Source organism: Syngnathus floridae, chromosome 8 (assembly GCF_059516105.1).
Source record: "Syngnathus floridae isolate MCC-2025c chromosome 8, RoL_Sflo_1.0, whole genome shotgun sequence".
Classification (NCBI taxonomy): domain Eukaryota; kingdom Metazoa; phylum Chordata; class Actinopteri; order Syngnathiformes; family Syngnathidae; genus Syngnathus; species Syngnathus floridae.
In genome coordinates, this window is record NC_142420.1 from 4,487,916 (window position 1) to 5,055,896 (window position 567,981).

General features: G+C 42.0%; 28 protein-coding genes, 10 long non-coding RNA genes and 1 pseudogene across 113 annotated transcripts in view; 21 read left to right on the forward strand and 18 right to left on the reverse strand.

The window, feature by feature from the left end:
• Positions 1 to 249: 249 nt before the first annotated feature.
• On the reverse strand, positions 250 to 8,774 carry shox (shox homeobox). 2 transcript variants are annotated; one of them, XM_088383675.1, is made up of 6 exons: positions 8,306 to 8,774; positions 7,085 to 7,296; positions 5,041 to 5,098; positions 4,812 to 4,921; positions 788 to 1,000; positions 250 to 416 (listed from the first exon to the last, which is right to left on the reverse strand). In XM_088383675.1, the coding sequence occupies exons 1-6, from the start codon at positions 8,547 to 8,549 to the stop codon at positions 327 to 329; spliced, it is 927 nt and encodes a 308-aa protein (XP_088239801.1). In that variant the 5' UTR covers positions 8,550 to 8,774; the 3' UTR covers positions 250 to 326. The 2 variants fall into 2 exon arrangements, with proteins under 2 accessions (XP_088239801.1, XP_088239802.1); XM_088383676.1 differs by having other exon boundaries at positions 275 to 1,000; positions 4,812 to 4,900; positions 8,306 to 8,773.
• A 9,894-nt stretch (positions 8,775 to 18,668) lies between these two features.
• On the reverse strand, positions 18,669 to 22,756 carry LOC148394063 (uncharacterized). Of its 3 annotated transcripts, none has more exons than XR_015860031.1 (3): positions 22,697 to 22,756; positions 18,969 to 22,437; positions 18,669 to 18,864 (listed from the first exon to the last, which is right to left on the reverse strand). It is a non-coding gene; the product is annotated as an uncharacterized LOC148394063 (long non-coding RNA). The 3 variants fall into 3 exon arrangements; XR_015860030.1 differs by lacking the exon at positions 18,669 to 18,864 and having other exon boundaries at positions 18,955 to 19,716; positions 19,781 to 22,437; XR_015860029.1 differs by lacking the exon at positions 18,669 to 18,864 and having other exon boundaries at positions 18,955 to 22,437.
• On the forward strand, positions 21,835 to 56,958 carry LOC148394064 (uncharacterized). Its single transcript, XM_088383677.1, has 5 exons — positions 21,835 to 22,092; positions 37,447 to 37,650; positions 41,867 to 41,932; positions 49,031 to 49,145; positions 56,552 to 56,958. Exons 2-5 carry the CDS (start codon positions 37,590 to 37,592, stop codon positions 56,730 to 56,732), a joined length of 423 nt encoding a protein of 140 aa, XP_088239803.1. The 5' UTR covers positions 21,835 to 22,092; positions 37,447 to 37,589; the 3' UTR covers positions 56,733 to 56,958.
• Positions 56,959 to 63,638: 6,680 nt separating this feature from the next.
• On the forward strand, positions 63,639 to 78,472 carry ppp2r3b (protein phosphatase 2, regulatory subunit B'', beta). Of its 2 annotated transcripts, XM_088383015.1 has the most exons (14): positions 63,639 to 63,846; positions 64,499 to 64,893; positions 72,148 to 72,333; positions 72,558 to 72,661; positions 73,528 to 73,630; positions 74,747 to 74,821; positions 74,890 to 74,976; positions 75,043 to 75,199; positions 75,265 to 75,313; positions 76,013 to 76,102; positions 76,179 to 76,354; positions 76,486 to 76,604; positions 76,667 to 76,773; positions 77,952 to 78,472. In XM_088383015.1, the coding sequence occupies exons 2-14, from the start codon at positions 64,534 to 64,536 to the stop codon at positions 78,088 to 78,090; spliced, it is 1,752 nt and encodes a 583-aa protein (XP_088239141.1). In that variant the 5' UTR covers positions 63,639 to 63,846; positions 64,499 to 64,533; the 3' UTR covers positions 78,091 to 78,472. The 2 variants fall into 2 exon arrangements, with proteins under 2 accessions (XP_088239141.1, XP_088239140.1); XM_088383014.1 differs by lacking the exons at positions 63,639 to 63,846; positions 64,499 to 64,893 and adding an exon at positions 69,420 to 69,837.
• Positions 78,473 to 78,476: 4 nt separating this feature from the next.
• On the reverse strand, positions 78,477 to 103,870 carry LOC148394066 (cohesin subunit SA-2). Of its 3 annotated transcripts, XR_015859849.1 has the most exons (33): positions 103,709 to 103,870; positions 102,818 to 102,919; positions 102,650 to 102,740; positions 102,237 to 102,401; positions 102,081 to 102,177; positions 101,913 to 102,001; positions 101,769 to 101,840; positions 101,266 to 101,470; positions 100,892 to 101,031; positions 100,747 to 100,820; positions 100,558 to 100,681; positions 100,372 to 100,470; positions 100,017 to 100,096; positions 99,824 to 99,931; positions 99,643 to 99,763; positions 99,448 to 99,571; positions 99,267 to 99,370; positions 98,915 to 99,007; positions 98,751 to 98,837; positions 98,073 to 98,273; positions 97,772 to 97,848; positions 97,621 to 97,708; positions 97,441 to 97,524; positions 97,121 to 97,213; positions 96,864 to 97,038; positions 82,479 to 82,615; positions 82,116 to 82,217; positions 81,884 to 82,041; positions 81,702 to 81,818; positions 81,225 to 81,385; positions 80,874 to 81,143; positions 80,367 to 80,436; positions 80,218 to 80,279 (listed from the first exon to the last, which is right to left on the reverse strand). XR_015859849.1 is itself a non-coding variant. In XM_088383012.1 (32 exons), exons 2-32 carry the CDS (start codon positions 102,865 to 102,867, stop codon positions 80,150 to 80,152), a joined length of 3,513 nt encoding a protein of 1,170 aa, XP_088239138.1. In that variant the 5' UTR covers positions 102,868 to 102,919; positions 103,709 to 103,870; the 3' UTR covers positions 78,477 to 80,149. The 3 variants fall into 3 exon arrangements, 2 of the variants coding, with proteins under 2 accessions (XP_088239138.1, XP_088239137.1); XM_088383012.1 differs by lacking the exon at positions 80,874 to 81,143 and having other exon boundaries at positions 78,477 to 80,279; positions 97,441 to 97,521; XM_088383011.1 differs by lacking the exon at positions 80,874 to 81,143 and having other exon boundaries at positions 78,477 to 80,279.
• On the forward strand, positions 80,912 to 83,238 carry LOC148394067 (uncharacterized). Of its 6 annotated transcripts, none has more exons than XR_015859853.1 (8): positions 80,912 to 80,992; positions 81,092 to 81,137; positions 81,234 to 81,361; positions 81,436 to 81,456; positions 81,671 to 81,766; positions 81,846 to 81,931; positions 82,030 to 82,300; positions 82,465 to 83,236. It is a non-coding gene; the product is annotated as an uncharacterized LOC148394067 (long non-coding RNA). The 6 variants fall into 6 exon arrangements; XR_015859851.1 differs by having other exon boundaries at positions 82,427 to 83,234; XR_015859854.1 differs by having other exon boundaries at positions 81,436 to 81,494; positions 82,030 to 83,238.
• Positions 103,871 to 104,362: 492 nt separating the features above from the next.
• Positions 104,363 to 106,889, reverse strand: LOC148394068 (uncharacterized). The gene is made up of 8 exons (XM_088383016.1): positions 106,525 to 106,889; positions 106,300 to 106,418; positions 105,898 to 105,958; positions 105,755 to 105,822; positions 105,566 to 105,668; positions 105,135 to 105,253; positions 104,919 to 105,067; positions 104,363 to 104,649 (listed from the first exon to the last, which is right to left on the reverse strand). The coding sequence occupies exons 1-8, from the start codon at positions 106,583 to 106,585 to the stop codon at positions 104,541 to 104,543; spliced, it is 789 nt and encodes a 262-aa protein (XP_088239142.1). The 5' UTR covers positions 106,586 to 106,889; the 3' UTR covers positions 104,363 to 104,540.
• Positions 106,890 to 107,150: 261 nt separating this feature from the next.
• On the reverse strand, positions 107,151 to 119,034 carry med14 (mediator complex subunit 14). 3 transcript variants are annotated; one of them, XM_088382199.1, is made up of 29 exons: positions 118,600 to 119,034; positions 117,855 to 117,881; positions 117,663 to 117,768; positions 117,408 to 117,581; positions 117,040 to 117,169; positions 116,840 to 116,968; positions 116,666 to 116,773; positions 116,077 to 116,209; positions 115,267 to 115,417; positions 115,078 to 115,189; positions 114,753 to 114,878; positions 114,604 to 114,682; positions 114,245 to 114,404; positions 113,957 to 114,151; positions 113,413 to 113,547; positions 113,226 to 113,302; positions 112,778 to 112,938; positions 112,546 to 112,692; positions 112,119 to 112,363; positions 111,580 to 111,849; positions 111,240 to 111,483; positions 110,778 to 110,900; positions 110,410 to 110,586; positions 109,707 to 109,945; positions 109,452 to 109,631; positions 109,165 to 109,272; positions 108,803 to 108,928; positions 108,538 to 108,727; positions 107,151 to 108,185 (listed from the first exon to the last, which is right to left on the reverse strand). In XM_088382199.1, the coding sequence occupies exons 1-29, from the start codon at positions 118,773 to 118,775 to the stop codon at positions 108,112 to 108,114; spliced, it is 4,302 nt and encodes a 1,433-aa protein (XP_088238325.1). In that variant the 5' UTR covers positions 118,776 to 119,034; the 3' UTR covers positions 107,151 to 108,111. The 3 variants fall into 3 exon arrangements, with proteins under 3 accessions (XP_088238325.1, XP_088238324.1, XP_088238326.1); XM_088382198.1 differs by having other exon boundaries at positions 110,383 to 110,586; XM_088382200.1 differs by lacking the exon at positions 110,778 to 110,900 and having other exon boundaries at positions 110,383 to 110,586; positions 118,600 to 119,033.
• Positions 118,186 to 119,474, forward strand: LOC148394070 (uncharacterized). The gene is made up of 2 exons (XR_015859717.1): positions 118,186 to 118,395; positions 118,540 to 119,474. It is a non-coding gene; the product is annotated as an uncharacterized LOC148394070 (long non-coding RNA).
• On the reverse strand, positions 119,243 to 121,771 carry LOC148394071 (uncharacterized). Its single transcript, XR_015859718.1, has 2 exons — positions 120,157 to 121,771; positions 119,243 to 119,545 (listed from the first exon to the last, which is right to left on the reverse strand). It is a non-coding gene; the product is annotated as an uncharacterized LOC148394071 (long non-coding RNA).
• Positions 120,514 to 147,850, forward strand: usp9 (ubiquitin specific peptidase 9). Of its 6 annotated transcripts, none has more exons than XM_088382193.1 (48): positions 120,514 to 120,746; positions 124,216 to 124,479; positions 125,900 to 126,045; positions 126,932 to 127,011; positions 127,749 to 127,861; positions 128,162 to 128,380; positions 128,488 to 128,603; positions 128,682 to 128,933; positions 129,013 to 129,148; positions 129,219 to 129,371; positions 129,909 to 130,013; positions 130,204 to 130,410; positions 130,605 to 130,741; positions 130,859 to 130,921; positions 133,032 to 133,165; positions 133,244 to 133,334; positions 133,430 to 133,543; positions 133,624 to 133,852; positions 134,067 to 134,162; positions 134,258 to 134,469; positions 134,541 to 134,781; positions 135,423 to 135,572; positions 135,676 to 135,796; positions 135,897 to 136,027; positions 136,284 to 136,562; positions 136,661 to 136,786; positions 137,554 to 137,691; positions 137,770 to 137,936; positions 138,051 to 138,159; positions 138,228 to 138,374; positions 138,475 to 138,621; positions 138,795 to 139,002; positions 139,161 to 139,381; positions 139,453 to 139,640; positions 139,711 to 139,884; positions 140,215 to 140,356; positions 140,483 to 141,239; positions 141,843 to 141,966; positions 142,035 to 142,260; positions 142,352 to 142,481; positions 142,606 to 142,791; positions 143,026 to 143,246; positions 143,331 to 143,419; positions 143,716 to 143,872; positions 143,953 to 144,165; positions 145,342 to 145,371; positions 145,653 to 145,751; positions 146,017 to 147,850. In XM_088382193.1, the coding sequence occupies exons 2-48, from the start codon at positions 124,384 to 124,386 to the stop codon at positions 146,266 to 146,268; spliced, it is 7,872 nt and encodes a 2,623-aa protein (XP_088238319.1). In that variant the 5' UTR covers positions 120,514 to 120,746; positions 124,216 to 124,383; the 3' UTR covers positions 146,269 to 147,850. The 6 variants fall into 6 exon arrangements, with proteins under 6 accessions (XP_088238319.1, XP_088238317.1, XP_088238320.1 ...); XM_088382191.1 differs by lacking the exon at positions 120,514 to 120,746 and adding an exon at positions 121,021 to 121,568; XM_088382194.1 differs by lacking the exon at positions 120,514 to 120,746 and adding an exon at positions 121,021 to 121,568 and having other exon boundaries at positions 130,883 to 130,921.
• Positions 147,851 to 148,159: 309 nt separating this feature from the next.
• Positions 148,160 to 149,906, reverse strand: rpl8 (ribosomal protein L8). The gene is made up of 6 exons (XM_088382201.1): positions 149,772 to 149,906; positions 149,189 to 149,332; positions 148,983 to 149,124; positions 148,624 to 148,842; positions 148,431 to 148,546; positions 148,160 to 148,355 (listed from the first exon to the last, which is right to left on the reverse strand). Exons 2-6 carry the CDS (start codon positions 149,324 to 149,326, stop codon positions 148,197 to 148,199), a joined length of 774 nt encoding a protein of 257 aa, XP_088238327.1. The 5' UTR covers positions 149,327 to 149,332; positions 149,772 to 149,906; the 3' UTR covers positions 148,160 to 148,196.
• Positions 149,907 to 151,393: 1,487 nt separating this feature from the next.
• ddx3xa (DEAD-box helicase 3 X-linked a) lies at positions 151,394 to 164,698 on the forward strand. 7 transcript variants are annotated; one of them, XM_088382375.1, is made up of 20 exons: positions 151,394 to 151,761; positions 152,453 to 152,504; positions 152,720 to 152,767; positions 153,173 to 153,232; positions 156,376 to 156,486; positions 156,691 to 156,826; positions 157,008 to 157,115; positions 157,201 to 157,300; positions 157,373 to 157,508; positions 157,595 to 157,692; positions 157,759 to 157,857; positions 157,967 to 158,127; positions 158,212 to 158,356; positions 158,701 to 158,845; positions 159,049 to 159,099; positions 159,853 to 160,034; positions 160,106 to 160,223; positions 160,511 to 160,667; positions 161,066 to 161,190; positions 161,780 to 164,698. In XM_088382375.1, exons 1-20 carry the CDS (start codon positions 151,717 to 151,719, stop codon positions 161,863 to 161,865), a joined length of 2,163 nt encoding a protein of 720 aa, XP_088238501.1. In that variant the 5' UTR covers positions 151,394 to 151,716; the 3' UTR covers positions 161,866 to 164,698. The 7 variants fall into 7 exon arrangements, with proteins under 7 accessions (XP_088238501.1, XP_088238502.1, XP_088238503.1 ...); XM_088382376.1 differs by having other exon boundaries at positions 161,069 to 161,190; XM_088382377.1 differs by lacking the exon at positions 159,049 to 159,099 and having other exon boundaries at positions 151,395 to 151,761.
• A 149-nt stretch (positions 164,699 to 164,847) lies between these two features.
• Positions 164,848 to 170,188, forward strand: nyx (nyctalopin). 2 transcript variants are annotated; one of them, XM_088382384.1, is made up of 7 exons: positions 164,848 to 165,172; positions 166,216 to 166,930; positions 167,032 to 167,096; positions 167,441 to 167,730; positions 167,874 to 167,963; positions 168,057 to 168,178; positions 168,706 to 170,188. In XM_088382384.1, the coding sequence occupies exons 3-7, from the start codon at positions 167,075 to 167,077 to the stop codon at positions 169,523 to 169,525; spliced, it is 1,344 nt and encodes a 447-aa protein (XP_088238510.1). In that variant the 5' UTR covers positions 164,848 to 165,172; positions 166,216 to 166,930; positions 167,032 to 167,074; the 3' UTR covers positions 169,526 to 170,188. The 2 variants fall into 2 exon arrangements, with proteins under 2 accessions (XP_088238510.1, XP_088238509.1); XM_088382383.1 differs by having other exon boundaries at positions 167,874 to 168,178.
• A 2,438-nt stretch (positions 170,189 to 172,626) lies between these two features.
• Positions 172,627 to 229,849, reverse strand: caska (calcium/calmodulin-dependent serine protein kinase a). Of its 20 annotated transcripts, none has more exons than XM_088382861.1 (30): positions 229,148 to 229,849; positions 200,758 to 200,870; positions 197,434 to 197,539; positions 195,582 to 195,659; positions 195,426 to 195,498; positions 188,137 to 188,239; positions 187,829 to 188,004; positions 187,353 to 187,496; positions 187,099 to 187,182; positions 186,288 to 186,387; positions 185,616 to 185,633; positions 185,396 to 185,517; positions 183,367 to 183,444; positions 181,235 to 181,285; positions 180,758 to 180,838; positions 179,552 to 179,740; positions 179,097 to 179,175; positions 178,904 to 178,989; positions 178,756 to 178,824; positions 178,049 to 178,117; positions 177,586 to 177,621; positions 176,445 to 176,486; positions 175,986 to 176,182; positions 175,529 to 175,644; positions 174,314 to 174,379; positions 174,164 to 174,244; positions 173,883 to 174,085; positions 173,734 to 173,817; positions 173,546 to 173,572; positions 172,627 to 173,256 (listed from the first exon to the last, which is right to left on the reverse strand). In XM_088382861.1, the coding sequence occupies exons 1-30, from the start codon at positions 229,204 to 229,206 to the stop codon at positions 173,080 to 173,082; spliced, it is 2,907 nt and encodes a 968-aa protein (XP_088238987.1). In that variant the 5' UTR covers positions 229,207 to 229,849; the 3' UTR covers positions 172,627 to 173,079. The 20 variants fall into 20 exon arrangements, with proteins under 20 accessions (XP_088238987.1, XP_088238986.1, XP_088238989.1 ...); XM_088382860.1 differs by having other exon boundaries at positions 174,314 to 174,394; positions 229,148 to 229,848; XM_088382863.1 differs by having other exon boundaries at positions 174,314 to 174,394; positions 187,353 to 187,475; positions 229,148 to 229,847.
• On the forward strand, positions 189,532 to 193,660 carry gpr34b (G protein-coupled receptor 34b). The gene is made up of 3 exons (XM_088382882.1): positions 189,532 to 189,873; positions 191,281 to 191,862; positions 192,228 to 193,660. Exons 1-3 carry the CDS (start codon positions 189,866 to 189,868, stop codon positions 192,787 to 192,789), a joined length of 1,152 nt encoding a protein of 383 aa, XP_088239008.1. The 5' UTR covers positions 189,532 to 189,865; the 3' UTR covers positions 192,790 to 193,660.
• Positions 193,994 to 199,332, forward strand: LOC148394078 (uncharacterized). Its single transcript, XR_015859818.1, has 3 exons — positions 193,994 to 194,062; positions 194,245 to 194,304; positions 199,258 to 199,332. It is a non-coding gene; the product is annotated as an uncharacterized LOC148394078 (long non-coding RNA).
• A 3,348-nt stretch (positions 229,850 to 233,197) lies between the features above and the next one.
• On the forward strand, positions 233,198 to 244,887 carry LOC148394079 (secretory phospholipase A2 receptor-like). Of its 3 annotated transcripts, none has more exons than XM_088383520.1 (38): positions 233,198 to 233,410; positions 233,704 to 233,906; positions 233,972 to 234,078; positions 234,232 to 234,461; positions 234,538 to 234,696; positions 234,799 to 234,887; positions 235,361 to 235,478; positions 235,552 to 235,596; positions 235,661 to 235,828; positions 236,927 to 237,046; positions 237,119 to 237,235; positions 237,302 to 237,331; positions 238,673 to 238,878; positions 238,944 to 239,047; positions 239,177 to 239,289; positions 239,354 to 239,416; positions 239,478 to 239,633; positions 239,715 to 239,794; positions 239,975 to 240,086; positions 240,167 to 240,214; positions 240,290 to 240,454; positions 240,805 to 240,930; positions 241,003 to 241,107; positions 241,174 to 241,212; positions 241,300 to 241,338; positions 241,621 to 241,832; positions 241,902 to 242,002; positions 242,156 to 242,268; positions 242,338 to 242,400; positions 242,468 to 242,623; positions 242,713 to 242,795; positions 243,038 to 243,161; positions 243,235 to 243,282; positions 243,351 to 243,518; positions 243,885 to 244,004; positions 244,070 to 244,177; positions 244,244 to 244,306; positions 244,581 to 244,887. In XM_088383520.1, the coding sequence occupies exons 1-37, from the start codon at positions 233,344 to 233,346 to the stop codon at positions 244,300 to 244,302; spliced, it is 4,164 nt and encodes a 1,387-aa protein (XP_088239646.1). In that variant the 5' UTR covers positions 233,198 to 233,343; the 3' UTR covers positions 244,303 to 244,306; positions 244,581 to 244,887. The 3 variants fall into 3 exon arrangements, with proteins under 3 accessions (XP_088239646.1, XP_088239647.1, XP_088239648.1); XM_088383521.1 differs by having other exon boundaries at positions 233,707 to 233,906; XM_088383522.1 differs by lacking the exon at positions 233,704 to 233,906 and having other exon boundaries at positions 233,199 to 233,410.
• Positions 244,888 to 245,887: 1,000 nt separating this feature from the next.
• Positions 245,888 to 258,360, forward strand: LOC148394080 (macrophage mannose receptor 1-like). Of its 3 annotated transcripts, XM_088382886.1 has the most exons (38): positions 245,888 to 246,062; positions 247,628 to 247,830; positions 247,898 to 248,007; positions 248,161 to 248,390; positions 248,469 to 248,627; positions 248,730 to 248,818; positions 249,292 to 249,409; positions 249,483 to 249,527; positions 249,592 to 249,759; positions 250,449 to 250,568; positions 250,641 to 250,757; positions 250,824 to 250,853; positions 252,213 to 252,418; positions 252,484 to 252,587; positions 252,708 to 252,820; positions 252,887 to 252,949; positions 253,010 to 253,165; positions 253,247 to 253,326; positions 253,507 to 253,618; positions 253,699 to 253,746; positions 253,822 to 253,986; positions 254,341 to 254,466; positions 254,539 to 254,643; positions 254,710 to 254,748; positions 254,836 to 254,874; positions 255,158 to 255,369; positions 255,436 to 255,536; positions 255,692 to 255,804; positions 255,874 to 255,936; positions 256,004 to 256,159; positions 256,249 to 256,331; positions 256,547 to 256,670; positions 256,744 to 256,791; positions 256,860 to 257,027; positions 257,394 to 257,513; positions 257,579 to 257,686; positions 257,753 to 257,810; positions 258,060 to 258,360. In XM_088382886.1, exons 1-37 carry the CDS (start codon positions 245,981 to 245,983, stop codon positions 257,785 to 257,787), a joined length of 4,158 nt encoding a protein of 1,385 aa, XP_088239012.1. In that variant the 5' UTR covers positions 245,888 to 245,980; the 3' UTR covers positions 257,788 to 257,810; positions 258,060 to 258,360. The 3 variants fall into 3 exon arrangements, with proteins under 3 accessions (XP_088239012.1, XP_088239009.1, XP_088239010.1); XM_088382883.1 differs by having other exon boundaries at positions 252,887 to 253,165; XM_088382884.1 differs by having other exon boundaries at positions 247,631 to 247,830; positions 252,887 to 253,165.
• On the reverse strand, positions 247,136 to 282,278 carry maoa (monoamine oxidase a). 10 transcript variants are annotated; one of them, XR_015859825.1, is made up of 21 exons: positions 282,169 to 282,278; positions 275,848 to 275,942; positions 275,441 to 275,578; positions 271,877 to 271,981; positions 271,708 to 271,799; positions 271,409 to 271,550; positions 271,178 to 271,327; positions 270,812 to 270,971; positions 270,630 to 270,726; positions 270,386 to 270,439; positions 270,263 to 270,320; positions 270,016 to 270,113; positions 269,832 to 269,943; positions 268,879 to 268,941; positions 268,026 to 268,801; positions 267,826 to 267,892; positions 257,498 to 257,660; positions 253,110 to 253,278; positions 250,550 to 250,731; positions 249,864 to 249,896; positions 247,136 to 249,083 (listed from the first exon to the last, which is right to left on the reverse strand). XR_015859825.1 is itself a non-coding variant. In XM_088382887.1 (15 exons), the coding sequence occupies exons 1-15, from the start codon at positions 282,275 to 282,277 to the stop codon at positions 268,646 to 268,648; spliced, it is 1,629 nt and encodes a 542-aa protein (XP_088239013.1). In that variant the 5' UTR covers position 282,278; the 3' UTR covers positions 266,075 to 268,645. The 10 variants fall into 10 exon arrangements, 1 of the variants encoding a protein (XP_088239013.1); XR_015859826.1 differs by lacking the exon at positions 257,498 to 257,660; XR_015859819.1 differs by having other exon boundaries at positions 267,826 to 268,801.
• Positions 282,279 to 283,843: 1,565 nt separating this feature from the next.
• LOC148394082 (uncharacterized) lies at positions 283,844 to 309,952 on the forward strand. Of its 3 annotated transcripts, XR_015859789.1 has the most exons (13): positions 283,844 to 283,952; positions 287,382 to 287,501; positions 292,461 to 292,569; positions 299,823 to 299,925; positions 300,009 to 300,082; positions 302,221 to 302,353; positions 302,760 to 302,870; positions 303,689 to 303,774; positions 303,864 to 303,991; positions 304,349 to 304,419; positions 309,270 to 309,366; positions 309,445 to 309,646; positions 309,768 to 309,952. It is a non-coding gene; the product is annotated as an uncharacterized LOC148394082 (long non-coding RNA). The 3 variants fall into 3 exon arrangements; XR_015859788.1 differs by lacking the exon at positions 299,823 to 299,925; XR_015859787.1 differs by lacking the exons at positions 299,823 to 299,925; positions 300,009 to 300,082; positions 302,221 to 302,353; ... (5 more) ...; positions 309,445 to 309,646; positions 309,768 to 309,952 and adding an exon at positions 297,951 to 299,055.
• On the reverse strand, positions 284,197 to 298,165 carry ndp (norrin cystine knot growth factor NDP). Its single transcript, XM_088382711.1, has 3 exons — positions 297,943 to 298,165; positions 287,935 to 288,376; positions 284,197 to 285,062 (listed from the first exon to the last, which is right to left on the reverse strand). Exons 2-3 carry the CDS (start codon positions 288,142 to 288,144, stop codon positions 284,838 to 284,840), a joined length of 435 nt encoding a protein of 144 aa, XP_088238837.1. The 5' UTR covers positions 288,145 to 288,376; positions 297,943 to 298,165; the 3' UTR covers positions 284,197 to 284,837.
• efhc2 (EF-hand domain (C-terminal) containing 2) lies at positions 301,315 to 310,687 on the reverse strand. Its single transcript, XM_088382709.1, has 14 exons — positions 310,592 to 310,687; positions 309,209 to 309,620; positions 308,788 to 309,011; positions 308,427 to 308,678; positions 307,600 to 307,716; positions 307,367 to 307,505; positions 306,228 to 306,393; positions 305,732 to 305,874; positions 305,450 to 305,646; positions 305,240 to 305,373; positions 304,528 to 304,722; positions 302,401 to 302,493; positions 302,215 to 302,314; positions 301,315 to 301,807 (listed from the first exon to the last, which is right to left on the reverse strand). Exons 1-14 carry the CDS (start codon positions 310,631 to 310,633, stop codon positions 301,685 to 301,687), a joined length of 2,337 nt encoding a protein of 778 aa, XP_088238835.1. The 5' UTR covers positions 310,634 to 310,687; the 3' UTR covers positions 301,315 to 301,684.
• Positions 310,688 to 310,907: 220 nt separating this feature from the next.
• On the reverse strand, positions 310,908 to 314,119 carry fundc1 (FUN14 domain containing 1). Its single transcript, XM_088382710.1, has 5 exons — positions 313,844 to 314,119; positions 313,261 to 313,414; positions 312,459 to 312,534; positions 312,179 to 312,307; positions 310,908 to 311,599 (listed from the first exon to the last, which is right to left on the reverse strand). Exons 1-5 carry the CDS (start codon positions 313,860 to 313,862, stop codon positions 311,522 to 311,524), a joined length of 456 nt encoding a protein of 151 aa, XP_088238836.1. The 5' UTR covers positions 313,863 to 314,119; the 3' UTR covers positions 310,908 to 311,521.
• Positions 314,120 to 314,617: 498 nt separating this feature from the next.
• On the forward strand, positions 314,618 to 336,016 carry kdm6a (lysine (K)-specific demethylase 6A). Of its 2 annotated transcripts, XM_088382705.1 has the most exons (30): positions 314,618 to 315,136; positions 315,293 to 315,356; positions 316,912 to 317,020; positions 317,126 to 317,175; positions 317,383 to 317,441; positions 319,793 to 319,913; positions 323,722 to 323,776; positions 324,149 to 324,183; positions 325,366 to 325,459; positions 326,860 to 326,986; positions 327,089 to 327,187; positions 327,354 to 327,573; positions 327,809 to 327,949; positions 328,611 to 328,703; positions 328,819 to 328,896; positions 329,254 to 329,361; positions 329,435 to 329,818; positions 330,076 to 330,914; positions 331,013 to 331,142; positions 331,253 to 331,358; positions 332,108 to 332,313; positions 332,436 to 332,488; positions 332,566 to 332,634; positions 332,825 to 332,973; positions 333,058 to 333,172; positions 333,258 to 333,445; positions 333,527 to 333,668; positions 334,313 to 334,439; positions 334,520 to 334,690; positions 335,190 to 336,016. In XM_088382705.1, the coding sequence occupies exons 1-30, from the start codon at positions 314,952 to 314,954 to the stop codon at positions 335,214 to 335,216; spliced, it is 4,344 nt and encodes a 1,447-aa protein (XP_088238831.1). In that variant the 5' UTR covers positions 314,618 to 314,951; the 3' UTR covers positions 335,217 to 336,016. The 2 variants fall into 2 exon arrangements, with proteins under 2 accessions (XP_088238831.1, XP_088238834.1); XM_088382708.1 differs by lacking the exons at positions 314,618 to 315,136; positions 315,293 to 315,356; positions 316,912 to 317,020; ... (1 more) ...; positions 317,383 to 317,441; positions 319,793 to 319,913 and adding an exon at positions 321,627 to 321,770.
• A 6,128-nt stretch (positions 336,017 to 342,144) lies between these two features.
• LOC148394087 (uncharacterized) lies at positions 342,145 to 345,447 on the reverse strand. Its single transcript, XR_015860040.1, has 3 exons — positions 345,113 to 345,447; positions 344,803 to 344,955; positions 342,145 to 343,207 (listed from the first exon to the last, which is right to left on the reverse strand). It is a non-coding gene; the product is annotated as an uncharacterized LOC148394087 (long non-coding RNA).
• A 5,434-nt stretch (positions 345,448 to 350,881) lies between these two features.
• LOC148394088 (uncharacterized) lies at positions 350,882 to 356,793 on the forward strand. 8 transcript variants are annotated; one of them, XR_015860036.1, is made up of 7 exons: positions 350,882 to 352,134; positions 352,235 to 353,376; positions 353,440 to 353,562; positions 354,412 to 354,726; positions 354,797 to 354,897; positions 355,606 to 355,675; positions 355,933 to 356,793. XR_015860036.1 is itself a non-coding variant. In XM_088383706.1 (7 exons), exons 4-7 carry the CDS (start codon positions 354,661 to 354,663, stop codon positions 356,077 to 356,079), a joined length of 384 nt encoding a protein of 127 aa, XP_088239832.1. In that variant the 5' UTR covers positions 351,014 to 352,134; positions 352,235 to 353,376; positions 353,440 to 354,569; positions 354,651 to 354,660; the 3' UTR covers positions 356,080 to 356,793. The 8 variants fall into 8 exon arrangements, 3 of the variants coding, with proteins under 3 accessions (XP_088239833.1, XP_088239832.1, XP_088239831.1); XR_015860035.1 differs by having other exon boundaries at positions 350,882 to 351,741; positions 352,025 to 352,134; positions 353,440 to 354,726; XM_088383706.1 differs by having other exon boundaries at positions 351,014 to 352,134; positions 353,440 to 354,569; positions 354,651 to 354,726.
• Positions 356,794 to 368,578: 11,785 nt separating this feature from the next.
• LOC148394089 (uncharacterized) lies at positions 368,579 to 392,466 on the reverse strand. Its single transcript, XR_015859890.1, has 6 exons — positions 392,387 to 392,466; positions 387,049 to 387,102; positions 386,564 to 386,699; positions 377,195 to 377,360; positions 369,906 to 369,975; positions 368,579 to 369,105 (listed from the first exon to the last, which is right to left on the reverse strand). It is a non-coding gene; the product is annotated as an uncharacterized LOC148394089 (long non-coding RNA).
• Positions 392,467 to 392,616: 150 nt separating this feature from the next.
• On the forward strand, positions 392,617 to 400,296 carry LOC148394090 (uncharacterized). 2 transcript variants are annotated; one of them, XR_015859891.1, is made up of 3 exons: positions 392,617 to 392,927; positions 394,360 to 394,519; positions 399,396 to 400,296. It is a non-coding gene; the product is annotated as an uncharacterized LOC148394090 (long non-coding RNA). The 2 variants fall into 2 exon arrangements; XR_015859892.1 differs by having other exon boundaries at positions 394,360 to 394,494.
• Positions 400,297 to 406,241: 5,945 nt separating this feature from the next.
• LOC148394091 (5S ribosomal RNA) lies at positions 406,242 to 406,360 on the reverse strand (annotated as a pseudogene).
• Positions 406,361 to 427,517: 21,157 nt separating this feature from the next.
• On the forward strand, positions 427,518 to 436,872 carry ccdc80 (coiled-coil domain containing 80). The gene is made up of 10 exons (XM_088383751.1): positions 427,518 to 428,819; positions 429,066 to 429,263; positions 429,338 to 429,753; positions 430,134 to 430,469; positions 430,939 to 431,095; positions 432,377 to 432,513; positions 434,199 to 434,350; positions 434,688 to 434,791; positions 435,926 to 436,009; positions 436,136 to 436,872. The coding sequence occupies exons 1-10, from the start codon at positions 428,159 to 428,161 to the stop codon at positions 436,444 to 436,446; spliced, it is 2,556 nt and encodes an 851-aa protein (XP_088239877.1). The 5' UTR covers positions 427,518 to 428,158; the 3' UTR covers positions 436,447 to 436,872.
• A 331-nt stretch (positions 436,873 to 437,203) lies between these two features.
• Positions 437,204 to 444,614, reverse strand: slc35a5 (solute carrier family 35 member A5). Of its 2 annotated transcripts, none has more exons than XM_088382749.1 (10): positions 444,441 to 444,614; positions 442,234 to 442,372; positions 442,058 to 442,156; positions 441,843 to 441,976; positions 441,637 to 441,704; positions 441,075 to 441,266; positions 440,745 to 440,945; positions 440,540 to 440,667; positions 438,788 to 439,056; positions 437,204 to 438,446 (listed from the first exon to the last, which is right to left on the reverse strand). In XM_088382749.1, exons 2-10 carry the CDS (start codon positions 442,358 to 442,360, stop codon positions 438,378 to 438,380), a joined length of 1,287 nt encoding a protein of 428 aa, XP_088238875.1. In that variant the 5' UTR covers positions 442,361 to 442,372; positions 444,441 to 444,614; the 3' UTR covers positions 437,204 to 438,377. The 2 variants fall into 2 exon arrangements, with proteins under 2 accessions (XP_088238875.1, XP_088238874.1); XM_088382748.1 differs by lacking the exon at positions 444,441 to 444,614 and adding an exon at positions 443,177 to 443,269.
• f5 (coagulation factor V) lies at positions 444,368 to 456,144 on the forward strand. Of its 2 annotated transcripts, none has more exons than XM_088382746.1 (25): positions 444,368 to 444,639; positions 445,616 to 445,698; positions 446,264 to 446,386; positions 447,118 to 447,330; positions 447,396 to 447,554; positions 448,192 to 448,413; positions 448,478 to 448,643; positions 448,907 to 449,084; positions 449,155 to 449,251; positions 449,335 to 449,540; positions 450,035 to 450,182; positions 450,246 to 450,458; positions 450,530 to 452,018; positions 452,084 to 452,252; positions 452,331 to 452,567; positions 452,745 to 452,958; positions 453,068 to 453,247; positions 453,316 to 453,432; positions 453,517 to 453,591; positions 453,669 to 453,754; positions 453,829 to 453,984; positions 454,091 to 454,235; positions 454,310 to 454,461; positions 454,536 to 454,718; positions 454,796 to 456,144. In XM_088382746.1, exons 1-25 carry the CDS (start codon positions 444,464 to 444,466, stop codon positions 454,940 to 454,942), a joined length of 5,334 nt encoding a protein of 1,777 aa, XP_088238872.1. In that variant the 5' UTR covers positions 444,368 to 444,463; the 3' UTR covers positions 454,943 to 456,144. The 2 variants fall into 2 exon arrangements, with proteins under 2 accessions (XP_088238872.1, XP_088238873.1); XM_088382747.1 differs by having other exon boundaries at positions 444,369 to 444,639; positions 453,517 to 453,588.
• A 432-nt stretch (positions 456,145 to 456,576) lies between these two features.
• Positions 456,577 to 459,945, forward strand: rgcc (regulator of cell cycle). Its single transcript, XM_088382750.1, has 5 exons — positions 456,577 to 456,733; positions 456,809 to 456,985; positions 458,188 to 458,304; positions 458,538 to 458,600; positions 459,331 to 459,945. Exons 1-5 carry the CDS (start codon positions 456,706 to 456,708, stop codon positions 459,336 to 459,338), a joined length of 393 nt encoding a protein of 130 aa, XP_088238876.1. The 5' UTR covers positions 456,577 to 456,705; the 3' UTR covers positions 459,339 to 459,945.
• An 8,540-nt stretch (positions 459,946 to 468,485) lies between these two features.
• vwa8 (von Willebrand factor A domain containing 8) lies at positions 468,486 to 500,131 on the reverse strand. 2 transcript variants are annotated; one of them, XM_088383557.1, is made up of 46 exons: positions 499,840 to 500,131; positions 499,495 to 499,572; positions 499,279 to 499,409; positions 498,311 to 498,421; positions 494,233 to 494,400; positions 493,949 to 494,113; positions 493,822 to 493,871; positions 493,517 to 493,625; positions 493,332 to 493,436; positions 493,098 to 493,226; positions 492,623 to 492,757; positions 492,467 to 492,544; positions 492,219 to 492,379; positions 492,033 to 492,146; positions 491,436 to 491,625; positions 491,213 to 491,290; positions 491,021 to 491,136; positions 490,838 to 490,935; positions 490,660 to 490,766; positions 490,167 to 490,238; positions 489,557 to 489,633; positions 488,122 to 488,197; positions 487,890 to 488,025; positions 487,674 to 487,793; positions 487,386 to 487,591; positions 486,347 to 486,498; positions 485,182 to 485,290; positions 484,956 to 485,094; positions 484,055 to 484,242; positions 482,521 to 482,640; positions 482,353 to 482,417; positions 482,132 to 482,257; positions 481,843 to 481,958; positions 481,216 to 481,367; positions 480,931 to 481,135; positions 480,766 to 480,847; positions 480,033 to 480,237; positions 476,812 to 476,920; positions 476,520 to 476,676; positions 473,670 to 473,778; positions 471,931 to 472,056; positions 471,461 to 471,619; positions 470,513 to 470,611; positions 470,177 to 470,415; positions 469,351 to 469,465; positions 468,486 to 469,280 (listed from the first exon to the last, which is right to left on the reverse strand). In XM_088383557.1, the coding sequence occupies exons 1-45, from the start codon at positions 499,976 to 499,978 to the stop codon at positions 469,357 to 469,359; spliced, it is 5,715 nt and encodes a 1,904-aa protein (XP_088239683.1). In that variant the 5' UTR covers positions 499,979 to 500,131; the 3' UTR covers positions 468,486 to 469,280; positions 469,351 to 469,356. The 2 variants fall into 2 exon arrangements, with proteins under 2 accessions (XP_088239683.1, XP_088239682.1); XM_088383556.1 differs by having other exon boundaries at positions 468,486 to 469,465.
• A 1,045-nt stretch (positions 500,132 to 501,176) lies between these two features.
• On the forward strand, positions 501,177 to 538,127 carry dgkh (diacylglycerol kinase, eta). 2 transcript variants are annotated; one of them, XM_088382284.1, is made up of 31 exons: positions 501,177 to 501,341; positions 501,790 to 501,954; positions 510,221 to 510,331; positions 511,167 to 511,325; positions 513,965 to 514,045; positions 519,302 to 519,406; positions 520,740 to 520,872; positions 522,735 to 522,841; positions 522,980 to 523,105; positions 523,372 to 523,474; positions 524,671 to 524,833; positions 525,017 to 525,125; positions 525,932 to 526,153; positions 526,233 to 526,324; positions 526,672 to 526,771; positions 526,853 to 527,189; positions 527,562 to 527,693; positions 528,776 to 528,910; positions 529,142 to 529,259; positions 529,329 to 529,439; positions 529,619 to 529,715; positions 529,796 to 529,903; positions 530,711 to 530,824; positions 530,980 to 531,114; positions 531,189 to 531,349; positions 531,440 to 531,545; positions 531,716 to 531,808; positions 531,959 to 532,078; positions 532,204 to 532,309; positions 533,469 to 533,599; positions 535,192 to 538,127. In XM_088382284.1, the coding sequence occupies exons 1-31, from the start codon at positions 501,294 to 501,296 to the stop codon at positions 535,276 to 535,278; spliced, it is 3,915 nt and encodes a 1,304-aa protein (XP_088238410.1). In that variant the 5' UTR covers positions 501,177 to 501,293; the 3' UTR covers positions 535,279 to 538,127. The 2 variants fall into 2 exon arrangements, with proteins under 2 accessions (XP_088238410.1, XP_088238409.1); XM_088382283.1 differs by lacking the exon at positions 511,167 to 511,325.
• On the reverse strand, positions 503,468 to 507,592 carry LOC148394098 (uncharacterized). Its single transcript, XR_015859739.1, has 3 exons — positions 505,904 to 507,592; positions 504,208 to 504,380; positions 503,468 to 504,017 (listed from the first exon to the last, which is right to left on the reverse strand). It is a non-coding gene; the product is annotated as an uncharacterized LOC148394098 (long non-coding RNA).
• An 889-nt stretch (positions 538,128 to 539,016) lies between the features above and the next one.
• On the forward strand, positions 539,017 to 554,160 carry akap11 (A-kinase anchoring protein 11). 4 transcript variants are annotated; one of them, XM_088382279.1, is made up of 13 exons: positions 539,017 to 539,220; positions 540,384 to 540,470; positions 540,813 to 540,923; positions 541,014 to 541,067; positions 541,456 to 541,587; positions 541,697 to 541,955; positions 542,121 to 546,231; positions 546,736 to 546,864; positions 547,347 to 547,457; positions 547,862 to 547,948; positions 549,941 to 549,987; positions 551,159 to 551,358; positions 551,613 to 554,160. In XM_088382279.1, exons 2-13 carry the CDS (start codon positions 540,408 to 540,410, stop codon positions 551,790 to 551,792), a joined length of 5,484 nt encoding a protein of 1,827 aa, XP_088238405.1. In that variant the 5' UTR covers positions 539,017 to 539,220; positions 540,384 to 540,407; the 3' UTR covers positions 551,793 to 554,160. The 4 variants fall into 4 exon arrangements, with proteins under 4 accessions (XP_088238405.1, XP_088238406.1, XP_088238407.1 ...); XM_088382280.1 differs by having other exon boundaries at positions 547,865 to 547,948; XM_088382281.1 differs by lacking the exon at positions 547,347 to 547,457 and having other exon boundaries at positions 539,018 to 539,220.
• A 9,824-nt stretch (positions 554,161 to 563,984) lies between these two features.
• tnfsf11 (TNF superfamily member 11) overlaps positions 563,985 to 567,981 on the forward strand; it is an 8,613-nt gene continuing 4,616 nt past the window's right edge. The window contains exons 1-2 of the mRNA XM_088382285.1: positions 563,985 to 564,389; positions 566,980 to 567,015. Coding sequence (XP_088238411.1) covers positions 564,177 to 564,389; positions 566,980 to 567,015 — 249 coding nt within the window. The 5' untranslated portion in view covers positions 563,985 to 564,176. The remainder of the gene's footprint in view (positions 564,390 to 566,979; positions 567,016 to 567,981) is intronic.

Genomic DNA, 567,981 nt, shown 5'->3' on the forward strand with positions numbered 1-567,981 from the left:
GTCAGAGAAGGGAGCTGGAGGAAGTCCAGAAAAAAAAAAAAAAAAGAACGTTGTTGCTTTTGTTATATCACAAGTCCGTAAGAGGAAGAGAAGCGAAGCTGGGGCCTTTGTGTGTGAAGGTAATGGCGAGCTTTGCAGGAAGGCCTCCATGCACAGACACAGTGGTTGCAAATAAATTTGTTAAAGCCGGAGAGGAGGTCAGGTCGAGTGGGGTGTCGAGGTGTGCCCCCAGTGCTCGCCGGTACCCCCCCTATGCCCCCCCAACCCACCCGTCCTTAACTCTGCCACTTTAATTGGCACTAAAGTCCTCAGTGTGTGCCGGGCCCTCAGACAGACATCCACATGTGTTTGTACGGTCCCTGGGATGTGATCTGTGCCTGGAGTGGACTGAGCCACTGGCCCCGCAGAAGTCCTGCCTGTTGGGCGAAAAGTAAAAGGTGACTTCATTGGTATTTCATTACCGCTTCGCTGGAAAAGTGGTTTGTTTTGGCAGCTGGTCTTTTGTGACAATTTTCTCGCTCCCCCTCCTCCCTTTTTGTTAAAAAAGTCTTCCTCCGACTGTTCCTCACCCCAAAAAAACATTCACACTCACCGACTCCCCCCTTTTCTCGCTCGGTGTTTGTGTTTAGTTTTAGCTGCGAGTGTCACGGCCCTTTCACAGGCTCAGTCTTGTGTGTGAGAGCCCATTACGGGCCATCAGGCCAGAGGTGCGGGAGGAGGGGGGTTAAAGGTGGGAAGGGGCGCCCCGCTGGGGTCAGAGTCCCAGAGCTTCGGCGTGTTTCCTTGCCTTGAGTCGAAGGTCGGCGATGCTGGAGTTCTTGCTGTTGCTTTTGGCGGCCGCTGCCACCGCCGCCGCCGCTGAGGCCGAGTCGGCCAGCGAGGCGATTGGTAGTCCGAAAGGAGGGGGCGGGAACATCAGGTAGGGCGCATGGGCGGCCAAGTGCGGGTGCAGGTGGGGGTGGGAGTGGGCGACGCCGTCCAGTTGGAGTTGCGCTTGAACCTGTGAGAGCAAAATCAAAAATATGTTGCAGGTCATCACCATAGCTTCTCGGTTGCAGGTGTCTATCTCAGGGCTGTCTAGACTTTTCCTCCACGGGCTGAATCGTTGCCATTTTGAATTCTTTTTATTGTTATTCATTAAATGAAAGGGATAAAGAAAATAGTTTAGCATTTTGGTGTGGCTGACGCAATTAAAATGTAATGTCAAATGTTATCCCCTCAAATATTTTCTTATTGCTTTTTTTTTTTTGTCAGTGATTCCCAAAATGACTCAATCAAACTTCTCTCGCTATCACAAATATACATCTGTGCACACACACATGTTCACACATGAAATTGCATCGTCCAGAATCAAAGTCTTTCTTGGCCCCAGAACACATTTGCTTAATTCAGTCCGCCGTTATACTCTTGGAAGTATGCTGTCTTGTTTTGCTGATTATGTATTCAATTGCATAAATAAACTATTTTTTTGCACTCACATATTTGGAGTTATAAATATTTATCCAGACATATTCCCGAGTCAAAAGCAGCGGAGGATTGGGGGGGGGGGAGGCCATAAGGAGTATAGCATATCCCTTTTCACATTCTGGGCAATTATTTCCTAAAAGAAGGAGGTGAAAATGAAGCATGTGCTGACTTCAGAAGAAGACGACGCTGCCATTTCTTATGCGTCTCAAACGGTATATGAACAAGTGGGAAACTATTTTGTGCATTGCTTTTCCAACCCAAATAAAAGCTTTAACTTGACCGCAAATACTGTCTTTTTTTTTTAAGATGATTATTTTCGCTTAAAATGCAGAAAATCAAAATGGAAGTTGCACCCTGTTACCAGTTAGAGTTGCTTAGCGCCTCAAGGGCAAACAAACATCGTGCCGATTGATTAAAAAGTACAATAAGTCACTTTGTTGGAGGGAGGCAGCACAACTTAAACAAAAAACAGGTGGGCCAACTGTCTGATAAAAAACGAAACACAAGAAACGTGTTTTTCTCGGGGTTTGGGTCAAAACAAAAATTTCATGCGCATTGATCTTGAGTCATTGTTTTATTAATCGAACGGTGGATGAATGGACGGCATCGCTTTTATTACAGCTATGATGCAGAGCGTAAAAGTGTGACGATAACCAGAGAGCTGCTTGTGACAATCCGTAATTGAAATGTTACATGTAGTGGATCCATAACATGACAACAACTAAGATAAACAACAATAACCACCAAAAGTTAAAACATATGTATGTAATTAGCTTTGACGTCAAGCAGTAACTCTACTAAATCAACAATAAGTTGGTAATAATCCTAAATAAACTGCCCGTTTTTCAGGCAACCAGAACAAATGGAAAAGTCGACCTTTGACACGGGACCCTCTTTTGCCTTGTGGTGCCAACCAAAATTAGAATTCCGACCATGCTTCAAATACGCTCAAGTGAAGTGAAAACAAAAGGAGAGCCTTATCCGCCAATACGCTTTCAGCAATGTATTGAATAAGACAGTCAACCACAGAATGCTGGGGGCGAGTGTATGTTTATGATGCCCCCCCCCCCCTTGAGCCAAAAGATTTCGAAACATACTGTCGATATATCTTTGCCATCTGTTAGGCTGGATGGATTTTTTTACCGACTAGGGGGATGTGGTGGGGGTGCGGATGAAAGATTTTTCTGGTAGACGTGTCTGATTTGTTACCCGGAAAAAGGCATTTGAATGCACATTGAAATTGTTTTGATTGAGGGGAGGGGCGAGGGTGCTGTGGCTGCTTCAGGTGGATGCCTAGGGCTATGGCTATCGCCCGTCACCCCCCCTGCCCTTCCCCTTTACACGCCACTCCAAGCACACAATGAAAACACTTGCAATGAGCATGGAGGAAAGCTCAACTAAATGTGTGGGAGATGGTCAACAGAACCGACTTACAAGGCCACGCCCCGTTAAAGGCTCATGTCAACATCAGTGTGTGTATGGGGGGGGAGAGAGAGACTTTCAGCCTGACTATGCTTTATAAAACCAGTTTGTTTTTTGACATTCTCTTTTATTATGTTTATATAGAATACTGTGTTTTTTCTTTACCATTTTTCTTGGCAACTGGGACGCATTAATGGTATTTCAATTCATTTCAATGGGGATGATTAGTTTGAATTATGAGCTTGGTCACGGAATTTAACAGTAAATCAACATCCAAAGTGAGCGACTACACTAATGCTCCTGTTCCACTGAGGGGCAAACATTTGCGATTGCTGGCGAAGGCAGCAAAATGCGTATTCACGTCATGGTTTGTTCAACGTTGCAAATGTTCGCCAACCGTTCACCAACAGTGTTTTTTCTGAAGAGAACAGGCCAACATTTGCGACATTAAACGAACTCTAAGTCTTGCAGGTTTAACCTTCACGACACATTGCCTGTGTGCTTTATGTGTTACGATTAGCCTGTAACCGATTAATTGGGATAAAATGTTGACATGGAGTTGATATCTTGTGGATTGTGTTAAACCTGCAAAGTGCAAACCCACTCCATGTGTTTTATATACTCCAGCTTAGTCTGTGTCTGGCGAGCATCTCTCAGCATGCAGGCCTCACACTCCTCCTGCCAGTTCAAGCTCGATAAGCGTCATTTCGCTTTTCACCCCCTCCCCTGCTTTCATCGTCTCTTTCATGTGCTCACGCCTGCCGCCCCATTGGCCTAATTAGACCGCCGCGTGTCACAACATAGCGGGCGAGAGGGCTGAGAGAAAGTGAAACAGAGGGAGAGCGGTAAATGGAGGAGGATGAAGTCCGCTGTCCATGAGGGTGTGAAATCGTTACACACAAAAGGGTTAAACTTTACTTCCTCCATTGCTTGACATACATCAATCTCTGCTTTTTTGTTTTATTGTTGATATTTTCTTATGGCCTAAAACGTTTTGAACCTGCACATACTGCCTTTGCAATAATATGTTCGTAATCCAGTTATTACATTTTTTCTTTTCGCCATCAGTGATATATCACCTTTGTGGCCACACTACAGTAAAATCGTCAAATGCATTTTCTGTTCTACGGTTATCATCACCATTTTCTCTTTGCCATCACTGGTTTTGTGCAAACTCCGTTTCATTAATAGTTTCATCTTGGCTTCATATGTTGAGTTGAGCTGCTGAGTTTAATTTGTTTGACCAAGGCATAATAGAGAATTTAAAAAAATAATTGGCTTTATAAAGTGTGATTACTATACATTGGAACAGTATTGGTGAGCTGTGCCTTGAAGTGACGTCAGGAACATAAACAATTAGTCTCTCAGCATGGAGACGTGAGTTGTGGCCTCGGTAGGTGCTTGCAAGTGTTCTCATTTTTCATTTGTGCTGTCAAACGTTTGTCCTGTGTTTTTATTTTTTCACGTTACTCAAGCGGCGCCATACCTAAACTACGATTTTGGCTGGAGAAAGTACATTTGATTCCCTATTTTATGGTCGCCATCAAACTTCTTCGCTTTTGTCTGTACGCTGATACGACCCCTGTGCACTGCGGGTTTCCTACCTCTGCTGTACGGAACTGTTTTGGAGGACAATGGTATGTTTGGACGGTGGGGACAATTACATTTAGTTCCAGGCTAAGTTAATTGAACTTGAGGGAGGTGTCTGTAGTGTTGATTTGATTGGATGACTACCCCCACATTTTATGTGCGCTCCACCTTAATTTAGTCAATTAATCTTAACCACTACAGAGGTTACGGGACTTGAACCTTTTAATTCCAAGACCTACACATGCCTAATTCTTGTATCTTTAGGTGGGAATTATACTATCATCCCCCTTGCACCCCAAAAAGACCCTTACTAGCGGGTTGTATGTGCCTACCTGTTGGAAGGGCATCCGAAGGGCCCCCATGTTGACGTAGGGCGCCACCCTGCAGGCGTCCAGGTGACTGCCGCTGCCCAAGATGACCCCTGGAGAGAAGGGAAAGATGTCTGTCAGACAGCCAGACAGTTGTTGTTATGTGAGATGGGAGGCACTTTTTTGGAATATTTTTGAATTGATCAAACAAAAAGCATCATTTAAAAAAGCATATTGAAAAAGCCACCTTTACCTTTGTGCATCTGGTTTTCTTGTTTTCGACATTTTGCTCTTCTGTTTTGGAACCAAACCTGCAATTGGTGAAAAGAAATCACCGTTAGATAGCAAAAATAAAATGACCCACATGATGTTGATTTTTTTTTTCTTGTCAGTGAAAGAAAAAAGCAGTCCACCGTACAATTATTAAAACCTCAGAAAGCCGCCAAAACATGCATGAAGCTTTCATCATTCCATTATATTTTTTATAAATTTAGTATATGCACTATGGTGGAAAAAAATATGAAAAAAATACTAGATGTAGAAAAATGAATATACCAAAATACTTTATTGAATGTAATCATTAAAAGTAATGTATTACATTATTAAAAGCCAGACACACTTTCTCACGCTAGGAAAAAAGTATCCATGCTTTTGCCTAATTTTGTGTACACATGAATATTTTCAATGAAAAGTATCAAGCCCTCGTTGCAAATTGTGTAAGGTTAACAAAATAAAACAGTTTCTATTCAAACATTTGTGCATCGTTTTTTAATATAGTAAAAATAATTCTTGGTAGAAATATCTTTCACTGTGCAGTTTTGACAATATTTTCAAATGAAAGGAAATGAAATTCAGAAGTGAAATAGCGTTTTTGCAGTATGCTGGTTGCTCTTATGTGTTACTGTAGGCGATATTTAATCCGCACCAACCTAATTTATCCTCATGAATAATCTTAACTAGCCCCGCCCCCTCGGACCTCCGCACTGACGATCATTACGCCGATGAGAAAATAACGATCGTCTCAAAAGATGATAATGACAGAATCGAAAAACGTTTCGGTCGATACGTTTTTGGAGAGGGAACAGTCGGAAGTGGAAAACGGTCAATTCAATTGAGATTATAATTGTTATGATGCATATGATCCTTGTCGAATAGGAGTTGCACGGTGTAGTGCGAGCTACAAGGTTGCAGACAGTTATTTCTTCATTAAGGACCACTCAATGATATGCCATAATCTCATTCCCGCTTTGATTTTTTCCCTTTCAGTGTGTATATTCCAGACAGTGAATAATGACATTTAATTTAGCACAGCCCAACATATTCGCGCTAAGTGCATTAGTGGCTGGCTTTCATAACTTTCAATTATATCCAATGACAGCTGCTGCTCTTACAGAAAAACAACAAAAAGTGCACCGAAGAACATGACAAGAATTGCATTTGTTTATTTTTGTCTGTTTTTTTTTTTAAAAAAAGACGAAAAGCCCCCCGCCCCTCAAAAAAACCTGCGCACTTAATCGTGCGTGTCTTTGGCAAGTTATTTTTACGCAGAATAATACTGTACAGTGGTGTGGCAGGTAGGACATGCGTGCTCACGCCCCATTCATGCAATTTTTTTTTTTTTTTACTCTTTGCGAAACTCGAAAAATATATTACAAGCAACACTGTTTTCATTTTGCCATCGGTCCATGCTTTGCCTGCATGTTTGTAAGTTTAGCGTGTGGTATGTAAAACGAAATATACACAATAGTGTACGCAGAGTCTGACCCAAGGGTTTTAATAAATATAATAAAGATAAGAATGCATTACACGTACCATCATTTATAGAAATACGTCATGCTCCATTTATGTGCGTACGTGCATCCAAAACAGCAATATTTTTAAGCTAAACGATGGATTTGCTTTGACGAATCACCGAAATCTGCATATGAAAATAGTTTATCAAATGACGTCACCTATTTTGTTCTCGTTTTCATTCCAAACATTGAAAATATTTTTTAAAAATGTTCTGTCTAGAGCCCTTTCGCGTTGTGCGCAATTTTTAAGACTAAAAAAAATCCCCCAACAATATTTAGCGGTCTTTTTTTTTTTTTTTTTTTAATAAATTTAGAAGCACTTTATAGTACTGACCGTTAATTGTATTGTGTGCAAGAATAATAACGAAAACCCGGGCATTGCTCAATAGGTTTGTCTTTCGGATATTGGCCCTGGTTGAAATTAATTTTCCTCTTCTTTTTGCTAGAAAGCGTGGGCCCTCCTGCAGTCCGCCCCCCACGTATGCTCCTCACCCATGCACGTACCTGCACGCGGGCCTCAGAGAGCCCGAGGCGCTGGCTGAGCTCCTCGCGCATGAAGGCGTCGGGGTAGTGCGTCTCGTCAAAGAGGCGCTCTAGCTCGTTGAGTTGCTCCAGCGTAAAGTTGGTGCGACTCCTGCGCTGCTTCAGTTTGCCCTGCGCGTCTTCGTCCTCCGACTTCACCTCCTCCTTCTTGTCCTTGCTGCACTCGTAGATGCCTGCATGGACGTCCCAAACGAGCGCAATCAACGCAAAGAAGGTGCTACACACTCTCCACACACACGCTTTGTTGCATGCCGATGAAAGGGTGAAACAAAATATGACAATGATATTGCCAAACACACTTTTCGCACTGTTCATCACAATTACAATTGCCATTTTCCCATTATATTTGTATTTAAATATTTGATTAATTGGGTTTTACTGCTATTTTGTGTATAATAACTTTTTGGGCATTCATCAATGGCATTCCAAAATTCTGAATAAGAAATGATTTATGGTGTTTTGGAACTGGCTTTTGAAATGACAATTTATCATGCTAATTTTCATCCTCGTAAACATTTGAGCTGCAGCAATTGGGCTACAGCGTGTATAAATATGTATCCGCTTGTGTATTTTGTAGTTTTATTGCAGCTTTGTACAACTCAAATAGGGACGAATTACTGTTTGTGCGTTTCGTTATGTTGCTCAAGTGTAGTCCTACATGTCAACTTTTAATTGAAACGAGGACCACTTAATACGTGCAAAAATTGACTAACAAACTGAAATAATCTCAAATAACATACAAATATCATTATTTATTAGTTATATATGCGTAATTTCAAAAACATAAATATACAACATGCAGTTGTAGTTGGACATAATATTATTTTACAATTTAAATGTTTAAAAAATACGGTAGAGATTAATGCAACTGGGTTGCAATGTTGAATTTAGTCTATTTTCTCTTTATTGCAATAACATGCAATGGGAATAACATTTGTCAGTTTCAGGAGATTTTCTCAACAAATTCGAGTAATAAAAAAACTTTTAACTCAATTATGACCGTTTCCAAATATGGAAATTATATTAATTCATATCGTAATTATTAATTGAGTTTAAAAAATATTACTCAGTGTAATTATCGCGTCTGCCATCACAAATTTAGCGATTCTTTTTTGCGAGGTTTGGTTGCGCCCTTTTGGGCATCCAATAATTTTCGGAGGGGTGCTCGAGCGAGACGGTTACCTTCGGCGGGTCGCGTGACGTGGAAGTCCTTGAGCTTGTCCTTGTCCAGCTCTACATGCTCCTTGTAGACGTGCAACGGGCAGTGTGCGCCCTCGCTAAAATCGTGCTCTGCGGGGCTGCCCAGCTCCCGCGGCCGGGCCAAGCCGGACGTCTCCAGAACCTCCCGGTATGTGATGGCCTCTTTGCTGCTCTCTTTGCTCTTCGCCTCGAACGACTTAGACACGAACGCTGTCAGCTCTTCCATGACTCTCCCTTCCTTTTTTTAAGCCCCCCTCTGACCCCGATCCCTCTGCTCCTCCCGGGGGTTTATAAAAATGCGAATAAAGTCGTAAAAATAATAAAAATAAAAATAAAAAAAATAAAAATCCACGCGGTGTGAGAGCTCCGTGCTGCCTCGCAGTCAAGTAGAATGAGAAAGTGGGAGTGGAAGGAGTGGAGGTGAGATCACTCCTGCTGTTGTGAGTGTGTTTTGGAGAGCCGACTATTTATACCACCTCAAGACCACCCCCCTCCTTCTTACACACACACACACACACACACACACACACACACACACACACACACACACACACACACACACACACACTTCTCTGCGTCTGGTGCAATTAAAGGCCTTAGCTCCACTCCACGCACAATTCAACTTTCAGCAAGCCACCCCTCCCCTCTCTCCCTCTCTTGCTTTTTATTTCTTTATTTCCTTTTTTAACTCCACTAATCAATGATGAACTGATGGAAGCGCTTAAATGGATTAAAGAAAAAGGGAGGGTGGGATTGTTAAATATGCCCACCGTGGCTCTAGTCATGCAACATAATTACACCTATATTCCCCCCCCCCAAAAAAATAAGCGAGGGATTACCCCTTTGTTTTATTTTTTTAGGACTATTAAACATCTCTTTATTTTTCAATTATTAGGCTACTGTACTACCGTTGTTACCTTATTTTTTATTGACGTTTTTGTTACTACTGTTTATATTCATATATATTCATTTTATTCATCTCACTGAACTAATTATGACCTAACCTTCTGTTTTACTTTTCTTTGTGTCTTTTTATCTTTTGCATAATTTGGAAAGTCATTTATTATTATTATTTTATCATTTTGAATGTCAGATTCCTACACTAAAATGGTTTTTTTAAGACGACCCAAAGTCAGATTGACCCAACTTGGGTGAATGTATACATCCTAAAAACTGCTGGGTTAAAAAGTAGACAGATTGGTTGTGTTTTTGCAAAAACAACCCAAAGTTGGGTCAAATTTACGCATTAACCTGGTTTGGTCCGACCGAGCAGTTTTACGGGTATATAATGTCGCCTGTATGCTATAATAATTTGCGGTTGCAACTGTGGGATAGAGATCAATATATATATCAGCGGTGTATTGAATATATATGGGTGCGGTGGATGGCGAGGGGGGTGGAGGGGGGGGGTATAATGTTGCGTCAACGTACCCTCATAACAAGTGAGCGCATCAAGGCTTTTTAACGGGGCTTCCATCAGAGGGTGGCCACGCGAGCACAAAAAAGGCCGGCTAAGGCGCGCGATCCCCCGGGAAAGGCGGCCCGCCAGCAGCGCGCAGGCTCCATCCACCGACTTCTCTCTCCTTTAACAGCGCCTCGCTGCTGTCTAATGACGCGCTTGGATGTCTCTCCATTTATCAGACAGTACACACGCGCGCGCGCACATGCACGACAACAGCGCTTTTTTTTTTGCTCCTGCTGTTTATAAACCCTCTCAAAGGCACGCCAGCTTGTCGCCGTCACGTCAGAAGCAAAGACCCAATAAAAAAGGCGTTTCCTAATCATTAAAATAAACGTTCACGGTGTTAAGTAAGATGAGTTTTAATTCATAATATAATGTATTTATATTTTTAGATTTCAAAACATGCATATAAATTCTAATGCCGTACTATTTAATTCAATCAACCAAGGCCTGCAGCCAGTGCACGTTTGACTGAACTGTTCTTACACCCTTTAAAAATGCTGGGTGACCGACCCAGGAAGTTGGGTCAATTTGGAAAAAAAAAAAATCGGGTTATTTTGTGAAATATATAGATTGTTTTGTGCAAAACAACTCAACTTTCTGGGTCCGTCCAATGTTTAACCCAAATAGGGTTGTTTTTAACCCAACATTTATGTTTTATATGTAAATATTCATTCACCCATTACAGGCTGCTTTGATGATGCACGCCCTATATAATATTATTATTATTATTACTATTATTATTATTATCAATATTATTATTATTATTATTATTTACTCCCTCTTAATGCACAATATGACGATATGGTATTTACATATAATTAAATATAAAATCATACTTTATTCATCACATAGCATTAATGTAACGGTCTGATTTTTTGTCTTCATATAATATCAATTTTACAAATTCATAGTGAATTACTATATCGAGAATTGGTTAGAATAATGGAGGCAGCCAATAACATAGACACCGCAAAACTCAATGTTACCATTTATTAACCTTCTTGTAGTGTAAAAGCACTCAGCAAAAAGATATATACGATAATTCTTTAGCCAGTTAGTCTCAGTGATGAGCTGACTAGTCTTGTCATCTCCTCCATTTACTCATCTGTAGAAGAGCTGAGGAATCCCTCGTTGCACCAGCATATGACGGCTTCTTAATGTTCTCCAAGCGTCACCACTCTTCAATGAGTGTGCTCAAGAGAAATAGAAAGACAGAGAGAGAGACTGGAACTCAGGGGTGGACACCCTATGGCACATGCGCATTTGTATCACCCATGAGAAGGTTTAAACCAACCTGTGGTTCAGTTGGAAAAACTACCTATGGATGAGCTCAAATAAATTTGCAATATTATGATAATTAGAAACATTCAGAAGTTGCATGAATTAGCAGCACATACAAACAGGGCATACAACCAATACTCATATATTCTCTTTGCTTTGCTGGAATAATGTCTTTTTCTAGAGTTTAGTTGACAATCTCTGCCTCTTCTTCTTCCTCATCCAAACTTCTCTGCATACTGTAAAAACTCATTTGAAAAAATGAAATGACCTCTTAAAAATTGGCAAGATACTGTATTTGGGCGGAAACGATGAACCGTGATATAGTGTGGATTAGTATTGCTACCGCTGACCTCATAGCATAGAGACGATTATTAGCATGTGTACAACATTAGCATTAATCTGTTGGAGGTACTTTAAAGCTGCAGCTGTAGTTGTTGATATATTTCATTTTTACACATTTGTGTCCAAATGCTCCTCATGTACACTTCACCTGTACAGTACTGTGAGCTATACCTTCAGCTGACAATATATTTCCATATTTATCGACGCATTTGAGCTTTCGCTGTCATTAACAACAGTTGCGAAACCTCAGGCTGGTCTGTCGGGATCTTGTGCAACATTTATACCTTTATTTTTGAAAGCATGGAAGGCTGTATGTGTGTTCAAAAGCTTCCTCCGTTGAAACAAAGCTTCCTTCACCAAGAACGACAAAAATGTAAGCAACTCGGATGTTTTAAGAACGAGCCCGTGTCGAATCGTTGTGTATACTTTGTAGCCACGGGGCACTGCGATGTCAGGGGGGAAAAAAGAAAGCATGAAATTGACATTGCCTTCTTAAATTGGGGCTGGATTTGCAAGGAAAACACAGTAATCCACATTGCATTCAAAATCAACCCCATTCTACTTGCATCTTGCTCTCTCCCCTAACAAGTTACATCCCCACATTAATTGGCCGTTATCTTTTAAATGATCTAAAGTAGGTGTGCAGAATCTGGCACGTGGGACATGCAGGGCACAAAAGAACATTTGATCCGGTCCAGCATGCATTTGTAAAACACAACCTCATAAAAAAACATTTGAATGACATAATGTTTGAAAAATAAATACATATTTTACTTTTTAAATGTTGCATGGATCTCAGAGAGAATAAATGCTTAAATGGCCTCTGATAGGGAAAAGGTCGACAGCGTTGTGGTGAAGGGTGAAAGGCTCCGCAGGGGGAAAAGCAACAATTGCTACAAATCAATAGTGTGAAAATAATTCATGGCTGATCACATGGTGTTTTAGCTCCTGATTTGCAGTAGAAATCCCTGTTTTGTTTGGCTCCCAGAGGGCAACATGAAAGAGAGTCGGGGTAGTGGGGCACACGGGGAGGGAGGGGGGGGGATAAATAATAATAGGAGGACATTGATCATTTTTGGGAGGGGTGTGTCGAGACAGCTGAACCAAGACACACACACACACGTGTGTGTATATATACATTATTTAGACTGGCTTGTGTGCATTTTCTTGCAGCAAGTTGGCGTCAGCACCCCCTCGGGAGTGGTGGCGATGACCCTGAATGTGGAACAAACCCTAGTTTGAACAGTCGGTCACAGCTTGTAATTAATTTGGCCAACACCAAGATGGATCGGGTTCCCTCCTGGCAGGGGGAGACAACCCGCAGACGTGTTAACAACGTCTTCAGAGAGCAATGAGACCCATTTGCAGTAAGTGTCTTGCTTTGTATGTCGGGCCATAAGGGGGGAGTCCCTCTGGTGTCGGCCAGCGGAGGCTTTTTAATGGAGTGATGCTACGCTGTCTCAATCGCACTATTACTAGCTTGTCCACTGAGAGAGTTCATAGAAGTGACTCTCCCGCATGTTGCATGCTTGAGACTATGTCATTTGAATGAACGGAATAACACAAAGACCAAGTGAGGGGTGTGAGGAATGCAAAAAGAAAAGCAAAGGACAGCGTGACGATAACAAAAGGCCTCCTGGAAGGCAGCACAGTGGGACGTGGGTTGCAGTCTTGCATCATAAAAAGATGATTCTGGAATCATATTTTGACTTTGGCCTTCCTCCAAATCTATGTAATGTAGTATCACCGTCTTTTTTTTTTTTTTTAATCTGTACATGAGCACTACTGAAGACTTTCTAGTGTATGTTAGGTCCATTGAACTAAAATAAATGTTCCTGACAACGGATGAACACAACCACCTTACCGAAGCCCAAATCTTTATAGACTTCTGTATCTTCTTCATCGATTACACTCTTACATGACTCAATATTCTTAGATTTAAAAAACAAGCAAACAAAAAACAAATGTGCATCATTCAAGACCAAATTATTACTCCCATCCATCTGTCTATTCATCCGTCCATCCAACATCTATCACTTAAGAAATATTTTTCATGTTTCTTTAGGTATTGTACAGCACCTTTAAAAACTTGAGAAATGGTGGGCATTGGTTTGTTGATTTTATACTGATCTAAATTGGTGGAGAATGAAGAGAGGTAGGAGAAGGGGTGGGGGGCATAGCGCCTATCAAGATGGTAGTGTCCTCAACGGCTGCAAGCTAAAATCTGATTCCCTGTCGAAGATGTAAAGAAGGTACCGTGCATACACGTGTACTACTGACACATGTCATATGAAATATAGCATGCTAGCACATTATCTGTGACATTTCTGATCTTTTGATTACATCTACCCTCTCATCCCCCACTCGCTCGGTCATGTGACGTGCATGTGTAATCAGCACGTATTAGTCGTCAATTTTTTTTTGAAGTGAAAGAGCCAACAGTAAAAAGCCTGCAGCCATTCTCCTTGCCTCCAAAGTTGTTTTTCCCGAGAAAATTAAACGATTGACTAATGGTATAAATGCCATTAATTAGCAGCAGCAGTTGGCCAAACAGTCGTCTCTGCCTGCCGCTAATAAGAAATCAATTAGCAAATGAATTGGTCATTAAGTGAAGAGCTCATCTTGGCCTGGGCTTTTTTTTTTTTTTAATGATTTTTTTTTCTTTCTAATGCCTGTGATGGCGGCTAATTGCGTGTGTCATATGGCGCTGGAAGCTTTCAGCATGCCTAATGAAGCGTCATTAGATCATCACTGGCACTCTTGGAAGATTCGCAAGGAAAAACCTGCTTGCCAATTATTTTTAATTGCCACACAGAGCACAAACAAGCGAGCACCCTCCGCACCTTGTCGGCCCAACATCGCGTCTTCTCCACGACTTCATTTGGTAGCGATTAGAGCGCCGCGGCCGGGCTGGGCTTGTTTTTAAAGAGCCCATCATCTCAAATGGCGAAGCTCGTTGTCACTGTATTTTTTTGTCTGGCTTTGATGCAGGCGGATAGAGAACACGGTCTTGTTTTGTCTTGTCCGTGCCATTTTTGTGCCATAGTAAACAAAGTAGACACTGCACGCAATATCACAAATGGCGTGTGACATTGTCGTATCCTGTTTAAACAATGTATGTTCAATTCATGTTTTTCCTGTTTCGTTATTTAGTCTTAAGATGCTAGAGAGTACGTGAATTGTTTAAACAGAAAAGCATTTTTTTCCAAGATAGTATCAACATACGAGTTTTTATCAACATCGAAGACAATTTGGTCTTGAATGGGGGTAAATACATTTAACGTCTGTGTTTTTGTGAAGATAACTTTTAATCTTTTCTGTTTACGCTTTGTAGACTCTTTTGTCAAAATGACAAAAATCATCCAAACCGTTTTTGGGGTAATTTTCCTCCTGTTAAAAGATAGCCACTAAGTAAAGAATTCTGTGTGGTTATGAATGTTTATATTAAGAGGAATTTTATTTTTTAGGAGGGAGAAACGATTGTATCCCTTCTGGGCATGAATATTAACAAAATGGACAAAAAGCTTGACATAAACGTCATTGTTGTCCTCTAATAAGATTGAGGCTCCTTCTCACACAACACGTGTTTCCAATCTGACCCAGGATAACTGTCATATGATGAAAAGAAAATTGCTTGGAACTGTCAATCCCGCTGATGGGTTCTGACATTTTCCGCCTACCCCCGTTCCAAACGTGGGGTCTTTTCCTCCTGATTGTGGTGCCGACATGGCAAATAAACACAATACGCTCGCCTCAGCCAAGGACCAAGTTTTACAAATAGAACAAAAGAACCAAATTCAATTGTTGCCAGAACAATCGCTTGGATAGCGCAAAGTGTTTGTCAAGACAGCTGCCATCCAATCGGATTTCTTCTTTTCGGCCGGAAAAATGCACACTTTGAGACAGTAGCCAAGCGAGCTGGCAAAGTTGCACAGGTGGTGCGGCCAAGGCTCCCGATGTGCAGGCCTGCCAAACTCTTCGTCCCAGGTGCAAAAAAAGAGGGCCGGGCCTTTTGAGTTTGACGGCGGCTGCAAACGGCGCTCCAGATGTCCATCAATATTTAGCAGTCAACAAAGCGCCGGGAGGGGCGGCGACGCAGCAGCTGACGACTGCTGAACTGGTGACTCTTACTTTAAGTGCCACAATAAAGTGGGCCACTGTGACACTTCGCTACTGACGGATAGTTATAGCTTTCGGTTTTAATTTAAACAGTCACTGTGTTGGGGTCAGCTGAAATATGTGTCGATATGGGCAAAAGTACTTCATAACAATCTTAGTACTTATTCTTGTGATGATTCTTGTCTTGTCTTGTCCTCACAGTGGTGACACAGTAGGACATTGGTTATCATGTCTGCCTGACAGTATAGAGGGTGCGGGTTCGATTCCACCCCCGGCCCTCCCTGTGTGGAGTTTGCATGTTCTCCCCGTGCCTCCGTGGGTTTCTCCAGGCACTCCGGTTTCCTCCTACTGCCCAAAAACATGCATGGTAGGCTGATTGAGCACTCCAAATTGCCCGTAGGTGTGAATGCGAGTGCGGATGGTTGTTCGTGTCTGTGTGCCCTGCGATTGGCTGGCAATTGGTTCAGAGTGTCCCCTACACCTGCCCGATCATTGCTGGGAACCTGATCAAATTTGCTACACTTGGTGAAAACACCCCCGGGAAGATGCTGAAAAAGTCAGTTAATTGTTCAAAAAACTAATTTTAAAATTAATCAAGTCTAAATAATTCAATATTCAATTTTATTTTTAAAAATAGTATTATTTTCCATTTTCAATTTCGCTGATTACCTGCAATACCGCCACGGAACACTAGAGAGCCGCGAACCACTGGTTGACAATCCCTGTTTTAGAGTATTCCAGACGTATGGAGGGATTTGAAACAGAGGTTTGTAAAATTGCTGGACTGGAGTGTGTGTCTGGTGGTCCTTTAAATTCTTCATTCTTGTTTAAAAGCAAGCTCCCTGACAATGATAGATGATCACATTATGACTGGTGGTCTAATTAATTTGTTTAGGACTATTCATACAGTACAAGGCATAGTAAAAAGATCTGTCAGCTAGTTAAACCTATGAAGATAATGCATTTGAATTTTATTTATTTTACCGTGCCCAAAAAAAATGGAAGAATTTAACTCAACTCTTCGACAGCTGATGGATTGAAGTCAAGAGAGCAGTGACTTCACTTGAGCATGTGCACACATGTGCTTGCAGCGCCCTCAAATCGCATTAGAAGAAGTCTAATTGAGGTTTATGATGCCGAGGAGAGCATATGCTCTCTGGGCCAATTGAATCATTACAAGAGCGCTCAGACAAGGGTGAAGAGCTGCCAGAACCGCTGCGCCATCCCTCCATTATTCACTCCGTTTGTGCAGCATGTCGGGCTCGGTTCTCAGACGCCGGACCCCGCGGTGAGACGCTCCTTGACCGCCCTTGATGCATAGAGACGGCAGGGGAAAGTGAAGAGGACAGGCGCAAAGACAGCCCCTCACACTTAAAAAGGCAAACAGACATTTTATTTTATAAGCTTTCCACCGCCACCGTCGCACTTGATGAAATTTGCATGACACGTCAAAAAGGCCGCAAGAGGCTCTTTGGTGCCTGAAAAATACATCAGTCGCCATCTTTTGTGAGATGGAATAAAAATATACTTTACACACACACACTCACTTGAGTGTGCAAACAAAAAGGCCGGAGTCGACATGGCGGCGGCGCAAAAAGCGGGTCGCGCGCCCCTCGGTGTCATGTCTCATCGCGATGATTTAAATGAATGAGAATGGATGGTGCCTTCTACCAAATGCTGTTAGGGGCCCACTTGCTTTATTTAATGAAGGCACTGTGGTGGCAGGCAGGTGTCGGTGGCAGATTTTCCCTCAAACGGGGTCACAGAATTCACAAATTAAGTTAAGATAACACTTGTCGGGGGGGGTCACTGGCACGAGTCCACTTGGGTTTCGCCTCCAGATGTCCTAGTTCTGGATGCTTTTCTAGGATGCTTGTCTTTTGTGGCTCAAGATTATGACAGCATCCCTCCGTTTTGCTCTATTAGACTCCATAGTCTCCACTTTGCTGCAGAGCTCCATTTTCTTCTAAAATATGTCTAATAGGCCGTCATTCTTCTTTATTGTTGTTTATCAGTGTTTCCAATCTATATAATATTTATTATTCCTAGTGTGAATGGCAACTGAAAGTGTGATGAATTAAAACGTGGCTTATTTTAATTGTTTTTAAATTTAACACAAAATAAGATTTAACTTATTTTCATTGGAAAAAAAATATTTTATGTGTTGAAATTTAAAATTCAAATTTTTAATGTGCTGCATTAACTATTTTTCACATTTGTGTTCAATTTAAAACCATAAAATATAGTTATAAGCAGTTTTTCCTTTACCGATTCAATCAAATCAAAAGAAGGAATGATGCACGATTGTTTCTCATTTCGGCTGACACGTTCAATGTGGTGCATTTTTTGCCGTTTCTCATGGAATTATTTTAAAATAGTAAACCTATCGTCCTAATGACCCTAATCCGCTTATATTGAAGAAAATGCCCTTTTTATCAACACGCAATTGAGTTGGAGTTACCATTCCGATTCCTTGTCCAGGTCCATTTTGTCTGTGTTCCTCACTATATACATTCTATCCTGGAAGCCAAAATAAATATTGCAAAAGACCAAAAGAAGGTGCAAAAGAGGTGCTGATTCTCAGAGGTACACAACCCAATGGCACAAAACATGCCTGCGGGTTCGGCTTCAGCCGCTAAAAGCATCCAAGCTTTATTTCCGAGCCTTAAATAAGTGATGCCTGAGTGTTGTAGCTGGCAAAGGCGTCAGCAGTAATCCCGACCATTTTCTTTTTTTTTTCTTTGCATTAACAATCCTAATTTATTTGACTGAAGCTGGGGCGGTGCACTTTAAGAAGAATGCAAGCGTTTTAAAATCGCCTAAACGGGTGTGCAAGCAGGCTGTCACGCTCATTTACGGCCTCCGCCATCCGCCGACCCACCGGCGGCGTAAACTGTTAGCAGCCGTTAGCAGCGCTAAAAGGGATTACTAATGGAAATTGAGAATGAACGGCATTAAAAAAAAGCTCAAAGCGGGTTTATATGCAGAAGTACGTGGTCCATTACCTTCGTTTACCTTGGCTTTTATTCAGCGGCTGACAGCAGTAAACAACTGTGAAAAGATCTTTACACATAGGTGAAAGTGATTGTGACGACTGCTATCAAAAAAAGCACACTTCCAGGGCGAAGGAACTATTTAAAGTGACGCTTTATGGGGTTTATTGCGGAAAATGACAGCAGTTCTGATGGAATTGAGGAGAGCGGCATTGCTTATTCATGGGGAGTTACTCTGATGGATATGTACAGTGAGTCAATCATAAACACCTCTCATCCGCTAATCAGGAGGCAGCGTTGGGCCGGGGATGCCTGCGAGCGGGACTGCGGGACTGACAAATCTAATGATCAACAAATAATGGAAGAAAAACAACAACGCAAGTCGAAATGAGACTTTCCAGACAAGTTGTGCTGAGTTTTTTTTTTGGGTGGGGGGGGGTTGCACCTTCCTCAGCTACGTCCATTTCCATAAACGCTGCCGGCTGTCTCACCTCCACCAGGAACGCCGCCCGGCTAAATGCCTCGGCTTCTCATTTGGCTCCCCTTTCTCTCTTTCGCTCCCAAATGTTCATTATCAGCATGGCGGCTCGCCCGGGAGAGGAAAAGAGTAGAGAGCTGAGATCATTGACAGCTTGATGTGATGGAAGTCAATTGAACTAACAGGTTTTTGTGTTTTTAGATTCTAAATGGGACACTTGTGTCGGCTGTTCTTGGCTCACTCACACACACATACACACTGTAGGCTGTAATGAGCAGGTTATGCAAAGGCACAGGCGGCTCAAATCTGTGATTATAATCAAAATCTCTCCACCTCGTTTCCGTGTGCAGGGAATCATTCCATAAAATACGACTTTATTGATTAACACCCGCCCTGGCTCAAATGATCTTGTTTTACATGATTAGCCGCTCAACAAGACGTTATTAGTTCAGTACCTCCCTCTCGGTCCCTAAACTCCAATCTTTTAGCAGTTTACAGCCTTCGGGGCTTGTTTGGACTTTTCCAGCGTCAAGCACTTCTGCAGGCAGGTAGGATGCGCCCGCCTGTCAAAAATGTCTGGCAGCGAGACATCTGGCGACCCATCTGGAAGTCAATTCACACGTCGAATACCACGCGACCTCGATCGTGTACTGTCGGCAGATGAGTGTCGGCAAAGCAAGCGATGCTCCACTTTACACAGAGGAAACTTCACAATCTATAAGAAATTGACTTTAGTTTTGTTTGTAAAGTTCTGACATTTTTCAGATATGTGAACTCACCACGTAGTTTTGTTTAGAAATTCGACCATCTGTAAGATTCTAAGAGGTGCTGCATAAGTAACAGTCGCCTCTCCACTACAAATAAAACATAGCAGACATCACACACTCATGTTAACCATACTCACTTTTCTGTAAAACGTTGCTGGTGTGCCACATGTCAGCGATGATATAAAGACACCATCCCCCAAAAAATGTCAGTGGGAAAAGAGGATGGTGTCCATCTCAGCCTCCACCACTTTCATCTGATGGCTGCTCTTTGCTGTGTGATGTCATGTGTTATGGAGGTGCCATCTGTCACATGACATGAACGATCTGACAGAGGCCATGATGGCGCTCAGGCTTAAAACAAAAGAGGACAAGCCCATCGTGCTTTTCCTATGTGTGGCCAAGTTCTTGTAAGTGTGGGAGGGCGCTTACTTCCTGTGTGTGTCAGGAATCGAAAAAGAAGTAGGAGCTGTGATCATTGCCTTCCGATGAATACCCAAAATCGTGTTTTTTGTGAGATCGTCTCACAGCTGAGTGGAGAGGGTGGGGCCAATGAGCAGATAAAATTTGTTAAGTTGTTGATGGGAGGTGGAGATTGGCTTTACGACTTGAGTGACTTCAGCCCATCAAGGCGATAAAAACATTTTTAAGAGCAAATTATGCTGTACGCAGTGTCGATGTGGCTCATGGGAGAATTCAGAGCAGCTTTGCTTACCTGTTGACATTGACATGACAGTTAGACTGTTGCACCAATGATCTTTTTTGTAAATTGTACTTCTGCATGGCTGTTGCTTGAAATTGGCTCAGGCTCTTTGCCCAGCATAGCTGGTCATACCATGGTCTGGGAAACTTGCTATATAGTCCCCGCTGTTCCAGTCCATCAAAAATAGGCAGCTCAAAGATTTACTTTATTTCATTTCACACTTAAGGCAGGTAGGCAAATGCTCCAAACATGCATGGTGTGACACGAGAAGAGCTTATTGATGGTAGAGCGGTAAGATAAAAATAGATGGGAGAAGGAGATAATGAGGTGTTTTGATGTGACGTACTAGATAGAGCGCGAAGTCACCCCGTGCAGTGAGATCAACACACATACACAAACGCACACTCTCGTGCACTTAATAGAGGGCTCTGGCCTTGTCAGTCACATCTTCCTCTCTATTTTCTAACTTGACCTGTTGAACTACTGAGAAGCTCATAGTTGTGGCTATTCCAGTATGAACTATGTTTAGCAGAAAAGCTAATAAGGGCATAAATCATCTTTTGTATGAATAATCTTAGTTTTATGACCTTGAATTTCAATTGGGGTTTAAAATTAAATTAAATCCCTGTCTCGCTCTCATATATATATATATTTACATTCTTTGCTATTAATATTTAATTTTATTTGTCTTTGTGAAGACACTATGTTAATGATTCCTCACAACACCAATCAACAATGACTTGAAAAGGTAGAAAACAGATAAATATCAATATGGATTCATGTAAATCCCCGCAAGTGTTAACATTTTCATATGCTCACTTCTGCAATGTTCCTAGGAAATCACAATGTCTTATCACTCGTGAGTTATACAGGCCCGCGGGATACTCATGGGGTCTTTGGGTGCTACCTGCTTCCCCCAGGCACCATGAGGGCGACTCCTGATGTAAAGAATATACAGTATATTATAATATTATGATTTTATTCTTAGCATTACATCTCCAAAAGTTCAGATTTTGTAATTACAGTAATTAACTTTAAAAACAATGAAAGCCTCTCTCCTTTTAATTTGATATCGAAACTTTAATGCTCATTGTGCTGAGCTGAGCCCTCGTTTTGAAGTTCTTGCATGAAAATTGCGGTCGGCTTTGAGTCGAACCATCTTTTATTTTAAAACGAAAGATAATGACCGAAGAGGATGCGGGATGGTAGAGCGGGCGATCTCAGAGGGAATGACGAGAGGCCGGCTCGGATGACTGCTGATGAGCCAATGCAAAACACATGATCACTGATACAACAGTCAGGTTGTTTCAAAGTAAAATGTAGAGATAAAGAGGCATAATCCTTGTCAGTCACATTACTGCTAATTCAAAGAAATAATAATCCTCTGTTTTGCCCTTAGAGAATGCATAAAATGAACAATTTGTTCATTATTGTGGTTGTAGTCAGTATAGGTGAAAGCTGTTTCTATTATTTTTGCAGGTAGAAAGCAGATGTAGAGAAAGGAAGGAAGGAAGTAGGGCAGTAGAATATGAAAGCTTAAGGCGGTCGAGGGTCTTGGCATGATAACAAAGGCACAACATATTGTCACCAAGGGGGAACACAGTTTGATGACATACAGTACTGGGTAAGCAGTCTATAAAAGGAAAAATGATATAAACGAAACAAGAAGTTTGAATGTCAGAAAATGGTCAATCGATGGAAAATGATGTTGGTTTATATGTGCATCCACCTGCTGAATGGCTTGTCGAGCCACACTCCTAATCGCTAATTTTGAGTGATGGCGGAACTGTGGTTGATGTGGAACAGGCCTCCTAGTTTTATTCACGACTCTCAAGAGATCAAGTACACGCTGTACAAAACTCGGTCAACATGTTTCAGATTTGTAGTTGACAAACTTACACACTTAGATCAGGGGGTCACCAACCTGGTGCAGATCCCAAGAACCACATGAGTATCACGTGGATCTGTTCTAAAAAAATAACATGCAAGTAATCATTTGAAAATGTAAACTCTGTCAAAGATTTATTTTAAAAAAAAATGCTATTTGATAATGATTTACATGAATGCTAAAGTCATGCAAGGCCATATTTGACAAGAAGCGCCCAGTTAACATTTGTCAATTGGAGTTAAATTTTAAGGCATATTGTTATGGTTACTAAATTTAAATTGTAACCGTGCTTATCTTATTTTTACACTTTTATGACAGTTTAAAGAAAAGGTTGACTTACCTCATACTGGGAAGTACCTCTGTTTTAATATAACTTTACATTGTATTCCTGTGATCATAATTATGATTGGCACGACAGAAATGGATACATAGCTTTATTAGAAGGGTTAATTTATTTTTATACTTCAAAGTGCTTTAAAGTTGAGTTGTATCATGGTGACAGGTGGACCATGGAACAAGGTAAAAATTAATTATATGTAGTGTGTGCATGCATGTGTGCTTACGTGCATGCATCTACGTAATAAAAAAAGAGGGAGGTAGCAGTGTGTTGGTGGAATAAATCAGACCCAGCTGATGTGTGTTTACCTTGCCAGGCCTCGGGGGACGGCGGGTAATTGAGCATGAGCAGATAAGCAGTAGAAAAGCCATTTACCGCACATACAAGGTGCTGGCCTTTGAGGTAACAAAGCGTGAAGACAGCGAACGTGTTGCGCACAGCAGCAAAAGACATTATGTCGTTTGAGTGACTCTATGTTGAGTGATGATACACGTGTGGCCTCATAAAACATTAATAAAAACATCCTCAATTGAGTAGTTGAGCCAGCTCTGCTGATGCATAAATCAAGCGCTTCTTCATTCCAGCTTGCAACCTGCAGCACATCAAAATGTTATTTAAGTCGGGCTAACTGACATTCAAAGGGGGGAAGGGCTGCACCATTTATCTCAACTAGTTCATTGATTTCATTCATATCTCCATTCACCGCAGCAGATGACTCGTGCATTAAAAGCCACAAGGGGAGCCTCAATCTATCCATCAATAGAAATCAGTAGGGTTACATTAGCAATCGTATGCAGCCAGATTTTTATTATAAACCCTCAATTAATCCAAGCAAATAAGATGATGGCCAACTCTACATCTATCATTGCTAAACAGATTCAACCTGTGTTCAGCAGATGTGTTCAACCTGTAATATTTATATTCTTATCTCAAGGTGTGGAGTTTACATGTTCTCCCCCTTTGTTTGCGTCTTCTCGAGCTACTGCGGCTTTCTCCCGCATTGTTCATGAGTGTAATTGTGAGTGTCCAGGGTGGACCCAGCCCCTCAACCACAATCAGTTAGTCATCATCTCTCAGTGCTCGACCCAACAAGCGTCTAAAAACAAGTATCCAAAAAGAACATGTTTCATAATTTTGTGAAATCTTCACATTCAATCTAATGTTGCTCCTTTTTTTTTTTTATCCATTTCAAGCATACATACCATACGGCTGTTATGGTTATTCAGTGTGGCCTGTACTCTGAATGGTCAAATTGCCCATTATAACAAGGCACGATGTCACCTCTGTACGGAATATTCATATGTTGTAAAAAGCTCAGAGCGTGGAAACAACTTGAAGATAAAGCAAAACGCATTTTAACTCTATTTACCGTATGTTGTAACAACACCATTAAAAAGATACATACTGTGCATATAACACACAGTGGGCAAACCATACCGTGTGTGTATGCATGCGTGTGTGTGCATTCCCGCTCTTGTAATGGCGTCATGAAAATTCATGATGAGAGCATGTTAAGTGCATTAGTCAGTCTCCTGAGTTCCAGCACATGAATAAAACCAACAAGGCGCGCAGGAAGGAGGAAAAAACATGGAAATTCATTTTGAAGCCTAATTATTTTTGGACTTGACAGCCTGGCCTGTGTGTGTGTGCGTGTTTGCGTGCGCGTGTGTGTCTGTGTGTGCGTGCATATGCTATGCGTGCAGGTCGTCAGTGGTGCTGAGTAGATGCACGGTGCAAAACGGGGGTCCCTTCATTATGGCCAATAATGAGTACATCCGCTTCCCCCACACACACACATGGGGTAGTGAACCTTTGTTGCAATGTTTTGTTCCGACACCTTGTGCGACAAATCAACACACCGTGCGATAAATCAACACTCGTTGTGCGACAAATCAATACAGTGCGTGGTTGGAGTAGCATGGTTGCGGCGATCATGCTTGCCTACTTCTTCCTCTCGTTATGTTTTGACATGTACCAATCATTACGGCAACCCTAACACCTCAGCGTGTGTATGCGTGAAACACACACACAGAACAGGGAAGCAAATTATCATATTGGTGTCGAACATATCTGTTATTTGCTGAGCTGGCTGGCTGCTGTTTAACGATGTCTTGCATTTGATTTAGACCATACACAGGATTTAAAATGGAGTCTCCACGCGGGAACGTGCATGTGTGTGTGCGCACGTGTTCATTTTCTGAAGCACTTGTCCTCATTAGGGTCGCAGCTGACTTTGGGAAAGAAGCTGGGTTGATCCAGAACTGGTCACCAGCCAACCACTGAGCACATTTAGGCGAAATAATCATTCCAACTCACATTTACAACTCAGGAATAACAACAGCTAATCTAACTAGTGTGCGTTTGCAATGTGGGAGGAGGCGAGAGTACCAGGAGAAAACCCGTGCAAGTAGAAAGACAAACTGACGTTACAAAAGAGAGAAGCCTAAATATCCAGAATGTTAGGCCGACCTGCTAAGCCCTTGGCCAATTTCTTTACTTCTCGAGTTAGCTTGCTTTGTAACAATTTGTGCAACTTTCCAACAGAATTGCAGAATATCCCATTTTCCACTTTTGTCTGTACGACATAATTGTTAACTGGTGCTTTTCTAACCTTTACGTAGTAATCTGCTCCATGTTGATATTTTTTAAGAATATCCGACCCAAGATGGCAGACTTTTGAAGAAGTTAGTGCCTAGTCAAACTGCAAAACGTTTTGTTTCTAATCGTTTTGTGCTATTCCCCTCTGCCAAGCAACTCCCATTGAACATTTTTGTAATTTTTAAATTATGTAGCTATTCATTGCATAGAAAAATCCAATTCAAACCAAGAATACGATTGTATAATTTTTGTGGCTTTGGTCTGCTTGTAAATCCCACATGTTATTGTCTTAGCGCACCTCTTGACTTGTTTTGCTCCAACAAAAACTAAAATTTTCCTGCAGAATGATTTCTTATGTCTGATTGCTCCAGTGTGACTTTTTACGGAACTTCCTCTTCTTACTTCTTGGAGAAAACCGACGATATGCTTCCTCTCGCTAATGTGCGTCTGACCAAAGATTTTCCTACCTTTGGATAATCACAAGCACCTGTGTGGGGTGCATGCAAACGTAATAATAGTAATCAACCCCATCAGTGGGGGAGGAGGGGGTGCGGCGGCCAGTCCTTCCTGGCGACGCGCTTCACTGCAACGGATGCGGCGGCGGCGGGGATGGGGCAAAGCTCCCAAGATTAGCCGTTAGCGGCGCATCCGGATGGAATTTATTGGTTTATGATTGGCCTTATCCCCACCACATTAGCCTCCTGATTGCTTGAGCAGACATTACTGGACGCTTCCATTGGAACAGGAACGGGAAAAGGGGGAGTGGGGGATAGAGACTTGCGGACAATCACGTCTGTGTCAGGAATCAAAGGCTGAATCACTCACAATTGTCCTGTCTGTTCAGTTTTTTTTAAATAGTCTCAGACATTATTTAAGTCAAAACAAGGATTCTATTGATAGTTTGTTCAGCCTGTCAGAGTTGGCCAGGGTTTGTTCAAATGTCCGTAAAACTTTTGCCAGCTCTGCAACAGTTTTATGCATTTTTCTTGTCACAAGGAAGTTTTCAACATGTTAAAAATTCCATTGCGATAAGAAAAGTACAGGAAGATGTTTGAACGAATCCTGACGACAACGCAATATTTGCTCGCAATTGTTTGCCGCTCAGTCTTTAGAATATTTTTTTGCGAAAATGGAAATTCTAATAATCACACTGCTTTGTGTCAAAACTGAGTCCTCCTTATATTTAAATTTCTCAAATGTCTATTTAGCTTAATGTCATCAATCTGTCATCAATCAATGATTTCTGTCAAATCATTGTCATCGGTTTAGCTTTTATTTCTCATATTTCCATGCATTTGTCAAATTATGAAAAAGTTCAACCATGATTGCTTGGAATCCTATTGATGGGATGAGAGAAAAGTGGTGCTCCCGAATGGAATGTATTGGTTTATCCCGACCACATTAACCTTGTGATTGCTTGAGAAGACATTATTGGATGCTTCCATTCGGGATAAAAATGGTGAAAATAGAGGCTGGCGGACAATCACGTTCGCTGGCCCGTGTAAGGCCGAGCGAGTAATAGGACTCAAATAGAGAGCGAGAGAGCGAGAGGAAGGAAGACGCAGAGGTTTGCTGCGCTTTGCTGAAGGGGTGGGAATATACCCGATCATCGATTAAAGTGCAATTGTGCAATTTCGTTCCTGTTCTTGCACAATGAGGAATGAGATTAAGCTCAATTTGGAGCCGTTCAAAAGAGCTCCTCACCTTTGTGTTCAAAAGTGTACACACACACATACACACACACCGTGTCAGTGCACCCCGAGGGAAATCAGGCGTCTGGAGACAGGTCAGCCCTGGCCCATGTATATATTCATGGGCTTAATCTGGCATCATTCCTCGCTGGTAGTAGGGAGAGCACAAATGTATTTCATTTACACAATCTCCATTTGGCCCGTGCTCACTCGGCATCAATACATGGGGAAAACTAGGCCCGGAATGTTCCCGTAAACACGTATGGTTGTGAGGTGTAAAAAAACAGAAGAAGCAATATTGCAGAATGGTGGCAGCTGTGCTCATCAGTCCGAGCTCCAGGATGAGTGTTGTAGCCAGCAGATGCTGCGTGTGTATTAAACAAATGAATTATTAAAAGATGCTTGACACATGAAAAGTGGCTCCTCGGGCTATGAAGGAAAATGTTTATTCTTCTGCCACAAGACTTCTCCGTTGAGCGCGGCCGACACTTTAGGTGCGTTCAAAGTGATCGTGCACCAATTTACCAATGCGTGCTTTTTTTTTACCGATAAGGGATTTGTTCCCTGCCTGTTTTTTTGGGGGGAAAATTTGACAACTTAAAGATGAGCACTCACTAAGATGTAGAACCTCTGTTTGTCGGTTTGTTCCAACACTTTAGTCTTACCCCTACCATGCATTTAAAACATTCCTTGGCACCTCTTCTCACTGTTTTGCTTGCATAGTTCTCCAAATAAGAGGCATAGAGTGCCCGCTTCAAGCTGTTTATTTGTCACTCTGAGGAGTATGCTGAAGAACTAACATTAAAAAAAAAAAAACAACATTGTACAGTATGTTTTAACTCTGAAATTGTCAAGCAACTAATTGTATTTTATCGAGCAAAAGTTAGCTAGCTTGATACCAAGACCAGGCCAATGGAACGTAGCATACATGTTAGATAATTAGAAGCCTTTAAACAACTCTAACACACTCAGAGCAACAACACTTAAAAATGGAACAATACTCCTACTATGAGTATTCATCTATTTCCATTCATACCACAGAATAAGTCTGGGGTTTTTTTTGAGTACATCAAGTTTGTGTTCAATTAAACAGGCCCAGATTCCACATAGAAAAGGCACGATAAGATAAAATACATCCAAAGCAGGGTGGGGTTGAGTGTGATCAGGTTCGGGGTCATCTCTGCAAAGTGCCGAGGGTCAGAGTGCAGCATAAGCAAAAGGGTGTAACATTTTCCACCTCATGGGTGGACCATGTTGTACAGCTCAACGTTTTGGCAAGCATTAGCAGAATTAACTCATTCACTGCCAACCCAGTTAATATCTTTGACGTCCATAACCATCAATGGCACTGAATGAGTTAATGATTCCAATCAGCACTTCAAATCATCATAAGATCAAAATAAGTAGTCAACCCTATAAGTCACCATTTCAGAAGTTTAGACAACAGTACGACAAGCTGAGAGAGCTTGTTAAGGCCACTAGTCATGTGTTTTTGAGGATAAAAAGGCTTTTACCATACATCATTAAAGTTTACATGGAGGAAGAGAAAATGTTTGTTGAGGTGGGGGTGTCACCATAACGATGAAAGCCTGTTTCCATGTTAACTTTAATGACTTATGCTGTCCTTACGAGGTGGTTTCAACACAGCATCTGTTTGTCTTTCTTTTTGAGCTACATCGGCTTCCTCCAATTAAGGAAATTCCTCGCGTAGTTTACAACCTTTGAATTTGTCCTCCCATCACGGCATCGCTTGTTCCCAGTGGCGGCGGCGACATCCGAGAGCAAGGTGCGCGAGTGATTAGGGGATTGTGTGGACACCACCCGCGTGCTCTTAAACGCACCACTGCTAGTTTAGCATCCATCTTTTCTTCGCTTTGGAGTGTGATCAAGGACTCCTCAGTGACCTTTAGGAAGCGGGCCTGTCGCTTCATGATTAGAGGGTCAGTGACTGAAATCGCTGCTCGACCCACGACTTGTCCCCGGTCGCTAACTTGATGACATCAGAGGCCGGAGGGGGGTCGCCGGGCCTTTTCCCGACCTCACCTTTCACGGCGCAGATAATGAGCCGTCATTCCCTCCTCCACTAACACCCTCCTGCTCAACTGCAACCGGATCCCCCCCCCACCCCCACCCCACCCCGATCGTTCTGCAGACCAGAGACACCCTACTGTTTCTGCTCCAGCAGCCCTCTAATGACTGGCACACAAGAAGAACATGGACACAACTCTGCCACCTGCGATTCGACTCGGCCTTTGAGCTCAGATGTTCTCCCGAGGAGGCCACCTCCACTGTCTGTGATGTGAACCACCGGCTCCCGTGCTGGCTCATTTGTCAGCCAAATCATTCCCACGGGAGTGCTTTGTGACAGCCTATTGTATCCTTGGATGATAGCCGCATGGGTCTACACATTGGAACACCAGCAAGCATTGGAGTGGAGTCATTTGTCAGCAGGCCATAGAAGGACGACGTCTTTCCCAACCATGACATATCATTCACTCCAGTTGATTTAGTGAGAATTCAAGATTCAAGAGTTTTTATTCCACACCACTTGAAATGTAAAATGCAGAACAGAGGTCCGACACAGTCCGGTGCAACTCCATTTAATTAATTTTTCACCATTTTTCCTTGGTGAAATGTCAAGGAAGCGGCGGTAAATAAACAAAATACGCCCTACTCTATATTTTCGTATAAAAATAGTCTCAAGTACTGCTCAGAAACATTCGAATGGTGTTGAAGCACATCCAGTAGTCTCTCTTATTCTTTTTATTAAGATCATGTGTGATCATGCAACATTTCTGACAACTTTGTTTAGAGATCGATGATGTTACAGAATCTTTCTGTGTGTGGAGATAATCATATAGTCTTATTTTTTGGAACATTGGGATATTGGTAGGCTGTTGAGCATGCAACCATTGCAATAAGTAGATGTTTAGTTGGCTCATCTGTCTTCAAATGAGCCTTTCAGGTTTGGAACTGTTGTTAAAATGTGACGTTATGAGTTCTGCCTGACTTTGAACCCTCGTTTTCCTGAGGTGGAGCGCCTTGACAAGACAACCGTTGCGTTTTGTCGTTGTTGTTGTTACCCAACTAAAATAATCAAAAGGTGTAACACCTTCTCGTTTGCCCCCAAATCAGCATGCAGCTGCTTTGGTGGGGGATTGGTGACGTGACGCCATGTTGTCACCTTGTAAAGACTTGCATGCTGGATGCGATTCAATAAGGAAAATAGACAAATAGGTTTTTAATGTTGAATTCAAATTGATGTGGGACTCTTTTTGTGCAGAGCAGAAGTCCATTTATTCCATGACCACGAACACACGACAAACATTTCCTTAGGGGGAAAAAAATTATGGAAACGTATTTGCAAACAAGTGGGCAACTATTATCACTCAGCTGTATTCACAACTTATTTATATAAAAGAAATATTTTTGCGCTGTAACCTAACATTGCAATCATGTTGTTCAGATCGGTCCCAATGCAAATGTGACCACCTTCCAATACTGAAGATCCTTGTCACGTGCAAATCTGTCATCTCTCAGTTTTCCCATCTTTCTGCCTAATTTGTCTAGGATGGATAGTTTGATGATTTATTGGCCGACTCGCCGCAAAACGGCCACATATACAATTACATGCGGCGTTCGTACCGTATATGAATGCCATTTCCCCACAGTCTCTTCTTATAAGAGACACCAGCCATTTGTCACCTCGGCCACGCCAATAACAAGCCATCTGCTGTGCGTGGACATGAAAGATTAAAATAATATACAGTATGAAAGCTCCCCATTCACTTGCTAATGTCCGACATTCGCTGACGCACAGGCCAAAGCTGTCATCTCTCCCAGGAAGAGGTCATTAGCGCTCTTCCTCTGTGCCGGCTGCCACCGGCCAAACCTCATTTAGCAGGGGGGGCCGCAACAATGGGCCGCCAAATGCCCGGCTAATCCTCGCCGTCCTTTGTATTCATTGAGGGCCGGGGGCCTCCTGAGGCGAGGGCCCCGCTGGTGGTGTATGTGTGCCTCGCAGGGCGGGGGTCAACTTCAAGTCCACGTCGGTGATTAGCAAAGTGAATGTGTGTGTGTGCGTGTGTGTTTGTATGCGCACGCAGGCACGCTTGGGTGAGCCTGAGTAAATAAATAGCAGATTAGAGGAGGTGCTGGGTGGGTTGGGGGGGGGCACAGTTATTGAGCCGAGCAAGTGCAATTGGCCACCGTGCAATGATAAATGTGACTTTAGTGCAACTGTTCGTATGATTTGATGCCACAATTTATTATATTTGATGTTACTAAACATAAATAATCCTGATTTGCAAATATAGATTTTTTTCAATTTCAATATAAAAGATTGAGCTGATTGAAGAAAAACAGCAATGGGAAGATAAAATCATAAAATCCTTGTTCTCATAATAACATAAGATAAAAGGGAGTTATTTTCCCAGAATCAAATCAGATGGAAATAAAATGGCTTAGTTGCAATATTGCATTAAATCATTTTTGTTTTATAAATCATAGTATTGTGAATGAAAAGATGTGATGAGAATAAAATCCTGATATAAAACAGTGATGTTTTACAAAAAGGATGTGAGTTTAGGAGAATAAAGTCGCAATATTACGAGAAGATGTGATTTTACAAGAATAAGATTGCAATATTAAAATAATCCAGTGATATATATAAACCTTACAGGGGAGAAAAAGGCTCAATTGTCCCATCTCTAGTTAGTTTTGTCAAATAAACACAAGCATAATCTCGTGTTTCTGTGTGGTCTAAATACTCCTCCCCCTCTTCCTCCATTCATCACCCACTCCTCTATCCTGATTTTACCTTCACACAAGCTTCTCTTTCTTACACGAGCGTCAATTATAAATAACCTTGTCAGTGTGGCCATTCAAAGAGAGAGACATGGAATCCAGTGGAGAGCGCTGTCTGAAGGCATAGATAAGCTAACTTGGAGTTTAATGTATGAAGGAGTGACATCCACTTCTGCCGGGAACACGCCTCGATATCATTAAAATATTTTGCTGCTCAAACCTGTCAAAGCAGTCAGAATATTACAGGAAAAGCAATGTGTTTGGAATTAAATTTTGATATGAGGCAAAAAAAAATCCAAGAATAAATAAAAATACATGTGCTTTATTACACGATATCACAACAACAACAAAAATCTGAATTTCTAATTTTTTCCTAATCTACGATTAGAAAACAATGTCATAATTTTGTCATATGTTGTTAAAAGAGCTGCGGGGGAATTTTGACAAATACCGGCTATTGCAAAATCTATTATCTTACAAAATTCATTTTATAATATGGAAAAACAATTTGGGGTGTAGTCTGCCTTTCGCCCGATGTCAACTGGGCTAGGTTTTTGCACCTCTCGCAACCCTGAACAGGATAAGCGATGTTTAAAAGGGATGGATGGATGGATGGATGGATGGATGGATGGATGGATGGATGGATGAATGGATGGATGGATGGATGAATGGATGGATGGATGGATGGATGGCCGGATGGATGGATGGATGGATGGATGGATGGATGGATGGATGGATGGATGGATGGATGGATTTTTAGAAAAAATCTAATATTAAAAAAAAGTCCATCAATTATGGTGGCGATTTGCTCCGAAAACCTTTAAAGTGGGGTCTTCTTGTTCTGCTTCAGTGTGACCACGAATGATTGTTTCTGTCAGTCGTTCTGATTGGATTAAAGTGTCCGTCAATTACCTTCATCGTTGACCTTCTCAAGCTGGTTAACTGCAAATTCCTTAACCTAGACATTAATTCCGTGCACACGCACAGCGCACACACAGAATGGTAGAGTTCATGGCAATATAAAGGAGCTGGGAAAAGTCTACCATGGAAAAAATAGGTTAGATCTAAAATAATCCATGTTGGAAGTTTCTCCCTATTTTTCCGATTTTGGTAGAGATCAAAGGCGGGTTTCAGGTCTAATTAAGTAAATGAATGCAGATCCCAGACCTTCTGGCTGCGGCTGAGGCCTTGGAGAGATCCAATGATGGAAATCCACCTCAGATTTAAATAATTAATATGACACCTTGAGCTCCACAGAGGACGGGGGGGGGTGGCAGGGGGTTGCTCTGTCTTGGAGTTTCGAACAATGTCACTGCCAAGTGTAATGCTGTTTGTCTCCATGAAAATTAGCTGCCACTCCATTGTGCCGCCTCCTCGGACCGCTCCCGCCTTTTGTCATGCTAACGGTGGGAGGCTCTGTTGAAGAAGGCCCGCGGCCTACGTCGCATATCCAGGCTGGAGCAAGCTGGCCCTGAGCTCTCGGGGACTCGGAGCCGAGGTCATTTTATGCTTTTTAATCCTCTTAATCCCCATTAGAAGGGGCTTGGTGGAGACAAATCTGCTCCCAGAGGTCCTTAGGATTCAAACGCCGTGCTTGAGCAACTGTATTATTTGATAACAACAATGGCGAAGGATGGCGAGGGAAACGTGGGGCGACAGACTGAACTAGTGAGAACAAGAACTGAAACAAGAAAGATAAGAATCTACAATACGATTGAGGGACGGAGATCGCTATCTTGGCTCTCGTGATGGTGATAAACTGCGTCACATGACACACATGAAAGTCTGACTCTCATGCTAATGACCCTTATGTTGGCCCCCGTGCCTCCAGAGTCCCCCGCCCCTCCAGTGTGGACGGCAGGCACAGTGGTCTGGAGGAGCCCGGCATAATCCAGAAGGGACCTATTCAAATTAATACACTCCTGTTAACCTCATCTCAGACAAGCTCTCTTCATTATCGCTCCATTAAAGCTGCATACATGAAGAGGGCTGGGCCTCTGGAGAAGTCTTCCTGTCTGAGTAGCGCGACCAAAGACTCCAAAAGTCGAGCTGGGATGTAAAAACAGACAGGTCAAGACAAACAAGGCCAAATGTAAATCTAGTGATTTGATTTTGTGTTCTTACTCACTGAGGTTGAAAAATATAATGGAGAATGATTTGATTTGGATTAAAAATGATGCATTAATGGTGCGCCTTATAGTCTGGTGCGCCTTATATAAGGACAAAGTTTTAAAATGGGCCATTCATTGAAGGTGCGCCTCATAGTCCGGTGCGCCTTATAGTCCGGAAAATACGGTATTTTGTTACATAAAAATACATACTTGGTATACTTGTCATTCTAATTATAGAGTTATCACTTGAATACCCGACAAAGGAACCCAAATGCAGCATTGGTTCATTTAGTGAAACCAGACATGACACTTTGGGTGTAAATGGTCAGCAAGTTGGGTGAAAGTTGCACAGGAAGTAGTAGCAACTTTGACAGCTCCTCAGATGACTAACTTTAACATTCTCTATATTTGAATCAACATTTTGTTTTTCCACAAGTGCTCCCATATGGAATCCGCTACTTCAGCACGCTTTCCGGAGTTGAGTTTAGGTGTTGAAGCAAACGTTGTGGGAAGCAGGCTAGCTGTCTGTGGCGTGCATACAGCCTGCAGCCAAAGACCGAGCAAAACAACAAACACAAGTCTGGCCTGTCTGCCGGATGCCAGGACCGCTTAACGCACCAGAGGTACATTGCTGTTATTTCACAAAGAAAGGCTTGAGAATGCCACGTATTGCATAGCTGCAATTACCAAGTCAAAGCTTCCTAAGTAATATTGTGCTTGGGATGACGGTAGCCCATAGCTACATGTTTAATGGCTGAAATCTCTCATTACGGTTCATAAATATCATCCCAGAGTTGTAAATTGTTCATAGATCTGCTCCTATATGCACCTTCCTAAGACCCGTGTCCCAGTCTGACTCTTGCTTTAGGCCAACATTTGACAGATAGCATCTTCTACATGCGTTTGGCATCCCATAATTACACTCCTGACAATCCTTAGCAACTTTCCATCATATCATTATAGCAGAAAAATAATCCCCACAGTCACGACTGACAATATCGCTCCAACTCACTCTGAAATTATCATGTGACACATGAATGCGAATATACGGGTGACTGCAGGGTTCATCCAAATTCTCATCCGGCCGGAATGTCCCAGTCAGGACCTTCCAGGATACACCATCATGGGATGCATGACTGGAAGTGTATAATAATAGAGGAGAGACTGCTGCTATTTTTGGTAGAATGCGAGCAAGGCCTAAATAGCATGAACAATAATCTTCACCCCTCGTGTTGTTTAATAAGCAAAGTATAATGAAACCTCAACATAATGTTACCTCCGATGAATATTTGATGTCATTTCTTTAATTCAGAATTTTCAGTCAGATGACAAAATCTCTCTAAATGTTCTGAACTCCTGTTTTATGCGCTCAAATTCATTTCAAACACTCAGTGCAGCTGGGAGCATGTGTGTTAATGCTTGTTTGCACGTGCGCTGACAGCCTTTGAGCCAGTTCCTCGCCTCCACTAAAAACGCTCAGGGCACAAAGCTAGAACCTACCCCCCAACACCCGCCCCACACTCCTGAACATGGCCCCTGCGCCTCTGACAGCCGCTGAAGGTAAGCGTCGAAGACATCCTGACACACGTGCGGAAAAAGCACTTTTGATGCGGGGAAAATGGACCGCTTTGCCGTGTACAAACAACAACAAAATGTCAACACCAGGCGGAGGGTCCGACGGGAGGCAACAACACACACACACACGAGCTAACATGATATTACTGCAAGCACCAAAGGCCCTTTTGCTTGTCTGCCTCCATCTTGACATTGTTTGTATCATGATGCCTGTCATGCAATCATTCAGTATATGACAAAGAAACACGAATATCAACGTGTTCTTTCACAGATGCCTTTTTCACTTCACACTAGGGGGCCATTTGTGGTATGCAGCGGCTTTTTGTCACTATTTCGTGGCATGGGGTAATATAACAATTAAAAAAAAGTACATCGAATATTATGGATTTACTTGTGGAAATACTTAAGTCGATATTCAAGGAGGGTCATATTATCTGTGGCCACACCAATGAGTTATTTTGCGGTCACACATGGATTGCTGTGTTCTTTTCCGCACATGTCTCCATTGGAGATTTAAAGAGGATGAGAGCAGCCTCTTTGACTGCCGGGACGTCGGCTGTGTTCACATGATTTTATTCCTTCCTTGCACTGTTTTGCAATTGTGCTAAATTAAAAATACACACAATGATGCAAACTTCCCTTTTTAAAATATGACAGCTTGCGCACATCTGAAAAATGATCAACACCCGATCTCACCACGCAGCTTTTGCCGCGCCAAGTTTCACGGGTCACAAAAACAGAATCCTCAGCCTGCGTAGTAGTTCACAGTTTCAACATTGTGTTGCTGCTGTGGCAACAAAGGAGCAATTGTTGAGTTGGCTTGAAATGTAACTCGCTGCACTGTGGGCAAATGGTCAAATTTGCTCCACTTTTTCAAACCTAATGTTAGCTGGCTCCCTCCTATCTTGAATCTGTCCTTTTACAAAGAGATAAGCAAAATAATAAATGTTACAGACAGGAATTGAACAAGTTAACAAGGCACACAATTTAAAATGTATGCTTGTCTTCCATCAAAGAAAAAAACATGCAACCAACTTTTTTTCTTGTTGGTTGCTCCATTTCTTTGTGTAATTGTAAATACTGCTCTAGTGACCAGCTAATCGTTTTTGTTGCTACTATTAATCGTGTTACGAAGTTATCAAACAAATTCTATAGAAATAGATCGATAAATATTCAGACCACATTGGTTTGATGTGGGATTAATATACAGAATGTGAAGAATATAAAAGTGATTTATATTTATATTCTTTGATTTTTCTGCATCTGGTGATACCAATGGATGCTCTATTGGTGATAAAGAAGACCTCTGGTTACAAAGTTAATCATCATATCACAGCTATGGCATACTCCACTAATTCCCAAATTTACAATGCACAACCTGATAAAAGCACTTCATGATTTTTTTTTTTGTTTACCTCAAATTGTTGCATTTTTTTAGAAAATGATCCACTTTGTTGTGCTTCCCCTTCCCAATCAATCTCCTCACATTCCCTGCAGCTCCTCACTCCCCCATCTGCCATGTTTCCCGTGGGTTCGGCCTTGGTGGAGGGATGGGGGTGGAGTTTGTTGGGGTCAGGACCCTGCGATGCTGTGGAACATAAGTGCGTGCTTTAACCCAGGGCTACACCTGTAGGCTGGTGCTCAGCGATGCTAATCCCTCAGGCGTCCGCTAATACTGATGATCCGCATCTGAGACCCTCTCCCATGGGAATGCAGCAGTGTTGCATTGTGGGGGCTGACAGATGAGGCTACAGGGGGCTAACCTGTATCTGCGCCTGCATAGGGGCAATGCTTTTTTTCCTCAGCGTCCACCTTTAGTCTCGTATCTTCATTTGCAGCCAACAATGAGAGGAATTGCATGAGCAGGTGGCATCGCTCTGCCTTGCCTGCTCGCATGCAACAAACAGATGTTTCTGTCTGCAAGTACCCTAACACCCCTCCTTCTTTTTCTTCTTGTCGTCTTCTCCCTTAGGCTCTCTCTTTCAGTGAATCACACTATTGCCTCACAAAGGAAAGTCACAACTGCTCATCCTTCTGTTTGGCTGCCGTACATCTCAATGGCTACGTTTGCATGGATGCATTTCTTTTGGATTAGAAGCCTGATGGGGAATAAAAATGCTTCATGTACACACCCCATTTGGAAAATTCGGACCTCATCAAGCCTCTTCCGCTCAAGGTATCATTGTATTTTTACTTCAGTTTATAAATAAAGAAAATAATTTGTTACCAACTGTAAAAACATCAAGAGTTGACTTCAACAGAAAAGTTGGTAAGAAGGAACTCGGTTCCTTTATCCATCCTGTGCGAGATCTTATTAAAATCAATAATTTTCTTTTAAGAGGACAGTCATAGCCAAGTGAGACATTTAATAAGGCCATGAACCTGCAAAGCAGAAAAGGCCAAGTAATTAAATAAGGGCCCTTACAGTGTAGCACTATAAAGGCACCTTGAAGAGTGGCGGTGGCTCTCCTCGGGGTCCTCGCTGCTATCTGATGTGTTAATAAAACAAAAAAAAAAATCATTAAGCTAAATTAAAACGCTGTTTGAGCGTAAGTGGATCCTTTAATGAGGTCAGAGGAGAGGAAGGCCATCGATTATCAATCATAGAGGTCATTAAGACACACACATACCCGCGCCCACACACAGACACACACACCGACACACACACTGGTCAACTGTCTCCACGGCGTGTTTCATGGCTCACTTACAGGTGTCGCTGACATCTCCCGTCTGCTTATTTGGCACCTTGGAGCACCTCCGTCTATTTAATTAGCGATACAGATATTCCTCCAGCAGCAGGCGTGCACATCTAAAAATACAAACAAAACCAAAAAAAAAAGAAGTGATGTTAGAGAGACAAGATGCTGTTAAAGCTGACAATTATGTTAATGTAGTTGACTTTGGGATGGCGGAATGTTTGTGTAAACAGGACAGGATTAGCATCTCGCAGCAAACAAACGTTAGGAATGTTAATTGGATCCCACTTTGAAGCGTTAGCCTCCATCAAAATGTGCTGTTGTCTGGTTTAAAGAAAAGCCATTAACATGATCAAGTCATAAGTGTAGCGGATATGTTACAACAAAGAAGTCTTTTTTTAAATTAGCGATCCCTTTTAAATATCAATGAATTGATACTCATATTTTACTGAGATTTTTTTTTTCCAATTTCGAGATCCTTTTTCTGTTTTCCACATGATTATTTGAACTGCTGCGGTCACCTGCTTTCTTGAAGACTTGTATTGTTATGGTTGCCTGCATGTCTCCGTAAGGACACATCCACTTCATGTGAAGCATCTGTAATCTGTTGTGCTTTAGTGGAGCAGAGACAGCGTTATAAACACGCAAAACATTCCCACCACTGACAACTCCGCCAAAGCCACATCCATACAAAAACACAGAGCGTCCCTGATCACAGCCACTCTCGGGCCTCTTCTGCTCGACACGATCGCTGCCTGTCATTAGTCAGCCAGACGCTAAATTATTCAAGCGTGCACATGTTTGGAAGCATCCAAACACAGTAGACACAATGCCGTGCAAAACGCTTTCATGCGCCGGGCGGGAAAAAAAAAAACCAAGAAAAAATCGGACCCTTGGAATGAATGAATGAATGAATAAATAAATAAGCGAAACAAACAAAAAACAAACAAGGGGTGGGGAGTATGGGAGGAATATGACGACGTAATTTAATGCTTCCACTTCAATGGCTGCCAAATTAAAAGGGAATCTTAATGCACGTGTCTCTCTCGGCATTGATGTGCGCTCTCCGCAATATGGCTGACAATCTATTCCCCCACTGGCGCCCGCTGCCACTCAAAGCAAGCAGAGCGGCGCTACTGTAGCGATTAGACAGCCTCTTTTGGGGGTGCAACTGATGCCTTTTTAGTGGAAATAAAACCATCAGCTCCGTTGCATGTGTGCGTGTTTGTGTGTGTGCTCCCATCCAATGTTAGCACTCCAAAGCTTCTCAAACAGTGTGATAAATAAATAAAAATAGCTGTAATTTACAATTTTAGAATATAAATAAATACATAATAGGAACAAAAATGAATGATTATTCAGAAAATAAAATATAATCTAAATGTCAATATTTATACCTACAAACAGAAATACATTTTGAAAGAAAATAGTGTTATTTTTAAGATACGTGCACCAAAACAACTGGAATTTCACATCCAACATTCAACTTGAATTCATTACACAGTGGAGCATTGCCTCACATGTCTTGATCACAGTTTGAAAATTCAGGATTCGAATCTTGGCACCTGTTCTCTTCATCCTGGTACTCCGGCTTCCTCCCACATTCCAAAAACATGCATGCTAGTTTCACTGAAGACATTATATTGTCCGTAAAATGAATGCTTGTTTATCTTATGTGCCCTGAGATTCACTGGCGACCAGTCCAGGGTATAGCGAGACTCTCTCCTGAAATGCGACATTACAATTAATAACCTTGATTCAAAAATGAGTCGAATTTAGTGATGGGTCAACAAGCTCGAAAAACATGTATTACTTTTTTCTTTGTTTTGATCAAATGTCACAAAATTGATGTGGTTTGTCTCATAAATCTTGCTAATGCCAAATGCTGATTTGGCATGTCTAATCAAATTTAGGTATAAAAACAAAACTATAAAAAGAAATTATTATTTCTAATAGTGTAAAGGGGACTTACATGACTCACAATCATCGGAAAACGTACCCTGTATTGAGTGCTTTCATGCAGATGCTTTCATTTTCAGTAAATTCTTGTTACATTACCATTTTGAGCAGGTGTGAGGAATTTCAAACTGGATTCATCTTTTTATTCAAAATCAAACTAGCAAAACACACTTATGGACATAATCCATTAGATGCACACTGAAGCCAGGTTTGCTGACATCTCACATGATTACTTTTGTAACGCGTTACTCCCACCGCTTGGTCGGAAGCAACGCGGGCGTGGTAAAGTGGGTAAACAGCATTTGACATGTTTTCAATGTGGTTACATTAGAACACGCTGCGCTGGTTTGAAAAGCTAATAATCCAGCCATGCAAATCATCAATCATGGGAAAAGGCCTATTAATTATTCAGTCAAAGCGTCTAATTCAAGAATCAATGTCGGGAAGCAGAGGGAGTGCTTGGGATGAAGGGGGGGGATAGGGAGGGGGGTAATATAAAGGAATAGGGAATTACCCCTCGCTCTGTGAGCTGTGGCCCGTCTCGTCGCGAGCTGTCAAAAACAACTCGTTTCATCTCTTCAAGTTTAAAGACGACTTTGGAAACATTTTCTCGCACAAAACTCGTTAGGTCTTTGTTCCTCATTAGTTCTCCCCTTTACGGCTCCGCTCCTCCGCCTCTTTTGTCCCCCGCCACAATCCGTCCATCCTTTCTTTTTTCTTCGAAGTTCTTCGACCGCCTGCCTGACTCGGGCGTTTTCTTGAAGTTCGCCATTGTGCCCTCTGATCTGCGGCAATTACAATCTCTTCCTTGGGAATTCATTATTTACGTTCCATTAAACAAATCCCGTCCTCTGCGTCTAAGTGGTCGGCGGTAACGATGTCGTGCTCAGTCAGCTCTAATACAAAGACTGGCCATGTTAACGCCAGCTCCTCAAAAGGTGTTTCCACAGGCTTCATTACTCGCCATAGACGCTCCAACCACTTCAAAGATCATTACCATCTATTATTAATGGATTAATATCCAATATCTGACTATCGTTAAAAAAAAAGTTGTGGAGTGAGAGTTAACTTCAGAACACTCTCATTTGTGCATGGGCTTCTTAACTTTTTGCACAAGAGTTTAGGCCTTGGAAGCTGTCTCCAGGCTTTTCTCATTTGGGTCATGGGAGTTCGTTCCATGCATTTAAAGTGGCACAGACAGCCTGAGACCACCTCATTCCGAAAGAGATGAGGGTTTAAATCTGGCCATTAACGAAATAAAACCCTAACTGAAATCATTTAAAATTGACTGGAAGGTGCAGACAAAGCTTTTTGCAAAATGTCGTGTGTACATGTGCGTGCAGAGCTTGCATTTGTACCTGCAAAAGACAGATATGTCCTGGCTTTGCTTTGTATATCTTCAATCTGTCCAATGAAATATCAAGATGATCAAATTGCATCAATGGTGGAGAGGCCCAATATGATATTTACCAAAACCAGACTCAGCTGCAGGTTATGGGTCCTCCAAAAGGGTAAAGATCCAAAACACACAGCTAATGCACTCAAGAATAAAGAGAAGGAACAGAGAACAGTATTGGTGCCAACCATTTTGCATGTTGTCTCCAGTGACTATATATAAAAAAAAGTTAAAATGCTTTTTTTTTTTTTAATCATCAAGCATTTTACACCTTCAATGTAACCTGTATTATATGCAATTTATCCATCCAGCCATTTTTAATAACTCTTTGTCCTCATTAGGTGAGCTGGAGCCGATCCCAGGTCAATTTTTTTGGACAAGAGGACACCACGGACAGCCGGTCAAAGGTAAGCAATTCAAGTTAAAGACAAGTTGAAATTTTGAATTAGGAGGGATAAAAAAAGAAAGAAAACATGGCTGTGTACAGAACTCACAAACACATTCTCATGTCAGAAGAGTGAGTACATGTCTGCCCTCATTTCCAGTGACTGTTCTAGTAGGATTCTCCCATGTTGCATCATAGAGCAAAAGCCGTGGTCCACAGAGAGCTACCCAAAGTATCGGAGCAATGTCATTTATTCAAAGGTATCTGCTAGGAGACGGGTGCAAAAAAAGTTCCAAGCCATTAACCATGGAGCACAGTGAAGACAGTTATTGTCAAGTGGACAAAATTCTGCATGACAAGTATTTGTTTTAACTAAAATCGAGAAGGAGAAGCGAGAAGGAAGGTGGGTTGGTGGCACCTCCTGGAATGCTCTGAAAATTAAGTCCCCATAGCCAGTTTTATTTTATAAAATACCATTTAGTAGCTGTGTGAGTAGTACCACCAAAAAAAAAATCAAGATTCAAAACACAGGAAGCCATTTTGGAGAAAACAAACTGTTTTTAGCCATTTACAGAAGTAAGTAAATGTTGCTTCAGTTTGTTTGTGTTTTCCAGCATTTATATGTTATTATTTTATCTCGGTCACATCATTCCCTAATTTTAGTTTGTTATTTTGTTCGTTTTTATCAACTATAATAAGCTTGAAAATGACTGAGAGTCTGCTCCGTGAATATGTAAATTTCTGGTACTTTTCTTATAAACTCATCTGTAAAGCATTTATTTTTGGGATGTTGTTGATGGATGAGTTTGGAATATGTCACTGTGATTTGAGTTTGTGATATAGTATTTTTGCTTCAAACGGTTAATCTAGACAAACTATCTTCAATTTTGCTATTCAGGTCAGGGCTTGGTTCATATCCCCTGAGTAATGGAGGTTTACTCTTCACGTTTTATACCCATTGTAAGTGGACCTGTGGATGCGAGGTAGTCAAGTGCACACAAGGATCAGGAAAGACAACAGAGGGCCTTCTCTTTACATGTTCAACAACACTGTGACTGTCAACAATCGGGCATAAATTATCAGCCTTGGCCCCTACTCTAGTTATTCTAGTAATTACCTCCCTCGAGGGCGTGTGCGCACACACACACTCATTTCGAGCGCCGCACGACACCTCATGGTGAAGGGAGGGGCTTGCACACATCAACACAAGATTCATCCGGCCCCTTTGATTGGCCGCGGAAATAAAAACAAAACAAAGTAAAACGCTTGAAACCTTGGGAATGATGGTGCTGATGAAAGCTCATCACCACTTCCCATTAGGGGACAGCCACCTCGCAGACAGACGCTGACTGATTGACGGACAGTTGTGAGAAGACAAAACATTGCCATATCAGAGTTCAGTGAAAGCGGGCGGCGAGACAGAAGGGAAGAGTGAGACAGGAAGGAGGTGGATTGCTGACAAGCTCATCTCCATTTTTGACAATGGGGGGAGCGTCTGAAGCGGCGAGAACAGAGGGAAGACTTTAGCGCCTTTCATCTTGTCATAATTATCTCCAAGAAGCCACATGAAACGCTAAATCTCTAATTTTTTTGGTTGTTTATAAATTAGAGAACAAGGACATTTTTTCTGTGACAACTTTGATGGCTTTTTTTTTTTTCCTCTCTTCCCTCTGTGAATGCTTTAGCAGTCCTGGGCTAATGATGGCATCTTTTCTTAAGGCCAACAGGGGCGTGAGGATGAAAATTGGAATAAAAAAACAACACTAAACACAATTTAGCAAATGAACAGCGAGCTGAAGTGTCAGGATCGTTATCCAAATTACTGCGAGTCAGTCCAGTGTTGTCGTCCACCACTATTAAAGGAGACATATTGTGCATATGCATTTTTTCCACAATTTAAAACGGTCTTAGTAAAACGTCTGTGATGTCGTTTGGTTGAAATATCTCAAGGGTGGAAAATGGTGTTGAAATGGTATGAACATTAATGGAGTAATGTTTTTTGGATGAGAGATGGGTCCACCGTGGAATGGTTGCCAATCAATTAATTATTGTCTATGAGAAAATCAACACTATAGAGAATTTTGTTGCTTCGGTTCTGTATATTTTTACATGTTTTAAAAGGGAGACAGACGCTGTCCACTTGTATGGACAAATTTGAGACGGCTGACCTGCGGTGACCTCGGCCAAAGGTTAAAGGTGATAAGAAGCACAGATGGCTGGTCAGCAGAGAGAGTGGACATTGAACAAAGTCATATGTAGGAGGAGATTTTTGTTCGACTCATATGTGAATACAAAAAAAATAGAAATAGGTACATTTACTGACAGCCCTACACTAAGCCTTTCATAATACTTCAATAACGTGCAAGTAACATACAGTTCTGTAAAACATACAGACTACAAGATCAAGTACATCAACACAGCAGGTATAAAAAAGTTACTTGAGAATTATTGAATACCATAAATAAAAGATGAAGCTTAAGGTTAAGGTCTTGGTTCACATTGAGATCCTTTTGGTTCAAAAAGACCTTTCATAACAATATATTTGTCTTAAAAAAAAAATTGTTTAATATTTTCTTTTTTTTTTACCCCAAAATAATAGATCGTATGAATAATCGTGATTTCAGTTATTACCAGAATAATTGTGATTATTCTTACTTTTATTCATAATCAAGCAGACCTATCTTGAGTTGTTGATGATGACTGCTTTACTCAACCTGGCTTATTTGCTTCATACAAAATGAACGTGATTATAAATGATTGACTGGTAGCCAGTCCTGGATTTAGTCCGCCTTTGGCCTTATGTATAGACTCCAGCTCCCCACAACCCAGTTACAGGATAAGCACTGCATATTTGGATAATTTTTTCTGTAAAGCACTTTGTTACTGCAACAGTGGTATTTAAACAAAGATGTAATGTATTGTATACTTGATTCATTGGTGGTGTCTGAGAGGTCAGTGCTCAAATTAGGGGATTAAAAAAGTGCTTTCCGTGACCTGAGTTATTAGGGTCCACTGCCACCTCTTGCCCAAAATCACTTGGATAGGCTCCAGCTCCCCAATGAGGACAAGCACAATAGAAAACAGTTAAATTCAGCTTGAAATTGCTGTTCAAAATCATAAAATGTCAACCGTGTACTGAAATCGAAAGAGTCTGCGTTGAAGCGTTTAAATGGTGCCGTATGCTATCTGAGACAAATAAGTGGTGGCCTATTAATGATTTTGTTAAGCACTGTATTTAAAACAAGAGTAGTCCAATTCTGTCTTCTTTGTCACCTTCCTTTATTTAGCCTTAATGGTAGTTTACAGCCACAAGGTAATCACTTGTTACTTTCTCGCCCTCGGTGTGAATCCCAAGCAGGTTGCGTCTGTGAATCCTAATGTCTGGATGGGGAGCGAGGCGGCAAGCCAGAGCGAGGCTGACAGCGGCGCTTGACACGGGCATTAAATCATGCCCCGAGGAGTCCTCCATCCACGCGCCCCCTGACAGCCACACTGTCATCATGGCTAGGCCACTTCCTATGTCTCTTGACATTGCCGATTCAGAATTAGTCACAGCATCAGATGTAAATTGGCGCTGTTCAAGGATGATAATGAGCGCCAAGATACATGTCGGTGTCAGTGACGCCACGCCGCTGTGATGGGCTGTCCTTAAAGCCGCCCTCCATTAGGCCTAATGGCGTTTTGGTGAGGGCGCAAAGGTGGAAGCAGGGCATGGACGAGGAGAAAGTTTTCTTGTTTGGGCGCCTGTTGCAGATGTTGACGTGAAACAAAGTCAATTCAACCATTCCAACTTTTCCAGTCTTCAAGTGGAATGACTCGGTAGAAAGCCAAATAATCCTGAACGCGTCTATTTTATTTGGGTGGTGCAGTTTCACTCCACTACTGCAGCCAACTTTTATTCACTGATGCGTTTTGCTGTATCTAGTTCACGTTATCACAAAGTATCAAAGTGTAATCCAGTCCAATTAAACTTTATTACAGTGATCTAAGAACAACACAGATGGTCAAAATGATTGTGTTTTGAGGGAGGATTTAAAATCAGGACGTTTTACTCTTTTCCCGGTGGTCAGTAGACGGTTGAAAATTGTGTCAGCAATTTTCTATATGCGAGGGCATACAGTATATTAAAATCCATTTAAAAAAAAAAGCATTACAAGTATGACATTGCAGAGGCCTGAATAATAGGGGAACACAATATTGAAAGAAAAAAAAAGATTTTTATGACTTCAGGAAAGTTTTGGGGGGCAGCAATAACATTGTTCAAAATACACAACACCAGTATTACAATATGATTGCTTGGACGTAGCTTGCATAAAATATTTCGGCAAATATGTTACCAGTTATTGCACCATAGAGTAGTTAGTGTGGAGGTTCACTTAGCTGACCTCGGTGCAGCCTGCATGAAATTCAATTCCACCCCCAAGCACCTGACAGGTGACCAATCTCGGGAAGTCCACCCATTTGTCAAACTTCCGTCTCACTATTTTCCAATTGACAGTGCCCGTGCATGCATGCGGTGTGTACACTTACGCTAACATAATGCAGTAATGGCTGCCAGCGTTGCCATTTTGCCTGCCCGTGAGCCAGCCAGCGCCTGGCCCAGATGCATACATTTGCCATAATGAGGCAGGTGGCCTCGACAGACGCTCATTCTGTCGCCACGGTGACACCGCGGAACACCGCCTTGCGCTCTGGGCATCTGACTGACAGTGCCAGTCCTAGTCCTGTCCTTACCCCACTCACTTTTCGAGTGTTTTTCTCTCCCTCCGCCTCTGCGAGTGAGTCTCCATTCCTCTGCTTCCAAGCGATTCCAAATGAAGATAGCTCAAGGTCATTAATTGCAGCGCCCGCACACTAACTGCGTTAAAATCTTGCCATAATTAAAATGTAATAAATAATAGATGATGTATATTTGCTATAATTGCCTTCTTGTTAGCCTCGTACTAATTTGTGCAGGGGAGCTAATTATCATTTCAGTATGAAGCTATCGCTGCAGCCAAAGAGAAGATGAAGCAGTGAGGTCCCGTTGAGGCTATTCCACAAGGTCAAGCCCCCGTTTCCCCTCAACCCCACCACCACTCACCCCCAGCGCCCTAAAAAAAGGAACGGTCTAAAATTCCAAATTCCCTAACAGCCATTTAATTATCAAAGTAGTATAGGAAGTGGGAAATGGCAAGGATAAAAGCAAGTCAAGGCATTAATGAGAATTCCCAGTGGCCTCAAAGTAAAGACGAAAGCTTAAGACGCAAAATGGGAAGTGCCAGAAGCTGCTAGCTGTATGAAAAACATAATGACAGTGATCATTCAAGAAATACTTTTATTCACGGCATTAGTTGCTATAACATGTCTTTTAGGTGAGTTAAAGGCACATGGTAGGGGGGGATACAATTTTATCTGTAGGCTGATGTTCTCTTTTTAAAGTGGAGGTACTAGGGAGGGAGTTGGACAGACAAATAGGCAAAAAAATTGTTTTTTCAATTTTGATATTTGTTTCCTTTCAATCGCCAGCTATGAATTTGGTGGAACGAATATACTTGCGCAATACTTACAGCCATGGCGGCCAATATGCTTTTCAGGTAAATGAGCAGAACAGTAGAACATAAACAATAGTTACTGACAGACACGACTCATTCCCAGACACACACAGAGAAATGTTATATTGCAATTAACCACTATTTTTGACATTTTTAAGGGGTATGCTAAAAGATTTTTCCCCAGATTGAAATATGTACTACCTTGGCTTCATAAAAGTTGGAAAACACACACACACATACACACACAAAAGACAACACCATGTAGCTGTGAAACAACACAGCCAAATCTCCAATGGGTGCCAATCAAAGGCTGCATTGTATTGCACTGTAGCCTGCAACATATTTTCTCCCTTGTTTTTCTATTTGGGATGCGTCGTTTTGCGGCTTTGAACGCTCCCCGCGTGGCATCCTCCCGCTGCTTTGTGCGCGTTTAATGTATCAGTCATTCAGGTGGGGAGTGACGGCGATGGCATTGTCTTTCAGAAGCGCCTCGCTCTCCCATTTTGCCGCCGCCGCTCTGGGTGAAAGTGAACGTGACACATCTTTGGATGCATGCAGGAGGCATGTTTATTGAGAGAGACGTGTCTTATTCTCCACACGTTTACATCACGCGGAGCTCGGCCAGGGCGCTCTTGATCCTAATCCCTCTGTGGATGCATAAGGAGGGGTGGGAGGGGGGCTATGCATGTGTATTTGTGTGAATGGAAAAACAATCATTTCAAATTGACACAAGAGTTAAGAACTTCACCAGGCTCTACCCCGACAATTCATAGTAGCATACCCCACAGTCTCCACTTGACTGCAGTGTTCCATTCTTTTGATGCCCTTAATCTCCTCTTGGAACAAATTTCTCGACTTACTGTGCCTGAGAAATAAATAGTGGATGTTTTTAATAATAGAGGTCGCTCGGGTGCTACCACAAGCCAGTCAGCTGAATCAGAAATATGACTTAACTTGAATGAGATAAAAATATTAAATATTAAAATGTCTCAAAATATCTGTGTAACTATTAAAAACTAACAAAACTAAAAAACTGAGTGGCTAAAATGGGTTAATGGCATTTCAAGTCATTTTAGTATATAAAATAAATTGTATGAGTAAAGAGTTTACCAGACAACTTTATCCAACAATATAAAGATTCCCCTTCTCTCCATCCATTTAGCGTGTGCTAAACAACAGATGGAGTAGAAAACTGGGCCGAGGTGCTGATGCAGTGGAAAATTGCTCTGTTCCTTTAAATTAATGAGCACCAGAACACTTCTGCAGTGCTTGGCTATTAGAAGAAGAAACTATTTGAAAGTGAATTTTAGATATCCGGTCGTGGTGCTTTTTTTTTTTTGCCTGGGAGTGGCAGGTGAGAGACGGGCACACACACACACACACATACACACACGGCATGGATGATCAAAAGGGGCCAACGGCTGCCGACCATTATGCCAATGACACTTTGAGTAAGAAGTCCAGAGAGCGCTGCGACATGACAGCCATTAGGGATCCAAAGTGGGACTTTAAAGGGCAGCTGAAGGATGACTGTCAGCGCCCAATCAAAGGTGCACAAAGTTAAATCTTCATAATGTGTCGCGCAGGAGAACTCCAACGCTCCCAAAGAAAAGAGGAAGAACAAGTGTCCCGTGTACAGCGGCGACGCCAAGCTCGGGCTAGAAAACATCAAGCAGACCCCTGGAACAAAGGCCTGATGAGGTGAGTTCAGAGAGAAACCAAAACCAATGGCAGTGAGCAGGCGCCATTGTGCCGATGGATCATTAAGTTTGAGCTAAACTCCAACACCTTTGTTTCATGTGAAAGACTCACTGAGTAAGTAATGCATCACGCTCGGGGACCTCTTTAAAACTTTTTCACATGGAGTATCACACGCTTCATGGCCACTCTACTACAGTTGTGGGCATAATGTGACTCTGGGCTTGCATACGGACACCCCCATTATTTGTTCTAACCCATTGTGCATTTACATACATATGCAAGTCGAATCATTATTGTTGTGATTTTTTTCCCCTAAAATTGGGCATTGAAACTGCATTGATTTTATGCTTTTTTTATATAACCCATCAAAGAAAAGCGAAATGCATTCTTAATTACCAAATAAAAAGTGAAATACAATATTTTATAATATCTATCTATCTATCTATCTATCTATCTATCTATCTATCTATCTATCTATCTATCTATCTATCTATCTATCTATCTATCTATCTATCTATACGTATATAATGTAACTGTAACATAGTTAACATTTTTTGTTTTATTAAGTAATCATATATAATAAAAAAAATGACTGACCTATATTTAAAAAGGATAATCTCACCTCTCTTTTAAAAATACTGTAGCCCTTGTGCATAACCCCCTGCTTTATTAGGTTCATGCTAATGAATTTTATACCACCAGTATGCTTCTTTTAAGATTTGATAAGACACAGCGTGCAGCATCAGGTGCGTTTATGCTACCACATTGGACTGGAGGTTTGGCATTGGCACGGGCCGAGCGTTCACCGCCGCGTCTCCCTTCTTGGCAGGAGAACAGCATCTAATGCATCTCTGTGTCGCATAATCAAGGATTTCACACTCTTTGAATCTTTGATGTGGGAGAAGCCCACCACCATCACTGTACACACACACACACATAAACACACACCTCTGATCTGCCTCCAATTAATGATGTCAAATGAGTGTGTTTACAGGCTCATTAGATTACCACTGCCGAAGTAGAGCACCGCCCTTCCACACAGACACACACATGCACATTCACATGCATACTCACACCCGGACCAAGGCTTCCTCTATATTGGCATGTCCTTGGAGGGAAGCCTCATGGTAAACCACCAAAGTACTTGCCAATGTAGTTCCTATCTGTGGCTCAGTATGGTAACTCATCCATGATGGCACACACACACAGACCAGTTTGGAGGCTTTTTTGTGCCGGTTTGGGCACAGTCAGCCAAACAATTCTTCCCTTGAGAACTCCAAGGGCATCCAGACTCAGAATGGCAGGTGTACTCTTTCGCACTGCCTGTAAAAGCTTTATTTCTTCATTTTGCTCAACTGACAACAGGTCCTGCATGAGCAAAACAAGCAACCTGAAAAATTTTCAATTCACAAATAAACATTTGAGGAAATACACCGCACTTGCATGTGCTTCCTAGGCTAAGAACCTTTGAACACCAGAAGCTGGTGGCTTTTAGGTTGGCACCAGACAATGTATTTACAATACAATTCAATACAGTTTTATATACAGAACTATATAGCACAGTTTACTCAGTGACCCCCAAAAATTGGCGCATCAAAATTGAAACAGAAGATCTCAAATCAATCCACTTTCACTTTTTACCCCAAATTGCCTGTGTGCAACATCTCGAGCCTCTGGTCTCATGTATAAAATAGCCGTCAGAAAGCACCAAAAGTTTTCATCCCGGTAGAACCTGAGAATTAGGCATCAGTTGTGCAATGTCATACGGATTCTGGCATTATGGCGTTCCCTGTAAATTGTCCCGCCTCTCTTACTACTGACAAAAAAGTTGTCGAGCCAACACCTTCTCACAGACAATGAAATAAAAGTCATCAAATGACCAACTCTTGTCAAAAATAACAAAAGATGAAGCGGCAGTCGAGCGCATTACTATGCGTCAGAGTTGTTCATGTTTCATTCATCAAGCAACTCACTCATCCTTTGGTCCATGCACCAGCTTGTTTGCATGCAAAGCAGATTTCACCTCCCTATCGCCTCCTGTTGAGTTGGAGGTCAGGCCCCCCCCCCATCTATGCGCACTCTCACCCTAACGCACGCCAAGGGGTCTCCACTTTCAATACAGTACACTAATGAGATGAGTGTGAATCACAGGCAGCTGTTGTCATTCATATTTCATAGCTACATATATGTTTCACCGTACATCTGTGATCGATGTATTTGCCTCTTTAATTGGCGAGTAAAGTGTGGTAAAGTGTGCAGCTGGGTTGCATGGATGTGGAAGGGAAGTCATTAAAGGTCATAAAATGTCTGCCGTAAGTGTGATGTAAATCGACCTGCTAAGGAAGTTAACATTTTGATGTTTCTTGCAAGACGCTGGTGAGTTGTAAGGTTACCCACTGTTGGTGAGCCGGGTCAAATAATTAATCTACAGCAAAAGAAAGTATATGTTGGAATGTAAATTCAGGGTTTATTTTTCAATTGGAGTTACGTTCGAAATTATTCATACCCCTGGGGTGCACACCTCTCTTGCTTAAAGTTAGTGAATGGCTCCAAATCGTGACTCTGGTGAGGAAATTGATGGAAGGTTAATTTAACATCCCTTTTTTGTCACTCCTAATTCAAATATGACTTATATTTTTATTTTTTCTGTGTGAGAGACCTCAACTGAACAGACATAACTTGCCTTACTCAGCACTGCCTTAACAAAATAAACAACACACACATCCTTGTGCACGTACACGTATTCACACTCACCAGAAATTGACGTGGTGAAAAGACTGCTTTCCTAAAAAAAATTTTGACTTTGTAAAATGTTTTAAAATGGAGCAATAGAATAAACTGCACTTGCTTACCATCTTTCCACACTCATTTTGAAACTACACACACACGTTAATCCTCTAACATTTATTGCCTCCCACTGGGAAGTCACTACATTAAGATCTTTCCCATCTTACATTCCCAAATGTTGGCTTAAACTGTTTAAAGACTTACTGGTGGCAACATTCCTATCAGGCTTGATCACATGAGCCATTCCGACTGAAGCTTTTTTTTATATATATATATATTTATAATGTAGCCCAGGCATTTCTTTTTCACCCCTATGGTTGTCTCTTATGTGGTTCCACACACTGGAGGCTTTGTGGTTAAATTATGTATTAAGGTCAATGTCAAAACAGGGAAGATGTGTAATCTGCAGGGAGTTTCCTTTTATTCATTATTACAGTGAAGGCTGAGCACAACTGTCAGCCGACCCTGCTTGTGCTTAGCATGGAGCCCCCCCCCCCCCCCAAACAGCATCACCATCATCATCTCCCCCTTGACTCCCCCCTCTCCTCTTCCTTCACCTCCACCACCACCCTCTTCATCATCATCCCCCTCCCTCCTCCCCCGGACAGGCTCCTGATAGATTTAGCCAGCTAACCCATCTCACTTTGGGATCTCCCTCTTCTTACAGCGCCAATCTGAGAGCTGTCAAGTGCTCCTACATGCCGTGTCATCAATCTGATAAAGAGGGAGAGGGAGTGGGAGGGGGATGCAAGAAGGGAGGTGTCATGCCATGCACTTGTATTTCGGGGTATTTGTCTAATGTGGAATCATGTCAGGATACAGCGAGGCGACACGCAAAAGGCCGCCCCGTGTGACTTCACACTTGTAGAGGAATGGGGGCCGGGGGGGGGCGTTTGGAATGGGAGGAGTAGAAGGAGAAGTGATGTATGGTTTTGGTCAGGGTGTAATAAAATATCTATATCCTAAAATTGCATTATCAACTTATCACATCAGATATTGATACCGACACCAAAAATATGGTGACTATAGTCACCTCTAAGTTATTATTATAATTATTATTATTATTTTAATGTTAAAAAAAAGAAAATAATCTATTATCGTGCAGTTCCTACCGGAATTCACATTACTGCAGAACTGTATTTTTTTTTTTACGTGCATCCTCTTCACAAACATTCTTGAAGAATTTAACTCATGATATTTTAAATAATAGGCCTTAGTTTTTCAACTCACTACATTTTGGTGAGAAAAATTCATTCTGAAATTAATTCTGAAAAAAATTAATCAAATTTAGAGCTGCTATTGAATATTTTTAGTGGCAATTGAGTATTCCATTGATTAATCCAATAATCATGAACAACAGGATGAACAAAGGTATCATCCAATATCTGAACATTTGTTTATTATTATGCATTGTGACAATTTTTGGGGTTAAATGTTTTGGGAGCTTGGTGGGCTTTTATTTGTTGAGTCATGCGTTCAATGTCCTGCCAGTAAACAAACACCAAACACGTCCCACCCCTCTCACGACCTTGCGCCTCCAGTGTCGACCGCTCCTCACGCACTCCACTAGTGGTGCTCGCCAAAATGACTCCTGACTGCTGGGCCTAATTAGCAGCTCCTCACTGACCCACGCCGGGGCGAAAGGCCTCGTCAGAACACTGATTCGACAAGAGCCCCGCGCCGGCCCAGCGCCTCACACTAATGAATACTAATGAACGATTAGCACTGCGGGGACATCGACAACATGTCAGCGCTGTCCAAGTGCCGAGGCGGAAAGATGACGCCGGGCGAATATGCAAACGTCTCAGCGGAGATGCCGGGAGGAGGCGGAGAAGGCGTGAAGGTTAAACAACAGAGTGTGACGCATTTGCTCAACAAGACAATATTTGTTTACATTGTCTTGACCTTCACTGCAGTTTGATGATGACTCCTACTTGAAACACATTTAGTACCTTAAGTGGATGTTCACTTGTTAGGCTTGGCCAAATTGAGAATATTCCAGACCTTTGCCTTCAAGAGGTTTCGAGACCTTTTTTGAATGGATGTTTTGCAGTCAATATCCAGTCTTTGCTTGTCTTCCATTGCAGAAAAGGATGTTGAAGATGATTGAAATTCTATGACCTCAAAAAGTCTTGAATTGCTTTCACAATTTAGGCTCATCATCCATCCATTGGTTTGAAAGCATTTGGCCGAATGTGATCTGAGAGTATCAGATATTCGTTGTCAGGCCATCACTTGCTGCTTGTTCTCGCTCTTGCTCCCTTTACTTTTGTCTTCAGTCGTGAAACGCAGACTTTGTCGGTTTTCAAAAAATTGCGCAATCCTTTGCCTTTACAAAGTCTTAACTTCCTCTCACAACATGTTTTTGAAGAATGTTGCATTTCTTTTCCTCCAAAAAAGTCTTGATTTGCTTTCAAAATATGTTTAAAGTCACAAACTTTGCCAAGCCTCCATTGCAAACCAATTTACTCGCTGCTTGTTTCTGGATTATCCTGCCACACCTTTGTCTTCAGTAAGTGAAGACAAATATCCTCAACTGCGTAGAAATGAGTCCACTGAGTCGGTCAATAAATAATATTCATTTGACCAAATGTGAGCAATTGCTTTGCAAGACCTTCACTAGCCGCTTGTTTGAAAGTCTTGCTGCCTACATGTTAGCGAAGTGTCGTGTTCCTTTCTTATTGTCATAGCAGCCAAGTGTGTTAATCTCGCGTGTCCACGTGCAAACTAAAGTGCGTGGGTATTTGTGTGTTGTCTGCCAATGACGAGATCTCCAACTTCTCGCCGTGTTTGATCTGCACGTACATAATCTCCCGCTCTTTGAATTTCATTTCCGCCGTCATGTAAACCCTTTTCATCCCAGCCGACTGTTGCTGCTCTAATAATAATATTAAGCTTTCAGGTCACCGCCAAATGCTAATTAGGTTGCTATTTTAATTAATATGTCCCTGCAGGTTTCCAAATCAAATCAGCTTTAACGCTGCAGCGTGCACAATAAATTATAGTCAAGCCCAAAATATAAGCAGTTCAATGGAAAAAAGGAGGATTTTACGGTGAAACAGGAGCAGCTCTCATTTGAACTGTGTTTACATAAATGGCTCATTGTTTAATAAATTTACCTTGCATACTGGGAAATGTTTGAAGGCACTGTTTATGTTTCACTTTATTTCTCATAGAGGCGCAGATGAACCTGATTGGAAGTTTAAAGAATCCGTTTAACCCTTCTTTAAAATGTGCCTGAGTAGAAAATTTGTGAATGTGATATTTGGTGCACAAAGTTTAATATGTATAAATAGAAATAAGAAATAGTGTTAAATATGCAAGGGTTACAGGAAGGTTTTTTTTCATAAAAACAGCTTAACTAAATTTTAAAATTATATATAAAACGCCACCGTGTGTGCTTATTGCTCTCATATTGACAACCATGTGTCAACAAATATAAATGAACAAAAATATCAGACAGACGATTTATTTCCCGCCGCCGCATAGTTTGTGTTACGTATATGATGTAACGTGAAAATACTACTTTTAACGGTTTCAACTGGTAAATGTGCCACAGTAGAACCTGCGTATTAATCCAAACACAAACTTAGTAATACCGCTGAATGCCCTGAAAAATTTCATCCAGCTTGCACTTGACAGTTCTGAGGGTGAGCGTTCGAACCCGGGTTACGGCATTCCTGGGTGGGAGTTTGCATATTCTACTTTTGCTTTTGTGTGTTGGGGGGGGGCACACGTGCATGCATACTGTATGTGTAGTATACTCCAAAATGAAAAGATGGGTTAGTTAGTTGTAGGGGGATTGTTGAATTAAAGATGTAAATCCTGACACTTTGGCATGAGGGACAGTGGTCTCCAAGGTCTGGATTATTCTTAGCATCTACCAATTAACACCATGTCTCTTCTTTTATGTTCACTTCAATTAGGAGCCTTTACCATTTTTAAATTCTTTTCTTCTCACTAGTTGGATAGTGTCAGTGAGACTGATCAAAGGCGGCCGCGCACCATAGGTAACGCTGCTTTGCATAAAGACATCTGCATATTTCCTTTTCGCATGAATTACACAGAGGAAGTGCGGGGGAAAGCAGCTGCACCAGGACACTCACGTCAAGAGGGAAACACTTAGAAGTGCACATGGAGTAGTGCCAGGATCCGGTTACAACCCAGTGCTGACCCTGTTCAAGTGTTCAAGAATACGTGGGATGCATTAAAGGGGAAGTCAAGTCAAAGATTGTCTTTAATTTGTTCTATGCGTCCCTACTCGTCGAAATACGGCATTCTGATTCAAATTGCATTTGTGGAAAATGAATTAAGCAGCAAAAGCCATCTGCTTTTATCCATCTCCAGCGGCTGCCATTTTACCACTTGCGACTGAAAACGACATCCCAGTGCTTATTTTACAGTTGCTCGATTATTTCGCTCCAAATATTCTAATGGATTTACAAATGAGGCTTGCTCCTCCGACGAACACACGACACAAGCTTTGTTTGTGCATCATCATTGCATTCCAATCTTTGGTCCTCCAATAAATCAATGGGTAAATGAAGTGAGTGGCGCTGAGCGTTAAGCAAGCGCTCTATTGATGTTCGCTCTTCCTGCACATATTGAACGCTCTTAAGGCCAAGTGCTGACATCGGAATAAAGAGGACGGCCGTGCGGTTCAGCAGCCTCGGGCAAAAGGGAGCCATGAAGAAGAAGAGGAAGAAAGCCCATCATTTGAGTCTGAAGTGCATCCAAAGTGCTCTTTGTGGTCACATTTACTGCTTAAAAAGACTCTTTAATGAGACATATGGCGGGTAATATAAGGAGGAACTCCACTCTAGTCATAATTACCACATAACTGTGATAAATGATGAATTATATGTAACTGTTGGCACTCGTACAGCAGCTCGGGCTTGTTTTGAAATGTGTCACTTTAACTGAAGACTCTAAACAAAGCCAGATGTTGTATATATATCACGTTTGACATTGCATAGATTTAGAAAGGAGTATTTTTAAATGTGCTGCACTTTCACCCCCAGTGACGAACTGACAGTATATTTGATCCATTGTTCTTGACTTTGTGATAATAATAATGATAATAATAAAATGGAATTAAAGGTTGCCACATTCAGACATCAAAACTTGACGTCTGTGTGTTTTCATAACCTGAGTGTCACAAGGCATTAGGAGGAAATGATGCTGGGAGAACACAGCACAGACTGCCATCTAGCGGTCAAACAGATCACTGCTTGGACCAGAAAATATGAGACATACTCAAATCCTATATGCACATATTTTTTTTTGGATCATGTTATAGGTTTAGAGACTAAAAATGTATGTTTTCAAGAAAACCTGCAATTTAAGTCATAATTGTATATGTTGTGTACTTTCAAGTCCTATCATAGTAATAATATGAGAACAAATTTGCACCTTTTTAAGTGTATTTATAGGTCAAAGTCACAATTTGATATTAATTTAGATACATCGGGGTTTGGAGTACAAAAGTCATGTTTTAGATCAAACTAGTAATATTACAAGAATAAAATCAATTAAAATTTTGAGATTAATTTTAGTATACATTCACTCTCACAATCTCACCTATGGACAGTTTGTAGTGGCGTTTGACATGTTTGATGGAAAATTTGTGATGGACAGGATAATCTATAGTTACTATAGCACATCTACCTTACAGTTCTGAGGATCGGAGTTTGAGTCTTGCTTCCGGCTTGTTCACATGTTCTGCCTCCCACATTCCAAAAAACATGCTTGTTAGGTTCATTGAAGACTCAAACTTGCTCATAGGTGTCATTATGAATATATTTCTCTGTGATTGACTGCTGGCCAGTTTAGGTTTCACCGAAAGTTGGCTGGGATAGGCTCCAGGTCACCCACCAACCGCATGGGGTCAAGTTATAGAAAATGGGACGATGGATCGGCAACCCGACATCTCCCTCGGCTGGACCTATTTTCCCATTGTCCCTGTTGGCCCTGATGCAAGTGAACTGTAATGTTAAAAAATTCATCTTGGATCAAATCCTCACCCAAATTTTTCCACAAGTTTTATGGTAGTTTTTTTTTTTTTTTTCGTGATCCTACTAACGAACAACACTGCTATGTATACATCAGGACGACAATCATCACACAATGATGCACAAAAGCGCAGTCTCACATTAGGTGCAAAATTATCCTGTCAGTCTCTGTGCATTAAAGCTCACGAGTGTGGTGATGTCCCGCCCACTTTGCCATCCTTCAATTGCTTTTTATTGATTCTGTCCTGTCAGGTAGTGGATGCTCATCCTTTTCTGCGACAGTACAGCAAACAACACATAAAATAGGTTATTCTGTTACTACTGCGCTTTTTCACATTTATTACCATTTATGTTTCAATACTAAATAACAGCCGAGCAGACCAAAAAATAGGTTACAGGTTTTATCACAAAGCTTAACAAATTATTTTAATTAGATAAAGTACAATAGATTACCAAATGACTTGTTTTGTCTTTTGTTTTCATGCTGATTTGTGCGTCGCTATTGAGAGATTTTCTGGGTTGTTTTCTTAGTGATTAAATACATTTAATTAATTTATTAAAACAAACACTTCATGCTTTCTGTTGAGAGCCAACATTTGAGTTACGAGCAAGGAATTAAAAAAACAAACAATTTAGGCAATATAATGCCCTGGCATTTCCTGTGTGGCTAATGTTGCTAAATATAACTGAAATCAAATTATTGATCTACTTTATTTTGGTGCATGTACATACAGTAACAATGGAAGATGGAAGATTTCATTGCAGTTATCTATGGCTTTAAATTTTGAATCACTATTTAGAAGTTTCTGCATCTATGTTGATGTTGCTCCTCTGCCCTCCTTTTTTAAAGAGAGGCGCTCGTCAGGGGAGGGATTGCAGCAGAGCTTTTTTGATATTGCAGTAAGGGGGCCGACATTAATGCTCATAATTCATAACACCAATCAAGCGGGCTATGACAGTAATTAGCTGCTGTTTATTGTTTGCTTATTGTTGTAGTCTCTTCCTATTTAGAGGTTGGCAAGCAGAGAGGCTCCTTTGAAGCATATTAGATGACGCTTTCAAGATGAAAAGGAGCATTGCAGGCGCTCATTGGTGAACTGTGCACAAATTGATCACCTTTGTGTGCAAAAATGTGTTTCAAACACTGAGATCAAGATAAAGATTGCTAACGGAATAGCATTAACATGCCAAGTGAGGCTTTGATTGTCAATCTAAGATAGGTGTTCACTTCTTTCTCCTTGCTGCAATACACAATCACAACATCGATGGCAGAGTTCAAATTTGTTATCACGGGGCCGACGTAGCAGCTCTTGATGTCAGTATTTTCAGATTCTCTGTTTGGTTGGTCAGACGGCATTATTTTAGTATATAATGTGTACGTAATGCGACGTGACTAAAATTTTCATCCAATAAAGGTAGGCAAAGGACGCCGAATGAATACATATAGAGGTCGTCGTATACGTCAAGGCGCTTGTAATTACATCCTTGATTCTACTAACAATAGAGTATAAAAAAATGTTGAATGAATCTTAACATCCTGGCCGAGATTCACTGTGGTTGTCTATGACGTCGTGTGGGCTAAACCTAATGGTCGTCCAGACCAACCTGCCTAGTTCTCCTTCTGCACAGCATGAAAGTAAGAAAAAGATGGAAATAAGCAAGGCCTTGGTGCTAGCAAGGTCATTAGTGCTTGCTTTTATCCTCCTCTGCACTTATTGAAGGTTAGGGAAGCCTTGTTCTCCATCACCCAAGGCCTCACCTTTGAACATACGTGCACCACACACACACACACACATACGCAGGTATCTCTTTCATTTGGCCTGCTTGAATTTCATCATTCGCTTTTACATCACATTAGCGGGATGGGGGCGTGTCGGCGCGTCATGGGGCCGCTGTTACTCCAGGAGAAGACGTGAATAATGTACGGGCCGAGACAGCGGCAACATGGCACACCGTAGAAACAGCAGAGGAGGGGGGGGGGAAAAAATTCAAGGACTTATCTGCATAAATGTGTCTAGATTTTATTTTATTACAACGTGGATTGGGTTCATGAAAGGGATGCGAGTCAGTCAGTGGATATCAAAGTATTACAACTAACTGCTTTAATGTGATTGACAAGCTAGCGTCTGGCTATTTTTTGACAACAGATGAGGACATATTTGAATTAGTAGAACATATTTTTTCCTTCAAATGACTTAAAGGCAATCAGTGCTTCCCTGTTATTATCACGTATAATTATTGCCACGTATAATTATTATCGGTGGTATGAGGTGTAAATTGACTGAAATGTAATATTGATATAACTGCAGTGCTCAGTGACCGAGACAGCATAAACATTTTGTTAAACCTCTGATGGGCATTAACGTCTTTGTAAAGGAACAGTTTTTGTATTGAATCTCTAATTTTGCAGCAATTGTGCTTAAATGTGGCTCTCTATTGGCATTTTCAACACTAGTCGTAGCCTTTCATGAATATGTGATTAGAGAAGGAAATCTCCAAAGGCCTCAATAGACAGAGGCAGTTTCTAGTCACGTCGAAATGAAAGGAGCGCCCTCCATTTTTTTTTTTCTCACATGAAATCTAAATGTTGACTCAAGACAGTTTGATTGTGCGTCATGTGATCCTCTCAAGGAGTGTTTTTTTTTTGTAAAAAAAGCAGTGTAAGCCATGAAAGAGTCTCTGACTATCCATCGCCAGTTTTCGAGGTTCATAACCACCGCGGTTCATTTGAACAGCTTATCAAACAGGGGAAATGTTTGGGATCAAAGTCATTCCCGGTCCAAAATATCGCAAGAGCGGCGGCGGCAGCGTTTTTGTTAAATACTCACAAGCGCTTATTTCAACAGTGTGTGGCTATTATTGGAAAGCAGATCCATCCACTAATCTATCACATTGACTTTGAAGTGGTGCACACTTGAAGGCATTTCAAGAGCACAGTGAAGGCTCACATTACTGAAGGAGTACATGTTCAAATCAGACTGCATACCACCTGGAAAATCTTACCATTTTATTCTACTACTGTTTTTTTAGGCAGTGAAGCGCAATATAAAAATGTTTACGTTTACGCTGTAACGCACCCACAAGAATTATAATTTTGAGTGTAGTGTTGAATACTAATCGATCAAGATTTTTTTAGCTTCCGATTCGATCCAATTTTTTTTAAGACGTGCTTTTTCTGTCACGGATCTGATACTGAAAATACGATGCTGGATGGATAGATATTAGATCACAGGTGTCAAACTCAAGGCCCGGCCAGATACGGCCCGCCACATCATTTTATGTGGCCCGCGAAGACAAATTGTGCATCAAATTCGTGTCATTACTAGAATTGCAAATTGTCTTCACTTTTAATATCTTTTTTTTTAATATTTGACCAGTTTTTACTCGTCTGATTTGAAAACGAGTAATTTGTCAGTTTGTTTTGTAGCTTTTACTGTATATAACATGAGTTGCTCATACATTTATTTGGGTTGACAGTCATAATGGCCCTCCGAAAGAAGCTATGACTACAATGTGGCCCGTGAAAAAAATGAGTTTGACACCCCTGTACTAGATGGATGGGTGGATGGGTAGATGATAGACAGATAAATAGATGTGATCACATGATCCGACACAATCAGATATCAAGCGTTGTGAGCCTAACTCGCACCAAATAAAACAAAGTTGTGGAAGAAAGTTAAATCCTAAGTGTTTAGATTTCTACTTTATGCTGTGGCAATAAACAACAGCAAACAGCACAAATCCCTGGCCACCACACAATACTTTCAAGTGTGTTTGCGGCGCTTATTAGAGCAGATTGCTGTTGGCCCACTTCACAGAGCAGCCCGTGCAGCATGGCTGACAGCAGCACTGCACACGTGAACTCCTCGCTTAGCACGGTGCTACACTAAGCAGCAGTACCCCTGTGGTTTCAGCCTCGGCCAAATACTTTGAAATGTCCTTCAAGGCATGAAGAAAATAACATGCGCTGCAGTGCTTTTGGCTAAAACATCTTATTTGTACGCTGTAATTGCACTTTGAAAACTTGCAAAGTTTCAACTTTAAAAGACTTTTCACTTTTCATCCCTCCATTGGTGATATTGATTAGATTCTCGCAAACACATAAAGACATGAAAAAAGCAGAATTTTGTGAAGGAGAACAAAGTGTTCTTTTGCGGCCCCCGTCAACTTTGAATGTTTCACTTGATTTAATGGTTTTATCAAGGGAAGCAAAAGAATACAAAAAAAAAGCCAATAATCTTCACTACTGTTTGTTTCTTGTAGAGGAAAAAATAGGCATTACAGGGACTGAGGCTAATAACAAGTTAGAATAAATTCAACATAATTGGCCTTAGCGTGTCATCACATGCAGACTAATTATTTTTTTCCGGACCATTTTTCCTGTTTTCTTTGAGATGACTTTTAAGCCACTATCTTTGGATCCTTTTACTGTTTTCATGCTGATAAAGCACGTGAGGAAACATACAGTATACAATACATTTCTATTTATGACATTTGAGCTAAAGGTACATTTTTTGTCAGTTCACTCACTTCTCACGACAGTTTGAAGAACAACTTATCTACTTCCGTTTACAGTACTGACCGACACTAACCAATATATGAGGTTGGTGATTTGTTGCAAATCAAACGATTAAAACAGTGATGGGAAAAAAAATACTACTTGGGTGGTATGACCCCAACTTCCAGTTTCAAGACGGTTGGCGTTTTCGGGGGAATTATAGTAAGTTAATTACACATTTAATGTTTGTGGCTGTTTAAACTGTTTGCGAATGTCAGCCTTTTGCAACCTTGAATGACCCCTGCCGAAAAAAAAAAAACTTCTGGGCTCTGCACAAACACTCATCAATTTTGCCGTTCTGTGAGATAAGGGGTTAAGGATTATGTATGAGGGCTCAGAATTTGGTGCTATGCACGTTGCCAACAAAAGCCTTTGTGTCATCGCTTAAACAAACAAGCTATTTGTTAATACTTGTAAATGTTATTTTGTATTGTTGGTTTTTCTGGGGTTAAGATTGAGGGAGCCATGATGTCTGCGGCCCTCTACAGTAATCATTTTAAGGATGTGCATCTTGACACACCCTTACAACACACACACACATTGCCTCTTGCTTCGGAAAGAGAAATCAGGGACAGATGGAGAATTGTCATTCATACAATTGGTCCAAAATAATTTCAATTCCTGGAAATGGCCTGCTGATATGTCAGATTTGATATTATTAAGTGTTTACAATGAGTCTCTTACAAATGTGACATCTACGTGTAACTGCATTTCCTTTGTTCCTTCTCATGACACATTACCAATATTTTTGTAATAGTTTCTTACTATATTTTAAATTTGTTGTAGAAGTATTTAAGTCTTTAGTTTGCGATTAGATTTTGTTGTTGTGTTTATATGAATGACAAAATACATGGATTTTTTTTATTCCCTCTCCTTTTCAGGCATAAATTGGAAACTAATAAATTATTGAACTTTTAAAATAATTGAAAAATCTGTAGGAATACAATCGTCCATCACTATTTTTTATTTTATTAGTTTATTTATTTCATATTGCATGAAGGTATATAAATGCAGAAGTGACAGGATGCAAAGAAAAATTAAGAATTAACAGAATTAAGAGCCATTTTATTTGAGGGTTTCTACTTGTGTAGACGAACTCCCCTTTAGACATTGAAGGCATCAGACCAGATCTCGCGATAATATCGCGTGGTTACCAGGGGAACGCGATTTTGAAAAAGTTGGAGCCGAGTGTCATGCAGTGTGCTTGTAGGAGGAAATTAACGCCGGTTGCAAGTCTATGTTCCCTTTTAAAATTTAATAAACGCTCAGCAACATTTCCAAATGAAGGGAATAAGGTAACGTGGTGGTGCCACCGTACTGGGACTTTACTTACTTCAAATACAAGGTTGGTCTTTTTTCTTAGCTTGCTAGAGCTAGCCGTAATGCTAACTCAGACTGAATTTTAAACTCTTTAGTTCCTTGTCTTTTATGTGTTATTGTTCTTGCATATTGTACTGCATTTTATTGTTTTGACATTTACCAGAGCCGTCCAGGGACTACAGATGAAAAATACCCTTTTGGCTAATTCTGGTGCATCTACAGAAATGTTCATTGATGTACACTGTCCCTGTCAAATAAACGAATATAAAAAAAAAATAACTCCGCTAATCCGATCTATTCTTTTATTAACGTCTTCATGCATTATCATCGGTGTGCAGATAGTTTGCGTTATTTCCCATTGCGGTGTTTAAAATGGGTAATATTTGTGGTGTGCGAGCCTGAGGGCTCAAAGCATCGACGTGCTAAAATTCAATAATGTTTGTGTATTTGTGTAACATTAGAAAACAAGGTCGACTGCTCGCCAACAAATGGTCCACATGCGCTGTAGAACTACGCTACACTGTCGTGGTAATGTTTGTCGTGTGTAACCACTACAATTAATAATTTAATTTGATAATAACTTAATAAGCAGTCAGGATATGATGTAGTAGAATGCAGTCCGGTTTTACAGCGTAATAGCGCTAACCACAATGAATATTGTTATTATTTCTATGCAGGTATTAGACCTGCGGAATCTTGGACTTCCTTCAAAATGCCATCCAGTCAGATTCTTCAGCCAGTCCTCAAGATGAAGGTGGATGAGCTCTTCCTCACTTGGTTGAGCGAGCCCAAGACCCAGGCGATGCTCAAGAACTACCTTGACCTCATGAAAAGCGGGCATCACGCTGATTTAAACAATATGGGCATCAAGGAGAAGTGCACTCTGACCTTTAAGCAAAACAACAATGTGTCATTCGAAAAGAACTTGACAGAGAAGAAACCAGCCACTTTAACTTTCAACCTGTCCTTGAGTCCACCTTGTGCCTCTCCCCTACCCTCAGGATGCAGCTCCAGCACCAGAGTGACGGGACCACACGGCAGGATCTTAAGGAGGTCCGTCAGCTCCAAAAAGGTTAGTAATCGAATACAGTGTAAACACGTATATTTAAATTAGACAAATTGGATGGCACACCGACCCTCAGCCTAGACAATTAAGTCTAATGTCAGCTAGCAAGTTAACCTGGAAGTAAAAACGATGGATCACCTCAAGTGCAAATAAGCAGGTACGCTAACATTAGCATAATGTACTTTATACCAAGCGAGTGTTTGTGAAAGTAATGCTATGTCCAGATTTGTTTGTGAATAGTAAAGCTATGTCCATATGTGGTTTCTCAAAGCAACACAGAAAAAGCTAGATTTGACGAGTAGTGTTCAAAGAGCTTGTGTAAATAAGAGGCTCATTTTTCGTCTGTGATCTTGGCAGTGTGGCCACAAGAGGAGGCTGAGTAGCGTCCGAATGGGTCTGTCCGTCCACGCTAGTATGTCCTAGACCAGCCTCCCCATAGTCATAATTATGCGGATGCTTTCCAAACGTTCCAGCCTCGCCCATGGCTTACTGTGTATGATAGTGGCAGTGATACTGACTTGGCGTGTTGAATTGTTCTCTTTTTCCTGGTTCAAGTTTACTTTCTGGAGGCATGCAACAATTTCTGTTTGTCTTCTGTCAAAGTTTGTTTGGCCTTGAAATGTTTGCTGTACTAACAAGATGAGGTGCAACTATGTCCAAGTGCTGGCTAGTGTTGCATACTGTGCATATGGTGCAGTGACAGTGAAGGAGGAAGACAGCTGGAGAAGGGCTGGGGGGTGCTCTCGCTCCTCCAGGCTTCACCTTCTGCATGTTGTTGGCACGCACAACACCTGAGAACATGTTTTTCCACATTAATGATCATATTACCGACATAACTAGTGTCCATGCTCTATTAGTTGCTGTTGTGCATAAATGCTTTACATACTAGACGTGTTGGGAATCTATTTGCTGCAACAATATGGCTCTTTTAAATCTTGATGTTGCAACACTAAAGCAAAAAACATGTGCTCCTGTTTCTGGTTGACTTCTTTTTATACCTATATGTAAACTTATTTTTAACTCATTTTGTTGTTAAAATGTTGTGTGCAGTTGAAGGATTCATGAAGGCGCTAGAACGTTTGTTTGTTTTTTCCCTATGGGAAACATCTTAGCTCTCCCAGTTGCCTTTGGAATTTTATGAATACGATCTAAAGCAACAGTTGGACAGTATGTAATGGGGCATTTCATGTGGCGGCCATGTGTCACTCAATATTAAAGGAGCTGTGTGGTTATGGGGGGCCGAGGGCTTCTATTTTAAGACAACAAAATGGATTCCTACGCACTGATGCATTCTTGGGCAGATTAGTGGAAAAAATTTGATTTATGCCCCTGTGATGCAGCCCGCAACAGCTGGTGTGACTTTGACACTGGACACCGCGTGGAGTCCCATGTCACCATTGAATACCTAGAATTCCCCTGCTGGGCAAAGGCGTGGCACTAGATCAGGTTCTCGTTGCCAAAGTTTTATTGACATTTTGGTCACATTGTAAAGGTCTTCGCTCATGTCTTCTTCAATCGCAGCTTATTTCTTCAAAATGTGCCTGGCCGGCTCAGTTATATCGCAGCTATTTTAAGCGGGGGGGTCGCTAATCTGTGCCCCGCAAGTGTCTTTATTTAAAGTGGCTTGTAAGTTAATGGAGGTTGGTATTTACATGATGTAGATGTAAGAAATACGAGCTTCGCTTGGAAGATGACTTTAAGGTGTCCAAGTTGTTCTTGGAAGGAATGATAGAACAATTAGAGCAAATGAAACATTAGCATGCATATCCGGCCAATTTGGCATGACTCTTGTGTGGAAAGTTTACTGCCAGTGTCATTGAAAACATTATTTTTGACTTTGGATGTTTCACCATCCAGTCATTGCAATCTTGACAATGAAAAGTTTCCGTAGCTGTTGTCTCTAAGGATTAAAGTGCGGCGTAACTACGCTGTGTATTGTTTGTGCCACTGAGCGCAGCTGACGTGACAGTTGCCGTAGGAACACCTATCCAAGGCAGCTGACAGCTCACATCATTTTCTCGCTGTTGGCCTTCCCTGAAAGCCTCATTCTGACCGTGTGTTCCACCTCATTTCGGCCCACTCACATGTCTGAGCCCCTCCGCTGTGTATACTTGTATTGACAGATTCTTCAGCCTCCTTTGGTAATGGTGCCTGCAAGTTTTGTCTTGCATGTATAAGGAAAACCTGCTTGCATCGAACCTTTCGTAACCTCTAATTCCAGACTTTCTGGCTTTCATACACTGTTATGCAATGTGCAGAGCATGACTGAAATCGGGTTTCTGTTCAAACTGCATTTAGCTGCGCGGTAACGGTCAGCTTGACTCGTGTGTCACAACAATTCTTTGGAGTATACGCATAACACTCCAGTGGACACAGTAGCAAGCCACTACCCATGTGTTTTACTGTTCTACTGTCGTTCACTAAACTGCTGAAATGAGCAACTCTAACTGTGGTTGACCTCAATATGTGTACCATGGAAACTCTGAAGTAGCACACTTTGGAAGCTTTTTGTTTAAAAAAAAAAAAGTGGTCCTAAAATGTCATGATTTGAATCACAGTTATCATTATGTTTGGTTTTCTGGATACATTTAAGCTATCATCAAAGTACTAAATCAGGCAGTAGATTTATTTTTATTGTTTTTAATTTTTTTTCTTTTAAATCCAGATGATTGTGGCAAAGGACCTTCATGCAAAATACAGTCAAGTGGAGTTTCAATTCCCTTTGAAACTTATAAACAGCTTTGAACTAGTATAGATATTGAATTTGATTTTTAATTTCCATTGCTTCCTATGTAAAAAATATTTTCAATATGGACAAATCAACATTTAAGAGTTCTATAATGCTTAACTGATCCCCGCTTCCATTGGAGTTCATTTTACGTACTGTGGATGTGTACATGATCAAGTATGTAGTGTTTATATTGCTTCCAAGCAGACCGAGCCAAACCACATGCGAGATGACAGTTCCATGTGATCTTCTGGTTGTTTTGTTTCCAACGTATGGCTTGAATTGATTAGCATTAAAAGAAGAAATAATAACAAGGCGCCTACGAGTGGAAAAAGCTATCATACAAACAGCTTATCAAGCTTGTGCAGTGTCCTGCGTGGGGGGAAAACAGTGGAAAAACTTTAGTCTTTGTCATCCTGTCATCTAAAAATAATGCGTGCGGGTGCAGGCGAGTTCATAACGTAACGTTAACAAATATTGGTTTGTTTACGTGGCTGTGTGTAGAAATCAAACAGGCTTTTTGGGGGACGTGTGGAAGGCGACACCGTTAGATCAGCAACTTTGTGAGGAATTGATGTAATTGCTGTCACTTTTGGGACATTAGCGGGCTGAAGTGGACCGCAGCGCCGTCGCAAACTGTGTTCGCCCGGTGCTTTTAATAGGCACAGACTACTTCGGACATCATTCTTTGAATTTGACGTGTCCCGTCCCTCCGCTATCCCCCTCTTTCCCCCACCGTCGCCCATCAACTATAATAAGATGTGGAATGGCTGGCAGCCCGAGCTCGCTGAGGGAAGGCAAAACAAAGAGCAGCATAATATACAGGAGAAGGCAGAGTAGTTAGATGTATGCCTGATGTGCGTCGAGGAAATGTGTCACACGCTAATTTGGACCATTCTCTTAGGAAACTAAGTTTTGATACCTTCGCTGTCATACCGAGTCCATATTCTGTCGTTCGTGCCATTTATTGTACTTACACAAAGCTGGTTAGAATAATAATCCTCCATAAAATTCAGTCACTGAAAGGATTTTTTTTTCCTAGTCACAGAAGATATATGAAGAGATTTGGTGTTAAGGATACTTGGAATTCATTAAAAGGCAACATATTTTTACAAGTCAAATAATTAGGATATTTTAGTCTCAAGAAACAGAAGTTGACCATTTTTTAAAAGTTGTAGTCTCATATGAAAATGAATAGTAAAAACGTTCTAAAAACTCACAGTCCTTCAAAACATGGTAATGATGTCACGGAATAAAGTCCTATTAAATTAAAAACAAAAATCATCATTCATTTTTGGTTTTTCAGTACAATATGCATATACATATTAAGATGCAGCTGGAGTGCTGATAAAACTTGAAATGGATTTAAATTTTTCTTGACATTGCTTGACATTGTAACTTTTTAAATGCATTTAATCACTCTAAAACTTAAATGCAGCTTCACAAAGTAGAAAACAGATTAATGCGATTAGGTTGCCTGAGCGGATCTTAACTGTGGATGCATTTGTGGAACTACTTAATTTACTTTTGCTGGACAAGCTCGTCATTGGAGAGATGTGATGTCCACTGGCTATTTCTATGATTGTTGTTGCTGGATAGGTCAACTCGTGAACCCTTGTCCTGTGTCACCATGCCGCTCAGGTGTGTCCCCCGATTTCCCGTAGTGGCCGAGCCGCAACAACAGGTCTTCATCTCTTTGCGTAACCTATCACGAGCGCACAGGAATGCAAACTGGAAAGGGCAGATCCAATGCGCAACACCCCTCCCATCCCCATCCGCAAAGAGAGCGAGTCCCACACACAGACGTCCTGTCACTCCTTATCTTCCCGGCAGTATTGAGGAGAGCGCTCCCTTTGCCCCCCGTGCACTGTACGTGTGTGTGTGTTGCGTCGCGGCAGGCAGAGTTGAGATTGTGCGACCCGATCTGGAATGGGAGAGGGAGTCGCAGTTGCAGCTGCTGCCTTGCATTAAGCTGCTCTCACTCTGACAGAGGACAAACGCAGGGATACGCACAACTTGTAGATAGACTTGTCCGGAGCCCCGCTGGATTTGTTTATGTGTTCCCCGCGGTGTGCGTCGCGAGGATGAGGATGAAGGAGCTGTCTCTGCGTCAGGACCCTGACCTGAGGAAGGAACTAGCCCTGTTGGCGCGAGGCTGTGACTTTGTCTTGCCCTCTCGCTTCAAGAAGAGGCTTAAAGCCTTCCAGCAAGGACAGGCCGAGGTTCGTATGGGTGTGCTGGACTCAGGACTTGAATTCTATCTTGTTATGCTACTCCAACCAGTCATCCACTGACAAATTAAAGTTCCTATAACCATGCCGTTCTTTGTTAACCCATGGGAAAAGTGTTCCTTTTGGTTCAGTGACATCAAGTGTGTGGCATTCGTTTGTCACCATGTCGATACGTGTTAGGCAATGCCACAGGTGTTGGCTTTGGCCCTGTTACATCGCCTGATGGCCACATCAGCTTACTCAGTGTACCACAACTTACCTGCGCCACCATCCAGAGCCAATTCCCGTCACCACTATCAGTCTTTTTTAGCCAGTGGCAAACCCTGTAAGAAGAAGTGTGTGCCACATTTAGTCGTGTGGGTACTAAAGTAGTCCTGATTTCCAGCAAGTCCCAGTGGTTCCTGGATACCCAGAAAATTGAAGTTCCTTCAGTTCCAAACATCTTGCTATTCATTGTTAGCCGATGCCACAGGTGTTCCGATGTAGGAGATCCGATGTACGCCACATCAACTCGCGTGTTCGTTTTCTTGCGCAGTGTGCCGCGTGTGGCCCCGCTCCTCTGCCCTTGCTTCAGGCCACATCAGTAGGAATGTGTAAAATGTCATGAGGCTTAGCGAGTCGAGCTTCAGGCACTCAGCTAGTGGTTTGCATGGAGGGGGGGGGGGGGGGTCCAAGTGTATCGCAGGGTGGCAGCAGAAGAAGTTTGAATGTCCTTTTATAGCCATGGCAGACACCGGCGTACGGTGAAGCGCCGCACGTTGCAGAGGATCAGGCGCATTTATCATCTACAGTGTCCATCAGTAGTTTTTGGAGTTTAGACCTCGTTGTTAGGTGTTACATGAGAGTACTATAGTCATGGTTTGTCGTCATATTGTAACAAAGTAATTTTTGTTATGTTGAAGTTGTTTAATAAACGTTAGCGTTTATTATCACTTCAGCAAAACTACATATTAGATTGAAGTTTTTATTTCCTAAAGGGAAACTAATGAGGGAGCGTTATCTACTGGTGCCACCTTGAAAAAAATTCGATGAGGCCCTAAGATTAATTTCAATGCCGAGTCAACAGTAGATTAAAGTTAACCGCGTTTTGAACACTATAACTATGGTGTTGAATTTAATGGTTGGTTAAAGCTACTTAATTATTTGGTTAAAAGGAACAATCCGGCGTCGGTGTGAATACTGTCCTCTGTGGTTACAAAAATTCCGATTCAGGAGGCCTTATGGAACGGAGCAGAGGGAAAATTGTACTCATGTAACTAAACAGACCAATCACGAGAGATGCTATGCGGGGCTTCTACGCACAGTAATAATTTCTGACGTGTGTTGCAGACCGGTCCCAGAGATGCTGCGCGTCCCAATGCGTCGGTCACGTGATGCGACGCGGCAGTTGTCGCCCGTACGAGTATAAATAGGCCTTTCGACGTATCAACATAACTCATCCATGTGTTTATTTCCATAACTGTACAAAAAATGTGCCCGTTCCATTTCAACTGTGACTTATTGTGGCTGTAGCTTCACAATTGTGTCGAGCTCCACTACATTATACTGAAGGAGGTTATCTTATTTAAATGATTAAACCTGAGATGGTACATGATATGAAACATTATTTCAGTCCCACAGATGATGTTAGTTTCCAAGTCGGGCCGATTGACTAATGTGGAGACATAGAGACATCAAAACAGAGAACCAGTTGGCTGTTTATTATCTCTAAATAGAGAACATTAAGTGTGAGCGGATGAAAGTTATTGCAGAGTCATCGAGCCAAATCAGCAGATGTTCTTCTTTGAATGTTTTTCAATCTTTCAGTCCATCACGCAGAATGGCACCGCATTTCCTCAAATAGTGGCCTACCTAGTGCTTCGATTAATTGCCAAATGCCCCGTCCACTTTAATAAACACTCCAGACCAAATAGACTTCTTTTTTTTCCCCCACATTTTCCCAGAATAAAAATAACAGGTGGTCATTTATGACTAATACCAAACAACGCCATCTTCACAGCAAATAAGACATGCTGATGTTCAAGGCGCGGTTTAATTTTATTAATATTATTCATGCAATATTATTCATGAAATACTTTTTCTTTTTTTTAAGTGTCTACTGAAGTACACTGTACGTTCTGCAGTAAATCAACACACCGGGGTACGCTAAAGAATGTTGCTTTTAATGATTTGATAATGTAATAGTAGCTTTTCTTGGTTACAATAAGCATTAAGAGGGATCTTAAGACCATGTGATAGATAGCATCAGGTGGTTAACAGTTCTTGTGTGTTATTTTATTTGTATTTATTTTTTTGCATCAGGCGCAGGTGAGGACAGAGGAGCCCGTCAGCCGTGCCCTGAGCGAAAGCATTCCAAAGTTTTACTTCCCGCAAGGTCGGCCCCAAGCCAACGTTAACATCGACAGCCTCATTTCCAAAATTGAGGCGACGTTCTGCCAATTCCCCAATGAAAGAGCTACCATTGAGGACATGGGGCAGGTTGCCAAGGTAAGAAAATGATTTGCAGCGTGCCACCCAGTCAAATGATTTACATGTTTGCTCTTTTCGCACCAAAAATACGAGCCCATCCTCCCTGTGGTTTGAGGGCAACCAAAGTGTTTCCTCTGGGAAATGATCAAATAATGCAACTCTGCTTTTCACCAGCACCTTTATGCTGCAGTTTAATTATGTAATTGCTCCTCAATCATAACAATCGTCAATATTTTGCTCAGGCCTGCGAGTGTCCCCTCTACTGGAAGGTCCCATTGTTCTGCGCGGCCGGGGGCGACAGGACGGGCTTCGTGTCCGTGCACAAGTTTGTGGCCATGTGGCGCAAGTAAGACAATGACCTCTTTTGTTGATGATTTCAGCTGGGCCACGCGCGCGTACAACGCCGTCTGTTTGAACTGTTATTTCCTTGGCATCGGTAAACACAAACGGTGGGTGGCAGCGGCCTTACAAACATTTGCACTGTGAACAAAAACAGGACAAGAAAAACAAGACTTTTACGAATGTATGTATGCACAGTTCTCCGGCACCATTAGGTTGTTGTTTTTTTGCAATTCTGCAACGGCTCTATATTTAGAATGACTCACAGCACAAAACACCCTGGAATTGCTGAACTGTTGGTTAAAGCTACAACATAATCACATGTTTGTTATTGTTCATTCAATCCAAAGATAATCAGTCCGCTTTCATGGAGAATAACTGTTGACAAGCTGAAATTCTGAGCAATTGGACAATTTTACATTTATGAAATTTTCAGAAATCATCATCGATTAGTTGTCGATTAATCGTACCCTTTATCCACATCCTTACCAGTGCATCCATGTATAAAATATAAATATGCAATACGCATTTGATGTAAACAATAAAACAGCAAAGGTCATATAAGACATTTGTACACTCTGAGCATACCCTTGTGTTAAGAATTTGGAAAGCTGGACAGGCCGACCTTTGACTTAAGCTCATAATCAAGCTGTTCTTAGATGAAAGGCCACAACAGATGCCCCCCCACACACACACACACAAACTACCACCGCTCTTAACAGTAATAATTACCCAGAAGCCATCCAGAATCCTAATTTCAGAATGTATTAGTGCTGTTATCCTTTCATAATAGGACACAACAAAAGAAGCAAAAAGTGGGAGTAACCTCACCACCATCTGTTCTCTCTTTCTCAACCCCCCCCAACCGTGTAGAACGCTGCAGACCTGTCACGATGAGGCCGCCAAATTTGTGCACCTCCTGGCCAAGCCTGGCTGCAATTACCTGGAACAAGACGACTTTATTCCCTTTCTGCAGGTACTGGCAAGGCCGCACGCACGCTCACCACTTTGGCTCGCCTTGTCGCTCCTGTTGGACTAATTCATATGCACTCGCCGGCCACTTCTTTAGGAACACCTGCACGGTCTTACATTTTGATTGACAGTGTCAGTGATCTTTCTTAAACCAGAAGTGAAAACAGAACTACAATTATCTACACAAGTAAATAATTAATGGTACACAGAGTATAGGTGGTCCTTGCATCAAAATCGAAGCTTGATTTATCTTTATCTGTGTATATGTATATATAATTCAAATTGTAAGGAGTGTCTAATTTTCATTGGCTATTTTTATGTACTTATTTATTTTTCGCAAAATGTGGAGGCCCCTATTTTTGAAGAATATTCCATCTGGGTGTGTGTGGAGGCGGTCTTCACACTTGCGATTGATTCCAGTGGCCCGCTCGCTTTAATTTGTGTGCTTGCACGAGGCGGGAATGCCTTTTGACTGTTGTGATGAATGAGAGGGCGATTGCAGCGGAGTAGATGCGACTGTCCCTGCCTGTTTCCCCCAGTTTGTGATTTATGTGTTTCGCTATGATTTAATTTCTCACAGTGGGAGTCAAAGAGGCAGAGAAATAAGGCCTTTTAATTCCTGCGCAGCTCGAACATTTATGTCAACACATGGGAGTGAGGGTATTGAAAAAAAATGCTTATGATGTATAAAAGAAAGCAGCACTTAGTGGTAGTATGTGGAAGAAGGAGTACCTGCATTTTTCCTTTTCCTTGTCACCACTGTCCAATTACAAGGTTCACTACAGTTAAAATAAATAAATTGAATTAAAATTTTCTGAGAGGTACAGGCTCAGGACATCACTACTTTCGCATGAAAGCGTACAAGCATAACATAATAAGTAAAAAACATCTAATGTAATGTGCATGGCAAAGAAACATACTGAACTTTAATGATAATGAAAAAAATGAAAAGGTTTTTGGTTCAGATATAAATGATGGAAATTATTATTTTTTGGAGTATTACAACTTTTGTCATATTTAGGCCGAATAATATAATATTAAAAAAAAATTTCAGACTTTCATTAAGCGACTACCTAACTTTCCTGAAAAGTCCAAAGTGAGCCGATTTGTCGTTTTTCAGGATGTGGTGAACTCTCACGCGGGCCTGGCTTTCCTGAAGGAGGCAGCGGACTTTCACTCCCGATACATCACCACGGTGCGGTGCCGATAAATATGACTTGCACGTTGCCTTCATGTCATAGTTGAGCGTTTCCATGCTTGCAGGTGATCCAAAGGATATTTTACACTGTCAACCGCTCATGGAATGGAAAAATAACACGCCATGAACTCCGGAAAAGTAACTTCCTTCAGGTAGGTCAACATGAGGCTGTACAAATGCGCCGATTAAAGACTAATTCCATTTTTTTTTCTTGACAGAACGTGGCGTTGCTGGAGCAAGAAGAAGACGTGAACCAGCTTACTGAGTTCTTCTCCTACGAGCACTTCTACGTCATCTACTGCAAGTTCTGGGAGCTGGACACTGACCACGACTTGTACATTGACCCCAAGGACCTAGCGCAGCACAACGACCAAGGTAATGATGCCGCATACAAGATGGAGTAGCAGGACTGACACCTGCTAATTGTTTTTTCCCCCCAGCCATCTCCCAAAAGATGATTGAGAGGATATTCTCAGGAACAGTCACAAGGTAAGGAAAGAAAAATACACATGGATTTCATTTTTGTCCTTTAGACAATTATTTTGTTTTTTTTTGGTGTAACAATAATGCCATGTTATTCTTGTAATGTTTGTACTTTATTCTCATAAAAGTAGGCATTCTTTTGCTTACAAAGAAATCCTGAAGTTTTTGTCAAATGACATTTTCCCCCTTGTAATATTGCAACTCAACAAGTCCTGCCTAAATATGAAATGAGAAGACCCCAATAGCATTTTGTTTTCAGAATTATGACAAGTTCATTCATGTCAAATGACTACATTTTCCTTTTATTATCATTTTCCTTTATTATTATCTTGATTTTTTTCCTCATGAAAATATTTATATTGCCTTTATCTTTATTCATACTTTTTATTGTAGTTTTGTGAAACAGTAACCCTATTTATATTTAATTGATGAATATTATGACTTTGTTGTCATATTACCACGAAAAGGATATATTGTATTATTACCTCTATATTCTTGCAAAATGACAAAATAAGGATTTTATTCTCATTCATGTAGTTTAAGGCCTTTATTTTTGCAGTAGACTTTTTTTCCCCAACAGTTACTGCGTTTTGTTTTTAGATTACCTTTATCTATAAGAGTCAGACTATTTCTTGCAAGAATATGGTTTTTATAAGAAAATAATTTTTTTTTTTACTTGAGTTCTCTTGCTCTTTTGGTTTTGAGGGACCGGCGTGTCTTCAAGGAAGGCCGCTTGAGTTACGCGGACTTCGTGTGGTTCCTCATCTCCGAAGAGGACAAGAAGACGGACACCAGGTATGCGCGTCCCACACATCCTTTGTTGGTCTTCCAAACAGGCGTGACTGCCTTACCCGCATGTGCTCGCTCCCAGTATAGAGTACTGGTTCCGTTGCATGGACCTGGATGGTGACGGTGTGCTGAGCATGCATGAGATGGAGTACTTCTACGAGGAGCAGTGTCAGAAGCTGGAGAGCATGGCCATCGAACCGCTGCCCTTTGAGGACTGCCTCTGCCAGATGCTCGACCTTGTCAAGCCTCGCCTCGAAGGTCAGTCATCCCTTACTCCACATTTTCACCAGGCTTGACTGATAAGTGGTCCACAGCTGCATGTTTTGAATTGAGTTTATTTGAACCCTGTTGCCCTCTGAATTTTACGCTGATGTGGATGATGACTGCAGGCAAGATAACGCTGAGGGACCTGAAGAGGTGCAAGATGTCACACATCTTCTTTGACACTTTCTTCAACATTGAGAAGTACCTGGACCACGAGCAGCGGGACCCCTTCTCCGTCATCAGGGTGAGTATGCAGCACGCTCGTCACGCCACTCCCGAGTTTTGTTAACTCGCCGTGTCTGACAGGAAGTGGAGCCAGAGGGACAGGAAGTCTCCGACTGGGAGCGATACGCCGCCGAGGAGTACGACATTCTGGTGGCTGAAGAGGCTGCCGGGAATAACTGCGACGACGTGTAAGATTACGTTTATGCTCGCAGGTCACAACATTTGGCACACTTGCACAAACACACAAGCTGGATCAAAAATAAGTTACACATGATTGAAATAGAATAGAATAAAAGTCACCTTATTATTACCACTAAATTGTTGCAAAATTGAAAAAAAAAAATGGTTTAACTTTTTTTTTTTTTTCAGTCATCGTATTTCACAGCACTGTAAAAATGGTATAATATACACTATAGAAAATTTTTGATGCAGTTCTTGCATTTGATCATATACATATTTATCATAAACTCAAAACATTGGAGTAGTCTTCAGTTTATTAAACGGAGCCTCGTCACACTCTGAGTCAGCTAATAGTTGATAAGTTTGTTGTGTGGAACTTTAGGACCACCACTAACCTCTGAAGGTGGACCACCTCCAGACAGGTAAGACCACCACGGTACCAGAAAAAAACAAATGTTCTTCTCCTTCCTTCTCTTGCTGGACCAGTCTGGTCCAAAAATTACCCTGACCTTGACCTGGATTTTATTTTGAATATTCTCCTGCACATCCACACCTCTGTGTTCTTCTCCTTTTGTCTTCTCCAGTCACACACTCGTCTTCTTTTTAAAAAAATAGTCAACATTCTGCATGGCACAAGTGTGCTTCCTGAAAGGATGATGCCAATTTCTACTTCATATCTTGACGGGAACAGTCAACAATTTTGTTGAGGGTGGTTGTAATTTTAGAAAAATGTTTTGAAATGGTATAGTTAAAAAGTCATGACAGTAATGTTGACATTTATGAATAATGTAAAAAGTAATATGTAATTTTACAAGATTAAATTCATAATAGAATAACATCATTTACCACCCAAAAACTAAAATAACTAAGGACTTTTTTTGGGGAGGGATATTAGAGTAAAATAAATCTGATTAATTTTATATATCTTTTAATGGTAAAATATATATATATATATATATATATATATATATATATATATCATGGCTATACTGTCACGTAAAACGTTATGGAAACATCTACTGGTGGTACTTGGGTGAAATAGCACCACCTGTTGCTTTGACGTGCATGTGACAGCCTGTTAAGACAGCTTTATTTACAAAAATCTCTGTGGACAAAGAGTTGACTCCTGTGGCAGCAGAAGCATGAAATGTTTCCCTTCGGACATTTGTGGTCATGATGTGTTCAGGTACGAAACCCCGCTGAGTCCCGTGGAAGCGCACATCTCGGCCGACCTGGGTCTGACGAAAAGACACTTCTTCCAGATACCTTCACCGCACTGCAACCTGGACCTGGATGACTACGAGTATGAGGATGACTTTGAATGAGCGAGTGCCGTACCCCCAATACCCGAGTCTTTATGTTCACACAAGCAAAATACTGACAGCCAACTGCAGCTTCTTCTTGGCACATTTGAATTTTTACACTTTAGACTCAAGGAACAAGTTGCAATGTCATCACAAACTCCACTTCTGTCCCGTCCATTGGTTCACTATACATTCCAGTGATCATGCCGGAAGCTTCTGTACAACAAAATGTCGAGTCATCATATTGGACACGTGTGTATTAAAGTGTGTGTGAGATGGGCCTTGTAATTTATTAGATGAATTTATAAATATATTCAGGTGTAAATATTGTTTGCTGTGATGTAAATGATTTGGGCAAGTTGAAAGACACTGTTTTCTATGTAATAAAGTTAATAAAGCCTCAGTCATAGACTACACATGCTTATTTATTAAGGAAATATGCTCAAAGGTCACTGGTGTCAAGCTCTAGTCCTTGGGGCCACGTTCCAATATGTTTTCCAAGTGACACTCGTTAAGCGCACCTGTGTGAAAAGTTTTAGCCACTTTCACGTTCAAAAGGAGCTAAAACTTTTCACACACCTGCACTTAACGAGGGAATAACTCGGACACTCCATTAGGTACACCGCCATTTTCAAGTGTAACTAATAACAGGCCACTTTATTAGGGAAATATGCTCAAAGGTCACTGGTGACAAGCTCTAGTCCTTAGGGCCACGTTCCAATATGTTTTCCAAGTGACCCTCGTTAAGCGCACCTGCGTGAAAAGTTTTAGCCACTTTCACGTTCAAAAGGAGCTAAAAGTTTTCACGCACCTGCACTTAACGAGGGAATCACTCGGACACTCCATTAGGTACACAGCCATTTTCAAGTGTAACTAATAACGCCACTTTATTAGGGATATATGCTCAAAGGTCACTGGTGTCAAGCTCTAGTCCTTGGGGCCACGTTCCAATATGTTTTCCAAGTGACCCTCGTTAAGCGCACCTGCGTGAAAAGTTTTAGCCACTTTCACGTTCAAAAGGAGCTAAAAGTTTTCACGCACCTGCACTTAACGAGGGAATCACTCGGACACTCCATTAGGTACACCGCCATTTTCAAGTGTAACTAATAACAGGCCACTTTATGAGGGAAATATGCTCAAAGGTCACTGGTGTCAAAGCTCTAGTCCTCGGGGCCACGTTCCAATATGTTTTCCAAGTGACCCTCGTTAAGCGCACCTGCGTGAAAAGTTTTAGCCACTTTCACGTTCAAAAGGAGCTAAAAGTTTTCACGCACCTGCACTTAACGAGGGAATCACTCGGACACTCCATTAGGTACACCGCCATTTACAGGTGTACCTACATCTCTTGGACACTAGATGGTGTCACACCCGCCCTCACCCCCACTTTCTGATTGGCTGTTTGATCTGTGACGTTTTTCTTCTTCGTTTTGTTTTACGGCGAGGTGGCATCAGCTTCAATGCGCATTACCGACACCTACTGGTTGAAGTCATATGAACTGAAAAAAGAACGAATCACTTTAGGAAGTGATTCGTTCACTCTCGTTCACTGAAAAGATTAGGTCTTTTGAACGAATCGTTTACTCACGAGTCAATACTAGCACACAGCACAGACAGAGCAGGCGATAAAAAGTGCAGTGGGACACCATGGAAAAATATTGAACAGATATTATAATAATATAATATTATAATATTGATAATATTGAACTTTTTTTTATTTGTTTTCTCTAATGTTAATAACATGGGAGGGGGGGGCGCAAAATGTTTTCTTCTCCCTAGGGGGTGCATCACAGAAAATAATTGAGAAGCACTGCATTAAATACATAAGCACAAGGAGAAATCATGTAAGGGAAGGGCAATACAGTGGATCCCTGCAAATAGTGAGTGAGACACTAATAGGGAAAATCTCCACATACGTGCATTCGTAACAGACACCAGAAATTATTGAATACGTGTGGATACATTGGCCATATCCTGGCAAGTTTGCAGCTATAAATAAATACGAGAGAGTATGTGTACATGTTAAAACACAATACACAGTACATTAGAGAAAGAGAAAAGGAGTGAGAGCACCAAAACCTTGTTAGAGTTCAACTTCGACACCATCTAAATCATCATCGTCGTCGTCGTCATCATCACATGCCTCAGCGTTGAGTGCTCTTTGAGGTGGGGGTCTTTTCACGAGAGGTTCCAAGCTACGTGTCATCTTGTTACTGAGTATCATACAAGATGACATATGAAGATTCAATTGGTGAACAGGTAAGGAAACAATAATCAACAGAAAAGTTTACGATCTGCACCTAGGACCCAATCTGTGAACTTTTCCAAAATGGGGCTCGGTGGGACTCTGTGGTCCTAAAGGCTTGGTACCTGGGGGGAAAACAAAAGAAACATGAACGTTGGCTCCAGAAAATAGGCTTTATGTTCTTTCTTTCACAGCTTGAGCTTTCATTTCAACTATCACAGTCCAAAAAATCTCTAGATGTGTCCATTTATGTATACACACCGTCTGGTTTGCACTTGGATGTGTTAGACAAAACAATTACCATGTAAAGGTTTTTATGCAGAAAAGATGGCCATTTTTTGTATAAATTTAGCATAATAAATTTTGTAAAAAAATTATCATTTTTAGTAAGGCTTTTTTTTTATATATAAAAGAAACCATGTAGGGAGAAAAAAAGTCCACGTATAGTATGTCAGGACTCGTCCCCGATCGTTTCATAGTTCTGCTCGTGTGTCTGTGTGCTCGCCCCTCCCCTCCTGTGTGCCCATGATCAGTGTGATTATTCCCACCTGCCTCTCGTTACCTGTTGTGTATATAAGTCCTGTCTGCCCCTCACTCCCTGTTGGATCGTCGATGTCGTCCCGTTTGCTGTCCTTGTGGTTCCTGTCTGTTTCGAGTCTGATTTGTTTGCCATCCCTGTCGGTCAGTATGTCATGTTATGTTATTAGTTTGCCAGTTCTCGTCTGTTTCCCTCGATGCCTCGTTCCACTTCCCTTTTCCCTCAATAAACCCTGGTCCAAGCTGCACTTGGTCGCCCTGCTCCATGTTCCATCCGATCCGTGACATAGTAAGGCTATAAGTATACAGTAAGGCTTTTATTGAGTAAAAAAATGACCATTTATCGTAATGATTATATTTATTAATGAAAACTGACCATGCACAGAACGGCCAAGCTGCTTCAAGTCCAAGCTACCGTGAGAGATGGCATCGTCTCCTTCTGCCAATAGTGAGCTCCGGTAGTAGAGGAGCGGCTGCCAGCACTCCTCCCTGAGGTCCGCCACGTGATCAGAGGTGTGCTTCTGCAAGTAGGCTAGCCTGCATTTGCGCACATATTTCAGCACTGACAACCACTTGTATCCTTACAGAAGAGTCAACCCACGTTATAGGTTAGCAACTCTGGCTATTCTTTCCCACATGCATCACAGTAAGGAATCACTGCTTCTTTTGTAAATGCAAACTCCTCAACCTACTTCAACATCCGTTCTTGGCATGAGATTGCGGCGAAGCACTACTTATATCTTAATGAAACTCTTCAATTCACTTCAAAATAGTATCTTGCTATATCGTGGTGGCAAAGCACTGCTTGTGTCTAACACCCAGATTTTTGAGGATATGGTGCGGGAACACTCACACTGTCCTCTTGTCGGGTTTGAGCAGCTTGCAAGAAAATTCGGCAAGGATGCTCAAGTAAGACAGGTAAGTCGGTGTGGAACTTTCAAAATCCCGGAAGACAAAGTCGATGCCGCTCCTGAAAAACATAACGTGGACACTTCAGGCACATAACAGAGCAGACATGCAAGTTCACCGGCTGACCTGTGGATGAGGACCAGGCATTCGCGAAACTTGACGAGGTCACCGAAGGTGAGGGCGAAGCGTCTGGCCAGCTCTTTGATGCTGCTGAAGGTCTGGACTCCCTGCTGGATGTGCAGCGACCCTCCAGCCTCCTGCTCTTGTTTCAGACGCACAAACAGCTAGCCGGGACACAACAGAAATCAAGAAATGCCTCTACAGTTATTCATAGAAGAGTTTATGAACATTCACTTACCTGCTGTAAGGAGAGCACCAACGTATGAGCGCTCTCGAGCTTATCAACGTGTCGACTCCTATGAATGGTCTCCTTGATGATGTCACCAAAGTTGCTCTGATACTGAAGGACAACAACAAAGTCGCAACACTCCAACATAAGAGGCAGAAATGAAGAAGAGTGAGAGCGAAAATGCTGTGACATGGGTGAGTGCTCAAGTGAGCAACATGCTTTAATTTGAGCTTTGACTTGAGCTACCTCAGCCGTGTGCATCAACATCAATACTTGCTCTTGATGTGTTCATCTATGTTCTTGCCACTTCCATGTCTAAGGTCAAAGGGCTACTATAACCTTTCCACATGCAATCTAGATTTACTGACATACCTTCACGTAGAAGGTAAAGATGTCAGCCGCCATTCTCATCTCCAGCACGCCATGTAAGATGAGCTTGCAGTAGGCGGCCAGCGTGCGTCTTTCTGTATGAAGCGCCTCCATCTTGTCCTCCTCGGAATGCCGGCAGGCTGAGTGGAAATACATAGAAGAGTTATTCAGTGGCCAGTGATGGCAAAACTTGACAGATATTTATGTAAAAAAAAAAAGACTGCTAAAAGTTGAAGTATTGATCCAAATACTGACTTTGTAAGTAAAAAAGAAAAATATATTCTAAAATCTTATGTTTGTTTCCATCTCACTGCGAGTGGTAGGCTGCAATAGCGGGCCTCAGTACAATGATTTTAGCAGGTGTAACGTTAAAGCTTACACGAGAAGGTCTTTGCGGTGACACCATGTGGCTTCAATTGGCGGTAAGGCCAATAAAATAAGCCAGAGTTGCATGAATTTTTCTCACGGAAAAAGAGATTGAAGCCAATTGATGCTTTCGCCTCACCATGATCTTTCACACAAGAACAAGTGTCCATAAAAGCCAAAGTGTTAGCAGGCTAATCCCATAAAACAGCAGCAATAATCCTCTAGTCTAGTGTGTTGCTTTGAACATTGAAAAGCTTTCCACCAGACCACTCGCTGCTCTCTTAACCATATTTGGATGGGATAGTCCATTCAGAGTAGTACAGTTATTAAAAACCGCTGAAGGAATTTATCACCTATTTTAATTTACAAAGATATTTTTGTCATCTTAAAATACACACCAAAACATAATGCATCCTTTAGGTCAGGGGTGTCCAAGTCCAGTCCTCGAGGGCCGCATTCCTCCATGTTTTCCAAGTTTCCCTCGTTAAACACACCTGATTCAATGATCAGGCTCCTGCAGAACGTGAGGATGAACTGATCATTTGAATGAGGTGTGTTTAACGAGGGGAACTTGGAAAAAATGTGGGAATGCGGCCCTCGAGGACTGGACTTGGACACCCCTGCTGAGTGCCAAAAGTTCCAATGATCGTGAGCAGCAGGGGGGGGCCCCATTTCAACCCCTTACACTGAGTGCCAAGCAGGGAAGAAATGGGTATCATTGTTATAGTCACTGGTATGACTCGGCAGGGGTTTGAACCCACCACCTCCCAAACTCAGGGCGGGCACTCTCCTCTCAGGCCACTGAGCTGGTAAATACTCGTATCGTAGTATAACACTTATAGTCGTTTTTAAATAATGTGTATACCTATATATGCCTAAATATTGTTATCCAATATATCTACTGCAATTTCACATTAGATTGCTGGTTTGAAATTTGCTTTTAATATTATTATTTTTAATAAACATTTATGTTAAAACTTGTCTGGCGTCTTATTCCTTGTTTTTATATTCGCCAATTAAAACATAAAAATCAGACATTTGGTTAACTGCTTTATATAACAATATGTGTAGATACACTACATGATATTAAAAAAAAGAGAGAATAAATAAATAAAGGGTTAATTGCACAGCAAAAGCGGGTTAGGGTTAGGGTTTGAGCAAGGGTTAGGGTTAGAGGTAGGGTTAGGCTTTGAGCTAGGGTTAGGTTTTGGGTTAGGGCTAGGGCTAGGGTTAGGGTTAGAGCTAGGAATGGGGTTAGGGTTAGAGCTAGGGTTAGGGTTAGGGTTTGGCCTGCTCTCGCTTTTGCTGTGCTTAGGGTTAGGCCTGCTCTTGCTGTGCTTAGGGTTAGAGTTAGGGTTAGGGTTTGGCTTAGGCTTGCTCTCGCTTTTGCTGTGCTTAGGGTTAAGCTTGCTCTTGCTGTGCTTAGGGTTAGGGTTTGGCTTAGGCTTGCTCTTGCTTCTGCTGTGCTTAGGGTTAAGCTTGCTCTTGCTGTGCTTAGGGTTAGGGTTAGGGTTTGGCTTGCTCTCGCTTTTGCTGTGCTTAGGGTTAGGCCTGCTCTTGCTGTGCTTAGGGTTAGGGTTAGGGTTTGGCTTAGGCTTGCGCTTGCTTTTGCTGTGCTTAGGGTTAGGCTTGCTCTTGCTGTGCTTAAGGTTAGGGTTTGGCTTAGGCTTGCTCTTGCTTCTGCTGTGCTTAGGGTTAGGCTTGCTCTTGCTGTGCTTAGGGTTAGGGTTAGGGTTTGGCTTGCTCTTGCTGTGCTAAGGGTTAGGGTTAGGGTTTGGCTTAGGCTTGCTCTTGCTTCTGCTGTGCTAGGGTTAGGCTTGCTCTGGCTGTACTTAGGGTTAGGGTTAGGGTTTGGCTTGCTCTTGCTGTGCTTAGGGTTAGGGTTTGGCTTAGGCTTGCTCTTGCTTCTGCTGTGCTAGGGTTAGGCTTGCTCTTGCTGTGCTTAGGGTTAGGGTTTGGCTTGCTCTTGCTGTGCTTAGGGTTAGGGTTAGGGTTTGGCTTAGGCTTGCTCTTGCTTCTGCTGTGCTAGGGTTAGGCTTGCTCTTGCTGTGCTTAGGGTTAGGGTTAGGGTTTGGCTTGCTCTTGCTGTGCTTAGGGTTAGGGTTAGGGTTTGGCTTAGGCTTGCTCTTGCTTCTGCTGTGCTAGGGTTAGGCTTGCTCTTGCTGTGCTTAGGGTTAGGGTTAGGGTTTGGCTTGCTCTTGCTGTGCTTAGGGTTAGGGTTAGGGTTTGGCTTAGGCTTGCTCTTGCTTCTGCTGTGCTAGGGTTAGGCTTGCTCTTGCTGTACTTAGGGTTAGGGTTAGGGTTTGGCTTGCTCTTGCTGTGCTTAGGGTTAGGGTTAGGGTTTGGCTTAGGCTTGCTCTTGCTTCTGCTGTGCTTAGGGTTAGGCTTGCTCTTGCTGTGCTTAGGGTTAGGGTTAGGGTTTGGCTTGCTCTAGCTTTTGCTGCGCTTAGGGTTAGGCCTGCTCTTGCTGTGCTTTAGGGTTAGGGTTAGGGTTTGGCTTGCTCTAGCTTTTGCTGTGCTTAGGGTTAGGCCTGGTCTTGCTGTGCTTAGGGTTAGGGTTAGGGTTTGGCTTGCTCTAGCTTTTGCTGTGCTTAGGGTTAGGCCTGCTCTTGCTGTGCTTAGGGTTAGGGTTTTTGGCTTGCTCTCGCTTTTGCTGTGCTTAGGGTTAGGCCTGCTCTTGCTGTGCTTAGGGTTAGGGTTAGGGTTTGGCTTGGGCTTGCGCTTGCTTCTGCTGTGCTAGGGTTAGGCTTGCTCTTGCTGTGCTTAGGGTTAGGGTTAGGGTTTGGCTTGCTCTTGCTGTGCTTAGGGTAAGGGTTAGGGTTTGGCTTAGGCTTGCTCTTGCTTCTGCTGTGCTGGGGTTAGGCTTGCTCTTGCTGTGCTTAGTGTTAGGGTTAGGGTTTGGCTTGCCCTCGGTGTGCTTAGGGTTAGGGTTTGGCTTAGGCTTGCTCTTGCTTCTTCTGTGCTAGGGTTAGGCTTGCTCTTGCTGTGCTTAGGGTTAGGGTTAGGGTTTGGCTTGCCCTTGGTGTGCTTAGGGTTAGGGTTAGGGTTTGGCTTAGGCTTGCTCTTGCTTCTGCTGTGCTAGGGTTAGGCTTGCTCTTGCTGTGCTTAGGGTTAGGGTTAGGGTTTGGCTTGCTCTAGCTTTTGCTGTGCTTAGGGTTAGGCCTGGTCTTGCTGTGCTTAGGGTTAGGGTTTGGCTTGCTCTAGCTTTTGCTGTGCTTAGGGTTAGGCCTGCTCTTGCTGTGCTTAGGGTTAGGGTTAGGGTTTTTGGCTTGCTCTCGCTTTTGCTGTGCTTAGGGTTAGGCCTGCTCTTGCTGTGCTTAGGGTTAGGGTTAGGGTTTGGCTTGGGCTTGCGCTTGCTTCTGCTGTGCTAGGGTTAGGCTTGCTCTTGCTGTGCTTAGGGTTAGGGTTAGGGTTTGGCTTGCTCTTGCTGTGCTTAGGGTTAGGGTTAGGGTTTGGCTTAGGCTTGCTCTTGCTTCTGCTGTGCTGGGGTTAGGCTTGCTCTTGCTGTGCTTAGGGTTAGGGTTAGGGTTTGGCTTGCCCTCGGTGTGCTTAGGGTTTGGCTTAGGCTTGCTCTTGCTTCTGCTGTGCTAGGGTTAGGCTTGCTCTTGCTGTGCTTAGGGTTAGGGTTAGGGTTTAGCTTGCCCTTGGTGTGCTTAGGGTTAGGGTTAGGGTTTGGCTTAGGCTTGCTCTTGCTTCTGCTGTGCTAGGGTTAGGCTTGCTCTTGCTGTGCTTAGGGTTAGGGTTAGGGTTTGGCTTGCTCTTGCTGTGCTTAGGGTTAGGGTTAGGGTTTGGCTTAGGGTTGCTCTTGCTTCTGCTGTGCTAGAGTTAGGCTTGCCCTTGGTGTGCTTAGGGTTAGGGTTAGGGTTTGGCTTAGGCTTGCTCTTGCTTCTGCTGTGCTAGGGTTAGGCTTGCTCTTGCTGTGCTTAGGGTTAGGGTTAGGGTTTGGCTTGCTCTTGCTGTGCTTAGGGTTAGGGTTAGGGTTTGGCTTAGGGTTGCTCTTGCTTCTGCTGTGCTAGGGTTAGGCTTGCTCTTGCTGTGCTTAGGGTTAGGGTTAGGGTTTGGCTTGCTCTTGCTGTAATTAGGGTTAGGGTTAGGGTTTGGCTTAGGCTTGCTCTTGCTTCTGCTGTGCTGGGGTTAGGCTTGCTCTTGCTGTGCTTAGGGTTAGGGTTAGGGTTTGGCTTGCCCTCGGTGTGCTTAGGGTTAGGGTTAGGGTTTGGCTTAGGCTTGCTCTTGCTTCTGCCGTGCTAGGGTTAGGCTTGCTCTTGCTGTGCTTAGGGTTAGGGTTAGGGTTTGGCTTGCCCTTGGTGTGCTTAGGGTTAGGGTTAGGGTTTGGCTTAGGCTTGCTCTTGCTTCTGCTGTGCTAGGGTTAGGGTTGCTCTTGCTGTGCTTAGGGTTAGGGTTAGGGTTTGGCTTGCTCTAGCTTTTGCTGTGCTTAGGGTTAGGCCTGGTCTTGCTGTGCTTAGGGTTAGGGTTAGGGTTTGGCTTGCTCTAGCTTTTGCTGTGCTTAGGGTTAGGCCTGCTCTTGCTGTGCTTAGGGTTAGGGTTAGGGTTTTTGGCTTGCTCTCGCTTTTGCTGTGCTTAGGGTTAGGCCTGCTCTTGCTGTGCTTAGGGTTAGGGTTAGGGTTTGGCTTGGGCTTGCGCTTGCTTCTGCTGTGCTAGGGTTAGGCTTGCTCTTGCTGTGCTTAGGGTTAGGGTTAGGGTTCTGCTTGCTCTTGCTGTGCTTAGGGTTAGGGTTAGGGTTTGGCTTAGGCTTGCTCTTGCTTCTGCTGTGCTAGGGTTAGGCTTGCTCTTGCTGTGCTTAGGGTTAGGGTTAGGGTTTGGCTTGCTCTTGCTGTGCTTAGGGTTAGGGTTTGGCTTAGGCTTGCTCTTGCTTCTGCTGTGTTAGGGTTAGGCTTGCTCTTGCTGTGCTTAGGGTTAGGGTTAGGGTTTGGCTTGCTCTTGCTGTGCTTAGGGTTAGGGTTAGGGTTTGGCTTGCTCTTGCTGTGCTTAGGGTTAGGGTTAGGGTTTGGCTTAGGCTTGCTCTTGCTTCTGCTGTGCTGGGGTTAGGCTTGCTCTTGCTGTGCTTAGGGTTAGGGTTAGGGTTTGGCTTGCCCTCGCTGTGCTTAGGGTTAGGGTTAGGGTTTGGCTTAGGCTTGCTCTTGCTTCTGCTGTGCTGGGGTTAGGCTTGCTCTTGCTGTGCTTAGGGTTAGGGTTAGGGTTTGGCTTGCCCTCGGTGTGCTTAGGGTTAGGGTTAGGGTTTGGCTTAGGCTTGCTCTTGCTTCTGCTGTGCTAGGGTTAGGCTTGCTCTTGCTGTGCTTAGGGTTAGGGTTAGGGTTTGGCTTGCCCTCGGTGTGCTTAGGGTTAGGGTTAGGGTTTGGCTTAGGCTTGCTCTTGCTTCTGCTGTGCTAGGGTTAGGCTTGCTCTTGCTGTGCTTAGGGTTAGGGTTTGGCTTGCCCTTGGTGTGCTTAGGGTTAGGGTTAGGGTTTGGCTTAGGCTTGCTCTTGCTTCTGCTGTGCTAGGGTTAGGCTTGCTCTTGCTGTGCTTAGGGTTAGGGTTTGGCTTGCTCTTGCTTTTGCTGTGCTTAGGGTTAGGCCTGGTCTTGCTGTGCTTAGGGTTAGGGTTAGGGTTTGGCTTGCTCTAGCTTTTGCTGTGCTTAGGGTTAGGCTTGCTCTTGCTGTGCTTAGGGTTAGGGTTAGGGTTTGGCTTGCCCTCGGTGTGCTTAGGGTTAGGGTTAGGGTTAGGGTTTGGCTTAGGCTTGCTCTTGCTTCTGCTGTGCTAGGGTTAGGCTTGCTCTTGCTGTGCTTAGGGTTAGGGTTAGGGTTTGGCTTGCCCTTGGTGTGCTTAGGGTTAGGGTTAGGGTTTGGCTTAGGCTTGCTCTTGCTTCTGCTGTGCTAGGGTTAGGCTTGCTCTTGCTGTGCTTAGGGTTAGGGTTAGGGTTTGGCTTGCTCTCGCTTTTGCTATGCTTAGGGTTAGGCCTGCTCTTGCTGTGCTTAGGGTTAGGGTTAGGGTTTGGCTTGCTCTAGCTTCTGCTGCGCTTAGGGTTAGGCCTGCTCTTGCTGTGCTTAGGGTTAGGGTTAGGGTTTGGCTTGCTCTAGCTTTTGCTGTGCTTAGGGTTAGGCTTGATCTTGCTGTGCTTAGGGTTAGGGTTAGGGTTTGGCTTGCTCTAGCTTTTGCTGTGCTTAGGGTTAGGCCTGCTCTTGCTGTGCTTAGGGTTAGGCCTGCTCTTGCTGTGCTTAGGGTTAGGGTTAGGGTTTGGCTTGCTCTTGCTGTGCTTAGGGTTAGGGTTAGGGTTTGGCTTGGGCTTGCTCTTGCTTCTGCTGTGCTAGGGTTAGGCTTGCTCTTGCTGTGCTTAGGGTTAGGGTTAGGGTTAGGCCTGCTCTTGCTGTGCTTAGGGTTAGGGTTAGGGTTTGGCTTGCTCTAGCTTTTGCTGTGCTTAGGGTTAGGCCTGATCTTGCTGTGCTTAGGGTTAGGGTTAGGGTTTGGCTTGCTCTAGCTTTTGCTGTGCTTAGGGTTAGGCCTGCTCTTGCTGTGCTTAGGGTTAGGGTTAGGGTTTTTGGCTTGCTCTCGCTTTTGCTGTGCTTAGGGTTAGGCCTGCTCTTGCTGTGCTTAGGGTTAGGGTTAGGGTTTGGCTTGGGCTTGCGCTTGCTTCTGCTGTGCTAGGGTTAGGCTTGCTCTTGCTGTGCTTAGGGTTAGGGTTAGGGTTTGGCTTGCTCTTGCTGTGCTTAGGGTTAGGGTTTGGCTTAGGCTTGCTCTTGCTTCTGCTGTGCTGGGGTTAGGCTTCCTCTTGCTGTGCTTAGGGTTAGGGTTAGGGTTTGGCTTGCCCTCGGTGTGCTTAGGGTTTGGCTTAGGCTTGCTCTTGCTTCTGCTGTGCTAGGGTTAGGCTTGCTCTTGCTGTGCTTAGGGTTAGGGTTAGGGTTTAGCTTGCCCTTGGTGTGCTTAGGGTTAGGGTTAGGGTTTGGCTTAGGCTTGCTCTTGCTTCTGCTGTGCTAGGGTTAGGCTTGCTCTTGCTGTGCTTAGGGTTAGGGTTAGGGTTTGGCTTGCTCTTGCTGTGCTTAGGGTTAGGGTTAGGGTTTGGCTTAGGGTTGCTCTTGCTTCTGCTGTGCTAGGGTTAGGCTTGCCCTTGGTGTGCTTAGGGTTAGGGTTAGGGTTTGGCTTAGGCTTGCTCTTGCTTCTGCTGTGCTAGGGTTAGGCTTGCTCTTGCTGTGCTTGGGGTTAGGGTTAGGGTTTGGCTTGCTCTTGCTGTGCTTAGGGTTAGGGTTAGGGTTTGGCTTAGGGTTGCTCTTGCTTCTGCTGTGCTAGGGTTAGGCTTGCTCTTGCTGTGCTTAGGGTTAGGGTTAGGGTTTGGCTTGCTCTTGCTGTAATTAGGGTTAGGGTTAGGGTTTGGCTTAGGCTTGCTCTTGCTTCTGCTGTGCTAGGGTTAGGCTTGCTCTTGCTGTGCTTAGGGTTAGGGTTAGGGTTTGGCTTGCTCTTGCTGTGCTTAGGGTTAGGGTTAGGGTTTGGCTTAGGCTTGCTCTTGCTTCTGCTGTGCTAGGGTTAGGCTTGCTCTTGCTGTGCTTAGGGTTAGGGTTAGGGTTTGGCTTGCTCTTGCTGTGCTTAGGGTTAGGGTTTGGCTTAGGCTTGCTCTTGCTTCTGCTGTGCTAGGGTTAGGCAGCAAAAGCGAGAGCAAGCCAAACCCTAACCCTAACCCTAACCACAGCAAGAGCAAGCCTAACCCTAGCACAGCAGAAGCAAGAGCAAGCCTAAGCCAAACCCTAACCCTAACCCTAAGCACAGCAAGAGCAAGCCAAACCCTAACCCTAACCCTAAGTATAGCAAGAGCAAGCCTAACCCTAACACAGCAGAAGCAAGAGCAAGCCTAAGCCAAACCCTAACCCTAACCCTAACCCTAAGCACAGCAACAGCAATCCAAACCCTAACCCTAACCCTAAGCACAGCAAGAGCAAGCCTAACCCTAGCACAGCAGAAGCAAGAGCAAGCCTAAGCCAAACCCTAACCCTAACCCTAAGCACAGCAAGAGCAAGCCAAACCCTAACCCTAACCCTAAGCACAGCAAGAGCAAGCCTAACCCTAGCACAGCAGAAGCAAGAGCAAGCCAAACCCTAACCCTAAGCACAGCAAGAGCAAGCCAAACCCTAACCCTAACCCTAAGCACAGCAAGAGCAAGCCTAACCCTAGCACAGCAGAAGCAAGAGCAACCCTAAGCCAAACCCTAACCCTAACCCTAAGCACAGCAAGAGCAAGCCAAACCCTAACCCTAACCCTAAGCACAGCAAGAGCAAGCCTAACCCTAGCACAGCAGAAGCAAGAGCAAGCCTAAGCCAAACCCTAACCCTAACCCTAAGCACACCAAGGGCAAGCCAAACCCTAACCCTAACCCTAAGCACAGCAAGAGCAAGCCTAACCCTAGCACAGCAGAAGCAAGAGCAAGCCTAAGCCAAACCCTAACCCTAACCCTAAGCACACCGAGGGCAAGCCAAACCCTAACCCTAACCCTAAGCACAGCAAGAGCAAGCCTAACCCTAGCACAGCAGAAGCAAGAGCAAGCCTAAGCCAAACCCTAACCCTAACCCTAAGCACACCGAGGGCAAGCCAAACCCTAACCCTAACCCTAAGCACAGCAAGAGCAAGCCTAACCCCAGCACAGCAGAAGCAAGAGCAAGCCTAAGCCAAACCCTAACCCTAACCCTAAGCACAGCGAGGGCAAGCCAAACCCTAACCCTAACCCTAAGCACAGCAAGAGCAAGCCTAACCCCAGCACAGCAGAAGCAAGAGCAAGCCTAAGCCAAACCCTAACCCTAACCCTAAGCACAGCAAGAGCAAGCCAAACCCTAACCCTAACCCTAAGCACAGCAAGAGCAAGCCAAACCCTAACCCTAACCCTAAGCACAGCAAGAGCAAGCCTAACCCTAACACAGCAGAAGCAAGAGCAAGCCTAAGCCAAACCCTAACCCTAAGCACAGCAAGAGCAAGCCAAACCCTAACCCTAACCCTAAGCACAGCAAGAGCAAGCCTAACCCTAGCACAGCAGAAGCAAGAGCAAGCCTAAGCCAAACCCTAACCCTAACCCTAAGCACAGCAAGAGCAAGCAGAACCCTAACCCTAACCCTAAGCACAGCAAGAGCAAGCCTAACCCTAGCACAGCAGAAGCAAGCGCAAGCCCAAGCCAAACCCTAACCCTAACCCTAAGCACAGCAAGAGCAGGCCTAACCCTAAGCACAGCAAAAGCGAGAGCAAGCCAAAAACCCTAACCCTAACCCTAAGCACAGCAAGAGCAGGCCTAACCCTAAGCACAGCAAAAGCTAGAGCAAGCCAAACCCTAACCCTAACCCTAAGCACAGCAAGACCAGGCCTAACCCTAAGCACAGCAAAAGCTAGAGCAAGCCAAACCCTAACCCTAACCCTAAGCACAGCAAGAGCAACCCTAACCCTAGCACAGCAGAAGCAAGAGCAAGCCTAAGCCAAACCCTAACCCTAACCCTAAGCACACCAAGGGCAAGCCAAACCCTAACCCTAACCCTAAGCACAGCAAGAGCAAGCCTAACCCTAGCACAGCAGAAGCAAGAGCAAGCCTAAGCCAAACCTTAACCCTAACCCTAAGCACACCGAGGGCAAGCCAAACCCTAACCCTAACCCTAAGCACAGCAAGAGCAAGCCTAACCCTAGCACAGCAGAAGCAAGAGCAAGCCTAAGCCAAACCCTAACCCTAACCCTAAGCACACCGAGGGCAAGCCAAACCCTAACCCTAACCCTAAGCACAGCAAGAGCAAGCCTAACCCCAGCACAGCAGAAGCAAGAGCAAGCCTAAGCCAAACCCTAACCCTAACCCTAAGCACAGCGAGGGCAAGCCAAACCCTAACCCTAACCCTAAGCACAGCAAGAGCAAGCCTAACCCCAGCACAGCAGAAGCAAGAGCAAGCCTAAGCCAAACCCTAACCCTAACCCTAAGCACAGCAAGAGCAAGCCAAACCCTAACCCTAACCCTAAGCACAGCAAGAGCAAGCCAAACCCTAACCCTAACCCTAAGCACAGCAAGAGCAAGCCTAACCCTAACACAGCAGAAGCAAGAGCAAGCCTAAGCCAAACCCTAACCCTAAGCACAGCAAGAGCAAGCCAAACCCTAACCCTAACCCTAAGCACAGCAAGAGCAAGCCTAACCCTAGCACAGCAGAAGCAAGAGCAAGCCTAAGCCAAACCCTAACCCTAACCCTAAGCACAGCAAGAGCAAGCCAAACCCTAACCCTAACCCTAAGCACAGCAAGAGCAAGCCTAACCCTAGCACAGCAGAAGCAAGCGCAAGCCCAAGCCAAACCCTAACCTTAAGCACAGCAAGAGCAGGCCTAACCCTAAGCACAGCAAAAGCGAGAGCAAGCCAAAAACCCTAACCCTAACCCTAAGCACAGCAAGAGCAGGCCTAACCCTAAGCACAGCAAAAGCTAGAGCAAGCCAAACCCTAACCCTAACCCTAAGCACAGCAAGACCAGGCCTAACCCTAAGCACAGCAAAAGCTAGAGCAAGCCAAACCCTAACCCTAACCCTAAGCACAGCAAGAGCAAGCCTAACCCTAGCACAGCAGAAGCAAGAGCAAGCCTAAGCCAAACCCTAACCCTAACCCTAACCCTAAGCACACCAAGGGCAAGCCAAACCCTAACCCTAACCCTAAGCACAGCAAGAGCAAGCCTAACCCTAGCACGGCAGAAGCAAGAGCAAGCCTAAGCCAAACCCTAACCCTAACCCTAAGCACACCGAGGGCAAGCCAAACCCTAACCCTAAGCACAGCAAGAGCAAGCCTAACCCCAGCACAGCAGAAGCAAGAGCAAGCCTAAGCCAAACCCTAACCCTAACCCTAAGCACAGCAAGAGCAAGCCAAACCCTAACCCTAACCCTAGCACAGCAAGAGCAAGCCTAACCCTAGCACAGCAGAAGCAAGCGCAAGCCCAAGCCAAACCCTAACCCTAACCCTAAGCACAGCAAGAGCAAGCCAAACCCTAACCCTAACCCTAAGCACAGCAAGAGCAAGCCTAACCCTAGCACAGCAGAAGCAAGAGCAAGCCTAAGCCAAACCCTAACCCTAACCCTAAGCACAGCAAGAGCAAGCCAAACCCTAACCCTAACCCTAGCACAGCAAGAGCAAGCCTAACCCTAGCACAGCAGAAGCAAGCGCAAGCCCAAGCCAAACCCTAACCCTAACCCTAAGCACAGCAAGAGCAGGCCTAACCCTAAGCACAGCAAAAGCGAGAGCAAGCCAAAAACCCTAACCCTAACCCTAAGCACAGCAAGAGCAGGCCTAACCCTAAGCACAGCAAGAGCAAGCCTAACCCTAGCACAGCAGAAGCAAGAGCAAGCCTAAGCCAAACCCTAACCCTAAGCACAGCAAGAGCAAGCCAAACCCTAACCCTAACCCTAAGCACAGCAAGAGCAAGCCTAACCCCAGCACAGCAGAAGCAAGAGCAAGCCAAACCCTAACCCTAACCCTAACCCTAAGCACAGCAAGGGCAGGCCTAACCCTAAGCACAGCAAAAGCGAGAGCAAGCCAAAAACCCTAACCCTAACCCTAAGCACAGCAAGAGCAGGCCTAACCCTAAGCACAGCAAAAGCGAGAGCAAGCCAAACCCTAACCCTAAGCACAGCAAGAGCAGGCCTAACCTTAAGCACAGCAAAAGCGAGAGCAAGCCAAACCCTAACCCTAACCCTAACCCTAAGCACAGCAAAAGCGAGAGCAAGCCAAACTCTAACCCTAACCCTAAGCACAGCAAGAGCACGCCTAACCCTAAGCACAGCAAAGGCGAGAGCAAGCCTAAGCCAAACCCTAACCCTAACCCTAAGCACAGTAAGAGCAGGCCTAACCCTAAGCACAGCAAAAGTGAGAGCAAGCCAAACCCTAACCCTAACCCTAAGCACAGCAAGAGCAGGCCTAACCCTAAGCACAGCAAAAGCGAGAGCAAGCCAAACCCTAACCCTAAGCACAGCAAGAGCAAGCCTAACCCTAAGCACAGCAAAAGCAAGAGCAAGCCTAAGCCTAAGCCAAACCCTAACCCTAACCCTAAGCACAGCCAGAGCAGGCCTAACCCTAAGCACAGCAAAAGTGAGAGCAAGCCAAACCCTAACCCTAAAAGCGAGAGCAAGCCAAAAACCCTAACCCTAAGCACAGCAAGAGCAAGCCTAACCCTAAGCACAGCAAAAGCAAGAGTAAGCCTAAGACAAACCCTAACCCTAACCCTAAGCACAGCAAGAGCAGGCCTAACCCTAAGCACAGCAAGAGCAGGCCTAACCCTAAGCACAGCAAAAGCGAGAGCAAGCCAAAAACCCTAACCCTAACCCTAAGCACAGCAAGAGCAAGCCTAACCCTAAGCACAGTAAAGGCGAGAGCAAGCCTAAGCCAAACCCTAACCCTAACCCTAAGCACAGTAAGAGCAGGCCTAACCCTAAGCACAGCAAAAGCGAGAGCAAGCCAAACCCTAACCCTATTCCTAAGCACAGCAAGAGCACGCCTAACCCTAAGCACAGCAAAGGCGAGAGCAAGCCTAAGCCAAACCCTAACCCTAACCCTAAGCACAGCAAGAGCAGGCCTAAGCCAAACCCTAACCCTAACCCTAAGCACAGCAAGAGCAAGCCTAACCCTAGCACAGCAGAAGCAAGAGCAAGCCTAAGCCAAACCCTAACCCTAACCCTAAGCACAGCGAGAGCAAGCCAAACCCTAACCCTAAGCACAGCAAGAGCAGGCCTAACCCTAAGCACAACAAAAGTGAGAGCAAGCCAAACCCTAACCCTAACCCTAAGCACAGCAAGAGCAGGCCTAACCCTAAGCACAGCAAAAGCGAGAGCAAGCCAAAAACCCTAACCCTAACCCTAAGCACAGCAAGAGCAAGCCTAAGCCAAACTCTAACCCTAACCCTAAGCACAGCAAGAGCAAGCCTAACCCTAAGCACAGCAAAAGCGAGAGCAAGCCCAAGCCAAACCCTAACCCTAACCCTAAGCACAGCAAGAGCAAGCCTAACCCTAAGCACAGCAAAAGCGAGAGCAAGCCTAAGCCAAACCCTAACCCTAAGCACAGCAAGAGCAAGCCTAACCCTAAGCACAGCAAAAGCGAGAGCAAGCCTAACCCTAACCCTAAGCACAGCAAAAGCAAGCCAAACCCTAAGCACAGCAAAAGCGAGAGCAAGCCCAAGCCGAAACCCTAACCCTAACCCTTATTTAAAAACGACTATAAGTGTTACACTACGAGTGTTTACCAGCTCAGTGGCCTGAGAGGAGAGTGCCCGCCCTGAGTTTGGGAGGTGGTGGGTTCAAACCCCTGCCGAGTCATACCAGTGACTATAACAATGGTACCCATTTCTTCCCTGCTTGGCACTCAGTGTAAGGGGTTGAAATGGGGTCCCCCCTGCTGCTCACGATCATTGGGACTTTTGGCACTCAGTGTAAGGCAGGGGTGTCCAAGTCCAGTCCTCGAGGGCCGCATTCCTACGTGTTTTCCAAGTTTCCCTCGTTAAACACACCTGATTCAAATGATCAGTTCATCCTCACGTTCTGCAGGAGCCTGATCATTGAATCAGGTGTGTTTAACGAGGGAAACTTGGAAAACATGGAGGAATGCGGCCCTCGAGGACTGGACTTGGACACCCCTGCTTTAGGTGCTTGGCCATATTGTTGTCACAAATGTAACATGAGACAAATTAATTTTTTTGCAATTGTAGGTGAAAATGCCATGACAACACAAACGCAGAGCGAGGGTGCCACCTGGTGTGCAAGTTGGGTTCTACAGCATTTAAAAGTAGATTGACTATTTTGCAGTTTGCAACAATTTTTATACTTGTTACACATGAGAATGTCTTTGTTTGGTCTCATTATACAGTGTATTATGAGCAAATAGAAGTTGCACAGATAAAACGTTTATACATACTGTACTATGTATTATTCTCTTGTAACAGTTCATGTTCATATCACTTTTATTGTTTTTTTTATATTATTGTTATTAAACAAAAAAATGTCATGGGATCTTTAAAAATTAACAAAAACAACACAAAAGTGTAGTTAGTACCCTCTCACCTTTGCGTTCGTGGTCACCGTCTGGCCCGACAAAGACGTTTTTACAGACAAAGTTCAACAGCGCCACCTGCAGTTTGGGTGTGGGAGTGTAGGGCAGGGGGCCCAAGGAGGTGGGCCGCCAAACTTGTTGCTGGTAGGAGTGAGCGCTCAAGACGTCACAAACACCCAGGAATGCCTGAAATAAAAAAAATAAAAATAAAAAAATAAATTGGGTGAGGGATTAGTGGATTATGCTAAATAACAATGACACTTTGTACCTGGTGCCTGACGCTGTGGTCGGGGTGGGAGAGACAACGATGGCTTGCCTCACTGAACAAACGTACCTGGAGTCTCTGGGACACAGCTTTGTCCTAGTAAAACACACAAATATAATGTATTATATCAACAATATTTAATGACAACACATACCACAAATTCTGTCTTTACTAAAACAACAAGGCTGTAATTTAACAGAATGTTCATTGTTGTGTATGCAATGGTGTAGGTTGGCATTGTGAGTCATTTTTGATAGCCAGATCACAATTGAGAATTATGACCTTAGTAATCATGTTGTGGGTGACATTTTGCAGTAACTCACCCTGGAGTTTAGAATTTCACTGCTTGTGCTCAGTGACCAGAAAACAGAGTAACACAAACATTGTAACACTTCCTTTAACACCTGCTGAAAAAAAAAGAAAACATAGTTCTTTTTTGCAAAGGCATAAAAAGTCACATTAAATATTTTAAATCTTAAAATGTCAAAGGTAGCTTTAATCACCAGAGGTGGCGCCCCCTCCTGGCTACCCTCTACCGGCAAGAGAGGCAAGAGCAGGTTGAAGAGATTCCAACTGGACAGATCGTGACAGCTGTCGGAACACATAAGCAATGTGAGCGGAAGATCTTGACAAAAATTCAATTTGTTCACTTACTTGTGAAAAGTGCTGAGTTTCTTCAGTGTGACTAAAAGGTCTCCGGTTTGCTTTTCACCAGCAGAGAAGATGCCTCCCTGAAGAAAAGAACTTTGCTGTTTGCATGGAAACTCTTCTTGTAGATCAAACATCTTGAATTGAATATCATAAATAAATCAATAGGGTTCCCTTTCAATGAGACAAGATGGAGATAACTGAAGTTTGAGTGCTGCAAGGATGTTGAATAAATTTTATTTCTTGATCTGGCATTCAAACGCAATGTTCTAATTCATGAGTTTACTAGTCCTGGTGGAAGGCTTACCATGAGAGAGTCGGTGAGCAGGTCTTTCAGGTGATCCACCCAGCCCTGGACTATGGAATCTCTGACAGGCAAGGCCATGGAGCCCCAGGTGGTCTCTTCTGCACACAGACTAAGGAACGTGCGGGACGCCACCTCCAGAACGGCTGCGTCTGAGTGGACCTCCAGAACAGCTCGAATTTCCTCTAACAGCCTGGACACCAACTGAGAAGAAGTTGGCATCCATAATTAATGAACAGTAGGGCTTTATGTTTTATTTTTGCACTATCCTCCACTCACATGCAATGACAAAAACTAACAGTCTTTCAAATTTGCTCTCATCCATCTGTCTGGTAACAATTTGACAACGTGTAAAGGACCCCCAGGAAGGGCCAACATGCTCCAACAACAACCACTTTAAATCAAAATGAGCATTTTGGGAATGGGAACTTGTTTGTGACTCTACTCATGATGGACACAGTTATCAAATTTCAAGTTGCTAAATCAAACCACCTTTCGGGGCTAAATTGACAAGAAAGCCTTGGCACTGCTTGAGTAAATATTAATTATATTAATTTAAATTTATTATTTAACCAATTTATTATTAATAAAAAAAAATTAATAATAGACATGATTTTCCTCAATTTTGTTGACTGGCAGACAAACTATGACTTGAAGTATAAAATTCGCTGGAATGCTGACCTGTGTGTTTTGGGCCTCGGGGCTATCTGGCAAAAAGTATTGAGGAATCCTCATCAAGGAGGCAACAATATCCCAGCGACCTGAAAACTGAAGGTAGCGATAGGTGTCATTCAAACATAATGATGTGGTAACTTGATGACTGGCAGGCAGGCAAGTAGGCATACCTTGGCAAGTAAGTGTGGAAGCACTGTGAGGAAATGCTGCGTGAGCTTTATGCAGTCATCAACCTGAACTTTCTTCTCTTTGGAACTCATCATCTAGTAGCAAAAACACACACAAATGAAGATCTACTCATCATGTTGAAAATGTTGTTGTACAGCACAATTAAATTTGTTGAATGTCCTGTGCTCTGATTTTAGAGCTTCTCATGGATTATTAATCCCCTGTGATATACATTGCATATTTTTCTCACTAGGCTAAATTTTTCTAACTTTTCCTCATCTTTAATACCTTCATCCCAACAAAAACAATATATATGAGTGTGCGTTACGGGTGTGACTATGCAAAATAAGCAACCTTCTTTGCACCATTCCTCCCAGGCAGCACTGGTCCTTCTGATGCTTGACGCACAGAGGCGAGCATGATCTCCACGAGCACAGCTTCTTCCTCCCCAGTGAAGCCTACAAATAAGCAACATTATTTATTTGAGGGAAAAAAAAAAAAAACGCAACATCAAGAACAAGCAAGATCTACCAACCTGTTCCCGGCAAAGGATCTTGAGGGTCTTGCAGCAGTAAAGACGTAATGGTGGGCCAGTCCTTAAGCAGGGCTCCACTGCAGTCCCACAGGCTGTCCACAAGGTAGACTACATGGTTGTGCAACTGTAAACATCCACTGACGTATTAGCAATGTCACATTAATTGCAAGCATTTGAATTAAATGAGCATTTCACCTTAGCATTCTGGTGGAATTCCAGCAGTGCCTTGAGTTGTGTAAACGTTTGTTGTTCATGATCCTCCTCTTGACTTATTTCATGCTGACTCTTAGCAGCAGGGTCATCAGTGCTGAGAATCCTGAAAAAAATATAATTATAATAAATTGAGAATAAACTAAATATAAATATATTTTTCTACCTGAAGAAGAGCAGCTCCCCAGCTGTGGCTGCAAGGGGGCGCTGTGAGGAATAAACACGCTCAAAGAGAGGCTTGTAGTCATCTGCGGTGAGAACATCATCATGTGTTCTGAAGGGTGAGTGACAGAGAGCGGTGACACAATCATTATTATGAAAGAAGAAATATCATTATTGACACAGGAGTGGTGGCTAACTTGGAAATGAGCAGCAGCAATTTCATTGTCTGCAAAGCCACCTCGTTGTCTTTGTCCAGCGTCATAGAGATCATACGGCTCTGGAACACAAGTGGTACTAATTGGTGAGGTCGTTCATTTTCTTACTGATATTTTGGGATTGTAAACAAAAACAAATAATAAATACAATGTATTAACTGAATAAATTCGCTCAATAAAATAAAAGGGTTCAAATCCAGGCTCCCGTAAAAAAAAATTCATGAACTGGTAAGCAAATTACACATAAGACGGACATTGAGTAAATAGAAATAAAAATCTGTTCTCTAAAAACATTTGTTTAAAAAAAATCTTTGAGGAGTTCATCTCATATGGTAACCTTGAAGCGGCTGGTGAAGAGGGTCAGTTGAGGCAGAACAACGGGATCGCCGTATAAATGCTGCAGGCCCAAGACACACTTGAGACGCACATCTGGAACCTACAACCCAAATCAATGCAAATGGAAAACAGGATTCTTTAGAAATAGACAATTACATTAGTCACGTGTGTTATATAACTTGTTCACCTTGTCATACGACATCCAGTCCATGTATTTGAGGTAAGTGTCATTGAGGAACACAGAGCCATAGAGCCTCATCCACAGGCCCAACTCCTCCACGCAGATGGAACGGATTTCTGGAAGTACGTCGCTGTACCACCCACACACAAATATGAGCTCTAAACAATGTGTTCCGAGCACCACGAAGTAGTTTACCGATATCTCTTGAGAAAAACGGTCTTGAAGAGGACGTCCATCATGCTTTCAATCTCAGCCCTCTTCTCCTGCAGCTTGAAGAGAAAAGACCAGATGTTTAGAATGTTATTTGTATGCTGACAAAGGGGAAAGCACGGTCTCTTACCTCCTTCAATTTCTGTTGCGCTTGCTCCACTTGTGCCTTCTGTCTGCTTGGCCTCTGCGCCTGCTGCAGCTTTTGACTCTTTTCAGCAGCTTTGCTCAGATTGACAGCTACATCAGTCAGAGAGCTAAGCAGTTTTATCGCTAAACAAAATGGAAAACATATCAAAGGATCAATTCATCTACTGAATAATATACATATATATATATATAGGGGATGATGTTATATTTCATCCAGCATAAAACTTACTTTAAAATTACCTTATTGGTACTTCACTAACCACTAGGTCTCATCATTTATATTTGGAGACAAGATTTTTAATTCAATAAAAAGAATTTTTTTAAATGAATTTGTGTGTGTGTGGCGGGGGTCTTTACCTGCTAGCGTGCAGGTGTGTCGGAATGCTCGTATGTGGGAGTCGGACAGCTCGGAGAGCAGTGAGATCAGTGTGTTTATCAAGTAGCTGTCGAAGAGGAGGCTGTGTTGACACTGGCACACGAAAACAGACACAAAATCGCACAGCTCCGAGTAGAACCAACGGCCGTACGGTGCAGGCTGGATTAGAGGGTACTCCATGCTGTCCTACAGAGGGCAAGAAAAGCATTAGACATGTTTAAACATTTTCACCATAAACAATTTGCACTACTTGTCATCAATTGTAGATTGATAATTGGAGGAAATATTTTCCAGCAGTGTCATTTCAAGTAAATTACAAATATATAGTTTTACACAGAGCAGTCTACCAAAATAGGGCCCAATATGCTCTTCCTCTGTCTTTTAAAAAAAAAAAAAGAAAGAATGGAATAGTTTTCTGATGGTGAAGTCATTGTTATTATTACTGACTGAGTGACTAACTGTGAGCTAAGGAGAAAACACTTACAGTATCTGTGGGCCAAGTGACGGTGAGAATCCATGGAAAAACCATAAACCTTTTGTACTGCAGACCGGCAACCTAAAACACAGGATTTTGCGTGATTTTAGCCCAAAGTTGCGTTACAGATACAACAAATTGACATCTTCCAACCTCATCCAAGTCCTCCACCAGCTCGTCCACCATCTTGTCCATGGCCTCACTGTCACTTTTGATGTGACACATTTCAGCTGTGACCACCCCTGCAAAACAAAACAAAAACACATTAGGTATTATGCATGCTTGCTGAGCTATTATCATTATTGTATGATGGTTGCTTGCCTTTGCAACCACAGCACTGGATGAAGAAGCTAATGAGGTCGAGGAGGGATGCATCCCTGTTGGCCGCGTAGGCCTCCGCCCAGCCGTCGATCACCACCTGCTCAGATGTCAGTCAGACTCACCAAAGCACCGAAGTGTTTAAACGGTGGATCTTACCCGTATGGCGTCCGGACCCATTGTGATGACGTCGAACAGAGTGACGGCCTCCGCGTGCGCAATTTTGCGATGGCAGACATTGTCCTTTCGAACGCTGCAACTGAGACTCTTGGTCTTTTTTCTTGTGACGTTCTCCGCTTCCTTGTGAGTTCTTTTCCTACGCTTCTGTGATTCATACAACCGACAAACACGGTTGGAAGATAAATGAATGAAGATCACTTACAAGTCTAATTCGTTTTGTGACCAAGCAAAATTCTATATAATCAATTAATTAAGATGAATCAAATGTTAATTAAATGTTACTACTTTAGTACTTTGTGAATCCGACTTTCAGTGCATTCTAAGGCACTTTTCCTCACTGGGGCACTGAAATCTCAGATTTTACAGTTTTCTACAATGCATGAATAACTTACCCCTTTCTTGTGTCTGTTTTCATTGCCGGACTCATCCTCGGAATTGTTGACAACTCCTGAGGAGTTTGCTTCGTCCTGACGTGAGCATTTACTAACAAAAACAATGAGACATTATTGTCCATTGATATAAAATAAACGAGATTTTTTATGTTAAAAAAAAAAAGATACCTCAGCTCAGAGGGTCTGGATGTGCCTGCAGACGCAGGGTCTGGTATCATCTTCTTCCCACAGCACTCACGTGACTTGCTTCACTGGGAATGTCTCTCTGATCTAAAAATCAGAAAAGGATCATCATTTAAGTACGCCTAAACTACTTCAAGACTACCATAATGCACTTTGCTCCATCTCCATGTGTTTACATTAACATTCAAACGTGCTACTAACTTGTCACAAGGTAATTCAAGTTCAAAATTCCCTTGCTACAATGGCCGGTGCGCTCACGCACGCCGCCCGGGTACCTCCGGGAGGCCGTGCGCGCGCGCCAAGTGGCCGAAAATAGCTCCAGCCCAGCGGATCTGCACTTTACAAGCTCCGCGGATGAGACTTCCAGCGGCCGGGTCATTTTTTGTGGATTTAAAAAGGCTTTACTATGTTTTCATGAATACAATTTACAATTAAGTCAGTGTGAACAGGGATTGTTCGGACCACAATTTGTAGATTAGTCACGTTCATGATTAAAATTGTTGACAGTTAATTTAATTTTTTTCAATTTAGCTCTACTTGATACTTGAAGAAGCTTGATAAGGATCCTCATCATTTGAATCTTGCGGAATATGTTCTAAAACTTCAATAAGATAACATTTTGTTGTTACTTGGCGTTCTGTACATTGTTTTGAATTAAACTACAGTAGGTTCCTCATGCGGAAAAGATTAAAAGCCCTATTAATCAGGAAAACTATAAAAAGCACATTTTGGTTCCACAAGGAAGGAGCATTTTGCCCGGGAACACAACCAAGAATCCACCCTTGTGTACTAGAGTATTAGAGTAGTCATAACATTCATAATCAAATAGTCAGACCTACCGAATAATATATTTTTTAAAATAACTTGTATTCTTACCTTCATTGTCGTAGGTAATCCTTTGGCGAACATTATTTTTATTATTTTAAAATGAGAACGTGTCAGAAACAAATTACTCATTGGATTATTGCATGTTTTCCCCCATATTTTTCAGTGCCTCTCACAGTCAAGTTTACAGGAAGCCAGAAGGTTCTTCATTGGCTGAAATGCTGAACCGGAATTATGTGATTGGCTTTTCCCCATACGTCAATCTATCTAGAGTTCCTCCCCCTTAACCGATTGGTCTATGCTGTGCTGCATTCAGGTACCGCTGGAAAGGGTGGTTTATCAGTTCTCCCTTTCTTTACTTGAAGTCCGTGGGGATCTCCGTTGGGAAAATTATTTTTTTTAGGTTTTAAAGAAAAAAAATACTTGCATTAATAGTATGGCAGATAGACGGGCGGACGGACGGACAAATAGATCAGACAGACAGAGAGAGAGAGAGAGAGAGAGGGAGAGAGAGCGAGAAAGAGCGAGAGAGAGATAGATAGATAGATAGATAGATAGATAGATAGATAGATAGATAGATAGATAGATAGATAGATAGATAGATAGATAGATAGATAGATAGATAGATAGATAGATAGATAGATAGATAGATAGATAGATAGATAGATAGATAGATAGAATTCAAACCCACGCATGACAAGCTAATAAATGCATTTAAATTTATTGTCACAGGTATAAAAGCATTCTTAACAAGGAGACAATTGGTGCAAGATTCAGACAAATTTTATAATGGATTTTACAAACCCACCATTGAGTCTAATGGCGTAGCACCGTGTGAGTCCTTAAAAAAACTAAGTCCACTGGTGGTAGTGGTCACACAACATCAAGACACAAACTGGGACATGAAGGTCATGGCCTGGTCAAGGTCATCAGTGAGCTCCTCCGATAGCGACAACACTGCTGATGTCAGTTTGTGAGTGATGTCTAATACCCTACACGGGGGGAAAGGTCAATTGTATAATATTATATTACAATATTGTATCATGTTATTTCATACAAATACTTTACCATAAGAAATATATAATAAAATATAATGAAAATAAAAGTACCCCAATCCAAATAAAACCCCACCACATTATCAATGAAACGAATTGGTGAAGTAAAAAAAATGTTGGATCCTATATTCTCATATACAGTATGACCATCATGGGACCTGTGTGACATTTTGCTCCTCTGTTTTACATGATACACTTGAACTCACCAGTGGATAAAATGAGCAGCCAGCTGAGGCTCCTGCCTGGAGCCTTCTTTATCCACCACCAGAGACGCTTTCATCTCCTTAAAATTGGCCTCAATGTTCTTCTTTGTCTCGGAGAAGATGTCGATGCCGTGGAAGGAACTGACTACTTGCTGCGGGAAAAAAGTCGCTTTTTTATAAGCAAGCCACTTAAAAATAAAAGAAAGCATGTGATCTTACGTATATAACAGAGAGCTGGTGGGCGATATATTTGTGACTTCCCAGGTGCCGGATGTCCTCCTCCAGCTGCTGACTCAGCACAAGCACCTGATTCAGTTTGGCAATGTGGGAGAAATAATCTGCAAAGGAAGAATCTTCTTGCAGTGACTTTGTCCATTTTGATGGTGCTTCGAAGCATGCATACACAATTTATGAAGAATATGACATAACAATTAAACAAATATATATGAGCATTTGTGTGATTTTTTTGTTTTGTTTTGCGTTGTTTAGCTGTGCTTAATATTGCCTGTATTGTTAATAAATAACAAAAGATTCATGATGACAATTTGGGATGAATAATTTCAAAATCTGGTGGTCAATTTTGCAACAGTACAATAATGGAACCCTTCATATATTTCACGCAATATGTATGTTAGAAACCAAATCCTTACCATCCATTGGTGGCCTCTCCAGCATGTCCACCGGGCTGCCTTGAATGAGGAACACCTCCACACGTGGAAACATTGCAGATAAACCCACCATGTCCAGGTAGTCCTATGAAGGGAATACATAGACTTTATCAAACACTTTTTTTTATGTTTGCCCACCCCTGTTCTGCAGCCATGCGCAAGACATGATACCTCCAGTTGTGGCATAGGCTTTGGTAGATGTTCAAGGCACTGCAGCATCTGGTCGAGAATCTCCGATCCTGGAGGTTGTCAGCAGAAATACATTGAAATACAACACAATATTCACATACTGCACAATAGGGTGGCACATTGACCTTGGGTTTGGAAGGTGTCTGACTCCTCTGGGCTACAGCCTTGTCTTAACTGCTCCTGAAACTGTCACGGGAATGGAAAAACAGCCTGTGTTCTTTAAACATGAATCCAACATGTGACTTGGACACTTAAGGTACACTTGGAGAAGAACATAAAAACTGTACTTTTTCATTGACATAGTCAGATTCGTTACAAAAACATTTACTGGTATGTTACATTAATAAAATCATTAATTCAGTGTGAATATGAATGGCTGCTCATATTTATGTTCGTCTGAGAAACAATTTCTACATTTATTTTAGAAGGGTGCCCATTGCCCCCCTGGACCTGGTGTAGCGCCGTCCCTGCCTCTACTAACTACTACCAACAATGATGCGTTCATGAAAGCTCGGGTGCGCCTCTACCTCTTGCATCTGCGCCCTGATGAGGAGGTCCAGCTGCCCGCAGAGACACAGCATCTCCACAGCCACCTGCTCTGGACTCAGGTGGAACGGCATCAGGGGTCTCTTTACCTGGAGCTCCACTAAGCGCGCACACACGAGCAACGCATAGTTAAAATACAACTCACACGGGACAACATGTTATAATAAAGTAAATGGAGGATTTTTTAAAAGCTAGCATTGACTCACCTTTAAACGTCTCATGGTAGACACTCGGTTGACAAAGAGGCTCAGATAAGCATCCTGCCATCTTCAAGATCACTTTGGTGACGGGAAATAAATACGCATAGAGTACAGGTGGAAGGAACTAAGAAGGAGCGACTAGTTTAAGCATGTTTGAAGCAGCGATCGCCCGTTCGTGTGGGCGTCGGTCAAAAGAGAGTCGCGATAACTATTTGGGCGAAATGTCTTATTTGTTGGGTTCACCGGTGATGTTTGGGGGTGCTATTTAAGCAGTTGGTCGGATGGATACATCGCAACGACCACCCCCCACAACACGCCCTGCATCCAGTGCCAGCCGTGCAGCCGCAGTCAGTGGGGGCCGTGAACGCCCCTCCTCGCTTACAATGACGTAATCTTTAGTGAAAAGGCGTTGATTTCTATTTTATTCTCAGTGTTTTATTAAGAACACTAAGGTGTACGGCATATGGATGTTTTTTTTTTCTATCATGGAGTGTCCTAAACAAATGAATTGCTAATTCAGAACCGTTGCAGTAAAGTGGAGAATGTGGAGCAGTACACTGTACATTTACTATATCCTCATAAGTTTGTCAGCGTTATTGTACATAAGAAAAGAATGCTAGTAAAATGGTCAATTTTATATATGTATAAAATTGCTTTATTTAAAATACTTAGCCTTCATAAAACATGAATTGTACAATTCAAAATGAAAAGTACTTAATGAAAATAAACCCACTGTTCCCACTCCTGTTGATTTATATACACTTGAGCTATAAATATATACATGTCTATATGTAGAAAAAAAAGGATGGCATCGTGTTGTTGTTCAACTCAGATTAATTGTTATTAAGGCTCTTCTATGGAAGGCCCGCCCCAGTTTGGTTTATTAAATAGCAGAACGTCCATGGAAGGGAAAAATCCTTCAATCATTAGAAACAGATTCAAAAAAAACAAAGCACGTTATTTAAGGACAGCTGCAGCAAAGTGGAAACCGAGGAGTCACAAGTTTCAATCCATACTTTGTACAATAGTACTAAAATAAATGTGTTATTTGGGCTCTAGCAGTGGAAGACCCTCCTTGATTTGCTTTATTAAATAGCAAAATTATACAGAATATATCAAATCCTTCCATCTTCATCAACTACAGCGGGCTTATAAAGCGTGTCACAATTGAAGGTGAAATGAAATACAGACAGCGCTTTAAACAAAAGAAAAAGAAGAAATCTCATGATACTACATCAGAATGAAATAATATAAAATAACAAATGAGACTCACTCAAATATACAGCAATATACATTTTTTTGTAAACAAACTTAGTTTCAATAGATAATACTCTGTTTACAAGTTCCCCCACGAAGGCAAAAATATTAGTGATATTAAAAATATACCTCATCTGGTCATTTAAACCAGTAACAACCACCAGCACTTTGTGGCTCACTGTGGTTTAAACTGGGCTCCATGACAGCAACTGGACATCATGTCAACACCCAATGAGACACCACAGCCGTTCAATGCGGGCATTGTCTTTGAAAGGGTAGCAATTAATTCACTCTCAGGGTATCAAAACTGATGTCCTATTGTCTTTTTGTGGTTTTTCACTGTCGCGTGCCGGGCGGCAAGGTGAGGTTGGCCATCAGCTCATGGACAGACGTAAATATGGTGCACTCCCCTGGACAGGAAAGAAACACATGCAAAAAAAAACATAAGAGTCTGATTTACCATGCAGGTCAAAATCAGGACCTACACTAGGTATTGTATTAAAAAAACAGTATGAATTATATTGATTTCAGTATAAAATATCAATGTATCATTTTGATCCTATTCAGAAAGACCGTTTTACCTTATTACGCACAGCTCAATAGTATCAGCTGTTCAAGACAGTTCTATTCAAAAGTGCACATATGACGACATCTTTTGTTTATTGTGGTTTTAAAAAATGCATAAAATTCATTGTTATGGTGGGTTTTATGAAATAATTTGCTGTAGAATGCTACAGTTTTAGGATTGAGAGGCAGTCTCACCCTGTCTGGCAGGGTGCATCTCATTGAACCGCTTCAGGATGTTTGAAACCATGAGAGCCGCCGCCCCGGACGAGCTGTGCTGCCTAGGGATGTCAGCCTGCTGGGTGAGCCCCGACGCCATGTCGTACACGATGGGGACAATGATGCTGACGGGCTCCTGCGGCACGGGCACACGCTGTGTCAGCTGCAACTGTGGAGGGTGCCAAAAAAACAGCGTCAGAGTTTGAATGATACATGCTGAACGCTTGCAATGACTTGCACTTACAAAAAACAGCATCTTGGACTTGAGGACCACGGCGATGGTTCCAGGTGGAGCAATGGGGGGAGCGCTGGGAGGTATGGTCAGGCAGAATTGGACGTTCCACTTCAGCTGGCCAGCTTGGTCTGGGAACTGCAAGAGAATGATCACACGTTTACAAAATGGTAGAGCACCGATTAATTGTCAAAAAGTAGTACATATACTAATATGGGTATACGGGCTTCCCTGGTCCATGGAAGAGTCACTAAATGAAATGTTCAAATGTTTTGTTGCTGTTTTACATCCATTTTCTGGGTTTGGTCATGTGATCTTCACAAGCTTTATACACTTTATGTTTACAATATCTTAAAATTGCAGGAACAACCAACCAGTTCGAGCTTCATGATGCGGACACAGTCCCTGAGGATGTGCGTGGGTGCCCCTAAAAGCTTCGTGAAGGCATTCAAAGTGTTGTACTTGAAAGGGGGGCCGGCAACCTTGAAAAGAGAACATGAAATGGGGCATCATTAGAACAGCCTTTGCAGCATGCACTTTGGCCAGACACACTGTAGTCAGGACCACACATCTCCTTTGTTTGTATGCAACTTCCTGACTGCGTTTTTTGCCTTTCTGCATTTGCAAGAACATCGATAGAAGAACCACGGACAGTGCGTACCCGTGTCTCAAAGAACTTCTCCAGCACTTGAAGTTCCTCCTGGGACCAGGGACCTGCATTCTCCGGAGTGACCTTGAGTTGCAAGGTCTGGTAGTTCTTTGGATTAAGAGCCACGCGACACTTGAGCACATCCGTTTTGAACATGATCACGCCAGGCTCGTTGGAGTTCACGATGGATAGCTGCATAGGGCGCAAACAGTAAGTGGAGGCACAGAAAAAATATACTCCCGATTTGCTGATGTGTCAGCGGCTCACATTGGCTTCCTGATGAATGATCCGCTGTAGGTGTCGTCTCATGATGACCGAACCTAGGAAGCGCTCTAGCGGTGAGCAGAGGTAGCTGCCCGCCAGGCCCGGCACTAGGCATGGGGTGGGCGAGGGGAGCAGAAGCACGTGCAGGGCATTGTGGGTGAGGATAGTTGGGATGGAGGCGGCCCAGGGACGCTGAGGTAGCTTGCGAGGTGGAGGCATACTGGTTGGCATGATTTGGGAACCTACATGAAAGAATCCAAAGATTTACACACAAGCTGGCAATATTGGCAACATTTTCACCTTTGAGATGATTTTCAGTGAAACTACAGTGAAACTCCAAAGTTGAACATAAATCATAACATTTTCACATGATTAATTATTATTATCATCATTATCAGACAGGTCACATTCTGTGGTGGCTTCACAAAAAATGCCCCAAAAAGCTTTTAGGAAATTAAAGGACAGGCTATCAAGACGTAAAGAGAGAACGAGAAATTGAGTTACTTCTAAATATTAAATATGAATGTTGATAAAACAATTGTCCAACATATGTTCCTCAGATAAAACCCCATAGCATGACACAAAAATATTTAAAGCCCCCGCCCCCTTCTGTTTTCTGACACGATTTGGAAAACAGTTTACTTTTAAAAAAGCACAGATATATAGCAAGTTCATGTACATGTGGTGATTGAAGAGAGGTATTTACTAGTTCCAGCACGCGGAGAGTGAGGGTCAGGAATTGGCGAGTGCAGTGACGGGTTCCCAGGGGACATGCCATGGATCCTCGCCCCAGGAGATGGACCTGAGACCTGGGGAGAGCCTGGCCACTGGCCCCTGTGGCTTGGAGACACCATGGCGTAGGGAGAGCTGGGGTCCAGAGCACCTGGTGTGAGGGAGAGTGACAATTTTGATACACACAAAAATAAACCAAGACAAAAGAGTAAATACACAACCCTGTGTGCCTGCTCTTTTGAAGTCATGTGTTATTGTCCCGCACGCAACCTAAACAACAGCTCGGCAAGGGAAGTTGGTGTTCAGGCAGCTTCGAGAACCCCAGAGCCGTGCCCGTCTTACCGTGCGGGCTGGCAAAGCTTGTCTGACCCATGGCTATGCCCAGAGAAGATGGAGACGGGGTGGGGCCGAAAGGAGAGGGGGCCCTCAACGCTCCACTAGGGGAGCCAGAGGCATGGATGTTCCCTGCACATACATACACCACATCTCGTCAAGACTGAGCAGCTCGGTCACTCACTCATTCACACACGCAGTCTCTTTCAACCTCAAGTGCACATGCTAAACCTGGGCAGCACGGTTGGCGGGCTGAGATGGCGCAACATGGAAGGGGCAGGACTTCAGGTGTGTGCGTATTTGAAAAATGTAGTTTGAAAAAAAGAGAGATGTAAATAAAACGACTGCTCCTTCTCCATGAAATGGACTTGCTCAAGGAGGTCAGCATGGCGAGGACACTACATGGCAGGCCGAAGAAGCTCGCATGAAGCAAACAATATCCACTAGCGTATTTGTTTTCCCATATATTACCTGGTGATTGCGTGGGCATCATGGATGGTGAAGGAGTGACGTTGGCGTGGTAGTTTGGTGGCGGTGACGTCAGCGGCGGGTATACGCTGCCGCCAGCGCCCCTCATAGTTTGCGGTTGAGTCTGCAGCTGGCTCACGAGCGTGTCCATCATGTCTACGCCCACTGGCGACGGCGGGTTGTCATCTTCATTAACCGAACGCCTGCGGGCGTCCTGGTTGCTGTCTACGAACATGCTCAAAAATGTCTGGAAAGAGAATATTTAGGAACACTGTGAGTTCTTAAAAGGGGTCAAAGTGGATAATACAATACAAATCAATCAGCGTAACTCCACGAGACTTACTTTGAGTCCAGGAGCCGGGGAAAAGCCCTCCACAATCTTGGTATTGTCAAAGAGACTGTATGCGCCATCCCTGATGGCCACCACACCGCGACTCCGGCAGTAGATGTCGATGCAGTAAATGTTGCGAAAGGCCAGGCGGATATGTGTAGGCGACTGGGGCAATATAGAAAAGCACTGGTAGGCAGTGTTGGTGCGCTGGGTCAGACCCAACATTGGCACGGTCGGTAGTTTGTTGATGGCATTCAGAGGGGCCTGCGTGTCGTAAAGCACCTGCAAGAAGAAAACGAGCACATCTACATTCTCTAAAGAAAATAAATTATCGGAATGGACCAATTTAATTTATTTATATAGGTATTTAAACCATTTTAACCAGAGTGTCTGGTATTTTCTTTGAATGGTGATGCCATGTCTTTGAGAATTTTGCTTGGCACGAGCCTTTGTCGTAAAAATCTGTCCCTCACCGATGTTTATACAGAACAAACACGGAAAAGAATGAAGAAATGTCAGCTGGAGACTGTACATGCTGCCTGCATGTTTACCTGCAACAGCTGAATGACATTGGGGTTCTTGTTGAACATCTCCTGCAGCTGGTGAAGGATGATGTTGTGGCAGTTTGAGCAGCCTGAGTTGGGCCCCACGGTGCCGAGGGCCAGGTGGAAGCGATGGCTGTTGGAATTCCACTGGATGGTGACGGAGCTCCCTTTGGTGGTTCCGTAACACAGCACCAGCTTGCGGAAGTTGTACAGACGCACTTCCGAAAACAGGCCGAGGTACGACGGCAACTCTGGAAAATCACAAGGACATATTTGTTCGACAGTAGTCTATTGAATTGCAGATGTGAACTAACACTTTATGAAACATACTGTACAATTCTCATACAGGATTTGTTACATTGTGTAGGCCCTTAGGGGTTCCACTGTATAATCCAATTCAAAATGGTGGTCTGATCATAAAAGCCATTGGTACCTGGCAGTGCCCGAGAGAAGTGAAGCACACACTGGTACAGCTGACTGATGGCGCTCCAGTCATTGAGAAACATTTCAACCACTTTGCGACCACCCACAGGCTCTGACAAGGGGTTCTCATAGGTGAGGTACACGTGCCGTGTGGAGGCTGCCAAAGACAAGATTTGAGGTCGGTGTAAAGTGTGCAAATAACACAGTGGAGGGGAAAAAAAAAAGCAGACTGTGCTGCGTACATTGCTCTTTGCTGTTAGTGCTGTTGAGAGGGCAGTTAGCCAGCACTAGCTCAGCCACCCATGTCCGGTTGTTCCTGCCTTGCAGACGGAAAGTGCAGTCCAGGAGGGAACGCTCCAAAGCTCTTCTGGTCTCCTCACCCACACCTTTGCAAGGAGGGATCCTACAAGAACATTGCATTTATGTTTGTGTGATAACTCAACTCTACAGTATCCTAGATGTAAGCTTAGACTCCATACAATACAATGCAACATAATTTATAGAGCCCATTTCAAAACAGCTACAGCTGTGACAAAGCACTTTACATATACTGTAACATAAAATATAGAATAATAATATAAGATACTCCTTTTACTTCATCTATGTGGAGTTTTTGGAATCAAATCTGTGAGTTTTCAAATATGCGTGGGATTATTAGATACACGTGTGCTTATAATGTGGTCGTATTACTTAAGTAGCCGGATGGCGTGACTGCTGCCGTCTCCTTCCACTTGCACACCCTGGTTGGGAATTTCCATGTTGGACAGCTACAACACAATGAACAAAATGGGCGGTGACAACAAAAGTGAGTTTAATTGAGCAAGGCGCATAAATTGAATGGAGGAATAATTTGAGCTGTCAAGTTACTGTGACTCACTTCCGTTCTCAGGCCAACAAAAGGCATGTTGGTGTCACACATGGCCACGAGGTGTGCCAACTCCTTGTTGAAGGCACTCATCTCTCCTGACCGCTTGGGCTTCTTTGGCTCTGTTTCTGCCTGCTCTCCAGTCATCTACAGACACATTGACAGGAAATCTAGAATTATGACTATAACAACGCAATACTATAACATAAAACATTTATTATGAAGCTTGTGTATTCCTACCAATGTTTTATTGTTTTATTATAGAAGACAGACTTCTGATCTCCTATAAACTAGGGTACACTTTTGTGCTTCTCAGTGGTTCTTCTTTTTTGCACTTGTGGCAGTTAATGTTTAAAACAACATATTCTGCCATTAGATGGTATAATTCATATAAAATGTCAGATAATGTTTTCTTTTCGACCAACTTTTCAATTATCTGGAAATTATTTTTCAATTTCCATAATTTACTAACAATGGAAAATAGAGTACGTATTGGGATACAGCAAAAACAAATAGGAAGTAGCTGAGCACTGTGGAACAAAATACCAATGCTGACCTTTCTCTTGGAGACAGCCCGGTGCGTTCGCGTCAATGTGGTGTCTTGGACGAGGTGCTCAAGGTTGGGCTTGAAATTCTGCAGGAGCTGTGCGCACATGGGCCCGTCGTCACCTTCCAACTGAGTCACGAACAGGAAGGAGTACTTGTACTGCAGCGCTGTCGGGTTGCTCGGTAAATCAACCATTTCCACCACCTAAGCACCAAGGCAGAAAGAATGAACCATGTAGAAAATGGGGTGAGATGTCTGACGCTTATTGCTACTGTGTGATGGAGGAGATTGACTAACAATGTAGTACTGCGGGAGACGTGTGAGCTTGATGAAGAGCTTGTTCTTGCTCAATTTTCCCACAGGGTGTGTAGCAGCGTTGGAAAGGTGAAGGACGTCAGTACACACGGTGGGAAGGTGCTTCACTGACTGCCTACAGCGTTGTTCACCCAGCCAGAATCTGTCCACAATGGCAGGAGGAAAAAAAAAAAAAAAGGCTTCATCACATCCCTAACACTTTCTTGCTCAGACTTCAAGTTGTCATGACAGCTATTCTGGCCATCTTGACAAGCCAGAATCATCTAAAAACATCAATGAAGTTTTGCTGTTCTCTTTCAGTTGTAGATATTCACTGCCTGCTCTTTGACAGGCAGACTTACCGGAGTTGTTGGAGCCACGAGAGAATGCGCTTTGTGTCGTCATTGATAGTCTTCTCAATGTCGTCCAGCATTGATTGATCTAAGGGAAGAAAGCAACGTCGTTTCAGAACCACAGATAAATGTGACAGCTCCCAACGGCTTCCACTTACCTAATCCATACAGCATGGGTTGCAACATGCCAGAATGTAAATCGACAAAGATATGGAGGCACTCTGAGCGACCGCACGGCTCCAGGATGGGAATGACCAGAGTTGGTAGAGCGGTTTCAATGAATGCTGAGGTTGAGAGACAAAAGCACACAGTCATTCTTTTCTGACAATAAAGGTATGAATTTAATAAAAAAAGAGCAATAGATGTGCAGCCATTTTGTTATATTTAATTTTAGGTGGCTGCACTGTTAGAGGACACGCTTTTCATGAGAGGATGAGAAGTTTGCATGGTTGTCTTTATGAGAAATGGGAGTTAAATACATACAGCTGTCACAAGGATTGTTGCCTTTCAGAATGGCCTTCAGCTCAAGCAACTTCTGGTGGGAGCGTGCGTGAACACTGTCGATCAAAAGCTTCTCCACGGACAAATGGTCAATCTATAAAGTTGGAGGAAGGCAAAAGTTATTCATTTCTGACACACACAAACTGTCAACTTTGAACGAGTGTAACTTACTTTCATTGCTCTCTCCATCAATTTGGAGTCACACGCAGGTAGAGGGGGCTCGTGGGAGATCTGCAGCGGCTTCGATCCATCTGATTCGTCAATCTTGATGGTGACTTTATGTACAGAGGCCGTACCCGTTTTCCTACCAAGCACCTGTTGGCTGCAGATAATCAAAGAACACATGGTTAAGTTTTGGTTTGAGACGCTTTGTTGGTGCGACGCATATACAAACAGCGAGAATTCAGGGTGTTGAAATCAAGGCTATGATAGATAACGAAAATTAACAAAATAACCAAACTAACCCTGAAGAAATGTTCAGCCACGAAACAAAATGACGGTTATAAAAAAGCCTAAACATTTTTTGTGGTGTGACTTTCGACTTAATCACACTTCCGGTTTCTTTTGATATATTCTCTATCATGACATATTTTGATTTATATTTGACATGACTTGTCATTTTTCCTTCACAAAAGAAAACAAGTAACAAAAAACTGGCAGGTTTTGGAGGGAGCTGGAAGGTATTAGTGGTATTTCTTCAAAGAGGAAAGTTTATTTGTATGATTAGAGTTACTAGCGTGGTCATATGACAAATACAACTTAGCCAACTCACCGCTGCATTGTTCAGCCACTTATTCGTTGTTTGCTATTTATTTATCTATTTGTTTGTTTGTTTATTTCCGCCTTTTTTTTTTTTTTGGCAGTGGCAAGGTCCCGAGTAAAATAAATGGAAAGCTGAGGTATTCAATCAAAGACTCTTTTAAGGTATTACGTAGTATGTGGTCACCCGAGTGTTCATGGCAAGGCTATTTAAAGGCTTACTTCCAGACAGAGAGGGTGAGGTATTTTGCTGGCATGTATCTCTCCTCCTGCACCAGGTCCCCCCAGCGCTCCCTGATTAGCATTAAGGTCTGCGAGTGGAGAACCTCCAGCTGCAGCGAAAGACAGAAGGAGTCTGGAGACAGAGCAGTTAAAGAAGACACGTGTGGGAAAGAACCAAGTAAGTATCACACTCATTCTCCCATCAGCATTCAACATTCGTTCGGGCACGTATCCTTCGTCACAGCACCAGTAAAAAGAGGCGTTTGTCCGCCACACAGGCTGCTCTTTGAAGTGGTGGGATGCACTGCTCGTTCTGGTGCAGGAAAGCCAGAGCGGAGATGCACTGATTAGCATTATTTAGCACAGGCATGCAGTACACTAAAAGCAAAATAAAGGACCTCTATTTCTTCTACCGCATTTCACCCTCTTAAAACATGTTTGGCTAATTAATGCTTGCTGAATGTGACCAACAAACAAGCTGGTTCTACTTTCCCTATCCTTGAGTAGAATTAGATGGAGACTGACGACTAACATTTCCGCTGTAAAGGTATCAAGTAGTGACACACAAACACAAACAACAAAAGGATACGCAAACAGTTGTACATGTCCTGTAGCGGTTTCTCATCTGCACACAGGCGTGCTTGCACCAGCTCGTGAATATAGTTCACCTGCAGGCTGTGCACCAAGGCTCGGCCATCTGTTTTAAGAAGATGAAAAAATATGAACTTGCAAATGACAACACCTTCCATCACTTCATCCTTACCCCCAGTTTCCTTGTCCTCCACCAGAATCTCCAACTTTAGCAGCCTCCAGGGAATGTCTGGGTCATCGCCCATCACTGTCAACGTGGCCTCAAATTCTCCCTCCACTCGAAACTTCACACGGCCATTAGCTGCATGTGCAAATGTGCGTGTAAAAGAATACTCAAAGGAGCTAAAGACAGACATGATTAAGGATGCTTACCAACTGTAAGGTTGGCTAACTGGGGGGGCAAGTCTGTGGTAACGAGGCGGTGTCGTAGGATCTGATTCAGCTGGTTCAGGGTGGTCACTTTCTCCACTTTAGTAATAGGGTCAGGCGGAATGATTTTATCCTATGCAAAAAAGACCAGAGTAGATGGTTAATGTCTTACCTTGTTGAAAGGTATACTATTGAATGCATGACTATAGCTGGACATAGTATTGCCCACTTAGTGCTAATTTTTGCTTGACATATTTTTCTAAAAAAAAGAAACTAGAAACAGATAATCTATGAAGTAGTCATTGATTAGCAAAACACTCAGAGAAAAAAACTTACTTTGAGCCATGCTGAAAGCAGAATTGCTGACTTACTCGTATGCAGGTGGGCAAGCGTGGGTAGGAGCCCGTTGTGAGGACGTCAATGGCGAAGGGGATGGCGAAGCTGGGCAGGCGTGCATGCACCAGGGCATCTCGGGCGAGTGATGCTAGCCGGTCCGCTGTGTCCACAAACAAGATGGTCTGCTGATCCAAGAAGCTGGAGATCATCTGTCACCATGGATATCCCAAGTTTTAAAGTGAAAATCGTGCAATATCATGAATAGATTTTTATTCTTTACGTAAACTTACAGCACATTTCTCCACCTTGCCCGCGTTGCTTGCCCACTTTACCAGGGCCAAGAGGCGCACAAATAGCTGCCGGGTACGACTGGCAAATTGGACAATCTCGATTTTCCTTGAATTAAAGTGTTCATTATAAGATTATGTTAACATAAACACATGTGACACACTGAGTAAGTGAAATAAAAACACTTAACATACCTCTCCATGTCTGTTTTCCTTGGAAGCCTAAAAAACATTAGAACTGTATTAGAGCCAACGTATATTGTTTTGATCCCTAGGGTTCGAACCCAGGTTATGAACCACTGATTTTGAGAAATGGCATAAGTCTTTTGCAGACATAACAGTCCCCACAGAGCCAGCGAGATGTCAGGCATTGTTTTGGTGGGGTTTATTTTAATTAATGTATATTATGTCATTTGTATGAATAAATGTTATGTATTTAGTTTTTTTTTTCAGGTTCTACTTCAATCATGTCACACCGTTCTTTGGCTCGTCAATGCAGCACACGCAGGAAGCCGCTTACCTGTTTTCCGGGTTCAGTCACGTGATCTTCCACATCACGAGCCAGTTTAGACCGAGCTGGCTTTAAGGGGACGAATTTGAAATCTGACTTGTTTAAGAAACAATCGCATTGCTAATGTAGTTTGGATTACTACTGATAATTAACACATGAATGCTTTTGAACATTATTCTTTCGAACCACATTAGATGTGAGAAGGTGTACCTAATGAAGTGATCGGTGAGTGTTCCCCTCTCGTGGTCAAGACAGATAATATTTGGAGGTTACCCCAGCCCCTTCCCTTATGAAGTTAATTATTTTTAATTTACGATGAACACTTTTTAAGATGAAATCAACTGTGTGTGTATATGTATGTGTGCACAGGGCAAACATCCCGGCTATCCTAGCCTAGCTTTTGAGGCCTCCATTGCTTCATCTACTTACAGCTCCGCCAGCAGGGTGATTTCATGGTAGGTTCTCTGCAGAAGGAAGTCAATGAGCAGACTCAGCCGTATCCCATGTGTAGCCATGGCTCCCGGTGCTGGTGGCTGGGGCCCCGAGACAACCGGGCCCCCAAGTGGCACCAGCTGCCCGTCTGCGCCGATCTGCACTGGAGCCATTTTACAATGACGATAGCGACGAGTTAGCTAGCGACGAGGTTCGACCGGCGCTAAAACGCAGTACTATCGGCTTGTGGTGGCCAATATCCAGAAGGAAAGTGTTAAGCCGCGGGCTAACTACATCTCTCTCGTTGGACGAGTTGAGTTATTTCAACGGAAGTGTCTCTAACAGGCACTTTAACCTGGGAACGCGGTTGGGGAATATATTCAACGCTGCTCGGCCGCCATCTTTGCTAAGGGAGCTCATTAGTAAGTAGGCTGGTGAAGGAGAAAACCCAAACAAGAGTCTCGGGGAGTAGGAGTTAGTGACAGTATATTCTATGCTAGTTTGCGACCAATTAGATATTGCCATGGTTGATTTTTATTTTGGGTGCAATAATTTTTTATAACTTGTTTTATTTTTATAAAATTCTGTAGCGTTTTGAATGAAAACAAAATGGTAAATTATTACACAATTGACACAGACAAAAAGGATCAACCGGAGTCAAATTTCTTGTTTGGCATCCACAAACAATAGAAATGTGTAATCACAACATATTGGTACAGTTTAAAAAGCAAACCGACAAAAAGTGTTCAGATATTTTTGTTGCATTTCAAAGGGTAACTGGTAACAAAACACATGCATTTCTCACTGTTATTAGAGGTGAAGACAAGTGGCAAATTTGGTATTTTAACAAAAAAAAAAACATGAAGCTGGAGCACATAATTTGTTTTCACAGGCCAAATGATGTAGTGGGCAGGATCTGGCCCCCAGTCCTTGAGTTTGACACCTGGGTTGTAAGTGAAAGAACACAAAGCAACTATGTTACGGAGCAGCTTTTGTTTTAAATAAGAGCCTTGAAAATTGAACAAGACCAAAGCCACATCGTGTATAGAATACCAACGATGTCACGCAGACAGAACATAGCACTTAAGCAAGAGGGGTCGGGACAAAATATTGGCTTTGCAATGTACTATATCATTGTTTCTTAAGACAGTACCAATCACTGCCATCGATTTAGCTTCTGTTTGGTGAAAACCCAATACGTACCATTGTGAAGCTCCATTTAGTCTCCATAGGCTACCCATTTCCCATGTGTTTACACGATTTTTCCATTCCTTCCATCACATATTGACGTATTGTTGTCTTCCAATGTTTCAATTACCACACAATGTTGTGATGTGACACAATAACATCACAATCCTACTGAAATTTCTCTGCTACTGCTCATATATGTACAATATCCATGGATTGTTTTTGATAAATTTGTATAAAGTTGGCTTCGAGTTAGTTGACAATATGTAAATTTTTAAAATACTAACCCTACCACCACATAAATTTATTTGACAGGAGGACATATTTATATAAAAGAGAAGGGACAATAAAATATTTGGATTTTACCCTAATATTTTGTCTGCCTTTAGTTTGATTGCCTTGCAATGTTTTGGTTTTCTTCACATTGCACGTGCGACGTTCCTCTACCCTCGGATGACGGAAAGCCAAAACGGCTGCCCCCGTTAAAATATTATTTAGATTTAATTAAAAGTTTCCGTCTGTATTCTTGACTCGTGCATGATGAAAACTCCACATTATCCATCTGCATATACAAATGGCCATTTATTATGAGTTTTAAAAAAAAACATACGGGGAAAGGCCACAACCACGTCCGTGTTCTCGCGCGAATGTATAAAGATGATACGCACATGAACATCACAGACTTGTAAGAATTCTGCAAGGCCCCTTTATAAATCGTTGTTGTATTAGTCTCTGAACCATACGTGAGTATGCGAACAAACGACATGTTCCTTAAGAGTTAACCGACATCAACACTAGTAGTTGGACAATAGTGCGATTACAGTAGTTTATTCGGGTTCAACACTTGAAGTTGAAGCATTAATAGCGCAATTACAGTAGTTTATTCGGGATCGGGAAGTTTGGCTTTATAGTATTTTTTCCCAACGAGTACAACGCTGGATAGCGGCGAGTAACGGGTAAGCAACCCCAATTATTAATTTCGCGTTGACAGTACTTTACACAGAGAAATATGGCATAGTTAATAAGCAAGACTTGATTTAATGTGACTTAAAGCAACAATGCCAACAACAATCTGGCTAGTTTCACTTGCTCTTGACAGGCTCCGCGGCCATTTTGAAAGTGGAGTTCAAGGTTCCACCATTTTTCGAGTGCCATAATGGGTGCACCTGTTAAAAACACAAAATTGTCGACTTTTCGTGTTTCACTGGAACGCAACATTGGTGGGCGGCGATGGTCTTTCGGGCTGAGCTCATCGTCCAGTTTTAGCCAAACCCCGGAGCTGGATTTTAACGGATCCGGACTCTCTCAGGCGATCAGACTGGACCAGTTAAATGCACTTTCCGTTCAGCTGATGTGTTGACTGGGCTGCTCCACGGCTGCAGCGCAATCTCTCCTTACAGACGAGGGCCGACGCTTTTGGAGTTGGACTCCGCTGCTCTGGCCTATTTTAAAACGGAGCGCCGCTCGCACCCGACTGCGCTTCCGCCATGTTGTACTGATTCAAGTTGTACGTGAGTGACTGCTGCTGGGACCGAAGTGACAAGCCCCAGAAATTGGTCGAGAGTCGGGGGGCTGTGACTGCGCCGGTGACGCAGGGAAAAACACCCAGAAGCAAGAGAGGGGAAACGTCGGAATTAGAGATCTTTCTAGCAGTGGGTCGGTGTCTCCTGCGAAAAGCCGTCACCAGTACCAGGCCACGCTTATATAATATACGACGACGCCGCCGCTCAAGGCTGGATGTAGCCGGTGAATAGAGGGGAAGTCATATCAAATTCCTGGTGAGTTGTTAGCTAACTAGCTCCGTAGGCTAACGCTTGAGGGGATTGTTAGCCGCACGGCTAGCAAGTTACTAGCGTCAGCTGCTGTGGTGCACGGCAGGTAACCAACTATTGCATTGGTGTCATTTGTGCTTCTCATGTGCTGAGATGCAGTCCATTCACGCCTATCGCTTTTTTATTGTGTAATCGTGTGACAAGGTGGTTAAACTGCGATTCATTGTCCTAACATCACGTACGTTCCCACGAACTCACCCGGTTTTACTGGCTACTGCTAGCTACCCGTCAATTGTCGACACTGTCTACTAACTGAACACTTTCGATACGTGTTTTGTCTAGCAGTGTTAAAATGTATGAGTTAGATAATAGGTATTCACAACCTTAATGAAGATCATATGTGGTAAATGCTCCATTGTATTGGATGGTTTTATTCCCATTTGGTATTACCGAAAGTGCATCGTTGTTATGAGTTAAAAACTTGGATGATAGAAGTCTAAACTCAGGAAATAGACGACCCCTGTGTTCAGTTATAGCTCTTGTTACTCATGAGCAGATCACCTTTTATCTTTTCACTAAACAATGGCCGTCTTCTTGCTCTCAAAAGTTGATTTACATACAAGTTGGACAAAATGCTTAAATGTTGAGTCATATGAGCTCGGCGCTTGTCAAAATAGAACGGGGTTAGCTAACTGCACTGACTTGGGACGTTAGCACCAATGGCTACCATCGTTAGCGCGTCCCAAGCTAACTGCAAATGGCGTTTCGGAAACACAACTTGGTCAACGGGGAACGCCTCACAAGCCCACCCAGACTTTGTTGCTGGTAGTGTGGGACGCAAACAGAATTCACCCTCTTGTCATTCGCTTATTAATGCGTTTTCTATGGGAGCGGTTAACGTAATGCCAGGCCGGGCCGAGTGATGATGAGGCCTGCACGATTCAACGCAATTCGCTTTTGACGACAAGGCCTCCACGGAGGCTCGACTGTTTGGGTGGATCGCCTTGCACGTTCGCTAAGCTCTACCTCGAAAAGCAGACGTCAAATAATGCCAGCCATTCATCGCGAATAATTAAAAGGGCTTGTTTTTCCCTCTCCACAATTGTCATCCACTACTTCTTTCTACCATGGACGTCACATTCATTCGTTATCGGTTCGTACTTGACGCTGTGTGAATGCTGCGCGAATGTTGTAAAGCCGGTTCTGTCCAAAAGGCCGGTCGACATGAAGTTTGTTCTAGAATGAGCTTTTAGTGTGTTAATTGTATTGTCAGGTGGGTTAGCAACACCGGTGGGATGGTTGGCTTGGGGGGGCTGGGGTTCAACCATCTTTTGGTTTCGGTTCTTAAATGGCATTTAGTATTTGCAGAGCTAGGATTAAAAACCTGGGTAAATAAATGATTGATAAAATCACTGTTAATTTCAAACGCCATCAAGTGGAAATCATCGGGACACAAACACTTTAATTGACTTTAATAAATGTAAATAAGGAGCCACCAACTATTGGTCAGAAGAGCAGAATTTTACTGGAAATGCATCTTGCTGGACGGACCCTCAAATAAAAAAAGATTTTGGCATAACATTGATAGTTGATGTTTATTGTTTGTGTATGGCATTCAATTTCATTACAAAACGTAATGCATTTTCGGCCTTTATAGTCTTAGTTTTTGCAGTTTGTTGCTTTATTGTGGGTCACATGATCTTTTATCTCTGATCCTCAAAATGATGGAATACAGTCGCGAGCCTGATTGGACGGTTCGGCTAGCCGCCAGTTGATGATCACTGATGTCATAGCAATCATGACTAAAGGTCTATGCTCATCTCGGTCAGTGTGCGTTTAAAATATACATGATCACTATTGCAACTGGTACTCTTAAGGCAGAAATGCGTTCAGTCAAGCCAGTTTTAAGGCTGACTGAATCAGGCTTAAAATTTGCTTCATTACACCAAGTATGCCTAAGAGTGTAATGGAAGTTTCCCCCTTGCAGGAAATTATGGTGGGTGCCAGAGGTTTGACACTGATTGGAAACCTCAGACAAATTTCTGACAAAAGATATTGACGACCCAATCATTAATGACGTGTTGTTCCTTGACGGCGATGTTTAAAGAATGCAAGTCTAAAAATCATCGATTGCCATTTTGTGAAGAGGTTGTTTCATTTTGCCCATGGACAGATTTGTATGCTTTGCCTTTTGTTTGCTCATTATAGACTGAAATGTTGATGCTTAAAGTAATTGTTAAGGGGAATGAGGCTATTTTAGAATGCATTGTTTGTCGACTTCAAAGTATGACAAATCCACAAACTATCCGCATAAGGGCCATAACTTATTTTGGGTTTTGCACAGAAGCTAGTAAAGGTAGAAAATCTGCTGGAAAACCTGTTTCTGGGATGGCTCTGAACTCCCTCCGAAGTAGGGATAGTAATATATATGAACACGTTTGTCTCAACTATGTTTATACATAGATTTTTCTGTGTTGGTCTACAATTAGATGTCATTGAAGTCATAATGTTTTTGTTTTATAAGATTGACGCAGTGAAAGTCCCTTTTGCATATTTATTGCAAGTCGCTTCCCTTGGCCTGCTGATTAATCCCAACCTTTAACCCTTTTCTCTTTCTGTCTCGCTCCCATCTCACTGTCCTTCATCACTCTAGGTTATGCAATGGTCTCAGCAGCTCATCCAGATCTCCAGGTGCTTGTGTCCCTCTCTCGCGTGTTCGGCCTCTCTTCCCTCTCCTCCACGGCTGAGGCGGCTCTGATTTCCCTCCTGGTCAGCGCTGCATAAAGAGGCCAAGATTGCCAAGATCTGCCCCGTGGCGAGCATGACGGCCACCACGCGTGGCTCTCCGGTGGGGGGCAATGACAGCCAGGGCCAGGCGCCTGATGCTCAGAGCCAACCTCCGTTGCCACAGAATCAGGTAAGCAACAGATGAAATATGTAATTGTATTAGCTCCAGGTTCCAACTTTGGTCATCATAAATACAGACCGCAATCAAAATGTTTTTATATCACTACACTGTGTCCGTGTCTGTTTTTATTCTATTGTTTGTTTTTTTTATTATTGTGCCGCGTGTCTGCTTGTGCGATGCGATTTTGTAGGTTCAACCATTGTTTTGTCTGCAAGGTCAAACGCTGTCTCTTAGACAACTTATTCAAATTGGACAATCTTGGGTTGCGTTTGTATTCTCTGACTCAAACGTCCTCTTTGAACATGATACATTTTCATCTCACTCCCAAAAGGTAATGTGCACTTTCAACTTGATGCCTGTCGTTCATGCACGCTGATTCGTTCAATGAGGATTTCATCACTTCCTCCTACTTTGCGGCTATCAATGGACTTATTCGCCTCTCCTTTTTGAGGCAGTATTAATACTCGATAATGTAAAAGCAATGTTGATAAATATCGCCCACCCCTAATGTCAATTAATGAAGACTAGGATATGATATTTAGTTGGATAGTTTATTGGTCCTTGTTGCCATTTTTCCCCATAATAATTCGGCTATGATACTATTGATAGTTTACGTTCTAAACGATTCAGGACAATTTCAAATGCCCTTCCACAATTCCAGACATTGCAGTGCAGGTTTGAACAAATACATCTTGCACCCTGCAACACACATGCACAGATGCCCAAGGGGATGAAAAGAGAGTGGTGCAGCGGGGAAGCGGAAAGAGGGGCAAAGTGAAGATGGGGCATCAATGAACAGAGCCTCCTGAGTGATGGATGTGAGGGTCTGTCTGTGTGTCTGTGTGTGTCTGTGTGCATGCGTGTGTGTCTGTCTGTGCACGCGTGTGTGTGCATGCGCACAGCAAGTGTGTGTTGATGAGCTGTGGTGATACGTGAGAGGCAAACTGTATATGTAGGTCAGCCAAGCAGGAGGAGCCTTTGCCGCACACATCGCATTTCACATTTCTCACTTTTGCATTTGTCCATGCGTCATGTTGACTCTCAATGGCGTGTTTGAGACCTGGTCTCACACCTGCCTACCGCAACATTGATCATATAAAATCATGGGGAATGCAGACTTCATATAGTCTACAGTACACAGCCAGGTATTCAAATAAGAGCCAGGTCTCATAAACTTAGTGACTAGAGATTAAAGCCAAGTATTTTTATTTTTCATTGTCAAGCTCAGACCCGCAGCCCAAATCAGCATTTGCCAAGCAGGTTTACATCAGCGAATGACATTTGCATCTTGCCTCCCCTCCAAAAAACGTGTTATAGTCAAACAGATGAAAAATCAATTTGATTAAGAAGGGTAAATGGCCTTCACTTTACAAAGCCTCAAATTCATGTATGACTGCATTTGTTTCAATGTATTTTGATTATATTTCAGACTTCATCTCCTAACTCATCTAATGAGAATTCTCCAGTGAGCCCACCCAGCGAGCATGGTCAAGGGGATGGACCTCCTCAGCTGGAGGAGGAGGAGCCCGCCTTCCCCCACACTGACCTAGCCAAGCTAGATGACATGATCAACAGGTACACAAGAAGCCTGCACTCTCTATCACGTCACACCTTCTATATGGTCCTAATATAGTCAATTTTGTGTAATGTCAACTGATAATGCACTCTAAGTATTAATATAAACCTTATAAACATACACATGTATACAAAGTGCATCTTAATGGCATGTGAGCGTATTGATGATAGAATACGAAACAGAAAAATACTCTGCCATACAGAAATTGAGTTGGTAAATAAATCTTGGTAGCACTAACTCTAATGATAATGCAACACTAATAATGCAGTATCCCTATTAATGTAGACCCTATAAACATACACCCCATTCCAAATCATGCAAGTTAATAGTCTATGCAAATGGAGTCTTTCAAGTACAATCATTTGTTTTTAATGTAGATTTTGTTTAAATGCAGTTTGAAATGATGTACATCTGGGTTATAAGGCATTTTATGGTTGTAAAGAACTGAATGGCTAGTTTCAAAACATTCAAATCATTGTCTAACAGCTGGTGACTTAAATCATACCGAGTGCCAGTTGTATAGACTATTTATAGAAATGAAAGAAACCCCCCCAATTACTTGCATAGTAATTCGGAATGCGGTGTAAAATTTAGATAAATCTCAGTGTGCAAATGAAAAAAGTAAAACATTCCATTAGCGCGATTTGGTTCTTGATAGTACAACGGCCACAAGAGGGCAACTTGGTACAGATGACTGGCATAGGCAGCCATCGCGGATACCGATACATTGGGCCGGATACTGATACTTCCCCATCTCAACTTCTCATGACTGTGAACTAGAATTGTATGACCTCACTCAACACAGGAATGGTTTGATCAATTATTGCACCGTTAAGTCAGCACTTGCTGGAATTTCTTGACAATTGTTGCTCTCCTCCTTCCCAGGCCTCGTTGGGTGGTTCCAGTTTTGCCAAAAGGAGAGTTAGAAGTCCTTTTGGAGGCTGCAATAGACCTCAGTAAAAAAGGTAGGCGGGTGCTGCACAATAATAGTTGTAAATGTGCTAATACAAATAGTACTTGTTTTTAATTGTATAAAATACAATTTTGTAGCCAGTTTGAAGTACAGTGTCATGATAAAGTTGTTGTTTTTTTTGCATAGTTTTCCAACTTTAACTTTTAAGCCCAACAAACAATTGTAAATATCAGACAATAATAGTAGTTTTTAATGGTTATTTATTAAGGGGAAACTGTTGAAAGCTTCCAGGCCCTGTGTAGGGAAAAAGTACTTGCCCTCAAAATTTATTAGCTGGTTAGGCCACCCTCGGCCGCAACAACTGAAATCAAGCATTTTGGTAACTGCAATGAGCTTTTCAAATCTTTGTGGGGATTTTTTTTCCTCCCTCACTCTTCCATTGACAATTGCATTACTTGAGCAGCATTCGAGGATTTTCAAGCGTGACATGTCTTTTAAAGAGCTTGTCTGCAATATATTTCAATCTGATTCTGGCCTTGTTCAGACTTTGACAGGGCCACCTCCAAAACCTTGATTTTTTTTTTTTAGTTTTTTTTTTTTTTTCTGTAATAAAGCTATTCAGTAGTCTCTGCTGTGCTTTTACATCATTGTCTTGCTGCAGAACAAAAGTGCACTTGAGCTTAAATTAACAAACTGCCGGCCAACATTCTCCCTCAGGATTTGAAAGAGCAGAATTCATGGTTAACATTTTATGTGTGATATTTCACAAATTGTGTTTTCTTTCTGCAGGACTGGATGTGAAGTGTGAGGCGTGTCAGAGGTTTTTCCGAGATGGTCTGACTATCTCGTTTACAAAGATTCTAACAGACGAGGCAGTCAGTGGCTGGAAGTTTGAGATTCATGTGAGTACTTTTGCAATGCTAAAGCCCGTATTTCACTGAGCCGCGAGTGTCTGCACACAAATAATGGTATTTCATTAGGGCTCCTAAAAGGTCGCTAAAAGTTGAAAATAGTTGATAACTATTAGAACTGTTGGCGAATGTCTGACAAACGTCTTTGCGACCGTTTGCTGATGACACGGTTGTAACTGCTCTACACTACCATGTGGAGGGCATTGAAAATTGACTAAATCAATCCAAAACCAATAATATTGTTAACGCATCAGGTTTGAAATTTTATGTTATCACAATCCATGTTTCCAGCGGTGTATCATCACTAACACACACCGCTTGGTGGAGCTGTGTGTGGCAAAGCTCTCTCAGGACTGGTTCCCACTACTAGAGCTTCTGGCTATGGCCACCAACCCTCATTGCAAATTCCACATCTATAATGGCACGCGGCCCTCTGAGACCGTCCCTGCCGTAGCGCAGTTGGCCGATGATGACCTTTTCGCCAGACCACCTGACCCACGTTCGCCTAAGGTATATCCACGCTAATCCTGAGTATCACCTTAGTTGTGGAATCAAAGTGTCTTATTTTGATTTCCGCAGCACATTGCACAGTCTTGACTCTCTTTTGTCAATTGCAGGGCTGGTTGGTGGACTTAATAAATAAATTTGGCACATTAAACGGGTTTCAAATGTTGCACGATCGCTTCATGAGCGGCGAAGCACTGAACGTCCAGATCATCGCTGCACTTATCAAGTAAACTTCTTGACGAGTCCGTGTTTCTCTCCATGTTCTGTCTTGACTATTCGTGTTTCTTCCTCGTTTTCATTGCAGGCCTTTTGGCCAGTGTTATGAGTTCCTCACCTTGCACACAGTGAAGAAATACTTCCTCCCTGTCATTGAAATGGTCCCCCAGTTCTTGGAGAACCTCACTGACGAGGAGCTTAAGAAAGAGGCCAAGAATGAAGCCAAAAACGACGCACTGTCCATGATAATCAAGTCTCTAAAGAGTCTTGCATCGCGCGTACCAGGGCAAGAGGAGACTGTGAAGAATTTAGAGATTTTTAGGTTAAAAATGATTCTTAGGTAAGGACAATGCATCAGAATGGAAAAGCAACACAATGTTGAAATGATCTGGTGTAAACATTTGATTTTCTTTCACCAGGTTATTGCAAATTTCTTCTTTTAATGGCAAAATGAATGCACTAAATGAAGTCAACAAAGTGATCTCCAGTGTGTCCTACTACACTCATCGGCACAACCCTGAGGAGGATGAATGGCTCACTGCAGAGCGCATGGCGGTGAGCCCACTCGCCCGATACGTACTCCATTTTGGTGTCTGTACTTAAGTTATTTATTGTGGTGCTTTAGGAGTGGATCCAGCAGAACCACATCCTTTCCATCGTCTTGAGGGACAGTTTGCACCAGCCTCAGTACGTCGAGAAACTGGAGAAGATCCTTCGCTTTGTTATCAAAGAGAAAGCTCTTACCATGCAGGATCTCGATAACATCTGGGCAGCACAGGTGGGCATCCCATTATTGTCCTGATGAGGTATTTTGTGGGAAAACTACTGCTTTAGTATACTGGAACCTCCAAGGTTCTGTTCTTCACAAAGTGGCTCCATCTTTGGTTGTAAACAAATGAGCCTTTTGGGAATATTCCATTTCATACCCAATCATGACACTCGCATTTTTCCAATTAATCTTGTTCACCTTTATGATATTCCAAACAGAAGTTTTTCTTTTCTTTTTTTTAAGGATTCATCAACTTTCCCTGTCTTTTGCGTTCAAGATTTTGTTGTTAGTTGTAGGTATCAAATTCCAAATGAGAGAATATTAAAAAAATCAATCAAATCAAGATTATAAAAATCAAGTCAAAAAATGCATCGTAAAGAAAAAAACAAGTCAGAAGTGTAACGAAAATTTGTTATAAAAACCTAGACAAAGAACAGCAGAGACTGACCCACAAAATCCCTGCTTTTTAATCAAAACTCACTATATCATTGATAAATCTTTGTATATTTAAGGGTAATTCTTCCCCCCCTCTTCTTCTGTGTGCAGGCAGGGAAACATGAGGCTATTGTGAAAAATGTCCATGACCTCCTGGCCAAGCTAGCATGGGATTTTTCCCCTGAGCAGCTTGATCATCTATTTGACTGTTTCAAGGTGAGTCAAAGTCTTCATTATTTGATGTGCAGAAGCCATTAGACTGATGTAATTATTTACCTTTTTTAAATGCGTGAGCGTATATAATTTCTTTTCATCCAAGAATGTTTGGGATTTTGTTTTGTAAATGTCCTGGTGGTAAAATTCACTGGATACCATCAACAGACATCACTAACCGTTTGATGTGCAGGCAAGCTGGACGAACGCCAGCAAGAAACAGCGTGAGAAACTGCTGGAGCTTATCCGCCGCCTGGCCGAGGATGACAAGGACGGCGTGATGGCCCACAAGGTCCTCAATCTGCTGTGGAACCTGGCCCACAGCGATGACGTGCCTGTAGATATAATGGACCAAGCTCTGAGCGCTCACATCAAAATATTAGATTACAGCTGCTCACAGGCAAGTTTTTACGTTCTTATCTCTATCGGTGTGAAATGTTGTATAAAGAGATACAATTTTACAGTAGTATTAGTATGCCATTTTTGCCGACTCAAATTTATGGTACGATACTATTAGAATGCATGGCGTCTCATGACATTTACAGTGATAAGATTTGGAGACATTCCCACTGACTGTGCTCTTTGTATTCATAGGACCGAGACACCCAGAAGATCCAGTGGATCGATCGCTTCATTGAGGAGTTGCGAACCAATGACAAATGGGTGATTCCCGCCTTGAAACAAATCAGAGAAATCTGTAGCCTTTTTGGAGAAGCTCCACAGAATTTAAGGTGAGCTCATGGTTGACATCCACTGCAGTTAACACACAACCACAAACTCCGCTTCCAATCGGTCAGACTTTGGAGCTGTAATGCTTGTGGTCTTTTTCCTTCTAAAAATATATGTAGTCTGCATGCCTGTTGTTTTTTCAGAAAGAAAATGCGAATTAACATGCAAATGAATTTAGTGGGGTAAGTTGAATTGCAGCACGAGGGTTCTACCTGCTTCTCCACTGGCCAATATTGCAGCTTTTCTCTTTGACATGTTAATGACATACATTTCTCTTGGGCTCCATCTCAAGTGATCATATTAACAATTCGATTTTTGAACCCCCAATTGCATCTTGAATGCTACAGGTACAGCGTAACCTCAAGTTACAGATGAGCCTTTTTATGAACTTTTCAACTTACGCACAAAACTTTTGCTGCGTACGTACGTTTTGTTATGCCAACTGTCTCAGCATAGATGAGCAGACGTTTATCATTATTCTTAATCAGACCTCAGGATGACTTAAGGGTTACTGTTGGCTGTAAATCCCCAAACATCACATAAAACTTGATGTCTCAGTCGAAGCAAATAGAAAGCCGTGTGTGTGAAGCCAGAATTTAAGATTGCACACACACGCGCTGCTTTCAATCAAGTTTAACAGCAACCGCCTAGATTTTGGATTAACATGGCAAAAAAGATTTGACAGTGCGTATGATATGTTGGCTAGAGTAATAGTTATTGTGTTGTATTCAAGCATCTCTGAAAATTTGGGAGGGGTGGGTGGGGTGATAGTTTTAACATGTAAAACTGTTTCTGTTCACTGTAGCAAGCTTGTATGCATAGCTGGACTGGAAGTTCTGCCTACGCACACACAATCACAATTCAAACCATCTAGATTTCTGATTCATGTGGCTAAGTAGACATACTTCCCTGGATCATTTACACAATGTAGACTAAAGGGATAAAAAGTCTAAATCTGAATAAGATGTTTTTATTTTCATTTTATGCAGGAACTGTTGTCCTTCTCCCCTCATCACGCAATAAGCATTTACACTTTACTGTGTCTTCATGAAGTATATTTTCATTTTTATATTGTACTTTATATTTCAACCACATACTGATTCAAATTACAAAATATATTTTTCAGAACATTAAGTATAACATATTTTGGGGATGGAACAGCTTTATTGCCTTTTCATTCATTTCAATGGGAAAAAAGTTACCACGATTTACGAGAGTTACCAATGATGTCACGGTACGAATTAAGGTCGTAGTAACTTGAGGCATCACTTTTCTTGTGCTCCAGTCGACAAAGGTTTGTCCCCCCCCAAAAAATTTAATAACATGAAAGGTGAACCTGTGAACCTGTAATGTAATTTGTGACCCACCTTTCCTGTTTGTACAGTATTGACCACATGCATCATACCAAACACCTAAAATCTAACAATCAGACAGAATGACGCAAGATGATTTGAGATGGAGCTCCACAATCCTTGCGGCCAGCATTCATTTCTTCTTGCCTTGCACCCATTTAATTTATTTGATGTCACGGACGTATAGAGATTACAGCAGAACACAGGTTGCAGTTTAATTTGAAAAATGTTGAAACACTGTTGTGACCTTGTCTAGGATCTCAACATGAGCTGTCTCTTTGAGATCATTGTGTAGACTGGCAGAACCCTAACCCAGAACACCAGAGTTCAGTTAATCTGAAGGAGAACACCTTTTTCTCCATAGATGCTGCTGTTTTAATTAGCAACAGAATTCAAGAAGGTTTAAGAAGTTTGCATCTGAAACGCAGCATTTATGAACAGAGATTGCACTTAGTCACCCTTTTTTCTAATGGGAAAATTGTCACTTTCAGGAGGTGTTTTTGTTTTAAGTGGTTGAAGCACACGGCGCCAAGTTGGACTGGAGTGTTTGTTGGGGGTTCACACTGGTATTTGGGGCAATTGAGTATTTCCTGAATTTCCTAGTTCAGCTTGAGCCTAGCCAGTTCCGGTTAAGCGCTAATGAGCTAATAATGATGACAGATTGCTGTATTGTTCTCACATGGTTCTTGTTATTTCAAGGTTGCAAGTCAGGAAATAAGTATTGTTGTGACCTTTGACAGATTTGCTTGTTACACAGATATTCCAAAATCTTCCTGTTTTGAACATCTTTTGCGCTGCAGATTAATACCAATACAAAATGAGCTGATTGCTGGCATTTTCCTTGCCCCTGTATTGCCAGTCCTTTTTGTTTCACTGCTCAATATTTTTGTCCTGGTTGTGCTCTTCTATATCTATTACTTTTCTTCTCTTGACATTGTAGTCAAACCCAGAGGAATCCACATGTGTTTTACCGGCATGACCTTATCAACCAGCTGCAAAACAACCACGCTCTAGTTACGCTGGTGGCTGAGAACCTGTCGGCCTACATGGAGACAATGCGACAATTCTCCAAAGGTAGACATTGGGAAGATAAGATCTAAAAGTTTAATAATCAGATGGACCCATCATTTGTATGTTTTTAAATGATTGCAGAAGAACAGGCAGAGTTTGACCCTCAGATAGTCCGACCAGGAAGCCGCTACAGCCATGTCCAGGAAGTGCAAGAACGACTTAACTTCCTGAGGTACTGAATGATACTGAAATACAAAGGTAGTCAAAGGATTGCAAAGTTTGATGTTACTTCCAATCGCCACTAACTATTTTTTTTTTTGGTGCCAGGTTCCTTCTTAAAGATGGCCAGCTGTGGCTCTGTGCCCCTCAGGCCAAGCAGATTTGGAAGTGTCTGGCTGAGACTGCAGTCTTCCTCTGTGACCGCGAGGCCTGCTTCAAATGGTACCGTTGACTTTGATCCTGCCTTTTTGTGTATTCCACACTGAAATGTTTTGAACACCATTCCAAATGCCACATTGCAGGTACTCCAAACTTATGGGCGATGAACCTGACCTGGACCCAGACATCAACAAGGACTTCTTTGAGAATAATGTCCTGCAACTTGACCCGTCCCTGTTGACGGAGAATGGCATGAAGTGCTTCGAGAGGTTCTTTAAGGCCGTCAACTGCAGGGAGGGCAAACTGGTTGCCAAACGTAGGGCCTACATGATGGACGACCTGGAACTCATTGGGCTAGACTACCTTTGGAGGGTGAGAAGTGCACATTGCATGCCTGTCCTTATTAGTCCACTACTACCTCATATCTCTGAATCAGCTTGGGCTAATTGCATTTGATTTTGCTATGGTGCACAGCGGCGCACGCGTTATTTACCCCACTTCTGCAATAATGCTTGCGGAATATACTGTTGTCATACCCTTCTTTGAAAAAATGCAATATATTTACTATTTTATTTTTTTGTTTTAGGTGGTAATTCAAGGAAGCGATGACATTGCGAGCAGAGCCATTGACTTGTTGAAGGAGATCTACACCAATCTTGGACCAAAATTACAAGTCAATCAGGTACACTATAGAACTCTGTCCAAACTTGTGATTTTCAGGTTACAGGTCATCTTCTCTTCTCTAATGACAAGGTACTTGACATGATGTAATCGCAGGTGGAAATTCATGAAGATTTTATCCAGTCATGTTTTGACCGTCTGAAGGCCTCCTACGACACCCTGTGTGTGTTGGATGGAGATAAAGATAGCATAAACTGTGCCCGCCAGGAGGCAATCCGCATGGTGCGTGTTCTTACTGTGCTCAAGGAGTACATCAATGAATGTGACAGTGATTACCATGAAGAGAGGACCATCCTGCCCATGTCCAGGTAGAATCACAAGCCTCAGCTCTTCAATAATTCGGAGAGTCCATTCTTAAATGTTTTCATTTCTCTTTCAGAGCGTTCCGGGGAAAACATATCACGTTGATCGTGCGCTTCCCTAACCAGGGGCGCCAAGTGGATGACCTGGATATCTGGTCACATACCAATGACACAATTGGCTCTGTGCGCCGCGGCATCTTAAATCGCATCAAAGCGAACGCCGCACATACCAAGATAGAGCTCTTCATTGGAGGGGAGGTGGTTGACCCTGCTGATGACAGGAAGCTTATTGGACAACTGAACTTGAAAGACAAAACGGTAACTTTCAACATTGTAATTTCGTTTTGTCTTGGGATGCCTTTCTTAGATGGACTGTGATGTAATCGACATTGCCTAGGACAGAGTTTCAAAGATTCAATTCACGGGAATTATTTCAATCCTGATAGTTATCTTGCAAAGAAAAGACTCGTGGCATACAGCAAGCTCGTTGGCCATTCTCCTATGGCACTCTGTTGCCAGCGAGCTGCGAGTGTGCGAAAGTCCCCCAACAGACTGGACTGGATTTTGCACGTACAAGGCATTCTGGCAAAAAAAATAAAATGTTTTTTCTGGCTTTAGTTATCTCCAAGAGAAATGGAGCAAAGTGGAAAAACTTGAGGCAGACAGTCAGGACCCACACATTTTAGTATGGTCGTGTTGGTCTACTACAACGCTATTTGTTAAATACGCTGTTATCACAAAGATCTTAAATGCAGAGCAATTTTACGTGCTTTAGTAGGTGCAACAGTCATCCAATGGATTCAACAGTTCACTTTTAACATCAGGAACTAAAGAAATCAGCGACTACCTGTTAATTGCTCTGAATGCGAAAAGGGAGTTGTCAGGGCAGCTGCAATATGAGGAGATTCAGTATTTTCTTATAAAACAGTGTTGTTAGTGATTTTGTCATCTTTCTTTAGCTGATCACAGCCAAGCTAACTCAGGTGAGCACCAACATGCCCTCCAGCCCGGAGAGCTCGTCCGACTCTTCCACCGGCTCACCAGGGAACCACGGCAACCACTATGGCGATGGGCCTAATCCTGAAGTGGAGAGCTGTCTTCCCGGCGTGGTGAGTTTCAACATGGTCATATTTTAGAGTTGCATCACAAATTGAAGTTTGAATGTCATTGTATTTTAAGAGCATCTCTCGAAGTGACTTTTCTGTTTTGCAGATCATGTCGCTGCACACGCGGTACATCTCCTTCCTGTGGCAGGTGGCTGACCTGGGCTGCCAACTCAACATGCCCCTACTTAGAGATGGAGCCAGAGTTCTCATGAAACTCATGCCTCCAGGTGCTTCTTCTACTGTGCTTTCATTGTGGGGCTGCCTTTTCAGTTGAGGGAAGCTTAACTGCTGCACTGCTTGTGTGTGTGTGTTTTTTTTTTACTACAGATAACAAAACTGTGGAGAACCTGCGTGCTGTGTGTTTAGACCATGCCAAGCTCGGAGAAAACAGCCTCAGCCCTTCACTGGACTCCCGTTTCTTTGGCCCCTCACCCTCACAAGTGCTCTACCTCATTGAGGTACAACCAGGGCTACTCATTGACCTCAGGGACAACTAGCAAATAACCATAACAGATGCTCAACTCATTTTTTGAGATTGACAAACAGATCAGGAAATATTGAAAAATGACTTATGCAATTATGTTGTGTGGTTGACAATATATTATAAGCGTTTGGGCTTTAAATGTTTTTATGGCTTTTTAAAATAATTTGCTATTTTTAGATTTGCACTACATAGCAGATCAACTTTTGTAATGATTTCTGCCTCTCTTCCAGGTCGTGTATGCTTTGCTGATGCCTGCCAGCGCCACTTTGGGCGAGGATGCTAGTGACTTTCAGTACAACTTCCTGAAGAGCGGTGGCTTGCCACTGGTGTTGAGCATGCTCACCCGGAATAATTTCCTGCCGTCAGCCGACATGGAGACACGGCGCGGGGCTTACCTCAATGCACTGAAAATCGCCAAGCTCCTCCTTACCGCTGTAGGATTTGGTCATGTGAAAGCTGTGGCAGAGGCTTGCCAGCCCACCGCTGAGGGAAATATCCCTGTTTCCCCGGTTAGCCTACAAATAGAACATTTTGAAAATGTTTCCCTAAATGTTCTGGTAGAAAGTTTACTGATGATAATCTTACTTCACTCTCCAATTCCCAACAGATTAATCAGGCTACTCACGATCAGGCTCTGGTGCTGCAGAGTGCCCTGCAAAACATTCCAAATCCTGCCTCAGAATGTATGCTGCGCAATGTAGCCATCCGCCTGGCACAGCAGATTTCTGATGAGGTAACTACAAATGTATTTTATCTCAGATTTGAAGATTATTTTCTCCAGATGCTATGTTTCAGCTCCTTCCACAGATGTTCAATACGATTTTAGATCAGGGCTCGCAGAAGGACACTTCAGACTGTCCAATTCTTTGCAATTCTTGGGTGTTTTAGATGTTATGGGTCATTATCCTGTTGCAAAACCCCATCCCCTGCGACTGAGCTCAAGCTGACACAGGGCAGCCATTTTCTCTCTAGCTGATTATCCGAGAAGCTTTGTGGGTTTTTATTCCGCTCCCTTAAATGTTGTGTTGCTTCCCATGAAGTCCACTTTGACTCAACTGGGACAATCTGATGTACCTTGACCTTGGAGATCACTTTTAATTTGTATGGAGGTTGTCCTGGGCTCTATTTTTACCATTTGTGTTATGAGCTTGTGATCAGTTTTCCCCTTGCGGCCCACATGAAGGTTGGCAATAGTCCCGTAGATGAGATTTCTGAACAGGAATATTTGAGATGGTCTTACAACCTTTAACTTCAGTGTGCGGTCTATATTTGTGTCTTACCTCCCGAGCCAACTCTTTCACAGTCTCTACTCCGTGAGTGTGGTACAAACCAACATTGTCACCAACATTGCCTCAAAGTGATAACTTCTCGTCCTTAAAAGGTTGACTGACTATCAAGACTAATGTGATGCTAATTAGATGATGCTACATTTGGATTTATTTCCACTGTTGTAAATTGTCTTACTGTGTATATTAATGGATTTTGTCATGGCACTTTCAGAATTTTTTTCAGACATCAAAGTCTATTCCAGACATCTGTGTCATCAGAGAGGTACAGAAAATAGTGTGGGCCTCAGGCTGTGGCACGGTGCAGCTTGTCTTTAGTTCTAATGAAGATATCAGCAAGATATACGAGAAGGTAAATATCTATGAATGGCTGAGAACTTTACGATGGCAGTTGTTGTTGGGTTTTTTTAATTTTGTTTTTCCTTATCAGACGAACGCAGCTAAGGAGCCAGACGAAGAAGACGAGCAGGTGTGTTGCGAGGCCTTGGAAGTGATGACATTATGTTTTGCCTTGATGCCCACAGCCCTTGACACCCTCAGTAAGGAGAGGGCATGGCAAACCTTCATTATTGACTTGCTGCTACACTGCCACAGCAAGTAAGTGCGCTGCGCCACTGTGTTGGATATGTTAAGCATAGATGACTAAGCAGCAGCAGCAGCAAAGGTTGACATTTGCAGTTTTTATAGCATGGTTTTCTGTACCTTTGACAGATCAGTGCGTCAGATGGCCCAGGAGCAGTTTTTCCTCATGGCAACCAGGTGTTGCATGGGCCACAGACCCCTCCTTTTCTTTATTACCCTCCTTTTCACTGTTCTGGGGGTGAGTAACACAAAACGACATGCTCTTTTCCCAGCTGATTACATCTAACTTTCCTCGCCTGCATACAGACCACCGCTAAGGAGCGAGCTAAACACGCCGGGGACTACTTCACTTTGCTCCGGCATCTCTTGAACTATGCCTACAACAGCAACATCAACCTGCCGAATGCCGAGGTGCTGCTCAACAATGAGATTGACTGGCTCAAAAGGATAAGGGTAGGCAATACTTTGTTTTTTGCGCTTAGCATGGGATTCATTTTTGTAGTGTGTCGCCATTGTCAATGTGAGGTGATGTTACTGGTCTTGCATCTTCTAGGATGAAGTCAAGAGGACAGGCGAGACCGGTGTGGAAGAGACCATCTTGGAAGGCCACATTGGTGTCACCAAGGAGCTTCTTGCCTTCCAGACTCCTGAGAAGAAGTATTACATTGGCTGTGAGAAAGGAGGTGCTAACCTCATCAAGGTACACTTGATGCACATCGTTCCATTTGCATTTTATGCCTGTGGGATTAAGGGAAGGATTTTTACATCTGTCGATGTAGAACGCCACTGTTCTTCCATCCTGATGTGATAAAACAACGATTGCTGTCCAACAATTATTACATCGTTGCTAAAATTCCTTTTGTTCATCATCAGGAGCTGATTGACGACTTCATCTTCCCGGCGTCAAACGTTTACCTGCAGTACATGAAGAGTGGCGAGTTCCCCACGGAGCAGGCCATTCCAGTGTGCAGCGCCCCAGCCTCCATCAACGCTGGCTTTGAGCTCCTGGTCGCGCTTGCTGTCGGCTGTTTCCGCAACCTCAAGCAGATCGTCGACACGCTCACGGACATGTACTATTTGGGTAGGTCATTGGTTTAAAAGAGGCTTTTCCCTGCTTCTTTCTCCCCAAGATCTAAACCCTAATTGCAGATATTGCAATATCTACAAACGAACGCAAAGAGAAGAAGCCACAAGTATGTGCCTGCTTTTGAAACGACAATCTTCCACATCTCTCTCCAGGCGGTGAAACGTTAACAGAGTGGGAATACCTGCCTCCTGTGGGCCCACGGCCAAATAAAGGCTTTGTGGGTCTGAAGAACGCTGGGGCCACATGTTACATGAACTCTGTAATTCAGCAGCTGTACATGATTCCTCCCATTCGCCACGGCATCCTGGCCATCGAGGGCACGGGAACCGATGTGGACGATGACATGTCAGGCGATGAGAAGCAGGAGAATGAGGTATTGACAGTACATTATAGTTGAATGGCCAAATATGGCGTTGTAGAATTGCTTAACTTTTGTTCCAACAGACGAACGTGGATCCTCGTGATGAAGTGTTCAGCTATCACCACCAGTTTGACGATAAGCCTGCCAGTAAAGCAGAAGACCGGAAGGAGTACAACATTGGAGTTTTGCGTCACCTGCAGGTCATTTTTGGCCACCTGGCTGCTTCCAGACTGCAGTACTACGTCCCAAGAGGCTTTTGGAAGCAATTCAGGTATGTCATTTGGTCATTTCCACTGGTTTGATTTGGAGAGGTGACGTACGTTCTATTTGTGGTCCTGCAGGTTATGGGGTGAACCTGTGAATCTAAGAGAACAGCATGACGCTTTAGAGTTTTTCAATTCTTTGGTGGATAGTTTGGATGAAGCACTGAAGGCCTTGGGTCATCCCGCTATGCTTAGCAAAGTGCTAGGAGGCTCTTTTGCCGATCAGAAGATCTGTCAGGGATGCCCTCACAGGTGAGTATTGTTTTTGCATCTCGAAGAATGTGACCATGCCTTCTACAATCATGCGACACTTTTTGAATAAACATCCAACGTCAGATAAGCGTCATTATTGGTACAATTAGTTTTTTTTCTTTCTTATAACTTGACCCACACAAAACATTTCCACTGCCCATCAGTTTAGAAGATTAACTTGTTGGCAAGGAATTAGGCAGAAACTGTTGCTCTCTTGTGTGGAACAACTCTTGTTACATGTTGAATCCTACACAATGTCAAATTCTATGGGATTGTGATGCAAACGCAAAAAAAACAAAACCAAAAGAAATCTATTTGCTCTGTTTTCAGATATGAGTGTGAGGAGTCATTCACAACACTTAATGTAGACATCAGAAATCACCAGAACCTTTTGGACTCAATGGAGCAGTACGTCAAAGGAGATCTCCTTGAGGGAGCCAACGCGTACCACTGTGAAAAGTGTAATAAGAAGGTAAGATAAGAATTAGAAGAAGGAGAGCACCGGTTTGTTTTTAATGTATAAAATGGTTGTGATGTAATGGGCAGATTTGTAATGCATCAATTTGTTTTTTATTTTGGTGGGGGTCTTCTTGTTAAGGTGGACACAGTCAAGCGACTTCTGATCAAGAAGCTGCCGCCGGTCCTTGCTATCCAACTGAAGCGCTTTGACTATGATTGGGAGCGGGAATGTGCCATCAAGTTCAATGACTACTTTGAGTTTCCGAGGGAGTTGGACATGGAGCCATACACAGTAGCGGGCGTGGCCAAGATTGAGGGCGATGATGTCAACCCGGAGAGCCAAGTGATCCAGCAGAATGAGCCCTCTGAACCCACTCCTGTGGGCAGCTCCAAGTACCGTTTGGTGGGGGTGCTGGTCCACTCGGGCCAGGCCAGCGGCGGACATTACTACTCATACATCATCCAAAGGAATGGAGGCGATGGTGAAAAGAACCGCTGGTACAAGTTCGATGACGGCGACGTGACGGAATGCAAGATGGATGACGAGGAGGAGATGAAGAACCAGTGCTTTGGCGGCGAATACATGGGCGAGGTGTTTGATCACATGATCAAAAGGATGTCATACCGAAGACAGAAACGATGGTGGAATGCCTACATCCTTTTCTATGAGCGCATGGACTCCCTAGACAAGGACAGTGAGCTTGTCAAGTACATCTCCGAGTTGACCATCTCCACTGCGAAGCCGCATCAGGTCAAGATGCCTGGTGTAATCGAGTGCAGCGTCCGCAAGCAGAACGTCCAATTTATGCACAACCGAATGCAATACAGCCTGGAATATTTCCAGTTCATTAAGAAACTTCTGACCTGTAACAGTGTCTATTTAAACCCTCCTCCAGGTATGTGTTTTGTCTGAGCACTGCTTAATCATCATCACAACACCAATAGGAACTTTACATTTACAATGTGGCTTCATAAGGTGTTCGCTCCATGTTAGCTCAAAAAGCGGCTGTCCCTTTAATGGACACCACCCCAGTCAGATAGATACCAACCTTTTCCCATCAGGAAAAAAAGTTCAATCTTAGTTCATAACACAATCACTGCACGATGTTGTTGATGATATTTAAATTGAACTACTGAACAAGATCTTACAGAAAGAATTGGTGGAGAGTAGCAGTAAGACCCTGTCTTTTGTTGTACAGATGATTTAAAGAAAAAGAAAATTCCTCAGATAGCCTCATCCAACCAGGCCTCATTTTTTTTATGGTGGCTGTAATTGCATCACACCATCATCATGTGTTGCAGTAAAAAAGTTTACTGCAGTACATGTGGCTGTCATCTGTAAAGCTGAAGTTTTGAGATAACACCGCATTGACTTTTTAGTCAAAACTTGAACAAACACAACAAATGTATTGTTTTATTTGGCTTTGTTAAACTGTTTTCCCAAATGCTTTAAATCAATAGAGACCTCTGTTCCAAGCCTTGGTCTTTCTTTCTGTCAGGGCAAGACCACCTTCTGCCAGAGGCTGAGGAGATTGCTATGATCAGTGCTCAGCTGGCTGCTCGGTTCCTCTTTAGCACAGGCTTCCACACCAAGAAAGTAGTCAGGGGTCCTGCCAGTGATTGGTAAGCAGCCTTTTTGTTTTTTCTCGCTCCATTTTATCCTCCTTTAAACGTGCCTTCTCCATTATAAGGTATGACGCCCTTTGCATCCTGCTGAGACATAGTAAGAATGTACGCTACTGGTTTGCACACAACGTCCTGTTTGCCTACCCCAACCGCTTCTCCGAATACCTCCTGGAGTGCCCGAGCGCTGAGGTGCGTGGCGCCTTCGCCAAGCTCATAGTTTTCATCGCTCACTTCTCGCTGCAAGACGGCCCCTGTCCCTCCCCCACTGCCTCGCCCGGAACATCTGCTCAGGTTTAGCTTTTTGTTCATGGCTTTTTAAGACGATTTGAGGTTTCCCCACTTGAGACGCTTGAAGTAATTTGTCGGATTTTATGTTGATCAGGGCTGTGATAACCTCAGTCTAAGTGACCACCTGTTAAGAGCTGTCCTCAACTTGCTCAGACGAGAGGTTTCCGAACACGGCCGTCACCTGCAACAGTACTTCAACCTCTTTGTCATGTATGCCAATCTTGGTAAGGAGTGTACAGCCCACCTGTCATGCACATCTGCAGGAATTTACTGTATTAATTCCTGTTAATACATTTCTTAAAATTTTCCCCCCCTCCCTCATCTGTTCTTTTCCTCCTCCGCACAAAGGCTTGGCAGAAAAGACCCAGCTGCTAAAGCTGAACGTGCCTGCCACGTTCATGCTCGTAGCGCTGGACGAAGGCCCCGGCCCCCCCATCAAGTACCAGTACGCTGAACTGGGCAAGCTCTACACGGTGGTCTCTCAACTGGTCCGCTGCTGTGACGTATCATTGCGCATGCAGTCGTCAATCAATGGTGCGTTGTCCTCCATTTTCAGCTGCCTGAATTCAGATACATATAAGTTGAACACTATGGTAGAGCTTCCCAATGAGGATCATCATCCTTGCTCAGGATATGGTGACTGACAAACCAGGCACTCTGAGCTTCTGTGCTGTGTTGCCAGAGCTTTGAGCTGAGGGGCTACTTCCACTCACACAAACACATAACATTCACAGACACATTCGAATAATTGCACCCCCTTCTATGCAGGTAACCCCCCTCTGCCTAACCCCTATGGGGACACCAACCTGACAGCCCCGGTAATGCTGGTGCAGCAGCTTGTGGCTGAGCTCTTGTTTGTGAGGACCAGCTATGTGAAGAAGATCATTGAGGACTGCAGCAACTCTGAGGAGACGGTGAAGCTTCTCCGCTTCAGCTGCTGGGAAAACCCCCAGTTTTCCTCCACTGTACTCAGTGAGCTACTGTGGCAGGTAAAACTTAACAATCATCACCACCACCAGAATTTCACGATTGGTTGCATGTGGGCTTAAATGAAGTGTTTGACTTGTGCACAGGTGGCATATTCCTATAACTATGAGTTGAGGCCTCACTTGGACTTGCTGCTACAAATCCTTCTCATTGAGGACTCCTGGCAGACTCACAGGTCAGACTTGATTGCTAAAATCGGAAATGGAAATTATTTTTCATGTACAATTTTTACCTTTGACCAATTTGACTACTTACTATGGACTGAAAATGACATCACGTGCTCAGCAAGTCAAATGCATTTTAAAGATATTTGTGCATAAAAAAGTCATCAAATTATAGATGTCACTTTTTATTGCTGATAATGGCTAAATTAAGTCAATTGTCCCATTGATTGGTAGAAGAATTGTTGGAGAAGCAACCAAAATAACAATGTTTGATAATAATGCTCTTCTCCGTGTTTTTGTGGTGTAGGATCCATAATGTTCTGAAGGGTATTCCCGATGACAGGGATGGTCTCTTTGACACCATCCAGCGTTCCAAAAACCACTATCAGAAACGGGCATACCAGTGCATCAAGTGTATGGTGGCCCTCTTCAGTAATTGCTCTGTGGCTTACCAGATCCTCCAGGTATACCTGATCCCATCATTCATAAATAATATTTTCTTCTTGCTTTGCATTGTTTATTCATGTCTGTCGTGTTCACGCAGAGTAACGGTGATCTAAAACGAAAGTGGACGTGGGCTGTAGAGTGGCTCGGCGACGAGCTAGAGAGGCGGCCATACTCCGGCAACCCGCAGTACACGTACAACAACTGGTCACCTCCGGTCCAGAGCAATGAAACGTCCAACGGTTACTTCCTGGAGCGCTCGCACAGCGCACGCATGACCCTTGCCAAGGCCTGCGAACTTTGTCCTGAGGAGGTAATGACTTGGCACACCAAACACATGTTCCAATACGCAGCGCATTCGTGCATGTATGTCACGCGCTTTTAGCATTTTGTAGGTTGGGTACTACCGAAGCAGCAGATGTAGTTAGAAGTTGTTCAAATTTCAGAAGAGAATTTTATCCGGTCAGAAATCAATTAAAACAGCTCACCCTTTGAAGTCTTTTGATCGAGGCTTCAGGAGGTCCATGATCGGAATTTTTGAGAAATCTATATTAAAATGTCAACACAAGCATGGACAATGTCAAACTAAAACGTGAAAAGCATTTTGTCAACAATTGCAATGAATATTTATGGTTTACATTTTTTTTTCAAAGGACTTTATTCCTCCAGCTTTTATTGGGACTAGTTCATATTTCACATTAGGGTATTTAAATGTCCCAAAGCTAAGGTAGGGACTAGAAATAAATTTAGTATGTGCATTTTTTGTGGATTTGTCTGCACTTTTGAAAATAAGACATAATACAACAACAAAAATCTTGTGTAGGAGATTTGAAGACCCACTGTAGTTGTTCACATTATACTCAGCAGCTATATGCTGTTTTCTAGTGGAAGTACGGTTACTGTCAAACTTTCTCTCTCAATCCTCTGTGGTGAAAATACACTTCTGGATTTACAGCCGCACCAGCTAAAATTAGAGGAAAATCACCACTCTTCTCCTCGGTGATCGTGTGTCTGGTCACATATCCCGCCGCCCAGCAAAGTGGGCCTGCACAACAGCGGTCCACAACCATTTTACTAACAAGTGTATAAGTCTATTAAACATCACAGAAATCACGAAAAATCCATAGATACACCGCACCGGACTACAAACCGTACACCGCACCGACTGCAAGCCGCAGGGTTCAAAGCTTGTGCTAAAAGTAGCGGCTTATAGTTCGGAAAATACGGTACAAGCCAGTTGTAGCCTCTGCTGTGAGGAATGATACATGAATTAAAGTGGTAGGCCTGGAGTGAAATGCATGTCGGAAAATGTCAGTCAGATGCTTTAAGTTGCTGAGTTTTGAGTAGCCATGCAAATGGGCCCCCCCCCCCCATCTCAAACCCCCAACCCCTCATTACACTGAGCGTTGTGTGTGTGATTAGTTGTATTTGTTAATGTTTAAAAGAGTTTCAGTGGAGTGACATGCTTCTTGTAATATTTCATACACAGCTCAAGTGTACTCAGGGAAGCCCAGGGAAGGTCAGTATTCCAGGCACCACGGGATATGGAAAAGGTCAAATTACTGGTGTTAAGGGTTACTGTGGTTATAAACTGACCTCCCACCCATCTTCTTTTCTTATAACTTGATTAGTCATCTGTGGCTTAAGGTACATAAAGAATGATGTGTATGAATGAAAGAGGTATTTGTGTATGTCAGTGTTGAAGTTGATTGACCAATCCCATAGTTTTAAATTAATCTCAAATATCATACGGGTGCATGCAGTCAATATATGCGTGTTGTTTTCCTGTCCTGTTTGCAGGAGCCAGATGAACAGGAAGCCCCTGACGATCAAGACTCTTCACCGCCTGAGGACACTTCTTTGTACCCACACTCTCCTGGAACTACACAGTTTCAGCAGGTAGTCACAACCAAACGGTACAGATGTACAATTTAGTTCATGATGATGGTAACAGTTTGAGGTCTAAAAATCCAATACACAAACATTTGTATGTATACAAAACTTACATTTGTATGTATACCAATTAGTGATGAATCACCTCAAAAAATCCCGAGTTCTTTTCATAACATGATTTTGTGGATGTGGTTTTAGGTTCAATCTGAATAGGTCATCAATCCTTGAACATCTTCCTCTATATTATATTTTTGTTTACTCTCTCCTCCAGAACAACCACCCACATGGGCAGCCGTACACTGGCCCCGCCGCGCAGCACATGAACAACCCTCAGCGCCCCGGCCCTGCCTCAGCTCCACCCCCGGGCCCCACGCAGGCTCCGACTCCAGTTCCAGCCCCAGGCCCCGGCGGCCCCAGCCCAGGCCCGAGAGCACAAGAGAATTCGGAGAGCACGGAAGAGATAGCCCCTGGCCCGACCCCAGCCCCCGCCTCCACCCCGGCTCCCGCCCTGCCTAAGGAATAACGCCACCTTTCCTCGAAGCCTCCTTTACCGCCTCATCCCTCCTCTGCTGTGCCTGGATCCTCTGTCGACCCGCTCTCCTTACTCCTCTGCTCTTCTTGGTTCTCAGAGCGTGGCCAGGGGGGGGGGCACAGGAGTGGAGAAAGTGAATTTGAAGAGTTCTAAATCAATAAATGAAAAAAAAAGAAAAAGAAAAAAACCAGAACTGGCGATGATGGAAGGTGTACATAATGTTAATGTTTGGTGACTGTTGGGATTGCCCAATAGCATCACTCGCTGTGCTTCGCTGTTGGGATAGAGGTTGCAGATCATACTGATGACAACAATGGATACTATACAGAAAAACATCCCTGCCCAAAAACGAAACACTTTGTTTTCGTCACCCATGTTCCGCGGTAAAAGTTTGCTCCAGCCATGGGGTGGTTTCACGGCCGTTCAACTGTAGAAGAAGATGCCGAAGAAGGACGCGTTTGTTATTCTCACCAGTATGTTGTTGTTGTTCATTAGCTCCCCCTGGCGTCAAGTTTGTTTGATGGCTGGGTGGGCTTTTACGCTGTTGGACGTGAAAAAGCAGTTAATGCAACATTTGGTCGACGAATCATTGCCTTTTTTTGGGGTTTTTGTTAATATTTTTTATGCTCAGTCAATATGCTGTAACATTTAGCATGGCTTCTCACCAGAATAGTGTAGCCCGAGCAAGGACGTTCATAACAACCTAAAAAGCTGTTCTTATTCCACATCTTCACAGGGGGTGCGTTACTCTGAGGATTTTTTGTTGTTGTTTTCTACTCATCTACAATGAGGGCAATATTTTTGAACCAATGTACGACTAAGTGGCTTTTCAATTGCACATTTAATCCTACACATTTGGCAGTGGAGTTTGGCCGGTGGGATAGACGGCTTAGGGAGGAAAAAAATCCCCCACGTCCCAACCCCAGAAAAAAAAAAATAATGCAACAGAATTGCAGCACCGGCGACCATCTTTGTGGTGTATCATAGACAGCGTGGTTTAGCTTCCGTCACCTCTGTGGAGCCGGCACCACCCATGCCATGTTGAGATGAGACCTGCTTGGGGTTCACCCACCAGTCACAACACAGGAGGTGGTGCTTAGGAATAGCAGCTGGTTAGTCACATTGCAACTAACTTGTGATTCTGTAGTAAAAAGGTAAACATAAGTAAATACTGTATTTAATTGGTAACTTGAATACGTGTTTTTTTTTCCTCTTTTTTTTTTGTCTAAAACATACCAAATACTCCTGCAAATGAAAATATTCTGCCCACCGTATTATATTTAAATATTTTGCTCTTATTTTATAGAATTTATTTTGTTGTATTTCACTAAAAAATAGAATTTGATTTAAAAGGAACATTTTTGTCCTTTTGTTATTTTTAAAGACAATATTGACTGTACAGAGTTCTAATCTGCGCCCTGTTTTTTGCCGACTTTTGTTTTGGCCATGGTGTGACATTGAATTCTGGAGCTACAGTCGCGATGTGGACTTTCACTTTGTGAGGTTTTTTTTGTGCACAGAAATATAACAAAAAAAGCATTGCGCCCTTAGCAAATAAAGAACATGGAATCTTTGTCTGTGTCATGATTATTTCTCTGCAAACCTAAAGTGGTGGAACATTTTAAGACAATAACATGGTCATTGTCAATTTATTCAGCAATTGTAGCAGTCATTGAACTTTTTGACATTTTATCCAAAAGCATTAGGCATTTTCTTCAAATGATCACAACTTTGAACATTTGGTTGTGTTTTGTAAACCATCATTTAATTTAATCATTCTTTCATTTGCCCCAAGCATTTTATAGGACTCTCTATTTGGCAACTACAACGTGTTTGAACACAAACTGGCAAATAAAAATTAAAAAAAATCATGAAACAATGATACTTTGGAACATTTTTTTGTTTTATTTAGAATAAACTCAGTTCTCCTTCTCCTGGACGGTCTTTGTTCCACGCAGCCTGCCAGTACGACGGGCAGCAATGAGACCGACCTTGCGACCGGCAGGGGCGTCTCTCCTGATGGTGGAGGGCTTGCCGATATGCTGATGGTTACCACCTCCGAAGGGATGCTCGACAGGCTGAGTGTAGAAGTGTAAAATGAGCGCATGTATGAAAGGAAGCATCACAGCAGGCGCCAGTGCGAGGACACTTACGTTCATGGCCACACCACGGACACGAGGCCAGCAATTCCTCTTGGCCTTGTACTTGTGGTAGGCGCGACCCGCCTTCAGGATGGGCTTGTCAATACGACCACCACCAGCAACCACACCTGGACAAATGAAAAATTAAATAATTATCTAACAACTACAAAGATGGTCACGACGAGCCACGTCAGCCAATACTCACCGACGACGGCTCTGTTAGCCGAGGAGATGACCTTCTTTGAACCAGATGGCAGTTTAACTCTGGATTTCTTGGTCTCCGGGTTGTGCGAGATGACGGTGGCGTAGTTTCCGGAAGCACGCGCCAGCTTGCCTCTGTCGCCGGGCTTCTCCTCCACGCAGCAGATGATGGTGCCTTCGGGCATGGTGCCCACAGGAAGGACGTTGCCAATGTTCAGCTGGGCTAAAAGGCGGAACACAAAATAGTTTCAATGTAGACACCAGATTGCATAACATAGCTTCAACTGTTGCTGTGTGGGTCACCTCAACAACTTCACACGCCATCTTTCTTTTTCAAATGTCAATGTGAAAAGTTCCTCTTACCCTTCTTCCCACAGTAGATGAACTGTCCGGTGTGAATGCCCTCAGCAGCGATGAAGAGCTCTGTCCTCTTCTTGAAGCGGTAAGGGTCACGGAATGCCACTTTGGCCAGGGGGGCACCACGGCCGGGATCGTGGATGATATCCTGGGAGGGACCGGCATCCTCACTTCAGAAATCGCCCACCCAAAAAAAGGATTGACGGACGTACCTTGACGATTCCCTTGATGTAGCCATGACGTTCAGCGAAATCAATGTGGCGGAGTTTAGCAGCGCCTTTCCTGTGCTTGACGTGGGCTTTAAATACGGAACCCGCTCCTTTTCTCTGTCCCCTGATCACACGTCCCATTGTGAACTGGAAAGCAAGTTAAGAAAAACATTAGAAATAGGATCGTATTGATTTACTGCTAACGCAAGTTAGCAAGCTAGCTGCCGGTCTTTTCGTATACACCATGCTTTCGACTTATTACACTACTGAAAATCAATAGCTGGACAATAAATCTGCGACTTTAGAAGAAATTTGACATTTTCTAAATTATTATTGGGTAAATGCATCTGTTGACGCGGTGTCAAGCAACTTAGCTTGCTCATACTAAAATTACGCCATTGCGCCGCTTGGCCACTCACATCTATTGAAAGTAACAATTTTCAGGGTTATATTTACAAAATAATCACTATATCCCGTACGCTAACGTGTTTGGCATCTTCCTAAATGTCCATTTATTATGGATGACTGAGTTAAATCATGATTTGCAGCAGATTCAAGGATCACAATGATGCAAAAGTTGTCCTACCTAAACTCCGTTGACGGAAAGAGGAAGCGGTAGGCACAAGTCAAGATTTTCTTCCGGAGAACTCGCCCATGAGGCTTGTGGGAAATGTAGTCATGTTGAGCAATTGCCACCAATAGTTATAGTGGGGCATTTTGGGGTCGTTTAGAAGCGAAATACTTTTCTATTAAAATCATTAATATGTTTAATAGGTGTGGAATAATTACGTGAATACCTGTGCTGTGCGAATTTTAAATGTATTATGGCACTACAGAAAGGCAAGGCAGCTTTATGGACGGATGGATGGATAACAAAAGTAACTTGCCAAAATTATTACAAGAATCTACATTGACAAGTTAACCAGAATTTATTCAAAGCCCCCTGGAAATGCGTGACTTTTTCCCTCATCAACCACCAGTTTTATTCTATTTGGGCTGTCCAGATGTTGAATGGCTAAAAAGGCCCGCACTCCTTCTTCAGCTTGATGGTAACTTCTCTAATGATCATTACTAACCCGTCAATATGGAAGCCCAATACCTCTATAATATCCTTGTGGTTTTATTTGTCTACAGAATTTAAATAATGGGCATTCTCTGTCTAGAATTGACCTTTGGCATAATAACCACTGCCTTATTGAATTAACTAATGGCCCTCCCCTGCCATTGACGTGGCTAAACAAAGACACTAGATGCAAAAAGACCAAGCTCCAGAGTAGAAAGACGAGGAGAAGAATGAGGTGTCGGCGGGGTTCTTTTGGTTGTGCTAATGCACCACTCTTGCCCGAACCTTATTCAAAGGACATTTAAAAGGAAATAAATAAGAGTCAGTCAGTCACAGATGCCACATGATCGCCCTCGGAACAGATTTGGTGGACAGCTAATATTTGACTAATTCTACTTCATTTAAAGGGACATCATATTATTAAGCAATTAGTGGGCTACATTGTGGTGGTCTGTGATCATTTATTTCTCTATATTAATAATTTCTCAAACTGTAATAAATAAAGCATCTAATAGACGATGTAAAATATGGTGGGTGATGCATTTGGTACCCAGGCCGTCAGTAGGGATTTACCTGACTTGATACAACCCCTGTCACTTCACAGATATAGAAACCATTAATATAAAAAAACAATAAAAGCATGAAGCTGTGCCATCGTTTAACATTAATATTAAAGTGAAGTAAAATACAATGTTTTGCAAATTATTTTCAGCCCATATCCAGTTGAATCCACTACAAATACCACATGTGTTTGTAAAGGTTATTTGTATTTATTAGTTATTCTAAAAATATGAGCAACTTAATTTAATGTATTATGTTGAATTGAAAACTGCTTACATATTTGTTGTTGATAACTACTACAGAAGAAATATTTTTTTCCTAACGTGATGAAAAGTGGTGACAAACAATTGTCTGTAAACTCATTTTAAAAATGTGATTGTCATTTTGGCTAAAACTATGCAGGCCTAGATTGTCATTAATAAAATAAGCGATCTGTTTTTAAAAAACATGATTAATATTTTGCACTACAATGTTTTTTTTTTTCCCCATGACACATAATGACACCGGAACGCCGATGATTCATTTTGATCCAATTACACAACCGTGCATTTCCACCCACGAGACGTCAAGAGAGTCTCACGATATTTCCGGTCCTCTCCAGGCAGTCAATAGTGGTGATATCTCGCGTTACCTGACCGACTAGCGTCTCATTCCACCACGGTCAATCCCGCCGGCAGCAGCAACAGCGACCGCTTATTTTCGAAACTTTAGAATAAACATAAGTGTCGGCGTTTTATTGATTTTTAAGTGAACGTCTTTTTTTTTTGTTTCGTCAGCCCTTTAAACTATCTCTGCTTTAACTTTGTCCAAACAGACGAGGAAACAAAGTTGCAGTGTAGCCCGGTCGCGCTAACAAAGAAAAAAAATCCTTTCTCCTCAGAAAATAATCCCCTACTACTCTCTAGTTATGAGTCATGTGGTCGTTGATAATCCACACGGTCTAGATCAGCAGGTAAGTCTTTTTTCTGATGCCTACTTCCGACCCTCTTGTTAAAATGTCGCGGTTTGCCGTTAAGCGCGTTTGATGTCGAGCCTCGTTGATAGCTAAAGCTAACATGGCGACTAGCAAAATGGAGGCGATGATTTCGCTTGTTAGGAAAGGTTGTGATGGCGGATGCCTCGTAACAACCCGCCGAGGCCATTATTTCCCGTGACCACTATTGTTTTTTAACCAACCACGTTGGCTTTTAAAACATGAACAGCATACGCTAACTGTCAAGCGTCTGCCTGCCGTTTCGGGTTATATAAAAACAATTTACCGGCCGGTACAGCAGGTTAGCTAACATTGGGCCTTCTCAACCTGAAACGTGGCGCAGAAGAAAAAAAAAATGAGAACCGTTCGCTACGGGTCTTCAAAGCACACACCGGCCAGACTTAAGACTAACATTCACGCATCCTGGGTTGAATGGTCGCGATACACTTTTTCGGACGAACGTAACGTTATTTTTAAAAGTTTATAGCGTTTCCTGATATCGATTGACGTCCCCAGACAACACCGGACGCACATGATATCGCAGCGTCTCAAGCTGAACGTAAAATTAAATCAATGCCAATTGTGTCTGCTATTCTATAAACAATTTAACGTTCAGTAGTGTTAACGTAAAGTATAATGTAATCTCATACTTCTGTTTTTTTTTTTGTAGCTTGCTGCCCTAGACTTGAACTCTGTTGAGGGACAAGGTGGAGGAACAGGCAGTAAGTATTTGATTAAATTGTGAGGTTTTAAGTGCAGCTAAAAGGGTGATTCACATTTGAAGGAAGTGAGCGGTGGGGTACACTGTGATCCCCTTTGTCTGAATTTGTACGCCTATCTACTCGATGCATCAGTCTCGTGGCATGGTGTCCTTTCTGTTAAATGCTAGTTACTTTTAAAATTCTGAAATAGGCTCTCGTACTCCTCTTTTTTTCAGGACGTTACATTCCACCTCACTTGAGGAACAAAGATGGTCCCAAAAATGGTGAGTTCTTTTTTTAATGTACCCTACAAACCCCATCACCACCCCATTTGGGTCCTTTTGTTTCAAGGTCTGAGATCATGATGGAGGGAGGCCAAATAACAGTAAAAACAATGAGGCTACATATTGCCCAGACAATCTGTTATTCTGCTACGGTAGTATATTTTGTTAACAAGTAACCACTCGATCATTTGATGTTGTTTATAGTTGGGCTAATGAGGCATCAAACTAATTGGCACCTAATTATTTTCGGGGCATAGATGCTCATTTGCACAAAAGTCCCCAGCTCCAATGATAGCTCTAATGACAGGTAGTGTGCCAGGCAGTTTACACTTTAATACATCTTTGAAATCGTTTGTAACACGCTTGATTTTTATCTATTTTTTTTACTGTGCTTTTATTCCACAGCAGGAAATGCGTATTCCGCTGCTAGACAGTGTGGTTATTCAGTGGCACCAGTAAATCTCTGTAAGTCCCTTCTGTCTGCTTTTGCTGAGGGCAAATTTGCATATCCACATGCATGAAGTAGCCGTAGCAAAGCCGGTTTGAAGAGGGGTGGGCCAAGGTTAGATTAAGATGGGTGCTCTTTACTTCATTATTTAACCATGGGTTCAAATGATGTGCTATGCTCCTGGCATGCTTGCAGTCAAATATGAAACACTTCAATCTTGACCAGGCAATCATGTAATCTGTGATGCTCAATTTTTTTTGTAAATTATTACTTATTACATTTCATGGTATTAAAGTAAAACCACTCCCCATTTTGTACACTACAATAGTCAACTAGTCTTTTTATACCACCCCTGATCATTTTCATGCTAGTCTCTAGCCATTATGCTTTCAGGAATATGCAATATGCATTGGCATCAACTTTGTAAAAGTGTGAATGCAATTGAATTGTAATACTTATGTCAATCAAGTTAAAAATATGGCCAAAGATAACTTCACCGTTTAAAGTTTGTTTAGAAATCAAAGATAACTTCTTCACCACTTAGTTTGTTTCGAAAATTGTTCTACCGTTAGATCATTGTTTAAATTTAAGGCTGCTTTTTGTATGAATTGATACTGAGCAGCTGGACATACTCATGAGTAACCATCACCTGTTCTATTGTCAACTAAAATTTCATGTTTCTCCATGGCCTTGAGAGTCACCACTTTTACTTTCACTGACCGGCTCACAATCCTGATCAGCTCAAACGTGTAGGTTGTCAAAATCTTCCCTCTTGAATTACAAAATGTTGCTCACCATTGTAGCAAATGTACATTGTAACCTCCGGTAAGCCAAAGTAACGACACCCACAACACTTCACTCTCTCTTGGTAGGTTCCAAAACAGTCAAATGCGTGTTTTAAAACCACATTTTTAATCGGACTGTGGTTGAAAATCTACACAAAGTGAATTGCGTGTATTACAAAACATTAATGAAAAAATGAATTGATGTCACATGCAATGTTTCTGAGTTCCCCCAACGCCACGGCAGGCAGAGAGTCAGGGGACCTAAAGAATTAACTCCTCAACATGAGAATGGAATGACCCCGAGATTGGTAACTATTAGTGCTGAGTCGTGTCCTCACACTCTCGTATCGCATGAGTCGGTTACTCCATGTGAGTCTTTTTATAGCCTGGTTCCCTACCTTTGCTCACGTTACCCAAGACTGGCCTCTCAAGGGGGTGCCCTTTACCATGCCTACAGCTGAGACTGGCGAAACGCTTGTGGTACACCCTGACATGCCTTACTGACTCGAGTTAGGGGTGTCTTAGCTTTTACAGCTAAAATCACAGAAATATGTTTGATGCTTTTTAATAAATAATTGCATTGCCACATCACTTGTGGCTATTTTTTCTTTTTTTAATTTACTTAACTAATACATCTAAAGCCTTATTTTTGTCCCTCCTTTGCCGCAATCAAGACTTTGCCATCAGTGGTATGCCCCTCCAAAAGAAAACCACGGAGCCAAAGAAATCATATTATGATAGTATATGTTATACTATGTATTAATATTACTGTTGAGGAGTTGCGTCTTTATATGGTGACTAAACCGACTTGTCAAGTGAGGTTCCACTGAATGCAATTTACTAGAGTACATAGGGCGTGGGGCGAAAGATGGTCTGGTTGGGAAAAAAATTGTAAAGCAAACACAGATGACGTGACATTGTTAGGAATGGGCTGATATTACATGCTCACCTTATGATAACTGAGCAAAATATCATGCCGTCACCTACTCAAGTACACTTTAAAAATATAGTGTACTGTAATATATTTTTTAAGGACAATGCTATCTCTATCACATCTGACAGATTCTAGTAGCAACAACGATGGGTGTCCAGCATGTGCAGTGTTCTGCGTTATATAATTGCGACAGCAGCAACACGAATTTTTTGCATCTGTCCAGGCTAAAGCTGCTGTTTTCTATTTTTCTCGGTGTGCTCCTTTTTTTTTTTTTACCGCTTCAGACTTCGATAGCGTGCTGCTTAGAAATCCTCTCCCAAAAAAAAAGAAAAGAACAGCCCATAACCCCTAACAAACTGTAATAGTGGTAATGAAACTTTTCAAAACTGCTGTAAATTGTCAAACTGGTTATCGTCCCGTGCCTAGGCATAGTATGACGAAATACTGTAATTACATGTTCTGCATTCATGAAAAGTAATTAGCGTAATTTGTTCTGTCTTGTGGAAATTTCCATGTTCTCAAGTTTGCTTTTTGAAAATTCAGACTTACCATACCTGTATAAAGTGTCATGATACAGGTACCGGAACGGTAAAAATCAAAAGAATTTCAATTTTTGCTTAGTCCTCCTTGACGTGTATATATATTAAGACGGTCCTTAATATGGCGGCGTGAAAACATCTTCTGGGTCGCCTTCAATTTTTGGAGGAGCAAAGATTGTTGCAATTAAGAGACATGACATGAACACTAGGGGTGGGATGATTAACGTAACTCATGTTAGGACAATATTTGGTCAATGTAAATACTGGAAAAATTGCTGATTTATAAAATATTTTGCATGGCTCTAAGCATCTGAAATGGTCATGCAAAAAAAAAAAAAAAATTCTCCATGTGGTACCAGACTAACAAAGATTTCACTTCTCATTATAGCGTTGGTATTGGTTGGATTATTTGTTGAGCAATTCAATACATTTACGGGCTTTGTCATTTAACCAGCACAACAGTGATTGGCAGATGTAAAACCTCCATCCTGGCTTTGCGGAAATACTGTGCAGAGTTGAAATATTCCGTCTCAGTTACTGCTCTGACAGTGCCTTTAAAGAGGGAACAATGCCAAGTTGACTGTCCCTTCACACCACATCTGTGTTCTGTATACAAAACCAAGAAAGGGAGGGGGGTCTTAGTGTTTTCAGCTGGAATCAAAGGGGTGTCTGAAACATACCATATTTTGTCAGGACCTCAAGACAATGCTTGGCTTTTTGCTCTGCTAAAATTTAACTTCTGTGAAATTCTGCCAGTATTTTGAGTACTTGCTGGTATCCTTCAGTCTTTGAATGTTAAACTTATAAATGGGCTGATTGTTCTTTGCAAACTAAAAGTAATATGCAACATTCTAGTAGGTTCTTAGCAAGACTAATCCTTTTGAAAATTTGTTCTACCCAAGATTCCTCTGGATGGGATGGTGGGCGCAGCAATGGATTTGTGAACGGATACCACGACAACCGCTCAAACGGTGGCGGATTTGGAGGGCGTGGACCCCCTCGCCATGATCGAGGTGAATGACACTTGGTTTAGCAAATGTCTCGCTGTCATGCTGCTTATCGACTTGCGCAAAATCAGGCCTACATTGACCCCCCCCCCACACACACACACACAAAAAAAACTATTAAGAGATACATGAATGAATGCCACCTACTGGCCTAAATCCAAATTTACAGGAAATGTTTTTGTTGATGGATTCTTTTCTGCTCCCTTCTAGGATTCGGTGGTTATGAGAACAAGGATGGCAACTGGAGTGGACAAGGCAGAGACAACGCCTTCAACAGCTTTGGGGGACGTAATGACAGGTCAAAGTCTGCCTTCTTTAATGACCGTGGAGCAGGCTCAAGGGGAAGGTGAGACTCTTACTTGCTTCTTACACTTACTGTCCGTTGGGTCTTTTTATAGGGTAATTTATTGTTGAAACTAATCTTGCCCACTGTGCAATTTGCTATATTTAAACAACCTTGCTTTATTTTCTTTGTATTTGATTGCAAAGTTGTTTGTGGCGTAGTATTTAAGTGTTTGTGTGTTAAGGTATGAACGTGGCGGCTTTTCTGGCGGAGGAAACAGCCGTTGGGCAGAGGAATCTGGCAGAGAGGAGGATTGGTCCAAGCCTACTGCTCCGAATGAGCGCCTAGAACTGTAAGCCACTCATATATTGAAATATCCAATGGCCTGCCGTCAGGTTTTTGTGCTCTTCTAAACACAACCTTCTGTCCTTTTCTAGTGAGCTCTTCTCTGGCAGCAACACGGGGATTAACTTTGAGAAGTATGATGATATTCCCGTGGAGGCCACTGGAAGCAACTGCCCACCTCACATTGAAAGCGTGAGTTTTTCGCCAGCAGTTGTGTGGCTCTGCTAATGTTTTTTCCTAACTGACTTGACTGAATTGTTGTAGTTCCATGATGTGGACATGGGGGAGATCATCATGGGCAACGTCGCCCTGACTCGCTACACACGTCCCACTCCAGTCCAGAAGCATGCCATTCCTATTATAAAGTCCAAGAGAGACCTCATGGCCTGTGCCCAGACTGGTAAGATTTGTTTAACAGATAGAGAAGACTGAATCATTCAATTGTTTTTGTTTTTAAAATATATTTTGCTTTATGGTTTATTTTAGGATCTGGAAAGACTGCTGCTTTCCTCCTGCCCGTGTTAAGTCAGATCTACACACTAGGACCAGGAGATGCCCTGCAGGCTGCCAAGAATAATGGACAGGTAACCTGTGTAGAAAATGCTTTAAACAATGCATTCAGTCTCATGACCTATGTATGACTCTAATAGGAAAATGGAAGATATGGGCGTCGTAAGCAGTACCCGATCTCCCTCGTCCTTGCTCCTACCAGAGAGCTGGCACTTCAAATCTATGATGAGGCCAGAAAGGTGAGCTTGTATGCACAGCCTTGCTGCCATCATCAGAAATATAATACATTGTGCACAGTGCAGCTTTAAATAGTATTAATAATAATAATGTGTTTGTGTCCCGCTCCAGTTTGCTTATCGCTCACGCGTGCGCCCATGTGTGGTATACGGCGGCGCCGACATTGGCCAGCAGATCAGGGAGTTGGAGAGAGGCTGCCACTTGTTGGTTGCCACACCAGGCCGCCTAGTGGACATGATGGAGAGGGGCAAGATCGGTCTTGACTACTGCAAGTCAGTATAACCCCATGGTGAACTTAAAGCTCCGAGAACTCCTGGGATAAGATTTGTTTAATGTTTATTTTTTTAAATGTATAGCTACTTGGTGCTGGATGAGGCTGACCGCATGTTGGACATGGGCTTTGAGCCACAGATAAGACGCATTGTGGAGCAAGACACCATGCCACCTAAAGGTGTCCGGCAGACCATGATGTTTAGCGCCACCTTCCCCAAGGAAATCCAGGTCTCTGTATAAAGATACTATCCCATTGTGCCAGATGATTATTGGGAAAATAAACGTTTACTTCCACATCATATTGAGCCATGTTAGCTCTCCAGCTAACAATCGGTGTTGCTGCAAAACAAAATACCGATGAGCTGTAACATTTCACAGCGCTATAAACTCATTTTAGTGTCAATAGACAAAGAACGCTCAAGGAAAGCAGAATATTTATCGTGTCATCTGTCTGCTGCGAACACGGGTGTATTCAGGGGTCTTTGACAAACAGAACTTGATTCACATTGCAGTGTTGTGCAAAAACTCATATGATTTCTAGTCTTACTAATTGGGGAGTATGTTTTGTGTAGATCCTGGCGCGTGATTTCCTTGAAGACTACATTTTCCTTGCGGTCGGCCGCGTCGGGTCCACTTCAGAAAACATCACCCAGAAGGTGGTCTGGGTGGAGGAGACCGACAAGAGGTCCTTCCTCTTGGACCTTCTCAATGCCACAGGTAATGACCCTTTTTTTTTTTTTTTTTTTTTTTATTATAAAAACAAAACCCCCTCTTCATGAAGCGTTTTCCTTGTGGTGCCCCCATGCCTAGCTAAAGAGCTTTAGTAGAATGCATTCTGTGTTTAGTAGGCAGTCTGCATAAAATGTGAATGCTATGTACCACACAGGCTTACACTCTGGCCTGGTTTATTTTTATCTTAGTTATTCCCAATGAGATTCAGGAAAATGGGACAGATGCCCCAGAAAAGCCAGGTGAGTGTGAATACAAAAAAGAAACATCACATCCCACAGTCACCCCCTTGCCCCTGCCCCCTTTCCCCCCTTTTTTAAATTTGATTTGCCCCTTCACTCCCTAGTCAACATGCCGCTCAGTTTTCATCTCCAAAGTGTGGATGTCAACCGTTTAAAATGGCTCGATGTTTCCTGCCATTCGTTGTGGCTGACATGGTCCTGTTAATTAAAATGTGCTCATGTTTGAGGAATGACAAGGTTGAGCTCAGGATTTTTGTCCTCCCTTCTGCAGCAGTTGGCTGTTAATGTGATGTGGAATGGCCTTTCCTATCCATTAAACACTCTACATTATAAGTGTATTTCAAGATTTTGCCCATCTTCAGTACCTTTTTTTTTTTAACTCAATTAAATGAAAATTAATGATAGTCCTGTGTGAAGCTACTTCAATCCCTTTTATAAATTTTAATTTATTTTGGTTACCTTTTGTCATGACCTAGAACAGTGGTGGGCAACACCAGTTCTCTGGCTGCATTTCTACATGTCTTTCCTGATACATCTGATTGAAATGATCAACTTTAGAAGCCTGATAATGATGCTGATGATTTGAATCTGGTGTGTTGAAGGACGCAGACATCTTAAACATGGTGGAAAGTGACTTTTGGACACCAGAGTTGCTCACCCCTGATCAAGAACTAGTTCTACTTATCGTCCATTCTAGGCAGAAATGCACCAATTATGAATGCCCTACATCATTTTCTTTTTCTGTTTTTACAGGCAAAGACTCACTGACTCTTGTGTTTGTGGAGACCAAGAAAGGTGCAGATGCTTTGGAGGACTTCCTGTATCGTGAAGGCTATGCCTGCACCAGCATCCACGGTGACCGGTCTCAGAGAGACCGTGAAGAAGCTCTTCACCAATTCCGCTCAGGGCGCTGCCCAATCTTGGTGGCAACGGCTGTGAGTAATAAAAAAAAAAGTTATGCTCAATGTGAAGTAGATGACATATAATGTTGGTTTTGGTTTGCTAGGTGGCTGCGAGAGGTCTGGACATCTCTAACGTGAAGCACGTCATTAACTTTGACCTGCCCAGTGACATTGAAGAATACGTTCACCGCATTGGCCGTACGGGACGTGTGGGCAACCTTGGTATGAATTTTTTCCAATGATGTTTTATTTAAAAAAATGTTTAACTCATTTCAACATCTCAGCATCTACCGCCCCCTTTTTGTAGTTTTTAAGGCAGAGTGCATCATGCGATACAGTGGTTGACTAACACAATAGCATGACGCAACAAATTGATAATGAAATTCCATGTAACCATTTTTAATGAATGCTTTTTAGTTCTAACCATAGTATCCACGCACATTTGTCTCTTTATTTGCTCACCAATGTTGCAAGTTCCTTAATATTTGTGTTGGCTTGTTCACGCACAGGTCTGGCCACGTCGTTCTTTAACGACAAAAACAGCAACATAACCAAAGACTTGCTGGACATTTTAGTGGAGGCCAAACAGGAGGTCCCCACCTGGCTTGAAAGCCTGGCCTATGAGCACCAGCACAAGAGCAGTAGTCGTGGTGGTCGCTCCAAGAGGTAACTTGCACAGATCTGACAGTAGCGCAATGGCAATCCCCACAAAGGCTATCACGTCATAAGCTGGAAATGATGTCCATTCGTGTATGTTAGGGCTGCTCAATAAAATGTGTCCAAGCTGCATATTTGGCCATGAAAATGGTCATCACCTGCTCAATACTGCATGACGGTAAACATCAGGCATATTTTTGGTCTTCAATAGTTGTTTGCTAATGTTATCAAGTGTAAGTTGTAAATGTTAATTTTCTGATGGAGCATATTTTTGTTCAGTTTTGTTTATGCAACTTTTACTGATTTATTAGATTATGTTGTTTGGGGTCCAATATCGATGTACTTAACAAATATCGTATATAATCAAAGTCAAAATGTTGGTGTCGTGACAACCTCCAATGTCTTAGCAGGTTTTCCGGTGGCTTTGGTGCCCGGGACTATCGACAGACACCAGGGGGATCTGGAGGCTTTGGTGGCAACCGCGCTGGCCGACCCTCTGGCGGACACGGAGGGAACCGTGGCTTCGGCGGAGGTTAGTCATGTGCCTGATCAGTACATTTTTGTTTAGAGTAGGCGTTTTTCTTATATTCACGCTATGCACAGCAGAAAACCATATTTTGTTGTCCGAAAACATTTCTCCAGTGAGGAAATCTCCAAATAACAATAATGAAACGAATGAAATATATTTTAGTTTAAACTTAGTATTAATTCAAAAACTTGAGACATTAATTTACAAAAAGCAATCAACAATTAATTCTACGGTAGTTTTACAGCTGTGCGTTTACAAATTTAGAACTTACTAGAAGTTGTGGAAGTGTTACAACAAAGAAATTGTGGAAAGCCTGCAATTGTAGGGTGTTTTTACAAAAGCAGAATAAGAATAGAACTTATGAATAATCCATTGCAGTTTGTGAAAAACATGCACTAAATTTGCTGACCCAGACAACATTGTTCGTGTTAAAGGTCTCAAACCCGCAAATTAGCATCCTAGTCTTACAACAGTTACTTACCATTTATACCAAATTGTGCTACTTTAAAAAAACAAAAAAAGAGGCTACCTGTTGGTCGCCACCTGTGCATTAGCAGCTGAAGCCGATCCAAATTTGGTGTTGCATCCTCAGGTGGCTTCGGAGGCAACTTCTACGGCAACGACGGCTACGGAGGAAACTACAGCCACTCAGGAAGTGTGGACTGGTGGGGCAACTAGTCGCCAGAGGAGTAGGTTGCCATGCCACCCTGATGGAAAACCACATGTTTAAAAAGAAAAAACGCCAGACCCTAACCACCCTCCCTGTGTAGCTTCACTGACACACAGTACATTAGCCAGCCTGGTTCTCGGCCAGGCGCTCTTCTCAAAACGATCGCACGAGCGCAGCGTGACGCTAAGGAAAGTCGGCAGCAGCACGTGTACGCGTGCATGTGTACTGCAGTGGCGAGCGCACCTCTGAGTGTGAGCATGGACTCTGACTTAATGCACAGTCACTATTTGAAGAAGCATTTTGGGGGACAAGAAATCCCTCAACCCCCAAAATTGCCAAACCAACAACCGGAGGATCACTTGTGTATTCATGTTCTCTGCCTTTTGGAATTGAAACAGGATAAATCTGTTCATATTTCACCAGATGGAAAAAATGGCCAAGAGCCCAAATTTTAGTTTTGACTGTTTAGTTTGATGTTACATAGAAAGGTTAGAAATAAGAGAAAATAAGCTCATACGAAATCAAACCTTGGCAAAACTAGGGTGTTGTGGCTCTTTGAGTCACGATTCCATTTGAACCTCAAATTTTCTACCAAACAGCTGACGGGCCCACTGTGCCGCTCTGAATTATCTGCGTTTTAATATCTTTTTTTGCTCACTCTATCCTGAACTGGCTCCTTTTGATGATAATGTCAAGGTGATGGTTGTTCTTGGAAAATAACCATGCCGCTGAAAATGCGCGTCATCCAGTTCAGTGCCAGCAATGGCTGATGTTTCAACAAACTTATTACTCCATTTTGTTTTCCTTCTTATTTCAATTGACTTGACAGTGTTACGGCAGCTACCATGTTACCGAGCGCTAGCTACACAAAGTGGGCGGTGTTTTTGTTGTTCACTTTTGGTTTTTTTTGATGTACAAAAATGTAGAGAAAAAAAATCGGACTTGGTTATTTTATTTGCTTGCATCGAAACAAAAAACGCCTGCATAAATGGTGAAAGTAGGCTGCATTAAAAGGACCACCGCATCGGGAGGGCATATATTGCAGCGTCGACCATCTCGCACTGCGACTGTCTGCATGTGCAAGTGTTATGTTTTTTGGTCAAGGTTAAAGGTCACATGAGTCGCAGGCTTAAAAATTTTCTCTTTTTCAAGCTGCGTTTTGCAAGGGGGGGTACCGCGTTAAAGCAGGGGTTGGCCATGCGATCAGGGCAACAGTGTAGAACTAGATTTTTCCTGCGTTCAGTGAGTACTCGATAGGAAAAAAGGTTCCCCACCCCTGTTATAAAAGATTATTTATCAATTCAACCAGGAAGTGAGGAGGTGAGGCTAAGAGTCAGAGGGTGCAGTTGTCATTGGTGTAACCACTGGATGAGGGAGGGTTTCATGTTCCTTTGGGGGGAGGGGGGGTCATTTAAAGTACTGTCTGCACGGTCACACATCAGCCAGTGTCCCGATGCTCGGATTCTCTCATCAGGTGTGTTGTGCCTTGAAAACGTTTTTTTTTTCTTTTGATAAAACTAATGCGAATTAAAGCAGATGACCTGATCGCGTTGAGAAGCCGACGTCGAATGGTGCTACTTGATTTCGCCACGTCGATAACCCTCGTGCACGCGTGCGTGCATGCTTGTGCCCATAGTTTTACTAACATTCTTTTATTGCACATCCAGAGTTTTATAAAAATGTCTGGCTTATGTGTCCTTAGGCTTCCAAATACAGTGTGTGTGAAGATTGGTAGTGTTTGGGGGAGTTTGAGAATTAAAAAAAAAAAAAAAACGCAGCTTGTTTACAAATGGGGCTGGGTTCAAAATGTTAAGAAACAGGATTTATTTGGGACCAGGGGGGATTAGCAGTTGGTGGGTTGGGAATTGAGCAATTTGCACAGATTTCTAGATTCTACTTTTGCTGCTAGTTTTTGTGTAATTTATTAAGCATTTTTGACAAATATTTATTTTTGTAAGCCTCAAAAGTGATTCTTTGAAAGTTTCAGAAAACTTGACCAAAAGACAGTACAAAAAAAAACAAACGAAAAAACACTGGCACTTGAATGTTGAATGTCACCTGTATGCGTGAAATTTCTATATTCCGGGTAGTGTGAGCTTTTTAATGTTCAAGATACATCGTACTCAATACCTACTTGATAATAAAATCCACATCTGTGTTCAGGGCCTCTGCGGGGCCAGTCATCTGATTTATTCAAATTCTCCCTATTGATCTGAGGTAAACAAAAATAATTGCAAATGGAATTGAAGAAAAAAAACATGCCAAGGTTTGGACTCAAGCTGTCAAAGAGCAAAATCTGTTTCCTAAGCGTAGCGTTGAAGTGTTCTGATTCTCCTACTGTGTGCGTAATAACTCTTGATTTGGTCCGACTTTTTCTCCAGTAAATGTCTGGCACATGGCAATCCTAAAAGAAACGAACATGTGGTTTATTGTCATTGTTGTATTTGCATATATATATTACTGCTCTCCAGTTCTTGTGGAGGTGGAACATGTCGAGCCCGGACGCTGCCGGTCCCGTTTCTGCCGTCAAATTTAGAACTCCAGAGCTGTTTAGATGTAGACTTTGCTTTCTGTAGTAGCTACCAGGCTAAAGTGCAGCTTGGGAAATAACTGCTGCACATTTGTATGATTTTAATCAGAATAAATATGTTTGAATGCAAAAGTTTCTGGAAAGCAAACTCCAGCATGTTTACTGTAGTAGTAAGAGGGTGGGAGAGTTGCCTGTAGCAATGCTGCCCTCCCTCCCTGCCTTTGGGAGTTGGGGCAGCAAACTTTCTAATTGGTATTGATTGGATGGGCTTTGTTTCTTTTGAGGAAATTCTATAAAGATCTCATTTGTAATTGCGTCTGTGTCTGTGGTCTTATTTCTGTAAAAGTTCATTTCACTTGGACCACTGATTTTTCAAATTTGTTTAAAATTCGAATCCCACAATTCATTTTAAGACTCATTCAATTGAAATTTTGTAATGATTCTAATTTTACCATCTTAAATGTAGTCGAAGAGAAACAATCAGTGAAACAAATGCAGCTGAGTTAAAGGGACACGAAAGGTCAATTTATCTGTTTGTCTATTTTTGATCAGGAAAATAAAGAATTTTTCTGTTCATTAAGAAAACCATTCACCTTTCCATGGCTGACTAGAAAAAAAAGCAAGAAATTAGCAGCCACCCTGTAGCCAAAGTGCATTTTCTGTCACATTTGTCTGTTTTCTTTTCACCAAGATACGGAAAGCTTCAGCAGGTCCGGAGAACAAGGTGCTGATGACCACCTCCCCGGCATCATGGAGGGAGCTCTTTGGCTACTAATTGACGGCTGGTGAGAAACTGAAATAGTCACGCTGATCTTGTCTTTAATAATTTCACAGGTTGATGCAAATAAGTGTAGGAATATGCATATGAATTTTGGTGGCAATCACAAATTTCAGACACAAGGTGACAACAGAATGTGACAAACCAAGCCAGGATTATCAGAAAAAAAGTCAACAAAATGGCATAAATACTGCTCTGCCCTTGTCCCATTTACTGTCTTGTTTATTCCTGTAGGAAAGCACTCGAGCAAAGTGGGGCGCAAAGCTCAACCCCACCCTCCTCTGATGACCTCCATTTGCCTTGGCAATGTTGGACCTGCTTGAGCTTTTTAGGCAGCAAAAGCATGCCACGTTAGACAGTACATCCACTTCTGTTACACCCTGCCTGCCCCAGTTTTGGCAGTTTTCATTGGTGTCACGGGGAGGGTGGAGTGGGAGGATAGAGGTCACATGGCATGTAATGCTCATCAGATATGCATTCATACCTGCATTGCCATTAACACCCATTTGAATTAGGTTGGATAATATTTGGTGTCGCCAGACAACAATAGGGTTAAAGCATAGGTCTCGAACTCAAGGGTTGGGGAGGGCTATTACGTAGCGCTTGAATGCACTGAAATCGCCATTCTTCACCTTTAACAGACATTACAAGCTTTTTTTTTTTTATTGATACAATTGGGTTACTGTGAGGACCAGCCGAAATGTCCGTTAAAGGAAAGTTGGCATAAATGCATAATAATAACAAAATTCAGTATGATATTTAAAACATAACCCTGATACAATTTGTTCTATTGTCCAGATAAGAAAAAGATAAAATGGCCCTTTAAATGTAATGGACAAATGCAAATTTTATTTCTAAAGTGTGGACAAGATACTTTTTTGTTGTATATTGATCCTGGTGCCAGGTCATTTGATTGTTTTGTGCCTTTTAAGCCCATGCTTAGTGTTATTGTATTGGATGCTATTGTATGCATGACAAATATAAAAATGTAATTCGTTCATTCATTCTTTAAAAAATAAAAAATAAAAATCTAAACCTTTTTGTCTACAGCTGTCAAAGGGAAACAATAACAGCAATGTGGCCTGCAAAAAATGGTTTCACACTTGGACCAGGATAACCGTCCTGCCAAGAGAAATGTCCAAGAAAATTTGGCACACAGATATCAAAAGACAAGTACACACACACACACACACAATCGTCATTTTGAACTATTGATTGTCATCAGATCTCATAACTGCTACGCTTGGCTCATCCTTTAATCCACTTTTAACAGCTGCACTTTTTAGCTCTTCAACTTCAAGGCCCTTGTCTGCATGCGTTGGTGTCTTTTTAGCTTTGTGGGCACCATCCTTTCCATCCCATAATACGTTTTGGGGATATTTAGTTTGCTTGGTGCGTGTGTGGGTGTGTGTTTGCGCGCATGGGTTCCCAAGTTAACGCTCTGCCTCGCTCGCTTTACTTCGTTAATCCTGCTGCCATCTCTATGGATCAGAACATCCACGGGGATTTGCCTGCCATTAAGCGATGGCTTTTTGCTCCATGTGTGTGTGTTTGTGTGTTTGTGTGTGCGCAGACACACATTCCAGGAGTAGGAGGCTCAAGTCTTTTACTGGAAAACTGACATTGAGGCTGCCAGCGGACCAGCAAGCTGAAGGCACACATGGGATGCACAGCACGGATGCAAGAACGAGTGCTTGGATGGCGACGTTTTATTATTTTTGTTATTATTCCGCACATGGATGCGACCATCACGAAAGATCTACAGGTAGCACTTCCTTTATGTCTTGATATCCCCCCTGATGTCAGACATTTTCTTGTTTTTTGCTGATCATTTCAGTTGTCTTATTTTCTTCCATGTCATTTCAGAGCTGCGTTAATCCCGGCATCTCCCAGATGACAGTCGACAGTAATGACGTTCATCGCTTTCACTGGTCAGTTCAAAGAAAATGATCACATAATCATTGGTGGGTTGGAGTTTTCATGCAAGTTGTAGATTTCCCGATTGTGTTGGAGAGTGAAGAGGACATTTAAGCTAAGAGGTGAAATTCCCGTAGTGACAGTAGCGATTATGGTGCGGCTAATTTCAGCTCAGATACTTCATAATATTAATCACCATCACGTCAACACCTTTTTGACAGCTGTCAGTCAAATGTGAGTCACATGATTGTCTTTTGTAATTTCCGTTTACTGGTGCTAATTGTGGTGACTACAGTGCTACCCTGTTGGGAATAGATTAATGCACTTATTAACATTTTGGATTTGGTATCACCCTCAGTCTCTGTGCTGTGCCTGCTGCTGCCGCCGCCGGCCCTGGCCCGCTGGGCATGTGCTCGAGCTTGTCCGCAGTCCTGTACCTGCACGCAAGAGAAGAGCTGCAGCGTGCTGTGTGACCGCTCCAGCCTGGCTGAGCTGCCCAGAGAGTTTCCCTGCGAAGCCTCGGCCATCAACCTGGACAAGAACAGACTCAAGTTCCTGTCAGAACGGGCCTTTGGTACCTTGCCATCGCTCAAGTCTCTCTCGCTGGACCATAACAACATCTCCTTCATCACACCTGGAGCCTTCAAGGTCAGAAGTACCACTATTACTACTCGCTCTCACAAATACATACTTCTCCAGAATCTTTTGACTGTTCATTGCTCTTTGGGTCCTCCCCCAATTAAATGTTGTCTTCGGCCTACTCTCAATCAGCACTGTTGTTTGTTGCTCAGGGCCTCTCCAACTTGGTGGAACTGAAAATGGCGCACAACGAGTACATCAGCTACCTTCACACCCGGACCTTCACAGGCCTCAAGAAGCTGGTGCGCCTCGACCTGTCCGACTGCAACCTTTTCAACATCCCGGACCGGATCTTCATCGAGCAGACGGCGCTCAAAGAGCTGCTCTGCTTCCAGAACAAATTCCGCAGGATCCCCGGCGCCATCCGAGGTATGGAAAACTTGACCCACATCTACCTGGAGAAGAGCAAGATTGAGGCGGTGGCTTACAACTCACTGCTGGGCCTTGGCAGCCTCAAGTAAGTTGCTGTTACTGTAACTGAGATTGGCTATAAGGTCAGTCATTTGCAGGGCACATATAGAATAGATGATTCAGACTCACATTTACAAGGATGTGGAGAGATTCCTGAAAGGAAAATTCTCCATATTTTTGCAGACAAAAGTAAATAAATGATTACTAAAAGAATAGACAGTGCAAGAACAAGATGTTGGAAAACCTGATTTTAAATGTTTTGAAAGACCTTTATCCGGATTTTAAAGCATTGACACTTGGGATTGAACAATTCTTTTCACACTTTATTCCATTTGTGTGCAATATTACAACTAAATGCTGCTTCACCATTTATTTAGATCTCAATATTGTTGCAAACTGGTTCTGGAAATCAATTTGATTTCTAAATATTTTTTAATTTTGTAGCTTTTATTTCTTGCAGCCAGTCTTGATTTTGTAACAATATTCCTCATATTTGTGTTGGTGGGGCTTGAATATTTTGGTACTTGAAGTCTTTGACTGACATTCCCTTCAATTGTTATCTTATCATTCCAGATACTTGAACCTCCAAGAGAACCGCATCAATGTCATCCACGACCAGGCCTTCCAAGACCTCGTGCGGCTGGAGAACTTCTACCTCAACGACAACCTGTTGTCTGACCTACCGCGACTTGCCTTTAAGGGCCTCAGTCGTCTCAAGATGCTCAACCTCGGTGGGAACCAGCTGACCAACGTCTCCAAGACATGGTTCAGTGACCTGGTGGAGCTGGAGATCTTGTACCTGGACAGAAACCAGCTGGTGTACATTGAGGAAGGAACCTTTGAGAACCTAACCAGCCTAATCACACTCCACCTGAACAGCAACAACCTCACCACTCTCCCCTTCCCGGTGTTCCAGCCGATCTTCTTCCTGGGTCGTCTCTACCTCTTTAAGAACCCCTGGGAGTGTGACTGCTCTTTGGAATGGCTGAAGGAGTGGATGGAGAACTATAATCTGGTGCGAGACATCCCGTGCTCGTCACCGACGTCGGTAGCAGGACTCGATCTGGGCGAGGTGGTCTTTGCCAAAGTGAACGGTACATGCATTGACCCCGCCGAACTGAACCTGACCACGGTGTCCTCAGAGTTGGCCTCCACTACAGAGAACCGCTTCAACAGCCTAATTTCCAGGCTGCTGCAGCAAGAACTCCGGGAAGAGGCGCTCAATGGAACAGACGGCGCTCGCAACGGCACGCTGCCGGAATCTGAAGACAGACTGCTCGCTGCAGGGGTCAGAGGGCAACATAGTCAAACGCAGTTGCTGGCTGGCTCTTTCCTTGTGGTTTGGCTCCTCTTTGCTTTCTCCTGGATAAACAGAGGATTTTCTTGCACATGAACGAATGGAATATTTTCTAACCGCTGATGCACTGATGTACATTGATTGATTGATTGATTGATTGATTGATTGATTGATTGATATCTTTACATGATGGACAATATTCAAGATGAACTCATAAGAGAAGTTATCTTAACGATATGAGGTGTTGATTTTATTAATAGGATTAGGGTTAGTTTTCTTGCACATGAGATTCACCAACATATGAAGGCTTTTCTAATGGCAGACATGCAGATTGAGACGATGACTTCATGTACCGCAACCGATATTGATAGATGAACTCATTACATACAAGAAGCAGGTGTTCCAGTCTAGTGTTGATCCAAATGTACACATTTAGTTGTACAAGTTGGTATTTTAATCATATTCATAGCACACGTGCTCCTTTTGTATGTTTCAAAGTTAAAGGTTGATGTCGTGAAACAGATGTCCTCTTCTAGCATTTTTTTTCTCGCTGCATAAAAGCATTAATCTTCTTATCGCTTGTGAGTTGTTGACGTGCCTGTGCCTCCTATGGAAGGACCCTCCCCCTTTTCCCCACGCATGGTTGGGATCCCTCAACACACAACCCAGCAGTGTCAGTGACATATGTGTATGAATGAGGATGTGAAAAGACTAATGAACATTCCTTTGATGCTCTATGAATAAACTTAAATATTATGACCATTGTGTGTGCTGCTTTTGTTTATGCTCACAGATATTCTTGTAAAAATTTCAATTCATATCACAAGTGGATATTTTAGAACAAACTATGAGTATGAATAATAACAGGGCTACTATTGTATACACGATGCGGTACTGTTGTGTTGTTTTTTTTTGAAGACTGTTATGCAAGTTGTTATAAAACACGCTTTTGATTTAATTTGAACTGAGCTTCCTCGGTTCTCCATTTCAATGAGCAGCTCTTCCGGTCACTACCATCTGTGTTTTGAGTGAGTTTTCAAAAGCTCTATTTGCTGTGTATATGTAAATTAATGTATGTATAAAATTCAGAAGCGTAATTAAAAAACATGCTCCTCAAGTTTTTATGTTGTTACATCACTGAAAGCTCGCTTATACATGCGTGCCATTAGAAGTAAGTGACTGCATACCAGAGCACTGGGGCAGCCGGGACACATGGAATACTTATATAAATTTCCAACAATGATGTAATCAAGGAAATAAACAAAGGACAAGAGCTTCACACCTGTGACCTTTGACCATGATATTTCCCTAATAAAGTGGCCTGTTATTAGGTACACCTGAAAATGGCGGTGTACCTAATGGAGTGTCCGAGTGATTCCCTCGTTAAGTGCAGGTGCGTGAAAACTTTTAGCTCCTTTTGAACGTGAAAGTGGCTAAAACTTTTCACGCAGGTGCGCTTAACGAGGGTAACTTGGAAAACATATTGGAACGCGGCCCTGAGGACTAGAGCTTGACACCTGTGACCTTTGACCATGATATTTCCCTAATAAAGTGGCCTGTTATTAGGTACACTTGAAAATGGCGGTGTACCTAATGGAGTGTCCGAGTGATTCCCTCGTTAAGTGCAGGTGCGTGAAAACTTTTAGCTCTTTTTGACCGTGAAAGAGGCTAAAAGTTTTCACGCACCTGCGCTTAACGAGGGTCACTTGGAAAACATATTGGAACGCGGCCCTGAGGACTAGAGCTTGACACCTGTGACCTTTGACCATGATATTTCCCTAATAAAGTGGCCTGTTATTAGGTACACTTGAAAATGGCGGTGTACCTAATGGAGTGTCCGAGTGATTCCCTCGTTAAGTGCAGGTGCGTGAAAACTTTTAGCTCCTTTTGACCGTGAAAGAGGCTAAAAGTTTTCACGCACCTGCGCTTAACGAGGGTCACTTGGAAAACATGTTGGAACGCGGCCCTTCGAGGACTGGAGGTCGACACCCCTGGTTTAAGTGAAAAGTGCCACACCCTCTCTCACCCCCACTTTCTGATTGGCTATTTGATCTGTGACATCACTTGGACACTAATTTAGGTACGCCACTTTTTTCATGTGTATCTAATAACAGGCCACTTCATTAGGGAAAAATCATGGCCAAAGCTGAACTGAAAGTGAAAAGTGCCACACCCGCCCTCACCCCCACCTCCTGATTGGCTGGTTGATCTGTGACGTCACACGGACACTCCATTAGGTACACCACCATTTTCAGGTGTACCTTTATGCATTTTTTGGACGTGTCAAGAATGTGTATTTGATTACTGGCTCTTTATTTTGGGGGTCACCAACACATATTACACAACGTAAAACACACATATTGTCATATAAAGCAGATGTCAGATTTTTGTTTTCATGCCCAAAAAAATAAAAACAAGGAATAAAACACCAGACAAGTTTTAATGTTTATTAAAAAAATAAATAATAATAAAAGTAAATTTCAAACCAGCAATCTGTGAAATTGCAGTAGATATATTGGATAACAATATTTAGGCGTATATATGCATACACGTTATTTTAAGTGTTGAAAAATAAAGATTACCCAAAGAGAAGCATAGTCTCCCCGTTGTTGCATAACGGCGCATCCCTTCACGCAATAAAGTTAGCCGTTAGCTTGGAGAAAACGCGCATAAAAGAAGTGGCGTTGCAGTGAGTGGTTCTTTCTTTCCTTGGCAAATCGTAAATCTACATTCTGGCTTACATAGTTGACGCCAGGAGGGAGACGCAACACGTTCACTGACTGATCCGCTGATGCACGGGAAGGAAGCCAGTTGACCCATTGACTCGTTCGCGAACGGGAAAGTCAGCATTCGTTCCCTCACTGATCCGTTTTCGCGATGACCTGGAAGATTGAAGAGTTTTTATTCAATGCAAATCAATCACTTAGTCACTCACTGACTCGTTTACTCACAGATCCATTCGGTTAGTAAACAGGAAATGCAATTCACAACTCGTTTGTGAAGGGGAAGTGACGTCATTTTCTTCTTCGTTTCGTTTTACGGCGAGGTGGCACCAGCTTCAATGCGCATTACCGACACCTACTGGTTGAAGTCATATGAACTGAAAAAAGAACGAATCACAATAGGAATCACAGAAAATAATTGAGAAGCACTGGCATAGGAGGTCATCAGGATCTCAAACAGCTGGAATGCTACTATCATCTTTGACATTTTCTTTATTTTTTTAATCTCTTTACAGAGGGACACAAGGAACACTGACCAAAATTGTCCACATGCATGATTCGTCTTTTCTTTTCCCTAATAATAACAACACATGTAGGGATTTATTTAGAAAGTTCAAGACAGCGTCAGTGGAGTGAGAAGATTTAAAAAAAAAAAAAAGAAAAAAAAAAAAGAAAGTAGGAAGAGGGATGAATAAATAACGAGGGCCGAAGCATGTTTGTGTGCTTTTTCTTTTTTCCAGTCAGATGGGTCCACCCACTTTGGCAATCAGGGGGGGTACTTGTCTCTTGAAAAGAAACACCTAGTAAAAAAGGTCCTAGCCGGCCAGTACAGACAGACAATATTCATTTTGTAGTACAACACCACGATGACGATGGTGAGGTGGTCTGGGGCGACGATGGTGATGGCGTTGGGTGGGCGACTTGGCTTTAGTAGACCCAGGAGACGGGCACCCACTGGCTGCTGTTGCACACCAGCTCCACGGCCTCCTCCAGGTGGCCGATGGTGTCGTCGATCTCGTTGTTGATGATGGTCTGGTCAAAATAGTGCATGTACGTCTTCTGCAGGATCTCAGACTCCTTCTGAAGACGCTGCAAAGACTCATCCTGAGAGGAGGGAGGATCCAAAGTAAATCAGATGACACCATGTTTGCTCAGGTTCTTAAGATATACTGGTTTATGTATTCCTCCAAAAACTATGAGATCATTCTTGTGAACATTATAAATTGATTCTTTCTTCAAAAACTACATTTTTGTTTGATTAATTTCAAGGTTTTGTGTTGTTTTCTAAGCCGCTTGGTCAGACTTAGTAGCAGGCAAGGGTAAAAACATGCATACGTGACTAGACAACACACGACAACAGTAATATAGCTAGCAGGTGTTAGACGGTACTTACTGGAAGCGTGCGACACCACCTGGGCGTCTGCAGGGGGCGCCATAGAAACATGCATGCATTGTTTGCAAAGATAAAGCAGCAGCAATCAGACACATGCAGACGCCAGCATGCATGCATGCAAATGGTAAGACATGCTCATACTTGCACATGCAAATTCAAATAAGCGTGTGAGCACGCGTGTGACTTACCTCGTCGATGCCCGGCGTTATGGTTGGTGCTGCGATGAAGACCACGTATGGGGCAAATTCGGCTGTGCGAAGCACTTTCAGTGCCTATCAGAAAGCACACACATTGTATAGTAGTTTTCTTGACATGCCCAGTGAATGCAGACACAGACCTGTGGCTCGACGTCCAGGATGGCGACCAGTCCCTGCTGGTGGATCTTGCGAATGGTCTCAAGGCGCGTGCCGTACATGGCGTCCTCGTGGCTGCCGTACTCCAAGTACTCGTTGTTGCTGATGTCCTGCATCATCTGGTCGTGCGACACAAAGTAGTAGTTCTTGCCGTTCTCCTCATCCTTCTTGGGAGGTCTTGTCGTGTCTGTGGGAAGCATAGAGGTAGAGTTTAACATACCTGTCACTTCCACCAAAGGATACAGTGTTTGTGTTTGTGTCTCACGTGGGATGGGATAAGCAAATCTGTCGGGGTGTTTGGTGATGAGTGTGTTCTTGATGTGTCTCCTGCCAACGCCGTGAGCACCTGGAAAACACGTCCGTTAACAATGGATAAAACGCACAAACACTTTCATCAGTCTTGAAAAGGTCTCACCTAACAAAACGAGCGTTTTCCTCTTGAAGGCGGGCAGTTTGACCACTTCCTCATAGGTGACCAGATCTAATTGGTCAAACACTGAAGGGGTGGGGCAAGAGAGAGCGACAGAAGAAGCGTTAGTGTGTGTAAGGGTTGAGAAAAAAAATTGTGGGACAGTTTTCCCAAAACAAATTGACTTACATCAAGGTCAAACAAACATCACATATTTATTTTATTTCAGTGGGCAATATTTCTAAATGCATTTGATGATGTCATGCAATGCTGCATTTTCCAAACCTGGAAAAGATCCTAATTGAAAAAAACTATCATTTCAAGCTCCAACTTTTACATGCAAAATATGAATATAATACATAGCAATTCAAAATAAACTTTACATAGTATTTTAGTTCCATTGCAATGGTTGGAAGTAAAGTTTATAACTCCCCAGATTACTGGAGAACATGTCTGCTGTTTTTAACATACTATGTGACACGAGCGCTCCTTTATGAAACAAAATACCCACAAGACTTGTTTCCATCAGTAAATACTTGGGGCACGCAAACACACACGTACAAAAGGCACACAAAGCGGCTTCAGTCTTCTGTTGTTTGGTCGAAAACAACAACGCAGAAGTGAAAGGCCGCCAGCGACAGACAGGAAGTAACCCGCAGGGGTGCTTTCAAAGTAAAAGCATAAAGGAGGAGGAGAGTGACGTCAGCGCGGTTACTTACATGCACAGAGGTCGTTCAGTAGGAGCAAGCAAGAGAGATGGACAGGAGGGTTACAAGAGTAGCTTAATACGCACACATACGCAAGCACGCACAATGTTGATATGAGTGTGAATCAGCTACTTGGCAAACTTTTGACTTATTTTTACTAACAGCCCAATTAAGAGTGTGCCTATTAAGAATGATTGTTGGATTTGTGAGAATCTACTGGTTCATTGTCTCTTTAAAAAATGTACTTAAAAACCTGGATTCATCTTTTTTGGTTACATAGCACTACTATTATTCTGTCCACCACTGTAACACATGCATATAAACATACTTCACACTTACTACTGTCGAAACACTTTCTGCATGTACTAAGACGTGCTTGAATATACTTTCCATGTACTATCCAATACCATGCACATGTACTCATGAAAATCATCAAAAAAACCGACTATGTGGCCAAGCAGTAGGCTACATGTAGGCTGCTTGTGTGTAGACACGAATGTGATTTTTTGCATACCTGCGTTGTGCTTGGCCAAATACTTGTCTTTGTACTGCTTCTTCTTCTTGCCAAACCAAGTGCAACTGGCCTGTTGCTCCTGCTTGGTCTTCTCCATGGCCATGCATGCCACACGCCTGCCGCACACACATGCAACAGGTTTGCCTTTCAAAGTGAAATGCTTCAAATCCTAAAATTACCTCTAAAATTATTGTGAAGGTTAAATATAAAGACTGTAAACGCCTAAAAAAATAATGAAAAAACCAAAGCAAAAAAAAAACCCCACTCCACCCACACACAAAAAAACTACAAGTTGAAATAAAATTACCACAACCTCCCAATCCCACAGGTAATAAATAATAATAATTAAAAATAAATAAATAAATAATAATAGTGTATATTAAAACTGCAGTAAATCCTTCAAAAAAACTAAAAATAAAGGACATCAGTTTGCATGACTTAGTGGCATGAGTCTCACCACTCCTGCAGCTCGGGCGATGGGATGAGGCCGGCCGTGCCGTTCTTGGTGTTCTCCAGCTTGCCTTGCCACCAATTGTGGTCATCTTTGGAGATGATCTGGATGATGTCGCCCACGCGGAAGCGAATGCCGGCCTCCTTGCAGGGGATCAGCTCGTCCTTGGAGGGGTCGTACTCGAACTGAGCCCGCACGTAGATCTGTGGGAAGGAGGGTTGAGGGGTGTTGAAGTGAACAGTGTGCCGGTCGGGTGAGCTAAAAGGACGGACAGGGTGGGAATTTGCTGTTTGCTGGAAATTGGCGGACACGGAGAGAGGAGCGGCTAGGCAAGGCTAGACTAGACTAGACTAGATATCTGTGGTAGTCACGGCACAGGGCTTGTTTGTTTGGTTTAAACCATTTGGTGCGGCGAGAGGGGCCTGGGTTGGGGTTCCGGAGGGGGAACGAAGGCCGATATCTTACCTTAACAGACATTTTGTCCTTGATTGGAGGTCTGGGTACAATCTATGGATTTGAAAGCATCACAAACATCATGCAAACACACCTTTGAACACAACACGTGTGTCTGTGTGTGTACCTTTGTTGGTGTTTCCTGAAGATTGATTTATTGAGCAATAATTGATTCAGTCGTTTTAAACCTAATTGTATTGTGTAATGATGATTACACATTAAAACAAGGTATACAATTCTACCGAAAGCTATGTAAAAGGTTAGTAGGGTGTTTTGTAAAATAAACAACTGTGACAGGGATGATGAGATGACGTTTAGTGAAGGTTGCTTTGCTGATTTTAGGGAAAGGTCAAATTTTGGGGTGGGTGCTGTTAACAACGCCTGTGCCATAAATACCACAGAGTTCAAGTTGATGTAGTTGTCAGTGAAAAATGTTATTTTAGAAGGCCAATGACTGGATGTCCGGAGTAGGGAAGAGGGGGCTGGTCTGGGTTGGGTTATGACCAATTAATCGTCACTTTTGTTATATTTTCAACATAAAAGCAGCAAGGACATCACACTGATGGCTGAAACTTGACTTTGGATTGTTGGATGAGCTTTGAAACACAACAGTCCCGGGGTGGGGGGGGGGGCACATATAGCTCTCGCTTATGACAGAGAAATTGTATGGGCACGTTTCCACCAAGCAATAAATTTCAGTTCAGTTCATCACGATGGCATTTGGAGTAGCAAATGTTCTTATGTCACATCCAGTCCATTTTCTTTTTCACGTGTTCTTAATAAGGTGTCGGGTGAGCTGAATCTTATCGCAGCTGACTTTTGGGGGGAGGAAGGGAAACACCCTGGACTGGTTGCCAGTCTCTGTCATAAAGGATCATATTTAAACCAGCCATTTTTTATTTTCCGGTAACAAGATGCACCAGGGGTTGCTGATTGGTCGTGCTGACATACTGCTTTTTTTTTTTTTTTTACTGCTCCATTTTGCCACAATCGCAAATGACATCATTCTGTCATTTGGATTTTTGCAATTTTCCCGCAGTCCTTTGCCCTAAAGCAATGAAAGCCGAGCTTCGCAAACGGAAACCGGTCCATACGGCTTGGTGGAAAGCGAGGCCCTCGAGAAGCAAGCGGGAGTCAGCGAGTTTATATTCACCTGTCGACCTTTGGGCTGGATGGTGGACGGCAGGTCCTGAGGAGAATGAAGAAGTATTGAGGAGCAGAGAGAACACATGGCAGGTCAGTGAGCTTGGATACAAACATTAGCAAGGCATCGTGGCAGCCTATTGAGTAACATTAGAACCGTCCTCCAGAAGAACCAAACACCTGTTGCAAGCGAAATGCGTGACCAAGCCGATGTGCGGTGTCAGCTAAGATGCACAGCACACAGCGGGCGGTTAAAGAGGCACACCAATTTGTGAACTGAGATATCGGACACAATGAAAGGGGGATCCATTGGAGAACAACACAGGATTGATGTGGAATATCTGCCTTGTGAAGGGTTTCTCCATACAATTAAAACAAACATACATCCTGGCGGAAGGTTGAAAAATTTGTAAATCAGTGGGAAGGGCTGTTTTTATCTTGTTGTTTTTTTTCTCAGGGTCGGGCATCCTTACCAAGATAGAACTGTTAATGCTGGAGTGGCCATTGGCAGGGGATTGCCTGGACGTGGTAGGGGACTCTTTCTGAAATAAGACACACATGTCAAGAGAGCACACACGCACACACACGCACGCAGACACACTGGGGCCGAGCTGCACCGCGGCATTGACGTGATTCACACCGTCATGCCAAGGGAGTGATCTTGTGCTTGTTACACCGTTCTATCACAGGGATGGTTGCAAAAATGTACTTGAGGCCCGAAAGAAATCACATGGAATGTCTTCCTTGCTATATTGTGGTTCATAGTTCAGGCCGCTAAAATATCAATGAATTCTAAAGCGATTTATTTATTTATTTTAAACAGTATGCAGGGAAATCCGAATTTTGCTTTGGGGGGTTGTAACAAAATTAAAAAAAAACGTTTGAAAGGAAAGATCATCTAAAAGGAAGGCGTGCATATGATGGGACGGGGACAGGTGTTTGTGATTCCTGGAGGATAACAAAGGAGGGTTATCGAACATGAAGTGGGGAAGTTCCGGTATCTTGGTTGTGAAATTGGTGTGCTGGATATCCAAGTCACCCAGTGGCAGCAGAACACACACAGAAACACACACAATCCACCTCACACAAACTTGGCATCCTCGCAAGCGGTTAGTGAGGAGATGAGTAAAGAAGAAGAAAAAGAATAGGGGAAGGAGGAGGAGGAAAAGGAAGACGTTACCTCACAGGAGGAGCCCTGTGTCCGGTAGCTTGGCACTATTTTAAATGTGATGCTGCCTCGCATCTCCTTCTGCAAACACACACGTGATGTTAAAACACAACAGGTGCTGACCGCTTAGCATTGTTAGCACCCACACACACACGCTCACCAGCATCTTCTGCAGCTGCTCGACTGTCTGGTTGGCCACGCTGATGCCATTGATCTCCCTGATCTCATCTCCAACGTGCAACGTGCCTGATAAGACAAAATGGTTTGGATTCTTTAGACGCCATCACATGACTCCCTATGTCCAACAATGGGTTGTTGCTCGGTTATTTCATCCACGTTTTGGGTTTGGCTACCTTGTCTGTGGATCATGCCTCCATGCATGATGCGAGCCACGATGCAGTTGTTGGAGTCGTTCATTTTCAGTGTGATGCCCTACAGCCAACAAGAAGATAGATGAGCTAAAGAAATTCAACCTGATGTGTATATGGCGCCCCGCTGCACATATTTTTAAGTGATTATTTATTTTTTATAATATACTGTACAGGTAAGTCTGAATTTAGCTGTGCACCTTCAGTATAGCAACATGTGCTGAAACACGTCGGTGAGCAATGGAGCATTATTAACAGCAAGAATAAGAGGAGAAACATTCAGTGTCGTACAGAATCTTATTTTGACGTTTCACACTTGGTAAATTGAAAGAAGATAATCATGATAAATATAAGTATATATCGGTGAGAGTTTGCGAATATAAAATATGTGCCTCGGTTCAATAAAGGTTATGAATCTCATCGGTCGAGTAGAGGCGCACCATGGGCTCGTCCGTGTTCTTCTGGAATTGCACCAGGCGCACCCTGGTGACGTTCTCCAAGTCCACGTCTCCGTTGGTGCTTTCGGGTGAGTCGCCATTCAGGTAAGGCGAGGTGGGGGGTGGCGTCACCCTCAGCGCCTCATCGCTGTAGACCTCATGCGCCACCACATCGTGGGCCTGCAGCAACGCCTTTGGTGAAAACAAAGCACAAATACAGCTTTGAGAAGTTTTCTGCAACATTTCCTTGTGGCAAAGTACAAAGTATGGCAATAACAGCAAAAGTACCAAATCTACAGCCAGATACGCATGTCAAACATGATGTTGAATACTTCAAACATTGAGTGTCATCTTGGTAAGGAGCGTTGCCTTGTGGCAGGGCATTAATCAGTGACATGAAGGTGATGGGATTAGCAGCGGGGACATTGATGACAGCCTGAGTGGCTTTTCCACTGAACAGATTAATTTAGGCTGCTCACATGCTTGAAACCTTGCTGAAAGTTAGGTCTCACTGAGGCCTTTGAAACTATAGCCAAACAAATATAGACAAATTGTTGCTTCCCTTCAAAAACTAAATCGCATCTACAAACCCTTGTTTATTTGTTTTCATAGAACAAGTGAAAAATGAAAATCTAAATGCTTGTATCCGAATAAGCTTTTAAAATGTTATTTTATGTGATTTTGTGTTCATTTTGGATTCACACAAAATATTTTTAATTCCAGTTTGGAAAAATGCGTTATTCAGTATTCATTTAATTATTTTTACATTTTAATTTAGGATTCATTATATATTTAAAATTTCTAGTGCACAGTTGTAATACTGAAATTCTTACTGTTTCTGTAAAATTCCTTCACTTCCCCAAAATATCACCAATGTATTGTATTGCTGTATTATTTGTGTTTATTTTGAGTTGAAATGATTTCATGATCTCATCTTCCTTTCTGTAGATAGAGTACAATTTTCTTCTAATATATCACGACGGCAATTGTCCAACTGTGGTATTATTGTCTCATACAAAAATCTCATGCTATCATATGGCAAGATTTTCACTGCTATTCGCCAAGCCCCTGGAGCAGATTGGATATAAATGTCTTAAGTCCACTGTCGTGTTCTTGTAATTGTCAAGGATCTTTTACCACAACAAACATAACACCACCTCGAGAGACTTTCTATTAAGGAGGTATCGGCGCATGCGCTCTTGAACTCACCATGAAATGCGGCTGCGTCAGTATCCGTCTGAGTTCTTTCACGTCGTGGTTCTCTGGGTAGCAGGCGATCTCTTCCAGCACCTGAGCAAGGCGAGGACAAGACCCTTTTCAATGGCCGTACTCTGTTTTAGGTACTATCCCGTTCACCTCGTTGACCCTCACAAAAATGCCCACCCCGCCCCCGGAATGGCCATTGCCAAGTTTGGACACCAAGTGGACAAAACTCCCCCTCCTCCTGCCTGCTTAGTTGGCAGCGCCTGGCTGGAAGTCAGCTCCAGTTATGTTGCGCCTGACTGGTGAATGTGGCGTTGCAGAGGTGCAGCGGGGGGGAGAGGAGGGGCGTTGCGGGGGCACTTTGAATACAAGCCATTGTGAAGCAATCATGTGCTCATGTAGCTTGTCAAACAACAACCCATCTCGGTTGTCCGCCTCCGACAGATCTAAACGCACCGGTAGCACGTGTGATGTAGCGCTTACATATTCCAGATGTTTCAAAGCTTCACCGTCTTCCTGGTGTGAGGAGGATGTCTTGAGTGGAGGAAGACACAGGGAGACCAGGTTACTCAGGCGGTACTCACAATGTTGAAAAAAGGTCGTCTCCCGCAAGGCATTGGATTAGTGTGGCGAGCAAAAGCAGCCAATTTGAGTCATTAGTTGGATAGCGACACCCATGTCCTTGGATTGGAATTAGTAGTGTTTGAAGCGCCTTATCGGTGAGAAATAAGAGCAAAGACGGAAAGTTGCAGAGCCTGGTTGGCTTGAAACATTTTGCCTCATTCAGAGTGAGCGGCAGGAAACGAAAGCTGAGTGGATTGGAGCTCTGTTAGGAAAGTATGACATCAGGTGGAACGGACATTTACCAGAGCAGGCTGTGACATAAGATTCCACAGTGGGCTTTATATTTTCTGCTTTTGTAACCATGACGGAAAAAGGCTCAAGTGTGACGATAACGACAAAAAACTTTTTCTAGCAATGTAGTAAGAAATGTTTCTCTGTCCAGGCTGCTCAGCACAATGCAAGGTGACTTATGTTTAGTCGTGCGAAAAATGTCAACCCCCCCCAAATCAAAAACGCTAAGTCTCTTACTTTCTTAGCAACCAAAACCGAACTTGACATCCTTTAGTGAGGCATACAATGTTACCAAGCCAGGTTTCCCTGGAATCCTTTTTCCTGTGTGTGGAATTCGGGATTGGACGCAAGTGACTCGCTCATGTCTCAAAACTTTAGACTTCCTCTTTCAATAAAGCACAAAATAAACATAATTACTGTTTGTGTGTCTGCTTGCACACAACACACAAAACCGACCCCTGCTCCTCACCCTGCAATGTAAACAAACGTCAATCAAATGAAATTTTACACAAGCAGGGTGCGACTGTGCCAAACATAATGCAACTCTGGGTAGGCGTGCTACAAGTGTGAGTCTCGGTGGTGTGTGTGTGTGTGTGTGTGTGTGCATCAAGCAGCTAATGAGGGAAGTCAAAAGAGCTTTATGAGAAGAAGGCAGTGCAAACAGGCCAAAGGGCTGTGGTGTGCAGCTGCTCAGACAATGAACGCGTCAGTGGCAGCGCACACAAAGAGCATTCGGGAGGTCATTTCAGTTCATCACAAGGCAAAAATAATTAATTAAATACCGTGTGTATTTGATTAAATGTATGAAAATGTATATACGAGCTGTGTTGGTGGCAAAGACCTCTTTGCAGCTGCAGTCAGAGGGACAACATCAAGAGCCTCTCACAATTTTTTTTTCTTCATAAAGTGGACAAACCCTGACAGTGTCACAACACGGGTGCTGAAGATTGAAGGTGTTAGTTAGTAAGGAAAAAGCCAGAAAGAGTAACAGAGCCTGGGCACTAGGAAGAAACACTTTAAGAACGATTTTCCACTGCACAGTGTCAGCTGGGCTGGTTGGTTTGCCACAACCTCGGGAAACGATGCACACCATGCCACATGAATAGTATGGCTCAAACTGTGAGCACACAACAACCACGGAGAAGAAGAATGAGGAGATTCTGGATGTTTGAAAAGTTTCCTCTAGGAGGAAACTGAGGGCAACAAAGAAAATGCACATTGCAGAAAAACGCACATGCTGCATGCTTAACAAAAAGATAAATTACAATTTTTTAGGACAAATTTGACCCGAAAGGAAACTAAGCATAGCAAGAAAATAGGACACTGCAGCAAAGTAAAGACTGTGAACTTCACACGTTATTCGGAAGAAGAAACCCAACAAAAGAAGAAAAGGGGAGTGCATAACTGCTTCTATAAGCACGAGGGGTTTGAGTTGCAGAGTAACTCCAACAATAAAAACTATTTCCCCATAAAGTGTTTTTTTTTTTCTTTCAAAAACGTCATGAGTTCATCATAACTTGTTGCATTCAGCAGATTAAACAAAAATTGTGAAATTTCCAGTGACAATTTTTTTTAAAATTCAGACACGTCCGTTATGAGGTAGAAAAAAAAGGATTTGCCAATAGGAAAGTTTGATATTAACAAGTAACGCCCAAGTAGGCACAGTGCAGTGGAAAAGGAGGATTGTCAGCAGGTTAGCCATTTCCATCACAAAAAAAAAAAAAGCAATGTTAACAAAAAACGATTGTATGTTGTCTTACCTCTTTGGCTCTCTGCACGCCGTCACTGGACGGGTTCCTGATCTGCGGGGACGACCTGGTGTTGATCTTATCGTAGAGCTGCAAAAGACAAAACACTCATCCATTAATCAGGTCATGGAACACAATACAATCACTACTTTTGTTTTGCCTCTTCATCAACACCTTCTGTGAAAAGCGCATGTGGGAATTTCCACTCGTGTGAAGAGCTCGCAATCAAACCGGCGACAGTTGCTTCATCAATCCAGCTCAAAAAAAAATTAAGAGTAATTTAAGCAAATTTCTTTCAGAAATGTATATCAAACAGGTAGCCTTGCTTTAATATTACACAACACCTATTAAGCAACAATATCCATAAAATGCCACCAGGTGACAGCATATCTCTGCAAAGACTGCTCCGTTCAGCTTTTTCGGGTCAATCTAGGTCAGCTGACAGAATTCACTCTGTCCAGCATGTCCTGGGTCTTCCCCAGCGATTCCTCCTACTCATATTCTTTTCATGGGATTTTTTTTTTTCCACATAGGATCAACACATAAGCCAGAACGGATGTGCTCAAATGTGCAAATCGGTACAATACTTCCTTGAAGGCACCATTTACCCTTCTCGAACTAACCACCCAGAAAGCTAAGAAGATTAAAAAAGCAACCTCAAGTCAGACATCAAAAGCACCAGAGACTAGGATTTTTTAATTTTTTTTTTTTTACTTTGACTCAATTACCTGGAGGCCAACACATGAAAGTCATCAAACACTCACCAGGTAGGTGCAGGAAAGCGGTTTCAACAAAGCTTTCTAAGGGCGGTAGACTCCATCTACGGCCGTCGTCTGTCTTCAGCGTGTTGCATTGCATGCTACATTCAGCTGTCCTTGCAACACAGCTGTGCTTCTTACACATGTTCTCATAATGGATGCCATTGTTCTGACTCGCTCTGCTCCGAGCACAAACCAAGTGGAGACGTGCAAGGCGTTCATATTGACACTACATGACAATCTACTTCAGCCTAGTAGATCAATAAATATGCCTGACTTTTGCTACTATACTAATGGATGTCCAAGTATCATCGTGAGTTTCTTTGAATTACACTTCCTACAGCAAGAGAGAAAGGCTTTATCAACAAATACCGTGACAGGAGCATAGACCATCATCAAGCCCGGGTCACTGCGATTGTTTATGTATCATAGACGTTGCTACGCAGGTAAATAGACTTGAACAATATTGTGAGTAAAATTAAAGGAGACTTATGGATCAGTGATTCTCAAAGTGTAGTATGAGTACCACTGTTGGTACTCTGTCTCCCTCTAGTGGTACTTAAAAGAACAACAATTGCACCAATTTTCCAATTTTTTTTATGAACCGGTTGAATGACAATGACTGTATTCACGATTTATTTATTTTTATTCATGTAACTCATTAAATTGGGTAACCAGTTTATCTGAATAAACCAGTACATTTAAATCAAATGAATATGGAGCGACGATAAGTCTCATAGGAGTTGTTTGTCGACTGTTCTTGCTGTTCCAATAATAAAATCATTTTAAATGAAAAGATTAAAGGCAGCAAACATGTGTGGATTATATGCCATCATCCACATAACATGAAAGAAGAAAGCATAAATTCAATTTAAGAAAGAGCGAAGAGCCTCAATCAAATTAAATTATAGGGAAAGCTGCAGTCAAAATGACCTCATACAAAATACTACCGGCGCAGTCTGGTTTTGTGACCCAATATGGTGCCAAAATGTTGATATGTGTCCAAATACGTTAACCTCCAGGTATCAGTGACACACAAAAACAATAAAAATCCTCAGTCTGAACTTCATTGCCAAAGGCGTAGCGAGGAGGTGGGCGATTTCCTTAATAGTGAAACAATCGTGCATGAGGCATATTTTACATAATTTGTTGGTGCGAAACTTCAAATTATACAACTTCAAGGACATATTTTGCTGTGGTCTGTTGCAACTTTTTATATTCATTTTGGTATATATTGCAGCAAGTTAGTCACGTACACTCGGAAAGGCAGGAGACTGACTTACGTCGAGCAGTGTGTGTAAATGTTGGTCCTGGAAAACACTGTGCAGGAAGTCGAGATCCTTCTCACTGCAGTCAGTCAAGGCGTGGATCTCCTCTAAACTATCCAACACCTGAGAAACAGCTCCTGCAAAGCATAACAACACATATTGAAAGAAATAGCAACATACTGCCAAGTAGCTGGAAGGAGTCACCCACACGGCATAAAAATATAAAGATACATACTTTCTGCTGCGAGCAGCCCTGCAGGCGGGAAGCATTAACGGAAGCAGAAAAACAAAGGATTGTAAAAACAAAGAAATAATGAAGAAACCAAAGAAAGGTTGTATGAGGTCCCTTCAAATCGAGGTGTTTCTGATTTTGCTGTGGCATTCATGTCTATTCTTCATGGTCTTGCATTGACAGATCTTCTCGGCCTCTGCTGTGGTTTAGGTTGAACCTTAGGTTTAGGTTTTTTGCCCTTTTTAAATTTACCATCATTGTTTGTGGTTATGCATGTTTCTTCGAGTTCATCACAGGATAGCGCACACTACTAGTGGAGTATATGTAGACCACATTAAACATACTTGGAGTACTGCAGTTTGGATTGGGAGTATTTATGTATGTAATGAGCGTGGGTGGGCTATTTAAGTGTGCATATGTCATCCATCTGTGTTCTGCATTGATTACGTCAGGGTCTTATTATTGACTATAAAGGTTTTTTTTTTTGGAGAGGTGGAGTGAGCCAACTCTGGCAGGGCGTTGCAGGGGATACAAGTGTGACATATACGTAGACCTGTCTCTGAACACTTCACGTACTATACTTATTTGTCTTGCTTCAGTTGTAGTTTTGCTTTGTCATGGGCGTTGTCTCTCAAATTCACTGCAAGTATGGTGCTAAAATCCCCAAAAATTCACCTGAGGAGGTGGGGTCGTCCGAGAAGTCGTGGAGTTCCTCAGGGGGGTCTCCATAGTAGGAATTAAACTTGTGACTGGACACTGCCGCTAGTACCGCCCCCTAAAACCACACCAGAGGGTGAACATCCTCCATGGTGATGATCACATCATCACACAAACACATACAGTTGAGGTCAACATCTTTAGCTTCCCTATAATAGGGTCCAGTGTTTACACTATTCATCATACCAAAAAGCAAAAAGGTCAGTCTGGACCTTAAGCAGAAGATAAACGAGAAGGATACACTGTACAGTGGTGTCTTGACATACAAGTGGGTAAATAAATTTGTTCTGTGATGAAAATCATAGCACAATTTACTGATACTGTATATCAAATGAATGGTAGTATTCTAGTTCATCTATTACTGGCAGACATAGAGAGCCTGAAAATATAACAAACTATTGACTAACTGTCAGACGATGAATCATTTTGGCCTTGCATTTTGTATGTGTGTTTTGTTTGTCTTGTCAAATCAGAAAATGCAAAACATGGTGACACGTTGACGTCATCTTTGTTCTCGTGAACGCAAACAAACTTATGATCGGCTCATGCGAGAGCTCTGCAGAATTCTGATAAGGACCCTGACCATTTGAATCAGGTATGTTGGGGGAGGCAAACATCCAAAACATGCAGGGTTGGGGTCCTCGAGGACATGACTTGGTGACCCTTGCTCTCGAGTGGCCCATGGATATGTCATTTGAGTAAATGGGCTTTATATGATTTGATGAAAGGGGCTCATTATCTTGATTGTAATTGTATCCATGCTGTATACCTTCAACTTTCTCCTGGCGTTGAACTTCCTCAGCTGCTCCACCGTCTCTGGCAGGTGGATCTTGTAGGCATAGCGGTCTCTCTCCTGCAAGACATCACCACACATTGCCCACTACTGCCTGCTGCATATAAGGCAAAAAAAATGTACCACACTTTCTTGAATGAGTCCATCTTGAAAATCTGTTTCAAGATGAAATGCAACAATGACGATCTCTGTTAAAAAGCCAAACATCCTCATGACAAGGGTCAGGCTACCTTGAGCCAAGGATGGTTAAGGGCCTCATAAACTGTGATCCTCTCGGCGGGGTCCAGCATCAGCATGCGCCTCACCAGATCTTTAGCGCTCTCCGAGATTTGACTCCACTGCCGCGGGTTCATCTGTGTTGAAATGTTGTAGGACTGCACAATTTAATGACCTTACATATATGAGTTACAGTAAACTCGTCAGTCATAGCGGGTATTGTTTCAGACCCATCCAAGATGTCTTAAGATGCAAGTATAATGAAGTTTAATTGCCCAAAATACATCGTTTTAACATTTGTCGGAATCCCAGCCTTCAGGAAACGGCTGGAAAGTACATAAGCAACTTTACAGTCACTACATCATAGAACCCCGTAAAAAAAACCAATTGTTCTAAAACTGTGATACGTTGTAGCAGTGGCGCGAACAATGAAAGGTAAAAGCATCCGACGATGTCTTTTGTAGCCTACAAGACCATGTAATGTCCTCACCTTGTATTTCCCTTTGCAGATTGCTTCAAAGAGACGCTCTTTGGTGCCGTAGAAAGGCAGACACCCTGACAGGAGGATGAAGAGAATGACACCGCAGCCCCACACATCCACAGGTTTTCCGTAAGGCTCCCTCTTCACCACCTCGGGTGCCATGAAGTGGGGTGTTCCTACCCGACCTGCACACACAACAATGTGGTCCTCTATACAGCTTGTGTATTGTTTTATTGAAACACTCTAGATGGGCTTATTTCCCATAATACCCCCCAGACGCTAGTGAAGTGTCTGAGACAGGCAGGATAAAAGTGTACCTCCGGCCACCAGCCCCGACTCTCCCAGCTGGATTGCCACTCCAAAGCCTCCTAACTTGACGGGAGCAGAATTCTCCTTAGATGCCAGCAGCACACAGTGAGGCTGGGTAAGAGGAGAGAGAGAGAGAGAGCATTTTGTGGTCAGTCTTCGCTAGCTACAAAGTGACACCCTCCTATGAATAACGTTAATGGCACGCCAGGAAATCTGCATCGGTGCACGCACAAAGTTGACGACGAAGGAAGTTTTTACTGCAAAGAGGAACAAACATTGAGCTTTTTTACTTCTACTTCAGAAATAAATAAATAAATACCATACGGTAGACTGGTAACTATGGTCAAGACTGAATTTACGTTGCGTGTGTACTGAAGTGATGCAATTCCTGTTTTTTTTGTTGTTGCCCGATATGTGAAACTCAAGGCAAATTTGATAAGCATCTAATATCCGCCAAAGTGAATCAAATACTTCAATATAAAAGTTGGATATAACCCATCAATACAATTGACTTAGTCAAAACAAAGCTCTGCCCAAACAACGCATACAAACAATATTAGAAAACACCCACTGGAAATCTAATTTACAGTGACAGCATAAATAGACATTTAAAGTGTTACATTTGAATTAAATGCGTAGATTTAACTCAAACTGGGATGAGTCATTCCATCTGCAATACAGTGTTTAATTTGTATCTTGTTTCTTTTTATGTGAACAGATGCTTATTTACATGCAATTTGTCATCTGTGCCTTGTCTTGTGTATTCTGTGATTGTAAATACAAATTGGACAAATACTAGAAACAGACAAACAAACAAAAACAATGAAAAAAAAACAAGGAAGGATCTGCCTCGTGAATCCAGTTCAAAAGGGAGTCACCAAACAATGATGAGATATTTTTAAAAGGTTAAACGTTTATGTGAATTGCACGTAGGCCATTGATATAAAATACATCACGTTGTCTATACAATTTTACTCATGTCTATTCAGAACAAACCAGCAGAGTGTCAAAGTTGTTTCACAGAAAACCCCAACATTCTCAAAAGGTGGCTTTTTTTTTCATTCAACAATGAAATTACATACCAGAAAATCTAAAAACATGTAAGGATGGATAAGATAAAAATAAGTAAAAAGAAAAAACAGAAAGCCTTGGCCAGTGGCTATTGTTGAGGTATTGTATTTTCGGAACCTTATTATCCTCTTCTCAGAATGTCTACACTCAGCGCACACTAGCGGTTTTATAATAAGATGCAGGAATGGAAAGTGTATTGTATTGTACAAGTTGTGCATGCTGCACGCTGACACCACTTGCACTCATGTGTGTAACCAGAACTTGTGAATCGAGTCCAGCCGTCCCCCTCCCTCTCCCTCCCTCTTTCGCTCTTGCTCTTGCATTGTGTATTGGGACTGCAAGAGGCAAGAAAAAAGTTAACCACAGCCCCACATTTTCTCTGTGCGACATCACCACATTTTACATGTCAGCAGTTCTCTGTTTACTTTCAACGACGCGTATGGGCAGGGTAACGTGGATATGAACGGCAGCCTTGGGAATGGACAAGGAGAGACAAAAGATTTTCCTTCACTTAATCGGAACTGCTATAGTCTGAAGCTGACGGACTGAGTACAGGAAGCCCCATGAGATGCTGAGAAACGCATTTTTCTAACCAGCTGGAGTTCTGACAGAGGAAGTATAGCGAGCACAAATGAGCGGCTGACAGACCTTTGTGCATGGACTTCAATGACTGGGTGAGTACATCCTATTTGAAGTATGGATCATGCTTTATTTAATTACTATATTAGAGGCTAAATGACGATTAAACATTGGGATTAGATGGCGACCAGTCCATGATGTACCCCCACCTCTTGCCGAAAGTCAGTTGGGATCGGCTTCAGCTACCTGTGACTTCAATGAGGACAATGGACAGATGATAAAATAGGAGTATTACCATAGCATTGAAAGCTATTACCCCACTCCACCCAAAAATGGTGCAACCTTCAAATGATAAAAAAAAAAAAAAAAAATTTAGTCCAACTCATAACAACTGACAAGTGGCCCATTTTGGGAACCCTTATTCAAATTCCTCAACTTATGAAGACATTTTGGACATTAATGTTATAACGCAGTGGGATGAGTATTGTGCAAGAAACCGAGAGCGCCGTCAAACAGCCTTTGGGATGAACTGCAAAATATATTAAAAAAAAGAAATCCCAAATTCACAACGCTTTCCTACATTTTCACTTTGTGTGCATGGAATGGCTCCAAATAGCTTCAATCATATAGTGCCAGGGGTCACCAACAAGCTATTCTTGGATACTCATAAATGCAAAGGACTACTGGTTTGATCGATGTAAACAACAAGCTTCACAAATCTTTGTGACGCTACTGATCATATTCATGATTTCTCACTATTATTAACAATGACACAACATGGAAACAGATAAATACCAATATTGGACATGTTGTAGACATCTCCGGAGACATTTTCAAATGGTTTCTTTTAACAACCTTCCTAGGAGTCCCAATGTCCCATCACTGGTCAAATATTTTTCGAAAAGGCCCGTGGGTGTAAATATCATTACCAAATTTGCACGAGTAAAAGTTAAAAAAAAAAAAAAAAAAAAAGCAACAAAGATTTTATTATACAGCTTACTGGTAAGTGAAGTGATTTTTATTTAGAACAATAAGAGAACTATTTTCAGAAGAGGCTCACAGGCTACTCAAGCGGCAATGCTTTGGTGACACTTGGTATACAGAAACAAACAGAATTTTGTAAACGTTTATATTTTTAGTAGTACCTTATAGTTCAATGTCATTTTGTACCATTCATGTTCATATGAAAACAGAACAACGCATGGCTTCTGCTTTACGAAACATCGCACAAGCACTGTACATGGGTGGTTCTCCAAAAGTATGGTCCAATAGCATAGCCACAAGCTGATTCAGGCATGACGTCCCATTTTGCGGGTCTCAGGTCATATTACTTGAGGAAAAGGGCTCACAGGGAATGCTGCCCACCTTCAACAAATTGGCAGCAAATGCCAAGCTCACGTTATCACTGTAAACAAGCTAACATTAGGTAGCCACGGCTGCCACATTGGTAGCATGACATATTCGTAAAGATGCTGAACTGTTTGTGTCGTTTTCTTGGACAGGCTGGAAGATCGTCACTATCCCTACATCATGTCATCTGACCTCCAGACATCCCCTTTTGCCAACGGGACGAACTCGACAATGGCGCCCGATTCTCAGCAGCCTTGTGTCGATTACAACGCGATGCACTGCCCGCTTGCGTTGCTTTACTCCATCATTTTTGTCCTGGGTCTGCTTGGGAATGTGATGGCTCTGTGGGCTTTGTTCCACGTGCGCTCCAAACGGAACTCGGTGCGAGTCTTCCTCATCAATGTGGCATTCGCCGACCTTCTCCTGGTGGTCTGTCTGCCATTCAGGATTCTCTACCATGGCCGGGGGAACGTCTGGACCTTAGGCCCCACGCTGTGCAACGTGGTGGGCAACTTGTTCTACATGAACATGTACATCAGCATTACGCTGCTGGGGCTGATCAGCGTGGATCGCTACTTGAAGATCCACAGAGGAACTAAGGCACAGAGCAGGTTGCAGTCCACAAAGTGGAGCACTGCCATCTGTGCGGCTATCTGGATCATGGCCTTTGGTTTGGCTTCAGCCTTCTTCATGCCAAAGACTTCATCGCCAAAGACTTCATCGCAGGTGAACAGGTTGGTGACATTTTTGGTGGTTAGTTGCTCGGCAGGTTTTAAGTTTTTAAGGGTTTTAGAAGAGCCATATTGTATTCAAGGTTTAGACCATAGGTAGCCAACTCCGGCCCTCGAGGGCCGGTGTCCTGCATGTTTCCTATGTTGCATCACACTTGATTCAGATGGTCAGACGATTAGCAAGGTCTACAGACGCTGGATAACAATCCTGACCATGTGTTGCAACAGGGAGACATCGAAAACATGCAGGACCTCAAGTGGCGGAGTAGCCTAACCATGGTTTAGACCGACACACACAAAAAACAACAAAAAACGTTCATCTTCTGCTGTGCGAGTGATACAAATTCTCCTTTTTTGGAAACGTCTAGGTGTTTCCACTACAAACAGCTCAAAGATGCAAAGTGGAAAGCATACATCAACATTTGCATGCTGGTAGTCTTCTGGCTGGTGTTCATCTCCCTGGTCGTGTCCTATATGAAGATTGCCCTCAAGCTTCTGAAGATATCACAGAATAAACCTAACCTGCCCAATGCTCACCACTATTCAAGAACCGCCAGGAAATCCTTCTTCATCCTCTTCCTCTTCACCATCTGTTTCGTCCCATATCATGTGATCAGGGTGTTCTACATCAAAACCCAAATTACAGACACTTCCTGCTTTTGGAGGGGTGTGGCCGACCAAGCCAATGAATTGGCACTGCTTTTTTCGGCTCTTAATACCTGCCTGGATCCTGTTCTTTTATTCCTCTTGTTGTCCTCTGTGAGGAAGGAGGTGCGGCGCTTGATGGGCAACGTGTTTCGTGTACGAGATACTTCGGTGGGAGTCAGCGGGAGCAGCTCCACGGTGGAAATGGAAGGGAGAAGTGGGAGGCCTGACAGAGGGCAAGCGAATGTCCCAGCTTCTTTGAAACAAAAGATTTGCTGCCGTTAATTGTGGCTTGTTGGGAGTTCAACTGTAGGGTCTCCCGAAAGGACTGCACAATAACATTTCAGGTGATACGCTAGATGAACCACTAAACTGCCACGGGCACCGTTGAACAACTTTCAGATTTAGTATAAATTAAAACAATATGCAAAAATCAGCAGTGCAATACTAATCCCTTAACTTTGCGAGGTCCTTTTTCGGTTATTTTGGTAATTACGCTGTCAAAGACATTATTTCACGCTTTGTGCGGCCGACTTGAATCACTTTATGTTCCGAGGGAGATATTTCCTTCTTCCCAGCAGTGATGCATGTAGCAGTAAAGTCAAGACAAAAATGGTGTTAACTCCCTGTGAGGTGGCCATGGAAAGAACAACAATGGCGATCCAAAAGCAGACAGTGTTCTTCCATTAGTCACTGCAATGCAATCACCGAGACGTTCAAACCAAAGTCAAGACGCAGACATCAAAGCCCACGTTTGATGATCATAAGCTCCAGAACAACTTTTATAGACATGAAAGCGTGAGGTTCAACTCTTAAAACATAATGTCCATGCATTTGTAGCTGTAAAGTACATGCTTTTTTTTCTCCCCTCTTGGCTTTACACAATCGTGTTAGTTTCTCAGTATAAATGTCATGTATTAGGTGGAGTGACGCAAAACACTAAGTTAGAACAACTCTGCCATCTAGAGGCTCATCAACCTGAAGCACTTACAACTAGAAGCTGAGCAGAAAGTGACTGCCTAACTTTTTTTTTTTGTAGGTTTTACTTGTGAGATGAAAGAAATAAAGATTTTTATACAGTGAACTCCTGCTATATGCCTGCTTAGCCTTCTCTGTCAAATTTTTTTAAGCAAATGTTTTTATAGGGCATTTAGAGTTGTGCATTTTTTTCTAACGTTGTGCCGCAACATGCAGGACAGCACTTTGGTCTACTGGAAGAGATTCAGGTGTTCAGCAATCCTTTAAAGTCCTGAGTGGGTAAAACTAAATGACAGATTCTCTTGTAAAACTAAATGACAGATTCTCTTGTCTTTTGTTCCTGTGCCTCACAAAAACAAAACAAAAAGCCAACAAACACTGCATTAATCGGTCACGGACCCAATCTGGAAAATTTTTTAATGCGCATCCAATGGTCTTTTATTTTGAAAATCCTACAAGTTTGAAAGGAAGCAGTAGACATGCACACTCAGTCTCTAAATGCTTGTGACCAGATCTGCAGGCTCACTGAGCTGAAATCTTGCAAGATTTGCTGAGAGCTCACGAGGTTTACTTAAGTCCGGTAAGATTCGACACGGTCTCGAGTGTTGTCTCCATAAAAACTCTGGTGTTTCATGCGACTTTCTAGATGTATTCTCCCTGACAAGTGTAGAGGTATTCCTAATCGTACAACCTCAGGGCGTTTAAATTTCATGTTACCTGGGGCTAAACTGAAGTCGCTTCTATTTTGTTTTGTGATGGCAGATAAAAGTCTCCATAGAGGGGGCATTAGTTCCGCCTGTTTTGCCCGGCTGTCAAAAGAAGGTGAGCGATTATTACTTTTCAATTTTTCTCACATTCTGGCAAAACTTGGCAGGTTGCTATTACGTTCAGGAAACAAGAGTTTCTTGTCTTTTGTCCGTGTTGTTTTTGTCGACACTAAATGCTGCTGGTTATTGCTCTATCCGGATAAATAAATGTGTGGTCAGGCATGTGATGTACAATCATTCGATTTTTGAAATGTTTTGAAGTCTTATTGCACAAATCCATGCTGCTGGGAGATGTTTCCATATGGTTGATGTAGGCCCAGGCTGTTGTCATGTTGTTCTTCCTAGAAGCGTACACTAATTGAGAGTGACTCAATAGTGCCTCTGATAGTTACAACCGGGTAGTGCACACTATGTTAGCTTCAATGACTTCGAGACGCGATTAATCAACCTTAATCGATGATAATGATCAAATAAACGAATGAATGAATAAATAAATACATGAATAAATAAATAAAGTTGTGCACGCGCGTACACACACACACAGACACACACACACACAGACACAAAAGAGGTGCTGGCAGCAATCACGAATGGAGGGAGATAAATACTGGGGCTTTAAATCAATTCAGTGACTTTCATGCATGGGAAGTTGCAACGCGCTTGAGCAGCTTTCTTGTAAATTTAAGTGTGCTTGCATGAATGAGAGAGCGAGAGAGAGAGAGAGAGAGAGAAAGAGAAAGAAAGAAAGACAGACAGACAGACAGACATAAATTGGGGGAAGCAAATCTGATAAAGACAAGGCAGCAGCTTCTGTTATAGGGTGATAGTAGGAGCCTGCTGTATTTATAACCTGATTAAACACCCTCTATCCACACAAAGTAGGTGGTGGTGAGTAGGGATGGTGGAGCACTGATACCAGGTATTGTTATCAGATACTGACTGGCCTTATTTCAATGTATTGTGTTCCCACAAGGGCGGCCGATACCAGTTACTGATACCACGGCGGACGATACAAGTCAAGTCATTGATATCAAGGCAGCAGTGCAATTTTATCACTCGAAGATTATAAAATGATAAAAGTATTTGTTTCATTTGCAGTCTGGCCCTTATTCTCTTTAGTAATCATTAGAGAGCTATAACACTCTTAAACGGCATATTTTGAAAAGGCAGAAATACCTTGACATCTCTGTGAATGACGTTGTTGTCATGGCAGTAACGTAGCGCCTCCAGGATCTGTCTCATGTAGTGACTAAGAAAAGCAACACAAGAGCGTGTCAAAATCCAGTTCAAACGGCGGTCCGAGCTGTGAAATAGAATTCGAATTGACCTCACCTGGCCACCGCTTCGCTGTAGACAAAGCCGGCGTCTGCCCTCTTGACGATCTCAAAGCACAGGTCTGCTCCATCCATGCTGTGATACACACAAACGCAGACACACATGCATGCAAAGCCAAGATCAGCGTGATCAAGAAATATACTCTCCAAAAATTGTGATAATGCGCTAGTTCGTCGAAAAAGACAAATGAATGTCTTCCATTTGTCATCACGAGAAAAAGTGTGAATTGTGAATAAGGTATTGTGATGAAATGTAAGTTAGGTTTTTTTTGGACATTTGCTTTCAGAATCACAATTCTGAAAATACGGTGCAGACAAATTATAGCGTAGCACTCGGAAATATTCCTTACAAAATAAAATTCATAAACACATTCTTACTGATGAAAATATGCACGTTTAGAGCTTCTATTGGTACAACTGTATGCCACACACCGCACTGCAGCATTATCAACACAGAGACTGAAAATAATATGAAAACGCCACAAAAAAATGAATTTATTCAAGTTATGTGCGCTTAATGAGGGGCAATGTAAGATATCCGTCGGTAGCTTCACTTGTCGCAGAGAGAGAAGTAACCGAGGAAAGCTGCATGTGACAAAACGGCACAATCACGAGAAAGAATGCATGATGAATTCTACACGCAGCAATCATTTCTGTTGCGCGCGTGGCATGTGTTGCCGACATGTCACACAGTACATGTCGATCAAGAACGCGGGAATATAAAAAGACCTCGTTGTTTTTTTTTTCCCTCTATGCAGTACGAAAATTCATGGTATGTTCAATGAGGATTTTAATTGTTCATAGATGTGAATGTAAACAGTCTGCCTTTCTCTCCAAAGTCAGTTGGAACAGGCTCGAGCTTATCAGCAAGCCTGGTGAGCATAACCAGTTTAGAAAATACAGGTCCAACTTGTGCTGTTATTATGAAAGCCACTAGAGGTCACCACTGGTAACGTAACTGCACATCAATAGGTAAAACTGGACTGCTTCTTTCAAATTGAAATTGCTGTTTCAATTTACATGTAAAATTGTGATCAGTCTACCAAAAAACACAATCAATGGACACAAATCTGAGTACACCTGAGATTCTCATCCAGTCACAACCAGTTTCCTGTTGGTCCATCAACCCAATGGGAACAGACTTGAATATGGGTTTCCTTTTTTTTTCAACTGGGTCTTTAGTCTTTACTTACACAAACAGACTCATACTGGCGTGTTAAATGACATTCATAGTTGACCTAGTCAAGTTACAACGAATGCCTTCCCTCCTAATTGCTTGGCTTTATTTCTTCCCCAATTATTAAAACCCAATCTTAGCGTCCTCTCCAATTAGGCCAGGCTGCAGTGAGGCTCTCGTTCTCAGCACATCCACATTAGACAGTATTACGCAGTTTTCATATTTGAGCCTGCTTCAGGGAAAGATATATTAAGACGTCTGCAGTTATCTGATATGCCTACTCTGTTATCTGCTCTCTGAGGGATGACGTGCTTAAATATCTCTTCCATCTACCTGTAGCCTCTTTTACACGGAAGTCCAACAAAGAATAGCTGCGTCCATCACAGCCATAATGGAATATCCAGAATGGATCTGTATGTACCCAGTGAGACATCATATTGGCACAATTGTCTGCATGCATAACTGACACAATTACGACATAATGTAACAAATTGAACAAGAGAGTCAAAAGGTACCACTACACTCATTTACTTACAGTCTGGTGTTTAAATTCACACCATTGTCCCAGCATTGTGAAATACCCTTTATCACCAGCGTCATCCCACACGCCTGCCAGAAAATTGCTGAGGTGATTCACAATTGCGCTTCTTCTGTAACCAGATGTGTGACTTACAATTCAAAGACCATGAAGAGCATCCCGTCTGAGCTGTAGGTCTCCAGCAGCTCCACGATGTGTGGGTGTTTGAGCATGTGGCAGATGCTGGCCTCCCTCTTCAAGTCTAAGAAAAATAAAGGCAATATATTATGAGCACAGTTTTCAGATATTTTCTATTGACAATCCCCGAATTAGTCAAAAAGCATTTAGAAATTAGCATTGCAAGCAAAGAAATTCAGCGCTAACACAGTCCTGCGGACGCCCAGGCTTGTACATCAAAATGACAAACCTCCAATAACACAGATGCTGTCCCCCGTAGGTGCAACGTATGTGCTTTATAATCATCGTGCCATCAAATTAGCAATAACGTTCTTTGACATGCTGAAAGACACTTCAGTGCTCTGAAGACTCCCCCTGGAAGTAAGCCTCTACTCTAATTAGCTCCTAATGATGAGGAAGGTTAATGCAGGAATGAAAAGAATATACAGACAACTTGGCCACATTAGCAAGAATCAAACGTTTAAAGTAAGTCTCATGCATGAAATGAATGAAGCCAACGACTTATGCCGTCCTCCCCGTTTGTCTTCATACACTAAAGCTGTGATGAAGACGGGGGTGGGAGTGTTGCACTCGGGGAGACAAATGCATGCGGACAACAGGAATTCGAGCTTCTGAAACAAATCAATATGCCAACAATGGGCGCAGTACAAATGGAAAGCTGTAAAAGGAGATGAATGGTCGAGGTTACGATGTACGGTGCAGTAAATGAAGCGAGAGGAAGGATTTCCATGTCTGATTGAAGATAAAATGCCACTGATTGATTAGATACTGTCGAATACATCACTGTGAAAAATATTTGACTATCACTTGAATTGTTAAAAAAAAAAAAATGTTTGGTTGCCAATTTTTATGAAGCATGACATAGGACAGAGCAAAGCTGTTGCCAAACTTTGTTGCAGGGTGTGAAATTTATTGTGAGACATTTGCACAATATTGGCAAAAAAAGAGTCAGGACAAACAATTAACAGGGTTAAACAAAAAAATCAATGCCAGAAAAAACATTTTTGTAAAGATCTAGGCAAAAGTGCAGGCATTTTATTTGCTTCAAGTAAGGACGTTTAATTAAATTTACAAATGAATCTGTCAATAAATGCCGCCACTATCCGTAGTTAAGCAAAAAAAAATGTTTGGTGGGGTAGGTTCAAACAGATGCAAGACAAAAGTTCCCAGCCTGGCAATCCGGTTGAGTAAATACAATATTTCCGCTCCCTTTTTTCTGCCTTTTGGAGCATCCCAACAAACTACGCAAGCATACGTATGATCGTGCATCTTCACAGACGGTGTTGACAAGATGTCACAATAAGAGCAGATACACTAACACACACAGTGTTGCATCTTCCGTGACTCTGGAGAATGAGGTGACAGGCGAGGGAGGTGAAGAGGACACAATGTGAGGGAAAATAAAAAAAAAAGGTAAAAGAAAGACCTGGGGGAAGGCGGGTGGGGGTGAGTAAAGGAGAGGAAGCAACACATGATAGATTTGGCTCATTCGCTGGCTAGCTTTGCGCTCTCATCCCCTTGGAGAGCTGACCTATTCGTCAGTCAGACCTCTGGACACACTTGAGAGACACTGACTGGTGTGTATGTGTGTGAGCGTGTGTGTCTGTGTTGTCAATCCATTGCCAAGGCACGAACTATTTGACCCACTTCCCTCACTCGAAGGTCTGAACAGAGAGTGTGCTTGCAATGCAAAAGAAGTATCCCACATCATCACGATATTTTGTCAGTGACAATGATGGTGTCATGATATACTTGTCTATTTGGTGCCGCTTTTCCCCAAAGGAAACGTCGTTGGTGATGACACCACTCCAGAATTCAGTGAGAGACCTTAGATTACCTCAAAAGAGCTTTGTACAGTGAGTATCAGAGGACTGAACTCGGCATATATTTCGCTTTTTTTACAGTATATTTTGCGCAACTCACAAGGATTAGAACCAATACATATTTATTAGATGACAATTTATAAAAACCTGTATTGTACGTGCATTAAATACATTAATGAGCACAAATGTCCAAAGATTTTGCTTGCTAATCAAACTTAACTGCACAATATTGGAAAAACATGCAACATGTGATATAGTTGTTGAATAATAATATTGATATTATTGCTTTTTTTAACAACACACTACATTTTTATTATTTAATGAAATAATTACTTTTTTTGCACGTGGCAAAATAAGCAAGGTCAATGTGTTCATGTATGTATAATTAATGTAGAATTTAATTGTAATTGTCCCAGATAATATTCAACTATTGGATGGTAGTGCACATTTAAGTTTGCATCTGACTGGTCGAATTCAGATGAACACAACGAATAAAGCAAATCCACAGTAGCGATGTGGTTTCTTTTGAAATCCCGAAGCAATTGTGTTTAACCTTAGAGGTTAGTATAACACTCGGACACATTTTAAATGTCCATAAAATATGCAGAGAATGTGTCAGCCCCTATTAGTGAATACCTTCCATCTTACGCATTGAACATTATCAACGCTACGGTTGCTAACATTTGTCATTGTAAATGGCAAAAAAAAAAACAGGCTTCATCTCCTTCATACTATTTATCTCTTTGCTAATGAGACTGGCTTTAAAGCAGCCTAATGCTAATACTGCAATTGCCCACAATCATACAGAATTACACCACCAATATATTCTCTGCACATTCTAATGACTTTCAATACAACCGCCGAAGCACATATTTTACCGAGGGAACTTGAAAGGCTTTTTCTATTCCACAACCTATGAAGAAAGATTTTTTTTTTTTTTTACAGAGCGATGGAAGTTGCATTCATTGATGTATTCCCAAGATTGCTGTGCAGCCTCCTCACTCAGTTTAGCTTATCAGGCTTCACCATACCTTTCAACTATCTTTAATGCCATCGCTCCTCCTCTAGAATCATCACAGACCTAATCAGAGTGCTGGCAGATTGCTACAGAAGATTAACAATAGCCTCCGACACAACACTAGAGAATATGTGGCTCCTTAAATCTTGTGAGACTTCAGCTCAGTGAGCATCTCAAGGGCTGACTCCACAAGTGTGTTTCTTTGTTTGCCGTTTTATGTTTTTGTACAGTTAAAGGTTTGGTGAGACTTTTTTGTTATGCGTTCAGAACGCATAATAAATAACGCATAAAACGCATAAATAATAATTTCTCTGTGAAGTGTAATTTAAATGGAAATGAATCTGCAGCTCAATGATCAAACAAACAAACAAACAAACAAACAAACAAACAAACAAACAAACAAACAAACAAACAAACAAACAAACAAACAAACAAACTTACCCTCTGTGCTGAGTCCAGGACTTGATGTGAACTGAGCAACATCCACAATTTTGACAGCAAACTGCTGCCCCGTCTCTCTGTTGATGCATCTTCTCACCACACTGAAGGGACCCCTGAAGAAGACATTGAGGAAACGCTTTACTACCACAGTGCTGATGATCCCCAATCTAAATTAAATGAATCATTTTAAAAGGGGGGTGAGCCTAGGGGACATCTGTACATGTCAAAAATCCGGCCAAATATCAGAATCCTGCTAATATGACAGACTTACTTTCATTTCTACTTTCCGTGTGAAAATAAAAGATGCAGAGATAATTATCTTCTATTAAGAGTATAATGTGGTTATTTTGCAGGATGTCTACTGACTACCACCGGGTTGTGAACGCCAACTTTACTCACTACACCAAGAGTCAGAGTTTTACAATGTCATTCATCTAAATGAGACCACGGTGTTTGTGCAGTGGAGCCGGCGTGAAGATATTTGTCCCGTTCGACAACGCCGTTGTTTCACGGCTCGTTAATGTGAGGTCACTGACATTTCAGAAAGCTGAATGTCCACTTTGCTTGTTTGTGGCACAGCGACATCGAGACGATGACTCGTCCTCACTGAGGCTGCAACAGTCGATAGCATTCAGTCGATGGGGATAAACACTCAAGGACTGAAGAAGGTCCAAGACAGTGGATCGGGGTTACGGAATGATGAAGTTAATAAAAAAATGCTCACAACACTGGGGAAAAACGGAGTCAAGTTCCTAAGTTTGTCTTCGTAAAACGTCCCATGTAAAGTATAAAACATCCTTAGAAACCGGTCAGACACAATTTTGAGTGGAGTTCTCCAGGGAAACATTTTAGGCCCACTCATTTTCCAAAATGATTCATCAATAATCCAATCAATAGTTTTGAGTTGAACTCTAACATTTGTGAGATTAAGTAGAAAAAAAAGCAGACTCAAAATGTCCTGTCAGTTCCAACGCCAGTGATTTCTCAACTCATATTTTGAGTGGAGTTCCCCAGGGAAATATTTTGGTCCATTAATTTTAAAAAAGAGGCTGAACCCCAAAGTCCAACAAACAATTCTGTGATGAAATATAAGGGAGCTCGCTGGGCCTCTTACAGGTCCAATATTGGTTGCACAGACATGATGCATAATCTTGTGAAAAGTCATGCCGGGACAAACCATCATAGCTGCAAAGGGTCAAGTACATCACATTTACCTTCATTTTTCTTTTCTTTTTTTGAGCTCAGGAATAATCATGTCCACATATTCACATTTCTGACTAAGCCAGTTTTTGTACAAGCAGCGCACCGGTGTTTGTGTGTGATTTCGTGGCTGAGGAAAACAGGGGTTGTCATACAAAAATACAGACTGGTGGAACAGATGGCAATCAAGCTAAAGCTGCTTAGCATCAGAAGGGTGAGGTGGGACGGCACGATGCCCAACCGAGACACATGCACACACACACAAACAGCAGACATACACTCACCGGCCAATAACTACGCCTGCACAAACAAATGGGATCCAATACAACAAGAATAATCAATGGGTAGATGGCATAGCCATTAATTGGTCAGCCAATCAGGTCATCAATCATTCAGCAACAAAAGCAAAGAACATGAATATTCATTCTTGTATTTATAACTTCAATATGGATAAATGCCATTTTAATCATTTCTATAGATAATTTGATTTGATACGAGTACAACTGAGTGAAGTTTACACTACATAGTACCACATTATGTGGTAAAGGTCAGACGATGGGTTTTATATTAAATAAAGGTTACGTCCAGATTCAGTTTTCATTTTGTCCCTATTTCTGTGCATCCCCTGGACATTTATGGATAAGAACCAGACAGTGCCACGGCAAACTTATGTACACATGCAGTGTGACATTGAGAGCGAGAATAATTTCTAGAAATTGTGGGTACCAATGATAAAAAAGAAAAGAAAAAAGTAGAGCTACGATGCATGATAATATACTAACCCACATTTATGCTGATGAGAGGTTTTCAAAAGGGGTATAAGCAGATGGTGTCCGTGTAGAGTGTGTCTTTATAAAGGCAAATTGTCCGCTAGTGGTCTGGCATGTGTATGACTTTACAACGCAAAGACATTTTAGGGTTTGTTTTTACTAGGTTGTTGCTATGTAAACCTTCCCTTAGACCTTATTTCTTCAGCTTAATAACAGGCTTCACAAGGCCAAGAGAGGCTGACTTCTCAATATCCCTTCCGCAGTATGGAATGAGGCAGCTGGAGAGTATGATGGGGCGGGGGCCTTGGGGGGGCAGTGTCAGTGAAACGCAGTCGACTCAAGAGGCGGAAATGGGATGTCTTGGAAAAAAAAAAAAGTGGTTATGCAGAGGAGCCTCTCTGGCTTTGACGAGGGCTCAGCTGCACACAGCATTAAGCCGTTTGAGCGCTGAATGGAAGTCAGCTGCACGGGGGCCCGTTCAGATGACGCTTGCATTTTAGTAGCTCCCCACACTAAAAGCGCAGGAAGTGAGCGTGAGAGCAAGAGGGAAAAGTAAGAGCAGAATGAAAGCAAGCAGAGGTGGTCTTCCAGTCTTATCCAACATTAATAGAAGCTTTATGGCAATATTAGTCAAGAGATGCAATATGTTTGCAGCTATTTCAAGGTTGATGGGTTAATAGCAAACCATAGAATGAAATACACAGCAATGTCAAAGATTTGTCAATAATAATCACAATAATAATAATAAATCCAACTGTTGCCTCAAGCAAGGTTGTTGTTTATTTGTTTGCTCTTCATGGGATTTAGGAAGATAAACATTCCATTTTTGTGCCAATTTATATTTTCCCCTCATTCGATTAAAAAAATGAATAATTTTCATGGAATTTTGATTAAATAATGCATGAATCTTAATGACAAAATGCCCTCAACTTAATTAATCAAAATTGTGGTGGGGGAATTGGAATGAAAAAAAGAGGCCATCATTCATATATTTAATTTACCATTTTTTAAGGCACACGTTCAACCCGTCCAAATAGAAATCAGTTCGGTAAAGTTTTCAGAATCTTGATATAATTACGGAATTCGTGATAATTAAAAACTTTTTGGAAAAATGTGGACGCAAGAATCTCAGACACGCAAACTGAATTTATTTCAAAAATATATTGAAAGTGTCTGGGAGATTTATTTAATTTGGTGTCTCTATATTGTGGGTGGGTTTGGAATTTATCCCATGCACTAAATGGGGTTTCACTGTACAGGCGAAAAAATTGGAGCCCACAGAGAGCGGACCACACCCGCAAGTGTGGGCTAGTGTAAATCAAAAGTGTGCAACGCATCACATTTAAGTTTTAAGTGAATGCATAGGCTAGCAGACTATAAAATATCCACGACCTTTACTTGCTCACTTCATGATCATAAGCGCTTGAGGACCACCACTACTCCATGAACTGCAGCTGACCTGACAAGCGGGAGGAGCCGCTGCGGCCTACGACCTAGCGCAGTCAATCATGTGACAAGAAAATGTGGCCCGACACTCACTAAAGATTGCTTGCATTCCGTGCACGGTGCAAGTGTAACGTCTGGGAATTTACTAGCGTATCAAAAAGACGTGGTGCCCGGTACTGCGTCGTCGTGTGTATTGGTGTAGTAAAAGGCGATTTGCAGCTAAGCGCCTGCATTCCCCTTTCGCGCCGCATCAATCACGCTGCATCTCATTCGGTAAATGTCAGCGGTGTTTACGACACAGACACACACACACACACACACATACATACATACAAGGGACAGCATGCCTCAGCACGCAAGGGACGAGGAAAAGAGGATGTTCCACCAAGCTGCTTCCTGTCAGCTTGTGTGCCCAATCAGCATAAACAACACAACTATTTAATACACGCATTGGCCACATCATTACATGCAGCAGATGTTTACTCAATTGTTTTTAATGGTCTTTTACCAAACACAGGAAAGTATGACCATAGAGAGTTACACACCGCCAGTGTAGTGCCACATTGTGTTGCGACACACCGGGAAGCGCAACTGGATGTCAAAGTGATGCAAGAAGAGTAAGAAGATGATGCAAAGAAGGTCTCTTACGAAGCTGTATTGATAGGTGTTCCCATAGCACACGGGGAATAGATGCCTGAACTTGCATGTGTTGCTGCTCTATATGTGTTAAATTAGCACGTTTTAAAGTTTATAATTGACACAACATCGATGCTAATTTTTATATGCCTCAGCACGCCCGTGGCCCACGTGAAGATAAGTGGTTTAAAAAAAAATGGATGGATGTCTATGGCGTTTGGCGTTAACATTAAGCCAGCAGACCCGTTAGATGGAACTGCATGGTTTGGTAGAACATTTTGAATAGTTTAAAAATACAATGATAAATTCAGTGTAAGTTAGAGTGACAATTTTTGGCCTGTTTTTCAAGAATCGTGCAACCTTGGTTGACTTTCAGTCGTCCAAATCTCCGACCATCCGATTGGTCGGTGGGGACAAAAAAAGAACGTCTGTTATCAGTAGATTAATTAAACCGGCTACAGTGCACTGTGTGCTCTCTACTCACACCATCCACAATGTTAACAGGCCTCTTGTCCTGTGCAATAAACTCGACAATTGCATTCGTAATGTCATGCTTCTGTTTTTTTGTATGATAAGCGAATAGCATGCTCTGAGTGGAACTGTCGCTGGATGATCCTGTAGTCAGTGGACCTAAAATTAAGCATGATAATATCGTCACTGGCATCACAGGAATGAAAATTTAATTCATAAAAAAAAAAGAAATTGAGCAGCAAGGGGAGAACATGGTAGCAAAAAACAGATGACTCCAGGTACAGACAACGAGGGAAAGACAGAGTCAGGGTGGTTGACGCTGAACAGTTGTGACAGCAAGTCCCACTGTGGTTTGTGAACACAGATTCATCCTTAACCTCATTTTCAACCTCCCTGTGCAACCTTTGCTCCACTAGCAAGTCTCAGACAATGCCTGAAGCATGGGGGACCACCTCCGGAGGAACTCCAACTTGCTTCATGTGCTCAGCACATACTGTCATGTGCGGTAGGGACAACAAACCATGATTTGCTCAAGTGCATTGAGCACCAAGGGTGTATGCTCTACTCGTAGGATTAATTGTAAAATCTGTAATAAAAATAATGTTTTTTCAGGTTCTTCTATTGTCAATGTAAATATTCGTAGGAATCAGGCAAAGGAACTACTACAGTGTAGTTAGTGATGGTGTAGTGACTACGCCATGAATGACTTCAAGGAAACCTAATGGCCTAAAAAGCTTGTTCTATTCTGGGTAAAGTGCTGCGGAGTGTGCATGCGTCCCATGCCAGGGACGTTTACTTGCTCGTCTGTTGACAGAGAGGGAGGGCATCAGGAGTGCATTTCCTGCCGCCGCCCACGGTGTGGTGCGGAGTGAGCGGCCAAGTCGCCCGGTGGCTGAGAGGATGGGACTTCATCTCCCATCTCTGCACTCATTTCCCTGACTATGATGCTCAGTGACACGTTTAAAAAGAAGCAATATTGTGAAGGATGCGTCAATTAACCCGGATTCAGTCAGTCTGAATCATCCGGGAGAAAGGATGTGCTCATTGATCGATGTGGGTCTGAGTTTGTGTACAAGTAAATGTGTAAAGTGCTTTACTCTGGATTTCTAATGTATTGTGTGTGTCCTAACAAATCAATGAAAACACCATGTTTTATAACATTAAGGTTTTAAAATGTGATCAAACCGTCCACCAGAAGTGTCCTTCAAATCAAACCTTTTCATGAGTGCAGACTACAAAAGTCTATCATCAATACCTTATTATTATAAACAAGCACAAAAATAACTTGCCATAAACTTTAGATATTAAATGGAATGTTTTCAGATGATTATTGACAATAGTCACTGGCTGATAACTATTTCATGTGTCAAATTAGATGCTGGTGCTGACGTCATTGAATCCAGTGATTTACACATAACACAAATAATAACCCTAACTCATTTAAGATACGAAATGATGGTTGTGTGCAGATGGATTGTCTGTGGTAAAGTGATAATTATTGTATGTGAGGTGTGTAAGCATTCGGGCTAATTTGTGGCACGTTGTGTAGATGCAGAGACCAGGTAGTGCTGGCAGCAAACACGGAAAGCAGCACCGACACCTCAAGAGTGTGCAAACAATGAGGTTAGAGTGGAAGCATTTTCTGTTTGAATGAGCACTAAAAGGTCTAAAAGAGGGAGTAAATATACATCAGGTGGAGCACCAATGGTGAAGTAAAAAGTGAGATGAAGATAAGGCAGAAAAGAGCAATCAGGCAATGGCTGCTGCCAAAGCGGGAGGAGCGGTAGGAAGCAAGGGGGAAAAAAAGACCAGAGGAAGAAAAGAAAATCCTCTCGTCCAATCCCCTGAGTGTTTTTGGGTTTCGAGCCAAGCATGAGATTTGCTGTCGGATGTTTTTTCAAGACAGTCTGCAGGCAGCAAGGAGGTCTACTCTGGATTAACTGGCTGATTTGTTGCCTTTAGACTAAGTACCCGATCAGGCTTCTACTTAAATGTACACAGACTAATTAAAGAAAGATTCCTTAAGTTAATACTTTTGCAATACATCTCACATACTTTATACATCATTTTGCACAACAACAATTCATCAGCTATCAGTCAAACAACAATTGGATGAGTGGAGTACCTCATGGAACTGTTTCAGGTCCATTCCATTTTAATAAAGTTTACATCGACGCCCCATTTTGGAATGTGCTTTGTGCCACCTTAATGTATACGATCAACAAACTAGAAGGGTTAGAAGGCAATGAGATAAGTTCCAGCTCACGACCCTAAAGAAGAAAAGTAGTTTAGAAGTATAGATATGAAGGTATGGATAAGTGTGTGTAGAATTTGAACCCTCGGGTTATTTTCTTGTTTAAATTCAAGAGTCCAGGTGCTAAATCCATCACAATAATAAACAAGTATATGTGGAGAGAAATGTTTAGGTTCCTTCCCTTTCTGGCCGTTGAACCTTCAAGAGGCAGCACACTGTATTATTTAATAGTGGTTACGACATCTGCCTCCCAGTCAGGAGGTCAGAGTTCAGAACAGCTTTCTGCTTTCAAGTTCATTCGTTCAATTGAAGGCTCTAAATTGCCAGTTAGTGTGAATTTGAGTGCGAAAGGTTATTTGTCTATTAGTCTGTATGCAGAGATATACTGGCGACTAGTCCAGGTGGTGCACTCTACCTCTCACCAGAAGTCAGCTGGGATATGCTCTAATTACCAATTGCCTTAATGAGGACTAGCGCTACAGAAAACGGATGGATGAACCATCCAGCCCATCAAACGTTTTATCCCATATTAATTGCCTGCAGGTGGATTGGCCTGGTGCCTTCATACGTTGGTTCATATAATACATGCAAATTTGAACTTGCTGTTGAAATTGCACTGCTACTCTCATATTAACAAAAATTTTGATGAAGGTCCCCAGAGACTCTGCATCTGCCTAATGTCAGCGTCTTCCATGATCCACTTCTAATGGCACGGCAGCCCCATTAGTGCCACGGCATCATCCCACTGCTAAATCATTCATGAACTGTGGGGCCATTGCTGGATCAAAGTTTGCCTATTAAGAAAGCATTGAAAGACAAGTGGAAACAACGCCTTTATGGGCGTACAGCCTGAAGCTCCACTGTGATCCGGCAATCAGAAGAGGCGCTGAGGGCCTGCCAGCAAGCGAGGAACCACGTACCGTATTCCACAGAGGGTGCTAAACAATTTGAGCTCTGTAATAATGTGATGAGATTACAAGTTGATAATTGTGGCGGATGGATTGTATATTAGCTGTGCAACGTTGAGTGAAGCTGGAGCCTGTCCAAAGCTTTATGGATAACCGATGGATAGAGCACGTGCTATATTTACGGATTTATTATTATTCAGCTGGCAGTAGCCAAGACTGGCTGTAGGAACAAAGATAGTGATGCGTCAGACTGCCGTAGCGGTTCATGGCGCAGCTTGATCAGCTATACATACATTAACGGCCAACTCAACTCAGCAGAGTTGGGCAGCGGGGAAATGAGGTCAAAATTTCCCGGACACGGCAGCCAGTGGCCCAGGGCGAGAAGCCTGACTTAGCCGCCAAGGAGTGGCTCTCCAGCGATTGCGAAAGCGCACGCATCCAGAACCAGAGAGCTGATGCTTAACAAAATGGCAAAGTGCAGAAGTTGATCCAGATGAGGGTTTCTTTTAAAGGTTTTGATGATAATGTTTATTTATTTTGATGTTTTTCGGGTTTTCTGCATTAGTTTCTTCATTTTTGGGTTTCATTAAGAAATTTCATCTGGGTGCATCCCTAATCCAGTTTAATAAACGTCACTTGAATGTTAAATTTTAGCAAAGTATACATTAGGTGTAAAATGATTGCTGCTTGAAGTGTCCATTCTGCAAACTAGCACAGGGTAGATTGCCCAGTTGTCTTTTTTCTTTCGCATGCACAATGTTGCATTTTGTTCAAGACGTCCGTCGTTGAGCAAGGAAAACAAAGATGTGGAGTAATAGTTGGTTCATTATTTGCAAGATCTTGGGTTGTTTTACGGCAGTCAGTACACAATGCACTTCAGCAGATGAAACAACAAGGTCAAACTCCAGATCATAAGGTCCGCAAGCAGGAATACGGAAGGGAAGAAAAGGGAGGGGATAAGAAGGAAAAACATATCCTCGTAAGGCCGACATTTGTTCTGTTATCACCTGAATGTCTTGTTATCTACGGGATGTTTTATATCTATGGGTCATGACGTTAGAGCTGTGCCTTATGCGTAATGGAAAAGTTACCAAGCTGTGTGTGCCGTGATGGAGCAACTATGTTTGCATAAAATAATAAGAGTATTTAGAATTTGCTGTTGCTCCCTCTTCAACAATTAGGATGCTGTGAAAATATTTAAGGTTTTATTTGCACAGTTGTTTATGTGGCTGTGGATCTTTTTTTTCTAATTGGTGAAGTGATGTAATATGGAAAAAAAAAACAGAGGGCTGATTATCAGCTCTGCATTCTTTACTGGCTCTAATTTGTTGGCTCTAGGCCTTTCTCATTTCCAGTCCAGCGATGCATCATGGCCCAAGAAGAGGGAAATCATTAAAAATGATGCCAGTAATAAAGAGCCTGAGAGGCCTACAATGCTGTCACTGTGGTTCAGATCAAAATGATTCAGAAGAAGGGGAAAAAAAACGAAAACTGGTCATCTTATTTGCTTTGTGCAGGGACGTCCTGCTCTAGTGGACAACGCACAAGTGCACGATGCATATGCACAGAGCCACAGATCACCCAGATGTACTGAGATGAACACACACCATCATGATGGAACTGAAACAAAGGCCATTCTGTGCTACTGGCGCTGCAGTGTATTTATTAAAGAGAAATCAATGACATACATACATTCAAAGTGTAATTATCACTACAGCTGGCAACATGATGAAAGAGTGAGTGTGGGAAGGGCTTTATGTGTGTGTGTGTTTGCATAATGTATGTGAGTGCGTGGTTGTGTGCGGAGTGAATGTGTGTAGTGGTGGTCAGCACATCATTTCGGTCATATCCTCCCGCTTCACACTGCAGTCTATAAAAGTTAATGATCACGCTGAGACGCACACTCGGGCTTCACCTTGCGCGCCTTATTGCAGATGTGTGCACGTCGTCTTCCTCTCACAATCGCACACTCGCTGGGAAGCGTTCAGGTTCACATGAGTCAGAGAGGAAATACAAGTTTTCCCGTTGTCTCCTCACATTTCACACAAACTTCAATGGTGAACCTTCTTATGTAACACTGCTCCCAAACTTCCACTGAAAGCGCCAGGGATGTGAGCGTGCGCGTGATTCATTGGGCCACGAGGATCATTTCACTCATCAGTAATCACTGGCCGAGGAGACGTCCCGCACTTTTAATTCTCAACACTGCCCATAAAACGAGGACAAGGGGACATAAAACGACGTAATGAGAACGAGTGGGAGTGGACGGTCAAACGCTTCAATACTGTGGACACACGGGCTGCTGGTTAAATACACCTTTATGCATAACTAATCTTTATTAGCAACCTACTTTATTGCAAGGGCTGCTGTTGATAACCAATATCATCCATAGAGAGATCATACGGAAACTATTTTTAGATTGACTTTACCCCACCACACCTTTGAAACAGATTTCAACTCATTAAAACAGAAAACTATTTAGAAACATCTTATGCCTTTCCGCCTGCTTATTTGGAGACTTCTCAAAATACTCACTCCTAGATAAAGCTTATTATAAAACTGACACATCCATCAAAACATTAAAAAAAACTGTATACATAATAGGCTTTATATGATTAGCATTTTGGGGACCTATCACTGAATTTAAAGAGTGACTCAAGCTCCTACCACAGGGGTCTTCAACTGGTTTTGTCCAAGGGACCACCATTACTCGGGGACCACTGCTTTGGCGGAATATTATTTTATTTTGCACCGAAGGAGGATAGACCTATCAAGGCTATTTATTTGCACCTGTATGTCTATTTTGGGAATCTCAGCTACATTTGACATCATTTGGATGAGTAAATGAGTCACAAAATTAGCTGGAAAATAAATCAAGTCTAAATAATAAATACATTTTATTTTTAAAAATGCCACAATTATTTTCCATTTCCTATTTCGTGGACCATCTGCAATACCGACAATCCCTATCCGACTCTTGTCTTATCTATACTATGACAAGCTTTGCTAAATAAACTAAACTGCTATGCTTATAAATCATTTATCTGAAAATCACTAAAGATGTTTGCAAATGTTTGCAACTCCAAAGGGCTCCGGCGGTGTGTACAAGACTGAGCCGCTTGCATACACCACCATACAGACTAGATGGCTAATGCGCGCTGTGAGCTAATATGAAGTGATGTCGTCACATGCTGGGCATCTTGAGACAGGGCTGCCAGATTACTCATAACATTACAGTCAACATGGAATTTGAAATAACACGCAACTTTGGCTCATGGTGGCCCGAAAGGTCAACCACCCTTAAAGGTTGCCAGGCCTTTCCTACCCAGCTAAAAACCAGACCAACTAAATTAATTTTTCTCGTTGTTCGAAAGTACTGATTGAGACCAAGGAACGGGAAGAGAATCTAAAGATTGATTTTGAACAACATCCTTGACGCTGAGGCAGACAGGCAGACACGTTTAATTGGAGAGAGTGGATCTAGTTATTCTAAGAAGTGCGTGGAGATGTTCCTCTGGAAATGCAGCAGCACTAACAGATGTCACATTACTGATGTGAAAAAGAGAAAAGAGAAAAGCAAAACACTTTTTCTTAGTGCTCTATGCATGAATAAAAACACATTAAAAGACTTTCTCTAACGTTTCCTAATTAGACGCCTACTGTGTTGTATTTCCCCTTTTACGTTCCCTTTCGATCTATAGTCAATCTTTGTTTTGCAGTTATTCTGTTTGAAGGCATCTGCAAATGTGAGATACCTTGAGAGGGTATAAAAATGCTACAACAAAGACAAGAAATTACATAAAAATGTGGGCCTGTGAGATTAGCCGTGAACATCTATGCACTTCCAAGGTAATCCTGGGTGAACCGCCCGGAAATGTTCACACAGCCAATGCACGCCATTGTCGCAAAATACAATTATAAGAATTTGTTACGATTGCTTGAGGCGAGTGTAGCTGAACATGAATAATAATATACCTTTTTTTTCCAGACTATAAATCACTTTTTTTTAATAGTTTGGCTTGTCCTGCTACTTATACTCTGATGTAAATTGGATACTGGCGGAAACACTCCCTGTCAAAATATGGTCAAATTCATATGGTCCATCACCACTGCTATTTTTACACAATTTTAACCTATTTAAAGTGAAAATCACTTGAAAAGAAATAAATTGGCGCTGCTGAGTGTAACTTGGTCTGATCAATCAATCAATCAATCAATCAATCTGAACGTGATCTTTATTATTATTATTATTACCATTAATATATTACTATTCGGCATCATCTAGAGAAGTCCTGGAGATTCCCACTATCATGCGTGTCTGACAGATTGGGCAAAATGTAACAGCACTTCAAGCACCCTCGCTGCCATTTGCTGCACATCAAGTACTTCAATGGCCTGCGGTCCAAACAGGGAAAGCACACCGTGGTACTCAGGAGGCAATGGATGGAAAAGAGCTGCTATATTTTGAGCATACGTGACATTGACATAAAAGGTAAATATCACTTGTATCTGCCTGCAGCAGTTCACAACACGGCAAAACTATTTCTTACATAATGATGATTGAGTTTGGTCGTGCAAACTTGGGTCAGAGAGCAAAGTGGGTATGCAATAATCAATTCATCAAGTTACTTTTTCTGGATTCTGTCGTTGGTGTGAAATTTATTGTTGTGGTATCTTGAAGCGACTGAGGCACAATGGACTGATTCAGTCTTAACTAGTTTGCTGTCAAAAGAAGGACACCATGCTCCTACGCTAGCTCGGAGAAGTCGAGCAACAGCAAAAAAGCCTTCCACTGCTGAGCAGCTCCTCAGGGCAGCATTGTCCTGCTCAATACGCAAAGCAATAAACAATTGATTCAGTGATTCATGATTTTCCCTCGAGTCAATCCACCTAGTTTAGTAGCTAATGTAATGAACGGAGCAGGAGAAGGTTGAAGATGGCCGAATCGTTTGTTATACTGTCGATAAGAAAGAACGAACAAAAATATAAGTTGTATTCAGTCGTGTCCTATTCCTTCAGGTGACGGTAATGGACGTGAGATGGCGATTAACAACTGGAGAATAACTATGAAGAAGAAAACAGTTTGCAGAGTGTGAGCAAAAGCCATCCAGCATGTTTATAAGGCCATGAAACCTTGCCTTCTGCTTGGCGCAGGTAATAAAATCTACTCGCAATACAGAATGAGCTCCTGATCTTTGCCCGACAAATACCACTGCACAAAATAACCTTACAAGAGCCTTACAGGAGGAGTCCATTTCTCCGCTTCCAGTCTTGTATATGGGATTTCCTGTGCAAGTTGGCATTGATCCACGTGTCACTGAAAATGTCTCGCCAGCCAATCAACTCAGCACATTGAATACACCAAATCTATGCCCCCCAGTCAACTGTCTGCCAGCGCTGCCTGACAATAACTCAATACTCAGCGGGTGACTCCGAGCGAAGCCCCCTCCCCTCCACTTCACGATAAGCTGCTGCACGATCCTAAAGTGTGATTGCAGAAGCCATATTACAGCCGTCATATGCATTGAAAAGTCAACTTGTGAGCCTTGGAGCCAAATGAGAGCGCTGACCTTTTTACCTGGCTATTATCCCGCTGTAGTCCATCTGAGAACCGCATGTCTGCCCGACAACCCAATCAGCCAGGGTGAGGTTCAAGTTCAAGGAGGTAATGATGAGATGACTCTCTTGACGCCGACACTCACCCAAGAGTGACTTTGAATGTAATCCACACCACGCTACAAAGTTGGAGAGGCCCACAGTTACGTCTGGTACTGTCATCTGCTAACCAGACAGCCCAATGGGGTTGTTTAGAGGAATGATTTGCTTTCCATTTGTCTGTTATGTCTAGCTTTGTCATGGTTACAAAGTCACATCACATGTGGTTGGCCAACATAAAAAGTGGAGATTTCAACATTTGACTATATTACGATTGCCCACATTGTCCTTTGTGTTGCGCAAATGTGGTGACTAAATGACAAATGGAAAGTGAAAAATTAAAATGAAAAAGTGCCAATGAAAGCGCTGCCAAATGATTGAAATTCGCTTTCAGAACAATTTGTCTGAATTTCTATATTTTTAAATATTGAATTTGGAGAAAACTGTTCAATTACACAACAATCATTATTCTATACTCACATTTTTTATTTTGATGAATTTATTGCATCAACCATTTAAAGATGAAAATGTAGTCATATACATTTTTTATTTTTACTTCACATGGAATTTATTGTGTTCCAACAGCAATACATCTTACTGGTTTTCTGAAACACTTCCTCCCTCTTTATTATATAGATTTTTTTTTTTGCATTCTTAACACTTCTTGTTTACCAGGGAAGGTGCAAAATATGGAAATGCATTCTATCGGTTATTAATTATTAGAAGCACATTAATAGCTATGTCTGTGGATCAGGCTCTCTAAACTCAAGGCATTGTATTGAACAAATTTATATGAATGCTTCCAAGAATAAATCAATGAAAAGTTATTAACATTAAAGTAAGCATTACGGCTACACAGAATGTATAATTGTGGTTTTCTTTTATCAAACCACAAAAATGAAACAAAAAAGGGTGTAATCATTGTTTTCTCACAATCTCTTTGTAGGAACGCCTTTAAAAAAAAAAAAAAAATGATTCGCTTTGTGAGAGAGAAGCCACCATCTGTCGTGTTTCTTTGCTTTGTCTCCTAAAACGTCGCTCACGTGGAACAAAAGATTAGCGGCTTTTTGTTTTCTGCATTGTCATTTGACGTTTGCACGTCAACTGTCGGATTCATATGCTTTTATCTGGTGTAGTGGAACAACAGTTGGCCTATGAGTATCCCAATTAGGGCTGGTCATGTGACTTTCTCACAACTTTTCTGTCTATCTCAGGTTGTCGTGTGTTGCGCCTCACGGTCAGAGTGCTTATGTATCTTAATCCTCATTGTTGGCTGGGGCCAGTGCAAAAGCTAAGATTAGCCCACATACACACACATGCACACACACACACGCCTGCTACAAACTCAGAGATCATGCACGCAGACACACACGGGCCTTGACAAATTGAAGTGACGCGGCGATTACACACAAACACGCTGTGTTGTCTTGAGTGCCATCGGTGCCGAGTGAAACTGAGTGGGAGACATCCCGTGGTGTTAAGTGGGGGGCGACTCGCAGCATCTTGGACACGCTGCGCTACACAAGCACGAGGAGAGCATTCATTCCATGTCCCGTAACAAGTGCTTATTACGTTTTAACTCCGCCAGGCCCGCTATTTCTCACCGTCACACTTGAGCTAAAAAAAGACTTAATCTTTTTTTCGCTTTTGGCCCTTTTTGTCACTCCTTTTAAAGCCAATAAATGGAGCCCCTTGCAAACTCGATGCAAAGTGTGAAAAAAATTGTGCTTCAGGGAGACAAATATGTAGGGCAGCATGGTATAACATGACATCCATTATAGAATACTAGAAATAAAAAATATTTACTCATACACGGGCCAGAGCAGTTTATTTTTACAAAATACGGTGGGTTGTGGGCTCAAGTAGGCCAAAGTCTATTAATTGCATGCATAATTAGAATAATACTAATAGTAATTTCCTCCATGACTTAGCTCTTAACTCAATTTACTTGCACAGTACGTATATCAAATCAATACTACCTTGTTTAAATGAATTGAAATGACATTACTCCAATCCAGCACACCCCCAAAATCTAGAATTATTTATGCAGACTTTATGAATAGATTGTTAAGTAATATAGTTTCATAATATAATTACTGTACCTTGAGACAAGTTGAAAGTCCCAACGTCAGTGTTTTACAGGTATTATGTGAGCGGCCTATTTGATGCTTGCTCATAATTTTTTTTTTTTCTAAATATATATATATATAAAAAAATGGCCTGCAAGCCAAATTATGTGGTACTTTAAATTGCCATTATTTTAAGGATTGTTTTGGGGCAAAAGTAGTGCACTCTGGACAAAATAAATAAGTAAATAATAAATGTATGAATAAATAAATAAATATACTCGGCTGACACAAAATTCATTGATTATCATAAAATGACTCAGAAAAAAAAAGTCTCTAAGGCCCACACATAAAATTGAACCAGGAGTCTGCCATTTTAGTTTTGATGCAGCCATTTAGGTGAATTACAGGGCTTGCACTTTGAAAGACTCAGACTGGAAAATTTGCTTAAATGAGTCCCACATGAAACTAGGTATACCATTCAAGTCCAATATTTATTTTTTGCGTGCACCATCTAATGTGAGTAGAATATCAGAATTTATGATCATTCTGGACATTCAAAATGGGTGCAAGGGCTGTTTGCTGCTACTTGGCATTTCTATTGACAGGAAAAGTATTTTTTTTTTTTTGCAACCCTTACTTACAGTAAATGCTTTAGCCATAATTGGTACACAGTCAGAGTCAGGAGGAACTGTTACTTATTTTGAATCAATATTTGTGTTCTCCCATAATCTTTATTAGTGGCTTCAAGCACCATCCGAGACCAAAAAGACAGCTTTGCATAAAAATTAATGTTGGATGGCATCATATTGCTCGGGGCGCTGAAACATTAACATCTCATCCAGGCGAAGCAACAGATCCTTTCATTTCAAGGCCTATCGCACACACGCGCAGATTTAGAAACTCTGGGAAAAAAAACGTTGTTAATTCTGTAATCATAAATATCTCATCCCAGGCTTGATTGCGTGCAAGTGACCACTGCAGTGCTGGGCCGATGATGTCATGCCGCAGTGCAAAAAGTTGAGCTTGGGCTTTCGCAACGGCACATCCGCTGCAAATTAATGAGGCTGCACTCGTGTAGCAAGGCTTCAATCAATTTGAACCCTGCCTGATATTGCCTGTAGGGATATGAATTATACATAGTGGTAGAAGGCGGGTAAGGAATCTCAGCCGAGCAACGGGCGATGGTGTGGCTTGGACATGTCCGATTTGACTAGCCTTTTACGTAGTAGCTTTGCTTATAATTCTGGCAATAGTTGGTTTCCAAAGTAAAAGCAAATGTTTTATTTTGCTTCAACACGAACATAATCAGTATTTCATGAAGGTTGACAGAGAATGAAGAATATTTCCTGATGGAAAGGATTTGGACAATTTTAAAATGAAAAAGGTATCCAAACAATCGATTCATTTAATAATTGATTAGTTGTCGATTGATCGTTGCACCTCTAGTTGCGACCCAAACAAACCCACGATTTCTTTATTCATTTAACACACACACACGCAGATGGCAGCGAGGTCAGCTTTTTGGGCGGCCATGTGTTGTGTGTGTATATTGTGCGTTAGTGTCGCAGTGAGTTTGTAGCGTGCCGTTTGTTGGCCAAGCATGTTTAAATAGATCGTGTTTCTTGAAATTCAAGAACCAAACAATAAAAGCAAGCCATGCTGGTTTAATGAGTCAGAGGAGTGTTACCGTGGTAATGTGCAAATAAGATTTGGAGAGTTTTATCATTGCTCTGATTCTCATCTTCAAAAGGAAAAAAAAAGGAGTTGACTTCATCCATCATTATAATCTTTCCAAATTGGTGTCATTTACACAGAACAGAGAAGTGGGAAAAAATACAAGCGGTTGTTAATTCTGAGCAGTCCTGATCAGCATCTTTCGAACAGATTCCAGAAAATGAGTCTAATCCAATAGTCACCCCTGCGTGGCTATATGAGAGAACCTGGCAAAATAGAATATAGCGTATCAGTGCCAGCATCAGGCATTACTAGTAATGCTGGATACTAGTACTAATATAAAATAGTATAAAATACTTTGATTTCAACACAACAGGTGGGAAGGAATGAATAGTGCTGCAACTGATGATTCCTTTAATAATGGAGTCATTTTTTGATTATTCAAGGAATGGGATTTCTAAAAAGTTTCCATTTCTTTCTCTTCTCAAAAACAGGACCTGATTTCAAACTGACAGTGCTGAAAAAGCACAAAGAAATGATTTAAAAAGTTACTCGTTAGATCCATAACATGTCAGGATGTTTTTATTTTCATTCAACACAAAGCTAATCTGTATTCATGAAGGAACACAGAAATCTGAGAATACTTTCCATTGAGTGCTTGAAATTCTCCTCATCGCCATCCTCCCGACGACACAGCCCACAGTGGAACCACAATTCAGAGCAGGCTTTACCTTTCTGAAATGGACCGTGGTGATCTGAACTAGTCACTTGCTGGAGATTACACATTTATGATTGCTGCCAATGAGTCAACAGCATTGACGACAACAAATGTATGTACTATCTGAGACAGTTCTGCATGAGGACTAACGCACACAGCAGACTCTCTGACTCTTTTGTGTCACTCCCACTCGTGTCCTTGTACAGCGTATCTGCTCATTTGTTCCTCTCGCTGAGATGTCAGCAGCGCGTGCAGCTGCTGATTCTCTGACGTTTGCTCTGACAAAAGGGGAAGGAAGGAAGGATGGAAGCTAGGAAAGAAAGAAGGAAGGAAGGAAAAAGATAGGAAGGAAGGTAGGAAGGAAGGAAGGAAGGAAGGAAGATAGGAAGGAAGGAAGGAAGGAAGGAAGGTAAAAAGGAAGGAAGGAAGGAAGGAAGAAAGGCAGGAAGGAAAGAAGGAAGGAAGGAAGGAAAGTGAGTGTTTGTGTGTGTGTCTGTGTGTGTCTGTGAGTGCGTGCATGTGTGTGAAGCATAAATTGTGAAGAAAAAAAAGCCACTTAAATGTCCTCTTAAATACAAATAAGCAAAAGTCATCGTGACACATTGTTGTTGATAAGAAGTCTACGTGTGTGCATGAGCGTCTGTGCAACTTGCCAATTGCATGTTTTTGTGTGACATTTGAGGATCTTGATTTAGGACGTTTTATTTTTTTTTTTTCCCCCCACACTGCTCACCTCCACAAGCCTTGTGGCCAGCCTTGTGCGCTTACCATGTGGCACATGTGTCAGCCATCTGTCTGACAGTATGTCAACACAGCCATGATGCTGCCATGCTAAATGTGGCTGTGGACCAAGCCCTCTCCCTCATACACGGCCATCGATGCCTTCTTATCTTTCACCTGCTTTGTATTCATTCACATCACACCCCTCTGCTGCTGCACATCACCAAACATCTTTTCGACAGACACGCACAACTTGCAACCCGAGAGGCACACACACGTACATATTGTTAAAATTAATGATTTACCGGCAATATTCTGTCGCTGTCCTTGTCACAAAGGTAACAACACACCCACACAAACGAGCTAGTTGTAGCCTACTATAGCGCTGTTCTTTCCCCTTTCTCCTATGGTAAAGTCAATAATATTGATTTTTTTTATTCCTCTTCTTCTAAGGGTAAAATTAGTTTTAATAGAATTTTCCTTTGTGGGTGTCAGCATTCAATTAAATGCAATTGTAATTTACAAATGTAAAAAAATAAATTAAATGTACCAAGATATTTCCATGCCTTGATTTACCACAGTTGACTCCTTTTCCTCCAATACTAACATATAATTTTGCCGCAGTGATATCAATCCATAACCCGGCATTCTTGTCAATACGACAAGAGAAGTGAGTCTCAAATAAAGTTATCCAACACACAAATCAATACATTTGTTTTGCCAGGCATCTGAAGATTATGTGATTAGTACTCATCATTGCGATGTGATCTGGTCCATTATCCCTTTCCAATTATAGCACTGTTACGCAGCAATGTTCTTTACAATATAACAATTGTGATTATCACGCACATGCTGCCGATACATTGCGAGCGTCGCCTCAAGATGACCAGGATTTAAATAGACGCCTCTTGCCATTCATGTCTAAATTGGTGTGAAAACCAGAAAAAGATCTTGAAGATTTCTGAAAATCAGATCGCTTCTGAGCTCGTTAGTATTCAAATAGCACAAGTCTTTGGGTTTTGATGTTGTCACAGGCATAAACAATACGACAAGTCATCTATCAATGTTTTAGGGTCTGGGGAGGGACAATAAAGCAATAATCTGCCCACATGATCACGTGGCGTGGAAAGGTTTACAAGCATAATCTCAAATCGGCCCAATTGGATTGGAGGCCTTTCGAACAATTCAATTGCAAGTGTTTTCCTCTCTCTTTACTCTGTCATGACACATATTTGAATTGTGCCACTTGAGAATTAAAAAAAAAAAAAAATGAATAGTGGCACTTGAACCATGCAGTGTTAATCCAGCATTAGATGGGTGTGTAAGCAACCGTGCAAAAATTCTGCCATTAACAAAGGGCGAGATGATGAATTAGAAAAAGAGTCGACGATGCGACATCTTAAATGGCTGCTGAGATCTCACGGCTAAATAAAAGTAGCTCTGGAGGAAGCGAGTTGAACAGAGCGAAAAAGTGTAATCTATTACAGCAATTTAGCAGCGGGCCTTCAAGCCAGCTGCCACTGGCGACTGTTGTGAAAATGCTTTCCACTCCCTTTAATCTCACACGAGGCTGCTTTTTATGCATTTGTGTGTGACTTACTTTACTTTTTACTTTAAGGCACCCTTTGCATGCATAGCACCAAATATTAAACAGTAGTAAATCTTAAGGGTAGCAACATAATAAGATGCCTCTTTTACAGGGGTAACCTGGAGAAAAAAAAAAGCATTATCAGCAATATAGCAGAGGACGTCGCATTTATCTGCCCTACCTTTTTAATAGCAAAATGAACAAAGAAGGATATCTCTGAAACTGTGCACACTTTCACACAGCATGCCTTGGTCGGACAAATGTAGATTGTGTGATAATTACTTTTAGCACAAGGTATGAGAAGAGACCCTGTTCCACAATTCAGGCAATTGCCATCTACACAGCTCTTGCAATCTCTGCAAAGGCGACTTGAACCCTCGAAGCCCTTACTTGATTAATAAAATACGAGATTAATTTGATTATCGGTTTGTTGTCGATTAATTGTGACACCTCTAGTCAAGGCAGAGCATGCACTGACCCAACAAACGTAGCGACTAATGATGTTTTCTATAGGCTGGTTTGGGGGGAAAAAACATTTAGCTGTGTTTTAGGTAAACTAAAGTGTTTAAAAATATGTACACGCCTGACTAATAAATGTAGTGGCCAATGTGTGCATTTTTCATCAGGTACGCTTTGTGGTCTAGAAATTGCAGATGATTCTACACAGAAAGTTGAGTGAACAGAATCACATTCAAAAACTCCTCGCTTATTATCAAAGATGGGTACAGTTATTTTCATATTTTATGAACCTTAAGAAATAATACACGATGGTTTATTTTTTTGCACAAAAATAACAGTTTGAAGATAAACAGCATCCTCAAATGGATTGTTTGATCACCGCGATTCCTTTGTATCCTACGCTCTTCGACTCTCTCTCTGTCTTGTGGTTTTCAAGCCACTGACCTCACAAAATGATTTTTATGTCAAACCATCAACAGGCCACTAGGCTGTCAGGCCAAAAAGAAAGAGTGCTGACTTGCCCACACAGTACAGCTCATTGTGTGTGTGGGCTATGACCCAATAAAGCCTTCAGTGCATTATGCCACAATCACCCGCACGCACTCCAGGATCTCATGCTGCTGGTTACATTCCCCAGAAAAATAACGTGCCCCATTCTTTTCTGACATTACAACTAGCGAGATAGACATCTTCTTAATCAACCAATCGATCGGGCCCTGAGGGCCTCTTTCGGGGTCCCTGAATTCCAAATGTTAATCTCTTGATATTTTGGACAGTTGTATGCTTCCAAATTTGTGGAAAAGATTTGGGGAAGACCTTTGTCTGATTTTCCATCATGACTGGGTCCCAGTAAGTAAGGTCTATAAAAGCCATCCATCCATCCATCCATCCATCCATCCATCCATCCATCCATCCATCCATCCATCCATCCATCCATCCATCCATCCATCCATCCATCCATCCATCCATCCATCCATCCATCCATCCATCCATCCATCCATCCATCCATCCATCCATCCATCCATCTTCGAAACCACTTGTCCCCACGGGGGGTCATCCCAGCAGTCATAGCAACTTTCTTTTAATCTTTTTTTTCCCAATATTTGTATTTATCTCCATTAGTGTATCACACTAAGAGGTCAAGGTGAGTATAGCAGGAAGAGCAGGTATTTAGATATTTGTATTTAGAAGACAAGTGTGTCAAGTAACGTTCAGAAATAGCCATAGCCTCCCCTTAAATATAAAAACAGTACTGTGGGTCTTCCAGAATGTGGAGCAGACACGAACGAGTAAGTCACTTCAGTCTCCCTGTGTGGCTTTCACTGTTTGCACACTGTTTCCAGAAGCCAGCTGGCATTTAAGAGTGCCACAAAGGAAATATCTTTTCCCTGTGTCCTACACTGGGTGTTCTTTTCCAGGCAGGGTGTGAGCCGTATCCCAGGTTATGGTGTGTGTTACCAGGCAGTTGGCAGGCAACTGCTTCGAACCCAAAAGGCCTCAATTGAATGATGGCAGCGGGAGGACAAATAAGGAGGAAAGCAATAGTAAGAGACAAAACGGAAAAACTCCAGAGGCTGAATTCTTTCCACTCCAAATGCACCGCCGACAAAAAACAAAATTTTACCACAAGGCTTGTCTGTGGCTGTGCATTTAAACAGGCAGATAAGAAACTGGAGGTAATTTACGACCAATACTTAAATGCAGGCAAATCCTTGGCAATTAACACAAAAGTTGCTGTCACACACTCCGATTTGCAACACTAAATAAGCATCTGTCAAAAAGCTGTGTGAGGATGTCTAGCTCTCAGGCACTTGGGGACAAAGATCTAGTGTCGAGATCGAAAGCATCCAGTTCTCATAAATTCTTATGCTTACAGTACATAACATAGTGACTGCAGACTCCTCACTACAAAGTCACTTGTCGCACCGCTGTGCTTCCGTCACTCTCTCCGCTTTTAGGCCGTTTATATCTGAAAGAATCTCAGACAACGTGGAAATCCTCAGTTATGCAAGAGGAGCGCACTTTTGAGCTCACAAGCGAAAAAGATTAAGCTTGCCAATCTAACAAGAAATGGTGGCACTACCGGTTTGACTTTGTAGCGGAGCTCTTTCGAAGAGTAATTTAAACAGTCAAATAAGACCACATAGCTGGAGTTGACTTTCCATCACACACGTATGACAGTTCAGCACCATTTGTGCAGCGCTTCAACCATGAATTTTCCTAAAAAAGAATAAATAAAAATGTTGGAACAAGTTCAGGAAGCAGATTGTGTCCAACTCTAGGGCTTTAACTGTAACATTGTGTGCCCGGACTGTGTATCTGTTTGTTTTACCGCTGAGAACAGCAAAGTTCTAGCAGGGGTTGTTTGTTCTGGCTTGATGGGAAAGCATAAATATTTTAAGGGGCTAAGTGTGAGATCTCGCTGCTATATCATCTATGTGTAATTGTGCGTGCCGGAAGCAGCCTTTCAGCACATTTTCTCCCACCCTCCAAACCCCAACAGAGTGGCTTAGATTCTATTACACAAGATGCGAGCGCATACACAGGTGCGCGCACATGCACACACAAAAGCCCCCCTGCAGGCAACAACACAACATACATGTCCCCCACAAGGCTCGGGACCCCATTCAGTCACAACGCACTAGCCCAATATGTTATTTTCTTTCCTTTTTTTTTTTTTTTGCATGCGTGTGTTTGTGTTTGGGGGGATTACAAAGTACTTCACTTTTCTAATCTATACATTTTAATAACTCACATCAGGGTTGTTCTCAAAATATATAAATAATGCTCATACCGCCTTTAGTCCTGGTGTCATCTGTATATTTTTTTATTGTTGTTTTTTTTATGGAGAGTGCACAAACAAAATCAGCTGACGAGACCAGACCGCCTCAGCACTCGTCGACAGTCATCATGCAAATTTTCAGTCAGGCGTAGTAGCATTCAAAGATGCACCAACATTTTGAGTGAATCATCCAAATTGCGCAAGCTTTGTTTACCTAATGGGGCCTAATGGGCCAAAAGCATTATAAAAAAACTCGAATTTTCACAATTATATTTCAGCTCATTTGTTATTCCCTCTTAATGTGGATTCATGATGACGAGGGCTTTACTCTGTCTTGCGATTTTATTTTAACGAATCTGCTCGTTTTATTTTGTCAGTCCTACACAAAATATTTGTGCAGCAACTAATGATTATTTCAATAATTAACCGATGACTCGAATAAGAACAACATTTTTAAATGTCCAACTCTTTTGTTAAAAATGGAATATTATCTCAAACTTTCAGCGCAGAAAAGTGCACAAATGGGATGCTGCTTGAACATCCCGGAGCTCTTACATAAATTATGAGATGTACAGTTTATACTGTATCGTTTTTTTACACTGAATGGTGGTACCAAAAACAGAAACGCACAACTCTGAAGAGCTTTGCATTAAAACATGCAACAACTTTTCATGCTTGGCGTATTTGACAAGTGTATTTACTTGATTACCGCTGTTGAACAACAAAGACAGCAATGACATTTAGCATGAGCCAAACATTTAGCACGGCCACAGTTCACTTGATTGACTAGATGATAGATGAGAAGGAGGAGCCGCTGTTGTGGCGCGGCGGAAATGAAGCAACAATGTTTGTCGTACCTCCGAACAAATTCATGTGAAAAACGTGAGGTGCAGTGTCTAAAAACACCTACGCTATAGAAAGTGGATGGATCGTGATATATTTACTACTCCTATGCCAGGAAGTATGCAAATGAAGGCAAATTCCTTGTCCTCTTACTGAAGTAAATCATTTCTGTAGTAGTACAGCGCATTAGAAGACAGCGTCTACTGCTAAATCTTCAGTGTGTCCATTGCGATGGCGTTCTTGGCTTCATTAGTAGCATGCAGGGACATTTGTCATCTTCATAATCATTTGATGGATTTCTGACGAGTGACGTCAACGTTATGGCAACTGCATGTTAATTGAACCTCGCTGGCTTGCGCGAGAATTAGTGTCGCAATTTATCAATGTAAAAATCCATAATTTGATTAGTGGAGATTTTAGAATCAAGGTGAAGCTTTGCCCCCTACACAATGCTTTTATTTGGAAGAATGAGCCAGGAGACAGCATGGCCCAAAGGTATGGCCCATTGCATCGTCCATAACGTCAATAAGGTGATATGTCAGAACTGTAGAAACGCAACAAACTTCAAAATCCATTTTTAAAGACAATCACCTCACCCAATTTCTTTAACTGGTAACAAGACACACTGTGGGACATGGAGTGTCATCCATTTCCCAACAGCTTCCAATTATAACGCCTCACAGATCGTGTTACTCTTGTTATAGTGAAAGAGATACAGCTAATCAACACTGTAGGGAAACCAGTGTTTAAAGAAATGTCACAGACTTTTGATCGGCGGTACGAATTGCCAAAATTCAAACATTAAAAAAAAAATCCCAAACAACCCTAACCCTAACCCTAATAATAGCACTATCCTCTATTAATAGTTGACCATGTGAAAATACAATTGTAAAAAATGTATCAGCATGACAGTGCCACTATCCAACAATTTTTCAAGGCTATAAATGACACACACTGAAATGATTTGTGTAACAACAAAATATGTCACATGAAATAAGAACTGCTCAGTTATCGGAACTGCTTCTCTTTGGACTGTTCATAGTACTAGTGTGTTCTTTCCACGTACAAATGTACTGCAATTATGCGTTCACTACTTTATTAGCGTACAGTAGTGATGTCCTATGGTGCTGATATACAAAGCCAGGTAACTTTGCTGAAGTAGGAATGGAACTTAATGGTAGCTAAGGCCCACACTAATGCAAACGTGTATCTGAACTGGTGCAGACCAAATACATTACCGATACATTTGAGCCTTGGTGGAGGTAAGTAAATGCGGGATTTCCTCACTGGCCCCTAATATAAATATATATATGGTTAAAAAGAAAAAAAACTGGTGTTCACATTGACTGTGAAGTCTCACTCTGCTTCTCAAGAATAAATACAAGGTGGGGGAGCTGTGGCAGTGGTTGACTTGTGTTGGAAGGGTACAGGCTATAATTCACTTAAATTAGCCAGAGAACTCTGACGTGTGTTTGTACAACTGGCTTGTATTTGAGTGTTTCTGCTGGCCCGTGTGCTCTGTGGCGGACACATCCAAAAGGCTCTACACAAATGGCGCTGCTAAGATCCCTTTGGTTCATCACAGGTGTGTGTTCAGGACATCATCTTCAGACTTGCCTAAACATGCAGCACGGGTCTCATCGGCCTGTCAAACATCTCCAGAAGACCCGCAAGTAGTCACCCGGGCGTTGACTGACTGACTGTCAGGTTTGTGCACCCGAAGCAGGGCATCGTTCACATGACGCTCGTTTATCCATGTGTCGCTCAAAGCAGGAGCAGACTCAATTCCTGCGCTCATTCAAGCGCCTCTGTTGTGTACAAAAACAAAGCAAGCGTCTCCCTCGACAGTCTTTCATTCCTCCGCTGGTTTGTAAAACGCTGTGATATCAGCTGCTACTTCCCCCGGTGTCGCGCAGGTACTGTCCTGAAGCTTATTTTGCAAAACACAAAGGGTGAGCTCAACGGCTGTGAAAGGGAATGAATGCCTGGAGACGATGGACCGTCAAAAAATAAACACAGCCGTTTATAACCAGTTTGGATTATTAGTCATCCCGGTGGCATCAGCACAGCAGCGAGGGAACGTTTCGAGTTAATTGCACACACAAGTCTAAAAACATGGCAGCGATGTAATTGGGAGCGATGGCTTAAGTATTAAAAGCAGGCCTGCTTTACTAACGCATGTACGATTTAAGAAGTGGTATTTTTACATTCTGACTGCAAAAGCTGCCAACAAAGTTACTTAACAGTAGGTGTCTACAACGTGGACAGTATACAATACACATAAACAACGGACAGTAGGGACATGGACATAGAAAATCTATGTAGAATTGACGTAAGGCTGCCTGCAACTAATGATAATTTTTGCTAATTGGTTTGTTGATATTTTGTCGATGAAAATCGAATTCAGAAGAAACATTTAATTTCCACGCTGTTATTGAAAAACATGTTTCAAATTGACATTCACTGGTATGGTCTGTGTTTTCCAAAGTAAAATGATTTTTTTACTTAACAGTATGTAACATCTTGTTTTATTATTTATTGATTATTGTTAACTTTGTCAGGGCTACTGACGGTGTAGTGGTATACAGTAATCCCTCATTTAACGCGGATAAAGGAGTTCCAAAATCCACCCGCGATAAGTGAAATCCGTGAAGTACGGTCACCAACAAGGCAGGCTAACGAGTTAGCGGAAAGATGCTTATTCGCGATCGTGCTAACACGCAAAAACGGACTCCGACAGAAATGTAAACATTTGGAGCAATACTACATTGTCCTAAAGATTAGACACGTTTCCTCAATTTAGAAGTTTTATTTTGACTTTTAAATGTTTTTTTAATTTGGAAAAAAAATCCGCGATGTAGTGAAGCCGCGATAAACGAAACGCGAAGTAGCGAGGGATCACTGTACTCGTCTGAATTGGTACAGGCAGCGTTGGTTCGGTTCCCACTCAGTTATAAGTGAGTGTAAATTAAGTGATAAGTGAGTGACGAGTGAAAATTGTGGTCTAGCTCTCTATGTGTGCCTTGCACTACACTCCTGATCACACTTTAGTGTAGTAAATCAGTTGGGATATGCTCCAGCTCATCATGACCCGGAACTTGAAAAATAAACCAGTACAGAAAACAGATGGATGTTTACCTGTTATCAAGGCTCCGTGTTGACACTTGTGTCATCTCGAATGTGAAACGTGGGTGTCTGCGCATGCGGGTTGTGTCATGTTTCATGAATGAAAACACAACCAGGTCTGATGTGTCACAGTATATGCACACAAAATTGGACACAATATACTACATACCAGTGATTCCTAACCAGTGTCATGCCACTCAAGTCCAAACTTATGGCAAATCATTTATATTTATTGATCTATGCCTGTGATATATAGTGATAGGCAGAACACCTTTTGGCTTAAATCACATTTCTTAACTGTTTTGTGGTTTGTCGTGGAATCTCTTCCGATTTTGCTCAATAATGATTGGATTGGGTAACACTGCTGCAGGCATTCAATTGGAATTTGACCCATAGAGCAAATCAAGTCTCCAGATAGCGAACTTTGCCTTCAACCCAACGGTGCGGCTGAAGTGAAACTTCATACTTGTGTCCCGCCTTTCCAGCATTCCCTTACATACATTCAGGCGCCATCCCGCCTCCGTACAGCTGTGACACCACCTCGGAAAGCTGAGAAAATGCCATTTCTCGACTGTCGCTTGCACCGATCTTGAGCACTTGAACGACTTGAGTCGGTTGCAGTGCTCGTGGAAAAGACGTGCATGAGAATGAGTGTTGGTTGAGAAGAACATGAAACGTCACCCCATAAGCATGACCAGATGTGTGCGGCGTGCATGACTCACGGTGGTGAGTGCAGAAAGTTACCAACTGCAATCACGTTGTGCACTGGTGCAAACGTAATGGATCCCTAACCAACGTTGGCAATAAAAGTGGGAATGCAACAACTGTTTCCCGTGAGATTTCTTATTGGCGTGTCTCACACATGTACTGCACTCTTACATCGGAGTTCAGGGGTCGACACGGGAGGGATTAAGGGATCAAACACACCAGCGAGGCTACTATTGATTCAACCACAATGACGCCATGCATGCACAATAATGTCGTGCATATTACAATATGAGCGTTGTATCGGCGCTCCCGCTAATCGGAAAGGCGAAATGCGGGAATATGAGCAGCAATGCAAGCACTTACTTCCCGATCACCTCGCAGAGCTCGTACACATCTTCGAAGAGAATGTCGTCGTCCGCCATAGTCCCAGTTCCACCGGGAAGGTGCAAATCCCAATGCTGGTTAAGACTCCAAACAGTCGGGGGAAAAGGGCCACGACCACCAGGTGACCGTTGACAGGAATGACTGACAAACGTCGCCCGCGCCCAGATGCGGTGGAGTTGTTGGATAATTCCCGGTTAACGTCCGTGGAAGCTCCCCCGACCACCCCCGGCTCCCCCTCTAGAATTCCGCTGCGTTGTTGGGTACGAAGCGGCGCAGGGGGAGCTCGGTAATCCCGGTGTGGGAGACCACTAGTCCGGCCCCGCCTTTCCCAGTTTTCCCGATATGCACACTCCGAAGTGAGAAAGCAAATGACTTGAGCCTCAGCCTTAGAATAAGTCCAGCCGGCAGTTCGCGTCCACTTTAATTTGTGTCCAGGTGGGTTTACGCTGATCTTCACATCCCGAGAAGCCGCCGATTGACAACCTTCGTAACCACCGGGATATGTCTGCACACCGCCGATCACCTCTCCTGCAAAGCCTAAATTGTCCGGGAACAATCTCAAAGCGTCTGGTTGTCTCACATCGCCCTTTCCCTCACTCCACTTCGCCGGGTTTGTGTTTTCTTCCCCACGTCAATGTCTTCCGTTCAGCTCTACGGAGCGTGAATCCAGAAAGCCAAGCCCCGCCCACCGCACAAATGCTTCTGAAACTACTCCCCGTCGTCTTCCATGTTGGCTCAAAAAGGATTCCCAGAGTTCCTTGAGGCCTCGTGAAACAGTTAGAAGCTGAGCCAACATGGCGACGCGACGAACCGGCGGAGGCTAACGATCTGCAGTTTCCTCACGACTTTTTCATTGGTTGGGAAGTCCTAGCGTCGTAGGCTTGCAAATAACCTCGCCATTCAAATAAATAATAAATCCTCGTTTTGAGTCTTAGCTATGACTTACTCTGAATGACAGTTTAATAGTTGCCTCTATATGTCACTGGCATATATAAATAAACAAAAACATATCATTTTAAATACATGCAATTTATAGATGAATTAAATGAAATTGGACAACTTCATGCAGCACCCTGATGATCTTTCATGGCACTCTATATGCCATGGCACCCTCAGTCGTTAAGGTGACAGTTGAGCAAGTGGTAAAACTGGTTTTCTGAATGAACCATTTATTTGGACCTTAACCAAGAAAGTTGCACAGCAACATTTAACTTCAAAGTCAGTCTACAGTCAGTCTGTCTAAGTATGTTTCAATGTGTTTGACTGAACCTAAACAAGTTAATTCCAGAGATAACAAGTTTATTCAAGAGATAAGATTTTTGTAACAAAAGCAAGCCAGTTTAATTGGCTGAGCTGCTAACAGGCATATTTTATATGTGGCAGTTTCATATTTTATGGTCTTCAGTGGGTTCAATACATTGCCAGATGATTGCCTAATTAATGTGGAGTGAATAATTGAACAGTTTGTAAACACAAGATGATGAATTTCTTATTTTATTCATGGAGTAAAACAGATGATTCTATATCATATATTTATTTATACAAGCCTCATAGGAGCTATGGTTGGTATTAATATATTGTAAAACACAACTGCCTGTATATTTTTGGGTGATGGATGTCAAACTGTTTATATCACCCTCAAAATAATTGTCTCTCTAAGTAGCACTACGATGAGCAACACTGAAGTACATATAGTAGGCCCACATGTTCATCAAAAACAAAGAAGTTGTATTTTAATTAAAAGGTACAATTAATATTTTTGTTAGCCACTGTAAACTGTGCACAATAACAATTTAATTAAAATGTGTTGCATGTAAAGTTACATAAAAAATTACATTAAAAAATGTCTAAATGACTCATTTCTAATTTTCTATTCCTAAACATTTAACTCAACTGAACTGTAACAGTACATCAAATTTACTAGAATGACTAAAGAGCAAGCCTCTATCCTATTTTGTGGAAGGCATTTTTTCCACAGGTATGTATAAAATATTAGTGTTGGGTTGTCTTTGAGTAATTGAGCAAAACATAATGGATAGTCTGCTGGTAAGACTACAGCCCACTATTTGATGATCAAATGAGCTCGTCTGCCCGCCATTAATCTCTGCAGCAGAAGAGTCAAACTGAAGCAATCATCATTGCCTTCTTAGTTAGATAGCAGGGAAATTTGCCATCTATCATAGCCTAACAGGTTGTAAGGCAAACAGCATCAGTCATCGGAATAACACCCATTGCTTGGCTGGGCTCATTTACAAATTATGCTAGTATGATAGCCTTTAGGCCTCCCATTTGTACCAAGACCAAAGCATTTCTTTTGCTATCTCCTCAATAAATTAGCCAAACCCTTAATGATTATTTTAGCTCTGTCTGAAATTCCACCACTTTATAAAATAAAATAAAAAAAACGTGTTGGAATTATGGTTGGCACTTCCTTTGAAATAATTCACCAATAGTGCCATTAGAGAAATGTCAGATTTTTTTCTCCTGGAAGCACAGTCATGGTGAAATGTCTTACACTGGAAGACTCCACTCGATAAAGTGTGTTTTTAGGATGCCAACCGCCTCTTGAGCTTTCCACAGAATCATACATGTCCAAACACCCCCTTTCAACGCACTCCCCGATAGAAGCCTATTTGGCTTAGGAATCACAACAATCAGGGCATCAGAGAAAATCTTATCTCTATCCGGCACACCATTTTCAACTCAGCCAGTGGGCCAATCTGCCCTGGGTGTGTGAGTGTGCGAGTGTGTGTGTGTCTCGCAGGAAGTAACATAACCAACCCAACTGACCAATGAAATCAAACAAACTGAGCCATATTGACTAACTAAAAAAAAAAAAAAAAACTCACCACCCAAGCAACTGACGAAAGAACTAAGTGACAGTGAGCGAAAAAAGTGAGACAATGCACAGAGTCAACCAACACAACAACCGAGCTGAACACGCAAGCAAGATGATTCAATGTGATTTTGTGTTGCACAGCTGTAATTTTGCAGCCTTTGAGGACGGTGTGAGTCAGTGGTGTCAACCTTCCACTAAGACCTATGAGACTCCTCGTGACGCCAAGCGCCATCCCGAGACGACTGGGGCTCTTTTCTCACTGGCAACGATTTGCCACTTTTACCGGTGTGGCCCACAGACCACTGTCACTGTGGCATGGGGGCAGGCCCTTGGGAGCACAATCCCAGCAAAATAAGGAAATTTTATTGGGCAAATGGGCAATAAATGTTGCTGCAAGGGTATCCTCATTACAAATGCTTCAAGTCTACCTCTGAAGGTTTCCCGTTGAGGTCTTGCTGGGGAAGGTAGTCATAATGTCGTATTTGGTCAATGTCTGGGGTCACCTTGTTTGGCATGCTCAAACTTGGACAATAGATAGATAGATAGATAGATAGATAGATAGATAGATAGATAGATAGATAGATAGATAGATAGATAGATAGATAGATAGATAGATAGATAGATAGATAGATAGATAGATAGATAGATAGATAGATAGATAGATAGATAGATAGATAGATAGATAGATAGATAGATAGATAGATCATTTTTCTGTCCAGTCTTGTATTATTAGGTATTATAAACTTTCTCCCTCTTGTTGCATTTTTTTTTTTTTTTTTTGAGCAGCCATACGTTGAAATTCATCTTATCGCAATTCGCTCTGCGGACTCAAATTTACTACGTATTAAGTTCCATGTGACTGAGAGAAGCTCCTTTTTATCATGACTTATACTCAAGCTGTTTTCAGATAACACATGAGATTTACATAGATTTAAAAGTTTCTACATTCTCATCTTTACTTGATCATAAATTGAATTACACCTCATTTAATTCCCACTTTCACACTCGGATTTACTTGTTTTTTTATTTACTGGAAAATTAGTTGTTTTTTGTTATTGAGTATACAAAATAAGAACATTTACAAAGAAACAAAGAATGCTTTGTGACAACCCCCTTGAATAAGAACATTTACGAAGAAACAAAGAACTCAACACCTGTATGCTTTATGATGACCCCCTTGTAGCGATTGTGACGTGTGTGATGCATGTAGCTGACGAGCGCAGCCTGCCTCGGGCTTGTCGCAGGCGTACTGACCGTCCTTCATCTTGTTTTCTCCAGTTGCGACTCTCAGTGAGGTGAAAAATTTTCCCCCCCGTTGCAATTGCTCCGATCCTCAATGAGCATGTGGATGGGACTCAATTGGTATCTGCTCATGATTGGGTTATATAGTACATGCGGTTCAGGTAAGCATGTCCTCAATGTTATCCATGACAAAAAATACATACACAGCTAAACACGTTTTTGTCATAAGTGGTCTAAATGTCATTAATGTATCATATTAATGTAAGAAATAATTTCAGAAATATTTATAATAATAATAATGAAGGGGCCAAAGGGACCAAAGGGACAATGGTCGTCGTCTCCCTTGACAGAATTGTGCAGTTGGTTGCAATGCCCCCAATGAAGAGCATAAAGAGCAAAAACATGCATCAGTGTGCTCTGAGCTGTTCTTCTGATCCCCAAATTGTGCCGTCAGCAGACAAGTGTGGTCCAGGCTGGCTCGAGTATAACTCCAGCTGCTACAAAAAAGGGGACGGCCCCAACGGTTGGCTGGGGGCCCGGCACCACTGCACTTGGGAGGGCGGTGACCTGGTCTCCATCAACTCCTCACACGAGGAGCAATTTGTGAAGCGCACCATGGGCAACAATACCCCGTTCTGGCTGGGACAAACCAACTACGTGAGACACAAGCGCAAACAGCCGTGGACTCTGTTGCGACAACTAGCATTGTTTTTTTCCCCCAGTACTGCAAAGACATCTCGTGTTACTACCAAGGCGGATACCAGTCGATGATATGGTCCGATGGCCAGGACGATACATACGGGAACTGGGATATAAATTCACTCAGAGGGTAAGAAGTCCCAACTTTGCATGCTTTAATTTTCTGGTGGGCACATGTCCATTTTGAAGACAGCCATTCCAGGAAAAAAAACAAAATAGCACAATCTTCCAGTTTGGCGCGTCTTTTGTTGTATGTCTCGCTTTACACCTTTTCTCCCGACAGGAGCAGTGAGCCGATGTGTGCCTACGTCGTCCAAGGGGCTAGGAGCCAGTCTGACGTGTGGCGCGCTGGATCCTGCGGTTCCTCCTTGGCCTACCTGTGCAAACGACCGCTGCGTAAGCCTGCATGTCCGTCGTTGAAAGGAGAAAAAAATGCATCTATTTGTGCAGGATGCTCGGCTGGACAGTGGTGTTCCCCCATAAGCGATGGTTACGTTTTCAAAGCAGTGTTAAGTGAGTTGGTAGCACCCTTTTTTCCACCTTCATCATCTGTCAGTTTCCTACTTAATGTTTTTCTTTGTGTCCTCAGCTTCCCAGTGTGACAATGACAGCTTCTTGTATAATGGTTATTGTTATCATTATGAACAAAAGGTGAACAAAAGTTGGGAGGATGCCGAAACGTTCTGTCAAGCCCGCGGAGGCCACCTGGCCAGCTTTCACTCAAAGGCAGAGGGCCAATTCTTGTATGGTGAGCACCAAGAGGATTCACAGTAATCATCAGTCACACAAAGATGGCATCATTTGCCTGAAGCTCTTCTTGCCCTGAAGCTCTTGTTCTCTTTTCCTCAAGATCACAGCACTTCGGTTCATTGGGTGGGACACAAGAAGAAGAATGACAATGACTGGAGAACCAACAAAAACAGTGACGGAACAATTTATGTAAGTGATATGCTTAATGCCATTGAAAAAGTCATTTTGCATGAGCTGAGTTGGCAGGTTGCTGGATAGGTTCCAGGGAAGACTACAGCCATCCGACGCACAATGTTTTAAGGCATCAAGCAGCCATTTACCAAGTATTGTCGCCATGACCTCTCATCTTAGACAGTTTTTATCGTCAGGTGAGGTGGCAATTAGGATGTCCAGGAATATATGGTGGCTCTGATCTTTACGTCTTCAGGGTTAGTTGCATTGTGCATGTTTTTTCCTAGTAGAGACAAATAGGTTGAGAACATGTCAGGAAGGGCACAACTTGCTTCATGTTTTTGGAATGTTCAGAGTACTTTGACAACATGAAACTGATACCCAATATGAAACAAAAAAGCCACCAATTGGGTGATGGCGGAGGAACCGCGGCAGGAACCCGAGCAGACCAAATGCAGTTGGGTAATTCTCATCCAAAATGTCACCCGCAGGACTACGGCCTTGAAATTGAGGACTACAAATTGGGTGAATGTACAGTTGGGCTATTAAATGGAGCGATTGGTGTCAACCAGGACTGCTCCATTCATCTGCCATTTTTCTGCAAGAGAGGTGCAAAAATCCCGAACTCTCCCTTTGGATGTCACACATTTGCTTATATTTGCTTCACTCCCTTTCCCTGCAGCCAAGTGCAGAGGGCCTCCAAAGATACCATCACTTGACATACCGGGTAGGTGGGCAGGCGTCTTCCACTGCCGCCATTGACACACCTCTCAAGCTCCGTCTCACTAAAGGCTGGACTCACAAATGCGGCTGGTGGTTGGACAACCCCTACAATGACTTCTGCTACCTGATCAACCACACGGCCATGGAGCTCTGGAAGGAGGCAGAAGACGCCTGCCAAAGCTTTGGAGGGAACCTGCTCAGCATCGCGGACTCGAACGAACAATCCTTCATAAACGGTAGGCGGCCATGAATTAAACTATATCAGCCACAACATCAAACCAAACGACAAGCTCAAGTAAAATGACATGTAGTAGATATGGTAGGTACTCACAAAGGTGAATAGGTCAGGGGTCAGGACAAAGACCTGATTGTAGCAGGACAGCACACATTAAGGTCACACAGGCGGCAGCGGTGGTGAAGACACAAATGAGGCAAAAGGTTTGAAGACTTCAACATAGCTTGGCAAAACTATCTGGACGCATTGTTCAGTTTCGAACCGGATTAAAACTCGCTAGCTTGAGACAAAGGAGAGAGCATCACAACCCCTCTTAGCTGTGCAGGAGTTGTCTCTGCTTATTTTTAACCAAGTTTTATTGAACATGTCTTGTTCCATTCATAGAACAAAGGGTATTTAAACATGTGAAAGAAGAAAAGCCAAAGGGAATTTTTAATAAATTCAAAACAAGAACTTAAAGCAGATTGCCTGCAGAAATGTCATGAGTCGGAATGTCATTTGGTACATTCGATCGAAAAAAGGATTTTCCGAATCAAATTGTCTTTTTGGTGACACCCCTACTATAGATAAAAAAAGCACCTGCCATATAGCGTATGTTTCTGTGAACAGTTGTACATGTTTAGCGATGTTCGGATTCATGGGAAATAGATTTTAACTGCTTAAAATAAACATGCATCCATGTACAAAATAAAAGAATCGAGTCAATATTTTAGCCAAAGGGTTTTCTACTCAACCAGCAGGTAAGGCACACATGCTCGAGTGTTTCCTTGCTTGAGTTGGGCAAACAACTGTGGTAGGCTGCTGAAGGTACCGTATTTTCCGCGAAGGCGCACCTAAGAACCTCAAATTTTCTCAAAAGCCGACAGTGCGCCTTATCAGGTGCGCCTTATATATGGACCAGTTTTGAGCCAATACAGCAGGCGTTTCCAAAGTCTGGCCCGTGGGCCAAATATATCTTCCGAAGAACGTTCAAATGTTAAAAGAAACTGGGCATCACGGTTTTAGGAAATTTAATCGAATAAAAATCTGGAACTGAAATTGAACATTAAATGGTATCTTGGTCAACATCCCTCTTTATCCATGTTCTTTGATCCAAAAGGTATCATCAAGACCCTGACGAATGTTGACTTAATATGGTTGGGCGCTAAAATCCCATTGGATGAATTCTCCAAGTGGAGTGATGGATCACAGGTCACTTACGTTAACTTGAAGAACCAAGGTCGGTCTGAAAGCATGTCTGATGTTTGTCGGCTGCTGTCTAGAGGAGCGCTGAGAACTTGTCTCCCTCCAGTTCGAAGTCGATCCACTTCGAGGAATTGTCTTATGTTAAAAGGCAGCTGCGAGTGGACATTCAACTCTTGCCTCTACCAGAGAGGCTACATCTGCAAGAGAATAGGACAAGGAAAAGGTAAGATGAGACACTCCAGCGACGGTAATCAAGCATTGACGTCCATCTTTGCCTTTCCTCTTGCAGGAGTGAAACAATCTTTGGCTTCTGACAGCGGTAAGTTGCCTGGAAGTGAAATTTTGTGCTACAAAAATTATGACATGCGTCTCACAATACACCGTTTTGGCCCGAATAGAAGATGTTGTTTGCATTGAAATAAGACTGAAAAAGTGGGGGTCGTCTTATATTCGGAGTAGCCATTATACCGATTTTCACTTGTGCGCAGCGGTAAATTAAAGGTTGCTGGTATCGACTATGTTGCTGTGATCGTGTGTGTCTTTGACACAAAGTAAGTATATACATTTCATTGTTACTACTGTCCACTGTTGTGCCGCCGTTTGTTTGAAGCTCCGGCGCGCTCCTTTAAATTTGCCTTGCATCGTACGAGTAGCCGTTACGCAGCAGCACGGCCAGCAAATGCATTTTGTGGTCTCGATCGATGACTTATGTTTGGTGTGTTGCCGAGAGTTGATTTATTTTTATTGCCAATAATTCAGTAAAGCAATCTGAACCACGTTTTCCCTCCTGTGTTCTGACCGACACCCAGGGGTGAAAAGAGCATAACCATCCGAGCCAACCCTCTACAGTGCTCAGGCTCCCCAACAATAGCGGTAGCAGTTATTTTATTGCAATGTTAGACTTCACTTTGATGGTTAATGCAGTTATTGCAATTTTGTTGTTTTATCACAGTAGATTGGTTTATTTACATTTCAAAAACCAAAAGCCATTCATTTACAAATGTGATTGCACTTTAGTTTACATATTTAAATGTTCAGATATTAAAATGTGATAGACAGTTTTTGCATGATTTGAATGAGGCAAAATAACATCCTTTTTCTCTCAAATATATTGTTATAATCATTTGTTTCAGATTTAATTGTTCAAAAAGTCTTTTTTCAAACTTGAGTCTTGAAAAAGAGGGGGTCGTCTTATATTCGGGCCAATACAATACATGACCCACCCAAAAAAAACGGTCGCACCATGCCAGCCAACAATCTATGCATTTTTTTTTCCCATCCTCAACTGATAAAGAGCACCTTAAATCCTCAGCCACATTTTATTGTTTTTGATGTTGACTCATCGTCTTGTATGCAGCGATGGTTATTTCTCAGGTGTGTTCTGTGAAGGTAAGTTTTCAAGAATCGTTGAAAAAATAAAAATGTTATTCATGCCATTGGGCTAACGTAACCAAGTCAAGCCCCGGACCTTTCAATTTGCCCAAGACACGAAAAAATGTGCAAGATAAATTTAGTTTGTCTGGCAAGGACAGAAACGGCCAAATTTGCTTTTGACAAAAGGGTGGACCCGCGAGCTGCCCCAATGGCGGCCCCTGAGGCCCACAAGAGCAAAACCGTGTGTGCTCTGATCTATCCACCTGATCCCCAAATTGTCTTTCAGCCAACCAGTGTGGTGCTGGGTGGGTTGTGTACGGCACCAGCTGCTACAAGAAGGTGGAGGCCCCCAATGGTTGGCTGGGGGCCCGACATCACTGTTTCTGGGAGGGCGGCGACCTGGTCTCCGTCAGCTCCTCAAGGGAGATGCGATTTGTGATGAAAACCATGGGCGAGGAGACCCCGTTCTTCTGGCTTGGACTCTCCAACCTGGTGAGGAGGAAGTGCAAGCGGCTGTGGACTTTGTAGCGACAACTGCCATTGTTTTTTTCCCCCAGAAATGCAATGTCTGGTGTCGCTTTGAAGGAGGCAAACAGCGCCTAACCTGGTCCAATGGCCTGAAAGTTTTTTACGAGAATATTACATATCATCATCCTTGGACGTAAGAAGTCCCAACTTTGCATACTTAGTCATGTGGGCACACATTAAGGTTCTGGAACCAATTCTGAAGACTGCCACTCAAGGAAAAACGACTGCAAAATCTTCAGTTTGGCCCGTTTTCTCCTGACAGATTCAATGTTTCATCCTGCGCCTACGTCAACCAAGGAGGAATAGGTCTGCCTGGCATGTGGAGGTCTGGTTCTTGCGGTTCCTCATTACCCTACATGTGCAAACGGCCACTGGGTAAGCCTGCACGTCTGTCTTCATGTTGCCGTTGAAAGGTGAAAAACGCTTTTTTTTTGTGCAGAATGCCCGGCTGGACAGGCGTGTACCCGCAAAGGCGATGGTTACGTGTTCAAAGCAGTGACAAGTAAGTTTGCACCATGTTTTTTTCTGCCTTCACCATCAAATGTTTTTTTTTGTGGCTTCAGCTTCTGACTGCAACGATGGCAACTTTGTGTATGGCAATCATTGCTATGCTTACGAGAAGATGTACAAAAGTTGGGAGGATGCCGAGAAGTTCTGTCTCACCCGGGGAGGCCACCTGGTCAGTGTCCATTCCAGGGAAGAGGCCAAATTTGTGCATGGTGAGCACCAAGAGGAACAGCCGTAGTCGTCAGTCCCACAAAGCTGCCCTCTCTTCAGAATCTCTTGTTCTTTTCCTCAAGATCACGCAAGGGGTTGGTATCCTTGGCTTGGACTAAGGAAAAACAACAATACATATGAGTGGAGTGACGGAACAGATTATGTAAGTGAAAATTTTTTAAGAGCTGGCGCGGTAATCAATAGCAACTCAGAGCAAATGCCGCTTGAGGCTTCAACTTTTGGATTGTTTTAGGGGGTAAAGGACACAAAACATGTTGCGAATGATTGCGGAAGAAGGGCGGTGGTAAGCAAAGCAAGCATAACAACTTCATGTCGTCCGCAGGACTACAAAGAGTGGGAAGGAAAAAAATCTGTGAAGTGCGCATGCCCAACTTCTCGGGGGCTGTTGAATGACTGCCCCTGCACGGAAGAGCGACCATTTGTCTGCAAAACAGGTGTAAACATCCCAAGCGCTCCTTTGGATGGACGCGTCACACATTTGCTCATATTTGCTTCCCTCCCCCCATCCCTGCAGCCAAGCTCCGAAGCTTTCCACAGCTGCCACCATTAATTGGTCAAGCAGGTAGGTGGGTGGAAGTCCCACACTGCCGCCGCAGATATCCCGTCTGCACTGTTTTCAAGCGCTGTCTGCTCGCAGGCTGGACTGACAAATGTGGCTGGTGGCTGGACGGCCTCTCCGGCGACTTTTGCTACCTGGTTGACCGCTGGCCCAAGACCTGGCAGGAGGCGGAAAACGACTGCAACCGCCTCGGAGGGAACCTGCTCAGCATCAGAGACTTGCCCGAGCAGAACTTCCTACATGGTAGGCTAGTCATTTGCGTAAAACTAAACCGATGCCTTCCAATTCATTCACTGTATGGCACTGTAGGAAGATAAGAAAATAGATAATGAAGTACAAGTAAACCTGAGATATAAAATGCTAACACTATAGACACCCCTTTTCTGCCGTGCCCACCATTATAGCAAAATGAAGGCAGGAATGCATAATGTGAATGGCAAGATTTTCTTGGTTGTTTTTTTGTGTGGCATCATTTTTATTATTTTTGTTGCAGTATTGTTATCCAATGCGAAGTATTTTGTCACAGCTGTGCCAAACCCATTTGCATTCTGTGAGACGTTTTACAATCTTCCATGTTCTCCTTTGATCCAAAGGTTACACCAAGGCTCTGGCCATGGATGGTAATGCCTCTCTGTGGTTGGGTGCCAGAACCCCACTTAACGAAGATGACAGCGTGTGGACTGACAAATCACCGTGGAAGAAAATCAAAACGGTTGGAGGTCAGTCTGAAAGCGTGTCTGATGGAATTTGCAGAAAGGGTGGAGCGCTCAGGATCTCCTGTCTCCTTGCAGGTGACATGAACTCAAATCAAAGGTGTCTTTCCATGGTCACTGGCAGCGGTGACTGGAAGGTCGACAAGTGCGACAATAAGAAAGACTATATCTGCAAGAAAAAAGGTAAGGCGTGACACTCCACCGACTGTCATCCCGTTTTGACGACAACCTATGCCTTTCTTCTTGCAGGAGTGGCGAAGAAAATACCTTCATCGTCTTCTAAAGGTGGTAAGTCACCTGCAACTGAAAAGATGCGAGACAAAAATCATGACACATGTCTCACAATGACGACAACCTATGCCTTTCCTCTTGCAGGAGTGACGAAGAAAATACCTTCATCGTCTTCTAAAGGTGGTAAGTCACTTGCAACTGAAAAGATGCGAGACAAAAATCACGACACGTGTCTCACAATGTACAAGTGTGCCTTATAAGGTACGTTTTCGGGAATCATTCAAAAATGAAAACCAAGTCTAGGCCTGGACCTTCCAATTTGGTTGACACAAGACAAAATGTGCAAGAAAGTTCTGCTTTGTCCAGACACAATGGTGGACTTGCACCAGTGGCGCTGCCATTGTGGAACTGCACAAAGAACAAAAAACACATGTGTTCTGATCTGTCTGCCTGATCCACAAATAGTGACTTCAGCCAACCGGTGTGATCTTGGGTGGCTTGGGCACGGCGCCTATTGCTACAAGAAGGTGCAGGCCCCCAACGGTTGGCTGGGGGCCTGGTATCATTGTGTCTGGGAGGGCGGCGACTTGGTCTCCATTACCTCCTCAGCCGAGGAACAATTTGTGAAGGACATCATGGGCGAGAAGACACCGTTCTGGCTGGGACTCTCCAACCTGGTGAGACGGAAGCGCAAGCGGCTGTAGACTCTTTCGTGAAAACTGGCAATGCCCCCCCTCTCCCCCCAGATATGCGACAACATTTGGTGTCGCTTCAAAGGCGGAAGCCAGAAGTGGTCCGATGGCCAGAGGAGGTCACACACCAACTGGGCTTTAAATCATACTGAAATGTAAGAAGTCTTTGCATGTTTTAATTGTCAGGAGGACACGCTTTAACGTCCTGGAACTGACTTCCAAAAAGGTTTCTGCTGCCGTTTTATTGGAAAGGAGGGAAAACCCTCCCGTTTGTCCCTTTTTTGGCTGTGTCTCACTTTTCTCGACAGAACCAACGTTACTTCCTGCGCCTACGTCAACAAAGGGGCTTGGAGTCAGCCTGGCAAGTGGCGCTCTGGATCCTGCGGTTCCTCCTTGGCCTACGTGTGCAAACGTCCGCTGAGTAGGCCTACACGTCCGTCGTCACGTTGCTCTTGAAAGAAGAAAAGTGCAACCGCATATTTTTGTGCAGGGTGCTTGGGTAGAACGAGGTGTTACCCCAAAGGCGACAGTTACATGTTCAAAGCAGTGGCAAGTGAGTTTGCAGCATGCTTTTTTCCGCCGTCATCGTTTCCTCCTAAATGCATTTTTTGTGGTTTCAGCTTCTGACTGCAACGATGGCAACTTCCTGTATGGCGATCATTGCTATAATTACCAGAAGATGTACAAAAGTTGGGAGGAAGCTGAGGGGTTCTGTGCCGCGCAGGGAGGCCACCTGGCCAGCGTCCACTCCAAAGAAGAGGCCCAATTTGTGTATGGTGAGTACGAAGAGGAACCGCCGCAGTCGTCAGTCCCACAAAGCTGCCATCATTTGGCTGAAGCTCTTGTTCTCTTTATTTTACTGAAGATCACTCTCAAAGTCAACGTTCGTCTTTTGTGGGACTCAAGAATACGACGACTGACTACGAATGGAGTGATGGAACAGCTTTCGTAAGTAAAATGCTTAAAGCCTCATTTCGTACTAACTGAACTAGAAAAGTCCAAATTTGAGCAGAACAACATTTTGTTGAATTATCAGGAAAAAAAAAAGGCCTGAATTGTCATAATGTGGCAAGAATGCAAACATTTCATTGGAAGGTGGAGGGTAAACGACCTAGAACCTCGTTGCGAGCAATTACGGAGGAAGAGCGGTGGGAAGCAAAGCAAGCATAACATGTTCATGTCGTTCGCAGGACTACAAAGAGTGGGAAGAGAACACCACAAAGAACACCGCTGGGAAATGTGCATTCCCAAATTCTGTTGGGCAGATCAGTGCGTGCCCCTGCACAGAAGAGCGTCCATTCGTCTGTAAAACAGGTGCAACATCACGAGCGCCCCTTTTGGATTCTCAAGTACTTGCTTATATTCGCTACCCTCTCCTTCTCTGTAGCTAAACTCAGAGGGCCTCAACAGCTGCCACCATTAGTTGGCCAACTGGGTAGGTGGGCAGGCGTCTTCCACTGCCGCCGCCGTTGACACACCTCTCAAGTACTGTCTCACTCACAGGCTGGACTAGCAAATGCGGCTGGTGGTTGGACGTCTCCTCCACTGATTTGTGCTACCTGATCGCCCACCAGGCCATGGTGACCTGGATGGAGGCGAAATACGCCTGCGAATACTTTGGAGGGAACCTGCTCAGCATCGCCAACTCTTCCGAGCAGACCATCATACATGGTAGGCAGCCTTCCAATGGCTTTCCAATAAGTTTGTCGTATAAGTGTCCCATGGTTCCTATCACACAGTCCTTAGCGCTATTCAGTACCAACACACGGGGCTGCTTTTGGCTTGCTGCCTTCATTCTTTGTGATCAAAACCTCCAAGTTATGTGGTCAAAGAGTGGAGCTGCCATTTTTTTGGTTGGAATGAGAAACCTGCGTTAAATCAAAAGCTTTCTGTCTTGCCTCAGCTGCTTCTGCACCACGACAGACCTTTAGAGAATTTTGCTCTAGCACAAGGCTCATGGCGCAATGAGTGGTTTAGTAAAGTGTGCCTCTGGAGGATATTTCCAACTGTTGTTTCATGTTTGCCTCGGGTCCAAAGTTTACATCAAGGCTCTGGCAATTAAGTCATCGCTGTGGTTGGGCGCCAATCCCGCCATCACTCAAGATAACACCAAATGGATTGACGGAACCCCGTTCACTTACTCCAGATGGAGTGCAGGTCGGTCTGAACGCATGCTCGTTGGCCGCTGTTTAGAGGAGCGCTTAGATCTTGTCTCCCTCCAGGTAAAGGGGGGAAATGTCTTTCCTTTATCACTGGCAGCGGCAACTGGAAACCTGACACTTGCGACAACCAGCGAGGCTACATCTGCAAGAAAAGAGGATATGGAAAAAGTAAGATGAGACACTCCAGCGACGGTCATCACATGTTGACGTCCGTCTTTACCTTTCCTTTTGCAGGATGGACGTCTTCTACTGGCAGTAATTCACCTGTAACTGAATTGTTTGGTTCAGACTAAAAAGGTACTTAATTTTTATCGTTTGATACGGTTCCCATTCATACATTTTGATACGGTTCCCATTCATACATTTTGCAAGTGAAGTATATTTTGTAAACCAGGGTGACCAGACGTCCTCTTTTCCCTGGACATGTCCTACTTTTGAGCCCCGTCCGGCATTTTGTTGGGACTGCCTCAAACATAATACATGTACATTGTCAATGGAATTGTCACTCCGTTCCATTTCACTCAATTCCAGATTTTTCTGTATCACGTTCAAATTCCTGTGCTTTCGCTAGGGTCGTGATCCTTAGGAAGCTGAGTGCTTGACATGCAAGGCAAATAAAGGTGCCAATGCACCCTGCAAGAGGAGGACTGAAGAGGAGCCCTTTTTTTTTTTCTTCAAATGCAGCACCGATGGCCGTATTTCTTTATTTTACTTAGTGTACCACTTAAAAAGTAAAAAATGTAAGCGTACACGTTTTTGCTAATGGAAATATGTTTAGGTTATTGTATATATGTTTTGTGTTATTCGGGCCAAGGTTAGGTTATTGTATATATGTTTTGTGTTATTCGGGCTAATAAATAACAATTACTATACACACACACCATGTCATTTGTGTCGTAACTTGACTCACCCCCCCCCCCAAAAAAAAAACCCTTCAATAAATAATCACACCCCCTCAGAAAAAAAGTGTCCTCTTTTTCAGAAACCCAAATCTGGTCACCCTATGTAAACACATCTACACTTGTTCTTTATGCGAGGCCCTTGGCCCATTTTAGGTTTTGGAGTACTACCTACAATTAGCCCGGTGGCAGAGTTTAGAGCAGAAGTTGTTCTATTTTTCATGTGGAGAGTCAACTTTCCCACCCCAAGAGGCTGTATGATAAGTATTGCGTGTGGAATTCATCTCTTTTGCAGTAAAAACCAAGTGAGGGGGACCTGTGATTTTTCACCCTGCAGAGATAGATAGATATAGATAGATAGATAGTAGATAGATAGATAGATAGATAGATAGATAGATAGATAGATAGATAGATAGATAGATAGATAGATAGATAGATAGATAGACCATTATTCTGTCCAGTCTTGTATTATTAGGTATTATAAACTTTCTCCCTCTTGTTGCATTTTTTTAATTTTTTTTTTTTTAAGCAGCCATACGTTGAAATTCATCTTATCGCAATTCGCTCTGCGGACTCAAATTTGCTACGCATTAAGTTCCATGTGACTGAGAGAAACTCCTTTTTGTCATGACTTCTACTCAAGCTGTTTTCAGATAACACATGAGATTTACATAGATTTAAAAGTTTCTACATTCTCATCTTTACTTGATCATAAATTGAATTACACCTCATTTAATTCCCACTTTCACACTCGGATTTACTTGTTTTTTATTTACTGGACAATTAGTTGTTTTTTGTTATTGAGTATACAAAATAAGAACATTTACAAAGAATGCTTTGTGACAACCCCCTTGAATAAGAACATTTACGAAGAAACAAAGAACTCAACACCTGAATGCTTTATGACGACCCCCTTGTAGCGATTGTGACGTGTGTGATGCATGTAGCTGACGAGCGCAGCCTGCCTCGGGCTTGTCGCAGGCGTACTCGCCGTCCTTCATCTTGTTTTCTCCAGTTGCAACTCTCAGTGAGGTGAATTATTCCGCCCCCGTTGCAATTGCTGCGATCCTCAATGAGGCGATTTTGGTCAAGCATGTGGATGGGACTCAATTGGTCTCTGCTCATGATTGGCTTATATAGGACATGCGGTTCAGGTAAGCATGTCCCCAATGTTATCCATCACAAAAAATACATACACAGCTAAACACGTTTTTGTCATAAGTGGTCTATTTGCATCATCAATATTTGTTTACACAGAATTCCCTCTTTTAATTTCTTTCCGAAATTCAGGACTATTAAGAGACTGATTTCAGTGCGTTTTCATTTCCCCTAATGAATTGCAGGGCGTATTTGAATTTATAGTCCAGTAGGGGGCCAGGCTTCGGCTTACCTGATTGAGCCTGTAGTTTAAAATCCCTTCACCATGAAACTCATTTCAGTCCAGCCAGGCTTGGCTTTGTTCTTTTTCATTTTATATAAGGACTGCTGGCTTCTTTTTGCTTGGGCCTCGAGTGGTGAAAGTGTGTGATGAACATCAATTAGATTTGAGTTCACTGTCAATGAAATGCATGAAGACCACACATAACTGGTTGTGTCTCGGCCCACGCAAGGTTGTAATTATCTATTTGTGTTGATACAGAATTATACCAAGTTATTGAAGGTTAGAAAGTAAAGTTACTTGTTTCAGTTTACATGCGTGCAGTGACGGTTCTAAATTGAATTACTACTAACTACTACTTCTGAGTGCCCCCTCAAAACAAAAAATTGCACAGACGGTATACAAAAATCCAACGTTTATCGCGGATAATTGGTTCCTAAATCACCCCGTGATAAGTGAAATCCGCAACGTCGGGTCACCCTCTCATCTGTACATTTTTTGTGTGTCAATAAATGTATATGAAACCATTTAAGTGCATCTGTTATTATATGAACATAATAGTTTCAAACGTAAATAATACATTAATCGTATAACATACAGAAAATAGTGTATAAATATTGAACATAGAAATATTATACGTGTTGGTGTGTGTAACATATGTAGATGTGACGTTCTGTTGTTAACCTTGTATAAATAGGGACCTCTAGTGGTCACAAGTTACCATAGTAGCGCTATGCGTATTTTGTAAATGAATATGTAGCTGTAACTAAATTATACATACTGTAAATATTATTTTAGGACCCTTTTATCATTATAAAAACTTTTTATAACATGGTACAATACTGTAAATATGTTTTCAGAAGTCTTTTATTATAACCACTTATACAACCACTTGTTATTTAACAAAGTACAACACTGCAAATGTGTGTTTGGAACTCGGCTGGAAAAAATCTGCGATGCAGTGAAGCCGCGATAAACGAACCGTGAAGTAGCGAGGGATCACTGTATGCTCAAAATATTTACTGCAATTGAGCTTGATATACCACAATATCTATAACTATTATACAGACATCTCTCAATGCATACATTTAAATAAATATGCCTTTACACACTAAATGTCATTAATGTATCGTATTAATGTAAGAAATAATTTCAGAAATATTTATAATAATAATAATGAAGGGGCAGAAGGGGCCAAAGGGACCAAAGGGACAATGGTCGTCGTCTCCCTTGACAGAATTGTGCAGTTGGTTGCAATGCCCCCAATGAAGAGCATAAAGAGCAAAAACATGCATCAGTGTGCTCTGATCTGTTCTTCTGATCCCCAAATTGTGCCGTCAGCAGACAAGTGTGGTCCAGGCTGGCTCGAGTATGACTCCAGCTGCTACAAAAAAGGGGACGGCCCCAACGGTTGGCTGGGGGCCCGGCACCACTGCATTTGGGAGGGCGGTGACCTGGTCTCCGTCAACACCTCACACGAGGAGCAATTTGTGAAGCGCACCATGGGCAAGAATACCTCGTTCTGGCTGGGACAATCAAACCACGTGAGAGACAAGCGCAAATAGCCGTGGACTCTGTTGCGACAACTAGCATTTTTTTTTCTTCCCCCAGTACTGCAACAACACCTCGTGTGACTTCCGAGGCGAAGGATACCAGTCGATGAGATGGTCCGATGGCCAGAGAGATATATACGTGAACTGGGAAACATATTTTCAAACATGGTAAGAAGTCCCAACTTTGCATGCTTTAATTTTCAGGTGGGCACATGTCCATTTTGAAGACAGCCATTCCAGGAAAAAAAACAAAAAAGCACAATCTTCCAGTTTGGCGCGTCTTTTGTTGTATGTCTCGCTTTACACCTTTTCTCCCGACAGGAGCAGTGAGCCGATGTGTGCCTACGTCGTCCAAGGGGCTAGGAGCCAGTCTGACGTGTGGCGCGCTGGATCCTGCGGTTCCTCCTTGGCCTACCTGTGCAAACGACCGCTGCGTAAGCCTGCATGTCCGTCGTTGAAAGGAGAAAAAAATGCATCTATTTGTGCAGGATGCCCGGCTGGACAGGGGTGTTCCCCCATAATCGATGGTTACGTTTTCGAAGCAGTGTTAAGTGAGTTGGTAGCACCCTTTTTTCCACCTTCATCATCTGTCATAGTTTCCTACTTAATGTTTTTCCTTGTGTCCTCAGCTTCCCAGTGTGACAATGACAGCTTCTTGTATAATGGTTATTGTTATCATTATGAACAAAAGGTGAACAAAAGTTGGGAGGATGCCGAAACGTTCTGTCAAGCCCGCGGAGGCCACCTGGCCAGCTTTCACTCAAAGGAAGAGGGCCAATTCTTGTATGGTGAGCACCAAGAGGAACCACAGCAATCATCAGTCACACAAAGATGGCATCATTTGCCTGAAGCTCTTCTTGCCCTGAAGCTCTTGTTTTCTTTTCCTCAAGATCACAGCTCTTCGGTTCATTGGGTGGGACTCAAGAAGAAGAATGACAATGACTGGAGAACCAACAAAAACAGTGACGGAACAATTTATGTAAGTGATATGCTTAATGCCATTGAAAAAGTCATTTTGCATGAGCTGAGTTGGCAGGTTGCTGGATAGGTTCCAGGGCAGACTACAGCCATCCGGTGCACAATGTTTTAAGGCATCAAGCAGCCATTTACCAAGTATTGTCGCCATGACCTCTCATCTTAGACAGTTTTTATCGTCAGGTGAGGTGGCAATTAAGATGTCCAGGAATATATGGTGGCTCTGGTCTTTACGTCTTCAGGGTTAGTTGCATTGTGCATGTTTTTTCCTAGTAGAGACAAATAGGTTGAGAACATGTCAGGAAGGGCACAACTTGCTTCATGTTTTTGGAATGTTCAGAGTACTTTGACAACATGAAACTGATACCCAATATGAAACAAAAAAGCCACCAATTGGGTGATGGCGGAGGAACCGCGGCAGGAACCCGAGCAGACCAAATGCAGTTGGGTAATTCTCATCCAAAATGTCACCCGCAGGACTACGGCCTTGAAATTGAGGACTACAAATTGGGTGAATGTACAGTTGGGCTATTAAATGGAGCGATTGGTGTCAACCAGGACTGCTCCATTCGTCTGCCATTTTTCTGCAAGAGAGGTGCAGAAATCCCGAAGTCTCCCTTTGGATGTCACACATTTGCTTATATTTGCTTCGCTCCCTTTCCCTGCAGCCATGTGCGGAGGGCCTCGACAGATACCATCACTTGACATACCGGGTAGGTGGGCAGGCGTCTTCCACTGCCGCCATTGACACACCTCTCAAGCTCCGTCTCACTAAAGGCTGGACTCACAAATGCGGCTGGTGGTTGGACAACCCCTACAATGACTTCTGCTACCTGATCAACCACCAGGCCATGGAGACCTGGACGGACGCAGAAGACGCCTGCCAAAGCTTTGGAGGGAACCTGCTCAGCATCGCGGACTCGAACGAACAATCCTTCATAAACGGTAGGCGGCCATGAATTAAACTATATCAGCCACAACATCAAACCAAACGACAAGCTCAAGTAAAATGAGAAGGCACATGTAGTAGATATATGGTAGGTACTCACAAAGGTGAATAGGTCAGGGGTCAGGACAAAGACCTGATTGTAGCAGGACAGCACACATCAAGGTCACACAGGCGGCAGCGGTGGTGAAGACACAAATGAGGCAAAAGGTTTGAAGACTTCAACATAGCTTGGCAAAACTATCTGGACGCATTGTTCAGTTTCGAACCGGATTAAAACTCGCGAGCTTGAGACAAAGGAGAGAGCATCACAACCCCTCTTAGCTGTGCAGGAGTTGAATGTACGCCTTATAATCCGGGGCGCCTTATATATGGACAGTTTTAAACGGGCCATTCATTGAAGGTGCGCCTTATAATCCGGTGCGCCTTACATGTGCGGAAAATACGGTACGTTTTTGTTGGTCGTAAGTAGAGCAGACAAGAAAAGGAATACTTTGTCATCAATTTTATGTGATAACATTACATGACGGCTTAGCCTCTTGTTCCGAAGAACGTTCAAATGTTAAAAGAAACTGGGCATCGCGGTTTTAGGAAATTGAATCGAATAAAAATGTAGAACTGAAACTGAACATTAAATGGTATCTTGATCAACATCCCTCTTTATCCATGTTCTTCTTTGATCCAAAAGGTATCATCAAGACCCTGACGGACTTTTACGTAATATGGTTGGGCGCTAAAATCCGATTCGATGGATTCTCCAAGTGGAGTGATGGATCACAGGTCACTTACAGTGACTTGAAGAAGCAAGGTCGGTCTGAAAGCATGTCTGATGTTTGTCGGCTGCTGTCTAGAGGAGCGCTGAGAACTTGTCTCCCTCCAGTTCCAGATCTATCCACTTCGACCAAATGTCTTATGTTAATTGGCAGCCGCGAGTGGATAGTCAACTCTTGCCAAGACCCGAAAGGCTACATCTGCAAGAGAATAGGACAAGGAAAAGGTAAGATGAGACACTCCAGCGACGGTAATCAAGCATTGACGTCCATCTTTGCCTTTCCTCTTGCAGGAGTGAAACAATCTTTGGCTTCTGACAGCGGTAAGTCGCCTGGAAGTGAAATTTTGTGCTACAAAAATTATGACATGCGTCTCACAATACACCATTTTGGCCCGAATAGAAGATGTTGTTTGCATTGAAATAAGACTGAAAAGGTGGGGGTCGTCTTATATTCGGAGTAGCCATTATACCGATTTTCACTTGTGCGCAGCGGTAAATTAAAGGTTGCTGGTATCGACTGACTATGTTGCTGTGATCGTGTGTGTCTTTGACACAAAGTAAGTATATACATTTCATTGTTACTACTGTCCACTGTTGTGCCGCCGTTTGTTTGAAGCTCCGGCGCGCTCCTTTAAATTTGCCTTGCATCGTACGAGTAGCCGTTACGCAGCAGCACGGCCAGCAAATGCATTTTGTGGTCTCGATCGATGACTTATGTTTGGTGTGTTGCCGAGAGTTGATTTATTTTTATTGCCAATAATTCAGTAAAGCAATCTGAACCACGTTTTCCCTCCTGTGTTCTGACCGACACCCAGGGGTGAAAAGAGCATAACCATCCGAGCCAACCCTCTACAGTGCTCAGGCTCCCCAACAATAGCGGTAGCAGTTATTTTATTGCAATGTTAGACTTCACTTTGATGGTTAATGCAGTTATTGCAATTTTGTTGTTTTATCACAGTAGATTGGTTTATTTACATTTCAAAAACCAAAAGCCATTCATTTACAAATGTGATTGCACTTTAGTTTACATATTTAAATGTTCAGATATTAAAATGTGATAGACAGTTTTTGCATGATTTGAATGAGGCAAAATAACATCCTTTTTCTCTCAAATATATTGTTATAATCATTTGTTTCAGATTTAATTGTTCAAAAAGTCTTTTTTCAAACTTGAGTCTTGAAAAAGAGGGGGTCGTCTTATATTCGGGCCAATACGGTACATGGCCCACCCAAAAAAAACGGTCGCACCATGCCAGCCAACAATCTATGCATTTTTTTTTCCCATCCTCAACTGATAAAGAGCACCTTACATCCTCAGCCACATTTTATTGTTTTTGATGTTGACTCATCGTCTTGTATGCAGCGATGGTTGTTTCTCAGGTGTGTTCTGTGAAGGTAAGTTTTCAGGAATCGTTGAAAAAATAAAAATGTTATTAATCCCATTGGGCTAACGTAACCAAGTCAAGCCCGGATCTTTCAATTTGCCCAAGACAAGAAAAAATGTGCAAGATAAATTTAGTTTGTCTTGCAAGGACAGAAACGGCCAAATTTGCTTTTGACAAAAGGGTGGACCCGCGAGCTGCCCCAATGGCGGCCCCTGAGGCCCACATGTGGAACTGCACAAAGAGCAAAACCGTGTGTGCTCTGATCTATCCACCTGATCCCCAAATTGTCTTTCAGCCAACCAGTGTGGTGCTGGGTGGGTTGTGTACGGCACCAGCTGCTACAAGAAGGTGGAGGCCCCCAATGGTTGGCTGGGGGCCCGGCATCACTGTTTCTGGGAGGGCGGCGACCTGGTCTCCGTCAACTCCTCAAGGGAGATGCGATTTGTGATGAAAACCATGGGCGAGGAGACCCCGTTCTTCTGGCTTGGACTCTCCAACCTGGTGAGGAGGAAGTGCAAGCGGCTGTGGACTCTGTAGCGACAACTGCCATTGTTTTTTTCCCCCAGAAATGCGATGTCTGGTGTCGCTTTGAAGGAGGCAAACAGCGCCTAACCTGGTCCAATGGCCTGAAAGTTGTTTACGAGAATATTACATATCATCATCCTTGGACGTAAGAAGTCCCAACTTTGCATACTTTGTCATGTGGGCACACATTAAGGTTCTGGAAGTCTGCCACTCAAGGAAAAACGACTGCAAAATCTTCAGTTTGGCCCGTTTTTCCTCCTGACAGATTCAATTTTTCATCCTGCGCCTACGTCAACCAAGGAGGAATAGGTCTGCCTGGCATGTGGAGGTCTGGTTCCTGCGGTTCCTCATTACCCTACATGTGCAAACGGCCACTGAGTAAGCCTGCACGTCTGTCTTCATGTTGTCGTTGAAAGGAGAAAAGAAACGCATCTTTTTGTGCAGAATGCCCGGCTGGACAGGCGTGTTCCCGCAAAGGCGATAGTTACGTGTTCAAAGCAGTGACAAGTAAGTTTGCACCATGTTTTTTTCCGCCTTCACCATCAGTTTTTTTTTTTGTGGCTTCAGCTTCTGTCTGCAACGATGGCAACTTTGCGTATGGCAATCATTGCTATGCTTACGAGAAGATGTACAAAAGTTGGGAGGATGCCGAGAAGTTCTGTCTCACCCGGGGAGGCCATCTGGTCAGTGTCCATTCCTGGAAAGAGACCAAATTTGTGCGTGGTGAGCACCAAGAGGAACAGCCGTAGTCGTCAGTCCCACAAAGCTGCCCTCTCTTCAGAATCTCTTGTTCTTTTCCTCAAGATCACGCAAGGGGTTGGTATCCTTGGCTTGGACTAAGGAAAAACAACAATACATTTGAGTGGAGTGACGGAACAGATTATGTAAGTGAACATTTTTTAAGAGCTGGCGCGGTAATCAATAGCAAATCAGAACAAATGCCGCTTGAGGCTTCAACTTTTGGATTGTTTTAGGGGGTAAAGGACACAAAACATGTTGCGAATGATTGCGGAAGAAGGGCGGTGGTAAGCAAAGCAAGCATAACAAGTTCATGTCGTCCGCAGGACTACAAAGAGTGGGAAAGAAAAAAACCTGTGAATTGCGCATGCCCAACTTCTCGGGGGCTGTTGACTGACTGCCCCTGCACGGGAGAGCGACCATTTGTCTGCAAAACAGGTGTAAACATCCCAAGCGCTGCTTTGGATGGACGCGTCACACATTTGCTCATATTTGCTTCCCTCCCGCCATCCCTGCAGCCAAGCTCCGAAGCTTTCCACAGCTGCCACCATTAATTGGTCAAGCAGGTAGGTGGGTGGGCGTCCCACACTGCCGCCGCAGATATCCTGTCTGCACCGTTTTCAAGCGCTGTCTGCTCGCAGGCTGGACTGACAATTGTGGCTGGTGGCTGGACGGCCTCTCCGGCGACTTTTGCTACCTGGTTGACCGCTGGCCCAAGACCTGGCAGGAGGCGGAAAACGACTGCAACCGCCTCGGAGGGAACCTGCTCAGCATCAGAGACTTGCCCGAGCAGAACTTCCTACATGGTAGGCTAGTCATTCATTTGCGTAAAACTAAACCGATGCCTTCCAATTCATTCATGGCACTGTAGGAAGATAAGAAAATAGATGATAATGAAGTACAAGTAAACCTGAGATATAAAATGCTAACACTATAGACACCCCTTTTCTGCCGTGCCCACCATTAAAGCAAAATGAAGGCAGGCATGCGTAATGTGAATGGCAAGATTTTCTTGGTTTTTTTTTTTTGTGTGGCATCATTTTCCTTATTTTTGTTGCAGTATTGTTATCCAATGCGAAGCGTTTTGTCACAGCTGTGCCAAACCCATTTGCATTCTGTGAGACGTTTTAGAATCTTCCATGTTCTCCTTTGATCCAAAGGTTACACCAAGGCTCTGGCCATGGATGGTAATGCCTCTCTGTGGTTGGGTGCCAGAACCCCTCTTAACGAAGATGACAGCGTGTGGACTGACAAATCACCGTGGAAGAAAATCAAAACGGTTGGAGGTCAGTCTGAAAGCGTGTCTGATGCAATTTGCAGAAAGGGTGGAGCGCTCAGGATCTCCTGTCTCCTTGCAGGTGACATGAACTCAAATCAAAGTTGTCTTTCCATGGTCACTGGCAACGGGGACTGGAAGGTCGACAAGTGCGACAATAAGAAAGACTATATCTGCAAGAAAAAAGGTAAGGCGTGACACTCCACTGACTGTCATCCCGTTTTGATGACAATCTATGCCTTTCTTCTTGCAGGAGTGGCGAAGAAAATACCTTCATCGTCTCCTAAAAGTGGTAAGTCACCTGCAACTGAAAAGATGCGAGACAAAAATCATGACACATGTCTCACAATGACGACAACCTATGCCTTTCCTCTTGCAGGAGTGACGAAGAAAATACCTTCATCGTCTTCTAAAGGTGGTAAGTCACTTGCAACTGAAAAGATGCGAGACAAAAATCACGACACGTGTCTCACAATGTACAAGTGTGCCTTATAAGGTACGTTTTCGGGAATCATTCAAAAATGAAAACCAAGTCTAGGCCTGGACCTTCCAATTTGGTTGACACAAGACAAAATGTGGAAGACAAGTTCTGCTTTGTACAGACACAATGGTGGACTTGCACCAGTGGCGCTGCCATTGTGGAACTGCACAAAGAACAAAAAACACATGTGTTCTGATCTGTCTGCCTGATCCACAAATAGTGACTTCAGCCAACCGGTGTGGTCTTGGGTGGCTTGGGTACGGCGCCTATTGCTACAAGAAGGTGCAGGCCCCCAACGGTTGGCTGGGGGCCTGGTATCATTGTGTCTGGGAGGGCGGCGACCTGGTCTCCATTACCTCCTCAGTCGAGGAACAATTTGTGAAGGACATCATGGGCAAGAAGACACCGTTCTGGCTGGGACTCTCCAACCTGGTGAGACGGAAGCGCAAGCGGCTGTAGACTCTTTCGTGAAAACTGGCAATGCCCCCCTCCCCCCAGATATGCGACAACATTTGGTGTCGCTTCAAAGGCGGAAGCCAGAAGTGGTCCAATGGCCAGAGGAGGTCACACACCAACTGGGCTTTAAATCATACTGAAATGTAAGAAGTCTTTGCATGTTTTAATTGTCAGGAGGACACACTTTAACGTCCTGGAACTGACTTCCAAAAAGGTTTCTGCTGCTGTTTTATTGGAAAGGAGGGAAAACCCTCCTCTTTGTCCCTTTTTTGGCTGTGTGTCTCACTTTTCTCGATAGAACCAACGTTGCTTCCTGCGCCTACGTCAACCAAGGGGCTTGGAGTCAGCCTGGCAAGTGGCGCTCTGGATCCTGCGGTTCCTCCTTGGCCTACGTGTGCAAACGTCCGCTGAGTAGGCCTGCACGTCCGTCGTCACGTTGCTCTTGAAAGAAGAAAAGTGCAACCGCGTCTTTTTGTGCAGGGTGCTTGGGTAGAACGAGGTGTTACCCCAAAGGCGACAGTTACATGTTCAAAGCAGTGGCAAGTGAGTTTGCAGCATGCTTTTTTCCGCCGTCATCGTTTCCTCCTAAATGCATTTTTTGTGGTTTCAGCTTCTGACTGCAACGATGGCAACTTCCTTTATGGCGATCATTGCTATAATTACCAGAAAATGGACAAAAGTTGGGAGGAAGCTGAGGGGTTCTGTGCCGCGCAGGGAGGCCACCTGGCCAGCGTCCACTCCAAAGAAGAGGCCCAATTTGTGTATGGTGAGCACGAAGAGGAACCGCCGTAGTCGTCAGTCCCACAAAGCTGCCATCATTTGGCTGAAGCTCTTGTTCTCTTTATTTTACTGAAGATCACTCTCAAAGTCAACGTTCGTCTTTTGTGGGACTCAAGAATGCGACGACTGACTACGAATGGAGTGACGGAACAGCTTTCGTAAGTAAAATGCTTAAAGCCTCATTTTGTACTAACTGAACTAGAAAAGTCCAAATTTGAGCAGAACATTTTGTTGAATTACCAGGAAAAAAAAATGTCCTGAATTGTCATAATGTGGCAAGAATGCAAACATTTCATTGGAAGGTGGAGGGTAAACGACCTAGAACCTCGTTGCGAGCGATTACGGAGGAAGAGCATGTTCATGTCGTTCGCAGGACTACAAAGAGTGGGAAAAGAACACCACAAAGAACACCACTGGGAAATGTGCATTCCCAAATTCTGTTGGGCAGATCAGTGCGTGCCCCTGCACAGAAGGGCGGCCATTCGTCTGCAAAACAGGTGCAACATCACGAGCGCCCCTTTTGGATTCTCAAGTACTTGCTTATATTCGCTACCCTCTCCTTCTCTGTAGCTAAACTCAGAGGGCCTCAACAGCTGCCACCATTAGTTGGCCAACTGGGTAGGTGGGCAGACGTCTTCCACTGCCGCCGCCGTTGACACACCTCTCAAGTACTGTGTCACTCACAGGCTGGACTAGCAAATGCGGCTGGTGGTTGGACATCTCCTCCACTGACTTGTGCTACCTGATCGACCACCAGGCCAGGAGGACCTGGAAGAAGGCTCAAGACAACTGCCAATACTTTGGAGGGAACCTGCTCAGCATCGCCAACTCTTCCGAGCAGACCATCATACATGGTAGGCAGCCTTCCAATGGCTTTCCAATAAGTTTGTCGTCTAAGTGTCCCATGGTTCCTATCACACGGTCCTTAGCGCTATTCAGTACCAACACACGGGGCTGCTTTTGGCTTGCTGCCTTCATTCTTTGTGATCAAAACCTCCAAGTTATGTGGTCAAAGAGTGCAGCTGCCATTTTTTTGGTTGGAATAAGAAACCTGCGTTAAATCAAAAGCTTTCTGTCTTGCCTCAGCTGCTTCTGCACCACGACAGACCTTTAGAGAATTTTGCTCTCGCACAAGGCTCATGGCGCAATGAGTGGTTTAGTAAAGTGTGCCTCTGGAGGATATTTCCAACTGTTGTTCCATGTTTGCCTCGGGTCCAAAGTTTACATCAAGGCTCTGGCAATTAAGCCATCGCTGTGGTTGGGCGCCAATCCCGCCATCACTCAAGATAACACCAAATGGATTGACGGAACCCCGTTCACTTACTCCAGATGGAGTGCAGGTCGGTCTGAACGCCTGCTCGTTGGCCGCTGTTTAGAGGAGCGCTTAGATCTTGTCTCCCACTAGGTAAAGGGGGGAAATGTCTTTCCTTTATCACTGACAGCGGCAACTGGAAACCTGACACTTGCGACAACCAGCGAGGCTACATCTGCAAGAAAAGAGGATATGGAAAAAGTAAGATGAGACACTCCAGCGACGGTCATCACATGTTGACGTCCGTCTTTACCTTTCCTTTTGCAGAATGGACGTCTTCTACTGGCAGTAATTCACCTTGAATTGTTTGGTTCAGACCAAAAAGGTACTTAATTTTTTTCGTTTGATACGGTTCCCATTCATACATTTTGCAAGTGAAGTATATTTTGTAAACCAGGGTGACCAGACATCCTCTTTTCCCTGGACATGTCCTACTTTTGAGCCCCGTCCGGCATTTTGTTAGGACTGCCTCAAACATAATACATGTACATTGTCAATAAAATTGCCACTCCGTTCCATTTCACTCAATTCCAGATTTTTCTATATCACGTTCAAATTCCTGTGCTTTCGCTAGGTTCGTCATCCTTAGGAAGCTGAGTGCTTGTCATGCAAGGCAAATAAAGGTGCCAATGCACCCTGCAAGAGAAGGATTGAAGTGGAGCCCTTTTTTTTTTCTTCAAATGCAGCACTGATGGCCGTATTTCTTTATTTTACTTAGTGTACCACTTAAGTAAAAAATGTAAGCATACACATTTTTGTTAATGGATATATGTTTAGGTTATTGTATATATGTTTTGTGTTATTCGGGCCAAGGTTAGGTTATTGTATATATGCTTTGTGTTATTCGGGCTAATAAATAACAATTACTATACACACACCATGTCATTTGTGTCGTAACTTGACTCCCCACCCCCCAAAAAAAAAACACCCCTTCAATAAATAATCACACCCCCTCAGAAAAAGTGTCCTCTTTTTCAGAAACCCAAATCTGGTCACCCTATGTAAACACATCTACACTTGTTCTTTATGAGAGGCCAGACGCTAAAATACAATAACATGCAAGGCGTTTTTTTTTTCCTAACCGGTGCAGATCATAGAGGCGCATGCATCTTGATGATGCTTAATGATATCCTTGGCCCATTTTAGGTTTTGGAGTACTACCTACAATTAGCCCGGTGGCAGAGTTTAGAGCAGAAGTTGTTCTATTTTTCATGTGGAGAGTCAACTTTCCCACCCCAAGAGGCTGTATGATAAGTATTGCGTGTGGAATTCATCATCTCTTTTGCAGCAAAAACCAAGTGAGGGGGACCTGTGATTTTTCACCCTGCAGTCATTTCAAATAGAAGTCTTGCACGCACACTCAGTTTCTCACGTTTTGTTAACATGTGCACGCACCCCCCATAACAGTAAGGATGACCAAAGGTTGGAAAAAAAAGTCTGGAAAAGTCATGACATGCCTTATTTGTGTCAGTTCTTGATTTAAGGAGCTAGAGCTAGCTTTTATCTCAGATAAAAAAAAAAAGGGAAACATTTTAATGGCTTGAATGTAGTTTGTTTTTGCTTACATTCATATCTATGAACAGAGGCTGTGATTTACCGAAGTCAAATTCCTTGTTTGGCACGCTCAAACATGGCGAATAAACTCTTGAATCTTGAATCTATGGATGATTTAGTAAAGGTCACTGACATGGGGCACATGGGTAAGAGGTCTTCCTTGAGGACCACATGAGTAGCCTGTGGACCTGTCAAAAGTATGTCATCAGTGATGGGACATTGTGATTTCCTAAGAATGAATTGAAGTGATAGTTTGAGAATGTTAGACTCTGTAGATATTTATAGAAATGAAGTGTTGCATTTTCAATTTTTTTTCTTTCCTAAATTGTTGATCATCAAAGTGATTAAGATGCAAGAAGAAATATAAAAGCCTGTCATGCTATCAAAACGAGGAATTCATACAAAAGCATCACTGTTCCACTTTATATAGACCACAACTGAATGAGTAAAACGTTAAAAGAAAAATATTATAAACGTGATATGTAAAGGAAATCTGCCCCTTTCGTGGATTTTCAAGGGCCTGGTCAGCAAAAACACCAGAGTGATCAAGTAGTGGCTCTTCTGGTGCTGCTAACAAAGCAGAAATCAATGCCTGTTAACATGAATTTGATCAATGGACTTTACAGGCAGAATAGATGAATCATTTGGTTAGCGGGGCAGGCACACACACACACACGCACACACACAAAGTGTGAGTTTGGGAAATGGGAGTTAATCTGTCTGGCTGACTGCAGCCCAGGAGGTGTCTGCAGGGTGCTTATCAGGCACATGGAGAGCAACCGGCTATGAGATGAATGGTAAATGATGCTATGTTTTGCTTTAAAGCAACTGCCTCCTCCCTTCCTTTCTTCCTTCCTTCCTTCCAACGCCTGTAGGGACAAACGCTACAGAAAATGGTTGGATGGATGTGTTAGAAAAAGCAAAAATGAACATGCATGCAAATGTTAGCATGCCCTGGACTCTGCAGTATTACACTTTACTTCTAACCTATAATTGGTAATACTAATCATTTGGAATCGGATAACAGTTTACAGTAAATCGTTTCGAATCCGACGGAATCCACGGTTTCTTTCGTCAGCAACGTGAACCGATGACTTTAGAGTATATTTGAGCAAGAGCACATGGTGATTAACACGAAGGAGGATTCTCACTGGCGCTGACATTTCTATAAACCCAACAGTAGTCGGCCGGTACGAGATGGAATATTTTAATCCAGCGAGAGCTCAACTGCCTTAGCTGCGCTCTCGTCAGAATGTTCCCTCTGGAGAGGGGGCTGCTTAAGATGAGCTCATCGCATCGCTCATCACCTTCATCTGCCATGAGCTAAGCCTCAGGGCCACAGGCGCATGTCTCCTTCGCCCAGCACCCCCGAGAAACATCATATCAAACTCCCCTCAATGACTTCATCCATCTTCTAACATGTCTCGAGGTTGGTTATTTGTTGACACTGGGCACGTTCTGTCATATTGTATTTTACGGTCCTGACATCACCTGATGGGTGCATAAATTTGATCCTTTTATATATATCACTACATTTGTCTAGTAGTAGATCTATTTCTCTAATTACTATTATTGATTAAAGATAAGATCATAAACTCCCGAACTCTGTACAGTGTAGGGGTCTGCACTACTGAATGCATTGAGCCTTGTTTGAATGTGCATCTGTACCTAATAAAGTGTCCAGTGAGTGGATATAATCAAGTGAGGTCCTGCAAAATGAAATGTCAATAAATGACTCTATAATAGCACATTCAAAGTGATCTAATATTATCTTATGGGATTTCTTGAAGAGAGCTGTTATTTAAACAACACCATGAGATAATATTTGCAGCCTGGCTAGTCAGAGGACTGAAAAATAAACTGGTGGGGAGGTGTGTGTGTGTGTGTGTGGGGGGGGGGGGGGGGGGGGGCATGATTCAGGCCACTGATGGAAACAGAGCAGCTCAGGCGATTCACCACACTCGAATATTCCAAGTTGGAATTTCAAAAGGCAGTAAGCACGGATTGGATTTCAGTGATGTGTGTGCATCTCAGTGGGCTTTATCTCTTAGGACCGCCTGGAAAAAAGGGCCTCCTAAAAAAATCATGCAAGTAAATGTAAACACATATTGGACTCAGCGCCAGCTCACACATGGAGCAGGCTTTCTTGCATTTTAGTCGACGATATTGCTCAGAGGAATTCGTTGGTGTGAATGGCCACAATGCTGGGGGTTCAATTTAGGAGCCAACTCTCCAGGTGACGTCCACTGATACCATAACCGAAGCCAACAGAAAAAAAAAAGTCTCAAAAGCCACGGTTTGTTGGTTTGAAACCACTGTTTGTTATTTGGGCCATTTCTAGGTGTCCTCCAAAAGTTACAAATTACTACCACTGTCTTCATGTACACAGAAAAAAAATACCGAGGCATCATTGTGGATATTTTCTGGGAAAGCCATAAGGAATATATGAAATTAGTTACAGCATCAGGTTGAAGGAAAATAATTAAACCCCTGTGAGGGGTGTTGTACTTAGCATCGAACACTTCTCGTCTTTCATCATTCAACACAAAAACAACATATTGACACGTGAGCAACGATACGGACCGAGTACTCCTTTCTCCCTGGATCCTTGTTAAGAATCCGTAGTCCCCGTGGGAGATCAGACTGGAGTGTGGTGGTGTTAAACCCAAACACAACTCTCCCTTTATCTTTCTTATCTCCAACCCTTAGTCACTCCCTCTCGTCATCCTTTGTTGTTCTTTCTCCTCTTCTCTTTCTCCACCTTTCTCCTTCGTCGTGACCTCTCGGGCAGGCCTCTCTGATTTTTCCTCTCAGAAAGAAGATTAGAATTTTTGACAATCAGGCCATGTCCCATGCAGTTGTGGCTGGCTAATTTCAAATTAAATAATGTTCCAACAGTCCACTTGACAGAGAACAAGTGGACAGAATGAATTTTTTGCCCTAGAGCACAAAATGCTTGGACCGTCCTAGTGAACATAACGTGATTCACGGTTGCCCCCTGAGGAACAGACGAGGCACTGGACTATCCATCCATGCATTCATTTTCCATTGCGCTTGTCTTCATGAGGGTCATGGGTGCGCTGGAACCGATCCCAGACAATGGAGGAGAGGCGGAGTGAACCCCCTAGACTGGTCACCAGCCAATCATAGGTTCCAGAAAAGTACTTTGAAATCATGTCATGGAACGGCAAAAAGTTGAGCTTGTCTCTTTCAATTCTGAAAATCCCCTATGTCCTCTATGTGGAATCACCTGAGCAGCATTGAGGTCCCATTCCCAACAAAGCATCAACTCCCGGGCTCTGCTGGCCACTGGAGCGTGCAAATGGGGTCAGAGCTGAGATATGAGTGTGGGACTGCCATCCGTGAATGGGTAAGAGGGGGATGACAAGTCCTGAGGCTACCCCCCTTGCATCAGCAATGTCCAGAGGCCTCCAGTGCAATTTGCCAGCCGATTGGTCATCTTTTTGAAAGCAGATGCTCAGAAAACCGTACAACATCCATGACATACATTTCCAGAACATTTGTGGTTACACTCCAACATTGCTCCAAACTTTGAGGTACTGTATTTTCCGGACTATAAGTCGCTCCGGAGTACAAGTCGCACCAGCCATAAAATGCATAATAAAGAAGGGAAAAGACATGTCGCATTTTTTGGGGGAAATCTATTTGATGAAATCCAACACCAAGAACAGACATGTCATCTTGAAAGGGAATTTAAAATAAAAATAGAATAGAGACAACAACAGGCTGAATAATTGTACGGTATGCTAACGTAAATTAGATGTGTTGATTTGATTGAAGAGTTTGTCCTTAATGACTTGAGACATCAGGCCGTGAATGGCTTCAATGGTCGTCTTGCAGCTATCACGTAAACAATGAACTGAGAACATGCCTAGTATGTCAACATATTAAGAGTTATTCGGTTTAGTGTGAAAATAACATGTGAAATGATATAATAATGTGTTCATAATTTCATACAAGTCGCTCCAGTGTATAAGTCGCACCCCCGGCCAAACTATGAAAAACACCTGTGACTTATAGTCTGGAAAATACGGTGTTTGATTTTGGAGATTCCACCTCACGGGACACTCCTGCATATCTTCTCACCATGACATCAAGTAGACCAACACAATCAAATGACATCCAATATAAGAATGGTATCAACTATATTACATAGATAATGATAAGATCAGGCTTACGGCTCTCAAATGGAGCACATTTTGGCCCAGCGGGATTGAACAAGACAGAGACTGCTGGTTATCTTACTTACCTGCACTCATTTCCTGCTTCCCTGCACAGAACCATTTACCTGGCGAGATGGGCAGCGGACTATTTTGAGTTCTAGGGCTTGACTTTCTGACGTATTGCGCTCACTCTGGGGATTAAAGACTTGCAAAGCCTCTCAACTCCATTTCTCCCGCCTGCATTACTTCCCACTGCAGACTTGGCTGGCTTTCCTATATATTTACTTCAGTTATTTATCACTCCACAACAGTGATGGAGAAGTCTGCAGCGGGAGACAGCCTCTTTACTTTCTCTTTTTATTATCGTGTCATTGTGTAGTCAACTTTAGGTGTGAATGTGAATAGTTTATATGCCACATGTGTCCTGTGACCGACTGGTGACCAGTCCAGTGTTGGACTGCACCTCTCACCCAAAGTCAGCTGGGTTAGGACCCGGAACCCTCACGAAGAGAAGCACTACAGAAAATTGATTGATGGATAGTGATATTTCTTATGCTCATTGGGATCAAGCTTATTCTTTGAAGAAAAAAAAAAAAAAAAACGAGTAAAGGCTTTGCCAATTTGTAGTAGCCATGAGGAAATGCTGCATTTTTGGATAGCCTACCTCAATTGCTAACATAAATTGGCCTGATTTGGGGTTTCTTTGCTTTTTCTCGCCTCACAGGAGAGATGTGAAATTGCAGTAGTTGTTCATGTGACATTTCAGGGCCACTAAAGGTGCCGGGTCATCGACGCTATAATCGAAGTGTTTTACCTCCAACGGGTGGCCGGGCTTATTGCTGCAAGAGATGTTGGGCAAACGGCCTCTGTGGTTACGCCTTGATGCTTTCAAGCTATTTTAACCTCTCAACATCTTACCTCTGTCTGACCTCACTTTCTTATGCAGTGGAAAACAGGTTCGTGCATGCTGGTCAAGCTTGCATTTGTTTATATTTCACAATAAGCGGTCCTCATATAAGTGAGTCCATCCATTCCAGAGTTAATTTGCCATCATCAAGCCATTTTAAGTGGGATTTTAAAAATTATTAGCAGTCATGCGAGTGTGAAAAATAAGTTAACCGCAATGGAGACCTGGGACAATTGACTTTTGACATGTGATGAATTCATGTCTTATGTATTAGGGGAGATGTGTCCAGCTGTATTTCTCAAAGGCTGGATGGATGGGTGGATGGATGGATGGATGGATGGATGGATGGATGGATGGATGGATGGATGGATGGATGGATGGATGGATGGATGGATGGATGGATGGATGGATGGATGGATGGATGGATGGATGGATGGATGGATGGATGGATGGATGGATGGATGGATGGATGGATGGATGGATGGATGGATGGATGGATGGATGGATGGATGGATGGATGGATGGATGGATGGATGGATGGATGGATGGATGGATGGATGGATGGATGGATGGATGGATGGATGGATGGATGGATGGATGGAACACTTTCCAGCACATTTCACTTGGCTGGTCCAGTTGTGGTCGGGTGGTAGCGGCAGACTTTTCTCAGTCCACCTCCCACACTCCACCAACCATGTTGCCATCTCCGAATCCAATTCCCATTGTGATGGATTGGGAGGCAAATTGACAGTGTCACATTTCATATCACAGCAAAGTGTACCGAGGCCAGAAGCTGGGTTGCAGTCTAATAACGAGAGGCCAGTGTGTGTGTGTGTGTCTAAAGGTACATTTTGTGTACGTGTACATGAAAGCAGGCAAGTCTGACGTGTCACAACGCATTAGACAGCGGCAGCGCTGACTAACTGCGTCATGTCAATCTGTGATTGGACGAGCCGGCGGCGTTGTGCGTTAAGATGGCAGTGATCAGTGCAATTAAGATGCCAGATGTCAAGTAGCAAAGCTTATGCACATACAACACCATTTAACACGGCTCCGCATTTAAAAAGCTGCTGCGCACTCATTACCACCACTGCTACTATCACAAGTGAAATGTGATAAGCAGGGGTGATGCTTAGATTTTGCACTTCTCGTGAGAATTAACAGGAATTTGTATTAAGAAGAATATACGTATTGTAATGTACCTGTGGGTTAATATTAATAAAGCTGTAGTTGGTGGGAGGTTCCTATTTTTGAAGAATAATCCATCCAGCCACCTTTCTGTCAGGTTTGACCTTATTAGGGCAATGGGCCTATTTTCAGGATAATATGAATACTTCCATCAGTATTCTACAAATGTCACTCAATCAAATGTAACATCATAATGTGAATATTCATAATAAACGTTGTGGTGGGTGTGAATGATTTGCAGTACTAGAGAGTAAGTTTAATTTTTCTTCTCAAATTTAGAGCATTAGGAAGGTTCTGTTGTAAAAATATACCATTTTTAAGTGGATATCAACTGCGCTCTAGTGGTCAAAGTGATGACAGCACCTAGAAATTAACTCCATTTGCAGGCAGTCCACAGATGTTTGCAGAGCAGCATAAAAAACATCTTCTTTCACATGGCACAACAATCTCTTCCGCCAAATTTCCACCCAACTCACTATTTTTCATTTGATTGTTTGGTATTTAGTTTCACCTCTGCCAAGGTTTGGAATTTGTTAGCATACAGAATAAAACAATTAAGAATAATTCAATTAAATTAGCAAATGACTTAATAATGTTTGATATGCTTTTTATAAATATGTGCTGCAGTACGTACATCATTCTATTAATGTTATTTTAATTTATTCCAATTGTTTTATTTTTATTTAATTGTGAAAAATACATGAATGTTGATGTTAAAGTGAGTCACTCTTAAATTTCAATAACAAATGCATTGGACAGAAAAGGAGTAAAAGATTTATTTCCCTTTTTTCTTCGTGTAAATATCACCACGTTCTTTCCAGCAATCAAATACATACATCTAAAAGGGAATTAATGGAGAAAATGTGACAGATGAGAGAGAGAAAAAAAAGGCCAAGATTAAGGTATGCAGTAGAGCGTCCAACATTTGTTTAGCGGACTTTGTGAGATTGCAAAAACACAGTGAGATGCATTTGTGAGCACTCACAAGTCCATCAGTGGACGCTCGCAGTGTTGCGATTAGACATTCACGACACCAACACTTAACTCTTTCAGAGAAAAGAATTCAGAGAAATAAATTATTCACAGGTTTTGATTTTTAGAATAAGGCTACTGAGGATGAACAGTCTGATCATTAGGTCAGGAGAGATTTTCAGCTATTAAAGTTGAGGTAATACAAGATTGACATTGCAAAAACAGATTTCACATTGCGTTTTTTGTAACATTTCACGAAATGGCATGGTGTGGAGTTATTTGCAACCTGTGGCTATGATTGACAGAGATACACTTTACAAGATAGCAAAATAAAAAGTACCAGTAGATATAAATCCTATCTTTTCTAAGCAGTGCGAAAGATGCTAAAATGTCATTTTTCTAAAGCTTCCACTGAATTCTATGTTGGAATGCGTTTTCATGGTATTAGTGCTTTAAACGACCCCTTTAAGGGAGTGTTACATAATTAAAGCAGCTCCTGCCTTTTATTTGACTTCATCTCAGACCTCTGACCTCCAGTATGGGAAAGGGCATATGAAATTTACAGTCACACAGGCACTTAAGAGAATCCAAACATTAACAAAACACCAGAATTTTTCAATAAAGGCACAACAAACAACTTCACTGACGATGCACAAACAATTGGTCTTTGAGACAAGAACATCACAAATTTTTCAACTCTCACTCTTCCACACAAACACATTAATTGTTTAATATAACAATTTGTGGATTTTTTTCCAACAATTACTATTTATTAAAGTGACTATCACCTTTTTTCAACAATTACTGTTTATTAAAGTGACTACTACCCTTTGTTCATAATTTGGATTTATGATGATTAAAAAAAACAGTCATATTGATACATAAGCTACATACATTTGTGATTAAAAAGTCGATTAATTTTTTTAACATTAAAGCGACAATGATAAGCGCCTTATGCAGAGCATAAAAAATATATCACTTAAGCTAGAGAAATAGTAAGTGATGAGTTACAATTTGCGCAATTCGTGTTAAGGAAATATTGTACATTCAAACGCTTGGATTACATCGATTAAAACACAACCTTAAGCACTTACTGCATTTTACTAAAATACAATTATACTATATCTTATGCCAATAAATCCCTGCAAGAAATTCATATTTACATCATTTTTATCTTCTATATCGCCATTGATTATTATTCCATGTTGAAGATCCATGTATGGGACATACTGTTTTTTTTTTTTTTTTTGCATGCTAATCCTGTTCTTTGATTGGCCAGTCATTAGGGGTGGGAGTACAAAGTAGTTTTTGTTGTAGATGTTGTTTTGGGCTGGGTAACAAAGTGCAATAGTGGTTAGGTATGTTCGAATATCGTTTTTGTGGCTCCATCACACATTCCAAACACGTATTTGAGGTTAATTGGGGACTCTAAATTTTCTGTAAGTCTGAATGATTGCTTGTCTATATATACGGTATACGATTGACCGCCGACCAAAGTATGTTTTGACAATTAGAATAAAATTACAACTGCTTACCTGGGGGGTATTCCATGCAGATAGTTCAGCTAACTCTGAGTCTAATGGTGAGCTCGAGGTTGACACCCTGAGATGGGAGAAACTCTGAGTAACAATTCCAGAACAGCTGATATGAATTAGGTAGATCAACTCTAACTAGGTTAACTTTCAGGTAAGCGTATACACGGCTAGAAAAAAAGCCATCAATAGAGCACTGATACCTTGATTCATCATGGTCACTATGGAGAAGAAAAATCAATCTGTGCACTTAATATCCTTTAAATTATGGTGCTCTTTTTTTTCAGTTTCCTTTCTAAGATTTTCAGTAGAAAGTGTGATGGGCACATGTGACGACATTCAGTTTTCAAAATAAGATACTATTTTTTAAAGCAAGAATGCGTTAACATACTTTTCACTAGACCTCCTTTCTGGAATACCCCATGTACCCTTAAATACCCCTATGACCATCTGCAATGGCCTAGGTGCTCTTTTGTCACAATAAAAATTAGTAGCTAAAGATGTAATTAGACACTTGGGACGGACACACATGCACGCACTCACACACACACTATACAAACGCTCACAGGGAGCACCAAAAGCTCAGATTCACACATTTGAGCAGGATTCGTGAAAAGAAAAAAAGTCACATCATTTACAATGGCATGGAGGAATAAAGAAGTGATGTGTGTAGCAGGATCGAGGTTAACATGATAACTTATTAATTCAGGTTGGCATATGAATAGTTTTAAAAAAAGTAGCTACGAATCAACAGTCAGCACCCATCTTTCCACGTGGAAAGTCATGCTCAGTGATTAAGTACACAAGTGGGCAGCACTGGTATTTAACACCGAGGGATGAGGCCCTTCTTGTAGGCAACCATGCCGGCCACCGTGGCCACAGAAATAAAGGCCGAGAGACCCATGAACTTGACCAGGCCGCCGACAGAAGGCAAATTCCTTTCCCAGAAGGTGGTGACGAATGGGAGTGCTGGCACATCCTGTTGGGATGGAGAAGAGGCGGGGGTTCAATCAAATGTGTCACTTACTGTAGTCAAAGTTCCAGAAGACCCCTCACCTCTGACTCAGGCTCCGTCTGCCAGATCTGGCTGCGATGGATTTTTCCCATTGTGCACAAAATCTGCAGCACATTCAATTGGGGGTCATTGTGCATTTACGTCATATTTGTATTGGTGTGATAAATCTGCAATCAAGTGTTCATTCAAAATGCAAACAGCGTTTATGGAAGACACACTTTAGACACTCTCTTCCAGCAGCGTCCGAGAATTCTGCAAATATTGTAACATCAAAAGACATAGTAGATGTATGAAGTTTGTATAGATAGAAGATTAAAGAGGCCAAAGGACCATTTAAAAAGAGAATTGTAGAGTATTTCAACAAAGCCTGTTAAGTATGCAGAGCATTAAACTTGAAATGGGGTCTTTTACGGGATGTGTAAGGGACACATGAGACATGGATGCATTCACAAGTGACTTTTAGGCTCCAGTATTCCAGCATCAAAGTGAATTAAAGTAGGGCGGAAGTTTTCTAATCTGTAAAACAAAGCCAAGCTGATCCCTGGTGACCGTGAGGGAGTGCCAGCCAATCTTATTATATAGAGGGTATCTCATGATGTTAATGATGTTAGCATGGTACCAGGTGCTCAGCGTAAAACAGAAAAAAGGAGATTCTTTCAAGCCATACACTAATTGAATTTTAGGATATCATGTGCATTATTTGGAAAAACAATATGGGCCCTAGAAAAGAGCCCTGTGGTTTCGACAAGTCAATTTTTAAGCAAAACTAAATTATAAATTTAGCAATGAAATAATATTAGTAGGCATAAAGTTTAGCCTACTTTTATCCACTAAATTGTCAGAAACTCTAGGTGGGAGGTGTCAAAGGAAAGCTGCTTGCTAAATTTCCCAAACGCCCAAATCAAGATGCACCAGTTTTTACACTTAGGAGCACGTGCGTTGTTAAGGAATATGTGTATATTTCAATTCCCCAACACATTGTGTATGTTCTGACCTCCCTGGCTGCTCTCTCTCCAGCCTGGACAGCACCCTCCATGTAGCCACTCCACTCAGTGGCAGTCTCAGTGCCTGCAAAGTACAACCTGCCCACCGGCTCTCTAAGCACCCTGCAAGGAAGACACGGGGAAGCTTTAACCGCAGTTCAGCACAGACACAGCTTGTTTATTCTCTCTATTTACCTTCCAAACTGGGTGAGGATGCCTGGAGGGAAATAGGCCGTGTAGCACCCTCCCGAATACTCCTCTTCACACCAGTTCTTCTCCTCGTAGTGAATCGCCTGGGGCACACATTGATGGGCGGATTTATTTCGATTCCAAATAGTGGGTGGGGAAGAGGGAGACATCTCCGTGCAGGATGGTGGCCCTCAAGGACCAGAGTTTGAAACTTGAACTTTAAATGATCTTCCATGTGTTTGTCTGAACTCACATGCAAAGCTTCCTCAGTGCCCAGAACTTTGGAGAAGCTCTCACAGATCATTTTGAACCTAAACACAAGACATAATTTTCGGTAGGGAAATAAGTGAAAGTGGTTTACACGTTTGTGTTTTACCTCTCTTCTTTGGTGAGCCCACAGAATTTTCTGCATTTGCGGGCCAGGATAAAGCTGTCGAAGGAAACAAAATACATTATTTTAAAATGAATAACAATAATATAATATTTAAGCTTTTATTTTAGTCAAGCTTTTAGGGGTAAAACCTAAAAACATAGAAGTGTAGACATTTTTTAAATCAGCATCTAAAATACATTTAGGGGCAGATAAAACCATCTTGGATTAAATTTTACAATTGATTCACCCCATAATGGCCGGCACGCTGCCATCAGGTTTCGTGTCATCCAACGTCAGTCCAACGGGCGCTCCCTCCTCCTCGATCACCATGCTGCCACAAAAACCTGAAGAAGACAACCCCGCCCAAAATTGCCGAAAAGCAAACCACACAAAGCAAATAAAGAGCTGTCTCTCCCATATTTTAATCACCCTTTTTTCTCCAGAAGTTCTCTTTGTAGTACACCATGCACTTGATGACCGAGCCCATGGGGACACGACTAATGAGTTGATTCCTCAGTGGGGGCAGCTCTGGGTTGAAGTGCATCTTTAGGTTGAGGACAGGAGGGGTGGCCACAATCACATACTTGGCCTGAGGAGATTGGAAAAACAGCCAGTGGATTACTAGACTGTGCAACAGAAAGTTATTGTATTTGTAATTCAGATTTTTCTGAGATATTTGTTTACATAGAGACCTTTTTATAAAGTTGGTTAACAATAGGCAGCAGGACTGGACACAATTTAGAATTTTACGGAATTGCAGTATCCGTGACATGATGATGGAAAAAAGTTTATTACCATGTAAGTCTGTTTGTCTGTCGTCTCGACTAGCACCATGTCGCCACTCTGGTCAATCCGGTAGACCGGAGATTGCAGCTTGACCCGATCACCCAGTTCTCTGGCCATGCACTCGCTGATCTGACCTGACCCGCCTGAAAACTTTCTCTCCTGCAGGGGATGAAGAGCAATTATATTGTGGTATTCTTATAAAGCTATAAATATATATATATATATTGGTTACGTTCATACCTGTCCTCCATTGGTGGTGGAGAAGATCCTCATGGTTCCTCCCGCCTGCTTGATGTACCACAGGAACCAGAGAGCTGACACCTCGTGGGGTTCGGAGGTGACGTTCACGTTAACAAACAGCGTGGCGAAGCGACGGGTGGCACTTCAAACACAAAGCAAGGGCCATTTCATGTTAACTCATACTTTTATGATTGTTTTCATTTGAATTTTAACCTTGCCAAAACATTCCATCAAGTGTAAATAAAGTGTGCTGGAATTATATTTAGACTTGAATTCCAAATGTAACCAACAGATGTTACCTGGTCCAACAGATTTTCTCTATGAGCTGCTGCATGCTCATGTGATCCCACTCCTCAGCATGGGGAGCTTTCCAGGGGGCTTCTCGAGGAATCTGCAAAAAGAGAAACAAATTGACGGGAATTTAATGTGGAATAGAAGAGTATAGAGGTGAGTGGGTCCAGCGTTTACCTCCTTGCCCATTGCGTCAAAAGTCCGGAACAGATTGTTGAAGTCCAAGTGGATGAGAGGGTTCCATGTGGGTGGGAAGAAGCCTTTGAAGGTGTAAGTCTTTCCCTAATAGATAAAACGAAGAATTTAGTTTTGGATTCATTCCAATACCATTTCATGTAACCTTTCCACATTGAAGTCTTAAATTAGGAAAAGGAGCAAAAACACTTTTTTTTAACTCGGTAAAGACCTGCTGAGATTGAAATCTCTTTTACAAACCGGGACCTGGCCAAAAGGTCGTCAGCACACGTCAACTGTAGTTATATTGGTTATCAACATAATTAGCAAACAGGCTTATCGTGCCTCCTGACATTTGAAGTGAACATGAAGTAAGATTATTATTTATGCATGCTACCCAGGGATCTATTTGAGTAAGGTGCACATAATGTACTTAAGGTTGAGGCTATTCAGCTTGAACTTGATTGAACTTTACTTATAAACAAATTGCTAATTATTGTACTAAAGCACAACAGAGGTTTTGTTATTGACTGTCTGGGTCGCATGCACGCGCGCACACACACGCGCACGCACACACACTGTGTGCAAACAATGACACTGAAAGTTTGAAGGGCATGACTGCCATAAATACTTATCTTTGCATGAGAGGTGGTGAAAGACTAAAAAAATTATACATTTATATTTTGAATATCAAATCAAATGTTACCCTCTGCCTTCACACAATAACCTTTTCATCTCCTCGTAAACTGCTGTTAAAATCTTTTGAGTCAGCGAGAGGACGAAGAAAAATTGGGTCACGTTCAACCTTGTTTTTTGGAGTAATATTTATGACATAGTATTCCAATAAAAATATACATGTATTGATTTAGCAATACATGTATTGTGTCGTATTTTATGACTTTTATGACAATTGTGCTATTGTCAAGGTTGGACCTTTGACCTGTTTCTCAACACTCATGTAGTCACTTAGATTAGAAGGTTAAGTGACGAAAGTTCAATGTAGGAAAGGTTAATACACTCAATGTGTTCATGTTTAACTTTTGTTCCCAATGAAAATGGAAAACCTTTTTTTTTTTTAATGCCACCTCAGGATACTATATTTACGCCACACAAATATGTCGCATATGAAAACATTGATTTGGTACAGTGTTCAGAAATGTCTGTTTCCATAAACAGTTCATGAGCGTTTCCATGGCAATGGCGGTGAAGCGTTCACACAGGAAAGGCGAGCGTGTGAGGAGGAGGGGGAGAGTATGCACACAAGCATCTGCTTCTACATCAGAGGGCAGCCAATCGTCTTTCCCTTCGCCGGAAAGACAACACAGATCCAACGGCTGCATCCCCTGTAGGTGGTGCTACATTAACCAAAATATTAGGAACAGCTCAAGCGTGCTTTTTTACACAAAAAACAATCATAATACTTACAAGGTTTCATTTGATCGCATAGTAAAGCGAATAACTCCAGCAAAACACGGTTGGGAGAAGGAGGAAGGCAGGAAGTTGATTGGTGGAAATGATCGACACAGCATTTTTCCAAAGAACAATCATACGCTAATAAAGCTGTGGCACAATTATTCAACAGTTGCATCTTCCACTTAGCCAAATAAACACTTCCCTTAAATACTGTAAACGTCTTGCTTTTAGGTCAAACAAAACGGTAAAAAGTATAGTATGATCTTTTTTTCCCAGCATGATCAATTGATCTCAATTTACGTTGATAACCAAAATAGCAGCACCTACCAACATTTCCGCCCCAATATTAAAGAGCATCTTTTGTTATGTGCAATGGCAGCCGACGTAACATTCTATTACAGTCAGATACATAATCGTATTTTATGTGCATCCATTTTAATAAATGATATAGTAATGTAATTTAATCATTTCTTTTTTTTTTAATTCAAGTAACACTGCAAAACACTTTTAAATAAAGGACATTACAGTTAGCTGCGCTTTGAGGGAATACTTTATGAAGAAGAAATTAAGGTGCATAAATGACATGGCAATATAGAGCAGACTTAATTATCAGATGTTTGTTACGACGGTGCAATGGAGACTGAGTGATAAAGCCCACTATATAAATATAAGAAGATGATAAATTGCATAATAAAAAGTCTGCTAGCCAATGAGTGACATGAAAGATTGCAGTGCTGACAGCTGCAAGGCTCAGAAGCCTGCTGATAAGGAAAGCAAGCGCTGGCCTTTTGGATTACAATCTGCCAAGGAAAAGCTGATTAGCAATGCGGCCACGCTAGCAAAGCTAGCCCCGATTATACAATAGCTGTGCACACGTGCTGAATCGCTATTAGTCCACTGACTTCACACTGCACCTCTGAGGGCAGCGATTGTCTCCCAGGTCACTAAAAGTATGCTACTGTCTCTTTAAGAACAGCCTTAAAAAGATATGGTAATGTCTCTCTGAACAAACTGCAGGCCAAAGTCTACTTGTTAAAACAATAACAAAACAAGGCTATTTATTTTTCTAATTATTATTTAACATGTTAATTTTTTCCTTCTTGAAAAACAGCACACAACAATTAAACGTGTGCAAATATTATCACCCGGCTACTTTCAAGCCTTGCCTGTCACTATATATTCACAAATGCTCTCAAATTAAGAATGCAACTATTATGTTTTTAACCAACACAAGTAATATTTATATGCAGAACAACCAAAATTCAATTCTTGCACACATGCACAACACTATACTGTGTGAAATAGCGCTGAGCATCTGATGGGGCCCACTGTCATGGAAACCAGCCAGGCAGATACAAATGGATCCAACTCCGATAGTTGTTAGGGGAAACGCACTCGCACAGCGGATGGTGTCAATAGCAGGTTGATGCTAATAATAATGTTTAGTTCGGTTTGGTGGTGTACATGGCCAGAGCTTCAAAGTCTTTCTTTGACATTATGATTCACTGACCTGAACAACATAGCCTATAACCAGCCGAGACACACACACTTGGAGTCAGTCATGTGATTTAGAGCTGGGGTAGAAACATGGCAGCAGCATGAAATCGAATCATGTGGAGGAAGAAAACAGCGTTAAGACAGCGCAGCGCCCAATGCTAACAAGATATGGAGGAGAAGCAGAGAAAGATGGCATCTCTCTTATTTGAGTGCTTTCAGCAATCCTTTCAGACACAATTTGAAAAAAAAAAAAACGGCATTATAGCCCACAGGCAAAAATCAGCATCACTCGTATACTGGAGAATAGTACACATGGGATGGAGTGTTTGTTTGGTGCTTGTGTAAGATCTTTTAGGAAGTACTTCTAGGTGACTGGAAGTTGTTTACCTCCTCAAGGTTGTATGGCAACAGATCAGATGTCCATCCATCCATCCATCCATCCATCCATCCATCCATCCATCCATCCATCCATCCATCCATCCATCCATCCATCCATCCATCCATCCATCCATCCATCCATCCATCCATCCATCCATCCATCCATCCATCCATCCATCCATCCATCCATCCATCCATCCATCCATCCATCCATCCATCCATCACCAATGCACTGTGTTGTCCCCCAAAACCAAGTAAAGAGAATATTTGAACACTCACGTCAACATAATGCGCCAGCTTCTCCTGCTCGTTGACTTTGTATGTCTTGATACCGTACTGCTTAGCCAATCGGAGGATACGATTCTGTGTCGGACCGATATAAGCCCCGCCCAGGTCCACCCATTTGGTCTCCTTATTCTAAAATAAAACATAATATGAATGCATTTATGACAGTGAATAACAGTGATTTAAAGAGGGCCATCTTTTGGCCGAACTAGCACTTTCATAGTCAGCATATTCTTGGGAAATGTTATGCTGAAAATTTAAGCAAATGCCAAATAAGAAGATTCTAAATTGATTTATTAAGTTTCGTTAACAACGTTGGGGTTTTTGGTAGCAGTAACCCGTGTTTCATGTTAGCAACAAAGTCCTTAGGCTGATATAATCTCAGGAACTGTGGTTCTTACCCGCGCAGTGAACGTTCGACCACCAACTCTGTCACGGGCCTCCAGGACCACGGGGCTCAGTCCGCTCTCCAGCAACAGCTTGGCTGCACTCAACCCTGGGAAAGGGACAAGACGTAATCAGCAACAACAAGGTCTGCTTTTACCTCAACCAAGAGCAAAGCGTGAAGGAGGAGATTATCTCCACAAATTGTGTTCATTTGACTCACAATGAAGTTGTCAGTCCTGCTCCATAATAAAAAATGCTACGGTCCCATTTTCTTCTGTCATTCTAGACAACCACTAAGTAGTGTGCTAACATACTGTATAGCAAATGCCACTGTACGTTTTGATTTAAAATTTTTAACTGTTGTTAAAGAAAAATGTTGTAGCTGTTGGTATCTACCTTTTGAAGAGAATAAATAATGCTACATTTTTATTATCTGACTTCATCCCTTCTATGGATGAGAGCAAATTAACACAAATATGGTGCTCTAAAATTGTATTCTAATTTTATTTCTGCTAAACCACCATTTCAAATGGCTAGTGATTGATTTTCCCCAGCAACCAGGAAAAAAACGTTTGAATGAGCGTATACAAACTCGATCCCTGTTCAACCTTGAGTAGCTACATAATCTACATATTCTAACTTTGTTAAAACTTGTCATTTCATTATCATACTTTTGTGTTGTTTTAGACTCTTATTTCCACTTACAAGCTTCTCCAGTCTTGTTGTCCTCACCCTTTTGCCCTTACGTCCAACCAGTCGGCTCATTTCCTGTACTTTTGCCCTTCCGGTCCTTTCTTGTTCTGACCATTCATCTCAATCTCTCTCGTTGCTCTCACAATATGATTAAAAGGAGTAGGATTAACTGATTTATATTCCAACTTCAAATTTGTGGACCTGTGGTAACCATAGCGATGACTACTTGGTCATGTGATGGGAGAAAAGGTTTTCACACTCTGTAGCAGCCTTTCTCACTCTGACCTCAGTCATAAAGAACTTTGGCGTGGGAAAACACACACACAGACACGCACACACACGCACACTGTGTCTGGTTGGGTGGGACTGGAGAACGTCAGATGAGGAGATTATTTGTTTTGATTTGGAGTGCATACCAACATCAGTGTTGTTGCTAGTTCATGTAAACTCAGAATTGCGTTTCTTAAAACAGAAAACTCACACATACAAATGTACGAAAAAAAAAGTGAGTCTGTACACGTGTGCAGGATTTATAAACATTTTCAAACATGGAAACTTGAAATGGAATTGTAGGAATAAACCACTAATTTACAAAATTAAACATCACCATTCATAAACTCAAATACAGTTGAGGAAAAAGTATTTTGTATATTCCTGTCAGGAATGACCAGATTTCACGTACGGTTGAATATGAAGAGACAATTGCTCAGAAGGGTTTAGCAGGGACTTGACATTTTTGGGGGTTTTCAAGAATAAATGTAACACTTAATAAATAGACTCACTTAACTCTTCACTCACATAAAACAATAAAATTGCAGCATCCACATTTATGTGCCATCCCTACCTAGCAAAGTTCAGCTAAAAAGTTTTATTATTGATTTTAGTACCGTAAGACACACAACTCAGCTTGGTCATTTAACTTTAGACTGATTTATTGGTTTGTGTTTCATTCATTGACTTTTATTTTAACTTGTGTGACAACGAAAACACATTATGTATGTAGTCATTCGTGTTTTATATTTATTAATATTAATAGTGATGTACGGACGATGTGACGGATGTGCTGTCGTACTATGTGCGGCCCTAGCTGGAAAACTTTGGTTATCGCCAGCCTGGCTACATTTTCTTGACAATTTGGTCCTGGAAACGTACATAAATCATTACCTTTGAGAAGATTAAGATTAAAACTTAAGGAACAGAAATGCATTCTGATTCCTTTGTTCTTCAGTGATCAAATCATTCTTTATGCCTGAATTCACTTTCATCCATCCTTCTGCCTCCAAATCCCATAAAGCCACATTGAGTCTGGAAAGATTTATATGACTTGAAACATACTTTAAGTTGCATTAAAGCAACTAGTGGCTCCTTCTTAGACAAACACTCAGACTGTCTGTGCTTTAGTCATGGCCACAGTAGCCCTCGCAAATTCACAACGCTATTAAAGTGATGGTATTACCTGTGCCAGACTGGGAAAGGTCATTGTCTGTCTTGGGTAACAAAGAGCATCTGTGCATCACTTGTTTATGCCTGCAGCCATCAGGCGGACAAAGAAAAAGTAGCCTTTTATTTGGATTTTCCTTTGATAAGAAAGCTTGTTTGATTAGATTACAAACCTCGTATTATCCTTTTCTGATACACGCAAAAGAAAACACTGAGAGCAACCAGGATGCCAAGCCTCAAACAGCACAAAATAAGTGCATCAAGACGAAAGGCAGAAATGATAGTATAAGCTTTCATCTTTCGGATTGGCTGGGTAGTTTGAGTACACTCATGATGCACGGGGCACACAAAGGTGGCAGTTATGAAGAGAAAGATGAAATAATCAGAAAGTGGGTTTGGGTTCTAAACTGGGGAGGTTCATATTTGATTGTCAGGAAATCGTTATCAATCATCATCAGAATTCACATGCACATATCATCAAATGCTTTCAAAGTATCAAACTGACAGCCTCAATATTTTGGACTTTATGGATGTAATAAGTTTCCTTATTTAAACATATTAAGCTTTAGTGAGCACCCTACAACATTGTATTGATTCATTTATTCATTCAAGGTCCATAAAATCACAAATATCCGTCGGCTCATTTTGATAATTGATGTTTTGATCCCAACATTTATGCTTCCTGTTTATCTATTTAACTATAATCCATTTGCCAAACCTTCTTCCCATTTTACATTCTTCAGACCAATAAATGACCTGCATTATTGTGATTCTTTGTGGTTCAGTTGGATTTTGAATAATTTTCCATCATTGATAACCTCTCATCTATAAGTCTATCCTTGTTTTAACTCCCCACTTGAATCTGTTCTTTTATTGTGAGATCTGTTGGCAATTATTGTCTAAGAGCTCAAGAGCTGGTGCTGTCATCTGTTCTGAGATTTAGGATTGAATTTGGAAAAAGGATTTATGGTACTTTGCTCCACTTTCCTGGATTAGTCTTTGAGAAAGAAATGCGTCGGTCATAATCATGTTGATTTGTTGATATTGTTTGTCATTATTTAATGCTCATTTAATTATTGTTGAGATATCATGTTGCTACTTTGGCTATATTCTCTGATTTCACTGAAACCAACTGGCTAAATAGTTCTTAAATATATACGTATAAAAGAAGTAGAATTAGCTGCGTAAAGCCAATAAATTGAAATAAAATGCATCAAACTATGGCTTGTCTATCAAATAAAATGTTGTGTGTGCTTTTTCTTCCAAGAAAGACAATTTCTTAGAAGCTTAGTAACAAGTGGGCCTCTTCAATCATGATACTGAAAGGCTCCGTATTGATCCACATGGGCCAATTGGAATTCTTCTCGAATCTCACGTCCTTGATTGAGGATCCTGACCGTCCTCTCACAGGCTGGTACAAATGAGGATTTTAATGATAAAAAAAATAATCTACGTTTTTTTTCTTCTTTATTTGGTTGTGTTTTGACCATTTTAAATACTACAGGTTTAGTTTGTAGAGTTATTTAGGTGAAATTTGCTTCCAGTGTTGTTAGCTTAGGCTATTTGTTATTCGAATTTTATGTGCTTATTAATCTTCTTGCCCGGGGCCACAGACGGGTGTCTATAGAAAGGCCCCTGCCTAGATCCTCTTTGCACTTGCACATCCCTCCAGACACTCTGCTTCCGGCCCACATTCTTAGCTTTGATTTCCTTCTGACACAAAGCAGGAACATGAAGTTCCTTCCTTCTGTTTCTTCCTTCCCCTCCTTCTGACTGTGATAAGTGGCTGTCACAGGTCTTTAACGTCGCCTCGTAAAAGTCATCCCAACCCCCGAGGGACCTCTGGCCATAGGCGCACAGCGGCAAAAGGACAATTGCATTTCAAGTGTGAAGGGAAATGGTCATTGAGCTGACAATGATGGTTTTATACGTGTAAACAAATGATGTTGTTCCAAGGCCCTAATCTGGCACACAAGGAGGTTGACGCTCGCCTTATTGAATTGCCTTGTTTCTCCTCCGTTTGTTGCGTACACTTGACTGGAATTTGAAGCGACACTGACCTAAATGTCTCCGTCTGACTCCCAAAGATGGCGTCGGCCAAGAGGAGCTGACAACACAAAGAATACATCTTCCATAATCGCAAACTGAAGGCACAAATCATCTGTGAAAGTCTCTCCAAACGCTGTGCTCAAAAAAGACAAAATTCAACTTATGTTTGGATGGTGGATCGGTAATATGCTTTCAAACTGCTGCCCATCGTCAAAACCAATCAAGTTCTGCAGAACACGTTTCCGGCGTCTGTGCATTCGGAATGCCAATGTTGAAAACAACCCATAAAACAAAGCAATGTGCTTTGCTTCATCTGTGCTGAAGACTAGTGATGGGCGAACCAAATAAAATATCAATAATATTGATACCAGTGTTGGTATTGATACTGATCAATAGCAATTGGTTGTCGTCATCAAATATGTATTATATGGGAAAGATTTTGCTACCGTTCATTATGATGAAGTATTTTGTATTTGTACCACTTTGTACGATAAATAATGCTGATGTGGAATCTAAATGTGAGACAGGAATTGTTTCGTTAATGTTTAACCTAACTCTAACTCACCAATTCATAAAAATCTAAAGTAACCATTCATGGAAATTCATTCAGATGTTGCAATTCCATAATTCACCATCATAACTATTAAAAATAATCAGTATTGAAAATACAGGTTCTGTCTTTACTTCATATTGGAAGGAATGAGGCACAGGTGTCAATTGGCATACAGGGGACAATAGAAGTATGGATCAATAGTCTTCTGCTGCACCGAGCAATGTCTAGCCCCGTTTAATAAATTGAGCAGACTGCTGTATTGTCATCCTGTCATTATGAAGAATCGTCTGGAGAATCACTAAATAGCCTGCATGACTACAAAAGCAGGTTGCATTCATTTCACCGTTTACAGTTCATCAAATCATATTGCATACAATCTACCAATAAAAGAGCCAAAATTACAACCTTTAGACTTTATTGTCATCTTCCAGTATTTATTATACTGGTCTTGGCTTATAAAGTTGGGTTTTGGGTTCTGGACATTATATAGTAAATTTCAACAACCATAATTATTCTCATAGCACTTCTTCCACTTCTAAATAAAATTTTTTTTTTCGTTAAAAACTTTGACAGCGTTCAATAAAACCGAGCATTATTTTGTTATCATTTAAAGCAAACGTTTTTAAATTGTGAAGAATGGGATGGTGTCACACAAGAAGACATGCAGGGCTGTTGCAGCTGTGTATGGTTCTTCCACATGTTACTGAGGCCACTGATAAATTTAAGGAATAAACTGTAAAAAGTAAAATAAGCTATAAGGCATTCGCAGAGATGTATCCATTTTGACAAAAGAATACTAAGTGTAATATAAAAAAAAAACACAATATACTTTTTAAAAAATCCTAAAAATATTCCAGTGATATGAACTAATTACAATTACAAATTATAGAAAATAATAAGATAATAAACCTACTATTCTAAAGAAACAATTTACCAAATTGCCATATTTTTGTGCTGTCCAGTTATATAAAATACTAAAAGTAAAATAATAAAAGAATAATGAATTTAATACAAATAATGTACTTTTTAAAAATACTTAAAATAGAACAGTGGTATGAAATAATAAAAAAGCATATCATAATATCATAAATAAATGTAAATACAAATAAAATGGGTTGTTTCATATTATCTTGTCACATGAACTAGTCAGCACTTCTCACTGATGCCACGAATAAAAGACTTGCTATTTTGCACACTGCTGCCATTTTTTTTCTGCAAAATGTCCTCCAGCAAAACAATGACAAGTCTGTCTAATTGAGCAAGCAGGCAGACAGGCAAACCAAAGGATAGAGACCCCAACACACCATCCACCCCTTTTCCTCTTGCTCTTATGTAATGCAAAGTCTGCTGTGTGTGAATGATAAGCTCTTACTCAACAGGCGCCGTTCTTCTGCAACTACTGTTGCTCATCAAACACCTAATATGCCCTTAGGGTGCATAAAACCTCATTTGCATGCGTTTTGGTAGAGGCACAGTAGTATTATGCAAAGCATCGGTGCAACAGTTGTCCCTTGCACACCACAAGCCAATTTACTTTCTTGCAACGGAAAACAATGTGTATCTGAAGCAGAAACAACTGTCAAAGTGCCGCGTTCCTCACCAGATATTCCTCCGCCGACCACGACCACGTCGTAGGTGTTGCCGGGAGCCGTCATTCTGCTCGATGCGTCGTCCTGCCTTCTGCTGCCTCGCTGATGGCAGGGGCGCATCTGTATTATAAACAGACACGGTGGGCGGGAGCTGGTGGGAGGGCGTGCACCCCCCCTAGCAAGACTCCGCCCAGCATGGTTGTAAAATGCTTTTGACCCCTCACTCCAAATAAATCAATACAAAATATGCCCTGTAATTAACCAGTAAATAATACCAAACATTGAAAAATGCCAGTCCAGTCGATCTTCAACAGCCAACAAATAATAATAATAATAATAATAATAATAATATAAACTTACTTTGTACTACTATCATTATTATTTAGCCTCTAAACTTTACATTTCTGCCAAATCATTTGATATAAAAGAATATTTTATTTAGAACAAAATAATACAATTGAGCGCTGGGTGTGGCTGTGCAAAGTCACACATTAAAGTGACATTAAATAATTAAACCACAATCCTCACTACTACGGTTTAAAGATGATTATTACTTCCAATTGACGTCAGCGTTTGAAGGCTAAAGGGATTTACATGTAAGTTAGTAGTTTACGGATTAATTTTAATGCCGTCACGTGCTTTCATATGTGAGTATAACACACATACCAAACAACCAAAACTGTGTAGTCTTACAATTGTTAAGCTAACAAGAAAACAAACAAAATGTGCACATAAATTGTCATGACATTAAATGAATGTTCATAAGTTAGGTTTCCCAAGCTTGTAAAGAAGCATGCACCCATCCATGCATCCATGCATCCATGCATGCATCCATCCATCCATCCATCCATCCATCCATCCATCCATCCATCCATCCATCCATCCATCCATCCATCCATCCATCCATCCATCCATCCATCCATCCATCCATCCATCCATCCATCCATCCATCCACCAATCCATGTTGTTCAGGGTTCTTGGGGGCTACAAAAAAAGTGAAGATTCAGCCAATCCAGAACATGCTGCTATGGGTACTGCAAAAAATAAACCTTTTATAATCGGTTGAGAAGTGGCGACGGCCTTGAGGGTGCTGCAGTTTATATCCTGTCAGAATACCGCTCCATAAGGCCTCTCTAGCATTGTGGTTTTTATTTCTTTTTAATTCATTTAATAAAGTTTTAAACCATTGAGAAGTTCACAAATTGTTCCAATCCAAGCCCTGTTTCTGCGTGTATGTGTGTGTATGTCTGCAATATACATCCAGCAGAGGGCAGCAAGAAGCCTGAAATGACCTCTCAGAAGAAATATGTAACTACCATTTCATTTTATAAAACATTGTGCCATAATTGATAGGCAATTAAATAGTAAATTAAAATATTCAGTTATAATACAAAATATTTCACTGGTCCAACGGTTTAATAGCATCCCAAACATATTCAATAATCATTTATTTATTATTATTTTATGTATTTTTCATTTTTATTTTAGATCTGAATATTTTGATGAGATCTATTCATTTAGAAATAACAGAAGTTAACATCACTTTTTGAAAAACCCTATCGCATCACAACTTAGTCTTACTTAAGTTGATACCTCCTTGTATTTTTATTTTTAAGTGTAAAAGCACCAAAGCAGGTAAGTGTTTGGTTTTTTTTTTTGCTCGTTTTGTTTATTTGAAGCCTATTGGCTAGTTAGGTAGCCAGGTGGTTACAGAGCTTGCAATTTGGTTAGCTAGCTAGCATATGAAATAGCTCGTAGGGTTAGTTATCAAGTTATCTTGGAAGGACCAAAGCAAGTAAGTTATTTAATTAATTTGTCTCTTGACAGGATGGTGTAGACAATTTTGGCAGGCATAAAATAATTATGTAAAAGTGCTATATTTTGTTATACATTTGAGCTTGAGTTTAATTCATTCAGTGGCTCAGGTCAGCCAACTCAATGTATTACTTTTAAATTTGAACCTCTAATTTGTTTTAAAACAACTTTAGTGGTTGAAGAAATTGAACTTTGCATGAAATTAATAATGACCACAATTCTGTCATTGCCAAAATGTTGTTTTAATGTTTTATGGAAGGAGAAAACCACAAATGGGACAAGGATAGATATTCCATATTCTTCGAAACAGATTATCAGGAACTCCACGAGGAAAGTGTCAAGTTTCTACCAAGTGACAGAATACAGGACGCTTGCATAAATCCAGCATGATATTATGGGAACATTAGATTCAAATAGACGACATTTAACAAGCACCTCAAACAGTCCTTGAAGAGTCCAAAACTGCCACCGTGATACAGGCATGACCTTCTTTTTTTCTTTCGCACTTTTTATTACTTCTTTTTATAGTTCACCTGACGTCTTTGCCTGCCAGTGTCTGTCATGGTTTACACCATAAGATGAAAAGCCTGTGAGGGGAATGGGTAAAAAATTTATGGGAGTAAGGGTTGGTGGAACTATTGCGGTGCATATGTGCTCCATGAAGCCTTGAGCTTCGAATGATGCAACGATTTATTTTTGTTTAGTTACTTTAACAAGCAAAGTTGTTTTGTTGTCATGCAGAGTAATGGAGAACATTGGATTCAGTTCAAGTTCTAGGTGGCCTCAAAAAGTCGGTTGATACGGGAGTCTTTTAGAGTCCGGGAGAGAGAGGGTACAACCCTCCCCTCAACCAGCTTAGCTCAGCTCAGCTGCACTCCTCACAGTTGCAGGCCAGAATGTACCGGTACGTGGCGGTGATGCGAGTTCCACCGGCGCAGCGCAGGCGCACAGCCTTGAGTTTGGATGTATGTGGGCGGCAGCAGGAGCAAGTACTCTTAAAGGGCTGCTTGAGCACGGAGCTGAAGGAGATGAGCGGGTCCGAGCGGGTCGTTGGGCCGCAGTGGCCCTCGCAGCGTGCCAGGAGCACCATCTGGGAGCAGAGCAGAAAAGCTGTTAATTGTGCTGTCCAGAAAAATAGAAAGTGGGAAATTTGACCAAATTTCATTGATCAATATTAATGACAGCATTTAATATGGATAAAATGTTCCACAATATTATCAATATTAACATTTTGGTTTTGCTTTATTTTAGGTTCTGTAAAATTTGCCTTCTTTCAAGTTAAGGAGCTTACTTACGCTGCTCTATCCTTAGAAAGAAAATATTTTGTCTGTACTTTTTTCAAGGCTGCTAAAAGTCAAAACAAATACTTTCTTATCATGCTTGTCAGCCATGTTTTTTGTTTTGCTGTAATTTCGAGCCGATTTCAACATTTCCCAGCCAATTCGAATGCAGCTCAAGAGCATGAGAAAAAGAAGAGGCTTCTTGGAATAACAAATAGGAATCTCCCAGCTGTGGCTTTGCACCTCCAAACTCAAATAGTGACAAGTTGACCCGGGGAGCTCGGGGTCACACTCGCACACGTGTGCGGGGCTAATTTACGATTGGGTCGTCTCTGTCGCGTGCGACTTCAGCCGACTCCGTCAAGTCATGTGATGCAAAGCAGCGCACACGGACAATTACTGAAACTGCCTTGTCCATCAGACCGACATTCTGCTTTGTGGCTTGCTGCATTCCTGTCGCCTCTCTAAACAGACTCCTGTGTCATGTTTGTCTGTCAGCTGCTGTGTCGCCACCCGTGTCCCCACTTTGCCACAAGCCTGTCTGGGACACACACACATGGACACACAGACACGATGCAGGCGTGTTGTCGCCACTTTAAGACCGTTTGTCTTTTCCGGACTGAGGCTCGGGCTTTCAAATGGCAACAATATTTTTCTTGTGTGACACTGCCGTGTGCACCACATGCACTGCCATTCCACAACTAGAACAGCAGGAAAACTAAACTTTATTCAGTAAAAAGTGAATCAATTGTCTTTGTGATTCATACTTGATAGTAATGAATTCTAATAGAAGTGAAGCAGAAGTGAAGTTAGTCCGTAGTGTAAATGCATTCAAACCCAGATTTAAAAAAAAAAAATCCCTTTAGCATAAAGCATTAAAACAAAATTTTCCAAAATCTTGTTTGTGTACTGCACATTCTTTTAGTTATTTTCATAAGCAACTATATTTCTTTCCTTTGCTTTTAGATGTCCTTTGTTCTTTTGTTTGTGAATCCTTTTAAATGTTTGACTTTTAATTATGTGAAACACATTGAGTTACTGTGCTACAAAAGTAAAGCTGCCTGGGATTAATTAATTAATCTGTTATACTGTATATGGAAAACAGTTTAAAAAAAAAAGGTGACTTTGGTATTTGTCGGTCATACAACTTTGTAAATGATGCTAGGTCGAAAGTATAGCACGTTTTTCACAACCAATGTTTATTTGTATGCATTAATTTATGTTAATGACTAATTCACCATACCAACCATACAATCTGCTGCATATATGATCATGAAACAATACTGTGCGCAGATGAACAAATAATGTCATTGCACAATGCATGTATTGATTTGAATTGACCTTTCAAACAATATGAGTACATTTATTTATGGTGATTATTTGATATACTTTATATAACAAAACTAGCCACAGATGACACATACATGGGCAAACAAAGAAAATGAGCAGTGAGCGTGCAGGTGGATTGTGTAAAAGATTCGCCTCCGAGCCAATTACCAGACTTGCATTATAGAAAATGGGCGACTCCTGCTGTGAGTGTGCTGCCGGGCCTCAGCTGAGCTGTGCTTTGGGCCACCTGCTCGACACACTCAGAGACAACAATCTTAAAAAAAGACCCGACGCCTGATCGCTCACGCACGACCAACAACTGCGCTGGCATTTAAATAAAAGAGAAGAAAAATCCCGACTTGTGCACGACAAAAAGTCCTCTGTCCGATTTTTTATAGGGCCTCAATTGTTTTTGCTGCACCCAATTTTTCACCTGTTAAACTGGAGAAGATGTGGTGCTGCATGTATTCAAATTAAGGTGATCTCCACATTACTACACTGGTCATCATCATCAGTTATTTGATTTAATCAATTATGACACACAACACAAAGTATTTATGCTGTGTGTACTTGGTTGGAAATCTAGTTACAGGAATAATACTGTATATAACTCAAATTCACGAGAAATCCACATTTAATTATCAAGGTTATTCTGTTGCATGTCATACTAACTCACGTTGTCTGCTTTAAAAAAGTCAAAATGTTGAACAGTTAGTAATATTGGTGTTTTCAAGAGCTTTGAAATTAATTTATAAATGTTTTTATACAAAATATGACACAATTTGTGTTTCAATTCAAAGGCGGTGAACGGAGCTTTAGAGTCTTCAATGTGTGTCCCTGGACTGTGGGAGGAAGCCAGAGTACCCCAAAAAAGAACTTACGCAAGCATGGGCTCAAGCTTGAGACCTTTGTGCTGTGAGGTGAGTAAGTAACCGCTTATTATACCCTTGGTTGTCGGCTGCAATCTACTTTCCAGACTGTCTAGGTGTTGCTCTGTCTACGTGAAGGTTGTGTTTCAGCCTTTTTATTGCATGGGGACTTGTATGTGGGAAGGCTGAAGACAAATCCTTGCCAATGACTTTTGATCGGATCGGCCCTGTGTTCAACCCCTGATTAAGCATAAAAACAAAACCCTCGAAAACATGATCTCCGCATGTTACTTTTTATACAAATGCAAGATGAATTCACTTAGTTGTGTTGGCAGGAGCTGCCATTGGCTGTTTGTACATATCAGATGCTCGGAAGCAAACGTTTTTCAGACGGGCCTGATTGTTTTATCTTAAACAAGTCTGGGAAAAGTGACCACCGTGAAGAATCTCAATTTACAAGTGGAGTTCTTAACTTCATTCTTACCTTTGAGTTGCACTTATAAATGGGGTGGCTGATTGTCTCAACAAAGTGATGCCTCATGCAGCGCTGCGGGTCCGACTCGCTCAAGTGCGAGGGGCGTCCATTGTCGCTGACCTTGTTACTGCTGGCGGACTGCACTAAGCCCAGCAGGGGGCAGCACATAAGGACCAGCAGAAGGCCAGAGGGCGGGACCACAGTGATTGAAGGTTTCATGGTCAGACCACCCTCAGGCTCGAGGTCCGTACAAGGTGTTCCGACACTGTTCTGTTTGTCCAAGGTTCTGCGCAAGTAGGACTTCAGGGCGTCATAAATGATGATGTCTTGATCTAACTCGCTTACTACTTGAACAATGGATCTTCGAATCCAGTGCACCGTAGAGCCAAACTTGGAAGAGGGTTGGCTTTGTTGGGTCTATCCATCCTCAATCGTGCCGATCCAACACAGTCTGGTTGGGAAAAAAGACATAATTTAGTTAAAGTACACCATTAATAACCTAAAAATTGAAGTATGGTTCAATGAAAACGTAGCCAGACGGGATGACAACTGAAAGGTGTTATTTTCAGTAGCCCCTTGATCAAGCCGTGATTTTTTTTCTCAATCTTCTTCTCTGGATCTGTAACCGCTCAGATGTGGATGGACTACTATATACTTGATCACACCAGACACCCTGTCATCCTCTATTTATCCGACTGCAGGAAGCTGTGTTGCTGTGTGAAAGTGCTCGATCAATTTTGAGGGATGTTAAAGAGGACAAAAAAGGAACTAGTAACCAAAAAGAACAACAAGCAATCAATCTGACCTATTTACACAGAACCCAGTGAACTGTTATAGTAACACAGTGAGTGAGTAGCCCACATATAATTCGATGACGCCAACGTCAGTGTCTTGTGTGACATAAAATAGTTGTCAGACAGTGACACTTCACACCCTGGTCCCGCCTGTCCGGCATTCCCCTTTTCACATAGCCACTGTCCCACCATATTTGATTGTACCAATCATGCTTGTAGATTTGTGGGTCCATTTCAACTCCCCATTCAGTCTTGTAGTCAAAGGTACTTTTAACTCGGAGCAGTCATGTTCAATGACAACATTGACTTTGTACATGACAGCCAAGATTACCAAACAGCTACTCAACAATACGTTTTTAGTCTCTTCGGTGACCACTGCACTATGCGTGAACTTTCCGACGCATCGTGAAACCTGTTGTCTCCATTGGCGGACGCCCCCCTTGACGTTCACGTCCGTGCTTTTTTTTTATTATGGCGGAGAAACCTAAGCCATGCGCAAACAGCCTACAGCCAGGCCCTTTCCTCTCTGCGGGAAAGATTTTTTCATTAAAACAAATGGCTCTCCCAACAAGACCTCTCACGACCGCAACAAACCTCCACCGAGTCAGGCAACATATTTTCACGTATATTTATGTAGGGTCTTTTTCCAAAATCACAGTTTTAGTGTCCTCTAGACAATAGCGTTAAGAGCTGCAGTTAGTTCAGCTGAGGCCGCTGTGCTAATAGGCAATGTGTTGTGAATTAAGACGTGGGCTTCATTTATGTCTCGGGTCAGGGGTCTTAAAGGGGGGCACATAATGACTGAGGTTTATGGTTTAGGTTTGTAAGCTATATGTTGATACATTTGATTAGTTTGAATTTATGTTTTGTATAGGAGAGAAATAGAAATGGAATTAGTCTGTTGCAAGGTCAATCTGAATCTCGCAGTTTACAGTTTTTGTCAAATACCTATTTTAATGAGGAGGTGTGTGTCTGATGCGGCTCTTCTGTAAATTTCCAAAAAGCACTTTCTAAATGGCGTGTTACTGTTTTCTAACAGGAATCTACTTTGCAGGTCTTATAGGTGTCATCTTTCCAGGAAAAATAAACAAAACCTAAGAGAACGCTTTTTAAAAAATCCTTGATTAAAAATGCACCTCCCCAATATGATATTTTTTTCCCTTAAAAATATAGTCTTTATTTCTTGCCCCCCCCTCGCCTCCCCTTTTTTCACCCTAGCAGTCCTTGGAATGATCGGATGATGTGCCTTCCTACATCGTAATAATTTCCATTTCAGGGCATTTGCTTGTCATCATGTCCAACTCACAGAGGTTGATGCTCTTAAGGGACCTTTAAAAAAAAACGCTAGTGGTAAATAATCAAGTTTATGTGTGCTTCGTTTGCCTGTGCAAATGTACTTAACGTATCATGTTATCCGGAGTGGAAGAATTTTAGTGTTTGGCACCTGAATGGCAAAGCATATCATTCCACTTTTTTTTTTTATGAACACTCCCTGCTGTTAATTCATTGATTTTCCCCTTCGAGCGGGTTCTCATGAAACCACAATAACACCTCGTTGCCCAAATCGTTCAATTCAAACGCCATCCGCTTGAGGGGAAAACAGAATAGGTGTGCGGTTTGTTCATATGAGCGCTTGCTGAGATGTTTGAACATGAGCTGCACGATAGATTACAGCCAACACGAATCAGCACCTTCAGTGCTGTCACCTCTGCAAGAAACCTTACATGAAAGCTCTGCTCTCGTCGTTAGCCTCGCAAGCGTTTTCTTGGTATCAAACTCAAGGGTCATTCAGGTCATTAATTTATTGTCCGAAATCATTGTTTAATGTGAAGTTTTCCAGGTATTAGTTTCGGCCATATAGAAACATAGGACATTAGCTAATAAATGATAAAAATATATAAATAGAAATATATAAAAAAATAATGAAGCTTCTATTTAAAACATATGCTTCTATTTTTGAAGCGTAAATGAGGCTTTAGCCACAGGAGGGAAGGGATGGAAATTTCCTACTGAGCTTCAATTAACCCCTACTGCCGACCCTGTGTACATAACGTATGTGCCCTATGGCCTTTAAGTTCTCATTAAGATGACAGCTTCATTACGAGCAGAGAGAACTGGAAACCAAATGGTACTCTGGTGCTGGACGAACACCCGCTGACCTCTTCTTGTTTGTTGACTGTTGTATTTAATCTGAGTGGAGTTTTAATAAACAAGTGTTAGACCAATTAAAAAAATAAAACAAAATAATGTGAAATTTACATATTAATTAAAGTGAGCAGATCATATATCGTCTTAATTGGTTATCTTATGGATATCGGTAAAGTTGAAAGATCAGGAGCAGCTTCACCTCCCCATGTTTTTGCACTAATGTTTCTTCTAGTACCATGACATGTCACTCACAATCTGTTTTTATTTGGTTGGGGAGGTCCACATTTTTTAAAGTGTACCAGGCTGATTTTTATTTCCCAGCTCTCCAAGCATTCTGCATTTTTTGCAACTTTTCTTTGAAACAAAATACAACATGAATGATTCGGTGAAACGAGCCGACCGTTGAAGACATTCTCTGTTTGCTTTTTAAAGTTACTTGCGTGAAATTCCTGGTACCCCAGAACTAATTTGCAACCAAAACCCAGAAGGCCGCAGGCGAATGGCCTCGTTAGACAACATGAAACATATGTAACTGTCACATCCTGATCGTAAGTCAAACAGAAAATTAGCATTTTCCAATCCTGCTTCATTTTCTTTTCAATAAAACTTGGCCAAAGGGTGGTCTCCTGTCTCTGCAATATTAAGAAGAAGCAGGAGAGCCAGACCACAAAGCCGCAAGACGATCCGTTCTTGTATCCCTGCGCTTGGGAAGCTTTAGGGCTTACCGAGTTATGAGAAGTTGTTTCAAACCAAAAGCAAGCAGATACGATGACGTCTCTACGGGAAGGCTGCGGTGGGAAAGACGCCACACACCGACACAGACGGGTGCTAATAACAACTACTGGAATGTAACTTGATTTGCTTTTGCCTTTATGCATTAGCCTTTCTGTTTTCATTTCTATACACAAGCTTTTCTTTCAACTCAATTTAAAATATTCATGTAAATTAAATTTAAATATAACTTTGATGTAAAAATCTTATCTCCAATACCATTTTTATTGAAGTAGTACCTTGTATTGTATACACACAGTGCTTAAAGGGGGAGTCAACCCCAAGATTTGTTTAACGATACTATGTTGTACGTGCCCCCATTAGTCTAAACGAGGCTTCTGATTAATATTGTGTTTGTGCAACATGAGTTAAGCAGCAAAATTTACTTATTAAACATCTCAAGGGCCGGCCGGCCATTTTGCCACTGTCAACTGAAAACGACATCACAGTTGCCAGGTCTCAGGTAACAACTAGTCAAGACTCAGCTTCCAAAAACTGGCGAGCCGTGATTGGATGTGACCTGAGACATGGCAACAGTGATGTCATTTTCAGTTGGCCAGCCGTCTTCTTCCAGTTTGCAAGTGCGACATCTTTGAGGTCAGCAGTGTTTTTGTTTCTCAGACTGACACTATGTAAGTGAACGAGCACACTAATGCAGCCAGCAATTTCTGACCATTCATGCTTAGCTAGAAATGTGCTTGTTCTCAAGGGTAAGAAAAGCTCAATACTGGATGCTACATATTCATGGATATGTGCAGATGTCATTTCATTGTGATCATTCCCAAAAGCCTAATATCAATCATTTTGTACATATATTTTTAGGGCCAGAGCACCAGGCGATGCAACGAGAGTAACCCTACCCAAGTTGCACCATTTGGCGGGAGTGTCTATCATAACAGGATGCACGAAAAACCAGGGCCCAAAGTGAAAAGTAAGTTCGCCATTTTTGGCAAACACCAGGCTTTATCATTTTAAAAATGCAAGCCAGGGAGTTTGAGTTGGAACTTGACATACTAGATGGATGGATAGTCTCATTGATGATTCTCCATGCACCATGAAAGTCTAATATCTAATATAATAATAAAAGTCTTAGCGTGCATACGAGCACTCAGTGTCCTCAGCTGCCGGCCGGTCGACACACGCGATAAAGTGCGGATCCCCTCGAAGGTCCGACTTACCACGCCCACCCCGCATGCCATCCAGTCAGCATCCCAGCAATGCGGAGGCCCCTGGAGCAAACACAACTTACTTTTTGACATGTGCAGCTTTGCAAATGTGACAACACAAAAGCCATAAGTTAAGTGGGCTGTGGATATTTATACGTGCACCCTGCTGTGTGGAACGAATCCATGCGCTCACTGCAAACTTCCTTTGCACACGACATATGGCCTCCACAGTATGTGTGTGTATTCGTGTGTGTGTGTAGAGGGGGACGTCATGGTGTCCCATTTAGACACATAATGTCAGTGTTTCACTTGCGCCTCTTTATTAAGACTTTTTTTAGCCTTTGGACGGAGCAGAGACAACTAATTCATCTTGCGTCCTATCAATCATCTGCACTATTAATAGTCTCGTCTGTCGCAACATCACACAGATCAAGAAGTGAGACTCCAAATTGACCGCACAGTCAGTGTGAAACAAATGTATTAGACCACCTGTCATAAAGAAGAGATGCACACATCATGAAGTACTTAAAGGCGGATTCTTTTCATTTTATTGTTGACATTATGGGCAAATTGTTGGAGGCTCACTGGAGGTTTCTCAGAGTATAAAAGCATCAAGTGTAGCATTTAACGACTTCAATGTTCAGGAATGCAAGTAAAAAAAATCTGACCAATATAATAAATCACTTCTTTTCCAGTAACCTACAACCCATATGAATAAATTTGGGGGGGCATCTTTTTCGAGTGATAATTGGTACTATGACAAAATGATTTTCCCAGGTCATTCAATGGTTTAAAAAAAAATCATCTCACAATACTAAAACATAAAACATGATAGCTTCTTTAACGTAAAGGCCCTTTTCAAATTATTCTCAAAGCCATGACTGATGCAGTAAAGCAGTGCAGGCAGAATTTTAAAAAAAATACAACACGGCATCCATCCCTCCATCATCATAATTAGATGTCGGTAAGTGATTGGTGCCTCGGATTAATACTTGTCGAACAGCAACAATTGCACAAAATGACACATTTCTGTATACCTTTAAAGGCAAAAACTCAACAGCTAATCATTCCCATTTTATCCGCTTAAAGACTACCTTTCTCTCCCTCCTCGTCTTCCCCAAGGACACCATCGCCCGACCGTATGATTCGTTCCCCTGTGGCAACATGCCTCCATTTACGTCATGATGTTCTTGTTCGCCTCCCTCCTCCTCCCGACCTCACCTCCCTCTATTGTTTCACCAGCTTTTAATAAACTAAAGGGCAGATTCCTGACTGGAATGAGGCAAGGGGGATGGAGGGAGAAGGGGGTTGTCCAAACCCATAGACCTGTCCTACACACACACACAAACACACACGCGCACATGGTTTGGCATGTGGAGTGCCAAGCTCTTCAACTGTCCGCTGACGCCAGCTCCCAACATGCACACACACGCATGCACACACACACACTTCCACACAGTGGCCCTCCCCACATGCTAACCTCCTAAAAGCTAAGCTCCTCACTAAATATAACCCCCCAAGTCCTGTTAAGACAAACAACAGGCATCCCTGCGAGTAGAGCGTCTGTTAGCATTACACTTTTTTCCCCCCCTGAATCGATGCCAGCTCCAGACCTGACACATATCCACTGTATGTCATTATTTGTCGATGAACTGCTTTCGTTATATAGAGGCCAAAACAAGTCGGCATTTTGAGGGTCTGCTCATATCGAAAACCTCAAAAGGTAATCAAATAAAAATTCACAGAGGACTGTGAAATTTGGGCATAGGAAATTTCCACCATAAGCAGACCCACAAAAATGTTCCAAGAACGCAAACCAATGAATACACAGTGAGGCTATTTAGGTGAAAGTGCCCATTTTAGGGTCATTTGTATGTTTTTTTCAAAAAGAATCTTGTCCAGCAGATTCTAATTATCATCCCAAATTTGAAGTACAGCTTTAAACATTAAAAACAACCAATTCAATTCAACCGAGTCAATTTTTGTACAACAAAACCAAATCAGTTTTAAAACAAAAACAAAAAACAAATCAGTTTTATTTTATTTATTTATATAAAGTTGCCCAACCCAACCTGCCTGGATCGGTCCAATTTTTAACCCAGCAGTTTCAAAGGTGTCATTTGTCAAAAATTCAAAACAAGGGGCCGCCTTGAGAATTGTATTTCTAGGTTCCTACCGTTAAAAATGAATAGATTCTCTTCAGGTGTCCATCAAATTGTACCACTATCTAATGTGCACATCGTCTCTTAATCTTGAATTCTAAAGACACCGCGGTTTTTCTCATCCACGTCACAGAGAAGTATTTAGAAAAAGACAACCAATAGCACATACCAAGCTGCAGGCTAAAGTCAGGGCATGAAACCAGGGTTAGGGTTACTTCATCGTCCACAGACAAAAATTAGTGCACAGACAAAAAAATACAAGTTTTGATTGTCCCGTCTCCTTTTGTGAGTGATTTTATTTTTAGTAGCTCAACTTTACAATTGATTGCTTGTTGCTATTGTGCCTTTTCCAACAATTCCTTATTTTCTCACTCTGATTAGCTAGGCTAGGGAGGGTGGAGGTTTAAAAAATATTTGCAGTATATTATTTAGTCTTAAAAACATGCCGGTTTTGTTTTCCTAACCCACTCAATGGGTAGCTGTGGATTTTTAGCAGATTGGGTTACTTTAATCAAAGGTTGAGTTTATTATTTCTGATTGATTGGATTTGGGCTGAAAGGCTGGAGCCGGTTTTCATTTTTGATACTTTTGTTGTGTACTGATGAATGTTGAAGTAACATTTTTTTAATATTCTTGTTGGCGGTGGCTGGATCGCTCAGTGGCCAACGTTGCCGATTCTTGACACAGAGTTCAAATATGTGGGCTGCTTCAGGAAGGGCATCTATTAACTGTGCCAAACCGTTGGTAGTAAAAGGAGGATTATTATTAACCACAGATGTACTGTTAACCTGGTAATTATGGGTAGTTTTAATTCATCAGTATAGGTAGTTTTTACCCCTTGTTGGATCTAAATCGACACCCAAAATGATAGTTAACCTAAAGCGCTGGGTGTAAATAATCCAGCATTTGACTTGGCAATAAAAATGGAAAATTAAACAGAAGACAATTGAACATAATTCAAAAGCAATATGGTAGAAATATTAACAAAAGTCAAAAAACAGTTAAAACAAATAACTCTAAACTAAGGGATCAAGTCAGATACTATGTTGAATGCCAAAGAATAAAAGTTGCTTTTGAGGCAAGTTTTAAAAATGGGCAATGAAGGGGATTGTCTCATGTGTAGTGTGAGTGAGGTCATTCCATCGTTTGGGACCAGCGGCAGAAAAAGCCCTTTCATCTCTGAGCTTCTATTTACACTTTGGTACCTCCAGAAGCAGCTGCTCAGCTGACCTGAGGCACCGGGCAGGAGTGTAGGTTTAAAGCAGCTCAGAGAGGTAAAGCAAGGCGAAACCATCTCGAGATTTGATCTACAATCATTTTTCAAGCTTGCCAATTCACTTTTTCATCTCCTTCTGCATTGTCAGTGGTCCGTTAGCAGAAGTCAATCACGACGTGAGGCACGTAAACACACACACCTGCAAGATGTGCACCCCCAAGGTCATTCCCGCCGCTCTTAACTTCACATTCCAAGCCATCTCCGCAACCTGCACTTTTCCTTACACATCTCTTTCTTAACGCCTTATTAAGACGGTTCAGCTTGGCCAAGGTAAACACATTCATCATGACCAAAACACGTCACTTCCACCAAATTGCAACCACTCGCACTTTGCTACCACCACATACTTATCTGTATCTCCAAAGTTCTTGTCAAAGGGTCAGAGGAGGGAATAAGTCTCATTTATGTGCAAGTGATAAGCAAATTTCAAGTTCTTGCTCGGCACAATACTTGCTGTATAAATGCTGCATCGTAACATATTGGTGGGCTGCCAGGTTTGCATATACTACACTAAACTTTCATAAACATGTACCTCAATCTTTTTAAACATTACAAATTATGTCTTCTTCATGTTACTGATTTTGATGATCCAAAAAAACAAATGTGGGAATAAATACTTGAGTGATGGATTGCTCTTTGGTTTAGGCAATACGTGCCAGTGTTGTTTAATGAAAACCATGTAGCTCCAGTTTTTTTTTTTATGAAGAAAAAAATTGTTTACACTTGCAAGTTAAAACCAAGACACTCCGCCCCCCCAAAAACAGAACATGATGTTCATGTTGTGGTTTTCATATAGACCCAAAAGAAAACTTGTCAGATACATACTTTGAGAGCGACAATAGCTATTGAAGTTTGTACCTCCCATTTTTTTAAATCTTATTGGTTCCTGCAAACCATCTTTCGTGTTACTGTCCAATGAAAAATATTCATCCATCCACTATCTGAGCACACGAGGCTCTAGCTCCAAAATTTAGTTCTCACTTTTATTAGATTGGTTCAGGCAAACCATCTACGTATTCGACGTCATTGCCAGACAGTGACATTGGTCAAGTGCAAATCAGTGCATATTTATGATGCATATTTCAAAACAAATCTTTATTTCTTTTCTAGCATATCAGATTTTTTATATCCCATCTTTTTTTTTCTTTTTGTTTGACCTATTAAAGCTTGTGGAATATGGATTTTATAGCCATAATTTATAGCTATGGTTTTAGAGAAACGCTGGATTCCACTGGTTGCTGAACCTAACCTTAATTCATGAATATTAGCAAATATATTACTACATTACATATATAATTGTGAAACAAAAACTAATTTAAAACATGATTAAAAATCATAAGATTTGTTGATCTGTGTAATAAAAAGGAAGATCTGAATACTTGCAAATTTGATATTAAAACAATTCATACTTTTGCTTTTGGCGAAAAATGCCTTCATACAAGGCTCTCTAAGGTTTGAGAAAATCTGCCAATAAAATCAATCTTTATTTGAGCCATAGTTCTTTAAACATCCAACCACCCTACACTTCCCCTACCCATTCCACCTCCCCAAATAACCCATATTATTATTATTTTCTTCACATTTCAGATAAAAAAAAAGAAACACAAACTCTGGAGCTATACATGCTTGTCATGCAAACCATCTATTGCATTCTATCCGATAAAAATAAAAAAATAAAGTCTTATGGATGACGGTCTTACCTTCACAGGAATCCAAGTATCCCGACCATGCAAGACCGGAATTGTCGAACTCTGTTCCCCCTCTCAGCTCCTCTCGACTCGTGTGCCTCTGCTCGTCTCCCTCTCCCACACTCTCTCACCTCCTCGTTCCCTCTCTCCGCCTCTCACGGGTCATTCCCGAAAGAAGGCAACAGCGTCAGTCGAGGAGGATGCTGCTCCTTCCTGACAGCCTGGCTCGCCACATGTGCATCATGACACTGCCAATCACATGTCTTTCTCCATCTCTCTCATTCTCTCTCTCTTTCAATCTCACTCTCTCTCCTCTAACACAGCAGCTGATGCTTTGTGACAAACGTCCTGTGGTGGCAAATGGTAATCCCAAACCATCAGGGGAAAGATTGACCAAAAGTCACCTTTTGCTTGGTCAGCGTTATAAAAATGTTTTGTTTATTTAAAAACAACTGCTCGACTCCAGCAGCTGGGACGGGTGTAGCGTTGCAGGAGAAGCAGGAATTTCAATGCCTCATTGACGGGATCTCCTGGACTTGTAACTCCAGTTAGTATTTCTAAGATCTCCACCTGGGGGTTTATATGAAAACTTGAAAAGTAGTCGTGAAACTACACCCTGTGGGGGTCAACGTCTTTTGGTGGATATTTCATTTTAGGAGCATGTGTGAACAATTATGCTCACCAGACAAAACACTGAGTACACCTGCAAAGTCTAATGAGATCAGTATCCGTATTCCAAAATTTGATTTTCATATAAAATGTTGTATCTCTCCGGGCATTCTCCGCATGTACCATATGCATCTACATATATGTATTGTAAAATTCAACTATGAATATTAATCAACTAAAACTCATTTGCTTTTTATTTATTGGTTAATGCTACTTAAAGCAGCTAAAGTCTATTAATCATTGCAATCTGTAGATATCATGTAAATACGCTCCCTAGTGGATGGATGGATGGATGGATGGACGGATGGATGGATGGATGGATGGATGGATGGATGGATGGATGGATGGATGGATGGATGGATGGATGGATGGATGGATGGATGGATGGATGGATGGATGGATGCATGGATGGATGGATGGATGGATGGATGGATGGATGGATGGATGGATGGATGGATGGATGGATGGATGGAATCAAATTTATGGAATGGATGGTATCAAATTTATTACCATTGCACATGCACTAGTACAGTCCAATGCAATTCATATAACGGTGCCTCAATTTTCTTAAAGGGGGGACTAGTCCCAAGTCTTGCTTGGGTAAGAGTTTCTTGCAGTTTTATGAAAAAGGTATTGTGTTTTTCCCGTCTTTTTTATTAAAAACAAATACTTTGTATTTATTTATATTTACGTTGAATTATTTCTTATTTTCTACTACTACAACTATAATTTGTTTTTGACCTAGAATTGGACCTCTTTGGTTGGTGCAGGTAGTCTCCAATCTTTTGAGTTGGGTAATATCTGCAGTATGAAGGAAAAATCCGTACATCCGGCAGATGAACCTACCCCGCATGTCCCCCCAAAATGCGTTCTTCTATTCCCAAAATTACACTCCCACACGCTTTAAACGCGTTCTACACACAAACACCTGCGTAAATAGAAAGACTGTAACTCATTTCATAGTCAGTTTACTTGTGCACCAATACAGATACAAAACTCGAGTGAACAGAATTCTATTACGCTGTGCGGTAAATAACAAAAATACAGCACTTTGGAAGAACACATTGCGATAGATACAGTGGAGGTAATTCACAAATAAAAAAAATATGTCTTAAAATTAGCAAGTAACCTTAACCGCAAATAGCAAGGGGTTACTGTCTACTACCTAATGAGGTGTACGCTGAGTGTATATGAAATTGTGCATAACGGAATGATGCCCACAGGACAGCCAGATGTAATGACCTCATCAGTTATCCTCACAAGGCTCCATGTGATGAGAGACACCCTCAAGAAGAAGAATTAAAAACGAGACAAAAGATGATAAATGTTCGTAATGAATGATACTTAACTGCGCTGTAGGCCAACTCAACTATTATATCTTCTGTCTGCATTTTGCTTCCCAAAATTAGACTTGTGCTGACAATCTTTGGCACCCTGTCGGTGCGTCGGAGGGAATCCAGAAGATGAGAGAAGGCGGAAGAAGGTACAGCCAGACTCCTAAGTCACATCATCATGAAACAAATGCAGTGAAGGTGAATTTTTCACACACACTGAAAGTTGTGATCGCGTCCATATGTTAGCTTGTGACAAATGCAAATCGATGGGACTGTACCATTGTTGAATGTGGGGTGTTGGTGACTTAAATGATATAAAAGGAATGTTTTCAAGGATCCTGAAAACAAAAGTGAATGCACACACTCACACAAAAGAAACTACAATCTGTGCAGGTAATTAAAATAGTCTACAAAATTGTTTGTTGAGATGGAAGTGCACACACGTGAGCATCTTCTGGTATGCAAGCTTCAAATTCTCAGGGCGAAATAAGTGCGGCTTAGCAGGTCAAAAGTTTAAGATGCACAATTACCTGAATGACCTCGAGTGACCCTCAAATTTCTCACCTTCTCATGCCTTCCACATAAGCTGGATGGTCGTGGGAGGCAATTTACAGCTATGAGAAGATAGCCCCAGAGCCCCCCCCACCACCACCACCACCAAAAGCAGCAATAGCCTCCTGTAGAGTTTGGGTTCTAATGACACTTCCAGGCGTCATCAGACCTAGCTGCTGCTGACATTATCACATGAAAACATCATAACTCACTGACACACAAGCAAACACACGGTCGGCAAGTAAATAGATCAAGACAATGCATCATAATATCACATTAACGGAACGCTCAAGTCAGCCAAATGGGAATCCCATATGTGGCGGGAAGAAGGCGGGCCTGCAGGAAGAAGCCTGCAGCCAGAAGTCAAACCACCTTCAAGGACACACTTACTCTCAAAATTTCCCAAACTGCGATGCGTGCGAGAGTGCCCTCTTAGGGGTGCGCGGGATTAAAAACATATCGCTGATCTGGTGTAATAATTGTAAAAAGGGTCTGAAATGATTCAGTAGAACATTGCAATGTTGCATTTTGTCATGTTCTCGTGACTTGTTATTTGTCCACAGAGGTTTTCAAACTGTGATCCACCTGCAATCAAAATGTCCTTAAAGATGATTTACTGAAATTACACAACATTATTTTAGGGTGGGGAGTGGTGATTTACTTGCAAGGTTTTGCTATTGGCATGGTCGCATCAAGATCTTGGTTCCCCTCGGTTTTTGCTGGGAAGAACACGCTTGGTTAACAGCTAACAGTTTGTTTAACAGCTAAACAAATCACAATACTTATGAATCGCCTTGGTAATCATTTGAAATTTATTAATGATGCTTTCTATTCACATTTAGAATTTTCATACAGATTTGCAAAAAGGAGCTATGCATGGATTAACAATTCAAGCAGAATACTAGGCTACTACGAATATGATTGTTCACAGAGTTTGAGAACCACTAGAGACAAAAATCACATAAAATTGTCAATTGGACTAAATGTTAGTATCTCATGATGTACTTGTTGTTTCCATAGCTGTGATCCGACAGTTGGGATCCTCCGTGGTAGCCAATTTTTCTTGACCTAAAAGTTCTGTCTTAAAGTCAACACACTTTTCAAAAGCATAAGTGTGATGTCAAAAGCGCACAGATCGGATGTTAATTCCCCACGGTCCCATGTCACGTTTGGGCGCCTGTGTTATTTAGTGCACTCGTCTACGCTGATGCCGCACTTTCCGGGTCGACCGTGTTGAAGACGCCGGGGAACACTTTTTGCACCAGAGAGGAGTAATTGATGTTTCTCACTCTGCTGGCATCACGCTGCAGATTCACGTCAAACTGGGGAAGACAGGAAAAAAAACGTGTAGTAAAAGAAGAAAAGTTACACAAAAAAAAAAAACTGTCTGTATTTTTTTTATTATTTTATTATTTCTTCTTTGGACAGATCGACAGGACACATAAGACAATTTTCTCATTCCTCACCAAGGAAGGACACAAAATGCCTGATTATTTCATGTTTTATGAAATTATTCTTTTGTCTGAGGTGATTGGATTTGAACAATGGATAGTAGGATCCAAAACAAGTTAAGCCCAACCAGCTTAAACATTGAACCTGTTCAATATTTATGACCAATCTTCACCTATGTGGAGCATCGAAACAAATACAAATAAATGAATGAGAACAAATCTCATCACTACACTGAATGTATTAGATTGAGAATGTCTCATACTAAGCTTTGTCTTACTTTCAGGATGTCGTCAGGCATCACCGGGGCGGCAGGATGCTCCAGCCAGTTGATGCCAGCCAGGAAGGCGTGGTAGTCTATCTGGTCCCCGTCTGCAAACCTTGAACATGCACACACATACGTGCTTCCGAATCATAAGGTACAAAGGAGATCCGAGAACTGTATTAAATCATAGGCAGGTCATACTTGTGGAGTAGACATGTAAGCAGGTTGTCAGAGACGGGGAGCTGGAAGGTTCTGCAGATGGTCGTCGCCTCTTTGATGGACGTGCGTCCTGTTCTGAAGACAGAATTTACAGAGGAATCAATATCTATATAATTTTATCTTTAGTAACAACTCCAAGTAACTCAAAGGAGACATTTTTCTTGAAATTCAAAACAGTTCTAACAATATGACTGTGACCTTTTTTTTGTCAGAATACCCAAAGGATTAAGATTAGGGCGAGACTATTTTCACCTGGTCGAGATTCCGATATTTTGAACAGAGTGGATGGTTCTGTCTCACGAAAACACTGCTCTGCTCACTCTGCCCCCCTCTACTGTTAGGCCACTGCTGAGCACGGCCTTTGTTACCATGACGACCGGGGGCAAATCCAAAGTGCTTCAATGAGGCTTGAACCTACTTGTTCTCGAGCAGCCTAGAGTCTCAAGTGAAAAGTAAGTTCCCATGAAGATGAAGTCAAATTCAGAATGGGTCGCTTTCACACATATATAAGAATTGGGCAATAAATAAAAGATTAACTTTCACAGTGGGTGGGCACTCAGAGGATCTCACTATTGGTATACAAGCAAAAAATAGTGACCTTTGAAAAAATGCCTACAGTAACTTGTATAACATGGTGGATGTGGCGTAGGGGTGCTTGTCCTGGATTGCCAGTTGTTTCACACTCTGTGATGCCACAAAATCTGGATTCCCATTCTTGGCATGCCATTTCATTAGAGCCATGAAGAACAATCAACACCCGCCATGGTCTCAACACACAGAGTATGAACAAACACGCCTGCTTGACCTTGGCATTGTTCTCGTTCCTTTTGTTTTGGTTGTAGTTAAACATTTTCTTTGTAAATTGTGATTTTTTTTTTGTTAATCGAAAAAAATTCCAACTTTATTTTTATAACTTAATAATGTATTTCAAGTCATTTTATATTTTGGACAATTTCCTAGAAAAGTAATATTAAAAATAGTTCTTGGATAATAAATCCATTCTAAATATAAAATAATTCCCCTGAAAATATAACTTCAGAAATTTCCTGGCAACTTTTTGTCTTGTAGTTTACAATGTTTATGGAAAACATTTGAATTTTATTTTGTAAGTTTACAGTTTTGTTCATGTAATTTCAAATTTCCTCTTTTTTTTTTTTACATCTAGTGATTTAGTAGGGTAAACGGGAGGAAAGGAAATGAGGAAGGTGACATAGAGATTGCATGTGTGTGCGTGTGTTCTTCCACACTACATGCCATTTCTTGTCTTTAGGGTCCATCTGGTTCCAATGCTCCACTCCCAAAGCTGGAACTAATGCTTGCTCGGAGATCTGGGGGCCACTGCACAATGGATGCCTGGTGTGACGCCTACGTGTGTGTGTGTACGCATGTGTTCGTTTTTGCTCGTTAATCCATTATCTGTGTATTTTATGCCTCGTTCACACTAGGCGATTTCAGACTGAGAGGCTTGGGTGCTCACCGAGGACTCGCAAATCAGCGCCTGCGTGCTCTGTTCTCAGACGCGAGCCAAGAAGCTGACGCGTTACCGACGCATCCCAGGCTTTTAAATACCTGGGTGAGTCTGCGATGAGCTACAGCCATGAGAATCGAGGGGAGTGTACGACTTGGCATGTGTGACAGCACGAAAACATCTTAAAGATGATGCAGTAGTTGAAAGGAGAGCTCGACGTCAATTAATGGCCACGAATTTCGGCGAATGGATTGTTGCTTCATCATGTCTTGAAGTAATTGAGGCAAAATGGCATGTTTTGCTTATCTTCAACATACCAAAGGTGGAAGGTCAACACCGTTGGAAACTTTGACCTACATTTAGGCTACAACCTGTGTTGCCATGTCAATTTAATCAATCGGATTGAACAGCCAGGTATCAACTGACATCTGCATTTTCCTGTCTTCTGATTGCTTGGTTTAGGCAAACCTTGTTCTGGCCAACTTTGAGGAACAAGAAGTATGTGAAATTATTTGAATACATCAGCATCTTTGGTGAGTATGATGTATTTTATATAAATGTAATTAGCTCAAATATTTTTGCTGTGTTATTAGATAATTATGATATTGTTTAATATTGTCAAAATATGAGTATCACCCTACTTGCTGAGGTCCTGGAGTTCAAACGCTTGGGTCATGTCAGGGATTTGATCAAAGTCCTTCTTCTTGAGGACATCCTGGGCCACAGCCAGCATCAGGCCAATGTCAACTTCAGGCTGCTGGTGCTCAGAGAAAGATCGAGCAAGCACTAAAACCTCATGCTCGCTCAGCCCGCACTCCGTTGCCATCAGCAGGCCCCTGTGATTGAGTCAAACACAGAAAAATAGCGAAAGTCAACTTCTAATTATTCTAATTATTATTAGATTCACTGTATGGACAATGTAATGAGACATTATCTTAATGTTAACAGTTAAGAACAGGACGATCATTTATTCTTGTGATTTTACAACCGATTTTTTTTCCCTCTGGCTTTGATTAATTATTTTTTTTAAATATTATTTTTCCATTTATTCTCCTAAAATAATGTGATATTCTCTTTTTTTTAATGTATATCCCTTTTATTTACAATCAGCCACTTTTTAGCACCTAATGCGACTTAACATGGACGTTTTTCTTTTTACTTGTTCATGTAGATTTATTTATAAATTTTGTTTATTGAAAGGGCCATCAAATGTTTTTTCTGCAATTAACCGCATATAATAATCGCTGATTCATCCTTTCAAAACATCATTTAGCCCACTTGATGCAGTATCCAGACAAAAGGAAGAAAAATGGCAGCTTTTGCATACAGCGTAAAAGAGACCTAAGATAATACCTGAACGACTCAAAGTTGACAAATCCACTGTTGGTAGGATCGTTAAGGGTCAGAAAGTTCTTGATTTCACGCTGCTTCTCCTCCGGAATTGATCGTAGTTTAGCCAGGATGTTGCCAATATTGGCTTTGGGAAACTTTAGACAGTTACACAAGATGGCATTAATAAATTGACCGTGCATCCATTATTCAATATAATACTTTCTTCGAAACCTGCTCAGCATGTTGCTCCAAGTAGTTGAGGGTGTACTCGTCGGCATCCAAGAGCTGGAATAGCCTGTTGTTAAGGCAGAGGCTTGCCCCTACGTACAAATCTTGGGCGGTGAAGTATTCAGAAGGCTCGCTTTTAAAGACTTCCTGGCCTGGCTTTTTGACGCGACCCCGTCCCAGAAACATGCCGCCCAGCAGACCTGAAGATCCAGAAAAGAGAGCGTTCTGAAGCTACAGTCTCAAACCCTAATCGTTGACTGTCAGTTTGTAGTTCATGATTCGAACCTGAGTTCTTCTGCGAGCGCTCAAACACGCTGATTGAGTCATTACTCAGGTAGAAGGAGATGATGAACTCCCTGTCAATATCCACCTGACTGGTGGTTACCATCTTGGCATAGTACTTGAGCACATTACTTTCAAGGCCACATCTGGAAACAAATAAGAAGACCCATCATTGCACTCATATTCAACAACCCAGACAATTTAGAGTTTGCAATTAAGCTAACATGCACATGTTTTTTTAAATGTTTTCGATAGTGCCCATCTTGTTCAGAATTGAAGGGAGATCTATTCCAGCTGACTTTGGGCAAAAACCAGTAAATGAAACTGTCATAATACGTGAAAGAAAGTGACTCTTGAACATTAGTCTGAGTCAACACTGGCAAAATATGTGTCCAGAGAGGTCCACCAAATCACAGACAGCTAAAAATGGCTGATATATAGTTGTCAAAGTGTGCTGTGTTGGAAACAACAAATAATATGGTATGTAATGTGACCCAACCTGTCATATTCCAGGAATTTTCTGAGATCTTTCTGTGGGGGTTTGGGCAGCAGGCGCTGGCAGGAGCTTAGTGAGTCCTCTTCGGAGCCAAAGCCATTATAAGGAGGTACAAGCCTGGGGGGCTTGGGAGCTACAGGAGCTTTGTACAGCACCGGGTTGAAGTCCTCTGGGAGGTGGGATGGGGAGGGGGTGGAGAAGGAGAAAACACTTAAAAGAAGACAAACCCTGGGAGGAGCGCCAAATGATCAGAGGGTCCGAGGTAATCCATCCGTGAGGGAGCACGGCATCCCGGGCGGACGTTAACCCCGCAATGACCTTTGACTGCTAAGAGTCAGACAGCAACTTCCATCACCATGCATCACTCTGCCTGCTTTATGACTGTGACTAATGCAGCAGAGCCCCAACATTCTGCCCAGGGTAGCAGACTCATCCTAACCCGGCTTGGGTTACTCATGCTGGAGGGCAGCTCGCCTGTTGTGCCCCTCCCAATGCCCTCAATGATAGCAGCCGACAAAAACACAAGAATGGAGGTACAAGCTAGTGTCTCTGTCTGACAGTGGCCTTTTTTTTTAATCCCTTTTCTTGCTACACCATCCTTCCAATATTCCATCTTCTATGACAAGTCTCTTTTACATAAAGATCCCAAAATACTGCCACATCGCAGCCCTAACAGAGGATGAGGCATTTGTCTGTCTTTTACACAGAACACAGTGAAGCAGGAATTTGCTACAACTGCATAACATGCCTTAATAATCCATTTACTTTATAGATACACACACCACAAAAAAATCTCATACAGTAAAAAAATTATTTCAAAAATCAATTAAATTATTTTTTAAAAATAATAATAATAAATAATCATTAAAACCTCACCAACATTAACAACAACATAGACAACATTAACAACAACACAACAACATTTTGTGGCTACCATAATAACTCAAGGTAGCCACAAAAATAACACTTTCATAACAAGATGTGCAACGCTCATTAGGGAAAAGGGTTGAGAGTAGAACGAGTGACATGCATGTGTTAACGTTTACTGACCCCTAGCGGTTTAAAATGGACATTACAAATAGGAAGGAGCAAAAAATTTGTCAAGAATAATAATAATAAAAAAAAGTGCTGCTTTCAGTTACCTATAGCATACTTGCTGCGGTAGTAGTGTTTAGTGAAGTCATCACAGTCGGCGATAATCACTTTCCTGCCCCACACGTTCAACTCGCCACCCACTGTCAAATCACATTCTTTATAAAACTCCTCCTGGATGGCTCCTGTCTGCAAGAGAATGTAAACATTAGCTGAGCATATATTATTATTGCTCAAGTGATTTACTTTGGCTATAAGCATAAAACCAATCGGAATGATGTACTTTGAGGCTGTCCAATATGAAGCGATCTCCTTCTCTGGTGGAGGCCAACACATTCAGCACAGTACGATTGGTCACCTCTCCAGGTAGATTCAACTGATTCGAAGCATGCTGTGGAGACTGGAGATGATAATAATCAAAACTGCAAGCATAAAATAATCAAATGTTTGACACCGTGACACCTCCGCCCAGATCTATGCCAGCGACATATACAGTACAGTAGTGAAAGGCAGAAGAATGAAATGCTTTTTTTCGCTAAATGGCAATTATGATGAGTCGTGAATTTTTTTCCCAATGTAAAATATGTGTATTGGCTGGTTTAACATACTTTCTTCCAATTAGAGGTGATTTGGGTGAATTCCTTTTCATTGGATGGCAGATTCTAGTCAACCTTTGGATTGTTGACATTTAATAACAGGCGCCGGTGCAAACAAAGTTAGCAGAGTGAACGTACACACGCATGATGGAGGCCTGGCTGTCTTTCAAGTTGAATTAGGCACTCGGCTGGTGGAAACAAAATGCCGGAAGGGAGTGGGGCTGTCAGAGCAAATGAGGTCTAGAATGATGGGATGAGGTCAGCCAACCACAAGGATGAATGTTGTGAGTGATTTCCTTTGCGGTAATTGCTCTTCTATGAATGCGCACATGCTTATTTTGTTACCGTTTATCACACGTGCATCTATGGCCTGGCTGCTGAATATAAATAATATAATGATTAAAAATAATAAAAGAGGAACAGAATTTACACCTGACATAATCTTTGATATAGATACACACATACACATCCATACACATACGTGCATGCGTGCCTGTGTGTTAATCGTTATTACCTTTGGAAGTTTGCTGCGACGGAGGAATTTCGATGCCGTGACCCTCCCGGAATTCGGCGGGATGACTTCCCTAATCTCTATTGTGTCATCGGCCAGGAAGTAGTGCAACACAAGCTCTCGGAGATCCCCGTACATGGCACGAGTGTCGTCCCAGAAGCAGAAGAAGCGTAGGACTTTGCGGTCGTGGTCCAAGAACTGTTTAAGAGTGTCTCGCCTCTCGTACGGCCGCAATGGACTCATGCTTTTCTCCATCTGGAAAAACAGTTTCAACTTTTACATACATCTTACATGTACTGAATCAACCACAATTCCCCCCAAAAATAACAATAATGATAACAATAATAATTGTAAAGGGTGTAACCTTTTCCCGCTGGGTACGGTATGGGTCTTCGGGCACAGCAACGGGGTCATTGAGTATCACCCCACATTTAGTGAGAAAGTTCCTTGTGAACTGGTCACAGTTGGTGACAGTGAACGTGTGGGCAAACAGCACCACCTGCTGGTTGAGGTTAAAGTGGAAAACGTTGTAGAACTGCTCCTGCCTGGGTGGTGGCAGTGGGATGCGTTGGCGACGAATCAGAGTCCCTTCCAACATGAAAGCACTCATGAGTCAAATATTATCATCTGATGCATCATTAGAGACACACTGTAAATAAAAATAAGAACTTGTACAGCTTTTTTTTCGCAGTGTGGAAGTAAAACAAAGAACTGAAGCTCAAACTATGATGCTGCCACCACCATGCTCCAATGTTCCCATTGACATGGAAGCAAAATTTGTTCACCTTGAGGAATTCCACTGTTTTTGTATTCTGGCTCAACCACTTGTATTGTATCATCTTCCAGGTAGAAGTAGATTTTACACCTCCGGATTCGTTCCCCCTCATCGGGAGCCTCTGGCACCGCTTCCTGGAAGTATGCCTCAAAACACAGCACCTGCACAGTAGGAATGATTGGAATTTTATCAATAAGTACTTTACATTGAATTTGTAAATTAAGGTGCCATTCCTGTTTATCAAAGGCAACCCATGATGGTAAACCACCGGTCGCCGCTGTGGGATAGACAGAAGATTTTGGTTTGATCCGCTGTCCTGGCAACAGCTCGCCTCCTATGCCGGGCTTCTCTATTCCGGCCAGCAAAGGCTCCCCACTGGAGTAGTCAAAATGTTGGGATTTGTGGAATTTCTCCTTCAGCAACTGGAATGCAAAGAAAAGAATGCAAGGTATGACAACAGATGAATTATACCATAGCTACCGAGCAGAAAGATTTGTGGACAGTCTTATTTTATTGATCAATATATTTCCAAGGACATCACATTCCACGCCTTTCTGTAACTCCCCCAGTCACTCCGTACCTCTGTTGCAATCTCCTGATGATATTCTGCGATACTCTAAGCTCCACTCACCGTTGAGAACATCATGTCTGAAGCCTCGCAATGAAGTTGATCAGGTAATGTCATCAGTTTTGAACATTCTTTTTTTTTCATGAGAAACATTTTGTTGCAAATGAAAGGGAAAGTTTGTCAAAAGCTTTTGACCCTGTCTTACGACATGGAGCGTTACAATGAATTACACAACATGAGGTACCGTACTAATTCATTATACTGTATATCGGTTAGAAAAGTCAGTAAGTGTGGCACTGGCTCCCTTTAGTGGTACATGAAATAATCACTGAATTAAATATTCAAACTGCATTACAAACATTTTTTTTAAATTTAGAACAGTACATTTACATTTTTTTATTAGTTTTCCAACATTCATTTAGGAATGTAGGAATCCTAAAAAATTTTCAAAGTTGTGTTAATATTCAAAGATTGGTTTATAATGTTAATTGGCCTTTTTACTCTAGGAATAAAAAGCCAATCTACCGCGGTCATTAAAGGCCTATTGGTATACGTGGGGAGGTAAATTATTTTCATTTTAGTTGAACATTGTTTAAAAAGATTGAGAATCATTCAGGCAGTAGGAGTTAAGATTCTTTAGACATAGGAAAGTTAATTTATAACAATCCTGCTATCCGTCTTTTCCCCCCTCCAAGTTTGGCAGGATTCAACGTAGTTTTGTTTTTGACCGCGTTTCTCGCCCCCTCGCCCCCGAACGCATGTAAATTACGCACACAAGTTTGACAACATAAAATATACGTAGTACATAAGCGTCACGGTACTTACGTGTATATTTGGAGAATTTCCGGGTAGGAAAGGTAACGCCATTGCGGAAAAATGCGTAATGTATTTCACTAACAAAACGTGCTTCCAGCAGTCCGCAGCCAAATTAGCCAGTGTTGACGGTAACCATGGTTACCGCAGAGGTTTCCAATAGCAAGCACAGACAAGGAGGACTTGTCAACGTTTGTAAAATTTAATCAAAATTACAATAATTCATAGGGCATCAAAAGAAACATTAGTTCAAATCATGTCTAAATATACTTACGCTTGTATCCAAAGTTTCATCTGAACTATAATAAATCACAAACAGACCATAAACTAATGTTCAAATGTATTTATTTGTTTAAACATACATTTATGAGCACTCTGAGATACATTTAGCATTAACTTATTGCTCATTTAAAAAGCATTTTGAAAAAACAGGGCAAAATATTTCCAAACCAAAACAGAAAATGCAGGGCCAAAATAATTCCAAACCAATCAGCATGAAAATTCTCTTCAAATATGACTTTTGATTGACACAATGCACTGTCACTGTAACTTTTCGCTGGTGGTAACAATAAATAAAATGTGGCAACATTATTATAGGTTTTCCCCTTTAATATATATATTACAGGAGTGTCCAAAGTGAGGCCACAGGGATTTTCTTTTTATTATTATTGGCTCACATGAAGTTTTGACAACCCTGCTGTAATACAAGTGCAAACATTTGGCCTGGTACGAGATCAGAGTGTATTCACCCCTAACGATGATGCTTCTTGAAGTGGAGGTACGGTGTCTTTACATAGAGAGGAAAAGGCGTGCACTCTATACAGAAAAGACAGCTATAGGATTACTGGAAGCATGGCGTCATGGCATTGACCATCTACCGAGCAACAACTTATCCCTTTTCCGAATGATTCGAAACATTTCGGAGTCATTCGTCCGGTGAGCCTAGGACGCCAGACCGAGCAGGAAGCCTCCGACGAAGCCGCTTGTGACCACAATGTTCTTCTTCACAAACGCTGTGGACTGAGAGACAGTTGTCTTGATTTTTGAGTATTGCCACACTAACCCATCATAAATTATATTGACCAAGTTTGATTGTTAATCTCAAACAACATCTAGATTAACCAATTAACTACAGTTGCAGTCTCCTCAGATAGCTGAGGATGGAAATTACCAGGCAGAGAGGCGGCCTTTATTTGTACATTTTTATACAAGTACATACATAGTACTTTTGCCCAAATTGTTTCAAATAAATTTCCATAAATAATGATCCTCAAAACAATACATATTAAAATGAACATTTATAAATACATTTCCTTAAAGGCCCTAACTGAAGTGAGACTTTGTTCCCCTTTAAACAGTGACAACCATTTTCTCCCTGAATAGGAAATGTAGACAGTAATTTGAGGTGTGTTGAAAAAATACTGTTGACGTGTCCTGTTGTAACACTGTTATGTAATACAAACCTCAAACTGAGCTCGAGTATGATTGGTTGAAAGATTGCTCCATCAGTTTAGTAAGTGAACCACATTAATGAGTAAGATGTGATAAAAAAAAGCTGATGTTTTTCTGTGCGTGCCCGCGCGCGTGTTAAAAGCTCACCTTCTCAACTAACGTGTTCAGCTCTGGACCTGCTGTGTCAGTGTTCTTCTTGATCTGCTTCTTTGCTTTATTGACATCCTTTTCAACTCTCTTCCAATCCACTTGGATGTAGCCACTATTGTTAGCTATCTAGAGGGCAGACAAGTAAGAAAAGGCATGTGGGTGGTTCTCAGAAAGTATGCTCCAAGCAGTGTGAATAACGTGGTCTATTCAGTTATTTCATATTGGTGCGGTTGGTATAAGGACAAAAATAATGAATGAATGAATAAAAAATGAATACCTGTAACAACAAAAGTCCGCCACCCACAGCGGTGGCAGCAACCTTGCCAACCTTCTGGAAGAGAAAGCCTGCACACCTGACAGGAAGCACAGGGGATTTGTTAAGGTTGAGTGGGGTACCATGCATACCAATCAGGGCTAGTTTGAGTCTGATCAATGTCAGTGAAGGCCAGATTATCTGATAAAACATTATCCTGAGCAATTATCCTATGACGTATGGTTAAGAGTGATTTTTCCATCACCAATTTCCTCATTAGTCAAGATTTAAGATCATCACTGAATCTATTTATGGTCAACCCAAGGACTAACGTGAAATTGAATGCAAGCCAATTAGGAAGTGACGTGGACACAAATAGAACGGGCAACTGATTGTGGGGAGTACTATGCATCTCCCTAAACAATTCACCTCATTTTGAGGTCAGTGTGGTACCAAAACATTAAACAATGTAAAGTACAATATAGTATAGAACTTATTGTTTCATAATTCTTTATCTGGACCGTTAGTGTTGACTAAAAGTGAGTGCTTATCTGTAAGGCAAAATATGTGGTTGACCTGTTTGCCTTGATTTTTTTCTGTCTACAATAACCATCTTGGATTGTCAGATAAAGTCCAAGCGATTAGACTAGGGTGTGCCTCACCCAAAAGTCAGACCGATGGGAGAGGTGGTATAGAAAATGGATGGATGGATGTAGATAAAGTCCCTTTAAATTTGTACATGTACATCCTATCAAATATGCAGGGTTGATCTACTAAAGCATGTGTAGCAATAATACATATAAAAAAAATGAAATATATTAATTACCATCCACTGACTCCTCCTATAGCTATCTGTGTGGCCACTGAGTATTTCTCTGCTACCGGTCCGGACGTCTTGCCAAACAGACGGTTCCACCATCGCTGACGTTTGGCGTACTCGGTCAGATCGACGACCTTGTCGGCGAGTTGCTCTTCCAGATCTACAAACATTAAGAAGGTGTACAACTTATGAGTCAGCACCACAGAAACTGGCGTTCACTCGCACGTCACAATAGTCTCAAGGGTTGTTTTACCTTGAATCTTTGTGGCGTGACTTAACAGCACGCACTGACGTTTCCACTTCATTTCAAACATTATTCAAAATAACCTAATATGCTGTTTTTCCCCCACAACATTGTTAACGTTAAACGAAAAGTCCTGGAGTAAAAACCATTGGATAGCATCCTCATGATATGCAGCTAAAAAGTTAGCCAACATTAGGTAATCGTACTCCAAAGACTGTTACTTTTTACAGGATGCACGATACTCAGATAACCACCACTCATACAGTTATAAAAATTGCACCCGAAGCATTTTATGTGCATATACATGTGTCAAAAGACGAGAAAATAGCTTAACGACTTGCTTACCCTTGTTGTGCTTCGCCATTTTGGATCCTCAGTTGCCTTCACGTCCGTTGTCACTTGGAGAACTTTTGACATTCAAAAGGCGTTGCTTGTCTCCAAACTATATTAACTGTGAACACAATATCACTAAGCTTCCAAAAATGGAATTATTATTATTATTATTAAGTGCACTTCTGCTGTTGGTTTAACCATTACTTACAACTGCCATATTACAAAAGAAAAATAGCTAAAATTCCAAAAAGCCACAACCACAAGTCCCAGTTTGGGTGAAGCAGTCACATTTGACGTCACATCCAGGTGAATTGTGGTTAATGTAGGACTTGGGGTTATTTTGTGACACGTTTGAGTGATTCAGTTCATGCAACAACTATTGCATTTATAATGCAGTATTTGATTGATCATATAATATAACTTTCACATAAAATAGCGTTTGGCGATTGGCGTTTCAGACCATTCTAATAACGCTGTTTTTTTACGTCACCGCTTATCTGTCCGCCAATCACAAAAACTACAAAATGGTTGCTACGTCGGAACCCAACTTCCCCTTTTTTTCGCCCCTTTTGAACGGCAGCTATTCTGACCAATTAGACACTAAAATTTAGGATTACGTAATCACAATACAGTGGGTGGAACCAATCGCAAGAATTTGAGGGGCCCGAGGGCCGAACCTTTTCTTGCCAACACGCGCGTGTTCGTACGCGTGCTCGCCAAACGTCAAGCGGGGACAGTCACGTGTTGGTACAGGCCCGCAGCTGATTGGACGAGGAGCGCGGAAGGCGTGTCGACAGCGGCGGCGTGCGTTTGCCAGTGTGACACAATTACAACAACTTTGAGCCGATGGTTGGGGAAGTTTATGATATTATCAAATTACACCCAGTCGTAAAAAAGCCAACGTTGCATCCACACCATGCACACATCGGCGCCGGGAATCACGCTGTTAAAATGAAGCGGGTGGAAGCTAACTTGAAGGGCTCGTTTCCTTGAGGATTTGGAAAGAAAAATACGCTACGCCCCGCGCGAGTTGCAGCGAACAAGGTGTGCAACTCCTCCGTTGCTCGTGTCGTCTCGCCAGCCGGGCTCGGCTCCCCGTTGCTTATTCAACTTGTCCACCATGAAATCGTGCGGAGTGTCGCTCGTCCCTGCCGCCACCACCGCCTCCTCTTCGGCTGCTGCGCGGAGCTTGAGCGCCACTGCTAATGACGAGGAGAAAATGGCGTCGGCAAAAGCGAGTGAAACCGAGGAGGACTTTCCGACGCTTACGACGCAAGAGAAAGAGCGCCTACTCGGAATGGACAGGTTAGATAGACCAAGTGTGGTGTTAACGTCTTTTTTTGTTGGGGGAAATATCCGCTTCATTCCTTATGCGTGTGCTTTACGCAGTTTGTAACAACACAACACGAATGCCCCCCTCTAGTAACACGGAACCGCCTGTGTTGTGTCCTCTACTTGCAGTTCACTGTTTGGATTTCATAGGCTTCAAGAAGATGGCGCCAGAACGAAGGCCTTACTGTTAAAGGTATGCCACCTCAGTGTAACATCACAGTCGCCTCTTTCCATTATTTCCTCTCGTTTACTAGTGCACATCCCCTCCCGAGATAAAGTGGCAGCGACCTCTCAACGCCACTCGTTGCTAATGCGGCTAATGTTGTTAGCAGCGACGTCCACAGACGTGAATCTGCTCGATTTGACCTATAAGTCACCATTTAGATCACCATAATCACGTTTTCGTAATTATGAGTGGCCCTACACAACTTTAACACAACGCAATCACCATTAAAAGCCGTGTGCTTCATTAACGCCACGTTTAATCGCGCCACAGTCCCAAGCTAGCAAACGATGCACGATATCAACCTTCACAAATGTTTAAGTTTCATTCAACGTGGTATCCAAAGCAATACGTGTTTATTTCACAACATATATTTAAATAAAAAAGAGATAAACACATGCCAGTTAAACGCAAAATCCACAGCCAAAATTTTGCTTATTGTAGATTAGAAGTCAACCAACGCTTGCTACTTGACTGCAAAGCACAGAAAGTGTGCAAGGAAAAGCCATCAAATGTAAATAAGTGTGCGTGGAAATTACAAAGTCAAATGATAAATCAAATAATAGCTACGCGACAAGTTGACAGTTCTGAGTTCATACAATAACGCTCGTCTAGGTGCGTCAGCCCACTAATGCTAGCGTGTAGCCGCTACCGGTCCGCTGTGTACATTGAAGCGCATTTCTGTCTCCTTAACACAAACTTTGAAACATAACTAATGCAATATTCAGTATATTATAAAAAATAACGGTGGTAAGATTGAACGCAAAATGGCGGCGATGGGATGAAAATACTTGGCGAACGTTCCAGGCTAACTAGCTTCGCTAGCCGGGCTAATCACGTTAGCTTAAAAATGAGATCATGATTATACTTTTGTAATAAAAATGATAGATGGCTGCACAAAATATTAGCATACAGTTTGAAAGACCCGTGGGATATTTAATGCAGCCATAAAAACAAAATATGCATGCAGGGTGAGCTTCATTTTGCCTTGAGGATGGCTTTCAACATGTGGTTTGTGGGCTTCTCGTTGGTGAGTGAAGAGTGGTATTGCGTGCTGATATTGCCTCACAATTGTTATGTCTGTGCTCTGCTCGAATTATTCTACCCAATGAAATGTATGCAAATGCCATTAATCTGTTCCACCACGATAAAAAAAATTGTGTGTTTAACAAGGAAATAATTTTTAATTGTATTATTCAGAGCAACATATTTAATGATAATGTTAAGACAAGAACTGTATTTACAAAGTCTGTATTCCCATGCCTAAAATGAAATGCAGTCGGAAAAGACCCAAAATAAAAGCTTTGTTATACGGTAGACCTTTCATAAAAGTCTGGTTAGAACTGCGTTAGGAAGGAAAGACGGGAGCTATGAACAGAAATAAATTTACGTTTCATGTTCAATGTACGCTAATATTCTTTTTTAAATTTGTTTAATTAGAGTTGTTTTTTCATTTATTTATCACACTTTGTCAGAGTTATTAATCATAGTTCGGTTCACAAATATTGCTTTTTCTCCCATCCAGGCTCTTAGCTGCTATAACAACCTCATCCTGAAAGCAGAAGGGAAAGTAGATCCTGACATTTTCTGTCAACTTGGCCATTTCCACCTCTTGTTGGAGGACTATCCAAAAGGTTGAAATTGTTTGTATGATATTTTCAAATATTGTCTGTATTTTGGACAACCTACTTGTATTTCCATTGACCGTTCTGAATTTAATTCCATCTCCTTATTCTCAGCATTATCTGCATACCAGCGGTACTTCACTTTACAGCCGGACTACTGGAAGGTGAGTTTACAGAACAACTAAGTAGTTGAAGACAATGTGTGAGTTATTTTTTTTCTCTCCTGAAGGCCATTTTAGTTCAACTACAGAGCTTGGTGTAGCAGTGCAACCAGTGCAAGTTAGTCTAGAGCACTGTATCTATCGGCTGAGGAGTTTAATAATGAACAATACTGCAGATGTGAAATAACATTTTTCTTGCATTTCCCCCAGAATGCTGCCTTTTTATACGGGCTCGGCTTGGTCTACTTCCATTACAATGCATTTCAGTGGTGAGTACTATTTATTTTCTTTATCTCTATGAGCATGTGAACTAATAAATCAATCTTGCAATATGAGTATGTGTGGTTGGGTCAATCAGGATCTTTTGAAGCTACCCGCGTTAGCTAGTGTTAATGCGACGAAGTAAACCGCTTGACTCAAAGAAATTAGCGTACATGCTATCAAGGCAGCGTTAAAGTTGTGGGCAGCACGTTGGCAGGGTCTGACATTAACGGTGGCTTGATGGCCCTGAAAACTTTTGGCTGAAAATTATTAAGTGCATTTTTTTTTGTTCCCCTGAAAGACTTTTATAATTGAAAGACTAGCACAAAAATACTGCAATGCATTTTTTTTTTTTAAATTAACAATGTCCTTTTTAAATGTGAAATCTGTGCGTGTACAATTGCGCACAAGGCCAATGTACTGTGTTTGCATGGAACCATCACTTATTCTCTTGGATGAATGGCTACAGTTGGATACAAAAGCTGATTTTACCTTTTGACATCCATTGGAAGAAATTTTATCTTTCTGCTTGTCACTTTACAAATAGGCTAAAATAAAAGAATACCCCCTTCTTTCACCAGGAAAAGAAAAAAAAATGATCGTACATATTCAAGGAAACATAGGAAAGTATTACAAAATTCATATGTCCATCGCAAAAAAAAACAAAGAAAATAATTTTTAGGTGAAATGTTTCAAATTTTTATTTAGAATAAATATTTAATGGATTTAATTAAAAACACCAAGTAAAGAATAACTGCACATTTAGAATATCGCAGAGGGTTTTGATATATTGGGTTCAGTTGAATAGAAGAGGGGTAACGAATAGAGATTCTGTATTGGCAGATAATCTAAGCCAAGCGACTTGGACTCAAACTTGCATGCAAATAACAGCAAAAAAGAATCAGGACATCTGTACTTATCATGTGGTGGGAGCAAGGAATGAATGTTTATGAATCTTCACAGCCCTTTTCCGCCATTCCCTACATTCAACATTTAAACCGGCACCATCCCAGCTCTTTTATGGTTCTGGTACTTTACCCGATGGTGGAATATTGTCCCCTCCATCCCATGGATCATTGCGTGTTCTTGGATGGGCTTTGTCAAAGGTGTTATTGTTGCATCTTACTGTTCTGTAAAGTTGAGGCAAAAGCATGTTAACACAATAATTGCTAAGACGGTAAAAGCAGCAACGGTGCTATTTGCATTCTTGCTTTGTGTGAATGTGAGTGGGTTATGTCACAGTTTGAGGTGAACTGTCTCATTTTGTAATTAGGAAATGCAATGACTGTCCAATCTCAGAAAGCTGTATAGGAATTTAATAGCTTCCACTGTGATCGTAACCCGGGTTCTTCTATTAGCTGCAGTCTTGTCTCACACTTGGTGACACCACTGAGCTTTCCCAGCATTCTCTTCAGGCTCTGCCAGCGTGGGAGGAGAGGGCGATAGCGAAGCATAGCGATGGAGGAGTGGGAGGGGTCCGGTGGAGGGAATGGGAGCAATGAGTTCGAAGTGTGTGTGTTCGCGTATGTATGTGTGTATGAGAGCTCACTGAGAGGGGTTTCAAGCTAACATGCCGTTGTTATTCCAGCCACAAAAGCGAAGACGTTTATTTGGAAGCTCCAGTAACATGATTGTGTGTTGTTTTGTTATTGTCATGATAATAAATGAAACACGGCTTGTTGGTTTGTTGTCATCCACAAATGGAGAACTTTCTTTTCTACATAATGACGCTTGATATGACAACTTGCATTGGATCCTTTTGAAGAGGCCCTTGATTGGGCTAAACATTGGCACTTATGTAATCGGCCTGCTTGTAAAAATTACATCAGCTCTAAAATTCACCCCACTGAAAAACTCAGAAGTGATTTGGCTTGAGCTGGGCCAGCATAGTTGGCTTTCTGCCGCGAATTTTCTGCTTGATGATGGCCCAAAGGCGTTCAATGACATTGAAATCAGTCAAGTTGGCCGGCCATGCCAAAACCTCAAGCTGTTTTTCAGCGGACCTGTCTTGGGTCAATTTTTCCGCATGAGTCGGTGCAAGTCTTATCTAGTCTTTCATCAAAATAAGACATTTGCAAATATATACTTTGACTTTGGAAAACAATGACCATCAATACTTCTTGTGTGATATTGCTTAGCTGTTGTTTTTTAATCACGAAGTAATACCAAATAAACAGAATTGGGGATTTTTTCTAAAATACATTTTAATGCAAGTACAATTTTATTTGATTAATGAATTGAATTGATAGTAAAATAAATATTAAAAGTGAAATTCTAAATATATTCAATCGTGACAGCCCTAAATGTGATCATGAAACATTTTTAGGTGTTCATAATCAACATGCATCATCTTTTGCAGGGCAATCAAGGCGTTTCAGGAGGTGCTCTACATTGATTCCGGTTTCTCTCGAGCTAAAGAGATTCACCTGCGACTTGGACTCATGTTTAAAGTCAACACAGACCACGAGTCCAGCTTAAAGGTACGGCCGCACTCTTCAATGGATACATGCTTTCTGCTATCCTTGCTTCAAATAACTTGCAATAATTGAGAATATTTGCACATGAATGTTTTCGTTGTCTTTAAACAATCTACATATCTGGTTATATGATGAAAACATGGAGGCCCTTGTCCAATCTCGTTATACCTCCCAAATAAACAAAGTCCATCGGACTAATCTTGGCAGCACTTTTGTGTTTGCGGGTAAGCGTTTACGTGTTTAATGCACACTAAGTCCATCTAGTGTGTGAATTTAATGCCTTCCAAAAGTAACCCGCATATGCAGAAGAAAAGTAACAGTCATTCGCAATGTAGTCTTTACGGAACTAAATGTGGTCCAGCGTGTAACCACCACGGACAGATCTTTTTCTTATCTCATATCCACAGGAGCAATTTGGAAGGAGGTAGAAAGCGAGTATTTTGGGGGAAATGAGGCAAGAATTTTCAGTCTCATTTCATGGAGACGTCAATAAAGAGGATGTCACGTCATTAAATGAGCCGTCTACGTGGCTATTACTAGCACCGCAAATGGACGTTTATGCTTTATGTTTCACATGACATTAAATTAATGTAAAAAAATAAAGTCGACACTGTTCGTTAAAACAAGATTCACAGCCAATCAAACAGTCAATCTCTCTCCCAAACAGCTCGCGAAGCGCATGGTGACATCTCGGTCTGATATATGCATACGACCTGTTTCTGTAAATGAAAATTAGAGGGAACACACACAGACTTTTTTTTTTTTTTTTTATTGCTGTGAAGCTTTGCCTTTTTGCTGTCTAAGCCTAATTAATATATTAAGATGGTGAAATGGTGCATAACGATGCGTCTATGCAAACGCCTTGGCAGCACTTTATCGAACGAAGCATGTTGGCACGTGCTATGTATCGTCGCTCAGCCTTGGATGCAGCCCTCCCGCTTAAATGCTGGCTCATTGCCATCACACACGCACGCACACACACTGTGCGACTGGTCCACTTCCCCAGAACCTCCAAAGTTGGGAAAAAACAAAACAAAAAAATGTTAACGCTTTCAATAGTGAACTCGGGGCACATCACTAGATCTAATTTCCACTGGAGCTCGCTATCTAACGGAGGCAGCTTGCTGTTCAAAAATGTGGCAGAGGTCCCAGCGAGCAGGAGTTAACCAAACCAAAACAGATAAAAAGCTTTCACGGGTTCTGCCTTGGGTCGCAGTACTGGGATGGATTCTGCCAATAATGAGCCATTGAAAACTAAAAGGAACATTTCGAATGGAGCAGCTACCTCCAAATTGTGCAATTTTATTCTTCTTTTGGAAGGGTAATATAATTCAGGTTTTGATCTCACCGCTTTGTCTTTTATACAGTATGTGTTGGGTTTACATTTGTAGTTATTGTTGTGACAGTTAATGTAAAGAATGGGATGCATGAGTTGCTTCATTTATTCTTTGAAAACCAATGCTGTTTAAAGAGTAATTTATTTGAACCTAAATAAATGAGGAACCAATTGGAGCTGGTGTAGCTCCTTTGAGGTAATATTGTGCCATCTCTTTCTCTTGCTGCATGGACCACTGCAGCCATCTGCTGAATAGTAATCACTGACACCAGAGTAGACGAGAAGAGGAGGAGCCGGAGGGGGCAGAGGGAAGTAAGGCAGCAGTGAGCAAACGAGAGAGTGAGAGAGAGAGAGAGAGAGAGAGGAAGGCAACAGATATGAGGAGGGAGGTGGAATGTCAAGCTAACAGTCAGTGCCGCATTATCAGCATAAGTGTGAAGAAGGGGGAAGGTGAGGACGGGAGGGAACCGCAGGACGATGCGTGAGGGCTTCCAGGAAGAGGCTGACGAGCCGCCGTAACATAGGTACCACTTTTGTGCATGTCTGATTTGTGACAAATGATATTCCGAGTCTCTTAGGAGGCAATTTATTTAAAGCTGGCGTGTGCATGCATCTGTGTGCGCATGTGCTTGGCGCCGCCGGCCCTCATTCATTCCGACAGTTGATTGTCTGTGTGGCTGTCACTGCCTCTTGAAACATTATAGGGCCTTACTGTGAATATACTGCTTGGTATTTCAACGACTGCGATTCCAAGTGTAAATGTGAAGCTTGAATGTCGACACCAAGCCACCGTGTGCTATTCTCATGTCTCCAGCTGACCCAGATACAGCACCATGCTTGAACGTAGGTGGGCAGCCTACGGCATGTGGGTCATATATGGCCCCTGAGAGCATTTCACACAGGCCATAATGCAATTCTAAAAACGATGAAAGCTGTGAGCAGAGATGAAGGGGCTCTTGTACCCTGTGGTCGGGTGGATTTTTCATGGCTACGTACATCTGCACCATTTTCCACCTACCCGCTTTATGGGCAAAATTCGCCCATCTCTCCTGTATACTTAATTTTAATGGGTTTACGGCGGGGTGGACACTCAAGGAGGTGTTTGAGAACAGCCACTGGAACCAAACTGACTTGACTTTCTCTTAGTTTTAAACAGGTGTTCTCAGGTGCCTGGTCAGAAAAAATATAATTTGATTTGTTGCATTATCTTTTTCATACATTTTGACATTAAATAGGAAGTCTAGTCCAATCATCAGTGCAATATGTTTTATGCTCCCTCACGAGTCTAAAATTTTGCTGCTTAATTTGTATTCCACAAACACAATCTTAATGAGACGACCGTGTTTAGACTAGTGGAGGTGCATAGAACATACAAGGGAAGGTTTTGACTTCCCCCTTCCACCTCTACTTTGATTGCATTCATGCATGGCCATGGCCACGTGAGACATGACTGAAATTATAAGATATCACACAGCCAGTGTGCAGTTGATTGCTCCTGGCTGCTGGTGCGCAGCGAGATACAATGAAGAGGAGATTCATATGTAAAGAGACTAGCAGGTGTACATTCTAATAGAATTGGATGTTCGTTGATGTTCATGGTATGAGACGATGGGTCCATTCAACCAGAATGACATTTGTTGATCTCACCCGGAAGGGGGCCGAGTAGTTATGTACTGCATCATTGTAGCAGAATTTTTTATTTACCATAATTTTCGGACTATAAACTGCACCAGGTAAAATTTGGGGATATTTTAGATTTTTTCTTATATAAGGCGCACCGGACTATAAGCCGCAGGGTTCAAAATTTGAGAAAAATATCGCGGCTTATTGTCCGAAATTTACGGTCAATCCAAAGCGGAAAAATGGTGGATTTTGTTTAGCAGTATTTCAGTATGGCATCACTGGAGTTTTAATTTTGGTAACATAAAAATGTCAAGTAGTCTGTACCCTAAAAGGACAGTGCCAAATGTTGGGGTCCTTGTCCAGATAATTTTGTCTATCAGTATCAACCAATCAGAAAACGTCTGTGGTTGCTCACCCAAAAGTAGTCTGCCAAAAGCTTGGTTCAGCTTAGGTCCATTGTTTTGGTACCCTTAAACTGTTTATATGGAAATGCAGGAATGCAATTATCTAGTCACCAAGCAACACATTTCAGTGGTTTTAGAACTGCCGTTAAGATATCATACTGCTGCAGCTGATACGCCAATTAAAGGTCGGCGTGGTTAACGTGTGCTATTGTTGTATTCTTCAAAACATACTGTCAGTGCATTCCAATCTTAGCAGTGAGCCCACCACCTTGCCACCCAATATATCGTTCTGGTAATCTAGCTTCATGATACCTAAAGGTGGTGTGGATTCAATTCATTATTTTTGATATTTTTTCAGTTTTAACATGGTATTGTCACACTGCGGTTTCTATCCTGACAAGAGATTAACAGCAATTGAAATGTTCTCTCCCCCTCCCCCTTTCTGCAGCATTTTCAGCTGGCTTTGATCGACTCAAACCTCTGCACTTTGTCCAAGGCTGAAAGTAAGTCGCCGACTGCTCGCCACTATTTATTGAAATGTCTTGTCCTCGACCTACATGGCATGTAGAAAAGATGAGGAAGCAGGGAAATTATTCTGTATTCTTCTGCCGTTTCCGCCCTAAAAATGGTGTTGCCTAGGAGACGAGCAGAAGAGAGCTGCGAGATCTCAGATGCACACTGCACATGCTGACTGGCTTTTCACATCACACACACACACACACACACACCACTATCCCGCTCCACTCCTCCCATCTGTCCTCCGTGCTGGATGCAATTTCTACCCACTGCGAGAACTATGGGGTGAACATGTGATATTGATTTTTAACAAGAAAATATTAATTAATTTTTTCTGCTTCTTTTTCCCCCCCACACAGTTCAGTTCCACATTGCTCATTTGTATGAGATTCAGGTAAATGGCACAAACTCTTCATTTTTTCAATATACTTAAATAATCTCTGCATGCTATACTCTCTCGTGTGAGGTCACTGAGTAATGAATGTTTTTAAATTAGCCCACGTCCTCTAATTAAGGCTTTCTGTGTCAGAAAATGTTTGGTTTTGCATTTGCAATACAACTACATATTCGTACTGTCCCACACAACATGTGAATACATATTTTATAAGACTCAGGCTCCCTCGTCCCCCAAAAGCATTCCTCACTTCTCCTAGAGTCAGCTGGTAGCTTCTGCTGGCGTTCTAGTGATGGTGAGGGTTGACTCTACCAACATTTTTTAAGTCTTTATTATACAGTATATCACTTGTTAATTAGTTAATTAAATAGTTAATTGACTATAATTAATTGTATTCTGATTCAGAAAACTGCAATTGAAATTAAGATGGGTTCTTAGCTTTATTCTGCCTTGGCTCATAACTGTTGTTGCTGCTGCTGCTTTCCATTGAGATAATGTGGAATGGGTAATTGGCTATAGATTAGCATCATGTTAGCTATTATACTGTGCACGAGATCGCTCGATCACCTTTTAAATCCCGATTAGCTATTTGTGAATTCCTTGTCCTTCTGTCTTTGGGAGTGAAAGTTAAGAAAACGACTCGCACTTTGTTCAAGAAAGAAAGGGAGCAAAAAGACCTCTGCCAAAACTCATTTCTTCTGATGTGGTTTGCTGGATGTGGCCAGTAGGCCTTGAGTTTTGACACCTGTGCTCATATAAGATGACCTTTGCTCACTTCAGAGGGGTGAAATCGGGCTGAATATCAGAGGGATCATCTTTGTCTTTAGCCTACTTGGGTTAATAAGCCGATGCGCCATCTCCGTGGTATTTTTTTTTGGTTTATTTCAGACGCCAGGTTAGTCAGGTCACAGAGTCAAAACAAACAGCTTCTCACATTTCATATGGACACACAACTGCAGTGGTGATTTAGTGGCCACCCGATAGAATCACACACTTTAATGGTCCAGACGTGTTGAGTCTGGCCTTTCCTCTTACTCTATGACCCTCCCCCTCCCAAGTTTGTGTTTGTCCAGACAGTCATTACAAGTGTGAGGAGCTCTTTTGTCTGCATGCCTCGTGTCATAAAACACACCATCCTGTCTTGACTGGATCGACGTCTGTCTCTTGTCTGTTTTCCTGCAGAAGAAATATCGAGCAGCGAAAGAAGCTTATGAAAGTCTATTGCAGACGGACAATCTTCCTGCTCAGGTGAAGGCGACCACACTGCAACAGCTTGGTGAGTGTCACTGGATCTTCGGAACTACTTCATTCATGTGGATGGCACTCAGAAAGTGACACTTTGGTAGCTTTATCTGTGGTTCATTTCGATGAATATTGGTCCAAAACAAAACACAAACATTTCTAACATGGCTTAAATCTCCGACACTTATGTGACTTGCAATATTTTACTTTTCTTTTAAATGTACAGTTTTAAATATTTTCAAAAAACAGAGTCCTATATTTTGAAATTGTCTGATTGACCTAACAGGAAAATATTATTAAAATTATTATTTTTTTTTTAACAACAAACTGGCTAATCAGAGACCGAAAAGACATAATATATGACTGAAACTGAATATGTCAAATATTTTTTCATGCATGTCAAGAAAACACATACACACACTCTCGTTGCCTTACCTGCCGGTCCCTGCTGCATCTCACTGCCCCTTTGCGCCAATAGTGTTCTCCATGTGTATTATTGTATTAATTGACAAAATAATTGACACGATTAATCGGTTATTAAAAATAATACATCAAAATAAATCCAGTAGTATCACAGAGAAGCAGAGCTTGTGTTATGGGATTCCTCGTTGCCGTTAACATTTGTCTTTCACGCTTTGAGTCCTGGTCTGTTGTTGAGCGCATTTAAGTATTTTATTAGACACATCAGACGCTGGCACTGCTATCATTTAATTATGTGATTCAGTGATGCCTTGTTGACATTTGAAAGAACACAGTCACGGCAGTCCTTTTTTCCTCGGTTCTGTTAAGATGCTCAGATAAATCGTTTGTCGCTGCTATTTCACAAAACATTGTAATTAAAATAACAATGTATTTTAATCAAACCTTTCCAAAAGGCTGCTTAGTGATGTTTCCATCATTTTACGATGTATCATTTCTATTTTCCTCCATGGAACAGTAACAGTAATTTGACAGCCTTAAAGCCGAGTACACCCACAGGAAATAATAAGGAATGTCATAGCAACGGAAAAAGCTTTATGAAGCCATTAAAGCCTGGCTGAGTCTTTCATATTGATGACCATACGTAGCATGCTAAGATCTTCTCCCAGTTGCGCCATAGACACGGGCAACTGACTCTCCACCCCCAGTAGTAAAACACATTAACCAGTCTAGCCAGCTTGGGTTGTCATGACGATCAGTGTGGCGCGCCATAGGTGTGTCAACTAGCAATTATGAGGGGGCAATGGTCTGTTTACAATAAGACCGGTACCTGTAGTGTAGTTAAAACATGGAAGGATCACTTTTTCTTGTTAATGCTGTTTTGTTTTATAGCACTGTGAGGGATACGCTGCATTTTTAATAACCGAAGCACCCTGCTTGGGATTCACTGGTGCTCAACCTGAACAATGTTTGTTAAAGAAGAGGTTTAGAGGTTTTTGGTTTTGTCTCCCGTAGGCTGGATGCATCACACAGTGGAGCAGCTTGGGGATAAAGACACCAAGGACAGCTATGCCATCCAGTGTCTGCAGAAGTCTTTAGAAGCAGACCCAAACTCTGGCCAGTCCTGGTACTATCTTGGCAGGTGAGGATAAGAAAAAAAGCTTAAAATTGACTCAATTATTCATGTGAGCTTTCATTTTATTCAGCTTATTCAACATATTGTCTCTCATCTTTCATCTCTCAGGTGCTACTCTAGTATTGGCAAAGTGCAGGATGCATTCATCTCCTATCGTCAATCCATCGATAAGTCAGAGGCCAGCGCTGACACCTGGTGCTCCATAGGGTAAGGATAGAAACGCTCAATCCTTGATGCAGAATTATCACATGGGTGACAGAAAATCAAGAATTTCCCTTTCCTTCTTTTTAAACCTTGCACAATTATTTATGGGGTGAATCAAACCTGAATTAAAAACATGGCAAAGGAGTCACCATTTTGGTGTTTGCTTCAGGGTGCTCTACCAGCAGCAAAACCAGCCTATGGACGCACTGCAGGCCTACATCTGCGCCGTACAACTGGACCACAACCACGCTGCCGCCTGGATGGACTTGGGCACACTTTACGAGAGCTGCGGACAGCCGCACGACGCCATCAAGTGCTACGTCAATGCCACGCGCAGCAAGGCATGTGTCAACACTGCCGCGCTTGCTCAACGCATCAAGCTGCTGCAGGTAGACTGTATTCCTTTCGTAAATGTACGCTGTCAATCCTGTTAGATGTTGTTGACTCATTGCCTGTTGAAATCATTTTCATATCTGATCACTGAGATATGAATTATTTCATAATTTGGTGCTATGGTAATGATCAAACACCTTCATTACATGAAACATTTGTGATGCGTTCTCCCCAATTTGTGTTGTCTTGTTGGTTCCGTACTAAAACGTGTCTTGGCACAATTTCTCCTAGGCTCAATTGTGTAACCTACAGCCAGGTAGTCTGCAGAATAAGAGTAAAATGCTCCCTAGTATTGAGGAGGCGTGGAGCCTGCCCATCCCTGCTGAGCTCACGTCCAGGCAGGGGGCCTTGAACGCTGCACAGGCACAGCAGGTGAGAGAACCAGCTCCTACTAGAGACTTCAGCCACAGAGAGAATCAAAATGAGTGGCTCTAATAGGCTACTTTGAATCTTGGCATGGACATAAAGACCTAAAACTGCAAAGGTGCAGATCCAGAGGGGACAGAGAGGTGTTGATCTTTAATGGGTTTTTTCAGGTGCAAAATGATACGGAGCGTGACAAGCGTCATATTATGGCCCACTACACTTCATGTAAAGATGTACCTACGTACCAATCTTGCATTGAAAGAACTATGCAAGGCATGATATTGCTCATGGAATCTCATCATATTATTAAGAAACAAACATATCTTTGCATAATTTGAAGTAATTTGCCTTGCAACCCAGCCTGCATGCTTGCATATTGATGCAATCTGATTGTTGCATTATTCCACAAGCACACCATGAAGACTCTGATTAAGATTTAAAGTGTGAAACCAAGCGGTATTTTAATCAGAGTGTTGTCATACATTCTTTATTTGGAAGCATGTAAATGTAGTGGGTGTATGCAGAGGGACCCATGTCTATTTTCTCTCTCATTCTCGTTCGAAAATGACTTGAGTGGTCTTTTTGCAATCGTTTTGTTTTGTTTGTTTTTGCCTGCCAAAACGCAGATGGTTGTCATCACAAGCTGTTTCTCTGCTGGATTTTGTAGGCTTGTAAGGGGGAGCTAGCCCAAAGCACCAGCAATCACAGCGACCTACAGGCCAGTCCTGCCAAAAAGAAACGCACTGCCAGCCCAGCCAAAGTAATGCCAAGAGCTGCACATTTGTGCCCAGCTCGCACACATTGCAATTTGAGTGAAAATACTGATCTCCGACCCCCCCCACCCTTTTTTTTTTTTCTTCCTTGGTTGTGTGCAGAGTGTTGCGGACCTGTGTCCAAACAGCGCCAATCCACAGCCGGTTCACAGCTGGTACCTTACGCCGCAGAAGCTTCAGGTGGGAAATATGAAGTCATTGTACAATGGTTTTCAGTAGCCTGTATTCTGTGGAGCTTAATTTTTGTACAACTTTGGTGGCATTAGGCTTTTCCAGTCGTTACCCTCGTAAATGTTGTTTTGTTGAACCATTTGTGATGGCAAACTATTTAAGACTGGAAGATAATGCATACTATACATTTTGCAAGACAATTTCCTGACCTGGACCTCAATTCTCTCCTTGAATGTTGATGAAGGGCCCCCTAGTGGCAGACCAAGCACATTGCACGTTTACAACAAATACTATTTTATTTCATCTTCCGGTGTGATGCCTGGGTACATTTTTAAGTGAGAATGTATAAGAATGTTTTCTTTGCAGCTTCTGGAACACTTGCGAACCAACAGAGCCATCCTCAAGCCCCTCCAGGTGCAGATGCTGGATCAGCTGGAGAACCAGTTTTCACTCATGCAGCAGCATCAACAGCAGGTACACATTTTTACCTTTTATAATAGTCCTTAAAAAAGTAGACAGAGTTTCTCAGTCTTTCTTGCCATGTCAGGTGAGGCAGCAGGCAATGGCGGGTGGCCAACTGCAGCCCAGCCTTTCCAACGGTCCTCAGGCCAAGTCTCCCAACTGCCGCGAAGGCCCCCCCTGCTCCTCCCCCCTGAATCAGGCAGCCATCAGACCACCGTGTGTCGTCCAGCCTACGGCCAACGGGTCATGCTCAAGTCCATCATCTGGGCCACTCGACACCCAGTCTCCTGGCGGGGACCACGCGATGGTGTCGGGAGGTGGCAGCACAAGCAACGGAAACGTGCCTTACGCGCAGCAGAACTCTCTACCTCACAACTGCACAGCCGTCAGTCACCCCAGCACCAGCAGCGCTAGTCCCGCTCATTCAGATGAGACATGGAGGAGCCCAAATCGCAGCGCTAACACTCAGGTACTGGCAAACCACCAATATGTTCTCAATACAGTACCAAATCAGGGCTAAAGTTGTCTGAAGGCACTTGAGACACAACAAAACATACAAAACTAAAAACACAAGGGTGATCATTTATGAACTGATCTAATGTTAAATATTCTGAAGTCTAATGTGTCAGTTTGAACATGTCAAATTCCAAAAACAATCCAAAAACTTCATGAAATGTCATGCAAACCGCTTCATATTTTGAGTCATTGTTTTTCTTCTTTGTCTAGGGGCTTCACAAAGGTCCAGGTTCACATTCGGCAGGTCCCAATGGAGAACCCCCTTTCTCTTCCTCCTCCTCCCCGCAGACCTCATTCTCTTCCTCGGCTATTCTCAATCAGGTGGGACATTCTTCTGGGCCCTGCACTGCCTCATCCTCTGCCTCCTCCTTATCCCCCACCTCTCCCAGGTCCACCCCCAACCACTTGTCCTCGCCTCCCCACTCCACCACTACCTCAGGGCTCCACACCAAAGACAATGCGCCTTCTGGGGGTAACACGGGAGCAGTGGCCTCTCTGACGTTAGGTCCAGAAACCATCACTGCTGCAGGGATCACCCCAAGTCCCGGCGCCACTCCTACGCAGGGATTGACTAATCACATCCAGCTGCGGGTGACAGACAGACCTGGCTCTCCAGCCCCCAGTGCGCCCATTACAGACAATCCTCCACTCTCAGGCTTGCAAAAGGGAAAAGCCACCACCTCCACCACCACCACCACCACCACGAATGATGATAATAATAACTGTAATAACCACGGAGGGCCTTTCTCAGCGAAAATCAACAATGTCCATGCGGATGCTGCCAATGCTGTGTCGGAGAACTTCTCGGCATCCTCGCCAATGTCCACCACCACTACTACCGCTGTGCAATCCCCCGATAGCCTCTCCTGCCTTAACAACCAGACCGACAGTCAGGGGCCCACAGTGAATGGGAAAGAGGACTCTCACAGCCCACAAAAGGTGGAGACTCCAGAAAGGGTTCCGCACAGACACTTGGCCCCTGTGGGCCTGGCTCCCTGGTCTTCTGTGTCCATCTATCCCAGCTCCAGTGAGGTGCTCAAAGCGTGCAGGTACGATGCTTCCTATTTTCCCACATTCGGGCTGTTTGTATTTGCTTTCTCATGCCAACTTCTTATTTGAGCTAATCGCTTGACTTACCATGCCTCAGAAACCTGGGCAAGAACGGTCTGTCGACAAGCAGCATCATCCTGGACAAGTGCCCGCCGCCACGCCCCCCGAGCACCCCCTCCCCTCCCCTGCCAAAGGACAAGCTCAACCCGCCGACGCCCAGTATTTATGTGAGTCGAGGTCCCTCACATACAGTATACATGATGCAAAACGGTTCTTCATTAACCTCCCTGGAAGCGGTCTTAAGTGGTGGCTAATCCTTGTGCTTCTTTCCTGACAGTTGGAAAACAAGAGGGATGCTTTCTACCCTCCTCTCCATCAGTTCTGCACCAACGCGTCTAACCCTGTGACAGTCATCAGGGGTTTGGCAGGAGCCCTTAAACTAGGTAAGAAACCACTTCATGTCCCTTTTTAATTGATTTAAATTCTCTCAAGTGTTTGTTTGCTCTCGTTTATCATATTTCATGGACACTGCTGCCTCAAATGGTGTTGTGGTTATTTGACACAACTGGCAACAGTGCCATCTGCAGTAAACAAGTATTACTGCACGGCAGATAATCTAGAGAGAAAATTTTAATCATGCTGCTCTTGATGTATTTTTTAAATCAAATTCTTACAAACTCCTCCACAGGACCGAAACTTGGTAATATATAATACACACAAGTTATATACTGTTTTAACTTTGAAATGATACTTTACGTAATCTAATGATGATGAATACTGAAGTTGTGATGGAAATCTTTTGCCCAAAAAATTGTCTAAACTCAATGATCAGGAAACAGCTTACATTTTACTCACCCTATTAAAAATGAACCGCAGAATTCTAAAACAATAAAATTTAAGATAAATTGTTCTGGAAGGGAATTTCTCTATGTTGGCAGTTCGGTTTGTTTCTAAGGCTAGTTGTTGTCTTTGTTGGATTGACAACCCAGGTTATGCACCCCTCTTTTAATTTATCAGACTGTCAGTATGATTGACACGTCCCACCTCTTAATTAATATGCTCAAATCAGTGTATGAAAAAAATAGTACAATGTACAAAAGCAGGATCAGTCGTATGCCAAACTCCATGTTTAAAGACTCAAAGATGCAGATATTCATGCTTGATTGCATCGCTACGTTTCTGCTCTGCGCAGACTTGGGCCTTTTCTCCACTAAGACGCTAGTGGAGGCCAATCCCGACCATCTGGTGGAAGTGCGTACCCAACTGGCTCAGCCTACCGACGAGAACTGGGACCCCAGCGGCAGCCGCAAGATGTGGCGCTGTGAGAGCAGCCGCTCACACACCACGATCATCAAGTACGCCCAGTACCAGGCCTCGTCTTTCCAGGAGTCGCTACGGGTCAGTAGTAACCGTGGGCCATCCAAATTGTCTTCCATTTTCACTTCCTGAAGGTGGAATGGCCATTTGTTGAGATACACATCATCATGTTTTAGTTGATATTCACAGTATTTCTGAAATAGGAGGAGAATGAGAAGAAAAAGGAGATGGATGTAGAGGCAGCCTCATCTGACAGGTGGCTTTTCTTTGTGTGGATTAATGGAATTACCTATTTTCATGTTCCTCTTCCTAACTTTGATGCTCTTGTTTCAGTCGGCGAAGGAAATGCCCTTTCAAGCACATCAAGTTTGGCACCAACATAGACCTCTCGGATGAAAAAAAGTGTGTACCATTGCATATATTACATCAAGGAAATGAAGATGTTAAATACCATTTAATAGAATATATTTTAATCCATGTAAGAACATTATTAAAGACCTAAGTTGTCCATAAACACAAAGATGTCCAATGTGATACATTGTGGTTATTTCAAGATGTTTCATGTTCTTTGTAATGTTCCCCTCCCTTCCAGATGGAAGCAGCAACTTCAGGAGCTGACAAAGCTGCCAGCCTTCGCACGGGTGGTATCAGCGGGCAACCTGCTCAGCCATGTGGGACACACCATCCTGGGCATGAACACGGTGCAGCTCTACATGAAGGTTCCTGGGAGCAGGACACCAGGTAAACACAGCCTTAGGATAGTAAATCATCACTTGTAATCTCTGGTCACGTTCATGAGTAATAACCATTTGTGTAATTATTTAGGTCACCAAGAGAACAATAACTTCTGTTCGGTAAACATCAACATCGGCCCTGGTGACTGCGAGTGGTTTGCTGTGCCGGAACCATACTGGGGCGTCATCAATAGCTTCTGTGAAAAGTGCGTCAGAAGCTTTGTAACTTACTGCATGCATGATGTTTGATTTACAGTCTTGATGCTGACTTTTGGGGGGATTCTATGACAGGAACAACATCAACTTTCTGATGGGCTCCTGGTGGCCAAACCTGGAAGACCTGTATGCCACCAACGTGCCCGTGTACCGCTTCATCCAGCGCCCCGGGGACCTGGTGTGGCTCAACACAGGCACCATCCACTGGGTTCAGGCTATTGGCTGGTGCAATAATATTGCGTGGAACGTGGGACCCCTCACAGGTAGGAACATGCTCAGAAGACTGCTTGCTCATTGCCAATTATGATTTTATCATGAGGTGTTTGATCTGTTGACGTCTCCAGCCCATCAGTACAAGCTGGCCGTAGAGCGCTACGAGTGGAATAAGCTGCAGAGTGTCAAGTCCATTGTTCCCATGATCCACCTTTCCTGGAACCTGGCCCGCAACATCAAAGTGTCCGACCACAAGCTCTTTGAGATGATCAAGTGAGATCTTGCCTCTCTTTTCAAAAACCTTTCCTTTGCCTTATAGCCCAAGGTGATATTTACATGACTGCCTGCGGTCTCCTATGGTGCTTGGAAATCATTCAGTCGTTACAAGGTTTGAATAGTGCTTAAATTCTCAGGTGCTCAAATTTTGTTGTTTGAACTATTGTGCTGTCTTGTATCAGCACAATCATGCAAGGAAGGTTTACCTGCAGACAGGTGGAACACTTTGAATCATCAAACCTTTGTTTGCTATCGACGTATCCGCGCCAGACGGATTTATGGAATAAATAACCCTCATTTGGCTCTTAACTGAAAAAAAGGAAAATCGGGACATGTATGATAACCCTCTGTGGGTTCTTCACAGAAAGAAAATCTGCAGATGGTTAGAACAGACCGACACGTTCTATGTAATAGTCTCGTAATTCACTGGTATTGTTCAGGGGGCTGGACCAAATCTGAAGGTGGTAGTTTTTGGACCCCTGCCTGATTATGATGATTAGACTATGTATGACCAATTTTGCAGAAATTTAGGACATCTTGACAGGTTCACAATCTTTCCCCTGACTATGCACGTGCATGGATGCACACACTACACACAATAATTGATATTTTTGTAATCTGAGCCAATGTGTGTTTTTTAGGTATTGCTTGCTGCGGACTCTAAAGCAGTGTCAGATGCAGCGAGAGCTTTTGTTGGCTGGTGGGAAGGAGTTAGTGTGGCACGGCCGCACCCAGAATGAGCCTGCGCACTACTGCAGTATTTGTGAGGTAAGCCACATGGGCCATGCTTGTATCTCATCCTCCACCTGTGGGTTCTGCTTCGCTCATACCGGTGTATCCTCGTCCAGGTGGAGGTGTACGACCTGCTCTTTGTGACCAGTGAGAGCAACAGCAGGAAGACCTACGTGGTGCACTGTCAGGACTGTGCCCGCAGGGGGAGCCCCAACCTGGACAATTTTGTGGTGCTGGAGCAGTACAAGGTTGACGAGCTCATGCAGGTCTATGACAGCTTCACTCTGGTAAGTGCGTCTGACAGAGCAATACATAAGCCGCTTTTCCGTGACACTTATTGGGGGTCGGACAGTCACAGTTCCTTAGGACCTCCAACCTGGTTCTAGAACACAAGCCCAGGAAGGTCATGACATCACTGTCATCTAATTGGCCAGCAGATTTAGGCGTTTTCCATGAAGTGATGCAGCAAGGAACTTGACCGCAACACACCCATGTATTTATTTATTTGGGGCAGGAATCGTATTTCAAATCTGAAATCATTTTATTGATTGCCTACTCATTTGGCGTTCGTTTTTAACAGCCAATTCACTCGTCAAATTGAGTCACTGCCGATTTCGTACTCGTGTTGAGATTTTGATGGAAGGGACATTTAAAAGATTCTCTCCAAAGTTTTGAAACCCCCTGAACTACATCATTTTACAAAGCCACCATTTTTGTTTTGTTCTTTTTTTCCTCTGTACACGGTGTCAAGCATTTAACTGATAATTAGTCGTTTTCTCCTCATAGGCGAGTCCATTGCCTTCCTCGTCTTGACGCTGATGTTCTTCTGGACATTTTTTCTATCCATGCATCTTTTCATTGTCGTCGTCAATCTCATTTAGGAAGTAAGCCGTCAGTCCTCTTAAAGCTCGCTCTGTAGCGTTTTCCCAAGGCAGCTAGCTGTGCGTAAGCTGCGCGTCTATGCAACTCGCCTCCCCCCCAGTGGACTGGAGGGGGGGAAGGCAGCTCCTCCTAAAGACTGTTCCACTGCTGGACTCCCAACATGAAATCTAAGAGTTGTACATATTATATGGTTTCAAATCACCCGACTACTGACTCTTTTGTTCTCAGTTCTTTTTTTTTTGTTCCGTTTGCCATCACCTAGCTGGTCTTTTTTATATGTTAGTATAAATAAATGAACATGTTTGTAATGTGAACAGTTGAGTGATGAAGTCTTGGCGACATTTCCCTTTTTTTTTTTTTTTTATATATAATTTTGCTGGAACAATGTTGATAAATCATTTGTAGACACAAGGCCACGTCAGAGAAAAAGGGTTGCACATAGGTTTTTTGTTTTTGTTTTTTTTATGTAAATGTACACTATTTATAAATGCATATTTATTGCTTGGAAATATTTGTTGATGGAATGCTGTTTTATTTTTTCCCTTTTTCAATTTGCTCTCCAGAATACCTGCCATTACATTTAAAGGAGCTTTGTGATTTTTGAGCAGAGCTCCTATGTTTTGTATAGAAATAAAAATGCTTACTAAGCATTGTGCAGAGACCTGATCTTCAATTGGGTTTGTTGTTTGAAGGATGTTTTATGCGTCAATAAATGAATTGTCTATTAAATAGTTGAGGTTCTGGGTTTGAATGAGTTTGACAGATGTGCTTGCAATTTACTATATTGGGTTGAATGCGAGTGTGAATAGTTGTGTATTTATTTCCTATAGAATTGACTTCCAGAATCCACTAACAAAGCCGCTTCCCATAGCGAGAAGTGAATCCACTTTGGCCATTTACACTGCAACTCTCTTAAGTGTGCCCAACTTCAATATATCAAATTTCTCTTTAGTGTTTTCATCCTATTATTTGGTCTCCTCTGCAAAAATACCACAACGTGTGGCCTATTGTGTCATCACTAAGAATGCAATTATACATTATTTATTATAAGGTATATCTGAGTGCGACTCAGAGATTGGTCATTGAGCACATGTAGTACGTCATTCTTGAAATTCTACAGATTTTGCTCAAAATTTGGCACAGTCATACCCTCCATATGAAAAGATGCGGAAATACTTCTGGAGGTGCATGTAGTTGCCCTGATTCCATCGGGAGCCCACAAGCACGCTGTGAAAATAATGAAAAGGGAGGGGAAAAAATTGCAATTTTCTTATGTCTTGTTTGATTTTAATTTTATTTTGTTTGTATTAATCTTGGCCTTGTAAAAGGTGACTTTCCGGGCAGTGTGTTTTCATTGCTCCAAAGGGCAATATAAAATTTATAACGTCCTAATTTCCAGGAGATGAAATGGGGAAGTCATACAAGTGACGGTTTGGAAAAGAGGAACATAGAGAATATTTTCTACCAATAATCATGCAATATAGATCACATGAATAGGACAAAAGAAAACTAAAACATTAAGAAACTTGGAATTACAATTTTAATTCTTCTTTGACACTGATTGGTTGAGCACCTGTCCAGAGTATTCACAAAATCACCTACAATAGACACCAGTTTAGTGACCCTGGAAAATGGGATAGATTATTTTAACATATGTACTTAGGTTCCTCAGTAGCAAAGGAACAACATAATTCACAAAATTCCCAGTGCTGAAACAGTAACATTGTCAAAGGACCGAAAAAGAAAAACCAAAAAGGGATCAAGAACCAAGCCTTGAAGTGAACTCACACAAGTCAGGTAAGTGAATATCAGATTCCTTGTACATAAATGATTTAGTCCCATAGTTTAGACTTGCGCTAAAGCAAATGAACAATGACTTAATATGTAAAACAGTTTTACATTGTTTTAATCACGCCACCATTTTCATCCTAGAAGAAAAGTGCAAATGAGGCCTCGTGTTTTATGTTCGACAAGCCACTCGTAAGAGCAAGCACCTAAGTGCAAATATGCATGCATAATTTTTTGATTGATTGACTGATTTATTATAATTTCTTCGCAGGAGCAGTGAGCGCTACATCCCACACTTCCTTTCCTTTCTCTCGAAACTTGAGGTGTGATTTTTGTGGACGTGCATTGTTCCCGCGTTCATTGTGCTGCGGCGTAGAAAGCGTGGGATGCCAGGCAGCCGTCTACCCCCCCACTTGACAGTTAATTTATTAGCAGGCCTGCTAACAGGTGAGCTGACAGACTGACAACCGCCTTGACATTAATGTATGACCCCTTTTGAATGTTCCCAATTTTCCCCCCATTTACATGAGATGAGAGAGAAGAATGGGATCAAGTCTAGAAGCTTGAGGATTTAGACCAAGGATGAGCAACCAGCAGCTGGTGGTCCGTATGCAACCTGTAAGGTAATTGTAAATAAAATATAAATCATATATGCTTACAAATATATTGATGAACATATCTGGAATCATATATGTTGAAGGGACGTGTTTTGCTTCATTTCTGAAGAAAACAAAATAAATGCAGGCTGTGAAAATCTTAAATATTGTGAACTCAAACCCCGAAAAAAAAAACAGTTGCAACATGCGAAACTGTACAATACGTCTTTTGGGGAAAGATGCTCACCCACTCATATGGGAAATGATTCCAACAACAATAAACATTCAGTCAAACGTTTTCTAACAGGAAACGGAACAGATTATAAAGGTATGCCAGGACAGGTGATGGCCATGTGTGTACCACAGGAAGCACGAAGTAATGACCACCAATGTAAACACGCCACAATTGATAACACAGAGGCCACATGGTGAACCAGTAGATGTCACTGTAGTTATAAAGGAGATCCATCCAAAGGTGTGTGAGTATTCCACTCGTCTTAGTCACTCATTTGACTCATGTGCTGTTTCTTCAGTTTGTTTTCACTCTCCACGTGTATGAGTCAGGCAGGATCTGACCCTCACCCAAAAAACATAGGCAGTTTGATTTTGGAAGAGGAAATACAAAGCTCTCATTTTTTTCAGTCACACGCCGCCAAGCGTTTCTCATTTTATTTTATTTTTCAGTCAAATAAACCGCAGTGGTAGTAGTGGAAGTGATGGATCGCAGAAGAATGTGCATCTGGATCCACCACTTGTTACATTTACTGACTCATTCTTTGAAAGTGCATACTTGTGATCATTATTAGGACCGCGTGGTCACTCCACAATTTAATTGAATTTTTGAACTCAGCCCTCAGTTTTTTTTTAATCATATAGCACCTACTCGATATTTTACTTTTTGCTGGCCATCTTACTGATACTGTAATTGTCCAACTCATTACAAGTTCAACTTTAACACACAAAATACTTTTTTTCCTTGAAAGGCAAACATAATCGGCATATTGGGACCTTCAGAAGTGGCAATTAACCGCGATATAGAAAAATGATGGATGCAGAACACAAATAAATATGCCAATGTGTTCTAAATCGGAACCAAATCGGGAGCAGCTTTGTAACATTGTACCAAATGTATCCCCCACGATTAACAACTAAATTGGTCACGTTGTCAAGTCAAGTCAAGTCAAGTTTATTTGTATAGCCCTAAATCACAAACAGTCTCAAAGGGCTTCACATAGCCAAAAATTGACAATTATTCTCAAACGAGCAACTAGGCCCTTTCCTGCACCACACTCTTTTCTCTGAATATCAGCACACTATTCTCGTTTTCACCTAACGTTGGTACCACAAAATACAAAAAAAAGACATGTCTGGAGTCTTTTAGTTGTTCACTGAGCTGTCTGAGGGGATTTGATGAAGCCAAGCAGCAGCATGTGTCACTGTCCTGACTGCCAACATGTCTTCAAAGTGTCCCTCTCAGTCACCCCCGTTGTGTGTGTGTGTGTGTGTGTGTGTGTGTGTGTGTGTGCGTGCATGCCAATGAAGCACGGACATTGGTAAAAGTCCCCCAAATTCCTTACGGATGAGTCCAAGAGCTGTTGGAGCTGTGAGTCACAGGAAGCATGGAGTTAACTTGATGAATATCTTGTGATCTTCTTGCATGCACACACGTATGGCAGGATACGCACACTCAAGGTTGTCAGCAGTGATATGTCAAGAAAAGAATTGCTCTGAAGAGAGTGACAATAAAGCTCAAATTGTTACAAACATTTCAAAAGAAATTTAGTTTTTGCTATTGTTTGGCTAATGTGTAAGAATTGATTAGCACGTCATTGACTGAACCCATCACTTGGATTTTTTGACATATTTTTTTCCGAAGCCTTCAAAAGCACATGTAGGGAAAACGTTTTTATATTATCTCAATGAAAGTTAAATTGATGCATATTTTAGTTGAGGCAATGTGAGTCATGTGATGAACATGTGCAGAAGGAAATGTTTTCATAGAGTGTGGTATTTGGGGGCGTCTGCTTGCAATCAAGCTGCCTTGTTGTTGTTTTTTTAATTCTATTGCTTTATGTTCTTTCACCTGTGTTCATCATTAAAATGACTGTCTGCTCATCCTGCAGGCAAAGCCAATCAGGTGTCTACCTTGAGATGCATTCAGTTTTTTGTACTGCATCATTGATCTTTTTTCCCAGCTTTTCACACTGTTTTTAATTTGATTTGGTATTTTGACTGATTTTGCATCTTCCACCTCCACAGCACCTCTAAAAACATAACACTGCATAGCAATTACATCCGCGTCCTTTGCATAAGAGCAAGCTGCTTTTTTATGGGAAGACAAATCTGTAAACAGTCTTTCAGTCAATAATTCAAAAATAAACCTCACACTTATTATTGTTGCTTAATACTTTTACATTTTAGCACACAATGGCCGAGCAGTTCTTATTCTTCTTACAGTCAAGGTTTTATGAAATAAACAGCACACATACATCGACCTTGCACAACACACTCTGAATACAAGCAAGAATAAATCAACGTAAAAAGTAACCTTTTGTGAGCACGTAAAAGATTGTAGTGTCGTCATTGTGCTTCTTGAATGTGAATGATAGAGCTATAGATTGAGATTATGCAAAATGGTGCTGGTGATTATTGATCACTCTGCTTGGCTTTTAGCAAGTGAATCAGTGCATGAGATAGAAATGCAAAAAAAAAAATGTCTGGTCAATTGAATTTAGCTGTTGTAAGGATTTTACCAGCTTCTTGAGCATTATTTTATTTTTTTGCTGGGGGTGAATATGAATGTCTGCTTATATTTATACATGGGTGTGTTTTTGTTTGGAAGATCATACCTGCAAAAATATATTTATATTTCTTCACACATCCCTTCTACTCTAACAGATATCATTCGATTGTGTGCAGGTTGCACAGATGGCGTAGCGCTTCACTTGTCTGACTTCCAGCATGTGAATGTAAGTATGAATCGTTGTCTATCACAATATGTGCCATGTCCAGGGGAATAGTCTGCCTTTTGTTCCAAGATCCAGCTCCTAACAATCCTGAACTGAAAATTAATTGATGAATGGATGGGTGGGTGGATAGATTGTGTGCATGTGTATACAATGGTTTTGCTGTACGTTAATGTCATACTACAAACACACGATAGCTCGTTGACATGGATGTATGAGGAGGTGACAGCTTCCTGGAGGTGAGCCACATGGTGGCAGTGACATACTGTGCGCTCGCTCACACGACTAACAAATATACATTTCCATGTGGCCCAAATGGCCACCATGCTGCATGTCCTAAAAGTGTTTATGACTCATTCACTCATTCATCAGCCTCATGTTGCTCATTTGAACCAGTGGTGAAATGAGCCCATTGCGGCTTTTTTTTTTTCTTTTGCCAACATGTCTATGTAGTTGACAACACGTGGCACCGGCAGTAGCAGCAAAGTAGGGGAAAGGTCATTGTGAGGGATATGAAGATGATGACTAGGACGTGACTCACAAATATATTTAAATTGGGGAAAAAAACATTGTTGACATGAGTTAGTAACGGAAACGTGTCGGGCAGGTGCCACAGTGGCTGGACTGCCAGGGAAACTCCACGACTCCAACGACTCACTGAACATAACCTTATCATGGGGGCGGTGGAGGTTACAATGCAGGATGCTCCTCAACCAACCATAACATTTTCACATTTCTATTTCGTTTTCATCAATCACCCCTTTTTAGACATCCAAACTCAGACCTAAGACATCTTTCAATGTGTCTCGTCAACCTTAGTGTCTTGCACTGGAAAAACACTCCATATATTTAAATTTTTTAATTAACAACTAAGCAAACAACTCTAAAACTGATTAATAAACTATCTGAACTAGCATTGCTGGAAATGTTGTCTAAGACTTGTCAGATGGTTTTGCACAGTGGGCCACTCAAAACTACTGCGGATTTTTGCGAATACAGTATAAGATCATCAAAAATAAGGAGCAAAGTACTGTCTGTAATGAAAACAAATACCCCCCCCGGCCCCCTTCCCTGCCTGCGTGGTCTGTCATCTACCTCTGACAGATGTTGTTTGGTCAATTCAGCCAGACCCTCGCCGCTGACCTGTTGTTGTCCTCTCTGACGCACGTGTTGCACAACATTTTCCTCGCTCATGGTGGCGTGACATCATCAGGAGCTACCCGTGATGCACTCTCTAACAACTACACTGTTTTGTGTAAATATTACACGTACACATATACACAGGCATGAATCCTGTTTGGGTCATATTTACAAAGGCACCTGTCACATGTGACGTCACATAGGAGTCAGGTGCATGCGTGTATCAAGTGTAAGTCTGCGTGTGTGTGTCCTCTGTTTGCATAATCAGCACACCAGCATACCTTTGTCACAAAGTAAACTTTCCACTGACCTCACACAAAAAAAGCTTGTCCGGAACATGGTCCACTTTTCTTTTGAGACATGGGAGATTTTATTTGTTTTTATCAGCATATGTGTTACATAATAAGTCTTCCGTGACCTTACAGTTTTTTGTGAACTCCAAAGACCAATGAGTCGTCCATGAACCGATCATAAAGGTTTGTGTGATTCAGTACTCAACCCATTTCATAAATGATGAACCAAATATGTGTGTTTTCACAAGCACGAAATACAAATTTTCAATAACCCTTATGTTTGTGTTTAAAAAAAAAAAAAAAGACCAGTTAGAATTTTCCAGGAAACTAAAGTACATTTTCAGAAAGGCCGTCGGACAATGAAACTTATTCATTGACCCTGATAGGTTTGTAACATCTCAGATAATTAAGTATCTTCAATGAATCTATCTTACATGTTTTTGTCAACCTCAATATATGAGGTGGAGGTCAGTATATTTTGCCATTATTTGACATCAAGTTTATTAAGTTTATTGAAGATAATTGAACAATGAAGACAATTTGTTTACGAAAAATAAAAAAAAGAACATTTAGAGTTAACCTAACATGTTTTGTCAAAATCACAAACCATTTTCAAAGAATGACATCAATGTTTTAATAAGCATAAAAAGTGTGAATCCAACGCATGACAAGTCAGTTTCCGCTGAACTACTTTTCGTGAACATCAAAAACAGTTTTAAAAGTTTTCTATCAACACGACTTTCAATTTAAAATTCAGCCCATGTTTCCAGGTAAACGAACCTTATGGCATCGCAATTTATGTATCAATGCCCTCATTGTACATTAACTATTCAAGTGTTCTGTTTGTGTGCTTTCCAATGAAGGCCGCACTCAAGTTCAACCGGTGGACGTCGACGGCGTGTCGGTTGTTTGCCCGTGCGATGCAACAGAGAGCCATCTGTTGCCGCCCTATGAATGATCATCAGGTCAGACGGAAGCTAAATATAGTCGGCACAAATTAAATTCAAATGACTCAATCGCTCGATGACCGCGACGGGTGACTGATTTCCCCCGTTAACCACGGCGCTCCGCATCGTCGGTCTTCGGCCCGTCAGCAAACAAGCGGGAGTCACTTATTCCACTTTGGGTCGCCTCGTGAACTGTTTGAGGAAGGAAGTCAGGCGGGGGAGTGAAAGGGAGACGGGAGAGAGAGAAGGCAAGAGAGAAGGGCGAGAAAAGAGAGAGAGAGGGGCTAAATCAGTTGGCAGGCGAGAGGAAGCGCTGTCATGTCCAGAAGGAAGTGTGAGTCAGTGCTCGTACATTCTTGGTGGCTGATTCAGCGCAGTGCAGGAAGTGGGAAACGCTTACTCCTGGGCTTTAACAGCGCAGGGGAAAGAAAGAAGCTCGGCTGTAGCGGTAGCGGTGTAACCGTAAAATCAGTCTTGGGCAAACAAGAAAAAACACAACGCTGCATTTGGTAACTGCATGTGCAGTTGTGATGGCCGTATCGATTCCATAGTATCGGTACACTCACAAGCATCAATCTGCACCACTGCAACTGTTATAAAATGTTGGAGATGCTGCTACTTGAATCTCCAAATGCAGCCCAATTAATACAGTGATCCCTCGCTACTTCGCGTTTCGTTTATCGCGGCTTCACTACATTGCGGATTTTTTTTCCCAAATTAAAAAAAACATTTAAAAGTCAAAATAAAACTTCTAAATTGAGAAAACCTGTCTAACCTTCAGGACAATGTCGTATTGCTCCAAATATTCGTTTATATTCCTTTAGAAGTCTGTTTTCGCGTGTTAGAACGATTGCGAATTAGTATCTTTCCGCTAACTCGTTAGCCTGCCCAGTACTTCTTGTTGGTGACCGTACTTTGCGGATTTCACTAATCGCGGGGTATTTTTTGAACCAATTATCCGCGATAAACGAAGGATCACTGTAATTGCAAAAAGTGCACGAGTAATTTTCACAGTTTTTGGGAGAGCTTAGTACATGCAAGTCTTTGGAAAAATGCAAATATGCAATATAAAACAATATAGCCAACTGTGAAATGTCGAAAATTGACTGTTGAGAATAAATATTTTAATTTATTGGCTAGGTTGTAAATGTGCGTCCTGATTGAAATCCCTTCTGGACACGAACGCTCACCAATGATGACGCAACCCTCAGAGTGGGGGCTGGTGTGCTAACAGGATGTGTTTTGCCCGTTATAACACTTGTGGAACTTTCATGGTCGCTGGCTGTGTACCTGTGACACAACAGCCAACTGCTTATCACCACTTTCCATTCAGCTTCTTCATCTTTTTAGCGCTTATGCAACGTCAGGAAGTGCTGTCCTCTGTGAATGAAGAATTTACACTGTGTGTGTGCGCATGTGTATGTTTGTGTGTCTTTCTGTGCCGACGTGTATTTGTGCGTATGTGAGACAGGTTTCCCCATGTAAGTAAAGCAAATGTACAACAGTGGAAAAACTGTGCTCAGCTTATTAGTGGACACACGCACGTTCTTGTACTTGCTGCATAGTGAGGACCAAGTGACCCCGATTTGGACTGCTACACTAATCCTTGTTTGAAACCCTAGTTTGCAACCCTAATGTATCATTTTCTGTCAGCAATAAGCTAAACAGGTGTCACACCATGCCAGAGTCTCACAATATGAGCCCACGGGTCGCCATGTTTGTTATTAGTCGCGTGGACCAATGTGCGGATGGCCATATCAGCCACCGCCCGCGTGTCATCTTCTTACCAAATGTCAGTCAGCGAGTCAACGGCGAGTTGTCGCACCTCATCTGAGAAAGCAAACGGGGAAGGGACCTCGTGTTTGTTTTGCGGCGGGGATGGGAAATCCTCCCGTCTGGTGGGCTTCGTTGTCTCAGCCAGGGAAAGAATAAGTAGCCACCTGCCAATCAAGCAAGGGCAGACACCAAGCTCAGTTTTCTTCAGTAGCTCGATTCATTCCTTGAATTTGAGCTGCTGACTGATATTTTGAAATATAATCAAATATTTTTCTAATTTTCTCATAAATGCTTTCTTTACACAGTGCAAAAGCGAGACACCTGACATTCCAAAGATGCAGCTTGAGGCCGGCGTTCCTTCTTGTTGATCTCAGTACGATGATGGTATCCTTTCTGACCAGCATGGGCCACATAGAAGGCAGGATGCCAGGTACCGATGCAGACAAACACACACACACACAAAAAAAACCACTGTTTTAGTTTTTGTGCAGATCACTGTTTTTGGTCTCTGTCTGTGTTGTAACATGCACGCTGTTGCTAAGCAACAAATTCCAAACCAAAGACACACGCACACACGCACACACAAGGACGAGGTCGCACTCCTCGTTTGGAAGCCGAGGAGCCACCAAAGAAAAGCATTTGGTTGAATTGAAGCAATGGCGGCATCATGAAAGCGAGCGCTTTGGCCCTCAAAGCGTGAATGACCGAATGACCACAGCCAAACATTATGTACAGGAAATGAAAGAGATTTCATTCTTGAATTGAAATGCTTTCTTCTTTGTCTTATAGGACATGTTCGATAATTAGCTTTCTAAGAGGCCAGCTTGTAATGGTCCATGCTTTTGCTGACTGATTAATATTTAGTTGCCCGACACTATGCAATATTTGGGGCACACATAAAAGGAAAAAAGGAGTAAAATTGTAAATGAAAGTCGGATAGTTTCCAACTCCCCCGAAAAAGTCTCAGAGTACTAACAAAATTGTATTCTTTCAAAGAAAAAAGTAATACATATGTGATAAGTATGCTAGCAATACCTATATATACTCTGCAAGTAAGGCAACACAGCAAAAAAATCCTGAGACTATAAAATACCCCTTAAATAATAAAATGTACTTATAAATAGTATTTAATATATTTTTAAAAAAGCCTGGAGATGTCCCTGTGTTTACATTTCACAAAATCCCAACTCTCCTTATTTAGCTGTTGAAATTAAGAATTGATTGGAAAATCACAATTTTATTGTCATTTCGTGCAACAGAAATGACATTCTCAAATAACATGGCCAATCCCCAAACCACTCTGCAATTGTTCCCAACAAAAAGGTATTTCTCATTGATTTCATAAAACCGCAAATCTCTTAGTATATATCTCAAGTGTCTCAGTCCATCTTTGCAAATGGTTACATAGAAGCAACCTACACTTAGCACAATGAGCGAACATTTAGCACATTTTCCAAATAAATAGATCTTCCTGATATAAATGTATTAGTAAGAGATTCCAAGTCCAGACATTGATCTCTCCAAAGCATTCATTTTGTAAGTCATATGCACAATAGTCGGTTCAATTGCCAAAATTAGTCAAGATATTCATGACAGTAATTGACAGTCTGTTGAAATTTCAACTTGTCTAACAGTAGGGGATGTGTTTGATGTGGGCGAAAAATCTACAGGCAAACAGAGAGCGGAGCACCTCGTGAAAGTGCTCTGTTGGGTCGATATAATATTTATTAGAAACTTTCTAATGTTGACTAAATATTTTACAACTATAATATGATATATGATATAATATGATATGATATGCTATAATAATATAATATAATATAATATAAATAACTCAATAAATGTCACTTCACCCCATTAAATGACTTACGTTTTGCTAAATTGAAATTCAGTTTTATCATTGCTATCATCCAGTGATGTTTTTTGTTATAGTAGCTCACAGGTCACACACTGTAAAATATCATGTGCTTTCCATTTCCATTGTGCATTCAATGCAACGCATCCCCATGACGACCTGATGGTGTCACATGTCACATGACATGAGGTCATGGCTGTCTGTCCATCTGTCTAACATTGACAGCTGACGTGCAGCCTGATTCTCTTTCCTTCTCTCTCTCTCACTGCGGCATCAGCACTTTCCCGCACGGCTTCAGCCACAACGCAATCCAAGGAGCGCTGCGTTGACCTCAGCGGTCGGGGGGTCGCGTTCCCGCTGGGAAGCTTTGAGGGGGCTGACATAAAACAGTGACGCTTAACCTCCGCAGAAATACCCACAGATCACCTGGCCGGTCTCACACGGTGCTGATGTTTAATCGTAGAACACGTGACGACATGACTTTTAGCATCAGTCGAGAAGAAAATTCAAATCCTGTATAATTATGTCAAGCCGGTTTAATTGACACAGTCAGAGAAGCACAGAGAAACATGGATTCAAAACACAACCTCAGAACTGTGAGGCAGATGTGCTAACCACTAAATCAGCATGGCACCAATAATGGACACATCCCTGATCAATATAAAGAATTCCTACACACCACACAAGAACCAGGAATGGAATCAACCAAAATGTTAAAGTGCTAATCAGGCGGAAATATGGCTTCATTTTCAGGCTGAACTTTTGTCGTCTTGGCTTGAAGTCATCAGACGCCTTTAAGGTGAGTCAGCGTGTTAGGTATGAGATGTGCCGTGATCTGCCTTGCTTGCCACGCATTTGCCCACGCTGGTGAGATTCGGTGGATGTAGAGCAGATAAACGCCCACGCGCACGCACGCACAAACGCATTATCTGGAATTTAGCACGCCAAGTGATGTTTATATAGTCACCGCAACGTTTGTGCGTCATCAACGTAGCACACTCACTAAGTGAACGGGTCGATTATTTAGATAGGGATGTGGTCAACCATGTTTATTATTTTTATCACACACACACCTTTTTTTCTCCCTTTGAATCATTTTAAGAACAGGAGGAGGAAGTGGCTTGACTTCTAAACCATGAATTGACACTCCATAAACAAGGAAAGTTTATTCTTAAGAAAATTCTGTAAACATTTTTAATAGTTTAGATTTAGAAAATTACACTGATTACATTTTTAATGTTTGAACATTTTATTTTTAAATTTTGTTACTCTAATATTAATTAATTGAAGAAATTGTTTTTCTTCATATTCATAATGTCAGGTCTACTTTTGTATCCATTTTAAACAGTCTTGATATATTATTATTTGTTTAGAAATAATCCATCATGGATTATAAAATAGTAGATGATAGAAAACAAACTCCACGTAACCATAGCAACAATTTCAATGTAAGTGTCCTTCGATAGAGAACAAACTCCACGTAACCATAGCAACTACTTCAATGCAAAAGTGACCTTTTGTCAAAAGACCTTGAATGTACAAACATCAACACCAACATGCTTGTGTTGCTTTAGCGCGTGGCCTTGACGGCAGCGTACATCTGAAACAAAATGGCCTCCAAACACAGCCACACGTCACAAGTGAGTCACAAAGACAAACGATGCCTTTACCGACCATTTTAATCATCAGCATCAGCATCAGCAACAACATTGAGGGGGAAGTGAAAGACGTGGGTAGGTTTTCGTGAACGTTTTTGGGGTTTGTGTGAGAGGTTTTTGTGTACGTTTTTGGGTGTGTAAGAGTTTTTTCGTGAGTTTTTGATGCGGGTGAGAGGTTTTTCGTATATATAGAAAATTCTTGTTGTGAGAGTAAGACATTTTTGGTGCCTGTGAGTTTTTGAGTAAACCTTGCCTGAAAGGTACAGCAATCGGCGTGAAAGTTTTATGTGGATGTGTGTGATTTATTTTCTTGTTTGAGTTTTTTGTGAAAATTAGAGATGATTGACACATTTGTGAGAAAGGTTTTTGTTTTTGTTTGGTCAGTGTGAGATATTTTTGATATGGTGTATATGGTGGGGTTTGACTGAAAGATAGAACAGTAAGATTAAAAGTTTACTAGTCTAAGTTTTTTTATGTCAGTGTGAGAGGTATGTTATTTGTGTGATTATTTGTGTGATTATTTTATATTATAATATATATATATATATATTTATATTTTATATGATTGTGAATTTTTTGTGCATATGTGAGAGGCTTTTGATGATTTTTTTGGGTATTTATTTCTGGTGAGAGTTTGTGGTGAGTGCGAGGGTTCTAGTGAAAGTGAGAGGCTTGAGGGAATTTTATGGTGTGAGAGTTTTTTGTTAAATTTTTTTGGGTGCGAGTTTTATTCGTTGTGAGAGTTTTGTGTGTGAGAGTTTATTACCGCATGTGAGAGGTAAATGTTATTTTTGTCACATCATTGCCTGCTTTTCTTGTCACTTTTATTTAACGTTGTCGGCGGCACTCCCACAGTGGTCGCGGCTTATTGCAACAATAACAAAATTAGCGCCTCTCAACGCTCCTCTCTCAGGACGTTTGGCAAAAATGTCAACATTTTTGACATTCTTGCGGACGCTTTGAGGGCTCACAAGGTTGACTGGACAAAGGAATCTGCAGCCACACACCCCAAAAGCTGTACAATTTGTAGGTTGAACAACACTTTGTGGAGAAATGAATCTCAACCAATGAAGTCACACACAAACCTTGTTTCAATCTCAGGGGGGGCAACCAATTTGCTGTTACTGTAACAGTCCTTCTAGCTGTTCATGAGAATTAAGAAATTCTACACAAAGGTCCGCTGAGAAATGATATCATCTCATCATTACAGGCTATCGTAATTTTCTGCATGCAGACTAGTTATACCAAAATTGGACCAAAGACAGCGTTACCTCATTTGTGCATGCCTTCAATCCGAGCATGTTTAGTTGTATATACAGCACACATGTTTATTATGCAAGAAGATCATTTTCATAAGCCTTCCCATCAGTAGAGGTTTCTTTCCAAAACATCCCTCTGATCAGGTCGGTGGATGAGCTGGAGCCGAAGCCAGCTGACTTCCCGAGCGAGGCGGTGGACATCCTGGACTCGTTGCCAGGCTCATTTTGACAGCCATTAATTCACACTATATACAATGGAAAATTACACATGCATATTTTTTGGAATGTGAGAAGAAACCAGAGAGAATCTGAAAACAAGGGCCTGTACCAAGATTCAAACCCAGCAGCTCTTGATGCAAGCTACGCTCCGGATTCATCCGTTCTTTCTTAATCACTGCATCGTGATAAACATCAGATTCCCGCACCAATATTGAAATAAAATATTTTTTTCAATGATCTGAACGTCATTTCGAGGCAGCATTTTACAGGTTGGCTCACTTTTGGGAAATGAAGGGCTTATAAGCTCTCTAACCTTTTTTTTTTCCTCCAAATAATTGATGTCTCCATTTTTCAAAAAGGAGCCCTCCAAGCTTCTATGTCTCAAAATTGTTATCCGTATTTTGTTTCCTTGCCTGTGTCGCGAAATCTATATTTTGTTAGTGGCACAGCACTAACACGACTCCCCGCTGAATTGACTCATTTTCATCCTCTGTTCTTCTTTCGCTGGATTTTATTGCTTTGTGACCAACGGCACACGTGGTCAGCTTGTTGTTTTGTGTTTTTTGTTGTTGTTGGTGCAGGTTTAGAGTTACACTCACAGTCATCTGAAAGCATCAGTGTAATATAACGAAGCAAACACCAGTTTATATTGGAATGGAAGTGAAGTGTTTCTGATTTTAAGAAGAAAAGGGCAATTTTCATGATGTCAGGAAGTATATACTGTATATATATGTATCTATGCAATAAAAGCCAGTGATTTTTAATATATGAGTGCATATGCGTGTGGAGAAAAGACATTGCTGCGGTGCTAATAAGGAGTCAACGTGAGAGCATTTTGGCAACCTCCTGACAGACAACCACCTCCTTGCTTGCCACACTTCTTTCTATTCCCTCTGCCGTCTTTGTCTGGCATGTGAATCCATTTTAAGATCAGGGCTGAGCACCCTGTGGCGTGACGGTCATACGTGCATCAACTATTCATTTCAGAAAATCTACATGAAACCTCAAAAAGTCCAATGGTTTGGTATGATTTGTGTTACAGCTATCCTGAATTCGCTAAAGGTTAATAAATCGGTTGGTCCTATTGATAGGGTATCCATCCAAACATGTTGGGTGTTCAAAGTTTCATCGGATAGTCCGAAGCAACCCTTTCCACAGTAGTCACCATGACAGGCGACCACCTGGCGGCGTCAGTGTGCGGAGCGCCGTTGGACGACCAGGAGAAGAAGATTTGAATTGCCGGATGTGACGTCAGGGCTTTCGGTAAATTGAAGACAGGTGTGCTCAAGGGGAGTTATCATATGCAGGTGCCACCGAGCGCGTGGCGGCGTACGGTTTCTCAGGTAAGCTAGCAAATGTTTGTCGTCTCCTGCCGTTTTTTACGACGGACGCCGTGTTTGTTGCACGATTTTCGCGCTCAAGGGGAGTTCTCAACTGCAGGTGCCACCGAGCGCGTGGCATTTTCTCAGGTAAGGGAGCAAATGTTTGTCGTTTCTTGCCGTCTCTCACGACGGACGCCATGTTTGTTTGTTGGAGGAGTTTCACACGGCGACTGTAGGCGTCGAAGTTAACTGGAGACCGCAAGGAGAGTTTTCAAATCGGCCCCAAAATGTGTGCTTTGTTGCCTTTTCTCACAAGCCTTTTTTTTGTTGTTGTTTGTCGCAGGACTGTCTACTCTCGTGACTCGGCAACGTCACGTGTTTGTCTGACTATAGGAAATGTTAGTTTGACTCTAGTCAACTAAACCATTATTTTATTATTTTATATTATGCGTGTGCCATTTCCGTGTCATGCAAACTGGTGAATGTAACGAATATGTTACGTCATGTCCAAATCGGACCAAATCCATTCAAAGATGGCGCCCGCCCGCTCTCGTTCCGTTACGCAACAAGCCTTTGCGCGGGGGTTATTTTCTCCCGTTTTGGACGCCGCCAATCTGGATCATCTGTCTAATGTGAGGTGAGTTGTAGATGATGAAATTAAAATATGAATTATAATCTTGAATAATTCTCATAATTTACTACAATGTAATGATTATATTTTTTTCAAATGTAAAACTCTTCTTAGAATGTATAAATTTAAAGTATTAACAATAATTTTGATAAATTATCATAACTTACTACAATATGATTTTTTTTTTTTTCGAATGTAAAACTCCTAGTATGTATAATTGTTGGTAAAAAATCATGCAATTGGCACTCAATGTCTATTTTTGTTGCAGTAATTTGCTTGTCTTTTGTAGCACTAAAAAGGCCGTCCAGCCAGCATCCTTCTATACAAAGCAAGCAGGAGGCTCTTGAGGAGCCCTTTCAGTGATGTTGAAGACACTGAGGAAGAGTCGTCCTAAATCAGGTGAAAACCTGTTTTTGTCAAGTTTCAGCTTCCCAACACACAATGGTTGTCGAGTTTTAGCGTCCCAGCACACATTTAATGGCTGTCTGTGTTTTTGTAGGCTGCAAGAGGACCCGAATGGGATAAGTATAATTCCATATGAGAAGGCGCAATGGCCTATCCAAAGGCGCAATGGCCTATCCAAAGGCGCAATGGCCTATCCAAAGGCGCAATGGCCTATCCAAAGGAGCAATGGCCTATCCAAAGGAGCAATGGCCTATCCAAAGGAGCAATGGCCTATCCAAAGGAGCAATGGCCTATCCAAAAGAGCAATGGCCTATCCAAAGGAGCAATGGCCTATCCAAAGGAGCAATGGCCTATCCAAAGGAGCAATGGCCTATCCAAAGGAGCAATGGCCTATCCAAGGGAGCAATGGCCTATCCAAGGGAGCAATGGCCTATCCAAAGGAGCAATGCTATATCAAGTCAAGAATCAAGCAGCACGCTGCAAAAGTCAACATGTGCGGATCATGTGCCCAGGAGGGGGCAGTGTGGTTGCCTTTGGTTATGGGTGCACGACGGAAAGGTTGCAGGTGTGGCCAGTGTTTGGGGGTCTGACGGTTGGTCTTGCTTAAGAGGTTGTGGCTTATCTGGATCCAGCGGTGTCTTGCGCTTGGCTGCCATTGACGGCTCACTTGGGGGAGGACGTGGTGACTTGGTTGGAAACAAAACTGAACTTTGACGCGGAGCCCAATGTCCAATCTTGCCATATGACTTGTACCATTTAGTGTCTTTTTCTAACCTGCCACTGTCATGCTTGCTGCGTTCTTTGTTCTCCCCCATCGGTGTAGGGCGGCGTTGGAGCGAGCTGATCCCGAATGTCCAATTTTGCAATTTGACTTGTACCATTTTGTCTTTTTCTAACCTGCCACTGTTGCACTTCATCTAACCCTAACCTACCACCACTGTGGTACTTACGTTCTTTGTTCTCCCCTAGGTGTAGGACAGCATTGGAGCGAGATGGTAACATTTTGTCTTTTTCTAACCTACCACTGTCGTGCTTGATCTAAGCTGTGTGTCCTTTGTTCTCTAGGTGTAGGGGGCGGTGTTTGGGCGAGCCGGTCCACGAGGAAGACGTAATGATGCGAGCAGCGCCCAACTCATTGCATGTTCTGCCATTTGCAGGCCGGACGCAAAAGGGGGGGGCGCACGGCCCGATCCGACCCGGCGACGATCACCAATAGTAGCTAGCCGCTGTGATCAAGTAAGCAAGTGACCGACAACTTGGGGTGCTCTTTGAGTTTCTAACATTTGTTTGTTTCTGCAGATGGCGACCGGGATGTGACACGATCTGATCAGAGGTGAACGGACCGCTGTGGCATTGCTCTGAAGTCGCCGAGTTTTGAGGGAGACCCGCTTCCCTGGAGGCGTCGACCTGCGCAGCTTCAACGTGTGAAATGATTTATTTATTTATTTTTTTTAATTACACCAGCGGTGTCCCAATGTCTGCTTGAGGGCTGCATACTGAAACAAATTCAGCATTCTTTAACGCAAATTCATTAAATCAATCACGAAACGTTGCCATTGATATTTAGTGCTACAAAGCAGTGTTGTGTTGATTCGTGTGGTGTGTTGATCAAGTTGCCCCGAGGCTGCCATTTGGACACCAATGATGACGTGTGTAGGGCTGCACGTGTATTGGAAAACTGCCATATGGTGGTCTAGGTTATTGACATGCACTTTAAGACAGCTGATTTTTTTTCCAGGTCTCAAATGAAACACGTTTTCTTGCCTAACTATTTGTAATGAGTTAAGACGATAAGTCATTGATGTAAGTTAAAGTTAACTAATCTAACTGATCTCATTGCGATCAAATAGTTAACCTCCATCCAAGAATTTTGCACAACTTGCCTCAATGCAGTGGTCTGGCCCAATACTGCCATATCATTGATTTTCCAAAATGTTGTGCAGCCCTCATTGAGTGCCAAACGCGCAGCGACGGCAAGCGCAAGCGACCGCGCAGCGACGCCAAGCGACCGCGCAGCGAAGCCAAGCGCAAGCGACTGCAAGCGCAAGCGACCGCGCAGCGACGCCAAGCGACCGCGCAGCGACGGCAAGCGCAAGCGACCGCGCAAGCGACTGCAAGCGCAAGCGACCGCGCAAGCGACGGCAAGCGACTGCGCAAGCGACTGCGCAAGCGACGGCAAGCGCAAGCGACGGCAAGCGCAAGCGACGGCAAGCGCAAGCGACGGCAAGCGCAAGCGACGGCGCAGCGAGACTTTTGTGCTTGTCTTGCAAGGTGGAAGAGACGATGTATGAAACGAAGAGCCGGTGGACGGAGGCCACCAGACCCGCGATTGGTGAGCCGGTTGCAAAGGAAGGAATCACCCAAAGAAAGCAGTCGCCAAGTGTTGAAGAGGAGCCTGACGCATGACTGGCCAAGGCTGGCCAGAGGCGGTGACATGGCAATCCAATCTGCAAGCGTAGTGTACACACTTGTTGGTTTTAATTTGATTTCCTTATTTTTCTGCCTTTCAGCTGGCAGCGGATGGGGCGAGCGCCAGCCTGCACCGAGAGGGACTGGGCTGCACCCACAAGACCAGGGAGGGGGCAGGTAATGAGTACGTTGACAGAAGTGAACCGCATGCAACTGAGTGCCGTTTGTCTTTTTGCACTTGTGCGAGGTGAAAGTCGAGTCTAACACCGGCCGGAGCAGACCCGGACCTTGGCCCGTGACGAGCGGCCCACACAAGACTGATGGGTGCAGATGCAGCCAGCGTTCCGGGTGAGTATGACTTTGTTTTTTCTTTTGTGCTTTCCCTACCCCTGTCTGTTTGAATAGGGTAACTTGTAGCACGCACGGGCATTTGGGTTGCTGTGACCCTCTAGATATGAATTGGCAAAGTAGACAGCCCCTGCCTCTCTCCCTGCCCCCCCCCCCCCTCTCTCTCTCTCTCGCTCTCTTTCTCCAATGTGCCCGGCAGTACCTGCATGGCCTGGTGCACTCAGGATGGAACGTGGCTATACCTTGCCCTTTGTGGAATACCAGGGTATAATGTCTGCCAGACTGGGTCCCAGTGTCGTCGACGGTGTCGAGGACAAGGAGATTCTCCGTGACGCTCTCCGTGACGTCACGTTTTCCTCTATTTTTCCTCTAGGGGCCAAGCCAGCTCTACTCAGGGGGAACTGGCCGGTTGCGCTTAAGTGCGCACCAAAGCCTTTTTTCATCTCCTCTCGCTCCCTCCCTCCCTCCCTCCCTCCCTCCCTCCCTCCCTCCCTCCCTCCCTCCCTCCCTCCCTCCCTCCCTCCCTTTTTGTAAGGGGTTAAACATTTCATAACCCGGATCGCTCCAATGCGGGAGGGCCGTATGAGACATGCGCCAGCCCGTGCATGCCGCTAGTTACCTGATTCAAACTTACCTTAGTCAAGGTTGGGGGGGTGGTAGTGGAATTTTTCCCCTTGCCAAAACCAACACAATATGTCTGCCTTTCAGGATTGCTGGGGCACTGGATCGGACGAGTGCCTTCACAGAGAGGGACTGGACAGGACCGCGGGACCAGAGGGTAATAATAAAAAACTTTATTTGCAGAGCACCTTTCACACAAGAAATGCAGCTCAAAGCACTTTACAACAATGAAAGAAATTATAATCATCGAATTCTTCATATAGGAACAGACATAAAAAGAAAACAAAAACATTCATGTATGCATACGCAATTAATAAAGGGAGCTTAGAATAGGAGCAAGCTTTAATAGACAGGTAATGAGCACGTCCACAGAAGTGAACCGCATGCAACAGAGTGCCGTTTTTCTTTTTGCAGTGGCACGAGGTGGAGGATGAGTCCAAACGTCGAATACCGGCCGGTGGGGGGAGCCAACCTTCGCCCGTGATGAGCGGCCGACACGAGACGGACGGGTGCGGATGCGGCGAGGCCAAAGCGCCCAGCCAGCATTTAAGGAGAGTATGACTGCGTTTTTCCTTTTGTCCTTTCTTTCCTTACCATCCCTCCACTTTTTCACTGGGTGTGCACACTGGCTATCTGCATGATGCCTCTTTCTCTCTCTCTCAGCGCCGCGTCATTTTGCAATATTGTTGTTTTACTGTTTTTTTAATCATGAAATGAACTGTTTGTACTGTAATTGTGTGTGTGTACCACTGAACTGCAATTAAACTGTGAACTGAATTCAAGTGGTCCATTTTAAACATTGGCATTGGCAGGCTATCGTGCATACAAACTGGAATCATTTGAGACATTCTCAATGACAAGACAATTGTAAAGTTAGGCTGAAACAAAATTGACTTAAATATGCAGTGTCAGGCTTTTTATTTATTTTTTTAACTACACAAAGAAAAGCGGCATGCATTCTAAATTGTTGACAAAAGCCAAGTAGCCAGACACCGACAGATGCAAACGACAAGTGTACAAACGGTCTCTGTTGCGATCAGTAAGTCATCTTTGGCAACCCTGCTTTAAAATGGCCACCGAACTCAGAATCTTGCAGAATGTTGGTGCATTTTTCTGTAAGAGTAAAAGCTGTTATTTGTATCCAGTCAGAGCCATTTTTTGGTTAGTTTTGAATCGTCATGCATCATGTGGGCATTCTTGTGAATAAAATCAACAGTGGTGTGTTTGCTTCCTGTTGGTGGTCTTGTAAATAAAGTCAACTTTGGTGTCAGTCATCATTCGCGAGGTGCCTCAATCGATGGTGCATCTCTTGAATGTGGAACTTATTGCATGTTTTGTTACAGGGCTTGATGTCTTCATTGGCTGTTTGACTACAAAAAAGGCTGTTGCTGTCCAGTCCCGGTTGCTCCTACAGTCAATTGAATTTATAAACATAGCGTGCAACTTCCAGGACCTTAGCTTTCAATTCAAAGCAGAGTTGCTAAACTGCACGGCCAGCCTCGGCACATGTACTGGGTGGTACCACCCAGTTCAGAGTGAAGTAAAGGCCAGAATGTTCTTATTCATACCGGCATCCTTATGAAATTGACCATATCAGAAAGGCTACATGAATTCCAAGTGCTGCCACCGAGTAGCAGCATATTTGCCTCAACCTGTCTGATGCTGGGTCAATGCGATGCACCTTTCGTTGTTTTGCCCAAAACAACCTAAGAAATAAAGTACTGCCGTTATCTCGCCAGTGTGCATGTGTGTTCAAAGTACAAAACTCATTTGCGTGATAGAAGTCTAAACCACATGCTAGATATTTGCCTCAACCTGTCTGATGCTCTATTTAACTGTATGCGATAATTTTTAACAATTTTAATCATTTAAATTTTTAAGTACATTACAAATGATAGGCGCCCCAATTGGACAGCTGGGTCAATGTGACCCGTCTTTTGCGGTTTGTTCTGCCCAAAGCAACCTAACAAATACACATAAGTACTGCCGCTATCTCTCCAATGTGTGTGTCTCTAAAATGTACAAAGCAAGCAAATTCATTTGCATAATAAACTTCCAAACCACATGCTAAAAAATATTCATGTGATGCAGAAAGTCTTCTGTAGCTTGCTAAGATTTGCCAATTTGAGCAATGCCGTATCCGAACCCGAGGCTGGGGGTTGCCCGTCCATGTGCCTAATCGCTCGGCATTGATACATCAGCAATGTCATGTCAAGTTTATTTGTATAGCCCTAAATCACAAACAGTCTCAAAGGGCTTCACATAGACAAAAATTGACAATTATTCTCAAAGCATCCCCTGATCTTAAGCTCCCAATGCTTCTTTCTAGGTCTCCTCATGTCCTCAGCACTGCAAACTTTTGTGCCGGTACACCATATGAAGTAAATGACGGAATATGTTTGTTTTTTTACATCTCCTCGAATGTGTATCAAGCATACCAGATGGTGTTTTAGAACAGCCTAGAATGTTAAGTTACAAAAAGTTTAAAAAAACTTACTAAAGTTCTAAAAAGTTATTGATTATATATTTGCTCCAAGGAGGGAGTATTGACAAACGTCACCTCCTTCATAGTCTGCGCATTGTTGTGTGCTTCGCGGCGCGGTGTAGACAGCGGGGGGGTAGTGGGCGCAGGCAGCAGGGGTGGGGAATCGAACCCTGGATCTCAGGTGTTCGAGCGCAGCGACGGAGCCACTCGCCAAGCGCGGCGAGCTCGGCAGTGACCCCGCTTTCACTTCGAGTCATTCTTACACGTTCAGTATTGCGCTCCGCGCGCGCTGGGTAAGTACAATAGAGACCTGGCGGCCGCTGGCTGTCGTGTCACACTGGCCGACTGGTTCGTGACACGGCCTCGTGCCCCGTACGACCCTGGTTCGATCCCAGTGATGGGAACTTTCTCCAGGCCCACTTTTGTAAGCGTCTGAATACATGCATATAGGTTGCATGTCGACGCATTTATTTATGTATGAACACCCAGTGTGGCCCCGCCCGCAAGTGGGCGGGGCGATGCAGCTGGCCCCGCCCCCATCGAAATGGCCCGGCCCCCTGCCCTACAAAAAGACAGTAGGGCAGGGGGTGGGGCGAAGCCCCGCCCCCTGCCCTACAAAAAGACAGTAGGGTAGGGGGCGGGGCGAAGCCCCGCCCCCTACCCCATCAAAAGACAATTAAAAGTGTATTGAAAGACAGTAGGGTAGGGGGCGGGGCTTCGCCCCGCCCCCTACCCTACTGTCTTTATATATACTGTATATATATATATATACAGTATATATATACTGTATATATATACAGTATATATATATACAGTATATACTGTATATATATACAGTATATATATATACAGTATGTACAGTATATATATATATACAGTATATATATATATATACTGTATATATATACTGTATATATATTTACTGTGTATATATATACTGTATATATATATATACTGTATATATAAAGACAGTAGGGTAGGGGGCGGGGCTTCGCCCCGCCCCCTACCCTACTGTCTTTCAATACACTTTTAATTGTCTTTTGATGGGGTAGGGGGCGGGGCTTCGCCCCGCCCCCTACCCTACTGTCTTTTTGTAGGGCAGGGGGCGGGGCTTCGCCCCACCCCCTGCCCTACTGTCTTTTTGTAGGGCAGGGGGCCGGGCCATTTCGATGGGGGCGGGGCCAGCTGCATCGCCCCGCCCACTTGCGGGCGGGGCCACACTGGGTGTTCATACATAAATAAATGCGTCGACATGCAACCTATATGCATGTATTCAGACGCTTACAAAAGTGGGCCTGGAGAAAGTTCCCATCACTGGGATCGAACCAGGGTCGTACGGGGCACGAGGCCGTGTCACGAACCAGTCGGCCAGTGTGACACGACAGCCAGCGGCCGCCAGGTCTCTATTGTACTTACCCAGCGCGCGCGGAGCGCAATACTGAACGTGTAAGAATGACTCGAAGTGAAAGCGGGGTCACTGCCGAGCTCGCCACGCTTGGCGAGTGGCTCCGTCGCTGCGCTCGAACACCTGAGATCCAGGGTTCGATTCCCCACCCCTGCTGCCTGCGCCGCCTGCGCCGCCTGCGCCGCCTGCGCCCCCTGCTGCCTGCGCCGCCTGCGCCCACTACCCCCCCCCCCCCCCCCCCCCCCCCCCCGCTGTCTACACCGCGCCGCGAAGCACACAACAATGCGCAGACTATGAAGGAGGTGACGTTTGTCAATACTCCCTCCTTGGAGCAAATATATAATCAATAACTTTTTAGAACTTTAGTAAGTTTTTTTAAACTTTTTGTAACTTAACATTCTAGGCTGTTCTAAAACACCATCTGGTATGCTTGATACACATTCGAGGAGATGTAAAAAAACAAACATATTCCGTCATTTACTTCATATGGTGTACCGGCACAAAAGTTTGCAGTGCTGAGGACATGAGGAGACCTAGAAAGAAGCATTGGGAGCTTAAGATCAGGGGATGCTTTGAGAATAATTGTCAATTTTTGTCTATGTGAAGCCCTTTGAGACTGTTTGTGATTTAGGGCTATACAAATAAACTTGACATGACATTGCTGATGTATCAATGCCGAGCGATTAGGCACATGGACGGGCAACCCCCAGCCTCGGGTTCGGATACGGCATTGCTCAAATTGGCAAATCTTAGCAAGCTACAGAAGACTTTCTGCATCACATGAATATTTTTTAGCATGTGGTTTGGAAGTTTATTATGCAAATGAATTTGCTTGCTTTGTACATTTTAGAGACACACACATTGGAGAGATAGCGGCAGTACTTATGTGTATTTGTTAGGTTGCTTTGGGCAGAACAAACCGCAAAAGACGGGTCACATTGACCCAGCTGTCCAATTGGGGCGCCTATCATTTGTAATGTACTTAAAAATGTAAATGATTAAAATTGTTAAAAATTATCACATAGTTAAATAGAGCATCAGACAGGTTGAGGCAAATATCTAGCATGTGGTTTAGACGTCTATCATGCAAATGAGTTTGTTTTGTACTTTTGACACACATGCACACTGGCGAGATAACGGCAGTACTTTTTCTTAGGTTGTTTTGGGCAAAACAACGAAAGGTGCATCGCATTGACAGGTTGAGACAATCAGACAGACCATCAGACAGGTTGAGGCAAATATGATGCTACTCGGTGGCAGCACTTGGAATTCATCTAGCCTTTCTGATATGGTCAATTTCATAAAGATGCCGGTATGAATAAGAACACTCTGGCCTTTACTTCACTCTGAACTGGGTGGTACCACCCAGCACATGTACCGAGGCTGGCCGTGTAGTTACGCAACTGCTTTGAATTGAAAGCTAAGGTCCTGGAAGTTATACGCTGTGTTTATAAATTCAATTGACTATAGCAGCAACCTGGACTGGACAGCAACAGCCTTTTTTGTAGTCTGACAGCCAACGAAGATATCAAGCCCTGTAACAAAACATGCAATAAGTTTCACATTCAAGAGATGCACCATCGATTGAGGCACATCGCGAATGATGACTGACACCAAAGTTGACTTTATTTACAAGACCACCAACAGGAAGCAAACACACCACTGTTGATTTTATTCACAAGAATGCCCACATGATGCATGACGATTCAAAACAAACCAAAAAATGGCTGACTAGATTTAAATAACAGCTTTTACTCATACCGAAAAATGTACCAACATTCTGCAAGATTCTGATTTCGGTGGCCATTTTAAAGCTGGGTTGCCAAAGATGACTTATTGATCGCAACAGAGACCGTTTGTACGCTTGTCGTTTGCATCTATGGGTGTCTGGCTACTTGGCTTTTGTCAACAATTTAGAATGCATCCAGCTTTTCTTTGTGTCGTTAAAAAAATAAATAAAAAGCCTGACACTGCATATTTAACAAGTCAATTTTGTTTCAGCCTAACCTTACAATTGTCTTGTCATTGAGAATGTCTCAAATGATTCCAGTTTGTATGCACGATAGACTGCCAATGCCAATGTTTAAAATGGACCACTTGAATTCAGTTCACAGTTTAATTCAGGTTCAGAGGTACACACACACACACACACACACACACACACAATTACAGTACAAACAGTTCATTTCATGATTAAAAAAACAACAATATTGCAAAATGACGCAGCGCTGAGAGAGAAAGAAAGAGGCATCATGCAGATAGCCAGTGTGCACACCCAGTGAAAAAGTGGAGGGAGGGAGGGAGGGAAGGAAAGAAAGGACAAAAGAAAATACGCAGTCATACTCTCCTTAAATGCTGGCTGGGCGCTTTGCCCTCGCCGCATCCGCACCCGTCCGTCTCGTGTCGGCCGCTCATCACGGGCGAAGGTCGGCCGATGGTTGGCTCCTCCCCGCCTGGCCGGTATTCGACGTTTGGACTCATCCTCCGCCTCGTGCCACTGCAAAAAGAAAAACGGCACTGTTGCATGCGGTTCACTTCTGTGGACGTACTCATTACCTATCTATTAAAGCTTGCCCCTACTTTAAGCTCCCTTTATTAATTGCGTATGCATCCATGAATGTTTTTGTTTTCTTTTTATGTCTGTTCCTATACGAAGAATTCAATGCTTATAATTTCTTTCTTTGTTGTAAAGTGCTTTGAGCTGCATTTTTTGTATGAAAGGTGCTCTACAAATAAAGTTTTTTATTATTACCCTCTGGTCTCGCGGTGGTCCTGTCCAGTCCCTCTTTGTGCAGGCACTCGTCCGATCCACTGCCCCAGCAATCCTGAAAGGCAGACATTGCGGTGGTTTTGGCAAGGGGGAAAATTCCACTAGCACCCCCCCCCCTTGACTAAGGTAAGTTTGAATCAGGTAACTAGCGGCACGCACGGGCTAGCGCATGTCTCATGCGGCCCTCCCGCATTGGAGCGATCCGGGTTATGAAATGTTTAACCCCTTACAAAAAGGGAGGGAGGGGGGGAGGGAGGGAGAGAGTGAGATGAGATGAGAAGAGGCTTTGGTGCGCACTTAAGCGCAACCGGCCAGTTCCACCTGAGTAGAGCTGGCTTGGCCCCGAGAGAGGAAAAAAGGGAAAACGTGACGTCGCGGAGAGCGTCACGGAGAATCTCCTCGTCCTCGACACCGTCGACGACACTGGGACCCAGGCAGGCAGACATTATACCCTGGTATTCCACAAAGGGCAAGATATAGCCACGTTCCACCCTGAGTGCACCAGGCCATGCAGGTACTGCCGGGCGCGTTGGAGAAAGAGAGCGAGAGAGAGCGAGAGAGAGCGAGAGAGAGAGAGAGAGAGAGAGAGACCGAGAGAGAGCGAGAGAGAGCGAGGGAGAGAGGCAGGGGGTGTCTACTTTGCCAATTCGTATCCCGAGGGTCACAGCAACCCAAATGCCCGTGCGTGCTACTAGTTACCCTATTCAAACAGACAGGAGTAGGGAAAGCACAAAAGAAACAAAGTCATACTCCCCCGAAACGCTGGCTGCATCTGCACCCATCAGTCTCGTGTGGGCTGCTCGTCACGGGTCAAGGTCCGGGTCTGCTCCGGCCGGTGTTGGACTCGTCCTCCGCCTCGCACAAGTGCAAAAAGAGAAACGGCACTCAGTTGCATGCGGCTCACTTTTGTCAACGTACTCATTACCTGCCCCCTCCCTGGTCTTGTGGGTGCAGCCCAGTCCCTCTCGGTGCAGGCTGGCGCTCGTCCCATCCGCCGCCCCGGCAACCCTGAACAGCAGACAAATAAGGAAATCAAATTAAAACAAGTGTGTTGCATATTGGATTGCCATGTCACCACCTCTGGCCAGCTTGGCCAGTAATGCATCAGGCTCCTCTTCAACACTTGGCGACTGCTTTCTTTGGGTGATTCCTTCCTTTGCACCCCGCTCACCAATCGCGGGTTTGGTGGCCTCCGTCCACCGGCTCTGTGTTTCATACATCGTGTCTTCCACCTTGCAAGACAAGCACAAAAGTCTCGCTGCGCCGTCGCTTGCGCTTGCCGTCGCTTGCGCTTTCCGTCGCTTGCGCAGTCGCTTGCGCTTGCCGTCGCTGCGCGGTCGCTTGCGCTTGCCGTCGCTGCGCGGTCGCTTGCAGTCGCTGCGCGGTCGCTTGCGCTTGCAGTCGCTGCGCGGTCGCTTGCGCTTGCAGTCGCTGCGCGGTCGCTTGCGCTTGCAGTCGCTGCGCGGTCGCTTGCGCTTGCAGTCGCTGCGCGGTCGCTTGCCGTCGCTGCGCGTTTGGCACTCAATGAGGGCTGCACAATATTTTGGAAAATCAATGATATGGCAGTATTGGGCCAGACCACTGCATTGAGGCAAGTTGTGCAAAATTCTTGGATGGAGGTTAACTATTTGATCGCAATGAGATCAGTTAGATTAGTTAACTTTAACTTACATCAATGACTTATCGTCTTAATTCATTACAAATAGTTAGGCAAGAAAATGTGTTTCATTTGAGACATGAAAAAAAAAATCTTTTCTGTCTTAAAGTGCATGTCAATAACCTAGACCACCATATGGCAGTTTTCCAATACACGTGCAGCCCTACACATGTCACCATTGGTGTCCAAATGGCAGCCTTGGGGCAACTTGATCAACACACCACACGCCTGAACACGCCACTGCTTTGTAGCACTAAATATTAATGGCAACATTCCGTGATTGATTGAATGAATTTGCGTCAAAGAATTCTGAATTTGTTTCAGTATGCAGCCCTCAAGCAGACATTAGGACACCGCTGGTGTAATTTAAAAAAAAAAAAAAAATAAATAATCCATTTCACACGTTGAAGCTGCGCAGGTCGACGCCTCCAGGGAAACGGGTCTCCCTCAGAACTCGGCGACTTCAGAGCGATGCCACAGCGGTCCGTTCACCTCTGATCAGATCGTGTCACATCCCGGTGGCCATCTGCAGAAACAGAAACAAATGTTAGAAACTCAAAGAGCACCCCAAGTTGTCGGTCACTTGCTTACTTGATCACAGCGGCGAGCTACTATTGGTGAGAGTCGCCCGGTCGGATCGGGCTGTGCGCCCCCCCCTTTTGCGTCCGGCCTGCAAACGGCAGAACATGCAATGAGTTGGGCGCTGCTCGCATCATTACGTCTTCCTCGTGGACCGGCTCGCCCAAACACCGCCCCCTACACCTAGAGAACAAAGGACACACAGCTTAGATCAAGCACGACAGTGGTAGGTTAGAAAAAGAGAAAATGTTACCGTCTCGCTCCAATGCTGTCCTACACCTAGGGGAGAACAAAGAACGCAAGTACCACAGTGGTGGTAGGTTAGATGAAGTGCAACAGTGGCAGGTTAGAAAAAGACAAAATGGTATAAGTCAAATTGCAAAATTGGACATTCGGGATCGGCTCGCTCCAACGCCGCCCTACACCGATGGGGGAGAACAAAGAACGCAGCAAGCACGACAGTGGCAGGTTAGAAAAAGACACAAAATGGTACAAGTCATATGACAAGCTTGGACATTGGGCTCCGCGTCAAAGTTCAGTTTTGTCTCCATCCAAGACACCACGTCCTCCCCCAAGTGAGCCGTCAATGGCAACCAAGCACAAGACACCGCTGGATCCAGATAAGCCACAACCTCTTAAGCAAGACCAACCGTCAGACCCCCAAACACTGTCCACACCTGCAACCTTTCCGTCGTGCACCCATAACCAAAGGCAACCACACTGCCCCCTCCTGGGCACATGAGCCGCACATGTTGACTTTTGCAGCGTTCTGCTTGATTCTTGACTTGATATGACATTGCTCCTTTGGATAGGGCATTGCTCCTTTGGATAGGGCATTGCTCCTTTGGATAGGGCATTGCTCCTTTGGATAGGGCATTGCTCCTTTGGATAGGCCACTGCTCCTTTGGATAGGCCACTGCTCCTTTGGATAGGCCACTGCTCCTTTGGATAGGCCACTGCTCCTTTGGATAGGCCACTGCTCCTTTGGATAGGCCACTGCTCCTTTGGATAGGCCACTGCTCCTTTGGATAGGCCACTGCTCCTTTGGATAGGCCACTGCTCCTTTGGATAGGCCACTGCTCCTTTGGATAGGCCACTGCTCCTTTGGATAGGCCACTGCTCCTTTGGATAGGCCACTGCTCCTTTGGATAGGCCACTGCTCCTTTGGATAGGCCACTGCTCCTTTGGATAGGCCACTGCTCCTTTGGATAGGCCACTGCTCCTTTGGATAGGCCACTGCTCCTTTGGATAGGCCACTGCTCCTTTGGATAGGCCACTGCTCCTTTGGATAGGCCACTGCTCCTTTGGATAGGCCACTGCTCCTTTGGATAGGCCACTGCTCCTTTGGATAGGCCACTGCTCCTTTGGATAGGCCACTGCTCCTTTGGATAGGCCACTGCTCCTTTGGATAGGCCACTGCTCCTTTGGATAGGCCACTGCTCCTTTGGATAGGCCACTGCTCCTTTGGATAGGCCATTGCTCCTTTGGATAGGCCATTGCTCCTTTGGATAGGCCATTGCGCCTTTGGATAGGCCATTGCGCCTTTGGATAGGCCATTGCGCCTTTGGATAGGCCATTGCGCCTTTGGATAGGCCATTGCGCCTTTGGATAGGCCATTGCGCCTTCTCATATGGAATTATACTTATCCCATTCGGGTCCTCTTGCAGCCTACAAAAACACAGACAGCCATTAATTGTGTGCTGGGACGCTAAAACTCGACAACCATTGTGTGTTGGGAAGCTGAAACTTGACAAAAACAGGTTTTCACCTGATTTAGGACGACTCTTCCTCAGTGTCCTCAACATCACTGAAAGGGCTCCTCAAGAGCCTCCTGCTTGCTTTGTATAGAAGGATGCTGGCTGGACGGCCTTTTTAGTGCTACAAAAGACAAGCAAATTACTGCAACAAAAATAGACATTGAGTGCCAATGGCATGATTTTTTACCAACAATTATACATACTAGGAGTTTTACATTCGAAAAAAAAAATCATATTGTAGTAAGTTATGATAATTTATCAAAATTATTGTTAATACTTTAAATTTATACATTCTAAGTAGAGTTTTACATTTGGAAAAAATATAATTACATTGTAGTAAATTATGAGAATTATTCAAGATTAAAATTCATATTTTAATTTCATCATCTACAACTCACCTCACATTAGACAGATGATCCAGATTGGCGGCGTCCAAAACGGGAGAAAATAACCCCCGCGCAAAGGCTTGTTGCGTAACGGAACGAGAGCGGGCGGGCGCCATCTTTGAATGGATTTGGTCCGATTTGGACATGACGTAACATATTCGTTACATTCACCAGTTTGCATGACACGGAAATGGCACACGCATAATATAAAATAATAAAATAATGGTTTAGTTGACTAGAGTCAAACTAACATTTCCTATAGTCAGACAAACACGTGACGTTGCCGAGTCACGAGAGTAGACAGTCCTGCGACAAACAACAACAAAAAAAGCTTGTGAGAAAAGGCAACAAAGCACACATTTTGGGGCCGATTTGAAAACTCTCCTTGCGGTCTCCAGTTAACTTCGACGCCTACAGTCGCCGTGTGAAACTCCTCCAACAAACAAACATGGCGTCCGTCGTGAGAGACGGCAAGAAACGACAAACATTTGCTCCCTTACCTGAGAAAATGCCACGCGCTCGGTGGCACCTGCAGTTGAGAACTCCCCTTGAGCGCGAAAATCGTGCAACAAACACGGCGTCCGTCGTAAAAAACGGCAGGAGACGACAAACATTTGCTAGCTTACCTGAGAAACCGTACGCCGCCACACGCTCGGTGGCACCTGCATATGATAACTCCCCTTGAGCACACCTGTCTTCAATTTACCGAAAGCCCTGACATCACATCCGGCAATTCAAATCTTCTTCTGCTGATCGTCCAACGGCGCTCCGCACACTGACGCCGCCAGGTGGTCGCCTGTCATGGTGACTACTGTGGAAAGGGTTGCTTCGGACTATCCGATGAAACTTTGAACACCCAACATGTTTGGATGGATACCCTATCAATAGGACCAAATCTCCTTTTGTTTCCGAGCAGGCTCTGGTCGAGTGGTTAACGCCACCTCGTTAACCTCGTGTAGTGTACCTACACATGTTGTCATATAAAGCAGTTAACCAAACGTCTGATTTTTATGTTTTAATTGGCGAATATAAAAACAAGGAATAAGACGCCAGACAAGTTTTAACATAAATGTTTATTAAAAATAATAATATTAAAAGCAAATTTCAAACCTGCAATCTAATGTGAAATTGCAGTAGATATATTGGATAACAATATTTAGGCGTATATAGGTATACACGTTATTTAAAAACGACTATAAGTGCTATACTACGATACAAGTGTTTACCAGCTCAGTGGCCTAAGAGGAGAGTGTCCGCCCTGAGATTGGGAGGTTGTGGGTTCAAACCCCTGCCGAGTCATACCAGTGACTATAACAATGATACCCATTTCTTCCCTGCTTGGCACTCAGTGTAAGGGGTTGAAATGGGGCCCCCCCCTGCGCTCGAATACCTCAGATTTAGGGTTCGACTACCTACCCCTGCGAAATGTGCTAAGCATGAATGTACTAACTCTCGTCAAATTTCTCCCCGCAACACTATCCGCATTGCATTGCGCGCTTCTCTCAACAGCACATTGACAGTAGTGTTGGCCCGTGTGTTTACTTGATTGTTTTTTGTCTGGTGTATTGGTTAGTTGTGTATTATTGAATTTAAAAAAAAAAAAAAAAAGATCTGTGTGTGTGTGTGTGTGTCTGTGTGCATCTTATATTTAGATGCGTCTTATAGTCCGGAAATTATAGGAGATTTAACAAAATAATTGAAAACAATGAAGCAGGAAACTGTTGTTTCTAACAGGTTTTACACTTCTGCCATGTTTTTCCCACGTGGACCATCCGTGTTTGTTACAAATTTACGAAGGTGCACGGTGGTGCAAAATGTGGGTAATGTGGATGCCATATGGAGAGACCTGGTTGCTGAAATGATATCATTTGGTGGAGCCACGGGGATAGATCAAGCATAAATCAAGCTGCAGTCCAATTTATGAAGTCCACACAAACAAAAGAATTAATGCTCAATGAATCACATGAGGCTCATGCCTAAGAAAGACATTCACTTGAACAAATGAAACCCACAGCCACAAATCATTTTCAATGGTTTCTTTTTATTGGAAGAATGTTTCTGTTTTGTGACATCATAACTAGCTTACCTTCTGCGCATCTACGATGTTATTGGGGTTGACGAATCGTTTGCCGATTATAATGCTAGCCAGAAACCCAGCAGACAATGTAGCTGTAGAATAGTAGCACACAGAAATCTACATTGTATGCCAGGTTCAGGACAAAGCAAATCGATGAGCTTCTGGAGGCCAAACAGGAAGCCTTTAAAGAAGGATGGTGCAAACGGACAAAAGCCTTGACAAGGGCCCCTTGTGGAGTTGTGACAGAGAACATCCTGTCTGCGGGGGTCACAGGATGGAGCACCACCAGCTGTCCAATGGGGAGGCTCGGAACGCGCAGAGCCACCAATGGGCGTGGAGTGTAGCGGGAAGTAGGCTGGTCCGCCAGAGACCCAGTAGCCAGATGTAGCTGCTGATTGCTACACAGGATCTACACTGCCTACTGAGCAAATGACGGCCGCCGTACGCCAGGGGATCCGGGTCCGAGTCCATCTGCAGGGGAAGAGCACGGAACATCCCTTTAATACAAGTCATGGAGCGCAGCCCGAGGGCGGGGAAGGATATGGGAGATTATCCGCTGACGAACATCTCCAAGCATGGCATTATCAGTCGCAGATTCCTGTCATTCTTTCCCATTAGCCCCGAGGCCATGCCGGCTCCAGCTACGACACATAATGGAAGCACTGAACCACTCTTAATAAAATAGCCCACGTAGGTGAGGAGCCCGACGCCGCATACCTGAGAGCTTGTGACCGCCACGTTGATCAAATAGCTGACGGTCACTTGATTCCAATGTTGCTTTTATTAAGGACAAATGTGCCGGGCTTTTCCCCAAATGACACATTCCAGCCATGGAGGCTCTCTCTCGGTCACGTTGTCATTATCACGCTGCACTTTTGTGCCGCACAAGTGTAGGAATATCCGAAGAAGCTTTCAAAGCTTACAATGGAATGTCATAAGAGGCCAAGCTAACTCCTTTAACAGTGGACACTTGGAAGTGTTTCTTTAGTTACTTTTTCAATAATTAGGATATTTCTAATGCAAGCATGAATTTAGAGATCAGTGAAGCACTTTGTGCCGCAAAGTGCTGGGCAGCACTGAGAGCTACTCGAAGACATACAGCATAATAAAAGAAGAAAAAAAGACTAGAAATAATGATAATGTAGTTTTAATTATTATGTACTCATATATGAAATGGATAATAAATGGTTGACATGATTTTATTTGCACTCCAAAAGCAACAACAAAGATTTTTCTCTACAGACATAAGGACGACGCAGGTGAATACTCACCTCTCTTAAAGACTTTGTGTGTCCAACAAATATTTCTCTTAACGTCTGGGAAAAGCTTGAACGTGTTGACCTGAAACAAAAGACAAACAAAAGAAATCAGTTAGCACCCGATATTTTAGAGGCAAAATGTGTAGCCACAATGGGTTTAATTTTTGTGACCAATGTAATGGGTAAGAGCCGAAGTTGTTAATTTTACAGACAAGTGAGCACAGGTCGACGGGTCTACGAGAGGGAGGGCGGCATCGCTGTGGGAGTGTTTATGGACGAATTCAATTATTGCCAATCCCCCAGCTTGGTGGAGGCAAATTGGCAAACGCGCAGCTAGCCTTGTGCTCGTACGCAAATCAGGCAACATCAATTAGCATTTATGAGCAGCGTTGTGCCAAAACTATTTTGACCCAAAGAAAAAATGACAAAAACCTGACGACAATTCAATTATTTCCAACATGACCAACACGACCATATGTCCATCAGTAGTTTGTGGCATTATAATGAGCATCGGCGGCCTCAAAGAACTGGAGTGGGACAAGAATACTGAATTAGATTCGACTGGGCTTAATGCTTGTTTTTTTTGTTTTTTATTAAAATCAAAAGTTGTCAATGTCAAATGAAAAGCATGAATCTAATTTTTCTTTTATCTACACAAGCGTATCTATTTTTGCTGACAGTTGATATAAATATTTGATCTTCTGTGGTTGTGCTACTGCTATTTACTTCTCTATTCACTTTCCTTCTTGGCCAGGTTGTAAAAGAGATGTTTTGTCTCAAGTGGTCATTTACCTGCTTAAATTAAGGTTTTGATAATAGTAATAATCGTTGCTGTAAAACCATTTTCCCATTGCAGGGTTATAAAGACTATAAATGTTTGCTTTTCCTCCTATGAAATTAACAAATATAGTTTTGCACCCACCGGGCCCCTTTAGTCATTTTTTTCAACAACAACAAAAAATGTGGAATGCTTTACAAAGTTGTTGTGTTAAAGATATCGTCAGCATTGCAGGTTCAGGTGTGATATTAACTCAACCAGATCGTCAAGGCTGAGTTTGCTCTCAGGAATGAGAGAGATAAAGGTTCTAATCTCTTCGCTACGTCTTATCTTGGACTTTTCTTTCCATGCTTTGGTGATGCTGACACCTCTGCCATGCCGGCACATGAAACAGTTCCGTTTTTTTCCAAAGGAAGTGCCGAGTGGAGTAGTGATAGCGGCCTGAGGTCGAGGTTCGCCGGAGGGAAACTAATACAAACATGTATTTCCAAATACTTATATAATATGTTTTTTTTTCCTTTTTAGCTGAAATGCAAATACACATAACAATTGTATATATATATATATATAATGTAATATAATGTAATTATAATATATAATAAAATATATAATATGTATTTGGCAACATCAATAAGCTACAGAGATGATCCAAATAATAGGAACAGATTTTTTTGATGCACTGCAAGTTGCACACTGGAGAGGGGCGGGCCAGGCGTGCCATTCCATTCCTGCCTGCACTGGGCAAATCTATTCCTAGAGTGTGGTGAATGGCAGTTGATGTGGGTTTCCTCTGAGCTGCCTGGAAGATGACTGGGCCTGACCACATCCACATTTGCACACACGCAGACACACATATTCACAAAGTGACAACTGCAACTGCTGCACACACACACACACACACGAGTCCGTACAAACAGACACACGAGAGCACATTGTGGGGGAAGCAAAGAGGAAGTGAATCATTACCCTGCCTCAGCCTCAAAGTAGGGGGTGACCACTGAACAAGAATGTGTGTGTGTGCAAACGTACATTGCATTTTTGTTGCAAGCGACATTGGTTGGTATTGGTTTGCGTGTGTGTGTGTGTGTGTGTGTGTGTAGGCATGTGTGCGTGGGTGGGTGTGTTGGATGTGTGAGTTGGGTGTGGATGCATTCCCTTTCTCTACTGCATGTGGTACACTTCATCTCCAAACCACGTCACTGTTTAATCTAATGGGAGGTACTGACAATTGGGAGACACTATGGTTGCAGTACAATAATACTATCTGTCATTCTATTAAATGCTAAATGCATGGCTGAAATGTTTTCCTGAATTGTTTCCTGATGCTATTAAATAACAAGCAATTTCATTACAAATTTGCAAATAATATCTACTTAGTTCCTTGCTGTAGACAAAATTGGAGGGATGCACTGACAATGAAATACTGTGGGTATCCACCATACTGTTTGGATCATCGAAGATGAAGTAGTAGACATAAATCTGCAGGTTAAAAAATGTGTCCAACTATTAATATTAAAAATTCCCATTCATCCAGGTTGTTTTATTCCCAGGGTACTGAATTGGCTGTAACCGGACTGTTCTGGTTGTCTTGGAAGACATTTTTGCCTCATCAAAGCAGGATTGATGTTTTTGTCAACACCAAAAGTGGCTGACTGTAAAGCATGAGTTTTAAGTGTGGAATCCCGATGAGATAGTCACGACGAAATACGTATGTGTTCATATGGCTGGATAACATTTTCTTCACGATGCATTCACAATTTTAAGCCAAGCCATAGGATATACGCCAAGACACAGGTGCTACTTCAAAATGAAAAGGTATCCTTGTGTGACACAATGACATGTTAATGTTGGTTAAACTGAGAGTCAATTCTACAAAGTGCTCTCAAGGATTGCCACTAGGCCAGCAGCCAATCAGCAATTAGATATTCAGGTCTATGAGAAGCCGACTGGTGGAAGAAGGATTACAGAGATCTTTTCTGTTCCCCGTCCAAAGGTTTTTGCTATCCTAAAATAGTGGATCAAGCAGATGGTCGTGCCACACAGGCTGGTGAAGTCTGTTTTCCTTCTTTCTCGTGACGCTCGCTTGAAATGCCTCGCTGTAAAACTGAACCCGAAATGGTTCAAGTGGTGGTCTTGAGAGTCTCATATCAGCCCAGAGCCAAGAGGAGTCTCCAGAGGGAGCCCCTTCCTCGTACCCCGGCGTACAGACACCCCTCTCCGTGCCCTTCCAGGGGGCTGGATTGATGGGAAGGAGCTGGCACGTTGAGCAAGGAAAAGCAAATTTCTTCCTTAAGCTGCTTTATGCTTCCTAAGACCTGGCAAATGGGAAAAGAAGTCAAGGGAAGGCCGGAGCGGGGAAGAAACACACGCTGAGACGAGCGATGGACCGATCCGCAGTCACAAGAAAGTCCTGTGTCCCTCGTCACCTTTTGGGGGGGTCACAGTATTTTACGCTCAGACCAGCAGTGCGCCCTAGCAGCCATAAATCTGCTTCATTAGGCCCAACACAGGGCAGCGTGGAGGCTATAATGCCATAATGCACGCTCTGTTTGAAGCGCCATAACCTGGCTGCCGATGCCTGACCTGCCTCCACCCGGAATGCTAACACCACACTGATAAATGCACCATAGAAGACCTGGACAGTCAGTAAGTTCACATGGACACTTTTGTTGAGGTCTAGTTCGGCACAAACACAACGTGAAAGTCTCAGTCGAGCATGTGAACCTTTGGTCAGCTATGTCAACATAAATGTGTTAGATGAGCCAAGACAGCTTGATTATCTTATTTGAGCTGTTCTTAACATGATTTTTTTTTTAATTGTGCTATATGTCAAGGCAGATATCTTGGCAGAGGTAAATTTGAATACGTTTAAAACACAACATAAAGATCATGATCAAATCTGAGGGACGGAAATTTTAATTTCCTGTCATTCGAAAAGTCTACGACTTTGATATAAAATGTAAAAAAAATCTCCGGAAGCAATCTTTTAGAATAATAATGGGGCTAGAGAAAATCATTAACATATCAGCGTTGAATTATGCTCGCTCATCCCTGATTAACTGTTTGGGAGAAAGGAGAATAACCTTGCATCATGATTGCTCATATTGTTTCTTTTGTTAGACCAAAGTACAGCACGGGCCTCATGAGCTTGTTGTGTAGTTTTGATTGACCAATGGCACTCATGTCATCCCCAGCAGATAGGTACGGGATGGTGGTAAATTCAAAATAGGTGCAATAGGAAGCTATATTTGATTATTGCTCTCTTGTCATGATCTTTTTCCGGTTAACCGTATTAAATTGGATTACATGCTGCGATAAAATAATCAAAGTGTAAGTGTGTTTGTCTGGACCGACAATTTTGTCACATTCAGATTTATCGATTTTTATTTGCATTTCAAGCTGCATTTTATTTACACCACTTTGGTCAAATGAGACAATGTTTTTTATCACGTGATTCAATTGGGGAATACAATCCTCTGATTGCATTTTCTGATTCCAACGTGAACCTGATCAGCAGGCATAACCGTTTTGTTGCGACGCTCCGGTCAGCTTGTATGCTATCAAGGTGAGTGCACTATCCCGGCTGACGTGCTTCCACTTTGAATAATCAACCTGGCTGAGTCACGCTGTTCACTGATTACCTTCAGAAAACAAAAGGAACACCTTAAGAACAGTCCGCCCATTCATCCTACTTTTCCATGACGTGCATCCGCCATGGACACACACACACTTGAACGCACCACTTATTGGAATTCAGAGTGGGGCCCAGGTAGGGGAAGCTATGCCCATATATGAGCATAGGAGGAACCGGGCCAGGTGTGTGTGCTTGTATGTATACACGCATGCTCACTCACACATGCACACACACATGCATGCACGTACACACGCACACACAAAGTGTAACGTGACGTTGCCTCTGAGCTCTTAACTCCAGCCTGAGAACAGTGGCGCTGCTTTGTTGCTGTATAAACAAGCGAGGCGTCACGCGGCCAGCGAAGTGAGGGAAAGTAACGAAGGAAGGAATGAGCGCTCATATAGTTGACATTGTTCTGCTGCTGAGCACACTTTTACTTGCGTAACTCCACTTCGGAAAAAAAAACAAAAAAACACTTTTGGCATGTCAGGAAGACATGACCTCCGTGACAGCCTTCAATGAGCACGTTGTGTGTGTGCATTTGTCAATGAGAGCATAAATGTGGGTCAAATGAAAGGTTGCCACAGGTAAATTATGGCTTGATTGTTGAAATGCGATGACTCAACAAAGTCAACATAGCAAAGTGCGTATGTTTAACAACGCTGTAGTTAAAACAAAGATGCCATTAAAACATAACAGAGATGTCTTCGGGGGAAAAAAAAAATCAACCGAAAACTTTTCAATTTAGCCCTATTATTTGTGGATGATCGCAAATTTACTAGGCGTCAAATATTTGCACTTAAGTCTTATATTTGCATTTCAACGCGGTTGCTAACCAAAACATCAGCACCTACAGAGGTGTGTAAACTGTGTCCCAGATAAATTAAAGGGTGGATACTTGTGAGCATTAAAGTAATAAATATGATCTTGTGCAAGGGCAGCATCTATTCAAGAGATTAGATTTTAAATAGACTCTTATGTTTGGTCGCTCCGCGATGTGTGCCACCTATTTGTTCCACCAGTATGCGTTTACTATTTCCCCATATTCATCATGTTCAAGAAAAAAAGGGACATAATATTAAATAAACAATATTGTATACGATACTATTATTTATATTAATAAATAGTCAAAACCAAAAGTGATCAGTATTTGTTATTTAGTTGTTTTTTTTGCATTTCATGAATATAACTTTTTTGAGGAAAACATAGTCCTCAGTGGGCCATAATAAAAGTATAAAATACAATATGATGTAACCCTATATTCATGCGTGTTTTGGGAATTTTTGTGGTTTTATTTGTTGAAAGAATTTTGTGGCATGCCGTATATGGCCCATATATTACAACTCCTGATCTAGAGCAGATGTAACACTGAATTTGAAGCATTTTGCTAAAGGGGAAGTCAACTCCCAAGATTTCTTTGTAAAAATATTTTCTGTGCAACCCAACTAATCAAAACATGATGGTCTGATTAATGTTTCGTTTGTGGAATATGAATTACATACAGGAAAAATCCACCTTTTTTATCCATTACGGGGGACGACTATTTTGTGACTTGATGTCGACTGAAAATAAATGTCAGGTCACTCAACCAATAAAGGCTTAGTGATTGAGACCGGAGACCTGGCAACTGTGATGTCATTTTCAGGCGACATCGAGTAACAAAATCGTCACCCCTTGAGATGGAAAAAAATGGGTGAATTGCGCTACTTAACTCACACTTCACAAACACAATATTAATCAGAATCCTGTGTTTACACTAGTGGGAGCACATATTATTGAAAAGAAAATGTTGGGGTTGACTTCTTTAAAATGTATAAATAAAATCCCGCACCACGTGATTTGTCACCCTTCTCATTTTCCTACTGTAAAATTATTTTTGTATGCACCAAATAATCCAAGTGTATTAATTGATATTTTCCTCTCCCCTCCTCCCTGAATGTGTGGCTGCAGGAAGGCGTCGGGCCTGCTTCCTGCCAAGTGGGACAGGGCAGGGTTCATTCCATAAGGCAGTGTTGATAAGGCACGGAAGGAGGGAGGGGGGGGTGTTGGAGGAGGGAATGGGGGACAGATTCCATGCTAATCTCGTCGAGATTCCTGTGAAACATCTCACCGCTAATTTCCATTGACGTTCAAAGTGCTGGGACAACACATCACACGTAACAATCCAATTTGTGCAATTCAGTAGGTAGTAATTCCACTGACAACCTGAAGTGACGGTATATCAACATCCCGATATTTAAAAGTTAGAGGGAGCGCAAAAATACATGATTAATCGCAGTTATCAAAGTCACGGCGAGTGAGACTCTTGCAAGAACAACATCAGAGAGCACACGCTCACATAAATAGACACAGTGGTGGTCAGATGGTGACTAAGCCCCCCGCTGCCCCTCACAAAAAAAGCCCAAACACAAGCACGTCAAAACTTGGCACAGCCAATCATGTGCGGCGTCCATTCATAAAGAGTCGGAGCTGCGCGATATGACAACCCCTCCTCCCTCCCGCCTCCTACTTCAGCCGCTTCATTCATGCCGCCACTGCCGCCAAGCAGAATGAACGCTATGTGTGTCAAATGAAGGGAAGAATGAGAGAGGGGAGGGTGCGGGGTGGGGGCTGTTCAGCATGACCAAGAGAGGAAGCGGCACCTCCATCTGTGGCGTCGAAAGTCAGAATCAGCTCTCACGCTCAATGTCAGCCATGACAGGTCATATGACTGACAAGAATCAAAAAACGAACCATTTCCGACCCCCCAACCCTCAGTTTGGAGACACCCGGCTCTCATTGGTAAAGCTTAACTTAGAACATATGATAGCCATCAACAGCAGCATGCACTCTCCTCCCTGGGAAGTTCTTAACCCCCTCCTCTCTCTCTTTTTTAATTTTTTGACTTACCGAGCTTCTTCTTCTTGGGCACTTTTGGAATGAAGAGGGGAACCCCCAGTCACTCCTCCTCTCCCAGTCATCTCCTCCATGTGTCCTCCGTTTTATACTGTCCCGGCGCTGTCCCGTGCTCCTCTGCCTCCGAGTGGGATTCCGGCGTCACTCTTTAAACTTTTGCCTGGTCCATCAATGGGCGAGAGAGGAGGAGGAGGAGGAGAGAGAAAAAGAGAGAGAGAGGAAAGACGCGATTGGGTAACAAGTTCTCACCCACATCCTCGCATGGACAAATCACACACTCTCGCTTTCAAAAAAAAAAAAAAAACCTTCACTTGTCTGCCTTTTATTCCCGCAGTTGCATTCTTCTAAGTGTAATCAGTAACAGGCTCACAGTGACACACAAACACATACACACATGGGTGTGTATGTGTCTGTATGTATACACACACATATATATATATATTGTGTTTGTGTGTGTGTGTGCGTGTGTGTGTATGCTGTGTGTGTGTGTGTGTGTGTGTCCCTCTGGGCTAAAGGTGCTTTCCCAGCGCTCTGGAGACATCGCAGCCGTTAAAACTCCATGAGCCAAAGTCGCGCTATCACATGTTTCCTCTCTATCTCCCTCACTCGGCCCCCCAACACACACTCTCTTGCGCACTCTCACACAGACACACACACACACACACTCTGGATCAGTGCTCCGGCACTCTCTTTATAGCATGGCTCTTCAAATGAAAAAAAGAAAAAAAAAAGGGGGGGGGGCAGGCCAAGGGGAGTGTCCTGTTACACGGCTCTCAATTGAGGTTAGAGAGAGGACATCCATTGAGAAAAAAAAGAGAGGAGGGAAGACGAAGGAAGGAGAAGGGAGGGGGGGATTGTGTGTGTGTGTGTATATTGTCAGGAAACCCCCGGCAAAAGAGTTGGGATGCCTGTGGAAATGGACCTGAAGGGTGGAGGGCTACATAAGAGGATGGGGTCTTCAGCCACTACAACAACCTTTAGTAGAAAGGCCAAATGATCCATTTTGAGCGGCACCGAATTATACACCTACGCTGATGCTCAGCTCCTGAATTTCGTCACGTGGATTAATGAGAGACCACAAATCCATGGATGCGGAGGACCACAATGTAAAAGTAGTGACATCATTAAAAGAATAGGAAGTAGCCAACGACACGGGCGGAGGTCCCTGCCATGTGTTGACCTGAGGACAACCCTGGTCCTCGCCTCTGGTGTGTGTCCCCCACCCCCATCCTCTGCCAGCCTTTGCCTACTTCCTGCCATTCTAACCCCACACACGCCATCGTTGCCAACCACACCTATCGAACAGTGCAGACCCTCACCACACCCTTACCCGCCCTTCTCCACCCACTCGCTGGCTCTTGGGGGTTGAGGGCGGAGGGTGGGCGTTTCAAACCTCCAGGAATGACATAGCTGGTCGCTTACTCACAGGAGGCCGTGTGACTCATCAAAGGCTGCGCTGCTGCACCCATGTTACACACACATTGCCACACACACACACATGGGCTTTGTCGGTTTCATTCATAACTCTTAAATACACTCCCTGACTCACTTCCCAGGACATGTGACCCAAATAGCCAGAATTATTTTCCCGCCTTAAGAACAAGTCCTGAGCTATGAGTTCCATCTGAATGTTCACACCTCTTCCGAATGACAGAGTCATGAAAGTCAGATTACACTTGTTGCCCACCCTGGCTACATTGCGGTCATGTGGCTGTGGAGGTCCCGACCCAATGTGTAGCACCATTGATTTTTAATCACAATTGTCACACACAGCAACTCTATGATGTAATGTTCTCAGCCCATTCTCACAAGAACGTATCGGTCACCACTATCTCACAATAACACTCGCCTCACTAACACTCAGTCTTTTGAGTGCACGGGCGAATGTCATCTTCAGCTATGCGATGACTACACTACAAAGAACAGAAGAAATATGGTGTAATTTAGTCTCGGGTTGGGATAAACCTTGTTTTGGCTTGGCCTGACTGTCAACCCAAATAAATGTAGGAGCACCTCATATTATATACAGCTACAAAACAAACTGACAAAAAACTTGCTTTCAAATCAGACGAGTAAAAACTGGTCAAATATTAAAAAAAAAAAAGATATTATTAAAAGTGAAGACAATTTGCAATTCTAGTAATGACACACGAATTTGATGCACAATTTGTCTTCGCGGGCCACATAAAATGATGTGGCGGGCCGTATCTGTCCCCTGGGCCTTTAGTTTGACACCTGTGATTTAGTAAATGTATGAATTTTTCTCTTTTAAATTAAAATATATTCTTTTTTGGGGGAGGAGGAGGCAAAACCAGAGCTGCAAATAAAAGGTTGTATTGTTGCCATGTTTGAAATTCATAATTTAGTGCAGTTGTCATGAATTCAGTATAAAATTGCCTTCAATAATCTAGCAAGGAATGCGGGATAGAAAGAGATAAAAAGTATTTTAAAAGATAACGGACGTTACGCAGATGATTTTAGATACAGATAGGCTGTTTTGGTTAAGAGTTATGAGCAGTAAGCACAAAGGCTGACAATGCGGGGTGCCGTGTGGACTTCAGAGACTCTGTGGCCGGGACTCGACAGTGATCCGATTTTTGGCAAAAAGCCCCCGGCGCGGCGTGGCTCGATGTGACGACGGAGCGAGTGGGTGTGCGTGAATCACGGCCTGTCGCGTGTCGATCCGATGAATGAACGGGTTTGTGTTTGCATGTTGCTCGGCGTCGGAGCCGACAGGCGCTGCTGAGCTGTGGCAGCAGGCAGCGCTCGAACGGGAGATGAGTCAGGACCGCAATGGCTCAAATGACTCCGGAGCTGCCAAAAAACATCAGGAGTCACATAAACGCCCTCTTCGGTCCCTTATTATTCAGCACTCTGTCACCGGTAGTTAGAAGGATTTTGTACAAAATAGCAGTTACTTGTGAAAGTTTCGACTATTTCTTTTAAAGCACACCTGTTTTTTATTTACTATGGGAAAGAGCAAGTATTTTTGTGGTGCTAAATTTGCTGTTGTCAGCATAGCATCTGTGTTTGTGAAGCATCAACAGGTTTGCTATCCTTGTAGCTTCTGTTGCGGCATCTTTCGTTTCAAAATATGCAGGCAAAAATGATGCCAATATTCCTGTATGTATTGAAATGTACAAAGGTGAATTGATTTTCCTCAATTGATTTTCTCAAGACAATTTTGCTGGTTCTGCACCAAATGTCACCACCCTCGAATTCACAGTGTAAAGTCACGTGTTTTTAGACTTGCTTAACTTTGTTTGAGCAAATTGAAAAATTCCCACCCATCACAATCTACTCAATAGTCACATTGCATGCCCCGTGATGTAGGATGGAAATGAACTTAACGGATTCTCATCTAATTTCAAGGCTACCTGATTCATGTATGATTATGGGCACAAGGACTAAAATACTATTGCAGTACCTCACTCTCTTTAGTATTTTTTTTTTCAGAATGGTGTTTTTAAAAGATAGTTAAATTATATCATTATAAATTATTATGAATAAAATGAATATTAGAAATTATATTATAAACCACCCAAACAATATTTCAAGGGAAAAAATGGTCTGTTTTAGGTTTGCCTGTAATTTTTCATATCACTGCTGGTATCACATATCAAGGACTAATTATGAAGGACATTTTTTGTTGTTATTTACATCTATATAAAATGCAGAAATAATATTTGTGCTACAAGCCACTATCAGTTGTGGAGAGCTGGGAAATATGAATCAGTTGGAATTCTTTGGACTTTACCATTAAAAGTGACGCTTAAATTCATGCTAAGGTTTGTTGCAAAAAAACTTTTTTGATTGTGCTAGCATAAATGAGCAGTTTTGCCATTTTAGATTGTGACTCAGCCTATTGTGAGAGCTCCCTGCTCGCTTTCTCAGGGTGGATACAATGGCGGAGATGTGCATTTCAACAGGCGGGGGCCCCTCCTTCATGTTGCCACACACAGAAACGCACATAGGCACATGCGCAAACACACACACACACACACGCACACAATGGAAAGGAAGCTGGGGATTCCTGAGATTCCTGTGGACAAAAAGGTGTGAACTCGGGCAGCCGAGCAGCCTGGGAAATCTGTCGCGGTGTGCTCGGGGAGCAGTTTAACGGCCGACAGAGGTGCCGGTGACACGGCCGCAGATAAACAAGACTTAGGCAGATAAGGTCAAAGAATTCAAACAACAGAGAAAAAGTAAAGGAGGGGTGGGTGGGATGCAACAGATAACAAAGACGACGTTAAAATATTTGGGATGTTTGGGAAGCGAGCTGTTAAGAAACGATTTTCGAGCTCAGTCTTGCTGTCTTGTCCTTTTCTCGTGCCTGACTTCCAAACTGAATTATTATATTACACGCACTTAGTGTGAACCATGGGCTTGTTTCCGTGAACACAAAGCTGATCAACTGCATTTGAGAAAGTTATTCTGTGATCGTTTTAAAATGTATCATTCAAATATTTCACAGAAGATGCCAAACGTAGAGCCCTATGATCAACTACGAAACTTTTCTTTTTTAATAATAATTTTGCTGCAAATTTTGAGATATAGAAATAGCTTTTTATTGATCACCATCTATCCCATAGAGTCTTTATTTGTTTGGCAGCTAGAAACCAGTTTGCACATTATTGCCACCTATATTTGCAGGGTAGTATTGGCTATCTACATTATTTTTTTTATATATATATTGTCCCACCTTGGTGGTGGTCAGTATTCTGCTGAGTGCCATTCGGGTTACTGTGGTGTTAACTTCATAAGGGGCATGGGGGTGGGGGGCATGCCCGAAGGAATCACACTGACTATATTAGGCCAGTATGTTTGTCGCAAGCACTCAATCCAACTGTGATGTCATGGTCACGCTGGCGAGGCATGACTGCATGTCTTATCTGTGCCCACTGGACTTGCGCTAGCTCCATTGCTGTCTGTCTGACCCTGACTCCCCCAGCATGCATGTGCGTGTGTGTGCGTTTGTGTGAGTGCCGCTAATAACCCTGCAGAAGCAGGTACTGTAAACGCTGCAGTTTCATCCGTGATGTGCTTTGGTGACACGAGAATTATTCCATGATTTCAGGAATAATGTCACCATGTATTTCATGCCACACAAAAATAATGAAATTACTGGCAGTATCAAACGTCTGGCCCAGGGATTATTTGGGGCCCAGATATTATTGGCCAACAAAGCTTCCTGCACGGGTCTATTTTTTAAAATCTGGCTCTGACCCAACCCGCCTCTGCCCAGCAACCCACAAACTTGTCACGTAAGTGAGGAGCATTCATTTCCCGTTTCTCCACCTGCCAATCTGTCACTAACACCCGCATACGAAGTCTTCAGAAAATTATGAAAACATCAAACATTCAATAACTCCCATTCCAGTACTCCAGTTTAAAAAAACAAAAAAAAACATTTATTTTTAATATGACAAACTGAGTGGAAAATGGAAGCATTCTGATTGAAATGCTAGTTTGCTATGTCTTGCGATTATAGTCTTTTTCTTAGCTAGCCTACCCTGTAAATCTAATCTCAAATATGACTAAAGGTAACGGTTTCTATAATTATTTAAGTTTTTTGTGGTAGAGATCTTTGTTACCCCACCCCCAAAACACACACACTAGTTCTGTTCAGTTATGTTTGCAGACTGCGGTCCTCATACATCTTTGCGCATGGTTAATTAGTATGATATTTGAACCCGTAAATTCTATTGACATCTCATTCCATCACTTCACAGGCATGTTTGAATGGTTCCCACCCTCACATTTTTAGGACAGGTGATAAACGGGGTGAAAAGGTTACATTTCTTTCGCGTGAGTCATGTTGGATAAGTTGTTGGACCAGGAACATGTGAACAACCCTGAAGCAGCATCAAACGACACTGAATGAAATTCTTATTGTTAAAGTAATCAAAACTTAACAAAATATTTGTTACTTTCCGCAGGCGTCTTTTTTGGAACATCAATATCATTTTCAGAGAAAATCTGACTAGCTGCACCAAGACCTGGGAGGATTACTCATAACATTGGAATACTCATATGATGCTACATCATGATATTATTGACAAAAGAAAAATCTTGGAACTGCACCATTACTTGATATTACTGGATTTATTACAGGCATATTTTGGTCATGCCAAATTCACAGTTCCGCACCATTAGTTGATGTTATTAAGGGCAAACCAGAGGTGGGTGTTTTAACTATGGCCTTTCAGAGGCCATGACATGCACCAAAAATAACTTTTGACACAGCCATGCTATAAAAAAACATATGTTGGGGCAGTATGAAAGGAGAAGGTGACAAAAAAGTCGAGGTGTTGCCACACCCTGAATGTGAAGATCTGCTCTGTGCAGGGCTGCATCTATCCGGGTGGACCCCCCCGTCAGGTTTATTTAATCCAAAATGTAATGCTGTCCAAATAATATGTGATTGATTGATGGATTTGGTTTTAACGTAGTCAGAAAAAAGATGCAAAATGTTAACAAAAAAAATTACAGTTGCAATTGAATCCTTCAATTTTTTTGTACGTGGTCATCAAAGGAAAGAGTTATGACATGCAACAAAAGTAATCTACCTGGAGAATGCTAATGATATGCTCAAGTGCCAGAAGGTCATCAATAACAAAAATTCCTCTATCTGCTTCAAAATCAACAACTCCTGCTTATAATAAATTAATTTCTGGAAAATTAAAAAAAACAAAAGTTTAAAGGAAATAAGATTTAATAAGAGACAGTTTAGTCAGTCTGAATTGTGTCTGAAAATTACAAAGGCTTTTTAAAGCAATATACAGTGTCAACACTGTCAGTGGAGGTGTGATGGCAATGTGACTCGTCTAAAGCAAGGACGCTCCACTTCGTCATTGCGGCACAACCCCCGCCTCCTCCGTCCTCCCCCTTTCCTCTTCCTCTTCCCTTCAGAGGTGCGAGAGGGAAAACATCTCCAGTGAGTGAATGAGCGACTGTGCTGCCTCGCAGGACACGAGAGCGGCGAGCGCTGCCAAGGCGGTGAGGGGTCACGCCGCTAGGAATGCGTGGTCTCCGAGGACCGCTGCGTCGCTCTCCGGCTCCCCTGGTGGAGAGCGGATGTCATGACGCTAGGCGTGAGCGCTTCGAAGGGCGTTTCCTGCGCTCACTTCCACCTGACCCTGCCCCTGCACGCTCATGCTGTCATCCACCACTTCCTCAGTACTCCCTCCCAAGCCGCTCCCCCCGGCGCCGACATCCACGCCCCAGACTGGTGGACTCCCTGCGACTTTCCCGAGAACCACCTTCCATTATCTTCACGACTGGTGCAACCCAGGAAGCTGCCACGGACGCCCGCCGCTGAGCTCACAGGGTTACGCTGGCCCTGTGCCCGACTTCCATTTCTGAGAACGCTTGATCGAAATACACAGAAATGTAAAACCCTTGTATCGAGAAAAAAACAAAGAGCAATTACACACATGTTTTCGATGAAAGAGTTCTTTCTTTTGGGTGCTCCTCACATTGTCACAATCTGACTTTGTAGCCACGCATGAAACAATAAAAATGAGAACATTTGTTGACTCCTGGATGTCCTCCTTTCGACTAATTATAACCCCAGATTTGCCTTGTTAAATTTAAAACACTGGATTAACTAAATTTATAGCAGAGTCAATTTGAATTTACAGTTTTAGAAAGAAATAAGATTCGGTTGGGTAATACATTACGTCTCTATTTTTGTTTTGCAACATCATACTTTCATGTGCTGAATGATAGCCTAGGATTTGAATAAAATTTCATAGATAAGTCAAGTGATTGGTTGAATTACTGAATTAATCGCTTCTTGAAACAATATATATGTATTTGATGCATTACTTGTCTGCGACCCTCAGAAGTAGCTTGCTAAAGAAGGCAACCGAATACGTTGGCATCGTAGCGTAAATTCTGCAATTCCTACAGCTCTGATCATGGCCACCCACAAATTCATCCTCATCCCAATAACTTTCAAATCACTGCTGTTCAATAAAAAACATGCCCCCCCTCCGTTTCAACAGTTGTTGAAATAGTTGTTTCCAACTCACATAAAAGTCACATCTGAGGGCGAGCAGGACGAGGAACCGCGTGTGAAATCGTCTCAGCGACCCGGCACAGTTCGTCCCCATGATGTCATTCCTGATTGCTTACGACTTTGCATAGAAATATGTGCTCAAATGCGGCATGTGAGCATGCTGTTCACGGCAGATTAGACTGTCCCCAACGAGGAGCAGTTAATGGTGAGAAAAGGAACGAGTGGTTCCAGCAGAAGCCTCATCCGTCTAAAAAACAGGCTGTGAATGGACTGCAAATGTCTGCAGTACATAAAGAACCACACAGAAAAAAAATAGCACCCCACTACATCGCAGGCCATTTCCAAGATTATAATGTTAATAAATCATGATACGCCCTAATTAAGGCACTTTCTGCAATCTTGTTCAGGAATCTTGATGGTCAGAAAAAAAGAGTTCTTTTCCTCTCCACCAGCACTTGCATCAAATAGCCATCCAGCGGCATTCTCTCATTTTGGGGGGGGGGCTGACTCACAAGCACCGGCCCACTCAACAACAACAACACCAGCACCACCTCTACAACCGCGCGCCTCCTCCTCTTCCTCCTCCTACTCCTCTGCTCAACCCCGGCCGTACCCCAGCGTGGGAGGCAGCCCGGCCCGGGACCAGAAGAGAGCCTGGGGCGAGGCGCGCACATACGCACACACAGCCAGCACGGACCCGCAACTCTGGAGCCTTTTTTTTTTTTCATGCACCCACGCACACATTAACACACACTTCTAGCCCACATGCGGTACCCATGCTGATTTTTAAAGCACCTCTTTAATGATGTCATGTGCGCACATGTGAAGGGATCATGGAGGGGAAACACGTGGGAGTGTGTGGGCGCTACACTCACTGCATGTGTACTCTTGCTACTGTAACATTTGGCTCACACACGCACACACGATAAGGAAACACTGTCCTATGCTTATGGACCACTACGTTAAGCATGCAATTTGGTGAGCCACATCCAAAATTCTATTAATAACAATCATAATGTCCAATTCTGACGAAGCATTTAACAAAATTTCAAGCAAGAAGAAATGGGCAAATATTTTCAGAGTAAATGAAAGTTTAGTATTTTAGTATTACAAATCCGGATCTAATTTGCTTTTACATTTACTTCCTATCTGGTCTATTTTATGTATGTGAAATATTACACAATCTGATCATCAGTTTCACTGATTTTTGCAAATACCAACCAACCACATAATAACACAGAACAACCAGTGAATACAACTTCAACTGTGCTTTTATATAAACTCTGACAAACTTTAAAAATCACAGAATAATAAATTCATATAATTTGTGTGGCACTTACCAGCAGGACAGGAGGCTGTGAGGGTCATTCGCGAAGAACAGGTGGAGGAGGGGCACGTCACTCCCACCCTGTCCTGACACTGAGGCGGTGAGATCCTTATGATTGGCTGGGTGTCACACGTTGTGGGATGGCAGCACTGTGAAAGGGGCCAGATTGCTCATTAGAATATCTCACATTTGCGCGTAGGCGTGCGTTTAGCGAGCCCGCTCCCACTCTGCGGGCTCCAGGAACACTCGTTCTCCATCCAACGCCATGCGAGGTCCTGACCCGCCGAGTCTGTCCGCTACTAAGCCAGTCCAAGTTACATGGGTTGGAAATTCATTAATTTTGTATTCTCCTTTTCAACATAAATTAGCGGAAACATGGTTACAACTAAAAAAGAACACTTTCAATTTGGACTTGGAATTGAAGCAAGTCAAATCTATATGATCTATGTTAAAATGGCTAAGCCGTGCACCCATGATTTGATAAAAAGGTGGGGGTACCTGTAGTCTTTGGTCTTAGCTCAGACACCTTCAGCAAATGGAGCACTGCAGGATCTGTGAAGCGCAAAAACATACACACAAATACAAGAGAAAGTCACAACAAAGCTTATAAGGATCATTTGATACACTGCAGGCTTTTCCAGTGCACACACATGCAACATCCCGACGGCGTTGGCGCACCACCATTCTTGCCCGCAAAAGCAAAGCTCAAGATGGTCGCATTGCATGGTCGCTCAATTTATTGCAACCTTTCCTAAATGTTTAATTCCATTTGGAGTACACCTCTCCTTTCTCAAAAAAAGTAATAAAACATGCTACAACCAAACAAAGCCTCTACGGGTGCGCCGATAATATGTTCTTGATCACAGTGTTTTCTTTTTAAGCCAAGCAGCCAAAGAAATATCTGAACTGTGTTAAAGAGGGGCGCTCTAGCACTCTCCTAAGCTTTGGAAAAAAACATTTAAAAAAAACCATCAGAACAAAGCCCATGATTAAGCCATGCACCTCATTTTACATCATAACAGAGCAGGTGCAGCCCTCTCCATCAAAATGAAAAAAAAAAATGCCACAAAGCCAGCCATACTGTATATCACAGCCCTTCCCCAAAAAATTTCTTGTGAGCCGCACACCTCCTTCAACGACAAATTTGGTGCACCCCCTCGCCGCGCTTCCAAAACAAAACATAAACAACGTATTAACAAATTGTAGCACAGCTAAAGTTGGTGCACTCCAAAAACAAAAAAAAATCAAACCACAATATAGCCTATTAAAGAGTCAACCAAAAGTTTCACTATCACTGTCATTTCGAACTTGCATCAGTCTTAAAAAAAAAAAAAAAAAAAATATATATATATATATATATATATATATAAATCACAATAGAGCAATTGCGCAATAATCAATACATTAAAACAAAATCGCACCATGATATACATGTAAATAAATAAGAGAAAACTAACTTGCTTTTGTTTCTTTATCAAAATGTAACCAGGTGTAGCTTCGTATTTTATGGAACATTTTATATTTGATGCTGGAATATTGCATCAGAGCTGTGACGATACGTCAAATTAGAACAACTTTGTTCCACACCTTTCCCTGTATATAAATAAGTTGTCAAAGTGTCTGGTTGGTCCGGTAGCATACCAAAGTCCATGAGACATTTGCAAAATTCCTTTCATCATCACTCTGTCGGCAAGACAGGTGAATCTCATTCCTCACACATTAACGCACACTGTATGACATCTGGGTGAAGACATGCAGGAAGGGGAAAAAAAAATGCTCGGAACATTTGAACTTGCAAAATTGTTTTCCATTCTGCAGCAGTAATTTGCAATATTGGGTCTAAATTGTTTAACTGTCTGCGTATTTCACAATTCCTCAAGAGGTGGACTATGATTTTATTATTCTGAGGATTGCTTATTATTTCATAAATGATCCATCAAAGACTCGAAGTGATATCTTAAAATAGGCGAAATGGGGAATGTGTGGTCTGAAGCGCAATGTGTTTTCAAGGGCAGTTGAGGATACATTGTTTTGTATTCGCATTGCATCATCCAAAAATGCATTTACTGGTTGCTTTGACAAAACTCAAAATTGTCATATAGTGGACAGATAGGATTTTCATTGGACTCCTATGAAAGGGTCCTTCAATATAGGTATTTTGATGTTTTGTTTTTTTCTTTTCATTTTCAGACCATATACAATGCCTTGTTCCGAAGCGGTTTGTTTGACTGACATTTCTAACGGCGACTAGAAATGCGTGGCATAAATGTGTCGCTATGCAAAGTTTGTTTTGATTGTACATAAATGAAAACACAGAATTTTATTTGTTTGTTAAAGGTAAAATTGGCAGTTAGTGCAGATCGTCATCAGATACCGACAAAATGCTTACTATCACATGAGCTGACATTTTCGTTAAGTTGTTTTTTGTCCCCTCCAAAAAACATTGCAAATATCTACATTTTTTTGGAGCATTAACTGTAAATCGATGATGCCTGGCGCAAGTTACACCATCATCTGTGTAAGTAATTCATTCAAAGTGAAAGTGAAAAATCATCATCGCCTGCTGTGATGGCGTCAAAGGGGAAATACACCTGCTGTGGGGCTTTACCGTCATGCCTCACCAAAAATTCGTGACTTTTCCCTTTTAAGCCCCTTGTCATTCTCATTCTGAATCGCCACCGTTTGCACGCATATCGTCGGGCGTCTAGTACGAGACAAAAAGCGGCGGAGAAAGCCGACGACGCTATCGCTACAGGATGTGGAATTCTCTGAATTCATTTTGAAGTAGCTCACACTTGTCTGGAAATGAGTGCAGGGGAGGGTTTAGGGTATTTTTCTCAACAGCCCCAGCAACATATTCTCAATGTACTATTCTCAGTCTTACACTGACTAATTGAAATCCTTTGTCAGCTCATCAATGTGATGATTTTTTTTTTCAATAGAAAACCACATAGCTGCTTTGTTTCCTATCACTCAAAGAAGATTGAATCTAATTTGCTGGAAAACACATTTGACATCTCATCAAGCTGAAGAAAGGTGTCATTCACACCCCATCAAAGTTTCACATTGATAAATCAAATGAAGTAGCAAAAGGAAATGAATGCAGAGAAAAGGAGATGTCATTTAAGTTTTACAGCAAAGAATAGAATATCTGAAAAGAGATACAGTAGATGGAGTAGTAAAGGAGAACAAATAACACTCAGTTAAAAACTCAAATATCAAACAAATATGATGATGTAAAACAAAACAATGAGGATGATAGGGAACAAAAACAACAGAGCAGAGAAATGGTGATTAAGCCAAAAACCCTTACGGGATTGCATACGTTGGATGACAGGATGGAAAAGCGATCAGATATTACATTAAAGATGGACTTCAGTGACAAACTATATATAAAGAAGACGAGAGGATTTGAGAAATCAGAACAAAATCAGATATTGATTGGATGTCACAAGAGAAAAGGAAAAAAATAGAACCGAGATGTTATGAATGAGCCTTTTTAAAAAAACGAATCAAATCTGTATTTGGATGCAGATCTGCACACGAAAAGACTTAAAAGAACAAATGTTGCATGGATTCAAATACAAAATAAAACCGTAGATGATATGAGTCTTAGCAAAAAAAAAAAAGGATCATGTCAGACGTAGTGCCGAGAAATAGAGAGACAGATGGGAAAGCATGATACAAACAAATGCAAGCATAGATATGATCATATTTCAATTAGTACAAAACAATAAAAGCACAAGAAATGATATTTGATAAAAAATAAAATACCAGTAGAGCTCAAATAAGATCATCATTGATAGAAAACATAGACGACATGAGAAACAGGATGACATGCAACCATGTAAAAGTAAAAGTGAGAGTTTTTAAAACAACAATAAAAAGCTAGGAGAAGTAATTAAAACAAAATATTAACTTGGATGTTGATGTTTTGCAACGCCATTAGAAATTTCAAGGGTTTTTCATACCAATATTTCGGGCTGTATAATATCGAGTCCGGGTTAGCATAAATCATCAGCAACGAGTGTCGGGCAGTCAGTCGCGGGTCATCGGAGTACACCAAAGTCGACCGATGACAAACGTGCGAACGCGGGATCGCCTAACCTGACAAGGCAGCTGCCTTTCCAGCTCCTGATAACAAAAAAAAAAAAAAGCAGGGTGGACGTCGAGGGACAGTCGCATTAACTTGAAGCTATCATTAAAAAAATAGTCTTTGCAGTTAGGTCAAATAGATTCCATTGATGATTTCATGCGAATTTTAACTCCTAGCTTGTTTGTCAACTTGCTCCCAATCCCGGGAAGACCGTGTGAAGGCCGAGGTGTTTTCACTGTCTCCTTTCACTGGGAATTCCCCTCTCGGAGCCACAGCTGTACATTGGCCTGTGTGCAAAGGCATGCGTATGTGTGTGTACATATATGTGTGTGCATGTGTGTGTGTGTTTCCTCCCTCATTCCCAGGCTTCTGAGTTAAAGCCTCTTAAATGTCCCCCCTTTGCCTTTTGTCCTCACGTTTCAGCTGAAGTTTCCCCGCATTCATCCCACCATTCCGACTGTGTGTGTGTGTTTGTGTGTGTGTGTGTGTGTGTGAGAGCTCCGGAATGCACTTTTGGTTTGACAGGCACCTCAACTGCATGTGAATGTGTGTTTGAGTTTGCATGTGTAAATAAAGCCGTTTAAAAACAAATCATGATAAGTAAATTAAAGGTGAATTTTGTGAATCATGCAATCTTTTTTTTTTAAACGCAGGCATGCTTTTGGCCCTTGTGCAAAATCAACATGCGCGTGCGCACAAACACACACACACATACGTACACATGCACACACTTCAAATATGTGCTCTGGCTCAACGAGAGCTCTGCACCCACTCACCCACACAGCCACCCACACACTCACGTGCACTGCCAAACAGCGCTCGCTCATGAGCCACCCACCGCATCCCCTTCCCAATCCTCCCACCACACACACACACATTTCACACCGGGCATACGGCTGATTTCCTCTTTTTTTTGGCAGCAATAAAATGCTAAACCCAAATACATGATAATCACATTCCGTGCATATCTCTCCCGCCAGCGGGAAGTTGCGACTGGTTTTCTGCAAAAGTTGCTTCCAGTATGCGTGCTTGTGTGTGCGTGTGTGTGCGTGTGCATGTGTCAGTGCATGTGTGTGTGTGTTGTGCAACCCTGGACCCAGAAGAAGGCGAAGAAGATGAGAAAAAAGGCAGAATGAGTGCGAGGGAACAAAGAGATCTGGGGTGAAGTCTCACACATTCCTCAGGCTTGCCAATATTCTACCAAGCACCATCGTGGCTGCTGCAAATCCAGACACACACACACACGTACACGCACGCACACACACATAGGGTGAAAGCTCACACCTAACTTTTTTCCAGCCAAAATGTCCCCTTGGTGAACAATGTCTAGACCATGAAAAGTGATATAGGGATTGTGCCACACAAATGAAGACAACACATCATCAATTAACACAAAACCACACACACAGTAAAACAACATTTTCGTTTAGCGGACCAACTACAATCCCCACAGAGACAAAACAACCCCACAGCAAAATGTGGAATCTCAAGGGTCGTGCTCATAACGACAGAAAGACAAGAATGTGTGTAATAAAACCACATTCATGTCATCCGTCGTGAATGAACAATAAAAGTTCGGCATGCAACTCAAACGCTTAGAAATGCTGACAGGCAAGAAGAGGCTGTCCTACCTTATCATGTTATTTTTTTGTAGCAGAAGAAGGGATGCAATTAGAGAGAAAGAAAAGCATTGAAAACAAATGCATGTTGCGTTGTTGATGTGTAAAGAGTGAGCACTACCTGAGCACATGGCACGCCGCACTTTCTCCACGCGCTTTTGTCTCTCTCTGCTGCTCGCCTCGCATGCTTCTCCATCTGCCTGTCGCTCAGCGTCTCTCCTCATGTCTTCCTCCCTCCCTCGCTCGCTCATTCTCCCTCCCTCCCTCTCGCTCTCTCTCTCTCTCTCTTTTTTGGCCTCTCTCTCCCCCTCACACCCTCCCCTCCTCTACTGAGGTAGTAACTCGTCTCACTTGAGGCAATAAAGTTGTCCCGCCTCATGCTAACTGCATGAGGCCCAAGGTGCGCCGAGTGTGTCCGTGCAAAATTTCCGCGAGAATTCTTTCATAAAAATGCAAAATATTTTGGAAAAACATGAACAACGTAGAGTCCGTGGACCATATAGACCAAGGTATGACCCACCAAGCTTCTCGGAGCAAAATAGTATAGCAGGTTCAATTTTAGTGGTGCTCAGACAGATTCCTTTGGAGTAGGTTCTTAGAAAACTGAAAATGGTCGAATGAGATGAAAAATGGAACGTGGACACCAAAATGGCCGACTACCTGTGAGTAGAGCATACGTTTAATTTCCGTGCGTAGTGTTGTGATGGACATGTCAACTTGTGGTGGGTGCTGGGTTTTGGAAGTTGTGTTCAGGGTCCAATGTACATTTCTGAGAAGATACACATTCATTTTCTAGAGGCTCTCCCTGAAGCTCATGGCACATATAGACAAACAACCATTCACGACTGGTCAATTTAGTCTTGAACGAAAGTAGTACGCAATATTTTGTAATGTGCCGGAAAACCTAAATGCATACAAGGAAAGCATGCAAATGGGACTTGAGCAGGGATTCAAGTTCCAAACCTTGGAACGGTGAGACAGGTGTGCCAACCACTAGGGCACAGTGTTATCCCAAGATACGATTGCTGGGTGATACAAATTTATAAAATAATGATACAATGAACACATGACCTTGTAGAATGCAGATTTTCATACATTACATATGCATTGTATATACAACATATATATATTTCGCAACCTCAGAGCAAAATAGCAGACTTCCTTTAGTTTTTGGGCTCTAACTTATTTATTCTTTTTATGTCTCCTTAATTCTTCTCATGATGGATGTGACAACCATACATGGAACCCATACAAATTGTACAATTTCAGTAAGGCAAACAAACGGCGTAAAAGTCACTCAATTTATAAATCAGGCATTGGACAAATGAACAAATAGGTAGTAGGTAGTTTTTGAGTCTGCTTTCTGCGACTGTGGACCAGTGCAGGACTGTTTTCCAAGCCTTTTTCACTTTAACAACTCCCCTTCCATGTGTATAAAAAGCTTCGAAAGTCAGATGACTTTTCCTGCATGCGTTTATTTACGCAGCCACATTGGCGGCGTATTAGTGCCAACACGCCAAAGACCAACAATGGAGAGCAACGATAAAACTAACGTTTATCCGTTAACATTCCACCCGAGTGAATTCACATCTCACTTTAATGAAAAGGACATATAGTAATGAGACACGTGCAAGATGGACAGGATATTACTGATCTATTTAGCATTAGAGGTGCTTTGGCGCAATGCTAATGGTGTGCACAGTCGTTTCGTTATGGTTATGGCTAACAGTAATAATTTTTGTTCTCATTAAAGACTTTGTTATGGCTTGATCGCCACTCGGCCTGATTCATTCTGCAACGCTACAAAACGACACACATACTGAGACGTTGAGTGTTGCCAATTTGATTCGTTCTGACTCGAATGTAACGGCCGATTCGCCACTCTATATGATTCAGAGTCATGACTGAATTCTTCACAGTACAGGCCTAGTAATAATACATCAATTGAGACATGATATTTTACTTATGGCCGCAGAAAACCCTAAAAAATTCTGAGCATTGGCGTGTTGATTTAACGATGTTTATTGTGGCTTGTGTAGACCTGCACTGCATCATTGTGAGAACTATGTCTAACATTTCAGCGCTCTTGTGTAGGTGAAGTTGGTATTATCAATTAAGCTACCTACCGGAGGCCAAAGTGATGCATCATTACTCACCGAATTCCATCCTACGTCGTGTATCCTTCAAATGCATCTCATTATAATCTACAAGAAAATGAAGCATTTCACAGTGAGTAATGGAAAGCTTTTAAAAGGTACATTATTATTTATATTATATATAAATTATATGCTTACAACTGCAGTTTGTCAACATTTCCTGATCCATCTATACTAAAGTACGCACCTCAATTCTTCAATCAGTATTATGAATAGCGTTAGCATCGAATCAGTAGTAGCCACAAAATTTGAAATTTAGATTTTATTTGTTACATTATGACAAAACATCATGAAATGGTTTCTCAATAGGAGCATAACCGATGGTCTAAATGAGTAATTGAATTGACTGATCTAGATTGTGCTGGAAATTTACCGATTAATTGAGAAAAAATATGCAAAAAATATTGCATTTCCTCAGAAATGCCAGGAATAGGCATAATTAAAAAAAAATAAAAGAAGATTTTCACTTTCATGTAAGAAGATACTCCCGTAATAGAAAAAACTAGGATGGCTTTGACATGGAAATTATAACAATAGTTTAAAAAAAAAAGCTTAAAAAAATCATTACACTCAACATCACAAACAATAAAGATTATGCATCTGAACTCTTCAAATGTTCTTCTTGGTGAATAGAAAAGACATTCCTACTTAGAAACTTTAAAAAAAGAAAAACTTGTCAAATGACAAGGGGGGACAGAAGGGGGACAACCAACGCCATAAATCCAATTCCTGTATGTGTCACACTTTGCGGGACCTGACAAGCAACAAGTTTTCCTTCGCTTGAGATACAGCAAAAATAGGAAAACAGGCTGGTGTTGACGTTGCAATTAGAAATTCCAAACTTGGTTCAATAGGGCAGCGTCAACCCAAACACAAGTCACGGGGCTGCGAGAGGTGATAAATGTTGTTCATCATCTGTTGTTTTTTTCCATCCCCACCCGCCAGGCCAAAATATTATAGAAAGGAAGTAGACGGGCAGGTTGAGGGATGAGCTGATCACGTGTGGTTTGTTTTTTCCCCCAAATTATATCAAAAGTGACGTCTTGCTGGAGGGAATCACGAATTTTGGTTGGATGTCCATTTTGCAACGAACGCATCAGGAGGTTGATGGGTAATCATGGATTCTTTGCTTCTTCGGTGGAAAATCAAGAATTTTGGTCACTTCTTGTCTTGTGCAAACGTCAAGAGAAGTCATTCTACTTGGAGGTTCTTCTTTGTTGACAAAAATTGGATCATTTTTATGTTTTGTTGTTTTTTGAGAACTCCGCACGAATGTGAAGGGATGCATTTGCAGTTGATGATTAACACTCAAGGGTTTTTTTTATTTTATTTTTTTACCAGGGATGGACTGGCACAAAAAATGGCATTAGTGGCCCTACTCTTGACAACACACTGATGTTAATTGGTTTGCTGTCCATATTGTAAAGAGATTAATTAGCTGCTTCCTCTAAAATTGTGAGTTGGTCTTTTGGGCTAAATTGGACAAAAATAATAATGGAATCGCGCTGCATCGGCCTCAAAAGTCACCAGCCCACCGGGCATCTACCTGCAAGCCATTCCAGGCCTGCTTCTCACCATGTTAAACCAGAAAAGTGCAAAGATGCTTCGTTCTATATTGTTAAGTTCTCTTCAGAAAATATAATTCTATTTGCAGGTTGACACATTGACAAATCATCAGAGCACGTGCATATTTTTGTGAAACTTTTTTGTACAAATGACAGCAAACTCAAGAGATGATGGGTAATACCCAACTGGCCCATAAGTGTCAGACACTTCCTGCCTCTTTAGCCCTTTGCTGTAAAACCCCCAAAGATTTTTTTTTTTTTTTGATCCCTTCTTGTTCAGCCTTTGTGTGAAGTCCTCTTTGGGAAAAGTGAATCTACTTGAATGTCCATCGCGTGCGCCCACCTCCTCTTCTCCTCCGCCAGTTGTGTGCATGTGTAGGAGTACGAGGGTGAAGGAGGACCACTTTGCGTGGGCTGAACAGTGCTCGGGCTTTCTCTGCCGTGGTGTTAATAGGCCTCTCCCTCCTCTCAGCGGGACAGAAAAGCCGCCGTTTGCACAGAGGTAATGGAGTGATGGAGAAGTGGAAGGAATATGTGTGGGCGATCCATGATGAAGGCCTCGCACCTCTTTCTCTCTCTTTCAGCTCCCTCGCTCACTTCTCCCAGCACTTGCTTTCTCTCTTTTCTCACTCATCAAGGCTTTTGCGTCCACAGACACAGCGCTAAAAGTCCTTGTCGGAGTTGCAGATGATGAGCACATGTATCAAAGAGACATAAACGCCTGTGCATACTAATTAGATTCTTCGAATCACGTCGCTTTTGTCCAGCTTGGCGGTGGCTTTGCGGCCGCATCCAAACACATGGGAGGGAGAGTGAAGTCACTCTGTGGGAGAGTAAAATTGCCTGTGAGGAAGACGAGGCAAGCGTCCAGCCAAGCTGCTATGAATTTATTTTTACAGTCACGTGACATGAATATTAATTTGAGTGTCGATTTCATTTCTCTCCCCCACGTTGGTCAGCAGTTGCGCCTGTCGTCATTCTCAGAAACAGCATCAGGTTTGGAACCTGGTAGATGTTTTTGGAGAGCAGGTTGCTGATCAATTTGGGGAGCTGCCTGTGAAGCTAGTCAAGTTTGGATCGTGCAAAATTCCAGTAGGCTAGCATTTGCTCGCCCAGTAAAGAGGGGAATTGTCATAATTGTTTGTGTACACCACAGCAACACTGAATCTTGCGATCAATTAGGTGTCGACGTAATTGCAACAGGAGCCAGGAGGACTTCGTCCTCCCCCGCATTAAAATCGGGGGGCATCGCTTATAAAACAGCAACACGGGAGAATTTTCCGTCTTTTACAGGCAATGTGAAAGGTTGGGTTAAGCCTGCGGCGGCACACGGCGAGCTTTAAAAATCGTCAGCCGACTTCCTAACTATGAGCGACCCCACACGTGGTGAGAAAAAAAGTCACGTACTGTATGTGGTGTGCAGCCACGCGGCAAGAGCAACACATCGACACAAAGGGATTTCGTGCTCGTTCGTCCCAGAGGGACATGACGCACGGTGTGAAGTCGGGCCAAAAAAATCCAACATGTTGAATATCCCCGATTTGAGGTCAGACGTCCTTCTGATTAGCCCAAGCGCACCAAACACGGCAGGATTATCCGACAAGAGTATCTTTGGAGCCATTAATAGAATCGGGGCTGACCTACGATTGTTGGAAGGGGAGATTCGGGGGTTAAATTCGGGCTTTCGTAAAGGAATGCTTGGGTTCTAAAGTTTTTTTTGCAGTCCTTCAAACTTGGATTTGTTGTTGGGCTGTTGTTTTGGTTAAACCAACCAGACACAGATTGGGATTCTGAGATTTGAAAGTAATAAGAAAGATATTTGTAATCAAATCTCTCTTGCCATGATCGACCTTAAATCAATGACCTGATTCAGAGTTTGAATCCGTAAAATCAAACCAATTTCACAAGCAGCTTTATCCACACGCAGATGATTCAATCCCCAAAAGTTGAACTTGCAAACGGCTGAAAGCAAAGAAAACAATTATTTCTTTTGTTTGTTTGCATGTTTTGCTATTGGGCACACATGATGGATGCTACTTCATTGTCTTCATCTTCTTCTCTGCCTCCTTGTGAAGAGGCGTCGCACTCCCAAGCTCTTTTGTCCTTGGCTTGTTGCGATGATGACAGCAAGCCGCTCGCATAATACGCTTGTCCTTGAGCGCACTGTGATTATTGTAGTGTAGACAAAAGACTTTCTTATAAATTATCCACTATTGTAAACAAGCGGTGCCATCACAAATAAAAAATAATAAATGTCAAGATTTTTTCCAATTAAACTTTCCATTATGTTGAACGAGATGGGTCTGGCGGGGAGGTGTTGAATGGCATTTGTATTATTTTTTGCCTCAAATGAAATATGTAGTCATCCTTTGAAAAAAAATACTGAAGAGCGATTTTGTTAACCTCCATGTTTGGTTGCACAACATGCACAGATGGACCCGGTCTTCTTGAGGCAGCGGATTAAGACAGAAAATGTCTTTATTTTCAGAAGCAAACAGCAGCAGATGAATCTTCCTGATGAAGATGAGTGACTTGTGTGAGTGCAGTTTGATATCAGGAGAGACACATTGGGGGCTTAGGAAGGGGGGCTTCCCCTCCTTTTCTGAGAGAAGGGTGGACCTATCATTTTTTTCATTGACAGGAAACACTCACCACAAACCGTTTTCTCCTGTCCCGACCAACTACACACACATGGAACCCCCCCGCCCCACCCCCAACACACACACACACAGGGCTGGTATTCACTTTACAAATGATTTTTCACTTCACATTCAAATGTCCAAGGGAGTTAACTAGAACATTTGTCTTTGTGATTTCCCTTTACCTTGAATGAGGAATTCCCCTGCTGTTTTTTCCCCATCTCTCACTCCTTTGACTCGAAAGACTCCATCGAGACCTGCTCGAGTTATGACGTTCTCGGCTTTGTCTCGTGACTTCTCAGATGTCTACTGGAAGGAAAAAGAAAGTCTTGCATCATTTCATGCCGCTCAGAAAAAAAACTTTTATCGGCCAGGAGTCAAAATACTTTTTTTGTCCATGCAGTGTATCAAGAGTATCAAAACAATCAGCCAAAAGTAGCAATCACGTTTTAATTTGGAGTTTGATTTTTTTCAGAAAAATATTTGGGGGGGTCATTCATGTTCCAGCCATGACTATAAATTTTGACTTAAATTCCTTGTCTGGCATGCACAAACTTGGCCAATAAAGCTGATTCTGATATAATATAAAAACAGTGACAATTGCCAGTCCTGTTAAGTTGGTGTTGTTTTAAAGAGTAAGTCATTTTTTGTATTTTCCAGATAAAGCACTGTGACGGACATGCTTTGTACACACAGTTGTGCACACAATGCTTTTCTGTTACACACAACACGGCTTGATTCTCTTCCTCCTCGGGTACTTAATCTTCCAGATCACCTGTCGGTATAATGAGTCAACAGCAAAAGCAGCAATCCTGCTGCAGAATCTGCGTGGCAACGAATAAGGCAGAGGAGGACGTGGAGGAGGAGGCGCACCTAGGGGAAGACCTCTCTGTGGAAACGAAGCCTGGTCCACCTTTGTGTGTCAGCTTTGCCTCCTCCTCCCAGCTGCTTTCTACACCTACGTTGTCCTCCAACTTCCCGCTCCCTTTGCTCCATCCTCCATTTCCATCCTCCTCACATCAAAGACACCAATGCCCTTAATGCAAAAATGTATGACTTTTCCCATTGTTTCACTGAGTTAAACAGACTTTCAAGCACCATTTCCATTTTTTTCTGCCTTTTTGGCATTATGTAACGTTACGTAATTGTATCCGGATATTTGAGAGAACATTTGTCAGACTCTCACTGACAAACTTTTATTCTCACACGGACACGCTTGCAATAAATGCCGCATTGAGGATGATCTCTGGTATTCAGACGCAGCTGCTTCTTGAGAGAAGAGGGCAGGCCAGGAATGGCGGATTCAATTGATGCTTTACATGTTAAATAATAAAGAAAATGTTATGTGATGATGGTTTAACCTTGTTTGTATTGATTGAAATTTGTGAAGACTAAGTACCTACTTAATTTAATCACGATAGAGTGCCCGGCATTGGCATGCACATTTTTACCCAAATTTCAGATTCAACAGTTAAACTAAGGCTATGTTGAGAATTTTTGTCAAATTTGATCATTTTATGGACATTGCAAAAAAAGATGCGACCTAATGTGAAGGGAATGCGTCCGCAAAGAAAAACACATGCACACGTATATAGAAGTAAATATGGCGCCGGATGTCGATCTCACACCTGACCAAATTGAAATAGAGTCAGTCATAACCTAGAGAATCCTCTTAGCTACAACAAAGCTAATATATAATGGAAAGTACTGTAATATTTTTTTTGTCTCACTTGTGCAGCCTGCCGCGGCCCGGTACCGGTCCGGGGCCCGGTGATTGGGGACAATCACACTAATCATCTGATTGCTGTGCGAAAGCGCACGATTACGGCTATATCGCCCTTGCTACTTTCTGTGCACTTCCAGATGGACTACCCAATCATGATCTTTTTTTTCTGCTACCATGTACAGAGTAGTCTTTATTTATTTCGTGTCTCACACAAGCATTTAGTAGCTGAGTTGAGTGAATAGATGGAGCAGTTGAGGTCATTGCATTGCAGTGTTTTTGTGGGTCATTTGCCCCCCTCACCAGTTCAACACCTCTCCTTTTAACAGCAAGTCATAATGAAAGCTGAAGGTTTTGCAGCCACAAAGAAAGCGAGAGAAAAACAGTGAGAATGGCTGTTTGGTTTCTAGGCAACAGTGAACGCCGGGCCGCGGCGAGGGGCTGCAGGGTGGGTTTCCGAGTTCCCATGTTTTCTGCCTTGTCTCCACATTCTCTTCCTGAGGAATGTGACCCACCTGACCCCTGTGAATGCGTCTGGATGGAGCCGCCCCTCCCGGCGTACAATCACCGTGCACTGTAATCGAAAAGCCTTTATGAAAGCAACTCTCGCATTCCCTTTTTCTCGCCCCTTTAGCGCAGAAATAGACCAAAATAATAACACTGATTGATTTTGATGTACATTTTTTTCGAATTGTATTCTCTTTTTGAATTCTGGTTGTATGATTTTGTTTCGGCAATTGTATTTACATTTACAGTACAGTTACATTTTCAGAAGCTCACCACCAATCAAACTAACAACAGAACGAAATACAAAGTACAACCAAATATTGTTTTTTGTCAATAACCATAAGTCCAAAATGGTAAAAAAAACAAAAACAAATTATTTTCTGCACACAGCTCATCCTCACTTTGGTCACAAGCCTATCCCAGGTGACTTTACACCCTGAACTTGTCGTAAGCCGATCACAGGGCACAAAGGGACTCACATTCACATTATCAGAGGAATTACTGGAAGAGAAAGACATGTAGGCACTGCACAATCCAAATTCCAACCCTCGTCCTCTGAGCTCTGACTCAGTCAGTTTCTATGCTGCCCAACAGACAAACCCAAAATGCAGGATAATAAAATATTACGATCGCTGGCGTTTTTGAACAAAAGTTAAATAATATATATCATTTATTTATACATACAGTACAGTGGGCGTTCGCATACACACGTCTCAGCACATATTGAGGGGGATTTTTTTTCATGTTTTTAAAAAAATTTGGGGGTGGGCAAACCTTGATTTTCATGCTAAACTCTTAATTGTGGTATATTATTCATTCTTATTAGGATTATTAATGTTTATTATTTATCATCATTATTTCAAGTGTATGGGCATCAATTAGTCACTGAGCCAATATACTGCATGGAAACACACAGGAAGCCTCAAAAACAAAATCAATTGTGGACATTTGATATTTCTACAGGTGCTATGTCCAGATCACCTGTCACAGTGCTTCACCAATGAGCCGAACTGTCTCATCCTGTTTTGCCGAATGCAGAAGTTGCTTGTGTATCGTAGAACCGCTACTTACTAGTAAACAGACAAACGGAGAAGGAAGACAAGACCCATATATGAATTAAAAATTTGTTGTGCAAGTGTACCTAATGCTGTGGCACGTGAGTGATATGTTTATGCGTCTGAGAGAAAGAAGCGGCAGTGATGGTTGGCTCACGGGCCGCCTGCAGTAGAGTGCAACATGGAGGTGTACGGAGGACGATGAGACAGAAGGCCATGATACACACTCCATCTGGACACACACTCATTGTGAGCAGAGTGTGAAAGAAAAAGAAAAACAAGAAGAAGGGGAAAGAGAACAACATCATCATGTAGACCCGTAGAAACAAAAGACATATTCAAGGATTGATTTGTAAAAAATTCTCAATGTTCAAAATTGACGAATGGAGATGCGAGTAGGCAATTTTTTTTTTAATAAACCTGAAATAGGTGTTAAGTTGTTTTTATATGCACTAAACAAATCCTACGCCTGGCTGAAATCCTGCAAACTCACACATGCTGAGGTGTTGAGCAAATTGACATCTGACCCTTGCAAACGGCTCATGCTCGTTCACAAGCGTTACATGAAAGGGAGCAACAGCAGCGAACCACAATCGCATCCTCCTACAGATGCCTCAACAGTCACGATTCTTTGCAAGCGCGTGCATAGAAACACACACACAAACACACACACACACACACTTATTAACTGTGATTATGCACACATGCTTTTTCTGCACATATAATCATGAAAATTACATGAGTGTACGATGAAGATGAGCAGCACGAAAAATGTCGAGAAAAGCGTCTCTGCCACGTCTACATATCTTTAGAAAATATATATATATTGAAGTGGCTGTCATAAAGAAATTACAATTTCTACACAACTCCACCCTCAAGGCTTGGCGTTAGCAGCTATGGTAACTTAATTTGAAGCAACACCGATTTTGCCCAACATGAGCCTCAATGCATGATAGCAGTTAGCATAGTGGGAAGCAGCTGCTACTCAAAGAACATTTCTGATGAGAATGTACATTCAAATGTAATACCATGGCTACAGTCAACGATAGACCTAAGTTAACGTAATTAATTTGGGGGGCAAAATTATTGGAACAGATAAATAGAATAACATGAATATAGACAATATCTACTTGTAATAATGATGCACTTATTGTTGGGAGCCATTGACATGACCAAATATTTTGTGATTCTTTTCTAGGTTTTTGCTTTTATTGGGAATTATTCTATTCTGATTTCATTTACTCTCCTCTTTAGCAAGTCGAATTCATGTTGGACAGGTTTTAAGTGTGGCGATTGATTTGGGCAATGTGACTTCTTGCTTCTTTATTGATTTATTTTTGCCAGTGTATTTTGGCTCATTATCTTGCTGCATAATGAGGGTTGCATCTTTCTTTACATTGACAGACAAAATGTTCCTTCTAATGTTTTACAGCAGTCGCTGGTTGGGGCCTAATTACAATTAGATTTATAAAAGTGTAGATTTAATTTATTTTTAAGCATTTTCTTTTTTATTTTGTTGACGAAATCATTTTTTCAATTTTAGTTTTACCGTTACTTTTTGTTAACTATAATAAACTTGCTTAGTTTATTATATTAACCGGGCGATACTTTCACCTCATGATAGAATCAACCGATTCTACAAATCTCTAAGGTGCTTATACTCCCTTTGGATGGGTATTTGGAAACAGAACAAGCAGGATTTTCTCCTCATGATAGAGCAATCGATTCTACAAATCCCAAAAGATGCTCACATTCCCGGTGGATTTTTTTTTTGCTCTCAAACATAAAGGTGACTTCACCGGGGCCATCTTTTGGGAGCCAGTTTACAGGCTGCAGGCTGTGGCCGAGAATAGCACGCGATATGATGCTCCTCATGCATGGCGAGATGAATAAATATGAAGATAACCTGGCCCTCTGCTGCACTTTTTTGCTGCCCCCCCATATGTATCTACTGAAGAGAAAGCACACCAGCCCCTGGCCATCATCGTCGATGGACTCACGTGTTTGTTCGTCTTAGTGCCTCGCCATCTGACTTTGTGCAATAGTGTGTAGTTTTGTGTTTATGTGTGGGCGGCTGTGTAGGAGTGTGGTGCGCTTGCTTTGGTGCGCGGCTGTGTAGGAGTGTGGTGCGCTCGCTTGCTTGCTTTTTAACAGAGCTTCCAGTTGGACACATTTATGAATCTTTTGTTATATTCTTCGTCTCCTATTCAGCTCGCCATCGGAGCCGGCAGCACTGCTCAAGTGCTGTGTTGCCCTTCAACGAAGAGGGAGGGAATAAAAGAAAAAAGCACTTGTTGGATCCGAAGAGGGAGGGGAATAAAAGAAAAAAGGACTTGTTGGACTTGGAACAGGTGATTCTGCCTTGATCAGTGCATGAAATAATGATAGATGGAAGTCAATTAGAAATGTTCATGAATATGAATGATAAACATTTGTTCTGAAGATGTAAATTGTTTGGCTGATCTTTGTACGCGTGGACGAAAAAGAGGTGTGGGTGGAAAGACTATTAGCAGCTCCAAAAAGACGAGATGAACAAAGGGAAATAATCTAAATTATTAACGCACAAACGGTGCCTCCTACATTTAAAACAATAAACATACCCAAACATATGTTGGAATAGCAATATTAAAATGTGGATATCCTGTGTGACATCACGCAAAATTTCACATCACTAAGTCAAAGCAGCCGTTCCGTCAATTTTGTAATTCACCTGTTAAGTGGACACTGGCATGCTCAGTTTTAAAAAACATTAAAAGTTCGAGCCGTGATTACTTTGTTGAGGTGGAAACGCATTTCAAAGTCGCCAAGAGTCTAGTTACACTGACTTTTAAATGATCATAATGTTTTCTGTGCCGCTCACTGCATACATAAAATTACCCTTAAACAACCACAGCATAGACTGGACTTTCTATCATCTTTGATGATTAATGTACCTGATTGTCAGATGTAGTTAATCTCAAGTACTTGCAAATATATACGTGTCTGTCTGTGTGGGTGTCTCCGAGATTGAACCGCCTAAGAGAGAAAACATTCTCTAAAAGCCATCGCGCATTGAATTGCGGCGCTCAAGGTCGGATCGGAGAGCGCCATGAAGCGACGGTGCGTGGGCGGATGGGCTGAGCGGCGCTCAGCAAACGGAAGGGACGCACTAACCGTGTGACTACTGTAGATGGTCAATTACCTGGACGTCTAATGTGACAGGTTTTTCCTCTGGCTTTCAGGCAAATATCATCGAGGTTTAAGGTCTTGTCACGTTGCCCTTATAAGAAGTCACAAGAAGGGGTGCATTTGATGTCAGGCTAGATGCAGGACCAGGCAGCAGAGATTCATTCATGTTGCGATAGATTTTTCCCGTTTAGTCACCTGTGCCACCTGCCTACTGGTTTCCGCCCACGTGTCAGGGGTGCACTGTCAGCGTCCACCTTGCCGTGTTTTGGGGCAGACAAATCCACGCCGCTGTCCCTCTGGACAGTAATCTGAAGGAAATAAGACAAAAATAAAACAAGAAGATGAGGGAATGAGAGTTGACCACAATGCCTCACACTCATGTCAAAGATTCTAAACATAAATGATGAACAATATGTTCAACGTAAAACTTTTACAGAGATATTCAGTTATTCAAAGAGCAAAAACTAATTAATGGCCCTGATGAAAAATGTCTATAATTGCTTATGGATGTTAAAACATGGTGACACGGTGTGTGTATGTGTGTGTGTGTACCAGTACCTGGCAGTAAGGTGAGTCACACGCACAGATAATCGCTCTGACATTCAATTCTAAAAAAACAGTGGTAACAAAATGGCTCTGGAAAACACACACAGACACACACACACCTGTGCACACAACACAGTTGGCTTTCATGAATCCAAGGTTTGAAAAGGAAACAGGAAATGAGTCTATGGGTTGAAAATCTTTTCCCACTATATATTGAGGACAGAATTTGATTTATATTAAATATTTTATTTTGTTTGTTTACACATGTCACCGTCAGAGCTGCTTGTGTGTTTGTGTTGCATGTATGCGTGTACACGTGTGCGCACTCATCAGCATGTTTAATGTCGTTTATGATGTCATAGGGCTTCCCCCTTGACTGGGGTTTGCACTTTGTATTTGACTCACTGTGGTTTCCCCAGTGTCAATGAGGGACGTTTGGTACTCAACGCGCTTCACACTGCTTCCTCATTCACCAACTGATGACATGTCATCACGAGTAACTGGGGGTTCAATGTGTTGCTCAAGGACACTTTGACATGGTCACAAGGGCTGGGGATCGAATCCCCAACCCTTGAGTTGGGGGACGGAACACTCTACCACTGAGCCATGCCGCCCCAAGCTTATAGCACCTGGTATTGCCAGGTGGTTTCCCATCTAAGTAATAACCAGGCTTGACCCTGCTTACCGTCCACGATCAAACGAGATCGGGCTTTCCCAGGGTAATATGGCCGTAAACTGAAACAAAATAAAAGAACAAACAAAAGTTTATAGTCTAGAAATTACGGTAATTTGAATTGAAAAAAGACTGAGGGCTTTTTTGTGATGGTATTCTGTTCCTACAACTCTGACATTGAGTAACGTGAATTTGTTTGAACATACCAGTATGTAGCAATAGTATTGGTTAATATTTCTATGAAAAACACTTCTAGGCCAAAATTTATTTTAATTTGTTGTCATGCAGCTTGAAGTGAGCTACTGAGCTGAAATGCAAGCAGTCAGGTCAAAAAATGCCAATATCGATCTTAGAAACTCATTTCAAAGATCGAAATCAAATGAAAAGGACATAGGAGCACCTTTAGGATGTCAAAGAATGTCCGATTCTTTGCATTGCATTCAAACATCGTCAAGAGTTTTTTAGTTTTGTAAAAAAAATTGTCCAGTTGAATTACTCACTCTTTCCTTGAAAGGTTTCCTCTCACCCTTCCGGCAACAGCTGCCGACTGTCAAGCAAAGTCGACTTTGAAGGTGCGCTATACTTCTTGCCCGGGGCAACTTTTGCAACGCTTGAAACGTCGCTTGGCTAATGGTGCAGACTTCAAGGTATCGGCGCAACGTGCACTTGAACGCGTTACACTCCAAACAAAGCCACCGATGGCCAACGCTCTCCGACAAGTTCTTGCAGAGCATTCTTCCAATGTTTTGACACGATCCCAGTCAGCTCAGCCTCATTCATACCATTCTTTTCATTCCTCCTCATGCTGCCACACTCCTTTTATTTGCATCTGTGTTCAGAAGCCTGTGCAGCATTAGTGTCCTCTACTGTCATTACATCTTTTATTTGCATTTACAACAGGCCATTTATTGGAAATTTTTGCATCTTTTATTTGCATTTACAACAGGCCTTTCGTCGGTAATTGATTTTTTTTTTTCCAGCACAATATTTGTTGTGATTCAAAAGCGACAGTCCTTTTCACCAGGTTGTCACGCCCTCGCCATTATTTGTTGATGGGTCCATGTGACAGCCGCTTCTCTTTTAAAACAATTCACTTTTACTTTTTAAATGTTCTTTTTTTTTTTTCTCTCTCTCTCCCAAAAGTGAGTGGCGGCAGAGGTGAGCCATTATGAAGATGTGTTGGCGGAGGGAGAAAATGAGTGAAAGCGGGTGAGAGTGGCTCCATAGCGCTCCATGAGTGGGCCGCTGCGCATTCTTTTTGCCTTATTCACTCGACGAGCGTGGGAGGCTAATTCGTGTTTGCATTCAGCGGGTTTACCTAAGGGGGAAATGTTTTATCACACGCCGTCTTTGAAATCGATGACTAATTGTGCGCCTTTTTTTTTTTTCGGGTCTTCTATTTCCATTTTCTCTCCATTCCCTGCACCTATTTCTCCTGCATGTTGCTGTCATAGTGTGTGATAGCTTTCCCCCCAAAATGAACAGTCAGAAATGGGGTTGCAGGCCGAGTCCATTTTGTGTCCGAGTGATTCAGTGAATCTAAAACTGTGGTGCATGCACAGCGCCCTCCAGGGCATGTGTGTAAGTGAAAATTGAATGGCGGTCTATTATAACAATCACTTTTACAAATTATGATTTTTGTTGTTTTTCTCCATTGCTGCTTGATATCATTTCTGTAAATTGTGCTATTTTCAGCAGAATGCGATAAACCAACTTACTGGATAACAATAGATTAATTGTGTGGAATCAATTATTAATTAACAATGCCTTGGAGCATTGAGGCAAGATGGAGTGCACTACCCTGCTGCAACCTGCAGAGGCACTGTTGTAAAGGTGTCAGAATTAATCGATTAATCGACAACAAATCAATTATCAAATGAATCACCTCATATTTTTACAATTGAGTAATCTTTATATGTTTTAACCAAAGATTGTCTAAATCTTTCCAAAGCTTTCAAAAATAGACGGATTCCTTTTGTCCTTCATGAAAGCAGACTGATTCATCTTTTGTGTGTAGTCAAAATAAGACCTTTGCAAAAATTTTGAAAAAAAAAAATCGAAACAGGAGCTCAGCTGAGTGGGATTTCATGTTTGTATTTTCTATGTTAAAAATATAATCCACAAAATCACATTTCTGACCTGTCCATCTGCAACACCTCCACAACTTTAAATTGATGGCTTTATAGAAATGAAATTTTGAACAATCCACAAAATAACTAAAATCAATCAACTGGATCGTTCATGTCCATCTTATTAAGAGTGCAGGAGCGGTAGCAACCCAATGAGACGTTGTACCCTTTAAAAGGCACAATGATGTACGTTTCTCTGTAATGTAAAAAAAAAAAAAAGAAAGTGTGCTCTTCCATTCTCACAATCTCTCACAGAGAAACACACAAAAGCCCAGGAGACCAGTGCCTGCGTGGCCTTGGGAACTGAGGAGAACAGAATACTCTGAGGTCCGAAGAGAGTGGGATTGAGACAGTTGGAAAAAAAAAAAGCAAAGAGAATGAAGTGCATTCTCCCGACATGAGTCACCTCTCAGTGAAAGCTTTGTAATTTAAGCCACACATGGTGAAGAAGAAAGCGAGGGAAAGATGGAGAGAGACACAGAAGGAAAAGGTTAGCCATCGCCCTCCCTCCCCCAAAATAACGATAATAACATCAATATTTAACGATAGTAGTCAATTGGGGGATTTTACCTGATCGAGATTCGTGTTCACGGTAATTGAGTTAATTTTCATAGAGTCACAGAGAAAACAGATCCACTACAAGTTCATTTACACCAAGACAATCTGTCGGCAGAGGTTTCATCCGAGGGTAATCCTGGATGCTTGGTTTAATGGTGCCGGGCCAGAACCAGCTGTGAGACAGACCAGAACGGTGCTGACAGGACAGATCCGCCTCGACATGTATGGAATACGTTCAAAAAATGTCTCACATTTCCCTAATAACTGCAAACCCTCCAGGTCTATTTTATTGCCTTGTCAAAATAAAACCATGCTTCAAAAAGGACAGCAGTTCAATACTGGTTATTAGCATTTTTTTTAATAGTGGAATCTCCGAAAGGAATTCACAAAAAGAATCATTAAGCTCCTTCACAAAACGGCCATAGCTTTTATACGCCTTTATCTTTCAGACAGAACACAGAAACTGAATATTGTCACGGCTGTGCGTGCATCCAAAACTTACACCGTCAATACGAGTATCGGGTGTGACATTAGTTTTTCGACAATTGCTTTCAACGCCACTCTTTCACGCAGGTGTTATTCCCGCCTCAGTAGGACTCCCAGGTTGACTTTGTCTCCCCACTTTCAGTTGCAGCTTTTAATACAGAAAACAAAAGTACCATGGGAAAATCACGCAGGCACTGTGAAAAGGGCTATCAGTCACATGGCACATGGCAAGTCATCACGAAAGAGAAAGTTTTAATTCCTAAACTGAGACTGACATTTTCGCTGAATTTCCTGGACAGACTATGGGAAAGAGTAATGATCATATAATAACTAAAAGATCATTTATTAAATATTTCAGACAGCAGAATTGCTCATGGAATGTTCTGAACTCCTTTTTCGATTCCTGTGACAAAATGAGCAGCAATTATTGTGCACAGAAATGAGCCAAAGGGGAGGTCAGTGTCGATGAAGCAGACTAGCATTTGCATGCTGATCATCTACACAGACTCCAGCAAAACTCCTTCCGCCATGTAGACTGCATGGAATGTAATTATATGCATAAAAAGCTATGCATAAAATTGGTGGGAACAGTGTGCTGGCCGGAAATCAATCACAGCTCTTGTTTAGAAACAACCACACAGAGAGATGTCAAATTCAGGATTTGTTTTATTTTGTTTGGATTTGCTTGGATTATACCTTCCATACCCTGTTGGCTTTTAAAAGATTTGAACAACCATTTTGAGTCACTTGAGTCACTTTCTGAGTCATGTCATGTCCCGCATCACATCTTGCCGACCCTCCAACACCAGCTATTCTAATTCACTTCAGCTAGTGTGATGACTCTGCTGCCAGCCTGCCTTTGCACACACATGCACGGAATTTTCAAAAAGAAAAGCAGCCAGCCCACTTGACAGCTGGCACCCCCCCCCCCCCCAAAAAAAAGGTCAGTAGGACCTACTTGGGTGTTTATTCTTTTGCTCTTAAGGAACAAAAACAGAGACACATGTTGTGAGTCATCGTAGTGTGTCACGATGATCCATCAAAATAAAAAACAACAATGTTCCATGTTGGCGGAAATGTTCTCATTTTTATGAGCGGTGTGTCATTTGGCCAAGGAAGCAGAAGAAAATAAATGAGAAAATAAAAATTAAAAAAGACCTAGCAGATCAAGATCTATTTCAATGACACATTAAAGGTAGGGGAATCCCAGTATACCTCCTTTAGTAATGAGAAATGAGGCAATGGGGTTTTTCCCTTTCTTTTTGTGTAAATAAATGTTCATCCAATAAATTAAAAATCTCAAATTGTGTCACTCATTGGGTAGCAAATGTTCTAACAAATGGTGCTCCAGCTGGATGGGAAGGCTTGACAGAAGCAGGCAAGCAGATAAACGCTCCAGTAAGCAACACCTTCCTAAAAGACCATGTGATAAAAATGCATGTGATATAATTGTATTCTTTGAATAAAACAAGATTTATATTCATGATAGCTCAGTTATTAATATTATCTACATCAAACTTTCAATAGTTTGATGTAGACATCACTATTTTCAAACTCAACTCGAAAAAAATATGGCTAACATGCCAGTAGCTGCTGTTGCTTCGTGCAAAGAAACACTGCGTTTGATTGTTCTCTGAGTAATTGGTGACCAAAAGTAGACTTTGATTTTAGACTAACTAAAACCAGGATAAATTCTGGCGCAGGTGGTATAACACGAATTTGGTGAATATAAACAAGCAAACTCTTCGGACTTGTGTGGTGGATGTCATCATATTTCATCCATAAATATGACAAAAGTGTGGATCATCACTCCAAATCATTGTCAATTTATTGAACAAATAATCCGAATTATCTTAAAATATATTTTTAATAGTAGCCTGTCCATTGCGGTGGACTCACTCAAAATAATGAAATATTTAGGAAATGTTAAACACTCCTCAAATATTTCATGTCTTGCAATCAGGTAGATTCGATTTATTACAGTGCTATAGAACTATTTTTCAATAACGTTTTAACATTTTTATCACCGTCATTTCCTGTGTCCTACATTAGAGAGCACGGGCTTGCCGTGTGATGTTTGCGACACAGATAAGGACAAAAGAAGCGAACCTGTGTGAGGGTTTTCCGTGCATGACCGTGTAGCACTTTATCACTTGTGTACACTTTGATAGAGTTTCACTGACAGGGCATCAAAGCCGCCCGACAACGTAATTTTGCCGCCGTGCCAGCATGGTTGCACCTCTGCCCTGTTGGACCTAAACTTGCCGATCCGCCTTTGCACTTGATTTTCCTTCCAGCAGCGTCACAATAGAAATGTCTGCTTTCCATATTTGGGATTTCCCTCACGTAGTAGTAGTACGTCACACTACATTGTTCTCGAAATTGTTGCACTTTCTTTTCTTAGCTTTGTGGATTATAGTGATGGTTTGAACCCATATTTCAACTATTTGTCTACCATTTCGTTTTTGTAGGGCCCGAGCAGCGAACGTCATAATTATGCTGTTTTGGAGGATCTGAGCCTGGGTGAAACCTCTTGAAACTTTTGCACACAAATCATCTTTTGCCTACTATCCGTTATGAAGCATTCCTGATTCTACCGTTTACCGAGATCTTAAAAAACTGGAGCTTATGCAATAGCCCAAGACCCACGAAAAAGCCTTTTGGAGCCATATACTAAACCTAACGGGAAGTCTGCCATTTTGACTGTTTATAATGTATATATAGTTATTTCATATCAAATTATTGCCCAGTTATTTTGATTATTTTAGTTATTTCAAGAAACGCGGAGAATCCACATGCTGAACTCCAATTTTTCTGCTATTTTCATTTGCGCACAGTAGAATAATACTGCCTTTGTGGGAAGGTAATCCAAAAATCCCATAGCTGATGTCACGGTGTACTTCTTTTGACAGCAAACACGTTGACATCAGATCAACAGCGCCTCTGCTCGTTGCACACAAGTAACGTACTCAATTTTGCCCGCATTGCTTCAAGACGCCATTCATCGCAATCAATTTTGCACAACCAACAAATACTCATGTAGTCATGAAACGGTATGAACATTTTATTTCATGATAAATGTGTTCACAATGATCAAAGCTGTCACTCTTGTCACATTATTGAAATTTGCTGGAAATGAGAAAATATACAATTGGCATTTCTACACTTTTTGTACTAATATGATACAGCAGCAATAAAAAGCAAATAAATCCACAAATGTCTAAATCATAAATATGTCTGCGCAAAAAACACAAATGCTATTATTACTTATTTGTGATTACTTTAAATATTAATATTACTTGAAACATTGTCACTTGAGTGAGTTACGTCATGTTATTTTGGCATGCAAATTGCTCAGTGTTACGTCAAGGTAAACACAGCCGTATCACATTTGACATGTAGTAAGTCTGTCCAAAAATTGGATACAGGTATTCAATCAAAATTAGTCGCAGCAAATCCAGCCGATGTAAAAGAGCTCATGTATAGACGTGTTGCGTGGGTATGTCACAGCGTTCGATAGATATGGCGACATTGATGAGACATTATCACTCTTGGTTTTCAGCTGATAAGACTCCAGACGACAAATGTTGTTCATTGGCAAACGTGACCCATGAGCCGGGAGCAGCGGCATTCGACGTTGGCCGTCTAATTGCCGCCATCAAAGAGAACTTTCGCAAGCCACGTGGCGTCACGCGTCACCGGCATCGACCCGAGCTTCGTGACCTCCGAAAGTACACCGAATAACGACCTGTGCGCCAATGAAAGCATGACACAGCTTTTCAGCAGGAAATTCAAATACACATCCTCCCAACTTTAAGAATAGGTAAATTAAAAGGGCTAGGGCTACATGAATGAAAAGAAAATATTCTGTTTAAACTTTATCTGTCAAAAGCCTTTCAAGGCAGGAAGACCTTGAAAGCACACAAGCATTTCAGGAGCTCTCTTTTCATCGAGACAAGGTCTCGTCGCAGTGGAGAAAAGCTGTAATAGAAAGGAGATGTTGCAGCTTTTTTTTCTTCCCTCAAACAGAAAAGTCACATACTTGTGAATAAAAGGAAACAAGGCTGCAATCATGCCTCTCTGAAAAGGCTGCCAACCTTTGCCCTTGCATATCTCTTAAAGGCAAGAGAGGGAAGAAACTCATAAAAAAAAGTATATTTTCAACCTTTGCCTTCCTTTTCACTTTATTTTCTCTCCATTCTAGTTATTAGACCCTACCTATTACTTTTTGTGTGCCAGACAACGTTCTCAAGGCCGTGTAGCCAACGTGCCATCCGTGTCAGCTATTTGAGCAAGAATTAGCGGCTAAGAGCAAGCTATTGTTTCCCACGCCGAACATTGAGAGGTTAACGTAGGCGTAGGGAGTAGTTTCGATCCATCAGGTAGGTCAGGTTTCTCTTAACGCGGCTGCATACCTGTGCTAGTGCATGTGTGGCGGCGGCGGCGACAAACTTGTGTGCGGATGCATTTGCATTCCTGCATGGAGGACACGTAAAAGAATCCACTCACTTTTCAGGATGGCCGGCGCCTCGACAGGTTTTCACAAGAATTTAGATGGAAAAAAAAAACGTTCAGCATTTTTCTTTTTTTTCCCTACATCAGCTGAACCAATGAAAACAACGTTTGCTGCCAAAGAAAATATATTGTCCGAAATCAGTTGCGGTTCTTAAATTAGATCATCAGTAAGGTTTATGCCACAGCTTCCCTTAATTCATGAAAACAAGTATCAATAATTAAAAGAACAAAAAACTAGATCATATTTATTGGAGAAATTACAGGCACCCAACGAGTGTTTTATACGACACATACAAAATTGCAGTGACAAGTGCTCATTCACACAATTCAATTGCTTCCATGCTCTAAATGGATTCCGTTTGGAAATGTAACAGAGGGAGCTGTGAACGCCGCCATGCAGCCTCCAGCTGCTATTCTTTGTGCAAGGACAGTGAAGTGCATGCGGAGCTGTTACGGAAATCATGGACCCCCCCACATCACCAATAACACCCAAACAGTCAAAAGCTTCGCTTCAAGCAATACGTCTGTAAATAAAACTGCCCAACTTAAAAAAAAAGAAATTGAGGAAACAATGGGTCTGATTGAAGAATATAACATTTCTGTTGTTGCCATAGTAACCTTGGTAACTACTTTCACTTCATGAGCGAGCCGAGTGAAAAAATAAATAAAATAAAATCTTACAGCTAGTGACAAACCACACCCCCATCACCTTGAGCCGATGTTCCCCACAGAGTCAGTCTGGGCAACAAATCTTTGCATATCATTGCAAATAAGACTTGGGTTTTATTATAAAGTATGGGCCTGCTATTTTTTTTTTTTTTGGGGCTTATTTATTGTTTTCATTTTTCTCCAATAATTAATGTCACTCATACTGCGTCTTTCAGCTTACGGTGCCAGTAAAAAATTGTGCATCGGCAATTTTTTGTGGTCGACTTCCCCCCCCCTCCAGCCCTAATTGCCGGGACTTGAGATTCCACAGCGTGGTAGTGAGAGCCCGTGAACCCAATTTTTTCCCCCTCACCTCAATTTGAAGGTAATTGAAAAAAAATCTCAAAAATCACAAATCTAAAAGAAAACATTTCTGAAATGAATTATGACACAAATCAAAGCAAAATTATCAAATGCGTCCATAAAGCAGGTGTGCAATGTGAGCAAGGCAAAAGTAGGATTTAGGAAACGAGTTTAATACCTGTCCATACAAGTCCTAAATGTTACCTTTTATTTTGAAGATATAAGCACGCACACACACACACACACCTTGTTTAATCCCTCTCATGGCGGGTGGCTGTGCAGACAGATGCTGTTTAAACATAGCGGGCCCTTGATGTGGGGTCTCCGGGGGCCGCAGTTTGTGTGTGTGTGTGTGTCTCACCCAGTTTTCTGGCCCTGGGAACAATGGTCCTTTAGAATGCAAGGTTACTGGTGCGCTGACCCCTGGCAAATAAGAGCCATGTTCTGGCATTCCAAGCCTGATTGGCACTTTGAGCCCGCAGAGAGCTCAAAGGAGACACAGGAAATGTGACCAGTGTAATTGGTTATATATTAGCGGAGCATTCTCCCCCTGTTTAAATGATGGAACATTCTTAAGTGACACTTTAGGTGGATGGGGCTGAGATTCCGCATGCTACACGGGGAAAGGGAGGTGGGGGGCAAACATGGAGGGAGGGGGGGGAGAGAAAGCAAAGAAGAGGAGGAGAAGAGAAACTCTCAGGCGTCTGAAAAATGTTGGGAAAAACATGCCTCGAATGTGACAAATGACGATTAGACGTGGAACGGTTTGAATGCGTCGTGACTCACTTGACCACATTTAATCCAGCATCAAAGAATGACGACCGCATGTGTGCTTGAAGAATTATTTGTGTTGTCATGACATACATGAATATTCTGAAATGATATACGTACATGTGGCAGTTAATGATAAACATATTGGTACAATTCTAAGGACATTAACGAGCGCTTCGTTGATTTAACATGATAGGAACTTGAGTCGAGATGTGACACTTCACAACGTTGCCTGTGCAGTTGATAAATGTCTTAAAATGGCAACAGTTTGGACTCTGGAACGGCTTAATCCAAAGGTCATTTGGAATGGGAAATTGGAGGTCAAACAGCATCGCACAATGACTCGACAGAACGAGTAATTGGTTCTATTCGCCTTTGTTTGGAAGAGAAAACATCAGGTAAGTTGGGTGAGGAGGGGTGTCGGAGGCGGTGCGGGGGTGTCATCCCTCATGCACCTTGAGTGTGCACCCCCCACGCTGTTGAATGGCTGTTGGGTCATGATACACTCGCTTCTCCCTCTGAAGTACGGTGAGTGGGAAGGATTCTGTTGTGTGGAGAGAGCCTGGGGCGGAGCAGGGGCCAAGTCGGTAGCGTGAACTCTGACCTGTGGTGCCTGCTTGCAGTTCATGAAGGCTTCATCATGGCGAGCAAGTCCAATTCTTCAGGAAGCCTTTATGTGGATTAACAAGTGTCCGTCTGGTGAAGATGTGTAGTGGGCTTGAGTTATTACGCCTCAGAGGCAGCTGAGCCAAAGCACCACTCCGCATTCCTTGTCTCCGCAGTAAGTCGCAGGACAGAATGGGGCACCGATGAATTGATCTTATCTGGGTCACCTCATCTCCATTCCAAACAAAAAGCTTGTCAGGCTAGTTTAGATAGAGATGAATTTTCTTGGCACACGCGCTCGCGCAAAATATAGAAGTTGAGCATCCGTGAAATCACTTAATTGCATTGCCGGCATGAGCAAAGTCAGCCATCTTTCTGGGCTAGAAGGAGCTCTCAAACGGGCTCTCTTCCGAGCGCATGCACGTTCCCGCGCCCTCTCCACGGGACGAGTTGGTTCCTATCCTGACTCGTTAGCCATGAGAACCGGAGAGCATTCCTTTGCATTCCACGCTGAGGTGAACATGGTGGTTTTGAGGTGAGGAGACAGGCAGATGGGTCAGAGTGTCAGACCACCCTGGATCATCTGTCTTCATTCAGGACACACTTGGAGCTTCCAGGGGCTCTGACCAGCCAGAGCCCCCCACCCCCCTGTCTTTTTTTTTTTTTTATCTTCCCGCAGTACACATAGACACGGGGATTACACAGGCATTTCTAACAAGCTCTTTGTGCGGGTCAAAGTTGACAACAGGCCTCCTCAGGAAAAGAAAAAAGGGAGAGGAGCGCTGGGGAATGCATAGGAGATAAATCTTAAACTGACACCACGGATGGCTTGTAGCCCTCATGAGCGCCATTCACAATGTCGTCCCTGAAGCCTTCTGAGAACACTTGCACAATGGAAGGCATGCGCATAACTTCAAGTCATAAAACATCATCTTCGTGGCTTGAAGGGAAACAAGGCATGTTTTATCTTGTCAAAGCATTTTTGGAAGGAAAAAAAAAAGGATATAGATAACATGGCTATCGATTTCAATTTAACTCTACTCGTACCTATCGCTCGACAGATCAGTTTGGCGAAAAATACATGACGTTTGTTATCTTTTCCACCCACTTGGGAATTACAGTGCTGATTTATTCACAGTGTATGACTAAATGATAATGATTTAAATACTGTTCAAGTAAAATGTAATATTTATTTGATAATTGATCACCAAATGATGGATGGAAGGAGAGATGGACAGACAGACAGATAGATGACAGAATATGTCTGTCTGTCTGTCAGACATATAGCTCAAATACGACAAATGAAAGATAATTATTATAAATTGCTGATGTCATATCTACTCCCCATTATCTTAAATACTTTATACCCTTGAGCTTGCCGCACCTCCTCCAAAAAATGAGGTTACTTTAGGTCAGAGTGGAATGAAAATTGTGTAATAGTGCCCTCTTTTGGTCAAGTTAATTCAACGTTGAGCAGGAATTCCAAGTTCCTGGTTTGGGCAGGAGAAAGGAGGAGACTTAAACGAGACAAAAAAAAAAAAAGTGTCAGGTTTATATGAGCAACATCAGCCAGTTAGGGAAAGTGTCAATTGACAATTGGTGGCCAGTAGATGGCAGCATTATGTTATTAACATCTGTCTACTCAATGGCCTCAGGTTCATTCTATATTGTAACATCTGCCAATGATAATGTGATGGTCAAATTACAAAAACAGTGGATCAAATTTATATAATTCAAATTTTACTGTGTTATTTTTACATTTTCAAAAGGCATAATGATTGCTACAACTATTGTATTTGTTCTGTGGCTTAAAGGGGACATAATATAGAATATTTATATTGTTTATATACGAACAGCTGTGTCTATGCGACACCGGCCCATCCATCAAGTTTGAAATTGAGCATCGGAGTAAATATTTTGTTTTCTGCTATTCCCAAGAATATGTATGGCTAAGTGCTCCCACGCATACCTCTATTCCTAGTCAACATGGTAACACAATGTTTACTTGGCATTGACCCGACATTATGTTTGGTAGGAGGGAAGATGGCGCACTCATTTGCATGAGACAAAGTCACCTATGCAAATTAGCTGATTTCAACAAGACAATAAATAGGATGGCTACAATTTTGATCCTTAGAATATTTGAATAAAGTGTGAAAGAAAACAATGCATGGTATTGTGTCTCCTTTAAATATTGGTTATTGTGCAAGACGATCAGTTTATGTGAAATCATTTAAAAATTTATCACGTGTATGAAACTGCATGAATTGATGAATTGTGCTTTGGAGGCAGCTGAGAGCAAATGAAGTGCACTACTTGATTGCAACCAGCAGAGGCAAAGTTGATTTACGGAAGAGTTCACTTTATTTATGTGAAACTTTTGAGGCATATTTTATCAACTTTTTCTTTCTTTGCTTCTAAATTGTCATGTTATTTTGTCTGCCTTTTCATCGCTGTGCCTCTGCCGCAACATCAATTTCCCTTTAAGGCACAATCAAATGTTTCTGATTGTGAAATTGTAAAACTTTTGATGAATTTCCAGTTCGTGTCCCCGACACAAAGTATTTTGTGGTGTTGGAAGCATCGCATCACTCTGCCACAATGATTAACTCCTTCAGCCTCAGTGATTCAACTCTCGCTCAGCTGGGGATCGAAAACTGCTCTACTCTGCGTTGTCAGTTCCTGGCACAAAAACAGGAAATCTGCTATTCACATTACATGTTACTGCTAAAGGAAAAAAAAACATATTAGGAGAATAGATGGATGCCTCCCTATTGTGCCATTTTGAGCATATAGAGCATGTTTTCCAGGTTCAACACTGACTGTTGATGATACAAACAGTCCGTCCAAAATTCCTTGGCTTCCTTCTAACTTTCGAACCTCTTGGAAAAATACTGTGAAAGCTGAGATAGAGCTGTTTGGACGCAAATCTGTTTCACAATAGAGAACTAGTCTTTTGCCTAAGTTTAGCTGCGTGTTTGTTTTCAACACATACAGCAACGGTGCGAGTATAGTGTGCAGTCTGTGCACGATTGTTTGTTTGTGTAGCTTTCACACGTGGGGCAGGTTTTGTTGGTTCTGCAGATTAAATTTAGCTGACGGCCGAAAAGCCGAAAAGATCCAAGGTGTTTCAATGCAGGATGCTGACATGATGCAATGACATTTCAGGTGAAGAACTGTTGGCAAATGTTCATACTATGCATTACAGTAACACACCCCCTCCCCTCCCCATAAATAAATAATAAAGAGTCAATTTTGAGATGTCTAACATTGAGAGTGATCATTTGACACACATCTATGATTCATGAGATATATATATATAGATATAGATAGATAGATAGATAGATAGATAGATAGATAGATAGATAGATAGATAGATAGATAGATAGATAGATAGATAGATAGAACCACGCACCGCCAAATGTATGACAAAAATGCAATTTTTTATCAAGACAAAATATGTCCATATTTTTGTTGAAACTTCAAATATTTTAATTTTCAAACACAACGCTTGGTCACAATAACCCCCCCCCCCCCCCCCCCCCCCCCCCACACACACACACACACATACAGCAAACAAACATTAAGTTCAAGAACTTTTTTTGCACGCTTTCCACAAAAATCAACCTAATCAAACATTTAATATCAGCTATTTTTGTTGCATTTCATTCAAATCAACACATTTAAAGGCTGGCTCACTCACCTGTGTGGTTGCAATACAGGTGATTAAAGTTGCGCCACCCTGGGCGAGTCCATCACAACGTCCGCTGGTCCAATTAAGCAACCATAGGCGTTTGCAACACGATAAAGCCTTGAATATGTCCATGTGTGTGGAGGACACACTTTTCCTGAATCTTCATGCACTTTAAACGAACTGTCAACGTTTTGGAAAATAACAATTACCGTTGTGTACTTTTGACATCGGTCTTGCAGAACCCATTCATGTCAACTCTTCTTCTCAATTTCAACCTTGGGATTGGAGGTGCCGGTCAGCAACGTCTGCCACTTTATGGTTAACATTAGTATTACATGTTTCCATGCCTCAGCAACAGTAAACATTATTTTCATAATGTTAATATACATAATACTTAACAGTCCCGTCTTTCGTAGCGATGTGTTCAGGCAGTTGTTGCTATCTGATAATATTTTACATGGACATCTTCTAATTCTATCTCTGTTGAGTAAAAGAGCAAAACAATCGCAGCAATATGTGTAATAGTTAAAAATGCATTTGAGACCTTTGCATTGCACTGTAATACAATCACTTTACATGGCCATCTGGAAGGCCCTACCCTGCAGAGACTGACAACATTGTCACCCTTATAGCGAGCTCAAATGTAAGCAATTGCTCACATGGCCATCTGTGCCATTTATGGATCAGACAAGCCACAGCGAGAAGCTTTTTCAGCCTGCTCGGCTCCATCTGTGAAGCCACAAAGCACAGGCTCTCCACTGAGGAGCACTCATGGCACTCTCATTTGCCAAACCATCTGTGTGGCTGGCTGCCTCTCTACTTCCCAATGATACAGATGTCTTGAAAAGTCTTTGCCAGCTAGAAATGTGACCTTCCTCAGTGGCCCGATCGTGCAACCCCTCAATTATGGTCATTCCGAAAGGTAGCTGCAAATAGCTGGTCATTAATTGAGGATGTTTCAAAGATGCCCTTTATGTTTTTCGACCCTAATAAAAAGTTAAAGTCTATAACAGATGTTGGGCTTAAACCTTCCTTTCCGAGACTATAAGACTACGTTGACAGTGCAGCTCAATTTGGATTTTATTTTTCAAATCCGACCTGGGCCACTTACATGTGTGGTCCGAGACTGGTTCTATCCGATGTTTTACAACCGCTGACTGAACGGCCAGGTCGCGTATATCTGACCTTGACGTCATCACGCGCCCCTTTTATATTTTGTGCATGTGTGTGTGTATGTGTGAGACACAAAAATGCACAGGCAGTCTGTTTCGGGAGGGAGAGTGAATGTTTTGATTGACCTTGACCTGCAAATTGGTTTTAGTAACAGTGTTTACTTGTTATTTGACCTTTAATTAATCTCACTGGAGACATGAAACATCAAGTGGACATCTGCGGTGTTAGTAACAGTGACGCACGTTCATTTATTCCGCGCGGCAATGGCGTGAAGTCATATATTTATCATTTAGCCTCCATGAAATGGGATCGAAAAGCCTCTTCCCCTTAATTCCCCCACAATAGTCTATTTCTACCGCTTGCCAAATCGCTCCTTCTTGCATATAAAATAACAAATAAAAATAACAAAGATAAGGCCGTGGCGCCTGGTTGCTAGACATTTACTAGTGACGTTTCTTTATTTATAGGTTCACATACCGAATTTCACCCCAAAATCCAAACTGAGCATTAAGACCTGGGGATTGGAAAATATCAATACCTGAACCCCCATTGTATTCTCAACTTCCCATAGATGACGTCATGCTCACTCCAAGAGTGAATTACAGCTGCTTGCAGTGATTTAATCCACAGTTTTGCCTCACTTGTTTCAACACAATATCCAAGTGCATATCACTCTTCTGATGATTTTTGGGTGATATTGCTTTTTCAAAATGTATTCATTAAGAGCAGTAGAATCTAAATCAAAACAACAACAACAAAATCATTTTTACTTTTAATTAAAAATATTTTCTTTGCATTCATCCAATTATGCACATTCAGTGTTTCTCTGTATCACACAGCTAGGACCACCCAGGCTGATAACTCTATGAGTGGGAACAGACAGATCCTTCACTGTCAACTCATTGCATAAGACTCGTCTGTTGACATCATCAGCGAACTCTTATTTGATTAATGGTGTGAGAAAGTTGTGCGGTGACACCGTGACTGTCCCTGTGAAATGTCAACAGAGGGACGGCCTGGACGGTCTGTGTCTCTACACGACAATGGCATTGTTGTCACAGCATCGCACTAGTCTGAGTCGGAACACTTGGGAAAGCTTATCTTGGCTCTGATTGAGATTATGTCTGTGTGGTGTGGTTCCAAAACCTAAGCAACATCAGAGGCTCCAAATCTGAAAAATAACTCACCGTGACAACAGGTACAATCTAGCTCCAGCAATCTAAAACAAACACAATAATGCTATAATTATTTATTATCATTATGATATTACTGCTATAATTTGAAATGCTTGTGAAATTTTGCCCCTCATGTACCATTAGATGAGTATTATTTTTTGACAACCAGAAAATGTTGTAAGTGCTGCTTATAAATTGGCTGCCAGCCATTCCTTGCTGGTTGAGAACTGCACTCTCACTGTTTCTAATATTTTGAACTTCTCAATTAACTAGGATGATTTCTTCATACTGATAGAAAGGTGTGACATTGCTAAATCACACTAATAATTACGGATAGTTGATGGGCAATAACTAGTGAAGCTAATTAAGCTAATTACCGGGACGTTCTAAGACCAATAGTACAAGAAAGTTGTGATGTCATCAGTCACATGCCAATGGCGACTCTTCATTGAAGCGCCTTCCGAGACTCCGGTTTGATGCTGTTTCTCCTCCTTGCATTCATGATGTACATATTTACTTCTTAATCTTGCATTAGTTTTCAAAATCTTTTTTATCTAACTAGTTGAATGGTGCTTTAGTGAAAACTACCAGAAAGTACATTTCTAAAATTAAAATAACACAACAGGAATGCGCTCTACACAGAAAACATGTGGGATGATCAAATCACTGAAAGTCGTCTTTTTTCAGCTTGGGTAGAAATTTGAGATTTTGCAGATGTTTGTAGGAGTGTATCTTCCCAGCCTTGTCTTCAAAAAAATGACCCTCCCATGCAATAAAAAGAGAAATCTCTGCACGGAGCATGAATTTTCCACAACTAATACATCTATTATGCAACTTCATCCAACCACAGAGTCTACATTTATACTTTTAATTTGATTATTACTTTTCACATTTCAATTAACAATGTCAAAGATGTAAAAATTGTATTGTTTACTCCTGTGCTTATACAACAGTTTGCATCTAAGACCACATGTGCGGCAGGAGTAAGTGGTGGAAATGTAATTCTAGTTAATCTGTTCTTTGTTATGGTCTCACACAAACACACACACACACACATACACACGTGCAGCAAGTGTTGTTGACTGTGACTCATTAAAAATCTTTTTGAGTCGAGACAACTCAGCAATGAGGCACAAGTGTTCCATGTGATCGCCAACAGTGAGAAAAAAAATCAGTCTATTTGACTTTTTAATGTTTCCCATGTGAGCTTTTCCCGATGTTTTTATAATGATAAACCAGGCTCTAGCAGACACATACAGTATATTGCTGTTTAATAGTTAACTTCTTGTATGATTCATCTAAAGCATTCTCGAAGGGGAACAGACCCAAAAGTGATACCAATTGGAATTAAACATCTGCAGGAAAAGTATTGCTCAAAACTCTAACCAAAGAGATTATGAAGCCATAATTATGCGTGACCTCAAGACTTCAGCTCAAACATCCAAAGGAGAAACTCCTTTTTGTTTTTTATTTAGCAAATTTTTTTGTTGTTGTTGTTTTTGTGATGCTACCACAGAAAAGTGACATTAATGGCAAAAAGAAAAATGAGATCATAAACATCAACAAACATCAATAGAAATAAGCCTAGAAAGTCAATCTTAATTCAGAATTCAAGATACCAGGACATGTGACTCAAATTCCAGCGAATGTCTAAAGGATTAAATCTACAAATATGTTTTTTTTCCTTTGGGTTATTTGGGTTCTTTTGTATTCCATCTTCGGATATCGGAATGTCATTTTCTTCCGCATGAAAAATATAAGAATGTCATACATAACAGAAAGTCATATATAATGTTAAAGGCAAAGTTGAGGGCTTAGAATCCAATCAGCTCCAAATGGGTCCATTTACAGGTGCCATGCGAGAACACACACGTTTGCATCGTGAAGCAACGACTGAGGGCACTTGGCGTTTTTTTTTTTTTTCCCTTCATGTGCCAGGAGGTGCATGAAGGGAATGTTGTTTTAAAGACCCACTGTGGAATGTACTAGACAAACACCATATAGACCTGCCCTCACGCTCCCCTATGCTCCCCTCACATGCTGAGCAAAAACACTGCACACATCTGTGGAATTAAATTAAAAAAACACGCATTTTCTATTTTTAAATGTAGCACCTCCATATGGACCTGAAAACATTTGTTGTAATCATGTCCATGCAACACATCAGTGAATAATTTTAATAGGTTACTTATATCCCTTTATATACTTAGAGCCCTTATACAGGTGACCTAATATTTCCTACAGTGTTAAGACCTCAGTTTGCGTAAAAGCAGCAATGCGCACATTTTACTGTGAAATGTTCACATCTTTTATAGAGGCTGACAGCTTGTAAACTGGATATGTTTGCAGACAACTTTTAAAGCTACATTAGTAACGACTTAATAGTTTGTGGACGGAAAAAGCAGCTTTCCCCAAGACCTTCATCGATTAACAGGCATCTCTTTTGGTACTGAATCGTTACACCGTTAAACATCGATCTGCTGATGTGAATTCTGCAATGGAAAAATCGCCATGGCAACAGCTTGACGGATGGATGCTGCAGCGGGGGGTATTTAGGTGTTTGATTGTTGAGCTGCAGATTAGTGAGTGCTTCAAATAAATAAATACATAAATAAATAAATAAACAAACAAACAAACAAACAAACAAACAAACAAACAAACAAACAAACAAACAAATAAATAAATAAATAAATAAATAAATAAATAAATAAATAAATAAATAAATAAATCTGTTTAATGCACTAGAATTAATTAGCATTTTCATAAAAGAAAATGTTGATTGCATAAGGGAGTCTGGCCAGTTCCTAAAGTAAATTAACCTCACTCTAAACGCTCACAAGACATTAAAAGCTTACAAGGTTGACATCAATACAAGACAGCAAACATCCTTTAAAAAATCTTTCCAAGGCTCCATTAGCATTTTCATCTGCACCCCATTACACTGTGCTGTACATCTGCCATTATCCTCCTGGAGGCCTGTTCAGGGTTGTTTTGATCACGCATTTGGATGATGAAAAATGCTGAGATTTATACGCTTTGTTTCAAGGTTAACAGTCTCGGCACTCGCTTATTTCTCAACATGGAGGTCTGCAAGTCATTATCCAATCTTCGTCGCACTGGAACTTAGAAGTGGGCCGGCTGTGTCTGTTTGTTTATACACAGTATTTGGCAATTGCACTACATTGGCCCATCAATTCATCTAATGCTACATTGCAATCATTTCAGCAACAATGACCATTAAAAATAAACAATATCCATAAAGTGACATCAACGGCAACACCCAACCCTCCGATCCCACTACCATTGACCTCCAGTTGGACATCACTCACCATCTGGAAACAAAATTCCTCCACCTTGTTTGGGCACCAGGTCACTGACTATGTTTACCTGAACTCATTTATTTGGATTAAAAGCTTGAGCCGAATGAAAATCCTTCATTTACACATCCCATTTGGAATATTCTGACCGGATCAAGCCCATTCCGATCAAGATATTATTCTGAATTAGAGGGGTACTTTATGTCTTATTTATTTATTCCACTTATTCCGTCTGTGAGGTTTGTACGTATACACGTTTATGCTATTACTGAAACATTCTTGGTCAAGAATGGAGAAAAATGGAATAAAAGGAGCCTAATTGTCTTTTTGAGTATATCCGGTATGGTCTTCGAAAACTAGAAAACAAACTTATTTTTGACTCGTAGGCTTTCCTCACCACAAGCCTTCTGTGACATTTAAAGGCTCCTTACTGAGTTGGTGAATGGCCCGCAATGGAAGTCGTTGGATTGGTTTCCACATAATCATCTTAATGGCTGAATCAGTAGGTGGACACGCTAAGAGGCTACTTAGCTGAGCAAACGCTCCTAAAGAATCTTTTCAGGCTTGTCAATGAGTACGTTGTATACAACGCAAGCTCTTGACTCACAGACTGTACCCATGCTTGAAGCTCCAAACTGAGGTCATTGCATTCTCTTAGGTTACCACTAGACGGCAAAACTTCAACACACTGTCCCTTTAAAGATAAAGCTCAAATATGATGAAATAATGTTAAAAATAATTAATTTTGTTATACATCTTATCTTCACAGGATCGCAAATAAATTAATATACCACACAAATCTTGCATTTACCTTATAGAGGACTGGCAACAAGCTGATGAGCAGACTGAGAGTTCAAAGTTCATGGTGTTTATGAAGACAGCCCCCCGCTGAACGCGCTGCATCAACAAAACAAAATAAAAACATTCAGGTCAGGATGCGACATTGTTTCTTAAATAAGATTTTTGTTTTCCCTGCAGCAGGTGTTGTCGGCATGCGATCCACCTCATTCCTGTCCACCTCACATTTGGGAAAAAAATGCCCTGGATGCCAAAAGTCAGTGGGAGTCAGTTATGAATACCACTCAACTGAGGGTCTTGACCTAGGTTTTCAGGAAGGGGGACGGTTTGGAGTGTTTCTCAGCAATGCAGCTGCTCTTATCTACCAACATCAGGAAGACCCCCACACAGGATGCTCCAGGCTCAGTGACCGCTTCCCGTCATCCTAAAATTGACAGCAGACAATTTATTTGTTTTTTACTATCCAGGAAGGAGAGGAACACCACTTATTCTGGTCATGAAGGGCATTGGCTGGTCCAAATATAAAATGCACATACGCATTATTGTTGATACTGTTATTGTTGTTGTTTCAAAAAACAACACAAATCTTTTTATTTTTCTGTTTTGAAGAATGAAAAACACCACACTATCATTAAAAAAATTGTAAGATGAATACAATGCCTGATATTTTGTTTTTAATTATTACAGTTAATTTTACTAATGCAAAAAAATCTCTTTGATTAGCTGACTGGGAGATTATTATAGTCTCTAAAGTAGTATTTTGAAATATTTGATGTTTTGTGGGAAATTTTATATAAATAAATTATAGTCTTTCGTTGTTTCTGTTTCAAATTTAAAAAATAATAATAAAACATCAACATGAAGAGGGGGGGGGAAAGAAGAAAAATGAAGGCTGTTTCTATCGTGGCTTTAAAAGGAGGAACTTGACACTGAATGATCCATTGTAGTTATTGTGGGCAACAGGAGGGGAAATACAGCGCTTTTTTTTTTCTTCTAACTAATACTTTTTAGTGTGCGTGTGTGGGAGTTCAAAGGCGCCGGGAAAGGGGAGTTTCACACCGAACTGGCGGAGAAGTGCGCATACTGTGGAGGTTTCATGTAGACATTTCTGAGGGAGCCGGGAAAGGAACACAGTGAATCGCCGAATTCCTTCTATTTCTATTCTTCACCTGGACGATATTATTGGGAATTAAACTCTCCAACTGCGAGATGATTTACTGCGGCGTTAAATCCAAGCGCGAGTCAATCTCGGTGATGTGACGTGGAGCGCAACTTTCTTTTTTTCCCTTTTACTTCGTAAAGCAAGACATTCTTCACTCTGCTGTCTGGAACATTGACAGGTTTGAATTTGTTTCTGTCAGAAATGATGAAGCGCACCAACAACTACGAGATTCTATTACTTGTGCATTTTTGGGTGTAGTCGCCACTTTTTTTTCTCACGCACAAGAAACATTGCCAATCCTTGTAATTTTTCCAAGTTGATGTCCGTAGTGGACGGTATGCAGTGAGACACTGATGCGCATCTTCATCTGGAATTAATCAATTCATAAATTCGACTTCAAATGCTCTAAAAGGCGCTCTCAATTTGTTTCTTCCACTGGGAGAGTTTTTAGCAACATCTCTGCAGAATGTGGCGGCTTTTGACTCTCACTTTGGCGCTTATGTGTCTCCTGACATGGGCAAGCGAAGCCGAAAGGTACAGCCATCGCATTCGGGCGCAGTTGCGCAGGTCACCCAGGCCGGGGCGACCGAAGGTGGGCACAGAAGGCAGGGGGCGCCAATTTACGCGTTTGCGCCCTGGATTCAGTTCAGCCATATCCGTGCATAGCTACACGAAGGGTGAAGGCATCCAGGCGGATGAGGGAACACCAACGATTGGGGGGTCGCAAGGCAGAAGAATGCTGGGCGCAAGAAGAAGGGTCAAGGTGCATCCCCAGGGGGGGATGCTGCAAGACGAGGGCGCCCCCCGAGTGAGGGCCAGGGTGGCGCGGATGCCCAGCAGCGCCGGTTCGCCCAACCTGCTGGCCAGTTTTGCAGGCAAAAACCGAGTCCTGGTGATCTCTGCACCTCATGATTCCGACGGCTATTACCGGCTGATGATGTCCTTGCTGAAATCTGATGTGTACTGCGAGTTGGCGGAAAGGCACGTGCAGCAGATCATCATATTCCACCAAGAGGGCGAGATGGGTGGCAAGGTGCGGAGGATCACCACTGAGGGCAAAGTCATGGAAGAGCCACTGGACACAGGCCTCATTCCGAGACTTATGAGCTTCCTTAAACTGGAAAAAGGTACACTTTGGATTTGCGTTTGAGTTTTTCAATTAAATTGTCTTTTAAGATTTACAAAAGCAGATACATTAGGTTAAATTGTCTTCGGTGTTTACAAAATAAACGTATTTTAGCTTCATTGAGGATGATAATGATAAAGGACATCTACCATGGTGCAATTACTTCTGGTTCTAAGCCCAAACCAAGCCTGATCAGAAAGTTTTGTAGCTTCACCATAGTGTTGAGTTGTATCATTATATTCTGCAGGTAAGTTTGGAATGGTGCTGCTGAAAAAGACCCTCCAGGTAGAGGAGAGGTACCCGTACCCCGTGAGGCTGGAGGCCATGTATGAGGTCATCGACAAGTCACCCATGAGGAGACTGGAGAAGATTCGCCAAAAAGGTTTTGTCCAGAAGTGTAAAGGAGCTGGCGTTGAGGGTCAAGTGGAGGAGGGCACACTCACGGGTAAGAAGCGTCAAAGTCATGAACTGAGACCGTATTTTTAGGCAACGTGGTTTATCTAATGTGTGTGTGGACAGCGATTACACCTGTGGGAAGAAAACCAGAAAGGAAAATCATGAGAAAGCCCACAACAACTACGACTACTACCCGGCCAACAACAACCCGGCCAACAACTACAACCACCACAACTAAAGCCACAACCACCACAGCCACAACCACCACACGAAGAACCACCACCAAAAGAACCACCACCACCATCCTGACACCAACCAAAGCCCATACCCAGACCGTGCTGCTCCCCGCCCCCAGAACCACAGAGGACCCATATTACTACAACCAAAGGGAGAAAGAGAACTACCCAGCCAAAACTACGCCGTCTGGAGACAATCTCACAGACAAAGAAAACAAAGACGCACACATCCACAAGATGGTACCCGCCACAAGGAAACCGTCCAAGATCAAACCCAACAGGAAGAAGAACGGAGGAGAGAAGGTGAGTAGTATTTTGCCGTGGTAAACTTTCTTATACATGTAGCAAAAAAAAAAAAATTGTAATGAATCAACTGCTCGAAATTGATTTATTTATCCATTTATTTATTTGTTTGTGACGGTCACTGCTATAGTCTATTGAATGCATCAAGAACAAAAGTTTTTTTTTTCTTTCCTGCACTTAGTAGATCTTCCTTTCCCTAAAATGCCCCATCAACAGCCTAACAGACTTGATTCACCTATGAATCATGCAAACATAACTGAAACATGTGACATCATCTCCAGGGATTTTCGCGCACCACAATCTGAGAATCCTTTGGGTAGATCAGGACTCAATCATAAAAGTGGATTATTGCTGTTCATTAACAAGCTTTGTCCATGCAGATGCTAACGAACGAGTATGAGGACAAATACGAAGCCGGTAAGCCAACCATCGTGTATCCCGAGGAGGTTGACCCCTTCGCCGACGTCAGTCCCACCAGGAAGGTGAAGGCCAAGCATGAAAAGAAGAAGAAGAACGAAAAAGCAGGCAAGAAGTCAGAGAGGAGGGGAGGAAAGGCCGGCAAAGAAGGCAAGAGCGGTGGGAAGAAGAACGGAAAGAAGTTATCAAAGTACCCAGAGAAGGAGGACTACCCAAAGCCTACCAAGAAGCCCACACCGCCTCCCAAGGGATCCCTGGCCTCATTTTTGGACTACTTTGAGAACCGTAGGCGACTACTGGTAAGAGAAACCTTAAACCTTGCTCACGTTCCTATTTCAAACATCCATCACCCACGTCCGAGCAGATGAACCCCACACTGTCGGTGTCTGCTTTAAAACCCAACATTGCCAATTCAGGATCTAACCCAACGTGATCTCAATAGCATCAGGGTGCATTCCATGTGACCTAAGATACATCACAAGATCTGTGTTATTGAAGATAAAACACCCAGCAGCATTTCAGACGAACTAAGGCATCACACTCGCTTTTCAGAGGTTGGTTTTTAAAGTTCAAGTGGAGCTGTCAGCTGTGTGCGAGCAGACTGTGTGTCTCTGTTTGGCAGCCACTATAGATTGTTATCACACAAGCGGGCTGGGAAAATACGGCCCATCCTCCACTCGCAGGTTAATGTAAACACCAAGTTTGCAGTGTGCGACCTTTACGTATGAACTCCCAACCCACCCCTCCCTCCTTCTTTCTAATCCACAGCTGGTGACATCACCCAGCGAGGAGAACAAGATGTATGCCCAGCAAAGGGACGAGTATTTGGAGTCCGTGTGTGAGATGGCCATCCGGAAAGTCTCCATCATCACCATCTTTGGCTCACTCGTTAACTCCACTATGAAAATCGACCATTACCAGTTGGGTAAGGGGACCAGACGCGCATTACGTCCGGCCAAACTATGAACAAAAGTCTTCTCACGACTTTCTTTTGGCGACAGCGAGCGGGTGCTTGCTCTTGCTGAGTCATACGCCCACTCAGTGAATGTTTTCCAGACTTGTAGTGAACGTGTGGGTGGAGATTGGAACTCCTCCACTCCACTGCACTGCACTTTACCCTTTTTTCACTCTCCAAAGTTTTTAAGGAGTTCATTCAAACCTCTCAGGAATGGTAAACAATTTACGAACCATCGTTGTCTGATAAAAAGCATTTTATTTCTTGCTTTGGTATTATATGAAGACAAACCTTTATGATCTAAAGCCGTATCAAAAATTCTAAACATATCTCATAAAGTTATAAACTCTAGTTGGACGTATCTAAATTCTTCAAACATAGGAGACAAACATTACCATGCTTGCCTGTAACTAATCTTTCGACAGTAAACTACGGGCAGCTTTTCAGAAATGTGCATATCCAGACATTTAATAGTGATCGCAAACCTTAGGTGACTCTGCAAAACTTTATGAGTCTGCATGTTCCACCACAAGACAAGGTTTCATCCGCAAGGAATTTTTTGTCGAAACCTGGAAGCTGATGTCACACATCGGTGGCACATGCTGTTTTTCCACTTGGAAAAAAAAATGGTGTGTACAAACAAGTGCTTCTTTTTGTGCCTCTGTTCTCTGGTGGAGTAAGATGATGTCACCGTCTGGTTTGTCAAATGGTCTGATACTTTAAATTGGTGGCATTGAGAGATGGAGGGAAAACACCATTTGTAGTAAATCATAATTTTTTTAAAAAATTGGTAAAATTAGATAATATCCAATAGCACACCAGATGATCTCTCAAGGCACACGAATCAGAATCAGCTTTATTGTTAGGCAGTTATTAGTGTGACTCTGGCTCAGCCAAAGCAAGTAAATGCGGTTTATTTAAGTTACCTTAAATGACTCCAAAGATTTTCTTAGTTCCAATAGATTCCAATTGCAATTCCAAGCCTTTAAATACCTATTGCCTCTACATGTACACAAGTTGACTCATCTGGTGTGCCTTTGACTTAATGACCTCTTGGTGAGAGAGCGTGAGTGAAGCTTTAGCGTCTCCAAATGCCAGCAACTTAAAGTCAATTCCAAAGTCACATCCCACCTCGCCAAGAAGTCAGGGAGTCAAAGCAGCTCTTTGTTGAGTTTGTCCCTGATTGACTTTGCTGCTGTCCGTCAAATATTTACTTCCCTTCCCGAAACGTCTGGCTTTCTTCTTCTTCAGAGAACGACAAGCCGATGAAGGGACTCCGTCAGGAAGACTTAGTAAACCAGGATCTGATCACTGAGTTGAGGAAGGAGTTCAGCATGATTTACGATGACTTCCACATGGTCCTCACTGACACAGACATGAGAGTTCAGGTGAGCTGCTCATACCAACACACCATCACAACCTAAAGTTTTACTTTTGTGCCAAGTTCACTCACCATACTGACTCCTTGAAGCACAACAGAAAACTTTTGGTTTCCTTTTAGTTCTGCTCAGTCATACTCAATGCATTGCATGGCCTGTAGGATGCCCTCAAACTATTGCTTACACATTAAAACTAATCCAAAGAAACTCAAAATTTAACTTTGCCACCAATATAGTATATACAAGAATAGTCACCAGCCAATGAAATCACAGAAACACAACCATCCATACTCACATTGCCACTTATGCTAACAGAGACAAGCACAAATCAATAGGCACAGACAAAGAAAAACTGGTGCACAAGTCAAGTCCAGAAAAAAAATCACAAACACAAAATTTCAAATGCCGGGTTTTGGAAAGCCTTCATTCTACCAAAATGTTTCCCAAAAGTACCACTAATAGCCATGTTTTTCTCTGAGTGAATCAGATGGAGGAAGGTGGCTAACATACACACCCACACCAAAATCCTGAAAACGTTGCTTTGTAAAGTCATCACATTGATTTGCATTTTAAAAACCACCCGTGTTTTTATGGACATAAGGTAGTGGGTGTGAGGATTCACTTTCTCTGTCGGGTGGAGGGTTGGAACAACCACCATAACAGTAAAACCTTATTAAATCATTCCAGCAAGTGGAAATTATCAATGAGACTCTTATAGGGGGAACTGTGGGAACTTTTTAGTTCCCATAGTGAAAACAAAATGCTTAAAGACCAAAAAAAAAAATGCCACATGGCTAATGCTAGTACCTTTCGGACTCATCTATAATAATGTCCTCCTAAAAATGTAATTCCTCATTTAAAGTCCTGCCACCAGTCTGTCCATCAAGTTCCAGTTCGTCTCACACCGTACTATCCCAGTCCTGCCAAAACACCGTCTTGACGAAAATACTGTTAATTCACACACCACAACATTTGCTCAGCGGCGTCTTGTATACTGTATGTGCACACACTTGCCAGGAAACAAAAATGTCAACGGGTTGTTTTTGGACCTGTGCATCAAAGAGGCTAGTGTTCGCTCGCGCTGCTGACAGCGGCGTCTGTGGACCTGCGAGGATGTGGGTGGGTTGTTGGGAATAGTTGCGAGTGCGGCGGATTCACCCGAGCCTGAGGAAAGAGCAGTGGATGTGGTTTGGAAGCATTCAATACAATGCTCAGCATTCCGGGTATTGCTTTCCAAAATCAAGAATTACAGTTATGTGAAAGGCCACACCACAATGATAGAGAAAATCCTCCAAAAAATGAAAATCACTGGAAACTTTTTTGATTTCTGAATAAATTTGCCTACCAGCTGTGCCCATACATTTTCTATACCACGCATCAGTCACGTATGGGCAACCTCAGAATTAGGCTTGAGCTGGATTGGCTTCCATGCCATGGACCATCACTCTGAAAATCAATTTTTCTATCCTTGCAGAATTCAGCCAAAAGGCTACACAATACACTCAAAATATAATCACAGGCTGTAAATGGGGTTTTGAGTGAACCACTACACCAGAGGCTCTCAAACATTTTGGCATACCAGCGCTGCCGAACCCCTGAAGCCGACTCACCGAACCCCTAGGGTTCGATCGAACCCAGGTTAAGAACCACTGAACTAGAGCATGACTGATCGAAGCCTTGCCTTCCTTCGACAGCAATCCTATGAGGTTCCCATTGCCATGAAGGCCGTGTTCAACTACATCGACACATTCTCCTCCCGCATCCGCGAGATGGAGCAGCAGAAGCGAGATGGCGTCGTTTGCAAGAAAGAGGATAAGCCCAGATCGTTGGAGAACTTCCTCTCAAGGTAAGAACTTAAACGTGGATTTTTGATGATTTCCCAAGAGCCCGTTTTCTCTTTTCAAGAGTCCGTGCTTGTCCTCAACCAAAATTGATAGTGTTTAAAGACTGGGACAGGCTGTTTGTATCATGCAGATTTAAAGTCAATTCAACTACAGCCATTCCTGCAACATTGAATTATTGCTGGGTATACATTTTCCCAAATGTTTTCTATTGCTATGGAGACTTGGACTGCTGTGTGGGTTTTGGCTAGCTAGTGTCAACAACAGTAATCGTTGAGGACAAGTGCCGGGTACAGCGCATGCAAAGATGTCCCGGAGCCACTAAATGTATTGTGATCGTAGGTTCCGCTGGAGGCGACGTCTCTTCATCATCTCCACCCCTAACGATGAGGAGTGGGCCTATCAGCAGCAGCTTTACGGCCTTGGGAGTCAGGCCTGCAACCTGGGTGAGTAGCTCCAGATGTAATAATGGGAAAGAGGGGAGGGGTACTGTTTTGAATATCATTTTTAATGGGGTACTTCTTGTACTTTGGCTTGGCAAATCTTTTGAAACTGGTCAAAGATTGCCATTAACAATTTATGGCCACTAAGTGCAGAAAGAATAGCCGCAAAAGCCACGTTTTCACCAAATGTTGCAACTCATACTTTCAATTCCCACACCAAGGCCATAAAGGATAAGTCGACTGTAGCCCGACTGTTCTTGTGAAAACCCAAGTATTTATTCTCTAAGTTAGAGCCACACCCCAACCTCGAACGGTATCACTCTTCTGGGATTCAAACGGCCAGCTGCTAGCTGTTGGCAGTTTAATATTCCATCCACTTATGTATAACAGTGGTTGAGGAGTGCTCATAATGTTCAGCAGCAGAAAGAGCATAAGCACCTCAAATCTTTGAATATGCATAACTTTATTCTCAGGAGTCTATTTGTTTCGTAGTATTTCTCTCGGCTGTGAGTACATTTATGTAGAAGGTAGAGTTTTTTTTCAGATTTCAGTCTCTATGTGATGTAAAGCTGCCCAGGATATTCAGAATCAGTGGTGCTCAACGACGGTAAATTCAACAGATTTCAAGCTCGTTGGCCAGTAATATCAGCATTTTCCCGTCCTTTGGTTTGTCAGGACAAGCTCAATTTGACAAGCAAAACATTTATAAAGCCTGGCAGTTAATGTTGGATTGATTTGGTCGCTCCAGGTGGGGTCTTATCAGCATGTTGAGATGTTCTGTAAGGACTTCATGTTGTTCTTGGCTGGGGCTCAAGACTGCTCCCCTTCCTTCTTCCAAACAAATACCAATCTTGCTGATGAGGCGAAAAGTTTCTCTTAATTTTCAGTTCTTCACCTCATTTCTAAAACAGTGTTTAATGCGAATTCTTCTTGTTTTGGATGAAAAAACGCTCCTCGGCCACATTCCGCACAATCCTTGACCACTGGCACGACCTTCTCCTCTTACCTAGCAACCGCAGCTAAGCTTAGTAAGGTTCCAATAACAAACAGGGGCGATGCGGTTTTTGTGGATACCGTAAAGCAGAAAGTTTTCAAATGTGTGCTGCATATTCATTGTTTTTTATTTTCTTTTTGAAGGTTTACGGCACATTTCCATTCTAAAGCTGGTTGGGACTGAGCTGTCGGACATGGGTGGAGTTTTGGAACTTTATCCTTTTAATGGTAAGGACCTTGAAAATTGAGAAATACTGAAAGTTAGCAGATTCTGTGGTTTGGGTGAGCAAAATTTACTCGAAATTTACTCGCCGCTATTGGAAAACATCTAATCTACTGTTGCACCTCTTCCAGGGAGCGCTACAGTAGAGCGCGAAGGCCTGTCGGCCACCTTGGTCAAGGACATGAGGAATTACTTCCAGATCAGCCCGGAATACTTTTCTATGCTGCTAGTGGGTAAGGACGGCAACGTCAAGTCCTGGTACCCCTCGCCCATGTGGTCCATGGCGATCATCTACGACCTGGTGGACTCCATGCAGCTGCGCCGGCAGGAAATGGCCATCCAGCAATCGCTGGGAATGCGTTGCCCCGAGGATGAGTATGGCGGATACGGCTACCACCAGCACGGCTATCAGGACGGTTATCATCAGGGCTACGGTTACTAGCGGGTTTCTTGATGACTGGGTGGATGCTAGCCACGCACAAGCTTCTGTTTGACGTTAGCAGACCTCTAATTTTCGCCTCCCCAACTGAGCAGATGAGCTCATAGGGTAATTTTCTAGACCTAAGTGGAGGCTGTGAACCTCGCCACATTCTCCATATATAGCCCCCAGCATGGCTCAATTTGCAGGACGCTCTATCTAATCGCAGCCAATAAAAGCATAGAAGAGCCCAACGGGAACTGTATTGCAGACTCGAATTTATCAACTTATTTACGTATGAAATCCTGTCACACATGGATTTATTGAACTTTTGTTGCATTTGTGGTTGTTGCAGTTTTTCCAGCTGCAGCATGATTGCTTTTTGGGGGGTGCGTTTTATTATTTAAACTCTATTGTGCCTTACAATAAATTCTTTTTTCTTGGATTTTACTGCTTGTTTTCATTTTTTTGCTTGATATGCAAGTGAAATATAACTAACGTTAAATATTACAGCGTGGCCATTTATGTGAATATATATTTATAATGTGACCAAAAGAACCAAAAAGAAATGATTGTCGAATTGAGTACTCTGAATTGCCCAAATGTGTGAATGGGAATCTAGGTGTACCCTATTTTTGTCCTAACACCTTATGAGGAAAAAAGTATAAAAAATGGCTGGATAGATTACAAATAACAGTTTCTTTAAAATTCAACAAAGTAAAATAATCTTTTCGCACCAAACTAGAACTACAACTACAGTAAACCGAATAAAAAAAAAAAGTAATCATAATAATACACAATTTAATACATGATCAAGAATTACCAGCAAAACTAACATGGTGTTAGTTCATGATTATGAACATATATCATAATATCAATACAACAGTAAATACTACATTAAAATAATAACAGGCATCATGGTGAGTAGTGGTTAGGCTGACTACATTGTAGGCATAATGGATGGATGGATAGAAGAAATAAAGAACATTACAATATTGTAATATAATTAATAAAAAAATTAAAAAGTAAAATGGGGAATTAATTGTCAACCCACCGTCAACTGTAAATTATTCAAATTGGCAACACCACAAAAAATAAACAATGAATGTGCATTTCAATACTATATACACTACAATTATTCATTTAATCACTATAAATTATTCACAGTACCAAAAGTACCATGTATTAAATTTCCCTTTGAACAATGAAAAATAAAATTAAAAATAGGTACAGGTAGTACTGAAAAGAGAAACACGTTAAAATCTGGTTCTTATTCTGGATATTGATTGTGCAGTTGTGCCTATTGCTGTAGCCAGTGAGCATATAGTTTGCATTTCAATTACAGTAGTAGGCTTGACATTGTGCCGGAAAGTTGTGCTTGAGCAACACGATTTAAAGATGAGTTTCCACATGCATTTGAATGAAGTTTGGGGAAACAAATCCCAACAGATTATTTGATCCATTTTTTCATGGATTTGTGTTCCTCTTTACCACATTCTAAAACCAATGAATGATTTTTAGTTTATTGCAGAGCACAAATCGCACTTTATAAATACTCAAAACGTGACCCACACAAAAAAGTACCATACAGACATTGTGCTTTTAAAGAGTCCAATTTATGAGCCAAACAATTCTTCAAGCTCCACATATATTGTGCAACCTCACATCCTGATAAATTGTCTTGCTAATGAAAATTATCCAAATCTTCCTCCAGCAGCAAAAAATACCCACGTGATTTCCAAAGGGAAAAAAGAATACAGTAGCAGTACACAAAAAGAAAGCGCGTGTTGAGGTTTGACCACAGGAAAAACAAACACCTCAGTCTCTCGTGTGTTCCAGACACAGTGTCACAGTCGTCACTCCAGGGTCCAAAAAACCCAAAACCTTTTGCAGACAGCATGTGTGTGGACAATGTGCGTCCTCCGTGAACACTGCAAACAGTGTTTTCCTAAGCACTACAAAGACGACTCTTCAGAGTCGCTCTCTGTGTTGGCCTTGGTCAGCAGCTCCAGCTCCTCACCATCCTGAAACACAACAGTGAAGGTGAGTCACAAAGAAACAACTACCTAAAAGGGTAGATCGAAAATTGCACTTCGGCAGGGCAAAATAATAATTGAAACTGACTAAGATGTTAAGAAAACATCATATATATTAAAAATAACTCAACTGTTAAAATTTGTATCAATGACAAGAAGATCCACTACATTTAGGTAGAAATACATATTTCATATAAAAATGCATAACCAGAAAAAAGTGTGTTGTTCCTCCATTAAAAGCAAAAGAAGGCTGTGGAGACAAAATGGCCAATCCCTGCACTTAACCTTCCTGCAGGGAACTTGGCATGTGCATGCATGTGTGCCCTTACCCCTCTGGACCTCTTTAACACCTCCCCGTTGATGACCCGCAGCTTTTCCTGCTGCAGGCTGTACTCAAGGTCCCGTGGTCGGCTGGCGTTGTAGATAAAGATGGCCAGCAGCACCACGGGAGCCTGCAGGAAAAAGTCCAGAGAGGGCCGGAAGTCGAAGAGGAAGAACGAGAGGGCGGTCACCAGGACGGTGGTGAGCTGGCTCGTCAGCACGTGGAACATGTTGTCCCGGAATTTCAAAATGAAGGCCACGGAGAGGCCCAGGGTCGCTGGTGGACAGGAAGTGTCAAGTTGAAGATTTTAGTTTGAAGGCCATGAGCTGTCCTCTGTCCCATTGAGCCTTGTTACATTATATTACTTTTTTTTTTTCATCTGGTACTAACTTAATGTATCAGACGAGGATTTTAGGTCTATCAAACGACGGCGGTGCCTTGGAAATACAAGCTTTTTTTTTCTAGCCGTCGTTTAGACCAATTTTTGCTTAGACTTTCGAGCAAGAAATTTGCAAAGATCGCAAAAGGGCAGATATGCAACATTTCTTCAAAAATGAGGCTTCCAGCTGTTTTTCAAAGCCATCCGAGTTGAAATTTGTTGTCAAACTAAGGATAAAGCAAAGAGAATTATTGTGAAATTAAAACAACCACATTGCTTTTCGGAAAGTTTGTTCAACCGATGCGAAACGCCATAGACAGGCTAACGGTGCCCAGTTAACTGGCCATAATGAACAATTTCAAACCAATATCAACAGTTTTCATTGTCAATTTTCAATGATGAAACAGACATGTTTTTTTTTTTTTACCCCCCCAGTATCTTGTTTTCGACGCCTGCTATCCACACTTACAATAACACCATCTGACAATGTGGGTAGGCTATGGGAGTGTTGCATTCACGGTATTTCTGAAATTTTGAAACTTTGTGAACAGAGATACCCTCAGCATCTCTTGAATGCAGTTCCGTTCAAGTAAGCTAGACCAATAGCTGGGCCTCTTGGGGTTTACTCTGGGCTGCATGTGACTCATGGGCCGCTAATTGAATAGCTCTGCTCTAAGCGATAAATAATTGAAAACAAACAGTGCATCAGCACATGTAGAGAAAATATAATATAGATGATATTTATCTTCAGCAAAAAAAAAAAAACACTGACCTAATTGATTACTGCACAAGTTGCCAAAACAAGAAGCAGCCACAAGAAATTAATGATGATGCACGTTACTATGTTTGAGAAAAAAAACCCCCACAATATTACTATTTCCCTTATTAAAAACACATTACAAAAATGTATGTGGGGGTTTAATATTCCATATTTCTTTTCATCAGTCATCTGAGCTTTAATGAGACACTTGAGCTGATACGGAGGCTGTTGTGAGTTTGGAGTGGCTGCGCCACAGGTTATTATCACCCCGGATAAACAAGTTGTGGCGTTAAATCACATTGACATATTTATGAAATAACTGAGAATATTAATTTATCACCTTGGGAATAAATGATGAAATGTTAGCACGTAACGTTCTTATGTAACACAAGAGCTCCCAGTACCCCTGGTTACTTTAATTAGGTAGTCTATATCACTTTTCTATCTATAAAGATCTTAACAATATGTCATTCTTTAAAACTGTGAAAGTTGTTTGTTTGTTTTAGTTGCTCAAATATCAAAAATTTATTATTGTGTAAATAAATTACTCAATCATTAGATCTCTTAAGATTGTGTGGGTGTGGCTAATATGGCTTGTATGTCATATGCATGTTACTGACCAGTGATGACCACCAGGGCGAGAGAGTACATGTTGTGTCCATAAAAGAGGCCACAGTGGACAGTGAGGCCCCGAGACTCTTGTCCAGTAACCAGGGTCAGACCGTTAAACACCACGCCGAAGGCATACCTGCCACAATATAAAGCACAATCAATCAAGACGAAATCGAATTTCTTTTTGTCCCGTTGTCCAGACGACAGGCTCACAGTTTACTGTTCTGAATGAAGATGCTCTCAGTGAGCTGGTCTCCTTCCTTTAGGATCTTCTCATTGTAAATGTTGGCCATGGCCGAGATGAAGCACTGCAGCAGGAGCAGGATGTGGCCCACGCCCAGCGAGCGAAGCTTTCCCACCAAGTTGTCCCGCCAGGCCTGCCCGGGGAGCATCGACACCCACGAGGCATTGGCGCTGGGGGATCATACACAGAGTAAAGGACTTTTATTTTGAATCTTAATGAGATCAGTGATTCTCTGGGTAGCAGCATTAGAGGCCCAGGGGAGTGGAACTTGCACTATTTCTATGATGCAACTACGCCACCTGCTGTTCTTCATCTGTTCCATCAGCTGCGTGTACAGCAAGCAGGAGTTGGAAGGCGTGGACAGGGGCCGCAAGCGGATCCCCGCCACAGACCCGCCTGACTTCTGGCTTCCGCCCGACCCCGTCGTCAGAGAGACGATGCACAGGAAGAGTATGACCAATGCCGCCCACTGCACCCACGACAGGCGTCTCCTGGTGGCAGAGAGAAATATTGGAGAGTATTCCAGAGGTTATATTAAAATAAATCATTTATAATATGTCATTAATTTTATACTTTGTTCTTGCACTACATATTCTTTGTGTGAATTGTTGTTGCAGTTTTTTTTTAACGAAAAATAACTAACAAAATGATTGATCAAAAATCTTTACAGCACAGTATATCAGTTTATTTCTGTTACTTTTACTGTTACTGTACTGAATTACTGTTAACTCAGGCCACTGAATAAATGTTGAATGTTTTACCTTTTGAAATTAAAAATCATACATGGGTAAAGCCATGCTAAGATGACAATATGATATTGTAAAAAAAGGAGGGCCTTATATTACAGGAAGAGTAACTTACTTGAGGACAAGTCTGAAGAGAACAGCCGTGGTGAGAATAACAAAGTTGGAAAACAAGACTGCCATGGCCTGAGGACGACAACAACATCAATCAGGATATAATTTCGAAAAGCGACATACAGTGAAGCTTTTCAAATGGCCACTTTTCGGGATTGCATGTTTGTGTTGTCACTAGTGGCAACCGATCCACACAAGGGAGGAACTTACAGGCTGCAGGTAGGTCATCACGTAGAAAATGATGAGGTTGTCGAGAAAGTAGAGGAACGCGGGGACGGCCCATTTCAAATAGCTGATGAGTGAAGAGGCAGAAGAACAGCGCAGATCTCGACAGGAGCGCCCCTCTGAGACCGGAGTCAAGATTGAAAATGTTTATTAGCTTTAAGGGGGGGAAATAACCTCAAGAACAAACGCAAATACTTTACCTCGAATGAACACCCTGATGGACATCATGAGGCAGAAGAGCAGCTTGAGCATCTCGGCCAGCATGTTGACAGACGCTGGGAGGAAGTCATATGTGTTGTCTGCCCATAGACCACAAACAACAATTAAGACAGCCTTTGCGATGATTCAAGAACATGTAATTGAACGTTCTCATCACCTGCATTAGCAGCAAATTTAAGCAGCAGGATGCGACTTGTGCCGAGTGTGATAAAACTTAAGCCCAGGGCCAGGGTGTAGGCCGATGAGCGCGTGCACAGGCGTGGGCAGGAACGGCAACACGCCATGCCGGTGTAAACCTGCGGGACAATAAAATTATGCACACAAAATCACATTTTATTTTAACATTAGTGATGTGGTAGTGTCTTCATAACTGTAAAAGTTCGGTATTGCCATAACATTGCCACAACATAACACTGCTTCCCCAGCTTCAAAATTTTCAAGGAACATCACAAACATTTCTTTTTTTTTTTTTTTCTTTCCAAAAACAGTGGACCTGGTGTTTTGACTTTTGTATGAATGTTTTTTTTTTAACTGGCAGCAGAGTCTTTCTTGAATGACAACCTTGAGAGCTCATTAAACTCTGCAGACTCATGCATGACACCTTGTGTCAGATGGAGCAAAGCAACCCCACATTATCAGGCCTGGACTTTGTTGTTTTTCTTTTCTTTGCATGCTCCATTTTTGCATTTCTGAAAATAGAGCTGGAGTGCCTTATTTTAAAAGCTGCCGATTTATCCCATCAACCAGAAAGCGGACAAAAGATTGATAGTAGTTCACATACATTTTAAACGGTGGTATAGCAAAAGCATTGATGGCTGTGAAAGAAAAAATAAATACATGATTGTTTTCATCTTGTGATTAAAAAGTTACCAGACTCATTACTATCAATTCGATGTAAGGTAAGTAGCCTGCAAAATATAGAAACCTCGTTGTTGTTAAAAAGTGTAAAAATATGGCAATTCTGCAGGAGAAACATAAACAAGTCGCTAAGGCTGCTTGGCATTCAAGCACCGGAATGAAATGCTTTCAATGCATAGATTACTAAAAAGATGGAATGTGATGACTAAGTGAACAACAACAATATTTTAAGCTAAACAAACCTGTTTCGCTGTAATTTAGGACAGTGTAGGCACCATATCTCGAGTAGTCAGATCGGCTCGGAGAGCTTGCAACACTACATGACGTTACGCTACGGCAAGCCCATATAGACAAACTACACGACAACCAATTAAATTAAAAGTCACGCACAAAAGTTTTCTTTTTACTCGTCATACATATGGTAATGCACAAAAACACATATAATAAATATAATATAATATAATATATAATAATACAATATATAATAGTAACTGCAATATTGAACTGTATTGTATTAATCAATGATAATTATTTAAATCCAAAAGATGTACTCAGGTTAGATCTCTTATCAATAGAAACGTTTGTATTTTGGGAAAACCACAAATGTTTGCAATTTAACAAATAGAAGTGCACATGGATGAATTTTTGGAATATGTTGGAGTTGGTGATAATCGGTAGGTTGGAATTGGTAAGAATCGGTCGACGAATGTAGAAGTTGTAGAATACCAAAAAATTGTGAGGAATAAAATATAAGAATAATAATCCATCCATCCATCCATCCATCCATCCATCCATCCATCCATCCATCCATCCATCCATCCATCCATCCATCCATCCATCCATCCATCCATCCATCCATCCATCCATCCATCCATCCATCCATCCATCCATCCATCCATCCATCCATCCATCCATCCATCCATCCATCCATCCATCCATCCATCCATCCATCCATCCATCCATCCATCCATCCATCCATCCGTATCCTACAAGGTCGTGGGCGTGCTGGAGCCTATCCCAGCCGTCATCGGGCAGTAGGCGGGGTACACCCTGAACTGGTTGCCAGACAATCACAGATAACCATGAGAATAACAATTCACACAATAATGAAGTGAATGGTCTAGAATAACATGTGTGAAGGCCACAGCCTTCACACAATAATGCTGCTGCCAAAAGAGTGTGCCAAAAGAATAATTTGAAATGTACAGGACAGTAAATAAGGCTAGTTTTCCTTATTCATTCAAATGTCTTTTTTCTTCTTTAACTACAATAAATAAATGTAGGTATATCGTCGAGGGTTACATGTAGTAAAACCATTGTATGTGTCACTGGAGTGCACACAAGGCTTCAATTAGAGGAGAGAATAAATATACATAGTTCATTGCCCTGCTGTGTGTATGCATCAGGGAGAGATAAAGATCCTGGTGGACTCTTGTGTCACACACTCTCACTCGTGCACACACTCACCCTCACTGCTTGAATAGTTTTACAACAGAGTGGACTCACTATTGGGAGGATCACACTCAGATATGAGGCTTTGTATCTGGACTGGAGATCCAGGTCTCTTTCCCGTCCTCCTGCTGGGTCTACTCGCCTCCTGCTCTGTCCAAGTGGGAGCCAACCAGCAGGACCAAACCAGGAGAAGGCACTACTACATAGCTGCTGTGGAGATAGACTGGAATTACAATGGCAATGACACGCACAGGTAGGTGTGCTAATAACTGTTCCTAATTCACTATGACATAGTTAATTATTGCAATGCGGCATCCAAATTGGAGGACACACGTGTTCCGTAAATGTTGGTTGGCAATTTTTTGCATCAAAAACTAATACTCTCCAATTGTTCCTGTTATAATAACTTTACTCAGCAAATAGCTTTAAATACTAATTGTCATAAATCTAATAGAAAGTTAACCGCTGTAAAAGAAATATAATGGTAATCAAATAAAACTACTCACCATTAGCCAGAGATGATTCACCTAGTGTCGTTTCGCAAGAACCTATTTTGAAAGCTCCTGTTCTATGGTTGTCATCACACGTCACTTTGACGTTATTGTTACCCTCCTGTGGTAACATCACAACAAAAAGCCAAATAAAAATGAAACACACTTGTTAAAAGACTTCACCGGGTTCAGCACTTGAACTTATGTGACCTTTCATCTTTTATTTAAAAAAATATATTTTAAAAATGCAAGCAGAGAGCAAAAACACACATCAATGCATTTTGACAAATTGACAAATGAAATATATAAAAATTGGGAGTCATGTAAAATTAGTTGAAATAATTGTTAATGTGTTTAAAGAAATCCTCTGCCATGATTAGTGTACTTTAGATGCTGAGTGATGTCTCATGGGATTTCCTTCATAATGATGGTTCTGCTTGATTTTTGAGCGATTGGAATCTACAGAGTATTCTAGTCCATTACTAAATAGTATGTGTGTGACTCCATTGTATTTGTAATTGTCTGTCTTAATACAGTATAAATTGAATTGATTTACTCATCATCAACTTTTGTGTAGTCTGGTATAGAATCTTGTAAGTGATTAAAACAATACAGTCTGTCCTGCTTATATATCATTGCTGTCGCTGATTGCATATCTTTTATTGATACAACACGTGCGGACAGCATGGCTTTTTCCCACTGAAGTTGTTTTTTGCTTTGTTATGTACTATTCTTCAGATTCAGTCCCACATACAAGAAAGTGGTTTTCCGGGAGTTTGAGAAAGACTTCACAAAGCCAAAGGTTCATGATCCCTCATTAGGTAACACATATGAAAATGTACGTGCGTCATGTCATTTTGGATGAAAATTATTATGTGGGAGGTAAATATGTGCTGCAAACAGTAGAAAACTGCAATATTTACTAAGCAACTACTTCATTGTTATTATTATTATTATTATGGTTTTACCCCTCCCACATGCTTCAAATAGCTTTGTACTGCCCGGCTCGATTCTTTCAACTCAGCTTGAAGCTCTACATTGTTTTTGTGTTTACTGTTTTAATGTCATTTATTTTAACAGTTGGTTTTTATGTTGCTGGGGTTGTTGCTCTATACATAAAGTTGAGTAGACCAAAGGGTTGTAGCATTGACATTTGAACATGATTGAAAGTATTAGTATATTAACGATATATTATAATAAATAAGTTAGATTGTTGCATCCTGTATTTTTAAGAATATTTTCAAGTATTTGAATTTGTGTGGCCCTTCAGGGCCCTGATAGGAAACAATGCTGTCAACTGAGTAAGCAATTATTCTGCAGGAAAACCATGAATGGGTTGGGATGAATCCTTATGTATATTTTATGTATATTTTTCCATGCCCGAAGGTTTGCTCGGACCCACGCTGAGGGCCGAGCAGAACGAAATCCTCGTGGTCACTTTCCGAAACCTGGCGTCACAACCGCACAGCCTCCACCCACACGGCATTGCTTACGGGAAGAACTCTGAGGGTGAGTTCCTGTTGAACCAGATTGTGGTGGACCACTATGACATGCGCATGTGCATGCTTGGGTTTGTGTGTGTGCTGATCATGATGCAAGTCGTCGTTCCAAAAAGCACACAAAGTTGAACAGCACAACAAACAAAGTTGTTTGTCTTGTTTTAAAATATTAACCCGCGCAGGCAGATGTTTAGATGAGGCAGTACTGAAGTCCAACATGAGGAGCCTTAGCTAACTACCACTAGGGAGGAAATTAATGAGACATGAAGCCAGACAGAAAATTTGTCTAAAATTTTGCCGCGAGGAGGGAGCTAAAACAAGCAAACAGCATCTTGGGAAGATATAATTCAATATCATTTGAGTTCTTCTGATACTGTTATTGTAACGCTGTATCAAACATGCACCGATTTGACCTTAGCTACCTATTTAATATACTCAAAACATAAATAACAAAACCAAATGAATGAATAAATGAATAAATAAATAAATAAATAAATAAATAGTAAATAAATAGTAAATAAATGAAGAAATAAACAAATGAATAAATGAGGGACTGATTAAGTAAATAAAATTATTATTAATATATGTGGGTTATTTGACCAGAAAAATCCATTAATTAGAATTAACATTAAATATCTTGTCTTTGTAATGTATTTAATTAAATATAGAGTTGAAAGTGAATACTGAACACTCCCCTCAATACTCTTTGAAACTGATTGGTGTGATGTGATGTTGTTGCAGGAGCGCAGTACTTTGACAACACATCTCAGAAAGAAAAGGAGGATGATGTGGTGAAACCGGGCAGCGAGCATGTATACTACTGGGAGGTGACACCCGACGTTTCGCCCAAGCCCGATGACCCAACCTGCCTCACCTATTCATACATCTCCCACATCAATTTGGTGGAGGACTTCAACTCCGGCCTCATTGGCGCATTGCTCATCTGCAAGAATGGTGAGATTGTGGGAACATTTGATTTTTGGAGTGCAAATACCTTATGGATAACTTTGTCGTTGCAGGCAGCTTTAACGAGTCCGAGATGCAGGCTGGCGTCAAACAAGAGCTGGTCCTACTCTTTGGGGTCTTTGATGAGCGAGAAAGCATCTATAAGCCAAAGGACCACTCCTTAGACCATGTCCACTACACCATTAATGGCTATACCAAGGGAGCACTCCCTGGTAAGACATACTAGTTCTAATCTCACGAGAAATAAGATGCTGTACTGCTAAGAACAAGCTCACACCAATAACTGTAAAGAGGAATTTCCTTGGTGGAGGTAATCATAACTGGGAAGAATGGGAGGATTTCACTTATGATATTCAAACCTGACAAGTGCAGATGATCTAGTGAGGAAGTAAAATTCAACACAATCCAAATTATTTGGGGACAAAACAGGATTTGTTGGTTGTTTGAATTTAATTAACTTGGACAGCTTTTTTATTAGCTGTGTGTATTAAAAAAAACAACATGAAAATAGTTACAGCTGTTTCATACTGACTCAAATGACAGTTATACATTAATCTTTAAAAAAATATCTAGAATTTGGATTAGTGTGAAATCCATTCATACATTTAGTTTATGAACCTCATTCCAATTTATTTTTTTATTTTATTATTTGAATATGAAGCAGGCCAATTGAAAACCAGATCGATGTTCTCCTGGCAGTACTTTGGACACCACTGCTTTAAATGCTTACTCTGCAAGAGTCCCTGATTTGTTTTGAGGCACATTTCTCGAATTTGACTCGAAATCATTTTGGCTTTGTAGATACATTTCAGTACAGTATTGTGTAAATCAGCATCAAACTGTTTGCAGGTTTGAGCGTTTGCGCGTATTCCTCTGTGAGCCTTTACCTGCTGGCCATGAGCTTCCAGCCAGAGCTGTTCTCGGTGCACATCACCGGGCAGGTGCTGCAGCACATGCGCCACAAGGTGTCGTCCCTGGGCCTCATCAGCGCTTCCTCTACCACCGCCAGCATGGTGCCTGTGCACATAGGCCGTTGGATGTTATCCTCGCATGTTCTCAAGCACATTGAAGGTTAACACACATTAGCATCAATATTTTTTAGCTAACGTTGGCTTGACAAATAAACGCATTGCAGTGGGCATGCACGCCTTCTTGGATGTGAGAACGTGTGAGGGCATCCAAGCACCACGGCGGAGGATGACCCTTGAGCAAAGACGCGAAAGCAGGGAGTGGATATACTACATCGCTGCCGAAGAGGTCATCTGGGACTACGCACCAAATATGCCCATACATATTGACGAGTAAGACATCAGCATTCATAAATCATTATACGTGCTTGACCGATTCAGTAAACGGTAAATTCAGTAAGACACAAGTGAAAATCCGCAAGATATTAGTGAGCATCAAATAATTTTTTGGTAAACTTTCTATTGTGTTTTACATATTTATGAGTATGGCAAATGTTAAAAAACAATACGCTGTATTATGCTGTATTGGAAGTTCCACTGTTAATATGAAGTAACCTTTACTTCTAAATATGTCTCCTCATTTTTTTTTTATGTAGGAGCTACAAGTCCCAGTACCTGCAGCAGTCCTCAACCCGCATTGGCAGGAAGTACAAGAAAGTCGTGTACACGCTGTACAATGAGTCCTTCACAGAACGAATCGAGAATAAGCAGAGAAAAAGTGAGCTTGGCATCTTGGGTCCAGTAATAAGAGCGCAAGTCAGAGATGTCATCAAGGTAAACCCACATTCCAGCAGGAAGTTAATATCAATTCAACTTACGGTTCACCAAAATTCCCCTTGAACAGATTGTATTCAAGAACATGGCTTCCAGGCCGTACAGTATCTATCCACACGGGCTGACGATCGCAAAGTCAGAGGAAGGCATGAACTACCCGGAAGGAGGTACCGTGTTTTCCAGCAAAGTCAAACATTTCTGAAAGAACTGTCATACAAACAATTAAGTGCTACATGTCCATGTTTACCAGGCCACAAGACGCATGCAGTCCAGCCTGGCGAAACACATACATACATTTGGAAGGTGGCCGAGGAGGATGGACCTTTGAAAGAAGATTCCAGGTGTCTGACACGGATGTACCACAGTGCCGTGAACACGCCACGTGACATAGCCTCAGGTCTGATTGGACCTCTCCTCATCTGCAAGAGCCAGTCGCTTAATGTCAGGAATGTGCAGGTAAAATTCCAAGTCCAGGCCAAGTTTTTCACTGTTCATCAAAAATGTGTTCTTTGCATTAACCTGAGGAGCAGAGGCTGAATTGAACACCTTTTTCCGAATTTCGGGCAGTACATTATTTGCCCCAGTTGTACAGTGGAGCTAAATTGCAGTGTTCCGATGAAGCCACTCAGATTTTGAAAATCATCTCTGAGTTGATACCAGCGTCAACAACAAACATCTAATGAAGTCTCTGAGTAGTGTTGACATGTTCTCCCAATGTGTGCATTGGTTTCTTTGGGTACTTCTAACAAAATGGTAAGGTCCATTTCCAGGTGGTTCCATTTGGATTCAACTCCTTGGCTCTACGCTGCTTGAATGCAAAGAGCAAACCCAGATTAGAATGTACCATTCCAAACCATCCTTCCAAACCCAACAGGACTGTACTGCTTGATTCACTACAATTGTAAGACTTTGCAAATTGAAACTGCTGACGATTGATTGGTGTCTAACAGGTCAAATCAGACAAGGAGCAACAGGCTGCATTTGCTGTGTTTGATGAGAACAAAAGCTGGTACCTGGATGACAACATTCGGCATTTCTGTGATCGATCCCGAGTCAACAAGGGAGACCCCAACTTTTACAATTCCAACGTCATGCACAGTACGTCAAGCTGTAAACTTACAAGATATTACTGTTAGTTGATTGACGTTCATGTTCCAACAGCTATCAATGGGTATGTGTACGAGAGTGGGCCACTCTTGGGCTTCTGCAACGGTGAAGTGGCAACGTGGCATGTGTCCAGCATTGGCGCACAAGACTATATTCAGACAGCGACCGTCTACGGCCACTCATTTGAACTACACAGACGCAAGGAAGACATCCTCAGCCTCTACCCCATGACTGGCGAGACCATTACAATGGGGATGATAAACATTGGTCGGTTATCAATAACTATAATTTCATACAGACATTTAGATTGAATCTGTTCCCTATCTTTTTTCTACCAGGTGTTTGGCTTCTGGTGTCGCTGAATTCCCACGAGACAACCAAAGGAATGCGCTTAAAGTTCCAGGATGTCGAGTGCTTCCGCGACCGCCACTATGAGTACAATGACTATGACGAGCCAGGAAAGATGGAATTTGATGTGTGGAACCCCGCGACTAGGAATGAACTCAAAAAAAAGGAAGAAGAGAAATTGCAGAAGCCAAAAGAGCCTGCCCCAGGCGCAACGGCGATTGATGACTATACAGAGATGCTTGCCAGTGAGTTAGGTCTCAGGTCATTGAAGAATCAAGCTTCAGTGGATAGTGTGGAGAAGATTGACTTGTCATTCCTTGACTACGATGCGGTTGATGTGCCAGATGGAAAATTAACAATCCGGACAAAAAATTCAATATACGCTAGCATGACACAAGACAAAGGCCCAAAGAGCAGTGGTTCTGGGTCAGCTTCAAGTCTTGATAATCAAAGCATTTCCAGGACAGATAAAGCCATACTTTCTAATACAACAGCTTCGTTTAAGTTTGGGAACATATCAAACAAAGCGACCAATCAGACTGAGACAACATTTGCAAGGTCAGCATTAGAAGCTGAAGAATTGAATCAAACCTTAACCAGTGACAATCTGACCGCTATCTGCCTGGAGGAAAAATCCAAAGGAAAACCCTATTCTGGCCCGGGCAACATTACAACCTTAGGTAACCAGAACAGGACTGGAGTTGATACTGTCCACGGAGCTAATGCAACTAATGCCCTTGAGTCAAACTGTACATCTCTCTTGAATAAAAGTCAGACCTCAAGTGTCTCACATCCCATTAATGCTACAAGATCAGATGATTTCAATGGTTCAGCAAGCAGTGAGGAAGTGTTTATATACCTCAAACAAAACCACACGGAAGTGATTAAAACCACCTCAGTGAAGACAGATAGTCACAACTGGACTTATGACGGAACTCACAAAAAGGTATCAATGGATATTCCAGACCATTTGGTGAAATACATCACCCCCAAAAAGAAACCCAAGTTAAAGAGGGTCAATGTCCACCAACGGCCACAGAAGGGCCAAGGTATGAAAACGCGAAAAAGAAAAGTATACAAGCCCGACGTCACAAGCGGTTTACCCCTCTCTCCTCGTGGATTCAACCCTGCCATCACCCCAAGGGGGTCACGTCCCGCTTCAACACAAGTCATCTTAGATGAGGAGGAGCTCATTAACTTGCCCGTGGTAATCGGTGTGCCCCGGCCAGATTTCAGCGACTATGAGTTTTATGTTCCAGGAGATGGGCCTGACCCTTTATCTTCCAACAAGCAGGATTTGAACGCAGACGAATATGAGTATGTAAACTACAAAGACCCCTACAGCGGTCATCAAGACATTAAGAACTTCAACTTGGAGGAGACCGCTAAATATTACTTAAAACACTCAGGGCCGAATGTCAAGATGTACTTCATTGCTGCAGAGGAGGTTGAGTGGGACTATGCTGGCATTGGACAGAGGTAGGCTCAGCGCTTGTAGCAAACCTTTGATGAAAGTGTCAAATGATCTAAATCTATTCCAACAGAAGGCAGGAAAAATCCCTCCAAAACAGCCGAAACACAAAGTTCAAGAAAGTAGTATTCCGAGGTTACACAGATGGATTGTTCAGAACTCCTGAAATCCGAGGTGAAAAGGAAGAGCATCTTGGTATCCTGGGGCCCGTCATCAAGGCTGAGTATGGACAAAGCATCATGGTAAGATAAAGGCTGTTGTTGTGATGTTGTGTCCTTTCAAGCTGTTTATTGTCTAATATACGACAATTCTATCGGTAGGTGGTATTCAAAAACAAAGCCAGTCGTCCGTTCTCCTTACACCCGAAAGGGGTTGCCTATACAAAGTGGACAGAAGGTCTGTCCTATGAAGATGGCTCCACGCCCGAGTACAGATATGATAATGAAGTTCCACCCAATGGTAAAAACACATACATTTGGAAGGTCCCCAGAAAGCATGCCCATAATCCCGATGAGCCACACTGTCAAACTTGGACCTATCATTCCGGCGTTAATCCCGTGAGTACTTCAGTGTGGATGGATGGATGGATGGATGGATGGATGGATGGATGGATGGATGGATGGATGGATGGATGGATGGATGGATGGATGGATTTGGCTGGATGGATGGGTGGATGGATGGATAGATAGTTAGATACGAGCATGAGGATGTTTTTAACTTGTATTTCTTTTTAGGAAAAGGACATACATTCTGGTTTGATTGGACCTTTGCTGGTGTGTCCAGAGGGCACTTTAAATAATGTGACAAACACGAGGGAGTTTGCGTTGCTCTTCATGACTTTTGATGAGTCGCAGAGCTGGTACTATGAGGAGAACCTTGAAATGATGCTGCGTAAAAGACGAAGAAGAGTTATGGACCCTATCCTCACAGAGAGCTTCAAGTTCCATTGTAATCAAAAATCCCGCGATATGATCATCGGGTCTAACAAGTCAATACTCAGATTGATGTAAATTCAATGGGAATATTGATGAAATGCCTATGTATGATGTTTCTACAGCCATCAATGGTATCATATATAGCCTTAAGGGCCTGAGGATGTATACCAACCAGCTCATCCGGTGGCACCTGATCAACATGGGCTCTCCCAAAGACTTCCAGAGCATCTACTTCCACGGACAGACATTCCTCCATACGACGACTACCAGCAACAGACACGCAGTTTATCCGCTGCTTCCTGGTAAACAAACATCTTTCTAGCGGAACTTAATGGCTTCATACAAGTTGAATGCTAACTGCTATGTTCAGGAAGTTTTGCTACCCTGGAGATGAATGCATCCAAGCCTGGCCTTTGGCAGCTGGAGACAGAAATTGGCTACAACCAGCAGAGAGGGATGCAGACACTCTTCTTAGTCCTCGATAATGGTATGATCAATAAAACCAACCTGCCTCTAGTACATTGAATGCTATTACTAGATTGTGATGTGGTTCTTGCATGTGTTCTCTAAGACTGCTTCCACCCCTTGGGCTTGGAATCAGGCAGTGTGAAAGATGAGCAGATCACAGCCAACAACACTCGAGGTAGTCGTAGCACAACCGATCGACAGCAGTCAGAAGTACAAAGTAAAACAGGATCTCACATACTATCTCCAACTTGAAAGGATACTGGGAGCCACATCTTGCCAGATTGAACAATAAAGGCAAATACAACGCATGGAGCACAGACCAGAGCAACGATTTTATTCAGGTATACCCAAAGGCATACGATCCACCCAACTGTAGATACCATCTGATACTTGCCCATCCTTTTCTGGAGTATAGGTGGACTTTCAGCGTCCCGTGGTGATCAGCCAGGTGGCCACACAAGGAGCCAAGCAGCTCTTCAAATCCCAATTTGTCACCAATTACTCCATATCCTACAGCAATGACCGCAGGGGATGGATCCTCTACAAGGGAGATAGCAAATACCCAATAAAGGTTGGAAGGATTTGAAACGTTACCATAACTGATACTTCGACATGATGTCATGCTCACAGTGCATCAAAGAGAGAAAAGTGTCTCTGAACATTTTGGTATCACTTAGGTGTTTACTGGAAACCACGAGGCCTATGTGACAAAAACCAACACCTTTTCCCCACCGGTGATCGCACGGTTCATTCGGCTCCACCCTCTGCGTTGGTTTAACATGGCCACAGTGCGCATGGAGTATTACGGCTGTGAGCTCGATGGTAAGATTTTGAAACATGCCCGGATTTTAGATACTTCAGAATGAGGTCTTTATGGTCTACTGCCATTTGGTCAGGCTGCTCAGTGCCCCTAGGGATGGAGAACAGACTGATCGAGGATCGTCGCATCACAGCAAGCTCTGTGAACTCCAACTGGTACTTTGGAGACTGGAGTCCTTTTTTTGCTCGCCTGAACAAACAAGGAGCTGTCAATGCATGGCAAGCAAAGGTATGGGACATCTAAAATTCTCGTCATCTCAAGGACCTCAAATATTGATACCTGCTCTGTTTTTGTTCATGCAGAACAGAGACATGAAGCAGTGGCTTCAGGTGGAGCTGCCGGAGGTTATGAAGATAACAGGGATTGTCACTCAAGGAGCCAAGTCTCTGGGGAAAGAGATGTATGTCACCTCGTACACTCTAAGGTACAGTGACAATGGAATCCACTGGCACGACTACACCGAGGATGACGACGGACCAGCTAAGGTACTTCAGTGGTGGTGGATGAACACTCTCCATTGGATTCTAACCCATCTCTTCAACACTGTTTTGTCCAAATCCAGATCTTCTTTGGGAACACAAACAACAATGAACATGTCAAGAATTTCATCTACCCTCCCATATTCTCTCGCTTCATCCGAATCATCCCCAGAACGTGGACAGGTTCTATCACACTGCGGGTAGAGCTGTTGGGCTGCGACTTTGAGTGACATCACCGATCTCACGCAGGACATCCATCCAGCCGTCCGTCCATGCATCCATCCATCCATCCATCCAATTTACAGTATTTACACTGTCTGACACATTTACACATCTGACAGCTGGGTTGCCAGATTACTTCTGTAAAAATACAGTAATCATCTTTATTAGTAAAACATTTTAGGTGGTAAATTGAGCAATCGTTTTCTGGTGAACTTACCCAAACATAATGCTAATTAAAAGTCGTATTATTTTAGTAAGATTTACTTGCACTTGTCACTTATTGAACATTATGTGAAATCACAAGTGGCCTACTGAGCCACCACATATGTCACCAATGGAGTCTTGATGTGCTTAATTCTATGGTTAATCACCACATTTTTATTTTTCCATGGACTAGCAGTTGCCTCGTCAACCTATTAAACAGTTGTTATTTGACATTTAAATGTTAATTTGACACTTTGATGTTTTGGCTGTATTGTATTACCCTTACTATTATGGTTTTACTATGTGTGTACTGTACTACGATTATTTGTTAATTGTGCAGACGGATATTATTCTTTTAACATTCTTAACGTGAATAACCTTGTAACCTAACCTACGAGCCCTAATGTTCTTAAATCTGTGGTACTACTAATAATCACTAGATGGAGCTGATTTCACATGACCAGGCCTGTATTGTGCAGGCAAAATTCGAATAGCTGAACCTCTGTTCACTGGACAACCTGCTGTATGAACTGAGCCACAACCACGCAGCAGGGCCAGCATGTTGCTGGGGGCCTTCCAGGACTTGGTGACCAGCTGGTTATGCTAGTATCACGAGCTACCAGCGGGGAAACCCAACATGCTGGTTGGGTGGCTTTGCTGAACGAATGGAGAAGCTTGATGTGCCGCCAAAAACGACGTGCCGAAAAAATCTTTGTGATGCACGAAAAGGAGACAACAACGGTGACTGAAATACGTGCACATACAGGAGGGAAGGGGGGAAATCACATAACAGCAACCACTTTTTTTTTTGAAGAAATTGGGGCTTTAAAAATAAATCTACATTTGTTATGCATTTTAATAGCCGTTAATTATACACAGATTCTTCCTATCCAAGATTGGATCCGGTCCCTATTCCTCATGAATAGCAGGGATGCTATTGTTCAATTAGTCAAATGAGGATTTTGAGGGGGAATTAATATTTGTATATAATAAATAGTTAGTGCTATTTCTGTCTATTTTCTGTCTCAATAAAGAACAGAAACATTGAGCAAAAAGCTTGACATACATACACTTTATTTGGTTTAGTAAACCACATACTAAAATGAAGGGACTGGTCGGATCTGGCCTACAATTTGATTCTTGTCCGTAAAGGGTCAAAATTGTGTTTCATTATTAACAGTGGAGGTTTTTGTGAGGCTGTAGTTACTCATTCTAATATGTAATGGGTATAGTCAACCCAATACTATGAAGCCTGTTGGCTTGAAACCCTGCACAGTGACAAGTTAGAGTATAAATAAATATGGCGACGCACAACTTGTTTACTAACACTTTTTTTATGAGGAAGACGTCAGTGAAGTGTAACTTCAGCCGTGTGACACACACAAACACACGCGCGCACGTACTGACCCCGCCCATGCCCTGCTGCGCTCTTCAAAAACAGGAGCGCGCACTTCGGTACGACGAGTATAAGAACTTCAGGAAAGAGGAGCGCCGCAGACTTGAGTTGGAGTTAAGAGGACGCACGTAAAAACCTCTGACACACGCACTGGATATTCAAAGGAGAACCATGAAGTCTCCAAAACTGGCGCGTAAAGGTAAATTGGTACAATGCCAAACGATGCTTTTCCATTTTGCGCACGCATACTCTAATATTTCCCTGTTACGCGCAGCCAAGCTGGTGGTGGACGTGGACGACCTGGACGATGTGCTGTGCGAGTTTGACGCCGTGATCGAGGACTTCACGTCCCCGATGGAGAAGCGTCACTTTCGCTACGACGAGCACCTGCGCATCGCCAAGAGGCGGAGTAGCGCCAGCGTCAGCGACAGCGGCATCAGCGACACCGAGAGTGAGTTGAAAACTAAAGTGGTGGACTTTCACTCCGTAGATTCATATATAGTACTTGTGGAAAAAATAATGGCTTTAAACTCTTTAACTAATACATAACACCCATTTTGATAATTTGGCATACATAATAGTTTACTTCTAGCTCAACTCTGAACCTAATGATCAGTCTTCAAAATGTTTGGATTGATGGATTATTTATACAGTGCATATAAATTCTGGTACAGTGAAGAAGTTTAGCTCACACTTTTGACGTTACGGGGTTTGAATGCAAGCTTCGGCCTTCCCATGTTGCAAATTCTAACTGTGATTGTGTGGGATTTGAACAGTTGTTTATCTGTAAGCGCCCTGTGATTGGCTGGCCACCAGTTCATGGTGTACCCTGCCTAAATTCAGCTGGAATGGGCTCCAGCTATCATGCAATGAAGATAAACATGAAGCAGAAAGGGAAATGGATCTAACTGTTGACAAGCGTTACACACTATAGTAAGCATCACTGCCAGGGAGAGAATCTTGGCATGTGTTGGGGGGTGAGTCGGAAGCGCTTAGGAATGTGTACTAGAATATCGAAATAAAATGGAGGCGTACACAAATTTCTGACAGCACTATATCTTCTCCGTGCCAGGTGTTGCACCGTCCTCGATTTGAAGTAAAATGACTCGTTGCCAGATGTCAGTTAACTAAAATGAAATATTTCGCAGTCTTTGGACTTAAATGTCCATGTTTGTATGTTGTGTCGCATTCACATACTCCCATAAGGTAAACATTTATCTCAGAAGTTAAGGCGAGTAAATAAGAAAGCACTGGTGGATGATAGTGTGGGTGGCTTCAAGTTCTGCCCGAAGTCCTTTTACGTGGCTTTGTGGCAACATGTGAGCCGCAGGCATCAAAGTGTCAACTTTAAGCGTTCGGAGAGGAACACAAGATACCACACATGGGTATTTAAAAATGATATGCTGGATACAATTTTACGAAAAATATTTTTAGTGTGCCGAAAACAGTTCAGTTTTATTTGAAGCACATTCCCACGTTTGAAGCAGTACTGTGTCTGGGATCCCAACACAGACCAAAAATTGTATGTTTAGCGTGTGTGTATGTGTGTGTGAAAGTGTCTCCTGCTTGTTCAACTCACACACAGTTGATTGACAGGCCTACGTTTGTTTCATCTAACAGGACCATGTGTATTTTTGTGTGTTTCCTACCTAGGCGCCGATTCGCTCAACAGAAATAGCTTCAGCTTGAGTGACGAGAGACTTCACTCGCCCACCGCCATGTCTCCGGCGAGCGTCACCTCACCCTCGCCGTCACTGATGTCACCAAAAGGTGAGTGCATGCTCTTCATGCTGCATTCAAGTCTGCTGGGAAGTTGGAAGTTTAAGGTTTAAAGGCTGATTTTATTGCCGATGCTGCAATATAATAATAGCATGTTGACAGCGGATACCACTTGGAGCTAGCTCACATGGTCTGACCAGATATTTTCCACTTGCCATTTTTCTGGACTGTACGATTTTTAAAACAATATTTAATGCAAACCATTGGATGTGTTTTCTTCGCAGCCAAACTGGGTGACACCAAAGAACTGGAGGACTTCATCGCCGACCTGGACAAGACATTAGAGAGTAAGCACCAACGCCATCCAGCTGTCACATGCACCACTTTATCATCACGCTTGACCATTACCAATGCTAATTAGCAGTGGCGTCACACATCCCCTGGTGCCCATCAAGCGTTAGAATCTATTTCAGTTCTGAAAGCTTTACTCAGATCTAGTTTGTGTTTTCAGAACCATAGTGAGATAGCAGAATAGTGATCTGGTCAAAATGGTGCACACAATTAATAAACAATAACCCATTCGTCCAATTCTGTAGTAGAACTGCAATAACCCACTTTGTGAGATTCTGCGTGAAAGACACGATAGCCGACTTTTTGTCACGGCTCTGATGCGTTAATTTTATAGGATCGCTGTGTGAAAAGAGGTTTTGAGGATCACCCGTGCATAAAGTGTGACGCTCCTTTCGACTGCAGGTTCGTGAGTGTCACGACTTGCATTAGTGCATTAGGAATGTACGTCCGACAACTTAAGGAGGAGGCAAGAATGAGTTGTCTGTTTGCTTTTCTCAATGTTGCTCTTTCACAGCTCGTGCTGGACTTTAGTTGGCTGGGGTGCTAAGGGAAGGCAGGCAGGAAGGCAGGCAGGCGGGCGGCCAGGCCCCTGTTAGTCAGCGTGGATGGCATGTTTACTGGGGCCACGGGTGTTTACGAGGCCCTCGCCAGTGAAACGCTACGTTTAAAAAAAGCTGCTGGACCCAAGGAGTCTAATCGGGTCTGTCTTTTCTTGTCCACTCTCAGGCATGTAACGTGGGTGACTGGCAGCCAACTTGGATCATAGCCATGAAAGAGAGACAGAGAAGGCGTCTGCATCCCCCTCAAGCGATCTCCCCCACCACCAAGCTGCACCTGCCCCCCCTTACTGAAACACACTCCAACAGGATACAGTTGCTCAGTGGCTCCAGGTTGTCTTGCGGTCTAGAAGACGTTCGTCTATTCCACGACACCTGGCGAGTGGCACCGAAAGGACTCATCTGAATTAGCATCACAGTTGGAACACTTGCCGGTCATGTGAACATTTTTAAGTTGGAATGGGGACTGGATATTTTATACACACTGGAATATTATTACCATAACTATAATTATTACTGTATCGTTGTTTCAGTTCACTCAAACTACAACGGGACAGGGCTTTTTTGTAAAAGGAATATATTTGTAATTTTCTAAAGCTTCATATTGTAAACGTATTGCTAATTTTTGTGAAATATATTTTTGTACAGCATGTAAATAATTAATATTGAATGGTATGATTATATTGGTGAAAAGAAAGTTTAAAAAACTGGAAAGCAATATTATGTATTTAATACAGCTAATACCTGCCAGAGATTATATTAAAGTATGATTCTTTAAATATTATGTTTCCTCTCTTTATTTCTAATAATTTGTAATATACAAATTACATCTATATAAATTAATATAGTAAAATGTATACAAGCAGTACAGAAAACAACACACCTTTTAACTTCCCTAGCAACCCAGAACGCTTAGCTATGGAGATTAAGCTAATCAAAATACTAGAAAGAAGTCTCAATAATTGCAAACCACAATAAGAATGAAATAAAGTCTCAAACGAAATAGGCCATTATCGTCATTACAAAAACCAGATTTTTTGGCACAGTCCACACCTCATTTGTGAGTGCAGGTGTACCTAATAAAATGTCTTGTGTCTTGCCCCTTTCTCTTTTTGTCCTACCTTTCATTACATCACTTTAATGGCCCAGAGTAACACAATGCATGTAACACCACAGTGACAGGTGGGATGCTTACACACACATGCGCACGCATACACAAATAGCCATACAGGAATCAACCCCTCAACAACACAGGCAATTATGTAACTCGGGTGGCAACAGGATCTATTTGCAGAGGCAGGGGGGACACGACAGTGAGAGCAGGTGCGGCTGAAATAATCTCACATCCGATGTAACCGCCCCACATTTGGGGTTCAAAGGGCAGGCAAAGTGGGGCACCACCGGCTTCTATATTGGCTGCAGAGCTGGAGTAGACACACTTAGGACCGATAAGTGTGTATTCTATTTCATCTATGACCACTTGTGTGTCCTATGACATCACCTATTCTCCTTTGGTATTGAATTGATCAAAATATTAGCATATATAGTCTTGGGGTATTAGGGCCTAACTGAAAAGGCAACAAATAAAATTCCGTCCGTCCGTCCAAGTCAGTATCCCGTGGTATTATGGAAAAAATGAGATGTTTTAAGCATTCAGCCTACATTTTACCATTACCAATTCCAATATGTTCAAACAGCTTAGTGGAGACATTTGAACGACTTAGCAGTGCATTCGTCCGACAATCAAAAATGTTTACTCCACATTGAGTATTTGAGTGTCTTTGTGGTGTGGACACATCTGTTTCTCTTAGTCATACAAGCCCCACTTCAGCCTTACTTCAGTCTTCAGGGGCCTCTTGTCCGAATCGACAGTATATCCAAATGTGTGTTTGTTTCCTCTGTGCTCTTCCTTTGGTTCTCCTATTTCGCTCACTGAACTCAAGTCTCTCAGCCATTCTCACGCTTCCAGCCCTGATTGTGTACTGTACAAGCCTTGGGCTGCCAAGACTAACACTGCCTCAAAAACAAGAGATGTCCGCTGAAGGCTGCCAAGCGGGGATGTTGTTTTAGACGCACGGCTGGACCGTCAATTCCACAACGCCATAAGAGGATCATGTCTTGTGTCAACTCGGATCCGATCCCAAGACTACTCTCGTGTCACATCTGATTTAGGGCAAAAGGTTGATGACTACCCGATCTGGTCGCCAATCATATCAAATTTTGAAAAGGCAATCGAAAGGAAATCATCCACTGTCCAGTGAGCTCTGTGAACCCTACATTTTATATCTAACTGCATGTTGGACGGAGTATCTGTCAATCACCGGGACCTTTTTTTTAATTTCGTAAACAACTGTACAAGTATAACAAAAGGCAGCCCACACGTTGGACGGCCTGCCAGACAATCATAGAGTCTGACCGGGGCATTGAGTCGGAATCAATCCAACATTTCACCTCGAAAAGTCGAGGTCCGACTAGGCCAAAAATTCCCTTAGCTAATGTTTCTAAAATAGCTTTGTCGTCCTTAGTGATTATATAGTTACCGTGGTTACAATAAAAACTTGTGACAGCAAAATCTGCCGAGAAACGGAACCGAATCTCCACTTATGATTGTGAAAGTACTCTGGAAGTCTACAAAATGAGTCAACTTCCCCTCATGAGCTTTCAAGTTTAGTTATATGTAGAAATATTGTCCACATTTCCTTAATTTTTTTGTCCGCACACTAGATGCTTAAGGCTCACCTGGAAGACGTAACGTGTCAAAACAATGCGTTGACATAGTCCCTGACAAATGAGCCATGTGTGATGAATCGGGAGTGAAAGCCGGTTACGTGCTCAAAATCTTCCCTCCCTACCAACTTTGCTGAAATAAATACACAGAGATGTGCATGTGTCCATGCCAGCTTCCTGCAATATGATCAACAGACTGTGAAGAGCCGCTGGTCAATATTGTGTCGGTCAGTTATGTATTATCAACAGACGAAAGTATTGGGACACAAGGCCTATTCAGCCACATAGAAGGGAAAGGTAAAGAAAATCTGTCCTTGCACAAATGTCAGATTCTAGATTCTTTTTTCCCCGAAACAAAACGCTTATTGAACAGGTAAAAAATACCAGTAAATTAAGCAAATAATTAGTAACTCATTGAAAATAAAAAATAGATGTATAAACTTATATGTATTTTCAATATAGGCACATGTCGATATAATTCTGACATGAAAAAATAAATAATAGAACATAAGAGTGAAGTAGGAGATCCTTGGAAAGTGATATGGTTCAATGTAACCCCCCAAAAACATAATAATTATATTGTATAATGTTAAATTAAAAAAACGTTAAATAAAATGACTACAATACGTTAATTATTGGTCTGAAGAATAAGTGGGTATTGTTGGAGATGTTTGTCTGAGTGAGTCATTCTTGTTCCATTGAATTTCCTTAAAAGGCAGAAAACAATTGCAAATCTGAGGTACTTCACAGTAATCCCTCAGACAATGCTGAACGTTTGAAAGTGGGCTTTTACAATGTGAATCATGGCTAGCACAGTCTTATCTGCTAGCTGACTAACAGCCCATGTTAGGATGTCTAAACAGGAAGTGCATGACATGGCGACTGGTTGATGATGATGATGAGGGTTTGGATCAGCCAAGGACGGCAACGTTACCGGGCCTGGAATATGAGATCAGCGTGTCCTGAGCAGCCAGATGCTTCACACCCTCCTGGCGAGCAGACTTTGGCCTCTGGGAAGTGTGTGCTGCATGTGTGTGGGCGTGTCCTTAATGAACAACCAAATTTACTGCTCAATGTGAAGAATTCAGCAGCAGGTGTGAGAAGCTTCTCGAAAGATGCAGCATGTATTCAAAAATTGTAGGCTCTTTGGAGATGTATCCCAAACACAACAGAGGGACATGTAGCAGACACTTCATTAGGGACACACAATGAGATCCAAGAAGGGTAGAAGAGGAAATAGAAGAAGAAAAGCGGTGTATGAGAATGCGCTCCTTTTCCCTCCTTCATGTGCTCACAGCCAAAATTCTGTACATTTAAACAACTTCCACCTTCAGCATTTCCATTCCCCTTCTATGTGACTCACTCAACCTCCCCCCTTAATTTATGTGGCCTATGGTCGATTAGAGGGGCGGGTCAAAGGTGTTGCCCCTTCCCCTCCAGCCTTGCAATTAACTCTTATTCTGCATGAGTGACATCTCTCTCAAGTCGGGGGTCCCCATGAGTGATTGTGATCAAATCACAGCAACTGCACTTAAATTGTGTTTTTTGTCAATCAGGCACCATACTGAGCCTCCAATTAGAACTGAACTGTTGAGAGTTTGTAAATAAACAAGTCTGGTTAGACAAAATGTCCCAAGACTTGCAAATACAAAAGACAATTTAATAATTGTACATGATGGGAAAGAGGTAAAAAAACAATATAAAAGCACCAGCCTATGAGTAAGACATTTTTGTTTGGCGAAGTGAAGAACCAATATTGCTTTAAACAATGATGAACCTCCTTCTAACCTCTTAACCTCATTCTCCTTTGCGTTGTCCATTACCGCCTTGATTTACGTCCCAACCCATTTTAAACATGTCAATTTTCTCTCAGGCAATAAATCACCACATCTACCACCCCCTTGAGATAAAGTTCGCAAAGAAAGGACGATGAGGAGGACTCTCCTTTGTTAATTTTGTTAATCCATTTGATTTTCTCATACTATCATGTTAGAGATTGCTGGATAGTCTCTTGCAAGTTAATTTTTCTATTATCTCAGACACACCTGTGGTTTCCAAACAGGATTTGACATGCTCTCTCTGAAATATATAAATGTATATGTCATTCAGTGTAAATTATGCCAAACAAGTTGAGGCAAATAAAGCGTTTTGAGGTGAGCAGCAGCAAAGTGAGCAGCAGTAAAATGTGCTTAAATTCAACTTCTCAATCGCATATTCCAATATTACAAATATAATTTTGCGTAGTATTTCAAAATATTGTATTAGAATACAAAATTACTACAAATTATATGAATTATGCTAAACTATTTTGTATGTGCCGTATTTTCCGCACTATAAGGCGCATCGGATTATAAAGCGCACCTTCAATGAATGGCCCATTTTAAAACTTTGCCCATATATAAGGCGCACCGGATTATAAGGCGCACCTTCAATGAATGGCCCATTTTAAAACTTTGTCCATATATAAGATATGCATTTGGCCTGTGGGCCGGACTTTGGACACGCCTGCGGTGGTGGCTCAATATTGGTCTATATATAAGGCGTACCTTATTATAAGGCGCACTGTCGGCTTTTGAGAAATTTGGAGGTTTTTAGGTGCGCCTTACAGTGCAAAAAATACGATACTACTACTACTACTACTTCTACTACTACTACTTTTTGGGAGAATTCAAAAAGTGGTGTAATTGTGGAGAGCAAACAAAATTAGACAAAGAAAACATCAAAACTTGTGAGACTTTGTCTGAGTGAACATAAAAAGTTATTGGCAGACAACACACACGTCAGGGTGTGGACGATTACAGGGATGGACGAAAACCCAGTTCTGCCCTTGCCCAGTCCGTCCTTCTTTTTTAAAAAACTTCTCATCCTCCATTCCCTGTCCGCAAAATGAGCATCCATCACAGACAGGCTTACTCGCTGATTGTACGCATCTGGTCTGGCTGTCATAGTTACCAGCATCAACAATCAGCAAAAAACATGGCTCCTTATTGCTACACTGTGATGTCCTGATGTTTGAATGACGAATGCCGCCCTTGATGCGTTTAGCAGATTCCAACACACGCCCCCCCCCAAACCGCAAAACCCCCTTATGTCTCTTTCCCAGACTACAGATGCCACAGGTAGCTCAACATCATTCCACTGAAGACAAACAATGAAGAATGATTTAAAGCCCCCTCCCTTTCTCTACACAAGCACAAATAAGAGTGGGCGTATAGACATTAACCCCCCCCGCCCTGAGGCGAGTGTCACTAATGACCTTAATGATGACGAATGACGAGCGCTGTCTGGACGTTTGTGAGTAGTTTTCCAACACAGCTTGACAACATTCCGGCCGAATAGTCTCAAAGCAAGATAGCAACGGCTGGAAAACTTAATTCTTGACCTGACTGACTTCCTCCGCTCGGGCCAGGAAGTTAATGCCAAGAGTGATGAGTTCAGGAAGAACAAACTCACGTCCCATTGTCTTTAATGATGCTGAGCTGTACAATTTCATGTAAAAGGCACAGTACTGATGTATTTTTGTTATTTTAATTTGGCACTTTACACAGTGCATGGGAAAATAATAGCTAATTATTTTGCTCCCATTCGTACCTAATCGCTCCACCAGACAGGAAATACCTCTCTGGATGAATGCAGCTTCCTCTTTTTCTCGCCAGCTGAGTGAGCGTTCACATTTTTCATTCCAGCTGACTGCAGCATTGACTTTTGAAAATTCTTTCTTTATGGAATTGCATTTTTTCTGTACTTTTACTTTAATGTTGTTATTGTTTACTCTTTTTCTTTTTTACAAATATTTTGAGGTCAGGTACACGAACCAAAACGAATGAAATACCCGAAAATCATGAATTTGCAAAACTGGAATACAATTGGAATATTTGTCTTTGGGTCCAGAAAATAAATAGTACATTGAAGGTGCGCCTTATAATCCGATGCGCCTTATAGTGTGGAAAATACGATAGTAGTAGTAGTCGTAGTAGTAGTAGTAGTAGTAGTAGGGGTAGTGGTGGTGGTGGTAGTGGTAATAGTCTTAGCAAATTTTATCATTTTGGATGCTAGAAATAAAGTTCACATGACTTGAATGAATGTAAGTTGAGGCCAAGATGTCTGTGTCCTCCTACACACCAGGATCTACATACTGTACATGCTTTGCCTGGCCCACCTATAAATCACAATGTGCACATGTATATTGAAAATAGAAGACTGGCTGCAGAAAAATGCACCACAAGCCAAAATTACATTGAATTGGACCGAAGGAGCTATGATTTTCCTGTCAGCGTGTTATAAATCAAGCCTGTGAATTTTTCTTTTCTTTTTTTATAACTGTATCTGAAGTTTTTAAATCGATATTAGTTGCTTACAAGAAGACAGTGAGTATGATGTAGTTCCTCAAGAAAACAATGTTTGTTAGTTGTCAAGGACAACAGGAATTAATGCCTGCCCTGTTCTGCTGACCACAGCGTGATGACTCACATTTTCTGATGATTTTGGAAGCTTTAGTAATGGAGATACATTGCATCATGAGGAAAAAAAAAGAGAACAACAGCTAAATGTCTATTAATGACATAATCCAAATATTTTTTTGTGTCCTCCTCTCTGAATTGAAAGGCCATGAAAACACTGAGTGAATAGCAACTCCTGCAGCACACTGCCATCAATCACGGGTGATGCGATGAAGAATAACTCTTGTGATCATATCTTTGCCCAAACATGTCTGGCATCAAACGGTCTAAAAAGCCACAGCCAAGGCGTCTGAAGGTCCGCATTTCTAAGTGTCAGGTTCTTTGGCTCTGACAGCGGGGCAGTGTACGAGGCTCCTCTCAAGTTAATGAAGACGTGACATCAGTTGTTTGCTAACCGGCTATTGCACCATAAGGGACAAGGAGCTACTACAGAAGTTTCCATTTTGGGTTAAAGTAGATATATATGAATGACAAGCGGTGTATGTGATTGAAAGATATTTAAATTTTAGTGACACAAAAATACACTTTCTAGGCAAATCTAATTTGACACGTTTCACTATGCAGTTTCAGAATTTTTTGGAACACCTTGCTGTCCTCCAAGAAGGATCTGTAAAGCATCATTTAAAATAATTTTCTTTAATTTCCAATATGTCTTTCTGTGACTCTTCCAGCAACCTGCTGATGACACTGTTGTGAGAACATCATGTTTAAAGCCTCAAAATAGCAAGGCACCACTGATCAGTTGTTAGGTGTCATCTCAGTCTCATGATTTCGAAATGTGAACAGCATGATATAGAGGTCTGTTTAAATACCAACTCCAATTGCATCAGGAATCGTATTGGTTGCGTGAAAAGGACTGCAAATTGTGCAAACATTACCGAACCAATTGTATTTGTGCATTCAAGTTCAGAGGTCAAATTAAGATCTGTAAAGGTTATGGCTTGAAAGCTCAATCTCATGAACTGCGGCTGTAAAAATAAATAAAAGTTTCAGACTGTAAAATGCCAGCTCTGTTTTTTTTGGGGTGATTTCCTGACTTGACACTCCATGCACTTCTGACACATGACTAGCATACAACACACCCACACACACCGGCAGACACACACGCATGGTTGAGAAATCTTGTGACCACGTCGTAACATTCCTGCAGTGTGAACTCCAGCACACTGACAGCCAGCTATCAATCACCCTGCTTGGCTAAGAGTAACGCTAGCCCTCCACCCCTCCAATGCCCTTTGACCCACCTCTCGCCTGCTGCGCTGCCATGACATGGGCCTTCAATCAGCGCCATCAATCAATCAAGCGTGCGGTGAAGACCATCACCATCTATGTGTGTGTTTTATGCTACAAGTGCCACATTGATGTGATGACATCGCCCTTGAAATAGTTTGTTTCTTTTTTAAACAACTGACTCATCTGAAGCAAACATACCCGTCTGGGCGGAATCACACGTGGAAACAGTGGCTGACTTTTCCCCAAATAAGTGTCACACATCACGTCAATAAAATGATATGGTACAGGAAGGAAAAAGAGAAAGTGAAGCACTTTGTAATTACCGTCTGGCCAGAGGTCACGGTAGCAGAGAACACAGCTGCATTATGGGAGGTTCTCGATGAAAGTAGTTTGGGAAGGTAGACCGAGTGGCCGCTCGTGTTCTGCTCGGAACCTTCAAGAGAAAAGAGCTGATAAAGCAGTTTAAAATGACACTAGAAACTTTAAATGTTTTTTATTCAATTCCCCCCAATGCAATTATATTGGCAGTGAATTATTAGCAGATTTTTACGATATAATTTTAGCTTCATTTTTCAGAAATATGTCAGGGTTTCTGATGACCATAATGTACAGCTAAAGGAAAGTGGTACAGATTATTGGCATGTTTATCAACCAAAGCTCTTTTCCCACTGTATAAAATGAACTCGCCTTAATTTAGGTTGGTCGGTTTTCCACTTCACAGGAAACTTTGAAGCCCAAGTCGGCAATGCAGCAACAACAACAACAACGATGGTGACGGTGTCCTTGATTTACTTCTTCGAGCTAAAGAACACATTTAACTTCCAAGAGAAATGTATTTAGTGCAGAAAGAAAATGGAACATTGCTGCCAAATGAATACGGTGGAGTGCAAGAAAACAAACATGATAATTTAACACTGATTCTTTTATTAAAATCCTCTATTGTATTTACTATCACTGAAATTAATATGTACAATTTCATACAATATACTGTATGTGTATCCTTGATATACATGACTTCATTTGTGGTCTCCTTTCAAATCTGAGAAACATTTCATGAGGTCAAATAAAATCAAAACGAATGTGTTTCTATTGATCCACTCAATCTAACTTAATTGAGAGCACGCAGTGGTGATTTTGTATTCGGGGCAAGTGTGATGTTGACGGCACTTTGTTAAAAAGTATTTGATATTGAACCCAGAGCAGTAACCAAAATGTGTCCATAAAGGTTCCAACTCACCCGTGACCCTAATTAAGACGAGCACCATAGAAAGTGGACTGTGGGTTGTGATCAGCTCTGCCTAGCAACAAGTAACTCCCGAGAAAGAATGTTATCATGACAAAACTCAAAATATTGAGTATTTCTTTGACATGAGTCACTTAAACCGTTAATGCTACGCCATTTTTTTTTTCTAAAATAAAAACGTCACAATGTGTGACACTTGTTGAAAAGTTGATAGTCATGCACATTGCAACAAGTCACAGTGATACTAAATGGGAACAGAGTGGGTGGTCTGACCATGAAATAAGATCTCAGATTCCTTGCAGGACCGAGGTGACGACCAGCCAGAGGGGAAATGCCCGAGCGTGTTGACACGGCAGCCAAGGACTTGAGCCGAGGCGGTCGCCTTGAAAGCGAGTCCTCACTCAGGTGGGGCATTCCTCGCTCATTCCCGAGAAGCTTGGCCATCTGAGCACTTGACTTTTGGGTTGCAAAAATAAATTAGTGAGCGTTTGTGTATGTGCATGTGTGTGAGATCAGTCAGAGCCACCATCACTCAGATACTGGACAGCATGGTTGATGTGAAGATCTGCTGCAGTATTTGGGGGATCTGCTTGGTATCCATAGCAACGAAGGATCTCCCAGCCGGAAGGGTCTTTTGGAGTCTGACGCACAAAAAAAAGACACAATTCTTTAAAAGGGTGAACACAGTCTCATGTTTGTATGTTAAATGGATGAAGACAAGATAGTCCAAGCAATCTTTCAGTCTTGTGTGAACACAAAAGAAGAGGAAGTGCACAGTAAACAACAATGGAGGACATCTTTCTTCTTGACATTTGGACAGTCAGAAACAAAGCTTTGTTTTCTTCTTCCCTGGAAGCAACCATTCTTCAGCTATCAGTCAACACACTCTTGTGCATCTAGCTGCACCCTTTAGGGACCCCAAGTGGTTTTGCCAGGCCAACTTTGGAAAGTGTGACAATACAAAAAGCCAATAAAGCCAACTGTATTACTTAAAGTGGAACTGCTAAGGTTGAATAAAGGTTGAAACTCTGACTTCTCGGACTTTGAAGAACAAGCTCTTGACTTAAACCCTAACTTGAAACCCTAACCACAGGCTTCTACTTAAAAAGCAAAGCTCAATTTGAAAGTAAGGGCAGAGTGAAAGGGTAGGCCAGAATAGGTTGGAACTAAATTGTGTTTGTTAAGGTGGTTGAACTTTGGCAAGGTGTTGTAAATTATTTCTTCATAAATTAATGATTAATAAACTTGTTTTTTTGAGCCACCACCTTCAATTTTTCCATTTAACACACTTCTTGTTATTGACCCTTCCTCCCGTCAGCCTCCTGCAGTCTTGCATTCACCCCCTTCCTCACCTTTCGGCTTGGTCGCCCAGAGACCCGATAAAAATGGCGAAGGCGTGGACCTGGGAGTCGGAGGTGAGGACCTGGGCGAAGCGTTCGGGACGAATGCCGTAGCGCTCCAGGTTGGCGTCGCTCAGCACCACTACAAAGTGTTCGTCGGCCTCCTCCCGCGCCAGCTCCTTGATGCTGGCCGCCGTGCCCTCTAGCGTGTAGTCGCCGCTCATACAAAACTGAGAGTGGGCGTGCATAGTCTATAGCGGAAGGGAAGGAATAATGGAGGGAAAGCACAGGAAAAATCATTTCTATTTCCCATTCCCGGAGTAGGAATCGAACCCTGCTAACATCTACCTTGAGAACTTTCAGCCTCTGCTTGTTGTTCTTGGGGACTCTATCCACTCGGACCAGTTCGATGTCATAGCCGTCACCTGAGTGGCCCATTATGTCATACTGTGGTCAAGAAGAGAACACCGGATGAGTTTTATCAACAGTAAAAAAATAAATGAATGCTATTTTGGGACCACTTGCTATTTGCAACAGCGCCACCATGACTCAGAATGGCATCAAGGATGAATCTCAATGCCAGGTTGTGGTGCGGTGAGCTGCCATATGATGCTCACTTGAGTATTTCAGCCTCATCAAATGCGAACATACTTTCCATATACTTGTCAGGTTTCCAGCATTACTATCTTATATAAGAGCAGGTCGGGCCTGGCACAAGTTTTCTATTTCAGTTCAGGATGTTATGTTCTGTATCTAAGATGAGGAGTTATGGCCAGGCTGTTCCCAGACCACATGGCTACGCATTTGTACAGTTGCCTGGCAGAAAAATGTGCTATTAAATAAAATTTTCAAAAATTTCTTTTTTTCTTTTTCTACTGAGATGTTCTGTCCTTTTCCATGTACTGTTAAGTGTGTTGTAAAACAGGCTTGAATGGCCATTCAATTTTCTGTTTTCACCTCACATTAATTTACAGTTAATTAATGGAAAATTAATTGGTAAATGTGACATTTTGTTAACATTTTATTAGACTTTTTACATTTCGAACTCACAAAAATGAGTTCAATTATTATCATATGTTGTCTTTTAAATTGTAAGGCGAATTCATTCATTTTTACAAGTACATTATTTTCCTACGACAAGAAATGCCAATGGAAAAAAAAGTCAACCACCATCTCAGGGAAGATTTTATCCTACTTTGGAAGTCCCACTCTGAAAAGGGAAAAGTGGTGGGTCTAGATCGTTGCCCTGAGGAACGCTGAAATGCAAACAGGATGTTAGGGTGTGACCGCTCTCACCTTGAACTTGTGCTCATAGCTTTCTAAAGCCTCCATGACCATACAAACGGCCTCCATAGAGCGTTCCAGGCGGCCGTCTACGCCGTTGAAGCGGTACATACTTCCCGACACGTCGGCTAGCACACGCAGACGCTTGGGCTTTTGCTGCGGCGTGCCAGGCTGTGAATGCATGACACAGAAACATGTAGTCGATAACTAACAACAAAAAAAACCTCATCGGGATTAAGTATGTTTGGAGCTAAATGAGACAGTAAAACAATACATGATGACATGGTTGTATAATTATCCCTCAATGAGCATGCATGAGAGTAGAAGACATAACGCCCGAGAAGAATGCCAGGGTGTAATAATAATCTCACATATACCACTGGAATTTAGAGACCGAGACATAAAGGTCAACTGTGTGTGTGTGCGTGTATTAAAAGGTGTGGTGCGGTGGTTGAGAAAAAACAAAAGAAAATAATTTTAACCTCAGGGTCTAGTTCTCCTCTGCGTTTGTATATAGCCCTTTCACCAGTGAGGCCATCGATGATTTTTGCATCGTCCAATTCTCCCAGAGCCTGGTTCTTTAGCCACTGGCGTTCTTTGGCTTTAGCCTGGAAAACACACAAACACACACACAAGTGTTGTTTTGTTTGTTTTTTTTCACTCAAAAATAGTGACAACGGAAGGCCACACTGGAATGCATCAGTCGAACTGTTGCAGTGGTCGAAATTAACAAATACTTTTTTACTGTACTTAGGCAATTAATTCAGGTGCAAGTATCTGTGCTTTGAGTATTCAATTTTTGGGCTAATACCTTTTTAATACCTAGTATGTAAGTACATACTGTTTTACTATTTTCCAAACTCTGGGATGACAACACAATGTAAAAAAGACATAAGCAGAGAACGGTTAACTCAACTGATAATCGTAATAAAATAAGGATTTCATTTACTGTATTTACTCTGAATAGTTTTGTTTTAATGTAAAGAGATGAGTTCCAGATCTCTTTTTTCCCGAAAACAAAAAACCCACATTGTAATTTGCAGAAAATAAACATATTTTGGGCATATTTTTAAGAATGTTGTTTATGTGATGCAACCACAGAAACCATTGACGGCCAAGAGGACAAAGGATAAAAATAAAGATAAAAGCAAGAGTTTGCTATAGCATAGAGGCAAAGGAAATCAGTCACAAAAAAAGAACCAGCTCCATCCATCGTCTGTACTGCTTATCCTCGCTAAGGTTGCGGGTGTGCTGGATCACTTTATGTGGCCTCCACAATCTCTCATGCAGGTGCTTATATGTAGCAAAGTTTCTTGGGTGTTGAAAGAATGGAGGGGGGGATTCCCTAAAGCTCATACACACAACGCATTGTTGAAAGGTTTCCAGGAATGTTTCATATCGTGTGTGTGTGTATTCGCTCAGTCACTCATCAGGTACGATAAAAATAACATGACTTCATGGCTACACGCGCGTGTAATCTCCTTCATATTAACAACCGGCGGTGACGAGGACAAAGAACAAGCACGGCTGTTGGCGTTTAAAGCTGTCGCTGGCAAACACCTGGATGGAAAGAAGAGTCACACACACGACATGTTCACAAAGAGCCTCACACCTGGTCGGAGAATAATAGAGCAAGCGTGGCCGCTCTGTAATCATTCTTATGTGACACACACCTCTACACACATGCATTTTCGTACTTGCACGAATCCTCAAACAAAGACATTATTCCCTTGAACGCCAATATGGCAGCTTTACATGATTCATTTCAGCGCTACTACATTTTAGCTGTGTTGTTGACATTTTTTTTTTTTAAACCAAGGTTTTCCAGGAATGTTGTAGAACACAGGTGTCAAACTCAAGGCCCGGGGGCCAGATACGGCCCGCCACATCATTTTATGTGACAAATTGTGCATCGAATTCGTGTCATTACTAGAATTGCAAATTGTCTTCACTTTTAATAATATATATATGTTTTAAATATCTGACCAGTTGTTACTCGTCTGATTTGAAAACAAGTTATTTGTCAGTTTTGTCGCTTTTATTGTATATAATATGAGGTGCTCATACAATTATTTGGCTTGACAGTCATAATGGCCCTCTGAAAGAAGCTATGACTACAATGCGGCCCGCCAAAAAAATGAGTTTGACACCCCTGGTCTAGAATATTCCTCACTGGTTAGACACAGTAGCATGTAAGAAAATTTAAAGATGACCAGCAAACCTGCAAAGTGTCCAGGATAATTCGCAGGGACTGAACTTGTCTCCTGACAGCGCTGGAGAATCGCTCATAGGTGGTGGCGTCGTACTCGCTCATATCGATCTCCTTCAGCCTATGGAGAGCCACATACGATTTCATATTTCATTTTTAAACTGATAATACTTCAGCCTTGCTCAGATTTACTTACTAACAATCCTTTTTCACGGGTCATTAAGTTTCTTACCTGCAGTGTTTGCATAACCAGATGTGTGTGAGTGTGTGTGTAGTCAAAACATGTGATGACAAGCAGACTGTGACCACACAAAGGTACACAGATATGAAGATACTGTAACTAAGTACGTGTCACAGCTCGTACAGTATTCGTGTGTATGTGTGTGTGTGTCTATTGTCCATGTGCGACTTCTTGCATGATAGACACAATATTTGTGTGCACGCTGCAGGCACGAACCACACAAACACATTTACTGAGCCAGACAATAAACCACGAGCGTTCCAACCAGGAAATGCCTCGTCTCGACTGAAGACATTACGATAACGACAAGGCAAAAACCCAGCCTGAAGGGTGCTTGGAGTAATTCTTAGTTTAAAGGTTGTTTTGAGATTAACAATCAAAACATTAGAGACAGCTATGATGCGGTGAAGTGCTCAACCACAATAAAAAAAATAGTCACATCAAAACCTCTTTGGTAGTGTCACTCAAAACTGACCGTGGGAAAAATTTATTTCTACAAATCTCAGATCTGATTTTAGCATTGTACCGTAAAGCCACAAACATAGGAAACCCCCTTTGTGGAATCACTCAGTGCTTAATAACAGAGCGGATGTTGAATGTCTTATGAGCTAATGTGTCTGGACGGAAGCTCGCAACTATGATGGAACTTGTTTACTAGTCATCCCACACGGTTTGAGTAGCAACTGTTGCCCTGCCACATCCCATTGAGCCCACAAAGAGAGAAGCATGGCACCGCCGCTTCCTCCACACATTCCTCTGGTATGTGAGTGAGTGCATGTGTGTGTGTATACCGCGGCTGGTGCTATTTCTTCCACATTCCTCGGATTATATTTAACACGGCAAAGAAGGCAAGTAAATGCCTAGTTCCGCTCAAAAGGGAGAAATTATATATATATAGTATATATATAAAAAAAACAACCACAAAAATTAGGTGGAGTTACCGACACTAAATACCAAAACAATCTATTTTTCAAGGAGGCGAGAATTGTGCATTTATTCTCCGTGGAGAGGTCAAATTCAGGCCAAGTTCAAGTTTGCTTTCATTACAGAGTATCTAGATACAAAATTGTGTCGTTAATATAGAACGCTCTTTAAGAGTAACTTTATTAGTGAAATCTGAATCTGGTCATGCGGCAAGGACTATTTTGCAGAGAAAGGTAAAAAAAAAAAAAAAAAGTCAGTAACCACTTGTCAGACTCGACTGATCACACATTTATATTTAAGGTGCCACCTCATACCTTCTTTTTGTGTGGCTGTAGTTGCTGCTGTTTTGCTTAGCAAATGGGTGCAGCAGTTAAAAAATGAATGTCCATTTGTGAATGGGAGCTCTCCAGAATAAAGAATTGCAGAGCAGCATCGACTGAAACATTTCTTTTCTTGCCCTTTCCGTATAACGTAAGATCATCTGTCTACATGGAATTTATTTATAATGTGCAGTAAGTCTCATCTGAGTTTACCTGCCAGGGTGGGTGTTGCTGTTTTGATTAGCAAATGCAAATCAGCTCAGTCGTTGACCGTGAAATGTTTGAACAATGATGTAATGATCTGAGATATCAAAATTACTTTACAACTATAGTTTCATCCAGAGAAACGATCTCTTGTAGTTTTTTTTTACTATTGGCTGCAGGTTCATGTAAATCAATTTGAATTTGATCCTGTATGCAAAAGTCGAAAAAGCCGTTGGAAAAAAAAAATACCTTACATTTTGATGCCCTTCCAATTTTCTTTTCAAATAAAAACATGGACCGTTAATGCTGATGGGGGCAGATTGTCTTAATTTGAAAAGGGAATGACGGATGAGATTTGGCAGGCATGTCGACACAGCCGCTAAAGCGAAGGCGTGTGTGTGTTTGCGTGTGTGTGTGTTTGTGTGTGTGTGTGTGCGCTCTGTCATTTCAGCATACCTAAGCCTGTTTTTGCCTGTGTGCCTTAGCGACTGGAGGCAGTTTAAAATGAGCGGATCGTAGCTTGGTTGATGTTTAACCTGAAGCTGAGTAAACAATGAATGAATGAATGAATGTATGAATGAATGGATAAGAAATCCAATTTTTCATTCGCCGTATTTGCGGAGGGAACAATTATTAGAGCATGCGGTGACACGATTTTTCCAGAAAGATGGAGAGGAAGTGGGAAAGAAGATGGGAAATGGATAAAACAGAGCAAAACAGAAGAGGATCGTCACAGAAGGAGCTCATGAAGGCAATCACTGTGCGTCATGATAATCAGGGGGAGGACAGGGGCTGGGAGGGTAGTTAAGTGGGTGAGGGAGTAAAAGAGAGTAAAAGAGAACAAAACTGAGAGAACAGAGACGGCCTTCATGGTTGAGCTGCTGAAAAGGGTGTCCTCTCGGCTGCCTGCTCACGTGCACGCACACGGGGAAGGTGGCATTTCACCCATTTGCGGGAGATTAAGGAGCACCTTATTCATCGTATTCACAAATTCTACACGTATTCTTCCATACTTGTCTTTTAAATTACGGCGAGGTCATTGTGCAAGGCAAGCAAGTGACAGATCAATCGATGATGGCAATTAAATTCAGCGCAATGTTGCACACCAATCGAGTGCACAGAACAGGTTTTGTTGTTATTTCTAGGATATTACAAATATACAAAGTGCCCCACCTGTCTTTGAAAGCTTTTTCCGCCATTTCTCGAGCAGCTCTGCGGACTTCTTCTGGGACGGCATCCTTCTCTGCCTGGGAAACCTGGTACACCTTGTGTCCCGCATCTAAGCGATATGGGCCCCCTTTGCCACCCAGCCCGGCAGTGTCTCGACCTCCTGCAGGGAAAGATCACAAAAGAGCAGGACGTCTGCCTCACAGTTGCAGAAGTTTGCATTATCTACTTGTACTTCCATGACTTTTTTCACGGCTGCCAATCACACTTCGACAAGATGTGTGCCTCTGGTAGTCACCTGTGCCACCTGCCCACTGGTTTCCGCCAACATGGGGTGCATTGTTAGCATCCACCTTGCCGTGTTTTGGGGCAGACACATCCAAGCCACTGTCCCTTTGAACAGTAATCTGAAGGGGGGGAAAAAAACAGCTAAATCACAAATTAAGTTTTTAAAAAGACTCAGAATTAGAGTTGTAAATGACCACAATGCCTACAATACGTTCAACATAAAACTTTTTTTTTTTTTTACACTAGGATAGAGTTATTGAGAATTGGTCCTATAAATATTTTTTATAATTGCTTATGGATGCTACAACATGGTAACAAAGCACTATTTTGTCTAAACAAAACTCCCCTAATTCAACATGTCATAGTTCCTTGACACCAAGATGCCACAGGTTAAACAAAAGCAGCAAATTTTTATTAAGCTTCACTTTTACATAGAGCCAACTAAAAGTGAACTATAGGCACAACTGAAGCTCTTTTCCACAGAGGCCCACTCTTAATGCAATAAATTAACCGACTTAAGCAAGTGTCAGGTGTTCAACTTCACACCCCCAGTATTGCGGAATTTCCTTACACACAGACACCATGTGAGTTATTATCTCGACTGTTTTTGCTGGTCTGGTCACGAAACGCCACTTATCATGACATAGCAGGAACTTACTATCTGTTTCAAAATGCCGCGCCTTTAACGAAAACCTCGTGAGACGCGGTATCTGTATCAGTAGACCTTGCTATATTTAGCACAGATTAGCGCGGCCGGTCGGTATTTATCAAAATGAGATTATACAGAGGAGATTATATGAACAGGTTTGTCTTGATGACTTTTATTTCTCGTTGTAACTATCACACTTTTGAATACTAATTGGCAGCCATGCAGTCGACCTCACAAATGTATTTTCTACTTTGTAGAGACTGTGATTTATATTTGGAATGGTGAGGTGTATGTCTTCCGAAAGATGTTTTATTGTGTAGATTATGGGCTGTTTTATGAAATTTCTTGCTGATTTGACCACAATACACAGAGAAGTAGCGTCGTGGAAAAAAAAGACGACAAAGATAAACATATTTTTCCAGACAGATTTGGTTAGTTTCTAAATTGCGCAATATCAGCTTGAAGCGCATAACAGCATAAACGTGGAACGTGTTTTATTTTATTTTTCTATCTTCTTTTTATGTGTGATAATACCACAAAAGGGTACCCAGTGATGCAAAATTAATTTACCTTAAATTTCGGACTATATTCGGACTTTTTCCGCAAATTTTGAACCCGGAATTACGAGTTTTAGCTGGTCCAGTTTATAGTCAGGTGCGGTTTATAGTACGAAAATGACGGTAAATAGAACATTTGTTGAAAGTGAGAGTGACCCCCCTCTCCCCATTTAAAAAATGGTTGCTGCTTCACCACATTCTGTGCACAGTGGGATGTTCCCTCCCCTCTCAGCAGGTGTTATTGAGGTGCCTCATCTCCATCATATGATCTGTCTGCTGCCATGTCCATGGACAGTATGTGAGTGATGCATGAACATGAGCTTTGCTGCACACATGCCTGCCTTGATACCCAGCAATGCTTGGAAGTAGGCTTGACATTGTGGTTATGATCACCTGACATACACGCACAGTCGCACGCACATGAGCATTTCCCGGCCAGATCATCAGACATGCCTCAAACCACCTGCCCTATCTGTCAAGAGTCAAATCAGGTTCATTCATTTGAGGGGGTCCCTGCTTCCTAATTTGAGAATGGGGCGTCAATGGACTTATGGGATCGGGGTGACTAATGCTATACTTAGGGGTTTAGGGAAAGCGTGCGTCATTGGAACAGTTATGCCACACCGTGGCACGCGAGGAGTCACATGAGATTTGTTTTCTGTAACTATTCGTGAAAAAGGCACAAAGATTAGATTTGCATACCAGCAAATGAATGGCACGCATCATACTACCATAAAATCAATAAAAAAAAAATCTCATACTTTTTTTAAAAAAGCTGGTCAGCTCGTTAATTTATAATAAGGCGAGAAATAATAAATTCATAAGGATATCAATAATAAATTCATGATATGGGTTGGGTACAAAAATATTCATTGGAAGGATATTAAATTTTGTATGGGTTATATATATGCAAATTATGTCATGTAATCACTTGTTGTTTTATGATTTACAATATGCCAAAATGCATCTTAAATGAGATTAGTTTTACCCTAGTTATGCCCTTTCTTTACCATAATTTTACTCGGGGGTGGGAGTGGGGGGGGAATGGATTGCTGAAGATTGCAATGTTTTTGCAGTCTGGTTCTGAATTTGTTAAAGCTTGTCTCCAAAAATCAAACATTTTTCAAAGCAGAGTGTAGATGTAGTCTGGTATTGAGGTGAGGGATGTAAACGGTGTGGTGAGAAGTATATAGAGAGTCTATGTTAGTCACATACAGTAGAGCCAATGTTGTTTGTCCGGAGTCAACATCAAGCACAGCGGCTGTCTGTCTGGTCTGCACTTGACGTGGTGTGCCCACGTTAAGGTACTTGACTTAGTTCTTGTTGATGTCTTATTTTGATTTCTACATCAACTTGTAACGCTGACTTATTTTAATTTCTAGAGCACAGACGGAAGGGATTCGACTTTATATTAACTTTGTGTCTATTAACATTTTTGGGGGGAATCAAATGTTTTTCTTTAGGCTCTGTATGCCCGGAGCAATCATGCTGATCTGTGGTCAGCTTTTCAGACAGTGTTGCATGTAGAAGTCGACATTATCTGAAGAATGTGTCTGTCTGTGCTCTGCAATGTGGGCGCCTACACAATGCCGCCTCAGTCTCCAGATCAATATAGCAAGGGTCATGGCCTGTTGCATCATCACCACAAAGCCCTCCCATTCATTCACACCAGCTAATAGATGTTGGGAGGCAGGAAACAATCCAAATCTGGAACGCTGGGGGACATATTCTGCCTGAGAATCTTTTCTCGGAGCTAAATATAGCGAGCTCTTTTGCAAAATCGCACTGCCACCTGGTGGTATTAAGTGACAATGACAAATATGACCGTAATACCCAGTGGTTGGGAGAGTAGCCAAAAATTGTAACCGAGTACTCTTTGTTTATATGATTTAAGTTGAAAAAAAAGAAAAGAAACAAAGGCTTGGAGTATTTCAATACAAGACTGAAATAAAATATTGAACTTTTGACCAAACTATGCCCCATAACTCAAAAACTCATCAATTAGTCTATGACCATAGTATTTACCTGCAACGGCCTGCCGTCCTCAGAGCCAATCATATTCCTCCACTCCATCAGCGATCTCTGCAGCGTGTCCAATCCCGTTTCCCAGAGTCGCACGTAACCGCCCATGTCCACCGTGACCACGCCGCCTGTGCTGAGTGGCGCCATCAGGACATCAGTCTCTGACATCTTGGACAGCCAGCCAGTGTAGGGTGACACGGACATTGACCTGCCAACCACGACAGTGCAGAGCGTTTGGGATTTGGTCATACTTTATATAATCTGCATTAAGTACTGTACTCGGGGCTAGTGATGCACTGATACAAGTTTTGTAGACCGAGTATGAACACATTAAATCTTGCAATTGTAAGAGTCAATCATCAATATAGTTCAAAAACACAAAATACAATTTCTTCTTTGACACAAGTCTCTTTAACACAAAACCTAGATTAGAATCCAAATGACATGCTACAAAATGCTGAACACTTGGACATTCATTCAAAAATGTGGAGACTGTCAAATTAAGCAGGTTACGATGCATTTTAGGCTAATCCAGAAATTTTACCTGAAAGTAGAATATCATTACATTTTTATTGTTTGATTGTGATACTTTGTAATGTCAAACTGTTCATTCTTTTGCTATTAAAATATACCAAATAACAAAGAGCTTTATATATTGAGCTAATTTATTAGCACGACTAGAATCTCCATTTCTGTCTACAAGGTCGTTTCACATTCAACAATGTGTCTTACTTACCTCGGGACAGGAATATATTTAAGTTTTTTAGAGTTAAGATCAGTCACTTCCAGGTAGGCTGCTGTCATTGGAGGGGTGACATCTAAGGGCAAAACAGTAAGTCGCTGCATTAAGTTAAGTTTGTGAGTGTCAGACACCCACGTGGAAAGTGTGAATTCTAACAACCTTTAGGGTAGATCTCCTTCAGGGGCACCTTACTCGGTGGAAGAGCCCGGACCACCTGATTGGCTGACAGCAGACTCACACAATTGTTCTGTTTGGGTGCAGTGGTCCGCAGGCCACCTCGGAGGAACATGTGTGCGCCACCGTTGCTGCTGTTCATCTCTGATAGATCGACTGCCCTCTTAAAGCTGTACACCTCATTGGGAGACTGGGCCAGACATGAACCATCAGACTAAAAAAATGTCTTACCATATTACGTTTGATTATTTTCAAATGATTAATGGTCACCATGAGGTCCGGGAAGCCCACAATGATGCGCGCGAAGGTGCTTGTGTCAGCCATGACGCGATTCGGGGAGACGATCTTTTGGCTGAGGGCAGAACTGAGATTCTCGTTGGGAAGCTGATCACATGACAGCATCTGGGGTATGGACGGATTATCTGACAAAGGAAAAAATTGGATTTATAAGTGAAGAATGCCTCTTTGCATTTCAGTTATTTCTTTTAATAACTGCTTCACATCTTTCATTTTCTTATTTATCAATAAATATATATATATATAGTTTTTTTAAAAAAGCATAATTTGTGACAATTACCCGCACACCACTTGCAAGGCAGGCCTATCAATCCAAGTGAGGATTCATCTTAAATTGAGCTTCTAACATCACAATGACTCATCATGACCATCTTACAATGAATGTTGGCTGTTTGACATTTTGTTCCCAGTAACAGTGACACAAATCCTCGACATTAGTGTTGCGGACAGATGAGCTAAGAGGTCTTGTCAATGCTGTTCAAATCTATGAGTCTGTCTGGCTGCTGTTATTGAGAACGGCCTTGACAACACATCTGCGCAAAATGGGATGAGACACAAAAGCATCTGAGCTTCTTTGATTTCATTACAGCGGATCAGTACCTGCACTGGTGGCCACGCCGTGGCCTGAGCTGACGGCGTCCTCGCTGATGCTGTGCAGCTGACACACGCCTGAGTCCTCTGCCCCCATGTGCATGGGCTTGGTCAGCAGGAACTTCCTGTTGAAGGTTGTTTGCAGAGGAAGACATTGAATAATTATATAATGAGATATGATAAGTGGTTTGGAAAATGAATGATTGATGAATAAATGTTCTATATTCACCTACAATAGGTAAAAAAAAAAATAGGGTTGGGGCCTGGTGTGAGTCGATGAGTGTGTGAGTATACGCACTTGTCAGTGTTGCTCTCCAACAGCAGCCAGCGGTCCTCTGCCACGAGGAAGACAGACTTGAGGTTGATGGGCAGGGAGATGGTGTGAACCTGGCCCTCCAGCACATCGAGCACCTCCAGCTGGTTGCTATATTAGCAAACAAACACCTATCTCAGCATCTCCAAAAATACAGTCTAGCAGAGTAAAATGTATTGCAAGGCAAAAGGAATCCATCATCTAACCCGTCTGTCTTGTAGAAGAGCAACCAGTTCTTGTGGGCAAAGTCACGGCACATTTTATATTCTCCCTACAAAACAAATATTTCAGCACCTTCAGACATTGAGTACACACTGGCGATAGACTCTTTAGATACATGTACATGACAGAGGAGGATGAAGATTCACCCTGACCTGTGGTTCTTTACTGCTCCACCAATTAGAAGCTCTGCTGGGAGGCAGCTCGCTGTCCGGTGATAACATGAGTCTCCGTACTGCGCCTGTGGCCATGTCCACATGGAGCACTGTATTACTCTGATTGAAAAGAGGGGAAAGAAAATTTATTGTCACTCCAGAAAGCATATTTAAATGCAATGTAAATAGTATCCAATATTATTCCAGTTTTTCATAAAAAAAGCAAGTGAAAGGGGTAAAATCCATACATGCATGGTTTTATAAGTGAATTCCAAAATCAGCACACACGCATAGGAGAAAGAAGGAAGGAGAAGAAAAAATACACAATTGCGCTTTGTGTCATTTTTCATTTGTGCAACCTATAGGAGGCGCTCTATAACTGAAAATTAATACAGTTTGGAGGGTGCTGTGTCTTCATTGAGTTTCATCTAGTCAGTGGCCTCTTATGAAAGCCTTCGTGTCCCGTTTCCAGACTCAAAACTAACCCAGATATCTAACCCAGACTCAAGATAAAGTGGTCCAAACTGAATGTTCTTGTTTACAAAATTCTAACTTTATGACACAAATGTGCTTAGCTACTACGTGCCGTGCTACCAGAGATACAATTAGTTACTCGTCAGCAGTCATCAGCATCTCCAAGACCATAAGTTTTCAATCTGAAGGTTTTGTGACCGGTGACTGAACTTTATTTTGTCTGGACCTCCTCAGCTCTGGACCGACGTGCTATGATACATCACAGTGGTATTTTTAGAATACCCCCTCACCCGCATTTGCCTAATAAGCAGCAGCTGTAGAAACGCTGTAGATGGACAAAAAACTTACATGCACACACTCAACGAGATCTTATCACAAATTATGGCTTACTATTTTAAGAAACTTGACAAACACAGATTCTTGTCCAGTTCATAGTGGTCAGAATGAGGACATGTCATGTTCATCCTCCTGTCTCTGGAGGATTCCCAGTTGGGAAATAAGAGTTTCCCAACTAGTCTGAGTTCGTAGTAAAGCCTTTCTAAGTGGAGGTTACCAGGACACTTCTAATAGTAGATATTCAGCTAACACCTATAATGATTGACTGAACTCCCTCAATGAGCAGAATTGAAACCACAAATCCAATTTGGGTCACCTGAGACTAAACGCTATTAGACTAAAGACAGGACTTTACGAAGATTAGGTTAGGTAAACTATCGTCTCACACCTCCTGACTGTACATTTAAAGAGAAGATAGAATTTTTAATCACAGTCTAGTACCAGGCTGAGATTTTTGAAGACTACACCTTGAGTCTTCAGGCATTTTTTTTACATTGCAAATGTTCCCATCATACTCCTGTTTCCTTTTTCTTGGAGCTCTTCTTTTGGCTATCGGCAACACAAACCAAAGACTTTGATATTGTCAAAAACGTTTGATATTGATGTGAGGCTAAGACTAAGAAAAGACGGATCTAAAACAGCTGAGCTTGCCAAAAATATCAAAACCGTAAAATGAAGACGAGATTTTCATTGGCACAGGTTTGTTTGGTTTTTGAAAGCCAACCTGTTGCTCGTGAAGCACCACCTGCCCATCTAACGGACTTCCCAAGGGGGCCACGGTAACAAAGGGCTGCCAGACACCACTGATGGTCTTAGGGAAGATGTCGTAAAGTTCCACGCACTGGATGGCCTCTCCACGTTCCTTCATGGAATAAAGTGTCACCGGGTTACATGCGGCCACGTAGATAGTTTCTGCAAAGCAAACAGCGTCAAAGGTTATGAATCAGCTCCTGTGCGTTGACTCAATAGAGTTACAGAAAGGCGAAGGGGCTTTTTCATGTTTTCTTCTCAATTTTAGGGAAAAATATGGCTCATTGACAAAGCAATTATGCTGTGACGTCTGCTTGTAGTGATTTCAGCGTTCTTTCTGAGAAATAATGTCACATCCCTTGATTTTGGCACAGCAGATGTCTAAAAATAACCACGAGGAAGTCAGACCGAGGCATGAATCAGTTTGGCAATCAACCACAACTCATGGAATGGAGCCAGAGTCTGTCCCAGCTTAGTTATTAAATAGAGTCTAACTATCTTTTGGGGGGAGAAATGTTTTCCACAACTTTAAGGAATACTCGCGGCTCTTAAATCCAGAATACATAATACTAGAGATTGACAATGAGAGAATATTCCTTGATTAACAATTGGAAAATGAATAATTCTACTCTGTAGAATAGTGAAATTTTGCAATTATTACACAGTAACCTTAACTTCCAGTTTAATTTCATTAGCAAGTTGAGCCAATAAAGTAGTCGGGCCTGAATTAATAGTGTCCACTGCTCAGTGGTGTCACATTACTTTAGTGAGACATAAAACAACAACAAACATTGTAAAAAAAAAAAGTAAAGGCAGTTAAATGTAGACTCCTTGATTAAACAAAAAAACAAAAAAAAACTGAATTAAAGCATTACCGTCTTTGGTGGTGACATCGCAAATAATGTTGACTTCATTCATGGGAATCTGCCAGTGGGCTTTTTCTTCGCTGAAACTTAACGCACGGCTCTCCTGCCTGTCGCATGGATAGGCCTGAATACGCAGGTAGACCGGGCCCTGGTAAAATGAGACACTGTTAACGCCGACAACCACTTGTGTGGTCTTAAATAATCACATAAATCTCATTATCTGCTGATTTCTTACCTTGATGTCAATGCGATGTGTTTCAGAAGGACACAGCAGTTTGCGTCGGGCATTTCCTTGTTGATTTATCGTCCAGAATCCTGTCATCTTGGCTTCTGGCAGGGGCAACCTGGAGTAAAAGTTCAAATTGTGATCTGAACAATTTGGTGTTGTGTGAATCAAATAGCAGGTAGATGAAACGTAATAGTCAACGGTTTAGAGTTTGCATGTTCCCCCCGTGCCAGTGTGGATTTTCCTCGGGTACTCCATTTCCTCCCACATTCCAAAAGATGAAGGAAAATACTTGTTTCTGTCCCATTTATTTTATTTTATTGTTTAAATAAAATGCAATCAGTTCCAAATAAAACCACAGTACACTGAAGAAACAAATATTTTCCTTTATTTAAAAGTCATAATTTCACATTTGTTGTCAATGTCTTGTTAAATAATGCAAGGATTGAGGTATTATCTCAAGAGTGTGATTGATGCAGAAACTTCATTGAAGCCTCATATATGTTTAGTGCCATTTGAAAACAGCAAAAACAGAGTTTAAGGCATACCAAATAAAAACTTCATGAAAAATGTATTATAAATACATCTTGTACAATACATTGTAAATGTCATCAAGTATTACTGCAGAAGGTTATACATTTCTACAGTTGGGAATCATCATGGGTTGAAATAAATAACCACGCAGCGTATTCTTTACTCACGTGTTTTTGTTGTTTTTATCTACAATCCAATCTATACACACCAAACGATAGAGGTTGCAACAAATTAGTCGACTTAGTGATTTTACTAGTCCACCATGATGATTACCGTATTCAACAAAGTTATTCAGTTGCCTTAATAGAATTTTTTTTTGTAATTTCTGAATGCGCAGTAAGGGAATATGATTAAAAAGGCGAATAAAGGTCTCGCAGAATTTTGAACATCTTTTTCGACTGCGCTATCAAAGTGGAAGGAGAATAAATAGGAAATTCTTCCACCGCACGTGAAGAGATGATTTGCATCTATCTGTCGATTCATTTTCTATACTGCTTATTCTTATTTGGGTCGCAAGTGTGTTGGAGAGACGCTATAAATTCCCACCATGTAATATTTGTTATTGCAGTGGTAGAATGGCACTACGAGCATGCGAGTGTAAATAGTGTCATGAACAGCGAGCGCATTCCCGATGCCTTACTCCTTGGCCAGCTGAACCGCGTTGGGCTTGGCTCCGATGGGGATGCCGTGCTTGTGCAGTGCCTCGATCAGGACGTCGCGTGTGTCTTTGTTATATGAGTCGAAGTCAAAGACGTTCCGCACCACGTTAGCCAGACCCTCACTGGGGAATTTCTGTTGGACAAACACATATGACGATCACAAATTCTGTCTTGACAAGTTGGGCTGCACTTTGTATTGTGAAAGGCGTTCCTAATATTTTGAAGGAAACCACTTGGGAGCATAAGATTGCAAAACATCGACAAGATTGCACATACTCAAATTGTGTTTGTCTTCGATTTCAAGTTTTGGTATGTGCTGCTGCCCCCCCCAATTTAACGACGACATTGTCTAAAATAGATTGGAGACTCATGTTCGCAAACCAGACTCATTTTCTTTCATTAAAACTAAACCAGTGCAACATCTCTGCTTCTGGGGGGGGGGCAATAATTGGACTGTAGCTCACGTCTCTACGTATTTATTTACAATACTGAGCCTAGACATAGTGGATGCTCGATCAATAATACCTGAAAGCATAGAAGCAATGCACACATTGACTCGGGGGCAGTCTACATAGATGTCAAACAATGAAGTGCTAATTAAAGAGCATCAAATGATTGTGAGTCTGATGCCACACAAGGCCTGTGGGGAAATCTTTTGCACTGAATTATTGATCCCACTGGCTCTTCTGGTACTTTCTGTGGTCTTTCAAGCTGAAATAATGTGCATTATTTACACCTCCTGACAAGCTGAGGGAGAGAAAATAAGCATTTCTAGACCGAACAACCCACATCTGTTCAGTCTGTTCTCACATTACAGTGTCTAAAGCTGCACTTTTGTGAGCGAAAGACATTCCCATGTCCTATCAAGCTGAAGGTGGGGGTGTATCTGAACAACATGATGATAATAATAATATAAATAATAAATAATAATGGTCGTAGCAGCTCACAAACAGAGCAATAAGGTCACATCAAGCTTTACAAATGATGGCTGGGGAAAATGTTTTTGGGGGATCTTCCTACCTGGAGATGCTTGACAATGTTGACCACCTCGCGTGTAGAGTAGGGGTAGGCAATTGTGCCCTGGTCAGCCATGGATCGGAGCTCTCCGAAGGCAGCGACTAGCTTCTCCAGAGTAGTATCTGGAACATCGGGGCCGTACTGCTTCAACATAGCAAGCTCAGCCCTGGGTTTGGGGTTGTCGACGGCATGGCAGCTGAAAATGTCGCCTATAAAAATGGGAATGTATATTGTACTGTGGAATCCCCAAACAAATAGATCAGTGTGGAATGGCAATGCACTCGTGTCTACCAAGAGCTCCAAAAAAGTCGTTGCCCAGGAAGGGAAAGCCCGGTCGGTTAGCCAGCACCATCATTCTGAAGTCTGGATGCATGGCGATGGTGTTTGCTCTGCCCTTGGCTTCAAGTGGATCTAAGGAGATCAACTCAATGAACCGGTAGCAAACATTGATGTCATTGGGTCAAGAGTGCGCCCCAGCTTGTGACGTGTAGAATGTATTTGAAATACCCGAGATAATTCTGCGTCCGTCAGCCAGAATCATCTCTCCGCTCTCCACCAGGGTTTTGAGGATGCAGGTCACGTTCGTGGGAGCTTTGTCGGCCTCGTCGATCACCAAAATGTGCCCCATCTTCACGGCCTTGACCTGCACGCCCATGTTAGAGTCACTTAAGCATTCCAGAAATTCAACAGTACATAAGACATATCAGACTGGAAAAAAAAAAAGTCCTCAGGAACAGACCAGCGGCGAGTCCTCATATGTGATGATACCATCTCGGACTGAAGGCTGCAGTGTCAGTGTCTGCACCGTCGTATCTCTGCAGTAAGCATATGTATCACACAATATAATATAATACATCCAGAATACTTTCAGTCTTCCAGCTTATTTGAAGAAGTGGACGTTTTGAATCCAAACAGAACTTGTTGGCTGTCGTGACATGATTAGGTAACGAGGATTTTGAGTGAGAGTCTGAGTTTACTGTTCATACTATCTCGATTTTTTTTTTAACTAAATTTCCCCTATGACGCAATTTTTGACCAGTCCATATTATGCTCCAGATAGTCTAAAAAAATACAGTGCCTCAATTTATATTCTTAATAGTTTTGTTTTGTCTAAAAATGAGTATTACATTCCGTTCATTCTCAACTTTTTTTTTCCTCTAGCTCATTAAGTTGGCCACTACTACATTTGAGTCCATCAGGTCAGGAAGCTAAAAATATGACATCAAATTACAACCCGACCACCTTAATTCCCAAGGGGCATTCCAAAATTAAGTTTGCCCGCCTCTTTCTCTTCTAGCTGACCCGGAGGCTGTCCTACTTTCCTTCTTGGATGGTTTTTACATTTTCTGAGCCACATCTCTGAAGGGATTCAGTCTCCCAAAAGCACGCACGCACACACGCTCGCACACACACGCGCACAATAAATATACAGTACACACTATACACCCATACTCACGCACAGATTTTTGTATTCCCAATTTCCAAAGGCAAACACACACACACACAAACACACACATCCTCTTACCCCTGCTGCTTTGATCTAATATTAGCTTCTACAGTGAATTTGACTAACCGGGTCATCATGTCCATCCACTAAGTTGTCCGTTTTGACTTTCACAAAATTTTGACCTCTGCTACGTAGAGAAACCAACAACAAATGAGAAATCAGCAAATCCATCAATCTCATTGATGTTAATTTAAATTCAATTTAGATGTTTCATCAATTCCTGTATTGCAACACGTGTTTGACTGCATGAAGTGATTATGCCGAATCAAATGAAACTGGGGTACTGGACTAATCAGATTCTCATGAAATTGTTCACATTTCAAAATCCTCGTGTCAGCCAATTACGAGTCGTGGTCCTTATAGAGAAGTTAATCCATTGCTCATCATGGTAGCTTATTCTCCCAGGAAAAATGTTGACTTTCCTGCAACGGAACACATGGCATTTCTGCAGCCACCAGAGAGGCAGTCCTTGATGGCCAGGCAGCCTTATTGCCCCGAGCCAATGGCTGGCTACTGCAGCGGGGGACTTTTCGCTTGCGTCATTAAAACATCTTGTTTCCGCTGTGGCATTTTGGTGGTAAAAGTAGGGTTACGTTTTCTTTCAGTCAGGTGGCATCCCAGTAGCTTATGGATAGTTGTGATGCCAGTTGACCTTGTTCCTACTGACCTGTGCAATTGTAGGTATTCTCTGGGTCGGTTCAGAAGGTGCAGGAACCGGTCCACTATTTTGTTTTTACCTACACCCTAAGAAAGAAAAGGGACAACAAAAATATATATATTTTTTTTCTATTCCATGCAATGAAAAAAAAATGCAGGCATCTCTCTGATTTGATGGTAACAGATTGTGACGGGGGATCCTCTCCTCTCTGGGAGTCCCACTGTCTTCCCACAGTGACCTGCCTGTCAGAAGTCTTGCACGGCACTCTGACAGCCGCTAATGTCGAAGCTTGGGACACATTCACCCACTCGCTGCCGCATGTTATTATTGCGCTAACACAAGCCGCCATATTTTGGCTGCCATGTCCTCTTCTTTCCTTTAACCCGGCCGACGAAAGCTAAACTGACAGAACAAAGTCTCCCAGAGGAAGTGCTCGCCGTTCAAGGTTTCCTGAAGGGTCAGAGGAGTTTTGCAAGTCTTCTGTCCATGCCAAACTGCCTCTCACATAACTGACAATCATTGTCGCAAAGAATCTTCAGAAGTGGCTTCTCAATATGAAGTTAATATTGAACATGTTATTTGATTAGCAACAATTGTCTTCATCAGGAATAAAGCTTACCTGATTGCCGACCAAGAGGAGATGCTCTCCTAATAGAAAGTCTTTTAACATATCCTCCATCACCATGATGTGCTGCAGACACAGAACAGACTGTTAAATAAAATAAAAACTAGGACATTATAAGTTCTTACAACAAATTGCTACAAAAAAATGAATATGTTGCTTTGTGATCTTTTTGTTCTTTTCTGAAGACAGGATGAAAGTAGGTCGCTGATGAAAAGTAGGACATCCACTCCTGGCTCTCACACATGATGCCAACAACCACTCTCAATTCAATTCTCAACATGGCACCAAATTATGTGGAACGAGTACAGAGAGAGAGAACAAGTATTACTAAGAGGGGAATCTAGGCCTAAGGACATATCAATACAGCTTGTTCCTTCGTGGAACATTCACACCAATGACTTCAGTCCTTCAATTAGCTAAAAATTGCAATCAATTAATTAATAGCCAAGATTATCTATCAATGCTGGAGTGGTGACTGTCAAACTACCTGGGGATTATCATAGAAGAGCACATCTGGAACCTTCATTTTCTCATTGGGTTTGTATACAGGAGCAGAAACCTTGCCGATAGTGAGCGTACCATCTTTGACCATACCTGAAGAAAAAAAAAAGAATGACATTTCAACAGCCTAGTATAACGTTTTGCATGTAAAAAGTGCAACGCACAAGTAAAGTCACGTGTGTGTTCAGATTCTGGAGTCTCTTCTATGGAGCAGTTGGCAAGGCTTTTCTGGAGAGAGCCGCGAGCCAAACTGGGAAGAAACCTAAAAACACAGAACTAAATTGATAATCTTCATTTTATAGGAGTTAAAGTGCACAAACGGGTTGGTGCATGAAACCTGAGCACACCTCGAGAGGCAAGCCTTGTTGACAGCGTGGGCGATGCTCTCCTCGGGGTAGCGAGAGATTCGGCGACAAATCCGCAGCAGCTGTCTGGTGGAGAGGGAGGAGGCCAGAGACTGTGCCTGGTGACATATGCAAATAAGTGACGCAGATCACATTGGCACACGTGAGCACGCACACTCACACAAACACACTAACCGTGGGGTCATTTGTTTGTCGCAGAGTGTGCGTGAGGTGTAGGAGCTGTTCAGCAGCCTCTTTAGGAACATTAGGAGACTGCCAAGTGAAATAAAAACAAGTGAATAGGAGCTTCAATCAGCCGAAAAAAAATCTATAGTCATTTCTAAAATAAGTGTAATGATCCCACATACTTCCGAATCCAAATAATTCTTGCAGAGGACAACTGCTAAGTGTATCTCACCAGTCCCTGCAGGAGGTCGACCTCCTCGGCTCGGGCCAGCGGGCTGACAGTGTGGTACATGAACATGGTGAGCAACTCAGGCCCCAACCACTGCTGACCTTTACTGCTACTGCTGCTTGCACCGGCGCCCACAAAAGGAGGCTCGGCCAAGGCAAGCACTCGGAACGACGGGTGGATGGCAAAGATTGACCTGGAAGGACAAATACAAATGACACTTTGGCTGCTGTGTTGAGGTAGAATGTGTGTGCGTGCATGTGTGCCACAGCCAATCAGTGTCATGAAGAAGAGTATGGCTTTCGACAGTTGGCTGCATAAGCCTCTGATTCAAGAAGACAGAGAGGACCGTGACTGTAATCCCAGAGAGACACCCACATAGCACTGGACTATATTTACACTGGTGGGGGAGGAGCGTTATAAGCGGGCACTGAGCATCATCACGCCAGAGATGAGTTTGAAGCTAACAGTTATTACTGGGCTTCCACCTGCGCTGCATCCAGAAATGTGCAAAAGAGCCTCTTGCTAATGTGTGCACTTTTTATTATTTCCATGCATGCATACACGCACAATTTTTTGTTCTTCATCTGTGGATGCGTTTACCTCTCTTTAAGCTGCTCATCTGTAAAATTTTGTTCTTCTTTTAGTGCCTGGTATCTATCCCACCTCAGCAGCCTGGTGCCATCATATAGATCCAACTCCCTGTCATGAAGTAACCTGCAGCACACATGATTGATGAAGGTTTGCTCTCTGTACAATACAGAAGTGAGTGATAAATGTTGGTCTTACCTCGAAAGGACAGCCAGTGTGCCAAGGTTGACCCTGTGTATACCATCCAGCAGCAACAGCTTGCCCTCCATGGCAGCAGTGACCAGCGGAGACGGACGCCACGCTGTGTCGCCGTTGGGGAGCGTGAACCTCTGCTGGAGGAGGTCCCTGGCCGTCATGTCCTGTTACATGCACAAAAACAAATTCCGTCCCACTATGTACTGCCTCCAAGTTTTGAAACCCCTTTCCCCAGTGTTGTATTTTTATACCTGATAGAGCATTACAGGCTCGATGCTATAACCCAGCATCTCGGCAAACTCTTTCGCAATCACTGACTTGCCACAACCCTGGAACACACACAAGATCATCACAATGAGGCTTCTGTTCGGAATAAATCCCAGTTTTTTTTTGTGTGCATGGAGTACCTTGGTTCCTATGAGACACATGTCCTTCACCATGTGCGACTGCACCATGTCAGCAATGAGCTGAGAGTGGCTGGGGGTGCTGATGAAGGCGGGGCTACTGTTGGGTGGTCGTGGCTCCTTGGTGCCAGCAGGGACCTGATGATTTATTCACAACAAATACAGAATATCACTTTCATATTGTTTTACAACAGTGGCATAATATGAATACAAACGATATCCACTTTAATATAATTTATCATTAAGGTAAAAATAAGTCATGATTAATGTCATCATTACGCAATCCAGTTCTACGCTACAAAGACAATAGGAAAATAATTAGGAAAAATTCAATTTAGCATTTGGTAGATTGGTAGATTTTTGTGTGTGTCTGCAGAACATTTACATTTCAAATTTAACTACATCTGACAAGTGTGTGGCGATGGAGGCTCTCCTTTCCCACAAAAACTGTACTGTAAAAAAATATATATATATCAACCTGAATCGTAACATCTTTATCTGCAACGCGCAAGGTGACGTCTGCATAGTGCTCCAAGCCTGCTGTCCTGGACGCACTGATAACCGTGCTGCTCGATGTCTTGCCGCGGCCATCCAGAAGCTCAAATTTCTGTGGAAAAGCCAGAAAATCTGTGCAGGCATCAGTCTGACAAACAAGCCGAAAACATTACATAGAGGGCGTTGACAGAAAGATCGAAAGAGACGCATATCTTACACTGAGCACAGTCTCCACAGCGCTGTACCCGTCCTTGCCCAACATGCTATGGTAAGGATAAAGTCTCTGGACCAGCTGCTGCGATGACATCATGGGGAAAATGTTCTATACCAACAGAAGACAAATATTCATTTACACTTTTCTCAGAGAGGTGGACAGCAGAGGTTTATGAAATAGGCCTTTACCAATAAATTAAGGCCATAAAGGAGGTTGTCCACAGGAAAGTCAGGAAGGCCAAGGTTAGATGATTCCTGGGAGCACAGTGTGGTGGCAAGTGATAGAAGCTGGGACACCCTGACACATACACAAAGTGAGGGAGGAGTGAGGACAGTTTAATAGCGTGTATGTGTGTGTGTCATATGTGTGAGCTTCATGGGACGTCTTATAAAAATCCTCCGTAATCCTCGACTTTGTTAACAATTCTGTTGAATTCCAGTGGAATGTGGTTTTCGATCAAACTAAATTTCAAAGTTATTTTAAGAGCGTTCACCTCTCTGCCGCTATGTTTGGTCCTGCCGTGTACAACAGCTCCAACTGGTCCTGAAGACAAATAAAGTTTTGTTATGGGTACCATTTACCTTTGGTCTTAATTTCAAAGTAACAGTGCATGAACGTACCTTAAAAGGGAGATAGTAGATGTCTCTGGCCTGGAAGCGAGAGCGGAGGGGAGGATCCAGCGGGTTACCTTTGTATTTGGGTACAGGTAGACCGAGGGCGATGACTCGAAAGTCCTCGCTAACGCGGACAATCTTCCAGTTGTCAAGCTCTTCTTTTGTGTGGTCCTACAGGTTGGGGAAACATCAAACATTCCTAATATAAATAAAAGTTAAGTAAGATGTATAATGTATGACAACAAAACATACATAATATACAATGTTTTAGAGGGGGCTGGTGTTCTGACCTGCAGCAGCTTGTCATAGCGCTCAGCTGCCATGAGGAAGCGTCCGTCCTCCAGCTGCATCTCTCTGTTCTCCAGCAGGTTGTTGAGGACAGGCAGAACATTCCTTTCGGCTTTCTCCAAACCTTCCAGAAGCAGAACTCGCCCTTGAGTGGCTGCCCTGACGGCGCACTAAGACAAAATGAATGAAGATGATGTCATTCCTTTTTGGTCACCAGGAATGTAGACAAACATCAAACCCGAATGTGCTCTCAAACCCAAGTTGTTATTTTTAGAAGTTATATATTTTTTTGCCACCAAATGTAGGCTGTACGGCAACTCTTTGTTTACATTGCGTGTGTGTGGGCACATTTTCAGCTGGAAACAAAAAAAACCCCAAAAGCGCCTCTTGACGTCAGCAGGCAGGAAATTTAAGCAGTCTGGGATCACCGCAGAGCCAGCGCGCATATAATTAGGTGTGCGTGTAATGCACATACGGAGCATTGTGCGGGAAGCTGAGCCATAAAAGCGACTATAGTGAGGCCAGGATGTTCTAAATTTAACTCCGAGTCCATTTTCAGCACTGTAATGAGACCATTATTTGGTAATCTAAAATGACACATGACACGAGACTGGCTTTGAAACTAGGATAAAACTGGTGGGAACCTTTATCAGTCCAATGCGGGAATGACTGCTAAGACATAGACAAGATAGTGTCCTGGAAAATCTTCAAGTGATTTGGGGTAGCCAAAGTAGTATATCCCTTGAGGGATACTGCATTTAGAGGTTTTTGGGACTACAGAGACACTAGCAGATGCTCATCAATTGCTCCTTTAGGATACCACTTTTTTTTTTTAGAGCGATACTAGAGCGAGAACTCAATTCTTGAGGACTGACTGATACACCCGATACAAATACGAAGCACCGATACCAAACACGAGGAAAGATACCAAAAACGATAAAGAAACACTATATATTGCAATCTAATGATTTTTGTAAAGGCAATTTTATATTTCATTTTTTAAATTTCTGGTTCCTGATCGTAAAACATTTACAAAAGGGGGGCTGATATGTCACGAGTCCTAATACGATAAGGCTATACTGATACCTGGTATCGGTACTTGCCCATTCCTAGCTCTCTTAATACAATGCATCACCGAAACTCTTCTCTTCTATTTGATTTTCCTTTTATCGGAACAAACCTGATCTTTTCTGCAGCCCAAAAACCTTATCTAAGGGTATGATGATTTTCTTGGAAAGTCCAGAGAGTTTTAATTCCTTTCACAAGTAAAAATACTATCCCATACTTTTATCAGCAAAAAGATACTTCTTTTACTTTGTAAGGTAAGGTTGAGGAAATTCAATTATTCCGCCTGATGCAAGTGAAACATATCCCCTTAAATCCAAATGTTTATTTTGAATAAATTATTTTTCCATTCCGTTTGAAATGTCTTTGAGACATCAGTCCTGGAACTTCTCAAACGCCTCGTACATGGACCTTTTAGTAGCCTCAGCCATTGGAACAACACAATATTAAAATATATATAAATCTGTTTTATTATCTGTGAGAAAATTGTTATTGTAATGTCACTTAAACCAGGATGACATTTTATTTTATGACACATTTGTTCGTGTTGAATGTGGCATTCATTCAGAGTCACTTAACACTGGGTCAGCATGTAGCGCAGAGGCTTATTGCAGGTTGCGTGGGTTACACTAACAACAGTCAAGCGTATCCAATAAATCCATATAAACACCCGGCCAGCCATTAACTTCAAGATGCCTTCCTTTCCAATGGAACCGGTAGTGGCAATGGCAAGCTTTTTATTACTGTAATTGAGTGCAGGGTGAATGCCCAACATAAGTGTCTGCTAAGTGGTGAGTAGTGATTGGAGGAGTCCAAAAAAGAAAAACGATTCTATCCTTGCGGCTAATAACTACCAACCAGCGAGCTTGGGGTGCTGCTAGAAAAGAATGTACGAGCGGCAGCACAGGGATTGACCCATTCCGGGTGAATGTAGGACTTCCAAATGAGCACGGATCTCTGAGGACTAGATCTTCTAGTTGACATGAGTTCACATGCAACAATTCCTTTCTAAATTGCGCTTACATCTTAGAACACGTCCTGGAATGTGCACTTAACACACCCTCTGGTAAAACATCAACAATTCCTCACACGCATTTGATTTATTTCTGATCAACACACTCATGATGGGTGTGAAACTTCTTTGTAGCTTCAGAGACCAGAAATAATTATCATGGGCTGTTTCCCTGGCAACAAGCATAGACAGGTGGTTTCATCAGGAGGCAAACGTGGGAGGAAGGTGAAGATATTCGCGAGATGATCATGCCATTTTTCTGTTTTAATTATAAACCAACACGTGATATACACATCAGTGGGAAAAGGAGGGTGGAAACGGAGCCCCACTAATTTGGTTCACCACCTGAAATGCAATTCACTCCAAAACAAGGACTGCCTCAAACTCTGCATGCACTTCTTCTTTTGACGATTCTGTCCCGTATGACAAAAAAAAAGTCCAAAATTGAATGAGACTAGCACTGCTGTGACAAAACACAACAGCTAAGAGATGAGAGTGTTGTGGAAAAGCCAGGATTAAAAAACAAAATCTCATTCAAATGTTACATAGTCTCATTTTTTTTCCTCTCAGAAAGCAGACTTGTACATTTTATTAAATGAGTTCTGTATTACTAATGCGTCACTTTAAACTCTTTTAAGCATTCAATAAGACAACTTTAACAACTTTGCGTGTGTGTGTGTGTGTGTGTGTGTGTGTGTGTGTGTGTGTGTGTGTGTGTGTTAAAAATACACACAGTACATTAGTACAAGTCAATTTGATTTGGTTTTCTTTGAGGGAAGTTTTGGCCACAGTCAATCACACCATTATGTGGTTGAATCAATAAAACTATGTTGTGAAATGCACAAAAACACTATAGACAAATCAATTTAGTGAATGTGAAACCAAGTATCAAGATTATGAAAAACATGCAATACAGAACAATTTTACTTCACTTTAGATTTTCCACAGTGCTCTTAAAGAGGAAACCACTTCACAGTGGGTCTTGATAACGCTAAAAAGGGAGTTTTCACTTCAGATTAGTAATTGCTGATTATTGTTATCTTAAAATTATGGACAAATAATATATTGTGGAGGTGAGAGCAATACATCACAAGCAGGAGGAAAAGATATTAAAAAAAAAATTAAAAAAGCAAACACTTTACTATTTTTATTGGGTCCAATGTCAAGGTTCAATACACCAGAACACATTATGCGGCTCCAAAGAGCGCAACATGATTTAACCAACCAGGAAGGAAGTCAGAGAAGCATATCACTTAGTTGAGCAAAAGTCGATTCATGCGGTCCAACCACAGTATGCAACTTATTCTTGTCTAAAAGGCAGACACTTGATGGCAAGTTGTTGAACTGTCTATTGCATGTACTTTATCATTTTATGCACACTTTATGAGAAACTTCAGAAAGTGAGCTGTATTTTCTCATGTTATATGTGAGTAAATAGTGGACAGTTTGTAATTTCCTCCTTTCCCTCCACAAGATTAGGAGGGCCTAGGGACATAGCGGGCTCTTCACATGGTAATTCAAGTAAATTAGTTCTGTCTGTTTGTGCTATTCTTTCTCATCACTTTCGGCTGTGCAGTCAAACATTGTGCATCACTTTTCATTGCACAGTGTGATATAGAAGTTGACATGAATCTCACGCACGACATGGTTTTGGAACAAGCCATCTTGGAAAACGGCACAAAAAATGACCTCTGATTATTTGCATTTATTGATTGTATTTTGCAGTTTAATGATTGTGTCATGAATAGAAAGATATTGCAAGTAAGAAATTCACTGTTGTGACGCTGCATCATTCAAGAGCCCTTTTAGGTAGACTGTCGCTCATGCGTTCATTGTAAACTTTATTTGCCAAAGCAAGTTTAGTCAAGCGTCTTATGGCCCACAAACAGGCGCGTCATCATTTTCGAGCCTGAGAAATAGTTTAATTTGCCGTGTTTGTGAATTTAGTAGAGTCATTGGGTGTCACCATACTCACGACGGTAACAAAACTAGCATCAGCCTACCTGGTCAACGTAGAAGGCGGTTCCCGCTCGGATCTCTCTCCTTTGTTTCAAGTCGGTCTCTGTGGTGTCCCTGGACAGCGCGACATACTCCACTTCTCGTTTGGTCAACTCCTTTCAAAAACAGGGAAGGACGTTGGCTCAAATAGCATATGCAAAGGGAATATCGCTAATTAAGAAGCTACAGTTGAATCTTTAAGAATGAAGACAATATACACTACAATGCTGCTATCTAATTTGTTCATTTCCCAAAAAGAAATGATAGAAAAAAAAAATCTGTGTTAACTTGAACAGGCAAAGTGTTCATACAAATGCAAGAGCGATCTGGATCTAGTGAAAATAAAAGCATTAGAACAATTTTTACTTTACTGGCAATAGTGTCAAAATGGAATTGGGAAATATTTTGTTCCAGTGTCAAAATAGCACCACTATCATGATCATGAACTTTGTATTATGCGTTGAGTGATGTGTCGAAATGTCATAACACAGTGTGCAGTGTCCTACACAACTAAAACTGCTTTTATTATCTTTATAGATGCTCATTCCTCACCTGCCAAGACACACTCCCTTGTTTCAAAACAAATCATCCAATAAAAGTTTTTTTATTTGCTGTGACGTATCCGACGTCTTCAGTGGCCATCCTCATTCAAAATGGTTTGCGGGAGAGAGGATAGTTTGTTATCATCATTTGGCATTACTTCAGTTTTAAATAGCCAAAGTTACATTTTTATATGTGCAGGAAGCATTTTTCTCAAAAGAAGACGTTAGTTGGCAGGTTTCAATGTCATGTCTGCTCCTCGCTGATTGGTTTATTTCAGTTTGCTCAGGTTTGCCCTGCCTGGGAGATGCGCTTGATGAATCGACTCACCAGAATTAATCGTGGTACAGCACTGAGTCTGGATTTCCAGGCTAAAGACTTGAGCATTAAACTTGAAAGACTCTACTGTATTTATTTGTACAAGCATACTCACAAGATATTGCATCGCTATGGTCCTCCTCAAGGGTCCTGGGGGTCCGATGAGAAAAACGTCCTGACCCAAAAGATCTTTCTGCATGATCCATCGCAGATGCTGCGCAACAGCCTGGGGTAGGACATCTGCAACTAACAACCAACATTGAGGCAAAGTTATAACACTTATCAATCTTGTTCCTATCATTGCCTCGTATTCATTCAAAAGTTTACACACTGTGTTTGACAGGAACCAGTTCAGGATTGCGAGGGGTTTTGAGATTGTAGGAAATATCCCCTATCTTCACAATGTCACCTGCAAAGACACAATGTCAACACAACTGGCAGCATTGTCGCACACACACGCACAGACACAATTACTGCAATAAAGCAAACACATCTTCCATCTATTGAGTTAATTCCACTTTTGGCATGCTTTGATAATTAAAATATCTATAAGGTTAGGCGGTTGGGCTATGTACAGCATTGCTAAAGTAATAACAGTGGCTGCCAAACTGTCGTTGGTTTGCTATTAACATCTAAAGACGTTTATATGTGTTTGGTCTTAGTCTGAGAACTTTACCTGAGGACGTGTTAAGGAGTTTGATCTCATGGCTTCTCCACATCCAGCCATCTTTCCCCAACACGGCACCCAATATAGTCCTCATCCTCCTGGCAGCAACAGCCGCAGCTGTGCCGCTGCACAACAACTGCGGGTGCATATTTATATTTAACCAATGTTGCAGCCGCCGCTGTCATACAAAGTTGATATTCACAGATAAATAAACTAAAGTGAGCAACTGCTGTTTGCCCTAGACAGGCTTGTTACATGTCACCTCATTGTTTACGCAAGACGGTATGATTTTGAGGTGGGACTAAAATGTCCGTGGGTTTTGAGTTTCGTGTAGGAACAAGATGATAACATTAGACCGTTCCGAGTATTCGTCACTGTCACGATGTGACATTAAAATGTTAACCGGATTTTTTCCCTAAAATATCAAAAACACATACATTTACAGGCCTATGTAAATTGGGTATCAAAAATAAATTTAACATTTACAACAAAGTAAATGTTTAATCCTATTATATTATTTATATATAAATTCCATCTGTAAACATATTTTAATTGAAACGCCATTTAGGTTGACAATACAGCACATACTGTTTTTCAATATAAATGTGGCAATCAGAACTATTCAGTTCACTTACATTATCATAAACATCAAATACACATTGACAGACAATGACAATATCTGTTAAAAAATCTCAAGACTCAATGTAACAACCAAAAATATCTTAATCCAAAACAAGTGATTGTCTTTTTTATCCTAGTATGACCAGTCCCCTGAAATGTGTAACAATCTCAGCACTAAAAAGTTCATGTTTGGTATATAATTAATTTGATAAGGTCACTATTTTTTACATAAACTTAAAACCTTTAAAATGCATTTTGCCACACATCAGGTAACTAACAATCACAGCTCAGCTTGCAAAGCAAACAGATGAGCCTCGATTACTCTGAGCATTATTTTCAGTCGACAGTGGACTCACAGTTTAAGGAAAATATATTACAACAGCAGATGGCAAAATGCATTTTAAATGTTTTAACTGCACATGAAAAATAATGAAGGTATCAAATTTATACTGTTATTTTTTTTAAAAATAGCTAAAGAAGTAACCCATCATTTTAATTCTCTACATTTTTCTAGACTCAGATGTTAGGAAATATATTTCAATGATATCACAATAACAACTTTATCTTTACAGTCAGCAGATATGGAAAGGACGTCAAGACATATGACGTCATAAAAAGACGCACTTCGCCCCGAACGTGCGCGCTTGACGTGGGTCACGTGGTGCCTGTGGAGGTTCCTTGGAAGAGGAGGGCGGAGGAGCGGAGGCAGGAGGTAGGAAATCTGTCTTTCGATCCACTCGGTGCGCGTATGAGCGCCGTCCAAGCAGCGTGAAGTCGTCCTCCTCCTGAGCGAGCTTGGCGTGTTGTCTCCCAGTAGAGGACCGACAGAGAGAGACGCGGATATGGAGGATGCCTGCCATTACACCCGCAGCCCTGCCTGGGAGGAGCTGGTCAGTCAAGCAAGCGATATTTTGTATTTACAAAAAAAAAAAGAAAAAACTTTTATTCATTCAGTGCCGCGACAATTGCTCAAGTAATAACAACCAACTGTGATTATGTCACACTTTAAAATACTTTTCTGTTTGCTTTTCGCCTGATTTTTCAGCTTGAAGACTTAACGGAGCCCATCGAACCAGTTGTGGCTTTATAAGTGATCATTTTATTATTTCACTGCCAAAAGTGAAAACAATGACAACCAGGCTCGTGTTATCATGGTGTTGCGTGGAGTGTGCCTTAGATGATCAATAACGGTGTTTCCTCTTGACTGGTGTCGGTCTTCCCTCGCACCAGCCTCCACAGCGATGACAGGCTTGAGACTCCCCCGAATCCGGAAGGGAGCGGCGGAGCGAGCCGAAGCCACTTGGTCATAACCTCGGCTCCTCTTGTCACCCCACACAGGAGCCGGATAAAGGACCCGCGTCTGCGATAAGGATCCATCCCCATGAGGTGGGCGCTGTCTCGGTGTCCGTTGCTGCGGACGAATCGTCTGACAGCGAGGTGGAGCAGGAGGGTCCGCAGAAACTCATCCGGAAAGTGTCCACCTCAGGACAGATCAGAAGCAAGGTACGAGCGTGCAAACATAAAATAAATTACAATCACAATTATAAAAAAATTGATGTCTCAAATTGATATACAATTGGTATCTCAGCCGCCATTCAAATCAAGTTATCTTTGTAAAGGCAGATTTTTTTTATTTTTTGCATTGGGTAACTACAGTCAATCATAATTTGGGCTATGTTTACTTTAAACTATAGGCTACTACAGGCTTGGATGTACAAATACAAACATATTTACAGTAAGTAGCATGATAAGAGTGATATAAAATATAATATATATAAATAAATGTATATAAAATATTTTTAAATGATGCCTGTTGTGAAATGATCATGATTCAAATTGTAAATCATTTTATTACATTAGATGCTCTGAGATCAAATATGATCATATTTTTTCAAGCGTGGCAATACAATTAGAGAATTTATTCCATTTCTAAAGACAGATGCGTTTGTATAAGATTTTGTTGACGTGTACTGTATTTAATAATGTGGCTGGTCACAATATGATATCAATGTTTTCGGTTAAATGCGCAGAAAAATGTGTGACAAGTTGTGCAGCATTTATGATGTGCAAAAGTCTTCTTAAAATGTACAGTGCAGTAACATATTTACTGAATTATTTATTACAATGAAAAAATGACCTTAAAAAAAGCTAGAGGCATGTATTGTGCTGCATTAGTTTCATGTTTATATGGGAGAGTTATTATTTTGTGTGTGTGTGTGTGTGCGCGTGCGTGTGTGTGTGACACGACGCAGACATTGGTAAGCAAATGCGTTACTAATTCTTCCGCATGGTCACCTAAGCTTCCTTGGCCCACTTATCTTCTACACTGAAATGGAGCGCTGCACTCCCACGCCAATGGATCCACTTAATTATTGACTGTTCCACCTCAATCCATTTACATTATTTAACATCGGAAGGGGTGCATATGAAATTTTACGTGTGGAATAAAAAAAAGTTGCATGAATGTCTTCATTGCAATTGGGACTTGTTGGAAAGCTTTTTTGAGTTGCTAATTAAACAGTTCCACATTAAAATTAATCATTTTGCAATGTATACTGTGCAGCCTCTCAATTTGAGGACACATCTGGATGCTGGTTGACCTTTGATTTAAATTCAAGGCTCGAAACAATATTTTTCTTTGAGGAATGTTTTTGCTGAATCTGAAACTTTTTTTGCCTGTTAATTCTGAAGCAAGGATTTTACTCCAAAATAAAATTATGACTATATAACGGGAGAGTTGATTGTAGGGTTCCAGCTAAGAAATATTCTAGGATTTGGGGATCCTAAAAATTCTAATGAATGATGGTGTACTTGGATATATGACTTTTATGCTTGGGTAAAGAGCAATTCTGATTTGGAAGACGAAAATATGACATTTGATAACGAATAATAACAAATGACCAGTTGCAGAGCTTCCAACCAACAGAATACTTCCAGATCAATTTGTCTGAATATTCATATTTTTCAAAATTTTATAAAGAACAGTTATTCCAGTATATTTTGCCGTAAAATTAAAATGAGTCTGCATAATGCTCAATTGCACAACATAATCATTACTCTATAAATCAAAATTATCAATGGCTCCAATATTTTTAATTTTAAAATTTAAAAACACTTCATCTTCTAATCCCCAAAAAGAAATTTAAGGACCAGCTCGGGAAGTGTGAGCATTTACACTTTTTAAATGATGCTAAACATGAATATGCAAAGTCTTTGCTGGTACGTTGTGCTAACACAACGTTGTATGGGTCAGTGGGGTTGTTTTAGGTGTGTGTGTGTGAGAGTTGCTAATGGATCATGTGTCTGTACGCTCAAGAGAGTGTTGTTCCACTGGATTGTTTGCTCAGCTCTGGACAGTATGTGTGCATGTGTGTGTTGGTGCACATGCATGTGTCCATTTTTCCCCATGTCGCTGTCCACTGTACGTCCGTCTTCCGGTTCTTCGGTTGCCGCAGACAACCATGTCCTTGGTAGCTGCTGTTGGCGTCATTAAGACAGCTGTTTCGGGTGAATGGGAACACATGCCACAGTGGGGCTCCTCTAGTAATTATCTTGATATGTCTTCTCTGTGGGGACATTTGGTTCAAATTTTGAGAGTGCTACAAAACCATTGCATATGCGAGCTGGAAAACAAAGTTATAAAAAATGTTTTTCCCCCTGTTGTTTACCCGCTTTACAATCATCCTTATGTATTGTTTGCACGTTCCCCACCATTCTTGTGTGGCTTTTATCCCCACAACATACAAAAACACTTACGATTAGTTTCCAGCAAGCTCTCTTCACCAAGAAGCTGTATTTTATAGTCCACCGTCAGTGCGATTGTTTCCTACCAACTTCTCCTCAGTCACATGGTCCTAGATCAGGGGTGTCAAACTCGTTTTTTGGGCGGGCCGCATTGTAGTCATAGCTTCTTTCGAGGGCCATTATGACTGTCAACCCAAATAAATATATGAGCACCTCATATTATATACAGTAAAAGCTACAAAACAAACTGACAAATAACTCGTTTTCAAATCAGACGAGTAAAAACTGGTCAAATATTTAAAAAAAAGATATAAAAGTGAAGACAATTTGCAATTCTAATAATGACACACAAATTTGATGCACAATTTGTCTTCGTGTGCCACACAAAATGATGTGGCGGGACGTATCTAGCCCCCAGGCCTTGAGTTTGACACCTGTGTCCTAGATGTACCTCATTTGACAAATATAGTGCATTTCCTGGCACACTGAGAACCTAAACACACATTGAGTACTGGGATCATGCTGATAAAATGCTATATTAATCCAGATTGGTTAGTTGTTAACTTTGGTTAACCACTATAAACTAAGGACAAAACTCTCTGGGGTCTGTGTCTGGTATTCCTGTCCTATTGTGTGCTTTCTTTTGGTATTTCGGTTCCCCCTTCCATCCAAAAAAGTCCAAGCCAATGCCCTTAACCAGAGAGATCTGGTCCCCGAGCATTGCAAGAAGGTTAAAGACGTTCCACTGTTCTACAGCACGTTAATAAAATACAACCTTTACCTTAGAAGGACACGTTCCCCAATTTGTCATGCAACAACTGTCAGTGCCAACAATGTCCACACCCTTCAACATCTGTTGATGAATGTCAACCACACCCGTTATTGCCACGTCTCCCGAGACTAACCCAGCTGCACCTCCCCCGGATATTTTATTCAAATTCTGTGTTCATTCCACTGTTCTACAATGTCCTCCAGTCACAATCAATTGATGTTGTCCTCTAGTGTTTAAGACAAACCCTCTTCCAAAAATCCTTCTCCCACATAAAATTTTAGCTTTGTGATCACTGTTGTTGTTTTGTAGGAGACCTTTAGCCCAATTATTGGCTAGGCTATTATCTTGTTAAGTGTGTTAGGGATCTGGGATGTATTCCAGCTAACTTTGGGCAAAAGGCACGCTACAAAGGGTGATTGTTTATGCCCCTTTGACCGCACAATTTCTGTGTTTGGGCTCCACAGGCATGATGACTTCTGGTGACCTGCTTGGTGGAAACGTGGCTATATAGACCAGGGGTGTCAAACTCATTTTTTGGGCGGGCCGCATTGTAGTCATAGCTTCTTTCGGAGGGCCATTATGACTGTCAACCCAAATAAATGTATGAGCACCTCATATTATATACAGTAAAAGCTACAAAACTGATAAATAACTCGTTTTCAAATCAGATGAGTAAAAACTGGTCAAATATTTAAAAAAAAAGATATTAAAAGTAAAGATAATTTGCAATTCTAGTAATGACACATGAATTTGATGCACAATTTGTCATCGCAGGCCACATAAAATGATGTGACGGGCCGTATCTGGCCCCCGGGCCTTGAGTTTGATATCTGTGCTATAGACTAGTGTTGTGTCCATGTGTTAGATGCGCAGGCGCTTGAATCTGAGGAAAGAAAAGACCTCACAACTGAATGCAGAAATGTGTCAGTTTCTCACCCTTCTCCAAAGTAGTGGTGTCATACAATCAGTTTGTCGTTGAAGCAATGACCCCTTCCAAAGCTGGTGGTGAATCCGATTGAGGTAATTGCGAGCAAATTGCTGGCCTTGGCGACGCCAACAAATCCAAGTAGCTTCTTGACACACGTACACATATAATATTACACAAAGACGTTGGAGACAGAGGAATTACCCCCTCACGGCGACACTGTTGTAATTTTCTCATCACCATGGCGACATTTTAGTATGTCGTGGGAGTACGAGGGTACACAGTTACAATTGCTTCCATCGGGAAGGACAGCGTGTGTATACGTAGACAGCCACGGGAGATGCCTGAGGAAAGTGAGCAGATTAAGAGTGCAAATCTGTAAAAGACTTGATTGTTCTGCCTTGACAAACGCAGCATTCTCGCCAACCAAATGAGTCCATAATGGATGCATAATGAGAGTCTAACTGCATGGAATGATGACTGAGTGTCATCTTCTCCACATGGCCAATAATCTGAGGGACAGATGAGTAAACTGTCTTCTTTGCCGCAGTTGCAGTTTTGTATACAGTACGTCTGGAAAAATGGGCAGGATGTGATTTGAGGCTGGGATCCATACATAAATCTACTTAACTGTAGCTTGAATATGTGCGTTTGTGCACGTCCTGCTGTTTATTATTCCAGAGTCTTGCAGGCTTCTTGCAATATTAGTTAACAGGAAAGAAAATGGGGTCTTTCTCTGAGCCTTTGATACTCTGCAACTAAATCGTCCTTTTGTTCATTTATGAGACAACTGCCCTTTCAAATGACTGCTCCTCTTTAAACTTTTTTTATACTTTACTGGATTATGCAAGAACTTCCTTTCAGGAAGGGAAGGTGAACATTTCACAGATCTAATTTGGTCAATCCACGTGCGTGGATGTTATCGTTGCAAATTATTGTCAAAAAATTGCTTTCTCACTTTGTTAATGCTTGAACAAATATGCAGATTTTGGGGTCTCCTGGAAAGTGCTGGAGGTGTGAGGATTGCGCCCGACTCCAATGGAGGCACCTATTTGGTTCTTGTAGGTGTCCTAATATTCTTTTGATCCGTTTGATAAATCGAGATCTTCTCAGCGATAGTGATTCAGAGGCAGTTAAGAGTCTCTGCTCTGTTTTTCCCTACTGAGAGATGAGTGGCTAGATTAGGATAGGAGTTTTTTTTCTTAAAGCAAACTCATTAATCAGATAGGGACCACAGGGAATCGTAATTGGCTTAGCACACAAAGCTCGGGAGCTTTAAGGTAAGACAGTTGGGACCATTAGCGTAATGGAGTCTGTTGTTGACTGTGGCTTGGCCAAGCTGAAGTTCATAGATGGTCAAGTCCCGTGTATGCGACGACCTCGTTAAACTGACTGTCTGCGTTTTGTCAAAAAGGAACACGAGCTTCTCTGGTCCACTTAGCTTTCCGTTGACCAACCACAGCTGCTGGATCCATTTGAGCCGCCATTGCCTTTGTCCATTGTGCAGGGTTGTTTGTGTGCAAACTCGTGTGTGTGTGTTGTTGAGCTGTCGGTAGCCAAGCGGTGTGTGTGGGCGGAAGCTGCGCAGCACTCAGGTTACTCATTTCTATTCTGCAACAGGACTTGAGCTCTGTATCACAATTTAGCAGAAGAGCGAGCCAGCGGACGGAGGAGAGCGGTAGCGCTATTTAAAGATCACTTGTGGCCTACTTGGCGAGAGGAAGTAGATGGAGACAAGGAAAGGAACTATGGAGGCCAAGGAGTGACAAAAAGGGAAAGTAGAACATCCAATTAGAGCTAAAGTCATTTGTGTGGCTCTGACTGGTCAGAATGAAAAGTTTTGGGCTTTGATGGCATAGTTAGGTTTTATTTCATTTCCAACTGGTTAAATATTTCTCATGACGTGTGTTGAACTGAAAGCACAGCTTTTCTCATTGAAAATAACAAAAACAGATAAATATCTACTACTTTGTACTGTTCAGGCAAATTGCAACATCATATTTATTTCTTTTTGCCATCACTAGTACCCTTGTGTAGTGTCAAAATAGCAACACACGTTAAAATAAATCTCAGTTGCTCACTAAGCTGAAATAATGCCAGATGAGTCTTTCAAATTTGGACAATAGAATATACAATCGAAAATTTCAAATAGGACAGCGAAGACTCAGGCAGCAACTCTTTAAAAAAAAAAAAAAAAGATTTAGGATTTATAGTATTTTTCATTGGGCTCCAAATTGGGCGATGACTTCATATGCCACGAGAGCGCCTCGGTCCTGCTTTGATTGTGGTTGCAAGTGAGCGGGAAAGAAGGCCTTATAGGGAAGTCCACATTGGAGGTATTTCACCTTAATCCAGGAATTTGGCCATCAACAGTGCTAATGGAAAACAGAGCAGGGGAATTACCATAACATTGGCTGACAACCGTTGCACTGTTTTCAGTTTCTTTCTTTCTGACAAAACAAGACAACATCACAGGCCTTGCGGCTCTTGGCCGAAAGGTTTTGCAACTTGCCAGCGAGATTTGTTAAAAATAGAACATGAAGCAATCCATGGAAGAAAATTAGTATCGTTTTACCTTCAACGCCTTTTGGGTCCTATAAAATAGCAGTTTTTGTGGAAAAAGTTCAGCATATGATCTCTTGTGCCAAAGATCTTTTAAAATTGACCCACTTTTTGGAAATTGTAAGATAATGTCGAATAGAAATTGACATGACAATTGTTAATTGATACACGATCGAAAGGATTGTCAAAACCAACAGAATTTTTAAAATCTTATTTAATTATTAAGATTACAAGTTACTATCTTAACATTTTACTATAGCTTCTTTGATCATTTTCTTATGTGACATCATTCAAGTTTTTTTTTTTCAATATGAGAAGGCTGACTACGAGTGACCAGTTTTAAATGAGTTTGAAGAAAATCGGTTCTGACTTATAATGGTAATATTCAATGTCAAATATTAATCAAAAATCAAATTTCTTGTTTTGAGACGCAAAGTTAATTTAAGAAATAACACTGGTTGTACTACAAAGTTTTGCTTTCATGTTGGGTAATAATTACACAATTTCACTTCTCCGCAGTTATGCTTTCATGTTGGGTAATAATTACACAATTTAACTTCTCCCACTCTGTTGCATTGATAGCAAATGTCAGTCCTTTTTTCTATACGTTAGACCGTGACCAGATGCTGGAACTGACGTCGTCTAATCAGTTGTGTCAACATGGAGCTCTGTGTGAGAGGCTTTTTAGAATGTGCCCTTACCGAAACAATAAATAAACAAATCATCGATTTTAAAATAATATTCACAATCTTTGTGAAATGAATGGTAGTAATTTTCATATTACACGAAAGCTTGCTGGATGCATGCTAACTTGTGCATCTGCTTGCAGTGTTTCTGTTTAAGTTGACACAGCTGGTGGGCAGGATGTCAGCTTCAGGCCTGCGTCTCTGTTTGTAATTCCCCCCTCCAAGAACAGCCTTCCTGCGCTATAAATAGCCTCTGTGTGTGTGTGTGTGTGTGTGTGTGTGTTTCTGCAGCGTATGTGTATGCCCGAGTCAGTGTGCATGTTTTATCGTTTCCACGTGCAGCCATGTGTTTGCAGTGCATGTCGCCAGCATCACATAACAAGGTTGCGAATTTCAAAGACAGTTTGATTGCTGAGGACAGGATCTCATATTTTTGCCATTGTGGAAGCTTTTCGTCTTCCCGTCTGTTTTCATCTTAACAATCGTCCACCCCTTCCAACATGGAAGCCACTAATAAATGCTTGTGGTGCTGGCGTGAAAATGTGATGATGGCTTTTGACTGGTGGAAAAATCTTTGGTGGTTTAGTTAGCAGAAGAAGGTGATGATGTTTTTAATGTTCTTGTAAGAAATATTTGACTTTGATTTAATCCCACTTGAAACATAAAGTGGACATTTGTGGTGATAGTAATTCAGCCATGTAACGTCTCCATGAAATGAGATGGAAAAGCCTCACCTCATTTCCCCAAAATTGCTCCACTGCAGATATGAGATAAGAACACAAGCCCAGAGGCATTCCGTCAGGCTAATGGAAGGCCCGTCATTTTGGTGATGATGGCAAAAATTAAAAAAAACTAAGCGAACCTAAGTGATGACGTTTCAGTCACTTGAAAAAAATTATCTGACTCCAACTTGTGTTTTACATAAGCGTCATTCACAGACGAATACATTTTTCATCATCAATATTGAATACTAATAGATTAATATTTGTTAGAGTTTTGCAAGATGCACTTTTGCACCACATGGGACCATAAAACAGTTTTTTATTTCTGTTTTTTTTTCTTTCCACTCCCTTCCTGTAGACGAGCATAAAGGAAGGATTGCTGCTGAAACAGACCAGCTCCTTCCAGCGGTGGAAGAAGCGTTACTTCAAGCTGAGAGGCCGAACACTCTACTATGCCAAAGATGCAAAGGTAATGTACACTTGAATTAGTAAACAAATAATCGTCAAACCACCATTTGGATGAGAGAATGCAAATAATAGTAGTTTGGCTATTATTTTTTTTCTTTTCATATTGGGGAAAAAAATATTTTAAAAAATTATCAGCACTCCCAGTACCTGCAGGCTCACAAACATTAACACATTCTATCTTTGTTGTTTCAATAAATAGCTTTCTAGACTATCTGTTTAGTCTGGTAAAGTCTAAACAACCTGTTTAGTCTGGTAATAGTCCAACCACAGCTAAAGAAAATCCCCTATAACTGTTATTTTTAGATTAACACAGACTTCTGGCTCCTATGTGACACATTGCCGTGAATTCAGAAGTCCCACATTTGCAAATTGCAATTTTGAGATCAACCTTGTGGATGATAGGCTGTACGAATACATTTTTTTGTATTATTATTGTGGGCATACATTTTAAATTAATTTGTGTGTATTTGTTTTTAATAACCCAGACCTGGATGAGAAGAAGTCAATGCACGAATGGATGTGTGGATGTTTTAGAGAATTTCCTATGTATTTTAATCAATTGCGAATTTTTTTTTGTCAATTTTATAATTGCAATGATAGTCATTTATTTTTATTATTTTACATGTATTTATTTGTAATCATATGTTTATCCTGATTGTATTAATTTGTGTATACACTACATAATTTATTTACAATTATTATTTTGATATAAATCACATGAACTTTTTTTTTTTAATAGAACATCACATCACAATATTCTTATGTTCTTTTACTTTTACCTTCCATGCCCGCCGCCCCCTTCACCACTTCCCGGTCCATGTACATGCGCGTGCTAGTCCGGCAGCGCGTTGGCCCGCTGGCAAGAGCGAGCGCTGCGCCGGGCGTCCCGGAGTCGCATATGCTGGCGAGCTCTGTCAGTGTGCTGGACTGGCGCACGGCGCTCACCCCCACCTCTGGGTGCCAGCGGATCTGAGGAGGGCCTAGTGAGAATTCGGGTCAGCACAGTACAGCCTTAAGCTCATCACCTGTAGAGATGCACTAGTGCCGTGTAGTTACATCATGGGGTCCACCTTTGATTAATCATGGCTTAAATGTGTTTCCATACGACATTAATGCATCATAATTAGAGCCTGGCTGATACATCAAATATTTACTTGATGTAATTCAACATTTATTTGGAACCATATGAAAACTAAAGCGCTATATTTTTTTTTAGAATTTGACTTTTTCCGGCAACATTTTTTGCATGCATAAAACCACAATCTGTATAGCAGTCCTTTACTTTGCACAGTAAGAAATTCAAATACAAACAACCGTACTTTGCACTACATTTTTTCTGCAAGAACTTTGCCCTCCCATAAACCATACATTCACAAATACATTTTATTTTATATTTAATGAAAGGAACTGTGTTCCCTTAGAATTTAGTACACCATCATTTTTTTTTATGTATGCAAAGAAAAAACAAAAAAATGCAACATTTACGGACAATTTAGAATCCTACACTAACTGTGAGGCAAACATACTAACCAGTGCCATCCATCTATTTACATTCAATACATGAGTAACTAAAATATATTTATGGTTGATTCAACTTCAATTATTGATTTTTTTTTGCACTGAATATTCTGAATCAGTATCAGTCGAGCTCTAATTCCAGTTTCGCCAGCAAATACGCATAATCTTTAGTCAAAATAAGTTAAGGCTTCCATTGTTTGTGCGCTATGTTGCTTGTCGGGCAGCCATCTTCAGTTTTAGATCGGAAGTCGAACATCATGTGTTCTGAAGCCCGTTCAATCTTACTCAATATTGCACCGAGTGGCATATGTACACGTATGTTCATTATAGCATGGCTAAAATAACATGGTGGCCTCCGAATTTTGCACAGTACTATATGTTGGTGCTATAGAGGGTCTGGAACACTTTGTCCACTATTGCTGTCAGCTTTCATTACAGCTTCCCTCAAGACAGTTTTGTGTGCTCGTGTGTGTTATTGGTGTAGAAACAAGTTTGTGTGTGACTGGGAGTGTCAAAGGGACTGTAAAAAGCCATAAAACACATACAAATACACTTAAGTATGACGCAACCATGAGCCGGCGTAACAGGGTGTTTGGGTTGGCACTTTTTGGCCAACACACATGCATCCACACACACATACACATTAGGACGTCATCTCCTAGTCCTGCTTGTTGTCCAGCTGCTGCTTTGATGGACACCACCTTATCAGCCAAATTCACATTATTGCTTGTCTCTGATGGTGGTTGTGATTGCTGATTGGTTTCTGTGTGCCCTGCAAACTGGCTGCTGACCAGTTCAGGGTGTAGTCCACCTTTCGTTTGCTGGGACAGGTTCCAGCAACCCCCTTCGACTCTGAACAGGATAAGCGGTGTTGAGAATGGATGCTTGCCAATATGTCCTTGGTATTTAATACATGCTTTTTGCTGCCGCAACCACAGAGAAAACATAGTGGATTTGTTGTACTGCTATTATGTGGTCAAGCGCATTTCCTGTCTGACAAACAAAGTGAGTTATCGCTTAAAAGGTCCAGATCATTTGGTCTTATTTGGAGCTATATGAATGAATGTGGTCGGCCCTTGGTGTCCTTACAGTGCCTTACAACCCCCGTCACACACTGTTTTGATAAACCTGAGGAAACTGAGCGCCTGCCATGAAATGTAACACCGGGTGTTTTTTTTATTTTGCGGAAGGAAGCTTGGTACACACACACACGCACACACACACAGTTTGGTCTTGCTTTAAGGTAATGGTGCAGTGAAAACCTAAAACCAAGACTCTCAATTTGATATTGATATGCAAATGAACGTAAACTGTAAAACACAGTTTATATCCAAATATATATATATATATATATATTTATTTTTTTTAGAGTCGCAATGATAAATGAGCAATAATTCAGTAATTAAAAAAAGAAACATGGTTTATCTGGTTTACCCGATTTAACTGGATTGATCAATAAATTAATAAAATAATCATTAATTGCAGCCATAAATATATTCTCGCTATATTGGCATGGCATGTCATTTTTTTTGTGTCTAACTAGTTAGAGAGACGTGATGGAGGTTTGTGCTCTTCTGTCATTGTAGTTTTGTTTTCAATGCATTGTTTTCATATACAGTATATATTGTTGTGAACCATTTCGCAACCCAAAGTTTTGTGTGGATCCGTGCCAGAGTGAATCTCTCGACGAATTTCACCAAATTCCTTGTTCTTCCCTAGAGTCTAAAAAAATGAGACATTACCCAACCATGGCAAGTCCTTTATCATATTTGACTGTTTGTTGCTCAAATGAGTTATTTTCGCTCGGAAACCACAGTGAAGACGCTCGGCTGCGAGCTGCATCTATTTTTATGGCACCCCTACAGAAGGTGCTATTGCCATTAGAAGTGCCACATAGCACCTCCAAAATAGTGCCATCCATTTTTTGCGTGGATTAGTTGACAAAGTGCACATCTAAAAATGCTTTCATTCTCACCCCATTCCAGGTCTGCCTTGCTTTACCCATGATAAGGCATTCCGCCCGTCATTGTTGCCGTAGAAATCACTGTCAAAATGTTAAATTCAATGTATTGAGTAAGAAAATAGATGCTAACCCTTGTCTTCACCTTTCCTGCAGTCACTTATCTTTGATGAGGTGGACCTGTCAGATGCCAGCGTTGCGGAGTCCAGTACCAAGAATGTCAACAACAGTTTCACAGTGAGTTCACCTTCTTCGCATGCCTCATCCTCTGAATGGGAGAATATGTTTAGATTTGGAAGGTTGCCTTCAGAATTTTGGTTATTGTTAGAATAGCGGAAAGATACTAATTCGTGATCGTGCTAACACGCGAAAACGGACTTCTTAAGGAATGTAAATGAACATATGGAGCATCACTACATCGTCCTAAAGGTTAGACACGTTTCCTCAATTTAGAAGTTTTATTTTGACTTTTAAATGTTTTTTTAATTTGGAAAAAAAATCTGCGATATAGTGAAACCTTGATAAACGAAACGCGAAGTAGCGAGGGATCACTGTAATATAATAATAATAAATTTGTGTAGACCAGAGAATTTAATGAATTTCAGCTTGATAATGCAAATGAAGACCATCAAAATATTCATACGCTAAAAGGGTTTGAATATTACCGGCATATTTTTAGATTATATTTTAATTATTCATGGCATCTTCACTTGGGGAATCACAGCTGACATTTCCTGGAAGCAAGCACTGTGTATGACATAACAAACCTAAAATATCAGCAGTGAGAAAAAAAAAAAAACAGCTTCTAAAAATGTCTTCACTCATCCTGGGTGATGCTATATTAAGAAACAAGGACGGGGGTAAGGAGGAGTTGTTGTTAGGAGAACAGTACCCCGAGGAGAGCGTGCTGCTATTTTTAGCATTCATGCGCCTTGAAATGTCTGCATGGGAATGACCTATCCTCGACTGTATCCGTAAATGAGATTAACAGTAGCTGCGGCACGTGTGAGCGTGTCTTCAAATGTGTGCGGTAGGCTTAATAAAAATTCCTGCATGCCAAAGAGTATCGAGATGGACGGCTCACCATCAGAGTCTCGTTAAAATGGGTGGGAGATAATGATGAAGGAGAAAGCCCAAAATAGAACAGAAGGCAGTTTCCAGTGTGAGGACATAAAGTGTGATTGGTGGGGGCTACAACTGAGAGGGAAGGCGGAATGAGTAAGGGTGGGAAATCCTGCAGTGATGCTACAGTGTGTGGCTGCCTGAGCTGTGGAAAGGTAACACGGCATGCCGAGCGGGGGTCGAAGACACGTGCATCGAGAGTCACGCTAGGTGGGGGCAGCGGTGAGTGTGAGACTTCAGAGACTGGACCAAGAACGATATTCTGCTTGCGGTCTGTCTGTTCGTCTATCGTTCCTGTGATGATGAGTACCGGCGTTTGCCGTGCAGGTGGGTGCTGCCTGGAGTCATGAGATGGTTGGAAGGTGCCATGAAAATGTTTCGGATGATGTGCTGCATGTGCCAGAGCTAAAGGCATTAGAAAAATGTTTCAATTTTTATTCCCTTAAAGTCTTTTGAATGAAGGGCATTGATTTGTATAACTGATTTGACTGCAACGGGCAGGAAGAAATTTATGTTTATTTTAATTTAGTATGCACCAAACATTGCCTCTGCTGTCCATGCTTGTTAACAAAAGACCACGTTTTTGCTTTTCATGGCCAGCTTACTTCTTTCTTCTCTCTTTTTTTGACCAGTGTAAGAACTGTGAACGTGTGATCTCTGGGTGGAGATTGAACAGAGCCAAAATTAGTAATTTCGGATCTGTGCAAGGGAGGGCTGAGCATCTGTGGGAGTGGTCACAGCTAACTTCAATCATGGTTACTCAAAGCAGCTTCTTTCATTACCTTTAAATGTGGTGCGCTGGTCGACAATTACAGTCTCCAAATGGCCAATTATAGATGTAGAAGTAAACTTCTACCTACACACACAACATAAACACTGGTCTGTTCATTTACATACATACACGTACATTAATTTTTATCTCGTTTCTATTCATTTGGGTTATTGGTGTGCTGGAACATATCCCAGCTGTCTTCGGGTGAGAGGCGGGGAAATACTCTGGGTTGGTCGCCAGCCAATCACACGGCACGTCTAAATTCAAGCTTCAAACACCAACCCGTTTCCTTCAGCAGCACTTTATATATAGAATTAAAAAAGAAAGAGTCCTCTGATATCTCTCCCCGATATACTGTACATGATATTGAAATATTTAGAAGTGTCTAGATTATTCTAGCCCCTAAATATGTAAATCAGCGCCCAACGGGGAGCCTTGTAGAAGGAGGATGAGGTGTGAATACTTGATGAAGCAGCATTGCTGCGGCGCCGAGACGAAGCACCTTGCAGTCCATGTGAGAAGGAGGGCTCACGCCCCCTCCCAACCCTCCAAACCCGAATCCCCATCACAAAGTCGACATGGAAGATCCGCCTCCTCTCACTGACTCACTCGTTCTGATTGGATAAGCGTGGGCTGCTCCCATCACCCTCTTGAAATCACTGAAATGCACCTCAAGGCTTGTGCACGTGCATCAGTGTTGTGTAGTTTCTCGCCGTCGCTAGTAATGAGGCTCCTCATCACATTATCACACAGACACACACACACACTCTCTCTCACACGCAAATATACAAATACACTTGCAGTTGTGAAGGTCAGCCATCAAGGGAGGTTCTCCTCATTTGAGGGATGCCTGCAGCCAAGTTAGGAAACGGCTGTTCTTGTTTCCCCCGGCAACCAATCACCGCCTCTTAAACCCAACACCAGCAGGGAAAACAGGACACACACACACACACACACTCAATGACATAATGCATGCCTTTGCCTAACAGTAAACATCACAACAGGACATGATATGTATTCGGACAGTAAATAAAAAGTTACGAAATGTAGAGTGGGGCCCCCCTTTTGCAACGACTATGGTGAATAATTTCTCAAATATTTTAGTGTGTGGAAATGTTTGTTGTAACAATCATGCAATCATGTCCCAATATAACGATTTTTACTTGATGTTCTTACTAAGTAGAAAAGGAAGGGCCAACCCTTATAGAAAATGATTGGACTTAAAACACTTCCTTGAGGAACGCCAGACTAAAGTGTGTCTGAGTGATTTTGGATGGTGTTGTCCCATGCAAAATCATGATAGCTATGTGGACAAAAGAATTCAGGCACTTTACTATTATCGCTACAGGAACTATGTTGAAAATGTGTCTGCAGAAATGTTTGCACATTCATCCAGACCGATGGTTTACTCCATATTCTTGCGCCACAGAAGAGTTGAGGTCAGCTTTAACAGAAAATGAATAGAGTGCATTTCCCGAGGAAACTTGTGGCTGATTAATTTTCTCTTGGTTACACGACACTGTTTTAGTTGAATATTCACTTATGGACGGATAAAAAAAGGGACTCCGGTGAAGTCCACAAAAATGGAGGATTTCTAATCCAACCCCATCATTAACCAAAATTGAGGAGATTTGATGGTCGGTGATACAATCAGAAGTATTACATTGACGCTTTTATAAAATGGTCTCATTTTTAATAGTTTGAATAGTTGATATTGTGAAAACGGCTGATGTGGGATATCGTCCAAATGCAAAACCATGCACTTTCTGTAATTCGCAAATCGTGGTCTCCACTTACCCAATAAACAATAGAAAATGCTAACATGGTTAGCTTGGAGGGCAATTAAAGGGCAATGAGAACACAAACACACATAGAAACATAGTCACACAAGAACACACAGGTTGTTTCCAGATGTAAGTGGATATTGATTGGAGCTCCTGGGCCAGATAGATTGCAATCGTGATTTAGGTGATTGATGAGTGGCTGTTTTTTCTGACCGTGGCAGCGCTTATTCATCAGTGCAGAATCAGGCACTTCAGGGGGACAGTCGTAGCCTGGTTTGCGAACGGTGATTAAACGACAGAAGTGTATCGTTGTGTTTTGTTCATGAGTGCAAAAATGACTTTTCAAGAGTATATTGCAAATTGTGATGATTTGACATGATTTTGTGTTAAGCCTGCGGTAGTTTGAGCAACTTTTCCCGTTGTGCTTTCATCTACTTATTTAAAATGCATGACAAACATCCAGACACAGTCCACTGAGTTGACGTACAACCATCCTGTTCTTGGGGGGGGAAAAAAAACAACGTATGAAATCTTAATGAACGTCAAAAGTATTATTGATACTCCAGTGAAGTTGGGATGTTGAGTTAAACAAATGAAATCCAAATGCAAGGATTTCAAATCCTTTTGAATTCAGCTGAATTCACTACAAAGACATGATAACTAATATTCAAACTGATAAACTATTGTAAACTAGAAATTGTAATCCCTGGAGGGGAGGGGGCGAGTATTCACTCATTCTATAATTCATGCCTGCAGAAAGCTATGTAGATGGAAATCTTTCTTGCTTGATGAACAATACAACTGAAGTTCTCTGGGGTCTATTCTGTACTTAATAATGCACCACTCATTTTCACTAGGAGAAGGCTAGCATGCAGTACTCGTACTAGTACTAGTACTAGTACTCCCACTCCGTTTGTAACCTGCACAATGTGGCTTAGCATATTCTTGCTAAAATCAGCAGTATTTTCATTAAAAAAAAAAAAAACATTGCTTAGATGAGTATTTTGCAAGTGTGCTAGTTATCCGTGCCATGAACACTAACTTTAAGCGGTTAACAATCAGAAGGGTCGTTTTACTCTTTGTCCCAGAGGACATAACATCTATGATTTCCGAAATCGTTTAAAATCTCGTTAGAACAGAACACTTTTGATGTTTCTGAGAGAATAATCGCCCCTAAAAAAAACATTCATCGCTTTTCTTTGTAGTGTATTCAACTAAATATAGGAAGAATTGGTAAATCATTGTAATCTGATTTTATGTATGTTTTTCCACAACTCCTTTGGAATTGTTTTCTTATTTTTTAGAAACACTGAGAATTTAAAATCGGCTACTCTAGAATTTCTTTCTTTTTTATTTATGGAATTGTGTTGTTTACTTTTTGAGAAGATGAAGAAGGTGATGGGATGAGGGAGCACATTAATAAGTGATGTAGACCTGAGAGGTTGTGTAGCGTATCTGTCGGGGAGACTTTTAAACACACACACGGACACACACACAAGGGGCTGGGTGGAAGCTCTTAGCCTTTACTGCATTTCTTCGCCTGTCAGCACATATCTAGCCGAGAGCGATGTGAACCGCTAAGAGCAAGGAGAGAGGGAGGGCGGGAAAGTGCTGGAGCAAACTCAAGAAGGTGTTAGGGGATGAGAGAACACGCGTTAATGAGGGAGAGAGAGAGGGAGATGGTGAGGTGGATAGAGGGAGGTGGGGGCGCCTCATCTTTTTCCCTGCCTTAAAGACAGAGACGAACGCTCTCCCCACTCAGTCGCACCGGCGGAGAGGGAAGCATCCGTCTCCTCATCTCCTCCTCTCTTCCAGGTGATCACCCCCTTCCGTAGGCTCATTCTCTGTGCCGAGAACCGGAAAGAGATGGAGGACTGGATCAGCTCGCTCAAGTCCGTCCAGTCCAGAGAGCATTACGAGGTAAGGAGAATTTATTTATGCTATCCAGTGGGCTCTACTTTTATTGACACAGGCATAACAGCATGACACAAACGCACATCTATCGAAACGCACTTGATGACTATAATACACCATGTTCCACAACTCACAATAACTTTTAATACTCATTGCGGGACACTGTTGATGAGGCAGTTTTTTTGTTTTGAATAATAAATGAAAGTGTTGGCGAAGCACAGTGCAAAAAAAAAAAAAGCGCTGTGATTTTTGGAGGGAAATCTTATATAAGGGCCTAACCCCCCCCCTCCTGCATCCTGCCTACTCTGTTTTCTGTACTGCAATGCAGCTGAACCCCCCCAGAGCTTGCACAGGGGGTACACATGCACACACAAGATGTCAACAATGATGAATTGTGACTGTGTGCGACAAAGCGAGTTTCAAGTGAATGCAATTTATTATATGAGGATGCCCAGGAGAGGATGCTCTTCTGAACAGGTGTCCATTTTGTTAAATCGTCGCCGAGCATGGCGACACTCATTGGCTAATTTGATTTGATTTATTAGGAAATCAGGGTGTCTACTTTGGAATTGAATCACTCTCTTGAATTTTGCTGAAGTTGTACACAGCCATGACGTCTAAAAATTCAGTTTGCAAAATGAATAGCAATAAAGCAGATGCATAAACTATATCAGAAATTATTTTTCAACTCATCCAATCACCATGATTTAGTGACACACAATGATGTTGGATTTTATTGATACCTAGTCTTTAATTGGAACTCTAATTATGTAAAAAAACTAGAGTGCCGTCTGTCTGTAGTGAATAGATTTGGTCCAAAATGGCAAATTTTCTTATTTTTCTTAAACATTTTAAAAAATTTTTTAGTTATTTTGCAACATCTGTATTTCTATTCTTTGAAATAATTTTAAGATGAACGATTTGACTACATTTTCACAATTGCCTATGTGGAAAATTAACAGTCAATGAATCCATTTTTATTTTTCTGAGCTATTTTCTCCATACTGGCATCGTATTGAGCAGAATAATGAGTTATGCACGGCATGGATTCAGCTCAGCTTCCCACGGATGATATCATGTTGTTTTATTTTCCACAGCAAATTAATTGACAGTGGATCAACAGTGTCTCTGCCGGTTTTGACCCTGTAGTGACTTGTAGACATCAAATTTCATATTACCGTCGTGACAAACTTCTTAATGATCAGTTAATTGACGATTGATGCCCATCCCGTGTTCTCACTTATAAACTTGGACAATGATGTGCATTGTGCTTGCCTTGTTGTTTGTTTGTACTCGCTATCCCGGTGCTGCCAACCTATTCTAACCTCTTCTTTGCCAGACGGCTCAGTTTAATGTGGAACATTTCTCAGGGATGCACAACTGGTACGCCTGCTCGCACGCACGGCCCACCTTTTGCAACGTCTGCAAAGATAGCTTGTCTGGGGTCACGTCTCACGGCCTCTCCTGCGAAGGTATGTAAATATATGCCAAAATACACGTTTACTGTCAAGTAAGCCACCAAAAACAACAAAAAACACAATATGTGTTTTTGTGAACGATAAAAACTTGCTTCATTAGGTACACATGCACAACCTAAGGAATGAAATATGATAAATAAATATATAAATAAATAGAAGAATGCTCGTGGGGTCATTTTGACATGCGCCTGACATTCGAGTTACATTTACATATTGAGTGTTGCCATTCATTCAAGGAATTCTATCTTGTGACAACTATACACAATTCTAAAGCGTTTTCGGGGCCATCCATTACTCACTAGTTGGCGGAAGGACTCCGTCCCAATTTCCCAAAATGCTGTGCGTAGCTTGTGTTGCCCCTAGATTGGACTTTTTTCGCTCTTCCAATGTGGTATACTGCACGTACCGTTTAAAATGTTTGTCTTGAAGTTAAAAATAATGTGACCTGCAGTAAACTCTTGTCTGTATGCTGGCCACTGTGAGTCAAATGAGCACCGACATGTGATTTTCACACGTCTCCTTGCGTTAACACAACCTGCCAGGAGACAATAACGTCAGTGACGCCATATTCCTCACTGGTGTAAAGTGTCAGTGACAGGAAGCAGAACTTAATGAGCACAATAAGATCTCCCCTTACTGGTCAGTCAGTCATCCATCAGTATTTTATCTATACGCTTTTGCATATGGTTAATATAACTAGTATAACTTCATTTGGGCCAAAAAGAAATAAACACATTTGATTCAGCTTTTATTCTTATTGTTGTTTATTATTTACTGTCATTCGTTGTGTTGTATGGTAATGGATTGATAGCAGCTCTTTACGTGTGTGTGTATGTGTGCGTGTGTGTGTGCGCACTGCGGGAGGGAGGAAGAGAAAGAGAATTAGAAAGAGAGAGTGACAGGAGCACATAAAACACAAGTCTCGCAGCAATCATCGACTCGGATTTCCTTTCGATTTTTTTGGCCGGCTGTCAAGGCAGAGATTGATTTGTGCTCCTTAGCCACAAACACGCTTGTGTATGCACACACTCACAACCACACACACATGCACGCACGTCTCCATTTCAGTGCCACACAGAAAGGATGCCTTGGCTATCATGTTCTGTTTATTGCCTTAATTCTCAGCTAATGCTTCCTAACATTGTTTAGCAGTTGACGAGACTGAAACATTGATCACTGTTACCAGATATGATGAGATTTGTTTGAGTTTACTTAATGACCAGCATATGTGTGTTTGGGAAGGGGGAGGTACAGTGTTCCATTCATACAGCTTAACTATATGAGAAATTTTGCAAAACATTCTATGAATGTTTCATGACCATTTCAGCCTGGGGTGTGCACATTCAACAACTCTTCATGCATAAAACAATTGATGTGAATATTTTTCTTAACTACATCTCACCGTAGGGTTTCATACTTTTTTCAATTAAGTGCCCTCTAAAGGGACAACAAAAAGTCATGCACATTTGACATACAAAGAGAAAAATATTGATAGCAAGCCTGCCGAATTTGAACGATTTAAAAAAAATTGCCAAGTAAAAAAAGAAGGTTATGGAAATTATAGCTCACCCTCTAAAAATGTATTTTGCCATTTGCTGTTGACATCACATTTGCTCAGGGCTCCGCTTGCGAAGGTCACATACGCTAAAATGTACACCGCTGAAAACTACATCCACAATAATAAATATAATCTTAAATCTCTCTCATGTTTTGGATGCTTTTAGATTCTGTGTGTGTACCTAATGACGTGGCCTATTATTGCATTAAAAATTTCGGAGCAGATGCAAAAGAATGTACAACCCTGACTTGATATGTGTTTCACGTTGCGATGATAGTACTTTTTGGGGTCATTTCAGTGTGTAAATTCAAGGCCCATAAACGCTGCGCAGTTAGAGCCACTAACAACTGCAAATGGACCACGCTGGCCTCCATTGGCAAGGACATTATTGAAGATGAGGACGGGGTAAGTGTGGATGTGTGAAATCCACTGATCAGTCATTATAAAACAAAAATAACATTACAGTATAGTAAGTTATTTGAAAATGCTGACCACATGATAATATTCAGCAGTGGTAGTAAAATTTGGATGTGTGACCAACAGATTGCGATGCCTCACCAATGGCTGGAGGGCAACCTGCCCGTCAGTGCCAAGTGTGCCGTGTGCGACAAGACATGCGGCAGTGTGTTGAGACTGCAGGACTGGCGCTGCCTCTGGTGCAAAGCCATGGTAAGACATCTGTCACACGGGAAAAAAAAACATGAAAAAAATCATGAATAAATGAAGTGGCAGATACGGGGTTGGGTCGCAAGGGCGGCAGCTTAAGCAGGGAATCCCGAGATTTCTTTCTCCCCAGCCACTTCATCTAGATCCTCCAGAGACGTGTCCTCCCAGACCGAGCTTATGCCGCACATGATATATCCGAACAAGCGCAGTCCTCCATATTTTTTAAAATCAATATTCTGCTTTTAAAACATATCCGTGTGTGATTCCAGGTTCACACGGCCTGCATGGACCTTTACCCTCGCAAGTGTCCCCTAGGTCAATGCAAAGTCTCCATCATCCCTCCAACTGCCCTCAACAGTATCGACTCAGATGGTAGGCAACGCACGCATGCACAACTTTAACACATCCTTCTCATGTTTCTTTCTTTTTTTTTTTTTTTTGGTGTCACAAATACAGTACACTCAACAGTAAATACGGTTGCACGCATCCAAAACATTTTAATACAAAAAAAATAATAAAATCAGGAATACAAATTCTAAGCCGACTGATGTATTCAACATCATGCTGTTGAATGAACTAATGTTAAGCAGCACAAATAAATTGAGCCAATATGGTTATTTGTTGATAAGTTTAAGAAAAAGAGCTAACTAATAACCCATTACCGGTATGTTAAATGCTGTCCTTATTGCTAATACAATAACACACAATAATACAATGTGGGTGTTGTCGGTCTGTCTAAACGTGTGTGTGTGTCTGTGTGTGTGAGCGTACATTAAGCAAAGCCCTTCTCAATGGGAATCACCACCTGATAGAGTGAGATTGAATTACAGTCTAACACACAGACAAAGACACACACACACAAGCCGAGCATCAGCTAATTGGTCGATAGCAACAGAGATAGGAATGATGGGATGAATGGAAGGAGGGTAAAAGGGGATACAAGTGGGTGAGTCACTTTGAATCCCTTCTCGCTCTCTCTCTCACTTCACATTCTCACGTGCCAGGGCCCCCGTGTGCCCCGATGCAGGGGGGATTGCTCGTAATTGGCTGGCGGGGGAAACGGGCAGCACGTGCTGGAGCATCGTGACTTCCCCTTCCCTCCCTCGTTCCCTCTGCTCTCAGCCCCACCTCCATCCATCCATCCTTGAGTGAAGTGATGCCAAAGCACCAGCAGTGGAGTGCTTATTGTGGAAGTCTAAATATTAGGGATGTGATGTTTCGGGATGCTCTGCACGGGACAATGCGCATTTAGGGATGGTTTGATTTTACCATTCACGTTGCATTGCGGTTGTGTGTGTGTGTGTGTGTGTGTGTGCACATGTACTGTCCAAGTATACTTTATATTTGATGCTTTTACAATTCCAAGATTTTATTGAAGTGTATACACATTGATTGTATTATACATTTACACATCATGATACTAAAATTAAATATAAACATACTGTCTTTATAAAAGTTATATTTTTCAACATCACTGTTTCTTTTTTTGCTATTTTTCAAGAGTTTAAATAAGAATAGTAAAATGAAGTGGTTTTTTTTTTTCATCTATTCTACATATTTTTTACCAGGCTTTTGGAAGGCCACCTGTCCGCCGTCCTGCGCTAGTCCCCTCTTGGTCTTTGTGAACTCCAAAAGTGGTGACAACCAAGGAGTCAAGTTTCTGCGGCGCTTTAAGCAGCTGCTCAATCCAGCACAAGTCTTTGACCTGGTCAATGGCGGCCCGCACCTTGGGTGAGTATGACAAAGACGCTTTCATTAAGTTTACACCGGCACATGATAGAATCCAATAATAAAAGTGTCTATCAAAACTAAGGTTTACTATTTGTCAAAAGGCATTAAATATAACAATAAATATTTATCAAATAAAAAAAAGAATCCTATTTCTAATAATATGGTCATACTCTGTTTTGTCAGCCTTCGCCTGTTTCAGAAGTTTGACAACTTCCGAATACTAGTATGCGGCGGTGACGGCAGCGTTGGTTGGGTGCTGTCTGAGATTGACAAGCTCAACCTACACAAGCAGGTAATGAAATAATTGTCATCGTAAGATTGATTGATTTTCCCAGTAGGGAGTATAAAAGGTGTAATTAACTGCTGAATACTGTTGCTAAACAAAACAGCAGCACCTAAAGAGCCACGTCAGCAGTCTCTCAGATGACGTGGCTTATTTATGCCTCACTCCAAAATATTTGTAGTTTTCTTTAAACTCCACTTTTTAAACTCCACTTTCATTTGACCTAACTTCAATTTTGTTGAACACGAAAGAAGTGTTTGTGCAAATAAAAGCCCCTAAGTAAGGACGCTCTCTGATGGATGTCTTTGGATCCTTCAAAAATGTCATTTTCCAAAATGGAGATGCTATTAATCCATTTTAGCCAACCAGAAAACTCCCAATTATTTCTATTTCGCCATATAAAAAAATCTGCCTTGCTTTCACTTGCCTTTAGTTATAGCCTCAAGAGTTCAATGAAGCCCACATATTGGCCATCCTCAGCTCTTGTTATCCACTCAAAATTTTAATAATTTTGCGCTGAAGCCATGTCTAATATAAAATAATTGCTTTGGCACTATCATGTCGCATCTCGACGCCAAATAACTATGTTGAAATGAGGGAGAAGCTTCATTTAGTCACACAATTGCCTAATCCAATATAAAAAAGTGCTTTGTTGCCAACTTACTTCAATTATAAAAATGTTGGGCTGCTCTCTGATTTTTGTGGCAGCCATGAGACAGTTTTATTACACAGTTAAAGCTCTGAATAAATAAACGCAAAGTTGCACAAAATTGTACTGTGATTCGTCAACTCATCACTGTTGCGATGCCTTCCAGTGCCAGCTCGGAGTTCTGCCGCTGGGCACGGGCAACGACCTGGCGCGTGTCTTGGGTTGGGGCCCGTCATGCGATGACGACACGCAGTTACCGCAGACCCTGGAGAAGTTAGAGCGTGCCAGCACCAAAATGCTGGACCGCTGGAGCATCATGACCTACGAGATCAAGATACCTCCCAAGCACAGCTGCCCCACCACGCCCGAGGGTGCGGACGGCTGCCAGGTAGTGTACGATGCGGCTTTACTAAAAAAAATGTACGCAAATGGAAGACAATACATATGATCATGTACGTGTACTCCAGTTTCACATTTCAGCTTACGAAGATTCCGTGGCAGCTCATCTCACCAAGATCCTCAACTCGGAGCAGCACTCTGTGGTCATCTCCTCTGCCAAGTAAGTGATTTACTGAGACGTCCAGGTCGGCGCCAGCGACCATTAGGTCGTGATGAGCATGGTGCAACTGGAGCTCTTTATTATTATGTAATTTGTAGTGCAGTCGTTGTGCAAACCAAAACAAATATTCTTTTGGTTTACCTTTGAACATATTTTTTTAGTATTCTTTTTAAGAGGGATAGGTTTAAGGCAACTAATCAAATTTGGCAACCTAAAGTTGTAAATAACCTCCCACATTTTCTTTGTTCAATATTTAAAGAGTCCATACTGTCTGAATAATTTATTTCACTTTGTATGCCAGTGTATCTTAATTTTCAGCTTTTTTCATGCAGAGGTTTCTTTTTCAGGATCTTGTGTGAAACAGTGAAAGATTTTGTCACCAAAGTAGGGAAAGCCTACGAAAAAAGCACAGAAAACGCGGAGGAGTGTGACTCCATGTCTCTCAAGGTGCGTCAAGAAAAAAATTCATAACATTAGGTACACCTACATCAGTTACATTCACTTTGCTCGTATGCCGCTTTCTTCTAGTGTGCCGTCCTGAACGAGAAACTGGACTCCCTCCTCCAAACGCTCAACAGTGAGTGTCAAGCCCTGCCTCCACTGCCTCACGCTACTCCTCCTATCGTGGAGGAAGAACGGGAAGAGGAGGAAGTGGCGGAAAGCGATGAGAAGAAACCGGAAGAGGAGACGGCCAGCGAGGACAGCCTGACGGCGCTGAAGGAGAAGCTGGAAGAGGAGGAAACGGAGAAAGGTGGAAACGGTGGCGCTTTCCCGCAGGCGCTCTTCAAAAGTCGGGAGCAGCTGATGTTGAGGGCCAACAGTCTAAAGAAAGCCTTGCGGCAGATCATAGAACAGGCCGAGAGAGGTAACGTTTAAATATTTTTAACTATCATACACAAGTTGAGTTCACCTAAAATGTAACTGAAATAAAGTAATAGGCAGGTAATTGCGCGAGAAGACAGAGGTGTGATCGATACTGCCATCTAGTGGTGTTTTATTGGCACTATTGTTGGAATAGGCATCACTGGATAGCAGAGGTGTGTGATAGACTCCATATCATCTGAGAGCAAAACAAATTGTGTGCCTGCTATATTTCAGTGAGCGGCCAGACCCAATTCCTTAAATTTAACATCAGATTCTATGGTTATCATCACACTTTTACTTACTGTATTTGAAAATAGCATATTAATGTTACTTTTTTGTAGTAATATCAACAAAAAATATTTTGTATCTTCAGTGGTGGATGAGCAGAATGCCAACATGGACGAATCCGAGCCAACTTCCCCGCTGGAATTCCGTAAGGACAGTGAGGAGGAGAACCGTGACAGCGAGAAGGATGAGGACACCAAGGAGCTGGAAGCCCTAGCACGTAAGATTTTTTATTGTTTTTTTTAACACCTCACCGTAAAAAACATCTCTCTTTTTTTAAGACATATGCAAGATGTTCGTCACAATAACACCATAAAACATTGTGTGAGGTTCAGTAGGAAATACCAGCATTTAGCATTTCCCTCTCGTGGATGTAATGAGTTCCCATCATCTCCAAAGCTGACGCAGGTTGCGTTTTCCTGTCGCACCTACTGTAACGTTTTAAACTTTAATGCCATCTGTATTCAGCACCATGAAAACACTTCTCAGCAACATTCTTTATGTTGCACTCACAATTCATGATGGAACAGACCTAAGAAGAACATTAAACATTAAGCGACACTTTCATCTATTATCAAGCAAGAGAATCATATATTAAGTAAGTTGTAAATATAAATAAGTGCATGCACGTTCACGCCGTTGTGTGGCCCAAAGGATGTGTTATTGTCTTTGGGGCAGAAGTTCTTCCTGTTTATCATACAGCTGCTTCCCTCCTTCCTTCCTTCCACTCATTTTGCAGCCAGTAGAATGCGAGAAAGGGAATCAGGCAAACCTTTGTCTCCTTTTTTTTTTTCCTCAAAGGGAAACGGTACATCTAAATAAAACTAATCGCTTCCAAACTGTCTTTATTATCTTTATAGGTAATGCTTTGAGTCACATAATAATATCCTTAACAGTCAGAAGTATTTATATAGAAATATTAAAAACAAACTATGTCTTTGTTGAACCGCTCAGAGCTGCAGGATACAACTCGCTTAGTGTAAACTAAGACATAACGGCGCCTTCTTGTATCATATTCCAATCATTGTTGCTAGTGTCAAAATGTAGAGTAGCCTAGACAGAGATGTGCAATAAAAATATTTTGTTATATGGTTAAGGTCACACATTTCCATATGTGCAATCATCAAAAAAAGAAACAGTCCCCTATGAAAGTCTCGTAAAATATTCTTGGATTTTTTGTGGGACTTTTGAGGCACATTTTAATCTATTTTTTTAAATGTAGGTGTCTAAGTGCTGGAGATCTAAAGAAAAGTGTGACCCTTATATGTATGTGCTTGTGTGCATTTGTGTGTGTGCCAATAGCGGTCAAGAGTGTGTGTTCTCCCACAGAGAGGAGGGTGAGTCGCAGTACACAGTCGTACAGTTCCTTCAGCATTACACCTTTCACCACCAGCAAGGAGAACCTACCCGTGCTCAACACACGCATTATCTGTCCTGGTATGCACACACACACACACACACACACACACACCACGCATGCGTATAAACTGTACCAGTTTAGATGGAAGCATTCACACTTATATAAGCAATGAACACAACTCTTGTATTTAAGTATTTAAAAAAAAAAAAACATTAGACATAACATAGGTAGATGCTAACATGCACGAACACCGACTAACAAACAAGTGCTAACAGATTTATTTATATTTTTCCTCGTTGTGTGTGTAGGGCTTAGGGCTGGCCTGGCCGCCTCAATTGCCGGAAGTTCCATCATTAGCAAGATGCTGCTGGCCAACATTGACCCCTTCGGTGCCACCCCCTTTATTGACCCTGACCTGGATTCACTGTAAGTACTCAATCTCATTCTCATACGTGTGTGAATAAATATGAGAAGTTCACTGTTTGCCTCCATCAGAGAGGGCTACATGGAGAAATGTGTGATGAACAATTACTTTGGCATCGGACTTGACGCTAAGATCTCCTTGGAGTTTAACAACAAGAGAGAGGAACATCCAGAAAAATGCAGGTGTGAGCAAATTCTACATATCTTTTTTAATATTGGACACACTTGTGACTCTCCAGCATGAAACTAATCAGAAGTTGCATGGCCGTGTTCTCAACTACAGTCCAAAAGCATTGATTAATTTTCAGATTTATGATTCAAACACTAGAATGTCATATTGTAAAAATAGTTTTATGTCACAGGAGTCGCACGAAGAACATGATGTGGTACGGCGTCTTGGGAACCAAGGAGCTTCTGCAGAGGACCTACAAGAACCTTGAGCAGAAGGTCCAGCTGGAGGTGAGACACAGAAGAACATTTAGTGCTATTGCTCCCGACATCTTTAAAACCTCTGCCTGAAATGAATTTATTTCCCCCAGTGTGACGGCCAATACATCCCTCTGCCCAGTCTTCAGGGCATCGCTGTGTTGAACATTCCCAGCTATGCCGGCGGGACCAACTTCTGGGGCGGCACCAAGGAGGATGACGTGAGTCCACTCCAAATAATGTTCCACTGAGGAGAAAATGGAAAATCTGTCAGCGAAGTTGTCAAAATCTGGCAGGACTCCCATGCTCTTGCATTAATGTGACCCTAATAGCATTGAAGAGAGTCACAGCATAGGCATGTTTGTCTTTTTAAAGCTCCTAGCATTTCAAGTCAAGTCAAATTTATTTATTTTAGAGTGTCTGTTTGCACACACATACACACAAACTCAGAAATACCCTTGAGTGAGCCCCCGTACATGTCAACCTTGGACCCACTCACACACAGATTCTATAACATTTGGAGTTATGTAACCGCTGTTGTGGAAAAAGTGGTGAGGAAATATTCAAATACAAAATTCACGTTTTATTTAGTACATCCTTTCATCCATTTTCCTTCGGCAAGAAGCGTGACTGTCCTTGACTAGTTGACATTCACACCTCTGGACAACCAAGAGTATTCAATTAACCTAACATGCATATAACATGCTTACTTTTAGTTGATGGAAGTAAAGGGAATGCATTTTTCCTGAGTATAAAAAGTATAATAAATTAAAAAATATGAATTAACATATTTTATATAACGTATTGTGTCATCTTTAAGGTGCTTAGATGCAGTGCAAATGCTATGTGTTATGGCGCTATCTAGTGGTCAGAGCTTCCCAGTACACAAACAGAAATATGACAAGAAATACAACTATGTAAATGTATATAATGTATATGCGCCTTTAGTTTTGATGGACAATGTCTAGTGAGAACACCAAGCCGTGCCTTCTGACTGTCAATGTTTGTTAATCCCTCATACCATGCAGATCTTCTGTGCTCCATCATTTGATGATAAAATCCTGGAGGTGGTGGCTGTGTTTGGAAGCATGCAGATGGCTGTTTCCAGGGTCATCAAGTTGCAACACCACCGCATAGCACAGGTGAGACTCCAAGTGTAAGAACTCACATTGATAGATGAACAAAGATATGTGCATGAATTAATCAAATGAAAGTTTCACACCACTCTTAGAAATCACTGATGTTACATATGTGGTTCAAAAGTGAATGTCTGTATGAAGTACTCTTTTCAAATCAGTGCCGAACAGTGAAGATCACCATCTTGGGTGACGAGGGCGTTCCCATCCAAGTTGATGGTGAGGCGTGGATCCAGCCACCAGGGGTCATCAAAATCCAGCACAAGAACAGAGCGCAGATGCTCACCAGAGACCGGGTGAGGAAACTCAGAAGGGTTGATATGGCTGTCGAAGTTTGTCTTCTAACGGCGTCCTCTCTTCACCTATGTAGGCCTTCGAGAATACGCTGAAGTCGTGGGAGGACAAGCTGAAGTATGACAAGCCGCCTCTGCGGCCTCACCTCTACCCGCAGCAGTCTGTCGACCTCGCCTCGGAAGAAGAGGCCGCCATCTTGCAGCTGTGCGCCCGGGCCGCAGAAGAGCTCATCACGCGGTAGTTATACACGATATAATACAGTACAGCTCAGATCAAAAGTTTGCCTTTTTTTTTTAACTTTCAGTCATATTCCTCGTTTTATTACAGAATATGTGAGGCTGCAAAAACCAACGAGCTCTTGGAGCAGGAGTTGGCACACGCCGTGAACGCAGCATCACACGCCATCAACAAAACACATCCTAAATTCCCAGAGGTAAAAACTGGCCTTTAAGAAAATGTAAATATTAAATTTATAGGTTTTTTTTTGTAAATTTCAATTTCTGCAAATTCTGTTGTAAATTTCACACACTGTGACAAATGACAAATGTGTAAATTTCACACACTGTGACAAATGACAAATGTGTGGTGGTATGCACATTACAGAGTCTGTCCAGGAACACAGCAATAGAGGTGGCCAGCACCGTCAAGGCTTTGTACAACGAGACTGAATCACTTCTCGTGGGTCGTGTCTCTCTGGTGTGTAAACAAGGCTTATTTATTATTATTTTTATTTTTATTTTTTTATTATTATTATTACGTAAGGCTTATTGGTTGACATCTAATATAGATATTTATATATACATATTTTTTTATATTTAAATATTTTTATACATCTACATCTGGTAGCAACTGGACCCACCAGAAGAGGAACAGCTTTCTGGTGCCCTACAGAGTGTGGAGTTGGAGCTGGGAAAATTAGAAGAGATCTCGTGGCTCTACCACATTCTGCAGCCCAATGATGAAGAGGTGAGCATCACACACAATCCTGATAACAAAATGTAGCACAGCATGAAAACAGTAGATGGCTCCGTGTTGTGGGAGAGCAGAGGAGCTCAACGAAAGGCTATAGGTTGACTGTGCTTGTGTACCAGGACCACTCTCTGGGTTATGGCAAGAGGAACAGTCGCGGTGGCGTCTTTCGCATAGTGCCCAAATTCAAGAAGGAGAAGGCGGCCAAAAAGACCAGCCCGCAGTCAGGTAAGGCGGCACTCAAAGAAGGCTCGGAGATATATAATCCCCATTAAGTTGTACCTCGGTGATAAACAGGGAGGGTGGAGACCAGGTTTGAACCCCAGACCTGACATGTCATTAAAATTCTGTCAAGAGTCCACATTAAAGCCCTTCATGAGGCCAGGTAATCTTTTTTTGGGGTTTACAGGTACATCGGGTGAGCTAATGAATTATAACGCTCACTGACATCTTCCCTGGATTCTGTGTAAACGACAAAAGCTGATAAATGTTCCGTCACAGCTCCTTGTTCTACACGATCCGTGTAGAAGCCAATTTTGCTCTTTGTTTACATCCAAACTCAAAGGTGATACCTTGCTCCTACTCCGAGTGTAATGTCATCAGCAGAAGTATAAAGTCGCAGACGAGGAAGAAGCTGAAAGACAGCTCAGATTAGCTTTTGCCACTTGTATTGATGAATTGTTTCGGCTGTATTTCCACCTCTACTTTTTCCTCCTCTGTGTTGAGCCTCTGCATGTTTGCCCACGGGCCCCACTTGGAAGCCCCTCTTTCCTCCCAGCAGCCGCTACTCTTGCTCTGTCATTTTGAATGCTTGTTCCCTTGCTCTGTTCATATGATTCCTTTTTTCCCTTCAGTGATACACCACAGTGTGTGTGTTGTTTAAGTGTGTGAGATGAAATATTGTATTTCCTCATGTAGACGGTCCTTTATTAAAAAAAAAAAATCGACATGATAATTCAGTTGGAAATTACAAATGCGTCGCACTTAACTAATTTGCACGTTGGCGTAAAAATTTCTGCAAGGTTGTTGACATGCTAAGAGACATGCTGCTGTTTTGGTTAGCAATGTTGGACAAATGGGCTCAACCGTTAACTCTTTATTGTCGGCATGAATAATATAAGCTCGGAATGATGCTTATGACGAGATTTCAATGGTGAAGTTCAAGGTATCTGTTTGTGGAAGGCGTTTATTTCTTTTGAAATATTGCGTCATCAAGTAGGAGCCACTGCTTGAGGAAATACATGTTTGTGTGTGTGTGGGGGGGGGTGAGGGACATTTGTGCAGTTTTTTTGCATATTTGGGAGGCACTCTGAGCCTCTCTTTGCTCTGGTTTGTGCTTGTGTGTATGTGTGGGTGTGCATGCATGTGTGTGTGTATGTGTGCGTAGTGGAGAGATGGGGCACAGACGAAGTGGGTGTGTGGCTGGAGCAGCTGAGTCTGGGAGAGTACCGGGATACCTTCATCCGACACGACATCCGAGGCTCGGAGCTGCTGCACTTGGAGAGGAGGGACCTGAAGGTACACACACACAAACACGTGCACACACACACATCCTCAGCCTGTTCTGTCCTCTGACCAACACTCCTCTGTACTCCTGTTGTGTTTCTTTAATGGCTCCCCTGTCCCGCTGCATTGCATTGCTCTGCCTGGCTTTTCTCTGTTTTACTGTCGCTTGGTGGAAAAGACATTTCAAGTTTTACGAGAGGGGAAAAAAAAGGACTGGACTAAGAGCAAGTACAGGATTCAGTCAGGAGTTAAGACTTTTTTTTTTAACTGTCCCCCATTATTCACTGAAACTCACCTATTTGCTGTTGTACTCAGGCTAGAGGAACTACAGTAGTACTTTGCTGACATCTCAAGGAATTGTAAACCTATTTTAGGGGTGTGGCCGTTCCTCATAGATTTAGTCTACCTAAACTTGTTTGCTCCTCTGCAGGGTGTCGGTTGAATGCTGAATGGTGTTGCTTTGTACAATGTAACTGTGAAAGTCAAATTCAGAATTCAACAAATATTTTCAGGATTTTTTTTTTTTTTTTTTTTTATATCAGTATCATGCTAATGTTTGGGGAATAGATTGTTGCAGACCAAAAAAAAAAAAGCTGAATTTTGGGTAATCTTTATAAAATGTTGCATTGTTTTCTATTGTTTTTAAATTGGAATTCAAACACAATTATCAACAAACAAATTTTTAAGTGAATTCTAATCGATGCCTATGCGAAATCTAACGCCACAAGAAAGGCTCAGTATTGTAAAAAAACTGAACATTGATTCATCTGCAGTAATTAATGAATTGTTGAATAAACAGAAGCATCTTCTGTACCTGGCCATGAAAGAGAACCAGAGAAACCCACGCAAATAAGGGGAAATGATGCAAACGCCACACAGGAAAACCAAAGCCAAAATTAGAACCGAGTGCCGTGATTGTGAAGCAGGCATACTAACCACTATAGCTCTGTGACGGTTCTGAGAACTAAATGCTCGGTAAATTTCTCATAGGGTACTCTTTCTGAGAACTCCAAAAATAAATCTTTAGGCTTAGTTTATTTGCGTACATCGCTTCACCCACAGAGTTAGCTGTGTTTCCTCTGCTGGCATCCAAATACTATAAAATCCTGTGCATAATACGTGCATAGAATTTAAAAAAAAAAAATCATAATCAAACGGCAATATTATACTCATGTACGTTGACCAGTGACTAAAGTAGTGGCTGTTAAATAAAAGAAGAAAAAAAAGGCCTTCGAAGACAAACACAAAAATAAGAACTAACAAACACATTTTAAAAAGTAATTTAAACAAAAATGAACTCTAATGAACTGTAATAATCAGGAGTGTCAGGAGTGAATGACACACGTCTGCCAGTAGGGGACGGTAATAAACACAAACAGTAAAATCTTTGATTCGCCAGTGGAATAATTGGCAGTTGCACGGTTTAAGAAAAGTCGTCAAATTTTGCTGTCATGCTCCATCCACACATAATGACTCAATGTTTTGCAGTTTAGCACCACCCACCTGTCGAAGTCATTTTTGTACAAGTTTAATCCAAATGTATTATTTTTTTTACAATTTAGTTCTTACAGCTGTCATTTTCTTTTCTTTTTTTGATCCTGCAGGATCTGGGGATATCGAAAGTGGGTCATATGAAGAGAATCCTCCAGGGAACTAAGGACCTGGCCAAGGCCTCCATGGTCGATCTTTAACCTGGAAGCAGAAGCTTCTCAAAAGGGGATGTTCCCCCTCACTTCACTGGGCAAGATGGCAATCGCATCCGTGAAGCACGTTGCCACGGTTGAGGAAGAGGAAGGAAGGGTGTGAAGAATTTCACAAAAAGCCATTTCCTTGACAATAACCATATGTCTCACACACAAACACACACACAGGTATGCAATTGAACAGATTTGTTGTTCGACTTGTGATAACAAATTTGTAGCAAAAGCGGGACTTCCATGAGTGGAGATGTCATTCTGGGTGATATTGTTTTAAAAAAAAAAGTTTTAGGAGCCCCGGTGCTTCTTTTAACAACGGCATGTTCCACGCTTGCTCGTTTAAGGTTTAATTGCATGATTTAGTGTTTTCAAGTTTTGTCGTAACACTTGAACAAATTAACTCTACAAGTCAGTATTAGCGGTGCCATTTGTGACTACTGAGTGAGGGATATTTTCGTTTATTTCGCTTGCATGACGATGATGTGTCAAAGTTCTGCGTTGAGTGCCATATCTTTTGACTATTTTTAGCTTCAACAGTGCTTTATAGGAGGATATCGTTTGGAGGTTTTAAAGCTATTAGGGACAAAAGTCCACATGGTTTGCCATGGAGGAAAATATGGGAAACCAAAGCGAATGTTACAGAAAAAGTCTGAACAGACATTTTTTTTTTTACCAGTAGGTTTCCTTGAACAATTTGCTCGTTACCGTATTTCCTCAAATAGACACCGTGCCCGAATTAATTGCTAATTCTGCTTGAATAAGATGAACCCGACAGAACAGACATGGCATCAGATTTAAGAATTTGTCAATCATGAGCAAAAAAAAAAAAACTTTATCAGATCGTAGACTGTGTTTGTAATTTCTCAAGCCGTATCTGAAGGTCTGCGCTGATGTGGGAATGGTCACAGCTGTCCTCTATCACGGCCAATCCAATCAGCTCCTCTCTTTTTCATTAAATGGGACGCGCTAGTCACGCTGTCGTAACTGCCTTAAAATGACAAAGCGCACATCTGTACCATGGCATGTCTGCGCCCCAAGGAATTTTTTTTTACATTACGTTTATTATTTAATATTTCCAAAATCACCCCTAGATGTGTGGTACTCTCTCCAATTAAGTAAAACGATTGCCTCCGGTCTCTATATGAGGAAATGCAGTATTTATTTTTTTATTCTAATGCAAGCGCAAATTCTTATGCTCTATGATTAACAGCTCACCTCAACTTTTTGAAAATTAGCACATTGTGAAACACTAATGCAAATACTTTTTTTTATTACAAAGACAGTTTATAAGTTATCCTGCAGAACACCGTGGGTAGGCATTTTCCTTTTTTTATTTTTAAACCAATGTTAGTTTCTTAGAACAGGTGGCATTACAGGGTCTATTATTTCTTTCTGTAGGTAAGATTGTAAATACAGTTTATCTCTAGCTCTACAGTAAAGTATACCGGTGTATGCAAGCCATGTTTCTTAAGTGTTGCCCTCCAGTAAGTGACTGACATGGCATGCGCGTGTCAACACGGTGATTTGCGTGACACTTGTCTCGTGCATGATGGTGATAATGCTGTCGTGATGGAACGGTGGTGCAATATTTTGACACGTTTTTAATGGCGCACAAACAGCTTCCTCCCCACACACATATTTCTTCCAGTGGTGCTTCCATGACGAGTTTGGATTTCGTTAGTCAATAAGAGTGGACAGGCTCAACACTTTAGATATTATGTAATTTGTGTCTTTAAGATATTGCTACAGTTGCCAAACGTCTTACTATGCTTTATTCATCCTATTATTTCTGATTTTCAGTTTCCGAATTATCCTCCAAAATGGGGCCAAATTGATTGCAATTGTCCAACAGCTTTGTTTGTTTGTTTTGTTTGTTTGCTTTCTTTCCTCATTCACTTATTTCACATTTTATTAAACATAGTGAGCCCCCCGTTTATTGGGGTGCGTATATTGTTTGTTCCAGATCTACCTGCAAAAAGGTGAAAGTCATTGATACAGAGAGACCATAAAAAGGGTCGCCATGTATTCTAATTGCGTTCAAATTGCTTTCTGGTTAAAACAGTACAAACACCATATATGGTGTTTTATTTTATTTTGACAGGATATTTCTTCCTGTTGACTCACAGAATAAGATTTTATTCAGCATAGGCCAAAGATAAAAACTTAACTACAAAATTATATGTGACTTTTTTTTATTTTCCATGTTGCATTGCTGTGGTTTAGTTGCCTTTAATTCTCAACATATGTATGCATTTAAAGTGTCTGCCGAGTTTTGGTCTCAATGCGAAGGCAAGCAAACGCTCACCATGTGGAAGCTGCCATCTTTCTATATTGTCTGTAAATAATGCTGCAAACTGCCTGGTTTTGTCCAAACCAATCATGCAAAAGGACCTGTCATAAGGCTAAAAAAATAGTGATGGGAGTTTCATTTGTTTACATTATGTTTACGGTTTTAATTTGTAAGTATAAATCATCTAAAAAGTATTTATTGCCTAAGGTATATGCGTGCATTGTGTTATCTCACATTTTGAATATAATGTTGTCTGTCACCCGTATTGCTATATTGAATGATTTGGGTAAAAAGTAGTTTATTAATAATAATAATGATAATAATAATACTTTTTATGACTACTAAGTGACTGTTTTTTGTGCCTTTTTATGGTTAGAAAATGCATGATTAGTTATATTTATTATATACGGATTTGAAGTCACTGAGATGTGTATTTTTGTACTCTGGATATAAATACATGGTTCAGCTATTTGTTGTACAATTTGCAAGGGTGCCTTACAAGAGGCCACCTATACAGTACATATCTCTCTTCCATTAAAAAAGACTAAATCAATACATTTGTTGGCGTTTGCAAGTTCTTTTGATGCCATTTATGTTCAATTCATACATTCACAGAAGGATTAAGGAATGAAAGATGATGGGATACTGTATTTGTTTGCAAATAATTCACAATCACACCTAAAAGCATGGGGCAACAACATTTTGCTACTTCTTAGATAATAATTAATGTGAAGGGCTACCGGTTTGATACACACTTCTAAAAAAGCACGCTTGCTCAAATAACCTTTATGCTATTATTAATAATTCTATTTATGTTAATGCACTGATCATGTTAATTATTTTCTCACAATTAGGAAACTGATACCTATAAATATGCAACATATTTCTGTAAATGCCAGTGTTCACATTTTCTACTAATCACTTCAACAACATTCCTAGGAAATCCCAATGGTCCATCACTGGTGAGGTATTTTTTTAACAGGCCCACCGGCTACTCATGAGGTCCTTGGGGGCTATCTGATGCCCATGGGCACCACATTGGTGTGACCCTTGGCTTAGAGCAAGGATCGGCAGATTTTTGTGGTCAAGGGTCACATTTATTTATTTATTTATTTTAAATAAACAGATGAATTAAAAATAAATCTGTATGTTATATTACTCATAGCAAAGTGATCATTATTTTTATAAAATGTCATTATAATGAATAAATAATGACAAAGTTGTTAAAACTAAAATTATTTTACGTATTAATACTGACCGTGTGGATTAATTGCTCCATTTATCGGCCTTCGATTGACGATGTCTCAGACGCAGTTCTGCGCAGGGAATGGGGAGTTCAGTTGCGTTTAAAGAACTCTGTAAAAGTGATCCTCACATGACTTTTCCGTTCATTATGTAAAAAAAAAAAAAACGTCGATGTCACGTTTCATATATTTATTGCAATTCAACCTTGTGTCACTTTATGATGCTAAAATAATTTCACTAGTCTCATAAGGGTGAACTCTGCCGGCGACGTTTCATTCGTGTTGGCCTTCAAGGGGAAGTCTTCAAAAATACCGAACTCATATTCTGTTTTCAAATGTTGCACAGTGGTTAGCGTCGGTGCTGCAGAGCTGGTAGTCTGACAACATCACCGAGCTGCAGAGGTAAACTACATGTTTGCATGATCATGGCGATATTTTTCACATCGTCGCTATCGTTTATGTCTTTGCTGACTCGTCTGCGATGACGCTCGTCTTCTCACAAGTTGCTAGTTGTGGCGTTGGGGTGACATCACTGCGCTCGCTAGCTGCGGCCTATTATTATCATCCCTGCTAACTCACTTGATTGACAGCCTGTCAACCACCAAGATGGACCCGATTATTTTATTTTTTAAATGTACTTTGTTTGTAATGTGTATATAGCATATGACAGCTATTTAGCAATGCAAGGTTTTCAAGCGATAGTGAAACAACATCAGCATCCACAGTCAGTATGAGGCCAGGGTGTAACAACCTTCCTTTACATATTTATGAGAAGCTTATTAAATTAACTGGAAATTCACATCCGTCCAGTTTACGCAGACTCACACTTTGCATAGTCAGGTTTTTTTTTTCCAATCACCAGTTAGCAAGGAGAAAAAAAATAGTTTCCCATCCGATCACAAGATGCAGCAATATTTCTTTTTAAATAACTTGCGTGCTGTTGATGGAGTATCAACAAAAATATTCTCAACCATTTTTGCCTATATTTAACAAGCTCTGATCTTTATATAAAATATTTATTTGTCAACTAAGCCGAAACATTTTAGTCGCTCTGTATTTGCTTTCAAAACACACAATGCATAAAATTAATAATTACAACTATAATTCGGAGCTGTCACAAACAATTATTTTGCTAGTCGACTAAGCACCAAATGCAGTTTGCGATATATATGATATATACGATAAATATTGATATATATTATATAAATTGGGGCATCTTGCACCAGTAAGCTGCTCTTAAAATAACCAGAATTCGCTTACAGCTTTGTCAATGTCCAAATTAATAATAAAGACAATTAAGACAATAGTACATTCAACTTTGCAGCTTGTACCATTATTCCTGAAATATTTATAAATAATGGAACAAATTAATTTGAAGGTAATACTGCAGCCCCCAAAAAATAGGTTGTAAATGTATATTGCATTTAAAAATGAAACCAAAAATCAATTCTAACTTCAAACACGTCATTACATATTTCTTCTTAAAATATGTAATGATGTTAGAATTGATTCACATCACATCTTCAGGATATTTTCATCCTCCAAAGGACACTTTTTATTTGCAGGTGAGCAGCCCTCCCCTGGTCGCCATGGATGCTTGTGCGCGTATTCGGGGAGCCCCACTGAAGTCCAAGGCCTTTGTCAGAAAAGAGGTGAGGGACCAGAATTTATGCCATTTTTCAGGGGGGCAAATGACTTTATGAAAACTGGCAGGCTTTCAACATTTTAAGATGCCCTTAAATGTAGGCCTTACACAATCAGGATTTTAGAGCTTATCGTTAATCAGTGAGTTAAAAAAAAAACAGAAACAAAAAGACTGACCAATCCATCCAGTCAATTTAAACAACCTGTTTATTTACTGTACAGTTGACCCAGGCTATTTTCTGTGAAATAAATCCTGCCAACACACTATATCAGGACTTGGTAACTACTACTTGTGTTCTGTTCTTTCACCATTTGACATCTTAACCACGACCGTCCACTTATGTGTGCAGACTGTGCGTGACAATGGAGCGCAGTTTGTCAAGAGCCTCTTGCGAAGCAAAAAAGATCTTTGCAGTATCAACCTGGACCTCCCATCCAGCGACAGCATAAGATTTACAGAGGTTTGTCTCATGCAAGCATGCAGTTATAGCACATGCAGAACATTTAAATGCTCTGAGCTAATATGAACCATTTTATTTGTGTTCTTTCAGATTCATTTTGTCTGTCTACCTGGTCAGAGTGAAGGCGACGATGCTGTGGATCAGGTACTTTTATACTTTCTTACAATTGGTAACTCACATTGCCTGTCCAAGCCATCTTTTTTCAGAAGTCGGCCTAATTCACAAGTCACACCACACACTGGCACGTATGATGTCATCCACCAAATATTTGCAAAACGTTGTTCGGTTGTTGGCGATATTAAGATCATTGTGGTAAATATTATATTACCCATCTATCTTAAACTGTCAGACACTAACAACTGATATCAAAGCAGAACAAAATGTTGTGTGATTCTGTTGTGACTCTGATGAAGCAATTTCACATGTCTATGAAAGGGAGCTACTGGTTGAGATGTTGCGTAATCGGGATAACTGTTTGCACATGACAGTCAATAGATCTATTGTGCAACTATGTGTTTTGTCCTTCTTTTAGGCCTTGGCATCCCTTCCCGCTGGCCTGTGCGAGATGCTCAGAACCTTCCACATTCACGGCCTAAGAAATAATGAAGTTCAGTTGCTCAGAGAATCTCCTAGACTGGCAGAGCACAGGGACACTAGGCCTCAAGTAGGTTGAAAAAAAATGGTCACTGCATGCAAAATAGCCAAATCCAGTACCAGTCCCCTTTTAAACTTAGAAAACACTTTTATTTTCCCCTGAAACCTTCAACATGAAGTGTTGGGTAAAGGCCGTGTGTGTGCTACGTCACAACCCTGGTGTCAGTGGGCAACCTCCAGCCAGCGTCACATCGTTGACAGGCCTTCTTGGGTGCTACGTTGCCGGCGTCCGCTACGCTCTGGAGTTGCAAAGCATCCACAGGGGCGAGGCGGGGCAGTCGGAGGACGACGACACCAACCAGTCCATCTCGTCCATCGAAGATGACTTTGTCACTGCGCTGGAGAATCTCGAGGAGGATGAAATGGGAGAGAACCCCTGTAAGGTTTAATGCTTAAGAAGCCCTTTTAGATAGAGATGGATGTGATCTTAGCAGCTGATAGAAAATGGAAGTTGATTGAAAACCTTGGTGTAATAGCGGATTAATCTTACGTTTTGTTTTTCTTTTTTCTTTTATCTCGTCTGACTGCTGTGGCCACCTGAAGCTTATCGCCCTTCCAAAAGACATGATGTGGCATCACAGACAGTGCCCGCCCACAAGAGACGAAAAGAACTATCAGGTTCCCGCATAATAACAAGTTCATCTTCAAAAAAAATTGCAGCCAAGCACAAGCCGGGCCCAGAGGTTTCTGTCACAGTGCAGAGGTGTTCAGGTATGGATACCCAATGGACTTACTGCAGTCCTGGAGCTCGTCTGTCCTCATCAACGGTTGAAAACAGTGAATCCGAAGAATCTGACTGCTCCAGCCCAAGCCCTATCATTTTCCTGGATGAGGTGGGCTACCAAAAGAGCTTGCTGGCCAAGCTGGATATCCCTCAGGTGCCAGGAGGTCCCAGAGAGAGGGTGGAAGACTCTGACTCTGAAGTGAGTGAATTCTTTGACAGCTTTGACCAATTTGATGACCTGGACGACTTCAGTTCAGAGAGTGGCACTCTGACGCTTCCAATGGATAATCAAAGTGGGACAACCACACACGTTAAAACCACGGAATCTAGTACTGGTGGTTCCACTTCCAAATACGTATCCCAAGGCTACTCAACAAAGGGAATGTATCCTCACTGCTTTGATCAACCAATTCTCCCGGCTAATGTGAAAAAACCCACTCCTCTTAAACCAGGCTCCCCCTACGGACCTCAGTCCGACATGGCTGACTCTCCACGGCCAGTACAGAGTCCCTCTGAGGACAACGGTGGTCCACTCTTCAGTCCCATCAGCTCCTCTGCCTTTATTCCTCTGGTAGATTCAAGTGGGGTGCTGGAATATTTCTGGAAAAGAAGTGAGGATGGGAGCGACAGCACAGAGTTAAGGAAACCTCAAGATCTCTGCTCGTTGTATAAGACCTACTCGGACTTTGCCAGCAGTCTCTCGAAAGAAATTCTTGGATCTGTCTGCGGGTACCAATCCGCAATAGACATTAATGACAACAAGAATCTGAGTTGTGTTTGCCACAAGGAATTCACCAACCCCTCAGGCTACACAATGAGGCTGTCAGAAATCCAGGAGACTGTAACGGTGGCCAAGCTGCAGAAGACATCCCAGTCTCTGAAGGATGGTATTCAGCGGTTTGCTGCTGACCTTGTCGATATGAGCCTGGGCAGTGCTTTGCGGGACCTTCAAAAAGGCGTGTCTACTTGCACCACCACGTTGTGTCACCTAGCTGCGAGACTCACCTCCTCAGTATTTCAGATGGCCTTTCATGAGATTGGCATGCGGCAGGCCTATGTGTTGAAAGAGCGAGCGGTGAATGGCTTAGCAAATTTCCTGGTTGGGGAGGCGGTATCTGGTGCGTTGAAAGACTTCTTGACTGTAAAAAAGCAGATCTTCCATAGCACAGTTACGCAGTTTGCAGCAGATTTAGCTGAAGAGCTGATATTCGAAGGTATTATGGAGGTGTGTCAGTTCTCTCACCCGTCGACCCCTCTAACCTCCAGTGATTGGTTTTTTGGCCAGGAGAACGTGGAAGAAGAAGAGGAGGAGGAGATTGTTACTTCCTATGCTTCAGACTTGTCCGAGTCGGTTATCCAAGAGGCGTTCATCGAGCTCTCTCAGGCTGAAATTGCCTTTACTAGCCAAGCAGCCATCAGTGTTTCTCCAGACAACATCTGTTACGTTAGTTCTGAGAATTTGAGTGCCCACACCAGCAGCACTTTTGCTAACCAGCAGCTTTCCAATGCAACCTCAGTAGATGCTCCAATGACCTTGGGAGACAGTGGCCCCTGCAAAGTAAAGGATGCTCTTTTCACTGTGTCAGGCATGGCCAGCTGCATCCCCGTTCCCCAAGCTGGAAAAGCTATCTCCTGTCTAAAAGATTCTGAAGACCATCATGGTTCCAGCCTAACAGATACCTCACAGTGTAGCCCTAAAATAATTTCCTCAAATAACACTACATGTATGCAAAGTCACATCTGCAGCCAAGAAACTCAAACCACCACCTCTGCAAAAGTCTGCTCCCATCAAAAGTCACAATTTCAAAACTTCTCTGTTAACATGGTGGACACGCTAGTGACTGAAGCTTGTGAGCTTGTAAGCTCTTCTAAAGTGAAGAAAAGTTTTGATGACTGCGCTGGTTTCCTTTCAAAGACAGTCCTTAGTCAAAGGGACACTTTGCATGTGCCAAATACAGAGAAGGTTGGACAAAAGAAGATGTCTCACCCCGGGGATGACGCATCTCCAAACTCGGTTAAAAAACCTGGTCGAACACCTGGCACTCCTCCATCTACCCCCCAGCAGCCAAGTGAAGTATCCAAGGAGAAACAAATCAAGCAGTTCTCCAAGAAATTAAAAAGCAAGTTGGCCAAAGAATTTTCCCCAGCTACACCTCCTCCAACTCCACACTATCACCCTGAGACTGGCCCTGGTCCAACGGAAAACAGCCCAGAGGCAGACAAGACCGAGTTTATGTTAAAATTGATGAGATCTCTTTCCGAAGAGGTAGATGGTAATGGGGATGAGGAGGAGGAAGAATTGCCAGAAGACCCGAGTCTAAGTGGCACCAACAAATCAGTTGAGTCAGAAGGTCTACCACAGGAAGTGAGACAATTGTCCTCTCGCAGGCTTTCCAGCAAGGAAGCTCTCCATTATGCAGAGCAGTTGGCTTGTCACATAGTTTCAATGGCAACGGAGATAGACACTCTGGGAGCCGGTGATGAAGTTGGGGAACCCAGCGTTATGGACGAGAGAAGACGTGACAGTGTGGCTCATTTCTCAGAGAAAACTTTGAACACCTTGTGGGTGTATGCAGGGGAGGTGGCTGGGGAAGTCATCAATGATGTGAAGAAGATGGTGAGCTCTGTCCAACAGTGCTCATATCATGGTTCTCCCAGAAGAAGTGTTGATCGTCCTCGATCAGCCTGTTTGCATCACCACCAACATAACTCTCTTCCTGGCACAGATCAGAACAGGGACTGGAGGGTCGAAAGGGTGGCTGAGCAATGGTCCACCAATCTGCTATCTTCTGTTTTTCGCTCACCTGCCTCAATGTCAAGTAGTTCCAGCTCAGGATTGTCCTCGACATACCCCAGCTGCGAAAGTGTGACCGACGAATACGCCGGCTATCTCATTAGGGTGCTAAAGAAGGAGGGAGGCAGTCGGGAGTTAGTCCTCGATCAGTATGCTAGTCGTCTGGCCTACCGGTCAATCAAACAAGGTTTAGCTCATGCTAGTCGCAAGGTTAAGCAGAGATCTTCTAGCTCCCGCCTTCGTCCCTCGAAGTCGTTACCAGATGAATGGATGTCATCGGGTAGTGAGGTCTCACCTGCCATGGTGGACTCAGTCGTTTGTCCTTCTTGTGAGGACGTACAGTGTTGCAGAGAAAAACAGGGACACAAAGACTGCTTTGATTTGGTGAACTTTGCAGAATCTTTGGCATACAATATCACTTGTGATGTCACACAAACGCTTCGTCTATCATCTGGACGCCTCCCAAAGTCTCTCACTGACTCTTGTCTTTATAAGAAATCCAAACTTGAAAACATGACAGAGAGCCTGATTAGGAACTCGTTCTCCTGTCCTCTACTTTCCAAGGACAATAAGGCTAGACATTACCACAGCACTGGAAGCTTAGTTGATCCTGGCCTCAACAATAAGATGATGCAGGTCATCGAGCACTACGCAAGAAAAATTGTTAATGACACTCTAAAGATGAGCCTGGCTTCAGTAGGGCATTCATCCCAAGATCATCAGAGGATTCCTGACGCAGACCGACACTCACACACCCAAAAGCTGTCTGAAGGCATTGCCCCCGGTCCCACAGATGGACCGAAGACCTGCCATTATTGTCAAGCCTTGGAGTGTCCCTACTGCACCAAACTTAGTCGGCATCACCACCAGAAGAGGAGAAAGTGCCCAGAGTATCAGACTAGGCCAGAGCGTGTCCCTGGGCTGGAGATTCCTAAAATCCATATTGACCTGGAACACAGGTCGGCGTTTGCAGAGCAGATGGTGTCTTTGGCAATGGAGAAGGCAAAGCGCGAGTTGAGCAACACAAGCCTTAACGCAGACAGTGGTATCGGCCATGATGGAACCAGCTACGCTGAGAGCCTCACTGCTGAGATCATGACTTCTGCACTTCATGTCTGCCAATCAGCCAGTGTCAGGTACGAACGACAAGACTGAATTTGTATGCACCAAGAATTTGGTAACTCGGATGATAGATTTTGAAGAATAAGTTTGTTGGTAGAAATGTGTTTATGTTTATATGTGTATGGAATGTTCTCCAAGTCGAAGCACAAAATTAATATGATGTTTCTAACAGCGTCACTTTCCTCAAAAAAAGCAAATAAATAAATAGTGCAATTTGAATATTTATGAAAAGAGCAGTGTGGGCAGTAGAGGTCACAAACTTAAGTTATTGTTGTTTTTCATTAATTACCTGGATTTTTTTAAGGAGGATATTTTTTTTATAATTGAGCACCCTCATTTTGTGTTTTGTTGTCAACGTTACTACCATCCAGCACTTCTTTTCCTACGTCACATTTTTCCAGAACTCATGGTAAAATAATTCATATTAATCAATAATTTCCCTAGAGATTAATAAAGCATTTATCTACCTTGACATTTATGTTTTGATGCCTTCTCAATTTGCTATGTTTTGCATGCAGCTCTCAGGGCAGGGAAGCCACAGAGTCCACTGTATCCCAGCAGTTGAGTGTCGGGGACGACAGTGTGGGCAGCTGGTCCAACCTTAGCTTCGAAGATGACAACAGCAGCTTCCTACACCTCAGTGACAGGTATACATCCTGAAAGATGTATATTCTAAAGTATGGTTAGCATAGATTTGTCTGTCAACCCATCATTGTATTAAATGGTGAATTGAAAATTGGGATACGCACTCAACATTTTAACAAAAGGCTTCATCTTGGTCCAGATTTTTTTATTTTTTTTCCCCAAACAGAAAAGGGTGTTTTCCCTCTTCGAGCTCAAAATCTTATATATAGTTTTGCTTGGACTTTGCTGTACCATTTCCTGTTATTTAACTAAAATTATTCAATTATATTGGAACATTTTAACATATATGTGGTCTAAGATCTAAAAGATTTCATGTAGCTGTAGTTATCATGCATTTATGTATCTCAAAGCAAATGTGGTTTTAGATGGGGTGGGGGGACTGCAATGTCTGTAAATTCCAGAGAGATTTTGGGATCAGGTCAATCTTGATTATTCGTCCTTTGACATGTTCTCACACCAGTTGCCAATTTTTTTTTGTCAAAAGGATCTCTATGGAAGCAAACCTGACAATGAGATCCTTTCCCAAGATATCGAAGGAACACAGTGTCTTGACTGTCAAGGAGGCTGAGTTAATGTATCATAATATTTTCAAAAGGTGTGTCTAAAGGAGTGCTTTTGTCTCTTCAGGCACTGTTTCTGCAGGAACAAAGTCCACCACCGTGTGTGATTCATTAGACTCCCTTTAAAAGCCTGTTGTGACCATTTCCGCTTAGCAGATGAAAGGAAAAATAGAATTCATCCTCAAAGGGTGTTGGAGCATGATGATAAACTAAATCAAAATGTTCCCACCATGTCATCCAGTCTAACGACATGAATAAAATACAGTATGTAGCTTAATTGAAGCAGTTTTAATTAAAGTAGCCACTCTAACTACACAGATTATTTTTTATTTAAGCAACTAACATAATATTCTTGAAATAATGAGGATTATAATACAACCCGTCTTGAGATTGTCAATAGCCTTATGACAGTGGTACATCACTGGCCTCTTCTCTCTAGCAGCAATGGGAACAGCAGCAGCTGGAGCAGTCTTGGCTTGGAGGGGGAGCCTTTTGAAGAACACATGTCATCCTCGCCTTCAGACAGGTCAGTAACCATCAAATAGTCGTATTTAGATTTAGCAATTCCTGCAAAAAAGGAATTAACACAGTGACTTGCTCTGTAATATTACTCTGATATTTACAAAGGGAGGAAAAAAGAATGTGAACCCCTTTGGAATTTAAATTTCTGCACAAGGTCTTATCAATCTACTACCCCACAAATAATTAAATATATACCTGCACTCTGACAGTCGGGAATACTGTAAGCTATAAACATATACAGTATTTGTAATTGTTCCCACTTGTCTCTATTTGCTCATAAAAAAAAAAAAGAGTCTAGATTTTTCCGCTGTGTCTTTGCCTGAGGGCTACAACAACAAGATATGATTAATGTCGCCTATTAGAGGAGAATGTTAGCAAAATATTTTTCTGTTGGTGCATCACAACCCAGAAATAGACCGGTGGCAAACGAATGGAAAAAATAGCGCGAGTCACCCACAGATACTTGAACAACCTCAGTGGCCTGGATTTGACAGTTTGCAGCTCAGCATTATTTTTCTAAAAAGGGAATCCCTCGCTTGGTGTTTTGATGATGTTTGTAGACAACACCAAAATAGCTCTTGGGTGTTTCCCCTTTTTTGGTTTAGTGTGGACTATTTTTATACTCATCAACCCTTCACACCCTTTGGATTGAGGTATTAGGCTAAGAGTCAAGTCACCACAGGATCATAGATGTTTTTGTCATAGCTTTGTGATTGCCATAATTTGATCTTCCTTTTCACATCGTCATTTCTTTAGCACTTTAAGCACACATGGAATTCCCGCAAAACAGAGCAGTTTTAGAGAGTGTCGGATGTTAAACCTTTCCAGGCTGAAAGCCGTATTTCTTTTCCTACAGCCCAGTTATGCATCTGATACAACCTCAGAAACCATGAAGAATGTACTTTGATTCCTCGTTTCAATTTTGAAAGGGGCTTTCGACTAGTCACCCTTCGAAACTCATCCCAAGTCAATTGTAATTTGGTGTTTTTGCATGAGCACTTCCCCATCTCTTCAACTATTGACAGACTCGCTGACAGTTTGATTGCATACTGCAGTGACATTCTCACGCAAGGAAGGCTTTCCTTTTACATATTGCACATCGTGGCCATTGCACATTGTTTTTTTTCCCCACTTGCAATTTCCGACATAATAGACAGATGTCTTTCCCTTGGAACTAGCTCCAGATGTTACTTGATTTGTTTCTGGTAACTAAAGCCAGTTGGGTAGTCGTCTGCAGCCATACCCCAACAATGGAACCTTCTTTTGAGCTTTTCTTTTTGGTGCTTTTAGGCCAAATATAAGCTCAACGGTGCCCGTTGGGAATTTCAAAAATGTCGTAGCTGACTATCAGCTGAGTGAACACGTGTTGAAGTAGCTACTGTGTGATTTTAGAAGCGTCTTTTAAATTGCTTTGTATTCAGTTGCCTGACAGTCAAAGCAAACAATTTTCTGTTTCGACCTAATCACGCTTTGCTTAGATCATTGCTGTTTGACTGCTAAACGTTTGTGTATTGTCAACTGTTTAATTTTAATGCTAAAAAAAATGCCAGAAACAACAGAGAAGTACCGTAATTTTTGGACTATAAGCGCACCGGGCGATAAGCTGCACCAGCTAAAACTCGTGATTCTGGGTTCAAAATTTGCAACAAAAAATTTAGTCTGAAATTTACGGTAAGTGCTCCTTTTGTGTGTCCCTTGATCTGTTCCAAAAACTCAAAAGAAGTACCAATACAAATATGCATACAACAAAACCTCTCTCTCCCCATATTTTGAACCAGCGTAGTCACATTGTAATGAGTCTCATTATTTGGTAAGTCCAAGCCTGTTTGAAATCTCTTTCTCTGACACAATGAGTGGTTTGAAGATTTTCAGAATTGAGAAACCGTCTTCTTCCTCCTAAACATGACCATAACTTAAGTAAACAGGAAGCGTACTGGAAAAATGTTGCACTCTCAATGGTAACCAGTTTGCAATCTCATTGTAACTTTTCCAACAGTGACCATACAGAGGACAAAGAAACTGAGGTCAAAGAGGAATCCAGTGGTAAGTCCCCTCTTCATCCACTTCATTCATTCAAACATTAGTCATTGTGCCATAAAAGCAGCACTGATAAATGAATGGGCCAAGTGCTTCTAATTTGAGTCTAGTCTACTCTCAGCGTTCATTGACATCCGCATTGACTCGATCTGGGCTGTGTACGTCAGCCTGCCATGCTGTCTGTGTGTGTCATAGCAGGGGATTTTGCCACCCCCGTAGTACAAGTCAGACACACTGACGTTCGTTCATTCATCGTCTACGCACTCCTCTCACACATGATTATAATGTCTACGCGTCCTCCAAATTGATGGGGTCTGTCTCGTCTTTTGAATACAGACCCCCGGAGAGCCTACGTTTGGAGTCGGAAAATGTTCTTCCAATAACATTTGCAAGATGTTGCTTCCTTCTGCTTGTGCAATCCAAATGCTTCTGTTATTTTTTGAAGTGTCTTATATTCTTTTGCCTTTAAATGTTGTTTTGAAACTATTTGAAGTAGAGTGAGTTACCTACTGTATGAAATGCACTGAGAAAGCACTCGCTGGTGATAGCGTGAGCAAGGCAATAAGAAAAACGATTTAAAAAAAAAAAAAGATCAAATGAAATTCGTAGCAAATTTTGGAAATGACGATGCGACGTCTCATTTATATTTATGATTAAAAAAAATTATACACAAAATAAGGAGCAGATTAATTGCATTTCCATGCCTGGATTTCTGAACATTTCGAGTTACCTCTTAAGTTTCTAACTTAAGGTTCCATTTTATTTCTTAAAGATTGACTCTCCCTTAAATAGTTAACCGCTCAAGTCTATTTAAAATCTTCCATGGAAAAACACAAGTGCATACAGTTGAAGATGACCGTCAGTTCTCAAATAAATGAAAAAAAAAATCAAGTCATTCCACGTGTTGTAAACAGGTTCTCTGAACAGTAATAAAGATGATCTGGTCTTAGGTCATGAGGTGACGGTGTCGAATGATGAGCAATTTATAAGACTTTGACGTGGTTGCACCGCACTGATGCATGCATCATTTCTTCCATTCTGCCTTCTTTCCTGCCATTTTGTTACTTTTCTCAGATCCCCCTAATATCCAACTTTTCATTTTAAACCTCACTTTAATGTGACGGGTAAATATTAATGAACTGCATTTATAAATTTCTGATGTTTCATCTTATTGCAGGAACTCTGTGTGTGGACACAACACAGGTCCAAGCCTCCAGGACTCTGTTGATGATCCTGAACTCGGACATCCGCAAACTCAGACGGAGCCCTCAACACGTGACCCTCGACACCCAGCTGAGGAGCTTGCTGCAGTGGCTGGCGGCCTCCATTGCCGGCGTCCCCATGATCCAACTGAGTCCCGACAAGGAGCTCCAGCAGGTAACAAAGATAGGTTATGAAAAACTGGTTTTCAATTATTTCTACCCCCCAAGTAAAGCAGCTAATGCTTACCTGATGTATTTTTAGAGCAGCAGTGTTGTGCATCCTGCCAAAAAAACATCATGGCAAAAATATTGCAATTTCAATTCTCGCAAATCCCCAGAGCCTCCCCAGTTCCTGATTTTTCTATTAGTACGTTTGCAAACACAAAGTATTTGACTCTCAGTGAAGTGAAATTGTTGGTGTGGTTTCAGCTGCCGGCTGTGGTCCAAAGGCTGCGTGAGAGGAAGTGGAGGGTGGGAGACCTGCTTCACTTCCTGTTGCGTTACTGTGAAGAGAGCCAAGCTCAGCCTCAGCCCAGAGATGAGACCCCCCAGTCGGGAAGAGAGTCTCACCGTGTTCCCCTCTTCAAGTGGCTGCTAGAGCACACCTAAAATATCTAGATCGTGTTCCTCTGAGTAAACCGCTCCCAACGCCGTTTTCCACCAGAGGGCGCTGTCAGAGCTGATTGCGCGCCTGACACGTATGACGTATTATTTCGCCACCGTTTGATTGTTCCAGTATCCTTGCACGTGTTGATCTAGCAAACGATCTCACACTTTCCTAAAACGGAAGGCGAAGGACCCATCCCGTTTGTTCCTGGCGCAGCCATTTGCAACCGAGAGCGAACAAGCCTAATGTGTGTTTTTGTTTGGGGATCCCCATGGCTGCCAGACCCCATGAGGTCATCACATCCACAGCTCACCTTGGCTGCATTGGTGTTTCCACATGTGACAGGAACACACGCAAACTACAGGAACACCACACCCTTACATTATCAGTGTAGGAGGCATCTTGAAAACCTGTATTTCTTTCCATGAAGTATTTCTATTGTTGTTACTTCCTCCACGCCCTTTATTTGAAACATTTACCCTCGTTCACATAGAACTACCACAAAAAAATGCCTCCGAATTGATCTGCCACTCTGCCTTTCATACATAAGCAGCTGCTTTCACTACAATAGGGCAAGAGAAGTTGGTTTACACGCGGACGCCATCAATGTTCAAGATGCATAAATGATCATGCCTCAGTTACTGCTACCTCCAAAGGTGACATTTGACCTGTTAACTTTGTTTCCATACAGCAACAGGGAACAAAAATGCGAAGGTTTCTCCACCTATATTCGAATTGAATCTTAAAATATGTGGCTTGCCTTGCAACAATCACCATTAGGGCTGGGCATCACTCCATTCCTTGATTATTATTTATATGGGAGAATCTCGAAGTTGAGACTAAATGGCCAAAGCGACTTCTTGACAGTCATGTTCAGATTTCTTTAGACCGCAAACAATTTTAGACTTAAGATAGCACTCGCTTAAACTTCAGATGGGCCTCAACAGTATTTAGATGACAGACTTATGCTGGAAGTTCTTTAAACAGACATATAACTTTCTTTTGATAGCAAACGTGGAAGCTTATGATGATGGTCAAGGCTTCATTTAGATTACAAACCTGCTCCTGTTAAGACTAGTTGAGACTCCTTTAAGTTAAGATGGAATCAAATGCTTACGTTCATGTAGTGCACAATTAATTCATTCCACACACTGAGTTCTAAGGATCAATCAAAAATGTAATTGATTATTCCCATCCCCAGTGTGAATTGTGTTTACCAGGTTAATCAGTATGTAAAGAGTATTTTTCCCCCCCAAGGCCATAAGATTAAATAAGTCATTCGTGGCTTTAATAATGCCAAATTTACCTCAGAGTGGGTCATCCATGTTGTGTCCTAATCGTGGAAGGTCTATTGACGCAGATAACGTGGATCTTAACCACACACACAGGATGAATAGATAAGTCATATCACGGAGGGACGACCACAACTTCCCCGAGTGATTCCATCTGCTTGCACAGCCACAGCCGAACCACTTAGAAGCACTTTTGATGACAAGGATGGGCAACCTGTGGCCCGTGGGCCTTATATGCCCCCCACCCCAGAGCATTTGATATGGCCCACGTGCAATTATAAAAACAGGTAAAACCTCACAAAGTCCCAAATCATTTAACCAACACGTCGCTGTCAGGCAGAATCCTCTTCTTAACTGATACTTTAAGGAAATAATTTAACAAACATTGTATAGTGAAAGTGAGCAAATTAATTTCGACATTTTAATTATTTTAAAGAAAGGCAGGCCTATGAGAGTACTGACTAATAGTATTATGTTGTGCAAAAATGTGAACTTGATCAAATTTGTACACAAGAGATTTCTGCCGGACAGCGAAGACATATTTCCAATATATACATTTGTTGGAGACACTGTAATATAAGCCTTGCTTTGCATCTGTCGTTTCGTCGTCACGTGCATGGCTCGAGCTATTCTTTTGAAAGCGCCTGAAGTTCCTGCTTCAACTCTATAGGCTGCTGACCAAAATGGTCTTTTTTTTTTTTAAGTATATCAATCTAAAACTGTCTTTGTTTACGCCAAAAATATAACACAAAATGCACTATAAAAAATACACTGTATTTACTATGAAGATGGTGTGAAGTATTATAAATTAAGCTTGCAGTAAGGCTGAGTCAAAAGGAATCTATAAGAAATTGTGAAAACAGAATATCTGTGTACAAAGTTATTCCCTTAATATTCCAGCTTGTGTTTGTGCTTGCTGGAGGCTAGATGTGCACCTGCAAAATTTTGTTAAATAGCTGCTGCTGTTGTAATCCACTGTGTACTCCCCCCGCCCAACACGCACCCACACACAAAGTCTGTATTTACTCCAGCTTACTTGTTAAGTTCTGCCAAATAAAGATATTTAATAAGTTATAAATTATGTGTATATGAATAATATATATACGTAGTATGTATGTGTATATATATATAGTGTATATATATATATATATATATATAATATACGTACGTATGTGTGTGCATATATATATATGTGTATACATGTGTGTGTATACATGTATATGTATAATACATATATGTATGTATATATAAAATATATATATTTATGTGTACATATATATACACACATACACACATTGAGTGCGGTAAAGAGTTCTCTCTGTGTGACAATTCTGAATAGTGAATTCACATTTGTAAGCTTGACATCAGTGTTTTATTTAAAAAAAAAAAACAGACAATAAAGCTCTTATGTGGCAATTGTTTTGCTTTTATTTATCAAACGGATAAAATCACAGGGATGTGTGTGTGTGTATATATATATCTATATATCTATATATATAGATATATATATAGATATATATATTCACAGGGATGTGTGTGTGTGTGTGTGTGTGTGTGTGTGTGTGTGTGTGTGTGTATATATGTATATATATATATATGTGGGTATATATATATATGTACTCTAAGGGTTAATAAAAGAGAATAGTTGAATGCTATCAAATAGTTGGCAATTAATCCATCAAGGTGTTAAAATTGATTAACCACATTCATGCCAAGTTTTAACTGCCAACATGAACCCAACTGAATCTAAAAATAATCTTGTCGGGAATGTGTTTGTGAAGTGGTTTATTGCAAAGCTTGTTGTTGCTTGTCATTCCAAAGCCACTACACTTAACATTGGTGCACTGCTGTCAAGTATGCTGTAATTGCATGTAAAAGTATGTCGATGAGAAAGTTGTCTGCCCGACAGGTGCCAAAACAAATGGAAGGCTTGTGATCTTATATCAAAGATGGTCTCAACAACAGACAGCAACAACATGTCAGTTGCTGTGTAATTTGACAACTAGAATTACCGTACGACGTGTAAAAAGCTAACGCTCATAAAGGGAAGTGTCTGTTTGACAAAGTGGGAAGGGAGACAGAAACAGGAAGAAAAAGAAAAAGAATGACTACAAGGTAGAAACGGTAAATTGCAGACTACCTCGGGATGATACAACAGGCGAGGAATGTGTCTGACAAATAATTTAAATGGTGACACAGAAGGCACACTGTCAAGCTCCATCCCACACATAGTAATAAAATTGGAACTGTATTAAGAGCAAGGCACTGATTTATTTTTTTTCTTACTGTAACTGCATACATGAGATATTGATTTAAAAATGAAATTCCACAGTTAAAAGTGTTTGAATAGACACTTAACATTTTTTATGCACTCCAAAAATCTGTGCAACAACACTTCTTTCAGTGCATCCTCATTATACACTAAAACTCAAATTAAAGTTTTTTTTTTTGCATAGACTTTGAGTCTCCTTCCAACATTCCATAAAGTACAATAACATGCAGTGACTGGCTACTATGGTAGGTGTATACAGGTGTGACACAATGCTTGGGGGTTCTGATCTAAAAGTCCCCCCCCCCAAAATGCAAGACAATATATATTTAAATGTGCTCTGTTCTGTCTTGTTTAGGATTCATGATTTTAAAGAGGAAGCTTGAGTACTTGCTGTGAGGCAGACATGCTAACCACTTGTAAATTCACGCTGCAAAGATAGCGGGATGGATATTAGCAATCTCGTGATAAAATAGAGCTGTGGGTGAATTGTACTGGAATTGTGTACAAGTTGCACATTGTAACTGGTCATCTGGACTTTCAAGTTTAGTCTTTTTTTTATAAATATAATTTAAATTGAACATATCCTCCACTGAATACCATACAAAACAGTCATCATCTATTCCCTTGGAGTCACTTTTAAACTGACCACTATAAGACCAACACGTATCCAGTGACATGTGTCATGTACTTGTTGGCTAACAAAAACCTCATGTGGGATGAGCAATGGCGGTCCATTAAGTAATATTGTGACCAGTTATCCACTTAAATCTGGGAAAGTTTCTTTGGACTACTAGTTTGAGAGCAGGTGAGGACTCGACTGTGGTCTCCTTTCTGCATAAAAATATAGTCCTGCAAAATCTATTTTCTATAACCGATGACATTGATTTGTAATCTCAATAGGAAATACACGTATTTCATTATTACAAAAGACGTACGTGCGTCTTTCAAGATTGTTTCCCCAATAATATTCTGTATAATTGCCGTTGTAACAATTCAGGATCTACTATCCAGATGGTTACACAATCTTCACTGAGGTACATTGGAAGTGTCTTGGTGGTTCCCCAACACCTGACTCCAGTTTCCAGAGTCCGTTTCGTCTGAGCACTGGCGGGGGAATCGGATGACGCTGCAATCTGGCGAGAAGGTTTTTGCGCTTGGGAGGGCGCCAGGGTGCACAGCTGGGTCAACAAAACAGCGGCCTGCGTTTCCGTGGGAAACCGCCGTTTGATCCCCTGTTCCGAGCTATGATTCCAAGGCTGTTCTCCAAACACTTTGCAGCGGGAAACCGTCGGCTTCCCATCGGCGACAGCGAAGGTTACTTTTCCGATGGCGGGATTCTGAGAGGGCGTGATATTTCCCTCATCCTCACTCAATTTGTCTTTCGAGAAGCGTTATCATTGTTTTGATAGTTTTATTGATTATTGTCAAGCGTATCATTTGTCCTGGAGTATCAGTGCTCTGCCATTTTGTTCGATTTTTCAAGTCTATATATTTTTAATGCCAGAAACAAGATAGCTCAGAAATTCGTTGTCAAAAACCTTCAGAAATGCTGTGACGTGTCGTTGTTTGTTTTGGTTTCGAATTATAAATAGGCAAATAAATGAACTGACTAGAGCCTAAATAGGTCAAGTGGAACAGAAAATTAATGTCTTACAATATGTTGTTCCATGTTAGGCCAAGAATTCCAAAATGTGCCAATGGATTTTTAAAAAGTACAACTGATTTCAACCAAATTTAAAAGTTCTACAGTTTGATAGAGAAATGCATCAAAACATTAAGAATCACAGCATACTTTGCAAAAGAAATGTTGAAATGACCGATAGCTGATTGGGAATTTTATCAGTCAGGCGAGGGAACCACCACTCCATCTAATATAGTGGTGGACATAAGAAGTATCTCAAGAAGCCCAGGGACCATAGGATATTTTTTTCATCCGTCACACTTGAAAAGTTTTGCTACTATAAATATTGAATCAAGCAATAATTGAATCATCATCCCTGAATCGTAATCGAATCGTAAGTTGCCCAAAGATCCCCACCCCTAATGTTGTTGCTCCACAAGTTCTAAGCGATGCCGACAGCTTTTAAGGACTTGAACGCTCCTAAAATATTTTTCAGTCTAGTCTATGGGAATGTAATCGTTTAGGTCTAATCCCCTGTCAAACTCCTCCATGGCCTTCTCTAATAGATGTGGTCACATTATGTTATCAGTGCATACATAGCCTTGATACTCTGCGAGACAAATAACGTTGGTGTGGTTTCGCCGGTAACCATTATTACTTCTGACGTTGCGTCAGTCGGAATCGCGAAACCACAGAAAGCCCTCATCCGAGTTGACATCCAAGTTGAAAACCACTGGAATGTCGCTTAGACTATAAGGTTATCTTGCCGTTCCACTCATTTCATACACATGCATTTGTGGTGCTTGTCAGTCTTTGTGTAGCAAAAAAAATCATCAGTCAGCAATCCAGAGAGGCCCCACCGTGTTGTGTCTTGTCGTCTATGAACGCAGTGACATCAGATAGGCAGGGTTCTGGCGTGGTGCATCCCCTGCTGACATCACTTCCCACCCAACAGCAACAAACGGCTGGGTTGTTGGGAGAGTCCACTGGATGGAGGGGGGGGAGCGGAGGAGAGGGTGTCGGTTGAGTCAAGTCCGTGGAATCCATGATTCCTGTGAGCGAGGCTTTGTGTCGGAGGGGAAAACCGGCTACATCATCCCGGCCGGGCCTTTTGTTTACCTCGCCTGGAAGAAACTCTCCTTTGTTTTGTGCCATGTGCTCCGTCTTTCATCAGCACACACTTAATAGGTGAGAATCGAGATGAATTAGTGAGGGAGGCAGCGATGGAGGGGCAGGGGGAGGATGACCTTCTGCTGACTCATTTTCACCATTTTCTCTTGTTCTACATCAATAGCCTTCTTGTTTCCATAAAGGACATCAGTCTCAGAAAATATTCGGAGCAAAATATTTGGTCAAGACGCTTCCTCTATCCATGCCAAACATCTTGAAGTGCATCATGAAATCAAAAACTAATATTATTAAATAGAAGGAAACACTTCAGACATTTGAAAGATGATCTTCAAGAAAGCAGAGAAACAAACATATGATGTGCATTAACTTCATGTTTCATACATGTTTTCTTACCAATCTCCTTTTGAGATTAATGCAAGAACATGTAAACAAATAAAAAACAAAAACTAGTTATTTATCATCATGACCGGCCTACGATTGGAACCATAGCACTGATGTGGACAAATATGAGCGAGACTCCCTTGCATTCGTGAGTCATTGTGATGATCGTTTGATTATCTCACTTTTATACCATTTAAGATTAGAGGAACAAGCTGATGTTGCAATCGCCCCACACTTCTTACATTTATGTTCTTACATTTACATTTTGTAAGTGTTAAAGCAAGATGACCATTAATCTTGCTTTACCACTCCCTGAGAGTTTGACGCTGTCATGTGGAAATTCTTATGAAGATTATTTTTTTTTTATAACAGAACAACACCGCCAAGTTGCAACCAGTTACCTCACAAATCTTGGAATGCGTATCAGTCGAAATGAACATGGTTCTAGCTTTCATCTGGAAACATCATCCCTGAAAGTTGACTCACTTTCAGCATTTATTACTTGACTCCGCGACTCTTCCTCTCCTCCTGGAGGTCCACTGAACGAACCAAAGCAACACTCACTCACGTCATTCCGTCCCATTCCATTCAATCCCAACACTTTTTGTGCGGGGGGATTCCAGGGTCTATGTTTCTTCAAGCGTGTTTTGAAACATCTGCCGCTCCCGCCCAAAGTCAGCTGGGATTGACCTCAGCTTCCCGCCACCCTGATAGATTTCATCCCCGGAGTAAAATTAGGATGGGAATTATTCATCTTCATCCGCAGCAAAATGTCTTTATCGCTCATTAGCGATGAGGAATGTTAACAGATAACGGTATCTTTTGTTTTAGGATTCAAATGATATTCCCTGACAAGTATACTTCAAAATCAATAGCTGTCTTGATTCGAAGTAGAACCATTAGCCCTGAGTAAAAGTTGGAAAAAATCGGTGGTGAGCACCCATGCAATCGATAGCCTCCTTGCTTTGAAAATGATCAGTTAACCTCTCCCTTGAGCCCCGGGTAATCTTTAACAATTTCAAGATGTTTGGTCGAAAATTGAACATGTCAGAGTGCTGTATGTAAAATTATGGCCCTTCAAAAACAATAGCCATCTTTCTTTTACAATATAGGCCAAAAATCTGGTGTCTATTGTGAAGCTCATTGATCATGTAATTCAGAACTTGACGGATATATGAATGGAGAGATTTGCGAAACTGAGAGAACAGACACTGTTTTGTAGAACCTGAAATGACCCTTCAAAATAGATTTACTCATTTCTCTTGGCAGTTGAAATGCTTGTGTAAGATAAATTGTGCAAGTTTGATGATCAGTGGTAAGATAAAAAGTGCCTAGCACTCTACATTAGCATGAGCAGGTAGTTTTGTTGTGCGCAATAACAAGCATGTCGACTGTCATGTCTGGGACATTCAGATTTGGTCATTGTGGTTATCTCAACAATGTGTCTTCTATTTCTTAATTCACGTACAGCAAACATCTGGGACTGCACATCACTGAAAATCATTAGGCTTGTTTCCAGTATTTAAGACATGAATCACTGGATGTCTGGTGGAAAATTTTGGCATTGTGGAATTTTTGGGGTACCAGACGAAAATGATACCAAACTGCACGCACTACAACTCCAGTTACCTCAAAAATGTTGTATGACATATCTTTCTTGTTTTACTAGTCAACATTAATTACTGGATGTTTTATGATATCTGATGGAAGTAGTTTGTTTTTTGCATTAGGGATTTTTTGTTTTTGCCATGCATGATTGCAATTCGAAACTATTAGTATGCAAAAACCTGGAACCATTTAAAATCTGTTTTTGCTTTAAAATAGCGTAACCATTCTCTAGGTCTTAATTCGTGATTTAATTAATAATTGAAACCTACCGTATCCCAGCTGACCCTGAACTGGTCACCAGCCAGTTGCAGATTTTTTACAGTATGGCTTGGCTTGAAATGGTCAGTGGTGATCATAAGAATTGCCACCATCAGTAGAGCTGTTGATAATAAACCTTTATTGATTGATTGATTGATAAATTCATTCATTTATTCATTTCTTTATTCAATTTTAACACAGCTCATCCTGTTCACTTCTTCAACTTCAATTTTATATTACAACTCTATCATCAACTCGTGCTCCATTGTGTGTGTGTGTGTGCGTGTATGACCCCCTGGCGCTGTGAAAGAGAGCAGCGTGGGAGCGGCGGGGTGGAGAACGCTATAGCGAGCGAGAGATAAGAGTTTCCCTGCAGGAGGGAAGGGATGAATCATTGAAGATGATGAGAGTGGACGGCGGGCGGGCAGGCTGACACCTCTGCTTATGACTCTGATATCATCAGTAACGTATTGCATGACACCCAACAAATGAAGAAATCAAAATAAAAGGCTCTGTTGTGTCTGTTCAGTAAATGTGAATAATCTGGACAGAGCCTTTATTTTGATGACCTCATCATACCTCCTTCATGACAGCGGGGAAGCGGGAGGTCAAGTCCGGGAGATCCAGCTGATGTCATCACTTGGACTATGTGTGTGTGTGTTTCCCTCTCTCTTCCTATTCTTTCTTCTATTGGTATCCATGACAACAGATCACCTTTAGTACCGACAAGTGATGACCAAACACTAAATGAAGTCACTCTGCAGCTAAGCGCTTGAAGCGAATTCGAGGAATAATGTTACAAAGAAGTGCGTAATGTGAGAGGAAGCCGGGGAGCAAACAGGAAGTAGCGAGGGGTGAGCGGATGTGGGAGACAGAAGGGGGTGGGGCATGTTGGCAGTGTTCCACTTGACGTCATGAAGTTCACTTTCTCTCACATAAGTATTTTTTCGAACTAAATTAAAGTGCATTAGAGACTTGATGATTTTTTGGTGATTTTTGTTCATTCTAATACTGGATTGAGATTTAATGAAGACCAGTTTGCAAGAGGTGTTTGATGGTCAAAATGCTTTGGAAGTTTACCTCTTCCATTTGATTCAAATGATCAGATTTTCGACTGATTATTTCTACAGTACTAGAAAATCATTGTCTTATCATTGGGGATTTGTTTTTTCAAACGGGTCCATAAGCTTTATGAGGTCCTTGGGGTCGCTTTGTTGGTGACACGCGATATAATATTTAGGCATGTTTTCCTCTATAGTGACAATGTCAGCTCTTTCTTTCTCACCAGCCCATGTAAATGAACCGAAAGCCAATCCCTCCAATGAGCGGAACAGCCCCTGGATTCAAATATAACCTTTTGATTAAACCGCAGATCCATGTGATATTTTGCTGAGATGGGATGGTGGAGGACCAAACAAAGGGGGCAGCACAAGGGCGTTGCTATGGAGGCAATAGCTTCGAGCGTGTCGAAAGATGATCCTTTGAGTGTTTGTGTGTGTAGCGTGAAGACTTGGAGTGGGCCTGTTACCACAGAGGATGTGGGAGTGAGGGATGAGACACATTTATGGCCCTCCGTGACTTCTTGTATGAAGCCTCTTCATCTGATGAAAAAGCAGGATAAAAAAAATGGGGGCTTCTTTTAAGATGAGCCTTATTCTGGAGAAGTTATCTTTTGTAACTTTTCAGCTCATCAAAGACTAGTACATCTTCCTGTCATCAGATCTGTGCCACTACACTAAAACGTGAATCGGGAACCAGTCTACATGTGTTTTGCTGACTTGGAAATAGCGTTCGGCCATGTTCCTCGGGGAGTCCTGTGGTGGACTCTCCAGACGTATGGACCTTTTGGTCCCTGAAAGGCCAGAGCCAGAGTTTGGCCTGCATTGCTGGCAGTGTGTTAGATTCATTTCCAGTGAGGTTGGCGGAAATTCAAGGCATAGGCGAGGAGTCAAAAAGATTCGATATGGTGGCCTCACGATTGCGTCTCCATTCTTATAGCACACCCATGCGACATCCATGATTTCAAGATACAAATTGAAATATGGACTCGTCAGATCACAGCACACTAACCCCACTCGCCAAGACCAATGTACAGAGTTGACTGTTGCAGTTTTAACATGGTAGACGGACGGATCATCAAAACAAATGCTGACAGCCTGATAATGTGATAACTCCCAAATCTCTGTCCCAAACTTCCTACTCCACTCATCCATTTTCTAGCCCGAGGTGTCAAAGATCGGCGCCGACCCAACGAGTAACAACCCCGCCCTCTACCCGCTCTTCACTGACGCAGCACACGATTTGGCAGTAAATAGCTGCAACCCGATGCAAAATAACACGGGTTCTCACGGCGTTATTAACGACCCCCTGACTGGGAGACGGCACCACAGCACCACATCCAGCGCCGGTGCCAGGACCGAGGCCTCGCCAAAGCGCAGGAGGACTTGCAGCTCCAAAACGGTGGTCTCTTGAAAATAAATATATATATCACGACCTCTATGTGATGTAAAAGGGCATGTAAATATAACCAAAATTGTGTGCGTGGTTTGATGAAGCTAGAAAGTATTAAATGAGCATCACGCCTTGAGGTTTATTGGTCAGTGGCAGACGTGTGTGTGTGGGGAGGGGGTTTGTGCTGTAGGTGGGGGGAGTCTGGAACCTCGCTTCGTTTCGTCAACTGCTCTGCCTAAAATAACTTGTTCCTGGAAAACCTGATTTAAGTCCATGCTGACGTGAGTAATTTCAAAAAGCATGGTAATGTCTTTGCCCCGCTAAAATGATGTACATATCTCCAACTGTGAGCTATTCATTCAAACACACAACAAAACTTACATTTGTTTTTGAGGACAAAATGTTTTCAGACATGATTTTTGTTGGATAGCAACAACATATAGGGTACTGCAATTGGGCTTGTTGTCACAGGGTGCTTTTATATTGCATGGTTTCATGATACAATATAATTTTTTATTTTTGATATGCAGCAACCCAATGCAAATCGAAACACACTTCCAATGCAAGTACGTGTAAACAAACAGGTCAGGTATAGCCAATTAATTTGAGATTGATGTCATTGAACTACACTAATTCCTGATACACGCTCCAAATATGATTCCTGGAGGTATTGAAAAATCTACTTTTCATTTTCCTAAGAAAAAAACGATATTCCTGTAAGATTACTTCTATTTACTCCATAAATTATGAAAAATTCTCGTTCAAAAATAAAGTATTTTTATAAAATAAAAACCAATATCTTACTTTTTTCTTCACCCACATCACCAGAAAACGATTTTATTCTTGAGAGAGTAGAAGAGTAGTGCACCTTTCTGGAAAATATGACTTTTTCATATCGTTAAGACATTTTCTGAGAAGAATTTGACCTAAATAAAATTGCTCAGATAACATACACATTTTCTCTAGAACTAACAACGACTGGATTTGATGCTGGGTTGCCCTCTTAGGTATAAATTATATGTGCAGCCAAATGTGGCCAACTCCAAATTGAAATCCGATTTTGTAATAACTATTTGCATGCATTTAGGGCGCAAAATTGCCAGGGGTGTGGACACGCGAAAGGGAGTGGGTGCGTCACGTGTTCCTTTGGTTGCGATAAGGACTGGCTCACCACCTGCAGCGCGCTCACTCACTCTCTTAGCTCCACCTGGATTAAAAGCAGCGGCTTTAGCAGTGAGACAGGAGCAAAGGGGGAGTTTCACTTCGCACTTACTGTGCGTATACTTCAGCCCACCCACTTCACCACTGACAGACGCGCGCACTCTCTCTCATTGCTTCACTTCAGCGCGTCCACTGAGTCCCATCTGCACGTATGCACGGGAGCATGGCAGCCGCTCATGACGAGTACAGAGGCTACCTGCGCACGACCGTGGACGTGGAGGCCGGCCACCACCGCCTCCACCCGGCGGCCGGATCGGAGCACTCGCACCGGTCGCTCCTGTTCGGCACCTTGTTGATCATGGGATTGCTCCAGGTAGCGTCCAGCGTGGCCATCCTGTTGCACCTGACGGGCTATTTGCAAGAGGTAAGGAGCTGCTGCCCTTTTTTAAAAATTATTTCTTAGTCGGTTGTTTTGTGCAGTGAAGTTAAAATCGCTTGCGCAATTTTACAATGTCATAAAAGCTGACAAGTTGGAAAGGAAGCGGCATGTTGTTTCATATGCTCCGCCGTTTACACGGAACTTAAATCAATAAATAAAAATATCCAACATATCATCTTGCACCGCGCAGATGTTTCCACTTGACTCTGCACGCCAGATGTTATTTGTATTTTATATGTGCAAGATAAGCAGTGCAGTATAAACAAGATTCCTTAAAGTTCAGAAGAACTTGAGATGTTCCAACATGCAAAGTACCAAAAAAAAAAGCATTAAAAGCAGAAAAAATAAACAAAATAAATTCACGCCTCATTTGTTTTTGTCAGGTCATTATGAAAGCCCATTGCTTCATTTACAATAATATTTACATTGTGCCACGATCGGCTTTTTTTGGAGACTTTGTGGTGGTTTTTGGGCAATTGGATGATGGTCGTGTTGAGACAAGCCAAAAAGGAGCAGACCACATTTGAGCTGTGTCAGGGTGCTTCGGGTTCACCTGGAAAGCATCCGGCTGACTTTCTGCTGGTCTCTCACGCTCAGTGTGTTTATGAAATGATATGCTTTCACTTCATCTTCTGCATAAACACTTTGCAGAGTGCCTTTAAACAAACTCACTCTAGCAGTGCAAGTGTGCATATCAGACACTAAAATAAGTGAGGATGGTTACCATGTCCATTGGATTTGACCGTAAATAGTTCTTACTGTATAAATAAGTCCTGTTTTATTTTTCTTCTTTCAATCTTCTACATGGTATGCGCTATCCAAACATACTTAATTGTATATATGGCTTGCTTGGCTGGAAAAATGATATTTAAAAACACAATATTTAATGTACGAAGATGTCAAATATACAGTCAACATTAAAGGAGAGTAATGAATAAACAATTTGTGGCATGCACACTTTGACCCTTATATGGACTGCAAATGAGTCTTTTTCTTTTTTTTTTTTTTCTTTGCTCAGTGATGTTATACAATTGTCTCCTGACAGTGAGAGACTGAGAATAGGTGCTAAGTTTTAATACTTTGTTTTGAGCTTGTGTGGGTTTTTTCCTTTTTTTATGGTCGGATTTTCAGCAGTTGCCGTCTGGAATGTAACTTACTCCACTTAATTTTTTTTGTCAAAGATGTATTGCTAGAAATCTTTGGATACAAGAGTAATGGCACAATACGATCTCAAAGCAGCAATCATAAACGGCAAAATTACGCAATTCAAACATCAAATGTGTGAAATAAACAAATAAAACTGTCTCATTTAACGACCTGGAATATTTGACGTCTCTGCTTACTTTGACTCAAACAGCATCGACATGAGCCTCGAGGCTAGATAGTGGTTAGCATGGTGTGAATCAGCTGAGAATGTGGCAAACAACATTTTTTTACACCTTTGATGCGTATATTGATCGTTATCTACTGTAATATATTTTATGAATGAGTGACTTAAAAGGACTAAACTACTAATATTGAAAATAGAGCTTTGTGCCGTTTAGATTATGCAACATGCATTTTCTGAAGTAGCTAAGGGTTCAACTTCACCATCAAAGAAGTGTTCTGAAAAAAAAAAAACATTACTGCCATTACTACTCTAAAGTCTCGTGTTGCTCTACATCATAACTGTTGTTCTTGATTCTGGTCGACTAATCGGTTCAATCAGCGATCCTGCATGTAACTTGAGAAATCAAAAAACTGGGATTGGCCCGAAAGCTCAGTCTGCAAAGACTTGGCTTGGGCCTGAGGGTCGTGAGGCTCACAGGTTCATGACCTGCTCTTAACCACAATATGGAAGTTGGGACTGCTTGGTGGAGAGAACACATCTGACAGCCATATTCAAGAAATATGAGTACTTCTGACATACACTTGGCATTTATACCCAAACTGAAGATACTTTGTTTGTATAAGCATAGTATTTGTTGCTGGGTGTAGGCCAGCAGAGGGAGAAGAGTGACTGTGTTTAATTTGACTGGTTTGGAATGGTGTTGGGATACCAGTCAGAGTCAGACTCTTCCTTGAGGTGGAGCTCTGGCAGAAGAACGCACAGAGGCTTTGTCTAGCTGATGACAGGGGGAGCATGCTTGCATGAGTCAGGAAAGATGCAGTCTGGCACTGGACCATCATCTGCCTTCAACACCTGCACGACTTTCCCAGAGATCTTGGAGACGAGCGCAGGAATGCTGCTCTGATTATTCACATCGTTTTTTACGAGGAGTGTTTTTTTTTTCTTCCCTTCCCCTCATTGTGTGCAAGCCCCAAAGCCTTGTTGACACAGTCGTGTAAAAAGAACCACGCTCCAAATCACTTTGACTTTTAAGCCTGCTACTTGGGAATGCTGGGTGAACTTTGGAAAATAACTGCGCACACACACACACGCACACACACACACTGATACGAGCAGCCTGGACTTCCTTAATGTTTTAAAGAGTTATTCAACGACATAAATGTCAAGAAAGTGCTTACAAAGCACATTCTCAGAGGAGGCATGATGATGCACTGACTTCTGTCTCCTCTTCCTGTCTGTCTCCAGGTAGATCTGACCACTGCTCCACGTCGGCCCATTGAAGTGAGTCCAACGCCTTGTGCATGCTCATTTTAAAGAACATACTGCATGGTAGCCAATGGTTGGTAATTACTTGCCAAAGAAACCGGGGGCAACGCAACAGTGAACCAGGAGGCAAATTAAAAGCTTGAAGAAAGACTGCTCTGAAAATGTTTGTAGGCCAAAAAAGTAGAAATGAAAAAAAATGCCCTGTGTAATGAAAAATGTCATCAAAAATATAATCCAAAAGGATAAAAAACAAGTCCATACCAATGCACTAGGTAGCAGAAGCCAATCTGTTAGTCATTTCCGGAGAAGGCACTGTAATGAAAACAAAAATGGGAAAACACACAAACAGCAAGTAAGGAGATAAACAAAACAGTTTGAGAGTACATTCCAAACAACAAATGGCTTTATGCTATACTGCAACACTAAGAGCCCACCAAAAGCTTGAAAAAAAGCCATTTCTGGCAAAGAAAAAAAAAAAAAAAAATGAAGTTCCTGATAAAGAAGACGATCTTAAGCAGTAATCCATGCAAAGAAATGATGCTCACTGTCATTATGGACCCTAAATGAATCAAGCAAAGACATTTTTGGGAGTTTTTTGAGAGACTTAAAATGTTATGTTTTTGGAGAGACATAAAAAGTTAAGATAAAAGTCGAATTAAATTAAATGCATTCACTTAAGGGCATGATCAGCAACTGGAGTGATGTGGTTATGTCGTCGACACCTGAAATAATGAGCCAATTTATGGCTCCTGTATTTGCTTTACCCGCCAAAAAGTTCTGTCATTTTATTATGAAAGTAGCCTGTGGCTGAGGAAAAAAAAAATCAACTTTATGACATGATATGCTCACAAAAGTGTCAGTTTGTATTATTATGTCCACAGAGTTGAACTAATTGTAAAATGGAGATCCTATACACATGCGCTGAATGTTTGAGGACCCGGATGCTCAATAGCCGCTGATGATTGATCAAATGATGGATAT

Coding starts and splice junctions, on each gene's coding strand:
- shox (XM_088383675.1), bottom strand. CDS start 8,549: ATGGAAGAGCTGACAGCGTTCGTGTCTAAGTCGTTCGAGGCGAAGAGC. Junction 5,099..7,084: donor TCTCTGAGGCCCGCGTGCAG/GTACGTGCATGG, acceptor CACCAATTGCAG/GTTTGGTTCCAAAACAGAAG. Junction 417..787: donor TCGCCGACCTTCGACTCAAG/GCAAGGAAACAC, acceptor TTCGCCCAACAG/GCAGGACTTCTGCGGGGCCA.
- LOC148394064 (XM_088383677.1), top strand. CDS start 37,590: ATGCTTCATGTACACACCCCATTTGGAAAATTCGGACCTCATCAAGCC. Junction 41,933..49,030: donor CCACGGACAGCCGGTCAAAG/GTAAGCAATTCA, acceptor TGTGTCGCGCAG/GAGAACTCCAACGCTCCCAA. Junction 49,146..56,551: donor TGGAACAAAGGCCTGATGAG/GTGAGTTCAGAG, acceptor AACGCTCTTAAG/GCCAAGTGCTGACATCGGAA.
- ppp2r3b (XM_088383015.1), top strand. CDS start 64,534: ATGCCATCCAGTCAGATTCTTCAGCCAGTCCTCAAGATGAAGGTGGAT. Junction 76,355..76,485: donor TGTCAAGCCTCGCCTCGAAG/GTCAGTCATCCC, acceptor TGATGACTGCAG/GCAAGATAACGCTGAGGGAC. Junction 76,774..77,951: donor GGGAATAACTGCGACGACGT/GTAAGATTACGT, acceptor TGATGTGTTCAG/GTACGAAACCCCGCTGAGTC.
- LOC148394066 (XM_088383011.1), bottom strand. CDS start 102,867: ATGATACCAGACCCTGCGTCTGCAGGCACATCCAGACCCTCTGAGCTG. Junction 102,002..102,080: donor CCAGTGCTGTGGTTGCAAAG/GCAAGCAACCAT, acceptor TTTGTTTTGCAG/GGGTGGTCACAGCTGAAATG. Junction 101,841..101,912: donor TGGTGGAGGACTTGGATGAG/GTTGGAAGATGT, acceptor CCTGTGTTTTAG/GTTGCCGGTCTGCAGTACAA.
- LOC148394068 (XM_088383016.1), bottom strand. CDS start 106,585: ATGGCAGGATGCTTATCTGAGCCTCTTTGTCAACCGAGTGTCTACCAT. Junction 105,823..105,897: donor AGACACCTTCCAAACCCAAG/GTCAATGTGCCA, acceptor GACAACCTCCAG/GATCGGAGATTCTCGACCAG. Junction 105,068..105,134: donor ACCAGCTCTCTGTTATATAC/GTAAGATCACAT, acceptor TTTTTCCCGCAG/CAAGTAGTCAGTTCCTTCCA.
- med14 (XM_088382198.1), bottom strand. CDS start 118,775: ATGGCTCCAGTGCAGATCGGCGCAGACGGGCAGCTGGTGCCACTTGGG. Junction 116,774..116,839: donor GGAGGACAAGGAAACTGGGG/GTAAGGATGAAG, acceptor TTCTTAAAACAG/ATGGCCGAGCCTTGGTGCAC. Junction 111,484..111,579: donor CCCCGGCTCCTGGACTCAAA/GTAAGTCTCGTG, acceptor TTCTCTTTCCAG/ACATTTTTGAGCATGTTCGT.
- usp9 (XM_088382193.1), top strand. CDS start 124,384: ATGACGGCCACCACGCGTGGCTCTCCGGTGGGGGGCAATGACAGCCAG. Junction 130,742..130,858: donor GAAGCTCCACAGAATTTAAG/GTGAGCTCATGG, acceptor AAATATATGTAG/TCTGCATGCCTGTTGTTTTT. Junction 134,163..134,257: donor CAAAATTACAAGTCAATCAG/GTACACTATAGA, acceptor ATGTAATCGCAG/GTGGAAATTCATGAAGATTT.
- rpl8 (XM_088382201.1), bottom strand. CDS start 149,326: ATGGGACGTGTGATCAGGGGACAGAGAAAAGGAGCGGGTTCCGTATTT. Junction 148,547..148,623: donor GGCTAACAGAGCCGTCGTCG/GTGAGTATTGGC, acceptor TCATTTGTCCAG/GTGTGGTTGCTGGTGGTGGT. Junction 148,356..148,430: donor TCCGTGGTGTGGCCATGAAC/GTAAGTGTCCTC, acceptor TTCTACACTCAG/CCTGTCGAGCATCCCTTCGG.
- ddx3xa (XM_088382375.1), top strand. CDS start 151,717: ATGAGTCATGTGGTCGTTGATAATCCACACGGTCTAGATCAGCAG. Junction 158,128..158,211: donor ATCGGTCTTGACTACTGCAA/GTCAGTATAACC, acceptor TTAAATGTATAG/CTACTTGGTGCTGGATGAGG. Junction 160,668..161,065: donor CGTGGTGGTCGCTCCAAGAG/GTAACTTGCACA, acceptor CCAATGTCTTAG/CAGGTTTTCCGGTGGCTTTG.
- nyx (XM_088382383.1), top strand. CDS start 167,075: ATGACGTTCATCGCTTTCACTG. Junction 167,097..167,440: donor GACGTTCATCGCTTTCACTG/GTCAGTTCAAAG, acceptor TATCACCCTCAG/TCTCTGTGCTGTGCCTGCTG. Junction 168,179..168,705: donor CTGGGCCTTGGCAGCCTCAA/GTAAGTTGCTGT, acceptor TTATCATTCCAG/ATACTTGAACCTCCAAGAGA.
- gpr34b (XM_088382882.1), top strand. Junction 191,863..192,227: donor ACTTCATCGCAGGTGAACAG/GTTGGTGACATT, acceptor GGAAACGTCTAG/GTGTTTCCACTACAAACAGC.
- caska (XM_088382860.1), bottom strand. CDS start 229,206: ATGGCGGACGACGACATTCTCTTCGAAGATGTGTACGAGCTCTGCGAG. Junction 187,183..187,352: donor TTAACCATCCTTGGCTCAAG/GTAGCCTGACCC, acceptor GATGTCTTGCAG/GAGAGAGACCGCTATGCCTA. Junction 183,445..185,395: donor ATTTACACACACTGCTCGAC/GTAAGTCAGTCT, acceptor TGTCTTTTGCAG/CTCTACGATAAGATCAACAC.
- LOC148394079 (XM_088383520.1), top strand. CDS start 233,344: ATGAGCATGTGGATGGGACTCAATTGGTATCTGCTCATGATTGGGTTA. Junction 242,003..242,155: donor GCTTTAAATCATACTGAAAT/GTAAGAAGTCTT, acceptor TTTTCTCGACAG/AACCAACGTTACTTCCTGCG. Junction 242,401..242,467: donor CATGTTCAAAGCAGTGGCAA/GTGAGTTTGCAG, acceptor TTGTGGTTTCAG/CTTCTGACTGCAACGATGGC.
- LOC148394080 (XM_088382883.1), top strand. CDS start 245,981: ATGAGGCGATTTTGGTCAAGCATGTGGATGGGACTCAATTGGTCTCTG. Junction 250,569..250,640: donor CAGTGACTTGAAGAAGCAAG/GTCGGTCTGAAA, acceptor GTCTCCCTCCAG/TTCCAGATCTATCCACTTCG. Junction 254,749..254,835: donor TTCATCGTCTCCTAAAAGTG/GTAAGTCACCTG, acceptor TTCCTCTTGCAG/GAGTGACGAAGAAAATACCT.
- maoa (XM_088382887.1), bottom strand. CDS start 282,277: ATGCGCCCCTGCCATCAGCGAGGCAGCAGAAGGCAGGACGACGCATCG. Junction 271,551..271,707: donor GAGAAAATCTGTTGGACCAG/GTAACATCTGTT, acceptor TTGTGTTTGAAG/TGCCACCCGTCGCTTCGCCA. Junction 271,328..271,408: donor CCACCACCAATGGAGGACAG/GTATGAACGTAA, acceptor CATCCCCTGCAG/GAGAGAAAGTTTTCAGGCGG.
- ndp (XM_088382711.1), bottom strand. CDS start 288,144: ATGAAACCTTCAATCACTGTGGTCCCGCCCTCTGGCCTTCTGCTGGTC. Junction 285,063..287,934: donor TTTATAAGTGCAACTCAAAG/GTAAGAATGAAG, acceptor CTCTGCTCCCAG/ATGGTGCTCCTGGCACGCTG.
- efhc2 (XM_088382709.1), bottom strand. CDS start 310,633: ATGGCGTTACCTTTCCTACCCGGAAATTCTCCAAATATACAC. Junction 307,717..308,426: donor GTCGCAGCAAACTTCCAAAG/GTAATAACGATT, acceptor TATCATCTCCAG/TCTCCACAGCATGCTTCGAA. Junction 301,808..302,214: donor TGCCTGACGACATCCTGAAA/GTAAGACAAAGC, acceptor TGTCTTCCCCAG/TTTGACGTGAATCTGCAGCG.
- fundc1 (XM_088382710.1), bottom strand. Junction 312,535..313,260: donor ATAGGAGGAGTCAGTGGATG/GTAATTAATATA, acceptor GCTTCCTGTCAG/GTGTGCAGGCTTTCTCTTCC. Junction 311,600..312,178: donor TGAACACGTTAGTTGAGAAG/GTGAGCTTTTAA, acceptor ACTGTCTCTCAG/TCCACAGCGTTTGTGAAGAA.
- kdm6a (XM_088382705.1), top strand. CDS start 314,952: ATGAAATCGTGCGGAGTGTCGCTCGTCCCTGCCGCCACCACCGCCTCC. Junction 329,362..329,434: donor TGCAGCAGCATCAACAGCAG/GTACACATTTTT, acceptor TTGCCATGTCAG/GTGAGGCAGCAGGCAATGGC. Junction 332,314..332,435: donor CTTTCCAGGAGTCGCTACGG/GTCAGTAGTAAC, acceptor TTTCTGAAATAG/GAGGAGAATGAGAAGAAAAA.
- LOC148394088 (XM_088383706.1), top strand. CDS start 354,661: ATGGGGCGAGCGCCAGCCTGCACCGAGAGGGACTGGGCTGCACCCACA. Junction 354,898..355,605: donor AGATGCAGCCAGCGTTCCGG/GTGAGTATGACT, acceptor TCTGCCTTTCAG/GATTGCTGGGGCACTGGATC. Junction 355,676..355,932: donor CAGGACCGCGGGACCAGAGG/GTAATAATAAAA, acceptor TTCTTTTTGCAG/TGGCACGAGGTGGAGGATGA.
- ccdc80 (XM_088383751.1), top strand. CDS start 428,159: ATGTGGCGGCTTTTGACTCTCACTTTGGCGCTTATGTGTCTCCTGACA. Junction 428,820..429,065: donor CTTCCTTAAACTGGAAAAAG/GTACACTTTGGA, acceptor TATATTCTGCAG/GTAAGTTTGGAATGGTGCTG. Junction 434,792..435,925: donor GAGTCAGGCCTGCAACCTGG/GTGAGTAGCTCC, acceptor TTCTTTTTGAAG/GTTTACGGCACATTTCCATT.
- slc35a5 (XM_088382749.1), bottom strand. CDS start 442,360: ATGGCGTGTTGCCGTTCCTGCCCACGCCTGTGCACGCGCTCATCGGCC. Junction 442,157..442,233: donor TAAATTTGCTGCTAATGCAG/GTGATGAGAACG, acceptor GTCTATGGGCAG/ACAACACATATGACTTCCTC. Junction 441,977..442,057: donor CATCAGGGTGTTCATTCGAG/GTAAAGTATTTG, acceptor CTCCGGTCTCAG/AGGGGCGCTCCTGTCGAGAT.
- f5 (XM_088382746.1), top strand. CDS start 444,464: ATGAGGCTTTGTATCTGGACTGGAGATCCAGGTCTCTTTCCCGTCCTC. Junction 447,331..447,395: donor ATTGCTCATCTGCAAGAATG/GTGAGATTGTGG, acceptor TTGTCGTTGCAG/GCAGCTTTAACGAGTCCGAG. Junction 450,183..450,245: donor CAATTCCAACGTCATGCACA/GTACGTCAAGCT, acceptor ATGTTCCAACAG/CTATCAATGGGTATGTGTAC.
- rgcc (XM_088382750.1), top strand. CDS start 456,706: ATGAAGTCTCCAAAACTGGCGCGTAAAG. Junction 456,734..456,808: donor TCCAAAACTGGCGCGTAAAG/GTAAATTGGTAC, acceptor TGTTACGCGCAG/CCAAGCTGGTGGTGGACGTG. Junction 456,986..458,187: donor CGGCATCAGCGACACCGAGA/GTGAGTTGAAAA, acceptor TTTCCTACCTAG/GCGCCGATTCGCTCAACAGA.
- vwa8 (XM_088383557.1), bottom strand. CDS start 499,978: ATGCACCCGCAGTTGTTGTGCAGCGGCACAGCTGCGGCTGTTGCTGCC. Junction 482,641..484,054: donor TGGTGCTTCACGAGCAACAG/GTTGGCTTTCAA, acceptor CTTTTCAATCAG/AGTAATACAGTGCTCCATGT. Junction 476,921..480,032: donor AGGACGGCAGGCCGTTGCAG/GTAAATACTATG, acceptor CCCCCCCTTCAG/ATTACTGTTCAAAGGGACAG.
- dgkh (XM_088382284.1), top strand. CDS start 501,294: ATGGAGGATGCCTGCCATTACACCCGCAGCCCTGCCTGGGAGGAGCTG. Junction 529,260..529,328: donor GACCCTGACCTGGATTCACT/GTAAGTACTCAA, acceptor TGCCTCCATCAG/AGAGGGCTACATGGAGAAAT. Junction 529,440..529,618: donor GAACATCCAGAAAAATGCAG/GTGTGAGCAAAT, acceptor TTTATGTCACAG/GAGTCGCACGAAGAACATGA.
- akap11 (XM_088382279.1), top strand. CDS start 540,408: ATGGATGCTTGTGCGCGTATTCGGGGAGCCCCACTGAAGTCCAAGGCC. Junction 541,956..542,120: donor TGAAATGGGAGAGAACCCCT/GTAAGGTTTAAT, acceptor GGCCACCTGAAG/CTTATCGCCCTTCCAAAAGA. Junction 547,458..547,861: donor TATCATAATATTTTCAAAAG/GTGTGTCTAAAG, acceptor TCTTCTCTCTAG/CAGCAATGGGAACAGCAGCA.